The sequence below is a fragment of the Cupressus sempervirens genome, chromosome 5 (genome assembly GCF_028749045.1).
Source record: "Cupressus sempervirens isolate cs-2001-9-10 chromosome 5, ASM2874904v1, whole genome shotgun sequence".
Taxonomy (NCBI): domain Eukaryota; kingdom Viridiplantae; phylum Streptophyta; class Pinopsida; order Cupressales; family Cupressaceae; genus Cupressus; species Cupressus sempervirens.
The window spans coordinates 292,500,300-293,077,015 of NC_143122.1; the positions used below are offsets into that span (position 1 = coordinate 292,500,300).

Consider the following 576,716-nt stretch of genomic DNA (forward strand, 5'->3'; position numbering starts at 1 on the left):
TTGAACATACCATTTTATATTAAAATAGAAAGCAATAACATGGTATTTAGAATTGGTTGATGGCATGTACATATCATTAAATTCTAAATTCCTACTACACATTCTCATCTATATTGCATGATGTCTACCCTACGAAGATATAGCTTATTTGACATTTGATAGGATGATGGTGGAGAATGAAATACAATAAGAAAACATTCAAGATTTCTTTGAAAATGAGAACATTCAATGAAAACCTGTACCTAGTAAATTTAGATCAATCAAAAGTCAGCTTCAAAAAGCATGATAGTTGGCCCAAATAAAACATATATAACAGATGATGAGCAAGCTTACCCTTCCAAAATTTTCTCCATTTCTTGGATTCACTTCTCAAAGGACAAGAGAGACTCCCGTGCACCAACTAAATTATCAATACTAGACCTTAGAACCTCAAAATCATGCCTAAATTTGTAGAGCTCTTACTCATTTTCTGTTGCACGTTGTCTTTGTCTTGATGTTTCTTGTTCCATATCTTCAAGCTTCTGCTACATTGCCTTGAGGACACCACTAGCACCGCTGGCAATCTTATCCATTTCTTCTACTCATGCCCACATGCTCTCAATCTGCAGTGCCTTTTGCTTCACTTGATCCTGACTAGCAGAAGCTTTTTGCTTCTCTAAAAGCGGAGATGTAAAGGGAGATAAAGTGGGAAAGATAGAGAGGAACAGATAAAGAGATATGGAGGAATAAGAAGAAGGGATGATAAAGAGATATATAGATGGTGAATGAGAGAGAAAGATATAAGGAGATATAGAAAGAGGGTGATAGGGATAGAGGGATAAATAGGTTATAAAATAAGTAGAGAGAGCTAAAGCAGAGATGGAGATAGGGAGAGGTAGCAAGAGGAAGACATAAATCATGAGATATGCTCCTAAATTTTCTAATTAGAGTCCTTTCTCATTGGACAAATAAGGAAGATATTCGTAATGGTGCCTAGTAATCATGTATTACATAAATACATGCAAAACATAGAACAATGTATATTTTCTATTTGATTTTCTACCTCTTCAGTGTACCCATTGCACATCAATGTAGTATTGCTAGTTTTTTATTCATGTTATGCATGGAAAAAGAATTCATTAAGGGTCACATCAAAGTTTTCATTGGTAAGGAGAAACCCAACAAATTACCCACCATATTACATGGGCCTAAGGAAAGCTTTATGCTTGACCAAAGGCAAGGCACCTGTAGCTAAAAGTCAGGATGATCGAACTGGAGTGAACAATGACTTTACAGAAAACACTTTGAAAACTTGTTAAGAAAATCTATCAACCTAAAATAATATTGTATTAAAACTAGAATTATACAAATCCATATTATTAAAACTTAAAATACCTATCAGTATTAAGTGTTCAAAAAAGCACACACCGGACACCTCTTGGAATGTTAGGGCCTCCATAACCTTTGCTAAAATAAGAAAGAAATACAAATAATATTAAATCTTTGTTGAAACTCCAATTCACAAGGATGTATAGTTATGTTCTAATAATCAAATACTAATAGTAGAAAACACAAAGATAAAATGGATATGTCGCTAGTTTTTCTCCATTCATTCAAAAAACAAGCTTGATACTAAAATGTAAGTGTTTTCTCTTTAAATTATACCATGCTGATCAAAAATACTAATCACAAATTAGTTATCCAAAAGGCTGCAATAATGACAAAGGAGCCAAATACTAAAAGATGCAATGAAGAGTTGCAATTCTTCAAATGATATTAAAAAGGCATAAATAACTAGTCCAAGGACATTATTCAGATAGAAGATTACTTTATATTCTATACAGACATAAGTGGTAGTAATCCCCTAGTCATCAGAAAGCCAGATCCCATGAGTACAATGATTAAGATCAGGAATAGTGACATATATATCACATAAGTAACAAGAGTTACATCATAAATTGCAACAGTACAGATCACCCATCATTGGGTCATCACCATTACAAAGATATTATATCAGACAGAGATCAAATAAATAACCAATGTCTTTACAAACCAAACAAAATCAATCATATCACATTTCAATAAGGAAGATATCAGATGCAATGAATAACTTCAAACCAGTATGGTACATATCACTTTTATATTATGATAAATTTGTAATAGTGATTACTTGGTCTTGCAAATTGTTGTACAAAAATTCTAATGATACTTATTGCAGATCAGTAATCAACATTAGATCATCAAAATCTATGAGATTAGGTCATTTAGTTGACTATCACTATACTTCCAACTTCAATATATATAATCCTTGTTTAGTCTTTGATATTGATCGGATTGGGAATTTTCACAAAGTCATTTCCATCATTATTGGAAGTGTTTTTGGTTATCAAAGTTTGATTGAAGATATCAAAACTACTTAAAAAGACATTTGCATATTGTTTGTTTATATTCTTTGCCAAAGATTAGTTGCATCTCTCTAGCAGTGAATTAAAGAATATATCAGAAGCATGGGTGATATTACTTGTACATAACATCAAGATACATGCACAATTACGTTGGTATATCTACCCCGAAAAAAATTTGTTATTAATACCTAACATTTATTTGTGGCAAAATAAAGAATTGAGTATAAGTAATAATAGAAAGAAGTTTATTGTGATTTAAAATATAAGGATTTAGTAACAAACCCTTAGGATTCATATAAGGGAACATCAAACATTAGCTCTAACCTCAAATAATGGATTATTAACAAGCTGAAAGTTATCCTTGTTTCTGAAGTCAAATCTCTCTTCTTCCAAACTTTCCTTTTCTGATTTCTCTGGACAACATTTCAGGTCATAGATCTCAGCTAGGTTGTCCACTTTATCATTTCTTCCTTTGTCTTTTGGTTCCTTGAAGTGTTTTGTTCCTACGCCTTGATTTTCTATTTTTTATGTTTTCATGAACATCTATCAACTTATCATTTTTTCGCTTATATAAATCCAAGGTCCTACGATATATAGTTGTTGATCTATTCTTGCTTACTGTCTTGTTACCTCATCCTTAAAGGACTTCAATGCTATATGTTGAGATTTTTGACAAGGTAAATGTGAGTGAAGTTCTTGAAGCAATATTTGAATTACAATACTTAGTCTGAACAATCTCTCCTATTTAATTTTCTTCAACTTATCTCTTTCTTGTGAAGCTATCGTCTTGGCATGCCTAGATATCATAGAGCTCTTTCAACATCTTCAACAAAATCCCTTAATTTCCCTCATTCTTCTCTTGCCATAGTTTCATCAAAACATTTTCTCACCTACTTGTTCCTATCCTTCACTATCACATATCTTTGTCTATCTTCCTCGAGGTGATTAGATTTGACACACAATGTATTTTTTGATTGACTGACATTAGAAATATTACTCTTCTCATGCACAAACACTGACATGCGAGTCAATGTCATGTACTTTTTAAAAGGTGAAGGATAATTTTGATCAACAACCTTATCTCCAAGTAGCTTCACATAATCTAAATGATGACCCCTAGATTCAACCCCTACTATGTCATCCTCAATGTATGACATTGAGATGCAGTAAGAACAATCTCATAATCATCATCAATCCATGTACTCATTTCATTTGTGACAGAAGGAGGACTCAAAAAATTAACTGCTTCTATTCCTTCCAAGTGTCAAAAACTATTTTCTCTCCTTGTATCTTGTTACCACTATTTTTGGTGGTCTATTAAGGTTAGATTCTAAAAATCTTCCTCCCATACACTTCCTAATTTGGTTTTTTCTCGTTCTTCCTTTTTCAAGAGAGGCTTCAGGTTTTCCTCTTTCTCGGTTTAAATGTTGTGGTTGTTGTATGGAGACAAGTAGCTTTAGGATTTAAATCCTCCACCTCCATCTAATGGAAACCCTTTCCTTCTACATATGCACGAATCATTCTTTTGTACATAGCACTATTCATTGGAGTGGCAGTTAGATTTGTACTTTTTACACCACTTACCAATATTTGGCATGAGTAAATTTGTCTTATTTGCCTAAAAGTGTTGACTCCTCAATGATAATCTATAGCATAGCTTTAATTTTAATCGAATGAATGGGAACAAGCAGTTGGAACATTTGACAACTACCAACTACTCTAACTCAAATGCACCCAACTTCACACGCAGGTCAGCTAGTAATGTTCTTATTGCGTTTGCACCATTGAATGTAGTAATCATCATAGACATCTTTAAGATATCATTCATCCTTAACAACTTCCATGAAGTTCTCCAAATTGGCACAAAAATTCCTTTTGTCTAGTCCTCTCACAAATCATGGGCTTGCCACCACTTCTCAACAAGTGAAGAGACATTTAGAGGAGAAATCATTTCATCAAAAAGGTCATTTGCAGATACATATGAATTGAACTAACTTGACTTATTATCTTCTATGTCTACATATATATACTATCAAATAATAGGAATGTCTAAATTCACTTGGAATCTAGGAGAAACTCAATGACCAAAGGTTTTCCATGACAATGAAGCCAATAAAACCACCCATTTATCCTCATCGTTGCCCACATCAAAATTCACCTCAATAAGGTATGCCTTACCCTTACCAAGAGACCTATGTCTAGTTTCTAATTTTCTTTACAATGAAAAAAAATATTTGTTCTTCTTAACTCATTACTTGTTTCTTTTCCTAACTTAGGAGATATGACTTTAGGCTGATTAGGAGCCTTCACATTTGATTTTTTATTCCTGAAGTTCTTATTGTATTGCTCAGAAGGAGGTGTGACTTCAACATCAAGAGCATGGTAGAAAATTGTATTTCCTTCTCTTCTATAGGCTTGAATGCCAAGAAATATTCTTATTTATGAACCCACGATCTGGCTGATATTTCTTTGGTTCTATTGAAAATTGGTATATTATTTGTTCAAGGCATCTTTATACTCAATTAGTTGTAAGCTTTTTCTAGCTTGTCAACACATGAAGCCTTAGATGCATAGGACAACAATCTAAACATAGGAAAAAATAGAGAAATATTTATTATCTTATTGAGCTTCACTTTATTTCGAGAATAGTTTAACATTCTCTACTAAACAGGGCCAACCACGTGAAGGTGGAAGCTCATTTTGCCCCACCCCCCTCCCCCTAACATCACTCTACATTCCCCATTAACATCTAACATTCATTCATTCTTTCAACTATTAATAAAATGTAACATTCAATGAATATCACATGATAACATTCATTAACACATTAGACCCGTTAACATGCAACATTCATCAATATTCTGCATTAACACATAATTCATGAACATTCATTAGCACATAATTAAATTCATTGAGACATATAATTCAATCATTATCAATTAAGGTATGTAGATGACAATCATTTCTTTTTTGTCTTTCTATTTCTTTTTTCTATGTAAGCTCTAAGAGGAGCATCAGTGTCATCATCAATTCCCCCCTCATCAGTTGTTTTGTTCTCTGTTCTTGATGATCTCAAATTCCTATGCTATTGCAAAGGGGGGTCCTCTGCAATAACAAATAAAAGAGTTAAATTAAAAATAATTTATTATAATTGTTACAAGTATTTAATTATTTTAAATAACATAACTGTGGCACTCTTTACCTAATCTGACCACATCATTTTGTCTAGACTCAACGTCAACACGGTCATGAACATCGACCCCTCGATCCTCTACAGCTGCTATAGAAAATGTTACGGTAATCCAAACACCAATTGCAATTACATATAAAAAATTTAATAGCAAATGTATACCTCCACCACTAGGATGCACATCATGTGAACCTTCGGCATCCATAGATTGTGTATAAGGATTGTCAGGCTGCATTCTTACATCCTACGCATTGTTATCATTGCTTACTTAAAACAAATATACTCACTTTATATTGGAACTTAATGTCAAATAGACTAATTGGTAAAGTATTCAATTTGAAATAAATTTCATTTAGCTTATTTACTTGTGGCTCAGATGCATCATTATTAGAACCTTCCACACTGATTTCAGCTCCTACCCATTCAGCCACAACTCTATAGCCTTGTTGGAAGCCAATTCTCTTATCCTCTTCTATGAGGCATCTCTTGAACTCTGAACCCTGCATTTTTGTGTGGTATGGTGAATTTTACTTGCATTGTTTCATCAACCAATGGAGGGTAGTTAAAATATCAAAAGGAAATGGTAAATAGTTAGCAGGGTTTCCAACCCTTGTTACACCTTATTTTGGTCATGTTGGAGTTGTTCTAAACTATCTTTGGTCTTTGGGAATCCTAGAGGATCCAATTTCACTCTAGGTTGGGTGTGTAGAATAAAGGTCAAGTGCTGCGATCTGCCCTGTCATTGGTAACAATAAGTTTGCTGTAGACCTAATTTTTTTTGGGTTGTGTTGATGTTTGTTTTGGTTTCCATTTATGTTAGAGGGTTGGAGTTTTCCAAAACACTTGGTGTCAAGGTTGGGTGTATGAGGCCTTGAATAGTAAAAGGGAGAAGTAACTAGTATGCAGCCTTATGTGATGAGTTGGGTCCATGAATTAAAGGAGCAGACATTGTAACAGTAGATTAGTTCTTAGGCCTAAGAATAGTTAATGGTTATTAAATTAATATGATGATGATGAATGATCTTGGATCCTCAAAATATGTGAGGATAAGAAGCCTATAATATAGGATTAAGGCATCTATCAAAGTTGCCAAGTGTTGTAAGAATGTTGTCATAACAACATTTTGCAATTATTGCAAATATTCCATGCAACATGGATAGCCTTGGATTCCTTTGATTGTGGGAGGTTATTTTTGACCAAATAGGCCCTAAAATGATGGAGAAGACACCTAATGGAGTGATTTCTTGAATCTCCAAGCATTGGTTGCATATTGTAAAAAGTTTGAGTTAATGAAGTGGCTAGAAAACTCTATTTTTGAAGTGATATTTTGGTTTTTGAAGGAACAGTCATAATTGAAGCCTAAAACATATTGATACAGTGGTTGAGACATGTTCTATAGTTATTTTGAAGACTTTTTCATGTTATGTGTTAAGGGTTTGGATGAAATCTTGAATATGATAAACCTAAGAGCCAAGAACCTTCCCAAATCAGTAAAATGGGATGGAATTTGAATGAATTCAATGTGAAGAAGGTCCCCACAATGAAGTTTGAAATTTGTGATGTTTTAGTGGATTTTGCACTTAGATCCATCTAAGTGAAAGTGAGAAAGAGAACCAAAATTAAGGTGTGGATCATCCAAGGTGGAGTTTTCAAGGTGTGACTCTTGTAGTAAAGAGTGAATAGGATTTAGTTAATGATCTAATCCTATTAGGATATCTTCTAGAAGCATATGATACTAGGAGATAAGAGAAATCTCTTGATGGAAGTGGAAAACTAAGCCTAGGAGTTTTATCTTACACCAATGCTTCCAAAGCGTGTTACTCTGCATCATATATTGTTGTGGAGGAACATTGAGATCCAAGTTGAGGATTAGGAGCATAGACAAGCTAGTCTATCCTAGCATTTCCCATCACATTATATAAAAAATTTGACACAATTTTTCATTTACTAATACTTACAAATCTTTCTTGAAGTTTCAAAAAACCACCAGAGCCGAGCTTGTGTGTCCCGTGCTTTTCTAGTCTTATCTTTATTGCCTTTGATGTGTCAGGCAATCTATGAAAAGTTTGAAATATGTTAGATAGTATAAATATAGAGGTTAATTAGTACATAATTAGATTCTCAACAGCATCACATAGCTTGTTGTACTCTCCATTGGTGTAATATTATTTTTCTTGTCAGCTTTATACTTTCCATCCAAAATCAGAGCCTGCCACTCAGCCTCAGGAACATAGGGCAGATGCTCGTAGTTGGGGTTATCCCGTAAATTTTTTATGTTCTAGTCCTTAATATACTTCAAACATAAACCAGCTTTTTCAAGGAGCTTGTTTCTCTCGAATGCATGAGGTCCAAAGAGTTGGGTCATCCTCTCTATAAGATCATCCTTCAATAGTTTGTGTTGGTTATTCCACCTTTTAAGTTAAAAAAAACATGTTAGACTCATAAATGAAGTGAAGCTACCTTTAATATAGTTCAATAAATGGATGAAAAGAAAAACTATTATAGCAATGATATGAAATCAAAATAGTGGTTTGGAGTTTTAGTTAGGATATAATGTTCCACCAGGTACGCAGGGTGGGCCCTAATATTCGCAAACACTCATCACCAAGTTTTCTCCAAAAAACATCATTCCCTACAAAACAATCATGGGATCATTAGTTGATGAAGAGTGATCATAAAATAAATTACTATTATATCACTATAGAATAATAATAACTTTAAAGTACCTCGAACTTTGGCTACTTGTGATGGAATGCCTTCATCGTCGCTGATGATCAATATGACATCCTTCACCGTTCCTGTACTAGGAACATAGGAACATCCAAGAAATTATGCTACAACTCCTATTGCAAAAAGTTTCATAAGTTTCATAAGCCTTTTTCACGAAGTATAAAAGAACAAATGATAATTGATGTTAAAAAGCTGTAAAAAAAAACTGTTTGTTGTTGTCATAAGAGAGAAAAAGAGGGATTTGTGTACTAGCAAATGGTGCAACAGTCGATCCTATAAGCTACATGTTGCTAACTCAGTTGTCGGAAAGAGATTTTTGGTTGTCTTGGATGGAGGCAATATCATCATAGGATTCAATTGATGTGAAGCTGAAGAATAAAATTGTTAGAGCATGCATAAATATAGAACGCGTGGACTAGCATGGACAAGATTGTTAGAGCATTAAAAAAAAGGATTGTTCGAGCATGTATTTTCAATGATTATGATCATTCCTATATATATTTAGTGGAAAATGGAAGTGGGGAATGGAACATGCGATCTACCTAAACCACCTGCAACACCCTCGTCATGGGAATAGGGCTCGAAATCACACAAAAAACTCTGTAAAGACAACGCATCCATAATTTAATTAATTCCATAAGAGAGCATAACATAAAAACCATTATTGAAATCTTGTTATAATTAAAAATTTCATTAATACTTACTTTTAAGGTTTCAGAGGTGTGCATCAATTCAGATCCCCTTTCTCTTATTTCTTGAGTAGTAGGCTTTATGGTTGCCAAACATAAAATTTCTCCGAAAATTTTCTTTAGCAACTTTCTAGTCAAACCGATCAGGTCATCGGTGTCTACTAAATCAATATAAAAAGGGTCCTCCTCAGGGGTGGGCTGCTGGTCAGAGACTGCAGGTTCCTTTCCCTCCCTCCAACCACTGGCCCTCTGTGACAACAATAGTATTAGTATTATCAAAATTACTCCAAAACAATGAAGAAAACAACATTAAAAAAATAACATTTTGCTTCTATCTAGTTTGCAAAATTACAATGAGTTTTACCTGCTCGTGTGTAGATGAGCCGGGAACATTGCCAGCATCCCCTCTGGGCGGTTGCTCCATATTGTGCCCCTGTGTCAAAGATCAAGTATAAAAATGTTAGCCAAAAATTTATTGACTAAATGGTATGTTGGAGTCATTGATTAGAATTTGATTTAATAGTATGTACCACCCCATGATAGTAGCCTCATTTGTATCTATGTGGTTCAAATTGTGATCAATAAGAAGCTCTTCCCCTGCACGTATTGATTTTATCGCACAGATGAATACACGATTTCCCTCACGTGCCTCAAATATGCAATTGGGTTGCTTTATAGTTGACCCAAGTCATGTACTATTTATAAAACCCTCAATATTCCCTGTTGCTTTTGGCCTTCAATCAATGTATATAGCCACACTTTTACTTTGATTATTGTCTTGCTATTGTATATAATTTTTTGAGAGGGCATACCTATGCATACTTTTTTTTTATTGAACAATATGCATCCAACTTTTGTAATCGTAACATGGTTCAACATACTCCATCAATTCAAAAACTTTGTTGTAAGACACCTTTATGCCGTCTATAGAAAATAGGCCCAAACCATGTAGTTATGACGACCTTCATGATCATCAATTACACAATTAGTAAACAAAAATCACAATAGAAATATATAAATTACAAACATAAACCATTAGGTGGAATGGCATTACCTCGGCAATTAATTCTATTATATTCCAACTTCCATAGGCAAGGTGTCATTCTTCATGGCTTTGATGTAGTCTCTTCTTTCCCATTGAAAAGATGTTTTTCTGTACTTCGATACTTATGATTCCTGTGGAGGCAGTGTCTACACTCATCAAACACCTGCTTTCCTAAATTTTTTGAATGACGAGATTTCATCTTTGGACCACAAACTGGACATGCAAATTTCCCCTTTGTTTGAAGACCTACAAGATAATGATATAATTGGATTATTAAATATGTTGATTTTTATAATTAGAATTATTGTGCACAACTTGAATTCACTATAACATACCACAAAAATGTGTTAGCCCTGGGGCATCATCTATTGTCCATGCAAGTATTGCATGGAATTGAAATTGTCTTTGTCCTATTGGTCTAGACACATCATACATAGTGACACCGTTCCATAACTCTACTAACTCGTCGATAAGAGGCTCAATATATACATTCATATCTTTTACTTGATATTTACCTACTTGAATGAACAGTAACATTACATAATTATTGTGACCATTTTACTGCAAGATTTGTAAGTACATGTAAATTAATAACTATCAAATGATAAGATACTTGGAATAATCATTGCCAACATAATGTGCTCCCTCTTTATTGACATCCACAGAGGAATGTTATTGTTGATAACAAAAACAGGCTACACCGAGTAAATAGATCTCATCTCTCCAAATGGATTGAACCGTCCGCTGCCAATGAAAGCCTGAGATTACGAGGTTCTTCTTTGAAGTGTTTCCACTTTTTCTCTATTTGCATAAATGTCGAACCATCCACAAGGATTCGAATAATTTCATCTCGACTTCTATTACATGCATGATAATCCATAAATTGAGCCAAGCTACTACACCTGAATAATTGTCGCATCCGTGGAATAATGGGGATTTAACAAAGAACCTTTTGAGGCATCTTTTTTGTTAGTTGATTTGTTCGATATCTACTCATATGACATACAGGGCATTGTGTTGCAAATTCATGTTCTTTATAATATATAATATGATCATTGGGACAAGCATGTATTGCTTCATACTCCATTCCAATATCTTTCATAACAGTAGTTAATTCTCGATATGAGTGAGGTAGAATATTTGATGATGGTAATAGAAACTCGCCTATCAATCTATAGAAAAAAAATATATGTTATTAATATAAAAAATATTAGTGGTACATTATTCACCCTTTGTTAACTATAAAGACATATATGACATACCTTAACGTACGTGACATTGTTATGTTGGATAAACCATTCATAACCTTCAAGTTCAACAAAAACAATACAACAGAGAGAAGAGTTTTTTGGGAGTCTTTGTATAGGGGCCCGTATGCCTTATGAAGTAGAGGTACATCAAGGCTATCATCATCATCATCATCATATATGCTTGGACTAGATGTGTCATGGATCAATTTATTTATACCATCCTCTTCAATTGTGTTTTCTGGCACATGATCATCATCTTCCATGGGATCATTATCTTCACCTTGGATATTTGCACCTCCATGTTCCTCCACTTCGAAAACCATATTCTTCAAATTTTTGTGTTTCATATCATGTACTTCCCTGGGAAGATCAACCTATATAAAATTGATTAACATAAATAAACCATGATCATCAACTCATCATCAAGTGATTTCATATGTATATAAATTGTTAAAATGATATAATGAACGACTTACTAGTGGATGATAGTCATGCCCCCCTTCAATGTGACCATTCTCCCTACAATGTCTCTTAACTGTTTTGATTAGCAGTCTTCTACGGTTTAAGCCCTTAAAAATATTGCAAAGAAAATAACATTTTCCATCACCTTTTCTTTTCAAGTTAGACCACAATATAGTGATTGTCTCCCTGTTTTGTTCTTCACTTATATTATCTGACATGATCATTCTTTGCAGGAAGGAAAAATTGGGCTATGAAAACTTCAGTCTACAACTTTCATAAACTAAGAAAAATTGTTGAAAGTACACAAATCTTCTTAGACCTAGCTAAATACTTTAATATTTTAAAAATACTTTATTTGACTTTATTCCTAAGATTATTTGTAAAACTTTGACTAATCGCCTGAAGGTCTTATTTCAAGAGACCTTACAACATTTAGCCACTAAAAGCAATTTTAAAACATATAAGCTAAAAGTCTAGTTAAAATATACATTAGAATAAAAAATATACAATTTCCATACCCAAGCGCACGAGTATAACTCATGCAATGGCCTTCTTGCTTAGCTGTAGAAGCTCTCCAATAATCAAATTATACAAACTACAAGGACTAACAACAATTTCAAAACATATAAGCTACAAGTCTAGTTAAAATATACATTAGATTAGATTTAACAATAGCAAGAAATGTTATTCAGAATTAGATTCAACAAACCTTAGCAGTGTAAATAGCCATCTCCTCTAAACTGGACTCCAGACACGAGGGGGCATTCACATACTCTTCCCCTAAAGGTATCCTAAAGAACAAAAGCCACTATTCTTGAGTTTGTGAATTGCACTTCGAGATGAATGAAGCTTAAAAGGAATGAAAATTGTTTTCATACATTTAAATCAGGATGTAATATTTATTCATAAGTATATACCTTACAAGCACTTAAAATTGTTGTTATATGTGTTGCAGGAAAAGAAGAAGTTTCAAGATAAGTTTACATTGCTATTATATGTGTTGCAGGAAAAGAAGAACTTTACATTATTTTAACTTACCATTGATGAGTATCATCTAAGACTTTTACACACTTTTATATGTATGTTCAGTGAGCACAGATCAAGAACAATGGTAAATGTTTAAAATAAGAAAACAGATATGTCATCAAATGGAATCCATAACAGTGACGACGAGACAGTGAGATGGACTGTTATAGAAACTCAGAGATGATAGGACATTACAAGATGTACATTTACCATTGTCTAGAGGAGCATCATCATTAGAGGTTACAAAAGAGCTATCAACAATGATATGAGTAGATTTAATGACATTAAAACAGCATGATCGCAATTAATTTCATTGAAGAAGAAGATCAAAACTATGATAAATATTAGAGAGCATGACTCATATGATGAGGGGCAGAAAGAGAGATAATTTCACCTTTTTGTTAAAGGTATTTAGAGTGTTTGCAAGGCGATTCACTATCCTTGGATACATTCACAGCTTTTATTTGAAGGATATTCACCATATAATGATCATCAATTTACTGTCTTGTCTAAGGTGTCCAAGCACTAATGTCCAAGACCATTTTCTGTTAATAATGGTATGCTTGTTGCGCATTGCCTTTGCTTGTAAAAGGGGATCTATGCGATGTTGTGGATATTGTGATTTGGTATATTAATATATTGGGATATTTCTTGGTAATGTGAGATCTTATTGAGATCCACCCTCTTGGCATTTTGGCCAATGGAGTCATGTTATTATATTGTAGCCTTCCAACAGATTCTTCCTCAAAGTTTATATATACATTCATTATACACGATGACCTTCTATTATCAATATGAAGTGATGCATAGATTCATAAGATATTTCTGAAAAGCAATATTCTAATCATTAGCACCGATCAATAACAACTATGTCCCTGTGCATATTCAGTCAGATGCCTGGGTATTTCTGTTGTAGTAATTCAGGGGTTCTCATAATAATCTTCAAATTTATTCCACTATGTTTGATAGTCACTATTCCTTCTCCAATCATTGCGTAAAGGTATGTACAACTACACACGACATGTATATATTTTAATCTCTAAAAACTAGAGTGTTTAAAGTCTTTTCTGTCATACTCTCGAAGTGCAATTATTTCCAATGATGATGTGGGAACTACTGCCTTTTGCTCACCACTTCACGTCCATCTACATATTTGAGCAATCTTTAGGGATATCTTATACTTGTTTTGGTCTTGTCAATATTTTTCGCAAGTAGAGATTCATATTTCTGTGTATTTGTGGAAAAGTCCACTTGAATTTTTAGAATTGATTGAATTAAGGTCAAATGACAAACTGAACTCCCATATTCACTGACTGTAGTGTAAGAGAAGTTGAGCATGTAATTTCATGCTGCCAATTTTTCCATACCAAAATGGAAGTTCACAATCTTCTTCCTTAAGTTTCTCTCTTTCCAATATCTGACTGTGTGTTAATAGTTCCTTTTGTGAATTTGATCTATATGAAGAATTGCATAATATGTTGCCATACTATGCTGGTACATATGTTTCAATAGACCACCCCTTGAAAAACTTAACATAAATCCTTCATCGTTAATTATGCTTAGTTGTAATATAGAAATTGCATCTCTTCTAGTCCTCATTTTGACATTGATGCTGACACTTGTGATCTGGCTCACACTTTTGACATTAATAGCAATATTTAATCATGAATCTCTAACATTCTATATATTGTTTGAACATAAGTAGTGGGTAAGATCTAAAAATTGATCATTGAGTACATGCATCAAATTGGTTTTTAGGATTTAGAATGGCAAAAAAATGAGGATTTACATAGTCACACATGAAGAATCTCCCCTTGGCATGGTAAAAGGGACTCTAAATGTGCCAAAATTTAGAGCAATTGTAAGATGTGATCACGACAATGAGTAGTCTCTCGGAGGTAAAGCGGTAGACAATTTTGATCGATGTATCTAAAGAAGGTTGGCAGGGATGTACAGTGTCTAAAAAGACAATGAAATCTCCCTTTGATCTCATGGTAGGAGGGGCAATAGAAAAAGAAGTGGGTCTCTATTTCCATCTCAAAAGTATGCCGACTTTCACAAGGCTATGATGACTTGTGAGGGTAGCTGTATGATTGAATCTACGAGCATGTCGTGGGCAGTTTCTCTAGGCTATGGGTGACTTGTGAGGACAGTATGCATAATAATTCAATATTTCAACAATATTAATGTCTCCACCAATATTTCAACACATACATTAATCAGTGCCTCCAAATGGTAATTGGCACCTTCATCTCTACTGGTCTGAGAACAGGCCATTTGTGTCAGGCAAAACAATGGAATGTGGGAACAGTTTAGGGGTCCTTGGTTGTAATGCACAAGCACAAAGTGATAGTGATTTTTTGTTCATTTTTGTTCATGTTGTTAGCATTTTTTTCCTAATTTAAGTGTGTAATGATGCAATTTCTTTAGCAATTGTAATGAATCCGATTTAGGGGTCCATCGTTTATTTCCCTCTTAATCTCTTATTTGTATCCTTGTATTATATTTTCTCCAATCCATGTTGTACGATCTCCTCAATATTGTTCTTTCATCATCACCGAAGCTTGTTCCACATCTTCAACAATGGTGAGATGTGTATTTTGTTTTAGAGAACAAGTTTGGGAAGAAGGTGAGATTTTTAGCAAGCAAATCTGTCAAGTCTTTTGGCAATGAATTGCTTGCCAGATCTTTACTAGTCCAAGAATATTTTCCTTTGATAGGAGGGATTTAACCATGTTTAGATGAATCCATAATATCTGCCACTGATTCACCATTTAGATTCTTCACTTGACAACTTCCTTTTTTCCAAAAAATTTTAGAACTATTTAGGCATGTGACAGTTTTAGCATACTTGAAGAGATTCCAACAATGTTCTTTTCATAGTTGGTGGCATAAATGTTAACAATGGTAAAAGGGATGTTGACTTCTTAGAGTTTGAGACTGTTCAACGTGTTGAGCATGCTCCTTAGAGTAGGCAGTGAAAAGACTTCTCGAAGCTCTTTTCCTTCAATGATATGTATGAAACTGATTTTCCATGGAACTCAGAATACAAGAGACAAGAGACAGTAGAAGGGTCCATTATTAGATTTTTGCTGCATGGGTCAAGGAATTAAGGTGTGATCTGTTATATTGTCCCCATACGTCCAATGTTCGGCATTTATGCAAGTTGATAACTTTAGTAGCCTAAAATTATAGTCAACGTCTAACAACATTGGAGATACAATTATTTGGAGAAACATTTCAGTCACATTTTATCGAAGGTAGACTCTTGGAGGCGTGATATATTTTTTTAAATGCATTGATGTGAATGGCCATTTGTGAAGAATCAAACCTTAAATGCTGAACAGTATAGTGGTTGGCAATAAATTAGGTCCAACAATTATTAGGGCTATTTGGATGGTTTAGAACTTTAGCATCTACATTATTCATCGATTGCATCTGAGTTTCATTTGATTATATTGATTTGCGTTGATGTCTATATTATGTTCATCCACAAAGGTCCGAATGCACTCCAAAATCCCTCAAGTCTTCATTTCAGCATGCAAAAAGTTCCCAAATGCACCAATGTACCCAGAATTGTGACATTTTTCACCACAGGTCCCACCTATCCTCTTAAACAACTTAGAGCTTCATTGATAGTTTGATTTGACCCTACAGCTACTAGATTCAATTTGAAGGCTCCAAGAAAATTGTCCTTGATGTGGTTGGCATGAAGTCGAAGAAAAATCGATGCTCATCCATGCCACATTTATTATTGCATGACCCAAAGATTTACATATCATCTCCAAGCCATTGTTTCAGGTTCTTTTTTCCAATGATTTCATCATCATTGCACAAAATTTAACACACCATCAAGGGTATGGTGAATGTATAGGAGGCTCTTCTAATAGGTAACAAGTGAGATCGCAGATTTTCACATGTACACGTTGGTGTTTACAACTTTTTGTGCACAAGCACAAAGTGGTAGTGATTTATTTTCATTTTTGTTCATGTTGTTAGCATTGTTGTCCTAATTTAAGTGTGTAATGATGCAATTGCTTTAAAAAAATCCCCTGCATGTTTTACGCTTAGTTCCAAGGGTTCCTTGGTGGGGCACTACATAGCAAGTACAACCAAAATACTTTCAAATAGAAACTATTTAGTAACCAGGACAGAAAATTCTTCTAATAGAGAACACTACATAGAACTAGATCTAAGACACTATCATGCATAGAACTGAATGTTATGGTTGCGATCTTCTTTTCAAATCTATGTAGCATAGAACATTATACTTATGTGTATAGACGCACTTCCTATATGTGATCCAAAGCTCGTATATTATCAAGTGTGTCCAATGATGGGGAGAGACCTCCGTGCAAGCAGAAGATCTGTAATGAAACAAAAGAAAAGAAAATTTTCTTATAGTGAGAACAAGTTTTTTGTGTTGCACAGGGTACCAACAAAATAGTGTATAATATCTTTTTCTTTACCTGGCTTTCAATGAGGACTGTCAGTGGCAAGTAATCAAACAGATCTATAAAATACTTCCATACATTTGCATTTCCATATTATCTCAGACATTCATCATAAAATCCATACCTGAAATTGAAAGAAAACAAAATAATTCTTGAACACAGTCGAAAAATTAAGATAAATTACAAATAGATTGACAAATTTTGCTCAGCTTTCTAATCTCCCCATTCAGATACTAATATTTTTCCTCCCATAATTTAGATATAGCCTCCAATGGCAAACAATGTATGTGTCTACTTTAAGCATGATGATACGAAGAAATACTATAGTTAGTGCCCCTCGTCAAAAAAGCCAAGCAACAATTTTTTTTGGTAATTTGAAGTTCCTAAACTGAATTATGTTCCCCTACGTAATTTGAAATTTATGTAACAAATCCTCCTCTGACTTTCAATGAAGTCAAGGATGGTGGAGGAGTTAATTTAATATTTACTAAATTGTAGGACAATTTAAGAGATTATATTTTATTGAGCTCACCATTTGTTACAATTCAGCATGAGAGCCTTTAATAGAAAAGTCAAGTTGATAACATATTTAAAACTAATGCATTTGATGCAATCATGCATTTTGTTGTTGTTGCTTATATTGGAGATAGTAGTCTTGACCCATTAAGCTATATTATGATTATGTGAATTTATATTCTATCCATTTGCAAGTTATGGATTGGAATTATTTGCAAAAAGTTCTTTTAATATCAATTTCTTCTAGAGAGTGAATCAGGAGTGTGCAGTGGTACCAGTGGATTTGGAAGAGAGTGGTGGATGACCCTTTTTTTTTTAGCTCTAGTATAGTCGTTCATCACAAATCTTACATGTCATGTGTGGGAGTAACTCTAGAATGTCACAAATTAGTATATTATTATAGTTCAAATCTTGTTTATTTTAGTTTTAGTTTTATTTTGTAAAAGTCAATCTAGATTTAAATAATTATGCCTTTAGTTTCAAATTTAATGGGGGATTGAATTGAACTAACTATTTCCTCTTATTAGCTAGTATACCAAATTACAACATTCATTTATTTATTAATAAAATAGAGATGCTTAGTAAAATAAATTTTCTCAAAAATAGGTATGGAGGTTTGTGTTTACTGGAGGGTAGCATGACCAAGCTTAAAAATAATAAGAATGGAAATACATGTGATCAGTGGATTTGTACATGTAAACAATATGGCAAGCTCAGTTTGTAGAGGTAAGCCATATGGATGCCTAATTTTCATGGAAGCATCTTCATGCCTACCTTCAACTTGGGACCTCATTGCTCCATCTCACAACATAACAACTCAATGTCCATTTTTGGCTACTCAAAGTCGTGTCTATTTATCTCCAATATTTGGTGCATTGAGATTTTGGTGAAACTGTTGTTATTTATTTCACTTATTTACCAGGTTGAATATGTTGAAACATATGAACTGCAGTTGTTTGCATTAATATGGTTATGGTTTAAATGTAAAATGATTGTCTGATTTTCATTGTAGATATTATCCTAATATTTGATTAGACACCTTGACTCTATCTTAGGCAATACTTTCAATTAAAGATTCATCTTAGACCACACCCAATATAGATACTTAATTCACAATGTTAGAAGACAAAAGATCATTTTCCAAGAAAAAGGAAGTAAATTGGTTGGTAATCCAGTTTCTGAATCTTTGACTACTTAGATATATCTTTCCCACTTTACCAGTTGCAAATAACCTATGGTGAATACGAATTTGCCATGGGGTAAATGTAGGTTAGCCACTTCTGCTGATCATTTAATATTGTTCTTTTGGTGGCCGTCACTGTTGCATATGGATTCATAATGAGGTATCTTTTGTATTGAAATGGCACTATTTTTCGACAGCATATCTCAATATGCAATCAACTTTAACTTTTGATTCAATCTTCATATTCATCTTGCCCTTGATATAATCGTATTTGCTAGGTTTGTTTGAACAAATATGTCTTCTTTATATATATGGATTAAATAAATTAATTTTGTTATGTGATGGTTATAAAGTAGCTTGGGCTCACTGAAGTATCGACTCCTTGAGGTTTCGTTAACCATTATAATATGTAAGTTTTCTAAGCAGCATCAATAGTAACTATAATAGAGAACGATTTCTTATCAAAATATCCTCTATTTGTTTATTCTCTGTTGTTTGGTTCTTTTGTTGCTCGACTGTTTAGAATGTCAGGTACTATTGAAAATCCCTATTTTTTTTGTTCTTTTCATCTTATAATTCAATTATTGTGGCTAGTGCAAATGAGAAACTCATTGAAACCCTCTGTGCAAAAAATTCTTCAATTAATTTTTAATGAATAAAGCCCTAATTCAATAAGTGTCTTTTCTTGATGGGGATCATTTCAGACATGGATGAAATGGATAATGGATTCGAGTATTCTGATGAGGATCCGGATGAAGAAGACGTCACCATTGAAAACCAGTATTACAACTCTAAAGTTGCCAAATAAATGGAATATTTTCTATTTTTGATTTTTTTAAATGGCAATTATTTTTTATTTATTTCTGAATAAAAATTAGGTATTTGTAGAAGTAATCACATGCCTAAAAGTCAAGGCAATGGTTACTATTGTTCTTCAAGCATTATGTTGTTCCTATAATGCCAGATCATTTGTTATCGATGTTGAATTTTTCAAGTTTTGGGAATGTTTCAGTTAATGGCTATTATGTTGATGACAATGAGTGTGTCTTACGTCACTATCTCTAGAAGGCTCCACTTACTTCATTACTGTTGAGAGTGCAATTGGTATGGAGAGACTATAAGGATGCATTGTGATGTGTAGATTCTTATGAGAGGGGGCTTTAAACTTATCGATACTGTATATTAGGGTACAATTTGTTGTAACAACTTGTGACTGACTATTGTAATCCTTTTTGCGATGACTAGAATCCATTGTCTGTAAAAAATACTTTAGATCCCTTCAAAACATATTTATTCTATAATAAAACTATATAATATTTGAGTAAACTCGTTGATCCACGTTTCACCAGAAGTGGTTCAGAAGAACCTCTCATGAAAATGAATGCTATACTTAGCATTCATTACACTAACCTTTCCATGCATTTAAGAAGCAAAAAATATATTAATTAGAAAAAAGCTCTAATTAAAATTTGGGGGGATCAATAGATTTATAAAATTAATATTTTAAACTACTATATTAATATGCTACCAAAATATGTTTACATAATTTTTGTTGTACTCAAATCATTTGCTTACATTTTTCTAAATAGTAAGCTACATGGCAGTGTCTGTAAGCATAGCTTATTAACAAGATCTCTGTGTTTCCATTATGCTTGGTTATTGGACATTTTTTCATATAAAAAAATACTATATTTTAGCAAGCCAAAAAAATTTCTTATCAAGATCTTTTCTTTCATAAAGTATTAGTGACAGCCAAAATATAGTGTCAGCTATCCAAAGAGAAGTTGAAACAAAAATATCTTTGCATGTCGCCAAATACCTAGTGGGACTTCACATGCTTGTGAAAGATTTTGAAAGGGTGTGCCTTGATTAGCTTGTGGAAGATTTTGAGAGGTTGTGCCAGATGAATGAAGGCAACAAAGAGAAGGTTAGAATCGTCGACATTTTTGGAATGGGTGGGGTTGGCAAAACAACTCTGGCCAAAGAGTTGTTTAACCGAAAATGCTCCCAATATGAGCGAGCATGTTTTCTGGTCAATGTGAGGGAAGCCTATGGAAATATAAGTTTTTCTTCTTTACAAATGAAATTCATCAAAGATCTATTCCAGACATATCCATTCCATTTTCAATCTACAGAGGAAGGAAAAACTCATATAGTGAATTGCCTAGACAGGAGCAATAGGCTAAGTTTCCTAATCGTTCTAGATGATATTGATCACTTGCAGTAGTTAGATGCTCTACTTATAATAGAAATTGTAAAGAAGTTGGTTTATAGCCTTGTAATAGTTACAACTCGTGATGTGAGGGTGCTTAAAAATGCAGAAATTAGTGTTGCTTATAATCTAAAAGGGGTGGATATAGACAGTGCCAGAGAGTTGTTCTGTTGGCATTCCTTTGGACAATCTCGTCCAGCTGAGGTTAATGAGAATCTGGTTAACTCCTTCGTGAATGTATGTAGAGGATTACCTCTGCCACTTCAAGTTATTGGCAGTCATGTTTGTTGCAGAGATTAGAATTATTGGAGGTTAGAATTGAATAAAGTTACCAAGACATTGCCTCGAGACATACACCAAAGCCTTAAAATAAGCTTTGATGCATTCGACTATGAGAAACAACAAATTTTCATGGATTTCACATGTTTTTTTGTTGACAAATCCAAGCACATTGCCATGGAAGTATGGGAGGCATCAGCATGGACCTCTCGGCATGCAATGGAAACACTTAGAAACAAGTGTCTTTTTCAAGAAATGAAACGGCATTCATGAGAAACATTTACAGTTATAATGAGTATGCATGACCATCTGCAGGACATGGGAAGATAAATTGCAAATAGCTTCAGCCCACCACATTTTTGGCGGCCAGGAGATAATTTACATCTGGTATGGTTGTGTCTCCTCCCATTTTCTACTTCATATTAGAGAAAAAACGATTCTAAGAGTAATGGGTTTGTTTGTTTTGCACCTTACCATCATCCTCCTCTGAATGTTGCCCTTGGCCCTTTCGTTGCAGAGATCCCCATAGAATACATTAGGTCAAGCAAGCAGTTAGCAGATGCGGGTCTCTGCCCCTCTCAATGCATCAAGTTAGCTGATGCGGGTCTCTACCCCTCTCAATGCCTCGAGTTAGCGCCAGATGTGGGTGTTTGCCCCTCTCAATGCTGTTGAAGTCTCCCACCTTTCCTTTTCGAAGAACCCTGTGTTGTCGATTTCTTTCAAATGAGCAACATTTTTCAGATTTTTTTCTCTTATATCCCCGTGGCGTCACAATTGCGATGTTTTTTGTCGCTATTGCGATGGAATCGGGCTAAAACTGGAAAAAAAAACCAAAAACACATTACATTTTGTTGCCGTCGAAAATTGACCCCTAATGTATTAGTGTAGGGACCTATTTGGTTCGATCGAAAGGGTCGAAAGGGGTCATAGATTGTTTCAACGCATTTCATGACAACATATGTCCCTAAGGCTCTGTGGACCCCTTGGTACCTATTTGGTTCATTTCAAATGCATCGAAAAGTGTCATAGGATAACCTACGACCCCTTTCGATGCATTTCATGACAACATATGTCCCTAGGGTTCACAAGACCCCTAAGGACCTATTTGGTTCAATCTAATGGGTCGAAAGGGGTCATAGGTTATCCTATGACCCCTTTTGATGCATTTAATGTCAACATAGGACCCTTGATGACCTATTTGGTTGGTTCAAATGCATCGAAATGGGTCATACGATAAGCTATGACCTCTTTCAACGCATTTCATGAAAATGTATGTCCCTAGGGGTCCTAAGACCCCTAGGGACCTATTTGGTTAGATCAAATGGGTTGAAAGGGGTCATAGGGTAACTTGTGATTGTTTTTGACACATTTCATGACAACATATGTCCTTATGGGTCCTAGGACCCGTATGGACCTATTTGGTTCGATCAAAAGCATCAAAAGGGGTCATAGGATGGCCTACGACCCCTTTCAACATATTTCATGACAACATATGTCCTTAGGGTTCCTAGCACTCCTACGAACCTATTTGGCTTGATCAAATGCGTTGAAAGGGGACATAGGATAACCTACAACTTCTTTTGATGCATTTCATGACAACATATGTCCCTAGGGGTCCTAAGAACCCTAGGTACCTATTTGGTTTGATTGAATGTGTCAACAGAGGTCATAGGATAACCAATGACCCTTATGAATGCATTTCATGATAACATATTCCCCTAGGACCCCTAGGGACCTATTTTCTTTGATAGAATGCATTGAAAGTTGTCATAGGATATGACCCCTTTCAATGCATTTAATGACAACATATGTCCCCAGGGATCCTAGGACCCCTCAAGACATATTTGGTTGGTTCGAATGCATCAAAAAGGGTCATAGGATAATCTATGACCTATTTTGATGCATTTGGTGACAACATATGTCCCTAGGCATCCTAGGACCCCTAGGGACCTATTTGGTATGATCAAATAGGTCAAAAGGGATCATAGGATAAACTATGAGCCCTTTCAACACATTTCATGTCAACATATCTCCCTAGGGATTCTAGAACCCCTACAAAACTATTCAGTTTGATCAAATGGGTTGAAAGGGGTCATAAGATAACCTACAATCCCTTTTGAAACATTTCATGTCAACAAATGTCCCTAGGGGCCCGAGGGCTCCTAGGGGCTTATTTGGTTTGATCGAATGCATCAAAAGGTGTCATAGGATAACTTATGACCCCTTTTGACACATTTCAGGGACCTATTTGGTTTCATCGAATGCATCGAAAGGGGTCATAGGATAACCTACGACCCCTTATAACGTATTTCATGACAACAAATGACCGTAGGTGTCCTAGGATCCCTAGGGACTTATTTGGTTTGATCAGATGTGTTGAAAGGGCTCATAGGATAACCTAAGACCCCATTCAATGCATTTCAAGATAGCATATGTCCCTAGGGGTCCTAGGAGCCCTATGGACCTATTTGGTTTGATCGAATGCATTGAAAGGGGTCAAAGGATTTTGATGCATTTCTTGTTAACATATGTCCCAAAGGGTCCTAGGACCCTTACGGACCTAGTTGGTTCGATTGAATGCGTCAAAAGGGTTATCCTATGACCCCTTTCAATGCATTTCTTGACAACATATGTCCTTAGGGAACCTAGGACCCCTAGGGTCCTATTTGGTTTGATCAAATGCATTGAAAGGGGTCATAGGATAACTTGTGACTGCTTTTGATGCATTTCATGACAACATATGTCCCCAATGGTCCTAGCACCCCTAGGGACCTATTTGGTTCAATCGAATGCGTCAAAAGGGGTCAAAGGATAACCTATGATCCCTTTTGACGTATTTCACCCATTTCAATGTATTTCATGACAAGATATGTCCCTAGGGCTCCTAGGACCCATAAGGACTTGTTTGGTTCAATCAAATGGCTTGAAAGGGGTCATAGGATAACCTATGACCCCTTTCAATGCATTTCATGTCAACATATGTTCTTAGGGGTCCTAGGACCCCAAGGACCTATTTGGTTCATTCAAATGTGTTGAAAGGGGTCATTGTATAACCTACGACCCCTTTTGATGCATTTCATGACAACATATGTCCCTAGGGGTCCTAGGACCCCTAAGGACCTATTTGGTTTGATTGAATGTTTCGACGCATTTCATGGCAACATATGTTGCTAGGGGTCCTAGGACCTTTAGAGATGTTTTTGGTTCAATCGAATGGGTCGAAAGGAGTCGTAGGATAACCTATGACCCCTTTCGATGCATTTTATGACAACATATGTCCCTAGGGACCTATTTGGTTGGTTAGAATGCATTGAACGTGGTCATAGGATTACCTACAACACCTTTCAATGCATTTCATGACAACATATGTCTCTATTGATCCTCAAATTCATACGAACCTATTTGGTTGGTTCGAATGCATCGAAAGGGGTCATACTATATATTTTAATATTACAATAATATATTACTAGATTATATAACAATAATAATCATCTATATTACTATATATAATAATAATAATCATATAATATTACTATATATAATAAGAATAATATTTAATATTACTATATATAATTTAAGAATAAAAATAATAATCATATTATAATAACAATAATCATAATAATCATAATCATTTATAATAATAATAGTTAATAATAATAATGCCCACACTTCTCAAATTTTGGTTTCCCTACAAAATTTGGGCTATGAATGTTTGAAACAATTTTGGCCACCACTTTTTGGGTACCTGATTTCACATTGGGTACGTGATCTAGGAGCGGGTACCCAATTAGGCTTGGTATTTACCAAACCTATTTGGTCAACTCAAAAAATGTGTTTGAGATAGGCTTCAGTGACATTCAAACCTCGAGTAGCCATCTGACAATATTATTTTAATCAAAATTCAATGAAATGAAAAGGGTTTTTTATAACACTCTAAAGATTCCATCAATATAATTGCTGTCAAATTTTGAGTTTAATAAATATTTATTAGTTAATTTTTAATGAAGATTTCTATAAAGTGTTGATTGACATGTTGATTGAAAAATAGCTATAATTTTCAAATGGTATAACATTTTTGAAATCCAAAAGTTGCATCACATTCTATGCTTCACCTAATATAAGGAAAAAATTTAATCTGGTAAAGTTTTCAATTAGTTAAGGTGGTCAGACAAGACATTTTTTTATTCTGAAAAAAGTTATAGTAGAAAATTCATATTTAATTATTTATCTGAAATAAAAATACCCAAAAATATGTGTCACATCCGGCCACAAGTATTTTTTTTTTAAAAAAAATCTATAATTATACTAAAAAATATTATCATTTGATTTTGATTAAGGTAGTCAGACATACACCTACTTTTTATTTTCCCCCTAATTTTTTTATAGTATTGCATTAAAATCCAAAATTTTGACAAATCAAATTATTTTTTCTCTAGATAAGACCTAGTAGTTTAGAAATTATATTCAATTTTCTACAGATTCTTTTCTTACAATTGTTTGATATAAAGCCCCTAACTACTTTATAATTATGTGTCAAGTTAACATAACCCTGATTTGCTAGTTGTTCACTGCCACTTAAGGCCATAGTTTGGTTCACCATGATCCTGCACATACCCAAAACTCAAACTATGGACATGGAAATATACAATCCCATTACATCTTATCCACATGAGCACCAAGTCTTATACATGTTGTGTTTGTGCCTAACATGACATCAATTGCTCTTCAAGTGCCTAGTGGAGAATAACACACAATTGTTTCATGAAAAGCTTCAAAACAAACCAAAAAGAAGTCTTCCAACTTTGGTTCAACATTCAAGACCATGCTTTTTAAATAATTCTTAGAGGATTACAATCTTAACAGGTGAGGATTGTAATCAAACGGTGTTGCACTTTTGTTCATTTTTGTAACAACAATGTCTGGCCACTATTGCATCCTCTTGTTTGTCTTCTGAACATGGGAATGATTAACTTTTATTATAGCACATTCAATCTCATAAATAGGATTTGTGCTCAATAAGCTTTTAAAATTCATTAGTAATATCTTTGCTATCATTTATTTTGGATTAGTGCCCTGTATATAGATATGACTCAATGTTTGATGCACCTTGTTTATGGTGTAATATAGGTAATTCAATGTCCCATCTAGTTTAGTTTTAAATTACATAATAGACTATCCTCACTCTTGTTCCTCATAAGCTAAGTGTTTACTAATAGAAGGCAAAGGTGATGTTTTAAATATCTGGAAAAAAAACTATAGTTTTGAGGTGAATATATATAGTTCACTTGTGTCTTAAAAGTAACTCCCATGATCTATTGAAGATACTTATTCTAAGAAATATTTTTGATGATTTTTAAGGATTGGAAAATAAAAACATTAGGATGATTTTCCTTAGGCGTTAAGTTAGAGGACGGTGATGTGTTTTCTATTTTTCCAACCTCGGTGATTTTTCCCTGATAAGGATATTGAATTGGATGAGAGAAGGATTCATTCATGTGATATTGTTATTCTTTTCATCTTGCAAGTTCTTTGTACTTTGAATAGGTCAAGCAGGATGACAACCATGTTACTAGCATACTCTAGATGTAGCCCCAAGTTTTCAATTTGTTATCAACACACTCTAGACATAACCCTAAGTTTGCAATCTATTAGGTCAACATGCTCTAGATAATGTCAAGGTCTACAAGAAACATCTATTCTATTCTACAATTAGTAATTTGTTCTATTTTAGAAGCCATCATTTTGAGTTTCCACAAAAACTTCTCTTAATAACTAGACTAAGGGAGTCATTCAACATAGTAAATATGGGAATAACTCAAATGATCTAAACTTATGAAAACCCACTCAAGAGGTGACAATCTGAAATATGAAAAAAGTCTTAGTGTTTCACCTTTTGCATCAGCTAGATGTTGTGAGTGTTTAGTGTTCTATGCATTCTCATGAGAGATGGCTTTTTGTGAATAACTACTCATGAGACATAGGTAAATGAGTTTGACTTAAAAAGACTACATAGCTGAATTGTGAATAGTAATATCACAATTTGATTTGCTATAGAAAATATATCCTACTTACCAATAATCAATTTGTTATCATTCATATGAGAAACTTTTTAAGTGATTATTTGCATGTTCAACTTATGTAATTGATTTTCGAAATTATATGAAGTTTTCATAAGTTATTGTTCATCATTGCTTAAGTTATCTATGTGTTTGGTAACTTCTAAATCCTATTATATTTGTTTTTAAACAATATCCTCTAGGTAAATGCTAAAATTTTCATCTATACCACATGACAAGAATGTTCTTTTAGGGCTCATTTGGCTACCAGAATAGGAATAGGATTTAGAATTTGGAATGAGAATTGGGAATCACAATTTTAGGCTCGTTTGGTTTGTCAAAACTAAAATTAGAATTGCACTTGAAAATGAATTAATGAATTATTCTTCATAATCAAGGTTATCATGGTTATCAAACTCCTTCTGAAGTTGTGTGAACTTGTATTTGATGTTTTCCTTTTCAAATTTCACAATATCTATGTCTTTCTCTACTGTAGTCTAGGCTTCCTGAAACAATTCATGTATTCCCTACTCATTGAATATTTCTCTGATTATTGTGCAAACAACAAAATAACACATTTCAACTTAAGAGACTACATTACTCATTCATATAGATACAGTGAATTCAGTAGCAGCGACAAAGGTGGACAAAATCATGCCACACAGACCACTCAACAAAAATGGAACGATGCATGTTGTCAATCAGGCTCTCAATTCTCACCCCAAGTCAAAGCGGATTTCAAAATTCGATTGAATTTGTGAGAGTCAAAATGGGAATTGGAATTACAACTCTAGTAACAACTATTCTAGTGGATTGACATATGATTCTCATTTTGGAGCCAAAAAGAAAATAAGAATTCCAATTACCAATTCTAGTTTGGTACACCAAATTGGGAATTTAAAAAAAAATGCAATTCCTGATTCTTATTCAAGATGAGTTCTAGCAACAAAAACGAGCCCTTAGTATTCAAGAATAAGTATTGTTTGGATTTACTTGTTTATGCCACAAGGGGGTATCATTTCGTGGTACAAGATACTTGGAAAATATACTAGAAATACAACTCCGATAAGGCTTCTAAAACCTATAAGTAAGCATAGGTAAAATAAAAATCATATTTTTACTAACAACCATGTTTGTAATACAAAATAGTATGGTTATGGCATTTATCTGTAATTTCTTTCTTTTTGGTTAGGTGTGTTTTATATTCTTTCACAATGAAAATTGTGAGAGGGAAAGGGAAAGAAAGCCACCATTGAGAATTGACGTATTTCCTTCCAAGATTCAAATTTGTTGGATAAATTAAATATCACACACTAACTTTGATTCCTAGACTAAAAATTGACTTAATTTTTCCAAGCTTAAATTTGTTCCTTAGTATGTAATGTTTAAGAGTGACCCAAATTGTTAGTGCCAATCTTATAGTTGGGTGATTCTAGCATGTAGTCAATGTTTAGAAGAAATAATAGCTACAATATTTTTCATGTACTCTTCTCTTTACCATTATCTTTATTTTGTGTTCATGCCATGCCAATTGATTCAAAGAGCTTAAATGGAAATAATACATAGACCTACAGGATAGAAAGAGCGTGTGGAGCTTTACATCCTTTGTGCTTTGAAGATCCAAGTATCTATTCCAAGTGTGTTGCTAAAGAATCCTTCTATGCCATTTCCAATTTTCTAAATGGGATAGTTTGAAGAGCAAACCATCTTCAAGTTTTTGAGAATTCAAGTTGTGTTGGAAATGGAAGGGTGAATCAATAGTTAAACTATATCCTTTTGTTTGTTGAGATATTTTTATAATTAATAACATTCTAGTTGGAATTTATTTCTCACTATTTTACTATGAGGAATCAAATTAAGAACTGTCGTCTAATAAATGTATTTTGTATCCTCCTTCTAGGTCACTGTTATGTTATTTTAACTCAACATTAAGCTTAAACTCAGATTAAATTCATAAATTCAACATTAGATTCAGCATCAATGTCCATGTATACTCTGAAGCATGCTTGGAATGAAATCTACCATCACAATGGTTAATCCTATTTTGACTAAGATAATTAAGGGAAAAAATTGTTTATGCAACTTAGTGTTGCACACGTGAAACACTTCAAAGAACTTGTGATTCAAAATTTTAATGACATATATGATAAAGTGAAAGCATCCACTTGTGGACTTCCAAGGGAAAGGGTTCTTTAAGCCAATTTTTATTTGGCTTTATTTTTACCAACATATACTATTTTAAATTTAAAAGATATGAGACTTTCACAGTCCATTATAATGACTAATAAGCTTATCATTTCAATTGTGTTTGTATTTTTGGCATCAACGTTTTAGATCACACTCTATGATCCATCATCAAGTTGAAAGAAAGCAAAAGATGTTAAAAAATGTAAAAACCTTAAAACACCTCTTTAATCCTTGCCCATACTTGCAAATACCTTGTCTAGTCTAGTCAATGAATAGAAAAGATAGCAAGAGATAAATATTCCAAATAACAAAAACTCTAGTTGTGCACAACTCTTGTTATGAAAGAAAGTTGTGAACAAATTAGTATGTGCCAATAAGTTCTATTTTGCCATTTTTTATTTCCCTATGATCATTTTATTTTGATTAAGTAAAAATAGGTTTGAAAGGACTTGAAACCTTTTACAAAGTAGCTAACAAAAAGAGCAAAGAAGCCCAAGAGTATTGTACATTAGCACCCAAAAAAAATAGAACTAACTAAGACCATATGATCATTTTGTTAGTCATTGGAAAATTCATCATAAAAATAACTTACTACTAACCATCTTTGTGCCGAGGGTTTCCATGGATTTCATGCATGTCAACCAAAGCAATAACAAAATCAACATTTGGTTAAAATAGTCCTTTGAATAGCATGCAAAAAACATAATAACTTCTACATAAGTGTCAAAAAAGCTTCATTTTATTTAAGCATTAGCAGTTTGGAGTTGACTTGTATATAGTTATTGTTAGACATATATTATCCTCGAGTTAAAATGTGAAAAAATAATTGTTGAATAATCAATGATGAGATCTATTAAGGAGGAATATTTGCATCCTAAAATGGCCATTCAAAATATTATTTTACTTTTAATGTATTGGGATATTAATTGTCTCTCCACTCTCATGAATGGGTGGGGTTAAATAGCAACAATTGGTCATAATATTTGGTGGTTAAGTTGCCATGTCACATATAATTGTAGCGGATTTCAACAAATTTATTATTTTGCGTAATGTTTTGGTAAAAGGCAGATTTATCCTTAGTATCGAATCATTTCCATTGATTATCATTCGCAAGATCTTGAGTGTGTATCGCCATAAATCTCTAGTTGTTGTTCTTTAGAGATATCTCTTCTACAAATTTTTTTTAGGTTCTCAATATATTATTTTTCTATCTTAGTTGTTTTATTTAATGCCTCTATGTATAAGAGAAGTGCACATCTCATAAGGTATTTGGAAGACTTCATTTGAACAAGAACAGAGAGTTTTTTTTTTTGTGCTTCTCTTCACAACATTCCTTATTCTGACATATTCTATGTGTTGGAATAATTTAGAATAACTAAGAGGGGGGAGGTGGGTGAATCAGTTATCCAAGGTCCAAAACTCCCAATTAAACTTTTTAGTGCTCAACAAAGCTCATACATATATCTCCTTATCATGTATCTCACATGCATCCATCTTATCATTCAAAACTTAAACTCGTAAGTTATTGTCCTAGGTCAAGATCACTTTGTAGAAATGTAAACATGAAACATAATAGTGTTATTCACACATATGACACAAGAATTTTACATGGAAACTCAATTTGGAAAAAAAACACCAGTAACATGCTACTAATTCTCACTCTTCTAAAGTGATGTCCTATGGAAGGCCAACCCTATTAAAGGTTACAATACAAACTGTTAAATGTGACCTAGCTAAAGAATTTCAATCACCCTGTTAAAAGTGAGTCTTGTTAGACGACCTTAGCCCATTCCGTTAGAATGCCACCCGGTTAAAGGATTTACAAATGACAATTAGGTCAACCTTAATGCAAAATATTTACCCTAAACTAATACAATGATTAGAGAGTAACAGTAGGGCTTGATCTAATAATAAATCACAACTCACTTGAAAATTACTGATCTGTATTTAGGTCCTCCATTCTTCTTGGCTTCATTCACTTTAGCTCTGATATTTTTTTCACCCTTTAAGCAGTCATCCCCTTAAGCCTTCTTGCTTTGCATGCTAATTATAGACTCTATAGTTTGGCCTCCATATGAAGCAATACCCTAGACTCCTTGCCTTCCTTGTGTTCTTGCACATGCCAACTAGCCAACAATTGCTTCATACCTTGTATCCCCTTATAAAGAGAATTTAGATATTTTGTCACTTAATTACAATTGTTCATTCTAGGGTTAGGTAGGATTTTTTGAATCTAACCAGCTTTCTATTTTTCTCCCTCTAGAAACTTCCTACTTAATCCTGTTTGAATTCATCTCGAAATAGTTTACCTTGAATTCTATGCCTCTAGCTCATCAAGCTTATCTTCCACATGGTTCACACAATCCAAGAAATCAACCTTGTTAGCTCAAATTCATTGAATTCATGATCTAACTCATAATGTTGTCACTCGACATTAACTAACTTCTGATGCTCAACACATAGTGTGTTTCTCGACATCCACTAGTAGTTCACTCGGCACATACTAAAGTTTATTGATACTCAACATCAACTAAACTTTACTCGGCTCCAAGTGATTTTCTGCTTGGCTTGCACTAACATTGCTCGGCACCAACTATGCATTTGATCAAGCTTAGCAAACACAATTGGTCTTCCTTGTTCTTCTAGACTTAATTAGTGTATCCATCCTTTGCAGCCTTAAGTAGATAAAAAATACATTATATTATCACTTTCTTAACTGATCTGTGTACTTATTTTACATATCATAACTCAACCTTTACTCTAGGTGCTCTTGTTAACACATTTGATCAAATCATCTTCATCAATAAAAATAATAATAGTACTCAAATCAACTAAGCAATTGTCATACTAGCAGGTAGCAGGTTTGACATCGGTGACAAAACAATGATTGAAACATTTTCTAATACTTGTATTAATCTTTTTTCAACAATCTCCCTCTTTGGCATTGATGGCAAACTAACACAACAATAATACCAAAAATAAATTAACACCCTGTATTAAAATATCTCCCTCCATTAGTAGCTTCCATATTTTGTATAGGCTACAAAATTAGGTTTTGATCAACAGACTCAATTTCACTCTTACTTATGACTCCCTCTTGGTTAGCAAACTTAGCCTTCTTAAGTCCCTCTATATTTCATCTTGTACATCTTCTTTCTCTATTTTTCTAACTTTCTCATATCACTTCCTCTTTCTAATATTCAGGTATCTATCTATCTATGTCTGTACTTATTTCTCCTTCAAGAGTACTTCTCCCTCTAAGTTGTTATTTCATATTTCTTCCTTGTAAAGTATTTATCCTTCTTTCTTTTCTTGTCTATCTCCTTGTATCTGGTTGGTGCTATCTATCTTCCTCTTTGCTTGTTATCTCCCTCTTTCCTTGTTGGTAGTATTATATGTCCCTCTTTGACAACAATGCCAAAGACTTACCAACTCAATATGCAAATATAGCAATTTTAGGTTTTTCCACTGTCACCTAAGTTGTGACTGATATTTTGTTCTAGCTCTTTGATTACTTTAGGTAGCTCCTAAACTAAGATCCACTACATCAATGTGTAGCATATGTCATTCATCTCAGTTGATGTAGGGCACAACTCATGCTTCTTAAACAACTTTGGATAGGGGTATCACCCCTAGTTTACCTCTTAGATACTCATGAGCATCCTTAAGTAAAGCTTTTGTGAATATATCAGCTATCTATTCTTTGGTATTCACGTATTCCATCTTTACTTCTTTGTCTTGAACCAGCTCTCTCAAGTAATGATACTTGAAAGCTATATGTTTTGTTTTTGTGTGCATCACAGGGTTCTTAGATATGTTTATAGCACTTATGTTATCACAATAAAGTATAATAAGTTCAATAATTTCCCCCTTCATTCCTTTGAATAGTTGTTTGATCCATGCAATATGGGTACAATTTACTACAGCGGCAACATATTTAGCTTCAACAACAGATTGAGATATGCAATTTTGTTTTTTACTAGTCCATGTAACTAGTTTCTTTCAAAAGAAAAATATCTCCACCACATGTAAGTTTTCTGTCATCAACATTTCTAGCCCAATCAAAATCGGTGTAAGCTCTCAAATTCAAATTTCTCATTTTTCTTGTAGTACAAACCAAACTCCTTTGTTCCTTTCAAATATCTCGTAAATCTCTAAATAGTTGTCATATAATTCTCCTTAGAATTTGTAGATAATCTTGCAGCAATCCCAATAGCTACTGCAATGTCAGGTCTACTATGAACTACATATTGCAATTCACCAATCATAGACCTGTACAAAGTTTGGTTCACATCAGTAGAATCATCATTCTTTTATAGTTTGTCCTATCACCATAGGTGTGCTAATAGGCTTTGAATCTTCCAATCCAAAAGTTCTCAATATTTCATTCACATACTTAGAATGTGTGATGTAAATTCCATATTGCATTTGATACACTTGCAAGCCTACAAAGAATTTAATTTCTCCAAACATAGACATCTCAAATGTTTTCTTCATTTCATTAACAAATGTCTTGCGAACTACATTTAGTCCTCCAAATATGATATCATCAACAAAAATTTCAGCTAGTAAAATACTTTTACCACCTTCATTCTTCAAGTATAAATTGTTGTTCTCATTAGTTCTCTCAAAACCAATCTTCACAAGATAACTATGAAGTCTCTCATAACATGCTCTAGGTGCTTGCTTTAAACCATATAAAGATTTTTGTAGTCTACATACCATGTTCTTGTTGTTAGCATCAACAAATCCTTCAGGTTGTTCAATGTAAACCTCTTCCTTTAATATATCATTTAGAAATGCATATTTCACATCCATTTGTTAAACTTTGAAGCCCTTGTATGGAAAGTAAGCAAGCGGAGTTCTTACTCCTTCCAGTCTTGCAACAGGGGCAAATGTTTCTCCATAGTCTATTCCTTCTTCTTGAGCATACCCCTTGCAAACTATTCTTTCTTTATTTCTTGTGACATCACCATTTTCATCTAACTTGTTTATGTACACCCATTTGGTTCTTATAACATTTTTGTTTTCTGGTCTAGCTACAAGTGACTAGGTTTTGTTCTTCTCAATTTTCTCAATCTCTCCAGTCATTATTCTCCAATGCATCTTTAACTTATTTAGGTTCATGCATGCTCAACATACATTTATCACTTCTCAACTTGTTTCTGTCATAGGTCTGGCCTCTTTATCTCCAATAATTTATGTCATAGGGTGATGTCTCTTAACATACTTTGACAACCTTGGTTTTGGTTTTTTTTCTTCAATAGGTCTTTCAATTTTAGAATCACTATGTGCTTCTCTATCTAACAATTCAACATCTCTGTCAAGTGTACTGATCTCACTATCAGAATGTAGCTTAGATTCATTTTGCAACTCAGCTGCTAAATGCAACTCAGTTCTTTAATGCAACTGGGCATTCATTGTATGTGACTCGACAATCACTAAAACTTGATGTTGTTGATTTGCAACTTGATTCATGACATCATTATCAATAATGTCATCATAGAAATACACAAAAGATTTGTAATCTTCAGGTTCTTTTGCAGGTTCAACTTCATGTACTTTTGTATATTTAACAAACTTCACATTTGCACTTTCCACAACTTTGTCAGTGTTAGCATTTAAAACTTATAAGCTTTGCTCCTTTTGGAATAGCCTAGGAATATACATTCTTCACTTTTAGCATCAATTTTTCCATTCCTATTATCCTTGAGAATATAACAATTGCTTCCAAATACCTTAAAACATTTTACATTGGGCTAGTATCCATACCATAATTCAAAAGGTATAGAATGAGTACCTTTCTTGACTTGTACATAATTTAGCGCATAGATAGTTGTACTTACAGCTTCTCTCCAGTATTTCAAAGCAATATTATTCTCCATCATGAGTTTTCTAGCACAGTCCATCACATATTTATTTCTCCTTTCAGTAATCCCATTTTGTGGAGGGATTCTAGGTGTAGAAGTCTATCTTTTGATTCCTCTATCATTATAGTTAATCTCAAACTTATTTGATGTAAATTCTCTATCTTTGTCAGATCTCAGACATTTCAAGCTTTTGTCAATTTTCTTTTTCCACTCTAGCCAAGTACCACTTAAACATTTGAAATGCATCATATTTTTACTTCAAAAACATAATTGTCATCATCCTAGAATAATCATCAACAAATAGGATAATGTACTTGTCACCTTTATAGCTTTGCACATTGATTGGTCCACATAAATCAATATGAACTAATTCAAGAATTCATTTTGAAGTGTGAGTCTTGCTTTTAAAACTTGATTTAGTCATCTTGCCTAATTGACATTGTTTACATATTACATTATCTAGTTTATTTAGTTTTGGCAAACCTCTCACTCTCTTCATCTTATGAATACTGACCAAATCATCAAAATTAACATGACATGATCTTTTGTACCATAGCCACACATCATCAAATTGTACAACAAGACAGGTAGCATAATTCATATCAAGGTAAAAAGATAACCTCTAGTCTAATCACCATTTCCAATTAAATATCCATTAGCATCATAAATCTTGGCTTTTCTTTTTTCAAATTCAACCTTACAGCCAACACTATTCAATTGTGATACACTTAGCGAATTGTAATTAAATCCTTCTACATAATAAGCATATTTACAAATGATCTTATGTATCAATTTAATTGATCCTTTTCCTTTGATAAGACATGGTGCATCATTCCCAAATCTAACACTATTTCCATCATAATGCACAAGGGAATTGAACTTGTATCTCTAGTCATGTGATTGGAACAACCACTGTCAATAATCCATCTATCACTCTTATTCACATAAGATATAAGTGCAGTTGCCTCATCTTCATTAGATACATCCTTCATTGCAACATAAACAACCTCATCCTCATGATCATCAGATTCTTCATTGGATTCCTCTTCTGCAATGTAGCAGGATTTCTTTCCTTTGTCCTTGTAATCTTTGATGTTCTTATCTCTTTTTCTTTTAAATTTGTCTCCACTTCTATTGTTCTTCTTTTCTGGACATCTAGCAACAATATGACCAACCTCGTTACAATTGAAACATATGATAGGCATGTTACCTTTTTATTTTCCTTTGCCTCTATGAAATCTCATAGCCAACAATGCTTCAAGCTATTCTACATCTTCTTCATCTGTATCATTGTCACTGGAAACATATTTGACCTTTTTCTTTTCCTTTTCATAAGGTTCTTTCAGTGACAGCTTTAAAAGAAGATTCAACATTCTCATATTTAAAGTTATCAGAATTAGAGAGTTCAAAGGTAGTAAGCCTACCTACCATTCCTTCAACTATCAAATTAGTGTCAAGTATACATCTTAGCTTTTGTATGGAAGAAACTCTAATAACATAGATGGGCAGAAGTGTCCTCAATACTTTTCTCAATATAGTATCATCATCAATCTTTTCATTAGCTCCTTTTATAGCATTAACAACATCTTTTATTCTAGAACAATACTAAACAATGTTCTCACCTTCTTCCATTTTCATATCATCAAACTTACCTCTAAGACTTTCAGATTTGGCTCTTCAAACATTGGTGTCTCCTCCATAGATGGTTTGAAGAGTATCCCACATCTTCTTTGTAGTATCACAACTCTTGATGTCATCAAATTTAGAATAACTTCTAGGGCAGATGCAATCTCCAACATTGTCTGATTGTACTCTTTCTTATTTTTCAAATCTTCAGGAGTGAGGGCTCCAACATGGTCAACATGTTTAACAGTAATGGTAGTTTTTGCATGATCACCAAGTCCTCCTAGGTGTAGTTTCATCAAACTTTTCCATGCAAAAAAGTTCTCCTTGTTAAGCTTGGGTACCTCTCTTTTCAACATTTTGATCTTTGACTTATAGTACCTTGAAACTATCTCTCATAAGAAACCTATCTTTGATACCAATTGTTGGAATAGTTTAGAATAACTTAGAGGGGGGGTGAATCATTTATCCAATGTAGAAAACTCCCAATTAAACTTTTTAGTGAATTAAAAAACTCATACATATATCTCCTTATCATGTATCATGCATGCATGCATCTTATCATTTAAAACTTAAACTTGTAGGTTACTATCCTAGGTCAAAAACACTTTGCAGAAATGTAAACATGAAACATAACAATCATTCACACATATGACGCAAGGATTTTACGTAGAAACTCAATTTGGGAAAAACAACTAGTAACATGCTACTAGTTCTCACTCTTCTGAAGTGATGCCCTGTGAAAGGCCAACCCTATTAAAAGTTACAATACACACTGTTCAATGTCACCTGGTTAAAGGATTTCAATCACCCTACTAAGAGTGAGCCTTGTTAAAGGACTTTAGGTCATTCCATTAGAATGCCACCCAATTAAAGGATTTAAAAATGACTATTAGGTCAACCTTAATCCAAAGGATTTACCCTAAATTGATACAATGATTAGAGAGTAACAGTAAGGCTTGATCTAATAATAAATCACAACTCACTTGCAGATTACAAATCTTTGTTTCAGTCCTCCATTCTACTTGGCTTCATTTACTTCAGCTCTAATAGCTTGTTCACCTTTCAAGCATTCATCCCCTTAAGCCTTCTTGCTTTGCATGCCAGTTGAAAACTCTATAGTTTTGCCTCCATATGAAGCAATACCCTAGACTCCTTGTCTTCGTTGGGTTCTCATGCATGCCAACTAGCTAACTATTGCTTCATGTCGTGTATCCCCTTATAAAGAGAATTTAGATCTTTTGTCACTTAATAGCAATCATCCATTCTAGGGTTAGGTAGGATTCATTCTAAGTAGCTTTCTATTTTGCTCCTTCTAGAAACTTCCTTCTCAATCCTCTTTGAATTCGTCTCAAACTAGTTTACCTTGAATTCTATGCCACCAGCTCATCAAGCTTATCTTCCATACCGTTCACACAATCCAAGAAATCAACCTCGTTGGCTTAGATTTGTCGAATTCACAATCTAACTCATAATGTTGTCACTCAGCATTAACTAACTTCTGATGCTTGGCACATATTGTGTTACTCGGCATCCACTAGCAGTTCACTCTACACATACTAAAGTTCACTGATACCTAACATCAACTAAGCTTTGCTCGGCTTACACTATATTCACTCGACAAACAATAAAACTTCACTTTGCTTAGCTCCAACTAATTTTCTACTCGGCTTGCACAAACATTGTTCGGCACCAATTGTGCATTTGGTCAAGCTTAGCAGACACAATTCTTCTTTCTTGTTCTTTTTTACTTAATCAATGTATCCATCCTTTGCAGGCTTAACTAGATAAACAATACATTATATTATCATTGTCTTAACTAATCTTTGTACTTCTTTTACATATCATAAATCAATATATTCCTTTAGGTGCTTTTGCTAACACATTTGATCACATCAATCAAACAAATGATAGTACTCAAATCAAGTAAGCAATTGTCTTACTAGTAGGTAGTAGGTTTGACTTCAGTGACAAAAAAATGATTGAAACACATTCTCATACTTGTATCAATCTTTTCTCAACACCGTGTTTTTCTTTTGTGTGTATCAAATACCAAGAGCATGCAAATGAATGTTTTTGAAAAAAAAATTATAGTAAGGGTTTGAGCAGTGAAAGTTCTCACAAAGATAACTAGTTCAACCCTCAGGTATCAAATGAATGTTTCTATCTTTTGAGAAAGAATGAAAGAATATTTCATTCCTTGAATGACAGTGTAAACAAGGGTTTGACTGTGACTTGTTTTTTCCTTCTTCAAAATCAAGTATATAAAAAATGTAAAGTGGGAAAAAAAGATTCATGATTCTAAAGAGATGATTTTTTTTGTTCTTTTAAGAGAATTGCATGCACTACTTATTTTGTTTCATCTTTAGTGCAAAAAGTTAAAAGATGAAAGTTGCACTACTTGTTTTGTTTCATCTTCAACACACAAAAAATGTAAAAGGTGAAAGTTGTATGCAGTGATAGTTTGATCCTATCAAGCTTTGATGATAGTTGCCAAATGTTTTCGGTTGTTTTTTAAAAAAAACTTTAGCTGCACAGATGCAACTAATATTGAACATTGAATGTAAATATTCATAGTATCTCCATGTAGGAAAAAATATTTAGATTGTTTGCATGTATAGAGGTGTGTGTGTGTGTGTGTGTGTGTGTGTGTGTGTGTGTGTGTGTGTGTGTGTGTGTGTGTGTGTGTGTGTGTGAGAGAGAGAGAGAGAGAGAGAGATCATACAGTTATATATCCATTCAATCAATGATTGAACACTGTAAAAGAAAGTAGAAAAGGGTTGTAGCCCTTAACAATAGTAGCTACTGATGTAAAGAGAAGATTGTGAACCTAATAAAGATGACAGGTTCCAACGAAATGGTTTTTTTCCTATGAGTAACCGAAAGGTTTTGAGGGTTTTCCACTCAACACAAAATCTCATGTCACTTCTTGTGAGTTTGTCTATTCTACTCTCATATCTTGTCTCTCATTTGTTCTTGTTCATTTTAAAATACACACTCTTATCTTTGTGTTAAAATGTGCATGAGTATAAAAGTATTAAAAAAAAAAATTACAACATCTATTATGATTCACCCTCCCCCCACCTCTTAGAATAGTTATTACTTCCAACAAGCGGTATTAGAGCTTAGGGTCCCTTCCTAGGCCTTCCTATAGAGATTATCCAAGTACAATTTGAAAGTATACATGCCATAGGCTAAGGGTGCTTCTCTTACTAGAGCCCCATGGTAATGACTATGTGTTCTATCAAGAACAAAAAGGGCATAATGATTGCTGGTGGTTTAAGAACATGAAGAAATCTTTATCATTTAATTGATTCTATAGTTCAAGAATCACCATTGATTTATACTTGTCTTGTGAGTCAAGTTGAAGAAAACTAGTTATGGCATAAAAGATTGGGACACCTAAATTTTGATAATCTTGTTAAGATCACAAGAACAAAAAGGTTAGAGATCTACCTCTAATCAACAAACTAGCAAATGTTTGTAAAGAATATGTGAAAGGTAAACAAGAACCTCTTTCAAAGCTAAAGAGTATCTATTTAACATACCACTAGAACTTGCGCATATTGATCTATGTGGAACTAAAACCCCATCCCTAAATGGTGAGAAATATTTCATGCTATTTGTAAATGATTACTCAAGAATGGTTTGGGTAACCTTTTTAAAACATAAATCTAAAGCCTTTGAACACTACAAGATATTCAAAAAAATGGTTGAAAGGGAGCCTGATCTAAAGTTGAAATGTTTAAGATAAAACAGAGGTGGAGAATGTACTTCTCAAGAATTCATTGAGTATTGTGAAAAACATAAAGAAGCAGTCTTTAATTGCTTGTGCGCCACAACAAAATGGTGGTGGAAAGGAAAAATAGATTTGTCAAAGAAATGGCTAGAATAATGCTAAATGAAGCCAAACTACTAGTAAAATTTGGGAAAAAACTATACATACAACTGTATATATGTTAAACAGAGCTCAAATTAGAGTGAGGACTACTTACACTCCTTACAAATTGTGGAATGGTAAACCAACAAATTCAAAAGCTTTAAAGTTTTGGTTGTAAATATTTTATCAAACAATACAATGATTCTTTAGAGTTTCAATTCAAGATATGACGAAGGTATCTTCTTAGGATACTCTACACGTAGCAAATCTTTCAAATGCTACAATAAAATGCTAAACAATATCATTGAAGCTATAAACAGAGTATTTGATGAAAGTTCTTTGTTAAATAATAGAAATGAAAAGGAAATTGAAGAAAACTCTTTTCAGAGAATAGAACATAATTCTGAAGGCCAAGAATAGATAATGTTCACCTTGAAACTTCTGATCAAAATGAACAAGAGACTTGTTCAACTCCTCAAGAAACCAAAAAAATCTTTAAAACTGCTAGAATTATTGCAATAGGGGATCCTAAGTCTCAGGTTATATGAGACAAAGGGGCTAGAATTTTAACCAAAAGAAAAACCAAAACTGATGAACAAGCTCATATCGCAGAAGATATTTTCTTAATATCGGTTTTTGAACCTAAAAATGTGGTTGAAGCACTCATAGATCCTTGCTAGCTGAATGTCATGCAAGATTAAATCAATTGAGAAAAATGAAACATGGGAACTTATTCCTAGACCTGATGACAAAAATGTCATAGGTGGAAAATGGTTGTTCCTCAATAAATTGAATGAAGATGGAAAGGTTGTAAGGAACAAAGCCAAGTTCGTATGTAAGGGTCATGCTCAATAGGAAGGTATTGATTTCAGTGAAACCTTCACACTTGTTGCAAAAATAGAATCCATTAGAATTTTTCTTGCATATGTTAGGTATAAGAAATTCATTGTTTATCAAATGGATGTTAAAACAACATTCTTGAATGGTTACCTTGAAGAGGAAGTCTATATGGAACAACAAAAAGATTTTGAATCTTCTGTTAAACCTGATTTTGTATATTGTCTTAAAAAGGCATTATATGGCCTAAAACAAGCTCCTAGGGCTTGGTATTCTAGGTTGGATAAGCATCTTATTGCTAATGGTTGTATTCATGGTAGTGCACACAACACTCTATATACAGAAGTTGTGAAAAATGATATACTAGCAATTGAGATCTATGTGGATGATATCATTTTTGGGTACACTAATGATAACATGTCAAAGTAGTTTTCTAATATCATGTAATCTAAATTTGAAATATCACTTTTGGGTTTACCTTCTTTTTTGGCTTGCAAGTATCACAACTTGAACATGGTTTATCTTGTCTCAAACAAAATATACTAAAGAAATGTTCAAGAAATTTAGCATGGTTGATTGTAAATCGATCGACACACCCATGGAAACTAGTTGCAAACTAGTTAAAGAAGATGATTCTCCTACGGTTAATCAAACAACATATAGATCCATGATTGGTAGTTTTTATGTATCTCAACTTCTAGACCTGGTCTAATGCAAGCAGTATGTATGGTTTCTCAATTTCAAGCTTCTCTAAAATAGTCCAATCTTAATGAGGTCAACTGAATATTGAAGTATATTCAAGGTACTCTAAATTTTGACCTATGGTATCCACACAATAATGATTTCACTTTGCTTGGTTATACAAATGCAAATTGGGGTGGATCCGATAATGAAAAGAGCACTAGTGGTGCTGCATTATTTCTCGGTGACTGGTTGATTGCCTTATATAGCAAAAAAATAGGAATGTGTCACATTATCTACTTGTGAATCTGAATTTGTTGCCACTATAGCATTTTGTATAGAATTAATTTGGATGGATTATCTGTTGTTTTATTTAGGCACTCAAGTTAAAAAAGCCTATCACTATTATGTGTGATAAAACAAGTGTTATACAATTAAGAAAAAATCCAATCCTCCATTCGAGAGCCAAACATGTTGCTGTGAAACTTCATTTTCTTTGTGATAGTCATTGATAATGAGTTTCAGTTGGTATATATTCCTACTCAACAAGTTGCTAAAATTTTCACCAAATCCTTGGCCCGTGACAGTTTTGAGCAGTTCTGCAAAAGGTTGGGAGTTATCCCTTAATCTCTCTTGCAATAATCAACACAAAAGAAAAAGTGGGGGGAATGGGCTTGTTTGTAGCTTTCTGCTCCTATACATAGACATTTTTCTTTCTCAAAAGTAGTGTTTTTGACCTTTATGCAAAATGGGGGAGTTAGATATTTGCTCCTCAATTAAATAGGATTTAATTTTTTGGCACTCTTATGTTTTCATCTATTCTGATTCACTTGAATAGGATTCTATTTCAAGACTGATTCAATGATGATACTTTGTGAATGGACAGTGAACATGATTCAATTTTGGATTAAATAGGTGTCATTACGATATTTTTTCTTATATATGGCATTTTGTTTGTTATATTCATGTCATTGTATTATTTTGGTGTATATGAATTTTATCATACAAAACATTCATATGCATTAACATAAATAGTTATGTATGAAATCGAGCAAAGAATTTTGCCCCAAGGACAATAGGGCGAGTTTGTTGGACATATATTGTCCTTGATGCAAAAGGTGACAAAATAATTGTTGAGTTGTCAATGATGATATCTATTAAGGAGGAAAATTTGCATCCTAAAATGGCAATTAAAAAAATTATTTTTCTTGTATTGAGATATTAATTATCTCTCCACTCCTGTGAGTGGTTTGGGATAAATAGCAATGACTAGTTATGATATTTGGTGGTTAGGTTGCCATGTGGCATACAAGTGTGACAGATTTGTACAAATTCATTATTTTGTTTAATGTTTTGGTAAAAGGAAAATTTATCCTTGGTATTGAATCATTCACATTATTTTGGCAAACATAAACCCTAGCTCTTGATTGTGTGTCACCATAAATCTCTAGTTGTTTCTCTTTAGAGGCATCTCATATACAAATGTATTGGGTTCTCAATATGTTATTGTTCTCTCTCAGTTGTTTCATTTAATGTCTCTATGTATAAGAGAAGTGCACATTTCAGTAGGTATTTGGAAGACTTTACTTGTATAGGAACAAAGGATTTTGTTTTTTTTGCTTCTCTTCACAACACTCCTTACTCTGATATATTATATGTTTTACTTTTGTGTATCAAATACTAAGAGCACGCGAAGGGATGTTTTTGAAAGATTGTTTATAGTAAGGGACTGAGAAGTCAAAGTTCTCACAAAGGTAACTGGTTCAACCCTCAAGTATGACACACATGATTCCATCTTCTGATCAAGAATGAAAGAATATTTCGTTCCTTGAATGACACAATGTGAACAAAGGTTTATGTGATGTCCCCACTTTAACATATAATTTAAATAATAAATAAGTATTATATGTTAATATTAATATTAATATTAAAATAATAATATTTATAAGTAATGTTATTATATTATAATCATATAATTATATATTATATTATATTATAATTATATTTATTATAATATTAAAATAATAATATTTTATAAGTAATCTTATATTATTATTAATATAATTTGATTATTATTATGAAATGATGTAACTCTTACTATTATATTTATATGGAATAATAATGTTGGTAAGATCATCAGATGAAGATATAATGAAATTTTATACTTTAGGGAAAATCAGTAAAATGTCCTAAACAGGACATTACAAGTGGTATCAGAGCATCTTTCCTACCAACCTGTGGAAAGTCGTGAAAAAATGTTTTGCCAACCTAAAAAGATCATCACGAAGCTGGAGAAGAAGAGTTGTGGGAAGCTGAGAAAAATGCTCCCTTAGAGTCGAGACAGTTAGATATTTCTGATTGCCACAAATTTCAAAAATTTCTAAATTCAATAGGGTGCCTCAGTGAATTGAAGAGGATAACAATCAATGGTCACAATAATGTTGGGAGCCTACTAGTAGAATTTTGTCATTTGTGATCATTGAAGCACCTCTACTTGTCGATCGTCAAATATCATCAGTACCTAACAGTTTTGGTCATTTGACAAATATGTGGCATCTCAAATTGAATGGTTGCTCAAATTTTCATGCAAATATGCAAGAAACATATATTAAATGAATTTACAATAGTCTCAACAAAAGTCAAAATTATTAAATTAATGTCCTCATAAGAAACATTGCAATTGGTATGAGAGAATGTTCTTGCCAACCTAAAGAAAATAGAAACAAAAATGAGTGCCTAAACAACAAACTGTGAGATACAATATCGTTTGAAACAGTTTACATTCAAAAGCCTATTAACCACACTTGGATACAACTAATTATTTCAGTCTCCAACGATTTTCAGATGGTATGTCGCTTATCACCAACATGCCACCAATAACAATGACGTAAGAGATATGAATAAATATGTTAAAGACTTCATGGAAGTCACCCATGATATGAGCGCCCTAATTTGAAAGAGCACCTACTATTTGCTATATTGTTCTAAACGATGTTAAATAGGATAAAATCCAGACAAATAATCTATAACAACCAGTAAAGAGTATCATTTAGATTACTTTGACATTCATATTATGTTAGGCTATGGTTGTTATCGCTGCAACTATAGAAGTCTTCACAAAAACATAAATCAATCAATGCATACTATTGTTAACATAGGAATTGTGAGAACATAATAATTGAAATTTTGGAGAGAAAACATTCAACCAATGAAGGACAAATTATATGGCATGGAGGAAGACTTAAATCATATAAAATATACGTTCAACTTAAAAAATTAGTGAATGATGGAGGAGTAAGCGAATAAGTCAAGGAAGAAAAGAAAAAAGGAAAAACACAGAGGAAAAATAGAAATTATATGCACAGTCTGAATTAAAACCAGCGTCATTATCAAGTCAACCATAGCAGAGATAGATAACTATAGATAATAATCAAGAAGGATTCCAAAAACATAGGATGAGAGGAATGGAACATTATTACCTTCAAATGAAATAACCTATATTCAAACAATAGCCATGGAAGGGAATACATGGCCGATTATCAAGGAGACATAATAAATATCGAAGGAAAACATCATTTTATAATCTTAGGTTTCAGCATGAATAATTATTGAACACCGTTACTACTTGATACAAAACAGCAAAGGATGAGTTAATATTTGAAGAGGGAAATTGAAACTTACTGAGTTGGAACAATCAATCTAAATAGGGGCAACTTGAAAATGAGATAATTAAAGAGATAAAGAGGAAACCAGGAAAATTGAAACTAAACAACTATGCAAATGATACTCGAAGAGGGAAATTAAAATTGAATGAGTTGGAACAATTAATCTACAAAAACACAAATTTGAAACTGAATCTAAACAGATGCAAATTGAAAACAAGCTATTTAAAGACGTAAATAGAGGCACTTGAAAAAAGAATGAAATAAAACTTAACGGCAAGAGCACACTGTAACTCTGTTCCAAGAGGTAAAATCAAAATGAGCTATGTTGGATGAATTCAAACTAAATGGAAAGAGTGCACAGCAATAATATATTCGAACAATCATAAGCTTTTTCTTTTTTAAAAGAATGAAATATGGCAAGAGTGCAAGAGTGCACAGCAAATGATGATATAGTTTCATTGATAAATATTCAAATATCAAAAACCTTCATTAGCGATTATATTCAAATACCAAAATCAAATGACAAAGAGCACCAAAATTGAAGCAACTTAAAATCCCGAAATTATAGGGATTCCATAATGTGAGGTATGTGATTTTTAAAGCTAATGTCTTTTATTAAATAAGAAAGTTAACTTTTCAGCCAGGATAATTATTATGTTATTTTTCTTTCATATTATTGGTAACTTTATATTTATATTGAATTTAACTTGGAATGGCTCCTGCTCCTGTTCAAATTGCTGGGTCTCTCGCTCCTGTTCGAAATGTTGGATCTCCCACTCATGGCGTTCATGCCTCCTCTTTCGCTACAAAATTTGGTGCCCCCACTCTAGGCGTTCCTACGTCCTCATCCTTCGTTGCAGTGTCTGCTCCTGCCGGTCGTGCAGGTGGTAGTGATGATTGGCGGTCTACGGAAGGAGCTGCCCTACATTCGGCCTTTGTTGCGAGTGGGGTTAGGGCTTCCTCTGCCCCTCGCTCAGCTCCTGGGTCACCTCCTTGTTCGGGGGGTAGGTCTGTTGCAGACGTGGCTGCCTTCGAAGCCGACTTACATGGCGCTCCCCTTTATGCAGGTTCATCTAAACCCCCTCTTGTGACACCTGTAAGTGCTTTAAAACCCATTAAGGTGTCTCTTGACCCAGATTCTGTTGAAGATATTTTTCATACGGCTGAAGAGCTTTCCTCTTTGGCTGCCATTTTTCGCTTCCGAGGTTACTGGCTCTCTCTTGCTGATCTACATGTCTGGATCTCCAAGAACTGGATGCCACTTATAGATAATAATGTCCACATCTTCCCGTGTGCAAAAAGTTTTTTTATAGCTAAGTTTCAAAGTTCCAGTGACAGGAAGATTATTTTGTGTCACAATAATTTTTCTTGGCTGGGCAGATTTCCACTTATGGCCAAACCGTGGCATATGGATTTTGATCCACTCACGGAATCCTTTAATAAGTTACCTATTTGGGTCCGGCTTCCTAATCTTCCGTTACATCTTTGGCAAGATTCGATTTTTGAAACTATTGGAAATGCTATTGCCGATTTCTTATATGTGGATGCTGACACTTCGGATATTCTCCATTCGACCTGTGCACACTTTCTTGTTGACTTGGATGTTTCTAAGGGCCTTCCTGAGGCGATTTGCTTGGATTCCCCGAGGGGTTCTTGGACACAATTGTTGGATTTCAAGGGTATCCCTTTTTGTTGCAGGAATTGTCTCTTGACGGGTCACATTGCTGCTTGTTGTGCTTTTGGGAGATCCAAATCTAGGCGACCACCTTCTTGGTAGTCAAGGGCCTCCTTTGAGCACTACATGGTTAAACAGCCCCAGGTTGCTCCTTCGGATTCTGTGACTGAGGCTAGCATCTGTTCTAAGCCGATGGTTGAGGCGATTGCTTTGGTGGAACATTCCTTGGATGTTTCTGTGGATTCTGTGGCTAAGGATAGCGTTCAGTCCGAGCTGGTGGTTGAGGTGGATGTTTTGGCCTCTCCCCCTGTTTCGGATGTCCCTCCTAGGAACCAAAAGTTGTCTGATTCTCACAGGGAGTTTGATGTGGCTTCTGCGTCCCCTGGGTTCCATGGGTCTTTGTCTTCTGAGGATTGGGTTGCTGAGGCAGCGAAGTTAGAGGATGGTTGGATTGCAGTTAAAAGGAAGAAGACTAAGTCTTCTGCTCCCCCTTTAGATGATCCTTCGATCGCGAAAGAGAAACTTCAAATCAAAAGGAAAATCCTATGTTCCCTTTTGTTGACTAGTTTTATTGTGATGGTAAACTGGATGCGTTTCTGGTTTGTTGGATACTGGTTTGGGTGGTTTTTCAGGCTGCTTTGCTCCAGTCTGTGGACTATCCAGGTTCCAATGTTTTTATGGTTATTTTTTCTGGTCACATCTGTTGGTCACAGGTCCCTATAAAACCTGGTTTAGTTGTTTAGCTGGTTTCAAGTCCTTTTAAAACTTGGTTGTGCTTAATGGTTTATCGTTCTCTTTGACGTATAAGGTTTCGGAGCCCTTTCAAAACCTGCTTTTACCTTAATCTAAAACTTTATATTTATAAGAGATGATATTATAAAGGTTATAAGATATTAGTATACTGTTATGTAAGGATTCTAACATAGAATTGTAAATAATATTTTATTATTGACTTGAATATATATATATATATATATATATATATATATATATATATATATATATATATATATATATATATATATATATATAACTTATTTTATATATATTTTGAATATATTTGTGACATGATATGAATATGATAATTGACATTTTTTGATTCTATTAACATTGGGAATTTGAGAAAAATTATGAGTAGTCATAAGCATGGAAACTACATTAGTATTATTGAGCTAATATTAGTGAAGTTTCAACTAGTGAGAAGACTAGGTGCATCTATACTTTTATTACATTAGATTATCATCTTCCAAGATGAGATAAGGCCTGCGGTGGAATGGGCTGGGTGACGCCACTCGGAGGTACTAGGTAAAGCCTACGGGTACTAGGTAAGGCCTACGGTGGAGTGAATATCCCAAGGTACACCATACAAGGGCGCCATCTTGGGAATGATGATTGGAGAGAGAACAATAATGAGGGAGAACGGTGAGGCCCATGATTGGGTAATAGGGCACCCTATTATAGTTTCTCCTCTCATATTAAAATGATAAATTAATTGGCAATATATTATACTTCGATTGACAAGTCATTGTAAGATCAAATTTCAGTGTATTTTTTAAATTAAGACCATAAATACCTTGTCAGATTGATATAAGGAAATCCTAAAAAGGAAAATTTATATATAAATGTGTACTAAAGATATTGTTGTAGATTCACAATCAAAGAATTGCATAACGTGTGTCTTCATCTGTCTGCATCGTGTTTGCTTCGTGTCTTCATCTGTCTACATCGTGTCTGCTTCGTGTCTTCATTTGTCTACATCATGTATGCTTTGTGTTTTTATTCATGTATATTTCATAAATCTCTTTGGTCTTTTGCATGCAAATATGTTTTGCGTCTATGACAAACCTTGTGTATGAAAGATTTTGCTTGAGGGCAAGCAAATTCGAGAGGGGAGGACTGTGATGTCCCCACTTTAACATATAATTTAAATAATAAATAAGTACTATATATTAATATTAATATTAAAATAATAATATTTATAAGTAATATTATTATATTATAATCATATAATTATATATTATATTATATTATATTATAATCATATTTATTATAATATTAAAATAATAATATTTTATAAGTAATCTTATATTATTATTAATATAATATGATTATTATTATGAAACGATGCAACTCTTACTATTATATTTATATGGAATAATAACGTTGGTAAGATCATCAGATGAAGGTATAATGAAATGAAATTTTATACTTTGGAGAAAATCTGTAAAATGTCTTAAACGGGACATTAAAGTTTTAACTGTGAGTTATTTCTTTCTTCTTCAAAACTGAGTATGTAAAAGATGTAAAGTGAGAGAGTTTTTTCCTCAGTTTAGAAGAGATGATTTCTTTTGTTGTTTTAAGTGATTCACGTGTACTGCTTATTTTGTTTCATCTTTAGTGTAAAAAGTTAAAAGATGAAAGTTGCACTGCTTATTTTGTTTCATCTTTTAACACACGCAAAAAAGTAAACGATGAAAGTTGTGTGCAGTGACAATTTAATAGATTTGTGAACTTATGCAACATATTTTAAAATTATGAAGGCAGTTATTGTTTATCATTATGATCATTTTTTATGTTAATCAAATGCAGTTGTATATCAAGTTTTGAATTGCACTCCTATGCAAAAATGCACTCAGTGGCAACAAATGAGGATGGGATAATCATTTAAACAGTTTCTAAACAAGAAACTACTTTCTTTAAACAAAAACGTAGTTGTTGTTTTCTATCTCAAGGATTTGTGATTTGTTTAATCATGTCAGGATTTGATGACGGTTGTAAAACGTTTTTGGTTGTATAGATGCAACGAATATTGAACATTGAATGTAAATATTCATAGTATCTCCATGTATAAAAGAGTATGAGAGTGTGTAAAGAAATGTGAGGAAAAGAAGAGGATATACACTCATATTGTTGTGTATTTGGAGATTACTTGATAACACTGAAAGAAAAAAACATTTAGATTGTTTGCATGTATAGGGGTGTGTGTGTTATCATATATCATATAGTTATATATGCATTCAATTAGTGTCTGAACATTGTAAAAGAAAATAGAAAAAAGGTTGTAGCCCTGAGCAGTAGTAGCTACTAATGTAGAGAGAAGATTTGTGAACTTAATAAAGATGATAGGTTCCAACGGAGTGGTTTTTCCCCTATGAGAAAATCAAAAGGTTTTGAGCATTTCCCACTCAGCACGAAATCTTCTGTCACTTTATCTGAGTTTGTGTATTCTGCTCTCATATCTTGTCTCCCATTTGTTCTTGTTCAGTTTAGAATACATACAGTTATCTTTGTGTTAAAATGTGCACGAGCATAAAAGTATAAAAAGGTTTTACAGTATAAAAGTATGAAAAAATTGTGACGCTTATAAGCCACGACACCTAATATAGTGTGACAGATTGAAATGGAGTAAGTTTATTATATAATGTCGTTAAATTGATCCTCAACTACCTACTCTGAAGTAGGGAAACCATAGGTACGTGTTAAAATTATTTAGATAACTACTCCGTAAACTCTAGTGGAAATGGGACATCGAACAACAAAATTACTTATGTATCCACAAATTTCTGCATCTAACAGTCTATTTGGAAAATGAGCTTTATGAGCTAAGACTAATGCAGTCTTATATTCTTGTGGAAATGGGGCATCGAACAACAAAATTGCTTATATATCCAGTATTATCCACAAATTTCTGCATCTAACAACAATAATGTTTTTCACAGTTTATTTGGAAAATGGGCTTTACGAGCTAAGACTAGTGAAGCATCTAGCAAATTGCTTATATATCCACATAACTACTGAGTGTTACATCTAAACAAGAAATAATATAAATAATACTTCAGAACACAATTTGAGCAATTGTTTATTCTTACTAAGACTAATTGCTCTTGAATATATGTAATTCAGACAAAATAGCCTCCACTTAAATTTCATCGCAGGTTCCACAATTAAAGAACCGAGTATATGACATGCAATTCAAAATATGATATGTTAATACAGATCATTAGTTTGTAGTTAAATCATTTGTTGCATCATAGTATTGACACGTTCATCTGTTTGGAAAACATGTGTTCCATATGAATAATTTGAATTCTTACAGGAACCTTTGCCATGTAAAGCTTGAGGGAGCTTCAAACATCTAAAATTTAAAACATCATTTAAACTCTGCCCATTGGAACAAAACACACTTCAAATGTGACTAAAATATTTTTCAGTCTGTACTTGTGTAACAAACAAATTGTATCTTGGAAAAACCCAAAACCATGCATCTCCCAAGAATGAAATAATATTATTTTTTAAATGCATTTAATAACTGTCCAATTGGGATATTCTAATATATTCTCATACAATGTAGCATTGCTGCTAAACTCTCTCAGAAATGTTTAACATTGCGATATCATTAACAACATCCTTTTCAGAGTTAGATGGTGATTGATTTGCGCTTATATCATGATGGATGGCTATAAATTTTTCTTCAAGTCTTTTGACCTGGAGAAATCATTAAAAATAAGGTGCAATAGAAATTAAAATGCATGATATTTAGGAAACAACATAATGATTATAAAGAATGACATTTCACTTCAAACAAACTGGAGGAAAATGAACATAAATATATAGGAATGGAGGAACAAACCCTTTGAAGCTCAATCTCAAGATCCCTCTTACGATTTGTTAAGTTTTGTCTTGCATATGCCACATCAAATACATTATCCAAGCCATCTTCAAACGCAGCTTCTAAATCTTCACACAGAAGTGCTGGAAATTTGTCCACTACTGGCATAAGGAAGAAGCAGTTAAACTGCATGGTGGTACTAAATGTTGTTAGCCAATGAACTTAACTTTATAGTTTTAAATTTATTCTTTGAACTACATAAAATAAGAAATATTTTACTTACGACTTTGTGACAGTGACAAGCTGACACACACAAACTTAAGCGCGTGCAAATTTAAAAAGATCATTTACAGCCGTTACTTGTACATAGCAATCTTCAAGAACTAAATAATAAATATTGCCTAGATAGGCTCTAAGACAAGAATTGTTCTCTCTAATACTATACATTAGGTGATAGAATGGTAACTCCGTATCTTGCCAATGTCACAATAAATGGGTCGGAAACACCTCATATAAAGGCCTTTATATGTCCAAGAAAGATGCCCAAAATTTATACAACACCTCTAAGCATTCCTTTCAAAAAAGGATTCAAATAACATGGATTACCATTTTTTTTTTAATTCTGATCATCATAACTATGTTTTTTTCTTCCTCTCTGTCTTCATTACCATTGTTCAATGTTTATCACTGGCTTACATGATCTACTGTTCACAATTTCACACAAGCTCCAGTTCTATTCTCTTTTATTTTTCTTTTTTCAGTCCTTTTTATTTCAAATCCTTAAACCTCATTTCTGGACAAAAACCACATTTTCATCTACCATAATATGTTTCACCTAGACTGCCGACATCATGCACATCTGCTGTATATTCTCACTTGACATTTTTCCTAAGATAAAGATGTGTGGCATTTTTTGGGGGATGCGGGTGCGGATGCACGGATATGTTTGGAAGCAGCACGGAGGTGGGCAGGAATCATGACCACTGCCTGCAGATGCTTGCAGGATGCTTGGGAAAGCATCCACAGAGCATCAGTCAAGCATTTTGGTGAATCCGGGCAAGCGTCCAGATTTTTGAGTGCCAAGTTACTTAAGTGACTCAATAAAGCATGTGTTAAATTGATTTTTTTAATTTAATTTTATCTCCTTTTTGCCCCATAACCCTACAACGGCCCTAATATACGCCATTTATTGCTCATTCCTCTCATTTTGTTTGCAGCTGGGCTCTCTTCTCATTTGGTCTCCATTTTGGCATTTTGAAAGCAAGGTCATTATTTTTGAATAGGATCATTCATAGGGTGTCTAATGGCTTCTACAAAGGACGTTTAAGCATCTAAGGCAAACATTTGATCCACTTCATGAGTTTTTGTAGTGATTTTTTTTGAGATGTTCATGACTTTTTCAAGTTTTGGAAGAATTTTTCCAAGTTTTTTCCTAATTTTTTTCTAAAAAATGAAGGATCAAGTTTAGCTATCTTTTTTTAATAGTTTTATATAATATATTTGCACTTGTATGTTTCATGTTCATAGTTTATTTAAATATTTCCAATTTAATATTTTTATTTTCTTATTAGATTCATAGTTTGTATTGTGCAAGAATGGCAACTACTAGTAGTCAAAGTTCAGCAGCAGGGCAAAGTTAACGAAGTGATAACTTCAATATTGATATGGCATCTCCATTATGGGGACACATTACAAGATTATCACAGGTTTCAAGAGGTGGGTTACATATTTGGAAATGCAATGTATGTCATCATAGTAAACCATTCAACAACTCATTTTTGGGTCAAAGCTCATTTTATGGGCCCTACTAGTAAAGGAATAGCATTGTGCAAGGGAAGTAAAGATGGGAAAAGGATGAGCGATGCACAGTTAGCCGGATTTATAAAAGAGTAAGAAGCTGCTGATCATTTAGTGAGCAAATAGAAAAAAAAGTTTGTATAAACCTTAGTCGTCTCTGGACGACAATTACAAGATATCTAGGACAGATTAACAAAACAGAATACACTAACTGGTCTCCAAAATATGTTGCATCTACAGCCTCTGTGAACATAATACTGTCTCCTTAATTAAGCTGACCTTGATAGCCACCTGTGCCGCTTTCTCTGCTTTCAACTGCTGGATACCCTGAGTCAAGTGTTGCTACACTGCCTTCAACTGGATGATCAACTCCTCCCGAGCTCTCTGTGCATCCACCAAGACAGCCTCACGTCCAACACCCACTCCAAGTGCCTCTGGTACATAGACACTCCATGCCTTCAGCAGTTCCAGGTCTCATCAACTTGTCACACTTCCCATGACTGATATCTAACTCCAAAACCCACACAAAACTGCATGGAACACACCATTTTTGTGATTTTCTTCTGATTCCACACTTTCTGGCAACCATTGATGCTTCCCCTTCCCTTTGGCATCATCCGTTACTCAGTCCGAACTGCCTTAATCTGTCGTTTTTTTTTTTTTTTTTTTAATAAATATATATATATATAAACCTCCTGTCAACCTTCTTCTGCGTCTACCAGTGTACTGCAATCTTCTCATGGGTCACCTTCCGCAGACCTTCTGAACTGTTTCACCCGTGCGTCACCTGCCGCGGCAAAGGTGTGGGACACTTTGTGGTGAGTATTCCCGCCTATCACACAGGTGACCCAGGTTCGATCCCCGGAAACGGCGCCAAATGTTTACCGCATAGGTTAATTAAGAAATGTACACAGATAATGAACACGAAAAAGTGTACTCCTTTATTTGCACATGCCAACAGATTATACAACTGGTCATGAGATAAGATGCTTTACAATGACCCAAGAGGGTGTATAAATACTTTCGCCGAACCTTCCAGAAGAGGTCCATCAGCTACAAAACAATCCTAATCTACCCGTCGGCTACCAAATCTTTACTGACGACATGAACCCGTTGGCTCGTCGGCTGCAAAATCTTTACCAACAACAACACCCTGTCGTCTATAGTTTCTACCGACAACAACCTTCATCCATAAAGAGCAAAGTGAATGTGCCCACCAATCACGTTGTGTCCTCCAAACATCCATTCTTGGAAGTGGGAGAGGAAGATGAAGAAGTAGAAGTTATTATGCACAAAATAGATCTGTTGGATCAAGCATTTAAAATGGAGGCAAGAGAGCTTGTTGATGAAGCAATTGCACATTGCCTTTATGCCAATGGTCTTCCTTTCAATTTGGTAAGATCGTCATATTGGAAGGAAATGGTTGCAGCCATCCTTGAAGCACTAGCTGAATACGTTAGCTCTAGGTTTGAAAAGGTGCGTAGTACTCTTTTGCAAAAAGAAAAGGTTTCTATAGACAAAGCTCTTCAACCAATTAGGACATCTTGGAAAACTTCCATTATAACTATTGTGTCTAATGGATGGAAAGACACAACTAACCGACCATTGATTAATGTGATTGCAATGTCCCCCAAAGGGACAATGTTTTCGAGGGCAATTGATTGTGAAGGACGAGTTAAAGATTCAAATTTCATTTCTAGAATTCACATTGAGGCAATAGAGATGGTGAGCAATGAGAATGTGGTCCAAGTCGTCACAGATAATGCCAAGAATTGTAGGGATGCAGGTGCTTTGGTTGAGTCTCGATACGGCCATATTTTTTTGGTTTCAGGAGGTGGGTTATACATTTGGAAATGCAATGTATGTCATCATAGTAAACCATTCAACAACTCATTTTTTTGGGTCAAAGCTCATTTTATGGGCCCTACTGGTAAAGGAATAGCATTGTGCAAGGGAAGCAAAGATGGGAAAAGGATGAGCGATGCACAGTTAGCCAGATTTATAAAAGAATAAGAAGCTGCTGATCGTTTAGTGAGCAAATCGAAAACAAGTTTGTATAAACCTTCTTCCACAAAGAGCAAAGTGAATGTGCCCACCAATCATGTTGCGTCCTCCAAACATCCATTCTTGGAAGTGGGAGAGGAAGATGAAGAAGTAGAAGTTATTATGCACAAAATAGATCCGTTGGATCAAACATTTAAAATGGAGGCAAGAGAGCTTGTTGATGAAGCAATTGCACATTGCCTTTATGCCAATGGTCTTCCTTTCAATTTGGTAAGATCGTCATATTGGAAGGAAATGGTTGCAGCCATCCTTAAAGCACTAGCTGAATATGTTAGCTCTGGGTTTGAAAAGGTGCGTAGTACTCTTTTGCAAAAAGAAAAGGTTTCTATAGACAAAGCTCTTCAACCAATTAGGACATCTTGGAAAACTTCCATTATAACTATTGTGTCTAATGGATGGAAAGACACAACTAACAAACCATTGATTAATGTGATTGCAATGTCCAATGTTTTTGAGGGCAATTGATTGTGAAGGACGAGTTAAAGATTCAAATTTTGTTTCTAGAATTCTCATTGAGGCAATAGAGATGGTGAGCAATGAGAATGTGGTCCAAGTCGTCACAGATAATGCCAAGAATTGTAGGGATGCAGGTGCTTTGGTTGAGTCTCGATACGACCATATTTTTTGGACAGCATGCAACAAACACTCTCTCAACTTGGTCATGCAACAAATTGCCACCCAAATAGATTGGATGAAGCAAATATACCAAGAGGAAGAGGAGACACAATGTTTGTCACAAACCACCACATGTTACAATCTATATTGAGATCATTCTCCAAGTTGGAGTTGTTGAAGGTAAATTCAAAATTGTAATTACTTAGTTTCATTTATTTATTTATTTTGAATAGGTTTTTCATGTTTAATTATCAAATTTGTTCTTGTTTATAACTTTTCTTTATATTTGTTGTCATATTTGTCAACTTGTTGAGGTTGTTGAGACTAGATTTGCCTCTCAAACTGTTGTTATGAGATGACTCCTCAAGGCACGGTCAACATTAAGCCAAATGGTTGTTTGTAACCAATGGGATATATGGAAAGCTTCAAATTCAAAGAGACCCTTGAAGGTTAGGGGTATGGTCTTCGTAAGCATTGGTGGGCTCATATGCAATTTGTATTGGTTTTCACCGAACCTATCATGACTATGCTACGCTTTGCCGATACAAAAGCATCTTGCTTGGTGGATGTGAACAATGGCATGGACACAATGGAAGAATAGGTAAAGTTTTTCATACAAGCACATGAGACTAACCCCACAAAATGTGAAGCCTTGTGCAATAACGTGGAGGCAATCATTCATCATTGCTAGGAGAAGATGGCTACCTCATTGCACCTCCTTGCATATGCCTCATCTCCAAGGTACCATAGCTAGGAAATTCTTTCTATGTCGGATAGAGTTGCACCATATGCAGATGAAGAAGTTGCAACTAGGTGCTACACTGCATTTGCAAGACTCTTCCCAAATAATGAAATGCACAAAAAGGTGAGCCTAGAATTCGGCTTCAAGATCAAAACTTACTTCATATGCAATAAAGGACCAAAATGACATGGAAGCTATCATGTATGGTCAACCATTCAAGAATATACAACCTCTTGCAATCAAGATCCTCTCACAAATAAGTTTTCATTTATTTTTTATTTAGCAATTGTATTCTACAATTTAGTGTTTAACATTCTTTAATTTGCTTTTCATTTGTATATTTTATGAACACTATCCAAGTTGCAAGTTCTTCTGCTTCTAAACAGAATTGGAGTACATACTCCTATATCCATTCTGTGAAGTGCAACTAGTTAGGCTCAAAGAAAGCTGAGGGCTTGGTTTACATACATACCAATTTGCGCCTTTTGTCACATAAGGATGATGGATACGAGGAAGGGCCAATCAAGCTTTGGGATGTAGCCCCTGAATGTGCAAACTTGAATGCAACACTTTAGGATCTTACTGTGATGACAGATGATGATGTTGATAACATCATAGCACATGCATCCAGCACGATTGGAACCATGTTTGGTTCCAATGAACTTGCAACTGTTGCAGCAAAAGGAGATGATGAGAATGTGGATATTTTTTAGAATCCTTATGATTTTGATTTGTGAATCTTGAGCCTTGACTCTTGATTGATCAATATTGAACCATGAACTATGTTTTGATTTTGTAATTCAAATTGCATTGGAATCTTGAACTTGAGTGATTTAATAATTAGACATTACTGTTATTTCAATTTGAATATGATAATTGCTATGGAACGGTTTATTTGTGTATATTTCTTGCATTTCTTTGCATACATAAATTATATAAATATATATATATGGACGCACCCAAACGCATCCAAAATAAATAAATAAAAATCCGCGTATTTGCGCATCAGCACCCCGCTCCCACATCAGCATCAAAACCAGCATCGGTAACTTAGCATTTTTCTCATCTTTGGAAGCTGTAATATTACAATACACATTCTATTGTGTCTCCTCAATGCTTGGGAACAATATGAACGGATCCTTACAATATTCTGTCGAAAAACCAAGAGGAAGAACTGTGTAATCAACAAGATTTAGTTGATACAAATGCTTTCAACTAGATGCCTTATTTATGTCTGTGAGACAAATACATTAAGAGAGAAGAGCAGTTGGACAGTTAACTGAATACATGCAAATTCACCAACCATCCCATATGGGTTATGTTAATAAAACTATAGATGTGATGTCTATCTACCAATTCCCGCCACCTTATATGCTCAAAAACAAATAGTAGAATGATGCAAAATATCACAAACTTCACAAGAGGCAAATGATTTGGTGTAAATATGAATTAATTTAGCAGGGCATGCCTGGAGCTGAATATAATGGCATTGAAAATGTTCACAAACAAGATTCAGCACATTAGATAGTCGCAATGAAGAAGCGTACGTTATATCTATATTATTCGCATGTTTGTCAATATTGACAACCATAGTGCTTCACAGACAGCTCCATATATGGTACAACATTTTGCCTTTGTGAAAGAAAGCAATTATGTGGCTCACTTTTTATTTCCCTAGGACATTGGAATTGGACCTCATAAAGGAGGCAAATTCAAAACTACCTTTTCCATCATCGATGGATCCTACATAATTTGCATCCATGTAAAGCACGACAAAATTTTATCATATTGCTTATACAACAGCTTATGCTCCAACTTCCACAGGCATACCTCAAAAAATTACCTTCCAATACCTAATATCTAGTCTCGTATAAACCAAGTAAATGTAATTCCCAATCAATTGATGATACAGAGTAATGTTTAGTGGAGGTTGTGGATCTATATAGAGTATCTGGAGTCCTATTTCCATGAGCATGGGGATGAACTTGCAGTTGATAATTTGAAATCTATCAAGTAATGCCTTCACATAATTCCTACATTAGTATAATTCTTGGATTAACAATCCTCCAATACAAGACATCAGTGTAAGAACCTGAGATCAGTCATGTCAAATGACTTCTTAAGGTCAGGCTTTGGAATTGACATAAGCTTATTTTCAATGAGGAAGATCAATAAAAGCCATGTATTAGTTTTAAGAAAAGCTTGATACTCAACATCCTTAGCATAGTTCTTCCATGGCTTTGACTCAAGTGATTCCTCAACTATTACAGGTTCATTTTGCTTGTACAAGAGGCTATGCTACATCTTCAACGGACACCACAAAAATTTACAGTGTGAATTTATAACAAGTTAAAGATGAGGAGGTTTGGACCTTGTGGGATCTTGAGCAAATTTGACTCAGGAAATGCTTATGAAGTGGATCTGCCTGAGGATATGGATATTTCACCTATATTCAATATTATAGATTTGTATGAGTATCATGAAGTTGATTGGATTTCAGATAATAATTTAAATGTGAAGCAACAATATCCTAAGAAGCATACGGAAGGAATAGAGGGGATCTTGGACAATAGTTTTAGAAATAGTACAAGAGGAAAAGAGTATAGAGAATATTTAATCAGATGGAAGGACAAGCAATTGAAGATTCTCCATGGATTTCTTAAATTGAGTTGGATCATCTTCATTCTTCTCAAGCATCAAAGTGTGACTCACTCTCTTATCAACCCTGAGTGTCTAATGTAGGAGCATTTTGGGTTTACTGAAATCTTACATCAACCCAAAAAAAATATCTTTGTAGTTTGTTCTAGTTTGCCAATTTGTACAATGTGGAAGATCAATCCAGTAGTTCATCGTATCTTCAAGTTAGCATTTGCAATGATCGATTTATATTTAGGACCTCGTTGTTATCGTGTTCCTATGATTGTAGCTCATTTGGATCTATGGTTTGTAAGTTATGTTGGATTCTTTCTCAGGTAGCATGTTCTTGTACCTAACCATGGAATTTGAATTTGCAATAGAAATATACAACTGTGATCTTCGATGGTGCATTTATCTATGTTCTTGGGTCATGTGAGGATCAAAATCTAGTACAACAAGTTCTCAAACGGTTTATGTCATGTGTTCCTTATGATTTAGGATACGACCTATTTGATGTAATGTGTTTCTTGTTCTTGGGGAATGTAATTGATCTTAAGGTCAACTTGTGTGTCGTAAAGCCTATATATGTAATGTAATGATCTCTAGAGGCAATAGTGACATAGTATAGTAGGAAGATTGGATTTAGTTTAAAAATCCAGAGTTTCCTAAGCAATCTGGCTTGTTTAGCTTGGCATGTAAGAGGGCATGTTGCCGATTGAATGTAATTTGATTTCCTATTGAATAAAGATGAATCTGGCATTATTCTCTCTGTTTCTTATTGTTTTCATTGTGTCCACTCTTGTCGCATGCTTGGATAGATCTCTTTTAGGTCCCTCCATTTGTGACTGCACCACCAAGTCACCAAAATAAACTTACTTTGTATGAGGAAGATCTATGTTTTATTTTTTGGTAACACTTGATACTCAAATTCTTTAGCGTATTCCTTCTATGGCTTTGACTCATGTGACTCTTTGTTAAATTCATAACTCTGATCACCATACTAATCTGACTGTGCAGATCGCACAAAGCTTATCATTCTGAAATGCCTTATAAAGGCCTATTACTCCTTGTTTAAACATGATCAGCAAGGTCCTTCAGACAACTATGTGCAAGTATTATCTCAACTAAATCTTAGTTAAGTATTCTCAAACCATTACCTTCTTAAAGATCACCAATTATGAGAAGGCATGTATGGGCCGACCTAGATAGGGTCATGTCCCTTCAAGGGATATGCCCTTTGGATTCAATATTTATGTAGGGTGTGGTTGAAGTTTAAGGACACACAAAAATTAGAAGTCTGCTCCTTGATCAATACTGCCCTAAAGATAATTTGCAGAAAATAAAAACATTTCCAGAATTATATTTATTAATTCACTAAAGTCTGCATATTGAAGATCATCCTCAACAAGTATAAAATTAGAAGGTATAATCTAAGTCTGATTTATAACAGAATTTCTAGAAACTTTACATGGTATCAGAGCTTTGGTAGTCAAACCTAGGCTCTACAAATTAAATGATCAGACCTAATATATCTAGCATCAGTGTTCTATCTTCAACGGCATACACAATAATACCTGAGGACAAGTTTGATAGGAAAGAACACTTCAACACTTGGAAATTCAATCATGATGATTCTTGAAGAAAATGATGTGAAACAATTTTGTTGATAAAGCATTCAAGCTACCTGATGCTGAACTTATAAAACTATCTGGAGTAAAGGAAACAAGAAAGCCATGCAGATCATATTAGATGGAGTAAAAAATGAAATAGTACCCATGCTAACGAAACATCAAACAACATTTAATATGATGAATGCATTATTGAATGCATATGAGGTTAACAATACAACTAGAGTCCTCGCACTAAAAAGGAAACTAAATCATATACATATAAAGAAGGGAGAAATGATGAATTCTTACTTCCTAAGGGTTGCCAATCTAAGAGATGAAGATGCAAGTATAGGAACCATAATTGATGACAAATAACTAACAATGAGGGCTATAGATGGATTACCAGATTCATGGGAAACATTCGCACAAGGAGTAAGTGCTAAAGACAATCTTCTTGACTGCAATAGACTTAAGTGAGATTGTCTTTAGGAAGAATCCAGAAAACTTAAGAAAGGGGGAAGTTGAAAATTGAAGACAAAGAACTTCATGTTCTCAACACAAATTCCTATAAAGGTAAGAAGAAGCACTTCAAGAAAAAGGGTAATCAAAAGAATGACAAACCTAAGAAAAATCTATCCAAAATAAGATGCTTCAAATGCGAAAAGTTTGGACTCTACAGATCTAATTGCCTTGAGAATTCTAAACAAGTAAACTATACAAACATTCCTAAGAAAGAAGATAACTATGATCTTGAGAATCATGTATTGTATTCGGCACTATCAAATGAAGTCTCAAGTAAGGCATGGTGATTGATAGTGGATCTTCTCGACATATTACAGGATACAAAGAAGCACTAGACTCTATATCAGAAGAAGTTAATGACGAAGTCACCATCAGTCATAATTCAACACATTCTGTCAAAGGAATTGGAAATTACACCTTGAAACTAAAGACGAGTAGTGCTCTACAACTCAAAGGAGTACTCTATGCACCAAGAATAAAAAGGAATCTAATCTCGGTTACAACCCTTGAAGATAATGGACATAATATTGCATTCATGAACAGTAAAGTAATGAACTGGTCTAAGAACTCCTCATTTAAGAAAGCAAAGTTGATTGGTAAAAGAAAAGGATACTTATATGAGCTAAATACAAAATCTTGTCAACCTATTCATGCTTTAATTCATGAAGTTGTTGATATAAACGAAATATGGTATATAAGGTAATGACATCTAAATTTCAAAACCTTATCAACTATAGAGAAGATGGTTACTGGTTTACCTAAACTGAATAAAGATCACTCAAGCATATGCAAAGGATGCACTTTGGGTAAGAGCACCAAAAGTCCATTTCATGATAGCACTAGAAAAACTAACAATGTTTTGGAATTAATCCACTCAAATTTATGTGGACCTATGTCTGTTCCTTCTCTTGGAGGATTCTGGTACTATCTACTTTTTACAGATAACTTCTTTAGAAAAACTTGGATTTACTTCTTAAAATGTAGAAAATCAAAAAAAATCCTTAAAAGATTTAAAGAATTTAAAGCCTTAACTGAAAACTTATCAGGACAAAAAATTAAAACTCTTAGGACTAATAATGGAGGGCAATATACCTCAGATTTATTTTACGAGTTTTGTAAAAAAACAGGAATTAAGAGGGAGTATATTGTTCCTTATAAACCACAACAAAATGGGGTAGTAGAAAGGAAGAATAGAACAATTATAGAAGCTGCAAGCGCTATAATATTTGATCAAAATCTAGAATATTATCTTTGGGTAGAAGCCTCTTGTATTGCTGTCTATATTCAAAATAGAAGTCCTCACTCCTACTTTAGAGATAAACCTCCTAAAGAAGTCTTTACTAAGGTTAAATACAATATAAGCCATCTTAGGATTTTTGGGTGCCCAGTATATATACATATTCCAAAAGGAAAGAGAACTAAGTTAAAACCCTTCGGGAGGAAAGGCATATTTGTTGGGTATAGTGAAACATCTAAAGCATATAGGATTTTCATACTTGGTCAGAAAAATATTGAACTTAATAGGGATGTAATATTTGAAAAAGATTTAGCATTCAAAAGAGCCCTAAGTTTTGGGGATCCCTCTCCCTTACCTAGTTCTAAAAAAAATTATTAAATCTGAGTCTCAGAGGAAGAACATTGAACAAATTGAAGATGAAATTCAAAATCTCAATCTTGAGGAAACTTAAAATTCTAAGAAAAGACCACTTTGGACCATTAAGATAGTAGAGGAAGCACAAAACTTTGCTGCACCATCCAGAACATTCAGAGAAAGCAAAAGACAAAAGATTTTCTAGCTATGCAGCAAACATGAATGATTTGTCTAAATTAGAACCAACCAATGTTTCAAATGCTACTAAACTTACAGCTTGGAAGGATGCCATGACGGAAAAATACCAATCCATTATGAAGAATGATGTTTGGAAAATTGTTCCAAGACCTAAAGGAAAATCTATTGTTTTTTCCAAATGGATATTTAAAATCAAGCATGTTGCTGAGGTAGCATTGAAAAATATAAAGCCAAATTTGTAGCCAGGGGATTCTCTTAGAAGGAAGGGATTGATTATGAAGAAACATTTTCTCATGTTGCCAGATACATCTCTTTAAGAGCAGTCCTAGCTATTGCAGCATCGAAGGGATCGAAAGTACATCATATGGATGTAAAAACAATATTTTTGAATGGAAAGATTATAGAAGAGGTATATTTGGAGCAACCTGAAAGATTTGAAACTCATAACCCTAAAATTTTAGTTTGCAGGCTCAAGAAAGCTCTTTATTGGCTTAAACAGGCTCCAAGGGCATGGTATGAACGAATTGATAAGTATCTCACCGACTTAGGATTCTCTAAGAATGAAACTGATCCAAATCTATATTATAAAAGGGATAAAGAGGATATGGTAATTTTGATACTATATGTTGATGATTCACTAATAACAGGTGATGTTCATCTCATAGATCAATGAAAGAAAGATCTAATTAGAGAATTTGAGATGAAAGATTTAGGATTCCTTCATTACTTCCTAGGACTGAACGTATGGCAAAATCCTGATAGTATCATACTCAATCAAGGAAAGTATAAATTAGTTAACTTGAAGAGATTTGGAATGTAGAACTTCAAGCCTATGTTTTCTCCCATGGAGACTAATCTACATAAACTTAAGGAAGCAGCAACAAAATCACCTTCCATAGATTCTACTCTTTACAGACAGATGTTTGGGTCCCTTATGTATTTGGTAAATACAAGACCTGATATTTGCTATGTTGTTAATGCCTTAAGTCAGTTTATGTGTGAGCCAAAGGAGATTCACCTAGTTGTAGTCAAACACATCATGAGATACTTACAAGGCACTCTTAACCTTCGACTCAAGTATGAGAAAGTTGAATTGGATCTACATGGATACACACACTCAAATTGGGCTAGAAGTGTTATTGACAGGAAAAGCACTTCAGGATGTTTCAATTTAGGCTCAGCGATGATATCAAGCATATGCAAAAAGCAGTCTTCAGTAGCACAAAGTTCCACAAAAGCCAAATACATTGCTGCAGCAATAGCCTCTCGGGAAGCAGTTTGGCTTAGACAGTTACTTGTGGGACTATTTGGTCTAGCCATGAATCCTATGATTATTCATTGTGATAATCAGAGTTCCATCAAGCTTTTTGTGAATCGAGTTTTTCATGATAGGTCTAAGCATATTGAAATTGCTTACCATTATGTTAGAGATATGGTAGATAGGAATACTGTAAAATTAGAATAGATTTGTATTGCAGATCAAACAGCAAATATTCTTACAAAACCTCTCTCTCGAGTGAAGATAGATCACATCAGAAAAAGACTTGATATGGTTGAATTATGAAAATTTGATATTCTTTAAATTATTATTAAAATATTTTTTGTCAGGCTATTGACTATTATGGGCTCCACCATTTGTATTCATTATTTAAGAGGTGATGATCTCTGAGATAATGAACACTTGTATAAAAGACATTATGAGAGCTGACGATCTCTTAGATAATGTGTTTAACAGTAGAGAACTGCTATCAAATCTAGATGAGTTCAAAATCATTTGTGACAGACATTTTTATGCCTATGACTCACAACTTAGATAAAGGAAGAATTTATTCTTTTGACTTTATCCTATGTTTTGGTAGATCTTAACTCAAGATCATGTTGTGATATAGAATTGCCAATACCTATGAGTCACAACTTGGATAAATGAAGAATTTAATCATTCATTAGATTTTATTCTGTGTTGCATTCCATGCAATACTGTCATCACTAGTATAAGTGATAAGTCATATCACAAGATGGTAATATGATGTAGTATCATGTGTTCAATGATACCACATGCTCAGAAGATTCAGATAGATATAGAGTATCAATCTATGCTTAATCATCGTAATTGATGATGCTAGATATGTTATCTCTTAGTATGATTATCAAGTTAAGACAGAGTGTTAAATTCGTAACTCTGATCACCATACTGATCTAATTGTGCATATAGCACAAAGCTTATCATTATGAAATGCCTTATAAAGGCCTATTACTCCTTATCTAAACATGATCGGAAGGGTTCTTAAGACAACTATGTGGAAGTATTTAACTAAATCTTAGTTAAGTATTCTCACACCATTACCTTCTTAAAGATTGCCGATTATGATAAGGCATGTATGGGCCGACCTAGATAGGGTCATGTCCCACGCTCTTTGGATTTGGTATTTATGTAGGGTGTGGTTGAAGTTTAAGGACACACAAAAATTAGAAGTCTGCTCCTTGATCAATACTGCCCTAAAGAGAGTTTGGAGAAAATAAAAACATTTCCAAAATCATATTTATTAATTCACTCAAGTTTGCATATTGAAGATCATCCTCAGCAAGTATAAAACTAGAAGGTATAATCTAAGTCTGATTTATAACAGAATTTGTAGAAACTATACTCTTGAACTATTACAATTTACTAGATTTTAGATGATTGTGCACTCAAGGGCCATATTTACTTCTCCGTTTGTTTTGCTAACATTCCTTTCTCCTAAAGATGACATTTTTAGAACCCCATTCAATTTTGTATCTTGATTGTATTTGTATACTGCTTAGGTATCTATTGCATAGCAGTTGTGATTGGAAATAGAGGTAGTGGACGAAGTCTTCATTACCACAATCTTCTCCACATTCAATAACATCAACTTCATGGGCATGATTTTAGTAGAAGAATTTCAAGCAAAAGACTAATAAAGGTGTGTTGGGCTCATCTTTCTCATCAAAGATCACATCTCTATTAAATGTACAACTTATTCATATCAAATCTATGAGTCTATTCCCCTTCAGCTCAAAACTGTATTTGATAAAGATACCTTTCAATGACTTCTGATACAATGTTTTTTTCTCTTTGGGAGCATGCAAATAGGATGTGTTGCCAAACACTCAAAGAAGTGAAATAAGGGGCCTAGTTCATTTAAAATCAAATCAACAATGAGAGTATGAACTCAAATTAGACTTTGCAAATTGTGGAACATATTTGGCGAGGAACATGTGTGGAAGGAAGCCAAATGAAGGAAAGTTTCGCAAGAGATCATTTGTGATAACTTGAGAGTAACGAGAGCACTAGACATACTCCTCAATCATATGCTAAGACTCCTTGCAAGGCATCTGTTGCTACTTGAAGACTTGCATGTCAAATGATGATACAAGGATGGAATCCGACAACTAGAAGAAGTACGAAATAGAGATTACAATCTGATTCCATGAACAAAGGCAAGGTGATCCTTATGGATCTTGAATGAAGCAAAAAACTTTGATACGTAGTTGAATAAACCTAACTGTACAAGCCCAAACTCAAAGCCCATCTTGAGAATAGAATCAAAGTTGAAGAGCGACATGACATTGGGAAGATCCCTAATCGAAAAAATATATACAATCCATACAAGGACACAGTGAGAAGATCTAACAAGGAATCTACAACTACATAATTATGTACGGATAGACCTCTTTTACCAAACACAACAACTATTAGGTGAATAAGAATGGAAGACGGAGTCTACAGACTCATTGATAGAGATGTATGAGAAAAAATATCGACATGTTGAAGAATTGGTGATTGAAAAAATTGGGTCAAAGGGTGTACAAGCAAGAATATAAACCTAACTTATGTGTATAAATTGTTGAAGCAAGACAAACGAAATATAGCAATTGAATCATAACTGCCAAGTATGTTTACTATATTGAGGTTGTTGTGACTCCCTATCAAGCCCCAATATTGAATTCATAGGCAACGAGTTAGAATATCCTATAAGAAATTGAAAAACATGTGAGCTTATCAAGACAATAAATGGTCATGACAATAAATCTTCTTAGCTATGGTCTTACCCTATCCGCTACACAAAGATTCATTCGGCTTCCAAAACTTATTGGTAAAGATTGAGAAGCATTTTGAAGAGTAGTTCAAGCTAGTACATAATGGAAATGAAAATATGGCAAATATTTGCAATACAAAGAAAGGAAAATGCAAGAATGTCAGTGCTTATAATTATAGGCTCAAGGAAATCCTAATACACTTAGAAAAAGAACTAGTTGATGACATAAAGAGGCGAATATTTATCAAATGTCTCATTCTTTCACTATTAAAGAAGATGAAGGTAAGTAGAGACACCTTCATATACAAAACCCCACAATCGAGAAATGAATAAAAAGAGTGAGGATAAAATGCCTTCTCGTGGAAAATGAATAACAAAGGAAGATTAGAGTTTAAATGACACTAGTAAGGAGTTTGAAACCCTACAAGCCCATAATATGCAGGATCGATTATCATTTTCAAAGCATATATTATTGTGCAAGTTACCCATTGAATACATAGGGTGAACAGATTATTGTTGTTTATTGTTGTTTGCTGCACGTGAAAGACTATATTAGACATTCATAGCCACATCCCAGCTATCAATGAACCCACATGCTCATTGTGGCAAGAATTAATCTCTTTGAAAGGCTGTTTGGTGCTTGTTTCAAAGGTATTTGACATATTTTATCACTGTTAACTAATTCTGGACAGAAATCATACATTTTTTGATCTGAATAAACATTCAGTAATCTGGAAAAAGATACAAAAGTCACCATTCGTGCCCAGATTTACAAATAAAGTGTATTCAACATTTTGGGTATAATTCTTTGCAAAGTATTGTTGTACTTGTCATCTAGATCAGTGTTCCATGGACTTGCTAAACTCGGCGAGTCCTACTGGCCGGACTTTGCTGTTAGCCAACTAAAATAATAATTTTTTTAGCTCAGGGGCAAGAGGCTTTATACAAATATACTTTCTTATATTTAAGTTATATTTGTATAAATACTGTTAGGATGTTTGAGATAGGTTTCAACTTCTTAGAGGTTAAATTGTGGATTCTAGATTTTGGGGGTTTTCAAAAGATTCTAGGCTTAGCCAAATTTTAGGATTCAGCATGCCTTCAGTAGTGTTATCTCCCACAACTTGTCTTTGGCTATTTGAGGTCCAATAAAAAGATGGAAGTTGATGATCGTATCTTCAGCCATGAAGACTTGGAGTGGATTGATCAGGTGGATCAAGAAGCATAGGCAGTAGCGATGACAGTGGAGGAAGCTAGAGCACAAGAAGATCTAGTGCAAGACCCTGAGGCCAAGACTCGAGAGTGATGGATCTGACTATGATGATGAAAACTGTGAGGATGAGGAGGATGATCATGATGAGCATGTCACTGAGGTATAACCTCACACAAGGAGAGAGAATGGCTCTATAGTCTTGCATGACCTATCTTAGGAGGACATATTGTAATATCCCCTCACTAACTTTGCTAAAAGTTGTAGTTAAAATATATATACATATATATATATAATATATATATATATTAATTCTTTAATATTTGTTTATTAAAACTTATACTAAATAATTAATAGATAGTTATGAAATAAATTTTTATTTAATTAATAGTTAACCAAGCAACTATTAATTAAATAATTAAGTAGTACAACGAGAATTGGTTGAACACAGGAACTGAATGGCAGAATTTAAATAAGAGAATGCCCAATGAGATGGGTGAAAGAAAGCTGAATTAGTGCCAATCTTTAGAGGTGGTACATATGCCTTTCGACAGTTCTATAGACTGTCCTAGTGGAAGGGCAATCAATAGAGGTTTCATAAGAAGACAAATAGAACTTGTTTGACAATCAAAAGAACTTGTTATTCTGTTTTGAGGAAACTTTGTTGCATTTGGAGTCGTTTGTCATTTACCAAACAAGTTGTAATAGCCAAATACAGAGCAATTGGGATTTCACAAATGGAGTAAGGAAATCCTATCACACTTGGTGGGAGAGTTGAATGATTTTGCATGAGAAGACAAATATTACACCAAAGCCAATGTTCATCCCGTAAGACACAAACCGTTGGAAAGGAGTAGAGAAAATCATTGGGAGATGTGAATGTTCAGCAACCAACCTTGATTGATCTATAACTATACCAGAAAAATTAACAGGCTTTTGGTCTATGTGTTATTTTATTGGGTGGGAATCCTTGGTCGGAAGTATTGCCACTCACTGTTAACCATCGCGCACTGGAAAACAAGTGGCCAAACTGAAGCAGAAAAGCTTTTGGCAGCACTCTATTCAGAAAGTCGTCAGATACAGTCATGTGTTAATTCAGTGAAGATCATCCAACGATTGAGTGTTCGAGCACAACATCATCAGTGATCAGGTGTGCTAATTGTATACATTATTCTGAACCTTGAATAGAATAATTGTGATTGAATGTCAAATCCATTTCTATATTCAGTATATTGTATATGAATTTAGAATACTTTCTAGTGTTACAATTGTGTAAACCTCAGTAAAGGAAATGGTAGTCAGAAATTGCAAATAACATTGGAATTCCTACCATAACCAATTATATATATATGCACACACTTTAGGCATTGTGGGATCTTACAATGATACCAGAGCTTTCAGTCCTGCCAGCCTGTGGTGGCAATCACATAATCCAGACATATGCAAAAGGAAAATTATAATTTCTGCAATACTCGAGTCGGACAAAACAGGGATTTTAACACCTCAATAGACTCATCTAGTTCATCCATCCAAGTTGACATTGAAGATAGTCATACAGAAATGGACAAAGAAATAATCTTTGAACAAAACATTAACATAGGGGAACCAAATGATACTAGGAATCTTATTGCAGCCCTGCTTAGGAGCCAACAAGATATGTAAAACAATGTTAATCGTATGACCACTTTGATGACTCAGTTTATGACTGACAAATGCTTCAGCAAAATTTCAGTCTTGTATGAATCATATTTTTAATAAACAATTGAGAAAATTCTTACTGCTTTTCTTTAATGATATATTGATTTACAACAGGGCTTAGGAGGAACACTAGAGACATATTGATGAGATTTTGGACATAATGGTATCACAGTCCCTTTATGCAAAAGCCTCTAAGTGTGAATTTGGTATGACAGAAATTTTATATTTGGGTCACATGATCAGTGCTAAAGGTGTGCAAGTACATCAGGAGAAGAATAGAGCCATTCTGGATTGGCCACCTCCCCGAAATCTTTTAGATCTAAGGGATTTCTTTGGTTTATACAGTTATTATAGGAGGTTTGTTAGAGGATTGTCACAACTTGAAGCATCATTGACAAATCTTACCAAAAATGAGGCATTCAGCTGGACTAAAGAGGCACAACAGATATTTGATAAACTCAAGGAGGTAATGAGTTCTTGTCTAGTTCTTGCACTTCCAGATTTCAATTAGCCTTTAGTATTAGAATGTGATGCATCTGGTGAGGAAATAGAAGTTTTATTGCAAAATAAACATCCTATAGCCTATGAAACTAGGAAACTAAATAGTGTTGAAAGATTGTATTAAATGTATGATAAAAAAATGTTGGCAATTATGCATGCATTGGCTAAATTGAGACAATATTTAGTTGGTGGTAGATTTGTGGTTAGAATTGATCATAACAGTTTTAAATATTTCTTGAGCCAAAAAGATTTGAACGACAAGCAGCAGAAGTGGATCAGTAAGATCCAAGCTTTCGATTTTGAAATTGAATATGTTAAAGGTAAGAATAATGTGGTTGTTGAAGCACTATCCAGAAAACCTGAAATAAATGTTATATCAGGAGTAATACCTGATTGGAAATCTCTTTTATTAGTGGAATATTCTAAGAATGCATTTGCATGTGAATTACTGGATGGGAATGTTCAAGATGATAGATACAAGATTGTGAATGATGTTATTTAATACAAGGATAGAATCTTTTTAGTACCTAGCTATAAATTAAAATTGAGAATTATGCATGTAGTTCATAATCTACCTTTGCAAGGACATCCAAGTTATTTCAAAACTTATAGGCAAAACCGAGAACGGTTCATATGGAAAGGGCTCAAGAATGATGTGTTGTGCTATGTGAAGGAATGCATTACATGTCACTAGAATAAAGTCGAACATTCATACCCAGCAAGATTACTTCAGCCATTACCCATTCTAGAACAAAAGTGGGAGAGCATATCCATGGATTTCATTACTGGGTTACCTCAAGGCACAGGGTAAAGACTGTGTTTTTGTGATAATTGATAGACTAAAAAAATTTGCAAATTTCTTTGCCATTACTACAGAATTTACAATTCTTCAAATCGTAGAACTATTTTTAAAGGAGGTTTCCCGCTTAAATAGTTTACCCAAGAATATAATCAGTGATCGAGACAGGAGGTTTATGAGCATCTTTTGGGAGCAATTGCACTGATCCAGAAGCATATGGTCAAACTGAAATTGTAAATTAAATGGTTTGAAGGATACCTCCGCAATTATGTTGTTGTGCATCAAAAAGCATGGATTCGATGGTTACATTTGGGAGAATATTGGTACAATACGACATATCATATGTCTAATGGTATGACCCCATTCAAGGCTCTATATGGGTACAATGTTATATCTTTTGTTGCTCTTGTTTTTGACCACAGTAATGTACTCAAATCACAAGATTGGCTTTAGGAATGTCAGGATATTTTTAAAGCACTTACGGAAAACTTACAAATTGCACAAAACCAACAAAAAACTCATGCCGACAGTAAGCGTAGAGCACAATTTTGAGGAAAGTGAATTGGTGTACCTCTAATTACAGCCATATCGACAATCTTCACTCAAACGCAATGGTGCTGAAAAGTTGAAACCTCGTTTCTATGGACCTTATCAGATTATCATGAAAATTGGTGCAATTGCCTATGAACAAAATTTACCAGAAGGTTGTCGTATATATATAATGTATTTCATGTTTCCTATCACAAAAAGGCATTGGACCAACAGGTAACGGTATCAATAGGATTGCCACCCTTAGATCAAGAAGGAAAATTGGAATTGATACCCGAAAAAATTTTAGATACTCAGGAAAAACAATTGCAAAATCGGTTTATCAAAGAGTACTTGGTACAGTACAAATATTTGATGGTTGATGATACTACGTGGGAAAGTGAACAGGTGTTGCAACATTCTAATTTACAGTTGCTTGTGGGCAAGCGACTTGGGGAAGGGGTGATTGTAATATCCCCTCACTAAGTTTGCTAAAAGTAGTACTTAAAAAAATATATATTAATTCTTTAATATTTGTTAATTAAAACTTATATTAATTAATTAATAGGTAATTATGAAATCAATTCTTATTTAATTATTAGTTAAGCAAGCAACTATTAATTAAATAATTAAGTAGTTCAACGAGAAATGGTTGAGAACACGGGAACTAAATGGCAGAATTTAATGGAGATAATGTCCGATGAGATGGGGGAAAGAAATCTGAATTAGTGTGGGTCTTTAGAGGCAGTACGTATTCCTTTCGATAGTTCTATAGACTATCCTAGTGGAAGAGCAATCAATAGAGGCTTCATAGACAGATAAAAATTTGTTTGACAATCAAAATAATAACTTGTTATTCTATTTTGAGGTAACTCTATAGCATTTGGAGTCGTTTGTCATTTGCAGAAGAAGTTGTAATAGCCAAATATAGAACAACTGGGATTTCACAAGCGGAATAAGGAAATCCTATCACAATTGGTGGGGGAGTTAAATGATTTCACATGAGAAGACAAATATTACGGCAAAGCCAGTGTTCATTCTATAAGACAGACCATCACGAAGTAGTAGAGAAAATCATTGGATGATGTGAATGTTCGGCAAGCAACATTGATTGATCTATAACTATACCAAAACAATTAAGAGGCTTTTGGTCTGCGCATTATTTGATTGGGGGAGAATCCTTGATCAGAAGTATTGCCACTCACCATTGACCATCGTACACTGGAGGACGAGTGGCCAAACTAAAGCAGAAAAGGTTTTGGCGGCACTCTATTCAAGAAGTCGTCAGATATAGTCATCTGTTAATGCGGAGAAGATTATCTAGTGCTTGAGTGTTCAGGCATGACAACATCAATGATCAACTATGCTAATTGTATATATTATTTTGAACCTTGAATAGAATAATTGTCATTGAATGTCAAATCTATTTCTATATTCAGTACACTGCATATGAATTTGGAATACTTTCCAGTGTTACAACTGTGTAAACCTCAATAAAGGAATTGGCAGTCAAAAATTGCAAATAAAATTGGAATTCTTACTATAACCAATTATATATATATATATACTTTTAAAATTGTGGGATCTTACACATAAGTTACCATGAGCCTTTATTTTGATATATGTTTTGAACTTTAGATTCCATGGATTGCATATTCCATGAATATTATGGACATTTGACGGTGACACTATATTTCTATTATGCTATTTAGTTTAACTAAAGTATTTTCTTTTAAAAACTTGCTTTTATACTTATTTAAACTATGAAAAGTTGTTTGTGTGTGCAAAGTAACTTCTATTTATCTCAATTATCATGTAATTGATGTTAAATGGCTCAATGATGTATGGAAAAAACTTTAAATCCTTAAAAATCTTTCAACTTCATCAGTTTTTTAATTTGCCGAGTCCTTGCCAAGTTTGGCCGCCGACTCCGAGTCCGAGCCTGATTTGGGCTTGCCAAGTATGAGCCGAGTCTGAGGCTTGTAACACTAGTATATTTCAAACTGCTCGGTAAAAACAAATTACAGTCCATTGAATTCGTAACAGCAGTAACATAATTATCATTAATTATATTTCATTGTACATGCAATTTTCTTCATTTGTATAACTCTCACATTGCAAAGACTTTCAAAAACAAAAGAAATATCTTTTCTTCAGCATAGTTGGAGTTAGAGCCAACAAGGCTCCTTACATATTAAAAGTAAGAAATGCAAGGATAGATGACACAACTACATATAAATCTGAACAAAAATATAATATTAAATATGAAGAACCTACGACTGGGAAAAAAATATTTGGGGAAGGTAGTGCAGAAATCATAATGGTCAATGCCAATTGGAAACCAATGCTCAATGCTGCTATATTTCAAAAATTTCCTAGAACATAAGGACATTTTTTCATGGACATAAAAGGACCTTAAAAATATAGTACCAGAATTGCATCCATTGAATTCCTTAATTACCCACAACACAACCAGTAAAAAAAAGGACCTTAAAGATTTATCCAAACTATGCAGCAAAAGTTTAGGAAGAATTTAAAAATTCAAAAAATATATTTGATCTGAACTAAGAATTCGAACTGCAATACCTGGAGTAGAACCTGCGGTGTTGTGATTTAATTGAAAACAGTAGAAATGCAACAATAAATTTCTGTAAACCAAAAAGTGATCCATTGTACTCGAAAATAGAGTTTATACATATTTTGATGGATCCAAAGGGTCACCACTATCGCTCGGAAATGAATATGATTATCCACTTATTATTTAATTACAAAATAAACTACTAAAACTATGAAAATTTATATTAAAATATGTCTATTTGTAGTATCATAACTTTCTACTCGTAGCTTGAAATCATGAACCCTCGGATTTTCTAGAAAGATCTCCAAGAGTTCTATGATGAGACACAAAAGGTTTAAGTGAAGCACTACACATTCTTGAGGTGACGAAGCCCATTAATGCCCTAAAGGTCTCTGAACATGCAAAATAGTAAAACGTAGAAGATACAGAAAAAATAGATTTTATTACATTCCTATTTCTGTTTGTGCCAACATCCACTACATCTTCCAAAATTGCATTCTGATCAATATTAGAAGCACAAATCATATTCAAGTGGAAACCAAGAAATCCATGTCATTTCATTTAGGGTATGAGAAAATCATAATAATTGTAGATCTTTTAAGCCTTAATTTGGTGACTACTAAGAATATGTTTCCACTCCCATTCAAAGACTCTACTCTTTTAGTAGCATGACATGATACACACTCCTTCAAGGATGAATTCTTTAAATTCGACTACATAAGCATAGCAAAAGAAGGCAAAATCAAGACCACTTTTGTGGTACAGGATTGACTACATGCCTAAAATAATGTCATCAAAGCATTATTATAGGAAATTTAATGATGTAGATAAAATATTTGTAAGAAATTTCAAGTGATTCATGGACAACCAATCAATCTACAACAACAAAGAAATGGAATGATGTAAATCAGTATTCCAACACTTTTTGCCTTAGTTACCGATTTGGAAGCAGATCTGGGAAGCAGGGGCGGGATGCGTGGTTTCTTTTCTTCTTCTTTTTTGTGTGTGTGTTGGGGGGTGGGGGGGTTGGTGTTGGTGGAGGGCATGCATATGCGTATGGATGTGTGTGTGTGTGTCTATATAGATAGATATATGCATAGAACTTTGTATAATATATACTAATTTGAGATTTCCAAAAAAACAAGGGTAGCATCTAAAAAGCATTCAATTAAAAAACATAAATCTATCAACTATTAGTATTTTATTTCATCACAAACGAAATTATGACTATGAAATTGTTTACAATGTACATATAATTATTAAATATTATTAATAACTGATTTATTTATTAAATACGTTTAGATTATTTATTTCATAAATAGTAATAATAATTAGTTTATTATGTATTTTATTATATGAATCTAAAAAATATTAACTTAATAAATAAATTTGCATATAATTTATTTTAGAGATCTAGATGAATGTGTAATATGTAATATTATATAATTAATTTACTAAATTAATTAATAAACATTGTCGTTTTTAGACTATATATATCAGAATGAAAATTTAAAAAAACAATGTTGTAAATCACGATTGTTATATTTTAGTCTATAATATATTTTAACTGAAAACAAAAAAGAGTTTGAACCATATCGTGCTTACATATATATATATATATATATATATATATATATATATATATATATATATATATATATATATATATATATATATATCAGTTCGAATATAAAAAATAAAATGTTCTCATACATGTGCCCTTATGTCATTGAACTTGCAAGCTTCTGATCACAAGCATCTGTTCCTGGTCTAACTTTCATCACTCTGTTAATGTGAATGAGACAAAACCCTAACCACATGTGCAAACAAAAAAATAACAATTTTTTGAATGATTTTTGGTGGAATATATTGCGCAGCGTAACAGTTCTCTTTCAAATTACAACACATCTTGACCTACAATTTTTCGAATGTATTTGGGTAGCATCCGGACACATCCACTCTAGAATCCACGCCTATAAGCATCCACCTCTGCCTCCACCCTCCAACCAAATGCATTGATATTTAAGCTTTTTGCCCAACTTTGGATTTCAGCAACTAACCATAAACATGCATAAACAAATAAATTGAATAACAATAAAGAGCAAGCCACAAAGAAACTCATAACACCATATTTTGTTAACTACGAAAACCCTAACCAAGGGAAAACCCCAGTGGGGATGGTACCCACAAAATGATGCACTAATCAAAAATACCCTATAAGAGGTTTCGACTCTGTAAGTCTATTAGGTACATTTAGTACATTTGTCCTTATTAAAGGACTTGACATTGTTAGAGACCCCAACCCTGTTAGAAGTTGTATTACAAATGGAGCCCATTACTCATACTCCAACAATATACAATCTATACAACCAATACAAGTGATATAGATATTGTACCAAAATTGACTATACAGATATCTTCAATATCTGATTAGTCCTTGTGTGTTCCTCGCATTTGACCATTGCCCATACAATCCTTCAATATGGTCTGACCATCAAAACATACATATCCTAGCATATACATATACCATAGCATAATCATATATATCTTCGCATATCAAAAAAACTCCTTATACACCCTTTTCCTTAACTCTATCTAGTCGGCCTGAATAACATAATGTGTTACATATCTCTGAATCTTTTTAAAACAATCTTCTAAGTCAGGGTAAACATCTGGGATGTCGTCCCTACATTACTAAGTTTTTGAACTGTGAAGACAATTCAATTCCTTAGTCTATATATTCATTCTTTACCATCAATTATGCTTCTACAATAACAAACTACTTCATGTTATTCACCCAAAAATGACTCCAACTGATACATAGTCATGTATATTTTCACATATCAAAAATATCTCCTTATATACCCTTTTCCAATACTCTGTCTAGATGGTCTGAATAACAGAATGTTTTACACATTTCCAAATCTTTTTATCACAATCTTCTAAGTGAGGGTAAGCAAGTAGGATGTCATCCCTACATTACTAACTTCTTGAATTGTCAAGACAATTCAATTCCTTAGTCTAATTATTCGCTTTACCGAAAATTTTGATTGTGTGATAATAAATTGGCTACATGTTATTCACCCAAAACTCACTCCAGCTGATACATTAACATTAGCGAACATAAATATATCATGACCACTCACTGTTCTATAATATATCAAAATTGTGGCCTTGAATCTGTTTCCAATGAATCTCACTGACTTAAATTGTGTGATTGCTAACAATTTTTCCTAGTTAGACAATTTCTTCACCACAACATAACAAAACTTTATCCTTAACATAGGTGACCTTAATTGGTAATCAAGTTGCTATAAAAGCCAACATCTAACTATGGAGTTCCATGATCATTTGGATGAATTTAATATATTTATTGAGCCACACTAGGACAACTCCAACCTCAACAGCTTGATCACCTAATATTCTTTGCAAGTCAACTATTGCCAAGTGCAAAATGCAATAATAGCACCACAAGAGAGAAGCATTAGAAATGGTCGACTTAAAGAAGAGATTTTGACACTATTTATTGGCAACACCGTTTACTTTTCATGTGGACCATCAAGCATTGATATATCTAGTGATCAAACAATCATCCAAAGTTGATAAAATAGATGATTATTGTTGCATTAGGAATTTATTTTTACAATCATTGATCCACTAAGGAAAAGCCATGTCATTACAGATAAACTCTCAAGAACCAAGTGTGAAGGATCCACCTAAGGATGTAAATGATAATTTCCCTACTGCTCACTTTTTTACGATAGTTGCATTACAACCATGGTAGAGAACATCAAAGAATACTTTTACACATTCCCCAAGGATATGCAAAGAGAAGGAAAATGGGATACAACACATTGTAATTAGTCAATAGCATCCTATATAAAATGGGACTAGAACACATCCTAAGAAGATGTGTGATGTGAGAAGAGGTAAGAAGTGTGTGGTATAAAGCACACAAAGAACTGATTAGCAGAGCAAAACACTCCATATAGATGCAAGGAAGTGAGTAGTTGGATGTGATACATACCACAAAGTAGGGAATCCAAGAGCAAGGGATTTTGTGCCATTCTAAAAGCCGAAGTTGCAAGAACTACTCACACAATGGGGATTGAACATCGTATGCCCCTTCTAGATCAATTGGCTAAATAGATGCAAATACATCGTAAGGGCAATGCAATACCTAATAAATTGGGCATAAGCACAAACATTACCAGATAATAAATACAAGACTAAGTACATAAGGTTGATCTATGAGAAAATAGTTACAAGTTCAGAATTTCAATACAATTAACAAGTGACAAGTCATTTTGTCAAACATGTAATTTGACGTGAGTGAATTCAAGATCTTCAGAACCCGCTTTCACCCACATTACTTAAGAGCAAATGGACAAGCAAATTCAACAAATAAGATATTTATCTCAATTGTTCATAAATGGTGTAAGATTGATGATACAAATTAGGATGAGCATCTACTAGAAATATTGGGTAAAAGTACAAAGTTTAGTCACAATTTTGGCTAACAAAATAGCTCTAGGCGAGATGAATTTGTTCTACACAGATACAAGAAGAACAATTTTTGTTATGTCGCCAATAGTATTGAATAAATTAAATTAATACTTTACAATTGATGGTTGTCATATTAAATCTATTATCCTTAAAGGCTTTTTTTTTATTGTTGGTAGGATATCGCTTATGTTGGCACTATTTGTAATCCTTTAGGATGTTACACGCAGCCATATATAAGGTCGGGAGTTGTAGTTGTACGTATGTGATTTGGGTTTTTATTTGTGAATTGTGAATTCCAATTAGAGTTCTTTTGTCTTCCGTTTGGGAGGTGAAAGCTCCTCCCTACTTTGTAGCCATAGTTTTGGTGGGAGTAACTCCTCACCCTATTCTTCTTTGCCCTCAGTTCAAGATTTTGTTATCTGAAGCACCATTGTCATTTGAATTTCTACTTTTGTGCTGCTAGCATTTCAACGACTATCAATTTCATGTAATTTTTTGTGCAGATTTATGGATTAGAATGATTCTCTAATGACACATTCAAATTGCTTGGAACCACCTCAAATAATTTGGCAAACATCACCAATCAAGTGTACAGCCTGCACAACTTGTAAGACTTGCACCTTGATACTATACATCATTATCCCTTGACCATCGAAGGACTGGTATTTGAATGTCGAATCATACGACTAGTACCCACGTCATATGTGTTCAGTCTACTTCCTCATTGTATAGCACATTCTGGCATCGTACGACATCTATCCACATACCACCGTATGGTCACCCAAGTTCTCCCCATCGTATGGCTCATGCACGAACATAGCCTAAAGGAAATATTTGTGTCCCCACCTTATGTCTACCTTGCTAACATACACGTGGTACGACTAATACCTCCGTCATACGGAATAAACCTTGTATTTATATAGACTTGTTCTGCCCAAGTTTGCACACAGAATTTGAAGGTTTTGCTAGATAGGAATATTATAGTGGTACCAAAGCTAGCAATCTCACCAGCTTGTTGGGTAACATTGGACGTGGACAAGATCCCAATCAGTAGTTAGGATGAGCAAATCAAGCACAAAGATAACGAAATTGCTACAGGAGCTAACAAGAGGACAATTCAGAAAAACTTTGGTGAAAGGACAACTACTTGGTGAGACCTTGGCTAAGGGACAACAACAAATTGGCAAAACCCTTTCACTTTTGGCAGAAGTGTTGTCCTCAATTTGACATCATAAAATCGAGGCAACCCTATGCAATTTTCTCATGGATTCATAGGTGCATCCTCTTTGTTTAATGCATTCGTGAGGCATCATGAAACCAATTCATTATCTGTGAATCATTCTTTGTGTAGTCTTATTTATGTGTTCTTTTGAAAGTTCTCTATCGAGATTATCCCTAATTGTTTGTAGGTAAGAGTTTTCCTTCTTGCACTACAAACACTTGATTTTAGTTAACTTTCTTGTCTTTTTTTGGTTAGAAAACCCTTTCACTTTTGGTAGAAGTCTTGTCTTCAATTTTGACATCATAAAATTGAGGCAACCCTACGCAATTTTCTCATGGATTTATAGGTGCATCGTATTTGTTTAGTGCATTCATGAGGCATCATGAAAAAAATTCATTATCTCTGAATTGTTCTTTATGTAGTCTTATTTATGCGTTCTTTTGAAAGTTCTCCATCGAGATTATCCCTCATTGTTTGTAGGTAAGAGTTTTCCTTCTTGCACTACAAACACTTGATTATTAGTTAACTTTCTTATCTTTTATTTGTTTTTATTTGTGTTGTAAACTGATTGTGGTCTTGTTTTTGCCTTAGGTAAATAGCCCTTGGAATTCTACTCGATTCAAACTAACTTAGGTCCAAATTGGAGTTGTGTAGCTCAAGTTATAAGGGAAAAAGTGGTGTTTTTTAGGTCAACTACATATTTTTATTAAAAACCTCATAAAAGTGGGCTTTTTATTGGCAATTGCACAACATAAGATTGTTTTTGGTCTTTAAAGTGGATTTTGTGGTCCATTTTGATATTTCAGCTCATTCTAAGTTGATTTGACCATAGTTTTTTATGTTTTATGAAAAATAGCCTTTGTTAAGACTATCGTTCATGTTACTTGATTAAAAACTATAGTTGAATATTAAATATAATTACATGAGACAACTTAAGTGTGTAGAGTGGGATTTTTATTTCATATTGCATATATCCACATGCAAAATACTTCATAAAAAACCACTCCCAATAAATTATTAGTCCCAACATTAATTTAAATGGACTTTTTATATACAATAACACGTTTTAATGTGTTAAGTAGGTTTTCAATATGTATTTACATATTTTAAACTTATTTAAATAATGTAAGTGGAAAAATATTACTCATTTACATATGTTGTTGCATGTATAAGTTTATTTTAATTATATTAATGCATTTAAATGGAGTTTTTCTAACCCATTACATATACATCTTTTAAAATTGCTACATAATGGACTTTTTAAGTTAAGTAGGTTTTTAATATGTATTTACATATTTTAAACTTATTTAATTAATGTAAGGGGGTAAATATTACTCATTTACATATTTTGTTGCATGTATAAGTTTATTTCAATTATATTAATGCATTTAAATGGAGTTTCTCTAACCCATTACATATACATTGTTTAAAATTTCTACATAATGGACTTTTTAAGTTAAAATACATATTTTAATAACATGTAAATTCACTTGGTGGTGATTTTGGACCCAATTGCATGTGTATGTAATATTTCTAAACCCATTTCACTTAGCCTAAGCCAAAGTGGCATTTTTTGGCCCGATTACATGCATTTTAAAATGTGTTTTCATGTTTTAAAACCCCACCAAGGCAAAGTGGCAATTTTTTGCCCAATTTGCATCTCTTTCAGAAACATGTAAATGGTCTCCAAAAGTGCGTTTTTCACTAAGTCCTTAATCAAAAACACAAAGTGGCAATTTTGGAGCACATTGCATGCATTATAATGTATGCATTTGCACAAGGAAATCCTGTTTTTATCTTGCAACTTGCATTTGGAGGGTTTTTGGGCACATTTTTCACATAAAATAGCAACCAAAAAGTGTGTTTCTACTTCATAACATGAGACTTTTTGAACAAACACGCTAAAGTGGCAATTTTTAGCCCAAAAACACATTTTTTGGCTCTCAAAACTTCACTTTTCTTAGCTTTTTCTTCCAAAAAAAAGGATTTTCCAACTTTCAAATGCTCATATCTTCGGCATTTCTTGCTCATTTTTGATGATCTAAGGGTCATTTTTGCCTAAAATCACCAAAAGAACACATTGGGCTACTCAAAAATGGAGTTTGTTGAGTGTTTTCTTCATTTCTCAACCCATCTAGGGCAGATTTTTGCTCAAAAATGACCTAGATTTGAGCAATTGCACATTGCTTGGTCAAAACAATTGCTAAAATGATGTAATGTTTTGCTCTAACTTCCTACACTTGGCAAGCTACAAATTTTGACTCATCTCTTGCAAGGATTGAGTCAAGATTCGAAGTCTATTTAACACTTCATCTTGCAATCTTTTTAAATCCAAGAAATCTCTTGGATTAAATTTTCAGATTTTTCACAAGTGTTTCAAAAGACTTCTATTCTTAACTCTTGATAAAAGGGCATGATTCCTTGTTATTTTTCATAAGGTTTTAATTAGATATATTTGCTTTCTTGTGTATGCAAGTCTTATCATTTCCGTTTTCAGATTTGCATGATTTTGTATACATGTTGTCACTTCTTTTTCTTTCATCTTCTTCTTCAAATTGCATATGCAAGGTCCCATTTACTTGCATGTGCAGTCGAGAATAAACTCTCATTCTAATAGGGAACCAAGTCCTTCTTTTCCCCTAATGAGAATGCAAGTGCAAGTCCCACCAATACGCATTTGTGAACCTCCATATGGTTGTCCTATAGATGATGAAGAATTTTCCACATGCTTGCCGGATACATAGTATGACTTACACCTATTAAAGTATGCTATGTTTCCATTTCATTACACTAAAGCACATTTTAAAGCTCACTGACCACATATGCAATCCACTCCAAAAAAAAATGTTTTTGGCTATTCTAGTCATTTTTGAGTCATTCTGAACTTGACCCATTTGCTCAATTGCTATCCCTAACCATTCCATGTCCTTTCCCTACACATACCTTGCTCGAATCTGTGTTTTTACATACCTAAGTTTCCTATGACGATGTTCATACACTATGGAACTTTCATGTGACACTTGTGCACACACACTATTCACCAAAGTCAAGAGAAGTTACACCAGAAAAAGGGAAAGAGACTACTACTGGATTGAATGACATTCTCAAGTCACTCAATCATCAACCCGAGCTTTTGGACAGAATCTTGGTGCCTAGAACAACATGATGGTCATTGATTTGGATGTCTTGTGTGAGTATGAAGCCATCATGTCTATTGAAATGTACCATCATTACACAAATGTAATGACCGACAAAGAGAAAGTTCTACAAGGACTTGTAAACAATGCAAAGGCAGCAGTAGCCAGGATAACTGACCAAGAAAGCATGATCAGAGAGGCATCCAAAGGGCTATCATGTGAAATCATCACTAAAGATAACGAACTAAAGAATCAAGAAGATGTTCTGACAGAGCTCGAAGAGGCCATCCACTTACAGCTTGGAGTGAATGACTTCAACATCAATGTAATGGATACATTTGCAAGCTAAAAGTATTCATTGAAGAATCTCCAAAATCAAAAGGAGATTTGTAACAAAGAGATATTTGGAGAAACAAGCATACTCAGGAAGGTTACAATGATCTCGGAACACACCGGTGAACCAGATGTTGTAGTTGTACGCGACTCCCTGCGAAAATTTGGAGAGTCGATTGATACCATGCGAATACTTCAAATCAGATTTTCATATGCTTTAAGTAGAATAGCAGTAGGACAGTTACATGTAAAGAGCATCTATGTTGTAAGTACATGATAACATGCCCCTGTACAACTAGCTCATGTAATTAACTTGTAATCACATTAGGCATGCAACTTTGAATAAAGTCAATGTAGTTAATTAGACATAAGTAAACGTGGTTGAAGTTGTTCCACTTTTCTCTCTCCCATTTTTCTATCTAAAGGAGGGAGGTCATTGTAAATAATCATCTTTTGGCAAGGCAAGAAAATTTTGTCAGTTTATATGTGCACTCTAAGACTTTGTGCTTGGATGTAAATCTAAATCGCTATCAATAAAAGAGGTAACTTGCTTTCAAGCTTTGTGTTGATTCAAGGTGTTATGTGATGACATTTTCTAGATATTGATTGTGAATTTTGGAGCTTTGATCAAGAGGGATTTGAATTTAATTGTGCAGATTTTGAACTTCCTATTGCATTCAAAGCCAATTTGAACTTTTCAAGACTTTGAGCTGTAGAAGGACAAATTGTAACAGATAGTAGTGGCTGTAATCACTTAGAGTTGAAGACTTTGGGCTTCAATTGTAAGTGTTTTTATTGAATTTGAGGGTATCCAATAAGAGAATTTGTGCCTTACGGGTTATTCTACTTGAGTCTTCATTCGAGACACATGCAGGAGACTTTGGGTTCCTGTTTTTGTTTCACAAAATAGAAAAAGTAAATTGCTGCCCCTGGTGTTGTTCTTACGTCAATTCCAGGGTCACCGATATTATCGTAGCAATAAGGCGTTTTTTGTTAAGTTGGAAAGTTATAGTTGTATGCAAATCGTTCCTGAAAAAAGAGGAATTGATCAAAACAACCATCCTTTTTGTAATTTCACATAAGTTCTTATTGAAGCCACCCACGGTAAGAAGCAAGCCTCCCCTATTGCTGAGAGTAGAGAGAAATCTCATGAAATGCTGCCTAAAGTCACAATTTTGTAAGTTGTAGTCAGTGACGTAGAAACTTTCTAGCCAACAAAGACAAATACAGGACACAGTGGGATGATTCTAGCAATGAGAGGCCTTACATAGAGTGCTCCCACACACGACCAACTATGTCAACATTTTCCCAAAGACAAGAACAACGCATAGAACAAGAGCCTACTTTCTTGGATATGCAAGATCAGTTCACGGAAGAGTGGTTTGATGTTGGGTTTCAAGCAGAACTAACCTTCAAGAATTATGTGGATTTGTGAATGAGATTTTCTAGGACACATGGCTAGTATAATGATGACCTCAAATGAAAGATATGCAAGGTAAATTTTTCATCTTTTGATGGATTTGGATCAATCACCGCATGGGCATGCATACAAAAAGAAGACACCTATTTTGAGCTTAAACTAAAGTCGAAGGATTAGGCAATCAAATTTCTTGCACTTCACTTGAAAGGAGTCACTCACGAATGGTGGCCTCATGCAATAGTCAATCTAGGCCATGATCAAGTAACCTCCTATATCAAATTCATAGAAAGGATTATAGATCGCTTCGACTAAAAGGATCCAAAGCTTAATTTTAAGGAGTTGGCAGCCGAAGCAAATTGCATTAGTCGACAATTATATTATAGAAATCCAAAGGTTGTCCATGTTGGTCACAAATGTCGGAGAGGCGTCAGATTTTGTTGTTCATGGAAGGGCTAAGGGAACCTCTGAATTGTTGGGTGAAAGGGTTTAACCCCAACGCACTCATCGAAATAGTTAAGAAAGCATGTGACATGACCACAACTTTTTCCAAAAAATTAGATGCATTCCCCACCACCACCAACTCAAGAGGAAAACACAAGAAGTCAACTCAAAAGAAGCCATCACTGGATGAGGCCACCAATCAAGATCTCCAAAGGAGGAAGCTTTTTTCACTTGCAAGGAACCTTGGCGACCAAGCCACCATTGTTTTGGCAAAGGAAAGATTCACTATATTGAGGTGTTACCTAATGATGAAGGAAGTAAACCCAAAGTATCAGAGGAAGAAACTAATCATGCAAAGAGGATTGTCACACTCATACAAAAGGGAGGCTCCATTGCTACACTTTTTGTAACTTATAGAAGAAGAAAATTTTGGGTTTGTGGCACGCTTCATGTGTTGCGAGTCACAGTCATGCTCGATACTGACGCCACACTCAGTTTCATCAATTCATCACTGGTCTCTAACACATTAGAGCATGGGGATGTGAGATCAACTTAGTGGAAGGAACTTTACTACCTTGCACTCGTATTATTCTTTGCCTAAGCATTACCATGGTAAACTATACAGTGAGAAATGATTTCTTTGTGTAAGATTTGGATGACCCAAAATGTCATACTTGACAACCAATGGATGGAGACTTGACAAGTACACACACAGTTTCAAAAGGATTAAGTTTTCATTTGAGGTGGATGACAAGAAGGTTGTCCTAAGAGGGATGTCAAGTAAGGACCAAGGGAAATTTCAATAAAGATAGAGGCAATTTTCCAACAGGATATGATTCAAGCATATAACTGACACTGAAGATGTGAAGAAGAGGGAAGCTAATGTTGTACCTAAGATGCCTACATTGGGCCCATTATTTCAGACTACAAATGATTGGAAGGTTCATTTGTTGGTTGAGTGCTCCAAAAGCACCTTTGCATGCTAGTTAACAGATGGTCACATATAGGATGCCAAGTCCAAGGTGCTTGATGATGTCATTAACTACAATAATAAAATCTATTTGGTACCCGACTCAAGACCAAAGAAGATGATCACAGGAGAGATTCATGACCAACCCTTAGTAGGATTCCCAGGATCGAGTACATGACTACTTGCGGGAAAGCAATCTTTGGGTGGCGGGAGGACTATAATATCCCCAATATTATTATATAAACTGAATTAATACATTAGGTTTTATGGCGTTGATATTAAAGTTATTATCGTTCATGCCCTTATTTTATTTTATTGTTGCTAGCATATTGGTCATGTCAGCACTTCTAGTAATCCTTAAGGAGGATACACGTAGCCATATATAAGGTCGAGATAGATGTAGTTGTAAATATGTGATTTGGATTTTTATTTGTGAATTGCGAATTCAAATTGGAGTTTTGTTTTCTGTCATTTCAGAGGTGAAAGATCCTCCCTATTTGGTATCTACAATTTGGGTGGGAGTAACTCCTCACCCTATTTTGCTTAGCCCTTAGTTCTATATTTTGTAATCTAAAGTGTCATCGTCACTTGAATTTCTACTTCTATGTCACTATCATTTTAGAGACTATCAATTCGGTGTACTTCCCTATGCAAATTTATGGATTTCTACTTCTATGTCACTATCATTTTAGAGACTATCAATTCGGTGTACTTCCCTATGCAAATTTATGGTTTAGAGTGATTCTCTTACAAAACATAATTACTATCTGGAACCACCTTGCATAATCAAGCAAACATCACCAATCAAGTGTACAAAATACTCACCTTGTCACACGGTCCGCACCTTGATAGCATATGATCATTATCCCTTGACCCTTGAAGGACTGTTGTTGATTGCCGAACCATAAGGCTAACCCCCACACCACGTTCTTAACCTACTTCACCATACTGCACATTCCAACACCGTACCACATCTGTCTACATAACACCCTACAATCACAAAGTTCTGCCCCCCCCATAACTCATCTACAAAGAAAGCCTAAAGGTAATATTTGTGTTGCCACCGTACGTCTAGCTTGCTGACTCACACATTGTACAAACAATACATATGTTGTACAAAGTAGACCTTGTATTTGTAAAGATCATTCTGCCCACATTTGTACACAAAGTTTCAGGATATCATTGGATGGGAAAAGTACAATTTCACCCTAACCACTAAAAGTCTATTATTAACTCTAAAGTTTAAACAAGGCTGAATTTGCATAGAATACTTCAATTGGAACATTTCACATCCATTACAATTAAAATTGATTGTGGCAGAGTGATAGCTTAACCTCTCTTTTGAGGCAAATTCAATACATATTATTGTGAAAAGATTTGTTGCAAAGCTAGTTAGCTTTTAGCCTATCTAGCAAAGTCCCACCCACACTACTCGTATGCTCACTTGAGAAATATCTCACTATTTTTTTCAACCTTGTGGGCACTCATCAAGTATCCCAACAATTTTTAGAGTCCATGTGTTTCACTTTTCGAGGGATACTCAAATTTGTACTGCTACCTTCCCTCCTTATCCTTTCCTTTATATGCAAGGACCTTTTGCACATATTACATCTTGCATATGATGGTTATTTTCATTTGCAAATTCTTGTTTTATGGAAATGGGTTTTTTTTGCTTATGCAAGAGATCTTGGCTCCCCACTATGGTATCAAAACCTCCTTCAAAATCCCTTCCTAAATTGGCTTGTAGTTGTAAGCATCAACTTTCATATAGTATGTCCTACAAAGAAAGGGACATCACCATTGCGCTAAGAGTTTTCATATATCACACATTTTTTGTTACAAGATATTTTGGTGTTTTATTAAGGTTCGCCAATGGATGACATAAAAAATTATGCATAGTTATACAGCCTCTTTACAGCTCCTACATCTATGAACTACTATGTCAAGATCAACTTGGTTCACATGTAAGGGTATTGCTTGCACCATTGTATAAGGTTGAGTTTTTTCATTTATTTTTGTTTTCTATGATAAGGGCAAAATAACCTAAATAACTATGGTGTTGTTTTATGCCAATGATATAGAAATCATAGTGGAAATTTAAGAGCCTACAACGTATCAGTCAATTGTGAGCTTCTCATCAGAGAGGTCTTGGGTTTGAAACTACTCATGATATAACGCAAAATAATAATTATGCTAGGCTTCGGCCATTTACCTATCAAAATAAAATCGTAGTGGAAATTTAAGTAAAAACAATAGAACAAAGTAACAACCATACATTGTAGTACCAACACCTAACCAGCTATATAAGACTCCATAAGTCATGAATAGTCATGGTGTTTCAACAAATACAAATATAAATAAGACAATGTATTTGATCAAGGTTTATATCCATTACTAATGGAAAGAAAACCTTTTTCTCCTCTTGAAAGCGGGTAGTTTCAACCTTATCTTGCTCATAGTTCTAAAGACAGTGCAATGTGATCCCAAACAAGCATATGTGAGTACCTATCCACCTCATCCACGTGGACTTTATGACCCACAAAGAGAGATGTCAATCATGCCAACTTATTGTGCACAAGGTAATTACCTATTAACAATTTATCTAAAGAAACGTTATCACTTCCCACCACAAGGTTTGCCAAGGATTTGATTTTGCGGGGTAAAGGGAGGCTTTACATTGATCTCTTATGTATTCTTTTTCGGAGCTTACTTTTTCGGACAATCCATCAAATCAACAAGTCCTAAAACATGGCATCCATTGCTCTCATGCTACTAACCCTTAGGCTCATGCCACTAACAAAAAAGCATACCTTATTTGTTCTCTTGAAAGCCAGTTGTTTCCTCGACCTTACCTATCCCGTGGTTCAAAAGTGGGTGCCATGTAATCCCAAGAAACAAGATATAAGTTTGTATCCACCCCCTCCATGTGGATTTGCAAGTTGCAAGAGAGATGTTAATCATGTCATCCTTTCTTGCACATGGTAATTAATTACCTATTAACAATTCAACCATAGAGGTTTCTACCACTACTAATCTGAGTTACCACTTCTCACAATAGGGTTCGCCCAAGTGGGGGGTAAAGCGATTACACCAAACTCTTACCTATTATTTTTGTGAACTTCTTCCCTACAGTCCATGAAAAATAAGTGTTAATAATGCATGCAACTACCCCTTAGGTTCACATGATGATGGTGAAAGCCATCCAACCCTCTAGCATAGCATTGTGCATCCATCACTTGCATACTACTGGCAGTAAGTCCTGTAAGCTTCTACAGAAAACCATCTAGGCATCTAGAGGACAAAGGAATTCATCACTTGCATGCCACTAGTGGAAACTATTCAACTATCCATGGGGCATGACTAAACAGTTTTATAGGCAGAAGCAAACTCCTTGACTCTCACTAAGATAGAACATCAATGAGCTCATCTTGTTTAGTTCATAAGATTTATCAACCGATGATCACCTATGACCTCCTAGAGTCCTTATACATTTTATGTTGACATAGAAATTGGCCCTGTACCATGCTTAGCACTATAACTAGAAAAGAGACTCCTGATTCAAAACAAGTCAACTTCAAGACCAAGGCAATGCATCACCTATGGCCATCCTGTTAATTTTTGACACTGGTATGATAGGAGAGACACAACAGTTAATTCATTTCCAAGGTCCTTTTGGCTATTGCTCAACTAGCGGGAGGTATGAAAAGTGGGTACAACTAACACCCATACTAGACTCAAGAAACAGACTTTGTAGCCTAACCCTCTCTCCATGATTAAGTAAAACATGGTTGAGAGGTTTATTATTGTGCACTATGAGAAACAAAATTCTGTGATAGTCCTTTCACCTAGTACTCAACTAGTAAGAGTCATCCAATGCATCCAGCCAAAGCTGGATAAAACTAACAACCGTACCAGACTCAAAAAATGAGAGTTCACAGCCCAACCATCTACACATAAATATTTAAAATGTCATTGAGAGATTTATTATTGTGCACTACAAATAATTGTTTTCTGATAGTATTGGACAGGAAGTCTACTTGATGCAACAATCCTAGAATAGATTAAAGATTTATTTATTCTCTATCTGTGTTTATCAAAGTTCAAAATTAACCTCATATTTTGACATTATCTCATATCGACTATTCAATATGTTATGAAGAATGTTAAATTGATTAACGTATTTCACAAGATCAATTTATCAAACTGGAACACTTTTTTATGGACTTACGTGATATAACTAAATCAAGCTTGGATAAGCTCCTATGCAAAAAAACTCAATATCTTATGCCACCAAATTGATTATGGTAACTAACTAGATTTCAGTTATTAATCACACATAACTTGTATGCATTTTACTGGTGCATGTTTTCTAGCTTTATCACCTAATTTTACTGCAAAAGAAACCATGTGATTCAAAAACGCCTATAATTTTAGCACCAACCCAAAGTCTTAAGCTTTAATTCACATTATTTGTAAATTTGTCTGTTTTCGAAGAAAGAAAAAGACCATTTGGCTGGAGAATCTTGCTTCTAAAGATAATTAGGTTGCTTGGCTGGAAAAAATTGATCTTCTATAATACTCGCACTTGGCCCTCTTTCATTATAGATAATTTGAACAAAATAAAAATGATGTTGCACTACTATAGTAGCATAATGATACTAGCAGAAAAATATGTTATCAGACAGAAAAATACCAATCGTTCACCCAATTCGAATAAGATCCAACAAGATGAGATCTCATTGATAACCATTCTTTCTTACAAAAGTTTATTTAAACAAATAACCAATTACCATGTCATTTCACCCAACTGATTTCTTTATTAAAGGGGAGGAACCAGTAAACTGAAATCTATGTTAACAAACCTGGAGTGTGGCATCCAAAATACATCTGCATCCAAGCTCACAACTCAAAATGCCTTCAATCATGCCCTTCCCTCAATTCTTCCTTATTGAAATGGTATCAAAACAAAGATTTAAGAAGGGTCGCAAGTATCAGCACATTGGCGTGCCTCTTATTGACATGGTCACCCCTTCCACCTTAGTTTGTGTCGTTTTCCTTAACTGTAGTCTCTCTCCCAGCTGTGGGAAAGATCATATGGGTCTTAATGCCATTTTTTCTTCCTTATCTTTGCTAGGGTCACCTTCCTGTTCCTTCCATGTTTTTCTTTTCTGCTGTTTGTGCTGTTTGTTATTTTCTTTCCCCCTAGGCGATTGATGCGGTGGCCTTAAATTGATTTCTATTTATTCACTTTATTTTCCATTATTTTCTTTTTTTATGCAGAAGTTCAATTAAGTATAACTATTTTTTGACAATTTGGTAGTACCTAATACCTATCTTAGACTACTAAATTTGAACTGGCCTATTACAAGTACTTGATTCCTAAGCCATAGTCAAAAACTATTGACCAATAATTTAGGTGAAAGAATTTGGGCAATCTCTGATCAAATTAATTGATTGCTAAGAGAATTAATTAAATATCTCCCTCTATGCTTTAAACAGGTTAGGTGAACCTATGGTTGGGCAATAATTACCAGGAGGAACTTGACTTTAGGGTAGGCATTAATGCTCATCTATCTCTTTTCACAAAAGAACAGAAACTGCCTCATCTTGCAACCCATATACCTGCAAGCAAACGTTATTTCTTGTTCCACTGTTATTGGGTGACTTAATGAATGTTGGTGGAAGTCACACTTATGTTGTAGAAATAATTGTTCAATTATTTATTTTTAGTGTTTTTGGTTTCAATTGTGTCAATTTTTTTAATCAATGTTTCAGATCAGTGATCCATCATCAGGACAAATAAGCACATTTAGAGAACTCAGAAGAAAAGTAAATAGCTTCAGATCAAGCTAGAATAAAAAGAGCAAGACAAGGAGGAGGGATATAGGGAGAAGATGGATTAAAAAAACAAGAGACAAGAAGAATTAAGACCAAAGAAGGCCACAAGGCTAAATTGAAATAAGAACAGAGGAAAAGAAGCCACAAATTAAATAAATCTAACAAAAAAAGAACTAAATAGAAGCCTCCATTCTTTCTTAAGTTTATTTAATTTGCGGCTTCTTTTCCCTTGTTCTTATTTAAATTTAGCCTTGTGGTGTTCTTTGATCTTAATTCTCCTTTCTCTTATCTTCCCTCTTGTTTTTTTTCCCATCTTCTCCATCTTTGTTTTGTGTGCACCCTATCCCTCCCCCTTGTCTTGCTCTTTTTATTCTAGCTTGATCTGCAGCTATTTACTTTTCTTCTGAGCTCTCTAACTGTGCTTCTTTGTCCTGCTGATGGATCACAGAATGTGATCCAGGACGTTGATTCAAAAACTTGAATTATGTTTAACTATTTCCTCTATAAAATCAGCTGGTCTTCAGGAATCTAACTATTTCGTGCTGATGTAGACTCGTTGATTTCTAATTCATGATGATGTAGACTCTATATTTTAGTTAATTAAAGATTGTGTGTTTACCACATAAATCAATGGATTAATGCACACAGACAATGAACAAGAACAGCAGTCCTCCTTTTATTATTCGCATATGCCAACAGATAATATACAGATAATGATTTACAATGATCCCAGATGGGGTATAAATACTTCCCATCGAACCTTCCCAAAGGGGTCCATCGGCTACATAACAATACTAATCTACTCGTCGGCTACAAAATCTCTAACGACAACATGAGCCCATCGGCTACACAATTTCTACCGACGACATCACCCCCCCCAAAAGAAAAGTCGTCTTCTAGCGACTTCAAAACTAACAAAAATAGGAAACCACAAAATACAATATAGAAAAAATATACACTAGAGAGAAGGCTATGATCCTGAAGAATGCTGTTGTTGGCACAATTCATAGACTTGCTCCGTCCGGATGCTCAAATCCTTCTAAATCCGTGTGTTAACCTCTATGGCTTCCTTGAGAAGAAGCACTACATCCATAGCCTGGGTCTTTGCTAACAGCATTTCTTGCTCAACTACTTCCTTATCCCACAAAAGTGTTGCACGTTCAACTACCCACGTTGCTTGTTGGCTGGCCAAATCTGCATCTACCTTTTCTCTAGCCTCCCTTTTTGCTGCCAGAGACCTCTCTACTACGACCTTGTCTGTTGCGCTGTCCGCCTACGAGCATAATAGACTTCTTTGTACAATCCTACTATCTTGTGCACCAGCTTCTCCATGGGAGTGTTGCACGGTCCCAACTCCGGCTCAGTGGCCCAATCCGCCAACATCTCCAGTGTCTCAACTGCTAGCCATCCTCTGTCTTCAAAGAAGGAACGAAACTGTTGAGGACAAACCTCCCGAATGTAAGCCCGGACCAAATGCCACTCTCTCCGTCAGGTCATAGCTTGCAATGCCACATTGTGTCCCTTCTGTAGCACAACCCGCATAGCCCTGAGGTAGTCTCTACATCTATCCTCATCTGATCCATAATCCTCCTTCAGCACATCGTTCATGGTCCACTCCCAATCACTACTCATCTCTACCACTCCTTTGGTAACCATGTCCACATCTAGTGCCACCTCCTCCATCCTGGGCACATCCTCGGACTGTGGAACTGCCACCTCCTGTGGCTCCGATATGGCTGCTGGTCCTAGGGAGACTCCTCCATGCCCCGCGGACTGAATGGATGATCCGACCTCTGCAGGAATGAGTCAGAACTGTTGCCGAAAAAATGCGCTCACTCTATCCATCATGCTCCATTCTCTCAAGCTGCTCTACCGGTGTTGGCTCGATGCTCTCCTTTTGTTGTGCTGACTGTGCCTCCATCAACAAGGAAGATGAAATAGTGACCACAGCATTTGAACCAATCACATCCAAACAAACCTGGGGTTCAGACTCTGGCGCTGGCAACTCTACCAACTCTAGCTCTGCTAGTGCAACAGGGTCTGGCATACAATCGTGGGAAGGTATGCCCTCGGGTGATACATCTGCTGTGGCCGTCGAGAAAGCAATCTTTGTAGTGGCCGTCGGTGTAGCATTTGTCAGTCGTAGAACACTACCTGCCACTGCAAGTGGGACATCTACTACTGTCCGTGGGACCACATCTGCCACTGCTGGTGGGGTCATAACGACCGGTGCATGACGTTGACCAAACAAAGGAATGTGTGAAATGGAGGCGGACAAGCGTGCCGAAGTTGGCAACTACGGCAAGGTGAAAAATGTGGACTGGCTAACTGCTATTTCACTGCCAACTTCCGCAGAAGTACTCTCTTCCTCTTACTCAGCCCCACTACTCTCTAAAGTGTCCTCCTGTCCGCTATCCATATCCCCATAAGCCTCCAATCCTCAGAATACCTTATTCTGCCCTGCTACTGTTCCACCTGTGTCCAAATGTCTCCAATAGAATATTGGAGGATCTCCTTGTGCCAACTTTCCCCGCAGTGGAGCCTCAAAATCATCCATTGGTATTTGATTAATGGTTGCCTCCAGAAACAAGCCAATAGCATGGTGTGGCATAAAGAACGTCTGGTGCTAGAGTGTCATGAACTCTTCCATCCAGTCGGCAAGGACTGTGGCCCAATCATACACTATGTCATTCATGATGCCATTCATGAATACAATTTGTGGCACCGCTATATCCGAAGCCCGAGTTGCCCCTGTCAACTTGCTTTTGATAACATCCATGATGCATCGCCAATAGCCCTCCCGAATAAAATCTCGTTGAAGCCCTCTGCACTTAGACCCCTTAACCACTAACTCCATCTCCTCAAGCGAAAGATCACAGCCTACCAATCTTATCCAATTTTCTTTCTGTTCCTGAGACAACTTGTAGTTCTTGATTTCCACCTACTGACCTCCTGGGCCAGGGATGCCAAAAAACCTAGTGAAATCCCTAGGTTTAAAAGAAACCGTCATCCGATGCTTCTTGTACAAAAATGTGTTGGTTCTACTGTGCCGATTATATTATTCGATCATGGTGCGCAAAATTGATTCAAATAATCAAATGGAAAACACTGGAAGTTGTATGGCCCAATGTATCTGTGCTCGCACCAGAATCTGTTTAATTACCTCTGTGTCCAGAGTTTCTTGCCACCATTTCCGACATTCGCTGCCATTGAGCCCCTCAAACTAAACTGTAGGGTGTGTGGGTTCGGCCCTTACTTTTTGCTTCTTGCTAGCGGACGCTAATGGCCTTGCAACTCAAATTCCAAAAGCCAAGACTCTGGCATTCTTCTCCATATTTGTTTTCAGCTGGTTCTTCCACTGCTTCCATTTTCCTGCTGATTCCATAATAACAGCTTCTTTCTTGCCTTTACAACATAGGGTTCCTGTCGCTTTTGCCTTCCCGCAGATAAGCTGGCTCAATATATATTTTTTTCCCTTGCTTGTCTCTTTCCCCACCGGTTCCCTTTCAGCTAATGGCTGGAAAGTTCCTTACTTGTCTGCAGTCTATTGCCATTTAAGATACCCAATGGAAATGATATTAACTCCTTCGTGCTCTCATCCGTCGAGATAAACACCTCCGTGGGAGAATTAGAGTCACGTCGCAGAAAAGAATAATAACCTGTGGGTTGCCCTAGAGGAGAAGAGAGTAATCACAACTCTTTGTGATGGACAAACCCAATCAGCTAATTGTCCTCACTCTTGTCAGAATGAATGGATTTAATGCAATGCCATGAAGATGCATTCCATATATTACCAAATTTGTTATCTTGAGCCGAAGCAAAGAAATCTCCTTTCTATCAAACCATATTGATCTTATGGAGTTACTACGTACAAGACCAACTGCAATATCGTGGCAACCAGCAAGGTTATCATTCTCCAAAGCTGAAGATGTAAAGATTTGGACCAATTGCAACCACAACAATTTCGATGAACTGCAATGAGGGTGGATGCTATCTCCTTCGCACCACCGGTTCTTATTTTCTTGGCCGCTAATGTTGTTTGCGGTCTACACATTAACATGCGGGAGTACTTTAGAAAGTCCGCAGGAGGATAAGTAGACGCCGGGGGAACAAGGTTGCATGTGAAAATATAACCGGCAATCCATAGGCTTTTACAATCAATCCGTAGATGGAAAAGGACTAAGCTGTGGCACAAAAGGCAATCCGCAGACAAAAAAGGCTTAAGCTGCGGCACAAAAGACAATGCACAGGGAATAAGAAGAATGCGCGGTAGAATGTCCGCAGACCTAAAGAAAGCAAAGCCGCGGAAGAGAAGTTTATCCGTGGGGTGGGTGTTCGTGGGACACCTCTGTTCTATTTTTTATTTTATTTTTTATATATATTTATTTATTTATTTATTTTTATTTTATTTTTTACAACAAACTCAATTTTCCCTCCAGACTTCGCCATTTTGCGACGAGGGAGTCATTCGGACTTCGTCATTCTGTGACCACAAGGGAGTCTTCCTGGCATGGTACATTTTCAACTTCGACCCTTTGACTACCTGAGGCACTTCTTGTCCGTCTAAAGTCCACAATTTTATTGCTCCATTGTCACCTACCTCCTAGATCTGGTATGACCCTACCCATCTGACCTTAAACTTTCCTCGTTTGATCTCATTTCGTCCGCCATACTTCAACACCAACTAGCCCGGCTGAAACCTATTCAACTTCAGATGTCTATCATGCCACGCTTTGCGCCTGTTCTGTGTCACTTCTGTGGCCCATTGTGTCGATAGCCGTTTCTCTTCAAGCTTGTTCAAATTATGCTACCGTTCCCTCAAGCCTTCCATGTCGCCCAACTTATTTTCTAGCGCAATCCTTAGGCTTGGTATCATGAACTCTGCCAGTACCACTGCTTCCTACCCGAACATCAATTGGAACGATGTGTGCCCCGTTGTCACCTTATACGCTGTGCGGTATGCCTGCAGAGTAGAGGGTATTTTTTCCTCCCAATCTTCACCTTCGACCGCACATGACTTGTAGATAATTGATACCAGGGCCTTGTTCGTAGCCTCAACCTATCCGTTAGCTCTCGGGTAGTACGGGCTCGACAATGAATGATACATCTAGAATTCAGTGGTGAGTAGTCGGATAACATGGTTAACAAAGTGTCCACCCCTATCACGTGTTAACTGCAATGGAATCCCGTACCTGGTAATAATTTGCTCGTAAATGAATCTAGTTGTGCTTACAACCGAGTTATTCGATAGTGCTTACAACCGAGTTATTCGATAGTGCTTACAACCGAGTTATTCGGTAGTGCACATGCCTCCACCCACTTGGTCAAGTAGTCCGTTGCGACAACAATGTATCAGCACCTTCTAGTCTTGCTCATCTTCAGAGGTCTGATGAAATCCAATCCCCATCGTTCGAAGAGTTCCTGCGCATGTGAGGGGTTAAGCGACATAAAGTCTCTCTTCAGCAGCTTCCCAGCCTGTTGGCAAGTATCACAACCGATGACCCATTCCCGCGCGTCATTGTACACCGTTGGCCACCACAGTCCTGCCAGTAGTATCTTCCTTGCCATGGTGTCAGGTCCCATATGTCCACCTGCTAGTCCCTCATGTGCTTCCTTCAATACTTTCAGTATTTCCTCCAACACACACCATCTAAGGATGTGATCCGGCCCCATTTTGTGCAGCAATCCATTAATCAACTAAAATGTACATCTCCTTAATACCAATTTCCGTCTTTCATGCTCTAGCATCTCCCTCGGTGGCTTGGGGATACCGTTTTGGTAGTACTGCAATTTGGAATAGCTATGCATCAGGGAAATCATCATTCATGCCTCCATCCGTTGATTCACCTATTTTAATCCGCAATAGATGGTCTGCGCTGACATGCTTCTTCTCGGCCTATACAATGATTTTGAAGGTGAATTCTTGTAGCAAAAGTAGCCACTCACTCATTCTTCCTTGATGACCGGTTTATTTACCAAGTACAATAAAGACTGATGGTCCACATAGAATACAAACGGTGTCGCCAGCAAATAGTGTCAAAACTTCTGTACCACGCAAACCATGCCCAATGCTTCCCGTTCCATTGTGTTGAAGTTTTGTTCTGCTTGTGATAACAGTCGGCTGGCAAAGTATATCGGGTGATCCAACCCATGGCTACCTATCTGTGCCAAGGTTGCTTCGATTGCATAGTTGGATGCGTCAACGTGAACATGGAATTCCTTGTTCCAATCCCAATACGCCAAGATGGGTGTCATAGCCATGTAATGTCCCCATTTTAGCATTCATAGCATGATGTTGTTGTTGGCCTATTTCCCCACGGTCCCATAGGCTAACTAGGACATTAAAGGGACTTAAAGGCCATTTGGCCTAGATAGTTTCAGCTGCAGGTCTTTCTGTGGGGTTTTGAGGCAACTTTGGGCATACTTACTATTTATAGTAAGTCATCTTGGATATGGTCGGACATCCAGTGGCAGCGGTATGTCGATGGTAATTCTTTAAAATTGACAAGAAGACTTGTTTATCATTGATAAGATTTGTTATGCATTGATAAAGCTATTTTATAAAGTTAAATTTAAATATTTAACTTTATTAATGCATAGACTATAGTTTGTGGGAAATATTTAGATTAAAAGAGTCCCCTTTATTTTATAACAAATTGGAGACATAAGTTACATAAAGGGAGTTATGTTTTATCCCACATTGAGAAAACGAAGGATTGAGCTCTTGTGAGAACACTATAAAAGAAAGGGAAGAGCTTCTTTTTAGTATGCTTGGAAATATCAAAGAAATTGAAAAATTTTCTGGAGATTATGTTTCAATAGCTTGAAGGACGAAATCCCTTCAAGCTGGAAATCTTGACGCCATTGAAAAATATGGTCTTGAGATTCAACATGGTAGCAATCTAAAAAAGCAGATATGAAAAAGCAGCCCGAAAAAGCGGAACCGAAAAAGCAGGCGGAAAAAGCAATCCATAAAAACAGTTCAAAAAGCGGATCCGAAAAAGCAATCGAAAAAGCAAATCAGAAAAGCAAAGCAGAAGGGGCAGCATTGAAGGAAATTATTACAGCCATCTACAACCAGGTTCCTTTGTTAATATTGCTTTTTAGGGTGTTATAAGTTTCAGTTGTAAGTGTGCATTACACCAGCATTATCATTTTAAAATCCATGTAAATGCCAAAAGTCTTGGCCATATTTCATGAGCATTGTATTAGAAATTTCATTGCAAATTAATAAGATATTAGTTGCTGGTGTCATTTAAGCAATACAATATCATTATTTATTAGCTAGTTAGTTTGCATACCAACTGTTTGTAAAAATGCCAGTTGGCTGTAGGTGTTCATTTCTCATGCTTAGATCATATATATGCACTGAATATTGTCAAAATTAGTAGCACACTCATGTTAGGCCATTGTGTAGTCCATTTGGAGTCTTCTAGCATAAGAATCTCATTGATGCAAATTGAAAAAAGTCATTTAAAGCCAGCTGAAAAACTATATAAGTCATACGTCCCTTGCATGTGATTTGTTTGATGAAATTCCTTGAGCTTTTATCAGCATTTTTTGAGAGCAGATTTGAGGAGGGCCATTACAAGCCAATCATACCTTCAGCCCTTAAAATGCCTCATCCTATTCTTTCTCCCATCTGAACGATTCTCCTTTGCATGTTAACCTGTCCAGTGTCTATGACACTTTGGCAAAAAAATTGATGAACCTTTTGTAATAGCCTATGTGTCCCAAGAAAGACTTTACCTCCGTTAAATTGGTGGATGGCTGAATTTCCAATATGACTCTGATTTTGTCCGGATCTGTCTTCAATCCCTCCTTACACACTATGTGGTCGAGCAATCTTCCTTGCGGAACCATGAATTTGCATTTCTTCGGATTCAAGGCTAGTCGCGCCCGTCGACATCTCTCAATACATTCACCCAATGCCGCCAGGTGTCTGTTCTCGGTACTAAATACAAACCAATCATCCAGGCATGCCTTGAAGTTTCTGACGGACATTTTGTCAAAGATGTGAAGTATGATCCACTGGAATGTAGCCGGTGCGTTGCATAGGCTGAATGGCATCCTATTGTATGCGTACACCCCATCTTCTATGACAAATGTCATTTTCAGTTTGTCCTCCTCTGCTATGGAAATCTAATTGTATCCGAAAAAGCTATCCATAAAGGAATAAATTTCATGTCCTACGACCTCTTCCAATATATTGTCTATAAATGGAATCGGGAAGGGATCCTTGATTGTAACTATATTAAGGCATCTAAAATCAACGCATATCCAAATCTGGGTGGTGTCCTTCAGTGAGATTACTATGGGTGACACTCATTCACTTGTCTACACCTTGAAAATATTACCGGCTTCCAGCATCCGGTTGATCTCTTCTATAACCCAAGCCGCATAGTTCTTATTTATCTTGTAGGGTCGCTTCTATATGGGTACTGCTCCTTCGACCAACAGGATGCGATGCACACACAATTTCGACGATGCTCCTTTCAGATCCTCGTATGTCCATGCAAATACATCTTTGTATTCCAAAATTATCTTGAATGTCGTTGCTTTCAATATTGGGTCCCAGTTATCTCCCACCAATATGTTTCTTGGTTCGGCCTCATCTCCCAAATTCATGATTTGCAGTGTGGCTTCGTTGTATTTGATCGGCTCCCCCTCACTGAATGCATGGGCGGGTGTTTCATCCAGCTGCGCATCCCCCTCTTTCATTTCTTTGAATTATCTTGGAAATTCATCTCCGTTGTGCCCTTCCTCTATTGTGAGTATGTTGCAGCTTTGGAATAGCTCATAGTCCTCCATCTGCCAGTGGTAAAGACCGTTGACAGAATCCAAATCGTCGTCCCTTGATCCTCCTTCCAACCGCAAGACTCCCTCCTGATCTGGTTTCATACGCTGCCTCCTTTCATCTTCTTCTTCAGAATCTGATGACAAAGCTTCTTCCCCCACCATTTGGGTGTGTAAATCAATGACGAATTTTCGCCCTTTGCTTTCAAGTGATAGTGTTTTTCTTCCAGTCGTGTTTAACTTTGGCTTGAAAAGCCATCCGCGGCCTAGAATGGCGTCATATCCTTTTCTCTTCAGCAGGATCACAACAAAGTCGAGCAGGAATGGTTGTGTGTCAATCGTCACCGGTTGTGCCATCAAGACACCGAGAGGTTTAATGTCGTGTTGGTCTGTTGTCAACAATTGGAATGTAGGTGGCCACAACGTTGGCTGTCCCAACCTCTTCCAGGTATCCTCAGGCAAGACATTCACGCCGAACACTCCGTCAACAATTGTGTCTGTCAGCACATTTTCGAGAATCCCCATCTCGATGACCACTGGAAGCCGTCCGGATGTGAGGGCTAGCAGCATTAGGTCTTGTCCACCAACGGCAATTTCTTTCCCTCTTCCTAGTTCTAGTAACTTAGCAGTTGGCACGATGTTTGTGAGTACGGATCGGAGTTGAGGCATTGTGAGAAGCAAATCATTTATTCTAACCAGTACCTCCATTTGTAATCTCTGTCGTACTATGTTTTGTTCCACACAGTTCCTTTCCGAGGTACCGGCAGTGTCCTTCAATTGAGATGTTTTCACCTGTGCTGCTTTTTCAATTTCCGCCCGTGCTTCCTCCAATTTCCTCTTTTCTTCCGTCAGGTCAAGTTATATTTTTTCTTGCCTCCATGTAATTGCCAAAACCTCCTCTTCGTCCATCCTGATGGTGATCAAATTTACTCCGGATTTTGGGCACTTGGCATCTTCATGATCCCCAGGTCTACACCATCTGCATAATAATTTTGATGTGTTTGTCGTTGTACAATCTCGTGCAAAGTGACCCCACAAATTACATGCTCGGCATTGAACCATCGGTCGGTCGTTCACATCGTACTAAATTCGACTTCGGTTGCCATTATTATTGTTATTGTTCGCATTGTTGTTGTTGTTCTGCCCACGTCTATTATTTTTGTACCCCCCCGACATGGCACCCTCCGTACTTGTGTTTCCGGTCCCTTTGGATGCGAAAGCCTCCTGTGTCAGGAACACTTGTTGAGGTCCTCTAGTTTTCATATTGAAGGGACATTCTTTTGTGGAATGTCCCATGATCTGGCAGATCTCACAAAACTGGTTCTTTGGACAGGATCCCTTTGTGTGACCTTTCGTCTTACATTCCATGCAACATAGCTCGCTTCCCTTTGTTTCCTTCTACATGTTTTTAAATTCCTTCATCATGCGGATCATGTCCTTCTAGAGAGCTCGGACCTTCTTGCTACTGTTTTCATTATCACTGCTATCTTCTCCCGAGGATGCATCATCATTTGAATTGGATGAACTACTCTTCTTTTTCTTTTTTGTCTTCTACTCACTTTCTAAGTTCATTGCTCGATTGTATGCTTCAGCGTATGACAACGATGGCACAATCTTCATTTTCTTCCGCAACTTCAGGCGTAGGCCTTCAATGAACCATCTCTTTTGCAGCCCATTTGTCGGCTTATTTTCCATTTTATTTATTAAGTCTTTTAATTTCCTAGCGTATACTCAGACAATTTCATTCGTCCCTTGCTTTGTGTTGTATATCTCCGCTATGATCTCATTGCCGTCACGCAACAGTTGAAATTTTGTGATAAACTCCTTTTTAATGTTGTTCCAAGTGGTTAATTTTTGGGGATCTATATCTGTAAACCAATCAATTGCGACACCCCGTAGCATTGTTGAACATTGCCAAACCCATTCATTTGTATCTGTTATGCCATTCGTCCTCCAAATCATTTCGCATGTTTTACAGTGTTGGATGGGATCAGCCGTACCATCACCATCAAACTTCGGTAGTTTTTCCTTTGGTCCCACCATCACTACTGGATTTTGTGTACAAACATTGTTCAGTCCTACAACACTGGCGCTATTCACTCCCACACCGGCGATTTGCACTCCCACGCCAGCACTCTGTGCTCCCACACCATCGTTGTTCAGTACAGGTGTCTTGTTTGCAACAGCGGCAAACTTTGGTGAAGAAGGATCTTCTAAAGTTGTCCTTTTAGAAAGTATATCACGGACGAAGTGTTCACTTCACACTTGTGCTCCCTTGGCACTCCAAGCCATGCAAGTTAATTCCCTTCCGTCTGGATTCTCTTCCCTCGACGAATACAAGTTCAAAAATTCCTCTCTTGCTTCTTCCACCAATTCCACCTGCTATCAAGTCTCCTCCAACAATTCCTCAACAGTTCGGCATCCGTCAGCAACCTGCTAAAACCTCCGTCTGCGTTCGGCCTGTTGCGCCAAAATTAAATTTTTTTGAGTTGTGCAGATTTCATCTTTGTCCTTCAGCTTATTCTTATTTTTGTTTAACTGATTCGGCATTAATCTTCATTCCTCAGCCTTTGTTCCACGTCCATCGAGCAATACCGCCAAATGTTTACCTCATAGATCAATGGATTAATGCACACAAACAATGAACAAGAACAGCAGTCCTCCTTTTATTATTCGCATATACCAAGAGATTACATACAGATCATGATTTACAATGATCTCAGATGGGGTATAAATACTTCCCACCAAACGTTCTCGAAGGGGTCTGTCAGCTACATAACAATACTAATCTACCCGTCGGCTCCAAATCTTTACCAACAACATGAGCCCGTCGGCACACAGTTTCTACCGACGACATTGTGCTCATTCATGCTTGAATGGTTTGACCTCATTAAAATGTGAATATCTCACTAGTGCTTATATTAAAGGCAAAACTTAGTCAACCAGATATTTGCATTTATGCAGAACCCCCTCTGAAATCTTGTATAGCTTGCAGACTTGTAATTCTATTGGTTTTAGATTTAATAAAACCTCACAGAGCTTTCCTTCTAATTCCAAGAATGGTTCTACAATAAGCACTAGAGCTCTGTTTATTTGCAAAGCATTATACACACATATTCACGCATTTTTTTTATAATGCTAGAGCAGTAGCTGAATTCTTGTAATTCAAATATTATTTTGAGATATGCGATCACAAGGTGCTGAATTTCAGACCATTGAACACCATTGCAGTGACTCTTTTTCCATTCTTAAAACTGCCTAATTTTGAAAACATCAACTAGAGCTTAATGATGGTTTGTATTTTATTTATTTAGTATTTACAGAAATCTACAGTCAACAGAACAAGTACCCAACTTGGAAAAAAGGTTATGATGTCAGCAAACAAAAACACCTAAATAGGAAAATATAAGCTCAGAATATTGCCAAAGTCATGTAATACGGGGCAAACATCTCTGGATACCTTTAGTTCTGCGGAGGCCACAAAATGATCCCTGATGCCTTGGAAAATCTGTGCTACTAGAGCATTCACAATTTGTTCAGAAGAAGATGCAATTTTACGATTCCAAAGATTGCTTTCCAGTAAGTCAACAAGTCGCATTTCAGATGATTGATTTACTGCTGCTTCTGCTGTATTCAAGGTTTGGCCAGGTTTTATATCTGGACGAGGCTTGTTTTCTTGCTTGCTACCATTTTCAGTGAGTCCAACTATCAAATCCTGAGAGCTTGTCCCAGCTATAGCAGAACTATTAAGAGTCGCCTGCTCGCTATTTGAAAAGAAGTCTAGAAACTGGCGCAACCCAGCTCGATTCTGAAAAGGTTAAAATTCCAACGCAAGTGTGACTAAAAGTTATCACTGGCAAATAAATAAATATTTAGATAACTTACAACTTTTAAGTCATGTGGAAAGTAAAATACTTGGATACACTTTAAGCTCAAATAAATGTCATGCAGATATATATTTTTTAAATAAAAATGGCATGGCCCAGAATAGGTCCCATACCTTATTGTGGAGTGACCAGGTGACATAGCGTGTTGTACTCATGAGATCTTCCATACATCTACAATATAGAAACATGATATCAAGCATAAGAAAAGTGACATAGTTTTTATATCTTGTTTTGATACCAGAGATTTCATAATCCATGAGCTTTGTATACAAATGACAAATATTTATGTATTTAAAAATGTTATTTCCTTTGTTTAAAATATATTTTTGTGCTGCTGTGATCAATATATGCTTGTGATGTGATTAAACTAGCTTCTATTTAATTATTTTATCATGTCTATGAAATTAATTTTTTAAAGAGTGCATATTAAAAGCTTTAAACCCTTTAAAAAAAAGATCATGGTTTGTTCAATTTACTGGATCTGAGTGATGAATCCAAAACTGTGTCAAAAGTCAGCTTGTCAAGTCTAAGCCAAGTTCAAGTCTACTGTCTTATAACTATGGTATTTACAAGCCATCAAAAGGTTAAATAAGAGTGCAAGAATGTTTCAAGGAGAAACCCAGCAATCTTCAGAATTCAAAATGCTTAGACTCCAACTGCTTCAACTCTCTTGATCTCGTGAATTCTTCTATTATATTCAATATGGGACAATTTCCACTGCTAAGAAATATGATCTGAGGATTACAAACTTCATAGCTACTATTTTGCGCCAAATAAAATGGACATTGGTTATTGTTTTTTCCATGAAAACATCATCCTCTTGAGTGTACAGACCCAAAATTAATCAAATGAGCTTTGTTCCACTCTGCTCCATTAATATTCCCTGTGACTCTATTTCAGATTCTTTCCTGCAAGATTGGGGCTTAGGAAAGTGTTTAAGCTTGTGAGTCTTAAACAAATCAGCTAGCTCAACCTCCTCCATTTCAGATTAAGCTATATAGGAATCCATTTGATGAATCAGAGATCAGTGTTACGAAACTAATTAATGGATCAGTAAATAAAATATTCTTCTGAAGGTAAGAAGTTATAACATGTTATAATATTGAGCAAGTAAAGAACTCCTTAATACTTCTATTTTAATTAAGTATATTGTCATTCAACGCCTTCTACATTTACTAATCTTAACTGATAAGTAAATTAACACATGCAATAAAAGATAAGAAAATATCCTACTTTTCTCGACACACCCGTTCTGTTGCCTCAGCAAATGAGTAGAATGCAGTTGTAATACGTTTTACAAACATATCATGCCCACTTAGGTATTCCCCATCTTTCTGCAGAGTCAAAATTTAACATAAATGCCAAAGCCACAATAACCTTCAGTAGAATACCACAAATTGAATATGTCATATACCAAAAAAATCAAATCCACAGAACAAAAGTTGCACAATCGCATTCCTACAAATTGTCCTTTCAAAACCAGTTAAAGCATTGGAAAACTGGTAATTTGAAAACCTGAAGTAAATAGATAGTAATCGGAAGGAGTCTCTTTAAGATATGGGATAGCCTGAACCCTAGCTGAAACAGACAAACAAAAGATGATCAAACCATGAAAACTGTAAGTATAAGATGATTTAAAGAAAAATAAATGAATAACTACAGAAATTACTCTTATTCTGAGAATAAAACAACATGAAGTGCATTTTCATAAACCACAAATACTGGCCTGAATTAACAAGAATCTTCATTCGTAATACTTATATAGGGAAATAAAACAGTCGTCACTATTACCAGGATTGGTTCATAAGTAGTGTGACATAAAGTATCAGAAAAATGCTATTTAAACATATCCTATAAATTCGGGGAAAATAAGATACATACAACGTTTTTAGAAATTACAACCATCGCAATCTAACAATACCAAATTATTGTTATTCCATTATTGTTTCAGCCATGCTAATTAGAAGTAGTGTTTTTTTTTTTTAAGAACCATAAGAAGCATTTGGTAACATAGCATAAAGTCTTTATTCTTTTGAACGAGTCAATTTAACCTTGTCTTTGCAATACTTTTAGCCTTTAGGGTTGGAACTGCCCATCAAAATCCATTGATTGGACATGTATAAGCTTTGAGCCAAATCCTGTCCTTATCCCAGAAGGCCACTAACCAATCAGCAACAACAAATGTCTTGCATAGAATTTCCTGCGTTATGTGTTACTGCACCCATTGTCACTGTAAGTCTGCTTGTTGGGTTCCGATCAATAACTCCACTCATTTGGTAAAGGCCCTGACTGTTGGTGTAATTAAATATTACTAATTACACTTTACTTAAGTTTACTTTGGATAATGCATTTACATATTAATTGTCATTGAGATGCCATGGAGCTTGCATTCTATTTTATCACATGGTGTAGGAGAAATCCACTTGCACTTAGTTGTTGTCTCACACCTTTTTGTTTGTGAGATCCAACTTGTTCTTATCACATTATCACCCTCTCATTGTTGCACATTCTTTTTTGCACAATGGAGGATGATCCACATTTGGTGGATACGTGATTACAACTTGTCCAGTTGATAGGTTATCACTTGCATCACTCCTACTTATCATGCATTGCCTATTTATTCAGGCACGTCTACATTGTACACATCTGAATATTGGGCATCTTGATCCATTATTGTTTCGATTATTGATCATCACTGAATGTAGCCATTTGAGGATCACATCATTTTGTCTCTCTTCTACTATCCCTTGAGCTTCTAGATCTTGGCATTCTCATTTATTGCGTTAGGCAAATTCTTACACTGACAATTTCAATTATTGCTTGTTGGCGAACAATACTTGATTGAATTTCTAATAAGCATATAAACCTTGTAATGCATGATTCCATATCATTTCCTTCTCCTATGTGTTGCAACCATAGTAACACAGAGACCCCGAGCGCCCCCCCCGCCGCCGCCCCACATCTTAGAGATAGGGATGCATCGAGGACTTGGGGACCCCGTCTCTAGCGAGGCCACCTAATTCCGCCACCTGTGCCAAGGATGAGGGACATCCCGATGTTGACTATTTATGTTCAATGTTCAATGTTCCAATTCAATGCAATGTTCAAGTATTTACTTTCTGACATCTTTATATCTTATATTGCAATACATCTTTGCATAACTAGCATTTTTAAGTACCATATGTATGGTATATACTATATACAACCCCCCTCTCCCCCACCGTCCCCAAATTAAGGCCTCTCCATCCCCCATTCTGAAAACTTATCCCCAATTCCACCATCCCCTAGGGTGGTGTAACTATAGTTGCAATAGATTTCAAAATAAGAATGATTTCATTAATAGAAAGTCCCTGAAGCTCCTAGAAATGAGAAACAAATTATGACTTCTGAATGACAAAAAAAAAGATATTTTTAACAGTATAATTACAAAATACATGGTTATACTTGAAGAATCTCTCCAACTTTCAAATCACAACTTAAATCCCAATTTTTCTACAGCATTACCACAAGGCACAAAAGCATTTGCTGATTATCACACAGATGAAGTGCATCCATGGATGTGCTTACACAAGTACATCAGACCTCTCAATTTCAAATTCCCCAATATCATCCAAAAAAATAGTGGACCACATATCCCTTCCTTTGGCCAACTATGTTGATTGGAGAACAAGGAAATGAGCTTTTCTTAATTTGGACACAACTAATTTTCAAGATCATCCAACCACCTCAAGCCCAATTAACAGTTGATAAACCTGCTCTCTTTGCAAACAAGGATATTTCAGCTACTGCAAGATGGAATTATTCTCCTTCAGAAAAGTTGGAGAAGTAAAATCTATAATCTGTCATTTCATCAAGGTCTATCCTAGGCCCAAAACTGTGATATCTTCGATGCACAAGCATTTGATATCTTCACATCTGTTGATATACTTATGAAACTGGGGTCAGTGATGGAGAGGCACAAACCATCTTCCAATTAGTTTTATCATTCATGAAGAAATATGGATTCTACATAAAACATTGGACCCTTGTTCCCAGAAATACTCTCCAAGAACTGTCCTAGTTTTGGTTCATATACTAGGTTTGCCAAGTAAAATATGAGAGGAATCTTCCCTTGAGTAAATTGGAAATGTCATTTAGGACAAACTAATGATTTCATTAAGCATAAAAAGAGTTGTTAATGCCATTGCATTTACATTAATCTAGTCTAGGGTTTATGAACTCTGGTGTTAATTGGAAGATCAGAATTTAAAAAACAAGAATATTTGCATAAATACTTTTCCAAGACATCACATCATCCACTCAATCTCCATAGTTTTGAAAACCAAAGGCTTCTATATTATGTGTGATCTATTAAGGATCTGGATTTTGTACTTCATGATATGTTTTTGAGTGACGACTCTCTTGAATGTTGGAAAGTGTATCAAATGGAATGCTTCATCAACATGTGAGTTTTGGATGAAGATATCACTGAGTGCTTTTCTCAGTTGAGCAAAATCACCACCTACAATAGCCATTCTATGAAAAATTGCAAATTTGTCACATTTCTATGGTAGGTTTTGGTAGAAGAGAAGATAAGAAACTGAGTCTCTCTCATTTGAGCAAAACCACAATCTACAATAGACAGAAAAAGCAAAATCATCTAGTACAACCGTAATTGCCGGTCTATTAAATTTGCAAACCTGTCACATTTCTGTGTATGGCTAGTGACACTCGAGTCCTCAGATTTCCTCTTCTTGTTTCCTTTTCTCAATTTAGTTGGTTTCCGTATGCATTGTAAACTTACTAATAGACCCTATGGGATGTGCATGATTCATTCGATGGTTGCTTATATGCATCTTTTTGAGCTGCAATCAAGATTTATATAATAATTTATCTAAGTTTGGGGCTGTGTTAAAAAGCACATGCAGGGGAACTGAATTGAGAGTGTTGGAGAAAATGCTTGAGTTATTTAGGATAGGATAACTTCCTGCTTGCAGACCTAGTGGCTGCTATTTGTTGCATTACCAAATTGAAATACATAAGTGAGCATTGCTCACATTTTAGCTGGAGATTTTACCAAGGTGGGCTTCTTCAGGGTATGTGGCTTCTTTATAGTGCTTGGCCTCTACTTATGCTTCATTTCCTTGCCCATTAGATGCATGCTATCTAAAAACTAAGATATAAACCTGTGAGTTGGTGACAACACAATTGGACTATTCACCCTAGTCTATGGATCATGAATATCTTTTGTTTTACATCAATGAAATTGATTTTATATATTACTGGATATTTTAATTTGTTAAGTATCAAGAAAACTTTCACTCTTCAGCTTAGCCAATGGTATCATAATCTAGGTGGGGTATAACCCTGCATTTAATCAAGCATATATTTACAAGCTATCACAAAAGAATGCAGGCATACATAATTTATCATGATTTATTCAATCCATATGACATGTTTTTTAAATTTGAACTGACTCAACTAAATTAGGAATGTACACAAAATAATCCAGTATTCTGATCTACAATCATCCCCAATATGCTGGAGCCAGGAATTCCAAAAACTAACTGCTAGTTTTCTTGGACCGCTGCAAAAGTACTAAGCACTGCCATTATATTTGGTATATGTTTTCCACTTTGCAGCAATCTCTTATTTATATTGATAATATATCAAGAGGAGACATGTCTATTCATTTAAAATGGTAACAACATAATTATATATATATATATATATATATATATATATATATATCATAATGTAATTTATTGTTTAACTAACTAGACACACATAAATTAAGAGGAGACATGTCTATTCATTTAAAATGGTAACAACATAATTATATATATAATATATCATAATATAATTTATTATTTAACTAACTACACACACACGTGTGGTGTGTGTGTGTGTGTGTGTGTGTGTGTGTGTGTGTGTGTATCACATAAATGTAACTTCAGTTTCGTCTCAAAGTTTATCCAACTGAAGCTATATATCTGTGTGTGTGTGTGTGCGTGTGTGTATGTGTGTGTGTGTGTGTGTGTAACTTCAGTTTAGTCTCAAAGTTTATCCAACTGAAGCTACCAAACATTAACACTTACAAATACAAAGTCCTTAAATCTAGTTGGAGACAATATCAAGCAAAAGAAATCTCAAACTGCAGTATACAAAATAATTCAGTATCCTGATCCATAATCATCTCCAATGTACTGAGGTAAGAAACTTCCAAAATCTTACAAATAGAAGGTCCTTAGTCTAACCATAAACAATATCAAGCAATGGAAACTCAAGTTTTAGCATATACAACTCACTTGATGAAGAAAGGGTTCAAATGTCTCCCGAGCTTTTGCTACAGCTATTACGCAAGAAGTTCTACATGCAAAAGGAAAGTCAGTTCCCAAAGTAGATGAGCATGTAGTCTTCAATACGCCCAATGTACTTAAAGTCTTAAACAATATATATCTAGTATCTAGAAAATGTAAGGTACCTGAAATAATTTGTTCCATCATGGATATCTTCAACGCCGCAAGCATTCACAATCTCCTCACAACCGATAGGTGGACACTTAGTGCCTCCAGCAACATAACGGAATTCAGCCATAGCTCTGTGATACTGGGCACCTCCATAAAGGCGCATTCCTGCATTCTGATTAGAGGGAATCACAAGATTTGAGTATATGGAGAGAAAATACTTCATCTTGTTAGAAATTTGAAAAATAAAGGCATGAAAACCTAAACACACCTAGTCCTTAACAAAATCCAAGATCATACTATACCCCAATAATAGCAAAAACATTGCAAGCACCAGAAACATATTAAATTCAAAACAAGAATCCTGGAAGCATAGATCCTCTTTTATGAACCAGCTACCAATTTACATGGATCATCATGTGACCAAGCCAAGATCACTGGTACTCTCAAGATGAATAGGTTTGCAGATAAATGCTAAACCTAATGCCATAAAAGCTATAACTAATTCTTTTGGAGAAATGGAGTTAATAGCCTTATTCATAACTTAAACTTCCATATCACTAAAGAAAATAGAGAGATGTGGAGTGATGGGAAATGTAAAACTGTGGCTCATGACTCTCCCATCTCAGGATCAATAAAGGACGAGCAATTGCTCATGGCTATGCTTTGAGGATATCATGCTGACAAATTATCTGATTCAAATGAACTCAGCCATAGTAAACTTAGTTCTTGAACCAAAGGCACGGCCAACACTTAATTAATAAAATAATTTGCACAGTGATGACATGACAATACCCATCAAAACAAGCCAGAGAGTGTTCGCCCAAAGAGATGACTACAAGGTGGAATTCCTGTGTAAAGAGGTGGTAGTGCGAGAGATGGTATAATGGCCAATTTCCCAAAACTTCTACAGCATTATGCTTGACATGGACAAGATAAATCGTTGCACTCATGAAGGACCTGTGATTCAGTCTCATCAGGCATGTTTACCAATGTTTTTGCAAGGTAATACACACTTATCAATGAGACCTCAAGTGCAATTTCCATATATAGTGTCAGTTTGAAAGTATTGCAAATTGTCCAGGAAGTATTTTGCTTACAAATTATTGAGAATGAAAGGCAACTTTTTACTAATATGTTCTTGAAATTGCTTCTTGAAGCTATTCCTCAAATTGAGAATGGTCTTATTTTGCAAGAGAGAGCCAATCTAAGAATCCAGAGTAATTACAGAATTGTTGCAGTCCAATAACCACAAAAACATCAGTGAGTAATCAGTATGATCCAAATTGAAATAGAGGATCACCTAGGAAGAATGATGCAAACAAGTATCACACTTTGATCATCGTTAAAGTATATTTGGAATGGAAATATTTAGTTGTATGGATTAAGTGTTATTATAGCTTACATCAATTTAATTTATTTCAACACCTTGTTAGTTGGGATTAGATTAAGTTGGGTTGTATATTCTATTAAATGTATTAGTGAACTCTTAATTATTATTAGAATGTTAATTTACACAAAGTAAATGAATAAGTAAAAACAAATTAAAAATAGAAAAAAATAGAAAATAAGGGCTTTGAAATAGCATACAGAAAAATTGAACTTTTACTTCATTTTACTAATGCAGTTTTGCTCCAAGGACAAAAACCTGCTTGCTTCCATTCCCTTAAACCAAAATACAAAATGAAATGAAATTTGTGGAAAAATGGATCGCTTGGACAGGATATGGCTTGAGCTTGGTGATTGTATATTGGACAAAAGGGTTGCTTAAGGTATGTGCCATGAAAAGAGTTTCTCCTCCATCGTTTTGTGCTTGAGAGACAAGATAATTTGCTAATCAAAATTTGCATTTAAAGTGAAACTTGTTCCTTTTGCTGAGTATGTTGTCAATGATGTCAAAGGATGATGATCGAGGTCCAACATATGTCAGAGGATTAGTCAAAGTAATAGAAATTTGGCTGAGATGCTTGGTAAAGATGCTTGAGGTACTCGACGTGCTTAAGCTGGTTGAGCTGGTTGGGCTATCAATTTCAGCAGCTTATTTGTCTGCCATATCAATTCTAGTGCCACCTCAAATTTACACATTAGCAGTAGGATTCATAGGGATTGGCTTTTCTGTAAGTGTATTAATCTTTTGTTGTATGAAAAGTTTATGCAAGGGAGGTTCCGAAGTTATCAAACGCCTTGGAATTAAATAAAAGAATCGCTTTTATTTATAGTGTGTATGTTATCCTTGTGTAGCTGGTCAGCGGATGTTATTCAGAAGGTATTAAATATAAAAAAACACATCAGTTATGTGAACATTATGCAGTTTAAATTTAAAATTTTGCACGCTGGGCAGTTTTGGTGAAACAAAGAGTTGTGCCTCTTAAACAACAGCTGGCATTTTTGGCTGGGCAGTTAACTCCTACTTGCTGACATTGGGAGAGATTGTTGGCAATTGGAGAGATTGTTCAGGTAGCAAACATATTGTTTTGATGACAGGTTTTGTCATTGATGTCAACATATGCTCTGAGGTTGCAATTCAGTAAGGAGAGTAATTAGTAGTTCTGGATATGCGAGCATACTTTTATGTTGCATAATGAGTGTAGACATTATGTCTATGGTCGCAATACTTTATGAAATAATTTGGATGAGTTACAAGTGGTTTAGTGAAGACTGGTAGCAGACCAGTGAGCAAAGAATTATGCCAGAGCTAGTTGCAGTACTTCGGTTGTAGCTTGCTGGAGGGCAGGAATTGATGTTAGCAAGCATAGAGAATAATAGAACACTCATTGGTGCGCATATGTTCAGATTTGTGAATCATTTCTCTAATGTTGGAATGATCGCAACATGTAACATGGGATATATTTCAGTGGTAGCCAACTAGATCATTGTAGCGTGTCGATTATTATTGGCAAATTATGTATTGTAGTGTGTAGAACACTTTATGTAATGATTGTATAATTGCTTGAGAAGGCATGCATGCCTTAGCAAGGTCCTATGTATTTAATTATGCTTTGGGGAAGCCCTAATGGGCTGACCTAATTGATTATTTGTAATTGGCATAAAGGAAAGTTATTTTCCTCATTGGTAAGGTATGGAATAGCGATATTAATGCAAGTCTTGATACTGAAATATCAGAGCTGACCTCAGATATTGTCAGATGCTTTGAGAAGAGGTATGAGTGGAATCAATCATCCCTAGTGGACTTGAAAAAAACTATTTTGGCAAGTAAGTAACAGATCAGTTAGTTCACATTTCCTGGATTTGTTATCCTAAAGATAAGGTGGTTTAAACTTTAATCCTTTGAGCAAGTGTGCTTGGGCAGTGAGCATTTTTTCTTATCAACTGCTAACAGGGTTGGAACCTTCTAACAAGGCTACAAGATCTCCTAATAGGGATTAGTCCTTTAATAGGACAATTGTACTTGACTCCTAGAAGAGTCACATCCTTTTACAAGGAACTAATATATTGGTACAATATCTGGTGGGTCTCATCCCCACCGAGATTTTTCCCTGCAATCAACAAGTTTCCTCAAGAAAAAAAACTAGTTTGTTATGGTGTGTGGTTTCTTATTATTGTGCATTATATATTAATTGTTGGTGCTTAGTTTTATAAGTTCCGAATTAATTACATTTATGCACAACTGATTCACCCACGCCCCCCCCAATGGTGAGGTGTGGACTTTATTTCTTCACAATTGGTATCAAAGCTTTAGCTCCTCTTTGAGAATTAAGCTGAGCAGCTTGAGGAGATCCAGGATGGCATACGGGAAGGAAAGTCCTAAGTTTGATCGAAACAACTGTGATAGCTATAAGAACAAGATGAGAACTCACTGGATATCTTTGGGAATTGACTTTTCGTTAATTACAAAGAATCAAACTCGTATAAAATCACATAGCGAACTATCTTGAGGCACAAATGATGAGAAGAAAAAAATTTAGTGTAATGTGATTGAAGGAGACTCACTAATCAGCTCATTTTTAGATGTAGAATTTATAGAGGTAAAAGAGCTATATTCTTTCCAGAGAACTTGAGAGGAGACATTGTAGTGCAAGAGGCCAGGCCGGTTTTCAGGTGGACTTTCAGACCATGGGCCATATCTTGTGATGGGGACACAACCCAAGAACAGAATGGGAACAATAGAAAAGGGAAATTATATTAACTGAGAAAATAAGCTATTACAAACAGTAGAGAAAATAAACTTCAAAACATGCCCTAAGGGCTTACAATAGCATAAATCTGGAGAATATTTCTCCTTTTAGCACCTCCTCTCAAACTCCACTCCGAACTGCCTTTTACAATGCCAGAAATCTCCTTAAATAGACCCCAGAGGGTTAAGGACTAGGAGTACATTCTAGAAAGTGCTAGTAGGCATCCACCGACCAAATAGAAGGTTCCGAAAGCTGCGTTAGAAGTCGGTGCAATTCTAGAAGAATCCAGAAACGGTAACCGAACTTTCGGGAGGCATAACTTTTGAACCGTAGCTCCGATTGACGAACCGTTTACATTTTCGGAAAGCTCTCGAAGCGCTCTATAGCCCTATGGACTAGCTTCGCTCGTCCCCCATTTTTCGGCCCTTTTCGAGGTCATTTAATGCCCCTAACCTGACTTTGAAGCATTCTTAGAGGGTCTCCAAAACCCGAAAAACTGCAATAACTTTCAAACCGTGGGGCCTTTTGACCTGATTCTTTTTTTGGAATGCTCTAAATCACAATTACATTCATCTGGTCAATTCACACCTTCTAGGTCACCAAAATGATGGCCAAATTGCATGCTCCTATTTTTTCGAGATTTTCAAACGCACTGATAGTGGAACTGTGAGAGTTGGAACCTTTATTTGACCCAAATGGGTATCCAAAAATGTAAAGACATGAAACAGAAACTAAGTCTAAGTACATTTTTTTGGGTGACACAGGATTGCCCTTATACCTCTGGATGCTCCTGCATCATCTTGACATTGTGGACTATCATTGAGGAGGCTTGTACCGCTCAACAAAAGTCTACTATTGTCTCATGCATAGTTTACATACTCGGCAAGTACTCCCCGAGTCTCTGAGTACTCGCATTTTTTTTCGCCTTGCGAGCAACTCGCGTGTTAACTCGCGCGTCATTGTCGGCTGTTAACTCGCAGTGAAATCGCAAGCAACACCAAATTTAACTCGCCGAAAACGCGGCTAAAACGCAGTTACCATTTTCGTCGTTTTTAAACAGGGAAACAAGTGAAAAAATTGCAATTTTTTTGATGTTTCCGTGTCTGCGTTCTTTCCATTTTTTGTTGTTTCGTGGCTTTAAAAACCCTACGTGTGCAGTGTAAAACATCAAACTTCTGAAAACGTCTTTGTTACCAACGAACCAGGTTTGCAATAGATTTCTTCTTAGCGGAATTTTTATGCTCTGTCCTATTACGTTCACGTTGTCTACTTCTCGCATTTTCATCGTTTCAGATAAACGCTTCAATATATTTTTAAATGTTGAATCGTATGAGCATTTCAGATTAAATGAATATATTATAAGGGTTTTACAATAATGCTTTTCAATCGTATGATGCGTTTCATATTTAGGTTTTATAATATGTCGTTTCAGATAAAGACATCAATAGTTGCCTGTCAAATTTGATAATGATCAATTCGGTATAGTTTTAATAGGTTTTATAATATTTCGTTTCAGATAAAGACTTCTGTAGTGCGTTTCAGATTTTTTAATTTTCAATTCGGTTTAGTTTTTAATTTAAAACTTATACGTTGATATTGTCGTGCTCTTTAATCAATAGTTTAGAATTTAATATAGTTTATATTTAAATGTTTTTAATATAGTTTACAATTGGAATATGATAATGTTCGTATTATCACAATTCATTATTATTATTTTAATATTATCATTCAGATTTTATTGTTATTAACATATTGATATTATTTTTTTTAACATTATTATTCAAATCCCATTGTAAATAGTTTAAAATTGCTTATATTATTTTAAATATTTTAATATTTAAATTTAAAGTATGAATAGTATCAAATTTCAATTATTTATTTATTTTCTTGAATAGTTTTAAAATACTTATTATTGTTATTATATTTAATGTAATTAAATAATTATTATTATAATTTTTTTTGCTACATTAACAATTTTAAAGTTCAAGAATCTAGATTCTAAATAATATAAATTTCTAATTATTATTTTAATATATAATTTTTTTAATAATTATAATATTTAGAAATTAATGCTGGAGAAATTTAAAATAGTTAATATATACAATTTAAGAGTTTATAAACTTATAATAATGTATATATTATTAATTTATTATTTTAAAATCAATACAATAACATGTCTTTTAATTATTGAGAAAATATTTTATATATTTATTAGTGAAAATTTAAATTTCACTCATTCATTAGATTTTCATTTAATAAAGTTTTACTTTTTGATAAGTATTAATTATGAATTTTTTTATTAATTTGGGTTTTATACTAATAAATAGAATCTAGATATTATAATTTATAAATGTACTAAAAAAGTATTTATAGTTTTAGCTCAATACTAACGTAATATTTTTTTGTCTCTATTAATGTTGTAGGTTGATTTATAATTTCAATGGCATCTGGCTCTGCATTTGCTTCAAACTCAGTTGGTGCAAGTCAACCTGCTTGAAGGAAACCCCGTGGTAGTCATGATGCCACATGGAAACATGGCATAATGGGGCCTGTAGGGGGGACTGTTATTTGTACCTGGTGTATGAAGAAGCATAGTGGAGGCATCAATCGCCTCAAATACCATCTTGCAGGCATTCCTTGTCGTGATGCAAAGCCATGTAAGAAGTGTCCCGAGGAGGTCAAACGAGAGATGATAGCCCTCCTTGCAGCGCTAGATGAAAAGAAATTGGAGAGGGCAAGGCAACAGGCAGCAATACAAGAAGCAATTGCTCCTAATTTGTCACGTTCAACAATAACTGAGGTGGATGTGCAACACATTGTTGGCTCTACTCGTGGTCCACGCACGTGTGGCCAATCATCCTCCTCCATTCCAAGCAAATTCAATTTTGTGCCTAGAAATGAACCAGGATCACAACCTTCATTGGAAGCTACTGGGTGGAACAGGGAGGTGCACAAGGAAGCAGAGAAGGCTTGTGCAAACTTTTGGTATTATAACAACATTCCCTTCAATGTGGCAAGGAGTCCATATTGGGAGAGTTTGGTGACAGCATTGACAATGCGGGCAAAGGGTTCAAAGCCCCTACTCCAAGAGATTTAAGTGGTAGGTTCCTCCAAGATGCTATTGTAGATGCAAAAGAAATTGTTGCTGCTGAAAAGAAGCACTGGCAAAAATATGGATGCTCAATTCTCTCAGATGGTTGGACGGATGGGAGAAACCGCACTCTTATCAATTTTATAGTGGTTTCAAATGGAGCGATGGTTTTTCTAAAGTCAATTGATGCCTCTAACATAATAAAGAATGCAGAAAATTTGAGCTTGATGTTGGAGGAGGTTGTTTTAGAGGTGGGGATAGAAAATGTTGTCCAAGTTGTTACTGACAATGCAGCAGCATATGTGGCAGCTGGAAGGTTGCTTCAAGAGAGACATCCAACACTTTTTTGGACCCCTTGTGCAGCTCATTGCCTTGACCTTCTTTTGGAGGACATAGGCAAAATTGATTGGGTGAAACCAATTGTCGAAGAAGCACGAGATACAACAAAATATATATATAATCACCCATGGGTTCTTCAATTGATGCGAGAACACACCAAGGGAAAAGAACTTGTGCGATCAGGAGCTACAAGGTTTGCAACAAATTTCTTAACATTGCAAAGCATTACTAGTTTATTAAGTCCCTTGAAGCAAATGTTTGTGAGTCAGTCATGGGTGGAGTCAACTTACTCAAAGAAAGCTGATGGAGAAAAGATTGTAAAAATCATTTTTGATGTTGATTTTGCAACTAGAGCATTGGAGATTGTCAAGGTAACTTCAACTTAATTTAATTTACAAATTGAATCCTTTATTTTTTATTTTAAATTTTAGATGTTTCTTATGTCATTGCAAGTTGTAATTTGATTTATTTTTCTACTTTATACTTTGTAGGTCACTGAGCCATTGGTGAGGGTCTTGCGCTTGGTGGATGGTGAGAAAAATGTGATGGGATATCTTTATGAGGCAATGGATAGGGCCAAAGAGGCCATCCAACACTATTACAAGGGAGACGCAAATAGGTTTGCCCCTATATGGGACATCATTGATCGCAGGTGGAATAACCAACTCCACCAACCCATTCATGCAGCAGGGTACTTTCTCAACCCCAAGTTCTACTTCTCTAAGTCTAATAGCTTCACAGATGCTAATGGCGAGGTTATGGAGGGTTTGTTCACATGTATTGAGAGGATGGCACCTACAAGTGCAAGAAGAGACCTCATCCTTTTAGAGTTGCAGAATTATAAGGCAGCTAGAGGGCAATTGTTTTCTTCCAAAATGTGTATACGGGGAAGAGAAATCCAAACACCAAGTGAGAAAAAATGAGGTCCCATATCTTGCAATTTATGAATTACAATTATCAGTAGAATATTGTTTAATTACACACAAAAATTAATATATCTTATGTGCAAGTTCTTGGTGGGAAGATTTTGGTGGAAATACGCCAAATTTGCAAAGATTAGCTCTCCAAATTTTGTCTCAACCTTGTAGCGCTTCTGGCTGTGAGCGTAATTGGAGCCTGTTTGATACCATTCACACAAAGAAGCGTAATAAGTTGACACAAAAACACCTCAATGATCTTGTTTTTGTGCAATATAACCTTCGGCTCCGCACAAGAAAAGTGAGGGATCAGCCAGATGAACTCATTGATTTGGATGACATTGATCCTATAGTGATTGGACAGTCCAAGATGAGGCCTCCTTATTTACAAAGGATGAGATTGCTGATTTTGAGAGGCAAGCTATGGAGGATTTGCCTGCAGCAGAAGTAGGGGAGTTTGGACTTGATGAGATTGATCTGGTGGAGGAGGAGCCACTACCGTCTACCAACATGGTGGAGCTGCATGCACAATCTTCTACACCAAGAAGGGAACCAGATTTGACTGCAAGGACCATCGCCTCTACCTCTCGTTTTTTCTCTAGGGCAGGGAAGAGAAAGATGTAATAATTTTTAATCTCTTAAGTTTCCTAAATAAGAAATTTATGATGGTGATTTTCAAATACAACAATCATCATAAATTCATAATGATAATAGTTATAACTTATAGTTAGTAGCTTGTTGTATTCATTTTCCACTATTTGGCTTAGTATGATAAAGCCGTTTTGTAATCCATATGCTTTGGTGTCTTGGACAATCAAATCTAATAAAAAACACTCCCTTATGGTTTTCAGACTTGTTTGATACATTTTGCAATCAGATTTTGCAAAAAAAAGAAGTGATTTTATAAAAAAATTTAGTACTTTTATAGTTGCTAAGTTTTTGCCGAGTTTTTTTCGAGTTTTTGCCGAGTCACAAATAATGGGCTTGCCGAGTACTCTCCGAGTCCGAGTATGTGATCTATGGTTTCATGGACTTTCACAAGGCATTTAATTCGTCCCCCAAGTGACTTTTTTTCAAAGACTCAAAGATATTGTGATTTTAAAAACTTTACTGATGGAGAACATGAGGCTTTAAGACACTATTGTGGGAAAATTCAGGACTCCCCATGGATTTTGGGACCCGATCCAGAGCACCATTGGGCTGAAACAGGGTTTCCCTCTCTCCCCCCACTTTATTTGGCATCTACATTGATGTGCTTGAGGCTTCCCTTCAGGATTCCTCGCTCCCCAACGACAGCTATTACTTACACTAGGTCATGATCTCTATTCTCCTCTTCACCGACGATGTGATTCTTTTGGCCTCTTCTCCAGAGGGGCTTCAGAGGCTTCTTGATAGGCTGGCCTATTTTCTTGACCAGCATCACCTAGAAGTTGCTAAAAATGTTAAACTTCTAACAGTGATATTCATACTGGTCTAAGTGTGTAGACCACACATTACTCTTCTCTCCTTGAATACCATCCTAAGGCACTTAAATATGTTACACTTGGCTAAAGTAGCGATCCTTGGAAATGATTTAGGTTATGCACTAAACTATAACTAAATTGTTATGTTAGTTAATCATTAATCATCCTCCTTAAGCATTGATTTCTAGAAGGTAATGTGGGCCGACCTAGAGAGGGCCATGTCCCTTTAGGGGACATGCCCTTTGGTCATGGTATAAGAGGTGGGTGTGACTGAGGTTTAAGGACACACAACACATTGAAGTATGCTCCTTAAATCAATACTGCCCTAAGACAAATTGCAGGAAGAAGAAGCATTTCCAGAATTATAATATCTCATTCAAACAAGATTGTTTATTGAAGATCATCTACAGCAGATTAATAAAAGGTACATTATAAGTTTCATTCACTTCAGAATTTACAGAAACTTTACATGGTATCAGAGCTCTGTTAGTCAAACCTAGGCTCTGCAAATTAAATAGTCAGACTTGATATATATCTAGCATCATTCTCCTATCTTCAATGGCATACACAATCAGACCCGAGGACAGGTTTGATGGGAGAGAACACCTTGATGCCTAGAAATTTAGAGGAAAATGATGTAAAACAATTTGTTGATTCAACATCCAAACAACCTACTGTTGAACCTCATAAATCCATATGGAGTAAAGGAAATAGGTAAGCCATTCAAATCATATTAGATGGAGTGAAAAATGATATAGTACCCATGCTACTGCTTCTGAAGGATATCTTCCAAGTGGATATTTAAAATAAAGCATGCTGCTGACAGTAGCATTGAAAAATAAAAGCCAGATTTGTAGCCAGGGGAGTCTCTCAGAAAGAAGGGATTGATTATGAAGAAACCTTTGCTCCTATTGCCAAATACACCTCTGTAAGAGCAATCCTGGCTATTGCAGCAACAAGAGATGGAAAGTACATCAGATGGATGTAAAAACAGCATTCCTAAATGTAAAGATTACAGAAGAGGTATATTTAGAGCAACCTGAAGTATTTGAAACTCATGATCCTAAAGTTTTTGTTTGCAGGCTCAAAAAAGCTCTCTATGGGCTTAAACAGGCTCCAAGGGCTTGGTATGAAAGAATTGATAAGTGTCTCACCAGCTTAGGATTCTCCAAGAACGAAGCTGGTCCAAATCTATATTATAAAAGAGATAAAGAGGATATGGTAATTTTGACACTGTATGTTGATGATTTACTAATAGCAGGCGATGATCATCTCATAGATCAATGCAAGAAAGATCTAATTAGAGAATCTGAGATGAAAGATTTGGGACTCATTCATTACTTCCTAGAACAGGAAGTAAGGCAGAATTCTGACAGCATTATACTTAATCGAGGGAAGTATAGATTAGATATCTTGAAGAGATTTGGAATGTGGAACTGCAACTCTATGTCGTCTCCAATGGAGACTAATTTACATAAACTTAAAGAAGCGGCAGCAGAACCACCTTCCATAGATTCTACTCTCTACAAACAAATGATTGGGTCCATTATGTATTTGGTAAATATAAGACCTAATATATGCTATGCTATTAATGCCTTAAGTAAGTTTATGTGTGAGCCAAAGGAGATTCACCTAGTTGTCAAAAATAACACATTATGAGATACTTACAAGGCACTCTTAACCTTGGGCTCAAATATGAAAAAGTTGACTTGGATTTACATGGATTCACTGACTCAAATTGAGATGGAAGTGTGAAGGATAGAAAAACTACTTCGGGATACTGTTTCAGTTTAGGATCAGCAATGATTTCTTGGGTATGCAGAAAACAATCTTCAGTAGCACAAAGTTCCATAGAAGCCGAATACATTGCAGCAGCGAAGGCCTCTCGAGAAGTAGTTTGGCTTAGAAAGTTACTTGTGGGATTATTTGGTCAATCCATGAATCCTAGGATTATTCATTGTCATAATCAGGGTTCCATCAAGCTTTTGGTGAATCCAGTTTTCCATGACAAGTCCAAGCATATCAAAATTCCTTACCATTATGTAAGAGATATGGTAGATAGGAATACTGTAAAATTAGAATACATTTGCACTGCAGATCAGACAAACAAATATTCTCACCAAACCTCTCTCTAGAGTGAAGATAGATCACTTCAGGAAAAGACTTGGCATGATTAAATTATAAAATTTTGTACTTTTTAAATTATTAATAAAATAATTTTATTGTCATGCTATTCACTGTTATAGGCTCCACCATCTATATTCATTATTTAAGAGGTGACAATCTCTGAGATAATGAGTACTCGTATAAAAGATATTATGAGAGATGACGATCTCTTAGATAATGTGTTGAACAATAAAAAACTATTGTTAGACCTAGATGAGTTCAAGATCATTTGTGACATAGACATTTCTATGCCTATGAATCACAAATTGGATAAAGGAAGAATTTATTCTTCAGACTTTATCTTGTGTTCTGGTAGAACTTAAACTCGGGATCTAGTTGTGATATAGGATTGCTAGTACCTCTAAGTCACAACCTAGATAAATGAAGAATTTAATCATTCTTCAGATTTTATCCTATGTGTTGCATTATATGCAATACTGACATCACTAGTGTAAGTGATGTTTCATATCACAAGATGGTTATATGACGCAGTACCATGTGTTCCATGACACCACTTGCCTAGAAGATTTAGATAGATATAGAGTATCAGTCTATGCTTATTCATCGTAATTGATGATGCTAGATATGTTATCTCTTAGTATGATTATCTAGTTAAGAGGGAGAGTTAAACTTCTAATAGTGATATTCATACTGGTCTGAGTGTGCAGACCGTACATTACTCTTCTCTCCTTGAATACCATCCTAAGGCACTTAAATATATTACACTTGGCTAAGGCGGTGATCCTTGGAAATGATTTTTGTTTTGCACTAAACTATAACTAAATTGTTATGTTAGTTAATCATTAATCATCCTCCTTGAGCGTCGATTTCTAGAAGGTAATGTGAACCGACCTAGAGGGTCATGTCCCTTTAGGGTACATGCCCTTTGGTCATGGCATAAGAGGTGGGTGTGATTGAGGTTTAAGGACACACAACATATTGAAGTCTGCTCCTTAATTCAATACTGCCCTAAGACAAATTGCAGGAAGAAGAAGCGTTTCCAGAATTATAATATCTCATTCAAACAAGACTGTTAATTGAAGATCATCTACAGCAGATTAATAAAAGGTACAATATAAGTTTGATTCACTTCAGAATTTGCAGAAACATTACAAAAAAAGTGCAGACTAAAGCACTAAAAATACATGAATCTAAATACAGAACCTAAGATGACCATAACAATAAATATAATATTAGTTTAATAAACCCCCCCCCGGCCCTTAAATGGTCATTCTACTAACTACCCTGTAGAAGACTTTACATGTCTTGTGATCATGAATTTGTTTGAACACTCTGCTACTGCTAAGACCCTCCCTGAATTTGCAAAATGTCAATGACTAAGGGAAGTCAGAAATAACAGTGAAGGTTGTCCCCTTCTTCAAATGGCCTGCAACAACAGACAACAACCTTTTACCGACTCTGCCACTTAGACACCACCAAGATGCATGAAGCCTCCCACAAGCTGCAAAATCTCCAGCCAAAAATCATCCACAAAACGTCCAACCTAGTGTTGGATAACAGAACTATCATTCCCTGGAGGCAGACATACACACTAAGAACAACTATCACAATTTTGACGAAAAATCAATAAACCCTCCAAACTTTTGCAGATGAGCAAAAAGCCCCACAACCAATTACGAAATACCTTGATTTGAAATATACAAAGCATCAGTTTTCAAAAAAATGGTAAAAACCCTAAATCAGAAATCCCTGACACAAAATCCCATGTGAGTCTCGCGAATTACAAAAACCAAAGATAATATTTTAAGACAAAACTCAACTGAAACCAAACACAAATTTTGAGGTGAAAAATCGTTCAAAACTGAACACAGTTTTTTTAGGTGAAAAATCAATTAAAACCAAAAAAGCATATCAAAGAATACGAAACAAATTTTTTTTTATGGAATAACTTATTTAAACCCAATATAGATAATTTTTTAGGAGGATTTATTAAAACCCAACAAATTATTTTTGATGAAAATTTATAAAAACCTAATAATCAATTTTGACGGAAAAATTATTAGAACCGTATCATAAGGGAGTCATACCTGAACCGGCTCCCACTCTAATAGATTAACATCCACGACCTATCTTAGATATCGGTGCATAACTTGTAGTGATGTTGGGATGGCTAATGCGACCTCCTCAAACTCATAGACTTATAATTATAGCTTTAATATTTGTTTTGATGACATGGATCCATTAGTTTTATATACATTGAGAATCTTAAAAGTTAATATATTAAGTTTGCAATTTTGTCTAGGTAAAAATTGTGTTTATACTTACGCGACTATTGTATACTTATTTGTGTGATCAAATTAGCTTTTGTTTGATGATGCTATTGTGTCTTTAAAGATTGTTTATTAAAGGATGCATAAAGTAAGTTTTAGATCCTTAAAAATATCTGAATTTCTTGGGTTTCGTAAATTGTTTGAGTTTCGCTGCTGAGAATGAGTCCGAGTCAGCTTGCCAAGTCCAAGTCCAGCTCAAAAATGAGTTTGCTGGTCCAAGTCACATAACTGTGTTTATAACATCTTTAGTGCATAGTAGTTTGTGAAATTTACCTACTGCCGCTTTGTTTTGCAAAAAAAGGTTGTCATATGTTCTAGTGTAAAAGCTACAGCATTACAAGAATTTGAGGTTTTGAAAAGCATGAAAGCTATTTCAGATGCACACTACTATCCATAGAAGATAGGTTTTTAAAGATGGTGACTCAGGTCTTCATATTAGACTAATCAAAGAGAGCTTGGCTCCCCATATGATAACTATGTTTTTAAAGATGGCAACCCAGGTCTTGATATTAGAATTCAGTTAGACTAATCAAAGAGAGCTTGGATCCCCATATGGAAACTAACACCTGTAAAGGGGATTGAAGCAAATTTTATTTTTTGATAATGTAAAAGCTAAATAAAAATATCTTGAGAAACGCTAAGGAAAAGGATGGCTTGTGAGAACGAGATTTCCTAGCAATGGACAAAGTTTTCAAAAGGCCTAGCCTCATAAGACTTCCTTGAATGTTCCAATTCAGTATCATATATACATAATAAAAACAAGTGTTCTTGTCAACTTCCTAGAAATGAGTAAGATATACAAAATTTCAAACACCTTCACTAATATAAATCAAGATTAGAGCATTGATTGCTAAGAATACTAACAATCTTTTTCCAACTAACATAGGCCAGTCCAAGTAAAACAAGCCACATCTATAGGGAAGATGGTAAACAAGATATGCCAGTTAAACAACATAAAAGAAGCCACAACTATGGGGAGGAAGGTTGACAAGCTACACAAGTTAAACAACACAATCCAGATTTAGCTAACAGTTAAATCAATGTATTGTGAGAAGTTAAGAACAACCATATAATACCCCCACACTCACAACACGGATTTCCTCACTGCTAGAAAGGTTTATTGGGGAGACAAACGACATGGTCCCTAAATATGCCAACATGATCAAAGATAAGTACACTTAATATGCTCTATATCTTAGCTCTGACATATAAATCATTATGTCAATCATCAAGAATGTCTAGCATTAAGCATATCTTAACTGGGCTAAAGGACGCATAATTGGCTTCTCTACATCTCAAAACTCATCAAAGGGTATAAGACTCACAGGCATAAGTTTGTGAGGGATCTGAACACCATCTGGCCCCAAGAATGCTCCTCCATGAACTCGTTCATCTTGAAGTGTCTCTCCTGTAACAAATTTATAATTTATCGTACAATAAATCAATACAATGTTACCTAAGGGTGGAAATAAAACCATTTATAAATTTTATGTGAACAAATCCATTTAGAATTTTGGACAGCGTGTGCATTACAATGTACCAGAAGACCATTTTAAGGTACATATACAATTCTGAAAAGGATAGAAGCATTTGTTAAAAAAATTATTCCATGAAGAGTACACAGTTCCAAATTCTCCCCTTACCAAATTGATCAGGAGGAGCTACAACAGTTCCCTTCAACAGCAATGAGAGCTGGAGCATAAAATAGCATATTTGATCAGAACATGGAGCCAACTATATTAACTATAGTCTGTAATCATCATGGACCAAACTCTATTAACTATGATATGAGTTTAGCACAAATAACTTCTATACACATAGAACCAAGCAAATAAGATAGACGAGAAATTCATTGGCTTTAAACTTCGACGATAAAATTACTGGACCTTTCAAGTCAGACTCGATCAATGCCTTGCTCAAAAGCACCTTATGGTACTCTTTAAATTCTGACATCTATGCTGTGCATAAATTTTAAAGCCAATGTGTCCAATCAAAGAAACTCAAAATGGGCCATACAAACCTTGGCAAGGAAGGAATCACGGAAAAGACGACCCTTCTTTTTCAGTTTTATTTCATCCAGATCACTGCACTGAAGAATGGCTACAATTAATATAAAATATATTGAAAATCCCCTTGGGAAAGATGTCCATAAATTTTGAAGCAAAAAGAAAATTACTAAACTAGTGTTCATTCAATAATGTACAGAACCGTTACAGCACCAATTAAACATCATATGACTGGCAATCAGGTACTACCATGCAGCCACGGGGTGTACAGGTATGAAGAAAGTAAAATGAAAGGGCTAAGAATAGAGTAAGTACTTACTATTCTAATAAATCCCAATCATAGCATGACAAGGAATCGAAAAATATGTGCATCAAATTTAAACTTCAGAGAAGATAATCATTTAAAAAATGTCAGAAAGTTAGGGTATCACACATATTTAAATAGTGGCCAAAGAAAATTATATCAGGACACTTTCCATTAAAAACATGTTTCATACATTTTCCTGACATAAAACAATTTATTATTACCAAACTGAACCATTAGGTTCATATTCAAGACTTGTGACCAATTTAACAACAAAAACACTCATCTTGCCTGTCTAACCTGCCAAAATATGGAACCCTTTATTTTCATTTTCCCTACAAACTTGGTAAATTATTCCACATAGATAATGCAGAAAGATAGATTAGAATGCAGCACTAGCATTGCGTTTTGAAAAGTCGTTTTTAATGGTCATCTTAGTTGTTTTAGTACATTCTATTTATGTTTTTGTTAATGATTGTTTCATTTACAAACATCTCTCTCTCTCTCTCTCTCTCTCTCTCTCTCTCTCTCTCTCTATATATATATATATACATATATATGTATGTATGTATATATATAATGATATCAGAGTGGATCCATAGGATTTCATGAAGTTTGGCTAATGTACATGGAATGTTTTTTCATTTTATTTTTTAAAATACATCTCTGCAATTTTCATGAGGTTCTTCTTCTGCAGTCAGATAGTTTCGAAGGATTTTGAAAGGCATCATTTTTCCTGCAAATCGTCTTCTTTAGAAGATTTGTTTCCAGCACATTCTACAAATCATTGCTTCATTGGCTGTGCTTTTTTCCAGATTTTCGGGTCCTATCTCAACTCCATTTCTTTTCAAGCTGCATCCGAAGCATCTCTTTCCACCCAAAATTTTTTCTATTTGTGCATTGGTTTTCTTATGTGGCCCGCTCATGTCCCCAACCTATGACAATTCTCTGCCCTTCTTGCAGCTTCTCTGCATTTGCAGAGTGATTGATGCTGTGTCCGGTTCTTCAATTCTCACAACCTAGTTTTGGGTTGTTTTGACATGCATGACATACATTTGTTGTGCATGAACTATGATAATTGATAATATTATTTGTTCGGGAGGTTTTCTCATTTCTCTGCAAGCATTGTTTTTTAACAATTGTGTTTTCTGCATTGGGTCCAAGGATCAGCAACAGGAGGGTTTCAGATTTCAGCCCACGTGGCTTTATAAGCAATTTCTTTGTGTTTTCCAAGTCCACAATTCTGAAGATTTCTAGGTGTAAGAAGTAGGGCTTTGGTTGTGTTCAGGAGACTTTCATTCATGGATGATTTCTTTGTTACCTATGTGTTGTTTTTTGTCTTCTCAGAGAGGACATATGTGATCCAGAATTCGGCTATGGTTTTGCAGAATTCGGCTATGGTTTTGCACTGTTTTTTCCAAAAACCGTACTTATGGGTTTTATAAAATAGATCCACTAAAAACCATTCTTCAGGTTAATAAATTTATTTCCACAAAAAAAATTGTATGGTTTTAATATTTTTCCTGAAAATTTTATTATTCACTTTAATAATTTTATGGTCAATAACTTATCATTTAGATTTTAAAACTTTCATAAAATTTATGTTTGGTTTTATAATTTTTTCCTAAAAAAATCTGTTGGGTTTTATTATTTTTTCTTTAAAAACTATGTTTGGGTTATTTATAGAGCTCCTAAAAATTGTATTTGGGTTTTTACAATTTTCTCAAATCAACTATAGCTTTTCTGATATTTTCCCAAAAAAATATGACTAGTACTGTTAGTCTTAAGGCTTTTTTATTTTTTCAGAAACAAAATCATTGGAGGAGACAATATTTTCCACAAAAAAAACATGGTTTCTTGCAGTCAGTTTTTGGTTTGTGGTACTCAACTATGAAAGTTTTCACTGAATTCTTGAACAAAATCATAGCAGTTTTTTGAAACAACAAAGCGTTTGACGATATTCTCTTCAAAATTGTGATTTTAGTTTCAGAAGCTGATCTCAATGTCTTTGGCTACAAGGAGGGAGATTTTTGTTTTCCCAACATTGGGTTGGAAGGTTTGTGGTTATCTTGGTCATATCCAGAAGTTCTACAGAATCAGGCAGGATTTCGATAGCAGGTTCAATTGGTAGACCATTATGAAGAGAAGGGGGCAGCCTTCTATGCATTTGTAACCATAAGACTTACAGATTGTGTCTTCTATAGGGTAGTTACTACTATCACCATTAAGGGATGGTATTAAACTAATGTAATGTTTCTTTAATGGTCATCTTGGTTGCTTTAGTAAGTTTCTATTTTATGTTTCTGTTAATGATTGTTTCATTTGGAGACATCATCTTGTAATCTCTTATAAATAAAGAATTTTGTCTCTATCATGTATCTCCATTTGTAATAATGGAACCTTGAAACCCTATTTCTCATATATTCTTCAATTTTCATCAGCTTTCCAAAAGGTGAATGGTATTATTTAGCATTTGCACTAATATAATAATGTGATGTTTAATTATTCACATTGGTGTTTACTGTTTAAATAATAGAGTGTCATGTTTTGTCCAGTGTTAAGTGTTATGTGGGACTAAAGTTATTCTTAAAATGTTAAGAGATGCATTTAAGAGGAAATTAAAATATATGAAATTTAAAATGCCTTATTTGGAGAAGGGGGCAGCCTTCTATGCATTTGTAACCATAAGACTTACAGATTGTGTCTTCTATAGGGTAGTTACTACTATCACCATTAAGGGATGGTATTAAACTAATGTAATGTTTCTTTAATGGTCATCTTGGTTGCTTTAGTAAGTTTCTATTTTATGTTTCTGTTAATGATTGTTTCATTTGGAGACATCATCTTGTAATCTCTTATAAATAAAGAATTTTGTCTCTATCATGTATCTCCATTTGTAATAATGGAACCTTGAAACCCTATTTCTCATATATTCTTCAATTTTCATCAGCTTTCCAAAAGGTGAATGGTATTATTTAGCATTTGCACTAATATAATAATGTGATGTTTAATTATTCACATTGGTGTTTACTGTTTAAATAATAGAGTGTCATGTTTTGTCCAGTGTTAAGTGTTATGTGGGACTAAAGTTATTCTTAAAATGTTAAGAGATGCATTTAAGAGGAAATTAAAATATATGAAATTTAAAATGCCTTATTTGGAGAACCCTATAATGTCCCCAATTTTTAATGTAACAATTTAATTAAATTAATTAATTAACTGGTCCCAGAATTTAAATAATATAATAAAAGGACCTTTAATTAGTTACTTTAATTAATTAATATGGGGCCCAAGTTAATATTTGTATTTGTGGTTCTAATTGATTTAATATATCTCAGACCTATTTTTTTATTTTAGTTTCTGTTGATAAGTGTTGTCGTCGGCTATCTTTGTACACCCTCGAAAAGGTTTTCCTTGACAGGTATTTAAGCATGGCTTGTAGGTAGTCGTAGGTATGCATTTTGGATTATTTCTTTTGTACTACGAATTCCTGTTGGGATTCTCTATTGTTTGCCATTTCAGAAGTGAAAGACCTTCCTACTTGGCTTGTTTGGTTTCGATGGGATTCAACCCTCACCCTATTCCGTTGCATGTAATACTTCGCTTGAATCTAGCAAATCAAAACACCATCTTTTGGCAATTATTAATTGAAGGATTATTTGTGTTCAATCTCTTGTTTGGCTTTATTTCATGAATTCAAATCTGTAAGTTTTGTTACATGATTGAATCCACCTTCTATCGATACACCATCCGCTACCCTTGGTCTAGCACAACACGCAATGTATCTGTTTGTGTTGCAGCATTAACATTTCGTACGACCATTTATGTTTATGCTACAACATTACCATACTGTACGACCATCTCTGTTCGTACTGCAACATCTTCATACCGTATGGCTCTCCATGCTATCATACAGCTAATCAACACCATCGTCTGTACTCCATTCAAAGATATCGTACGGCCCACCCCAAACAGTATATACATCACCCTTCACTCCATTCAGGTATACTATATGGCCATCAAGTAACTACCTATCAAGCACATGGGACCAATGGGTATTTGGCCATCAGGCACACAGGACCAACAGGTAACTAGTCATCAAGCACACGGGACCAATAGATACCTGCCCATCAGGCACACGGGACCAATAGTTAATTGGCCATCAAGCACATGGGACCAACGAGTACCCGCCCATCAGGCACACGGGACCAACGGGTAACTTGCCATCCACAGCACCAACGGATACCTACCCATCAGGCACACGGGACCAACAAGTAACTGCTATCATGCACACGGGACGAACGGATCATTACATTCCCTACAAACTCTATAAAAATGAATTTTGGCTCTCATTTCACTCATTCAGAGTTGCACAAAAGGATGTGCCCTTAGAAAGAACAAGAGTTCTTCCAGAGGTTTTTGAGGACCAAAACCATTTTCAATCTTGCTAGTTTTAGTGGTGAAAGATCCTCCCTATCTGGTTTGGTAATTTGTAATTTTCAAAAAGGAAAAACATTGTTTTGGTATAGAGTTTGAGAATTCGAACTTTCAAAAATGAAGATTTCCATGGTATTCTGACTTCAGCTTTTGGAGATTGTGATATTGTGAAGTTGTGAGCAACTTTCATGTGATTTTGCAGGCAATTTTTTTAGATAAGGCTACATAGCTGGTTGAATCATTTTTATGTAGGTTGTCCACCTCTGTTTGATGCCCTAGGTTGGTGAGTTGTTTCCATACTTGTGGATATTGCTTCAAAATAATTCTACTCAGCTGTGTGACTCCTATCTATAAGTTTTTTTGTGGTTTATGTAAACATACTCCCTTATTCTGATAAATTTTTATCCGTTTCTGCTCACAGGAGTTCTGTCAAATAGTATGCTTGCAACCTGTAGACTGAGTTTTCTGATTTGTTTGTTTGTGTTTGGTTGGCAAGTACAGGTAGTTACAGATAGTATTGTCCAATGCCAAGGAAAGGATTCAAAGTAAACAATAGCAACTAACTGAAAACTTCAGCTATATGATTTACATATATTTGAAACTTCTATTCAGTCTGTAAGTACAGGAAGCTTCAGCAAAAATCTAAACTCACAGTTCAAGCATTATAAAGTGAATACATTCCACTATCAATACTATTTAATAGCAATTCCATGCATAATTAAATGATTACAAATAAAACAAGTTCTGAGCATTACATAATGTTTTCCAGATTTGGAGGTTTTTTCAGAACTTAAAACAGTACTAATAAACCCTTGCCTTCACATGTTTGGCACTGAAATCTGACGACTTTAATAGTGAAGACTTCTAACAGCACTCCAATCTGTATGGCTTCCAATGAGAAACATTCCAGAATTAAGCGGCTGTCCAAGCAACTCCCAACTTCTACTAACACTGCAAATATTTCAGCCCGAGTTGGGTACCCTGTAGCTGCTAATCCTGGTCATGTAGTCTCAGATAATTCTCCAGTGAACTATTTCAAACCCAACCCTTAACTCTTCAAATGAACTTCTGAGGAAAAATACAATTTCTTCAAATGCAAATATCAATATTACAAGCAATCAACACAGCTCTTCCTTCAAACCAAATCTTTCTAGCATCTCAATAAACTTCAAATTTTACCTTGAACTCCAGATTTGGATCCCAAGGCTGTATCTTTCAATACCATCAAGATGTTAGCCAAGAGAATTTGCATCCTCCAAGCCCTAAATGAATATTCACCACAACATGACCCAATTTATACAATATCCAAGCATGCTAAAAAGAGAGCACTTATTCCTTTTCATACACTTTCTCATGGGCCCACTCTTTCGTAAACATAACATTGTTTCTTTTATAATGTTCCCGAATGGTTTCGGAGATGCTCCCATGTTGCGCAGCCTCAATTGTTTGTGCTGAGCGACCACTGCCCATGCTGCACGGCCACTTTCCTGAATGGTTTCGGAGATGGTCTCATGCTGCGCGACCTCAGTTGCCCGTGCTGCGCAGCCATTTTTGCCGAACAATTTCAAAGATGCTCCCATGCTGCACGGCCACTTTCCCAAACAAATCCAGAGATGCTACCAACAGTTTTTTCTCTAATACCACTGTAATGTTCCCGAACGGTTTCGGAGATGCTCCTGTACTGCGCGGGCACAGCTCGCGTGCTGCACGGCCTCGATTAGCCATGTTGCGCAGCCACTGCCCGTGCTACGCAACCACTTTCCCAAACGGTTTCAGAGATGTTCCCGTGTTGCACAGCCCCAGTTGCCCATATTGCGCAGCCACTTCCCCAAACGGTTTCGGAGATGCTCCCGACAATTTCTGCTCTGATAACACTATAATGTTCTTGACCTTCAAATGCCAATTGGATGCAACTCGAATGGTACCATACGGTATCCAATGCCTATGACAATAAATGGATTCGTTCTATACAAATGAGGAGTGTTACGAGCACCGTACGGTAGCAAGAAGCAGGTGGAATCAAGGTCGTACGATAGCAACAAAATCATATGGTGTCCTCAATAGCCGTACGGTAGGATGAAGGGACCGTACGGCGGATTTGGGGCAGTGTAGCCATACAAGGAGATGAAGAGGTCATACGGTGGATGTAAATCGCTGTACGATGAGGGTGGAGAAGAAGTATGGCGTGGAAGAATAGGTCAGCATACGGACAAGAGACTATGCAACAGAGGACAGTATGAAACACATGGATGTTGTTCAGTGATATCTTGTTTGTTTGCTTATTCTGCTAAAGTGCAGAATGATAAAAGGTGTACAAATGGAAGTGATACTCAATAATGCAATCTAAACTTATGGATCCAAATTTATCAGATAGAATCAAATAATAATGGAAATTAGAGCAAAAATACCCTTCAATTAATATTTGTCAAAGACGGTGCTTCGATTTGCCAAATCCGAGCAAAGTAATACATGAAACAACGGAATAGGGTGAGGGTTGAATCCTACCGAAACCGCACGAGCCAAATAGGGAAGATCTTTCACTTCCGAAATGGCGAACAATCTAGAACTCCAACAAGAATTCGCAATACATAGAAAATAATCTCAAAGCCTATCTATGACTATCTACAAGCCGTGCTTAAATACCTGTCGGAAAACCTTTTTGAGGGTGTACAAAGATAGCCTAGGCAACACTTACCAACGGAAACTAAAATAAAAATAGGTCCGAGATATATTAAATCAATCGGAACCACAAATCCAATTATTAACTTGGGCCCCATATTATTTAATTGAAGTAACTAATTAAAGGTCCTTATATTATTTAAATTATGGGACCAGTTAATTAATTAATTTAATTTTAAAAATTACATTAAAATTTGGGGATATGACAAATCCTCACTACTCAAAGATTGCTTGCCCTCAAGCAATCCGCCATTTGACAAAACACCAACAGCTCCAGCGTCCCAAATCAAACGTGCAAGCAAGACAAGTGAAATGACATCAATCCTCCGCAGCACCACATTGCTATCAAACTTTCGCTGCGTCACTCTCATATAAACATTATCGTATCCTAAGTCACCAGGATACCAAACCAAACATGCAAGCAAAATGAGTGGATTGTCATCAAACCTCCCTTGCACCCCACTATCATTAAGCATCCACTGTGCCACTCTGATATAAACATTCTCATAGCCTTCACCAAGATCCCAATGACACAAATTGATGCAATCTTTCATGTCATTATATTCAAAAATCTCTTTTGGTATGCTCATGCACACAAACGTTGATACTGGCACAAACTTACCCACCGACACAACCACAACGATCACTATTATATTCCTAACGAATGAAACCTTGACAAAGAGAGCTTCAATGATGAGAATACCACTTAAGGGGGCTCGACTATTAGAACCTCAGTGATATGAGCTTCGGTGAAGGGTGTCACGATGATGGGAGCCTCAACAAAGAGTACCTCAGTAAAGAGAACCTTGGCAGAAAAAACCTCAACGGAGAGTACCTCAGCGACAAACAAAATTTTAGTTGTAGATAAAACCTCAATGGCACAGAACCTCGATTGAAGCCTCAATGATGGATAGAGCCTCGACAGCGAGCAATGTCTCAACAGCAACAAACATAGCTATTTCAATTGATGCAGCCACAATGACAGACACACAATGATGGCGGAGACAACCATGATGTCATCAATGGAAACAACTATAGCGACAAATACACCCTTGACGATAGATACAAATTTGATGTCGATGACGAACACAATGACGTTGATAGATGCAACGACGGTGACGAACATGACGATGAACTTGGCAATAGACATGGCTACAGTGACGACAATGGACATAATGAAGATGACAACGACGACAATGTCGGACATGGCAACGAAGAAGGTGATGAAGACAACAGACACAATGATGATGACGGACATGGCGACAGTGACAACAACAAACACAACAATGGTGATGGACATGAACTCGACAAAAAACATGGACTCGGTGTCAATGACAGACACAACTGTAACGGATACGAACTTGACAAGCGACACGAACTCAGCATTGGTGATGGACACAAACTTGACGTCAGTGACGGACACGACAATGACAGACACAACAACGATGACAAACATGAACTTGATGGACTCGGTGTTGATGATGAACACAAACTCGACAACAGACATAAACTTGATGTTGGTGACGAACATGACGGTGATGGACACGACAATGACAGACACGACGGTGACGGACACAGACTCGACAACGGACACAAACTCGATGTCAGTGATGGACATGACATTGACGGATATGAACTCGACGATGAACACGAACACGGCATCGATGACGGATTCGATGGGGACAGATACAACAATGATGACGGACACAAACTCGATGATAGACACAGACTCGCTGTCGGTGATGCACACAACAATGACGGACACAAACTCAATGACGAACACAGACTTGGTGTTGGTGACGGTGACGGATACGAACTCAATGACGGACACAGACTCAGTGTCGGTGATGAACACGACGGTGATGGACATACAACCTCGGCAACAAACAAGACCATGATGATGGACATAGCTTCAATGACAGACATAGAGCCTTCGCAACAAGCACAGCTTCTATGATGGACACAACTTTGGTAACTGATGGAACTTCCTCAACAGATAGTACCTTGGTGACAGGCACAACCTTGGGCACAACTTGATCCGTCCATGTCTTTACAAGATCCGTACAAGCAACCTCTTCATTTTTTTGTGTTCTCCCCATGTTGGTGTTGTAGAACGATTTAGCAAATCCTCCTGGAGTGGCCCTATAATCATGCCTTCATTCTCCTCATGTAAAGCATCACTCTTATCGTCATCCAATTTCTCTCACTTGTGCAAATGAGATATTAGTTTTTCTTCACAATGTTTGAAAACATTATTGACCAATCTATATGTTGTTATAGAGGGGATACATTCTAGAGTATGAACAACCCATAACATAGATGTGATGGGTTGGGATATCTCATCCATCTCTTCAATGCACAAAATCATAAGACTCTCCATTACAACTGAATCTTAGTATCATGATCTTCCTTGATAGTGACCAAGAAGTGATGAAACATATCATGGACCAAATTTTGCAATTCAAGATCTAAGAGAAGGTTACTTTGACATTTGCACAATTCTCCAATATTGTAGATCTCCTACCAAAAGGGTCACTACTAAAGTCATTGAGACTCTGAAAGCTGTCAACTATCAATTGCAATATCTCTACCATGGTGTTAGCATCATACGGTGCTTTAGGAGCTGAAATTCTCAAGACCTCGCTAAGACATGCTGCAACTGCCAATCTTTTATCCTTGTCAGGGTGTCTCAAAAGCCTGGGTTGATTTAAGGCTTCCTTAATAGCCGAGAGGATTCTCTGTATAAATCTTGAAGGTAATTGGTTCACCTGACACAAACAAACTTCCAATATATTTAATGGAAGATCAATACCCTCACTGAGCTCTTTTTCAATCTTTTGTAGTGCCTTCAACCACCATTCTCCATCGCCGTCCGGCGCCATAGTGTGATCCAAATACTAAAATCTCTCAATCATCCCAACAAGCTGGCAAGATCACCAGCTTTGATACCACTATAATGATCTTGAACGGTTTCAAAGATGCTCCCGTGCTGCACAGCTACTGCCCGTGTTGTGCGGCCAATACCCATGTTGCACGGCCACTTTCCCGAGCGGTTTCGAAGATGCTCCCATGCTGCGCGACCTCAATTGCCCATGCTGCATGGCCACTTTCCCGAACGCTTTCAAAGATGCTCCCATGTTGCACGGCCTCAGTTGCCCGTGTTGCACAGCCACTTTCCCGAATGGTTTCAGAGATGCTCCCGACAATTTCTACTCTGATAACATTGTAATGTTCTCAAACGGTTTCGAAGATGTTCCCGTGCTACGTGGTCACAACCCGTGTTGCGCAGCCTCAGTTGCCCGTGCTGCGCAACCACTTTCCCAAACGATTTTTGAGATGCTCCCATGCTGCGCGGCCTCAGTTGCCTGTGTTACGCAACTACTGCCCATGCTATGTGGCCACTTTCCCGAATGGTTTCAGAGATGCTCCCGTGCTTCGCGGCCTTAGTTGCTCGTGCTACGCAGCTACTTTCCCGAATGGTTTCGGAGATGCTGCCGACGGTTTCTACTTTGATACCACTATAATGTTCTTGACTTTCGGATGCCATTTGAATGCAACTCGAACGGTATTGTACGATATCCAATGCCTATGACAATAAATGGATTGGTTTTGTACGAATGAGTGTTACAGGCACCATATGGTGGCAAGAAGCAGGTGGAATCAAGGTCGTACGATGTCCTTGGTAGCCGTACGGTAGGATGAAGGGACTGTACGGTGAATTTGGGGCAGTGTAGCCGTACGGGGAGATGAAGGAAGAGGTCGTACGGTGGATGCAAATCGCAGTACGATGAGGGTGGAGAAGTACGGCGTGGAAGAATAGGTCAGCCATACGGACAAGAGACTATGCAAAAGAGGAAAGTTGTATGAAACACATGGATGTTGTTCGGTGATATCTTGTTTGTTTGCGTATTCTCTTGAAGTGCAGAATGATAAAAGGTGTACAGATGGAAGTGATACTCAATAATGCAATCTAAACTTATGGATCCAAATTTATCAAATAGAATCAACTAATAATGGAAATTAGAACACAAATACCCTTTGATTAATATTTGCCAAAGATGGTGCTCAGATTCGCCAGATCCAAGCGAAGTAATACATGAAACAACGGAATAGGGTGAAGGTTGAGTCCCACCGAAACCGCTTGAGCCAAATAGGGAAGATCCTTCACTTCGGAAATGGCAAACAATCCAGAACTCCAACAAGAAATCGCAGTACATAGAAAATAATCCAAAATCCTATCTACGACTACCTACAAGCCATGCTTAAATACCCGTCGGGGAAAACCTTTCCGAGGGTGTACAGTGATAGCCAATGGCAACACTTACCAATGGAACTAAAATAAAAATAGGTACGAGATATATTAAATCAATCAGAGCCACAAATCTAATTATTAACTTGGGCCCCATATTATTTAATTAAAGTAACTAATTAAAGGTCCTTATATTATTTAAATTCTAGGACCAGTTAATTAATTAATTTAATTTTAAAAATTATATTAAAATTTGGGGACATGACATTTTTCCTCCTACTTTCTCGTCGTTCCTTATTTTCTCATGGCTCCTTATCGCAGCTCTATTTTTCCGCAAGTATCCAAATATGCACATTTTGAGTTACTCTAAATAAAAGTATGCCAAAAACTATCTCAGAACACATCAGAATGAACTGCAACTGAAACTACCTACGCCAAATGGCCTCTAGGTCCCTTTTAAATCCTGTTTAGCCTACAGGACCAAGGGAAAATAGGTTCACAAAAACAGTATGCTGTGAGCTCTAGAAAGGGGACATTACAGTTTAAGTGAAGTCTGAAATTTTTTAGGTAAAATAGCCCATCTGAGCAGGCCACCAAAGTTTTGAATGTGCTTTCTGAAGTACAAACTGGTTTCCTGTTGTGTTCAGGATCTGAAAATTCCCTCAAAAGCTGGCTTTAGATCTCTTTAAATGCTGTAATCAAATGTTGGCAGTTTGAAAAGCCAAACTATTGCCCTGAACATTCAGCTCCTCTATCTGCTGCAAAAGAAATTCTGAGCAAGGTTTTAGACCTGAGAAGAAATGATTGGGTGTGCGGTAGAGTGATTTCGGCATTCTAATCAGATTAGAAGAGCTAGGTAAGTTTTGGGGAAGCATAGGAACTCCATCACCGCTCTTGGGGACATGCAAAGGGCTATGAAACATTGATTTCTAATGTGGGTGACGACTCTCTTTACAATTTGGAACTCCTGCAGCAAATCTGAGTGGATATGTAATGCTCAACATTGAGGCAGTTCAATGTTTTGAAGATGGTTCCATTGTTTCATATTGTAATGCTTGTTTAAAAATGCCAAACTTCAAGACAATTTTAACATAATAATGAATGAATATTGAAAAGGTTCAAATCAGATTTTGTATTAAATAAAAACCTTTAAATAAGCAGCAGATATTTTCCAAAGAAAGTCCAATTGTGATATTGCTATCAGGACTCATCTATGTAAGTGTCAAACTCATTGATCCATGTGTCACCAGTAGTGTTTCACGAGTAGTGATTCACAACAACCCAGCTCTCATGAGAATGAATGGAACACGTATCACTCATTGCATCCAGGCTATGCTCACAAAGAAGAACCATTAGGACTTCTTGGGAGGTCACCCATCCCAATACTACTCCAGCTCAAGCGTGCTTGACTACAGAGTTCTCTCTATGGTTAAGCCCACTCTACATACGAACCCGTTTGTAAAACCTTCAACAAGTGTTGTGCCTTATGAACCATTCATTGAAAAGACCCTTAAGCTATTTTCAACAACTCAAATTGTGATATTACTCTCAAGATTCAATTGTGTAGTTTTTTAGTGTCAAACTCATTGACCCATGTTTCATGAGTAGTGGTTCACAAGAACCCATCTCTAATGAGAATAAATGGAAGACATAGCACTCATTGCATGTGGGTGATGCTCACAAAGGTGAAGCATTAGGACTTCCTAAGAGATAACCCATGCCAATACTACTCCAGCTCAAATGCGCTTAACTACGGAATTCTCTCCATTGTTAAGCTCGGTCTATTTGTAATCCCATTTGCAAAACATTCAAGTAGTGTTGTGCCTTGTGAACCATTCATTAGAAACCCCCATGACCTAATCAATTGATAAGTGGGAGATATTTTCCACAAGTAATCAAATTGTGATATTGCTATATGGATTCAACTATGCAGATTTTTTTAGTCAAACTTATTGACCCATGTTTTATGAGTAGTGGTTCACAAGAAACCATCACTCATGAGAATGAATAGAACAGTTAAACACTCATTACACCTAGGTGATGCTCACAAAAGTGAAGCACTGAGCTTTTTGGGAGATCACCTATCCCGGTACTACTCCATCTCAAGTGCGCTTAACTACAGAGTTCTCTACATGATTAAGCTAACTCTACCTTTAGCAAGTGTTGTGCCTTATGAACCATTCATTAGAAATCCCCTTAAGCTCATCAACTAATAAGTAGGAGATATTTTCCACAACAAATCAAACTGTGATATTGCTATCAAGATTCACCTATTAGTTTTTTTAAGTCAAACTCATTTACACATGTTTCATGAGTAATAGTTCATAAGAGCCCATTTCTCATGAGAATGAATGGAACATTTATCACTCATTGCATGTAATGCTCATAGAGTTGAAGCATCGACACTTCCTAGGAGGTCACTATCCTAGTACTACTCTAGCTTGAGTGCGCTTAACTATGGAGTTCTCTCCATGCTTAAGCTCACTCTACTTACAACCCCATTTGAGAAACCTTCAACAAGTGTTCACCTTATGAACCATTCATTATAAAGCCCCTTATGCTCATCAAATTGTAAGTAGAAGATATTTCTACAACAAGTAAAATTGTGATATTGCTATCAGGATTCAAATGTGTAGATTCTCTAAATCAAACTCATTGACCCATGTTTCATAAGCACTAGTTCACAAGAACTATTCTCTCATGAAAATGAACAGAACACTTAGCACTCATTGCATCTAGGTGATGTTTACCGAGATGACGTATCGAGCTTCCTAGGAGGTCACCAATCCCAATACTAGTCCAGCTCAAGTGTGCGCTTAACTACAAAGTTCTCAGCATGGTTTAGCCCACTTTGCTCAAAACACCATTTGCAAAACCTTCAACTAGTGTTGTACCTGATGAACCATTCTTAGATAAGTAGGTGATATTTTGCCACAAGTCAAATTGTGATATTTTTGTTAGGATTCAACAGTGCAATTTTTTTTAGTCAAACTCATTAACCTATGTCTCATGGGTAGTGGTTCACAAGAACCCATCTCTAATGAAAATGAATGGAACACTGAGCACTCATTGTAGTTGGGTGATGCTCACAGAGGTGAAGCACTAGGACTCCTAGGAGGTCACCCATCCTGGTACTACTCTACCTCAAGTATGCTTAACTACAAAGTTCTCTTTATGGTTAAGCCCACCTTGCTTGCAACCTATAATATTCCGAATAGATATTTTTTCCCAAATTTTTCTCAAAAACACAACACGGAAATATAAGAACAAATTTGCATGCAAAGATTTCCCATTCATTCAGCAAATGCTAATATCGAGTTGAAAATATATCTATTCTGAAAATAATTTGCTTCACAATCCTAAAATAAACAATGCAATAACCAATCTTAAACGCAAAAATACAATCATTGTGTTAAAGTAACTAAGATTATTTCTGCAAATGTAAAATCATGGCCATTGTTATTGATAATTTTCAAATGCAGATTTGGATCTCATATAAATATGGGAGTACGAGACATGTCTCTTCAAGAGACATGTCCCTATAGTTAATCATCATTTAGTTAATAAATAACTATATGTATAACTCACCTTTAAGCACATATATAATATTAATATATTAACCATATATGTAATATATTATTATATTATTATAATATTATATAATAATATATAATACATAATATATATTATATATATTATATTACATATTATATATATATATATATAAGATATATAATGCATAATATATATTATATATATTATATTACATATATAATATATATTATATTTATAAGATATTTATCTTAAAGATAATTTACCATCTACGAGGTATCTCATGATAAAATCAATCCGACAGAAGCTACATCAAAGTCATGTCCCGTAGAGACATAAAACAATGTTCATATAAATCATGAATACAAATTCTCAATGTAATGAGTATATCACTTTAATTGATGCTATACTTCAACACTCCCTCTTAGCAAGGGAGAAGTGACAAAAACATTTTATGAGATATCAAAATCAAGCATATCTATACACAACATACTATCTGACTTTAACACTCTAAAATAGTGACTTGTCAAATAACTACAATCACAATGTTATGAACACTATCATAACATATATTATGATCTCTAATTATACGAAACAATATCTAAAGTAATCATAATGCATTCATTATCAATGACTTTTGGCGTATCCGGAACAAAATTGTCATAATAACAAGCCTATCATTTGCAAGATCATCACCTTATAAAGATTACCTTCTATCTGTTCGTTATCATGGTGTCAGGAAAATCCGGCCCAAAGAACCATGATAATAGGTCTACCATTTATAAGATCGTCATCTTATAATGGTTACCTTTTGTTTATATATGTCAATGAAAGATCGTCACCTTTCATTACATATCATATCTGAAATAGTAACCACCATGGACCTAGTCATAGGGTGGTGCAAAGGGTTTTCACCTCATATTTCTCTCTCATAGAGGAGAGCGCATCATAAAGAAATTCTCTTAGAACTTCTCCTCATAGAGAAGATATCATCCACTAAGGATTGCATCTCAAAATTTCTCCCTCTGTACATTGATCCGGAGAAGTCAAGTCCTCTAGTTACTTCCTTGGAAACTCTCTTTACCTAAGGATGCCTGTCGAACTCATCACTCCCTCATTATATATGTAGGAGTAGGCCCATCAACATCATGCAATCACCCACATGTATTTCTAGACTCCCTCTGAGTATAAATCTTCTAAGCTCTTGCATTGCCTCTGAAGAAGTGTAATATTCCCTCTTAATGTAGAGGAATCTCATAATCTCAATCATCATACTCCCTCTTAATATAGAAGAATCTCGTAATCTCAATCATCAAAGATGAGAGCTTTATTTTATCCATCTTGATCATCAGGGTCTTTGGAGTTACTATCATTAGGTTGAGTCTACCCAATATCTGATAGCATGTGTAAAGTACCAACTTTATTTTCCTATAAGAACATTCTCACACATAAAGGAAAAGATCAAGGTAAATAACCCTTATGGTAAGTATAGAACTACAAATAAGAGAGAGACTACAAAACATGAAGATTCAGAAATTGTCTTCTTAGATTATTTGAGAATAGAACATCTCCCTTCTAATGAAGGTTCATGTGGGAATGTAACATTGACTATTATTCCCACCACAATATAACATTCCCACTCATTCTTATATTGTTTTGTATCAAATATGATAACTTATTTCTAAGTTCCCACTTCCTCTTTTTATCCATTGAGAATCCAAACATTCAATGAGCTTAAAAATAGAAGCAAACTCATTCACGATTCGCCAATATCTAGATTGAGTATGATTGTGCCACATGAATGAATCTACAACTCATACGTCGAGTTTCATTCATCAAAGAGAGACTTGTAGATGGTTCAAAAGAATTCTTAAAAGCTTCATTAATGTCTCACAACAACTCAAATTTCCTTTGTTCATGCAAAGGTATTTGTTAAATCTTTTGATTAATCACATATTATGGATCACCTAAGATCATCATCATATATCAGGGGGCAAGCCCATTAAAGTCACTTAGTCACGAGATATATTCATAAATCACGGTCCTCTTGATTGAGGCAATTTATCAATGACTAGAGGATCCATCTCAACATTGTTTACTCCCTCTGAATCATTAATCTCCTAAGCTCCTCATCTTGTAATGCTTCTGAGGAGTTTAACCTCCCTCTGAGCTTGATATTAATCCTCCTTTTCCTGCAAGATCATTCTCGGAAGAAAAGATCAACGCACATATATTTTACAATAATCAAATATCCTTGAATAATTTTTCTTAATAATAATATATTCAAATTATTCAAATAAATAAAACATATTCTACTTATGTACCAACCAATAATAGAATTCCATACTAATGTTATTTAAATAAATTTCATTTCAAATGATAACAAATACTTAATAATTAGAATAACTTGGGAACTATCATGTTCCCTATATTACATATACTCTAAACTTGAATATTCAATATTCATTATAATTAGAAAAAATATTTCTAATAGTGCAATCAATACTCCTATTTATAATTATAACAATCTATTTCATTTAATTAAAACAACTTACCTTCTCACCTTTATCAATAAGACATATTATTATTACAATACCTAAAGATTGCCTTTTTTTTTTTTTAAATTATTAATAACAAAATATTACTTAAATATCGCATACCTTAAATAAGGTACTCCCTATAATTTTGGGTCTAATCCTATCTTCCTTTCATAACTTGCATATAGAAAGTTATGACTTCATATTTATATTTTACTTCAATAGCCTCATTTCAGATATTAAACAGCTTGCTTATCTCTCCATTGATTCTTTTAATCACAAAATAATTTATGTAAAAAGACCCTCAGTAGACTGCAGCACACACATATAAGATAATTCTTTCCTTCTTTTTTTATATTAGCCCTTTGAATGATAGATAAGATTAACGGCAAAATATCTTTTCTTGTCCTTGGAATTAATTAATCATTTTGCTTTCATTATATATATCGTTGTTGTTATGACCAGATTCTTAATTTAATTTCATCGAGCTTTTAACACATAGTTTCTCGTTTCAACAAAATTCTGTGCTCTGCATCACGACGTCACTCTGAAATTTCATCATGGCTGTCTTCTCCATTTGTTTGTGATCTTCATCTTGAAGGTTGCCTGGGCAGAATTCTGATTATTGCTAGTTTCCAATATGCCTTTAATGTTTCGTCCAATACCAATCTATTTCTCGATATTATTTCCTATTATTGTATGATTGCCATAAAAGATATGCAGTTGTTTTAGTGTATCCAACTCTTTGATGTTTAATGCATATCTCAATCTTTACATAGTTACGTATTTTAAAAGCTGAAAGATATTATTTTTACTATTGAAAGTCATCAAATTTATTACAGCCATAAATTTTTTGACCTCTGCAAGTGAACCTATGGCTCTCATATATATTTCCAATGTTTATCTTATACCAAATCTTTTGTCGATATTTCAGAATGATGAATGTCTTCAACAAATACAGTAGAGGAAAGATATTCCTTGCAGTTTGCAACCTTAAATATACATCAATAACCTGATTTCCAGTTTGGTAGGTATTACTCCATCCAAAACAAACAGTCAGCCCTGCAATGAAACGGTGCCAAGAAAATCCTCTATGTAGTTTGCAAATTATAAAGCACAAGTATCACTTTCAAAACTCTATGATGACTCACATTCACTGTCAAGACCAATTGAAACATTGGGTGTTTATGCGTAATCTATCCTCAAGTTTTATTTATCTTTGATCCAGGATGATATTTATAATTCTCAGTTTTTGTAAAATGAACTTTCCACCATGTCTTGTATTCTTACATTTACAGTCTACTCTGATACCATGTTAAAATAACTAAGATCGTTTCTGCAAATGTAGAATCATGGCCATTGTTATTGATAATTTTCAAATGCAGATTTGGATCTCACATAAATATGAGAGTAGGAGACATGTCTCTTCAAGAGACATGTCCCTATAGTTAATCATCATTTAGTTAATAAATAACTATATGTATAACTCACCTTTAAGCATATATATAATATTATTATATTAACCATATATGTAATATATTATTATATTATTATATAATTATATATAATGCATAATATATATTATATTACATATAATATATATATAGTATATATATAAGATATATAATGCATAATATAGATTATATTACATATATACTATATATTATATATATAAGATATTTATCTTTAAGATAATTTACCATCTACGAGGTATCTCATGATAAAATCAATCCGACAAAAGCTACAAGAAAGGCATGTCCTGTAGAGACATAAAACAATGTTCATATAAATCATGAATACAAATTCTCAATGTAATGAGTATATCACTTCAACTGATGCTATACTTCAACACATTGCAGCTAGGTGATGCTCACAGAGGTGAAGCACGACGACTCCCAAGAGGTCACCCATCCTAGTACTATCTAGATCAACTATGCTTAACTACGGAGTTCTCCTTATGATTAAGCCCATTTTGCTTGCAACCTGTAATATTCCAAATAAATATTTTTCCCAATTTTTTCTTAAAAACACAACATAGAAATTTAAGAACAAATTCGCATGCAAAGATTTCCCATTCATTCAGCAAATACTAATATTGAGCTGAAAATATATCTATTCTGAAAATAATATTGCTTCACAATCCTACAACAAACAATGCAATAACCAATCTTAAACGCACAAATACAATCAAATTGGTAATAAGAAAAGGAATGTTTAAGCACACGTGAGATGCTCATGCAATATCTCCAACAAGACAATGGGTTTTTGTCCACTGCCTCTAAGCTCAAGGGTTTCTATCCTCAAATTGGCTAAAAGCTGAAATCTTCCCCAAATAACTCTCCAAGAGAGAAAATAAAATCTCAATCACAAAACTAAGTATTCTCAAAATGAGCTCTATCTTCCTTCTTTTTAACACAACTTGGTGGCCCTTCACATTCCCTTTTTTGTTTCTAAATTACTTATTAAATAACACTTTTCCGCACACTTAAAGAAATAAAGTACTCATATATAACAAAATGACATTAACAATATGGACAAGTTATAAAATTACTTTATACCAAATCAATTAAATCTTAGGGCATTAGAATCATTGATCAAATGGACTACGATATCCATGTGTGATAGCTTGTCGAAACGGCTTCAACAAGACGCTCTAAGTCCAACCTTGAAATGCCATGAATTTGATCATGTTTACTTACAAAAAGTAGTAGGTGTCTGGAAACCCCACTTAAATGACCTTGATTGGCTGACAACTAGAATTGCCTAGGCCAAAACTTGATTTGGACCCAAAGAAAACCTGGTTAGCCCACGAGACCATGGCAAAATGAGCTAATGATGCAACAAAACTCACTAGCCAAGAAAAGCTGACCTAACAGCCCTCCCTTCCCAAAGATTGCTTGCCCCCAAGCAATTCACATCTGTAAGCTAGAACCAAATGCATGTATCTGTCATGTTCCCTCTTTCGCACTAGTTCTTTTGGCGCCTAGTTAATCTATCTCCATGTCCAGATAGATTAACAGCATTACAGTAAGGATGCATGCTAGTCACAAGGGAAGATTTGTCTTAAGTTCGTCATTTAATGTCTTAAAGTACTTTAATAAAGTTACTTTATGTTTTCTTAAGACATTCACTTTATAAAGTGACTTAAGTGACTAGAAGACGAAATTGGTGTTTTATCCCACATCTCTTCTTCCAACACTTTTCCCTCACTTTGAGGTTATAAAAAGGAGGCTCAGTCAAGGGAAAAGTACAAGGAGTTTATGCTATTAAATAAATCTAAAAAGTTGCTTGATGTGACTTGGCTATTTCTTGAAGACAAAAACCCTTGAGAAAAAAAAATGTGGAGCTAGACGCAAACTTGGTTTTCACATTTTGTTACAGAAACTAAGGATTGGAAAGATGATTGACCTCAGATAATCTCAACTTTAGGACGCTAACTGGCAGAGTGGGAGTTGGATGACAAGAAGAGATGAGGATTCTACCTACAACAGAATGGTAATACCTTGTGAGTGTCTCCTTTGAGTTTAGTCGGATTGATAGCAGAGATTATTAAAGGAGAACATAGCAGATATAAGTTTTGAATAGTAGTCGGGTTGGCTTCATGCCTGATGCCCACACATGAGAGGTCACATACAAAAAACGCAGAATGTGAATAATCGCAAGTATATCTCATAGAGGACGATGTGTCAACAAAACGGAGTGTTACGTTGGTGGTGATAAGGATTAGCAACTAGCATTGTAAGCGACATCACCTTCAGACCAGTCATAACCCAGTACTCTAGCCACAAGGACAACAGAGAAAATGGGTTAGATGAACAATGCAGTCGGCTTCAACATATGACAAGTTGCAGGCGGCATCTGGAATCAGGACAAGAACGTTGGAGTATTTTTGGATTGAATCATGTTAGAATTCTTTAGAATAACTAAGAGGGGGAGGGTGAATCAGTTATTCAAGGTCCAAATGCCCTAATAATACTTTTTCTACACTTTTAATAAATCCATACACTTTTCATCCATCCAAACTTAAATCAACCATATTAGCAAGTTACAATAAATCAACATGCAGAAATGAAACGTTCAAGATCAACACATGACACAATGGTTTACGTGGAAACCCAATTTGGGAAAAACCACCAGTAACATGCTACTTGATTCTCACTCTTCTAAAGTGATGCCTTGTTAAAGGCTTTCAACACACTGTTAAATGTGACCTTGTTAAAGGATTTCACCAAACTGTTAGGAATGGGCCTGGCTAAAGGACTTTAGAACATTCACTTCGAATATCACCCTGTTAAAGGATTTATCTCATGGCTATCAAACCAACCTAAATCCATAGGATTTAAACTATCTGTTACAATTGCTAGAAAGTAATGATAATGGCCTTTTGATCTGATATAACTTACAACATACTTTGTGGATTTCAGATCACACTTTCAATTCAATCCTTATGCTTGGCTTCAATCACTTCAGCTCTGATTGCTTGTCTTCTTATCAAGCTCCGTCTCCTTGAGTCTTCTTACTTATCATGCCAATGCATCCATATCTGGGGTCTTCTTATTGAAACAGAGTAACTATGCTCTCTCTCCTCCTTATCACCTCCTTCAGCATTTTATGCTTTCATGCTTGACTGGCTCTATCTCTCTTTTCTACATGAACTTATGACTCCTTAAATAGAAATCTGATTTTGCCTTTGCCGCTCAATTTTTCTTCTCTAATTTTAGGGTTTCAAAATGGATTAGGTAGGATACAATGTATCTACCTCATATCTTGTTCTCATCTAGAAACTTCGTCAGTTGTATCCTTAAAAATGTTTTACATGGTGCTCTGTGCCACCAGCTCATCATTCTTAACTTCCATTTAATTTACAAACTTCTAAATAACAACCTTGTCGGCTTAGATCTAGCGAATCTTCGATTTTCAAAATAATGCAGCAACTCGGCATTATTGTTTTTACTGGTGCTCGGCATCTCTGTGTTACTCGGCACTATTGGTTTTACTAGTGCTCGACATCTCTATGTTACTCGGCACTATTGGTTTTACTGGTGCTCAGCATTTGATATCACTCGGCATCTAAAGTTTACTCGGCACTTGATATCACTCAGCATCTAAAGTTTACTCGGCACTTGATATCACTCGGCATCTAAAGTTTACTCGGCACTTGATATCACTCAGCATCTGAAGTTTACTCAGAACTTGATATTGATCTTGCTCGGCTTCAACTAGGAATCTGCTCGGCTCCCTCTCTCTAATGAACTTTAGTTAGGCTTTACAAATGTCTTAGCTAAAACCTTACATCTTTGATATGTTTCTGTGTGCCCATTCTCTATGTCTTATAGCATGTCATCAACACACTTATTTCATCAATGGCTTGACTGATCCTTGTACTTCATTACAACATCATAACTTCAACCTTTCTCTTGGTGTACTTAGTTATATCTTATTGATTGCCTCCTCCTTGTCAATCAACTAATTGATAGTATTTGGATCACTAAAGCAATTGTCATTCATAGCAAGTTTGACATCAATGACAAAATAATGATTGAGAACATTCTTTACAATTTCCATATATCATTTCAACAACTTTCCTCATGATCTTTTCAATCATTTCCAACAAATCAGTCCTCTAGTTGATATGCTTTCCAGCAATAGGACTGTATGTTAATCACCATTCACTATTAGACAATGTATGTTCACAAGATTCTGTCATTAGAACATTGTAGCACAGCTCATTGAATTGTTAACATACCTACCATTCCTTATTGCAGTATTAATGTATTGAACTCCATCTAGAAATTTCATTGAAGAACTCAATTTTCCTTCTCATTTTGGTAATCTTTTGCATATCATTTCTGTTAGTAGTTACTACAGTAGCATATCAGTAACAACTTGTTCAAAGACTTGGTTTTCATGACAACTATTTGACGAAATTACCTTTAGTCCAAATTCAGTATTTTTATTCCAATCTAGCAAAGATTACTACAGTGGTATCAGAGCCACAAGACCTGCCATCTTGTGGGGAAAAACAAAATATTTGCATACTGATTTTTATTCAAAAAATGACAGTCGAGAATGAGTAAAAGACATTATAAATTCAGTCACGTACAGCTAGAACAACCAGATTCTTCAGAACATATTGAGATTGAAGATAGTTATTCAGTGGATGAGGAATTAATTTTTGGAACAGGTGAACAAACGAAAGCGGTTGATCATTTTGGACAAGCAGAGCAGGTTAACAACATTCAAATGGCACATAATGAAACTGAACAAGACAGAGAAGTACGGAAAACATTGTGGGCTATTAGAGATGGGCAGAATAACATAGTTGATGCACTTCAACAACTTGCAATTAGTATGCAGCAATTAGCTCTTGTCAATAGGAGAGCCCCGAGCCATCACAATAGAGGAAATAATGTGGTTGGATCACCCCGAGCTGTTAGAGCTCCCACACATAACACTACCAGGCCTTTAATGCCAGTGTTTAATGCAGAAAAAGAGGCAACACCACCAGCAACAACAAATTTACTAGTAGACAATGTTATGCAATGTATGATGAATGGGATTTGTTTCCTGGTCCTATTAAAAAAAAATTGACCTTTGTTCAATACCTAATTCAGAAAAGGGAGGTAGATAGACAACAGTAGGATTGGAGAGTGAGAGCACCAAACAGAGACCTAAAGCATGCTATGAACAAGTTAACTCTCCCTACCTTTGATGGCAGCAATAAGACATCCGCTAGAGCTTAGATTCACAAGCTTGATACCTACTTGACACTCAAACCCATGGCAGAGACGGAAGCCATTAGATTTGCCATGATGCACCTTGAGGGAGCAACGTATGATTGGTGGCATCATGGTTTAATCATCCAAGATCATGGCCTCATAACTTCATACGAGATTTTCAACTCCAAGCGGATTACTTGTTTTGACAGAAAGGATATTGAAGTTTATTACAGGGATTTGGCTCAGTTACGACAAAGTGGGTCAAGCTGATTACTCATTTTGATAGAAAGGATATTGAAGTTTATTATAGGGGTTTGCCTCAGTTACGACAGAGTGGATCCTTGGATAACTTCATTGATGAGTTTCAACATATATCAGTGATGGTACCAGATATGACAAAACAACGTAAGGTGATGTTGTTCACAGAAGGGTTACAGGACACATTTAGGGGTTTGGTTAAGGTTCTTAAACAAAACACCTTGGATGATGCAATTAAGATCGCCTGTGATTTGGATTCACCTTCTTTGCTACTACAGCCTCTGAAGAAACACTATAAAGGGTCTACATCGTCCCACGGGAACAAAAACCAGCAAAAACCAAATCCTCCCAAATTGGATTTTGAGACACGTAATGAACTTAGGAGGATAAAATTGTGCTTCACTTGCAAGGAACCTTGGACTCCTGATCACAGATGCCTTGGTAAAGGCAAGATTCACTATGTTGAGGTTCTTTCAAAGGATGAAGGAGAGCAGCAGGAAGGTAGTGATGCTGAGGACAGCGAGGAGGAAGAGGTTGAGGAGCAGCCCCTTAAAGATAAAAAGAAGAAAATCGCTACCGAACAGCCTCTTGTTATAGCCACCCTTTCAAGTTATCGAGCATGTCATCCTTTCAGGGTGAAGGGTGTTGTTAGAGGACAACGCATTGTTTGCCTTTTGGATACAGAGGCATCCCATAATTTCATCAGCACACGGATGGTATCTAAGAGAGGATTGCAAAGAGTCAGCATACCCGAGTTCGAAGTGAAGGTAGTAGGTGGAGAAGTTTTGAGTTGCACAGAGAAAGTATCTAGTCTCCAAATACAAATTCACGATTATCTTTTAGAGACTGATTTTATGTTGTTGATTTGGATGAGTTGGATGCCATTCAGGGTAGACAGTGGTTAAGGACTCTCCGCAAGTACACATTTGATCACGAGACAATGCAGTTGGAATTCTTACAGGGTTATCGGTTGATAGTCCTAAAAGCCATTCCAAATAGTGGACCGAGGTTGATAACAGCTCACAGGATGGAAGCCATTTTGAGGCACGATGATATCGAGTGGGCAACACAGTGCTTCATCTCTTCTAAGGAGACACTGGATACAAGACAGCAATAACATTGTGACATCCAGATGGTGCTTGACAAGCACATGAGGGTGTTTGAGGATTTACCCCCAAGTATTCCACCAAATAGAGGGTTTGAGCATATCATTGAGCTATAGAAGGACACCAAACCCATCATTACCACTCCCTATCGTCACCCCAGGAATTACAAAGAAGAGATAGAGAAGACAATTAAGAAACTACTAGATATGGGACATATCAGGCCCAATTCCAGCCCTTTTGCCTCTTCAGTGGTGTTGATTAAGAAGAAAGATGGCACCCTTCGAATGTGTATTGATTACCGTGCCCTTAATAAGAGAACAATTAAAAACAAGTATCTGATTCCCCGCATTGATAAGTTACCAAATGAGCTTCATGGAGCTCTCTATTTCTCGAAGATAGATCTTCTATCAGGATACCATCAGATACAAGTCCGAGAGGAGGATGTACATAAGATAGCTTTCATATGCCACTACGGACACTGAGAGTTTTTGTGATGCCATTTGGGCACACTAACACACCGGCTACTTTTCAGTCATGCATGAACCACATCTTCAAAAGGAAACTATGACAGAGTGTGCTAGTTTTCTTTGATGACATTGATCTTTAGTAAGACTTGGGAGGAACATTTGTAGCACCTAGATGAGATCCTTAGCCTCGTGGAAGAACATTTTTTATTCGCAAAGGAGTCTAAGTGCGAATTTGGACTAACTGAGATTCTCCATCTGGGTCACGTGATTGGTGAAGAGGGAGTTAAGGTACATCAGGAAAAGATATAGGCAATCCTTGATTGACCACCACCGAGAGATGTATCCGACTTGCCAAGCTTCCTTGTCCTTTGTTCTTACTACAAGCAATTCGCCAAAGGTTTTTCCAGGTAGTAGGCCCCCTTACTGATCTAACATGAAAAGGGGCATTTAGATGGACAAAAGATTCAAAGGCAGTCTTTGATAGACTGAAACAAGTGATGAGCATGTGCCCAATTCTGGCACTTCCGAATTTTTCTAGACCCTTTGTTTTGGAGTGTGATGCTTCAGGGAGCGGAATCAGGGCAGTTTTGTTGCAGGACCGTCACCCCATAACATTTGAGAGCAGGAAACATAGGGGCAGCGAGCTATTATATTCTACATATGATAAAGAGACGCTGGCCATAATGCACGCCTTAGCCAAGTTTAGGCAATACTTGGTGGGAAGTAAATTTAAAGCGAAGACTGATCATAACAGTTTACGTTACTAGAACAAACGGAGTTAAACGAAAGATAGCAAAAAAGGGTCAGCAAGGTCCAAGCATATGATTTTGACATTGAATATGTCAAAGGGAAAAATAATATAGTTGATGCACTTTCCAAAAGACCCCCAATGATCGAGTGTTATACCATTTCCGAGATTTCAGCAAATTGAAGACCCCAACTGTTAGTTGAGTATTCTAAAAATACTCACGCATGTCAGATTATGGATGGTATACTTCCAGATGATCGGTACAAGGTAATGAATGATATTATATATTATAAGAATAGAATCTACCTAGTACTAAAATCTAAACTTAAAAGGGATATTATGCACACTATACATGATGCACCTTCAGCAAGTCACCCAAGTTTTTTAAAAACCTACAGGCAAATTATAGAGAGATTCTCATGGAAGAGGCTAAAAGACGATGTATTACAGCATGTTAGAGAGTGTCAAACTTGTCAGTAGAACAAGTCTGAATAGGGCTTTCTAGCAGGTTTGCTTCCGCCTCTCCCTGTTCTAGCTCAGAGATGGGAGAGTATCTCTATGGATTTTATCACAAGGTTGCCAAGGTTCAAAGACAGAGATTGCATTTTTGTGGTGGTAGACAGATTGACTAAGTTCGCGCACTTCTTTGCTATTGCGGCAGACTGATCAGCCTCTCATGTGGCCGAGTTGTTCTTTCAAGAGGTTTTTCATCTTCATGGATTACCTAGGACTATTATGAGTGATAGGGACAGCAGGTTTCTTAGTACCTTTTGGCAGGAGGTTTTTAGATTGACAGGTATAGAATTGACTACCAGTACTAGCTATCACCCGCAAACGGATGGTCAAACCAAAATACTGAATAAATGGGTAGTAGGGTATTTGAGAAACTACATTGCAGGTTAGCAAAGAGCTTGGGTTAAATGGTTGTATTTGGAGGAGTATTGCTCTAACTCCACATATCATATGTCTATTCGAATGACTCCTTTCCGTGCTCTTTATAGCTATGAACCTCTCTCTTTCATTGATTTTGCTTTACAGGATAGCAGGCCTCCCTTAGCCAAAGATTGGGTCCAAGATCAACAAGATATTCTCAGCTCTCTTACAGATAATATTCAGCAGGCGCAGAAACAACATAAGTTATATGTTGATTGACATTGTACAGAGCAGAACTTCGAGATAGGTGACATGGTTTATCTTCGTCTCTAGCATTACAGTAAGGATGCTTGCCAATCACAAGGGAAGATTTGTCTTAAGTTCGTCATTTAATGTCTCAAAGTACTTTAATAAAGTTACTTTATGTTTTATTAAGACATTCACTTTATAAAGTGACTTAAGTGACCAGAAGATGAAATTGTTGTTTTATCCCACATCTCTTATCCCAACACTGTTCCCTCACTTCGAGGTTATAAAAAGGAGGCTCAGTCTTGCGAAAAGTACAAGCCGTTTATGCTATTAAACAAATCCAAAAAGTTGCTTGATGTGACTTGGCTATTTCTTGAGGACGAAAACCCTTTGGAAAAAAATTAATGCGGAGTTAGATGCAAACCTAGCTTTCACATTTTGTTACAAAAACTAAGGATTGGAAAGATGATTGACCTCAGATAATCTCAGCTTCAGGATGCTAACTGGCAAAGTGGGAGTTGGAAAGCAAGAAGAGATGAGTATTCTACCTACAGCAGAATGGTAATTACCTTGTGAGTGCCTCCTTTGAGTGTAGTCGGATTGATAGCAGAGATTATTAAAGGAGAACGTAGCAGATATAAGTTTTGAATAGTAGTTGGGTTGGCTTCATGCCTGATGCCCACACGTGAGAGGTCACATACAGAAAATGCAAGACGTGAATAGTAAAGTATAAGTATATTATTTACAAGGTATAAAATAAGGAATATACATATTTCCTACATACTTATCGAGAAGGTAATTTATTGGCTGATCATCTTGCTAATTTTGGGACCAATGAGGTTTTCATTGATTCCCTAATTACCCCATGAAACCCCCAAGATTTCCCTGATCTTTTTAAAATTATCGCTAGGAAAGTGTTTCATTTGCTTGTATGCCCCACTCAATGACAGTGATTCATTCTCATGCTTTATGCTTATGATTATCCCCATCTATCATTAATCATTTTATTCTATCCTTGCTTAGTAATGCTTATCCTCTTCCCAAATTATTCTCTTTGATAGAGTAGAATTTGTGAAAATACTTGATGCTATGAAAATGGTCTGTGACATTGGCAATTCCATGTCAGTTATTGCAGTTCATATGAAATATTGGAGATTTTTCCGCACTTTTTGTTATCATGCTTCACAAAGCTCTATTTTTTATGACGATATCCAATTATTAGTTATGGGTTGCCTTTAAATTAATAGTGTTTTGATATGCTTTCTGATGATCAATGGAGGATTCTTTTTACCAAGGCCCATTCAGGTGTCTTTTATATTGAGTAGCTTTTTCATTTCCTTCTCAATGGCTGCTTCGAAGTGAATGGGTTTTTAACAGGTTATTGCACGCTTTTTTATTACTGCTGTGAATGCAATGCTTCTCACGATTTGCTCTTCTGCAAATAATTCTAGCTGCACTATACCACGTTTCAGATTCTTGATTCTCAATGAAAGGGACTATGATATCCTATGTTTTCTATGCATGTGAGGTGGGACATGAGATTTCATGGCCAAATTCCTTGGTGAAAACATATGTTCTCAGATTTTTGTAATCTAATCTTGGAGTTTATATCAGGTTGTAATTTTTTCCAAAAACCTTTGTATATGATAGGCTCCTTTTTCATGAGCCTCTTTGTAATTGAGTTGGGGGGCTTCTTTAGCGGCTTCTTTCATAGGATCTAGATGTTAAGCACAATCATGTGCTTTCTTGGGTAGCTTCTAGGTTTTGATGCAGATTATACTCTATACTGCACTTTGTATTGCAATGGGTTATGAAAGGAGTTTTTCTTTCTGGTTCTTTTCTCCAGGAGCCCTCTTTCGAACCAAGTTTTTATTAATATAAATATAAAGTTTCGCCAAAAGAAAAAAGGAATATATATATTAGTTATATGCGTTATATTTTGAAAAAATTTATGTTTATTTTTATTTTTATTTATTTTTTACTATGATGATATTATATTTATTGATTAAGATCTCTTAAGTTATTATATATATTTATATTCATATATAAGAACATTATTATTTTTTCACTTATTTAGTATTTATTACATCATATTGTTTATAAAATTATCAATTATTTATTTTCTATTTTAATTGCATTATAGGTAAATAATAATATTTATTGTATATTGTAATATTATTTACATAAAATATATTAATATATTTTATTCAATAGAATATGTTATAATATTACCATATTAATATCATACTTTATTATATTCTTCTATTGTTATATTAATATTATAAACTATTTAACAATAAATTATATTATAATTTTTTATTATTTATTTGTTATTCAATTTGTTTATATTATTTATTATTAACTCCTATTCTTATAAAGGGGACATTACAAAAATATTTTCCACAAGTCAAATTGTGATATTGTTATCTAGATTCAACTTTGTAGTCTTTTGAGGAAAATTCATGAACTCATTTTTCATGAACAGTGGTTCAAAAAAACCCATCTCTCATGAGAATGAATGGAACAGTTAGCACTCATTGCATCAATTGATAAGCTCAAGGGGCTTTCTAATGAATGATTCATAGGATTCAACACTTGTTAAAGGTTTTGCAATTGGGATTACAATTAAAGTGGGCTTAACCATGAAGAGAACTTTGTAGTTAACACACTCAAGTTGGAGTAGTACCAAGAAGGGTGACCTCTCAGGAAGTCCCAATGATTCACCTCTATGAGCATCACTCAAATGCAATGACTCCTAAGTGTTCCATTCATTTTTATTAGAGATGGGTTCTTGTGAACCACTACCCATGAGACATCAATCAATGAGTTTGACTAAAAAAACTGCGCGGATGAATCCTGACAACAATATCACAATTTGACTTGTGGAAAATATCTCCTACTTATCGATTGATGAGCTTAAGGGGCTTTATAATGAACAAGTTGTAAGGCTCAACACTAGCTAAAGGTTTTGCAAATGGTGTTTCAAGCAAAGTAGGCTTAACCATGGAGAGAGCTCTGAAGTACTGGGATGGATAACCTCCCAAGAAATGTTGGTACTTTAGCTTTGTGAACATCACCTAGATGCAATGAGTGCTACGTGTTCCATTCATTCTCGTGAGAGATGGGTTCTTCACAACCATTACTCATGAAATATGGGTCAATGAGTTTGACTCAAAAAAACTACACAGTTAAATCTTGATAGTAATGTCACAAGAAACTTTTATTTTATATTGTCAAGTTGCAATTTGAATTAGTAAAATTTCAAAAAAAAAAAAATCAGGAGTGCATATTACAAACTATCACCTTTTTACATGTGGTTTGGAATGATGGTAACCAGTGGCATCCGTTTGCTTTTCCCATAAAGGCCCAAATGGCTATCAATGATCTACGACAATATACTAGATCTAGATATCTCTCACCAATAAACTATGGCAGCTTCTACTCCTCAAAAATTTGTTCTAGTGTGTTGGGTGGATTTTTTCAACTGACGGTTTGAATAAAAATCTAGTCACAAAATAGGTAGAACAGCCACAACGTGTGAGACAAAGTCTCTCCAACATTAAAGGGAAAGCTCCCCATTCTCACCATTCCTTGGATCAACTCAAGGTAAGCAAGAAGTTGAGAGATTTGAAAGGGTATTACCAATATTATTTTCTCTTAACTTTCAGAAAAGAATCCACTTAATCGAGGAGCGAGTAATAGGCAAGATGAAACATCCAACTACACTTCTATCTAAAGTTATAAACAGTGATACCGATAAACCAACACCAACTCAAAGGCTAGCTGAAAGCATATTAGTTTGGCTCTAAGTCCAGTCTTGATCTATGCTATAACAATAATCTTTACTATTGGCACACAAAGACTTCCAGAAGTAAAGAACTTTAACTAATTTTGTGAATTAAGAAAGAGATACAAGCTACAGTTAAAGTTCCTTGCCTATGTATCTCCACAACCACTCCCAATCAAAGCTTCGGCTCCTATTGCTTCTTAACTCTTTATACTCAATTATCAAGAATGCAAAAAAGTATGAATCAAAGATAATAAATGTAAATCACGGTCAAAGCTTCCAACTTGCACTAATGACAATTGCACTCAATCAAACTTTAGTTCCACTTATTTCTTTGTATTCAGTTCTCTTTCAAAATAGTACTACACAATCAAAGTTATTCTTGCACAATTTCTCCAAAGTTTGTTTACATACAATAAAAGGTGATTTTAACAATGATGGGGCACTCCTTTATACAGGGAAAGGAGTTGAGAAAAGGGAAGAAAAAGTGCGAGCAACTCAACCAAGTTTGACCTAGTCTAACTAATGAGAGAAATTATTGGATTACATGTCACAAGGACATGTAAATCGTAGTACATATAATTACACAAATTCATGCAATACATCCTCTCCAATCTACAAATATTAAAACTCAAGAAGAAAGCAGACAGAAGAGAGGGTTGAAACAATCCTAAGGATTGTTCTTAACTGCCTTAAAATTGATGATGACATCACACACTATAGGAAGATCAGAGATTTCCATTGTCTTTCATATAGCCCCTATTCTGACTACATCGGCATATGCTGATTTTACAATTTTGCAATCTGCCGCAAGAGAATCTTGAAGGTGTTTTGCTAGTGATTTATAAAAAGCAAACCTATTTATTGTGAGAACCAAATTCTTCACAATCTAAATCAGCATTGACTCTTGACTGTAGATTCTAAAGTCGTCTCCTCTATTGTGACCAAGTTATCATGTTCAGTAAGAATTTGACATCCCATTTGTTCCGAGTCAAAGATGGTCTTAGTTTCTATTAACCAACAATCTTCTAAAGTCACCTGCAGCTTTGTCACGAGTTTCCTCAACATCTCTTCCTTATAGCCCTTGACTCCATGGCATCTATAGAATATTTTGTAGGATGGGACAACATCACATGCAACCATACCTTCAAAATCAGAATTGCCAATTTCCTCCCAATCACATAGAATTTCCTTGAAGGTGTTAGCTTCTTGATTCAGAGATGCAATCAGGTCACACAGCATCCCTTCAATTCCTCTAATCCGCTCAAGACCTTGACTGCATCTGTAATGGCCTGAACTCCTTCAAGACAACTTCTCCAAACCAAGTCACTGCTGCTTCAATTATCTGTTTCTCTCGAGGTGTCTAAGATGTAGTGACTGCATGTTGCAAAGGTTGTTGTTAAATAACCTCATTTAGGCGAGCAACCTCCTATTTGAGTTGATTCTTCTTATCCCATAACTCATGATTGTTCTTTGATACATTAGCAAGTGCATCTTAAGCGTCTTGTAGACAACCCAACCGTAATTGCTTACCAAGTTCAATTTTGATGAACTTGTAATCTGAACGGGTATGTTCTTCAATTGGTTTATCCACCAATGGCTCAACAACTTCTACAAACTTATTCTTATCATAATCAACTATAGTCCTTGAAACAATCTTATCTTTCAAAAATTTCGACTTGGTTTTCTTGATAGGAAAATTATCTGGAGGTAACACAACCTTCTTTTTATGGTGATTTTGCCTAACCATGCAAGCAAACTAAAACATTCATCCATTGGATCAGGGATGGTAGCAACCATTGACATTGATCCTAATTGTATTTTCGTGGTGACTGAGCATGCTTCAGTTTACACGGCTATTCCAAGAGGTGCTTGATGAGAATATTTTGTCATGAATGCTTCGAAACCAATCGTTCAAGTATCAAGTTGGAAAAATTGACCTTCCGTACATGTTGGGAAATCCTAAAACACATTTCCCAAGTTCTCAAACTGCTCAGTCGTGAGGATAGGAGGCATTGCTGAAGAGATAGGAAGGGCCAATGTGATTACTTCTAAGGCAGGGATTGTGGGTGTGAAAACAATATAGAATGAATCCACATCATCATCTATGACACCGAAAAATGATGTTTCATGCATTGATGAACCTTGTTGACTTGTTGGTCGTGAAGGGGAAATGATCATAACCTCTCCTCCTTCCATTTCATCCTCCTCAACAGATTCTTCAACTTGTACAGGTGCTTGTGAGGATCCTCGAGGTGATTTAGGACCCTTTTTGCCTTTCAACTTGAACTGTTGATGACTTGTCGGTCGTGGATGGGAAATTATCATAACCTCTCCCACTTCAACTTCATCCTCCTCGTCAAATTCTTCAACTTGTACAGGTGCTTGTGAGGATCCTAGAGGTGATTTAGACCCCATTTTGCCTTTTAACTTGACCTTGAGAGATTTTATTGAAATGGAGGATGATGCATTATCTTTGCTTGAAATTTCTAGCTGGGATTTCCTTCTAGGTGATCTAAAACTACCATAGTCCACCTTGAGTTTGGGATTCACCCTTTTTAGGTCTTTTCTCTTTAGCCAACTATTGGTATTTGCTAAGATGGAATGAAATCTATCAAGCACAGACACGCCTTCTTTTTGTTGTCACTGCATGGGAAAAGGTGTCATGTCCCCTCTCTAGTCTGACTAGCAGAGTCATGAGAGTTGTCCTATTATTGGAGTCTTGTAGGCTAGCAGTGGTGGATAGAGACTCATACTGGATACTCAGTGACCAGAGTTGGTTCTACAATCAGTTTGAGAGCCAATCGGGGCAATACCCTAATTTTAAGGATTTTCCTAAAATTTAGGAGGTTGTGGTAGTGATCAGATTTGAGGCTCCTAGGGACGAGTATACAGTTTTAGTTTCAAGGTGATAGGATATATCTAATTTCTAGGAGCATCCCTAGTTTTTAGGGATGGGAATGCCAGTTGGCCCACATTGCTCAGCATCAGTCACAGGCAGGTGATAAGACCAGTTCACTAGTTATTTGGTTGGTTTGGTTTTCCAGTTGAATAAACAAAAATATTTTTAATATTTCCTGAGTTTGCATTTAAATAAATTAATATAAAGCTATTTATATAGCTAATTGGAGTAATACGGGAATTTTGGCTTCATCTAGTCAGGCAGCCCTATGTGTTATAGCTCATTGAAAAGGTCTTGAATTATTATAGCTTATTTTCATCATCTAGAGACCTTCAAGCACCTAGAGTTATGTTATTTGAGGAAAGGGGTGTTTTCCTATACATAAAGGACTTTTTTTGAGATGTCATTTTATAATAAAGGGAAATGCATATTCTCCCTTTAGGGTTTAGTTGGCTTTGAGAGGGAGATAAAAGGAGATGTTGGCTCATTCTTTCATCATCTTTTACATCTTCATTCTTGGTATTTGCAATTTTGCTCTGAGGAGCGATTCTAGAGGACTGCGACGCAAACCCTAGAGCCTGGCTATTGGGACGCAAACTCCAATAGATGGTTTCCACAGCATTCTACAGTATTGTTTCAGTAGTTGACAAAGATTGTTAAGTTCAGCGTTTGGGGGTGCGTGTGCATTGCATGTTGGGGGTCTTCTTTGGCATGTTGGAATCTTCTTGTTGCCTTGGCATGACTATAGCAGTCATACAGCTGTCTTTCAACTGGCACATGGTTTGTTGGTTGGCTTACATTAGCCATCTCTACTCTTTTGGTGCGTGGCTGGTCTATACTTGCAGTTGGCGTCATCATTCCTTGTTTGTAAACACCTTTGCTGGCATATTGATTGCATATCTTGTCTAGTATGATTTGTAGCTATTCTAGTTGACTAAATATTATATTATTGCATGTTGTTTCCAGTTTATGTCATATTTATTGTTCTTGTTAATTATTGTTTTACTTATATCTAGAAAATACAAAAGAAAAAGAAACAATCCTTCTGCAACTTCTGTCTAATTCTCTAAGACCACAAGGAAAGCACAGGAAAATCTGTTATTTTAATTAAAATTTACAAAAGTTCAGTGAAAGGATCCTTTTGGGATCTTTCAGTGGTATCAGAGCCTGAATCCTGCCAGCTTGTAAGGTTTCAATGAAATTATCACAACAGGTTACAAAAAAGGGTTTGATAATTCATTTCAGCATTTGTCATCTATTTTTATATATATCTTCTATGCATCCTGGTGGAGAAATACACAGGTTTTACAACCGCAAGAGAAACCAGTGTCAAGCAAAGGTCGCCAGAGACGCAGACACAAGCTATGGGTGAGGCACAAGGTGTTGCTGGTGACCGCATGCCTACAGAGGCAGAGGAGAGAGAGTTCATGAGAACTCTAATTGCTACGCAGCCCAGGATAGTCTAGACATTAGACAAATTATAGGGTACCCTGGAGCAGATGGAATTGGATAGGTGTGGAGGTAGACAGGAAGGACAAGGAAGGTGCAGGTTGGTTTTTGTTGCGGGCAGCCAGCGCAGTAATCGATCCCATGTCTTAGGAGGGAGCTCCCTTCATTCCCATAGGCAAGAATGTCCAAGTGTTCCTGCTCTAGATAGACCATTATTGCCTCAGTTTGGGGAAGTTGAGCAGCCAACACATGTGGAGCCACCTAAGGTTGGATTCCAAGATTCAGTCATGACAGCTATAGCTGAGTGGAGAGCCCTACCCCCAGAGGTTAGGAATGTTTTTCCTTCTCCACAATATTGCGCACAGCATAGGGATAACACAAGGTTCAAAGGAGAAAAGGGCTATAGACCACAGCAAAACAATGACCTCAGTAGAGCCACTAGGAAGATCATACTGGCTACCTATGATGGCACGGGTGATACGAGTGCACGAACTTGGGTGCACAAGCTGGATATTTATTTATTATTGAGACCTATCCCTGAGAGAGAGGCTATACAGCTTGCAATTTTGCATTTAGATAGGGTTGCCTATAATTGGTGGCACCATGGATTGGTTACCCAAGATCACGCCATGGTTCACTCCTATGCTGAATTCACTGAGTGGTTCATTGCTAGGTTTGATCGTAAAGACACAGAGCTTTACTACTGGAAGTTGGCACATATTAAGCAAACAGGGAACGTGGAGTCTTTTGTGAATGAGTTCCAGTGTATTACAGTCATGGTTCTAGACATGTCTCATTGTCGTTGTGTGATGTTGTTCATAGAGGGTTTGCGGGACAAGCTGAAGGGACTGATTCGAGCATTCAAGCAAGCCACCATCAAGGAGGCTATTGATGTTACATTTAGACTGGACACCCCTTCCTACTCCTCATCAGGCAAATAAGAAACCTTTCAAGGAATCTCGGCCTCCCTAAAAGGCCAACACTTCCCAAGGCAGAGGGGGACCACCTTCTAGACCACCCAGGATGGACCAAGTGTCGAGGAATGAGTTGAGGAGGAAGAAACTATGCTTCTCCTATAAGGAGCCAAGGGAATCTGGACATCGTTGCCTTGGTAAAGGCAAGGTTCATTTGATAGAGGTGAAATCTAAGATAGGCAATAAGGAGACACCTGATACTAATACTGAGGCTAGCTTGAAAGAGGTTGAGCAAGGACACCCATAGTTAAAGCTAGACACTCAGGAGCCTTTGGCGTCAGCCAAAGTTACTATGGCTACTCTCTCCAGTTATCACAAATTTCATGCCTTTCGTTTGAAAGGTACATTGAGAGGCCAACAGGTTATGAGCTTAGTAGACACAGGTGCCACACACAACTTTATTGACCAGAAGTTTGTTGATAGGCATGGGTTCCAATCAGAGGAGTTTGTTAGTTTTGGAGTGAAGGTTGTACATGGTGTCATTTTGAGTTGTACTTGGAGGATTCCTCAGCTTAGCATCCAGATGGGGGACTATACTCTGACAAATATTATTATGTGCTACTGCTGCAAGAATACATGGACGTTCTTGCCTATGGGAATAAAGGGAGCTCTTTGTTGAGACATGGGATCGACAACTGCACTAGCTTCCCACAACGGAAACCGACCTGCTCCTTCCTTGTCTTTCTTGTCTACCTCCACGTCTATCCACTTCCATTCACTTCAGAGTCTCCTATAATCTATCCAATGTCTGGACTATCCTGGGCTGTAAAACGATCAGTGTTCTCATGAACACGCTCTCTTCTACCTTTGTAGGCATGCCGTCACCAGTAGCACCCTATGCCTCACCCATAGCTGGTGTCTCTAGCGGCCTCTGCTCGCCACTAGTTTCTCTTGCGATCATAAAATCTATGTATTTCTCCACTAGGATGTATAGAAGATATATAAAAATAGATGTCAAATGCTGAAATGAATTATCAAACCCTTTTTTGTAACCTATTGTGATAATTTTACTGAAACCCTACAGGCTGGTAGGATTGAGGCTCTAATACCACTAAAAATAAGTTATAGTAGTTCAAGACCTTTCCAACGAGTTATAACACATAGCCCTGCCTGACCAGATGAAGCCAAAATCCCCTTATTACTCCAATTAGCTATATAAATAGCTTATTTTAATTTATTTCAACGCAAACTTTGGAAATATTAAAAATGTTTCCTTTTATTCAACGTGAAAGCCAAACCAACCAAATAATCAATGAACGGGTCCTGTCACTTGCCTATGACTGATGTCGAGCAATGTGGGCCAACTGGCAGTCCCATCCCTAAAAACTAGAGATGCTCCTAGAAACTAGGGAATATACCCTGTAATCCTGAAACTGAAACCGTATACTAGTCCCAAGGAGCCTCAAATCTGATCACTGCCACAACCTCCTAAATTTTAGGGAAATCCCTAAAATTAAGGAACTACCCCAACTGGATCTCAAACTGACTGTAGAACCAACTCTGGTCACTAATCTATCCACCACTGCTAACCTAAGAGACTCCAATAATAGGCCAACTCTCATGACTCTGCCAGTCAAACTAGAGAGCGGACATGACAAAAAATGTGGTCAAAAAGCCCCAAATCTGGGCATCTTTCATTAAAAAGTGCCCTCAAATTGTTATAGAATACACCATTTCTTGCAAAGATTTGAACACCAAATGCATGTGAATGCATTCAAAATCCAAAACAACCCTAGTTGGAAGAATTCCAGGCCTTAGAATAGATGGATCTGGAGATTTCGAGACAAAAATGTGTTCTTGAGGAGCAAATGCATGGACGTTTTCTCTTGGAAGCCAAGATTGGATTCTTAACTTGTAAATGCATGTGAAGGAAATGCAAATCGCATTCTAAGGAGGAGATTGCATGTTTTGAAATGCATCAAACTTGACTTCTTATGCAAATTGCAATTTGCATGTTTTAAAAACTTGAATTGTAGCTTCTAAGTGCATATCGCGCTCTTGAAGAAGCATTGCATGTTTTAAAAATTTGTTCAAACATGCCTATAGTGCAAAATCGCACTCTCCAAGGGTCACTACATGTTTTAAAAAGGCTCCAAGATGCAAATCGCATTCTAGCAGACCCATTGCATGTTTTAAAATACATGCATATGCATGTTTTAAGTGTTTTAAAATGCCTTTTTAGTGCAAAATTGTGGTCTCTAGAAGCATTTACATGTAAACATATAAATAGGTTGAAAAACATGTATATGCACTACTTAAATGATCAATCACGCATATGTCTAATTGATTTTTGAGGAAATATTATTTAATTGGGTCAAAAATAACATTTACACTGTATAGTTTAATTACTATGTGCAAATATATATTTCATAAAGTAATTTATGTGAAAAATTTAAAAAGAATCTCAACATGAAAATATAACATAAAGTGCACTATAGTCACTTGAGTAACTTAAAAACGTAACATAAAGTGAATTTATGTTATATTTTTCAAAAAGTGAATGTCAACACTAAAATATAACATGAATGTTTTAAATCATGCAGTTGCACCTGGAGTCTACTTTTTGGGCACTAAAATGGTCATACTTCTAACTGCCAAGTCCGATTAAGCCTTAAGATATAGATTGAATCGAAGGGGAAACTGAAAGCAATAATTTGAGCAAAACCAAAACATCATAAACAAAGAAACACACTCAAAAACACGAAAAAGGACATTGAAGGCTTCAAAAATCAAGCATAGGCTCACCAACAAGAAAAACGAAAAAGACTTGAAGAAAGCCTTCAGTAAAATAGTTCATTATATGAATTGGAGTTGATTGTTTGATCAATGCTAACCAATTAAATACGAACTGATCTTAGAGAAATGTGATACTAAGTTGAAAAAGTTTTGTACTGTTACCTACATTTTGTTATCACAAAATGTAGGACAACATAGTGGTTAAATGATTACTTTTTATTGTTGGGCTTTGAGGATACTACACTTGCTAGGATGCTCATTATGAAACTCTGTCAAAAAAGTTTATTTTATTTTCCAACACTGTTAGACATGTTGGAATCTTCAAAACAGCCTATGGACAGAAAAATCTCTACACTGCCTTGATCACCTTTAAGTCCTGTTCAGATCCAATTCTCTACCATTGATTCTTTTGTGTAATATATTTTCAAAGAAATCCTTCACTGCATCGAACGTTGCTCTCATAAGCTCCTCACTCTTCTTCCACAGTAAGTCATTAGACTCTGTCTCGAAAGAGACTTCACTGAAACAGATGGGGCTCACTAGGAACTACTGATTCCTTCATAACATCCTTCAAGCTAATTTGACTAGCAAGTTTAGTACTTTCTTCTTCAGGAATGGATGGTTGCCTAGTAGCTTCTAATCGCTCTTTCCTTTTGAGAAGCATATTTCTCTCTGATGTCAATTGAGATCTCCAATCATTCTAGCTTTGAGTTCAACTCATGCTTTGGCTTCAACTTCAGAAACACTTTGATGAATTTTTATAGCCAGTCAGCTCTGACAGTTCTCTTCTTTGTTCTTATTATTCCATAAGTCAAGTAAATTGCCTGTTTACCCCGTCCACTTCCTGGCAACATTATCTTCTTCTATCACTTTTATTCAAGCTCAATAACATTAATTTCTCAGAATTCAATTTCAATCTTCAAGTTGCTCCTTTTCTTTCTAGCAGCACCTTTCTCAGTGATATTATAAGATTGTCTCTGTGTATTATTGTCTCTTTTCGTATGGCAATCCTCCAAATAGATAGGGCGTTGTTGGAAGTCAAGTTGGTTTCTCTGTTGACAACCTCTTCTACTACATCCGAATTACCCCATATTGAACCACAGGCTTCTTGTTTTTGGCTGACTCTTCTCTAATGTCATCCTATACCAAGAATTCCCAAAGATACTTCAAATCTTAAATAAGATGATCTTCTCTAATTGGCTTTTGTTTCAATTGACCTATGGACTCTTACAGTTCCATCTTGTGTCATCCTCAATTATTATTGTCAACTGCCTTACATCTACTTCTAACCTAATCCAAATTTCCAAACGTAACACCAAAAGTGTTCACAACCAACCTGCGAGTTACAATTCATACAAAATCGCATTTTTTACTAATGACTAGCATACAAAGAAAATAGATGTTAACACTTTTCTTCCATTATAATGTTTCAAAGTGCTTGCTAGTACAGGAAGAACCTGTCATGAAATTATTTCCTTAGCTTGAGAGTGAAAATGTCATTTGTAGGACAAAAGTTGTCAGTTAAGCCACAACCTTTTGCCTAATTCATTACTACAATGTAAAATAAACTACCCAAGCCACCAATTGATAACAACATAACAATGACAGCACAAAGCATTTACTGATGATAACAATAATAATGAAATATATAAAGGTATTCCTATCTATACAAATTTTTAACTATGGAACATCTGAATGCTCACCCAATTTCCTGTACTATCTGCTGTAGCTTTCTTGTGATATTCCGTGACTCCTTTTCCAAAAGGGGAACAATTAATGGAACACTATCCATGTACCTGGAGTAAGATGCCAGCTCCAAAGATTTCGTCATAGTTGTTTCACTCTTAATAACGTTTGAAAAACATGTTTCAAACATTATTAATAAAATAAAAGATCAAACCTCACCTTCGCTGTAAAAGCTCTTCCAAAAAACACCTGAGTCTGCTAACGCCAACTCTGGCATGCTCTTCCTTGAACAATGGACGTCCTAACTTATCCTCCAAAGCAGCTATGTCCTGAGCTTCTCTTGATGCAACTGCCTACACAATGCATCAACCAGTGAACAGATAGCAAGATACTGATTTTGTTGAAAGCAATGCAAAAGCTAAAATGGCAATTTTACGATCAAAAGGGTGACACTTATACCAAATTAGCTAAAGAAAGTTGCATTACAGGCTAGAACAGTTAACATACATATGTTTTACTTTTATAAACTGAGAATAGAATGATCAGAAACAGTATACATTACAGGTTAACTCATTTACAAGAAAAGAAGTGAAAAGCCACTTTTGAATAAGGAAGAAATGTCCTAATATAATACAAACCCAGCCAATGTCTTCTCACAGAACATATTACAACAAATTGCATTATAGTGGCAAGAAATATAATATAATGAATAAGACATTGAGGCAAAGTGATGCTTGCGGGAACAGAGATGTGGGGTAAAAGGGTGGGCATGCGTCCTGTTCATGATAGAAAAGCAAAGAATTTTTTCTTCTCAAAAAGAACTATTAGTTTTATGAATTTGTAGCAATAATTGACTTGACCATTTTACACACCAACAACCATTGGATTTAACTGTTTATAATCTTCCAAAAACATGCATTGCCTTAGTTGATGAATAAAACAAGAAAACTAAGTTGGCATAACTTTTATTAACATAACACAATAACAAAAGACCGTTTACAGACCATCGAAGGGAGAAGTACGTTTTTGATGAAACCAAGCCCATTTGAGAAATATTTGGCCGAGTTCTGTGCTATTGCAGATTGAGCTGCTGGAAAAGAATGTTTTTCGTATATTTAAGAGTCTAATGCACACCATGAAACCCCTCATCATCAAGTACAAAAGAAGTTGCAAGCAGCAGGGAAGAGATCATCAGTAAAAGCTCTACTTAGAAAGAAATCTAAACCCTGCCAATACTCCTATTGACCCTGAACTAGGCATCATATGACATAGACTTCTCCAAACTGTACGTTGTTCCTATCAACAGCAGAAGGCAGATTGCATATCAGCTCATAGCCCTTAGGTAGGTATTAACATCCCCTTAAGGTCCCCACCCCCTCAATTTAAATCCAAACTTCAGATCTGCTGTCTTGTATGAATAAAATCACATTTGTAGATAGGATTTCTTGCAATCAACTCAACATCAAGCTTTATGATGGTTATCACACCTTACTTTAAAGAGGATGTAAACACCACCTAGAGTCAGTTTCTTCAAGGAGTTGGACAACAGACTGAGGCTCTGCAAGGAAACAGATCTTATCTGCACATCTCAATGGGGGCTTCCCAAGGATCAAAGACTCTAAGAATATGGGTACAGAAAATTGTAATCCTGCTAGTTCAACTAGTATCCTAATGATACCAAAGGGATATTTTTACAGCAATATTCTCCCTAAAAACGGAAAAGGACGAGACTTTCCAAGGAGATCAGTGGATTATAAAAAATCAAGCATTGCTCCCCTGCTTTCAGCCTAACAGAAGTCCTAACTTGTGCAGTTTTTATGTGAATCTTTAAAGCTAACAAATATCAATCTGTATGCTAGTAAGTGTTTTGTGCACAAGATTTGATGATGATAAATGATCCTACACTTATACTGCTGAAATTATTGCTCAAGTGTGCGCTCAACCTGATTGTCTTGCGTTTGTGATTATTGTGTTCAAAACCAAAGTTGCTGGTCCTGTTACAGGAAAGGATTCAGGGTTCAAGTTGCTGAAATTATTGTTCAAGTTTGTTCTCAACCTGATTTTTTTCTGTATGTGATTATTTTGTTCAACACCTATGTTGTTGGTCCAAGTACAGGAACAGATTTAGGGTTCAAGTATGCTAGTACAGTAGTTTTTCCCCCCCAGTTACAGCTATGCATTTGAATATCATTTCTATACACATTATAAATTATAAATTATAGTTATATTGAGTATTACAAATCAAAATATGAATTGAAATATATTTTCCTTTTTGCAAATTATGAGATATTTTGGTTATTGGAAATTATACAAGTGTGTATGTGTTGTTTTTCACAATTATGGGTGTGTGCGTATACATATATACATACAACATATACGTATGCAGGTGAACATACATACATACATACATATATATATAGATGGTACTCAGCAAGTTTTAAAAACTTGCCGAGAATTACTGGCAATGATCAAACCCAGAAAAAATAACCACACACTACTAGCTTAAATTTCCAGAAAAACTGGCCAAGTTTTTCTGGGAAACTTGGTGAGTCCATGCCAAAAACTTGCCTACGTCAAAACTAGAGATCCCAGAATTGCCACGGTTCAGGCGATTCTGGCAATCCAGGAAATGTTGGGCAATTTTTCACGACTCAGTGGCATGACTCGGCCGCGCGGCTGATTAATTCAGTCAGCAAAAAAACACAAAATTTAAAAGTTCTTTTTATTATTAGTTTTACATTCCTTTTAGTTATAAACCTAAAAGGCCTTCTATTTGTTTAGTGTGACAAAAAGAGAGGAAGAGAACAGAGAAACGATAGGTTTGCAACAAGCAAGAAAGAAGAGCATTGAGGAGATCACAAATCAGTTTGGGGAGGCCATAAGTTTGCATTGGGAAAATGAAGTAGTCAATAGCAACACTCCTCAACTCATTTGCAAGAGGGAAGTGTTAAAATTTGAAGATTGTGTTGATTTTTTCTTGTATGTTAATGTATTCTTCATTGCTTGTTAAATTTTTCTAGTTTTAATTTATAATTCTTGAATTCTTTTCAAATAAATTCCAAAGTGCAAAGCTGCAAACCCTACAATGTTTTTGGAACAAATTCGCAAACATGTATTTACAATTTTATTTAAAAAAATGTAGAGTTTAATAAAAAAAAATTAATTAGTTTAAGTTTGTAGTTGAATTTTCTTATTGCAGCAGTCTTAACTTTCATTTTTCACAATGCCTAAAAAGGAAGAGGCTTGGAAATATGCTAAACAAATTTCCTAGAAGAATCAAAAATCAAACAAGATGTATTTTTTATAAAGATATAAATATTGGTGCCATATACAGATTCAAATACCATATTGCTAGCATACCTAGACATGATGTTACCATGTGCACTCAACAAACTATTGAGGCAAAATGGTTTTTTTTATGTGCAATTAGAGACATATGAACAAGGGAAGTTAAATAAGAAAAGGCAACTTGAAGAGATAAGTGTTATTGGCTCCCATGCTACTGCATCCGCAGCTTGTGTTGGAGAGGGTTCTTCTAGGCCTCCCTTTTGTCCTAGTACTTCTGCTACTGTTATTGATAGTAGCCCTATTACATTTCAACCTAGAGTGCTGAAGTCAAGATTAGATAGTTATTTTGTGCCACGCACTACTCCTGCTACACAACCCTCACTTAAGAGCATGGTTGGAACAAGGAGATTCATGATGCTGTCAGAAAATAAATTTGCAAAATTTGGTACTTTTGCAACATTCCATTTATTGCAGCCAGGTTATTAATTCTTTTTTATTTGTTTTTTTAAGTTTAAAGTAAATTAATTCTACTTGTGTAATCATTGATTCATATTACATAATGATTTATCATCTAATTGTAATCTACTTGTGACAGGTCTCCTTAATTGCAAGGCATGATAGATGTCGTAACTATTAAGGGTGGAGGGTTTAAAGCCCCTGATGGTGCTAAGTTGAGTGGCTACCTTTTAGATGAAATGGTAGAGGATATGAAGCTTGAGCCAAAGGACCACTGAAAGTCATGGACCGAAGAGGGTTGCACCATTATGACTAATGGTTGGACAAATAGGAGGAATAAAACACACCTAAATTTTCTTGTTTCTCATGGAGGTGATTGATCTTTCTACCTTCCTACATGAATTGTATCCGTGATTGAATAATTTAATTTTTGATTTGTTGATCGATGATGATCCATGATAATTAATTATTTTGCTCTATTTAAATTTTGTAAGATCCACCATGTTCCTCAAATCTAGTGATGCTTCGTCTAATGTTAAAAATGTTACATACTTATGTGAGGTTATTGAGGAAGTCATAGCAAAGGTGGGGAAAGAGAACATGGTGCAGGTGGTGACAGATAATGCAGCAAGTTACTTTACTGCAGGTAAATTTTTAAGTTTTAAGTTTTCAAGTTTTGAATAATTGACAGAAAACATCTACAAATTTATTTGAACTTTTCTAATTGTAAGCTTCTTAACATATGTAAACTTCTAATTAATTTATAATCGTTGCAGGTACACTTTTGATGGAGAGGCACCCCACAGTATTTTAGTCTCCTTGTCCTGCCCATTGCCTTGACCTCATGTTGGAGGACATTGGTAAGCTTGAGTGGGTCAAATCATGCATAAAAAGGGCCAAAAGTATAGGTAAGTTTATATACAATCATGCATTTATCCTCAGCATAATGAGAAGATACACAAGCAAAAGGGAGTTAGCTCATCCTAGTATTACGAGATTTGCCTCGAATTTCATTACACTACAGTCCTTGTTGACATCAAGGGAAGAATTGAGGCGGATGTTTGTTGTGGAGGAGTGGATTTCCTCTTCCTTGCTACGACCACTACAAGGATAGATGGTGTGAATTGTATCTTTGATGAAGTTGGTTTTTGGACACCTTATAAAGAAATATTGAAGGCAAATTTATTACAATCCCATATTTAGTATTTATAATTTAGTTTTACTTTTAGTTTTATATTTAAGTTGTGACTCAAATGTTTTTTTTTAAATAATAGCAAGTCAATGAGCACCTTGTATCTCTCCTACGAGTTGTTAATGAGGAGAAGCCCTCTATGGGCTACATATATGAGGGTATGGATAGGGCCAAGGATACCATTAGAGCTCAATATGCAAGAGTGCAAGAGAAGTATGCAAGAGTGCAGGAGAAGTATCCCCCCATTTGGGAGATCATTGATGGGAGATGGCAAAATCAGCTCCATAGGCCCATACCATGCAACAACTTATTATCTAAATCTAGCATTTTGTTTCTGTCCTAACTTCAAGGCCAACAAGGAGGTTCTAACTAGCTTATAATCAATGATGCATAACTTGAGTAGTGATGGCAGTGCCTTAGCTACAACCATTGAGATAGAGAAACATAATAACAAAGAAGAGGCAATTTTCTTGTGCATAGATGCTCAGACATCATTACAACCAGGTAAAAATAATATATTCTTAAGTTAGGCATTTATTTTTTAGTTTGTAATTTAGCCTTTAAGTTGTACTTGTAAATGAGACAAATTGTTTTTTTTTCCCTTATTTTAGATAGTGGGAAATGTTTCGGCCCTAATCCCCAAATCTTCATAAAATTGTCACTCGCATTTAGAGTCAGCCAGGCAGTGCTTCTAGATGTGAGCACAACTGGTCCATGTTCAAGCATATCCATTTGATGAGGCGACATAGGATTTTTCTGCAGAGGTTGAATGATCTTGTCATTGTTCATTACAACCTTCATCTTAGGACTAGAGAAAGTTTGGACACAAACAACTATCTAATCGCTCTGGAGACGATCGATCCAAAGTCTGAGTGACTCACTAAGGCTACCAATCCAGTCTTCACTAAGAGGACCTTCACTGGGTTGACCAAGTGGATACAAAGGTTGGGGCTATGGCTATGGCAGAAGAGGCAATATACATAATCCCCTTCATGACCAAACTTGATTTTCTCAAAATTCTTATTGAACTGCATTTTGGAATTAGCAATATATATAATCTCTATAATGTTCCAAAAAATATATATACCTTCAATTGCTTATTAAGATAACTTTTGATCTTACTGCTTGTAATATTGCTACAACCTATTCGATATGATCTGTGTATAGGGTATTGCATAATGTCTGATAGATGATCGTTCTTTGGTTACTTATTTACAAATATTTCCTATGACCCCTCATTAGTATATCTCCGTTTTGAAATCATGTTTAAATACAGATCTATAAGATCCATGTCCTTGCTGCCACACAATACTCTTATTCACCTTCCAACATGACCACCCTAAAGGACATATCCCCTCTCTTCGCTTGTGTATTAAATATTGGAACCTCAGTCTTTATCGTTCAGTCTTATATTAATACTTTCACGCCTTACAACCTATGCTTTGACTTTGTATGGAACTTATTATTATTAATATGCCTCAGTCCAAATTGTTTTCTTTCAGCGACTCCTTTTATTAATTCTTGTATTACAAACTTGGTTGTGATTTCCATACAATCCTCTCTTATACAACTCCTGCATTCTTATTTGCTATATCTTATTGCTCGTTCCAAGTGTTCGTGATATTTCCATATTCCTTATTCTCGATTTTGGCAATGTCTCCAGTTGTTTATCTTTTTACTGTCAACATTATCCACTCTAGAGAGGAAAATGTCTTCCTTTGATTTGGTGTGTGTTCTAGTCGTCCCTTACACTATATATCCAGTTTGAAGGATGTAGATAACCAGTACCATTTAACCGTTAGGCCTTACTCCTTGTCCACAGTGTGTCTTTTGACTATTGCTAGGATGGTGTATAACTCAGCTATCAATTCCTTTGATGTTCGTTTTCTATAAATCACTTACACTCAACTCAAATGGATGCACATAGTGGGTGACCTAGACACTTGCTTCATAATCGATTTTGAGCCTTTGACGATTCTTCTCTCTATTTCCTCTGCTACATAGTTCGTTATTCCCTTTCCTCTGATGTTCGAATGCTATAAGACTCGCCTTATCTCCTTGGTCAACTCAAATGTTGTTGGATTGTTCTTTCGTGCTCTTCTATGTCTTCATGTGGGTATAACTCCTATCGATGAGCTTTTCTTTTGTTCTTCCTACCAAGTTAGATAGTGGATCAATTTGTTAAATCTATCGTATCTTCCCTCCTAATGAGACACATATATTTTGTTGCATTCTCTATTTATGAAGCTCCAAATGGCTCTGACCCTCCGGACTATTTCTTCACTATGTTTATCATGGGTGTTGTCTGAATATTTTTAATCCCCCCCCCTGATTTGAATGACTACTCCGATTTGATATAGTTTGTATCGAATAGATGGAAGAGTCATGACTATTGGCTTTGTCCTTAATCATTTCCTTTGTTATCATTATTCATATAATTCTGATATGACCTCTACTAGTTATATTTTGAGGGTTGTTGTAGACTCATTATTTTTTAATTATATATTTCAATTTCATAATTTTATTATTATTATAATTATATTCTAGTGTGTATTTAATTGTTATTTTCAATATTTTATTATTGTTTATGAGTTATATAATTATATCATATTATTTACATATTATCACTATATCAATTGATATAATATTATATTATATCAATTTGATATCTTATATTAATTTATACTATTATTTATTTATTTTTATTATTGTTTGATAATCTTTATTAATTTCAACTCAAAAATGGGGGACATTACAGAGCACATTCAGGTACAAGCACATGTGCATGCACAACCACAGACACGTGTTGATGATGTGCCCACCTCACATGAAGAGGCTATGGCTACTCAGGCCTCTAGGACCTACCTTAGACGCCCGGTTAGCAGGCAGACAGGATACTTAGAGGTTGAGGTTAAGGCTGCAACCAAGCTTGAGGATGATGATGAGGATGAGAATGAGGCTTGGGCTAGAGCTTGAGCAGATAGACTTGTGTTTTGTTTATAGTGTTACTAGTTCCTCATCATGGATCTGACATACACTTATGATTTGTTGTCATTGGTTTTATAGATCTTATATACATTTATGATTTGACAACATTTATAATTTTATCTATCTATGTGACATGATGTATGATCCTATGTTTTCTATTTACCTCAACCAGAAATTACATTTTACATATGTGATGGATTTATCATTTATGTTTCTTGTTTATGCATATCAGCTTCTATTGGGTCATGTTATAGTGTTTTTAAGCTATATTCAATAAAGGGTGCATGAAATAAGGTTTAAATCATTAAAATCTCTAAATTTCAAAGGTGTTCTCATTTTTCCAAGTCATAGTCGAGTCACGAGTCGAGTCGGCCTCGGTGATTCCAAGCAAAGTCCAAGTTTGGGAACTATGGTTAAATAAATCAACCTTAAAGCAAAAAAAAAAGTAGAAGGGAAGTTATTTTTTTGATCTCTTAGCTTTTGTTTGTGGTGTAAGGAGAAAATAGGCTTCCAAGCCCTTGGTAGCTCATTGCAATCGGTTAGAAGCCGATTAGAGCAGATTTCAAGCAGTTTATAAAGAGAAACCACTCCTAGGTAGGTTTCTTGATTTTGTTTCCTTTTTTTAAAATATTCTAGTAAAAAAATTGTTACATCCTCCTAAGTAGTCAAAAATGATTTTGAATCATTAAAATAAGATTTAACACTATTTTTTACAAGTTTTGTTGAATCTTTCACTATTTTTTTGAAGAATATCTAGTAACTAATTTTTTTTTTTTTAACTCAAACCCTAGTAGTTTTTTGAGTTTTTTTTTACTTTGAATGTATTTAGATAGATTCTTTAACTACAATATTTATTTTGTCCTGACACATTTTATGTGTAGATTAGCAATTAACTATTAATTCAGCTTGGCCACTAGAACTTTGTCCTTTTGGATTAGGCACCCATCCTAAAGGTGCTAGAGATAAGACATGGAGGTATGCCTATAAAGGACCGGAGCCTGGGAAGGTGATTTGCATAAAAAGTGAGAAAGTAATTTCTACGGGTATAAACAACCTCAATGCCACCTTGCAGGCATTAAAAAGCACAATACTATAAAATGTGATAAAACCACAAATGCGATAAATAAGATTTGTTAATGCCATACTCGCAGCAAAAAAAGATAAAAAAATTGCGAAGGTAGAGGGAAAATTTAGCTATGAGGGCAGCCATTGCTGAATGTCAAGGTGCTTCAATTGACATTAAAGAAGAGGAACTTTAGAGCATAATGGGCTCTCATCATGGCTCGTGTATCCGTAAACCGAGCACCCCCTCTTTTACCAATTCCGCTTCCTCTAATAGAGTGTGTGTTGCTACATCAGCATCGAGGGCACAACCTATGAGGAGTTATTTTGCACCCAAGAACACACCTAGACCACAACCATTAGTAGAGGCCACTAGATGGAATAAGGAAGTACATAAGAAGACAAATATTGCTGCTATTGATTTTTGATATTTTAACATCCATTGAATGTGGCAAAAGTCCTTATCAAATAACTTGGTGACTCCAATGAAAGTCACAGTAAAATGGTACAAGGCCCTTCTCGCAAGGATTTGGATGTCAGGTTAGTAAATAGTCCATTTGATTTCATTTTTTAATTTTAATCAATTTAGCATTTATTAAATCAAAATTGTGTATTGATACTAAATTTCACTTTGTTCTTGTAGTTTGCTAACAAATGCAGTCAATAGGGCAAAAGAAATGAAGGAGGAGCAAACAAAAGAGTGGAATAAGTTTGGCTGCACCATTCTTTCTAATGGGTGGATAGGTAGCGAAAACCAGATCATTATTTATTTTTTGGTTGTTTGTAAGGACAATGTGGTGGTCTTGAAATTGGTTGATGCCTCCAATAAAGTGAAAAATGCACAGACATTGGCATTGATTTTGGAAAATATTTTCATGGAGGTGGGAATAGAGAATGTGGTGCAAATAATCACTGGATAATGTGTAAAGTTTCTGCAAATTCTGTGTGATCAAACTGAAACAATACCTTCTCCAATGCTTGCTGAAGATTATCTTTGTTCAGACTTGAATAAGAGATGTCAATAAAGAAATTATTATTATGAAATCTTTTATTTCTGGAAGTGTTCGAATAGCACAGACTTGCCTAAAGGAGGAGACTTGATATTATTTTTGTGTGTCCTTTAACTACAACCACACCCTTCATAAATACCTTACCCAAAGGGCATGTGTTTCATCCCAATTTTTTACTTAGCTTGGAATATAGACGTAGAGGTTCACATGAAGTCAGTTGGCAATTTAATTTGATATAATCTGGCGAAATGGTAAGTTAATTGGTCGTTATGATTTCAAGTGCAGATGACATGTTAGTTGATCGTTAATCGCGAAATTCATGGAATTAGGATGAAAGGTTAACTGTTATGATTATTTATGGTTATATAATTTATAATTTAATTACGGAGAAAATTCTTGCAGGGAGCATGCCGAAGAGGTGGAAGCATTGTCAGAAAAGAATTAAGCAGGGCATCACCATCACTGGGCAGACAGGTAGAGGACCTAGCGACTTGGAACTGAATACATCTGTGGAATCGCACGAGTTATTTTAATAAATATTTAATCAAAATAATTGAGTTATTAATAATTTATTTATTTAAAATAATTAAATTATTTGTAAATCGTATCTTAAAGGATTTTTAAATTATCTTTTGTCGTAGTATTTTTTTATAATTGTTTATAAATGTTCATCTAACTATAACCTTGATTTGGCACCATTAATATAATGGTCGTACTTTATAATAATGTTCAGATTATAATAATTGTATTATTATGATCTTCGAATTTTATTCTTTCCAAATCCTTATTCTTTTCTTTTAGTCAATTTAATATTTGGATTTTATGAATGGTCATCTTGATTTTTGTTGGGATTTTCTTGTAACTGATGGAAGCCATAGAGTCAGGCTCTTATTATTTATGTAATAAGTGATGTTGCTTATTAGTTTTTAATAATTAAAAACAACTCTTTTTAAAACCTTGTATCTTCTTTTCTTTCTTGCCTTAGCCGAATTGATTAAAAATTTGAGTGATCTTTGTAACTATTGGGTAGCCATATGGTCGGCTCAACATTTTATATGCAAACCTTGTCGTATCTCAAGGAATTCACATTTTGTTTTACGGCTTCTTTTACATTTTGGTTGAATTGATATTCCTCAAGTTCGAAATTCTTTTGAACTGTGTTGTATTAGCAGAACTCAGTTTTAATTCCTTCTTGTTGACAGTTCACGCCCAAACCATTTACCTAGGTTCTCAGAGGTGGAAACCAAAGCAAGGAAGATGTTTTCACTCCAAGTATCCGCCCATTTCATATTGCATTAAGTCACGTTTAAACCTATGCAGGTTTGGCATATGATTTTCATTGATATTGAAGGTATGAAGCCATGTGTTTTTCTTTCAGCCTTTTAATTTATTTTGTAATGGATGTAATATATAAAGCTGACTGTAGTCATTCCAGAATTTCGAGTTCCTTTATCATAGGGCTAGGTCATATGAGATATCTTCTGTATTTTATGAAAAACGCTTTCTCTTCCTTTTCACAATGATAATAATATGAAATCATCCCTGTAAGCCGACCATATAGCCAATGTTTTTGTATCATCGAATTGTTCAAAGAGCCCAACATAAATCCAATTTGTTCTTTATTTCTTGTTATGATTTAAGTCCCAGATGAAGCCGTCCACAGTTATTTCTCTCAATTTATTCTATATATAAATCCTGTTGAAGATCAATTGATTCATTTGTCATATTTTCTATTCAAATTAGTAACTACATGATACCCGAATAGACAATTTCTCTTAAATTTCTTTTATCTTAAAAGACCATCTTCTTGGATAGCATATATCTTACAATTTGAGATCATGTTTAAAGCAGAGATAAGTTAACAAGTCAGAGTTTTTCAACAAACATACAAAAAGAATACCAATCGACCATAGTAAGAAAAATGAGGCAAGTCTTTATGAGACCACAGTAAATTATTATGTCAGCATCAGGGAGTCACCAGTTGATGGCCTGGGAAAGGTGAGGAGGTGCAGAAATCAAGATTGTCATCAGAATAAGATAAAATATTAAAATGTGATAAATAATAACATTAGCTCATGTATGTTTCACTCATGAAAAATGTTGTCAAAATTGTTGAGATCCTTAAGTGGAATTCTGTAATAATCAAATCCGTACCAGAAAAGATACTTCATTATTTATCATTTAAAATTAAATAATAGCTCATGCAAATTCCTGTTACTGTGATCTCCTGCTACCAAGTCGTGTGGTGAGTTAAAATTATCAAGAAGCCCAGTGGATGGAAAGATGTTCCCTGTCAATTCCGAGTAGGGAGGGCCTTTTTCGTTAGAGATCGTATGGGGATATGTTGTGGTCCGAGGTTGGGTGGTTAAGCCCCTGACAATGTTTCACCTTTCTCAAGATGTCGGACATGCATCAGACAGAGATAAGCTATGCATTCATTTGTTTATCGGGAACAGGTAATATCACTTTTATTTATGAAGAGGTAAGATTAAATTGAGTTATTTCATTGTTATCATCATGTAAGGGATAGATTCATAAATTATTTTTTCACTTATAAGAATATCGAATATAAGTATATTTCTAATCTTGAGTTACTGTCACAGATAAGTAATTAGAAGGAAGAGAAATCTGAACCCCTAATTGATTGTATGACAGCTGGAACCTTAAATGATATAGTGGTATTGGAAGCCCTAAATGAATACGTGGTTGCAGAAGCCCTAAGTGGTAAGTGATTTCAGAAGCCCTAAATGAATCAGTGGTAATTGATGCCCTAATTGATACAGCGGTTTGTGATGCCCTAAATTTTAATTATAGTTGTATTTAATTGTAATCATCATTTGATTTTGAGATAGTGGTTTTTAGATGATAGTCGTCATTTGGAATTGTTATAAAGTATATGTGAACTAACCCAGGTGGTTGCAAAATCATCCCTAGTTGATTTCGAATTCAGTATTTCCGAGGTATGTATTTTCAATTTCTGTAGTTATTTCATTTAATGGTATTTCAAGTTTTTAGTTAAGAAATTTTGTCTAACTGATTTTAACAGTAAATCTTATTCACATGAACATGAATGTTGTAACTGCCTTCCTATGAAACGAATAAGTAACTGTATTCCTTGAGTAAGTTGAATGATAAATTAGACCCGAGAAATCGAGATGTTACAGCATGTCCCTTGAAGGGACATGACCCTATATCTAGGACGGCCCATAAACTCCTTCTCATAATCGAAGCCTAAAGGATGTAATAACATGTAAACAGTATTAACTAGGATTAGTTAAGGTTTAACACTCAAACAATTAAAACCTAAGGGAGACATTGATCATGCCAACTAAAGGAGCAATATAAATCTAGGCTTCCATAAGGCATCAAGAGAATGCTAAGGTCTATGCGATCTACACAATCAGATCAATATGTTGATCAAAGTTACGGAATTTAACATAATGCAATAGCATATGTGGCAACAAGTAGAATCTTTCAAGAAAGGTACCCCACTCTTTTTTGGACACCTTATGCAACACATGTCCTTGACCTTCTTTTGGAGGACACAAGAAAACTCGATTGGGTGACTTCAATTGTGGAAGATGCAAGGTGGATCACAAAATATATTCACAATTACCCATGGGTGCTACATTTGATGAGAGAGCACACTCATGAGAAAGATTTTGTAAATCTAGTGTCACAAGGTTTATAACGAATTTCTTGATGTTGAAAAGCATTCTCGGTGCATTAACTTGTTTGAAACAAATGTTTTTGAGCGAACAATGGCTAGTCTCACCATATTCAAAGAAGGTTGAAGGAGAAATTGTCATGACCATAGTCTTTGACAACCTTTTTGTACAAAGGTTACAATGATTGCGAGGTAACTTCAAAATTTGAATTTTTAATTATTCTTGATTCAAACCTCTCATTATTAATTTGTAACTTACTAACGTGTAATGGTCCCCAACAGGTTATAACTTCTTCCAACACCAAAAATCTTTATACTTCAGTTGTCTGACATTTCGTCAAACACTTTGCAAGCAAGGGTCCTTTGACTGATATAACTTTTCAGATTGCTGCAGTGATTCTTGTTTGGATTTGCCTCAAAGAGAATGCTTACAAAAGACTCCAAATTTGTCTAAACAATGACCTAACATAAATATGCAACTAAGTTTGGCAATAGTGAATGCATATATGAGTTCTAATCATGAAAATGATCACCTACAGCCAACTGGTATTTTAACAAACAGTTGGTATGCAAGCTAACTGGCTGATAAAAAATGATATATTAACGCTCAAAGACAACTATTAATGACCAGCAATTGTATCTCCCTTATTGAGAATGAGTATCCAATACAATATTCGTACTAAGTTAGCCAAGACTCTTGGCATTTACAAAGATATCAAAATATGATGATTGCTGGTAAAGTAATATGCACCTACAGCTGCCAATGAAAACTAATGCAACACTAAATATCTAACTTCAATACTCCCCTACAGCAGTACGCTAATCACATGCATGATTAAATACAACTAAAGCCATGGATTGCTGATACCATTGTGAAGAATGTAAAAATGAATGATGTATCTATTAATGAATGATAGGTCTGATACGAAATGACAATTACAACAGCACTCTATAGTGAAAAGCAACTATGAAAAAACACATCAGACCTGGCATATGAAGTCGCTTTAGAGAATAGATGTATTGCAATACCACTGAACAGAAAATAACCTCCTCAAGTGCCCAAGTCATGCCTCTCTAGCTACCGCCCCTTGATTGTAGATGGCTGTAATAATTTTCTTTGCTTTTTCGAATTGCTCTTTTTTTTGGATTGCTTTTCCGGACCTGCTTTTTGGGCCTGCTTTTTCGGTTTTGCTTTTTCGGCCTGCTTTTTTTCGGACTGCTTTTTCAGCCTGCTTTTTTCAAACTGCTTTTTCGGCTTGCTTTTTCAAACTGTTTTTTCAGCCTACTTTTTCGAACTGCTTTTTCGGCTTGCTTTTTCGAACTGCTTTTTGTACTCAAATATTTTTTCTCAATGTAGCACAAATAGAAGACTGAAGTATCTTTCTCCCAGCTGCAATAATTCAAGTGATATTTCACACCCTCAAAATCGCGTACCAATTGAGAGTTTTCGTTCTCAATGGCCACAAATATTTTTTCTCAATGTAGCACAAATAGAAGACTGAAGTATCTTCCTCCCAGCTGCAATAATTCAAGTGATATTTCACACCCTCAAAATTGCGTACCAATTGAGAGTTTTCGTTCTCAATGGCCAGTTGTGACTATTGCAGAAACCCTAGGCTCCACAATGCACATCAACAAACATCAACATCAACAACAACAAATCTGGATGATTAGAATGAAGCCCGAGGTGCCTATTTATTCTTTTTCCTCCACTTTCTCCAGAAGCTTCTAGAACATTATTTTATTTTATCTATTAAGTGACTTTATAAAATATTTTATAATTCAAGTCACTTTGTTAAATTAATTAAATATAAAATTACCTTTTAATATCTATTTATTTGATAACTTTATAAATAATTAACTTAATACCACTTATTTATTTAATTAAAATAATTAATTAGTCATCCTCATAAAATATTCATTATTTTGGATAACCTAATTAATTAAATTAATTAAATCAAATTGCCTCCAAAATGGGGACATGACATAACGTCATTAATAAATCTTGTAATGGTTTGTATTTTTAAATTGTATGTGTTCAAGCCCCTGGTGAGAATTCTACACTTGGTAGATGGGGATCAAACCCCAATGGCACATCTTTATGAGGCCATGGATAGGGCCAAGGAGTCTATAAGAAACTACTACGAGGATAGAATCAAATTTTATCCCATATAAAAAATTATTGGTAGGAGGTGGAACAATCAGCTCCACTAACCCATTCATACAGCAAGGTATTTCCTCAACCCATGTTCAAGTTCAATGATTCTCATTTAGATCCTAATGGAGACATCATAGCACTTCTCTATATGCATTCAGATAATGATACCTGATGTTGTGAACAGAAACCTCATTGTGGCCAAACAGTGTAGAAGCAACATGTAAATTATTCTCATCAAAGCTAGAAAAGAGAGCTAGAGGCACTCTGATGCATAGCATCGTAAAAATTAACCAATCAATGGGATATATGTTGATCCCTTCAAAATCCATGAAATGAATTCCATTATTTGAGGCATCTCATGAGGGAAAACATAACACCTTTTTACACAAGTTTACCAATACTTCACCATTTACATTGTCGGATTTCTATTTCGTAGAATATCATACATAACTTTTGTTTCTGACATTTAATTTCCAAACCCTTTGGAAGAATTCTCTAGAATTAGTCTTTATCAAACATATCCAAATCTGAGCCCAATACAATAAACAAATTACAAGTTATGGTCTCTCTACCAAGACCCATTTTCTCTTTCATAAACCACAAACAAAACTTCTAACCCAGCCTAGGGCATCCAATATCTTTCACAATACAAAACCAAATGATCCCAAACCAATTTTAAATTAAGTATTCTTGAGTCTAATTTTCAAATCTATAATACATTTATTCTTCCAATCCATAAATCATTACATGTATGCAAATCTATGCCTGCAACTCCATTGAAGATATTAAAAAATCAAATTCCACTAAAACATCCATAAATTCCATAAATATGATTGAAAATGACTCAAACGAAAAGGAAACGAAAATAGATTCACATATCTTTCCAATGAATCCATTTAGAGGTTGTAACTCTTCCATATGTGACAGTACCAAGTACTGCACCATGACTGCTATCAAGGAATCCAAAATCTGCAAATAGCCACTTTTACTAAAATATGCATAACTTCTTCAAAGACGAATGAAATTAATCCAAACCAGAAAGAGAAGGAAGATTATTCATCCTACTATCCAAATATACAAATTATACATGGTTTCCAGGCTGTACATGGCCATACAAGCCCTAGAAACAACACAAAACTTGAAAAACCAATCAAAATAACAACTTAGATACACTCCAAATTTGTTTCAAATGTAACTATTTCCTTCCATTATACTTTGGTTTGACCATACATCTGTTTTTATAGACTAATTGGTGGTTTACAACTTCCCAACCAACTTTTGAACTAACTCCTTGCATTCTTTTAACCCTTTTTGCACTTTTTGCAATATTACAACTTTATAGTTTTACACTTTCTTGACAACTTTACATTTATTGCCTTTAGGAAATACCATTGATTCCATAACATGGAATATTAGATTAAAACATATGGACTTACATTAAATAATTACAATATTTCTTGGGATCATCTCTAATATATTTATGACTAGGTGCTCCTGCACCATACTCCCAAGCTTGAAAAAATTTCATGTCCTATGGAAATGCTCTGTTGAGAATCTATAAACAAATCTACTGCCTCTTTCTCTTCATCACTTGATTGATGCCTTTGTTGCTTCCTCTTTATCATTTACTCTATGACTCCCATCTATGGACTTTATGTTGGTTGCCTCCAAGATGCATCTCTCATCCGAAGTCCACTCCTCCATGCTGCTACAAACACCAACTTTTGTCCCTCACCTACGAGTCCTCTCTTGCCTCTTTGCCCAGTCTCTTGGCGACACCCAATGGACCATCTCTTATGGCCCTTTTTGTAGACCTCCATGTCCACCTATCTACAACAAGTGACCTACACCTACAACCAAGTAACTTCACAACAAAAATTAAAATACCCAACACTCCCTAGTGTAGATTGTCTTCTATCTACACGCTTAGAGTCTTTTGAGCTCTAATACCAATCTGAAGCATAGCATCATATAATAACCAATCAATGGGATACATGTTGATCCCTTCAAAATCCATGAAATAAATTCCATTCTTAGAGGCATCTCATGAGCCAAAACATAACACCTTTCAACACAAGTTTACCAGTACTTCACCATTTACATTGTCTGGTTTTTATTCCGTAGAATATCATACAAAACTTTTGTTTCTGACATTTAATTTCCGAACCCTTTGGAGGAATTCTCTAGAACTAGTCTTCATTAAACATATCCAAATTTGAGCCCAATACAATAAACAAATTACAAGTTATGATCTCTCTACCAAGACCCATTTTCTCTGTCATAAACCACAAACAAAACCTGTACCCCTACCTACGGCATCCAATATCTTTCACAATACAAAACCAAATGATCCCAAACCAATTTCATATTATGTATTCTTGAGTCTAGTTTCTAACTCTATAATTCATTTATTCTTCCAATCCATAAATTATTACATGCATGGAAATTTATGCCTGCAACTCCATTGAAGATATTAAAAAACCAGTTTCTACTAAAACATCCATTACTTCCATAAATATGATTGAAAACGATTCAAACCAAAAGGAAATGAAATTAGATTCATATTTCTTCCAATGAATCCATTTAGAGGTCGTAACTATTCCATATGTGTCAATACCAAGTGCCACAACATTACTGTTGTCAAGGAATCCAAAATCTGTAAATAGCCACTTTCACTAAAATATGCATAATTTCTTCAAAACCAAACGAAATTAATCCAAACCGGAAAGAAAAGAAAGATTATTCATCTTGCTATCCAAATATATAGATTATACATGGTTTTCATGCCGTACATGGTCGTACAAGCCCTCGAAACAATACAAAATCTAAAACACCAATCAAAATAACAACGTAGAATCACTCCAAAGTTGTTTCAATTGTAACTATTTCCTTCCATTATGCTTTGGTTCGACCATACATCAGTTTTTATAGACTCATTGGTTGTTTATGACTTCCCAACCAACTTTTGAACCAACTCCTTACATTCTTTTAACCCTTTTTGCACTTTTTGCAATATTACAACTTTATAGTTTTGCACTTTCTTCACAACTTTACATTTATTGCCTTTAGGCATTACTGTAATGTCCCCGTTTTGGAGGAGTTAATTATTTAAAAAGTTATCAATAAAAAAATATATTACAAAGTAATTTTATATTTAATTAAGTGATATATCTTATAAAGTCATTAAATAAAATAATGTTCTAGAGGTTGCTGGAAGGAGCAGAGAAATAATTTAAAAAAGAGGCCGACCTATCAAGGAAAAAAGAATAAATAGGCATTGAGGGCTCATTGACTATCATCGAGATTTATTATTGATTTTTGTTAATGTGCGTTGTGGAGCCTAGGGTTTCCGCAAGTAGTCACAATTGGCCATTGAGAACGAAAACTCTCAATTGGTACACAATTTTGAGGGTGTGAAAGATCACCTGAATTATTGCAGCTGTGGGAAGGATATTTCAGTCCTTTCACTTGTGCTTAATTGCTAGTTTGGAGTTTCAAGTGGAGTTGCACTTTCACCATATCATCTTTAGCAGTCAGTCTCCAGTATCTTATCAATCCAGCAGCCTATTGGAAAGGGTCATTACAGTGGTATCAGAGCAGGTTTCTTGCTAGCCTGATAGGCTTTATCCAACCAATTTACACAGGGAACCAGCATAACTAAGAATATGGCTGAGAGACGTTCTCAAAGCCCATCCAGAAGCGTGCGAGATGATGAGACTTTACAACATCAGGAGAGGCTTCTACAGTCAATAGAGGCAAGTACACAGGCAATGATAGTTATGATGCAACATTTGATTGGGGAAAATAGGAGAAATAATCATAATAATGACCCGGATGATAGAAGCATAGCAGGATCACAACATAGGACACGGTCTGAAATAGCTGACAAACCCACACGTCCTACATTCAGAGAAGAAACTCCAGCACGCACACCTGATGCTATGGTTACAGATATTGTAGATGAACTCCGACAAGCGAAGAATGAGTAGGATTCAATACCAGAATATGTATAGGATGGATGGACATTTCACAGGTACCTAAACTACAGAGCTGTCAGGCAGAAGCAAATAGATAAACACAGTGAGTTGCAACAGGTCACCAACAAGTTGGTATTACCCACATTTGATGGCAGTAGAAAAATGACTGCTCGTGCTTGGATTCATAAGGTGGATACTTTCCTATCTCAGAAGACTATGACAGAATTTGAAGCACTCAAGTATGCCACTTTACACTTAGATGGGGCAGCACATGATTGGTGGACACATGGCATGATCACATTGCAACACAATCAGGTAACCACTTATCAAGAGTTTGTGGATAGATTGATAGAAAGGTTTGATAAAAAAAATCCTGAAGTTTATTTCCGGGAGTTAGCCCAGTTGAGACAGTCAGGAGGCTTAGAACAATTTATCAATGACTTCTAGAAGCTTGCAGTGATGGTGCCTGACATTTCATAAAGGAGGCTAGTCATTTTATTCACAGAGGGATTAACTGAACCACTCAAGGGGTGGGTAAAGGCCTTTGATCCTCCTACATTACAGGAAGCCATGAAGAAAGCCCGCAGTATGGAACTTGTAACTCCAGCAAACCGGTTTAGTTCAAAGGGTTCTTCATCATTTAGAGATAACAAAGGAGAATTCAGCAAGGGTAAAGAGAAGGTTAGTGACTCAAAAGGCAAGCGAGCTGCACCTTGGGATAAGGAAACACTAAATGACTTGCGTAGGAAGAAGCTATGCTTCTTTTGCAAAGGTCCCTATGAGTTTGGTCATGATTGTCCTATGAGGCCTAAGGGGAAGGCTAACCGGGTGATGTGGGCTTATTACGAAGGTTCAGATTCAGACATCTTAGAGCACCATGATGAGGATCCTGATGAAGCAGAGGGTGAACAAGAGGTAGATAGTGCTGAGAAAAAAGAGGCTCCAGAGCTACATTTACAGGAGGCACGTCTATCTAGTATTCAAAGAGAGGGATCTTTCAAATTTTGGGGAGTCTCGGCAGGACAAAAGGTTATTACTCTATTGAATACAGGTGCCACGCATAATTTCATTGATGCATGATTTGTGGAGAGGCGTGGACTCATTACTGAGGAGTTCGAGGGACTGAGAGTCAAGGTAGCCGATGGATATACTCTTCGTTGTGACAGGATGGTGCAAGATCTACCTTTGCGCCTGAACAACTATGAGTTTAAGGCAGACTATCATGTGGTCAACATGGGTGACATGGACATAGTACTTGGGATGCAGTGGCTACATTCTTTGAAGAAGGTTACCCTGAGATTGGAGGATATGGAGATACGATTCGTGTTGGAGGGCAGGACTCATGTGCTGAAGGCTATCCGTAATGGTGATGTCAAGACTATCTCATTTAGGTGGTTGGAGAGATTAGCCAGGCATAATAATATAGAGTGGGCGGCAATATGCGCCTTGATGCCTACCCAGGAAGAGCAGCATAAGACTGAATATCATCCAGATATTCAGAAATTGAGAATCAAGTATGAGAAGGTTTTTAGCGAGATTCCACCAAGCAAGCCACCAAACAGAGGCATTGAGCACATTATCGAGCTGGAGGAAAGCGCTAAGCCAGTCATGATCACACCATACCAACACCCAAAACGACTCAAAGATGAGATCGAGAGGACCATCAATGAGTTGCTAGCAATGGGACACTTCAAACCAAGTAAGTCACCTTTTGCATCTTCTGTTGTTTTGGTAAAAAAGAAGGATGGTACTCTACGAATGTGTATTGATTACAGGGTGTTGAATAAAAGGACTATAAAGAATAGGTATCCCATCCCACGCATCGATGAGTTGATAGACAAATTGTATGGGGCTTGTTATTTCACAAAAATTGATTTGAAATCAGGCTATCACCAAATTAGAGTTCGAGAGCAGGATATTGAGAAAACTACTTTCAGGTGTCATTGTGGGCACTTTGAGTTTGTAGTCATGCCTTTTGGTTTGACTAATGCACCTGCCACTTTTCAGTCCACTATGAACAAGGTCCATCAATTGAGGAAATTTGTGTTGGTATTCTTTGATGATATTTTGATCTATAGCAGGACATGGCAGGAACATTTAGAGCACTTGGAGACAGTATTGAGCATTTTACAGAGGGAGTCCTTGTATGCCAAGGAGTCCAAATGTGATTTGGGGATGACAGAATTGTTGTATCTTGGACACATCATTAGTGCGGAAGGAGTGCGAATGGATCCTAAAAAGATCCATGCTATTGTTGATTGGCCACCACCAGAGAACCTTACTCAGTTAAGAGGGTTCCTTGGTCTATGTATATTCTATCGCAGGTTTGTCAGTGGCTACTCACGACATGCAGCGCCCATGACAAATTTGTTGAAGCAAGGGGCATTTCTGTGGACTCGAGAGGCACAGGAGTGTTTTATGCGATTCAAGAAAATAATGACTACATGCCCAGTATTAGCATTGCCTGATTTTCATGAAGCCATTTGAGCTTCAATGTGATGCTTTTGGAGAGGGAGTTGGAGCTGTACTCATGCAGGACAAGCATCCTATAGCTTATGAGAGTAGAAAACTCAGAGGGCTTGAGAGATCATTTAAAATATATGATAAGGAGATGTCGGCCATCATGCATGCCTTGGCCAAATTCAAACAGTATCTTGTGGGCAGCAAATTTTGTATTAAAACTGATCATAATAGCTTGAGGCACTTTTTGGGACAGCGGGACCTGAATGATCGTCAGCAGAAGTGGGTGAGTAAGTTACAGGCATATGATTTTGATATCACATATGTTAAGGGGACACAAAATATTGTTGCAGATGCTTTATCCCGTAGGCCACACCTCACTTCTATGATTCAGATATCAGAGGATTGGCGACACTTGATTGTAGCAAAATATGCCAAAGACACATGAGCCTCTGCTATAGTGGAGGGAACAACAATCAACACCAGATACACTATCATAGATGATTTGATCATTTACAAGAACAAGATTTACTTAGTCCCAAGATCGAAAGTGAAGCAGTTGATTTTGAGAGCATTCCATAATTCACCTATAGCAGGCCATCCTGGGTATTTCAAGACTTACAAGTTAGTACCGGAACGGTTCACTTAAAAGGGACTTAAGGCTGATGTTTTGCAGTATGTGCATGAGTGTCATGTTTGCCAGCAAAACAAACAAGAGCACACTTATCCAGCAAGGCTCCTATAGCCACTTCCTATTCCTGACAGGAAATGGGAGTGCATCTCTATGGATTTTATTACGGGCTTACCCAGGGCCCAGGGGCGTGATTGTATCTATGTGGTGGTGGATAGGCTGACAAAATATGCTCACTTCTTCCCTATCGCTACTACATACTCAGCAACTCAGGTGGCAGAGGTCTTCTTCAAGGAGGTTTTCAGATTACATGGTTTGCCTCAAAGCATTGTGAGTGACAGGGACAGCCGCTTCATCAGTCACTTTTGGCGGGAGGTATTTCGATTGTGTGGTACTGAGCTTACACATAGCACTAGTTATCACCCACAGACTAATGGTCAAACAGAGATTGTAAACAAATGGGTGGAAGGGTATTTGAGGAATTATGTGGCAGATCAACAGCAAGCTTGGGTCCAATGGATATATCTTTGTGAGTATTGTTATAATACTACATACCATATGACTATACAAATGACACCCTTCATGGCACTTTACAGTTATGAGGCACCTAGTTTCTTAGATTTGTTGTTGGGAGACAGTTGGGCACCCCGTGCAGGTGAACTACTACAGGAAAGTAAGGATATAGTTGCTACTCTCAGAGACAACATTGCTAGAGCTCAAAACCAGCAAAAGCAGTATGTAGACAAGAAGAGGATTGAGCGTAGCTTTGAGGTAAATGATATGGTTTACCTCATGTTGCAGCCATATAAGCAGTCCACTCTCAAGAAGAGTGGTGTAGAGAAACTCAAGCCACACTATTATGGACCATTCAAGATCGTCAAGCGAGTTGGTGAGGTGGCTTATGAGTTGGAGCTTCCTGCAGATGGTAGAGTGCACAATGTGTTTCATGTATCACGCCTCAAGAAAGCATTGGGTCAGAATGTGATGCCTTCTGCAGTATCACCTCCCTCGGATGATGAGGGAAAATTGATCTTAGTGCCAAAATCCATTTTGGATAGTAGAGAGAAGCAGCTTCGCAGGAGTGTAATTAGAGAGTATCTAGTTAAGTGGAAAGATTTACCTATTGAAGATGTTACTTGGGAGAAGTGATTTTGCAGCATCCAGCATTAAGATTGCTTGAGGCCAAGCAATTTTAAGGGGGGTGGACCTGTAATGTCCCCGTTTTGGAGGAGTTAATTATTTATAAAGTTATCGATAAAAAAATATATTACAAGGTAACTTTATATTTAATTATGTGATATATCTTATAAAGTCATTAAATAAAATAATGTTCTAGAGGTTGCTAGAAGGAGCAGAGAAATAATTTAAAAAAGAGGCGACCTATCGAGGAAAAGAGAATAAATAGGCATTGAGGGCTCATTGCCTATCATCGAGATTTATTATTGATTTTTGCTAATGTGCGTTGTGGAGCCTAGGGTTTCTACAAGTAGTCACAATTGGCCATTGAGAACGAAAACTCTCAATTGGTACGCAATTTTGAGGGTGTGAAAGATCACCTGAATTATTGCAGCTATGGGAAGGATATTTCAGTCCTTTCACTTGTGCTTAATTGCTGGTTTGGAGTTTCAAGTGGAGTTGCACTTTCACCATATCATCTTCAGCAGTCAGTCTCCAGTATCTGATCAATCCAGTGGCTTATTGGAAAAGGTCATTACAATTACCATTGATTCCATTACATGGAATATCACATAAAAACATATGGACTTACGTTAAATAATTACAATATTTCTTGGGATCATCTCCAATATATTAATGACTAGGTGCTCCTACACCACAATCAAACCCTAGGTAAAACATTTGTCATTTGGATTGTAAGGTCTAAAGTAATTGACAAAATAGGTTTTCGCTTTTCTCTTTTCTTTCTAACTTCTGAATATTTTATTTTGTAGATGCTTGGTAGCAAAAGTCAAGGTGGAAATACCCCCCATCTCAAAAGAATTGGCCTCAGAATCTCATGCCAGCCTTGTGGCTCATCTTATTGTGTGCACAATTGGAGCTTATTCAAGGTCATTGGAAGTTGTTTCAACAAACTGAAATAACACAAAAACTGAAAAACCAACCAAAATAACAACTTAGAATCACTCCAGAGTTGTTTCAAATGTAACTATTTCCTTCCATTATGCTTTGGTTCGACCATACATCAGTTTTTATAGACTCGTTCATGGTTTACGACTTCCCAACAAACTTTTGAACCAACTCTTTACATTCTTTTAACCCTTTTTGCACTTTTTGCAATATTACAACTTTATAGTTTTGCATTTTCTTGACAACTTAACATTTATTGCCTTTAGGCATTACAGTTGATTCCATTACATAGAATATCACATAAAAACATATGGACTTACATTAAATAATTACAATATTTCTTGGGATCATCTCCAATATATTTATGACTAGGTGCTCCTGCACCACACTCAAACCCTAGGTAAAACATTTGCCATTTGGATTGTGAGGTCTAAAGTAATTGATAAAATAGATTTTCGCTTTTCTCTTTGTTTTCTAACTTCTCAATATTTTATTTTGTAGATGCTTGGCAGCAAAAGTCGAGGTGGAAATACCCCCCATCTCAAAAGAATTGCCCTCAGAATCTTATGCCAGCCTTGTGGTTCATCTCATTGTGAGCACAACTAGAGCTTATTCAAGGTCATCCACACAAAGAAGAGAAACAAGTTAACCCAAAATACTGCAATGACCTTGTATTTATGCAATATAATCTTTGGTTGTGCATAATAAAGGCTTAAGATGCAGTAGTTGGTCCATTAATTTATACAAGATAGATCCTTATAGTAGCTGGATGTCACAATGAGATGAGCCACAATGATGATGTCATCATTTATTTGGAGAGACGGGCTATGGAGGAGGATGAGTGCGATGAGGAGTCATTAACAATGCTAAGAGGAGCTACACTAGGATAGACAAAAAGCCACACACATCACTAGAGACAGTGAGTGAGATGGCACAGTTACACCCATCACAGGCTTCTAGGACTAGACCCTCTAGTTATATCTCTCCCTTATTCTTTAGTAGATCTAGGAAGAGGAAGAAGTAATTGCAATGATGTACTTACATTTAGTTTTATAGAAACTATTTTGCTTCCAGCTATCAACATTCCTCACAAGAATGATATTTTGTACCCACTTTACGTTTAAATATATCTAGACTCAGCTTGTTTCTTTTGTGTTCTAATTAACTGATAGCTATTGACTCATTGGATGCATCTTCTCATTAATTTTGCAAAAATATATATTTTTAACTAAATTTAAGCATTTATTTTTAGTTCCCTAGTTTTTGTCGAGTTTTTTTTCTGAAAGATGGATGAGTTTTCCCTGATTTTTTGGAGCCTTGGCATGTTTTCCAATTATGCACATGTACCAATATGTATGCATATACAATGTGCACACACACAGATATATGTGTGTGTGTGTACAATCGATGACCATGCGAGTGTGCCAGTAAACTATGTAATGTCCCTTTCCTGAACCTAGTCCTTTGTGGTTTCCCATTAGCTTGAGCTTATTTGTAGTTTCTTTGCTCCATCAACTATGTACATGTCAGTTGGTGGCGTCACTTTTCATAAGAGTCTGGACTTTTCTAGCTTTGTTCTCCTTGGTCCTTAGGGAATACTGCTATTTGTAGTAAGTAATCATTTCGTCACCAGTCTCATAGGTGAATGTATTATTTAATACTTGCACTAAAGTAATACAATGACATGTATTATTCATTCTATTGTTTAAATATCAAGGTATTGCGTTTTTGGCCCCCAATTGGACACGAGGGAGCTTCTCAAGGAAAAATAAATACTTCAAATTTAAAATGTCTCATTTCCCTCCAAACTCTATAAATTGGAGTTTTGGCTCTCATTTCTCATCCACAGTTGCCCAAATAAGGATATGTTGTCGGATGAACATGATCTTGCTAGATTTGATGGTGAAAGATATATGTAAATGCATACGTTCTATTACGATAATAGATAGTTTCTATTATCTTTGTTTAGTATCTAATGGTTATCTATTGTAATCTATTATAAATATTAGAATGTTTCTAATATTTAGTTAGTTTTAGTTAGTTGTAGCTTTTTTAGCTCTCTTTCAGCTAGTATAGAATGTTTCTATTCTTTACGATCATTTCCTAAGAAAACATCATTTTATTCTTTTGTATATATAGACCTCTTGGTCTCTGTTAATATCAAGCAAATATTGTCCAATTACTTTTGTAATATGGTATCAGAGACAATACTCTGAAAATTTTCGAAAATAATTATAATTTCTTGGTTGAAATTATCTACTTTTTATTATCGATATTATTTACATGCATATTTGCTTCCAACTCTCTCTATAATCCAACTAGAGTTTCCGTTCTGAGAGATTTGAATCCGCTAACTTCTGGTTTAATTCTACAACCCATTTCTGTCCAAATCCGTCTTTTTCCCTTGCACATTTCCGCCATTTTTTGTGATTTGTTTTTGCAGTAGGGTCGTTTTTGTTCATAACCCTAATTTTCGAGTTCGGAATTTTTTTTTGATTCAAGATTCTTTGTGAGTACTTTTGAGAGCTCAACTGGGTTGTTAGATTTTTCTAGGTGTGTCGATTTTTGAGCCAACCGATCCAGAAACCAACATTTTATTCTTGGGTTTTTCGAGCTCTCTTCTGGGTCACTCTTCAAATTTTTTGAGTCTCTACTTTTGAGGGTTGCATGTTGTTTGAATGCACTACTTTACCATGCAATGTCTCGTGTTTTGCCTCCCTTAACAATTCTGGTGCGTTTCCATAATTTTTTTCCTCAAGAAAAAATTTAATGGGTTTCTATAAATTTTCCCTTAAAAATTTATATTTTGTAATTAGCAAAGTTGTATGGAATTCCTTTGAGGGTTTGTAATTTTTTCCTCATAAGTTATCTGTTGGATTTTACCGTTTTTCCTAAAAACAAAGCTTTGTATTGTCAAGTTTTGATTGATTCTTCACCTCAAAAATTATGTTGGGTTTTGACTGATTTTTCACCTCAAAAATCGTGTCAGGTTTTGATTGATTTTTCACCTCAAAAATCATATCAGGTTTTAATTGACTTTTCACCTCAAAAATCATGTCAAGCTTTAATTGTTTTTTCACCTCAAAAATCAAGTTGAGTTTTCATTGATTTTTCACCCCAAAAATCATGTTCGGTTTTCTCGATTTTCTCCTAAAAATCATGGCTTTTGTGGTTTGTTTTGGAGCATTATGTTCATGTGCACAGTTTTGGAGCATTATCTAAAGTACCATCAGTAGTCTTCTCAACAGACATCCTCTGCTCCCAATTCAAAAGGCTCCTAGAAGAAAAACATTCAATGCAACTATTGCCACAAGTTTGGGCACGTGAAGGTTGAATGTCGGAAGTGCTTAGCTGCCCTATCTAAGCAATCTAGTTCACAGCCCACAGCGAACAGTGTGGAGCACTTTGAGTAGACATAATTTGTCTTTTATGCTTTTTGACAGCTTCGTACTCTAGATAGATTAACCATTAAGGAAGGGTATTATGATATTAGATAGTTTCTATTACCTTTGTTTAGTATCTAATAGTTATCTATTGTAAATATTAGAATGTTTCTAATATTTAGTTAGCTTTAGTTAGTTGCAACTTTTTTAACTTTCTTTCAGCTAAAATAGAATGTTCCTATTCTTTACGATCGTTTCCTAAGAAAACAACATTTTATTCTTTTGTATATATAGACCTCTCGATCTCTGTTAATATTAAGAAAATATTTTCCAATTACTTTCGTAATGCATTCAACATGTGTGTGTGTGTGTGTGTGTGTGTGTGTGTGTGTGTGTGTGTGTGTGTGTGTGTGTGCATAAATATATATATGTATGGATGTCTAAGATATCAATTCACTGGGATTTTCCCAAGATGTTGATTCTAATGCTCGTCGATGCGCTAATGCATCTGGGTTCTACACTCATGCTCCTAGGAGTTGCATCCTGGACTGTGGGTTCTCTTTGGATGTGGTGAAGAGCATCTAGAGAGAACCCACAGTCCCAAGATGTGGTTCCTACGAGCATCATGAGAGCATCTGGGCACATCTGGAGAGCACCCGTGGCCAAAAGGCCTTTTAGACACCCAAAGTCACAAGTGACTATTTTTGCATGTGTTTAATTGTTTTTATCCTTTTTGCTCATTTTTGTTCCTAAACCCTAAGACGGACCTAAAAGAGTCCATTCATTTTTCATTCTTCTCATTTTGTTTGCAGTTGGACTCTACTCTCATTTGGTCTCCATTTTGGCATTTTGAAAGCAAAGTCATTATTTTTGAATAGGATATTCGTGGGGTGTCAAATAGCTTCTACGTAGGACTTCTAAGCATCTAAGGTAAGCATTTGATCCCATCATGAAATCTTTTACTAATTTTATTAGATGATGATGAATTTCTCAAGTTTTGGAAGAGTTCTTGCAAGGTTTTTCTCCAAAAAAATTTAAAGAAATAAAGAAACAAGTTTAGCTATTTTTTTAATATTTTTGCACTCATATGCTTCATGTTTATAGTTTATATCTAATTTAATTTTTTTATTTTCTTATTAGATTCATAATTTGTATTGTGCAAGAATGGCCACTAATGGTAGTCAAAGTTCAACAACAAGGCAAGGTGAACAAAGGGATAACTTCAAAATTGATGTAGTGTCTCCATTATACCACAAAATTATCACAAGTTTCAAGAAGTGGGTCATACATTTGGAAATGTAATGTATCTCATAATAAACCATTCAAAAACTCATTCTAGAGTCAAAGCTCATTTAATGGACCCTAGTGCTAAAGGAATAGGATTGTGCAAAGGAAGCAAAGATGGAAAAAGGATGAGCGGTACACAATTAGCAAGATTTATAAAAGAACAAGAAGTTCTTGATCATTTAGCTAACAAATCAAGAATATGTTTTTATCAACCTTCATCCGGAAAGAGCAAAATGAAATTGTCCATTGATCATGTTCTATCCTCCAAACATCCATTCTTGCAAATACCTATACTGGGAGAGGAAGAGGATGAAGTAGAAGTTATTACCTGCAAAAGCATTTTGTTGGATCACGCAGATAAAATGGAGCCAAGGGAACTTGTTGATCAAGCAATTGCATGTTGCCTTTATGCCAATGGTCTTCCTTTCAACTTGGTAAGATCGCCATATTGGAAGGAAATGGTCGCAGTCATCATTAAAGTGTCGGCTGATTACACTAGTCCTAGGTATGAAAAGGTGTGTACTGCTCTTTTGCAAAAAGAAAAGACTTCTAAGAGAAATCTCTTCAACCAATTAAAACTTCTTGAAAAACTTCCAATATAACTATTGTGTCTGATGGATGGAAAGATACGAAACCAGCTATTGATTACTCTGATTGCAATGTCCCCCAAGAGGACAATGTTTTTTAGGATGGTTGATGGTGAAGAAGTTAAGGATTCACAGTTCGTTTCTAGAATCCTCACTGAGGCAACTGAGATGGTGTGTAGTGAGAATGTAGTCTAGGTGGTTACAAATAATGCCAACAATTGTAGGGGTGCGGGTAATTTGGTTGAGAGTTGGTATGACCATATTTTTGGACACCGTGCACCATACACTCTCTAAACTTGGTCAAGAAACAAATGGGCAACCAAATAGATTGGGTGAAGCAAATATACCAAAAGGGAGAGGAGATACGAATGTTTGTGACAAACCATCACATGTCACAATCCACATTCAAATAATATGAATATAAAACTTAGTCAAATTAAATAAATAAATGCAACTAAATACTTATAATTTTTAGTTTTACCTTCAACAACTCCAACTTGGAGAATTATCAAATTGTATATAACTTTGCTTAGTATTTATTATCATATTGTTAACTTGCTTAGGTTCCTGAGACCCAAGTTGCATCTCATATTGCTGTTATGAGACGACTCCTCAAGGTGCAAGGGGCATTGAGCCAAATGGTTATTCCAAGCCAATGGGGTTAATGGAAGGCTTCAAATTCAAAGAGAGCCCAAAAGGTCAAGGCTTTGGTCTTGGATGACTGGTAGTGGGCTCGTGTGCAATTTGTATTGGATCTCACTGAGCCTATCATGACTATGCTACGCTTTGTTGATACAAATTCACCTTGCTTGGGGATGTGTACGATGGCATGGACACCATGGTAGAAAAGGAAAACCTTTCCATACAAGCACATGAGAATGACTCCAAAGAATGTAAAGCCTTATGCAATAAGATGGAAGTAATCATTCATCATCATTGGGAGAAGATGACTACCCCATTGCACCTCATCGCATATGGCTTATCTCCAAGGTACTATGGCCAAGAAATACTTGATATGTCGGATATAGTTGCACCACATGCGGATGAAGAAGTTGCTAATGGGTGCTACAATGCATTTGCAAGACTCTTCCTAGGTGATGAAATGCACAAAAAGGCAAGGCTAGAATTTAGCTTATTTGTGTCAGGATCAAAACTTACTCCATATGCAATAAAGGCCAAAATGTCATGGGAGATATCACATGGTGGTACATGTATGGTTAACCATTCAAGCATCTACAACTTCTTGCAATCAAGATCCTCTCACAAGTATTGTGTTTGTTTTTGTTTTAACAGTTGTATCCTACAATCTAGTGTTTGACATTCTTTAATTTGTTTTCCATTTGTATGTTTAATTTTAGGAACACTATTCAGGGTGCAAGTTCTTCTATTATTGAATGTAATTGGAGCACATACTCCTATATCCATCCAGTGAAGCCCAACTGGTTGGGCTCAAAGAAAGCTAAGGACTTGGTTTATATACATAGAAACTTGTGTCCTTTGTCATGTAAGGAGGATGGATACAGGGGTCAACCGAGCTTTGGGATGTGGCCCCTAGAAGTGCAAACTTGGATGCAGTGTTACAGGATCTTACTACAATCATAGATGATGATGTTAATAGCATCATGGCAGGTGCATCTAGCACAAGTGGAACCATGTTTGGTTCAAATGATATTGAACTAGCAAGTCTTGCAGCACAAGGAGATGATGAGAATGTGAATTATTTTTAGAATCCTTATGATTCTGAACAATTGAATTTGACTAGTGAATCTTGAGTCTTGACTCTTGATTAATCAACATTGAATCATGAACTAAGTTTTGATTTTGTAATTCAAATTGCATTGGAATCTTGAACTTGAGTAATTTACTAATCAGTTATCTCAATTTGTATATTTGTCACTATGTTTGTGAAGTTTGAAGTTGAACTATCAATGGTGAAGTATCATGCTATGGAATGGTTTATTTTTGTATATTTCTTGCATGTCTTTGTGATACACACACCCACATATATATATGCATCCAAATGCATCCAAAATCAAAAAAAAAAAAAATCACACATCGGCATCAGCATCAGAATCAGAATCAGAATCGGCAACATAGCATATACATATGTATATGTATGTATGTAAGTATGCATGTATGTGTACTCATATACATGTGTGTATATATCAATACATGCATACATAGAAATATATAGAGGTTGCGAGATTGTAAGTAATTGTTCAGGGGGCCCTTACCCTTTGCAATAGGCCTGCAGGGGTATGCATGTGCATTTGTGCATTAATCAAGCATCTACATTCTTAATCAGAAGAAGCAGCATTTAAAACAATATACATCTGTGATATGTATCCAGTGCCTTAGTCCACATATCATCAGTTAAAGGTTATGAAAAAGACAACAAAATTCAAAGAAGACATGAAGCAATCATTCTTTTTGAAGTAAATTCAAAATTGCAAAACAAGGAATAAGCACAAAATAAATGTCTTAGGTCTTTATTATTACTACTTACTTCTTTGAATTCATCATTAGATCTATAAACTGCATCCTTACTCATTCCCACTCTTCCTGATGGCACTGATGTGAAAAAAGGAGTTTCTCCTAAGATATTTCCGTCAAGAACAGGAGCTGGTGGCTTCATAAACAGTTCCACATCCAGAGACCGTCCAAACTGGGGAATTTTTGTATCCAGCTTTGTTGAAACTATCACGGTTCGGGACATCTCAGGGTCAACCTGGAAAGAGCACAATCAGCACAGCCAAGATACACAAAATGAACAGCTCCGAAAAGACATAAATTATCCTACACAAAATTAAATGACTAACATCAACATATATGTCTATTCAAGTGATAAAGGGTTAGTCTCTCCTAGCATTAACTGAAACTGAAATTGATTTTGAAACTAACAGATCTATTCATCAAAGCAGTAAGCATTTGAACTTACTTCCATAACAAAAATCATGCCAACATTAAAATTAAAATATTTATCTAGAGATGAACAAAAAAATACCTGCATAACAACTCTGCGTGTGGTGGCATTGCTCCAATCACTGCAATCTTCAAGGCATAATATAATAAATTCTTTATGTTTCATCTTGGTTCGAACAAGTGCCTCTACAGCACGTGCTTGAGCCTGCAAGTAATAATATTTTAAATCATAACCAACATTATATACAAAGTAACTATAAATAGAACCCAATATTTGTTTAACAATGTATAATAAAGCAGAATATAGCTAACATGCAATTATGACAAAAGAACAAAAGAAGTTGATAACAAAGACCACAGAACTCTTGACCAAAGGTGCAAGAGATTGAAATACTTAATTGTAAAAACCCTTAGCCGGCTATATCCTTAACAAACATCAATTTACTTTGCTAATCAAGAGTTTGACATTTTGTCAAACATTTGGCAGACAAACACTTAATAAAAAATGTTGTAAATCTCAGTCACCATATCAAAAGGTGCACAACCACTCACGAATTTTAGTTGATTTTGGCACTTCACATTTTGCCATAATAAATAGCAAACAACAGTATGCAGTTCTGAAATAATGATCAGCTTGCAATTGAAACTATTCTTGCAAATATTATGCCAAGGAATAAGAACCACAAGAGTTCAGCGAAAACCAAATTGTAACAATAACAAGTTTCACAAATATCATCACAATATTTACTGCAAAATAAGGAATTATTATTTAATTCACACTGTGAACCTGATAATGATCTCACGATGGGTGTCCAGATACACCATCAATTGCAGCCTCCAAATGATGTTAATCCAGGCAGCCAGGTGCTCAAATAACAGTTGCAAAATGTTGACCAATTACAGTAAATCTGAACGCCAACATGGAAGGTAGTTGCCACCTCCAATTGCAATGCAAAAATAGGTCCAATAGCTGACTCACGGCCTTTGAATTCTGATTTATTAACACCACAAGATACAGAGACGAGTAACACCTCTAAAGGTTTCAACAACTAGTCATTCAATGCAGATATAGCATACTATAAATGCCAGATCAGAATCATGCCCTGTAGAGAGCGCCAACTGTCAAGTTCAAGCCTGGCAAAGTCTCATGAAGGCCTCCAGCTATGTTTTCCGCCCACTAATAGCCAAACACTGCCTTCTCAGATGACAAACGACAGCCTCAAATGCCAAACAAGCTTTCAAATAGAAAAACACTAAGTGTCCATAAATGCATGGCACCGAATATAGACTCCTCTAAATAAATTCAGATCAAACCCTTGCAACTTGCAGGCGGTTACGTAATTAAATCTCCCACAAAATGTCTTCAGCTACAAGTCATATTGTATGAAGACTCCAACAATCTCCAGCTTCACAATTTTCAGAATTTAATCCACTACAACTCCAAACAAGAAGACTTCTTCCAAAGAAACAGAATCAGAAAAATGGAAGATTAATAAATCATAGAAATCTAATTCACAATACCTCAGTTGTGAATTGCCACTTCTAAAAATTACTAAGTCAATCTCCCAAACATAGATAATGACAAACAGGAGATGTGACCAGTGAAACCACTATACTTCAGCAGTGGTTTCAAACATCAGAAACTCGGAGACCCTTATACTTCAGCAAGGGCTCACAATTCGGACTCAGGAAAAAGCCACAAAGGCACAAAAAACAAATATATATTCAAGCGTGCTTTTCTCAACAAATCGGCTTGTATTTATAACCTCCAAATTCCCTTTTGTTGCCAAAACGTAACTTCACTCAAGAAGCTTCACCACACAACATTAATTTAGAAGCTTACTCTAAATTCCTTCACTTGACTTGGCTTAAATAATTAATAAATGACACTTTCCAAAGATAACTCAACCTTCAACTTTAGTGCACTTATAAAGTTAAATTATAACTTTATAATAAGCCATTTAATTATTTAATAATAATTTGGCCACTAAAAATATAATAACTCCCAAAATACACATCATTTAAATATGTCGTCTAAAATAAGAGTCATACCAATTATTTCTCCATATGACCAAATGCACTTTCTAAAAATAGAAAGGGTCCATCTCGATCAACACCAACTTACCACAAATAGTAAGTATACAACACTAAGCGCAACTGAAGTCCAATCTGAGCCAAATGAAGACCAACCTGTAGCTTACTGAATTGTGGAGAAGATAAGACCCTCCCAAGCCAAGCCACTACTACAGAAGACCCTCTATCCACAATAATTAGCCTACGAGGATCACAACAATAGGCTAATCCCTAAAACTTGGATGCCGACAAAATTGGGGATATTACATTAATGATAAGATGATAAATACTCAATGTAACATACCATTTTTACTAAGTCGAAAGTAAAGAACATATTCAAAAATTATAACCAAATATCATAACGGAATGACATGAAAAAATTTAGAAACAATACATCATACAGAAATGGAATTATTTTTGAATTTATTATACAAGCTATAAAATCAAATTTAATTAACAACTATATCCATTTCACATGAAACACAACTAAATTAACTTCCATAACTGACTTCTACAATTACATTTGAAAGAATCAAATCAATTTAACCATATTTGCAACTATAAATTTCAAAATAATATAAAAGCATGTATATGTAAAAGAATTAGAATTCATACATGAACTGAAGTAAATGCCGATTTGTTGCGCAAGCCTCAGCATCTGGTGAAGAGGAGAAGCATTGACATAGGCTTAACCTCCCAATCGCAGACGTTAACATATCCCCACAAAATCTCTTACGAGAAAGGCCATTCATACCCCGAGTTAGGCTTGGGGCACCATAGTCCTACCATCCTGATCATACCGGTGTTAGAGTGTCGGCTAAGCAACAAATGAGGTTGACGAATTCCTCCATTAACCGTCCCTCTATCAACTAGCAATCTTGACCACTAGTGATCATTTGTGGCAAGCATGCCTATAATCTACACTGTCCAAGGATTTAGCTAGACAAATGAACAGCCCAATCACGACTGCTCGACTCAATAACTGAATATATTATGAACAATCATTAGCTGACTTGGACTAAACAATTCCTTTCTTTAAATGGTCAAGTAATTAAGACACTATTTAATAGTTTGTTCTACTTGCAAGAATACCTCTCCCCTTCACCCATTTACATTTGGCTCTGCTAGCCCTAGGTGCATCCTAGGAGACTACTGGTAATTATCAGATTCTTATCAATCAGATTTTTCATTTTGTGAATACCATTCTTATTATAACCACAACTAGTATATAGCGAATACCAGTGTATTAAGTTAGAAAAATACTTCAAGCCAAAAGATGGAGCAGACCTTGTACAACATAAAATATTAAGTATTAAACAGTGGTTGAGCATTCAGCTTTAAGGGAACTATAATAGTTGAGTTGCTACGGGTATGCACCCGATATGCATAGATAAGAACTAGTCATAAATAAAGAATGAGTAGGGCCGATGCTTCTCAAAAATTATCACTACGTTTTGAGCCTTGGTTACAGCGCAGATACATAGCCAAGCTCGTGATCATCATGGTCCTTCATTTGGCAATGATATATATAAAAAGAGAAGTTTGCATTGAAAAAGTCATAGCATGAAATAAGAATACACTTGCGAAATGTTTGATGACCTCAGAAAAATAAACAATTTAATCACTGACATGACTCTTTGGGGCAACAATTCCACGCGATATGGCTTCCACCAGCACAACTCAACACTGCAAATTAAGTATGGTACTATGTTACAGAATATAGGCGGAAAGAAAGAGAGGATACTTTGGTTCAGAGAGTAATCCCATAAAAAAGAAGGGAGTGAAAAAGAGAATGATCCTTCAGTCGCGGGGAAGGGAGATAAAGCCTCTCGTGCTTCCAGTTACAAGGAGCACAATATCGGTTACAAGAACTTCATAATTTCAATTTTTAAAAGTTGATGCCAATAAGATGATAAACGCTCATCAATTTATAGTCATAATAAAACATAAAGATTATATTTTTTCATGATTTAAAAACAAATATATATATGTTATGTCATCATGCTATTGAATTGTACCTACATATTCATATATCTATATGCGTGTGTAATTTTGAGAGTACGTATAATTCCTTTTTATCATTATATTCTCTCTAGGTACGCACACATATATGTATATAAACATGTAAGTGCAATTCATAGATATTATCAGAGTATCATGGTGGCAATATCTATCTATCTATCTATCTATATATATATAAAGTTTATAATGTTGATCACTTCCACAGTCTCAAAATAAGAGAGAGGTAATAGTTCTTCTCATGATATTAAATGTTTAATATTTCTCTTGTTATAAAAATTGACCATGTAGGTCATGACTATCCAAGGTATACTCTATTGCCTAGCCGTTAAATCCTTCATCAAGGTAGTTAGAGAACATACCTGATGGTCTGATGATGGACTAAATTGGTGCCCCATTCCTTAAATCCATTTAGCAATGTTTCCCCCCATTCGTCTACTCCTACAACCAAAAATGCATATTCCACAATAATAACATGTTCCTCCATTTAAATTGAAATATCAAAAAAAACACAATAACTGATAACTATCAAAACGGCTAACCACCACTAACGTTTATCTTAAAATATAAGCATTCAATTTTAGTCGAAATAACAATAATCAACTAACAAATCATTTACACATGAATCAATTCGATTAATCATAACTTCCATTTCACAAGATCATGATATCAAAGAGTTTCTAACCATTACAAGTACAACAGATATAATATTATTTTATAAGATCATAAATTTGGGATGTAACACTTAGAGTTCTAATCTTTCAAGATGGGAACGGCAGGGAAAAGGGGGACAAATTATGTTTTTGCCAAGTTTGGGGACAGCAAAGAAATGGCTATATAGCCATTCGGAAATTTGAAAATATATAAGGATATTTGCATATAAACATTGCATTCATACGAAACCATAAATAAAGTAGGCTATTCAAACATCATAGAACCTTAACATGCAACACTTCAGTAGTCAAACTCAATACTCTATATGCATTCATAATTTGGAATTCATTGTGATATGCTTGTAATATTAAAATAATAACATAAAAAATTGAAATACACCAAAGAACATAATTCAGAATTCGTTGTCAATAGCAACAAGTACAATAACCACCTTGCAAGTTGAAGCACACTGCTGTCATTTAAGTCTGATATAGAGTATCAATATACATTTTCACATTGGTAGCTGTAAATGAAATAACATTTCTATGAAACACTAACATGGAAAACCTTGGAAACTATGTTGGAACTGATTGTCGCAGGTTTGACATTGACTACAGAAAGGGTTGTTATAGATAACAAATCAAGTATATGTCTCTCAATGCTCTTCTCACTCTATACCACATTCACCAATGATCTAAATTAGGCTAACAACATTACATGCCTAAAACTACACTTCCAGTTCATTGTAAGTAGGCTGATGTTAATAAAAACAAATCTTCTATACAGTTCCGATCATGATACAAGTCTATTAGAGCAAGAAGACACCTTGTGTAATGTTCCTGTTATAAAATAAATCATTTATCAAACTATTGTAACAGGCCGCTTGATTTTTTTGTATCTCAAACCTATTCTTATTTTTGGTTTCGTAGTTTGTGTCGTCGTCAGCTATCTTTGTACAGCCTCGGAAAGTTTCCTCGACGGGTATTTAAACACAGCTTAGAGGTAGTCTTTAGGTATGCAATTTGGATTATTTTCTATGTACTGCAAATTCCTGTTGGAGTTCTCTGTTCACCATTTCGGAAGTGAAGGACCTTCCCTATTTGGTTTGCCTGGTTTTGGTGGGATTCAAGCCTCACCCTATTCCGTCGCCTGCAGCATTTTGCTCAGATCTAGCAAGTCGGAGCACCATCATATGTGAATATCCATTATGTTGGTTTGATCTACTCTTTGTTTTGTGTTGTTGTTTATCTAGATTAAATCTTGCTATTTGTTTACACAATTTGTTAGTCTGCAAAGTTCTTTGTCCATCACCTACGAATTCCAACCGTCTATCTCCAATCCCCACCATACACTGTACGGGCTCCCATTCAGGCAACGCCCTTCCCTCTTCCACACATCTTTCTCCACATTCGATACCTTCTTGTTTCCTCCCTCCACTTTTCGTATGGCCATTCTCGACACCTTCCACTCCCCTCCATAGTACGAACTCAACCCTCGCACCGTACACCTTCCTCACCCTCCGTACGAACACATAGTCCCGCCGTACGGTCAACCAGGCTTACCGTACAGCCCTCCCTTCCTGTCGTACGGCCTCCTCTGTACCGCCATTGTGCCATCCACCATGTACAACCTATCCTCCATACGAACTTCACTTACATCACATCATACGGACTTGTCCGTCCTAGGTGTACAGTCACCTGCCATCTCCATATTATCACTCCATCCAGTCATCTAGACACAGTTCAACCTACATAGGCACCCGTACATCCATACCCTCACACCATACTGCCTTCTAGAATTGCAGAAAGAGATTGTTAGAGTTTTGCTTGGGTCGGAACATTACACCTTGATGCAACCTCCAATATTCACCAATTCTTCCACAAAGGACCCAAGTCAACACAAAACCAACCTAGCACTGGTGTATTGCCACAAAATGACATAAAGATGCTTGTTCCAGATTTGTAATGCACTTTTTATACTTTCCAAAAATCTTGCAAACACTCTGCTATATGATTCTGAGCATGTAGCATGAATTTCATTATAATCTCTAATGAGAAATATAGCTCCATGAGCAAATGCCCCATCATAATGAATCTAGTAATGTATTGGTGATGAGTATACAAAGTAGCTTGAGTAGTAAGTAATCAGGGGACTTAAAATAATCTATTATCAATAAAATAAAATTTAAAATAATTAACTATTAATAAAATTACAATGAAGAAATAAATAAGTAAATTAAATTAACTATAAGAGAGAATATTGTAAAAAGTATGTTACCTTTCTAAATAGGATTCAATGATGAATAATAATAAAGATAAAATAAATGATATAATATTGAATAAAATAAATTAACTAAATCTAGTGAAAAGTCGAGATATGTAATAAAGAGATGTGACTCCTTCAAATTAAGATTTAAAAGGGAGGAGAGTTCATTTGAAGAGGAAGGGAGAAGAAAAGAGGAGAGGAGTTAAAAATGGATTAATGGAAGAGGAGGGGAATGAGAAGAAAATAAGGAAGGGAACTTTTCAATAGGTTGCAAAGACCATAGGATGTGACTTTTCAAAAGGGTTGTAACTATGAATATTTGTGACTCTTCAAAAAGGTTGTCATTATGAAGTGTTGTGACTTTTCAAAAAGATTGTGATTATGAAGGGTTGTAACTTTTCAAAAGGATAAAAGTGGCGAATTAGAGGCAACCAAAGGTATGTCATATTCAATATTTATATTGATCATATGAAAGAAAATAATCAATCATGTATGAGATGAGAAATTTATAGTTCTCGAAGAGACCAAATTTATCTTGGTAGAGGGCATTAATTAAGAATGCCAAATTTCTCTTAAGAGAACTCACTAAGATTATAAGGCATTTTTGTGAATGTTGATATTCCAAAATGGAATCCAAAGAGAGATTTCCAAAGAATCTCTTAAAGACAATATACATTGTAGTGGTAAATCATATGCATGTGTTAGAGACAAGAGGCTTGGTTAGAGGTGGGTTCTTTTCAAAGTATTTATTGCTAATGGGTTTTCTCATTAATAGAGATCCTAGAGGCCTTAGAAGGTGCTCTCAATGTGATAGTTACGTAATTGAGAATTATTCTCATTAGAGGGTTAGGCAAATCTGAGTAGAGTCTCTTCTAAGGATCAGACATGTGTAGCATGGCTTAGCACTTAGATGATTTAATATTTATTTATCTTGTTAATCACTAATATTTGTTTCATGTGTAACTGTGTTTATTTCATATTCATATATGTTTATATTACATCTTTCATCTACTTATAGTTGTTATAAGTTTTAAGCATCAAGAACTAAAACCGAAAGAAGGGACATTACACTGGTATCAAAGCATGATCCTGCAATTTTGCAGGGTTAAAAAAAGATATAGAGAAATAATTCATATGAAAGACTGATATGAGAGTCAAAGGAGATTGGAACAAGTTCAATCATAGGCACGAAAACAACCTAAGAATTTAGACTAAAATACGTACATCTTTCAAATCAATAGAAAAAATTAACTAATTAATCGAGGACCAGCAATTTGAGGAAGGGTGAACTGTCATGTCCCCATTTTAAGATAGAATTTTAATAATAGTTATACTTTATTAAATAAATAATGACCATAAAATCATATCCTAAAAATAACATTAAAATATAAAAACAAGAAATAATAAAATATTTTATTATAATATAAATAAATATATATATAATCTATTATCAATAAAATAATATTTAAAATAATAGAACCATAATGAGTAAATAAATAAATAAAATTAACTACAAGAGAGAATATTGTACAAAGTATGTTACATTGCTAAATAAGATTAAATAATAAATGATAATAAACATAAAATAAATAAGTACATAAATAATACAACATTGAATAATATAAATTAACTAAATCTAATGAGAAGCCAAGAGATGTGTAATAAAGAGATATGACTCTTTCAAATTAAGATATAAAAGAGAGGACAGTTCAAAGTATGTTACATTGCTAAATAAGATTAAATAATAAATGATAATAAACATAAAATAAATAAGTAAATAAGTAATACAACATTGAATAATATAAATTAACTAAATCTAATGAGAAGCCAAGAGATGTGTAATAAAGAGATATGACTCTTTCAAATTAAGATATAAAAAAGAGGACAGTTCATTTAAAGAGCAAGGGAGAAGAAAAGAGGAAAGGAGTTAAAAAAGGACTAATGGAAGAGGAAAGGAATGAGAAGAAAATAAGGAAGGGAACTTTTCAACCAATTGCAATAACTAAAGGATGCGACTCTTTGACGAAAATATTTGTCTCTTTAAAAAGGTTGTAATTAGCATGTGCTGTGACTTTTCGAAAGGATCGTGATTATGAAGGGTTGTGACTTTTCAAAAGGATAAAAGTGATAAATATAGTTGCAAATTAGAGGCAACCAGAGGTATGTCATATTCAATATTTATATTAAGCATATGATAGAGAAAATTACCAATAATGTATCAGATGAGAACTTCATAGTTCTCACTGACACATTTCAGGGCAGGAGAATCCCCAAAGGAGATGTCCTAGCCCCCAACAAATAATCACACAACGGAAACAAAATAATAATGCAAGATCTTATACCAAATTACAATAATTTATTCATAAAACAACTGTTACATGCAATGTGTCGAGCTCTAAGGCCTTCCCGGTTATGGCCAAATACAAAGCAATTACAATAATAGTTCTGCAAAATCCCTCAATATCCAACCCAAACACTAACTAATCCAGATCCACACTCTAGTAGAAACCTCCAAGGAAGATCTCAACTTGTGCTCACAAGCCCACCAAACAATCTCCTTGTTTTCCAAGCCACAACCACTAGCTCTACTCTAACTTTATCCAAGATCCAAGTGTAAACTGCCTCACGTTCGGCACTCTGTCCACACACTCACAACTTCATCACAATCCTACCATAGACTGCCTCACATTCGGTGCTCTGTCCACACACTCAGGAAAACTTGCCCTTTAGCCACTCCCACACTCACTTCTTTGAATGAATGAATGAATCATTCCATGAATGAATGACTAAAAGACTCCACAAGACTCCCTACTTATACCAATCTAAGCCACAAGTCAGCCTGCAACAATAATTAAATGTCCAAAATCGATACCCAAGCAAAATCGCAATATCTCCTAGCTCCGATTGAATTAGAACTCGTGCTTCAAACTGAAGGTAGTACTTTAGGTCCTTTACAACCCCTTAAGCTCGCTAAGGCTGATTCATTAAGGATATCCTCGCATTCATCCTGCCAATTATGGACAAAAACCTGTCCTGCAAACTGCCAGAAATTGATACTATAGGAGAATTGTCGTATCTCCCAACTTATAATGAATTAGGACTAGCGACCGTAACCAGAGATAGTACTCTAGGCCCTCTTTAATCCCTAAACTTTGCGGCCTCTAACTCATCACAAAAAATTAGTTACACGGCTCGCAATAGGCACCCAAAAAACAGAAAACACATCTCCAACAGCAAGGTAAAACGGCTCAAACTTCAACTCAATCCATCCAATCTTTATGCAATCATGAGGAAAAGTTCTCCAATGTGTCTCCAACACATCCCTAACCATGAAAAGCATAACTCCACCAAAATCCAAGCTCGATGCTCCTGCATCACTCACAGAGGCCAAGTTTATCTTAGTAGAGGGCATTAATTAAGAATGTCAAGTTTCTCTTAAGAGAATTCACAGAGATTATAGGGCATTCTTGTGAATGTCAATATTTCAATATGGAATCTAGAGAAAGATTTACATAAAATCTCTTAGAGACACTATATATTGTAGTGGTTAATTAAATGCATATAAGATTTACATAAAATCTCTTAGAGACACTATATATTGTAGTGGTTAATTAAATGCATATATTACAAACAAGAGGCATGGTTAGAGGTGGGATATCTGCCAAGTCTGTATTGTTAATGTGTTTACTCATTAATAGAGATCCTCGAGGCCTTAGAAGGTGCTTTCAATATGATGGTTTCCTTATTGAGAATTATTCTCATCAAAGGGTTAGGAAAATTTGAGTAGAGTCTCTTCAAAGGATTAGGTAGGTGCAGCATAGTATTAGTACTTAGATGATTTAATATTTATTTATATTGTTAATCTTTTTTCACGTATAACTATGGTTATCTAATATTCATGTATTTTTATATTATATCTTTCATCTACTAATAGTTGTTATAGGTTTTAAGCATCAAGAACTCAAGCCGAAAGTAGGGACATCACATAGGCCTTAGAAGGTGCTCTTGTATATTTAATGTGTTTGCTCATTAATAGAGATCCCAGAGGCCTTCAAAGGCACTCTAAATATGATGGTTGCCTTATTCAGAATTATTTTCATCAAAGGGTTAGGCAAAAACGAGTAGAGTCTCTTCTAAGGATTAGCAGGTGTAGCATGGGATTAGCACTTAAATGATTTAATATTTATTTATCTTGTTAATCACTAATATTTGTTTTCATGTGTTACTGTGGTTATTTAATATTCATGTATTTTTGTATTATTTATTTCATCTACTTATAGTTATTATGTGTTTTAAGCATTAAAAACTCAATCCGAAAGCAAGGACATCACATAGACCTTAAAAGATATAATACCCTAGCCATTCTCTCATAATCAGAGTGCAGTAGGGTGCCCTACTAATACTTCTCCCTTAAACTACTATTGCAAAAGGGTGCCCTCGGTGGTTCTCCTTCAACTACTTCTACAATTGGGTGCCCTTAGCAATTCTCCCTCAATCACAACATGGTAAGGTGTCTTTACAGTGGTTCTCTCTTAATAGTCATTGCAATTGGGTGCCCTTCACAATTCTCTCTTATTTGCAACCTTGGTATCTTCTACAATAGGGTTACCTAGCAGTTCTCCCTCAACTACTTCTACAATAGGGTGCCCTTAGTGATTCTCCCTCAATCACAACGTAGTAGGGTGTCTTTACATTGGTTCTCTCTTAGCAGTCGTTGCAATGGGGTGCCCTTAGCAATTTTTTCTTAATTGCAGCCTTAGTTTCTTCTACAATAGAGTTCCTTGGTGGTTCTCCCTTAATCACAGAGCAGTAAGGTGTCCTTGTATCATTTCTCCCTTAACATGCTACTGCAACAGGGTGCCCTAGTAATTCTCCCTTAATTGCATCCTTGGGAAGGTGCTAGCAATAGGGTGTCCTTAGCGGTTCTCCCTGAATTATAGTACAATAGAATGCCCTTATAATGGTTCTTCCTGGCTACTAATGCAATAGGGTGCCCTTCACGATTCTCCCTTGATTGTCACCCTTTTCCCTCATTTAAATTACATCTTAAATGTCTATAAATAATTATTGAGTATATAAATGTAATATTTATTATTGTTATAAATGAATTGAAATAAATCTCTAGTTTAGAGTACGGCTATGGTTGAGCCTACTTAAAGCCCCAATGTTTTCTTATTCCCTCATTTTTTAGTTGGATGTTGTTAAGACCCCCTTGATCACATTTCACTTTCTTATGCAGAGTTCCTTCTTTTGTTTCAAGTGTTGATTCTAATTTATAAAGTTGACTCTTCTTCAAACACTTATGTCTTGATTCCCAAGGGCTTCCACATCTAAAACACACACCTTTCTGTAATATGTCTTCTTTCTATTTGAGGGCTTCCTTGCCTTGGAATTAGTGTCCCCTGCTCCATTACTCTTTGCAAAAGTAACATTCCTTTTCTCTATGATCTTTTCTTGAATCTTCATGTGTGTGTTTTGCCTTAATTGAAGAATTCTCAGATCTTTCTTTTGAAGGATTTGATTCAAACTTCCTTGCTTTTTTGATGGCCTCCTCCAAGTTTTGAGGTTCAAATGGTTTCTACAAAGTTTATGGTGGAGTCTTTTTAAGTCCTATTAACATATGAGTAAGCCTCTTTTTGGAAAGATCAGAGACTATAACAGACAACCCTTGGAATTTGTGGGCAAATTCTTCCATGCCCGTTCGTTTGAGTTGGATTAGTTCTTGGAAATACCATTCAGGGTCTCTTTCATCAAATCTGCTAATAAGCTTTCGGAGAATTCCCAATAGGAGTTTATATTTTGATGGCCTAGGGAAATAAGCCCATGATGCCACCATTCATGTGGTGGCCCCTCCAAATGAAGTTATATAAACTAGGGTGTGTCTTCTTTTGTCATGAGGCTGAAGGTGAAGAAGGTAGTCAATTTATGCAACCATGCATGAACTGTGATTTTTCTAGATCCATCAAAATTTGTATGTGTTACGTTGTTTACTTTGTGTTTGAGTTCTTTTTATATGTGCCTCCTAGGTGTCTCTAATCGTTTGTATTCACCAAATTCTCTAAATGATACAACCTCTCTCATGTGGGGCTCAAGACTTGCATAAGCTCTTGCAATGTCTTTGGTTCTAGTCATTGGTTGTTCTATACTTCCTCTTCTCATGGTATCTCTTCTATGGGCAAGAACAGAGGTTGGGGTATCCTAGAAGTTGATTACACATTAATATTTTTTGAATAATTCTAACTAGTTTCACTTCCATGGGTACTTTTTTTTTCAGATTATTCATTAAATTTCCCATTTTTTGTGTGGCTTGGAGGAGGGCCTGACTTGATTTTTCCATTTGACTTATCAATTTTTGGTCTGTTTATTCTATATAAGACCTCATTTTATTGGCTAATTCATTCGTGGTGGCCTTCTTTGTTCTTCTCTCATAAGTTTCCATAAGCTTTTACTCATAGAATGGCAGGATTATGCTATGATACCACTGTAATGCTCCCTTATGGGATCTCTCATGGATTATATGCTTTTATTCTTAGATTTTACTTATCAAAGAATTCAGTCTAGTTTGTCCAAAAAAATACCATATCTCAACACTAGCAATAATTATAAGGTTTGACAGTCCTTTTGTAAAATGCTAATATTTGAGTTGATCACTAGTCTTTAACTTTTAACATATGTATACAATCGCATTATGTGAAGTTTGCTAGAGCTATGAATCCAATATCGTGAATTCTTCAAATATCATCTAGAGATAACACAACAATGTTTATCTGATCTGCAATATATGAATCTTACCAGTTTAAGAAGTATGTTGTCTCAAATATAACTTATGGTAATGTAGTAATAGTTGTGGCTTCGAGTGGCTCTTTATAAGCATGAAATGATGTTGTTGGTTGCTAAGAAATGAAATATGGAATAGAAATGTCCACAATGATTACAGGCAAAATGTTACTTAATGCCCCTAATCCCTCCAAATAGATTGGCCTCATATATCCTCGAAAGGCCTCCCGTTAAGAGTTATGACTCTTCAGATATTAATGAAGAGTTTTGTCTTTCCCTAAAATAAATTATAACAACTCACACCCCTTAAAATAAGTAGTAATGGTGGTCACTGATTTGTCCAGGGGATTAATAGAGATCTCACCCCAATCTAAGATATTCCAATCTTCCCGTGTCAACGGTCTATTAGTTGTTAATTGGTTGTTTTGTACTCATTTGTTGACAGATGAATCTTTGCCGCTGTTCTTATCAATCAGCATCGACTTCTTCTAAAAACAATACAATAATATATTATATTGTCTTGTCATGATGAATTCCTTCATTGCTAAGAAAGGAGATTGTCGTTCTTCAGACCTAGATGATTAATATTATTGTATTTCTTTATTTAGCTTGAAAGATTAATAATATTCTTAGTAATATCCTTGGTCTCAATGCAATGAATAACTTGATCGTATCGTTTCCTCTTAAAGCTTGAGCTAGTAATAGTAGCCACCATATGTTCTATTGCAGTTCTTAAATATATTAATTACCAATTCATTGCAAATTCATTGACACGAAGCAATAGTCAGATTTTTAGTCTTGATTGTTCTAGGATAGCTGAAATAATTGTTGACTTGCCCTCTCCTTATATGCTTACCATGATCACTGTCAATTTCGTAGTATCCTCTTCTTATATAGTTGTCGTAATATCTGTCAACTTTGTAGTATTGACTCTGCCTTCAGTTATTTTAACCAGAATGCTCTAGTTGGATTGTCACCTTAGCATAATAGATACAAGCACATTAGCAAAGATGAGATAAGATGTTGTTCAAATTGTCGTATTCAGGTTGTTCTATTCTTGCTTGTAAAATTATATTCGTCAACTCACTATTGCGAATGATGAGTCTCCATTCATGATTGATACAATAATTGTCTTCAGTAGTGTCCTTTTGTAATTATAAGGTATTTATTATTTATTTATTTTCATTTATTTCTATTTCAATTCTTTAATTATTTATTAATATTAATATTACTCTATGTTCCCTCGGGACGCGTCCCCCCCACCCCAAAAAAGTCAGCGTTTCGGGGACAGGATGTCCCCTTCATTGGGGACTTGCATCCATCCCCAATTTTTTAACACACAAAAAATAAAAATATATATAAAATGTCACTTTTGCCATCCCCATTTGTCGTCCCCTGCCGTCCCCAAAATCGGCAAAAAAATTTGCCGTCCCGGAAACCCATCCCTCTGTCCCCTGCTATCCCCGTCCAAGAAATTCGAGGGAATGTAGATATTATTTATTAAAGATATCAGATTTCCACAATCCAGGATAATTATTTTCTTGCTTCTGGGTAAGATTGTGTGTGAATTTTTGCATCAACGTTTCGGATCATATTCAATGATCCATCATCAGGATGAAAGTGCTATTGTGTGTGAGTTTTTGCATCAACATTTCGAATAATACTCAATGATCCATCATCAAGATGAGAGTGCTTGTGTGTGAGTTTTTGTATCAACGTTTCGGATCACTCTCATCCTGATGATGGATCATTGAGTATGATCCGAAACGTTGATGCAAAAACTCACACACAATCTTACCCAGAAGCAAGAATATAAATATTATTTATTGTTATGTAGTATTATATTAATAAATATTTAATTAATATATTACTATTAATAACGGTTATAGAAATATTGTTATATTACTATTGATAACAGTTATATAAATATTGTTATATTAATGATAGCTTACATTATATATTTATTATTTCTAATATATATTATTGAATTCTATTGTGGGAGTTGCAAAATTAGAGCATCATCATTCCATCATGTTCTCTTGACAAAGATCAATACCAAATACCATTTTATGAACATTTTCAATTATGGGTTTACTGTTTATTACATTGATCACGTTGGTTCAAAGCAATTCATGGTAAAAGGCATAATCTATATGTTGATAAGATGGGTGATTGTAACATAAGAAATAGGAGTTACTTATTCAAATGGACAAACCAACGAACATAGGCCTAACTCCTACATTGCATTCGAAGGAAGATGATTCACTAGGCTCAAGAAAGCTTAGGCACTTTGTGGGTGAAATAATCCTTTGGTTGTACCAATGTGATTAGAAATGCAAGATATAGGGTTACAAAAGGGGAAAAAGATGGTTTTCTATAAATGCATGATGATTGAGAACTAACAAACCAATTCTGATGTCGGAAATGGTAGTCTAACTAACCTGCAAATTCAATTTGGAGTTGAATTGGAGAGACTTGGTAATCTAGGATGACTATGTCGCTGCACTTTATGTTAAAAAAAATGGATCGGCTTCTGCAAATATAATTATATTGCCATTGTTACAGATATTTTCCAAATGCAGATTTCGATCTCATATAAGTATGAGAGGAGACATGTCTCCAAGGTTTAAACATCATTAGTTACTATATTAATAATATAAATAACAATATGTATAATATATACATTATTATATATATAATATAATATATGTAATATATAATATATAATATATATATATAATAATATATGTGTATAAAAGAATATTTATCTAATGATGATTTACCATCAATAATGAAACTCATGATCATATCAATCTGACTGTAACTACAAACTTAACACTCCTCTTAGTTAGGAAGGATTGATATAGAACATATTATGTTCTTGAGTATATGCAGAGATATCATCTCAGTATGATATTCCTAGAATGGCATATTTAGGGATATCAACATAAATCAACGCACACATATATGTAATAACATATATTACATATGGAATTGGCTTTGATTCACAATGAGGCTAAATTTCTCAACACTTATTCTTTAGCAAAGAGGGAATTGAAGCAAATTCTATAACTTTAATGTAAGTTTAAACACCACCTTAAGTGTGGTCTATAATAAATTTATATTATAGTGTCTGGCAAGAATCGGCCTAAAGAACCATCAATAATGAAACTCGTGATCATATCAATCTGACTGTAACTACAAACTTAACACTCCTCTTAGTTAGGAAGGATTGATATAGAACATATTATGTTCTTGAGTATATGCAGAGATATCATCTCAGTATGATATTCCTAGAATGGCATATTTAGGGATATCAACATAAATCAACGCACACATATATGTAATAACATATATTACATATGGAATTGGCTTTGATTCACAATGAGGCTAAATTTCTCAACACTTCTTCTTTAGCAAAGAGGGAATTGAAGCAAATTCTATAACTTTAATGTAAGTTTAAACACCACCTTAAGTGTGGTCTATAATAAATTTATGTTATAGTGTCTGGCAAGAATCGGCCCAAAGAACCATAACAATGTAATACCATGATGAGCGGTTATCAAGGTGTCCGGCAAAATCCAGCCCAAAGAACCATGATAACACTCGCTCCAACACATTTTGGTGTTAGGAGATAGGTCTACTATTGATAAGATCATCACCTTACAATAGTTACCTTATGTTCGTTATCATAACTTCCGGCACATTGGGACAACAACTTAATGTAGTATGTTATGATAATAGGTCCAGCTATTGATAAGATCGACACCTTTCAATAGCTCCCCTCTAAATATATACATCAATAAAAGATCGTCACCTTTCATGACATAATCACGACAACATCATGTAGTAACTCACATGATATCTGCCATGAACCAAGTCAAAGGGTGGACCCACCATAGCTACTACTAGAGGGTGGAACAAAAGGTTTTCACCTCATACTTCTCCCTCATAGAGGAGAGCACATTACAAAGAATTTCTCTTAAAACTCCTCCTCATAGAGAAGATATCATCCACAAAGGATTGCATCTCAAAATTTCTCCCTCTGAACATCAATTCTGGGAAGTCAAGTCCTCTAGTTACTTCCTCAGAAACTCTCTTCACCCAAAGATGCCTGCCGAACTCATTCTGAATCTGATATCAATTTTCTTGATTTTCTGGTGATAAGTCATCACTTCCTCATGATATGCATAGGAGTAGGCCCATCAACATCATGCAATGACCCACATGTATTTCTAAACTCCCTCTGAGTATCAATCTTCTAAGCTTTTGCTTTGCCTTCGAAGAAGTGTCATACTCTGTCTTACAGTAGAAGAATACTCATAATCTCAGTCATCAAAGATATTTGGTTCAAGATCCTAACTTTATCTAACCTGATCGCAACTTCTTTGAAGTTACTATCATAAGCTGCCTAATGTGCCATTCTTCTTTTCCTACAAGATCAACTTTAGATACAAAGGAAATGATCAGAAAATAACTAATATAGTACATATAAAACTGCAAATGACAAAGAGACTATAATGAGTAGATAAATGTAATACTTAAGAATAATAAATAATTATCTGTCATCACCATCAAATCAGAAAATGCCTCCAATGGGGAATAAAAACATTGGTTACGGTAATTATTCACCCCCCGGCCCCTCAATGTAAAATTCCCACTCCTCTATCGTTGAACAATTTCTTTTTTCCTTTTTAATATATATTACAACCATAATCTATTTTCGCTCTCAACCATGAAGCTCTCACTTTCTCTCATTCAACACGTCACAAACATCTCCTCCAAACACCAAATTTCTAAAGAACTAACAATGGTTTGAATCTTTCTTGTGGACAGCCAAAACTCCATTCAAACTAGTGCCTATATGTCACACTCTCCCCAATGCCTACAAAAGTATATGAATCACTGATTTCATTTATTGGTATGTGAGTATGTGAGATAGCCGAACATTTTTAGTAATGTGAGTAACGTCCCTTCCTTAAATGGCTTCAAATAACAGAATAATAACTTCTAATTCTTGAATTCACTTTCTCTAAGTATTACACTTCACTTACATAGTGTGAATTCAGTTCAAACACTATATTTAATTCAAGTAATATGTCTAAATAATACGTGAGTATGGGGACATTTATGAGGACAATCTTTGATCACTTAGAGGGATATATATTTATAGCTCTTTATATAGATGCTGAATATATATAGATAACAAGCTCAGATTTCTTGCAGTGATTAGTTCCCTTAGTCTGGTGTAGAAATATAAACAATTGGATGGAGCAATGTTACTTACAGTATTATATAGCTGTTGCAGATATATAATTGTAGGTCTGCAAACTTAATTATGTACTCGCTGTAAGTTGCCTATCTCATAAATTACAATTATATTTCTGATCTGGAGTGTACTCTCTAACCAGTAGGCAATTATTTTTCCTTTGGGCGATTTCTCTGGATGGAATAAGAAACTGTTATTTCTCTCTCTGTTTTCTTTGGTACGAGACTGGGTTCTTGTAATGTTGAAGGTATTATATATGACATGCTCTTCACAATATGCAATGGCTAACAACGTTGTGGATTATAATGTATGATCACTCTTTCTGATCATTCTTGCAAGAATGTTATGTCTGGTGTTGCACTCTATTCCCATAAAATGGTGTCATCTTTTATTTGGGCAGTGTAACTTATTCATTTTTCATCGTTCATATTGTCATTCATTGATTGACCAAGTGAATGCTTTTATCCCTCTCTTAATTATATTTTCTTTATTTTACCCAAACTGTATTATCGCTATTACTTTGATCCTCTTGATGGCTCTTTGTGGACACCGCAAGCCATACATGTTCCAGGAAACTACTTACATCATATATGTCATCTGTTCATCTTTGACTGAGGCAAATGTTTATGCTCTGCTGATAATGTGTAACCAACCTGTCACACGGATGAATTCCTTGCATGTGAATCTGCCTTTCTTGTGGACAGCGGTATGTTTGGCTATTAATCTGTGATGTCCCCTTCTAGCTAGAGACATCACTTTAGCTGGTGATTAGCCTATCAGAGACCCTCGTAGGCTAATAAGATTGGATAGAGGGTCACCTTGGTGTGGAGATCCTCCAAGGCCCAGAGCAGAGTACTCTTCTGGGTTGCCAGAGTTTGTTTATGATGAGTTTTGCTTTGAGTTTGGCTTGGTCAGGCTATTTTTAGCAGTTTTGGAGTTATAAAGATAGACCCCTGCTATTTTTAGTAAAGGGGTATCGTCATATGTAGTTCTATCATGTTAGCTCCCAATCCAAATGACATTCAAAAATGTTGAGTAATAATGGAGATATTAATGTTTATTTAGTTAAAATAAACATTATTGGTTTTGAGCCTATATTGTTAAGTTATAATATATAACTTAAGTGAGGGTCATGATATCGTAAAAGGGGCCATTGTTTCAATTAATTGTGGGTCCAAGCTTATGGAAAAATTAAAAAGGATTTTCTAAGTTTTAATGTAATAACATTTTTAATGTTATTATTATATCTTTTATCCCACATTGAGCGTGGAGACTCATTCTGGAGTTGAGGAGTCCTTATAAACAAACCTTGTCTTCCTTCAAGAGCAGGTTATGAGAATTGCTTAAAAACTTTGCCTTGTGAAATTTCTTGAAGTTGTGGCAACAAGGGTTTCTACAAATTTGAGAAGAATTCAGACTGTGGAGAACATAGTATCTTCAGAGTTGATGCAATTTGAGGGTGTGAAATATCACTTGAATTTTGCCTGTGAGTTGACTTCATTCTGGAGTCAATATTGTGTTTTAGTAGGAAAAAAGTGGATGAATCTGTTTACAGGTTGGAAGGGGTTATAACAGCAGCTACAGTGCTGTGAACAGTACAGCGCTACAGTGAATTAAAAATCAGAGATTTAATATTGCGGTTTTTGATAGGCGCTGCCCAAGGAGGAAGCAACCAGCAGCATGGTTGCGTATTGGAGACAAAAATCAGGTTTTTTCCAACTATTAATGATGATGTTTTTAATGTATTCTTCCAGCAATAAGTATTGTACATACATTAGGAGCCATCTGAATAAATGAATTTGATTAGCATTACAACCAGATTTGAGTTATAATTTTAGGTAAGATTAGTTTTCAATATTTGTATTTTCTTTTCATCAACTCAAAAACCCAAAAACAGCTTAAAACATTCAAAAACAAACCAAAAACAATCATTACACCCAGGGAAACAAACAGTGATCAGCGTAGAGCCTATTTGGGGTTCTTACATCAGTTTCCACCACCTTCGGCACTTATAATCTCTTCTTCCCAACTTTGTTGTTTGAAATGACTCCTCCTTCATGGCATCACAATCCTATCCACATCCTCTTCTTCCGCTGCTGGTTTCATACTTGTAATGTGCAGAGGGACTGGCTTTATTGTGAATTGCTTATTCCCCTTTTTTTTTTTTATGATTAATGCCCAATAGGATCCCATTGCTTTCTCTGCTCCCAAGATGATTGTGAACTATTTGATAGTCCTTTCTTATCCATTCTCCATTGGTATATATGACTTGGGTCCCATCAGTTAATAAGGGTGACTTCACTTCAAACAATGACCGTGATTCATTTCTATTTTCTCGTGACTAGCCTTGGTATTGGCAGTGGGTTGTCGAGTTACGTAGATCACTTATACATTCCACTCTTATTATATTATGTTATGGGGTCGAACCAATCAATTTTGCCGCTTTTATGTATTTGTTTAATTTATTTCCTTACAGTCATATTGATCTAAAACAATTCATAGTCTTGATGGACAAGGGTGTCACTGTCATCTTTTCTTTTTTTTCCCAATACGGAGTTTCATTTTCTGATTTGAATGTCTGGAGTGTCTTCTTAACTAGAGCCAAGTTGCCTCTGTGTAAGCAAAACAAGGATCTATTTTCTTCCTCATCAGTATTCTTTCCCGTTAGGTTGAATCAGATATGAGTGTTTTGTGGCACTGTGTTTTGTCCATACCAAGACTTGAATTCACTGCTGATTGTCATATGCACCTTGTGTATGTTTGTTCGTGAATAGCTCCTATCAAATATATAATAGTGATTTCACAGATGCAATCAAACCAAATGCTCTCCTTTGTGCAGTTGATTATAAGAGGAGAATATGAATTAAGATGTCTATGTGTTTCCATGAGAGAACGTGTATGCGAATTGCTCATTACTCAGCAAGATTGAGATTTTTTTCGGGTGATTGACTACAACCTTAGGCAAATTCTTTTGTCACGTGATAATTTGTGTTAAGAGATTCTTAGTTTCTGAGTATTCAAATAATTTAGTACATATCAAATCATCAGTATTAATCAGGGGATATAATGATGTCCTACTCTTTCTTTTGGCGTAGAATCTGCTACTGTAAATATGGATATGTAAAACACAGCTTGCTTCCCTTTCTATTTCATCTTATTCATTTGCATGCAGCCTGCAGCTCTGATACCATGTTAACAAATATGGATCAGCTTCTGCAAATGTAATTATATTGCCATTGTTATAGATATTTTCCAAATGCAGATTTGAATCTCATATAGGTATGAGAAGAAGAGACATGTCTCTAAGGTTTAAACATCATTAATTAGTATATTAATAATATCAATAACCATATGTATAATATATACATTATTATATATATATATAATATCATATATGTAATATATATATTATATAATATATAATAATATATGTATATAAAAGAATATCTATCTAATGATGATTTACCATCAATAATGGAACTCATGATCATATGAATCTGACTGTAACTACAAACTTAACACTTCAGACTGATTCGGGTGCAAACTATAGCCAGTGACCTCAGGAATCTGTACTTTCTAGATCAAATCCTGAAATCGGCACTCCTTGTTCCAATACACATAAAGAGAGAAATTGTAGGGTGGAAAGAGGTTTTCCTCACTCAACCCCAGCTCAAAATCAACCTTGAAATTGAAATTAAAAATATATGAATTCAAAATGTTCTGGTAAAAACAAAAGGCCACATCCGAAATATAAAGAGTCTTATGCCTTGATAGTGCAATGCTTCTTTGACTGTGATCATAAGTGTTAATGCAATAGCTTGACTCCACACAAAAACCTAAAAGGAAACCATGAAAGCCATGCCTTGGACAATGGTTATTGTTGATATGGAAAAGGAGAATGAATTGAAAGCTTGAAGACTTAAATGCTTGAATGGATGGTTGTGCTATGATCTTTGTAATGTCCCTTTTTTGTGATTACTTGGACACTACGTAAATTATCAAATTCCTATTAATGCAATGTGCACCTATTTGAATTATGCATGCTATGATAGTAATTCCAAATGCTAATTATAGTAATTACAAATGCTAATGATAGTAATTACAAATATGACTGCTAATTCCAAATGTTAGAATAATGGAAATGCACTAATGAGTAATAATGCAATGAATTGTGTGTGTGTGTGTGTGTGTGATAATTCCAAATGCCACAATGGAATACAATTGATAGTTTCAATACTATCACATTTTATGAAAATTAAGAGAAAAATATATTAATGACTGCAATATATCCTCGGCAGTTCAAAAGCAATATATACTGGTTGTTTCTGATTTAGCAATGTAATGGTATGCACATTACCTTGTGCGCCATCTTTGATATTTAATCTGATATGTACTGCAAATTACAGGATAAGCACTTGGCAGAAGTATGTCATTTCAGATATTCTATTATGAATTATGCAAATACTCTATACAGGAGCTGTCTCGAATATGTCTATAATATTGTATGCTCTTTGACTCGTGTCGTCTCTGATCTGCAATTATTATACTCAGATGATGATAGGTTGTGATAGCAATCGATTCTGCTCTTACCGAGTGAACTCCACAAAGGGATATAAAGTTTATAAAATTAATTCTTCACATTTCCTTGGTATGATACGATACTCTTATATATACATGGTTGACTAAGTGGAGAGCTGCGATTGAAGAGTCACCTCCTTTTGACTGCAGCAGTTTGATTATTAACTTAAACAATTATATATTAATCATTGCCTTTCATATGTGCCTTATCACTATGTATGAATCCTTTGTTTGTTGACGAGGAGACAACTAATCCTTGACTGACATCTATTTATTACCGTTGTAGACTTGAACATTAACATACATGTCACGTACTTCCTCCATGACTATAGACTGAAGTCTTATCTGATACTTCTATTAGTCACAATTAATGCTCGCATGTTCCATTTTACAGATATCAAGGGTATCGGGTATGGGATTGGTGTGTGCCCATACAATATTGACGACTATTTCCCCGCAGACCACTGCTCACTTATGCGTTGATGATATTTGTTACGTCTGATCACTTCCTCCAATATGTAAGTTGTTCATCGGTAGATGGCTATTGACTTAGATTTATACTGGTTGTAACTGTTATTCATAGTTGTACATAAAGAGGTCAACTTAGGCTGATTACCTATTATCCATTTTATATTGGTTTGAGTTCTTCATACTTGTTGATGACTTGTAGATATTGTTATCCCTCTAAGCTTGTAAGTGCTATGTATTTGGAATATAAAATAAATTTCAAGCTTTAATTAATCTTAAGTTTTAATCGTATTTTGATGTCCCAAATTGGGGACATGACAATCTTCTTCCTTGATTGTGATCTCCTCTACTTGGCCTTTAATTAAGGAGAGAAGCTTGCTACAATAATAAGAGTTGCCTTGGAAATGTCTTGTGTAATATTCCCAAATTTTAATTAATTTGGGCCCAAGTTATTTAATGTTTGTATTTAGGGGTTCCGATTGATTTAGGATATCTCGGACCTATTTTTGTTTAATTGTTCCATAGGTGTTGGCCATCGGCTATTTTTGTAAACCCTCGGGATGTTTATCCGAAGGGTATTTAAGCACGGCTTGTAGATAGTCGTAGGTATGCTTTTGGATTATTTTCTATGTACTGCGAATTCCTGTTGGGATTCTCTGTTGTTCACCATTTCGGAAGTGAAAGATCTTCCCTATTTGGCTTATTCCAATTTCGGTGGGAATCAACCCTCACCCTATTCCGCCTATGTATTACTCGGCTCAGATTTGGCAAATTGGAGTGCAATTATTGTTTGCAAATATTTACATCTATATCAATCGGTAATTCTTATTCTATACGTGTACTGGTTTTATTGATATCTCTGGCAAAGGCGATCACTTGTATTCGGTTGTGTACAGCTTAACTTGGGATGTGGCAAATCGAAGCAACATCTTTCGACACATATTAATTAAAGGATTGCTCATGTTCAAGTTTTCTATTATTGTGTCTGAATCTATTTACGCAGGAATAAGTTTGCATCCTCCGTGTGGCGCAGTTAAGTAATCGTATGGCGTCTGGACATTTCCATACGGCCTCCTCATCACCCGTATGATATTCATTCCGACCATCTCCCACACACCACCGTACTTCCCCTCTCATCCACCGTACAGCCAACTTAGCACTCAAATCATACAATTAGCCTTCCATCACCACCGTACATCATCATTAGCCACTGTACGACCCCCTTAACTCACTTCGTATAGCCTCCATATTTGACATCGTACAGCCTCACCCTTCTACCGTACGACTATCCTGCTCCCCATCGTACGGTCACTACATTCTACCGTACGACCAGCTAACATACTGTACAACATCTCTGCTGCTATTGTACAACCACTCAGTCTCTCAGGCCACACAATCTCTTGGGTCTCTCGGCATAACATACTCTCAGTCTCTCAGCCTCTCAGATCGATTGCCTTCGGTTCGAGATCCACATCGGGCCGAGATTGCCTTCGGGTCGAGATCCACTTCGGACCAAGATCCACTTCGGGTCGAGATTGCCTTCAGGTTGAGATCCACTTCGGGCCGAGATTGCCTTCGAGTCGAGATCCCTTTCGAGCCGAGATTGCCTTTCGGGCGCGATCCCCTTCAGGTCGAGATCCCTTTCGAGGCACGATCCCCTTTGGGTCAAGATCCCCTTCGGGCCGAGATTGCCTTCGAGTCGAGGTCCCCTTCGGGCCGAGATTGCCTTCGGGTCGCGATCCCCTTCAAGTCGAGATCGCTTTCGGGCCAAGATTCCCTTCGGGCCGAGATCCCTTTTGGGTCGAGATTGCCTTCGGGTCGAGGTCCTCTTCGGGCTGAGATCCGCTTCGGGCCGAGATTGCCTTCGGGTTGAGATTCCCTTCGAGCCAAGATTCCCTTCGAGCCGAGATTGCCTTCAGGTCGAGATCCCCTTCAGGCCGAGATCTCCTACGGGCCGAGATTGCCTTCGAGCCAAGATCCCCTTCGGGCCAAGATCCACCTTCGGGCCGAGATTCCCTTCAGGCCGAGTTTGCATTAGGAACATTACATCTTGGATGCTTGAAATTTGTCTTAAAATGCTTGACATTGGGATGTAATGATCAAATGAGAGGTAGGTTGCTTATATCCCACTCACAAACATTTGGAGCTCAAAACTCGAAGAAAGTCAAAGGGGGTTTGAATTTCCTGCTCAACGATTAAGACCTACTTCTGGTTTAAATTTGGAAAGACAAACAAAATAAGAGTTGGAGTACAAGAGATTAGTGCAGAAGCCCATACATGCTAAAATGGGGCCAAGCTAAATGAGGAATTACATAGTGATGATATTCTAGGATGATAGGTGACCAACAATGTGTCATACTTGACATCATATGAGCTCAATATCCAAATCATATTTTGTTGTCATGCTGGATAACGACATTTTATATCTGCAACCCTTGACCATATCACTTGGTCTTAAACAATCCGAATGTTGCATCTTAGTTTATGTGCCTATGTTATGCTAGATAGGAAAATTGTAAGACAATTTTCCTCAATGAGATCTTGAGGCCATTGGCTTTATTGAAAGAATATGCAAAACTACCTACTTGAGCTTCTAAATGGTATGCACAAGCTGTCAATTTCTATTTACTACCTACCTTGAGCTGTTCAAGGTCTTCCACCCCTTGGTCACATATGTACTTGATGGCTTTCTTGTTACTAGGTTAAGGATGGGGGACATCACAAATCATTGAGGTAAGTATTCCAAACCCTCTAGGTTAAAGCATACCTATATTTGAGCTTTCTTGGATCTAATCTATTTGTTGTGCAGCTTTTGATTGCCTTCTTGCAAAACTGCAATCAAAGATCATCTTTTTACCACTAATCTAGGTACATTTCAATTGTTGGAGGGTAAACAAATTTGGTTGACGTGTTTGGGAGTGTATATTGACTTATGCATCCCCTTCCACCACAACATGGACTAGGGGATCAAAAAACAAATACTTGGGGGGATTAGTATTTTAAACTTTTAATCACATGAAACCACATAAATACAAATATAGAATTGAGAGAAACATCAACAAGGAGAACCCTTTAGGGTAAAAAACATGACACATTAATAGATTTCATTCACAAATCAAGAACCAAACCCAAATTACATAAGTGAGAACCAAATTACAAAGAGCACAAACACTCATCGACTAAAGAACCAATCTCAATTTAAGAGCACCAATCATCCTCAAAGAGCCAATTCCAATCAATTGAGGCAACAACCTCAGTTTGAGCACCAACCCAAATGCAAAATTCAAAAATTACTAAAACTAAAATAAAAACTCTCGCCATACACTCAACACTTCAATTCATCATACACAAATTGCACAATACCCATTAATATGAAATACACAAAAGTGGCCATATAACAAATCCATGCCATTATATAGTTCAAAAAACCTATGCACAACTAACATACATAAAGAAAATTCAAATCACTATACTCTTATCTTTTTAATCAACTCAACATCTAACAAAAAACCAATAACTATGCTCGGCTCCCATATATATATAATACATCCTTCACACACTCGACTACTTATTATCTCAACATCCCTCACCCAAATCATTACTATCTGAGCCTATATAACCCCCTAACATCCTTGACATAGTTACACACCCCACTCAATAATCTGTTTGATTTAGTAACACTATTTAAATCAATGGCTCAAGAAGATTATCCATTTTCTTCAAAATATATCTTTAAATAAAAACGTTTCAAGAATTTCAAGTAATTGTGAATGGGTCACCCTACTAATATACCATTACAAATCTATTGTCGATAAAAGCAAGTAATTGCCCCCAACATGGATGGCACAATGAATCTATTCAATAAAAATGTTGATCATCAATATTTTGAAATTGTCACAAAAGTTTCCTAACACTTGTGATCTTCTATTGGAGACTCATAAACTAACTGTCCTATTCACACCTTAGAATAGCCTTCTCAGGAATTGCAGGTTGCAAAGTACTCATGCCATAATTATGAATCGTCCAATTTGTAGATAAGATAGGATAAATTTATTAATGTCCAATAAAAGAACACCACGGGTCTATGAGACTGAAAACGTACAACAATGAAACAGCGGGCTATAGGGACACCAAATAGTATCCATGAAAGAGCAAGCAGGAAATAAAAGAAACAAAGAGGCAAGGACTAAGGGCCCTTCCTTGGCTGAAAGAATTCCAGCACTAAAGGATAAGGTTTGGGCGAGCATGGGCCTTGGCCTATGATTGAGAGCTGCTAGAGTGGTGATGCTCAAAATATGAGACCTTTGTTTATCAATGCACTTATATGGAAATAAATAGGGTGGAAGATTCATCTATTTTGCTTACAAGACCCCAGTCAAATTTTCCATACACTAACTTAATTTCCCAATGATAAGTTGCCCTCAATAAAAATATGATGTCAAACTTTCAACTTATGATATTAAGGTTGTCATTGAAGTAGACAAGAAAACATCGAAAGCAAGCAACCAACTAGGTGAAGCACACAACCAAGTAGCTCAAGCAAATCTCCAAGTAGCTCAACTAGACAACCAAGCAGCTCAAGCATACAACAAAGCACTCATTCTAACTCTTAATTACTTTGAGTAATCCTCCAAAATTTATACAACCCTGATCACCAACCTTTGACATCAACAACATATTGAACATACCTAAGTCTTGTTGTACTTATTCACAAATTGCTAGCTTGCACATATGCTCTATTCTTGCATTCTCATATGAGCTTAGATATCAAAAATGCCTAGCATTTCCTTCCCTTTTAAGAGGCCTTCTAAGGGATTTCATCACCCCACATGTTAGGATTAAACACGGACAAAACTAACAATTACATGCAAATATAACCAATATCAAAAAATAATAAATCACATAGAAGAGAACACAAGACACCAAGATGTAACGCGGTTCACCCAATCCCTGGGCTACATCCACCAAATAGCGAGTCCAATATTATTACGATCCGGTGATTACAACCTAATTACAATCCGTAATCCCTTATAGCTCAATACCACCACAAGAAGTAATTTTCACATCACACCTTATGAAAATCCCTAACCCTAAGCCCTTTTTATACAAGTATTTTTGCCGCTTTAAGATTAAAATTAGTTACAACATGTCAACCCAAAAAGGCCGATAAAATAACCCCCACTCAGGGCCCGGCACCGAAACCCACTGAAGAATTATGGAGTATCTACAATACTTCCCTAATCAATTACCACAAACTAACAATCTCCCACTTGGGGACTTATCGGGCTCCACTCTAGACAACAATCTCCTACTTGGAGACTGATCATGTAGCTATTCCACTACTCCATGAGGCTCCCACTAGATAAAACCACCCTAGACTCTACTATTCTTTTATTTTGTTCAGTCCAGAAGACCAACCAAAACTGAAGAGGAGTTCAGTTTCTCCCTTGTCACTACCTTTGTAAACATATCCGCTAGATTGTCATCTGTATGTTTCTTCTCCAACTTTAACTGTCCATCATCCAAAACTGATTGAATGAAATGGTACCGCAACTGTGTGTTTTGTCTTTGAATGTAGAGCAAAATTCTTGGCAAGATGAATGCCACTCCAACTATTTGTAAACAAATAATTATCCTTCTATGGGTGTCCCAATTCTTCCAAGAAGAACTGGAGCCACATCATCTCCTTAGCTACCTCTGTAGCAACAACATACTCTGCCTTTGTAGTGGATAAAGCGTTCACCTTCTATAACCTAGAAACCCAACTCACAACTGCCCCACCAACAATAAATACATAACATATAGTACTTCATCTGGTATCAATATCCCCTTCCAAATCTGAGTAAACATAGCCCTCTAAGTCAGTAGTAGAACTTTCAAAGTGTAAATACTTACTGGATGTTCCTCTTAAATATCTAAGAATCCATTTGACTGCATTCCAATGCTCAATTCTTAAATGACTCATATATCTACTAACAACTCCCATTACATGGGCAATATTTGGGCTTGTACATACCATAGCATATATCAAGCTTCTTACAACTGAAGCATAAGGTACCTTGGACATCTTATCCTCCTCTTCTTGTATCTTTGGACACATCTCCTTAGTCAACTTCAAATGACCAGGTAAAGGTGTGCTGACAGCTTTAGCATTCTCCATAGAGAAACGTTGCAACACCTTCTCAATATAATCAGCCTGAGATAAAGTCAATTTTTTGTTATTCCTATCTCTGCAAATTTTCATACCAACGATTTTTTTTGCTTCCCCCAAATCCTTCATAGCAAATAAATGTGCTAACTGGCATTTCAGCCCCTTCATGTGATCCGTCTTCGACCCAACTACAAGCATATCATCAACATATAAACATAAAATAATGTACTTGTCATCATCCAACCTCTTAAAATAAACACAATGCTCTAAATGACACCTACTATATCCATGCTTATGCATAAAACTATCAAATTTCAGATACCATTACCGAAGTGTTTGCTTCAAGTCATATAGACTTTTCTTCAATCTACATATTAAGTTCTCCTTACCTTTGGCCTCAAATCTCTATGGTTGTGCCATATATATCTCTTCATCCAAATCACCATGAAGAAAGGTTGTTTTAACATCAAGCTGCTCCAAATGCAAATCTTCAATAGCCATAATACTTAAAACAGTGCGTATAGAAATCATTTTAACAACAAGAGAAAGTATCTTATCAAGATCAATGTCTTTTTTCTGTACAAATCCTTTTACAACTAGCTTGGCTTTAGATCTTTTATTACCTCCATCCTCTTCTTTCAACCTGTAAATCCATTTATTCTATAAAGTCCTTTTACCTACAAGCAACTTGCATAAATCCCAGGTCTTATTTTTCAGCAAGGAGTCCATTTCTTCTTTCATTGCAAACTCCCACTGACTCTTTATATCCACCTGCACAACTTCATCATAACATTCAAGTTCACCAACATCAGTAAGTAAAATAGAGTACAAAGAGGGAGAAAACCTTTATGGTGGTTTACTTAGCCTTGTTGACCGTCTAACATTCACTGGGGTGTGTGGTATTTGTTGTTGCAGTTGTTGCAGATCGTGACGAATTGTTGGAACATCATCTTTTGAAATATCATCTAGCACTACATAATCATCTTCTTTCTTCTCATGTTGCTACAACAGATCTTTGAACAACATTTTCTCATTGAATATGACATCCCTGCTTCTTGCAATTTGTAAAATCCAAAAGCCTATAACCAAATTCATCAATGTCATATCCAACAAATATACATTTCTTTGACTTAGCTTCCAGCTTGGTTCTGTTTTCAGAATCTGTATGTGCAAATGCTTCACAACCGAAGATTTTGAGAAAGAAAAACTCACCTTGTTACCAGTCCATGCTTCTTCTAGAATACCACAGCCCAAAGGAGTAGAAGGACCTCTATAAATCAAATATACAGCAATATTGACAGCCTCTGCCAACATGTTTAAGAGCAGCCCAGCATGCAACCTCATGCTCCTTACACACTCCATTATTGTCCTATTCATGCGTTCAGCCACTCCATTTTCCTATGGAATCTTTGGAACAATTTTCTGTCTACGAATACAATTAGTGGAGCAATAATCTTCAAATTCTTTGTTGCAATACTCACCACCATTATCAAATCTAAGACATTTTAATCTCTTACCAGTCTTATTTTCAACTAAGCATTTTCCATTTCTTAAAAGTTTGAAATACATCAGATTTTTGTCTAAGGAAATAAACTCATACTTTTCTAGTTGCATCGTCAATAAATGTGACCTAATAATGAGAGCCACAAAGGGAAGATACCTTAGTTGGTCCCCATACATCTATATGCACAAGCTCTAATTTCTCATTTTTCTTTTCCTTCCCAATCTTCACAAAACTCACTCTCTTTTGCTTTCCATACACACAACTTTCACAGAAATCCATATTGACACATTTCAGACCTAGTAAAACTTTCTTTGAATGAAGTAATTCATACCTTTCTCACTCATGTGCCAAGGTCTGTAGTGCCACAGCACTGTATCAGAATCTACAACTATTTGTTCTCCCTACTCAACTTCAGCAACTATTTCTGAACATTCATTTTTCTCCGAAACAATTAAAGTAGAACGAACAATATGACCTATACAAAGATATAAGGTGCCTACTTTGACATGTCCCCTCTTTAGCTCTGTCTAGCAATGACATGAGAGTTAGCCTATTATAGAGTCTCATAGGCTGGTAGTGGTGATCAGGGACTCAATCAGGGTTTTCAGCATCCAGATTTGGTATTATAGGCAGTAGTAGATCAGCTGAGAACAGTTCCTTGATTTTAGGAGACTTGGGTGTGTTCCAAAATTGAGGTTCTATGAGATCACCCCCTAGTCTCAATTATAGGAGATTTGGGTGTTTTCCCTATTTTTTAGGAGTATCCCTAGGTTTGAGGGTGAGACTAGCAGTTGGCCTAGGTTATCTGGCATCAATCACAGGCAGGTGACAAACTTAGTTTCATGTTTTAGAGGTGTTTGTATTGTTCCTTGGCTACTTGGGAAATATTTTAATACATTTAAATATTCTCTTAAGTTAGTATATTAATAATTTAAATAAGGCTAAGCGTTTAGCCAATTTGGAGTAATACGGAGTTTTCTAGCTCCATTTGGATCGATTTGCCTATGTGTGATAGCTCATTAGAAAGAACTTAGTCTCTACTATTTGATTATCACTTGCCGCAACTTATTTGATGCTTGGAGCTATTTGTCATTAATAAAGTAATGATTTCCATCTATTTGGACGCTTTTATTGGGGAAATAATGTTATATTATAAAGTTCAAATGAAATCCACTTTAGGTTCGTTTAGGGTTCGATTTCCCTTGGAGAGGGGATATAAGGAGATGTTAACCTAAAGGTGAGTATCTATCATCATTTTGTCAACCTATTTGGACGCCATTGCTCTGGAAGAGCATTCCTCACCTAGGACACAAACCCTAGTGCTGAAGCAAATTTGTTGGGACGTAGCCCTCAACAAGATCAGATTCGAAAGTTCTTATGCATACAGTTTGATCAAGGAAGAGGATCGATTTCTAATATTGGAGTCACACTTTGCAGGCAGTGGATTTTTAGGGAATGCAACCACTTTGGTTCAGCCTGGTGTTTCCTTATAGCAGCTCACATAAGGAATTCTGGGGTGTTTATTTGCAGTAGACTGGATTTGTTTTATTGCAGCAGCTTGGGCTTTATCATTTGAACTTGTTTGGTTGTAGCTGGTGGTAACCTAGTTTAAAGTACATCTATATTGGTACTATTCTAAAATAAGTCAGACTCTACTGGTACGGTTCTAGAATCATTTCTAGATTAGTATGTGTTGCTGCATATGATTTCTATCACTTCTATTTTATCAGTTATTCTTATTTATTCGTTGTTATACCTTTATTCTGAAAAATACAAAAAGAGACAACATTATTTTGCAACTTTTCTCTAGCTCTATAAGATCAAAGAAAAATCTACAAGAAAATATAATTTATATAATCAAACATTATAACAGCAACAGAGCAAATATCCATTTGGGATATTTCATACTTTCACACCTTTTGCTACTACAAGGGAACCTTTTGAAACCTTTCAATTTTTATCATTAAAAGTGACTACGCAAACCCTCATCACCGAGGTGCCCTGCTGAGATTAAATTCCTACTCAGCCTTGGAACATGTATCACCTCACGTAGTAGCCAATGATTCCCATTCTGCAACTTAATCTTAACTTTTCCCTTTCCAACAATCTGACAGGGTCATTATCCCCCAAATAAACAAGCCCAAAATCTCCTTGGACATAATCAATAAAATAATCTCTATGGAGTGTAGCATGAAATGAAGCACTAGAATCTAAAACCCAAGAATCAACTCTTTCTAAAGAAAGAAGCAAAGCATCCTCTTCGGATTTGTTACTTACCACATTTGCCTCCTTGTTCCCTTTTGGTTTATCTCCTCCATTATTCTTTCGAGTCCAGCAATCTTTCTTCTTATGCCCCAGTTTCCCACAATACCAGCAATATCTCAATCGTCTGGATTGAGACCTCTTCCCCTTTGATTTTCCTCTTGATTTCCCACGATTTCCAGAATTACTTCCTCTCTCAATCATTTTGCCTTTGCTTTGGACATTCAAAGCACTTCCTAATGTAGATGCACTTGAGGTTTTCCTATGAATTTACTCACTCAGAATAACACCAATCACAGCATCATATTTTAGGGTATTACATCCAAAAACAGAATTACTCACAGCGATTACCAAGCCATTCCAACTTTCAGAAAAAGAACACAAAATCAAAAGAGCCCTAATTTCTTCGTCAAAATCAATATTCACAGAAGATAACTAACTAGTAACAGTATTAAACTCATTCAAATGATTTACAACAGATCCACCTTCTGTCATCTTCATATTAAATAAAGGCTTCATGAGAAATACCTTATTTGAAGCGAAGGGCTTTTCATACAATGTTGCTAGGGTTTGCATCAACTCTTTCATAGATCTTTGCTTTTGTAATGTTAAATGTCACCGATGGTGCCAAGCATAATCAAGTGCTTCCAAGTGTCTTTCTATCTAGAATCTTTCAGTCCTCCTCTGTCATAGTTCCTTGGTTCTTCACTTTTCCTTCCAATGGCTTCCATAAATCCTTCTAATAAAGATAGTCCTCTATTTGCATTTTCCATAACTAAAAATTATGCCCATTAAACTTGTCAACCTTCAGCTTATCCTTATTTGTCATTGCTCCCACTCAACCGTGAGAATTTCCTACAGAGGATAACTAAAAAAAAATAACCTTGCTCTGATACCACTTGTTAGGATTAAACACAGACAAAAATAACAATTACATGCAAATATAACAAATATCTGAAAAATAATAAATCGCACAGACGATAACACAAGACACCAAGATTTAGCATGGTTCACCTGTAATGTCCCCAATTTTTTATGTAATAATTTAATTTAATTAATTAATTAACTGGTCCCAGAATTTAAATAATATAATAAAAGGACCTTGAATTAATTAATATGGGCTCAAGTTAATATTTGTATTTGTGGTTCCGATTGATTTAATATATCTCAGACCTATTTTAATTTTAGTGTTGTCGTTGGCTATCTTTGTACACCCTTGGAAGGGTTTCCCCGATGGGTATTTAAGCACGACTTGTAAGTAGTAGTAGGTATGCAATCTGAATTATTTCTTTGTACTGCGAATTCCTATTGGAGTTCTCTATAATTTGCCATTTCGGAAGTGAAAGATCTTCCTTATTTGGCTTCTGCGGTTTTGGCGAGATTCAACCCTCACCCTATTCCGTTGTTGTCTGTAATACCTTATTCGGATTTGGCAAATCGGAGCAATATCTTCTGGCAATTATTATTCGCATTCGAGTCTCTATTATTGTGTGGATTTCATCAACATTTTTTGTGTTGGTGTATGAACAAGATTGTGTTCGTATCGATCTCAAATACCTAACTGTGTGTGTTCTCCCGTGCTGCTCACTCTTCACCTGAACGGTCTCCCATTCTAGCAACGTCTCTCACTCTCTTGCGCATTCTCCCCTCCATCCGTACTTGGCCTACACTCTACGTTGTGCCTTTCCTTGACACCACACAGCCCATATTAGGTATGGCCATCACCCATCATTCGCCGTACTACACTTTATCCTGCCGTACAACCAGCTACCTTCCTCGTACGAACTTCCAACTCAGTTGTGCAGCTTCACACCCACCATACCACCTCTCGTTTCCTTGCACCACCTGCACGATTCATTATCCTATCACTAGTATATACCGTACAACATCCATCTTCATTGTAAGTCCTGGAAATCACCACCATACGGCCTAACTAGTCTACACTGTACGGCCTCCCAAATTGCCACCGTATGGCTTCTCAAATTGCCACCGTACGACTTCCCAATTGCCTCCATAAAGCCACTATTTCCCACTGTACAGTCTTCATTCTAAGTGTTTGTACGGCCATACCATTGTTTGATACTGACACCACCGTACGGCTCTTTTTTCCCCTTCCAAGCCTGTGCATTCTGTTCATTTCCATACGGCTATTTTGGGGTTTTTGTAACTCGTTTATTTTTTTGAGCTAGTCGGAACATTACAGTGGTATCAGCGCTGGTGATTCTACCAGCCTATTGGGAGAATGGAGAACTTTGACTTGGATTACACTATAGCTCAGTTTCCATCTGATTGGAGGGCACATCTGTTAGTCGAATACTCCAAGAATACTTTTGCGTGCCAACTGTCGGATGGTGAAGTGCAAGATGATAGATCCAAGGTGGTTGGCGATGTCATTTACCACAAAGACAGAATCTATTTGGTACCCGAATCGAAGATGAAGGAAATGATTATGGAAGAGGGTACTTGCACAAATAACATTAACCCAATGCTCGATGATCAACTTGATGGAACTTTGGGTTTTACCAGTGACCCTCTGAATAAGCAAGCTCTATCGGTAGTTGTTCAACCTCATGGTGATGCAGATTCGATTGAGGATTATTTGCAAAAGTGGAATAAAGTATGTGCAAAACGTCCATTAAATGTGGAAAGCAATATAGTGATAAGCACATAAGCACACTTAAGGTCGAGTCACCGCATAAAGTTGAATGTGAAAACATTATTAAACCACCTAAAGTGGAGATGCTTCTATAAGTTCCTATGTGGTCACTAAGTAAACTTAAGTAATATGTGTCTCTATCCTAGGAGAATGACTTACTAGGTGGAACAATTAAACATAACAACAAAAATCAATAAAAAAGAAATGCAAACACCTCACTAATCACGATCGCACACGACTAGCTACCTTAGTTTGCAAATAAATAAGTCATAATTTAATGTTGAATATAAAATCACATTTTTATTGAAAAAGTACCCAAAAAACAATGCAGAATGTTAGAAAATGCCATGATTTCTCAAAAGAAATATAGAAGTCCAAGAACTTTTCCAAAACAATAAAATGTGAATTTCAGAGAAAAGACATAAATTTGCAGGAAAAAGTTGGCCCAACTTCTTGCAAGAAAACACACATACAATTTTTTTTTAAACCACCAAGAACCCTTGCGCTAATCTATATAGTACCATACTAGTTCATTTAGAAATCTTTTGGAACTTTTGTGTCACATGCATACAAATCATCATTGCCAACAACAATCTATAGATTTTTTTGTTCAATGATCCTTTGGTATGACCTTGACTCTGAGTGGTGCAAGACCACCTTAGGGAAAGGCAAATTCCTAGTACAATTTTGGCTTGTAAATGGTCTAGCCAACCATTTGTGTGAATAAGGACTAAAGTTAAGGTCCCAAGGTAGGATTAGAAGGTGTGGTTAAGTAGGAGTTAGGGTTGAGTCATGTTTTAAGCCATTAGGTCCTGATAAGCCTAGACATGCTCAAAATTGCTCTATAGGGCAAAATGTGGCAAAATGCCTAAAATGGGGCAAGAAGTGTTTAGGAAGGACCCTAAGACGTTTTAGATGTTTTAGGATCATTTTATAGTGGTTGAAACCAAACTGGATAGGTTTTGAGGCCTAGAATGCAAAGTTCCTAAAAGTTGTCAAAATTGCTCATTGACAACTTTGCAATGACAACTTTTGCAAAGTTGGGGAAAAGGCAACATGGGAGTTTGTAACTCAACCCAAGGGTCTGAGTAGTTAGAGAAAGGCTATATAAGCATTGTCCAACTCATTTACATTGGTTGGTTGAATCACATGTACAGATAGTTAATGAAACAAGAAGGATTTATTGACAAAAAACGAGTTTTGGAAGTATTTCTTGGATAGTCTAATTGGTGTGATTATCGTTCTTGATGGAATAGTTGCTAGAGTTCATGTATTGATTCTGTGCAAGTTTGTTTTGGTTAATATCTTTCATTTTAATAGATTTACAAAATTGTTTAAGTTCTTCATTGTTGCTGGCCAGTTTTGACAGTGCTGCATTAAAATGACTATAGCTTGAATTCCAATGGTTGAAAACCTATGGCTTTTGGAAATCAACCACTAGCCTATGTATATTATGTAAATACCAATTTTGGAGGTTGTGGGAGTCAATTGGCCATTTTTGCAAGTGAGCCCTAGGCAAGCAAATGAAGGCTTGGCAAGGTGCAATGATGCTTGCAAGAGAGTTTTAAGATGAACAGAGGATTGACACATGACAATCTTGAATGGGCAATGGTAAAATATAGTGTTAGGTGTCCACAAACCAATAGAGAAGGCCTTATGCAGAATTTAAACCATTTGGGAAGTTGATTTGCTATCATTGCCCTTGAAACCCTCAAAATAGGGGTTTTTTGAAAACGTATTGTACAGACACCATGTAGATCTAAGACCTAGAAAATCCTCGAGCCTAGGTCAAATGGAAACAAAGTCTAGAAGGCATCAATAGGCCTTGTTAAGAGGTTTTTCAAGTTATTGAGGATTACTTGTTTTTAGGAGGGCTAAAAGGGGCTATTTGGGCTACTAGGCCAAACAAAGCAAGAATGGGATTTTAGGTGTGATAAGCATGCCAAGAAAGTGCAAAATGGTTTTGAATGTGCCAAGAACCTCATGAGGGAGGTTTAAACTTGATTTTACTTTGCTCATAGCATCTGGTGGACTTTTGGCTTGATAAGCCAAACAAGTGCATCGGTTGGGTTTTGGAGTTAGAGGAGTAGAAACTAAATTGATTGGTGATTTCTTGGTGGAGGGGGATTAGGAGAGAACACTCTAGGTTAGGGTTAGAGAAGAGACCCTAAGAAGACTAAGAAATAGCCTTGGTAGAGCAAAAAGGCTCTAAGTGAAGAAGCTCCCCATCACTAAGGTCATATTACCAAAAGTTAAACGCATAATGATTATCAATATAATTGATATTAAAATATATCCTTTAAGTAGAATTATAAAGGACTATCCCTAAAGGATAAGATGGATGACTAATAAAGCAAGTGTGATAATCACCAATGTAATAGTCTAATAAATAAGATAAGAATGATAAGTAGATTTTTCCTAGCAATATCATAAGATAAAAATGACTAGAAATTATAAGTCAACATTCCTTCAAATTGTCATTAATATTTAAATTCAAAATTGTTGTTATTTCCTATGATAATTAATTATTAGTCCTATCACTTATTTTTATTTTTTCAAATATTAAAACAATAATAAATCAAATAAATATTATCTTGATTATTTAATACACTAACTAAAGTATGGAGATCATTTATAAACCATAATACATGATCTATTAAATTTGGGAAGGAAGCCGACCCATCAAATATCGCAACCCTCCAAACTGTAGACTCCACGCATATAAATAACAACCCTTACGGGAAGAAGAAGGCATCGAAGGAGGAAGTCAGAGCATACACCACAACGTTCGAAGGAAGAGACAATCCAGCACTGCAGAGAAGGTAGACGTTGTGGGATAAAACAACGAATTTAACCATATCGAACAAGGTCCAAACTCCAGTACATCCGACGAGAATAGTAAAGAAGAAAGCACGCGGAAGTCGTCTCCAAAAGGGAATACAGACATAGAGCCACTGTCAACAAAGATCAAGTATTAAGTTTGGACAATTAGACCAAGGAAAAGCTTCATACCTTCAAAGCACCAGTAAAAGGAATAGGTGTGTTACACAAGAACAAAATCGATTGGAGACTTCAAACGCCTAAATACAGTAAGTAACAAAGAAACTACTCCCCACCATTGACAAGCTTCACCACATTAGTTACTAATATGTGGCAGTCATAGAGGCATCCATAATCGAGGAAGAAGAAATGAAGTTTACTATTGGAGCTGCCATTAACTAATGTTTAACCATTCTTCCGCTACAACACTCATATAACCACAAACAAAGTAACAATCAGCTTGCCACATCTCAGAGGAATTAGAGAACTGCCCATAGAGTTCGAATATTTTCCAAATAAAGAGACCCAGGTCTGAGATATATTGAGCTAGGAGCCATATTGACAGAGACATAGGAATATCAAAATAACTCTGAATCCAAAATAAGAATTAAGGCAAAGGTCATCTATCTCTGAAGGTCAGTATACTCGAAAATACAGGCATATGCATATGAAAGGATGGATATATCTATTACGGTTATCCATAAGGCCTAGACTGAGAAATCTTCTAGGAAGGATGGATATATCGGGGACGATTATCCATAGGTCTTAAAGAGAGGAAGTGTAGTGAGAAGATGATGCTTAGTGGAGAGTTGACCTAAAACAGCTAAAGCTACAAGAAACCCTCCCTCAAGAACTAAGTCTCTGATCACAGCCTCTCCTTAAAAAGGGAAGCAATTGGGAATAGAGATCTTACGTTGTTCCTCTCTAATAATTAAATAATGTTCTATTTTGGTTCATAACTCCACTTGAGTACTAACATCTTTGCAAGTGCAGAAGGCGGAAGCGGGAAGTTTAACCAAATAGTCAAGGGACATTACAATGGTATCAGACCATCGATCTTGTCATCATGGAACAAAAGTTCATGCAAACTTACGAAAGCACTAAGAAAACCACCATGAATGAAATGGCCAACAAACTAAAGGCTTTTATGGAACATACTGATCAAACCCTCATGAGTCAAAATGAAAAATTATATAAATCCAATCAGGCCCTTCTAAAACCTTTACAAAATGTGGGTAATTCCATCAATAACCTCAAAAATAACTTGTCCCATGAGAGAGATATCAACTCAAATGAACCAGATAGTAATGAGTCATCATCTTCTTGAATCTCGAGACCCCCCTTCTTACCAAGGGAAGAAATACCTATGGAAGAGGAAAGAATAGGCCAACCCAACAGTAGTACAATACATAATGCAAGAGCCTATGCAAGCCTTGAACCTAAAATTAGGGAAATTATAACATTTGCAGAATTTTGTGAGGGTCAAAAACATGAGGCCCCTAAAAGAATAAGGCATATAAATAAAGATTTGAAACACAAAGTGATACTGTGCAATTTTGATGGATCAAGAAAAATGACAGCCCATGCATGGCTCCAAAAACTAAACTCTTATTTTACACTTAGCCCAATGACTAAAGAAGATGCCCTTCAATTTTCCATACTTCACTTAGAAGGAACAGCTCATGAATGGTGGCACAATGGGCTTCTCTCCCTAAGCCATCGAAACGTAACTCCCTACCAAGAATTTTCTCATAAGCTTATAAAACAGTTTGATCAAGTCGAACCTGAATGGTACTTCAAAGAGCTGGCCCATTTAAAACAGAGTGGAACAATCGAGGAATTTGCAAATGAGTTTCAAAAACTTTCAGTCATGGTTCCTAACTTATCCCAAAGAAGACTCACTTACCTATTTGTTGAAGGTCTAAAAGATCCCATTACAAACATAGTTAACCCTTTAGAACCTCAAACAGTGGAAGAAGCCATTCAAAAGGCCAGGAAGGTGGAATCAAATGTATCAAAGGAAAGATTTAGGACTTACCCTCCTAAAAGTGAAAACAAGTATGAAGGATCAAAAAAAGAAAATAAGGAAAAAACATGTTACTTTTGTAGAGAGCAATGGAATCCAGGGCATCAATGTCAAGGAAAAGAAGTGACAGGAAATAGGGATGAATTATCAAAGAAAGGGTTGTGCTTCAAATGCCAAGAACCTTGGGCACGAGACCACCAATGTAAGAGGGGACAACTACATAGGATTGAAGAAGCAAGTATGGATGAAGCACTGAATAAAAGAATAAAGATGGATGAGAAAGAATTTGGGATGCTAGCAATAGTTGCCCAAGAGAGTGGAAAGAGACCTTTTCATTTCAAAGGAAATTAAAGGGTCAAAGGGTGATTGCCCTAATAGATTCAGGAGCCTCCCACAACTTCATTAGCAAAGACCTATTGGCAAAAAGAAGACTAAAAACTCAAAACTTTAAAGGCTTTAAGGTGATAATGGGCAACGGTACCCTTGATCAATCCATGGAGATCATTCTACGATTAGAAATTACTCTAAATGACCACACTATAAAAGCAGATTTCTTTGTTGTGAAACTACAAAATGATATCATCCTCGGAATGCCTTGGATTGACTCCTTGGGGCATTTTACTATCAATAATCCCAATCTATAAGCATGTTTTACACATGAAGGGAAAGATATAACGTTAAAGGGATTACCTGATGGATCCCTGAAAGTAGTATCTTGCAATAGAATTGAACATATCCTCAAGAATAACCAAGGAGAATGGATAGCTGAATGTTTGGTTCGTGATAAATCACCTAGTAATGAACTTGTGGTACATCCCGATATACATCCCATCCTAAAGAAATGCCAAGGGATCTTTGAAGATATCCCTCCAGGTTTGCCACCCAAAAGGGGCTTTCAACATTCCATTGAATTAGGAGTTAAACCCTTTATAAAAATCCCTTATAGATATTCCCACAAATACAAAGAGGATATCGAAAAGAAAAAATATTGGAAATGGGACACATCCAACCAAGCTATAGTCCATTTGCTTCTTCCATAGTACTCATCAAGGACGGAACTATGAGGATGTGCATCGATTACAGAGCTTTAAATAAGAAAACTATCAAGAATAGGTATTCAATCCCAAGGATAGATGAGTTGATAGATGAATTACATGGTGCTCAATACTTTTCAAAAATAGATCTAAGATCGGGATATCATCAAATCAAGATGAGGAAAGAAGACATCCCCAAAACAGCATTTAGATGTCATTATAGACATTTCGAATTGCTAGTACTCCCATTCAGTCTTACAAATGCTTCAGCTACTTTTCAATCGTGCATGAATCACAATTTTAGACAATAGTTAAGGAAGTTTCTCCTTAGATTCTTTGATGACATACTCATTTATAGCAAAACTTGGGATGAAGATTTGCAATACATCAAAGAAGTCCTAAATATTTTAGAAACAGAGTCATTTTATGCCAAAATCTCAAAATGTGAGTTTGGATAGGAAGAGATTCTTTACTTGAGGCATAAGATCAATGTTGAAGGAGTAGGTGTAGATGAAGAGAAAATCAAAGTTATAAAAGAATGGCCAAAACACACAAGACCCAAACTCAACTCTGGGGGTTTGTTGGACTATGCAGTTATTATAGATGATTTGTGAAAGGGTTCTCTAAGATTACCGTCTCCCTTACAAACTTAACCAGAAAAGGTGCCTTTGCATGGAACTAAAAAGCACAAGCAGCATTTGATGAACTAAAAGAAACTATGAGTTCTTGTCCAGTATCGGCCATACCTGATTTTACAATACCTTTTGAGCTATAATGTGATGCATCAAGAGAAGGGATTGGAGCGGTCCTCATGCAAAAGAAACATCCCATAGCATTTGAGAGTCCTAAACTCTTAGAATTAGAAAAATATTATTCTATATATGATAAAGAAATGTTGGCTATCGTGCATACCTTCGCCAAGTTTCAACAATACCTAGTCTATGGTAAGTTCATTGTGAAGACAAATCATAATAGCTTATGTTCCTTCCTAAGCCAGAAAGATCTTAATGATCGACAACAAAAATGGGTAAGGCGGATTCAGGCATATGATTTTGACATAGAATATGTAAAAGAGGTGAATAATGGAGTTGCAAATGCTCTATCTAGACATCCCTGCCTCAATATGGTCACTCGTATTTCAAGAGATTGGAAGGAAGATATCATTGTTAAATATGCAAAAGACCCTGAAGCCAATGAAATACTAGAAGGAAAAGTTCCAAATGAAGATTTCAAAATACAAGATGATATTATACTTTACAAAGGAAGAGTATTTCTAACCCCTAGATCAAAGATGAGGAAGACCATCTTAAAGGAGTATCATAATAACCCCTTGTTTGGTCACCAAGGATATTTCAAAACATATAAACAAATAAGAGAAAAATTCTCATCGAAAGGCTTGAAGAAAGATGTCCAGAAGCATGTACAAGAATGTATGACATGTCAATAGAATAAGGCAAAACAAACACATCTAGCAGGGCTCCTACAACCATTACCCAGTCCAAATCAGAAATGGGAAAGCATTTCAATGGATTTCGTAACTAGTTTACCCAAAGTACAAGGGAAGAACAATATTCATGTAGTAGTGGATAGACTCACAAAATATGCTCAATTTTTTCCTGTTGCCACTAAATCATCAGCACATTAGGTAGCTAGATAAGTATTCAAACTCCATGGACTCCCACAAAATATAATCAGCGATAGAGATAGCAAATTCATCAGTCAATTTTGGCAAAAGCTATTCAAGCTAGCAGGAACAAGTTTAACCCCCAACACAAGTTATCACCCGCAAATAGATAAACAAACCAAGATAGTAAACAAGTGGTTAGAAGGATATCTAAGGAACTATGTAACCGGACAATGGCTGCATTTAGGCGAATTTTGCTATAATGCAACCCACCACATGTCCATTGGAATGACCCCTTTCAAAGCTTTGTACGAGTATGAGACACCAACATTTGCAAGCTTATTCCTACAAGATAGTCGAGTACCAAGTGCACAAGAGTTTATTCAAAAAAATACAAATATTTTAAAAACTCTTAAAGAGAACTTACAACAGGCCCAGAATCAGCAAAAGATCTATGCCAACAAAAAACAAACCGAAAGAACAATTGATGATGTAGATCTAGTGTTAATAAGATTACAACTATATAAACAAACTTCAATAAAAAGGAATGGAGTAGAAAAACTAAAACCATGGTTCTATGAATCATATAAAATATTGAGGAAAATTGGAGAAGTGGCATATGAACTACAACTCCCTTAAGGGAGTAAGATCCACAATGTCTTCCATGTCTCCCAACTCAAAAAAATACTGGGAAAACAAATACAGCCATGTGCAAAATTACCCCCCTTAGATGATGAAGGTTGGGTGGTCTTTGAACCTAAAGTCATCTTAGATACAAGAGAAAGAAAATTGAGGAATAGAACCATTACAGAGTATTTAATCCAATGGAGGAATCTACCCAAGGAGGACACCACTTGGGAAAGGGAAGAAACAATCAAATTGCTTGAGGACAAGCAAAATCAAGTGGGGGATACTGTGATAATCCCCAATGGAATAGTTTAATAAATAAGATAAGAATGATAAGTAGATTTTTCCTAGCAATATCATAAGATAAAAATGACTAGAAACTATAAATCAACATTCCTTCAAAGTGTCATTAATATTTAAATTCAAAATTGTTGTTATTTCCTATGATAATTAATTATTAGTCCCTTATCACTTATTTTAATTCTTTCAAACATTAAAACAATAATAAATCAAATAAATATTATCTTGATTATTTAATACACTAACTAAAGTACGGAGATCATTTATAAACCATAATGCATGAACTATTAAATTTGGGAAGGAAGCCGACCCATCAAATATCACGACCCTCCAAACTGTAGACTCCACACATATAAATAACAACCATTACGGGAGGAAGAAGGCATCGAAGGAGGAAGTCAGAGCATACACCACAGCGTTTGAAGGAAGAGACAATCCAGTACCGCAGACAAGGCAGACATTGTAGGATAAAAAAAACGAATTTAACCATATCGAACAAGGTGCAGACTCCAGCACATCCAATGGGAATAGTAAGGAACAAAGCACGCGGAAGTCATCTCCAAAAGGGAATACAGACATAGAGCTAGCGTCAGCAAAGATCAGGTATCAAGTTTGGACAATTAGACCAAGGTAAAGCTTCATACCTTCGGAGCACCAGTAAAAGGAATAGGTGCATTACACGAGAACAGAATTGATTGGAGACTTCAAACGCCTGAATAGAGTAAGGAAGTAAGGAAGAAACTACTCCCCACCCTTGACAAGCTTCACCACATCAGTTACCAATATGTGGCAGTCATAGAGGGATCCATAATCAAGAAGAAACGAAGTCTACTGTTGGAGCCGCCATTAACCAGTGTTTAACCATTCTTCTGCTACAACACTCATATAACCACAAACAAAGTAACAATCAGTTTGCCACATCTCAGAGGAATCAGAGAATAGCCCATAGAGTCAGAATATTTTGCAAATAAAGAGACCCAGGTCTGAGATATATTGAGCTAGGAGCCATATTGACAGAGACATAGGAAGATCAGAATAACTCTGAATCCAAAATAAGAAGTAAGGCAGAGGTCATCTATCTCTGAAGGTCAGTATAATGGAAAACACAGGCATATGCATATGAAAGGATGGATATGTCTATTAAGGTTATCCATAAGGCCTAGACTGAGAAATATTCTAGGAAGGATGGATATATCGGGGACAATTATCCATAGGTCTTAAAGAGAGAAAGTGTACTGAGAAGATGATGCTTAGTGGAGAGATGACCTAAAACAGCTAAAGCTACAGGAAACCCTCACTCAGGAACTATCTGATCACAGCCTCTACTTAAGAAGGGAAGCAATTGGGAATAGGGATCTTACATTGTTCTTCTCTAATAATTAAATAATGTTCTATTTTGGTTCATAACTACAGTACTAACATCTTTGCAGGTGCAGAAGGTGGAAGCGGGAAGTTTAACCATATAGTCAGGGGACATTACAGCAAGGGATAAGAACTTAAATAAAGAATAATGTATCCTCAAATATGCACTAAAGAATTAATTAAGCATTATGAACTTGATATTACAATATTTATTTAATATGGATATGAAGTTGTCAAGAGTGGAAGAGGTAAGTCACAATCCTGCCAAAATTGAGAAATCCTCATCAAAGAATCATATTGTGATTATTGACAAGAATTTGTTTCAGAATTGTCCACATCCATGAAATCAGGAAACTGTGTTCACTTGAATAAGTTATCAACCGAGTACAACTGATGTATTTCTTTGGAAAAAGGCTAGAGTGTCACAACAGCTTGAATTCGACCAGGAAACAAGTCTTACTTCCATCACATTTCACTTTGACTATTTGTTCACTAAAAATGATATATGTGATGCTCATCATACATTTACTAAAGCATAATTTATTGGTGTTTTATGAAAAATGTCATGTTGACCAATCTTTTATCACAGTTTGTAATAATTTCAAGCACAGTTTGCAGACTCAGAATCTGAGAGTAATCAACAAGGCCAAAAAAATTGACTCAACAAAAACTTAGGAAAAAAAACTCATCAAACACTTGGCAAAGACTCAAGAAAAACCAAGATTCAATCCACATTGGCAAATTTCAACCCCACATCAAGATTTTAACCTCAGAATCCCGTGAAACCCTACAAGTTTTTGTCTAAAATCAAGAGATTTTTCCTCTGCAAAGACTCACAACTCAAACCTATTCACAAATCTGCAAGTACTCAGAGAGTTATGCATATATGGGTTTGAAGAAGAGTTAACATTTTTTTTAACCCTTCTTGGCTGTTGTATGGCTAGATTATACATGGACATTATCTACTAGACTAATGCATAAACCTAGAAATTCTTCAGGGAGACTTCAAGCCATGTTGAAAGAACTGAAAGGGTTGTTGACAAAAACTTGCATGAAAACTATGTTTAATTCTGGTGTAAGCACACCATATCAACTGAGTGCACTGAAGTCATTATTTTCTATGAAATAATCTACTCATGTAAAAACATGAACAAAAACACGTCTAAAACATATCAAGTGCACTAAGACAAGTATAATGCATAAACATATAATTTGAATAACTAATATGTTTCACATACCTGCAAAATCCGATTTTTACGGCCTGGTGCAGCAGCAATTAAACCAGGTGTATCAATAATAGTTAAGTTAGGACAGTACTTGTACTCTATCTTTATAATTATTTCTTTTGCTGAGAACTGACAGGCTTCCTGCTCCAGCCGCATATTCTCGGCTTCTATGTAAGCCTGAAACCAATCCACTTCAGATATCAAACATAAAAACACAAAGCCTGAAAGGATTTAAAAGCAGTAACCATTATGTATAATAGGTAAATACCTTAGACATAAGAATTGTTTTTCCCTGCAATGATCTAAAAATAAAATTTACAGATATTGGAGAAAAGTAGGCTTGGTTCTAATTTTATAGATGAACTAGCCATCGGTGGATTCGCAATCCTCTATTGGAGAGTCTGAATACCCCTGAAGCTCAACATAACAAAACAAAGAGTTCCTGAGAGCAATTTCAAAAGTTTTCATGCTTGATGAAATTGCTCCTTGTAATTATTTAGTCCATGCCACCTTTTGTACTAAAACTAATAGATGTCACATATTTTCCTAGCTGATACCACAGGATCCCATTGTACACTCTTTATTTTACAAATTCGTTTTAGCATTTCCAGTTCTCTGTTACAGACAACGTGTACTGAGCTGGTATCCAGCCACAGAACACAGTTTGTACATTTTCAAGTGCTTATCACTCCTAAATTCTTTTTTTCTTTTTATCAATAAATGGCTAAGCCAGCATTTTTATTAATAACACTCCTAAATTCTTTTTACTAAGCAACTAAATCAACTATTTTATTAAAAACTCCTAGTTTTATGTCTGAAATGCATCACTCGCCTTATAAAAAATCTTCATCAAAGTTTGAAATGTTACATATCTCAAGTCATAGTATTGGCCTACAAAATGGCATAAAGTAAGATTAATTGTTTGCAATTTGTGACATTCCACCATTATAAAATCATATCTCGTTGATAAATCATAAAACAAAGAAAAGCTAAAAAATTGAACCTACATTGGGTTCTATCTCAAGCAAATGCTCAGAATTGTTAAATCATATTGCTCTTGCACCATTTCATGAGGTTTGAGAGAGGTGTGTTCCTGTGAAACAAACTTCATTATGTCCAATAATCAAAACTGCAGGTGAACCTCAGGATTCACTTATTAAACAATGTAAAGTGTGTATTGGTAAAACAATTGTAAAGTGATTTTGGAGCATGACCCCATTTTAAGGTTTGAAAACAATGTAAAGTGTGTATTGGTAAAACAATTGTAAAGTGATTTTGGAGCATGATCCCATTTTAAGGTTTGAAATAAGTACCCTTGTGGTCATGCAAACCCACAGCACTTCCACGTTCTCTTTCCTCATTCTTCTCCAAGTCTTTGCCAAATCCCAAAAGTCATCCTCCAATTCCTACGACTACCATAAGAAAGGCAATGAATAGCCATTGAGGAGGAACTTTAAGGCAAGATGAGATCATTTACAATAAAAGACTAGCTTGCAAGTTTCAATAATCAATCTTGAGTGATCCAGTGCTACCTATGGACACATGCCCTGCCCTAAATGCTTCTGTCCACTATAGGGGACATTGCGAAATTGAGAGAATACAGGGATGGGCAGGAAATGTCCTTTCTTTGTACTCTTTTCTCGCAAAAGTAGGATTAATCCATAGGCTGTCCCAGAAAAAGAAAACATACGGGATGGCTAGTCATCCCCAAGACAAACATGGGATGTCCACACTCCAAACCATCCCAAGGTCAGCTAGCTGTCCCTTACAAACGAGGGAATTTTTTTGGTGCTTTACTAAAAAATGCGTAAGTAAAATTTAAAAAATGATGGGTGCACATGAAGATCTGTTGTGCTTTTGATGGTCATTATTTGGGCTGCCCCAAAATCCCCACCAATTTATAACTATAACTAAGTGCTAGACCAATGCTATATCAGAATCAAAAAATCTATAAAATATGTATACTATGTTGCAGATCTCTGCATCTTCAATATTGAAGATTTAAATTCATAGTCAAGCATTATCTTGTTTCATAAATTGAACAATTTGTTCAATACAAGAATTGCCACAGACAAAGTCATTATACACACACACACACACACTTTGTTGCAGATCTCTGCATCTTCAATATTAAAGACTTAATGTCATAGAAGAGCATTATTTTGTTTCATATATTGAACAATTTGTTCAATACAAGGATTGCCACAGACAAAGTCATTATATTGCTGAATACAAGCTAAGTCATAGTTGACAAGAAATATCATTTTCATAACGCAAAAGTTCAAAATGTATCACTCACACCCTTCACAAACAATTGAAAAAATAATCCCATCTATATGTATCCCAAAAGTGGAATATAGTCAGTTATATGTTAGTTTTACGCTTTGGTTAATTGTTCCTGATTGTTAATAAGTTCAACAGCAAGGCATGCAGTCTTAAAGGCTTCAAGAAAACTTCAACTCATTGGCTTCAATATTGCTTGGTGTTACCAATTTGTTGTGCCAACCTCATCGAGTCTGAAGCTCCTTCTAACTCGAATTGCTTGAAACCTCCGTCATTGCCTATGTCGTTGGAGTTTGCAGGAAAACTCACGCTTGCTTGATGATACCACTTTCTAATATGTCCCTTTCCTATTAACATCATTAATATCCATTCATTTATCAATCTTCTAATTTGAGCATGTTTCTTCCTCAACAAATCTTGTGGATCTCTTATTTTAACAGAGTTTGAACACCATATTTTGGCCAAGAGAGTTCACACAAGGTGACACAATGCACAGTCCCTTCCTAGTTCACTTCTTAATGCTAATATGAAGAGTTTCACCTATTACTGAAAATGGTTGAGATGCCTCTCTGCCAACTCTTACTTGAGTGTATCCCTGAGTGTTCCCTACGCTTCCTGTAATCCCAAGTCAATGATATTCTCTTCCAAAAGACCAGCTATCTATCCTGAATATCTCTCCCAACACTAGATATAAATACATTTTCTAACAACACCCTGTATTCCACAATAGTCAGGCCAACAAAATTGTTTTCAGTCTCTGAAATCTCCGTCAAAATTATCTTCCTCCTCGAGATGTTGGAAACTAACAGATGCTGCAAGCACAAATTAGAAACTCTATCTTGTGTAATACACAACAACTTCACCCAAAACAGCCAATAAGCATGCCTTCACTCATTATCACCCTGCTTGAAAAGTAACGCACAATGAGGATCATGCAATTGTCAGTGTCATGATGCTCGCATATGCATCCACCAAAGACTTGTTACTTCCTTCCAAGTGTATTCTTTATTCAGAAATGGCGAATATCAATCATCTGCAAGTTCAGCCAATGTATTTGGTCCCAAAAGTCATTTACAGCAATTTCACCAACCTCACACCTATCAAACAGAATCAAACTCTTTGTTCTTGAAGTTGTAACAATATTCTCTAAGCACTTAGGAAAAAATGGCAGATCTTCGAACAACTCTTGTTAATTTCTATCAACTTTGATTGATAAATCTTTTCAGAATAATGTTACAAAATATTAATATAAGTTTACACGAATTGCTTCTCACAGTAAAAACCTACACTGTCTCCAACTTACTCTCTAGTATTATTATAAGCTCGGAATAGAATGTCATATCAGCAAATATATGAGTCCATCCATGCAAATCACAAGGCACGAATGATTATATTTCTTTGGTATTCTTCAAAGTTTGGAATGATATACCTAAATATTCCGCTTGACTTTTGGATTCTTATGAAAAGGTAACCAGATGAAATATTAATCTTCACTCCTTTCAAATGTTTCTCATATAAAATTTATTACTAATGTTCCCGACATAGTCTATAGCCAAAATATGATGGTGCACTCCAAAACAAAAAATTACTATAAGCTCCTGGACATAAGAGCAAGCATGTCTATTCACAAAGATTCATTCATTTCATAATGCCCCCCAAAAAGTATAGATTAATAATTTTCCTCTATCTGTGCAATTCCAACACTCCTTTGATATGCATACACCCGATACTGACTTCAGAGACAACACGAAGTCAGCAATAACAATAAATTTTTAAGCTTATCACACCAATAAATAGCACACAGAAAATGAAGGTGCCTTTGTTTTAATATTTCCAAGGCTTCTAAATGAATAATAGAACCAAGTTGAAAATTTATTCAAATGCTATAGTCTGATGGATTCGAATTAATTCTTCCTACAACTAATTAAAATATTTTCTTGTCAATTCTTTTGAAAATCTCACCTAAATTTATCTTTGATAAAGCTTCATAAGCAGGCAAGAAAATATGGATATTTTGCAACCAACAGTTTGTTCAAATCCAGTCGCAAAATAGGATGACCAGCCACAGTGTATAAGACAAAGTCTCTCCTACATTAAAGGGAAGACTTTCCCTTCTCACCATTCTTTAGATCAACTCAAGGTAAGCAAGAAGTTTTGAGAATTTGTAAGGGCTATTACCAATATTCTTTCCTCCCATCTTTTAGGAGAGAATCCACTTACTCGCAAAACAAGTAATGGTCAAGATAAAATCTCTAAACTACACTTATATCTAATAGCTGGAAACAGTGACACCGATAGACCAAAACCAACTCAAAGGCTAATTGAAAGCGTATCGGTTTGGCTCTCAGTCATGTTTTAGTCTATTCTATAAGAAAACCTCTACCACCGGGGCGCAAAGACTTCTAGAAGTAGGGCAATTCTAACACAAGCTTCAGTCAAAGCTTCTAGTCTATGTAATACCACAATCGCTCTCAATCAGAGCTTTGGCTCTAATTGCTTCTTATCTCACTATGCTCTATTATTAAACACATAATAACAACATGAATCAAAGACAATAGGCACAAATTACAATCAAAGCTTCTAATCTGCTCTATTGAAATTGCTCCCAATCAAAGTTTCGGCTCTAATTGTTTCTTTGTATTCACTTTTCTTCCAAATTAGTACTACACAATCAAAGTTACGCTTGCACAATTTTGTCAAAGCTCTCTTGTATAAAAATAAAGATGATTTTTACAATTGGGGGGGGGGGGGGGGGGGGGGGGGGAGGGGAGAACACTCTTTATATAGGAAAAGGAGTAAGAGAAATGAGGAAAAAGTGGGAGCAACTCAACCACTTTGACCCAATAAAACTAAGAAAGAAGATTTATTGGATTACAAGTACTGAAGGTCAGTGTAATCGAATTACATGCAATTGCAATTACATGTAATCTATCTTTTGCATCTACAAAGTTGAAATGCTAAAAACTAAAATGAAAAAGAAAGAAAAGTTGAATCAATCCTAAAGATTGTCAAGAAAAGCCTTATACTTGGCAATACGATCATAAAGCATAGCAACATCTAGAATCTTCATTGTCTTTGAAATGGCTTCAACCTTGACTGCATTGGTATGTCCCGTTTTCACAACTTGGTAGTTCTTCACAAGGGAATCCCACGAGTGCTTTGCCGCAAACTTATATGTGGCGAACCTGTTTATCGTATGTGATCCAAAATCCTCTAAATAAAATTTAGCATTCACTCTATCAATGTACTTCGAAGTCATTTCTTCTTCAATGGACAAGTCATCCTCTATAAGGGCCTTGGATCCCATTTGTCTTAAATCATTCATGATCTCCATTTCTACCGCCTGGCAGCTTTCTAGGGCTCCCTATACCTTTGTCAAAAGCTTTTCCACTACCTGTGCCTTATGACTCATGAGTGTGTGATATTCATGGAACATATCCAGAGATGGAATGATGTCGTATGTGATCAAGACATCCAAATCACCCTTTGTCATTTGAACCGAAGTACTCAAATCTTCTTTCAAGGTCTTGGTCTCTTGATTGAAAGAAGCAATCATGTCATGGAGTCTTTCTTCAACACCTATAATACTTTCAAGGACTTTGAGCGCATCTTTAATTGACTAAACTCCTTCTAAGATAACCTCCTCGAACCAAGCTTTTGTTGCCTCTGCTCTTCAGTTCACCTGAGTTGTTTGTGATGTGATGACCATGAGTTGCGAGGATTGTTGGCGAATGACCTCATGAAGATGAGTATTCTCCTAATTTAACTGATTTTTCTTCTCCCAGAGCTCGTGAATTTTTTTGACAAATTTGAGAGCACATCTTGGGCATCCTGTAAATATCCCAACCATGATTATTTACCAAGTTCAATTTTTGTGAACTTGTAATCCCAGTGATTAAGCTCTTCAACTGGTTTACCCACCAAAGGCTCTGTAATCTCAGCATATTTGGTCTTCTCAGAATCAACAAGGATTTTTGAGACAACCTTTGCCTTTGAGAGCTTAGATTTCTTTTTCTTTGCAGGGAGCATCTAGGGTAGTACGATCTTTCTCCTGTGATGTTTCCCAACCATGTAGGCAAACAATAACCTTCATCTACTAAAACTGGAATAGTGGCTACAACAGACATTAATCCTGATTGTATTTTCATTGTCATAATATATGCTTCAGTTGGCATAGCTGGAACCATCAGTGTTCTTTGGGATGACTCTATCATGAACATCTCAAATCCTGTAGCTGAGGTATCAAGTTGGGAAAGGTGTCCTTCTGTGAGAGTTGGAAAATTATCAAATACATTTCACAGGTTCTCACATTGCTCTGTTGTAAAGATAGGAGCTGTAGAAGAGATTGGGAGTGCCAAGATATTCACCTTTGAAATGGAAATTGTAGGCATAAATTAAGTGGAGAATGAATCCACATCATTGTCTACGGCATCAAAAAATGGTTCCTCTTGAGTAGATGGCTGGTGCAGGAGCACCTAGTCATAAATATATTAGAGATGATCCCAAGAAATATTGTAATTTTTAATGTAAGTCCATATGTTTTTATGTGATATCCCATGTAATGGAATCAATGGTAATGCGTAAAAGCAATAAATGTAAAGTTATCAAGAAAGTGTAAAACCATAAAGTTGTAATATTGCAAAAAGTGCAAAAAGGGTTAAAAGAATGTGAGGAGTTGGTTAAAAAGTTGTTTGGGAAGTTGTAAACCACCAATGAGTCTATAAAAATTGATGTATGGTCAAACCAAAGCATCATGGAAGGAAATAGTTACATTTGAAACAAATTTGGAGTGATTCTAAGTTGTTATTTTGATTTTTTTCAGTTTTTGTGTTGTTTCCAAGGCTTGTACGGCCATGTACGGCTTGGAAACCATGTATAATTTGTATATTTAGATAGCAGGATGAATAATCTTTCTTCTCTTTCTGAGAATTCTAGAGAATTCCTCCAAAGGGTTTGGAAATTAAATGTCAAAAATAAAAGTTATGTATGATATTCAAGGGAATAGAAATCAGACAATGTAAATGGTGAAGTATTGGTACACTTGTGTTGAAAGTTGTTATGTTTTGCCTCATGAGATGCCTCTAAGAATGGAATCTATTCGTGCATTTTGAAGGGATCGGCATGTATCCCATTGATTAGTTAATTTTTGCGATGCTTTGCATCAACGGCCCCTGGTTATTTGGTAGTTACGGGGTAGATATGATCAATATCTCTCCCTCTTCCTCTTCTTCATTTGATTCTTGTGCTTGTATGGATAATTGGGAAGAATTTGAGGGTGCAATTACTTCCACCTTTGAGCTTAAACTTGAGAGTTTCAGCTGGCCCTAAGGAGGATGAATCATCTTTCTTCTTGATCTCCACTTGAGACTTCCTTCCAATGGGCTCGAAATGACTGCAATCTACCCCAACCTTCGGATGTACTCTTTTAAGACCTTTGCTTTTCAGCCACTTGTTGGTATTCAACAAAATAGATTGGAACCTAACAAAGATAGAAATTCCTTCCTTTTGTTGCCACTAAATAGGAAAGGGAGAAAGTTTTTCAAGTTGAGTATTGTGATATTCTAGATCCAAGAGGATGCCATCATCTTCAATCTCAAACCCTTCTGGAATCTCAATCAAGTTGAGGTCTATGATTTGCTACAAAGTAACCCGGTAGTACTCCATTTGTAGCCAAAGTCGGATCTGGCCTTGAACTTCTTCAAAGTAATGAGTTAAAGTTTGGATTCCATAGCTTTTGCCTTATACACCGAGTTGAGAGTATATCAACGAATCTGGAGGGGTTTGGTGGTGGCAATGCCGAATCTTGACATGTGTTGATTGTGTTGATATGTTTGCACTTCCATGAGTTGTCTGGCCATTTCCATGAGAAAGATCCTATCAATAGGATATCTCGGAAGAGTGTATGGTTCTAAATGCAAAAACCTAGTGCTACATTTGAACAAATGGACAAAAATGAGCCATAGAATGCAATATTTTAGCAAAACAAGTAAGAAATGTAAACAAAGTTGAATCCATATACTTACTTGGAGATCAATGAGCCAAAAAAAAGAGGAAAGAGAAGTTTGGATGAGCAAGTCTTCTCCAAAATCAGGTCCTCCAAGCGCATTTGCATTTAACAACCAAAACCCTTTGAAAAACTCAAAGTTTTAAGGCAAATTGTGGTCTCCAAGGGCAAACGTATGTGCATGTATGAGAAAGATGTTGTTGCAACTTTCTTTCTCTCCAAGGATGCAAATCTGACTTAGAAGGCCCTAGAACATGGGCGTTTTTGCCTTATGTTAAGGAATATAAGGTCAAAGGTAGAAGTTTACCTTATAATTAATTTCCAGATAATGATAGATTTGACATCTTCAATTTTGATTTCGATCACAGTAGAGATATAGATTGGACGCTTTATATGAATTTTGATATCTTACTTGTCTTTGACTCTTTCAATGAATAATACTGATGCTTTCTTAGTAATTGTAGGTGAGCATATATATATGCAGATGGCAGGTAATAACATGTATTGTGTGATGTGTTTCCAAACGATCATGGCACCCAATATATATAAGCATTGGAATGGTCGAGTCTCGTGTAGAGACAAGACTTACAGGCCCAAAGGACCCGTAGTCTCGTGTCTCTACATAAGACAACCTTAATCAAATATTTATTAATCACAACCGGTGATTATGTGCTCCAAATAAACTTGATCGCGACCGGCTTTTGATGTCTCATAATACCCGATCTCAGACGGTGATATAGAATAATGATAACATGATAAAGTAACTCACGATAATGGGAAATAGTGAGTAACAGAATCATGTCCATGATTCACACAGATAGCATGATCGTTGCAGATTGACAGAGACTAAAACAGATTGAATCATTTTGCATAGTCAATTATGATACTCTTTATCTATACACACACACACACACACACACACACACACACACAAATATATATATATATATATATATATATATATATATATATATATATTGGGTGTCGTGATCATTTGGAAACACATCACACAATACAAGTTATTACTTGCAATTTGCATATAAGTCTTGTCTCTACATGAGACCCGACCATTCCAATGCTTAAATATATTGGGTGTCATGATCGTTTGGAATCACATCGCACAATACATGTTATTACCTGCGATCTCTTGATTAAGGTCGTCTTATGTAGAGGCACGAGACTATAGGCCCAAAGGACACGTAGAGTCTTGTCTCTACATGAGACCTGACCATTCCAATGCTTATATATATTGGGTGCCATGATCATTTGGAAACACATCACACAATACATGTTCTTACTTGCGATCTGCATATAAGTATTGTCTCTACATGAGACCCGACCATTCCAATGCTTATATATATTGGGTGCCATGATCATTTGGAAACACATCACACAATACATGTTATTATCTCCAATCTACATATAAGTCTTGTCTCTACATGAGACCCAACCATTCCAATGCTTATATATATTGGGTGCCATGATCATTTGTAAACACATCACACAATACATGTTATCACTTGTGATATTTTGATTAAGGTCGTCTTAGGTAGAGACATGAGACTACAGGCCCAAAGGGCACGTATAGTCTTGTCTCTACATGCGATCCAACCATTCCAATGCTTATATATATTGGGTGCCATGATCATTTGGAAACACATCAAACAATACATGTCATTACCTGCGATCTGCATATAAGTCTTGTCTCTACATGAGACCCGACCATTCCAATGCTTATATATATTGGGTGCCATGATCGTTTGGAAACACATCACACAATACATGTTATTACCTGTGATCTGCATATAAGTCTTGTCTCTACATGAGACTCGACCATTCCAACATTCCAATGTGTGTGTGTGTGTGTATGCGTGTGTGTGTGTGTACACACACACACACATGTATATGTTTTGTTTTAAAACATTTAAGTAAAATGTTACTTTTTGAAAATATTTACTCATAATATGTAAACTATATAGTGTAAATATTATGTTTGAACCCTTTAAGTGATATTTGCTCAATAATCAATTACACATGTGCTAAATAGACTAAAACAGATCAAATCATTTTGAATAGTCAATTATAATACTCTCTATATATATACATGTGTGTGTGTGTGTGTATACATGTATATGTATGAGTATCTCATGTTCCTTCTGAGCAATAATCAAATATTGGATATCCGACAGATGCTACAAATTCAACACCTTCAAGATGCAAATCGCTCTCAAACATCATTTGAATGTAAACGTTTTTTATGTTATTGCATATATTTGGGCATTTTTGGTGCAAATCACACTCTTGGGCTGCAAATGCATGAATACCTTGACTGGAAAAGAAGACGGAAAACCTTCAAATGCATTTCCACTTCAAATTTTGGAGTACAAGAGGCAAATCGCACTAGAGAAGACTCATTACATGCAGTGTTTTTGAATAATGCATGCACTCAACAGAAAATCGGACTCTAGAGATGCAACAACATGTTTTAAAAATACTTCTAACTCCCACATTTTCTCCTTGAGAACAAAAACGGACTCTCCAAGGTGAAACACATGAAGCAATGCATGTAAAAAGAGGGTTTGTAGTGCAAATCGCACTCTTGGAGGCTCATAACATGTGATGCCTTATTGGAAAAGATTTTTTTGTTGCAAATCAAGGTCTTGACATGCAAATGCATGTTTTAAAATATGTAAAAAAAATTGTCTAAGTCCAAAGTTTTCTCCTTAAGAGAAAAGTTGCACTCTAGAAGTGCAACAACGTGAAGTCTTTGAGCTCTAGTGCAAAATCGCACTCTCAAAATGTATTTGCATGTTTTACAATATGTCTCGACTTATCATGCATTTGGGTTGGACAAGCCAAAATCACTCTCTACAAAAGCATTTGCATAGTTTGGTCATTTGCATTTGCATGCAAGAAGAAAATTGCATTCTCTAAATGCATTTGCATTTAACATGTTAGAAGAAAATACATGTTATTGAGTTGCATAACTTAAGTTTTTTTATTTAGCACATGTCTAATTGATTATTGAGCAAATATCACTTAAAGGGTTCAAATAGAATATTTACACTATATAGTTTACATATTATGAGTAAATATTTTCAAAAGTAACATTTTACTTAAATGTTTTAAAACAAAACATTAAAGTGAATCTCAACATTAGATTAGACTATACAGTACACTATAGTCACTTAATTGAACAATCAAAAAGTGACTCGACATTAAATTATAACATAAAGTGCACCATACTCACTTAAAATCACTTCAGTGATAAATCAAAAGTGATGAAGTAACTTAAAAACATAAGTCATTTAGGTTATACTTTTCAAAAAGTGCAATTCAACATTAGAATATAACATGCAGTTGACCTTGAAGATTCCACTTTTTGGGCACTTAAATGGTTATATCTTTAGACTAACAAGTCTGATTATGCCCTAAGATTTACCAATTTAAAGGGAAAACCAAAAGTAAGATATTGAACAAAACGGAAACACTAAAACAATTCAAACTAACACTCAAAAATTCAAAAAGAGACTTTGAAGGCCTCAAAAATCAAGCATATGCTAATAAAATGAAAAAACGAAAAGGTCTTGACAAAAGCTTTTGGTATAAGGATTCACTATATGAATTGGGAACGATTGGTTGATCAATGTTGGCCAATTAAATAGTGAATTATCTCAGAGAGATGCAAAACTTAGTTGAAAAAGTTTTGTATCATTACCTCCATTTTGGAGGACAACAAATACTACTGTATTATCCTATTAGATATTTTTTCCCGATTTTATCACCAGCAATTTTCAAAATGTAGTAGATATTTTTATGCAAATAAAACCAACAAGTAACCAGCAAAATACTCATATTAAAATACTCTAGAAGTCGTTATTGCATTATAAACCAGCAACACAATAACATGAATAAACATCCAATCAAATCTTAAATACAATGCCAACAGTCAGATTCAGACTAGAAAGAAACTATGAAATGCACCTGTAACTCCAGATGTGCACTCCAATGTGAATTCACCACAATTGATGATTTGGTGCTATGTCTAATCCACCCAAGAAGCCTAAAGGGCTTTGTCCTTAGGTTCAAAAAAGATAAATCTGAAACAATATCCAAATCAAGCATCATTGCAAATAAGCTCCTCTCCCTTCTTTAAGCTCGACCTAAAGACTCTTCACCTTCCCCCCTTTGCCTTTTGTCTCCTTCCCCTTTCATCACCTTTTCATCTTATTTTTAATATTAAAAATGTCTCAAAATAATCTGCCTTAAGCTCCAATGTATTCATTCACTTCAAAATGCATTTGTCTTAAATTCTCTGATGTCCCAAAAAGGGACATTACAGTTTTACACTTTTTTTCAAGATATTTTGATTTTTCTGATCTGAGTTTTGTAAGACATATTTTTTCCTAATATTTTTCTCAAAATCATAGGTTTTTTATCGTTTTTCTACAAAACGATGGTTTTTGACCATTTTTCCACAACATTGTGTGATCTTGGCATCACATGGAGGGTTTAAGGTTTTTTCACAAAATCGTGGTGTTTTTTGCAGCAGCTTCTTTTGATGATTTTTGACAAAATTGTGGTTTCACAGTTCGCTAATTTTTTATTGACAAAAATTTTTAAGTTTTTTTAAGCTGATCTCAACTTTCGCATATCTGGATAGCACGAGGGATGGATTTGTTACCCAATATCACAATGGAAGGCACTCATTTTGATCTTGTACTTGGTCATGTACAAAAGTTCTATAGAAAGTGGCTGGCTAATCATAAATCCAACTAAGGAGGGTCTCGACAATTTAGTCATGTCGCAAAGATTTTCTAGCTAATCATAAATCCAACTAAGAAGGGTCTCAGAAACTTAGTCATGTCGCAAAATTTTCTTGAGCTAATCTCAACTTTCACGTATCTGGATAGCAAGAGGGATGGATTTGTTACCCAATATCACGATGGAAGGCACTCATTTTGTTCTTGTACTTGGTCATGTACAAAAGTTCTATAGAAAGTGGCTGGCTGATCATAAATCCAACTAAGGAGGGTCTCAACAATTTAGTCATGTCGCAAAGATTTTATCCCTGATCATAAATCCAACTAAGGAGGGTCTCAACAACTTAGTCATGTCGCAAAGTGTTCTTAAGAAAATCTATTAGAATATTATAATGTTTCTTTTATAGTCATCTTAGTTAGTCTTTCCTTTATGAAGTAGTTTCTATTTTCCTCTTTAATTCACAATTGTTTCTTTTAGGCACATCATCTTTGTAAATTTATATAAGGAGCTATAATACAACATATATTTATCATAACATGGCATCAAAGCCTTCTTTTAATCTAGAATATTTTTCTACAAGCTGTTTTTTTTTTTCAAATAAAAACAATTGTGGCTCATACACAAAAATATGAACATAGTAACATGTATTAAACAAGCCACACTCTATTAAGACATCACCCACCTATCTAATACACATTTTTATTCTCATTGTGATGCCTATTGACTTTTTTCATGAACTTCGATGTTAAGCGAATAGATTTGTCATGGAATGAGAAATTGTTATCTAGTAACACTTTTAATTGATAGTTTATATCCCAAAGTTCCGGTAAGAAATTTGCCAAGTTATGCTCTTACTCTACCAACTTCACTTAATCTTTTAGATATTCAAGTTATTTGACTTTGGTCGACGTTAAGCTTGTTATTTTTATTCCAAGAACACAAAATATTGAATTCATCTTCATAGCTAATTAGATTAATGGGCATTAGATGTAATTTACTACTAGCATGGGCAGCTTTACTCTTACCCCCATATATAATCGTACTTCACCATCGAATCAAATGGCGAGATCTACACAGTGTTGGAATCATTTGTCATTGTGCCAAAAGCTTGAACTATCAATACCCAATAAAAATGTCAGATTTAACCAGACCCACATGAGTTAGTTAAGCCATGTCACGAATACCAAGGAGGTGTTGGCCACCAAGTCAACAACCGCGCCCTCAGCACCTATTGAGCCTTCAGCACCCACTGAAGGGAAACTCAAACCCCTGACCTAAACCTCTTATACTGATCATTGGAATCATTTATAATTGTATCAAGGGCTCGAACTGTCAATGCCTGATACAAATGTCAAAGTTGACCCAACAGATAAGGTATTGGTTAGAGAGACAATTCAATATGTTGGCACGTATATAGAATTATTATATAGAAATTTTGCACTTTGGAAATCATTGCAACTGTTTATTTCCATGCTTGCGGAACAAAGGTACTCTTCATAGGATTTTTAAGGAATATATTTTTGCTGACTAACTAATATTTCACAAAAAAAATAATAAAAATTATATTCAGTGTTCACCAATTGCTTTGTCGACTTTCTATAGAGAATATTGACAAATTTATTAGGGTTTCTAAAAATGTATACACATTAGAGATGTCCTATGATTTTCCTATGACTTGGTATGTACTACATGTTCTCTTTGTTGGCAAGTTGGTTAAGGCAAGCACTTGGACGATGTCATTAATGGCAACACTATGAAAGGCTATGTTTGCTTATGATAGATAAATAGTTTGGTACACTAGAATAAACAAAATTACCTAAGTATAGCAAGGAAAAACAAAGTACAAGTAGACAGCTTTTGTCAGTAAGGTTCACTAGAAGCAGATACAGGTCAACAACTTTAAGATATGTTAGAATAAGGTATCTACTTGATACATCCATGTTCGCTCAAGTTAGTATGAGAGTTGGCACAAGTTTTGGATGGAAAATCAATTAGTAGTTTCTTATTGCAAAGGCAAAGTTCACGAGATAGTTTTGGTATTTTGGCTAAGGCATTGATTTGACTTGTCAATTTAAGGACTTAGGAATGAACAAACGACATCTTAGATGTTAACCCTTACCTAGCAAATCTTAATATCATGTTTTGGGTAACGTGGTACTTACTATTCAAGCTGACAAGTTAAAAGATTAAGGAAATGGGTATAAAGGCGGATTATTTTTGTAAGCGAAGTTGCCAATGCTTATGCTATGGTATGATTGTTAAGTACGAGCTTTGTTTCTGTTAGATAGACCATGTTCTGATGATCAAAGCAGAACAGAGGTATATAGGCATGAGCAGATGCAAGGGACAACAAAGGACTAATCATATATTTGAGATATCAGCATAGTCGAGTTTTTGGTATTTATTTATAATATTGTAAAGTTGTATATTGTTGTAAGGGAGTGAGCTCACCCTTTTGTAATACAACTCCTAACAGGGCTAAGACCTCTAACAAGGTCATGTCCTCTAAAAAAGATAGATACATCATATGTATGTAATAGACTCCTAACAAGGTCAAAACATTTCACAAGGTACTTTTGATTAGTGGATCATTTGTGGGTACCATCCCCACAGGGGTTTTCCCTTGGCCAAGGAAACCCTAATTAACAAAATATGGTGTTATGAGTTTCTTCATGGTATGCTTATTATTGCTATTCAGATTAATTGTTTATGCAAGTTCCAAGTTTATCTCTAATATCCATATTTGGGCAAATAAGTGTTAGAATACTGATTCACCACCCTTGCCCCACTCTTAGTATTCCCTATTTCTAACAATTTGTATTAGTGCTCGGTAACCTAGAAAAAGTTTAACAGCATGAGAGAGATGACTATGAATTCGTAAGATTTGTAAAAAAACTATGAGGCTGCTCTTGAGGAATTAGATCAGGTTAATGATGAAAGAAGTACGTTGAAGACTAAACCTAGAGATGCACAAGATTTTATGAAGAAATGGAAAGATCATATTGAAAATTCTTCCAAGAAGAAAGAGCTAATTGATCAAGTAAAGGAATCAGATTCAACTGTCAGACTGACAAAGGAGAATGAAATATTGAACATGAACTTGAGATCACATCACTAAAAATGAGTATGATGTCAAATGAGAAAAAAGCAAAATCAGATCTAAACACCGAGGTCACAAATCTGAAGTCACAACTTACCAAGGTAACATCTAAACCTGTGAGCACTGAGTCAAAATTCACTAAATTAGATTATTATAATAGTATTGCAAAAGAAGAACTTGTTCAAACTAAGCAACATCTTGAAAAGCTATATTCAAGCACAAATAACTTTATGAGCAGTTATTGGCAAAAAAACCTAAAGGAGATATGATAGGGATTGGTTACATTAAAGGAGAATCATCAAAGGGAACAGAGATTATAGTTGAATATGGACTCGGACAGGAACCTAATCAACCATCAGATCATATCAGATCAACTAAACTACAGATCAGACTGAGCAACCTAGAGATCAAAAGATACCATTCAAAGGTAGATGTCATGCGTGCAACTATTACAATAATAGATAAGACGTCTATTATTAGTTAATGGTTATCTTGTAAATATCTTTAGCTTTAGTTTGCTTTCGTTTTTTGCTTTCTCTGGAATAGAATGTTTCTATTCTTTACGATCATTTCCTAAGGAAACATCGTCTCATTCTTTTGTATAAATTGACCTTTCGGTCTCTGTTATTTATAAGCAAGTATTTACCAATTACCTTGTAATATGGTATCAGAGCTAAATACTTAAATTTTTTCGGAAAAATTTATAATTTCTTCTTAAAATTATTTGTTTAAATTTTTCCAAAATTATTTCAGCTAATTTCTCCAAAACCCACCTAGGGTTTTTCTGCTTGGAGATATTCCCGAATTACGGGTCTGCAAATCGCGTGAAAATCGTGGCCATTTTTTGAAGACTCGCGTTTTTGGGGTGAAAATCTACATGTTTCTGTATCAAATCTTCATGCTCTTAGCCGTCTCAGTCTGTCATTGTGCTCTGGGAAGCAGATTCGACCATTTTTCATCAAAAAATCTGAAGTTTTTTCAAGCTTTTTTCAGCTAGGGCCGTTTTTTTTCGAAACCCTAATTCTTGGGGTCAAAAAAAAATTTTGTTTGCAGATTCTTGGTGGGTTTTTCGAGAGCTCAACTGGGTTGTCGTCCGTTTTTTCTGGGTGCCTCGATTTTCGTGCCTTGATTTTCGAGCCAGCGGATTCAGAAAAATGACAGCAGATTCCTTCTGGGTCTTTCGTATTTTTGCCTCGAAGAACATGCCTTCACAGATTTTCACAATTTTTCATTGAAAAACGTGCCATGGCATCTCTGACAAATATTCTACTCGAGCATAATTCCAAATTCAATGGTCACAATTATGGAACCTGGAAGCAACGCATCATTGCAATCTTCGAATATCGAAACACTGATCAACTTGTTCTGGGTGTTACGCAGCGTCCGACTTCTCCGGGTCCCGATCAAGATACATGGGATCTAAATAATCGAGAGGCAGTAATGCTTCTCAAACTCTCCGTAGCTGATGACCAGCTTTCTCAGATTCCATCCGGCAAGACAGCGGCCGAAATCTGAACACATCTAAAAGGTCTTCATGGGACTTCCGACAAGAGTAGAGCCTTCTTTCTGAAAAACACTCTGTTTTCTATTGTTATGGATGAGCACACCTCGCTCCAGGCACACCTGAATCGGATTCAGGAAATCCGTGATCAGTTACTTGCCATCGGTCGCAAGATGGAGGAAGAGGATATTGTGGTAATCACTCTTCGGAGTTTACCAAATTCCTATGAGCATTTTATCGAGACTCTCAACATCACATCTACTGGTGTTGATCTAAAGTTCACTGATCTCTGCACCCTGCTACTTCAGCAAGATCGGTGGAAACAACAGTTCGATAGCAGCTCCAGTTCCACCTCCACTGAGCAAGCCTTTGCTGCGAAATCCTTTCAGAAGGATAAGGGCAAGTTTCAGCAACCATCTCAGCAGAAGTCTTCTGCTCTAGCATTCGATGGTACCAAAAAAGAACATTCAATGCAACTATTGCCACAAGTATGGTCACATGAAGGTTGCATGTCGGAAATGCTTAGCTGCCCAGTCTAAGCAATCAGGTTCGCAACTCAAAGCGAATAGTGCAGAGCACACTGAGCAGGCGGAATCTGCCTTTTACGCCTTCATGGCTAAAAGACCCGCAGATCATGTACAGTCATCTGCCTGGTACATTGATTCAGGTGCCTCTCGACATTTCACTCACCGCAGAGACTGGTTTACTGACTACCAACCTTATTCAGATTCTGTTATCTTTGGTGGTGGAGAAGAGTACACGGTTGTTGGTAAAGGCAACATTCAAATTCAGTCTGTTGGGAGGAAGCTCATATTCCTTGATGTGTACTGTGTTCCAGGGATGGAACTAAATCTACTCTCGGTCAGTCAGTTGCTGTGACATTCTCCACACTTGGCAGTCACCTTCAGTTCACATCAGTGCACCATCACTGATCGAGCGACTAAGTCTACTATTGCAGTTGGTCTTGAGGATCATGGTCTTTTCAGACTTACTGATTCTGGTGATTCTCAGGACTTAGCTATGGCTGCTCGGCGATCTTCCATCAGCACACTTTGGCATCAGCGATATGGGCACTTAAATGTGCATTATCTCTCACAACTTGCTCGGGATGAGCTTGTTCTTGGTTTGCCAGAGATTCAAACCCAACACCTTGGAGTTTGTGACGCATGTCAGGTTGGGAAGCAACATCGCACACCTTTCCCCAGTGGCGATTCTTGGCGAGCTTCTCAAGTACTTCAGCTTGTTCATGCTAATATCTGCGGCCCTATGGCCACTCCTTCTGTTCTTGGGTACAAGTATTTTCTGTTGTCTGTAGATGATTTCAGTAGAAAAATGTGGGTGTATTTCCTTAAAAAGAAATCCGATGCATTTATTGTATTTCAGAAGTTTAAACCCTTAGTTGAAAAAGAGTCTGGGAAATCTATTATTACTCTTAGATAAGACAATGGGGGGGAATTTTGTTCTAATGTTTTCTCCAGCTTCTTGGATACACATGGCATCCAACGCCAGTTCACCACACCCCACACGCCACAACAAAACAGTGTAGTTGAACGTCGGAACAGGACAATCACCGAGATGGCTCGTTCCATGCTCGAACACAGACATGTTCCGAAGCGTTTTTGGGCAGAAACAGTTAACACTGCAGTTTATCTATTGAACCGGTCACCCACAGTGGCGATCAAAGGTAAAACTCCAGAAGAGGCCTGGTCAGGTCGCAAGCCCAGAATCAGTCACCTGAAGGTTTTTGGCTCTCTTGCTTTTGTTTGGATCCCTGATGCTTCACGCACCAAGTTGGATGCCAAGAGTCAGAAACCGATGCTTGCTAGATATAGCAGTCTTCACAAAGCCTACCGCCTTATTGATGTTGAGACATCTCGTCTCATATACAACCGTGATGTAGTCTTTGATGAGCAGTGAGGACCATTCATGCCTGTTTCTCCTGTTCCTGATCCAGCAGACCAGCCTATGCAGGTTCATGATTTGGGAGTTCGGCTTCGATTAGGTCCACCTGATGGGAGGGCTCCAGTAGCTCCTACAGCTCCAGTCCTGCCAGTGATACCTGTACAGCCACCTCCGGCTTCTCCTGCAGGATCACCTCGTTTAGAAGATGCTTCACCTGAGTTTGATCCAGATTCTTCTGATCAGGATCCTGCTGATCAAGCATCTCCTAGTACTACTGTTGGTCATTCTCCTCTTCGGCCTAAGTGGTGGGCTAAGACACTTGCTGATCTTCATGATGATGAGCTCATTGATGGGTGAACTACTCGGAAAAAGAGCAAAACTATAGATTTTGTTAACTTTGCTCTTATGGCCAACATTCACAGTGTGTTTGAACCTCAAACATATTTCGAGGCTAAAGGAATTCCAGAGTGGGAACAGGCCATGCAATCTGAACACCAGAGCTTGCTGAAGAACAACACTTGGGTCCTTTCTGATCTTCCCCCAGGGAAGAAACCCATTAGCTGCAAATGGGTCTACAAAATCAAATACAAATCAGATGGTACTTTGGATAAGTACAAAGCTCGTTTAGTGGCAAAGGGCTTTTCTCAGCGTCAGGGCATTGATTATGAGGAGACCTTTGCTCCTACTGCAAAGATGAGCACCATCAGATTAGTCCTAGCCATGGCAGCACAGTTTGGCTGGAAGGTCCATCAGATGGACGTAAAGAGTGCTTTCCTGAATGGTGATCTCCATGAAGAGGTCTACATGATGCAGCCTCCTGGTTTCAAGGTTGCTGGTAAAGACCATCAGGTTCTCAGATTGGTAAAAGCTCTCTATGGTTTGAAGCAGGCCCCTCGGGCATGGTACATCAAGATTGATACGTACCTCAGTGATCAAGGCTTCAAGAGGAGTTCTTCAGACTCAAATCTGTACATCAAGACTACTGACAGTGACATCATCCTTCTGGTTATCTATGTGGATGATCTGATCATCACTGGCAGTTCGGCATCTTTGATTCAGGGAATCAAACAACACTTATGTCAGTCTTTTGATATGACTGACCTTGGGCTCATGCATTATTGCTTAGGTGTTGAAGTTTGGCAACAGTCTTCTGGTATATTCATCTCTCAGTCCAAATATGCCAGAGCCTTGTTAGACAAATTCCGAATGCAGGATTGCAAACCTGCATCTACACCTATGGAGAAAGGTCTCAAGTTATCAGCCAAGTCTGATTCTCCTTCCGTTGATGATACTACGTATAGGCAACTAGTAGGCAGTCTCATCTACCTATCTGCTACTAGGCCTGATATCAGCTTCGCAATCAGCTATATTTCACGCTTTATGACAGCTCCTAAGGCTGATCATTGGATGGCAGCAAAGCGTGTGCTTCGTTATGTGAAGGGCACTTCTGATTATGGACTTCTGTATTCTCAGAGTTCTAATCCTAAACTCAGTGGGTTCACAGATTCAGATTGGGCAGGCTCAGTTGATGATAAAAAGTCAACATCTGGATATGTGTTTAGTTTGGGATCCGGTGCAGTCACATGGACCAGCAAGAAGCAGCAGGCAGTTTCTCTCTCTTCTACAGAGGCTGAATATAGAGGGACTGTTAAGGCAGGATGTGAAGTTGTCTGGCTTCGTCGGATGCTTGGGGATATGCATGTTAGCCGACTGGATGGTTTCGGCGGTATTTTGTATTCTGTAGCCGACGGTCCAGCGGTGTTTCGGTATTCCGTAGCCGACGGTCTGGCGGTAAATAGTTTGTAGCGGATAAAATAATTGTGGCCGACAGATTCCTTCGGGAAGGTTCGGCGGTAGTATTTATATCTCGTCCGGGATCATTGTAAATCATTCACTTACTATTGCGAATATTATTCTGCTATTATTGTCTATATTTGTTGACTTCTTTACCTGTACGGTAAACATTTGGCGCCGTTGCCTTATGAATCTGGAAGGTGGGAGGAATGAAGATTAATGCCAAATCAGCTTAACAAGGATCGGAATAAGGTGAAGGGAAAAGATGGAATCCGTATTGCGCAAGAGAATTTAATTCTAGCATAGCAAGCCGAACGCCGACGAAGATTTCAGAGGATTGCCGACGGAAACCAAAGTGCGGAGGAATTGCTGGAGGAGACTCGCCAGCGGGTGGAATTGGTGGAAGAAGCACGGGAGGAGTTCTTGACTTTGTGTTCGCCAAGGGAAGAAAATTCAGATGGGAGAGCATCAATTCGCACGGCTCGCGGTGCCGACGGAGCACGAGCGTGGAGTGACCTCTTCGTCCTGGATAGACTTCCGCGGGAAACAATTCCGGAGGATCCTCCGTCTTCACCAAGGTTCGCAACTGTCGACACCTCCGGTGTAGGAGTGCAGACCACCGGTGTGGGAGTGCAAACCTCCGGTGTAGGAGACCAGTCCGCCGGTGTGGGAGTCCAGACTGCCGGTGTCGGAGTGCAAACCTCCAGAGTTATGGCGGGATCCAAAGAAAAATTACCAAAATTTGAAGGCGATGGTACAGCCGACCCCCTCCGACATTGTAAGACATGTGAGACGATCTGGCGGGCAAATGGAATCACAGATGCCGACGAATGGACCAGGCAATTCCCAGCAACCCTACGGGGTGTCGCGATTGATTGGTTTTCGGATATGGATCCGCAGAAGCTGGATACATGGGAAAACATTAAAAAGGAATTCTTGGCCGAATTTAAACTCTTGCGGGATGATAATGAAATTGTAGCCGAAATTTTCAATACCAAACAAGGGAAGCACGAAATTGTCTGTGTCTACGCCAGGAGATTAAAAGACTTAGTAAACAAAATGGAAAGCAAGCCAGCAGACGGATTGCAGAAAAGATGGTTCGTCGACGGCCTACGCTCGAAGTTGCGGAGGAAAATGAAAATTGTGCCACCATCATCATATGTGGACGCGTATAACAAAGCACTGAACCTTGAAAGTGAGCAAAAGACAAAGAAGAAGAAAACTAGCTCCTCTGATTCGGATGACGACGAGCCTGACGGAGATGATAGTAGCGACAACGAAGGTAGTAGCAAAAAGGTTCGTGCCTTACAGAAGGATATGGTTCGAATGATGAAGGAGTTTAAAAACATGCAGAAGGAGCCAAAAGGTAGTGAACTGTGGTGCACGGAATGTAAGACCGACGGTCATACTAAGGGATCGTGTCCAAAGAACCAATTCTGTGAGATTTGTCAGATCATGGGCCATTCGACAAAGGAGTGCCCCTTTAACATGAAGACAAGAGGACCTCCGCAGGTGTTTCTCACACAGGAGGCTTTCCCGTCGAGTAGTAGCGAAAACACGAATACTGCCGGTGCTACATCTGGAGGATACAGGAATAATAGCAGAGGGCAAAATAACAACAATGCAACCAATAACAATAATAATGGGAGCCGAAGTCGAACCCAGTATGATGCAAACGGACGGCCGATCGTTCAATGCCGAGCATGTAATTTGTGGGGTCATTTGCACGGGATTGTACAACGGCAAACACATCGAAATTATTATGCAGATGGTGCAGACCCGGCGATCACGAAGATTCCAAGTGTCCAAAGGCTAGAGTAAACTTGATCACTGTTGGCACGGATGTAGAGGAGGTTCTGGCAATTACACGGAGGCAAGCGGAGGAAAAGAGAAAAGTGGGGGAAGTGCAGGCGGACATTGCAAAGGCATCGTCGGCGGAAACATCTCAGTTGAAGGACATCACCGGCACCTTGGCAAAGAACTTCGTAGAACAAAGCATTGTACGACAGATCTTACAAACGGAGATACCGGTCAAGATAAGTGACCTCCTTCTCACAATGCCCCAGTTACGGACGGCTATTCTGAATCATACACCGTTTTCGAAAGCACCGGAGGACACACGAAGGAATAGTAGGGAAGTAATGACAACAGACCCAATGCTGCTGGCACTCACCTCCGGACGGCATCCAGCGGTCGTTGAGATGGGGATTTTGGGAAATGTTTTGACAGAGACAATTGTTGACGGAGGGTTCGGCATGAATGTCTTACCGGAGGATACTTGGAAGAAGTTGGGAAAGCCGACGCTGTGGCCACCTGCATTTCAGTTGCTCACAGCAGACCAACATGGAATCAAACCGTTGGGAATTCTGAAAGCGCAACCGGTAACAATTGGTACGCAACCATTTTTATTGGATTTTGTGGTCATTCCATTAAAAAGAAAAGGCTATGATGCTATTCTGGGACGGGATTGGTTGGTGCAAGCAAAAGTACAACATGATTGGAAACGCAATACCCTATCAATGGAGCGCGGAGGCAAAAGATTCATAATTGACCTGCATACGCAAATGGTCGGCGAGGAGGCAGCATTGTCAGATTCTGACAGTGAAGGCGAAAGTGATGACGAAGGACAGAGGAGAATGGAACCGGATGAAGGAGGAGTATTGAGACTTGACGGAGGATCGAATGACGACGACCTGGACTCGGTTAATGGCCTTTACCACTGGCAAATAGAAGACTACGAACTCTTTCCGAGTTGCAATATGCTAAGGGTCGACGAAGATGAGAAAAAGGAGGAAAATGAATGTCCGGAGGAATGCAGGGAAGTGGAAGAAGGAAAAGTTGCCATGGCTGAAGCTGAGGGGAAGAACATACAGTCTGAACACAGAAAAACGAAAAAATTCCACTGTCCGGTACATGGTGAATGGACCACGCGGAAAGAAAAGGTTACACCGCAGCGTAAGATTAGTGGAAGGGCACCGACAGCAAAGAAATAATCCAGTTGCACGATGACCACAGGCACAGTGGGCGACGGGGTTGGCACAGAACAAATGTAAGGCGTACGACAGTCAACATGAAATCAAAGTGGAAAAGTTTAAGGGCAGTTGGGTTGGACCATATCAAATTCAGAAGGTCGGCAACAATGGAGCGATCAGATTATCAACTTTGGACGGGCAGAAAGTACCTCCGGTAGTCAACAGATCCAAATTTAAAATATATGGGGCCGGGAAGACTCCGTTGCTGTCACAAGATGGCCAGCTGACTCTGTCGTCGTTGCAAAATGGCGACACCGGGAGACAAAACGGAGGTACCTTTGTTATTTGATTTCTTTTAGGGAAGAAAAAAAAAAAAAAAAAAAATTCAAAAAATATATATATATATTTGAAAAAAAATATATATATATTTGAAAAAAAAAAAAAAAAAAAGCGCCGCGGAAAGGCCCCACGGGCAACATCCGCTGGAGGCCCTGCGGGCAGCACCTGCCGAAGGCCCCGCGAGCAAGTTAGACCCCACGGGCAACAATTGTCTGCGGCCAAAAGAAAGGCCCCGTGGGCGTAAAAGTTGGAGGCCCCGCGGGCGTCGAAGTTGGAGGCCCCACGGGCAACATCCGCCGGAGGCCCCGCGGGCAAGTTAGACCCCGCGAGCAACAATTGTCTGCGGCCAAAAGAAAGGTCCCGTGGGCGTCGAAGTTGGAGGCCCCGCGGGCGTCGAAGTTGGAGGCCCCGCGGGCAACAGCTGTCCGCGACCAGTGAAGTTGAAAGTTTCGCGGGTCCACGGGCAAGAGACCCCTGCGGAGTGTGAAGCCTCGGGCATAATGATTGCTTCGACGGAGAACGAAGGGTTCGGTAGGAAAAGTAAACGAAGGTTCCAGCAGGAAAAGTAAGAGCCCCCGCGGAACTATTGTGACCACCGCATCAGATCCTCGCCCAGTTAGCCGCCGGCGAAAGAATGGGCCACGGGTAGAAAAAGAAAGGCTGCCAGGGAGAACAGGAAGGTCGCGGGCGACGCCAGAAGGCCGCAGGTAGGACGCGGGCGCCAGTCAGAGGTTCAGTACCTTCCAAAAAAAAAAAAAAAAAAAAAAACGTCGACAAAATCAAGTTGTTCAGAATGAGTGACAGATGATGCCAAAGGGAAGAGGATGCATCCTTGGTTGCCAGAAAGAGTGAAGAATCGGCAGATAATGACAGAAATGGTGTGATCCGTGCATTTTTGTGTGGGTTGCGAAGTGTTAATTTGGTCTTGGCGGCGAGGGGCGCTGCCCCTCGACCCGGTGAGGGCGCTGCCCCTCGACCCCGTCGGGGGCGTTGCCCCCTGGACCCCCAGTCGTGGCGGATATCAGTCGTGGGAGTCTGACCAGTTGACAAGAGTTGAAGTTGCTGCAGGCATGGACTTTTTGTGTACCAGAGGCAGTGGGAGCAGGTGTTGGCTGTGAGGCTGTCTTGGTGGATGCGTAGAGAGCTCGGGAGGAGCTGATCATCCGGTTGGAGGCAGTGCAGCGACACTTGGCTTAGGGTACCAAGGAATTGAAAACAGAGAAAGTAGCACAAGTGGCTATCAAGGTCAGCTTGAGGAGACAGTATTGTGTTAGCAGAGGCTACAGATGTAACGGGATGAATGTGTAAGTGATATGACAGAAGCAGATTTCTCTTGTTGTAGTCACTCTATTAATGTATTTTGTTTGTTAATTTGTCTCAGATATTGTCAGTCGTCAGGAAACGACTTTTCTTTTTGGGGGGGATGGTGTTAGCCGACTGGATGGTTTCGGCGGTATTTTGTATTTTGTAGCCGACAATCCGGCGGTGTTTCGGTATTCCGTAGCCGACAGTCCGGCGGTAAATAGTTTGTAGCGGATAAAATAATTGTGGCCGATAGATTCCTTCGGGAAGGTTCGGCGGTAGTATTTATATCCCGTCCGGGATCATTGTAAATCATTCACTTACTATTGCGAATATTATTCTGCTATTCTGCTATTATTGTCTATATATGTTGACTTCTTAACCTGTACGGTAAACAATGCAGATGTCACCAGCAGGACCGACTACTCTGTTTTTTGATAACGAAGGCGTTATCAAGTTAGCACGGAATCCAGTCTTCCATGAACGAACCAAGCATGTGGATGTTCATTGTCATTACATACGACAGCTGGTTGAAGACGGGACTATAGATCTGCAATATGTTCCTACTTCAGATCAGACTGCAGACATTCTCACCAAGCCTCTTGGTCCTGATAAGTTTGTCAAATTCAGAGGACAGCTTGGTGTGTTAGATAGATTAACCATTAAGGGAGGGTATTACAATAATAGATAAGACGTCTATTATTAGTTAATGGTTATTTTGTAAATATCTTTAGCTTTAGTTTGCTTTCGTTTTTTGCTTTCTCTGGAATAGAATGTTTCTATTCTTTACGATCGTTTCCTAAGGAAACATCGTCTCATTCTTTTGTATAAATTGACCTTTCGGTCTCTGTTATTTATAAGCAAGTATTTACCAATTACCTTGTAATAGCAACAAGTACGGACACATAAAGAAGGATTGTAGAGGTGACATAAATGCTAAGCCCTTTACTGGATATTGTTTCAATTAATTTCTTTATGGGGACACAAATCACATGGATGTAAGAAAGCCTAATCAAAGATCAAATATGAGGACAAATGAAAGGACTAACATAACGGCAACAAGACCTTTGGGAATGAATAATATCATCACTAATGGAGTTATGTGCTACAAATGCAACAACTTTGGACACATTGCTAGAGATTGCAGATTGTAGATTAACCAGTTTGGACCAAGGTATTTGGACACATTGCTAGAAATTGCCGATTGCAGATTAACCAGTTTGGGCCAAGGTATGGGAACTCGGTTATTGCATGTCATATTTGCAATAACTTGGGACATACAGCTAGATTCTGTAGATTTAATGGATACATGAACACTATGAGAACACCTAATGTGAAGGAAAAAACTTTGGTGGAAGAAGGAATAATAATACAAACACAACATAGATTAAGAGTATTGATAAGACATTTGTAAGAGAAAGATCTATAGCGAACACAAAAGTGTGTAAGGAAAAGGCACAAGATAACACAGAGAATAAGGTAGAAGTAGTGTCTAGCACTAAACCCTCTACTTCAGCCTAAATCATCCATTTATAGTATATAAAGGGAGATCCTTACCAGTAAATTGTCAGATCCCTAAATGGAAGAATTAAGGTACGCGAAGTTGGTTATAGGTATGTCATGCATTAAGGATCCTGAATCTTAGTTCACAAATGTTAATCAGAGAACTCAAAGATCACTAGGGAATTTGGTGCTTACTGTGAGTTCTCATCAGCTTTATGTACTTTCAGAAATTGCAATTAATGCTAAAGTGATTTTGAAAGAATTTAAGGGCAAAATTGGATTCATTCTTCACCACTCAAACTAAGAGATCGAGCAGATGGGCCAGAGAAGTGATTGTAAGGTGAATTGGAGGAGTTTGCAAAGATCTCGTTGATTCCTTGTTGTGATCGTAAAAAGGTATTTAATCTATTGCAAAGTGAATTTGAGCTTTCTGTTACAGTTAATTATGAAGTTAGTAAGTCATGGATAAGCCACATCTATGTAATATTAAGGATAGGCCAAGGTATCAATTTAAGAAACACCCATTCATATCAATGGAAGACAACCCATCATGCTCGTTTAAGGTGTTTTGAGTGTGGAAGACATTTGGGCCTACATGACGGAGATATAGGTTCTAACCTAGACAAGGTATATAATGATGATAAAACCTTTAAAACCTGAATTTGCACATCTAGGCAACCTAAATATCTACAATACTTTGATTATGAGGAATTTTAAGAACAAGAGAGGATTACAATTGTGTTGAGCCGAATTCATTATGACATGTTCTGGTTAGGAGATCAACCCACCATGATAAATAAATAACTGATACACTTAGTAACTGGACTAAACAATCTTGGCACCATTCTAGTAGCTACTAAGTTAGTAAAGAAGTTGAGAAATAGAAGAGCTATGACATTGTCAAATATTACACAAACTATTGTAAGGTTAGTTGCAAAGATTCTTGGTTACAAAATGTATTATAGCACAAGGCATAATTCAGTTTCAGTAGGAGTGATTCATACAGCCTATATGATGGTAATTGATAGATAACATTTTGATGTGTGTGAAATCATACGACAACAACTACTTGATAATGTGACGAGCATCAAACATGACAAGCATCAGCTGTTTAGATTTGGATCACTAATAATGTATATATTCTTCCATATCATGCAAAAATTCCCTAACTATTAGAGTTAAATCTCTCTATTTCTATTTCTCTCTCTTCCGTAGACTTACTTCTATTTCTAATGGTGACTCTTCTATGTTTCCATATTCTCTCTCTATTCAATATGGAAACCTCTTTCTCTCTTCAGAATGTTTCTACTTCTCTCTCTGTTCGTTATAGAAACATTCTTGTATATACTTGTATATATAGATCATTCACGATCTCTGTTTAATAACACATTCACTATTTTACCATGATATGGTATCAGGGCTATTTTTTTCGAAAAATAATAATTTAACTATTGAAATTTCTTGAGTTAATTTTTGAAGTAGGTTTCCGAAAATCTTTAATTAATAATTTCTTCTTGAAATTTTTAGACTAAAGATTTTCAAAAATCTTTGCCTGGGTGTGTTCATTTTGATTTTTACCATTTTTCTTTTTCTAGGCATTCGTTTTTCCTCAAAACCCAAATAGAGTTTCTTAGCAACATTTTTTGGGAAGGGAATTTGCTCTGTATTTGGCATGTTTTTTCTTTTGGGCGTCATTGTTCTGAGTGTTTTTCTATTTTTCCTGCAATTTTGTGGCCTTCTTTTTGGGCATTTTCAACCTATTTTTTCTGCACATTTTCTACAAAGGGTGGCTGAGTGTTTTTCTATTTTTTCTGCAATTTTGTTGCCTTCTTTTTCGGCATTTTCGACATTTTTTTCCTACACATCTTCTACAAAGGGTGGTGCCTCGGGTGTTTTAAACCCTTCGTCTCTAATTTTCATCTAGCAATTTCATTTCCACCATTTTTTATAGTCAAATCTGCCATTTTTTTGGTTTTCTCAATAATGGCCAAGGTTTCTTTCCAAACTCTCTTTTCCCATGTTGATTTTAAAAAACCTTTTACAAATCCTTGATAGGTTTTTGCAAATCTCAATAGGGTTGGTCTCTGTTTTTTCTAGGTGCATTGTTTTTTGTGCATAGATTTTTAAGCCAATGAATACAAAATCTAATTTTAGATTCTTTGTGTTTTTGAGCTCTCTTTAGGGTGTCGTTTCATTTTTCTAGGTCTTCCCTCAATCTGCCTCGAAGTTCCTGCCTTCTCAGATATTCATGTTTTGTTTTTGCATTGAAAATCGTGTCATGGCATTTCTCACGAAACTTCTCTTGGAAGGCCAACGATTCAACGGAAAGAATTACTACACCTGGAAGTAGAGAATGATGACAATCTTCAAGTACCATCGCCTTGAGGCATTTGTTCTAGGTACTGACACTTGTCCTACCACAGTCAATGCTACCACAAACCATTATCACAGAACATACACAGTGGATTCCCTTGCAATTTTTTTGTTTTGAAGTTAGATTGACCATTAAGGGAGGGTATTAGAGATAAATCTCTCTATTTTTGTTTCTCTCTCTTTCGTAGATTCACTTCTCTTCTATGTTTCCATATTCTCTCTCTACATACCATGGAAACTTTGTCTTTCTTTCTTCAAAATGTTTTTGTTTCTCTCTCTGTTTGATATAGAAACATTCTTGTGTATATAGATCATTTATGATCTGTTAATTCCATAACTATGAAATCATCTTGGTCTAATTCTACAGATCGTACAGATCTGAGAATGCATGAAATCCCTTTGTAATTAAAGCCCATAAATAATTGTCTCTTCCTTAGTTGTGATCGGCGTCTTCCTTGGGAAACATTGTTAAGACTAAACTTGATCAACTTAGTTAGTTTAAACACTAACTAAATATCTTTCTCCATTGGACGTCGATTTTAAAGAGAAGCAATTAAGGCCGACTAGAAAGGGACATGTCCTTTCTAAGGACATGCCTCTTGGTTGCTATATTTATGTAAGGTGTGAATGTGGATAAAGAACACACATTGAAACGAAGTCTGCTTCTTTAGCATTCACAGCCTCATATGACTTATAGCAGAAATAAATATATTATTGCAGAACTATACATCACAGTAAGAAGAATTAATATGCCATCTAGTATTGATAAAGACCATCTCCAGCACTAGAAAGGTAGTATATCAGTTTCATTTATGGCAGAATTTGCAGAAACTTTACATGGTATCAAAGCTCTGGTAGTTGAACCTTGGCTCTGCAAATTAGTAATTAGATTTAAAGATACATATCTAGCATCATTCCTACAATGGCTACATTGGCTAGTACAATCGGACCCGAAGATAGATTTGATGGTAAAGACCATTTTATTGCATGGAAATTCAGAATTATGATGGCTCTTGACAATAATGATGTATCACAACTTGTTGATAAAGAATCCAAGCAACTTGATATTGAACCTAATCAAACTATGTGGATCAAAGGAAACAGAAAAGCCATGAGAATCATATTAGATAGAGTTAAAAATAAACTAGTACCTATGCTAACGAAACATCAGACTGTCATGTCCCCATTTTTGGAGGCAATTTGATTTAATTAATTTAATTAATTAGGTTGTCCAAAATAATGAATATTTTATGAGGATGACTAATTAATTATTTTAATTAAACAAATAAGTGATATTAAGTTAATTATTTATAAAGTTATCAAATAAATAAATATTAAAAGGTAACTTTATATTTAATTAATTTAATAAAGTGACTTGAATTATAAAATATTTTTATAAAGTCACTTAATAGATAAAATAAATAATGTTCTAGAAGTTTCTGGAGAAAGTGGAGAAAAAGAATAAATAGGCACCCCGGGCTTCATTCTAATCGTCCAGATTTGTTGTTGTTGTTGTCTGTTGTTGATGGTTGTGGAACCTAGGGTTTCCGCAGTTGTCTTTGGCCATTGGGAATGAAAACTCTCAATTTGTACGCAATTTTGAGGGTGTGGAATATCACTTGAATTATTGCAGCTGGGAGAAAGTTACTTCAGACTTTCTATTAGAGCTTCATCGGTGACACTTAGAGGCCTTTGGCCAAGTTTTTGTATGGTTTGATTCGGCACATTGCTGGAGACAATTTGTAATCAAAATCTTCATTCTTGGAGGTCGATTTGCATACTCAGATTCAGATTTCAGTCCATTTAGTTTCTCATGGCAATGTATTGAGTCCAACGATTTCATACATTGAAGCTCTTATGTGCATCAATTCTCTTCTTTCATTGGGGAACACCATTTGTGGAAGCTTTGTATTGGTCTGTGGTAATCGGAAAGTGCATTTGGAGGCATTTCAGTACCCCTGTTATCAGATTTCAGTCTCAGTCGCTGCAGACAAGGATAACACGTTTTTGTTCATAGAGGTTCCTAGAGCTATCGATTTCATGCTCTTAAAGTGGCGCTTGGTTCACCAAGAAGTAGAGATCATTTTAGGTGCTTGTGTTGGTACTTGGAGGCAGCCAATAATTTATTTAAAATTATCTTCTCCAAACAGGGGCGGCAGCTAGAGAGGCACGACTTGGGCACTTGAGGAGGTTATTTCCTGTTCAGTGGCGATTCAGTCCATACCAGTTAGGCACTGTGTTTGAAGGCTGCGAATTATATAAAAAATTGCACAGAGCCGTACAGGTACGGCAGTATTGACAAGTTGTATAGAAGCAGGTCCAAAACAGATCTAAGTTTCAATCAGTCATCATTCAGTCAATCCCATCAGCATTAATCGCAAGGTTTGCAATCAGGCAGGGGACGGAGGTGCAATTTCGGATTCATGCATGTGACAACAAATTGAGGTGGCGATTTCAGGTTCTTGATGTTGATTTGGTTGCTAAAAACAACTAAGTGCAAATTGTATATGATTAGTCCTTGTTATAGCAGTCAGACGCTGTTGTTCATTAACCTAAATTGGATTGTTAGCTGTTTCCATAAGTGCTTTATATTGCAATTGTTATAATTGTAATAGTCCAGTCCTTGATGGCATATTACAATCAGATTTTCTAAATTTTGTTGGTACTGTTATTATATTGTGTTTCATTTGTTACATCAATCATATTTGGTAAATTTGTTGCTACAACCTTGAAAACACTACATCTCTGTCCACTAAACAGTTGCATGCCAATTATTTGATGAATTGTCACAGTTCAACATTGGAGTTTTTAGTGGCCTTTAGAGTAAGGGTCATTACACAGACGGCATTCAAAATGATGAGTGCATTAATCAATGCATATGAGGTTAATAATAAAACTAGAACCCTGTCACTAAAAAGGCAACTAAATCATATAAAAATAAGGGCGAATCTATGAATTCATACTTCCTAAGGGTGGCCAGTCTAAGAGATGAACTTATAAGCATTCAGTACATAATTGATGATGAAGAATTAACATTAATGGCAATAGATGGATTACCAGATTCAAGGAAAATTTTCTCACAAGGAGTAAGTGCTAGAGACAAACTTTCAGACTTCAATAGACTTAAAGGAAATTGCTTTCAAGAAGAATCTAAGCAACTCAAGAAAGGAGGAAAATTGAAAACTGAAAATGAACAACTTCATGTTCTCAACACAAATTACTATAAAGGTAAGAAGAAGCATTTCAAGAAGAAGAAGGGTAATCAAAGAAATGACAAACCCAAGAAAGATCTATCCAAAATAAGGTGCTTCAAATGTGAAAAATTTGGACACTATAGATCTAATTGCCTTGAAAATTTAAAACAGCAAGTAAACTGTACAAACGTTACTGAGAAAGATGAGAATTATGATCCTGAGAAACGTGTATTTTATTTAGCACTATCAAGTGAATTATCAAGCAAAGCCTAGGTAATTGATAGTGGATCATCTCGACACATTACAAGATACAAAGAAGTACTAGACTCATTATCAGAAGCAATTTATGACGAAGTTACCATAGCTGATAATTCCACTCATCCTGTCAAAGGAATTGGGAACTACACCTTGAAACTAAAGTCAGGCATTTCTCTTCGTCTCAAAGGAGAACTCTATGTACCGAGAATTAAGAGGAATCTAATATCTGATACAACACTTGAAGATGATGGACACAAAGTTGCATTCATGGATGGTAAAGTAATGACTTGGTCTAAGAACTCTTCATTTAAGAAATCAAAGTTAATTGGTCAAAGGAAGGGATACCTGTACGAATTAAATACAGAACCTAGTCAACCTATTCAAGCCTTAATTCATAAAGCTACTAATGCAAACGAAATATGGCACAGAAGGTTAGGACATCTAAATTACAAAACCTTATCAACTATAGAGAAGATGGTTACTAGTTTACCTAAGTTGAATAAAGATCATTCAAGCATATGCAAAGGATGTGCTCTAGGTAAGAACACCAAAAATCCATTTCAAGATAGCACTAGAAAAACTAATAATGTTTTAGGATTAATCCACTCGAATTTATGTAGACCTACGTTTGTTCCATCCCTTGGAGGATTCTGGTACTATATATTTTTTATAGATGATTTCTCTAGGAAAACTTGGATTTACTTCTTAAAATGTAAAGAAACAGAAGAAATCCTTAAGAGATTCAAAGAATTCAAATACTTAACTGAATATATATCAAGACACAAAATTAAAACTTTTAGGTCTAACAATGGAGGGAAATACACTTCAAATTTGTTTAAAGATTTTTGTAAAGAAGCAAAAATTAAGAGGGAGTATATTGTTCCTTATAACCCACAGCAAAACAGGGTAGCAAAAAGGAAGAATAGAACATTTATAAAAACAGTAAGAGCTATGATAATTGATTAAAATTTAGAGTATTATCTTTGGGTAGAAGCCTCATGTACTGTTGTCTATATTCAAAATGGGAAGTCCTCACTCCTACCTTAAAGATAAAATTGTTGAAGAAGTCTTTTCTAAGGTTAAACCAAATATAAGTCATCTTAGGATATTTGGGTGCCCTGTATACATACATGTTCCAAAAGAAAAGAGAACAAAGTTAGAACCCTCCGGGAGGAAAAGTATTTTTGTCGGGTATAGTGAAACGTCTAAAACATATATAGCTTTCATACCTAGTTAGAAAAACATTGAACTTAGTAGGCATGTAATGTTTGAAGAAGATTTAGCATTCAAAAGAGCCCTTAGTTCTGAAGATCCTACTCATATACCTAGTTCTAAAGAAAATCATGAATCTAAGTTTTAGAGGGAGAACATTGAAGAAATTGAAGATGAAATTCAAAATCTTAATCTTGAGGAAACGCAAAATCCTAAGAAAATACCACTTTGGGCTATTAAGACTGTAGAGGAAGCACAAGACTTCGTTACACCATCTGGAACCTTCAAAAAAAGCAAAAGACCCAAAAGATTTTTTAGTTATGCAACAAACATGAGTGATTTATCTAAATTAGAACCAGCCAATGTCTTAGATGCTATTAAACATAAAACTTGGAAGGATGCTATGATAGAAGAATACCAATCCATTATTAAGAATGATGTTTGGGAAATTGTTCCTAGGCCTGAAAGAAAATCTATTGTTTCCTCTAAGTGGATATTTAAAATCAAGCATGCTGCTAACCATAGCATTGAAAAATATAAAGCCTAATTCGTAGCCAGAGGTTTCTCTCAGAAGGAGGGAATTGATTATGAAAAAACCTTTGCTCCAATTGCCAGATAGACCTCTGTAAGAGCAGTCCTAGCTATTGCAGCATCGAAGGGATGGAACATACATCAGATTGATGTGAAAACAGCATTTCTAAATGGAAAGATTACAGAAAAGGTATATTTGGAACAATCTAAAGGATTTGAAACTCATAACCCTAAAGTCTTTGTTTGCAGGCTCAAGAAAGCTATCTATGGGCTTAAACAAGCTCTAAGGGCATTGGTCTGAAAGAATTGATAAGTATCTCACTAGTTTAGGATTCTCCAAGAATGAAGCTGATTCAAATCTCTATTATAAAAAGGATAAAGATGATATGATAATTTTGATATTATATATGTTGATGATTTACTAATAACAGGTGATGATCATCTTATAGATCAATGCAAGAAAGATCTAATCAGAGAATTTGAAATGAAAGATTTAGGACTCCTTCATTACTTCTTAGGACTGGATATATGGCAGAACTTTGACAGCAATATACTTAATCAAGCAAAGTATACATTAGACATCTTGAAGAGATTTGGAATGTGGAACTGTAGACCTATGTCTTCTCCTATGAAGACTAATCTACACAAACTTAAGGAAGCAGCAACAGAATCACCCTCCATAGATTCTACTCTTTACAGACAGATGATTGAGTCCATTATGTACTTGGTAAATACAAGACCTGATATTTGCTATGTTGTTAATGCCATAAGTCAATTTATGTGTGAGCCAAAGGAGATTCACCTAGTTGGAGTCAAACACATTATGAGATACTTATAAGGCACTCTTAACCTTGGGCTTAAATATGAGAAGATTGACTTGGACTTACATGGATTCACAGGCTCAGATTGGAGTGGAAGTGTTAATGATAGGAAAAGCACTTCAGGATGTCGTTTCAGTTTAGGCTCAACAATGATATCATGGATATGCAAAATGCAGTCATAGTAACACAGAGTTCCACAGAAGTTGAATCCATTGCAGTAGCAATGGCCTCTCGAGAAGCAATTTGGCTTAGAAAGATACTTGTGGGATTATTTGGTCAACCTATGAATCCCACTATTATTCACTGTGACTATCAGAGTTCCATCAAGCTTTTTGTGAATCCAATTTTTCATGACAAATCCAAGCATATTGTAATTCCTTACCATTACGTAAGAGATATGGTAGACAAGAATACTCTAAAATTAGAATACATTTGCACAACAGATCAAACAACAGATATTCTTACCAAACCTCTCTCTCGAGTGAAGATAGATCACTTCAAAAAAAGACTTGGTATGGTTGAATTATAATACATTTGTATTCTTTAATTATTAATGAAATAATTGTGAGTTAAAATTATTATTGCCAAGCTATTCACTGTTATGGGCTTCACCATTTGTATTCATTATCTAAAAGGTGATGATCTCTGAGATAATGAACACGTGTATAAAAAACATTATGAGAGATGACAATCTCTTAGATAATGTACTAAATAGTAGAGAACTACTGTCAAATCTAGATGAGTTCAAGATCACATTGTGATGTAGACATTTCTATGCCTATGAGTCACAAACTTGGATAAAGAAAGAATTTAATCATTCTCCAGATTTTATCCTGTGTAATGGTAGATCTTAACTCAGGATCATATTGTGATATGGGTCTGCCACTACCTATGAGTCACAACTTGGATAAAGAAAGAATTTAATCATTCTCCAGATATTAACCTGTATATTGCACTCCAAGCAATACTGTTATCACAAGTATAAGTGATAAGTCATATCACAGGAATAGTAATATGACATAGTATCATGTGTTCAATGATACCACATGTTTAGAAGATTCAAATAGATATAGAGTATCAATCTATGCTTATTCATCTTAATTGATGGTGCTAGATATGTTATCTCTCAGTATTATTATCAAGTTAAGAGGGAGCGTTAATTCTGTAACTATGAAATCATACTGGTCTAATTCTACAGATTGTACAGATCTGAGAATGCATGAAATCCTTTTGTAATTAAAGCCTATAAATAATTGTCTCTTCCTTAGTTGTGATCGGCATCTTCCTTGGGTAATATTGTTAAGACTAAACTTGATCAACTTATTTGGTTTAAACACTAACTAAATATCTTTCTCCATTGGACGCCAATTTGAAAGAGAACCGATTAAGGCCAACTAGAAAGGGAGCAGATATTCTTACCAAACCTCTCTCTCGGGTGAAGATAGATCACTTTAGAAAAAGACTTGGTATGGTTGAATTATAATACATTTGTATTCTTTAATTATTAATGAAATAATTGTGAGTTAAAATTATTATTGCCCGACTATTGACTGTTATGAGCTTCACGATTTGTATTCATTATCTAAGAGGTGACGATCTCTGAGATAATGAACATTTGTATAAAAGACATTATGAGAGATGACAATCTCTTAGATTATGTACTAAATAGTAGAGAACTACTGTCAGATCTGGACATTCCCCTTGGTTGCTATATTTATGTAGGGTGTGAATGTGGATAAAGAACACAGATTGAAAGTAAGTCTACTTCTTTAGCATTCACAACCTCATACGACTTACACCAGAAATAAATATATGATTGCAGAACCATACATCACAGTAAGAAGAATTAATATTCCATCCGATATTGATAAAGACCATCTCCAACACTAGAAAGGTATTATATCAGTTTGATTTATAGCAGAATTTGCAGAAACTTTACATGATCTATGTTTAATAACGCATTCATTATTTTGCCATAAAACATGCCCCATACAACATGGGTAACTGACAAATGCACAATCAAACTTATCACTAATTACTATAGCATGCAGAATAAGACAAGAATCACAGCAGATATCTTTGATATGATTAAAGGTTTTCAGATTGAGATGAAGCAGAGACATAGGACTCCAAGCAAAGTGGTCAAGAAATATGCAGAGATCATTTGCTTCATGGTAGACACTGATTATACTTGCGTAGAAGCAGTTGAGCCAAGGAAAATCTTCATACATCCTATGGGTTATGAACTCTGTTAGAAGGTATGTTAAGGTGATGCTAGATTCACCTAGGGACATTACATGTGAAAGATGGGATACATACCAAGAGAAATACAGTGCAGTGAGGGAACAATTGTACAGTGGCACTAGGAAAAGTAAAGTAGAAAAGATGGTAGAAAGGATGGCCATGGAAGGAGGAATGAGAAAGGAAGAATGGCAAGAGGTTAAGAAGGCAAGCGAGGTTCACACCAAATCCAAGCTTGAAGGCACAAGCTCTACATGTTGAAACTGAAGCCCAAAAATAAGATAATCAGCAATAAGAAAGAGAGAAAACAGAAACAAAGAATATCAAAATTATCCTGGGAAAACCTTTTGAGAATGAAGGGGAAAACCCGACCGCACAACACAAAAATATCTTTATTGATAATGAAATGTTCAAGTGTACAATATCCTTTGCATAATGCAAATATATAACAATAGGAGAGACTCTTCACATGATAAACAAAAGGTCTCTTGAGATTCTCATAACTCCTATAATTAATAATAACTCTTCAAATATTCATGCCTCAATGCATGTGAATGACACATGTCATTACATTCAATATTACAATTTAAACATAAGTGTCCTTTTCAGTTGAACATAACAATAGCAGTAATAACGTTCATATTTCCAGAGATAAAGATCTCTATCGCAACTACCATCTTCAAGACTGATCTTTAGTTGAACAATCACACAAGACTGCAACCAAAATGTTAATGATGAAATCTTATCCCATATATCCTATCAGATTCATGAAAAACTTAACAATCAATCACATTCATAGAATCGCTCAACATGAAACCTTGTAACAATTAATCACATTCATGAAATCTCTCAACATGAAAACCTGTAACAATTAATCACATTCATGGAATCTCTCAACATGAAAACCTGTAACAATTTAATCACATTCATGGAATTTCTCAACATGAAAACCTGTAACAATTAATCACATTCATGGAATCTCTCAACATGAAAGATTTGTAAGACTCACAGCTAAGTCTTTAATCATGATCTCATGAACTGTCATGGAATCTCTCAACATGACCATTCAACTCCCATCACGGAATCTCTCAACATGATAACATCATGGACTCTCTCAACATGATGTTCATGGACTCTCTCAACATGATGACATCATGGACTCTCTCAACATGATGTTCACCATCGCATAGTGAAAGAGTTATCATAGTTGATCTTACAATCTCATTTATTCACACAAGAATAAAATAGGCAATAACAAACTAAAACTTGATTCCATTTAAGTCTCAAACTTTATAAATACCGCAAGAATCACAAGCATCTATGAGAGTTATGGGGATTCCATAAGTACTCCCTCTTAATTATGAAGACTCCCTTTGAAGCTAAATCTCCCTCTCAAGCTCAACATCTTCCTCTAGAGCTATAATCCTTGTCTTGTTACATCCTACAATCAAGAGAGATCAGTAAAATAATCTTGTCATAAACTTTCAAACCTAATCATAATTGAAACTCTTTTCCAACACGAGTCTCAAAAAGTCTACTATACCGAAGTATGTAAAAGAAAACAAGGGTATTAATGAGAACTCCCTCTCAATCAAGAACTCCCTCTGATTAATCAATCACAAATATCATTGCTAAGACAAACACTATGTATACCCAGTTTTCAAGAGATATAATCATAAATACTCAATTATTTTTTATCAACATGCACACGAACTAATATAAAGAAAAACCTCTACAACCAAAATAATGCGTGTGATATCACAATAATACTTATCTCTTTTATATGCAACCTATTCTAAGCACATGCACAGAGAAAGAACTCCCTTTCACAAATTCTCGTCTTTAAAAGAACTCCTTTTCACAGAATATTATAACTCTTCTATACTCAATGTCGATTGAAACTCATGTAAACATGTCACAATGAATACGACAGGTAAATGAGCAGATGAGAGTATATCATAGTTATCTATGATATGAATACAAAAATAACATAAACATACCTAAATTTAATAATGCAAATGACAACTCCTATTACTCTACCAAATCTATTAAAGACAAGGCCATGCCCTATAGGAGTAAAGACTTACCTATGATAAGTAACACACAATATTACGGTTACCTGACGTGATCGAGCTTGTCTATTTCATAATAATAAATACTTGTCTATCTTTCATAATAGGATTTAAAACAACTCATAGAATGAAGCGATACATGCTTCTTGATAACTACCCCCCCGTGAGAGCTCGATCAAAATTGATGTGATCTTAGATTCTCACTCATCAGGCTTGTCAGATCATCAATGTGGCTTCAGGTCCACAACCTTCACTGCCATGTGCAATCGGTTTGATGAAAATCTTTACTTCCACATATCGAAACATATACTTGCTCTGGTCATCTAATGGTCCCAATATCACAAATAAATAAAGCGTCATCCTTAGCGATTTTGGTTTGAGGACGATCAGGACATGCAGATAGCAAGCACCCCAACATATTCAATTTTCCCACCTCCATTCACAGATTACTCCCACACCAAAGATTTTTCTTACCTATAAAGGGCCTCCGAGTGAGATTTTTGTTAGTACAAAATAGAAGAATGATGATAAACTGAGGAACTCTCTGTGTCCTGTACGGCATGTTGTCGATGAGATAAAGATCATACATCAATCATATTGATGCTCTTCCAGCAACCAGATCTATGATGCAAAGGAGGAAGAACCCCAACTCGTGGACTTCTGTTTGGTATACTCACCATTGACATTACATACTTCTCATTGCATAAAAAAATCAAGACTCGCACTAGATTTCTCTTCACCGATTCATATAAAAGACAAAGAAATAAATGAGAGAACCATCATGGATCATAAAGAAGGACAGTGACAACATGGCTAGATTATAGACAAGAGCCAAAACTTATTACGGCACCTCTAGAGAGTGAGCGGTATAAAAAACAAGATGCAAAAAAATGATAAACTCCAAATTTAATATCGCTAGGAATGATTAAAAATGAAAATAAACAATACTTCCCTGATCATGCATGCAGTTGCTGCAATCAAAATTTAACCTTCGTGACGATGTCTCCTCATCAACAGTAATAGTGGACTCTGGAAATGAAAGAATCACTAGCCACAGTGATCTGAACAATAGATGACTCTTTACCTCCCACGGAGACTGTTGTTACCGCAGGAAGAAGCCACTTATGCCAAAAACAAGGAGAAATAATATCACTGATGAATGTCGGGAGTCCATAAATTTTCCCGATCAGAGTGCAATAGAAATATTGTCTGTACTTCAAAAAACAAGATCCATAAAAAAAAACGGATATGGATTGAGAGATGATCAATTCTCATTAGCAAAGAATATGACCATCGTATATTTCCTCAACACAACACTTTGAATCTGAATCTCCACCAGAAATCATAACAAGCTCTAATTAAAGACCCCTAATGCAAAACATAGGACTTCATGATCCGCCAAGGTTATAATTTATTACTGTTATCAACCTGGCTCTAATACCATGTTGAAACTGGAGCCCAGAAATCCATGAAGATAATCAGCAATAAGAAAGAGAAAACAGAAACAAAAAACATCAGAATTATCCTAGGAAAACCCTTCGAGAATGAAGGGAAAAACCCAGCCACACAACACAAAAACATCTTTATTGATAATGAAATGTTCAAGTGTACAATATCCTTTGCATGATGCAAATATATAACAATAGGAGAGACTCTTCACATGATAACTGAAAGGTCTCTTGAGATTCTCATTACTCCTATAATTAATAATAACTCTTCAAATATTCATGCCTCAATGCATGTGAATGACACATGTTATTACATTCAATATTACAATTTAAACATAAGTGTCCTTTTCAGCTGAATGTAACAATAACGGTAATAATGTTCATATTTCCAGAGATAAAGATCTCTATCGCAGCTACCATCTTCAACACTACATAGGTAAAGGAGACTATTTCAGAGGCTGAAAACGCTAAAGACAATGAAGAGATTGAGATTACTAAGTTCAAGTTATTACTGAAGTTCATAGTGCCCCAAGAAGGACAACAAGGACTACACCTACTGTGAAATCAGAAGAATCATCCAAGAGTGAGCCTAAGAAAGCTTCAAGGCAAAAGGCAAAAGCTCATGGCCCCAACACCAAGAAGCCAAAGATTACGGAGAAGAAGACGAGCACAAAAGAGAAGGAAACCAGGAAAGATGAAGAACCAGAAGTTGAAAACAATGTTGCAGAAGAGCCAAAAAAACCAGAGATAGATGTAAAAGCATAAATTAGTTGAACATGATGGAAATTTGGATCAGATTCAAAGGTTTTACTGGATGTATGATGAACATAAACAAGGTATGCTTGAGAGCTCAATTATAAAGCATTTATTAAATTTCAAGAAGAATGTAGTAGAGTTAAAAGGCAATTTTCCAGATCATTTGTTTAACAAGTTAGAAGAAAAGATACTTAGAGCAATTGGGGAAGATAAGAAAATGAAAGAGGACAAAGTAGGAGAAGTTTGTACATTAATAAGTTTTGAAGATATGAATAATGTTCTTGAACAAGTAAAGCCTAAACTTAGAACTTCGATGAGATTAGTAAAGCTTATGGCTGGACAATATGATGAGGTAGAAGCTGAAACTGAAATAGCACTTTTAAAGGTATTCAATGATCCTAACTTGAAGCAGATGCAACCAAAGAAAAGATCAGTTGGCATATCAATCAATGAACCTACTGTTATGACAGAAGAAGATATAGATACACGTCAATTTGTGAGTACAGTTAAGCAACCAGATTCCTACATCAGTGGAGTTCCTATTTCTTTACACCCCATACCTGAAGAGGAAGAACAGAACAAGCAAGAGGATAATGTGGACAATACTGATGTAGGTAACATGATGTCTTAAGCAGTTAGCATGGCAGGTTATATTAGTGACAATGACAAAGAAGAGGACAAACAAGAAAAAGAATAACATGAGGACAAATAGGATGAGTAGAGAGTTGAAGAGATAGGTAATAATCATGAGGAAAATAAGCAGGATGATCAGAATGTGGAGGCTAGCCAAGGACATAAGACATGGATTTAGATCAGACTAATTTGCTATCAGTGGCAAATGAAGATACATCTTCATTTCCCACAGCAGATGATCAATTAAGGGAGATGATCAGACCAATATGGTTGAACAAAGTGCAGGAAAGGTAGTTCAGTTAAATACTCAGCCTTCTATTGTTGAGCACAGATCAGTTGAAAAAGATAAGGAAACTGCCACACCTTCAACACCAATTACATCATTTCAAACATTGTTGGCAAGTAGCAGCATGTCTGAGGATATTACAAAGTTAATCAAGGAAGACATGGATGAAAAAGGATTCATGTAGATATATCATCATTTGCTTATGCTAAAGCCATGGAACAGTTGGAGAAGAAGTCAGAAAAACACAAGATGATACTTAAGAAAGCTTTGGACAGATTGCGAAAGACATTGCCTACACCACCACAGTTACAAAGAACAAGCATTGCAGAGAATCTTAGTCAAGTCATTGATGAATTTGATGATCACATCACTACTTTGACTGAGACAGCTAAAATAAGAGCACAACAAGAGTTTGAGTTAGTACAATTTCAGAAGGTATGTGCAAACATAGCAAATGATGTTTAGTCATTGATGAGTACATAAAAAATATAAGTTGTATTGTTGAAGCAAAGAAGAAGTACATAGCATGCACAAGGCCACATGATTATGTTGAAAATGTTGAAAAATGTATCAAAGAGGATGAGGACAAACTAGAACAGCTAACAAATGAGTTTGAGCAGAATGCCTTAAGTGTGACTGAGCTAGACAAAGGGATAAGTAAGACAATAATGCTATACACACTTTGGAACATAAAAGAAACAGAATCTTAGAGAGATTCAGTCTATTGAGAGACAATTTGACCCCTAAATTAGATATGTTGCAGAAGGAATTGGATACCCTAATTGCAGCAAAGAAATAATATGAAGTTCACATCTATGGACTTAAATGGTGCAGAAATAGCTGCATATGCAATTGGTGCTGTAAGTCATGTGGCAGAATCAACTAAAAAGACTTGGGATGTGGAATGTGAAATGTTAAGAAGAAACTTCTCAGATTGCATGAGGTTTTTGGACTTGATGAACTTTTTGGCACTACAATTTTGAACTGTACATACTTATGATACTCACCTTTTCCAGTGATGTCAAAGGAGGAGTGTGGGCAGTGAAAAATATATAAGTGGTATAAGAAAGGGGTAGCAGCAAATAGAAAATATGTACAAAGGAGTATATGTAAAGGTATGAATAGTACAGTCGCATATAAAGATGATACAAATCCTGTATGACCACAATTTTGTCAAGTTTTACAATTTTAAAGATTTTTGGATACTCGGTCAATTTTTTTACATGTTGCCATCAATGCCAAATGGGGACATTGTTGGCAAGTTGATTGTGGTAAGCACTTGAATGTTGTCAATAATGGCAACCCTATGAAAGGCTAAGTTCACTTATGATAATTATATAGTTTGGTATGTTGGAATAAAGAAAATTGTCTAAATATAACAAGGAAAAACAGAGTACAGGAGTACAGGCAGACTGTTCTTGTCAGCTAGGTTAACAGGAAGTAGATACGGGTCTACAACTTTAAGATATGTTAGAATAAGGTATCTACTTGATACATCTATGTTTGCTCAAATTACTATGACAGTTGGGCACAGGTTTTGGATGGAAAATCAGTTAGCAGTTTCTTATTGCAGAGGAAGAGTACATGGGACAATTTTCGTATTTTAGCTAAGGCATTGAATTGACTTGTCAATTCAAGGACTTAAGAATGAACCCTTACCTAGCAGATCTTAATATCATGTTTTGGGTAACGTGCTACTTAGTATTTAGGCCGACCAGCTTAAGAGTTATAGAAATGGGTATAAAGGCAGATTATTTTGGTAAGCGAAGTTGCCAATGCTTATGCTATGGTATGATTGTTAGATGCAAACTTTGTTTATGTTAGGTAAACTATGTTTTGATGATCAGAGCAGAACAGAGATATATGGGCATGAGCAGATGCGAGGGACGGCAAAGGACTAATCAAATATTTGAGATATCAGCGTAGTCAAGTTTTTGGTATTTCTATAGACTACTTGTAAAGTTGTATATTGTTGTAAGAGTAGTGAACCCACCCTTTTGTGATACAACTCCTAAAAGGGTTGAGACCTCTAACAAGGACAGATACACTATATGAATGCAATAGACTCCTAACAAAGGCAAAATCTTTCACAAGGTACTTTTGATTAGTGGATCATTTTGTGGGTACCATCCCCACCGGGGTTTTCCCTTGACCAGGCTTCCCTAGTTAAGAAAATATGGTGTTACGAATTTCTTTGCGGTATGTTTATTATTGCTATTCAGTTTAATTGTTTTAAGAGTCACAATGTGCTGCATATAGTGTCTTTGTGACATGCATCTCTGAGTACTTGAGACACAGGTCAACAACAAAGATCGATGTTAAGACATCTCCTGATACAAGAAAACCTTATTCTAGTATGTATTTCACGCAGTCCCCTTGGTTGAATTTCAGATTCATATTTAAAAACGAAAAAAATACTAAAATCAGGTGAGAATGCTCCTATTAATCGTGACTTGTCCCAATTGGTTAAATTGCCTTATTTAATCTCACTATATACTATTAAAAAACAAAACTGTATGGTATATGGATTTGTACTTGGGTTAAATTTTATGTTGATCTCACTTGTATAACAAATTTCAATTTCACATTCACAAACTGACTAATTAGCAATGCCGCTTTCCCCGGAAAGCCAAAAAAAATTTAAAAATACAGCATCAGCTTAACATCAAACTTGATTTCTTGAAACTGCTGTGAGCTTTATATGTCATTTACTAGACACGATTATTTCTCACCTGGTTTTAGTACGATAAGCTGCAGTTAGTCATTTACTCAAGTTCTGTATGTCTGCTAATGAAAATAAGAAAAAAGCTAGCGATGTGAATTTGTAAAGACTTTTGGGTAAATCTGTATTGTTGTTTTTACATCTTACAAGTATGATCAAGGGTTCGGATGGGAAAGGCATGAGAACAATGGCAATCAAAAATTACTGAACAGTTTTATCTAAAAATCTTTACAAATGTGCTACCATGGGCCGTGAAAATCTAATGTCCTTACTAGCAATGTGAAATATAATGTCCTTCGTAGCAATTTATAAGTACCTGAATATCCTCCAAAGTTTTGTCCTGGTGCTGAGGAGGATTGTCTTCAGAGAGAAGGTAGCAGATGGGGTGTTGAGCAGCTGCATTGTACTTCATGTGCAGAGTAATGGGCCTTCGTGTCTTTGTTCCTCCTCCTACATGATTGAACTGAAACCCCATGAGAGCTTCTATGAGAGCACTCTTCCCATCTGTCTGGTGTCCAACCACCACAATTGCAGGGGCCTCTAACCCCTTCTCCAGCTCCTGTGCAAGCCCGTGCAGTTCATTGTATGCCTCGTACAGCTGCTCCTTCTTCACTCCAGTCAAAAAACAATGACCATTGCTGGTGGTGTCTTTGTTTGATGAGGAAGGTGGAGAAGTGGGTGCGCCTCCAACCCCACCCTGAGATGATATCCATTTCTCTACAGCTCCTACTCTTGCCCCTTGCAATCGTGAGGGCGAAGACGAATACAGCCCATTCATTGTGGTTGAGGGGTTTGCAGGACAACTGCGTGCAGGAAGATTATCAGTATAGGTTGGTTTTAGCCATCGCCATTTTGTAAGTTTACAAAAATATCACGAATTTTGTCTCTTCTTTCCAAAGCACTGTCTTCACGGAGGGAGATTTGGGTGTGAAAATTGGAACGCCCGTTTGGGATGGGTTTATAGGAATTGTTTTTAATGTTTTTAATGTTTTTGTTTTTGTTTTTCTAAATATAGAGTAGAATGAATAAAAAAGAAAAGGAAAGGGGCTTTTATAGTCTAGCATTAGGTCGATTAAAGAGAGCTCTATAGAAGCTTTGCCAACCACATAAATGACTACCAAGAGAACATTATTTAGTGTTGATCTAATACTAGCACTTGCATCTTTGAAGGGTGCAAGGATTACGCTAATAGTATTTAGTTATGCATCATAATTGAGAAATAGTTACATCTTGTTTCTATTTCTGGTTGAGTGAGGCAAGATTCCTCCTCCTTTCATTAATACGTACAAGGTTATGTTGATAGTGATACATTCATTTAGTGTTGCTTCATGGTTGAGAAATAGTTACATCTTGTTTCCATTGCCAAATGATAGAGGAGAGATTCTTCTTTCTTCTGTTTCATTGTGTATGGGTGATTTTTCATTTAACATACCTTTCAAAGGTAAAAGTAGGTTGAATACAAAGATTAGCTAGGGTTTTACTCTTGAAATAGTTATAAATGCCATCCATTGTCTCTCTATTTTACTTATGTCAATTGTTGCTTTTCTGATCTGTAAACTAGGATTTACAAGTTTTATAACTTTAATCCAAATACAGAATTAATCCCTGATCCAGGCAGTAATTGCATGGCTATGTGTTTTAACCATTGAAATTACAAGAAGAATTGTGCTTAAACACTTTAATTAAATAAGGTGTTCAATGTGCATAAAAGAAAATAATATAAAAGATACTTAAATAGATGAGAGAATAAGGAGACACAAACAATTTGATATGGAGTTCGTTCGGGTAGGACTACGTCTCCAAGTCCGCTTCTCACTCAGGGAACTGCTTTATTAATTCTGCCAAGCAAAACACTTTGTTATAGAATCCAAGCTTCGAGCATCCACAGTTTCTCCTATGCACTTGAAGGCAATATGCAACGCCTTCGTGCTTACAATCTCTCACAAGGAAAAATTATTCCTTCCTTTACAAAAATTCTCTCTCCAAGTCTATTTCTTTCCTCAAGGACTAATTACTTGAATAATTTCTTCAAATCACCCTTAGCCACCAACGCCCAAACTCACTCCCTTTTATAATGTTACATTTGCCTATTATGGTAGAAACCATAATATTTTACAAATATTTCAAAATCTCCCTTACATAGTAAAAAATATTCCATAAAAGACCTTGCCTTTTAAATAATGGCCCACATAATTTTTTAAAGAAATAAAAATCTTTAAATCTTAGACTTATGTAATCGGCCCTCCAAAATTATTATAACAAAACTAATCAATCCCTACTTTCATGCTAAAAGTCATGGGTGGTTCATTGGTATGGAAGAGAAATTGAAACGGAGTGGATGCATGTTTAAAGAGTGGTTTACCATATCATCCTGAACACACTAAATGCAATAATGCCAATAACAAACCCAAGATTTGTGCATGGTTCAATGTAATGAGGGAAAGTAGGAGTAATGAAGTTCTAAGTTTGAACCTCTTACTTACATTTTGTTAAGAGCAAACCATCCAATCTAGATAAGATTGTCATCCATGTGCCATTTTTATGTTTGTTCATATTTTGACAGTGTCAACTTGTTACTGGCCCATTACATTCAAATGTTGATTGTACCTATCAATGTCATGCTAACATCATCATTTGACTCAATTTCCTTACTATTTTCAAATGAGTATATCTTCCACATGTGAACTCTATTTTCGATGAAATGAATGTCATTAGAAAGCTCTCAACGAGATCTTTACTTTGAAACCCATTATTGACCACTTTTGAGATGCTTCAATTTCACCTCTTTTTATGAAGTCAACCGTCAGTTTGCTAGTTTGACTTAAACTTTGACTAAGCATAACTTTTGCAGACAATCTCCTTTTTCACCCATTCAAGTTATATCAGGTTTAATTTTTAGAGCTCTTTGTACTCATGCTAAATTTTAGAGATTTTGAGAGTGTGAATTTTTTTACTTTCCTAGATCCACCTGGATCATTTTCGCAATGTTAGCCCTTGTCATTTATGTATGGTAATAGCTCGTGACATGATGAGTAGGAGTTGTATCTGACTTCCTAATTGGCGTGGTCTTTAAATCATGTTCATCCCATGATGGCCTTCAACAATTATCGAAATGCATGCTAACGTACATGGGAAGTCCTAGTGGTTTACAACCTAACCCATAAACAATGTCAACAACCCCGCCAAGAGCCCCATTAACCAATCTTGTCTCTATCCATATATTGGTTGTAAGCATGATGTGTTGTCCCCTACAAAGGAGCACATGTTATTTAAGTTGTTCATCATCCACAATATTGTTGCTTCTACTTGGAGAATACACTTTTGTACTTTGTGCAACTGGAGAATTCAGTGATTTCAACATCTTATTATGTAGTTTTAGGGAATCATTAGTTGCAAATAGTTGTGTAGCACCATTGGATGTTGTATTTTTAGATGTTTCCAGGTGTATATTTGTACGTGTCACTAATAGCTTCCACTCATTCTTTGTTAGATTTGCATCTCGGATATTATGTAATGTTTGGTTGAATTGTTCTTGTTTTCTATTGTTTCTGGCCTATTGGAAAATTGTTTGCAAAGTGACAACTGTTGTGAATTGGTCCCACAATAACTTAGCATTATAATGTGATGTATATATTGATTTGTCAATCACAGGTGGTAATTGGGCTAAGTCACCAAATGGTATCATCGAAACACTGCCAAAATATGCATGTTGCTAGATGGGGAAGGCTTCGCATAATTTGTTGTCCACTTTGAGAAGCAACTATGGTCCTATGAAACTCATCTCATCTATAAGGATATATTTAATATATTTCATTTCTTCTTAGAATGTGGTTAATGTCTAGTTCTGTAATGGTTTCATCTCTTTGATAGGTATTTTGAGGCTTGAATGTATTGTCAAAGTATGTATATTAAATGTAGCAACCCTTGTTGGTGCTAGTGTGAGCAATTGGATCTTACTTTGTGATGTGGGGTTGCTCAATACCTCTCTAATACATGAAATCAAATATGATTTCCCTGTACCTACAGTCCCCTATACAATCATGTGTAATGGTTTGTGAGAGCAACATTTGTTATGTTCATCAATAATTTGGAGTGATAGTCTTTAGTATGGTGATAACATCGACATGTCATGCCTAGTTCTTGTTGGAGTAGCTTCACTATAACCATTCATTTTCCTGTCATGTATGAAATGTGTAGTGTTTCATGTAAATTTGTTGAGATTGTACTATGGTTCCATTTATAGCTTTTTATCAAACTCATGTTATCGAGCATATCAAGGTCATTTATTGATATAGTACTTGTTGGGCCCATTTGGGAGAAGATTTCTCATTCATTTATGTCCATTATTTTACTTGCATTATTATCTACTTCTTGGTGCTCTGCAATCTCATATTATTCTTGTCAACTACTTTATTTTTTAGTGATGTGATTTATGTGCCATACATTGCATCCCTCTATGTATAATTGTATCCAATTTGTGATTATTGAGTCTCTTGTGAGGCCTATATCTCTTTTGATATTACAAAATTATTTATATAATAATATCTTGCTCTGGAAAAATGTTTCAAATTGTTCTGAAGCACATGTTGGGATTGTGTAAAACTTTGGATATACATTAACAACTGCCTCTGTTGTTTTTTTCTTCCACTTGCATCACTTGTGATTTGCTATGTATGAATATGCCCTTGCAGATTCAAGCAATGTGATATTTTCTAACTCCTATGGATGATCAATATAAGAATGTATGTAGTTAGGTTGTATACTACTACTTTTTGATGTTTTAGCGATATGGTGCAACACCTTCGTCCAAAATTCAAAGAGATAAAAGGCCTACTACAAACAACAAGGAGAAGTTTTTGTAACATGAGACATGTTTCTTGTGTACCTATATCTCTTTCTACAATAACCTCAAAAAAGAATTATAGTATGCCATGAGAGCCACATCATCTGGATTTTGCGTTAGAGATATTCATTTTAGCACCTCAGAACATGTCTAGACTGTCTCTCTACTTTTGTTGCATACTTGGCAATGTATTTGACAACAAGTGCTCGAGAAAGAATAGACTAGCAATCAATATTAGCCCTCCAAATTGAAAGCATCTCTGGGTTGTGGATGTTTAGACGATCATCATTTCTTGCAAGTACATATCGCACTTTTCTGATATTGTCACAAAATAATGTCAAATTTTGTTGTTCTTTCCATGGTGCTTTATATTGATGTGTCATCTTATCACCCCTTTTACATAGACATGTTCATTCTCTACATTTTGTATGTCATTGGACTTGATTGACCAACTCTTCATAATCATGGGTGAGGTCTATAGTAAAAATCTCATGTGTGTCTAGCAAACAAGGGTCATCTAATGGTGATCAATACACTGTATTACCTCTATGAGATGCATCTTGAGGATTTCTTGCACTAACATATTTATCAAAATATTGTCTTGCATGCTCAACTTTTGTACTGTTATTCCAATTAATTCTATCCATGTTTGGTGCATTTGGAAGCCAAATAAATCCGTGTACATGTCTAGTTCCTTGATGTTTCCATTCAGCTCTGTACCACTAATCTGTTGCACCAAGGAGCTTCTCAACTACTTCTTCACAAAATATTGTGAACCATTGGTGAAGATATGATAATGTTGTATGAGTTATTAATCACATTGTTTAAATGATGTTGTTTGTTTGTGTTTCAACAGGAATATCATCAATCAATAATCTTTGTGGATTTGGCCATTTCGTATCTACAACACTCAATGCGAAGAAGAGGGTAGGCGTTCCAACTTGGTTAATCATATCTGTCAATTTTGTGTGACACTTATTCTAGTATGGCCTCATGCCTTGCATCGTGGAGCCAAAGTGCATGAGTTCTTCAACTAGTTGTGTGTCTAGGAGCTGGGTTAAGTGCACACAAAGGTTTTCAATCGTTGTTGGTATGTTCTTGACAGCATCTTTTTGACAAATATTGTTTTAATTCTATGACTACAATGATGCATTATTATATTTTAAATAAAATAACAAAACCTAGGATGTCTCCCAAATCTATGATCATAGTATCTGATCACGTACAGGACATACTCATGTATATGTACCTCTCACATTTGTGCTTACATTGGTAGAGCAGTTCCATTGGGAAATAAAGTTGGAAATGCTATGTCAAACAATCCTTTTGTATTATACTTGTTTATAGGAGATAGATCTATCGGAGGCCAATCAAAAATGTCCTCTTTGGAATCATCAATGTCTAATACCCATTTCGTGATGTCCAATTCACGTTATCTACCTAGAAGCTTAGGCACCATTTTGTGTAGGAATTTTATCATCGTTATCTTCATTACCATAAAATTGGGATTCAACCACAGATGTGTCTCCCTCGGTGTTCACAATGTGTAACATACTTGAAATATTGACCATCGCTTCAGGAAGTTGGGCCAAGTTTTCCATACTAAAAACAGCGTTAAGGTAATATGGATCATACTTAATTTTATATTGTAATGTATCTCTAACATGACTTATTTTCACATAACAATCATAAGAGCTTTCTTTTGTGCCCACTCTTCGTACAATTAATATGTCCAAATCTTCAATTTGATGTGGCAACACATTTGTAATAGTTTATATATCTTGAGGAAAACTTATTGTATGTCCACTATATTTGTACTATCCCACAAATGCATGAGATATTTGTAATATTGGTTCGACCCTAGCAATAAGCATTTCTTCAAACAATGATAATCTTTTGAAAATGCTTGGTTGTTCTCCAGGATCCATATTATTGAGCATTGAAAACCTATGTATAGCCTTTTCATTGCTACATCTTTTACAGATTATAGTATGACTTGTTTGGTGGAGGTACATTCCTGGGTAACATTCCCTACATATAGTACATGTTTTCTTATAAGGAAGTGCATCCGATCATTTTTGAAAATTCTTCATTACTATTATAAATTTTCTATCAGTCTTAAATGTTGTACATGATTCCAAATGGTCACTTTCTTGCTCCTCATATCGGCTTCCATGTGGCTCTTGATACCATGTATGTCTCATTTCCTTTACTCTCTCTCTCTCTCCCTCTCTCTCTCTGTGATGTACATAGGACATGGTTGGATTCAAAATGTTGTGATTGTTGGGCGTCATGGATTTCAAGAATTGTTCTTTTTTTCTTGTTTCTCATGCATCCGGTTTTGTTCTGCTCTTTTTGTCTTTTTGTGAGCTACTATTGCATCCTTATGTTGAGCGTAATAGGCTTGATTCCTCTTCCAAGATTTTTTTTGCACAAATATCTTGAGAGGTTAGTTCTTTATGTTGACTTGGAAAATTTTTGTCTCTCATCTATCAATGCATCAAACAATTGTTGTTAGTATAGTATCCCAACAATAAGGAGCTTCTTTTCACATTGATCCAATGGTGTTTAAATCATTGTATATTGTCAATGTACTTATTAATAATTGTTGGAATTATGTATTTATATTTACAATATGAATAAGTTTATATGTTTGCTAGTTATGTCATTTCATATTTAAAAAATTAACATTTTCAAGCCACCTTTGTTCATAATGGTTTGAGTTGGATTGGGTAACTTACAGTTTGATTATTCTAAATTAGCTTGGGAATATTATAAGTAATAAAAGGCTTATAGTAATAGTTGTTTAGAGGTCCATGAATTGTATAGTGTATAATGTGTACATGGCATATTAACACACTTTTAGATGCTTGATAACATTTCACTTAGGCCAAAATATTCATTCATATTATTTCATCACATTACAATTTTCATTGTGAACATCTAGATGTCTAGTTCATAAACAAACCATGAGTTTGTACAGTTGTCTACATATTGTAAGAAGTATGCGATTTAGTGATGCATAAGTGTACACCGATGGGCACTATTGTGCTTCATTTTTAACATTACACATGCCCTTAATTTTCTCAAGCAAAACATTATTCTTCAAACTAAAATCTATCTATGATACCTTTGTAATAGTTACCTTCACGTGTTCTTCATCGTTATACATTTCACTGTTGCATGTTGATGTGAATAGGTATTTCTTCTACTATAGATCTCTGATTACCTATTATACTAGCATGTCAACACTATCATCAAATTGCAAGTTGTACAATACTTGAGCGGGCATCCCCACAAAGTCTAATGCAAATTCATCAAATGTAATAGCCTAAATTTTCCATGTGTGGTCATGTAATTTTAATCGTAGAATATATTGGCAATTGTATTCGATAACTATTGGGTCACATTTAGAGAAAAATAGGCTTTCATCATCACCTTCCTTTATCATTTTCTTGCATTGCTTCCCATTTATTGTATTTGTAAAAGTTGGGTAGTAGAATGTTTCACGTTTAAAGTATACTTTTTTTGCTTTTATAACACAATCTAAGTCTTGGGATGATTGAGAGACTCGTTCTTTTATATCATTGATTGTCATCCTTGTGGTCGAAAACAAGACACTCATTAGCTGTCTTGGTATACCTTGTACATTGCCACTATTTTTTGTATACAAGTCCTTCAATTGGTTGGTTTCCTCTATAATGGGGTCTATCAAAAAATTTGTTGCATTCGATGTGCTTATCACATTTCCATGGGATTTAGAGACACGCCCACCATTAATGGAAAGTACGATTATTTTATGGAGGTAATACTTCTATTGTAGATATGCACCTTAGCACTCCATGGGTGCTCCCCAAAGAGTGACATCAATAGTAGTGCAAGATGCGTCTACCAACTTGATAGTATACCTTGGGACCTTCGTACCATCTTTTTATTTTAATGTTGCTATTTGTTGTACATAAACAACAAGACCAATGATATCAATTTCCATATTATTTGACTGACTTTTGATACGACTCTAGAATCCTCAATCAAGGTTATTTCCAAACCACTATTAATTTTATTATAAAATTTATTGGCAATTTTCACCACTCCATGAGATATGCTATAAACAACCCCAACTTGTACATCTTTATAATGCATATCTGCAATGTCATTAAAGAAAGTGATATGTGTTTATGTCCCTTTAATATCTGTTACATTAAAACTAAATAGTTTTCCACTCCCACTATACTTTTGAAAATGGTGCATCTTTTTTTTTTATGTAACATGTGCTTTTATATTCCATCTTAGCTGGTACGGGTTCAAGATTTCAATAGGAATCAATATGGTCATTGTTGTTTTTTATTGCTCAACTTTTTGTAGGTTGAACATGATTTTCTTACGTGGTGTAGTGTTCATCTTACAATTGCTTCCAACCTCAACTTGTAAAGATTTACTCTTCTGTATGATTGATGATTTTAAATTTGCACATTCTTGACATAAAGATTTTGGATTTCCAAGTATCAAGTGTTCTGTATGAATGATATCTAAACCCATTATTCAAATCCACCTATATATTTATAGTATGAGTACTTGTCAATAATAAAATTTACCACACAAGCACAAAATAAGAAGCTTATTGAAAAATAAATTCAGAGATGGTCACAAACCTTTCTTTACTTGTTTTAGAGAAGTTGTATTCTACTAAGTGTACAATTGTCCCTATCTTGATATCGTGGTTTTTTATATAATGGTTATACTTCATTGGTAGTGTTGTCATTTGTTTATGAACACCATCAGATATCTTCAACTTATATCATTGACTTTGGTCTATCCCACCACCAAAGCTTCTTATGGAGAATACTCGTACTTGAGGAGCCAAGCATGCATTTCCCTCATATAAAAGTTTCACCGCATGTCCAATTAATGGTTCTATGAGGATATGTTTGTATAGATGTCTGCAAACATGTGAAATCTATTATTACTTTCAAAGGAATACAAATTAAAGCCTAACCTTTTGGAAGTTTAAGAAGTAGGTCAACAAACATAGGTCAAATCTAGTATTATTTCAATGTTGGAACTCTACACAATAGGTGGTACGACATAGCTCACATTTGTAATTACTTCAATGAAAACATTTATTACTTTAATACAATGTTCTTTTATGTGTGTAAATAGTTTTGTCTATAAAAACCTCTAATTATGATTAATATTTAATCATGAAGAACATGTAAAATGCACGACAGCATATCAGATTAATATAGTATTGAGTCAAGAGTTTTGTCTCTACAAATGAGACTTAGGGAAAACCATCTTAGGTGCTACAACATTAGATCTAGATTCTTTACATTGCTTGCAGTCACTAGAGTCGTTCTATATAATTGGCGAAAGAAACCTTAAGGTTTTCAAGTATTTTCAAATCCATAGTGTTTTGCATACAAATATTTTTTAAGTGTTTGTAATACTCTTCTACTATAGCAACCACTACCCCAAGCCCATGTTTAACATATTGAGTTTTTTTGCTTTCTTTATTTCAATGCATTCAAGTTTGTTGTTTTCATCTCGAAGTTGTTGTACAATATCATCAGATATAGCTAGCATCTCATCCATCAGATAATCAAAACTGATACCTATGTTATCAACTGAGGTTATTGATGCTAAAGCTTCTAATGAATTTTCTGAGATAGAATTAGTAAGAGTTGATGATGTCTCCGAAGTTGTACTCTAAGTAGTGCCAAAAATATCAACTAAGTCTCTAGATGATGTCATGTGAACCTATATACTAAACATGTGAATCTTAGAATATTAAAACATTTTTCCAACCTCATATCATCTATAAAAGAGGGTTTCAATAGTGCTAGATTTAAATTAATCATTTTCACTACGATTTATAAAACTAAATTTTTCTTCATTTGAAAAGTAATATCTGATGTACTAAATCAAAAGATCACAAAAATATTGTAACAATTACTAAAAGTGTCATTTTATTGAAACTTGGCTATATCATGATAAGGAGTGACCTAAAATCCCATTTTATGAGGAACAAAATAGTACATAGATCTAAAGTGTACAAGTACGAACAAGCTCTTAAGTTTTACTTTGTAATTATCCGTTCTCCTTTGATCCAAACCTGGCATGGACGTAGTTGGCCATATGAAAATGGCTTTAAAGTACAACTATTAAGAAAATATACTTCATAGAACTCTTCACAACTTAGGGGTGAAACAAATCTATTATATATTATACCTTTCCATCAACCAACACAATTGAATGCTTCAATAGTGAATATAATAGGTATTTCTTGAGAGAGCATGATAACAGGGGGATCGAGCCTTATATTCTCTAAAAACACATCCTCTACACGAGGTTGGTGGTGTACCTTATCTGTAATAAAGTGATCATTGCATACTTGATATTTTATCCTTTATGTATTATTAATTATTCTTATGATGGTTCTAGAAAGCCAAGCACCCTAGAACCCTTCTTCGTCACATCTGACTTCTACCTTCATTCCCACTTGGACATCCATCCTACTCTATCTTAAATACAAGTCTAAACAATAATATAATTATAACTCATTTTTTAGCAAATATAATATAATTGATAGAGTTAGAAGGATTTGTATTAATCTTTAAATTGAATTTCATCAATATAACTTATCTCTCCAAATTATCACAAAAAATTTATTGCTTCAATTAGCTTGTTCGTTCTTCAAGTTTTCATTTACTCATTGTTTCACATCATCCCCGTTTTTATAATATAGGATAAGATGTAATTGATCATAGAAAACTTGAAATTTTGGCATTTCTATATCACTTTTAATATTTCCAATCTAATTTGAGGAAAACTAACATTTTGTTTTAAGGACTAAGAGGCATTTTACTAAATCTAATCTTTAAAATGAGTAGAAATAAAAGAAAAATCTAACAAAATATAAGTAAAAAAGTGAATCTATTCAAGTTAGATGATCTACAATGTAACTGCTAATTATCAAACTAATTTAAACTTAAACTGTTTTACCTAGTCGAAATGAATTTAACTAAGAGCAATTAATGTTTTATTTAATTATCTAAAATCTTATTTTACTAAGAAAAAATAAAATTACTACCAATTTAGAAGCTAACAATATTTAACTAAAAACAAGTATATTGCATTGAAATACAAATCCTTGTACTTAAATATTGAATTCTTCAATATTGATATTTTGACATTTCTATATTATTCTCAACAAATTCAATTGAATTTGAGGAAACTAACATTCTTTTTAAATGAGTAAGATCTATTTACTAAATCCAACCTTTAAAATGAATAGAAATAAAAGAAAGATCTAACAAAATACATGTTCATGATGGAATAAGAAAGGAGGGCATAGAGAGAGGTGAAAGGTAGAGAGAGGGGTAATATAGGAGAGAGATGGGGTAGAAAAAGGAAGAAACACCTATATATGTGAATGAGGAAGATATCATACTAGGGATAGGGAGGTAGACATGAAATGAAAATGATTTTTCATTATAATTTTTCAAATTTATTTATACAAGAATGATATAAGAAAAATAAATTTAAATCTATAAATTTTAATCATTTATTATAGTGGTAAAATGTCTTTTAATATAATTTAAAAACTATAATGTTATGTTTTTTAAAGAAAACTATTATCCTTGCAATGTCTACATTTAATTCTGATAACCCTAAGATATTTTAGTTATTTGTATTAGCATGAAATGAGGTGTCTTCTATCTAGATAAATTTGAGGTCATGATTTTATGGTTCAATCAATTCTCTTGACTTTGGAAGATGTGTTTTCCATCAACAATATAACTCCTCTTCTTCCCTCATAACCCACAAACCATGTCTATTGGTGAAAAATATCCACAAGACAGAGGGGGGAGGCAAGCATCATTTATTGTCTCTACAAATGTCTTCCAATAACATAACACTATACCCTATATATATATATATATATATATATATATATATAAAGAGAGAGAGAGAGAGAGAGAGAGAGAGAGAGAGAGAGAGAGAGAGAGAGAGAGAGAGAGAGAGAGAGAGAGAGAGAGAGAGAGAGAGAGAGAGAGAGTATTCCTAACATTATTAATTTAGCATTTGTCAATCAAGAATTTAATACTATAGATTAACTCATAACATCTAAGGGAAACACACTATTTTTATTCCAAAGTTGATACGAGATTTCCCTCCCAATTATTGATTGCTATTATCTCCTCAAAGTAGCTCTGAATAGTTGCCTTGATCACATTGTCATATAGATGTCAAAAAAAATGTATTAACCTAGATACTGATCAACTTTAATAAATATAGAGGTTAAATAAAATTGAACTAAGATAAAAATGTCACATCTATTGTATATCAAGAAATTGCACACCAATTTTCCTCCATACAAAGCAATATAATGACAACCTAATCCTAAAATATATACAAATCATAAACCCTAATATTATGAATTAGTACAAATAGGAATGCAATTGAACATTTACTATGAACTTTCCAGTACAATCAATATTAAATGTGCTCATAGACGTGAGACACTAATAACTAATGTCTCCTTTCTGTCACAAGATCAAATAAACTATCCCTCAGTTATATTCAACATAAAAATAATGAGTTCCATAGGTCCAAGGACAAACAAAGGTAGAAAATAAACACAATGAATTCCATAGTATATAACTGGTCCAAAGACAAGCCAAACTAGGAAAGAAGAGAAAATTTGCACTTAAAATTTTCATTACCAAAATTATCAAATAAGACATATATTTGAGGTAAACATAAACCTCACAATCAAAATGGCTTGTACGCAAAACATGAACAAAACAATCAACTTTTTCAAATATGATTGAATAAATCACACAAAAACTTGAATTAAGATCAATCATAGTCATGAAGAGTAAGAAGAAACTAGTACTTAGTAGTGTGGGGAATGTAATTGGGGGATAAAGTAGACTTGCTAACAATGTGTTCCTCATAATGGAACCAGGGAAATGTGGTGGGGGGAAAACACACACACACACACACACACACACACACACACACACACACACACACACACACACACACAAGGTTACTTCCATGGTCATGGTGTCAATCGTGTTTTCGTACATGTGTGAACTTTGTGAAACCGTGACACATTTATTTAATTGATGTCATTTAACTCATGTTTATCTGTGTTGCCACTTTTATTGTTCTCACTAGGATGTGTATCTCATTTTATTTGACATGAATATACTATAAGATATTGCACGAAAAAATTATTCTTGACAATGAGGATATCAAAATTACATACATTCTCTCTTCATTTTTTGTTTTCGTGCTAATTAAGGGTACTACCAAGACATTAAGTGTTGATGAGATTGGATATGAACTTGAAAAGGTGGGTTCATTGTGATTGTCTATGTTTACATTTCCAAATATAATTTGTTTTATGACGTGAGTTAGGATGTATGCTTTCTTTCTAAAATATGATTGTCTATGTTTTACATTCATGAACGTAGTTTTTTTAGTCTGCTAAGATGTATATTACATCAATAAATCACAAAACATTTTTTTTTTTTGATTTGGTTCATTGTGATTGTTTGCGTTTACATTACCAAATTAAAAAAAATTATGACCTGAGCTAGGATGTATGTTTTCTTTCTAAAATATGATTGTTTGTGTTGAAGTCATTGTTATAGAACCCTATCCTCCGCAGTGGTAAAGACATGCTCTTTTAACCTAGCAAGAAGAATGAATCTATAATTTAGATATCCTTAGGTAAGGATTTTTTGTTATCAGATATACACGACATAAAGATTTGATCATTGATAAGAAGTTCTACCATATTTGAATGAAAGCTTTTCTATGAGGGGTTTTCACAAGAATGATTGTGTGGCTATTGCCAATGGCTCCATTTATATAATGGTTGCTCAGTTGGGATATCTTAATTGTTAAGCAATTTCTATGGAAGGTTTCCAATGACAGGCATATGTTTCATTATATTATAAAATTTGGTGAAATTCATTTTTTAAATCTGGGGAGGACCCAATTTAGTAAACTGCAATAATTTCTGGAATTTTATGGGATGACATTGTATCTTTGACATGTAGGAGTGTAGATTCTACCTCAAACCCTATATTTTATATTTTAGAGTTTTACTTTATACGAAATATATCAGAAACCTAATAATCCAATGCAATATTATATCACATTAACATAAAAGTGGACCAATCAGATTGATAAGAAATATTTTTACAAATTAGTAAATTTAAATACTAGTTTTGATATTGTAAATTTTTTTAGTGAACTTTGATACTTCCACATTTAAAAATATTGAATCTTGAAATATAATATAATTATTATATATTTTTTTAAAGAACTAAAAATAAACTACTTCCAAATAAATATTATCCTAATTATAATTGCTTAGAATTATAATGTAATTATTTTTTTGATTTAAAATTTTATGAAACAACTAATCTACTTTCTTCTCATTTCTAATCTCCTCTGTGGTAAACCTAAATGATCAAATCTCATTTATTACTTTTCCAAAATTTATAAGGTTTATCTAGATATAGCACGTGCCATTATATTTATTAATCAAAAATCAAAATATTAAGATGCATTAAATATTCTGAGTCAAACAATAGTGTGATCGTATTAGTAAGTCCAGATTTAGGGCTAGTACAACACCAAAAATGACTTGTTTCAATTTCAATTAATTTCTTCAAGGGTGTCTGATTCAAAACATGCAAGGCATAAGTTGTTGGACAATAAAAGCATTCCTTCATAAATTAGTGGATAGATTGCATGGTGATGGAGGCATTCCTTATCTCCTCGAAGCACTCACCTGAACACTCCGCCAAACTCTCGTAGTCTACTTAACCTTTCACACCAATCACCTTCAATTATACACTCCCCATGTAGCTCACCACCGATAGCAATGTCTATCAGCTCAACTTTCATAAGACATTTTTTTTCCATTTATTGCGTTTAGTGGCATATGACTGCGAGAAGATCTGAACATTCTAGCCAATATTTCTCAAGGAGTGAAGCCTATTGGCTTAATTACCATTGATAAATGTTGTTCTAGTTGATGTTGATGAATTAACTTCTGCAAAATATTTAGTTGTTTCCTCTAAAGAATGATATCATATTAACATTTACATTGATGTACAATAATGAAACAATAAAGGAAATTTGATTAATTTTGCATTTTATGCTTTATTAAGTATGCTATGCTTATATGCTTTCAATTGAAAAGGTAGGAATCTAAAGATTCATGAAATCTATTACAACAAGAATATTCTTAGAACAATAGTACGATGAACAACAACTTAGCTAAGGAGACAAGCTTCCTAAGCTAAGGACAATGGATTTTTGAAAGGAACCCAAAACCTTGTAAGATTTTTAGAAGCATCCCAAATCTTCAAAGGTTTTCTTAAGGATACTTAATTTTATAAACCTGCCAAAACCACTCTGACTTCCCAAAAAGAACAACAACAATCCAACAAATAACCTTTAAAATTGATAGCATATGCCTCACAAACCTACGAAAAATGAAAAATAATAATACTCCAAAAGTAATAATATTTTGTTTTGCAATAACAGTTCAAAAATAGACCAAGTCAAATGGGAGAAATAAACCTCTAAATAGAACAACAAAAAGAGAGTAGAAAACATCAAAAAGCTTTAAGGCTTCAAAACAAAGAACCAATAACCCTATTGACACTAGTCTTTTAAAAAATTAAGAGATTTACAAACCCTCAAAAGAAAACCACCAAAAGGAAGCACAACCAACAACCAAACAAGGAAGAGAAGAAATTAAAGTTTACTCATGCAAAAACACCAACACGCCATAAGTTCTTCGTCTCAACCAAACTTCCTTGCCCAAATTTCATCCAACAACAAAACTACTAGAGATCTCCAACCAAAACACCATTGAAGAATCAAAACCCATAACATTGTCATAAAAATAGAACACCTCTCATCCTTGAGGGGGAAAAGCTCCACCATAATAGGAAAGCAATTGGGTAAGGTAGGAAAGAAGCCACTATCAATGTCTTTATGGCACCACCAGAGTAAACTCCTAGAGGGTTTCAAGATCTACAAAAGCAACCCAAACAACTAGTCTCCCTGACACAAAAAGGATAGCAAAGAACTTCTTAGAAAATATTAGTTGTCACACCAACACCAAAGCCAAAGATCCAACACAAACAACCATTCCATTTGAATCCAACTGAACCCTACAACAAAAATGGCTACCATAGTACTTGAGATCCAAGCCCACAAAAGGAAAATGATCTCTCTAGACACCATAAAAGGAAAAATCCCCAAAAATTGAAATCACGTAGCCTTGCAATGTAAGAGCTAGGAATGAGCAATCCACAAAGGGTTTTGTCTGAGTCTTCGAGAATAAAACTCAACCAAGGGAGCAACCCAAGAAACAAAACAAGACTCCTAGAAAACAAGCTTACTTCTAACCATAAACAACCATACCCACTTAGCACCCAACACCACATGGAAAGAGTCATACCAAAAAGTACTACAACCAACACCAAGGGAATGAAACCCTCCTCCCTAAAACCACATTAGCTAGACCCATAACGGTCTACAAAACATTGCAGGAGATAGAGAAACTTTGTTGGCAGCCAAACTGACTTCCAACAAACAAAAAGGCCCCCTGAAAAGAAACCATTATCATTAAAAGAAGAAATAGACTAATTTGCCTCCCTTAGAAAAGAAATCTCCTTGTCGTCGTCATCATTTGCTTCAACGTCTCCAATGACCCTAACCCCTCTACTTGCTTCACTCTAATTCATTCTTCCCTCGTTTATATGTTAATAAGAGGATATAATTGTGTCGTGTATATGTTAGAGATATAATTGATTGTGTGTCAATATTGTTTAATTATCTAAATCTTAATATATTATTAAAATATTGTGTACCTACAAAATACCAAGTTAGGCGATTATCATAAATACTGAAGTTGCAATAATGTCTCCCTAATAAATTATTGTCAAGTCTAAGAATTTGTAGTAATGATGGAAAACATAAGCATGAATAAATAATACAATAATCTGTCAAATGTAGCCATGACAAATGAAACAAAATTGGATAAGTGGTCACTCTACTGAATGACATGATTGGCCTAATAAAAGATTGTAAACATGATGTGGGAGCATCATGGGTGTAAGAGCAATCTTGCATCACCCAAAAATATTGTCTAATTTTTCAATAAGAGTTATCTTTGGAAAGAGTTACTATTTTTGACAAGTTTACTATTTTTGATAAGTTTATTATTTTTAGTAAGTTGTTCATTTGAGCATGGATTATTAAGATTACTTCCTTGGAGGTACATTTTAGATATGTAAGTTTGTTAGTAATGTTTTGTAGTACGTATGGTACATAGGTACTATGTACCTTTACCTATCATTGAAGATATTAAAGTTTTCATTTTAGCGGGGTGGAAAATTTGAACTCAATTTTGAAGGCCTTAGAGGCTACAAAAGGGGGTCAAACTTTGGTTGGGTAATTGTTTGTCATTCCTAAGTTGTTGATTGCTTCAAAAGGTTTTTGAGAAGTGGTTATAATAGTCAATCAGGATCACATTCACAAGATATGGCCTTTGAAAGTTGTGTTATTTTTAGCAAGTTTATTATTTTTAGTAAGCTGTCCATTTGAGCACAGGTTGTTTTATTTACTTTCTTTTAGGTTCACTTTGGATATAAAAGCTTGTTGGTAAATTTTTGTGGCACGATCAAGCTTGGTTTTGAAGATACCAAATTTTTATTTTAGCAAGGTGGCACAAGAACTTTGTACTCAATTTTGAAGGTCTTAGAGGCCTCGAAAGGGGGTCAAACTTTGCTCATTTATCGTTTGACCATCCAAAGGTCATAAAGAGCTTTTAGAGATTTTTCAAAAATAGTTATGATATCCAATCAAGGCATGATTCAAAATACATGACCTCCAAAAGTTGTGCTACTTTGAGAAGAAAAATAAAAGCCCTTCAAACACTTCAATGAGTTCTAAAACTCATTTGGGGGCATATTCTTGGTGTATTCCAATGTAGGAAAAATTAGATAAGGATGCTCAACAGTAAAGTTGTTGGTTACAATTTTAAGAACTTTCTAAAGCTTCCTAATAGAAAGAGACAAATAACGGTTATCAAAAGCAATTTTGATGGCGCATATAGTGGCTTTGCCTTGCATATTATTTTAGTGAAAATGTCTATGCATTTGTAGTATGTTGTTTTCTTAATGTTATTTTTATTGAAGGTAATAAGAAGCAAGTATTTTTACTATTTCTATTTTATGTTTATTTGTCTATTGTGGTGTATGTGTTTGGGTTAGTAAGGAGAGTACCCTTCATCAGAACACAAGTGCTAATTCCTACCAATATATTCGAAAAAGAAGTAGAGGCAACATGGGTTGTAGAAATCCATCATTGTTTGTGCTTGTATTTTAGATATAGTTGTATTTTTTTAAGGTATTTTTCATTAAGCATTATTTGATTATGTAAGGAACTTCCAAAAGTAGAGACATATAAGTAGTAATCTAAATCAATTAAAATACCATATGTACATTTTTATTGATTATTGACTATTCTTGAGTTGAACTGACATTGATAATAGTATTGTTGTGATTAAATGAGAAATATCCCTTTGTTGAAAAGTCACACAACAACAAAATCAATACTGACTTGTCTTCAATATAATCTCGATATATGTAACATTTTGTAGTCTAGGCAATGATACCTAAATAACAAATTTATCAACTAGACAATTTATTGTTTATTTTTTGTTAGCTACTCAAATGATTTTGAGATATAAGGAGTAGAAGTAGCTAACTTCTTCATCATACCTAACATACTGAATATTTTTTTTCCCTTGAGTGTATCATAGTTCTGAAACATGCAGTTGCAATTTGGACAAAATAAATGAAATGGATTGGATAATGCATTGGCCAATTTTAAAGTTCCCTTAATCTGAAACATATATAAATATATTATTATTCTTTGAAGATATTTGTGATGACCCTTTCATCTAGGTAGAATTTTGTAATGGTCATAGAATACAAATGAGCCATTTTTTAGACTTAATCTTGGCAGAAATTAATCATGTTTAATTGTATTATTTGTCCTTAACATATAAAATTTATTACCTATTGCCATTAGTAAATTTAGGCGAGGTCAATATCCCCCCTATGTACCCATGTTTTTTTATTAGATGGTAGATTTATTATTGCTTAAGTTCAAAAATGATCAACAAGAGGCTCCCTCAGATTTCATCCATATTGGGACTCACTTGCCCCCAAATTAGTTGAATTACTCCCTACCCACTATGTACTATAGAAAGAGTTCATATTGACTTACCCAAAATTTAGCAGCAATCATAATCATGATTACATTAGGCCTAAAATTATGCATCATTAAAATTTAACATATGACTTTAGTAGTTGTCAATTATTTGATAAAAAATAAAAATATATTTTGACATCAATGAAATAAAATTAACATGTATTTCATATTAATCATCTTGAGAAAGGTAACTACACACCCCTTTGATTTGGTCCCCTACTTCTACTTTGCATGCTATTCAAGCTTAACTTTTGTGCTTTTATTATTAACTTATTTACACACTCTATCTTCGATGTCGATCTCCTAAATGTAAGAGTTCCTTTAGAGTTTTGTATTTCTTGTCTACAATATCATATATTTGATCTGACTTGGACCCACCTATAAATAGGTTGAGATGACCCTTGTTAAATGTTTTGCCCCTCCATACATGTGGTGTTCCCTTGTGATGCTTGGTAGCTGGGAAATGTTTAATCTTTATTGATTATAACTAAATATATTTGGTGTTAATAATCTTTGATTGTTGAAATCTTTTTAAGCTATAATATTAATAATATCAACCATAGAAAATATTAGTTATTTGATTAGTCAATTATATATCACTTGGTTATGTGTTGATTATTAATAATATTCATTGTTATTATTTAAATATTATATTATATTATTGATCAATTTTTATAATTAATTACAATGACATGTTTTACATGGGTTACTATCAACTAATCAAACTAAATGTTTGCATTATTATAATTTATCATTACATTTGTATGCATATCATTGAGGGTTTGTGATAGTTTGTACCTCTCCTGAATTCACTCGTCCTCAAGAAATTTTGGATGATACATGATCTCTTCTCCCTTCCATGTAACATCTTCTTCCAGTATATTTTTTCATTTTATCAAGTATTCTAGAATAGTTATATTCCATATTCTCTATTCCCTTCTATCGAGGATAGCTTCAAGCTCTAAAATAAGTTTCCCTTCATCATCTAGTAGTGGCAATTCGACACAAGAACTAATTTATATTGGAAATCATAATTGGAACAATTGTTATATTGTCATTGATGTCAAACCTACTAGTGAGACATTTACTAAAAATGTGGATTGCCATATCATTTGATTGATGAAAAGGATTTGAAAAGAAGAGATAACAAGGTGATCTAGTGATTTTGTTGAGAAAGAGGAGTTAAGTATCATGGAAATAGAATGGATAATTGATAAGTTAGCCATTGATAAGATAATGTGTTTTTTAATCATTACATGAAGTTAAGAAGACAAGTGAATTGATGTATATATAAAATGACAAGCAGTTGAGTTAAACTCTAAGCTTGATCAGGTATCAGTGTTGGTCAGTCAATGAAGTAAATGGAAAAAAAGTTTAAGGAACTTAAGTAGAAGCCAAAACAATAGTATAAGTTGAGTGATAGTTATTTCCAAGCAAGTTGGTGAAGGAAATATTAGTATTGACTGAGTGTCAGTAACGATCAAACAAGATAGTGAATGGTGAGTGAGACAAAATAGTGTATGTCAAACTATACAATGATTACCGAGCAGAAGAACATAGTGATTGTCAAGTGATTACAAAAGTTATAATTTGTGAAAGAATTAAATTTAAGGCTGATATAGTTGAAAATTTGGATTAGTAAAAACACATGGACGATAAGGATTGATGAGCTAACATATTTTAAGCATGAAGAGAGTTTGTTGTTTAATCAAAGGAAAGTATCTGATCAGAAGTTTCTAGAAGGATAAGGAAAAAATGATGAAAGGATTCAATGAATGTGACCTAACCCTAATATCTAAAATGAATTTTAAGAAACAAAATATCAAATATACCTAATTAAGGAGGCATGAGAGATATTTTCTAAGGTTGGTTTTTAGTTGATTGATGATCTTAAGGACAAAGTTGTGAAGAGCATAGTAGCAAAAGAGAGGTGAAGAGATTAGTGAAGTGTGATTTCTTGAAGGGATGCTAAGAAAATGAGTGATGGAGATGATAATGGAGTCTAGTCTATGAACCAATAGATGAGTGAATGGAGATTTGAATTTGCAAAGTGAGTTGTATTCTACAAATTAAACCTATCGTTACATTTTGACCATTGTGGCAGTCAAAATCCTTTAATAAAGGTTGACCTAACAATAATTTTGTAAATCTATTAAGCATGGTGATGTTCTAATGGAATGATCTAAAATACTCTAACAAGGTCACTCCTAATTGGGTGATTAAATCCTTTAAAAATATCACATTTAATAGTGCATTTTGTAACCTTTAACAGGGTTGGCTCTTAACCAACCTCACTTTAGAAGAGTGAGATTGGTAGCATCTTAATTGGTGTTTTTTCCCAAATTAGGTTTCCACATTAAATCTTAGTGTCAAAGTGTCATCTACTTGTGTGAATGTTACTTTATGAATGCTATTTTTATAGTTGTTTATTTTACTATTAGTCTACACACATACACAAAATAGAGAGTTAAAGAATGTTAGCTTTCTAATAAGTTTCTATATGGATTGAGTTATTTAATGAGATTGTCTAAGTTGTTTGAAGCTGTTAAAAGTTGAATTGATACATCTAGACCCAAGGATAATTGATTCACCTCTCCCCCCAGTTATTATAAATCATTCTAATATTTTGTTATCTTAAAACCTTCTTAAGTCTAGACTCATGAAATACGTTGTGGATTCTTTTATTCTCAAGTAGATCATTCTCATAGGCTACTTCCCCTATCTTTCTTAAGATCTTATAGGGTCCATAGGATTGTGGCTTTAGTTTTTCTGCTTGATGCAAGCGCTTCTTGGGTGTAAGAGCAATATTGCATCAACCAAAAATATTTCCTTTTTAGTCTTTTCTATTTTAATAAGGGCTAGTAGATAGGGTCGATACTATTTATGAGAACTTTCTATTTTTAGTAAGTTTGTTATATGAGCTTAGAATGTTCTCATTTTCTACATGAAAGTTCATTTTAGAGTTATAAGCCCACCATAAAAATCTCATTGCTCAAGCTTAAGTATTAGAGAAGTTATTGTGAATTTTTGATGGAAAAATTTGTAGAAAAATATTCAAGCTCACCGTTGGAGGCCTTAGAGTGCCCAGATGAGGTTTGAAAACTTGATGAAAGGGTGCTTATGTTGTTCTAAGCCTGTAGATCAGGAGCTGGCATATCTAAAAAGTGGTTTAGTAGCCAATTAGAGCAATGGTTCGAGAGTTATGGTCTTTTGAAGTTGGGCTACCCAAAATATCTAAAATAATTGTCAAAGATGTATTTGGTTGACTCTTTATCTATTGTTAGGGTCTGTCGGCCCTAGGTATTAAGTTTCAATGTCTAGAACCTTCCTAGGAGGCATAAAATTGCTTATTTAATAAAGGCTTAAACATTGTCTAGGACAACTCTGGGTGATAGTTCGTAGCTTGTCTTACAAATTATTGTAATGAAGGCACCCATGTGGATTAGCATATTGTACTTGTGAATTCTATAATTCCACATTTGTGGCACAAATAAGAAGTCCATATTTTATTCTCATATTTGCTATTGTTTCTTTGTTTTTTGTTACGATTTATGGTATTAAGGGGAGCACCCTCATCAAGTGGTATTGTAGCTAGAGTTCTTGAGTGTGTGGATAGATCGTCGACTATGAGGTAGTTCGCACTAGGACCATGGTTTGGGTTGAGTGTGTAGAAAGATTTTCGATTATGAAGCAGTTTGCACTAGGGTTTCAATGGAAGCACAAAAATGCCTCCATGAAGAGAGCATGGTAGAAGAATTGTAGCTGTTACACCTAAGGGTTTCCTAGCCCTCTAATGACAAATGCAAGCATTGGAATAACAAATGCATAGAGGAATAAATCTTCTCGTAAGAGATGAAAGCTAGGATGAGGAAAAAGTAGAAGAAAATGCCAAAGTAGAGGTAGTTCTAAACCCATAGGAAGACAAAATTTCTAGGGTGATCTCTAAGATTGGAAAAAGACCTAAGTTTGAGATTCCCATATTTTTGGGAAATCTTAACCTAGAGGAGCTGATTGATTGGATCAATGAACTAGAGGAATACTTTGAATAAGAAGATATTAAGGATCCTAATAGGGTCAAGTTTATGAAGGAAAAACTAAAGGGACATGTGAAGATTTGGTGGCAGGAGGTTTAGTTGGAGTGAAATAGAAAGGGAAAGGAAAAAATCATTAGGAAGTGAAAATTCATTCCCGTGGATTATGAGCTTGATATGTTGAAGAAAATGCAAGGGTTGAAGCAAGCAAGAAAATTTGTTCAAGAGTATACCCAAGAGTTTTATTGAGTTCTCATTAGAACTGGCCATGCAAAAGCTGATGAGGAGAAAGTGACCTGTTATCTTTATGGTTTAAGGCCAAGCATTTAGGATGAGTTGAGTCCATTTTTAATGAACAGTATTGAGGAGGCATACTAGTTTTCCCTAAGAGTTGAGGAGAAACTAAGCAAGAAGTTTGACAACAAGAATAGCAAAAGAGGTCACAATGGAAGATTTGGTAGACGATCTTATGGTGGCTGTAATGATGATTGGAAGAACAAGGATGAGGCTAGAAGTAGTAGTCAAAACTAAAGGCGAAAAATTCCAATCATTTCCATGATCAAAACAATAAAGATCAGAGAGGAAGAGGTAGAGGACAAGGATCTGGACGAGGAGGCTTCCGTGGGAAATGTTTTCACTACAAAGAAGAAGGGCATAAAGCATTTGAATGTACCCAGTGCCAAGGAAGGACATATCAAAGAACATAAGGCTAGGATAGTGTTGTACATTTTGATGAAGATGAGAGATTCTCACATTCTAAAGATGTTGAAAGAGGAGAAGTCCTAGTTAATAGAAGAGTCCTGCTGAGTGGTGAGAATGAACTTGATCAAAGAAGGGGCTTGTTTTGCACAAGGTGTAGATGTGAAGATAAGTTTTGTGATGTGATCATTGATGGTGGAAGTACTAACAATCTGGTGTCAGAAATGATGGTCACCAAGTTGAAGTTGAAGAGACAGAAACACATGCATCCATACTATATTGCTTACATGCAGGATGACTACAAGGTGATGGTCAATGAACAATGCTTTGTGAAGTTCAAGATTGGAAGCTACCAGGATGAGGTACTATATGATATCATACCAATGGACATATGTCATATGTTGTTGGGTAGGCCATGGCAGTTCGATAGGCATGCTATACATGATGGGTGGGAAAATACCTACACTCTAACCAAGGATGGAGTGAAACATAAGTTGAAACCATTGAAGGATAAAGAAGAAAAGGTATGTAGTGCTGCCAAAATATGTTTTGTTCATGGAAAAGAGTTTCTCAAAGGAAGGAAGTGTGAGCATATGTGTTTTGCTATAATTCCAAAAGATAGTAAAGAAGAAGTAGAGGAGGTGCTTGCTGAAGTTGCATATGTTGGGAGATTTTTTTGATATTTTATTAGATAATGTACCTGATGGATTATCCCCAATGAGGAAGATCAGTCACTAGATGGATTTGGTTCCAGAAGCCATTTTTCCAAACAAGGTAGTGCACAAAATGACACCAACAGAAAGTGAAGAGTTAAACAAACGAGTTCACGAGTTGTTGCAGAAGGGGTTGGAGAGAGTTTGAGTCCATGTGCTATACCAACAGTATTAGCACCAAAGAAGAATGGAGAATGGAGGATGTGCACATATTATCATGCTATCAAAAAGATCACAATCAAGTACAAATTTCCATTGCCAAGGATGGATGATATTATGGACTGTTTAAGTGGAGCTGAGTATCTCACAAAGATAGATGTGAAGAGTGGATACCATTAGATTCACATCAGAGAAGGTGGTGAGTGGAAGACTACTTTTAAGAAAAAAGGAGGACTGTATGAATGTTTAGTCATGCCTTTTGGGCTAACCAATGCACCGAGCACTTTCATGAGGCTCATGAATGAGGTACTGAAGGAGTTTTTGGGTAAGTTTGTCATTGTTTACGTAGGTGATACTTTGATCTTTAGTAAGACATTGGAGGAGCATTTGATCTACATTTGCAAGGTGTTTGATAAGTTGAGGGAAGAAAAGTTGCTGATAAACCTGAAGAAGTGCAATTTTGTAAAGAAGGAGTTGGTGTACCTGGGATTTGTAGTCTCAACAGAAGGTCTGAAAATGGACCTAGAGAAAGTGAAGGCTATCCTTGAATGACCTACTCCAAGAAGTGCAATAGAGGTAAGATCTGTTCATGGACTAGTTAGTTTTTATAGAAAGTTCATAAGAGTTTTTAGCAGTATTTTTGAAACCCTAACTGAAAAAATGAGAGGGGAAAAGAAAAAATTTAAGTGGACTGTAGGGGTAGATAATAGTTTTAATCTATTGAAACAAAAAGTTACTGAGCAACCTATTTTAGCACTTCTTAATTTTAATAAGGTGTTTCAAGTAGACTGTGATGCTAGTGGTACTGCAATAGGAGCTATTATGAGCCAAGAAGGTAGACCTATTTCTTATTTTAGTAAGAAGTTGAATGATGAAAAAAGAAAATACTCTATTTATGATTTTATGCTATAGTTCAAGCATTGAAGAAGTGGAGACACTATATTCTCCCTAAGAAGTTTGTTTTATATACTGATCATCAAGCTTTGCAATATTTAAATAGTCAAGGAAAATTGAAGCAAAGGCATTTGAAGTGGCTTGAGTTTTAGTAGAGTTATACATTTTTTTTGAAACATAGGAGTGAGAAGTCTAACATAGTTGCACATGCTCTTAGTAGAAGACAACTTTTGTTGACAGAAATGCAAATAGAGGTGGTTGGGTTCAAGGAACTTAGTACTTTGTATCCAGATGATCTTGATTTTGGTGAAGCATGGAAGGCTTGTACAGAACTTGTTACACTTGACAGGAGAAAGTGGTTGGATTTCATGATCTAGGATAGTATGTTTTTCAAAGGAAGCTAGTTGTGCATTCCCAAAATTTTAATGAGAGAGAATCTCACCATGGAGAAGCACAGTGGAAGATTTGATGGACATTTTGGCAAAGATAAGACCATTGCTTTGGTTGCTGAGAATTATTATTGGAAATAGTTGCAACAAGATGTGAAGAAGTTTTTACAAGGTTGTAGAGTATGTCAGATGGTGAAAGGAGTGAATCAGAATACGAGGTTGTATTAGCCATTACATGTACCAAAGAAATCGTGGGAGGATGTCAGCATGGATTTTGTTCTTGCATTACTGACGACAGAACAAGGGCATGATTCTTTTTTGTGTGGTGGTTGACAGGTTTTTAAAGAAGGCACATTTTATTTCTTGCAAGAAGACTAGTGACATTGTCCATGTGGCAGAGTTGTTTTTCAGAGAAGTGGTAAGACTACATGGTCTACCAAAGAGTACAATTTCAAATAGGCATACCAAATTTGTTGGGTATTTTTGGTATACATTGTGGAAGAAGTTGAAGACAAATTTGAAGTTCAGTTCATCACATCGTCCACAAACTAATGGACAGACAGAAGTTGTGAATCGTAGTTTGGAAAATTTGCTCAGATGTTGGGTTGGAGACAAGCCAAAAGGATGGGATATGATTTTACCACAAGAAGAATTTGCATATAATAATTCTATCAATAGGAGTACTATTAAATCACCATTCTAGATTGTATATGGGAGTAGTCCTAGAAATACTTCTAAATTGGGGCAGTTGGATAAAGGAGAGATAAGTAGTGCTGAAGTAGAAGAGTTTGCTGAACATTTGAAGAACGTCCATGAGGAGGTGAGGAAACACATCATAAAGATGAATACACAGTATAAAGCTAAGGCAGATGTGAAAAGGAGGTATAGGGAATTTCAAATTGGAGATGAAATCATGGTTCATTTGAGAAAAGAACGTTTTCTAGTGGGGAGATATAATAAGTTGAAGATGAAGAACTTTGGACCATGCGAGATAGTGAAAAGGCATGATTTTGGAAATGCTTATGAAGTGGAGTTGCCTGCTAAATTGAATATTTCACTAGTATTTAACATTTCAGATTTGATAGAGTATTATGAAGGAGGTGATGGAGATGAAGTTGCAAAAGCACAGTGGAGTATTCCAGCAGCTAGTTCAATTACAAAGGAGATTGAGGAGATACTGGACAGTTGTATTAGAAAAAGTACAAGGAACAAAACTTATGAGTACCTAGTCAACTGGAAAGAGAGGCTAGTAGAGGATTCATCATGGCTAGCAAGGGAGGAGGTTCACTATCTTGGTTTTCTTCTAAACACCTGAGACATGACAGAGTCACTTCTCAAATTACCCTGGGTTTCTGATGTAGGAGCATCCTGCGTGTAAGAGCAATCTTGCATCACCCAAAATATTTTATTTTCAGTCTTTTCTATTTTAATAAGGACTAGAAGATTGGGTGGTTACTATTTATGGGAGCTTGCTATTTTTAGTCATTTTTCATATGAGCTCAGAATGTTCTCATTTTCTATAAGAAGGTTCATTTTAGATTTATAAGCCTACCATAAAAATCTTATTGCTCAAGCTTAAGTATCAGAGAAGTTATTACAGATTTTTAGTGGAAAAGTTTGTAGAAAAATCTTCAGGCTCATTGTTGGAGGCCTTAGAGTGCCCAGATGAGGTTTGAAATCTCAATGGAAGGGCACTTGCACTGTTCAAAGTCTGTAGATTAGGAGTTGGCGCTTCCGAAAAGTGGTTTAATAGCCAATTGGAGCAACGATTCAAGACTTATGGCCTTTCGAAGGTGGGCTACCCAAAATATCTAAAATAATTGTCAAAAATGTATTTGGCTAACTCTTTATGTATTGTTAGGGTCTTTTGGCCCTAGGTATTAAGTTTCAATGTCTAGAACCTTTCTAGGTGTTATAAAATTGCTTATTTAAGAAAGGCCCAAACATTGTCTAGGACAACTTTGGGTGATAGTTCGCATCTTGTCTTGCAAATTATTGTAATGAAGACACCCATGTGGGTTAGAATATTGTACTTGTGAATTCTGTAATTCCACATTTACGACACAAATAAGAAGTCCATATTTTGTTCTCACATTTGCTATTATTTCTTTGTTTTCTATTATGGTTTATGGTATTAAGGGGAGCACCCTTCATCACTACGCCGCTTGCCTTAAGAGATGGTTTCTTGTAGGTTTATAATCTTAATAATACTAAATCATGAATCTCAAATAATCTTTCCACACACTTTTGATCAATGTACATTTTTGTTGGTTTGAGCATAGTGCAAATTATCTTTAAGGGTGTTCATGATATCAACACTTTATTGGATGAAATATTTGGCTCGAGGTACCTTTCTCCTTTTAGTGACCAAGTCTCTGAATGTGGCTACCTCATATCCATACAATGATCTAAGTGGACTCATTTTAATAGATATATGATGAGTAATATTATAACAATATACCCCTAGATGTAACTATTAACCTATGCACCTTGTTTTCCTAAAGAATAGTTTCTAAGATAGCCCTCTATCCATTAGTTAACAATTTTTGTTTTCCCATGTGTTTGGGGTGATAAATTGTGTTGGGAGTTAAGTTAGTTCCAACTAATAAAAAAAGGTTCTTACTAAAATAAGTTAAGAAAATTACTGTCATTGTCACTAACAATTCCTTTGGTAATCCGTGCAACTTAAAGAACTCTTTAAAGAATATCTCTACTGTTTGAGGTGCCTTATAGTGAGTGGTTATTGCAATGAAATGTGTGTATTTGGCTAGCCTATCCACAACTAAAAAGACACAATATTTCTCTTGTACTTTTGATAAACCCATGATGAAATCCATTAAAATGCTTTCCTATTTTCGTTTTGTGATGGGTAGTAGTTATAATAATTCGACTGGGTGATTTTGTTCTTCCTTGTTCTTTTGAAAAGTTATATACTATTGGACATATTTTATCATATCCTTATTTGGACCTTTCCAAGAGTACCTCACTTGCATCTTCTTATAAGTCTTGTAAAATTCTGGTTGTCTTGATAAAGGATTCCCATGACACTCCATAAATTTTCTTTTATCCTTTGAGTTTGCTACAACAAGTATCCTTACCTTCCCTTGTACATAATGAGTTCTTTAACTATCTTATACTTATCGCTTGCTAACTTTCTCTCCATGATCACATTACTTTGTGGGTATTTACTATATTTTGTTATAATGCCATGTTTCAAGACCTTGTTGAGGCTTGTTAGTGTGTTAATGTGAAATCGTTAAGATGATGGATTTACTACGACATTTTTATTTCCATTGACATACTCAATATTGAAATTATAACCTTGAATCCTACAAACCCATTTTTGTTGGCAATCATTGAGATCCTTTTGATTCATAAAGAGCATTAAGCTATTGTGATCATTCTTAATGTTGATTTTCCCACATACCAAATATTGTATAAACTTGGGTAAATCATAAATGATTGCTAAAAAATCCTTATCATTAATAGAGTAATTTCATTCACTTTCATTGAATTTACACCTCTTGAGGGTGATGGGGTATTTATTTTGCATGAGAACAATTCCAATTGCTTCTCATGATGCATCACATTGTAACTCAAATGGTTGTGAAAGATTTGGAATGGCTAGGAGTGTGCACATACTCATCACTACTTAATCTTTAAAAAGATTTTTGTGTTGCTTCATTCCATTTGTAAACTTTTTTTGGGTTAAGTTTATTAGTGGTGTCTCTATAGAGAACACTTCAATAAAAATGTCTCTAATAATTGCACAACCCTATAAGAACTCAAAGTTATGTTGCTTTGGGTATTTTCCATTCTTTTGTTACTTTGGTTTTTTCTTCATCTACACTGGCTCCTTCTACATTTATTTTGTGGCCCAAGTAGAGAATCTCCTCCAATCCAAATTTGCATTTTGAAGCTTCCACGAATAGGAATTTAGATTCCAAGATGCTTTGAACTTCTTCAATGTGCCAAATTTTATCTTCTCACATTTTTCTATAGATCAAGATGTCATAAAAATATATAATTAATAACTTCCTTAATTACTTCTAAAATGTATGATTCCTGCATGATTGGAAAGTGGTTAGTGCATTAGTAAGGCTGAATGATAAGACTAGGAATTTAAAATTACCATAGCGACACCTAGAAGTTGTTTTGGGTACATCATCTTCTCTTATCCTTATTTATTGGGACCCTAATCTTAGATCACTTTTGGAGAAGTAATTGGCCCCATAAATTTCATGAATAAGTTCATCCACTCTCGAAATGGGGTAGCAATGTGTAGTCTATACACATTCACATCATTTCATTCTTATTTTTGACAAGTACTACTCATAAAAAAGGGGTTGGAGCAGCTTGTCTATGCCCCATATCTAGGATTTCTTTAATCATTTTTCAATTTCATCTTTATATTTTTGTGGATGTCTATATGGAATAGTAATTATCGATTTTGCTCCTTCTTCTAGTTCTATGATGTGTTCAAATCCCCTTTTTGGATGTAAACCTGATGGTATTTCATAAAAAACCTTCTTATGCTTCTTGATGATAAGTTTAATATCAACATTTATAGGAGGCATCTTTAGGGTATACTTGTCTTATACTAGACATTGTGAAGCCCACTCTCCTCATCCATGCATAAAGATTCTTTCAATAGTTTTACATGAAACTAATTTAGGGGATCTGTCAAGAATTCCTTCTAATGTTGTCTCTTTTACCTTCTTGTTGAAATTGAATTTTGAATTTAGAGAGATCAAATTCAAAAATATCCTAGAGAACAAAAATCCAATGCACTTCCAAGATTATATCATTATTTAGGGTGGCACATTATGCAAGTCTTCCTTAATGCGGTGTTTACCCAACATGAACTCTTGTGAGGGATTATTTTTACGCATCTTACTAGGAATCACATGGCTTATGTTGTTATAAAACCTTTAAAGTTCCTAATTTTTAATCCCATTTTTTCAAAAAAAATTACATTAATAAAAACATGGGAAGCTTTGCGATCAATTAGAATTATAAACATTTTCTCATGGAGAGTTGTCTTAATCCTCAATACTTTGTACTTGGATGCTTTGGTGAAAGTGGATATCACCAAAATTGTTCATCCTCTTCTCCCTTGTCCTATCTTGATTTATTTCTTATGCATTCTTCATCTTCTTCATCATAGGTAGCTACTATATTTTGGTCTCTTCCCCTTTTTGTACATTTATGTATAGGTTCCCATTCTTTTTTACATAAAAAAGCATGTCCATTTCTTGTTACAATCATGTCCCTTTTCCCATGGACCTTTACATTTGTAGAATTGATTACGTCTTCTTAGTCTCTCCTTTTCTTAGCAGGTTCCATAGTCTATGGTAAATTTACTACTAGAAATGATGAACATAAGGCTCCTTTAGATTTTCATCCATATTGGGACTCTCTTGCCCCAAAGTGATTGAATTACTCCTCCCCTTGTACAAAATCCCTACCCATTATTTAATAGAGAAAGAGTTTACATTGACTTATCCCAAATTCACTAGCAATAATAATATGATTATATTAGGCCTAAAATTATGCATCCTTATTAACATTTAACATAAGACTAGTAATTGTAAAACATTTGATAGAAATATATTTTAGCATTAATGAAATAAAATTAGCTTATGTATCATATTAATTAACTTAAGAAAGGTAACTACATACCCCTTTGGTTCAGTCCTCTCCTTGTACTTTGTATACTACTCAAGCTTAACTTTTTGTGCCTTTATTATCAACTTATTTAGGCACTATCTTCAATGTTGGTCTCATGAATGTAAGAGTTCTTTTAATTGTTTCATATTCCCTTTCTTTAATATCATATATTTGATGTGCCTTGGGCCTACCTATAAATAGGTTGACGTGACCCTTGCTAAATTTCTTACCCTTTCATATACATGGTGTTTCCTAGTGATTCCCGCTAGGAGGAAAATGATTAGTCTTTATTGTTTATAATTAATAAAAATTGGTGTTAATGATCTTTAATTATTGGAATATTAAGTTGTAATATTAATATTAATTTTTTTATCGGTAAACAACTGAGGCCTTGTTAATTATATTATATTTATAAATCAAAATACGCTGTCTTTGTTCAAACATGCACTAGTAGGAAAGAATGGAGAAGAAAACCTCCAGTCTTGCTCAAGACAAAAGTCTTATATTATACAAATTTTAAGAGGGCAATACCCCCATTTAAAGTTTGAGATTTTTTAAAATACAAATTTAAAAGGGGCATACCCTAGTTTTAAAGTTACTATCGATATGTTCTTGTCTTTCTTGAATTAACACCTTTTCCTTTTATAACTCTATTTAATGTTTACCACCTCAAATTTTGGGCGTCTCTTTCTTTTATTGCCTTATTCGTTAGTCATGTTGATTTTGTTCTATTATATCTATTATTATGTCTGTTGTTCTTGATATTGATGTCTTTTTCCTGCATCTCAACACTTCAAGCTCAAATAACACATTAGCTTTTCAAAACATTAGTTAAACCCCTAATATAACCATATTTCCTATATAAAATTTTGGCAATATCATATATCCCTAATGTTCGAATTTGGATTAGTGAGCTCATTAAAACCACATAGCTTAGTGCTTAATAATCTAACTATTTGAAGATTCATTCATTAGTTCCATTACTTCATTTTATTAATGTTTTATTTTTCCATTCAAATATTATAGATGTCAATGTAATTTATATGATCTAATACTAGAGAAAAAATATTTTATTTATCAACAAAACATATGTAATATCTTCTATTTAATATGTACCCTAGTAATATACAGATACAAATTGTAATCCTATGATTTTATATAGTTTGTTTTTAATTAATAGAGTAAAAATAATTAGGATTTTCATGTAACAGAACCAAATATAAAACCATCAACTTTCTTTCTTAATTTTGAAAATTTCTACTACATTGAATCAGTTGTCTAGCCTAATTTTGGAGGAGGATGAATCCTTATCCTCAATGTTCTTAGTTTTGTCAGAAGTAGGCTTTCAAGCATGTTAAGATCTAACCTGGATTTACCATCCCATACCTATATTTATTCTTTAGCCAAATAAATCCCCATCTAGTTATTACATGAAGCTGGATGAATATCGAAAAAGATAAATAAGAAAGCTATATTTCTCTTAACAATTGGGAACTAGTTTACCAATCTGGTGGAATCAAGTGAAGATACAAGAGGGTATAAAGGGATCAACTAGAACTAATCGATAAGAGTATCATATTGACATAGACTACATATGCAAATATCATTTCTAATGCTAGTAATAACATTGTCAATGCTACCAATATAGTCATGATTAAACAACCATTTAAATAGGATCAAGATACTTGATTTATCCATCTCTAAAATACAAGCCATAGCTAGGAACATAGTTGGGACGTCACATAGAACTCTATACCAATCCATGTTATTAACAAATTCTTTTCTAATAATTCTATATACAATTCTTTTAATCAAGAAATGTGTGTTTTGCATAACTAAGGATACATGAGATTCAAAAATGGGTTCATCAAAGGTAACTGGTGAAGGAGGCCCCTGAATCTTGATGATCATATTCATATTGGGAGACTTAACTATGAAGCCAATATGGGCTAAGCTTAAATAAACTCAATTCAAAGGAAACAAAACCAAATGAGCAAAAAAACTAAACCTAGTGATCAGGGAATACCAAAGGGCTAAAGGAACTCCAAGCAAAGACAACTAGTTGGGTAAAAATAACTATCAAACTGAAAAGAAAACAATCTTGTAAAAGGAAGAGCCAAACATAAATATAATCACATTTTCCCTAAGTTATCCTTCCTTAGGCCTACATCTAAACTACTCTAGCAAACAAGATGATTAAGGAAAAGTTACCAAAATCCATCTACATCCATTTATGGGAGCTAATTAATCATATTAAACAAGATTTAATCAATAACATTAAAATAGATCTTACAAAGGAGTCATATGTATGTGTACAAAATATCTTCATATATTCATTAGATATCATTGATTCAAATTACATATAAAAAGGCTATTCAATTGCAAAAAGGAGCCCATATTCAAAAAAAGAAGCACCAAAATAGGGGAAAAACAAAAACATTGTTCAGACACATGTCTGATCAAGGGGACCTGGCTACAAAAATTGATCTTATAAACATGCAACTATGCTATTGAAGAAAAACAAAAGAACACAAGTACCGATGGTAGAAAAGATAACATATGCTTAGGGTTGGCCCCACATAATAGGAATCATTCTTCATGCTTCCAACTAACCATAATTAGGTCTTCTACTTCTTTTGTGTCAAATCCTTCATCTTTGGAGATTGAACAAAAGTTATTTTCTCTTGACTATACTTATTGGAATTTGGTAGAGAAAATTCTAATTTGTTGAGATCCATGAAGTCTACTCCTGGTTCGATGAAAGAATCAAAATCTCTAAGGTAATTAAGAAGCCAATCCTTATTCTAGTCCTCCACAATTTTCCTCCATCTAAGAAGAAAGGAAATGCTTGCTTCCATCTTTGACCATTCATTTTTGAAGAGATTAAAATCCCTAATGTAAAGAATAAGGCATCTAAGTACAATCACATGGACATAACTTCCTAAAGGATGAGATATATATTCCTCTACATATGGAATTTTAAAATTCATATCAAAACTAAGGACCGCATATTTCAACCCCTCCAACCACGTAGGGTCAAATAAATTGTAGCATATGCACATGATATCCCACTGATCAACTTAAGCTTTGGCCAAACAAGCAATAAGTGCTCCTAGAATTGAACCAGTAGTATGCCAAGTGAAATCCTAGTTGAAAACCTTCTCACCTAAAGCTCTATTAAAAACTACTCTAGACATATCATCAATAGGGTTAAGGATTCTATTACAATGCTCTAGCTTGACAGAGCCCCTAAAGGCCATTGTTCTAACTTCATAAGCATGATACAGACTAATAGCAGACTCCATTCTAGATCACCACACTAAGAACACTACAAAATAAAAGATAAACCTAAAGCAATCCAGAACAAGTGGTTACAAAAAGGACAACACAACAAAGATATAAAAGCAACAAACAAGAAATCCCTAGAACACTCTAGAAAGGTAGCAATCATAATTTGAGGTCAGAGGAAGAGAAACGAAAAGAGCACATGTAGGTGAAAACACAAAAACCAAAAAAAGAAAGGAATGCAAGTGCATGACAAAAGAAAACTAAGCTAAAGAGAGGAATAAACAAGAAAGATATAGAAGATATAGATATACCACCTTGATCTCAACTAAGAAAGAAGAAGACACATAAGACCCCTATAGAGCTACTAACTAAGAGCCCATCCCATGTAATTAAAATACATAATAAAAGTTTTATAAGAATTACTAAGGAATCGATTGGGATAAAGTTTATTCCTTATGGTATATGCTTGATGATAATATAAAGTTTATTACTACTTAAAAAGACTCAATTTCTAAAAGCTAGTTACTAATGAGATCTAGCTCTAAAGCATAATTTCAAAACCTTATTTTATGTTATTATTATATGAGTTGAGTTGGTGATGATAAAAGAAGAAGGATAGAAGTCTAAAGTCCATCATAATGTTCATACTCTAGATTATAAAGTTCCAAGTTCTCTCCATCTGCTCCTTTGTTAGGTAATAAATCTGCTACTTTGTTGCCTTCTCTGTATATATGTTAAATTTTAACTTCCTCAAACTTATCTACTAAGTTCAAAATTGTTTTGAGTTTGGAATTAATGCACCAGTTTGGGGTACTTCATTTTCTTAATACATTTAGGATAATTTGTGAGTCTCCTCCAATAACCAATTTCTTAATCTTCTATACCAAGCTTAGTTTTAAGCCTTCCTTGAGAGCTTCTAGTTTAACGATATTATTTTTTGTAACACCTATTGGTTTAGCTCATTTTATAATCCAACGTCCACTATTCAGGATTATGATATACCCTATTCTTGTCTTTCTTAGATTGCCTCTTGATGCTCTGTCAAAATTAAGTTTGGTCCAACCTATTGGAGGTGGTTCCCATTTACACTCCATACATGCTTGAAGGTTTTTCTTTGTATATATTAATGGTGGATTAATGAGTTTGGTCCAATTTTTTTCTTATTTCAGTATCCCAGCTTGTGAATGACCCTTCTTCTTTGGTTGATCTTAAATGGTTGTTCATAACTTTTGTTAAGCAGGCTTCTACTTTTTTGAAGAAGGAAGGAAGACCCAAGATTAAATTTTCTAAAATCCTTCTATTCCTTTCCTTCCATTATACCCATAATACAATTGAGGGTGAGATATTCCATAATTTTCTATATACTTGTTATTTTACCCACTAGGCCAACTTTTTAAGTGATTAGTAAGGTTTTTGGGAAAAAGGGATATCTAGTTTGATGTCATGTCCCCTTTTCAAATAATTAAAAATAATAATCTTTGCTAAGGCAGGCAGGCCCAAAAAGGCAAAGTTTCAGCAAAAGGGGATAATCTTTGGAAGCGAATGGACTAATAAATGAGAATTATTATTAAAATATGTTTTATTAACCCCTCTTGGACGTGAGTTAGGGTTATGCCCTCTTTTAAGGGGTTTGGAGGCATTTTGGGCTGATTCTAGAACTTGATTTTTGCGCATTGCTTTGTTGTTCTTCAGAGGCTGCCAAACCTGTGAAGAAGGAGACCCAAGAATGGGAGTTTTTAGGTTTCTAGGAAGGATAAGGATGGGATTTTGAAGCCATTCCATGTGCATGCTCATGCAAAGTTTTTCTTTGTGCTGAACAGTGCAGATTTGTGAATTTTCGGGTGTATTTTTTTGTAAGAGTTTGGTGTTTCCGGTTGAGTATTTCATATCAGTTTGGGTTGCTGCTGTATAACAGACTTTTAAATGTTAAAATAGAGCTAGAAATATGTATTTGGATATGATTATACTTTTGTGATAGATTATTAAGTTTTTGTGGTGATTCCGGGCTATTTTGTGCTATTTTCGGGAGCCGATGAGCATTATTTTTGTCCTCTGTTTGGGAGCTATTGTGTGCATGTTATACAGATCTAGAAATGTTATTTTATAGGCTGTTATGCTGCTCAATTTTTTTTTTTAAATGTCCACTTTCAAATTAATTAATAATAGGTGAAGCTGTGAAGCTTTTGGCACTATTTCTGGCATACCCGATTTGGGGTTTATTGAGAAATTGGTGGATCTTTGAAATATTGGTTGTTTGATTTTAAAGATCTGATTTGAGGCTTGAAATATCATATAAAAATAGAGAAAGGGACATTTCAGTGGTATCAGAGCTATGATCTTGCCAGCCTGAGGGTTTGTAGAAGTTTGCATGTCAGTTTTGACAACTACCCAAATATTGCATGTCATAATTTATGGTTGCATGTTGCTTCTAATCAGTTGCATGTCAAAATTTATGGTTGCATGCTTCTTCTAATAATTTTCATGTTAGTTCTTGGTGAATTTGGTGGTTGCATGTTGCTTCTAATTAGCTGCATGTCAAAATTTATGGTTGCATGCAACTAAGTGAAAGAGAAAAGGGATATTTGTAGCGAGAAAAGAATAATTTTTTTTTGATCAAACCTCCAGTTGAAAGTAAAAGTACAAAATACAAGGAAGGAAAAAGTATGGCTTATCCAGATGAGATGGCAAAGAAATTCTTCCAAGACATCCAAGGTATTTGTCATAATTACTAGTTGTTGTAGCTGCATATTGCAAGTAGTTTAAGTCTCATATTTATATTGAATATTTCCAAATTAGTTGCACATTCATGTTAAGTTATTGTTTAGACAATCTGGAGTCTTTTTGTAAGCATTCTCTTTGATGCAAATCAAAACAAGAGTCCTTGCAGCAATCTGAAAAATTATATCAGTCATACGACCCCTTGCTTGCAAAGTGTTTGACGAAATGTCAAACAACTAAAGTATAAAGATTCTCGGTGTTTGAAGAAGTTATAACATATTGGGGTTACACTCTACTTTATCTAGAATGGATAGGTATAGTATAGAGTCTCAGAGGACACGATCTTGGACAATTGATATCCAGAGTCAGAACAGTAGAAAGGATGGTTATTTAGACATTGAGGATAAACTTAGGAAAATAAGCCATGACATGTCTGAACAGTTGGTTAAGCACCACCGTATGATGAATGACATGCTTTCTGACCCAGCTAAGGTGGATAAATTGACTGGATTTCTATTTGGAAGATTTTCTTACAGGACAAATGACACAATTCCCAAGAACTTGCATGAGGAGTTTGAGAAACTAGCTTATAGCCAGGTAGAGGTCTCAAATTCTACTCTGCCACAGGAGGTAGTGAGAAAGGATATTACGTAGATTGATAGTAATGGTCAACTTGATACTCAAATTGAGACAATCGTATATAGGTCATCAAAGGGTGATGTCACAGGTATTCAGGATGGTATAGTTACAACAGGCAGTGACTACAGCATAGTGGGTTCAGATGATGATTATGAGGATGTTGTTGTGCATGATGGTGACATACCTGGTAGAGATGAGCAAACATTGAGCATTCATGAATTTGTTGAGAAAGAGTACCAGGCACAGTTAGATGCTTCATCACATGAGGTTGAGGCTGGTAGTACTTCACATGATTTGTCTAGGTAGCTGAAAGTGAACAAAGATAGTATTGTGACTTCATTATCTCATCATGACAGGTATGTGGAGTTAGTTGGTATTGGTCATATTACTTAGGTGAGGAATTTGCTTGAGTTACCAGCTGATTCTAGTTTATGGATATGGACTCGAGATTGTTATATTGGCATTTGGGATTCAATTGACTGGAGATCTTTAACACTTTTTTGTAGTAGTGTTTGTTTGGGTGCTATCATGGATTTGATTAGCAGATTGCATGGTGTTGTCTTTTCTTGTGCCAGCAGCTTGTTCGATGTTGGTATTAGTTTTTATACACCGGTGTTGGGCTTTGTTCATATATCTAGTCCACCATACTTGCTGGAATGTGTTGATGATCTTTCATATTTGGCAGTGTGTAAAGATGAGTCCCAAGATCATATTGACATTGATGACATCCAGGAGGATGCAGTGGGCAGTTTTGAAGACTTAGTTTCCTTGGTAGTTTCTTTTGGTACAAAGGAATTGGACAACAGTGCTACAATTTTTGATACTCCATATGTTGATATGAGCTTTGGAGTTGATTCACAGGATATGGATGGTAATACTCTAGAGACTAGTAACTTTGAGGATACTCCTTTAGACAGTGCATCAAAGGAGGTTTCTAGGAGACAATCTAGCCAATGCCATCATGTGTCTAATCAGTTGAGAGTTAGTGAGCGAGATATTGCTATCACTTGCCAGCATTTCGATGCTACTCGTCAGTTGTTAGCAGTTTATGGATGGGGTTCTCCTACTAGTGATGAGCAAGAAGGAAGTTATCTTTCCTTGATAGAGATCAACTCTTTATGGGAGGCTATTCGGATTTTGAGATAGAATTATATGCAATTGGCAACCGATAGAGATTATCTTATGGAGTGGGGGAGTATAGCATATGACACATTATTGGCCAAGGAAGATGAGGTGAGTGAGCTTACTCAACAACTTGAGGTGACTTCTGAGATTCTTGAGAGTACACAGTTGGCTTTTGAGGAGTCACAGTTTCATTTGACTAAGGTGACCATGGAGTTGGAGTGATTGCAATCTTTACCAGATTTTGTATAGTCACAAGCTATGGTGTCTAGTGATCTGAGGATGTCCATGGTCGAGATTTTTAGAGACAGTGGAGATGGGGATGCATCCATCCTTGATACTAACATTGGAATATCAAGTTCGTTCCCACTAAGGTCAGGTTCAGTTGAGTTGGGTGCTGCAACAAACTGCTGTGGTATGCCTGACATGGTGGTGGCCTCTAGTACTAATGGCACAGGGACTAGATATATTGTATCAAAGATCATGTGTGATGTTGATGAGTCAACAGTTGGCATGGTTCCTGCTAGTAATATTACTCCCTTGGCAATGTCTTCGGAGGTAGTAGTCAATTCTAACTTGGTTAGTGATCGATTGCAGTTAGTTTCATTTGGATTGCAGTCTGAGCCACCGACTGAGATTGGCGCATTCTATCAACACTACACTGTGAGGTATGCTCATCAATTTACCTTTGATGACCATGTTGATGAGATGATGATACTAAGATGTACTTTGGTTCCTAGTGCTTGTCATTAGTTATGGGATGGTTTGACGCCTCAGGATGAGAGTTGTGATGGGCATGACATGGCAATAGGTTCTGCAGTTGACAACTTGATAATACATGACTTAGAGCAGGAGTTTGGGAGTGATGCTTCAACAGTTGTTGTTACTGATTCTACTCCTTTGACTATGACATCTTTTGACTTAGCTGGTGGTCAGTCACAGTGGGCTATATCACTTGTTCATGGCAAATTTAGTTTAGGTTCCATTTCTTGCTCTTTATCTTGTAATATCTTTTCACCATCAACAGTGCATGGGAGTTATGGTTATGAGATAGTGGCCAGTGATTTGCAGAATTGTGTTGACTGTAGGAGTTGTACAGTGTGTGGATTCTCCATACTTGGTATAGTTTCATTCGAGAGCATTCACCATTGTTGCAGAGTTGGATTGTAAATTCCGTATAGGCCAGTGGGATACGTTGATGGTATTTACTGTGTTGGCAGTTTGATTTATCTACTTTACTTGGGTTCTGATGTTCTAAGAGTTTGTGTCTCATGGGTTTCTGACTGTGGCAGTGGTGATTTTGGAGTTTGGTTGAGCTGTAATTGTCAGTTTGATTATGGATTCCTCTTGGTCATATTGCAGAGGATATTGTAGGAGCCTATGTTATTTGGCAGTAGTATAGTTCATGACTACATTTGGGATCCAGGTGGATTGATTGGTTTATTTTTCAGCCATTGCTTGAGGACAAGCAATATTTGGGAGGGGAGGACTTGTCATGTCCCCTTTTCAAATAATTAAAAATAATAATCTTTGCTAAGGCAGACAGGCCCAAAAAGGTGAAGTTTCAGAAAAAGAGGATAATCTTTGGAAGAAAATGGACTAATAAATGAAAATTATTATTAAAATATATTTTATTAACCCCTCTTGGACGTGAGTTAGGGTTATGCCCTCTTTTAAGGGGTTTGGAGGCATTTTGGGCTGATTCCAGAACTTGATTTTTGCGCATTGCTTTGTTGTTCTTCAGAGGCTGCCAAACCTGTGAAGAAGGAGACCCAAGAACAGGAGTTTGCAAGTTTCCAGAAAGGCTAAGGATGGGAGTTTGAAGCCATTCCATGTGCATGCTCATGCAGAGTTTGCCTTTGTGCTGAACAGTGCAGATTTGTGGATTTTCGGGTGTAATTTTTTGTAAGAGTTTGGTGTTTCCGGTTGAGTATTTCATATCAGTTTGGGTTGCTGCTATATATCAGACTTTTAAATGTTAAAATAGAGCTCGAAATATGTATTTGGATATGATTATACTTCTGTGATAGATTATTAAGTTTTTGTGGTGATTCTGAGCTATTTTGTGCTATTTTTGGGAGCCGATGAGCATTATTTTTGTCCTCTGTTTGGGAGCTATTGTGTGCATGTTATAAAGATCTGGAAATGTCATTTAATAGGCTATTATGCTGCTCAAATTTTTGTAAAAATGTCCACTTTCAGATTTATTAATAATAGGTGAAGCTGTGAAGCTTTTGGCACTATTTCTAGCATACCTGATTTGGGGTTTATTGAGAAATTGGTGAATCTTTGAAATATTGGTTGTTTGATTTTAAAGATCTGATTTGAGGCTTGAAATATCATATAAAATCAGGGAAATGGACATTTCATTTAATTTTTGGATCAACCATTCCCACCATTTCTACGTGTAAGGGAATTGAAAAAGTAAATGCTCTACTATCTCTTCATTATTTTTACATAAAATACATCTAGATAGGCCCTCAAATCCCATTTTTGTAAATTTGTCTACTATCAATATTCTTTTTCTAATTATTGCCCATAAGAAGATGTTGGCTTTCGATAAGCTTGTTGGGTCCCAACATAAATTAAGGGCAATATTTGATTCTTCCCTATTTTGAGAATGAGTTATAAGATCATAGCCTTTCCTTAAACTACATTTCTCATCATTTGAGGGTCCCCAGATCAAATTATCTTGTCTACTTTTATACCATATTTTTCTTTGACTTAGGAAGTTTGAGAATTCCTCTTTTTCATTGTGAGTTAATCTGGTATTAGCTAGAGAATTCCATACCCATATTTCCTCACCATTATCTTATTTGATATTTTTATAATGTTTAACTTGATTTCCCTAGATTTAAGTCAATGCGTTTTTAATATTTCTAGGTAAGTTATAACTGTCCGAGGCTGGGAGGCCATCCAAAGAAATAATACCTCTTCCCCTCTCCAAATATCCCATGTTATATTATTACTTATGATTGCATGAAATTTTAACACGAAATTCCATATGCTTGACCCTTTTGGAGGATTTCCAGTTCTGAAAAGAGACAATGGTTCTGAAGCATTCAAATATTTATGATAAAGAATTTTTTCCCATTTCTTGTCTTTGTCCTGATACATTCTCCATATTAACTTTGCTCCTAAAGCTTCATTTTGCCAGCTTTAGTTTTTAATTCCTAATCCTCCTAAACTTTTTGGTTTACATATATTTTCCCATTTAATTAAGGTTAATTTCTTCTTGTCTTTTCTACCTTGCCAAAAGAAGGTTTTGAGTTTACTTTCTAGTTTTTTATTAATATCTTTAGGTAAAGGAAGACATGATAATTGGTATAGTGGAATGGCTGAGAGCACAACTTTAATTTTTGTAGTTCTACCTACCTTTGTTAGCCATTTCCCTTTCCAGTTTATGATCTGATTGTCAATTTTTTCTTGAATAAGTTTCCATATTTTGTTTCTTCTTGCCTTTTTTCTAAATGAATACCAAAATATTTGCAGGGAAATATTCCTTTTCTATATCCCATAATCCTACAAATATCATTTTCCACTTGTAGTTTAGTATTTATAAATAAGATTTCATATTTTTTCGCTTTTACCTTTTGCTCCATTACTTTCTTATATTCATGGATTAGTTTATTGAAATTTTGTGCTTCTTCCATAGAGATTTTCCCCAGTAAAATGATATCATCTACAAATTGTTGGTGAGTAATATTCAAGAAATTGTCAGAAGTTGCTATTCCTTTTATTTTTTCTTCTTCCTTCAATTTTTTAATAGCTCCCCCAAATGCTTCTACCATTATAATAAATAAGAAAAGTGAGATAGGGGCAACTTGTCTAATTCTCCTTGAGATATTAAAGAATCCTTCTAGAGCTCCATTAATAAGATTTAAAATTTTTGGTGTAACTATATAGTTAAATATCAGATCCCATTGTCTCGAGAAACCAAATGTTTCAAGGGTACTACAAAGGAATCACCAATCCACCATGTTATATACCTTTTGTTTATCTAGCTTCATTAGTGTACATGCTTCTTTATTAATCTGAGCCGAATGGGAAGTCTCTTAGATTGTAATTATTCCATCTAATATTGATCTTCCTGGGACAAAGCAAGTCTATTCCTTTGATATAAGTATTGGAAGGATATGTTTTAATCTTAGAGCTAGTGTTTTTGATAAATTTTTATAGATGGTATTGCATAATGCAATTGGTCTAAAATGTCCCAGTTCCTCATAATCCAATTTCTTAGGAATTAGAGTTAAGAGAGTATGATTGATTTCTATTAACAATAAACCAAAGTTTCTTGTTGCCTCTATTGCCTTCCATAAATCCTCTCCAAGAATGTCCCAACATTTTTGAAAAAGAAGGTTTTGAAACCTTACGGTCTTGGTGACTTGTTCGGATTCATTTTAAATAAGGTTGTTTTCACTTCTTCTAACAAAAATGCATTGAGACACCACTCAATGACAACTAGTTAACTTAAACAAAACTTGAGAAACTATATTTATCCATCACAACTTGAATAACTTGAATTTCAAACTTGAATACTTAAACATAAAAAAATGCAAACTTGAATAAATATTAATTGGTTTTCAAAACATGTTTTCTTATGATTATGCTTTACAGTAGTATTCCCTTGTTGACTTTGTTGGAATTTTTTTGTTCTTGCTTAGATGTTATAGGAGGATGGTGTCCGAGACTAGATCGACTATGAGAGGTCATAGCTCAGGCTGAAGAAAAGGCCACGGTCAAGGTAGAGATATCAAATTGCATAGGACTAGTCATGAGAGTCTTGTTAGGAAGAGAATACAGAGGAGAACCATAGAGAGCAACATGTTGATTCAGAAGAGGTCAACTTGAGGTAGATGATGAGGATCATTCTTGAGTGCATACCTCCTCCAAAGGGTGTTGATCAAGAGGAATCACATCACAATAGAAATGAGGAAAGATAGAGATCCAGGAGTCCTTAGGTAGATCCTCGTGGTGATAGAAAAAGCTTGATGAAGGCCGTGTAGATGAGGGACCTACAACAAGCCAAGATAAAACCCTTCACTAGACAAGGTATTGGTTACAATGTAGAGTAGTGGTTAATTGCCTTGGATAGATGTTTTGTGATGCAAGACTTTGACTCCAATGTTAAAGCAAAATATGCCATCACACACATGGTTATCTTTGCAACCACATGGTGGAATATTGAGGAGAAGAAACTAGGTGTAGACATGAACGCTATTACTTGGGAGTTGTTCCTTGAAAAATTCAGTGATCACTTCTTACCAGAATAATGGCACCAACATAGGGTAGATAAGTTTCATAATCTAAGGTAGTATACCATGACAGTGGTAGAGTAAGAGTGAAATTTTTACAAGCTCATGCCATATGTAGGAATCAATGATAGCTCACCATTGATGACACAACACTTCATTTGAGATTTGAACAACAATTTCATTAGGGGGTGTAAAGGTATTCCAACCTAAGACCTTTAAGGATGCAGTTCATTAGGCTATTCTTGTGGAGTAGAATGTTAATTTGGGACATGGTGAATTGTGGGGAAATTTTCTAGTGGACATACAACATAAGAGTCCAAGGGCACACAAAGCCAGGACACATGGAGTAATAGGAACCCTCCTTACTCCAAAGGCAATTGGGGTTAGTAGCAACAAAAACAACAAAAGGGATCTTATTCTCCAACATAGAGTGGTGGAGGTGGTTCCAATTCTTGAGACTTGCAGAACTCTCAATGCAATAACTGCAATCAGTATAGTCAGTTTGCATAAAGTAACCACTCCTTTTCTAGAAGAGATAGTCATCAATAGTCTAGTACACCTCTAGTAGAGAGAGGTTCCGGTAGAGGTATAGGGTGTTTCTCATGTGGATAGTTTGGGCATATTATAACCACCTGCTTGTGACATACTTCCAGTATTCAAGACCAAGGCCAACATCATCTGAACCTATAGTTGGTGACATTGGGAGATCACATAGAGTTTTTGCAGTGGTAGATCACCACCATGCAAATCACTAAGGTATCGTAGTTGAGACTAAAGGAGAGATTAGAGGTACACCCCTTTCTATATTATTCAATTTAGGTACTGTAGATTCCTTCATATCACCTTCTATAGTTATAAAGTCCAAGCTTGAGGTAGTTAAGCAAGGCATAGGTTGGCAGGTGGAACTAGCTTTAGAAGCCAAGCTACCCATATACTCTCTAGTGCAGCAGTGTGAGTTGGACCTAGGAGGATTTATTACTTCAGTAGACCTTTGAGTTATTCCCCTTAGTTTGTATGACATAGTGTTGGGCATGGATTGGTTAGGCTCAAATAAAGCTAGCATTGACTACAAGAGGAAGACTATTTAGTGTAAGGATGACCAGGGTAAGGAATTTGAGATTGTAGGCATCCAAATACCCATATCCCTCTGGATGATCTTTGCTATGCATCCATAAGGGTTGTCAAGTGTTCACCATTACTATGAGTGAACTTGAGGAGGAAGACCCTAGATCACTCTATCCTACAGGAGTATGCTAATGTTTTTCCTATTGAGATTCTAAGTATGCTAGCTAAGAGGGACATCAATTTTTGCATTGACCTCACCCCAAGAGAAGAGCCCATATCTAGAGCTCCTTATTGGATGACCACTTAGGAATTGAGTGAACTACACCTACAATTATAGGACCTTTTGTCTAAAGGTTGTACTAGACTAAGTGTTTCTCCATGGGGAGCAACGGTACTCTTTGTGAAGAAGAAGGATGGATCATTACGCTTGTGCATTGACTATAGATAGTAGAACAAGGTAATGATTAAGAATAGGTATCTTTTACTGAGGATCACTAACTTTTTTGACTAGATCAAGGGAGCCAAAGTGTTCTCTAAGATAGATTTGAAGTTAGGGTAGCATTAGCTATGCATTCATGATGCTAATATACATAAGACAACCTTCCACACTCGTTATGGACACTATGAGTTTATAGTGGTTCTGTTTGGTTTGACAAATGCCCCATCAGTATTCATGTGCTTGATGAATGGAGTATTTCATTCTTACTTAGAGAATTTTGTACTTGTGTTCTTGGATGACATATTGATATATTCTAGATCTTAGGAAGAACATGAGGAACACCTATGATTAGTCCTTCAATGCCTTAGAGACAATCAACTTGATGCTAATTCAGAGAAGTGTGACTTCTTTTAGTTTGAGGAACAATACTTAGGACACATCATTTCAAGAGATGGTATCTCAATGGACCCTACGAAGATCCATGCAATGGTATATTGGCATGCACCCACTACTGTGTATGAGATTCATAGCTTTATGGGTTTGGCCAGATATTACTACATATTTGTTTAGAACTTCTCAAGAGTTGCATACCCCATCACTTCCCTCCAGAGAAAGGGAAAGAAGTTCATTTGGACATGGAAATACGAGAAAGCATTCCAAAAGCTCAAGGAGTTTTTGAATAGCACATCAATTCTAGCAGTACCTGATCCAACATGTGATTTTATGGTGTGTACTAATGCTTCCTTAGAAGGGATTGGAGCAGTCCTAATGTAGGATAGACACATGATTTCCTATGAGTCTCACAAGCTTGAGGATAATGAGTTAAACTATCCCACACATGATCTCTAGCTAGTCATAGTTGATGGAGGCAGTTATTGTTCGAGCATCATTTTTGAGCTTCATAGTGATCATCAAAATTGGCATTATATATTCATGGAACCTAATCTAAATGCCAGGTAGAGACATTGGATGGAGTTTTTACGTGAGTATGACTTCAAGGAGAAGTATATTCAGGGGAAGGAGAATGTGGTAGATAATGATTTGAGTCATAGGAGATATGAGACATTAACATTGACTCTTAGTGTGGATTTGAGGAGCCGTATACTTCAAGAACTTCCTACAGATACTTGGTAGAAGTGACCCTTGAGATAGATTTAGATAGATATTTAGAGGGAAGATTTTTAGACTATGTTCTAGAGTCAGATGACCTTTACATATACAGGGAGGATTTATATACCACTATTGATCATATTTGAGGCCAATCGTGCACCTTACTTGGCACATCTAGGTGTCAAAAAGATGCATGAAAATTTACGATGATTATATTTTTGGACATGGATGAAGTGTGATATCACTGATTTTGTGGCTAGTTGTCTTGAGTGCTAGAGGGTTAAGGTAGAGTACCAACATCCTGTAGGACTTTTACAGTCTTATCTTTGTCCTTCATGGAAGTGGAGTATTATTTCTATGGGCTTCATTGTGGGATTACCTATGATTACTTGTTGACATGATGCTATCATGGTCACCATTGACTGATTGAATAAGGTGCTAGCACACTTCTCACGGATGAGGTCATCCAACACAACAACTTTAGTAGCCAATGTCTGTGTGACATTGCGAGATTGCATAAAATTTCCTAAAAGATAATTTTGTATAGGGATCCTATATCCACATCTGTATTTTGGACATCTTTACAATATGATCTTGGAGCAGAATTGAACTTCAGCTTAACATATCACCTAGTGATAGAAACTCAGACTAAGAGTGCGAATCAAGTTCTAGAGGATATGTTGAGGATGTATGTTATGGACTGAAAGACTCATTGGGAGGATTAATCTATATCCAATAGAGTTTTCTTATAATAATGGTTATCACATTTCAATAGGGATGGTACATTTTTAGGCCTTGTATGGTCATCCTTGTCATACACCGTTGAGTTGGGACACTTTAGAGGATCACATCTTGTTGGGTTCTTAGATGCTTTGAGATATGAAGCAATGAGTAGTGCACATCTGTGAGCATGTGTGTACAATAGAGGATAGATAGAAGAAGAATGCAGATGCTCATAGGATGGATAAGCAGTTTGCAGTTGGAGAGAAGGTATTTGTGAGAGTGTGTCCATAGAAGAGTCCAATCCATTGTGGAAAGGGTTTGAATTCAGCACCTCGGGTTGTGGGGCCATTTGAGATTCTTGAGAGGATAGGTCCAGTTGCTCTTGCATTGTCGCCCATCTTAGCTCATGTACATGCTATTTTCTATGATTTTGTTCTTAAACAATATATTCCTAATGTGATACATGTTCTTGATTGGAATGCATTATAGGTGGAGGATGGTGAAATGGCTTTGGAGTCGGTGCACATTCTTCAACAATGTGATTCATGGGCCGCACAATAAAGCAAGTAAGGGTCCAATGGGACCCTATTGATGAGTCATTAGCTACATGGGAGGATACATATAGTTTACGAGATTTATATCCCTACTTGTTTATAGTCTTCCAGAGGTAAGCCTAAGTCTAGGGAGGTGGATGTAGTGCCTACCTGTAGTTTACTTTCCATGTTATATTGTCAAATTATTTTAGGCCAACTTTTATGGTTATGTGTTATGATTTAGTGGTACTTGGTTACCTGATTTGATTGATGATATTTTATACTTAGATTATATATTTGATGAGCTACTTGATACTTGGTTATTTCATGTGTTCATGGTTATTCTTTTGATGATGATGCTTTGTATATTTCATATAGTGATTTCAATTTCTTTTGCAATCATAGTTACACAGATGATTTATACGTGGTTCTATGGTTACATGTATGTTTTACTTTATGTTTGACATTTCTAATGTGTTGAGGGAGAGAGTTGTAGTCACCTACTAGTCGGTATCTACACGATGTATCACTCCCCACCATTGCCTATTTAGTTCAAATATATATGCATATGTACATGTTCAACTTTAATTTAGATTGTAGGTACCAGACATTGACTTCCCCTAAATTGCTAAGATGGGTGTGTCCTATTGCAGTATGCCAATGGTAAAAGAGAGAAGAAAGTTCTCGAGTCCAAATTCTAAACTTGAGCCAATTGTCCCAAAATATAGGACACGTATTTGAGTTAACTACCTTTTTGAATTCGTCAAGTGACGCGAATTTGAGATTTTTGACCTTGGAGTTTGAGTTCGATTTTGTCTTTTAGATGAGGTTTTCTTTTTCAGTTTGTGGGTCTACTGTGATTTTCAATTAAACAAAACAAAGATATATTAAATGATTTAATCAAACAAAAAATTTTATAAAGAAAAATCAAATTGTAATTGTACTTAATTAATTGGGAAATTAATTAAATGGAGGAAATCAATTTAAAGATTTAATTAAAAGACCAAATTTGGCATAAATATATTTATTTAATTTAGTAATTTAATAAATTTAGAATTTTTATTTTAATAATAAACTTTAAACATTATAAATTAGTTAAATTAATAAATATATTTGTAAATACTTCTTATTATTTAATAAAGAAAAAGGTGGGTATAATTTAAATAAACTTTATTCTAATTAAAAGCAAAAAGTGTTCACAAAGAATTAAATAAATTAAAATAATAAAAGAAAAGGCTTTTTGCATGTTCGTGAAACCGATGCTTTATTAGGAGATTACAGCTCATTTCTCCACACACAGGTTTGGAGGAGCAATTTTTGGATGGATTTTTGGGAGACGAGAATTTTTGCATTCTTTGAGCGTTTGTTAGATCTTAGCATCAGATCAAGGTAGGAATTTGGTAGAATTCATCGTAGTAAATCTCTTGTTGTATCTCTATCTTCTTTGTGCTTGTTATATGGATCTTGCTTATGGAAATCATATTTTAAAATGAAACTCTTGTTTGAAAATTGTTGTTCTTTGTTGCTGAAATGCCTATGAAAGAAAACAATTTGAAACCCTCATCATAGGAATTGATTTTTTGGAAATAAAATAAAACTAGGATTTGATTTGAAATTTAATTTGGATTGAATTTACATTTTGATTTTAGAAAACCATTTTATCTTTGTTTAAAAAAAAAGATTTCTAGAAAATTTTGTGTTCCAGGCCTATACTGGAAAGATTTTTTTTAAAAAAATATATATTAAAAATAATAATTACATTTTTATAAAAAGTAATTTATAAAAAAATATTTAAATTTTTTTGATTTGGAGGTAGAGGCCATGACCCTCCACCTTCCTCTTTCCCTTTTGGAAGCGACCGTAGCGCGTGCAACTGCTTAGCAGCCTCCCTTATTAAAAGGAAAAAAACTTAGATAAGTCTTTAATTTAAAAAAAAATAAAAAATTATTAATTTAAAAAATTTATAATTTTTTCCTTTTATTAAGTTTAAAAAATATACAGTATATTTAATTAGTTAATAGTTTAGTTTAGTATTTTATTATATAATTAAATTGTGTTTTAATTATGCAAGTTTAATTAAATTAAATTTGAATTACTACTTAATAATGTTAAATTGTGATTGTTTTTAAGATTGAATTTAACAATTATTAATAGTAATTATAATTTTATTTAATTTATATAATGGATCTAAAAAACAAAGATGTTAATTGAGAATCATATGTATTATAAACTATTTTATTTCCTTGCGAATCAACACGAGATCTTATCAAACAAATTTAGAATATTTAGTTGATTAAGTTATATAAATGAAACCTTTATTTTGATCAATCCAACTTGGAAACTTCTATCAACTGGAAATTTTTTGAAAATGAAAAGTTGAAACCTTGTCTCAAACCAAAACTTTAGAGAATGATTATGGAAAACTAAAATGAATGGATAGCTACATTTGTTCTAATTGCATGGTGAGATGTTATGTTTTAATTCATGATGGGGTTAGGAAGACCTAGGTTTTGACCAGTTAGGTATGTTTACCAGAGGCTTGAGAAGTGGTTGATTTGTGATGTTGTTATGTAATGTCGTGAATTTTGTGATTTAACCTTTGAGGAATTGATTACTATTTATTATGATTTCCAGTTGCTTGTATAGGATTGATGTGGACATTGCAATTTTATGAGATTTTCTATTATGAGCTTAGGGTAGGTTATCTTTATGTATGCTGGAAAGTGGCTTGTAATGGATCCCACAACCCTAAAGAGGCTTCTTAGGTAACCCATTGTAAGTTGTATTAATAAGTGATAACATTTCATTAATGGGGTTAAAATGAATTAACAAGAGTTAGTTTTTTACCTCGCCCATGCCTCAAGTTCTAGTACAGGCTAGGATGGGAGTAGAGAGGATGCTTAGAAGTGACCTTGCCTCATTAATATGCCTTGTCTGTAAGAAAGGATACTAATTCCACATGGAGTCACTAGGGGGTTAGAGTCCAGAGAGGCTGCCAGGGTAACCTTAGAGTTGGCTCATGTGATGACACTTGCCCACATGTATATTAGGTTTCCTACATGTATTTGTTACCTCTGGGATTAGATGTTATTTGTGTACTTGGTACATTTGAGATAGATTGCTATTAGGATTCCTTGACCTAGATTCTTGTTATGACTCTTGGATTGTTATCCATTTGGGACGTGGGATTATCTCCTCAACACCATGGGAGTGTGCCATTTAGGTTCCATGAGGTCGGGTGGTAGTGTTTCTTATACCATTGAGATCTAACAATTGGATGCCATTGCTGGATGTACTTGTGTAGTTGTTCTATTCTTCTAATCTTGTGATTATGTTCTATGGTCACCTTCTGATTTATTGTAATTTGATTTTTGAGATCCTATGAGTTGTTGTATCTTGATGTATATTCTTTTAGCATTTTATATCCTATGATTTGTACAGAGGATGATTATGCATTTTGGTTATGCCATGTGGCATCTTATGTACTTGTGTATTATTTAATATGATTTTGTACTTATGGTTATTCTATGATGTGGACGTTGTTTATTTATCAAATTTAATCTTAACAAAACTTATGTATATGATTCAATGTCATGAAACTCTTGAGAGATGTAACTGTTAATGTATTGCTTATGTATGTATGTGAATTATTGCTTCCGCTATGTTATCTCTTGTTGTTTGAATCTTTAAAAAAAAACATGATTAGAAAACTTAGTGACATAATAGGTTAATTAATTTTGGTTTCCCTAGCGAGGCGTTACAGTTTTTGATAAAAAATTATAGATGGTATTCCATAATGCAATTGGTCTAAAATATACTAGTTCCTCATAATTCGATTTCTTAGGAATGAGAGTTAAGAAAGCATGATTGATTCTTGTTAACAATAATTGGAGGTTCTTGTTGCCTTTATTGCCTTCCATAAATCCTCTCCAAGAATGTCCCAACATTTTTGAAAAAAAGAAGGCTTGGAAACCATTTGGTCTTGGTGACTTGTTTGGATTCATTTTAAATAAGGTTGTTTTCACTTCTAATGAAAAAGGTTTGTTTACCATTTTATTATCCTCTTCTATGACCAATTTTGGTTTTGAATTTAGAATTATCCTTTGTGCTGTCCAATTAGATGATTCATAGTTTTTTAAGATTTTTTTTTTTATAACATTCCACTATAATTTAGCTATTTTGCATGGTTCTTCTTCAACATTTCCATCACAATTCCTAATTTTAATTATTCTTATAATATTTTTGTTATTTAATGTGGTGTTGTGAAAATATTTTGTGTTGCAATCCCCTTGTTCTAGCCATGTCTCCCTTGATTTTTGTTTCCAAAATACTTCTTCTTTGGCTAATATGTTTTCCTATTTTCCTAGCAGCTCTTTCTCTTTTAGATGTTTTTCATTATCCATTCCATATTTTGTTATTTCTTCATTTTGAATTTTCAAATTTGTTGGAAATCTGATTGAAAAGATCATTGTGAGAAGAAGATTGAAGATCAAAGAGGGAGAATGTTGATAAAGAATGTTTTCAATCATTGTTTTGTCATTAATGTCAAACCTGCTATTTGTAGGAATGACATTTGATTATAAGTTCTAAGTACTACCACTTAGTTGATTGATGAAGAGGATTTGGTCAACAAGATATAACAAGAGAACCTAAAGGAAAGGTTGAGTTATGATGTTGTAATGAAGTGCAAGGATTAGTTAAGACAATGGTTAAATGATGTATTGATAACATACTCAAAGATATAGAGGTTGGTCACACTTAGAAACATTAGAGGAAGAAGTTGTAACAAGGTTGACTGCAAAGCTTAAAACTAAGTTCATTAGTGGGTGCCGAGCAAGCTAGTTGAAGCCGAGAAAATTCTTAGTTGGAGCCGAGCAATAGGAAATTCTAGTGTGTGCTGAGTGATCTTCAAGTGCCGAGCAAAGTATCATGTGCCAAGCATCATAAAATCTTAGTTAGTGCCGAGTGAACTTCAGGTGCCAAGCATCAGGAAAAACGTAGTTGATAACAAGTAACACAGTATGTGCTGAGCACCGGTATTTCAATAGTGTTGAGCTACTGCATTATTTTAAATGATGAAGATTCACCAAATCTAAGCTGACAAAGTTGTTATCTTGAATTTTGTGAACTAGTTAGAGGATAATGATGATGAGTTGGTGGCACAGAATTCTATGTAAACAATTTTTTTGGATGAATTCAAAAGGATTATTGAAGAAGTTTCTCGAGGAAACAAAATATGGGTTAGATACAATGAATCCTACCTAATCCATACAAATTGAAATTAAATAATGGAAGAATCAAGCAGGAAGAAGAGTTCCAGACTTCTATTTAAGGAGTCATAGACCAGGAAGCAAACGTTGCTGCTGCTAAAGTGCCAAGTTGTGAAGTGGTCTGAAGGGTGTCAAGGTGAAGACATCTAGGAGAAGGAAGAGCACAAAGGGTCTGCTTCTACTAGTGGTCAAGAAGAGATGATTGCACTAGTACATTGAGCATGGAGACTCAAGGAGGGCAAGCTATCGAAGAGTTGCAAAGATTGAAGGCCAGGCAATGTGAAGAGCTAAGAAGTGACATGAGATTTGCAAGTTAAGTTGTATGCTGTAATATGATCAAAATCCCTAATTGTTACTCTCTAGCAATTGTATTAGTTAGGATAGAAGAAAAATCCTATGGACTTAGGTTGGCCTAACAGCCATTTGTAAATCCTTTAACAGGGTGGCATTCCAAGTGAATGTTCTAAAGTCCTCTTACCAAGCTCACTTCTAACAGGGTGGTTAAATCCTTTAACCAGGTCACATTTAATAGTGTGTTGTAAGCCTTTAACAGGGTAGGCCTTTCACAGGGCATCACTTCAGAAGAGTGAGAATTGAGTAGCATGGTACTGGTGGTTTTTTCCAAGTTGGGTTTCCACGTAAATCACTGTGTTATGTGTTGATCTTTTATGTGTTATGCTTGTATGTTGATTTGCAGTAAATTGCTGATTAGGAAAGTTAATGCTTGGATGAATGAATGGTTGAATGCGCTCTCTACACTTAGTGAAAAAGGTTGAATAGGACATTTGGACCTTGAATAACTGATTCACCCCGCCTCTCAGTTATTCTAAAAGCATTTCTAAAAAGATCTTCTTCATTGTCTAATTCTTCTTTAAATATATTATTAAAGTGTATTTTGTTCTATTTTAAAATATTTTCTTTGACGTATTTAAGTTTAGATGCAAAACATTACATTTTAGATCCTTTATATGAGCATTCCTCTCACAATTGCTTTATATTCTCCATGAATTTGTTGTTTAGAAACCACATTTTTTTTTTTTTTTTTTGTTGCATTTGAACGGATTTCTAGTGGGTTTTATTGGGTCTACAAATTGTATTCTAACTAGAAAATGATCAGAACCAACATAAGGCAATATGGAGGATTGAAAGGTTTTGTCTATCCTGCTGAGATCTCCTTTAAATAAAAATCTATCTAGTCTTTCTGCTATATTACACAATTCAAGTCTTCTATTATTTCATGTAAATGCTCCATTACTAGTAGATATATCCATTAGATTGTTTCCCACCATCCATTCCTTGAAATTTGTTGCCACTTGACATAAAATTTGTGATCCACCATTTCTTTCAATTTTGCTATTGCATTAAAGTCTCCTCCAATCAAGAAGTTCTCTCTGGGATTAGCTTCAATGAATCTATTAATTTCCTTCCAAAAGTCCTTTTTATCAAATGTTTGGGTAGGGTCATAAACATTAATGAGAGTTAGTTGAATATTATGTCTATATCTTTTGATTTTACCACCCATCCAGTTCTTAGCTAAAGCTATTCTTATGAAATATATTTTCCTAGGATTCCACATGATTCCAATTCCTCCTAAGGCTCCATTTAACTCACTTAGTTCCATTTTCCAATTACCCATTTTCTTTTCTAGTTTGATACCTTCTTCTTTATCTAGTTTGCTCTCCTGGATTAGTATTAGTTCTTATTCAAATAAAGGTTCTTATTCAAATAAAGTTAAGTTGCGCTTTAATATGCACTTTTTGCTAGGAGCATTGAGACCCCTAGCATTCTAGGTAGTAATCTTTATGGCTCTGTGGGAAGGAACTTCCCCTTACCTACATTGAAAACCTCATTGATTTGTGTTTGATTATTTTCTCGACCTGATACATTTCTTAATGTTATTAAGGATTTCCTTCCTCTTTTCATCTTTTGTTTCCCGTAGTTAGGCACCTTATTCCCCTCTTTATTGATTGAGATACCTAGGTTTTTAATATACTTTTGAGCATTTTCTTTGATTGGAGTGGTCTATGTATCTTTAAATATTGCTTCTTCTTCTTCCAATTCTTTAACTAAATATTCCCCACTATCCAATTTTGTATTCATCTTTTCTTCTTATTGATCTCCAGATTTAGACCCCTTCTCCTTAGCTATGTCCTATTTTGTGATGTTTATTACCCCAAATTGCTTCCATGTTTGACTGCAGTCCCATTCATTTCCTTGGTTTTGTACTTTTGTTCTACTATTTTCTTTCCATTTTGTATTAATTGATTCTATTTCCTTTATAAAAGATTCTATTTCAATTAGGATTCTTTGATCCTCATTATTAGTCTTAAATTTATTTTGGCAAGATTCATTTCCATTCTCTCCAAAAGGATCTTTCCCATTAGCTGGAGTTTGCTAGAATTTGTGTGTTCTATTCTTAGCTTTCTTTCTAATTATAATGTTTCCCTAGTATTCTGATAAAGCTAGGGAATGCCATCTAGTTGAGTTTTCTCTTCCTTTTGGGTTTCTATTAACTGATCTTTTTGATTACTTATAAATTCTAATGATAATCTATCTATTTCCCTTAATATTGGGCTATGAACTACCTTATTGTTTTCCTTTATTTCTTCTATATGGTCTCCTTCTTTGACTTGTAGTTCCTTCATGTTTTTATTTTCCCTTCCTCTAATTTGGGTTTCTCCTTTCTCATTAACTATTTGTTGCTATGAGTTTGTGCTATGTTCCACTACCTTGTTGTTATTTTTGTTTAGTGAGACTTTCTACATATTTATAAGATCTAATTCTCAATCCCCACTTTCTATTTTCTTTTCTAATTTAATTTCTATATTTTGACTCTTATCTTGAGTGTTATAATCTTTGATTCTTTTGAACTCCCAATTTTCTTTGCCATTTGTAATTTTTCTGGGACTTCCTATGACTTTAAGACTCTAATTTTTGGAGTTAGATGTCATGTTCTTTATGTTTTCTTTCTTCTAGAGCTATTTGATCTTCAATGTCATTATGAGTTAATAGTAAATTATATTTGATTTTATGAAGGCTTTGCAGACTAAAATTCAACTCCTGTAGAAAACTATCTTCTTGCTAATAGAGAATACATTGATTAGAGCTATTGATCTTGTTATACATTTCTTCATTACTTTTGGATATTAAAATCTCTTCTAATCTCTCAAATTTCTCTAGTTCCTTATTTCTATCATTTAGTGAAATCTCTATTGGCAATCTATTTGACCTTGTTAGTTCCATAACTCTTGTTCCTCCTGCTAATTGCTTTGATTTGTTATTGTCTTGACTCTAAATGTTGGCCTTCTTGTTCTTCTTTCCACTCTTTGATTCCTTTCTAATTTTAGTATCCAAATTCTTTTTAAGTTGATATATTTTGTTAAGGATTTCTTTAAGATTTGAGGTTTTGTTAATTTGCTCACTAGTATTATTAGGACAAATTCTTGTGATACCTTCAATTTCTCCTACATATCTAGTTAGAGTGAGCTTATAAATGGTTCTATTTTGGATAATATTTTTAGATATAGTTTCTCTTAGACCTAGTTCTATATTTAAGGGAAAACTAATGTTGTTAGTTTTATTATAGTTGCTATCAATTCCTATATGATTACCTAATCCTTGTCCTATTTTTTTAATCTATATTTGATTTAGTTTTGGAGGTAGACTTTAACATATATACCAAGATGGAGCTATGTAATTTTTTAAGACATTGCTCATTACAATTGGGTATCCAAGCTATGAATTTTACAACATGTCCCTTGAAAAGGAAATATGATTATGAAATAAATTCATTCCTAATTTCTCTATTTTGACAATGTAAATACAATAAACATTTAGAGAAAGTAGAGATACTCACCCGTTCTTTGCAGAATATTTCTAGCCATTTCGCTAGATTTTGAAATTTCTCTTGGAATCCATTCCAATATGTGAATACACTAGTTCTTCAAATTCACTCCATCTATTCACTAAATTGATCACTAATGATTTGAATATTCTTGGGCATGTTTTGATTCAGAGTACTTAAACTAGTTTTATTGGTAGAATTAGAATTTGGGTTGATATGTTTAGGGTCAATCTTTTCAAATTTCCTATGGGGGGCAATTTAGGCCTTAGGGTTTTTAGCTAATTGATTGAGATAAAGGGTTTTATTATAAAGATTAGGAATAGTTGCAGATCAATTCATACCAATAGGAACACTATTTGCTCCAAATATTTTTGAAGGCATAATTACCCTAGGGTTTGCACTAAGATTTTTTGATCTAGATTCATATATGTTCTGGTTAGCGAGGGGTTTAGGGTACTAGGCATATTTAGTGCAAGAGAAATGTTCTAGTTGTTTCTTAGTTTGAGTTTCATTACATAGTCTTGCTATACTTTCCTTATGTGTTTGATCTATTCCTGCTTCTGTCAAGGATTTCTACCTATTCTTATGCCTACTTATTAGATGCCAACTGTTACCTAACTCTTTCGCAAATTTTGTGATGTTTCTCTGAGCCGATGCTTCCCTGATTTTTAGGGTTTCTAAACTTCTAATTTTATGTGATCTGACTAGGGTTGAGAATTTGCTATTGTTCTTCTTCGCTACTTGCTTTGTTATCTCTCGGTAAGCATTCTGAATGAAACCCTTTCCCTGTCAATCATCCTTTAATTACTTTCCTATCCCTATTTGGTGATCTTTTGCACCAATATCATCATTTTTCACTTCAAATTTCTACAAATTAGGGTTATCACTTCTAAAAATGTTCTTTCGATGGATTTTCTAGTTAGATTTTCCTTGCTTGGATATCTAAGATGGAGATAAATTTAGGAGAATTTCAAATTTGTTAGTTGTCGAGAGAAAACTTAGAGCATATTTTGTTTTTGGAAAATGTGATATTTTTGAATTCGCTAATGTGTTCGAGAATCGTGGCAAAGCCACTTTTTCTTTAGTTGTAATATTATTATTATCAACCATATAAAATATTAATTATTTGATTAGTTAATTATATATTAATTGGTTATGTGTTGATTATTAACAATATTTATTATTATTTTGATCTTATATATATATGTAAGTGTATGTATGTATATATATATATATATATATATATATATATATATATATATATATATATATATATATATATATATATATATATATATATATATATTCTGAATTAATAACAACATATTTTAGAAGTGTTACTATTAATTGATCAAACTAGATGTATTTATTATTAGATTTATATGCACATCATTAAGTGTTTGTAAAATATTAGAAGAAATATATAACTCAATTGTGGATTTGAACCCACAACTTCCCCTTTACAATCCTCTTTTATTACCAATATGCTAGTCAATCATAAATCCTCAATGATGTGCATACAAATATAATAATAAATTATGATAATACATACATTTGGTTTGATCAATTAATAATAACCACTGTAAAACATGTTGTTGTTATTAATTATAAAAATTAATCAATATTGTAATGTGAGGTCAAAATAATAACAATTAGTATTATTAACAAGAGATGCAAAGCGTCGTAGTTCCTGTAATATGTGTCATGATTATAGTATTGTAGAGTGTGGCAATAAAGGGTTGAGATGGAGGAATAAACTTTTTAATTTGAAGGAATGCAAAATGTATTAGAACAACATTCTTTATATCCTTTGATCTTTTAGAGGTTAAACCATCTTTAAACTGTATTAAAATTAATTGTAATTGTACATAGAACTTCAGAACTAAAGATAGTGGAGAAACATAGACAATTACATTTTGCATTCAAGTTTGTAGTTGAATGTGCGTAGATATTTTATAGCTCTTATCAAGTGCAAATTTACTGCTTTGTGTCATTAGAATTTTAACATCAATGCCTTTACAAAAAGAGTTACAACAAGCTCTAAATTGGAAAACTCAAAAGTGTAAAAGAATTTTAGAACAAAATGGAATTCTTTAACTTCAAGAGTTTTGAGATTGGAAAGCGACTTCATAAGCCCTCAAGAAATGTTGTTCAATATCACTAAAAAAATCACCCATACATTACAAGATAACAATTTTTTTGCATTATTGGTTTTTCTATGAGAAGTCTTTAGATAATAAATAAAATTTCTACAATATTAGTTTGAATGCAATTATAAAGTTGTCATAAATGTCTTGTAATGTGTTGTGAACAAATGGGTCATTGAGATCTTGTGCAAGGTTAAACAATACCAACCAAAACCCTAACAAAAGCATAAGCATGTTATAACTAAATTCTACATATAGAGAAGATATCCACAATTTAAATATTTTATTCTTTGTGTCTTAGAGTTTGCAGTATAATAAATTTTATTTTATTTTTAGCATGTTTGCAATGTAAGAAATCAAAAACCAATTGTTTATCCTAAAAGAAAGAATTATACGATTAAAAAACTAGAGAAATTGAAAATTACCAAACAAAAATATTTTTTTTACAAATATTTAACATCAAATAATTCTTTATTTAAAAAAAACTACAATCAATTGTCATCTTTATACACTATTAAATATTTAATCAACAACTTGACACCCAAAAATGATATAAGATATTTTAAATTTTAAATACATAAACAATAATCATAATTGATGTACAATAACTAACATTTTAAAATTCTTTGTAATATTATTTAGTTTTTAGTTTTTAAAATTCTTTGTTACATTATTTAGTTTTTATTACCTCTAATTCTTTTAAAAGATAATACTTTAAGGACAAAATGAATCAAAATTTTATGAGTTAGTACATTTTATTATTATTAATTTGACTAGTGGTAAGGTAAAGTGTGGTGTGACATATCTTTTATAATAACTATATTAATTGCACAATTCATACAAAAAGTTAGAATTTTAAATTTTCATTAATTTTTGGTTTTAAAAATTAAATTTCTCCATTATTATTTAGTAAGACCCAATAAGATTTCAGTGAAATATTATTCTTGTTTTTCAAAAAATAAAATAAAAATGTTCAAAACTTTATAACGAATTAAAATTTTCAAATTCTTGAAATGATAAAGTAAATGTAGTGTCACATCATCTTTTATGATATTTTCAATTATGTTAATTGCACAATTAATGCTAAAAGTTTTTCTTGATTTTTTGGTTTGAAAAATTAATTTTCTCCCTTACTATTATTAGTGAGAGCCAATAAGATTTTAGTTAAATAGGTTTTTTCCATTTCAAAAAATAATAAAAATGTTCAAACTTTATAAAAAAACTTAGAACCTAAAAAATACTTGAATCTTATTGGTTAAACTAATATATTTTATAGTTTTTAATTGCATCTAATGGATGCAATAGTATTCCTGCCATAGGCAGAAACTAATAATCAACGCATAACCAACTAATATATGATTGACTAATCATGTAAGTAATATTTTCTATGGTTGATAATATTAATATTATGGCTTAAAATGATTTCAATGAGTGAAGATCATTAACACCAATATGTTTAATTATAATCAACAAATACTAAGCATTTTCCAATTGATGGGTATCACAAGGAAGCGTCACATGTATGAAGGGGCGAGATATTTAGCAAAAGTCATGTCAGCCTATTTATAGGTGGGACAAAGTCACATCAAATATATGATATCGAAGACAAGGAATACAAAATAATAAAGGGACTCTTACCTTTATGAGATCAACATCCAAGATAGTGCTTAAATAAGTTGATAATAAAGGTGCAAAAAGTTAAGCTTATATAGCATACAAAGTAGAAGGAGGGGACCTAACCAAAGGGGTATGCATTTTCTTTACTTAAGTTGATTATTATGAAATAAATGTTAATTTTATTTCATTAATGTTAAAGTATAATTTTATCAAATAATTAAAAACTATAAAAGTCTTATGTTAAATTTTAATAAAGATGCATAATTGTAGGCCTAATGTAATCATAATTATTATTGCTAGTGAAATTTGGATAAGTCAATACAAACTCTTGCTCTAGTATGGAGTGAGTAGGGAGTCTGCATAGGGAGGGAGTAATTCGATCACTTTGGGGTAAGAGAGTCCCAATATGGATGAAAATTTGAGGGAGCGTCGTGTTGATCATTGTCAAACTTGAGTAGTAGTAAATCTACCATCCACTACAAAACTTGGGTACATAGAGAGAATATTGAGCTCTCCCGAATTAACTAATAGTAATAAGTAATATGTTAAGGACAAAGAATACAATTAAACATGATTGATTTTTGCCAAGATCAAATTCTTAAAAAAGGCTCATTTATTTTCTAGGACCATTACAAAAATCCACCTATCAGACAGGGTCATCACAATACTTTTGCTTTAATTGTGAATTTTTAATTTTTTAAAATTTTAGTTATCATTACCTCAAATTTTTATTGTAGTAATTGGTCAATTTTTTCCAATATTCTTTTTTTTTCCAATTCACAAATGAAGATTGTCATACGCAAGATATATTATTTCCATGTGTATATTTTACAATATTTTCTTATAATATTGTTTTGAATTTATTTATGTTCACTTGGTCCTTCATTGTTTTCAAATGGTGTGCCATACTTGGATGTGGTATCAATCGTTTCTCATTTGCAAGAGAAAACTTTCTTTGTTAAGCTATAAGAATGTAAAGAGAATGGAGGTTTTAAATAAATTAAGTGAAGAGAAAGGATTGCAGAGATATTTCTGCATATTCTCTATCTATGTCAAAAGTTCCATCTTTTATATCAATCAAATATTGGAAAGGGTATTTTGTGGTGGTCATCACTGATGCGCTGATCCTTCTACTAGCATAAGCATGTGTTCTTGCAAGTAGTTGACTAATGGTTGTGCTTGGTACACATTTATATTCTTTATAAAGATTAAGGTATGTTTTTAAACATTACTTGTTTATTTTATAATAAGAATACAATTAAAACATGTATGATCATATAATCTATTTTTGAAGCAATTACTAAAGTTGATAAAGAAATAGTTGATCCTTGCACTATTTTGCGTTAAGATATTTGGATGAGTTGATTACTAACTTTTAAGGTAATTGTCATTTCATATCTTATGTCTATTAAATAAAACAAAATCATTTCACATGTTATATCAATTTCATCTAGTGTAATTCTACACACCACTATTATATCACCTTCAAAAATAAATTTGGACTTTTCATCATTCAAATTTTCAATAGATGTGGAATACGTTGAACACTACTAGGGGGAATCAACACAAATGATAAAGTAAAAAAATCTGCTTCAATACTAGTAATTATGTATCTATCTAATTAACCATCGTCAAAAGATATATCAGTGATATGATAAACACACAAACTCTAGATTTAGGTGGAAAATTCAAGATGGTAAAAGCTATGGTAAGATATATGCTCACTATATGCAAGCATCTAATTACAAAGTTTTAGGCCAAGAGCCAATGTACACATTGTATCTACCCTTTTAAGCACACCACCAAATATTTCACAAATCCTCAATGAAACATTTAATTTATATCTTCACAATTATTTTAAAAAAATCAATGTTTCCTATCATACATTGTAAAAAAGTGAATACAAGATCTCATAATTTATTATGTGATATCTTTGTCTAATTTGATGATTTCATTACTTATTCTACCTTATTCACAATACTTTACCTTCACAACTAATTCATACAAGCTCTGTAATTACCTCTAACATTCACATACTCATCTCATACTTTTACGCTAGAGAAAATATAAAATTATCCATTGGAAAGATAAAAAGGGTTTGATATTAAATTATAAGCATTAGTAACACAAAGCCAACCACCTTGAATAAAAATATTCAATATTTTCACTCTGGAAGATCAATAGAACCCAATCATGTCATAAAATTTCTTCTTCAACTAATAAAATCCAACTATACACATTGCAACCTTCTCCAAAACTAGACCATGATGTAATAGGTGAAAAGACATTAAAATTAGATTATGAGTTACCTTGAAAACACTCTCTAGAGTATATAACAAAATTAGAACCATGCCACACTATGGAAATATCATATTATGTCTCTTAGCTCTTCTTTTAACCTATATATAGACCAATATTACTAAAATAAATGAGCATTGCAAATACTTGAGTTGATTGAAAGGTAAAATAGAAAAGAAAATAGTGCATGCGATAACAAATCTTTTTCTAAGGAAAAAAACCATAAAAAGATAGTGAATTGAAACACTAAATGGACCATCTGACCATGTCTACTAAATGACATACTCTAAAATCTTGTTGGTTAATAGTTTGTCTTCCTTAATTACTTGGTTTGTGCCTTGACTCTTAATGTGCCCTATAGTGATGCAAAACAAAATAGTTAACAATAGAAAGGGTCAATCCAGTGATCTATTAGAGACCCCTGAATTGAAAAGTACAACTCTCTTATGATGCAAATATTTGCAATGAATTTGTTTTAGATTTTGGGGTATGCTCTTAACCTGAGAGCATAAGAGGTATAATCAAATTGCCTAACACCTCAAACAATCTAGGCGATTTTAGATTTAACACCTAAAAAGCAATCTATTCTACTTGCAAATGCAAGATTGTAACAATGCAAGACTATCTACCGCTACATGAGAGGAGAAAGAATGATTAACTTGACAATGCCCAAATTGTTCAAGTGACCTAGATTCGAAAAAACTTGGATTATTTCCTACTCAATTGCTTCATTAACCAAATCCCAAACTTCTCATACAAAAATGAAATGCATATGAACTAACACGTACAAAATAGGGAAATAAAGTAATACTGTAGTGAAGAAAGTAAAGCCTACAATCTATTGAAACAAAAGAAACAAAACCAAGTTTATTTACAATCTTTCAGTTTCTCATTTACAAGACATTTCATCCCAAGTACCATACATAAACTAAATGAAAAGAAAAATAAGAATGTAGACTTAGAATCTCACACAGTAGTCCTAGCTACAAGGGCTTTCCCACAAAATAATTTTCCTATCTTATTAATTTCTCAAAAAGTTACATTTATAGGCCTCTTAGGGATGACCAATTACATTCAATGATTACATTGTAGAGAATCTCTAAACAGATGGATACTAAAAATAGGATATGACTGAGTCATTATACATTATAGAGTCTAAGTCTACCAGGAGAATGCCAAAAATGACTATAATAGTAGAATTTGAGAAAGAGAAGAGGTGAAATTTGTCAAAGAGAGTGTCAGAGCATCACATTTTCTTTGGAGTCACAACCTTAATTCTGTATGCTCTCATTGCATCAGTTACATTATTCAGTTCATTGATACCTAGGATGATAATGTTATCAGTTCAAATCATCCAGTAGTCATGTATCTTTGTCAACTCTTCAACTCTGACGATCTTTGATTAGAGATTTTATGATGCACACCTTAGGATGGAGTCTGCTATTGAAAGCTCCTAGATCTTTGACATCTAAAAGTTGGATGGATTAGTGGCTTCTTCTACAAATGTGAGGAAATTTTCTTTCATTTGCTCTATGTTAACCAATTGACCATTACTGGTAACATATAATTCAGTATGAAGTACCTTTAGATGTTCAAATATCTTTTCCATAATTTTTTTCACTAAATCATACAAATTCTTTAGCTCATTTACAGATCTTACTGATCTCTCCACTATGAATTCTAATGATTGCTTCCAATGAGGCAATGGTTCTTGGCCTATCTTGAGAATTTCATGGGTCATGGTGATGTTAGTTTTGATATCAATTACCTCTTGCAACAAGGCAAATTTCTCTATCAAAGTCTTTGATAGTTTGAGCAATGTAGTTTGATGACTGAACATTTCTTCCCTCAACTTGTCAGTGTCTAACAACAAGTTTCCAAGGTTCTCAATGAGAGGGGGACCCTGGGCCTTTATTTGATCAATCCATGCATGACCAACTTTACCAAATTGCCTCTCTTGCTGTAACTTCAATAACAAGATCTTGTTTTCCTTCACACTTGGGTCAAATGTACTTGTAGAGGTGCTTTCAAGTGCAACTCTGATATAATCCATCAGTTCCTTATTCGAGGCCTTGAGTACCTCTTTCTCTGCCCTTAGCTCTTCTAGGCTATCCCTTAGCTCTTCTAGGCTATCTTTGATTTTCTCATTGGTTGATTTCCATATGTTGACAGTGGAATCATGCACAAGGATACCAATGTTGACAATCCTAATATGGAAATCATTAGTAGTTTTCTCATGAAACTTACCCTCCTTCTAAGCTTCTGTTATCTCCATCAACATATGACTAAGTAGAAGAATTAGTGGCAAATGCTTCTATAGTCTTCTGCTTCTTCATCTTCTTTGATTGTGGTTGAGACGAAGTTTCTTGTGTGATGAGGTCTTTATATGGGGAAACTTCCTCACATCTTCACTTCTTTCAATCAATAGTCTCTTCCAACCATGAATCAGTTGAAAGGACATTGATTGTTGATTGAAGGGTTGTAGGATCAAAGAGCTTCCTCGCCATTGGGGAGGTTTACTTGCTTTGAGTAGTAGTATGGAAGGAAGTTACCTTGGTAACTGAGAGGGCCAAAATATCACCTTGTTGAGATGCATCTTCCTCTTGACCATCCTGGGGATTGCTATCACCATTTGGGTTGATGAGTTGCACAGGGGAGGAAGGCTTGGACACTGACTTCTTTTACTCCTTCTCTTTGTTCTTGTCATTGTCCCCAAACTTTCCTGTGTCTAAAAAAGATCCTCCTCCAAAAGTTGGAGTAAACATATCATTCTTTTTAGGAGGTTGATCTCCCCCTCCACCGATAGACTATGCTAGACCCGCTAATGTTGAGTAGGAGATAGTCATAGTAGTAGTTGAAGTTGACTGAGCAGTTTCAGAAGCTACTCCACCAATAGAACTTGTACTCCCCATTCTTTCCTTCCTTTCTCTAGTCCATTCCACCCACTTATCTATCCTTTTGATGATCCCACACATTAAGACCTCCATTGTGTCCATAATGGGACCTTTAGGTAGAGTTGACACAATGAGATTATTCTTAATTTTCCCATAGGATAGGAGATGCATGTAGGAGCCATCATCTACAAGATCAGGAAAATAATAGTGTCATTATACATTTGAATTTCATCAATTGTTATCCTGGACCAATACCTCTCCCTGGTCTGGTATTTATCATAGCTTCCACCCCAATAGTCTTTAATATCTGGAACATGTTTTTGAGCATATCCTAACTTTAGATGATCTCTCACAAAGTTTACTGGGTCATATTGGGGCCTTATCACCTCATAATCAACAAGTTTTATTTTGTTCTCAAAAAATTTAACTAGATTCTAGGAATCATATCTAGAAACACAATAGTAAGGTCCAACCACTATTGGGAAAGAAATCCTAGCTATTTTTTTCACATTGGAACACAAGGTTTTCACTTCTAGTATTTGTCGACATAATTCAACATGAACAACCTTGTCCTCAGGATACGTAGGAAGCCTTTTGGGGAAACCACCAAACATGCCAATCCTCAGGTAGGAAAAGGTTGGGAATTGGATGGAAGAGCATCCAAACTAGCCCATAGCTAAAATAGCTTCAGGTGAGAACCTTTGCTCATGGCAGCCTCGCAATTCCTGACACAATCTCATCGTGAGGTTGTCATTAACTTTCACATACTCTTAAAATCTCCTCTGCAGCTAAAGGTGTGGGTAGAACTCATACACTCTTGTATTCTCATCATAGTCTTCAATACTGGGAAGACCCAACCAAAGGTGATGTGTGGCTAAGGCATATATTAAATATGAAGACATGTAGAATTGCCTGATTTCTTTAGCTTAATTTTGCCACGAGGCAAGTTCATCACATATGATCTAGGCCCATTCGATCTGTAGTCCTTCAACACATATGGCTTGCACCAAGAAGAAATGATGCTCAATGAAATCTAATATTTCCTCCTTTCCTTTCAATCTTAGCAATAATGCTAGGATGTTGACAATCTCTCTTTTCTAATTGGTTCCAAAAAGAGTTCTTTGCATTTTACTCTTTTTGGAATGGGGTGTCTGGAACAAGGTTCTATGCATATCTTCTCTTCTTAGAGATTTCTTTTCATTGAACATCGATGTAGAGGATGAGAATTCAACGTCATAGTATTATTCCTTCACTAGTATACCAAATGTAGACTGCATCAAGGCCTTATTTATAGAGAGGAGAATAGATTGATCTGTAAGAATTTGGTATAGCTTTGATACCATGTAAGAATTTTCCTTAGGACAAAATGACGCCAAGATCAAGAAGCTCAAGAACAATGCACAATATGGACCAAATGATGTATGATCATAATAACAATATGAGAATGAATATCAGATGATTGGATATTTGGATATGAGATAATTGGATATCTGATAATTATACACTATAAGTTCCTTGTATATAAAGACAACTAGAATGACTAGGAGTCAACGAAGAGATAAGGATTACAACTTAGCACATGTCCACCAAAGGTGGATTATCCTCCATTGAGCACCGGAGTTTGTGTGATGATGAGAGGATAAGTTTACATGGGTGTATCTCATAAAGAGATGTTGTAGACACCATGTGCTCAATTGGAGTACAAACAACTGTGTTGTCTACATGACAATTCAGATGAATATGCAAACTCCTATTTTGTCAATAAGATAACTCATATGACTACGCATACTCCTAAGTGTCTATATGAAAACTAATATAATAATGCATTAACCTAAGTAAAGTGTAAATAATAATAAATTATTTACACTAACACCCCCCCTTAAGTGCAACTTAGGGGAATGCACTTAAGCTCACAAAAGCTATGATGAAAATGCATAATGGGTCTCAACTACTAGGCCATGTTAGGTACCCATGTACAAATGCAAAGATCTACATACAATGAAATGCAATGCAATGAAATCTCTTTGAAAACAAAGAAAGAGGGAAAAACTCATGGGAAAAACCATTCCCCAAAAAAAGAGACAAGTACAATAAAGAAAGACGCATGTATGGATGGAGTAATCAAGACCCCCCCATTATGACATACATCATGCATATATAATAGAGAATCCCTCCATGAAATCCCCCCCTTAGTGAAGGATCTCCTAATGATTAGTTCTTGAAGACAAAAGAGAATCCAATGCTTACAAACAACATTTCTCCCTTTAAGTAAGAAGATATGCTGAGTATAGGTGCAAGCATGCTTCCCACTGTGAATAGGAAGATAGAAGAGGGATCCATATGTAGTATGTTGTGGATGTTGCCTTTGAAGTTTGCTCATATGTTGACAAGTATAGATGCTATGAACCAATCTGCTGGATGCCAAAAAGAAGGTGGCAAACAAGGTAGCATGTCTATGTATGAAAGTGAATCAACCTCCAAAGATAATAAAGCATCCTAATAGGAAGATATGAGAAGAGAAGCAATGTAGCCTCCCCTCAATGATGAATGCACACCCATGAAAGAAGATCCTTGATGACTGAAGAAGCTACACCATGAAAGTTGAATGAAGTTCCTCCTTGTATGAAGAAATGGTGCCATAGGTGTTGTAGAGAGTGCTCCCCAACTAGTAGGAAGAATCCTTAGAAGATATGATGTTTGAGGAAACTGGAATACAGTCTCCAAAGACTGATATGTCTCCTCCAAAGTAAAAGAATCCTTCTCCAATTGCTGTAAAGAAGTGTCCACAATCATGTCAGTCTTGAAAGAAAGCTCAAGTGGTTGAGGGTCAGAGTATTCCCTCACAACAAGTGAAGAAGAAGTCTCCTCAACAAAGAGAAGATGGATGCCATCAATGATGTCTCCCACATCTTCAATGTAAGACTCCACAAATAGCACTGCAATGTCTAGAAGGAAGTCATCCCATGAAGCTGAAATAGGAAGACATGGTGTTTCCTACTACACTGAATTAGGAGCATCTGTAGCTAGAACTGGATCAATAGAAGCAACAAGAGCCTTAGGTTGTATGATCTTATATGGAGTTGAAGGTACCATAACTAGAGTGATTGGAGGTAGAATGTCCTCTGGAAACGGAGGAACTGTTGGATCTCCATATGCTTTCCAAAGAGCCATCCAAATATCATAAGGTTCACTAACCTTTCTAAGGAAAACAAAACAATCATAATTGATACTAGAAAAAATGGCTGACTCAATTATGCGAATAGGCATATGATCAGTGTAAGAGGGCAGTTCTTTGGAACATAGATAAGGAAATACTTCCTTATGCTCTCTTAGATGATCAATTATCAAGGCACTCCATTTCTGATAGTTCTTTTTTGTCAACCTTGATCTTATACCAAACTGACATGTGAAACAAAACTCCATGAGATCAATAAATGTATGCACCCACCAAAATGCAAAAATAATCAATTAACCCCCCCTAATGTATGATTGTGGCACTTTATACTTAGTGCGATTACAATAGCCACTTGCCAATTCAGGGCATAAGTGGACTGATGATTTTGATGGTTACAACAACAAATATGAACCTATATTAGACTCAACAAGACAAGACACAAGAACTCTCAAGGATCTAATTAATTACAAGTGCCAATAGGCCAAAATGAGACCAAATTCTAGAAGTACTATGTCTACTTAGAATTACTCCAAACTTATACTAGATCTGGGAAGTAGACAAAAAATATGCACTCTCAAAAAAAATAGCACCGAAATATGTGTCAAGATGAGCCCGTACTAAGCCTTTGTAGTTGCAAAAATTAGGATTTGCGAGTTGCAAAAGAAATTAGGAACAAAGATCTCAAACAACTTGAACCAATGTGTAGATCATGAAGTTCTACCCCAAAACAAAACAAAATTGCTCAAAAAAAGGAGGCCGTCTGAGGGAGACAACGCTGTTTGAAAATCACCTTTGTAATTATTTTTCTTGAATTGCCGCTGTTGCACCTCTAGAAATCAATTGACTCTAGATTTCACCTTAGATGTTTGATTTTGATGAAACAAAAGTCAATTTGGGGGTTTTTTGACCTTTTGAATATTATGCTAATATTTGAAAATCAATTGCACAGATCTAAAGAGATCATACCAATTTTGCAAATTGGGTCTTTGGGTGCCATTTTGCAAAAAAAATTGCCTCAATTTTGACTATGGCCTAAGGTAAGCAAATTTATAGTCAAAATTCATTGAATCGATGCTCCAGACACAATGGAAAGGTTTGCTTTGGCTCTAGACACTCCCAATAGTTGTAGATTTGCCAGATCTGAATTGTGGTCCTCTAAGAGGTGACGTAGAAATGGTCTCCAATGGCTATGAAATGATGCTCCTATGGCTCTGATACCATATAAGAATTTGGTATAACTCTAATACCATGTAATAATTTTCCTTAGGGCAAAATGATGCCAAGATCAAGAAGCTCGAGAACAAAGCACAATATGGACCAAATGATGTATGATCATAATAACAATATGACAATGAATATCAGATGATTAGATATTTGGATATATGATAATTACACACTAGAAGTGCCTTGTATATAAAGGCAACTAGAATGACTAGGAGTCAGAAAAGAGAAAAGGATTACAACTCAGCACATGTCTACGAAGGGTGGATTATCCTACATTGAACACAGGAGTTTGTGCGATGATGAGTGGATAAGTTTACATAGGTGCATCTCGTAAAGAGATGTTGTAGACACCATGTGCTCAATTGGAGTACAAACAATTATGTTGTCTACATGACAACTTAGATGAATATACAAATGCCTATGTTGTCAACAAGACAACTCATTTGACTACGTATACTCCTAGATGTCTATATGACAACTAATATAATAATGTATTAGCCTACGTAAACTTAAGTAAAGTGTAAATAATAATTAATTATTTACACTAACATGATCATGTAGAAATATTTGCTTTATCTTTGGATTATATCTCTCAATACACCTTTTCACCAGTTCTGGTGGTTATACAACCATGGGGAATTCGACAGCTTCAACTAGTCCACTTTCTTTCAATTTTTGGCTTATTGGGTGAATAGGCTGAGAATTGAGCCTTTTGTGGAGATTGCCTAAATTGTAAAATTTGAATGAAGTATTCGTAAGCTTCTCCATTTCACTTTCCAAACCAATTAGTCAATCATACCCTACTGCTCTGATTGCCATTTTCTTACAATTTCATAGAGGGGGAAAACTACTTCATAAATAGCTATTAAAACAATGAGGAAATAATTTTGAGTCAAATTCAATCATATAGATGCAAAAATCCTAACGTTTTTTGAAATTAATCACAACCAATGGTTCTAATGGTAGGATTTGTAATAAATTTGACAGTTAAATGCTATTTAAAACTTTCCATTTCCACCCATTTGAGGATTTATAAATTCGATAATCACCTTACTCACTTAGAAGTCGTATAGTAGTGAGATTAGCCACCTACCAAACTAATTGATTTAGATTTAGTGGGAAATCCCCTATTTACTTTAGAATTTAGAACAAGGGCCTACACAACAATTCTTTATATGTGGAGGAGAAAGCATAGACCTATCTTTCTATAAGCTTGCCTTCTTCTTTGATTTGGGATTGCAGTGCAAGCAATACTCCTTCGATACCTTGAGAACTTTATTTGTTTTTTTTTTTTTCCATGCAAGGCTTCTTTTCTTGAATTCACAACCTAATTTAGGGAAGCCATACAATGGATTCTCCACACCAAGCATTTGAACACTTGATTTCTTTTATATTAGGGACACACCTTTATGACTGACTTCACCAGAAGCCTCTTTCTTCCATCTCTGGAGAATCTTCTTATGTTATACTTGCAGAGTACTTCACTTTTCTTATCTTCTAGAGAAGTAGCCTTGGACATTTATGAAAGATAGAAAATCACCATTGAGACCTTTGTTTTTTGAAGAGAGAAACATTTCAAAGCATTTTCCTTTGATTTGGCCATTTACCTTATATATTTTTGAAATGAATTATTGACTATGGATTCATCATCTTAGTGATGCATATCAAGGGTCCATATTTACTTCTCTACAACACTATGCCCAAGTTCCACTTAATGCATGAAATATTTTAAATGGAGCGAGGGATTTCTTAGCTTTGGGAATATAATAGAATATGTTCATTTCTAGTGGATGAGCAGCTGAGAACATGGATCCCCATCTTTCTGCACAGTTTGCATAGAAATGAATTTTGACCTCAGAATTTTGATTTGAGAGTTTCTTAGCTCTATGTCTTTATTTCTCTTGGTCTTTCCACTGTAAAACAAGTATGTGTATATCTATAGATGCTATTATAATTCTATTCTTTGGATTCCTACTCAATGAAGTTCACCAAAGGTGGATAGCTAGCTAAATATTCTAGAATTCATAGGAAACATGCTTGTTGATGTAGGAATACAATTGCTGAAATAAGTAAGACTTTCTTCTCATTGGAAAGATGTTCAAACAACAACCCATCCATACTAGGATCACCTAAGACCTTAGTGTATTGGAATGAAAAGAATCCCTCATAGAGGTATAAGGGGAAGTGGAAGAAGGGAAATCCAAAAAACACCCAAAGTGAGAGCCTTAGGAATTTTGATGAGAAGAGAGCCACCTAGGGGTTGTCTAGATAAGCAACTGAACATTATTGCAATGAAAACCATCAAACTAGAAGATAAAAAAGAATAGACTGAAAGTCTAGCAACAAATAGCTCTGACTAGGGACATAGGCATTGGAAATGCCTATGAAGGGACCTAGTATCTCTAGTTTCACATAGTTGAATGGAAAACTTGTGTGGGCGGGCAACCACTAAGCTTAGAACACAACAAAAAGGAACACTTAGACTAGGAAAGAAGGAAACAAAACAAGTAACACAACAGAAAGGAAAACCTACCTAGACTAACTCTAACTATAGGTGCTACCTGCTTTCAATTGTAGATTTGATACAACTTTAGGTCCTAGCCATTGTATGAAAATGACAAAACTTCTCCAATAGGATAGGCTAGAATGAAAGAGTTATTCTGATTCACCTGCATAATTTTGAAAGATCCTTTCCAAAGAAAGTCAAACTTATGATACATACCTTTAGGTTCATGTTTCTTATCCCATAATAGGACCAGATATCTTTCATGAATTTTCTTGGCCTTTCTTTCTTGTCAAAGAAGCCCTTCACATTCTTTTGATGTTCTATGACACGGTCAACTGATTTCTCACATTCCTCTTCTAGCTTGGTGAGGTACATAATTTGCTTTTGCAGACCATTCTAAAATACTTTTTTTCTCAATTACTTTCTGCAACTTGCAAATGGATAGCTTTGATGGTAGGGGAAGATTAGCTTCAACTTCATATACTGGCTGAAAAGGGGAAATTTTGATGGCCTTCTTAGGTGCCACCCTATCTACCCAAAGAGCTTCATGTAGCTTCTTGTGCTAATCCTTTTGATTTTCAGTGATTAGCTTTTTCATAATGTTGACTAAGTTTTTATTGCTTGATTTTTCCTAACCAATCCCTTGGGGGAAGTAGTCTGAAGAATTACTCAGATGGATATTGTCATAATAGAACTCCACGATCTCTGTTAAAGAAAAACATGTAGCATTATCCATGAAAAGTTTTAAAGGGACACCAAATCTCATCAGGATGTTTTCTTTGATAAATTCATAGATGACTTCAGAGCTTGTTCTCTTGGTAGGCTTTGCTTCCACCCACTTGATGAAGTAGTCTATAGAAGTTATAATGCATGAATGACTAGTAGAGGAGGAAGAATTGATTGGACCAATAAAGTTGATTCCCCATTGTTGAAAGGGCCTTCTATCACTACTGGTTTCAGGGGTAGGGTAGCCAATTGAGGTTTACTAGAAAACATCTTACACTTGTCACACTAGGCCACCCACTTATTAGCATCTTTGAACATACCAAGCGAATAGTAACACTACCTTAGAATTTTATAATTTGTTACTATAGAAGAAAAATGCCCACCACAGGTTCCATTATGAAATGTCTGAAGCAATCTTTCCTGCGGAGGCTTATCCACACACCTCAGGAAAATCCCATCAATTGCTTTCTTATACAATTGATCATCATAAATGACATACCTAATTGACTTAGTCCTAAGTTCTCTTCTATTCTTGTATGTCAATCCGTAGGTAAGGAAATAAGCAATATTTGAAAACCAAGGATCTTGGAGGCTTACCATTAACACACTTGAAGTTTCCTATTCTTGGCTTGGCTCTTGATTTTCTACAATTATTTTGTACAAACCATTTCCTCAAACTAATTTTGTTGGTTTTAACTCAATATCATATTCTTGGACCTTGGGCTATCCAAGTTCCTCTAGTATTGCAACCTATCTCTTGCTGAGTCAAGATACTCTTGATTGCTGGGTTAGGAACATGCACAAAAAAATGCGAATGTAAAACATAGAATCTAAATTTTTTGAGTTTTCTTACCATAGCATAAGCATGCTTCTCCATATGAGATTACCTTAATTCATTCTCCTTAAGAGGGGTGCTCATAAAAGTAATATGTTCTCGAATACCTTCCATGTTTTCCTCCATGAATATGGCAGATAATGTATGGGTTGATGCATAATAGTATAGAATAAAATATTTGGTATAATTTGGATGAATTAGGATAGGAGCCTTGGCTATGGAAACTTTTATCTCATGAAAATCCTTTTTTCTAGAGTCATTCCACTTGAATATTTGATTGCCTTTCATCATGTCGATTATGCACTTGGTAATTTTGGAGAAGTCAGGAACAAAGCATCTCAAGAATTTTACCTGTCTAAAGAAGGATTTAATCCCAGATTTTCTTGCTTGCAAATTTAATTGCTGGATAGCTTTCACACACTTAGGATCAATCTTAATACCTTCTTGAGACACTATATGAACCATCAACTTACCCTCTGTAACACAAAAGACAATTTCCTTGGGGTTAAGGGAGATTCCATGTTCCCTACATCTCATCAATACTTTCTCTAGGTCCTTCAAATGAATTTCTCTTTTCTTCAAGAATATTATTAAATCATCTAAATATATAACAATGATCTTATCCTTGATATCTTCAAAGGATGAATTCATGGCTCTCTAAAAGGTAGCTCCAACATTGATTAGCCCAAAAGGCATTCTATTATACTCAAAAGTTCCCCAAAGAGTGGTGAATGTTGTCTTAAACTAATCATCTAGATCTACTTCAATTTGATTGAAGCTTGAGAAAACATCAAACATAGACATCATCTTAGATCTTACCATTGTCTGTAGTAGATGATCCATGATAGGGAGAGCATAATTGTCTTTAAGAGAAGCATGGTTTAAGTCTCTAAAGTCAACACAAATTTTGATCTCCCCACTCTTTTTTTGGATAGGGACAATGTTAGCTTTCCAAGTTGAATAGTGTATAGGATATATGCTCCTTGCTTCTAACATCTTATGGATTTCTTAGAAGATGGCATCTAAGATCATTGGATTGTAGTTGCATTGCTTTTGTCTAAAAGGGTTTGCCTCAGGATCAAAGGGATCTTATGTTTAAACTCACCATTCTTCAAAGTTTTCAAATCCTCATATCCCCAAGAAAATACATCTTAACCTTTAGCCCTAGTCCTTTCTTCATTTGAGCAACTACTACCAATGTTAATCATTTTAGGTTTAAACTTAGTACCAATATTCATTCCCTCAAAATCTCCAGGGGTTCCACTTTTCCTACCTATTTCTTTTCTAATATATGCATCATGTCTATTAAATAACTTTTCTAGAGAAATTAGGTGCATGGGAATTTTTTACCTTTAAGATCCTTAGTGCCAAGCTCCAGATATTTATTGTTATTATGGGAAAAATTTTAGCAGGGACTTTCACTTCCTTCAAAGTACTGGTCATTGAAAGGCTTGACTCCTTCCAGGAAACATTGGATTTGTTTATTACTAGTGAAGACTTGTCATGATTCAATGTTGTTAGGTACATCGGGTCTGAAGAGGACTTCAAACTTATATTTATTATCTCTAAATTTTGGATGTGCCAGTACAAGGGAAGAGGAGGTAGCTAACATATCTGCCCTTACATTCTGCTCCCTCAGAATAACTTGTATATAAAAGGCATCTAGGTCTTCAATTTTGTCCCAGACTCTATTCCTGTAGTTTTGAAGTCTTGTGTTTTTCACAATATATTATCCTCAGACTTGCTTCACTATGAGTTATGCATCCCCTTGAGCTTTTAGGATTTTCACACCTCTTTGTTTTGCAGTAGTGATACCTAGTAGTAACGATTCATACTTTGTAGTATTGTTTGTGTTCTTGAACTATAGCTTATAGGAAAGTTATGTCAAATATCCATCATAGGAAATGAGCACCACACCTACTCTAGATTTGATAGTTACAGAACTTATATCAAACTCTAAGGTCCCAATCCTTTGATCATCAAGAACAACTGATTCTTCTTTTGAAGTATGGAAGTCAACAAACATCATGTAGTTCCTGTTAAGTTTCAGGATTTGCACCCTACTAAACTGGCAATGTTCAATAACCCTTACTTAACATGGGAGTCATTTCATTATGTGAGACTGGATAATGAAATGAAACCTCTGGATTCTAGGCTGGCTCCTATTAGATCTTTTAGTGAAACACTCTAAAACTTAATGAAAACTTAAAGGGGAAAAGGTAAGAAAGTGCAGAAAATAAACCTAAAACCTAAAGCTTAAACTAAGAAAAGAGGTGATACACCAGAAGTTACTATGAAGACATAACACACATGTAACAAAGAGGATTATACAGCTCTATGAAATACAAATAAAGCACATCTTCCTGTAAAGGCTTGCACAAGTGATTTATGATAAGGTTTCAATACTAAAACTACAAAAAGAGGATAAATTTCTACCTCAAACACATATCATAACCTACAAGCAGACTTACTTTTCCACAAAAAGGTGCTAGAATGAGACAAAAAAATAGGGAATAATGTAAACATTCACAGGTTAACTTATCAAATCATTCAAAAAAACACACAAAATTTGTAGAAAGGAAAAGAGCTTAACAATTTACTTCATAAAGCATAATCACACTACTGTCACTGGCATTATTTCTTCAAAATGTTGAATTACAGACCCTGTAACAAAGCTTAGGACTCCAAAGATTCCTCAAAACTCTGTCATAAAATCAGAACTCTCTCTTAATGAGTTAAAAAAACTCGTTAAGTACAAAAAATCAACCATTGGGTCGAATGCATAATAAGAGCCATAAAATCAGGGACTTAAAAACTTCCAAAAATAAAGTTTCATAACTTATTTGACTCCACTAACTCATAAGTACCCCCCATGACTCATCAAAACCCCCCTAAAAATGCTCGAACAAGTCATAAAGACCCACAAATTAACTTGACAAAATCAATTTCGACCCATCAGTTCTATATTCCCTCTAAATGTTTCCAACTGATTGTCTGAATTAATACTATGAAAGGGAATAAAGGATGACTCATTTTATTTTGTATGACCAATAGGAAACTATTTAATGATTTATAAATACCATCATTAATATAATTTTCCTTTACATTTTAGATTTAATGCAAAAGAAAATAAACAAAAATATTAAAATGATAAATCATCTTAATATTTTTGTTATATGAAACTAAAAGCAAAACAAAAAAAAAACTTTATAAACTTTACGCTCAAATGAGGAAAATAAATAAAAGAAACCCTTTACTAAAGCCCACGGACTTCATATTTTATTGAAAATAACGTAGGGCATAAGATTTAGCTTGAATACCCTGAATGTTGTCATTTTCACCTATTTGTTTCTGGAGGCTTCTGAAGCTGCGGCTAGGGTTTCTGGGCTCTTGTTGTCGCCATATTTACTTTTCTTTTCATTGGTCTTTTCTACCATCATGAAGGAGATCTTTTGGTGAATGTTGATAGCCATCATTTTTTTTATCTGGGTTGGCTTTTCCTTGACTGTGGAGGTAAGAAAGTGATTGCAACTCTTTTGTTTAGCTAAATCTTATAACACTTTCAATTTCATTTACATTCTGGATGCCGCTATGAGAGATACTATTGGAAGTTTCTTAGTTGCAGGAAAACTTTATCTTTGAAACTTATAGCGCTGGGGTTTCGTGGCTGTATTTGTTTTCCTTCAGATAGGGTTCTTTTGCTTCAGATGACCTCTTACATGACAAAAGGACTTTGCTCGGTCAACAATTACTTTAGCTTGCTCTTTCTTAAACATTGACAAAGAAAATGAATTTCTTATTTTTCTAGAAAGTGAATCATACATCATAGACTGATTGATGTCAGTTTTAGCTATATCAAGGAGAGAGTTGTCAATACTAATGGCTTTCCTCTTATGCTCTATGGGATCTTTGTCCATCAATGCTTCAGTCAGAGTCACCTTTGACTTCTTAGACTTCTTCTATTTGTTTTTTTTTTTCTCTTCCCTATTATCTACAAGTTTTCCCCCATTGGAACCATCACCATCAATGTCCTCAACAAAATGCCACTACCTCTAGCTACCCAAGCTTCATCCTTTGAGTGATATCCAACATTAAGAATTCCAAATCCCCGGCTAGAAACTTGTACTTCATCAAACTCTTCAGTGATCCTAGTGCCTCTACTAAGGTAGAGACCACCACCATGAACAACAAGCCATAGTCCACCATCAGCATGCCAACCCATGTTCTGTATCTTGCAAGCACTAGTTCTGTTGTGTGGGATCCAATATGGCTACTCCGGCTCCCAGGTTAAATAAAAATTCTCGTGACTAGAAATAGCCACATAATTACCATTGGGAGAACGATTAACCGTGTTGAATGTTCCTATGTAGTAACTTGCACCACTAATGCCACTTGAGACTGTATGGTTTAAAGTACTAGAAACTGTTTCTTGTATAGAAGCCTTCCAGTTGTAGCCTTTATTTGAAGTTATCAAAATGGTTCCTTCATTGGTGACCATCTCTGCACTATTTTCACCAGTCACTTGAATATATACTAGGTCCCCAGGAAGCTGAGAAATTAAAGGTACACACTCCCAGCTTTCTCCAGAATCAAAATTATGAAGTAAAATGGTTGGCTTTCCAACAATCCAACCCCCCTTTCCCTTAAAGCTTATGGAGTTAAATCTATAATTGAAATCCTCATCTTTTGCTGAAGGGATTGATCGTGGAAACCAAGAAAAACCCCCATCCTTTGTTTCCAACAGAATTTGTCTTGTACCAAGAAGAAAGCCCAATTTGTTGGTAGGATGTTGTAGATGAGGATAAAGTCTGGCTGTTCAGTTATCCTTGCAACCATTATTACTATGTTTCATGCATTGATCTATGGCTTGTTATTCAAAACTCGTGCCCACTTTGTCGGTGAATAAATGGATCAAGTTACCAATACATTCTTGATGCACTAAGCCCCTCCTGTAGCATATTATTTACTGGTTCGAGCACGGGCTCGTGACACTCGTAAACCATTTTTCTATGATCTGTATTTAATATGCTTGTCTTTATATATTCTGAGCTTGTGCTTTTCAGTCAACCTTTAAAAACATGCCTCTTGCAAAGACTCCTAATTGTCTCCATGGTCATCTCATACTGATGTTTCATTGACTTCTTGTTGCCTGGCATTTCCTCTCTTTCCATATAATCTTTGCTAGCTAATTTCCTTGTAGCATGCTCACTCATCTAGTTCTTTTCTTTTCATTGCAATAATTAGTATTTGATTAAGACCATAGACATTTCTATATCTTCTATACTTTCATTTGCATTTGGATGAATTATTTGATCCGCTGATATCATTTGTTTGCAGTTCATCCTACATCTGCATTTTGTTCCTGTACTAGCATAGATATATTAACCAATAGCACGTCTTACATTTGCAAATGAAATTCTTAGTGTAGCATGAAATATAGCTTGAAGAAGTATTTTCCTTTAGTTATCTCTCATACTTTCTTGCAGTAGTACACATATTTGTAATTTATGATTAGCAATCATTATTTGTTTGCTGTAGCATATTATCATGTGAGGTTTGAGCACGGGCTCGTGACACTCACAATGACTTTTGCTTCTTTCTTCCAACTTATTTTCCATTTGAAATGCATCAACAGATAGAATATGTCATTGTAGAGATAATTAGTCATTGCTTAGATCCTTTGGGATTTAACATCAATTGTTTCCATGTTTTTTGCAGTTGTTGGAGAGTGTGGAGCTTGGAGTGCGCCAGGGAGAGAGTTCATAACCAGTCAGAGCAACAGGCAATGACTGGTTATCTCTACTCTTTATTTATTTTGTTCATACGTATTTGTTCATGTATTTCCTTATGAAAGAAATGTAATATAGTGAGCTATACTACCGGCTTGTGTGAGATCATTTCTTTTCAGCATATCATTTCATTTCATTATTTGAAAACATCAATGTATATTTGAAAGTAAATAAATACAAGGACATTTCTATTTGTTTAAATGAAATGAAAAAGAAATTCTATACTTTCATTGCATGCATGCTTACATTTTTACAAATGTGCAAAAATTAAGTAACAGTTCCCAAACTCCATTTCTTGATACAAGATTTGGGCTATGGGACCATCAGACTACGGGACCATCAGATTTCATCATGATAAATTTAGCTTTCTCCTTGGGTTCTAGCTTGTAGCATGATCTTTTTATTGCCAATAGGGATAATAACATGAGACAAATCTAGCTTAATCTCCCCTCCCATATCCTTGCAAAAAATCCTAGTTAGTACCATTTCATTCTCCACAAGGATGGTCAATTTCATTCTCTTTGCTGGGTGTGCAGCTAAGGCCACTTGGGCATCCTTCACTTGACCTAATAGGGGAACTTGTTTTGTATCTATGTTTTAACAATACCTAAAGGTCTTAGTTAAAGGTAAAACTAAGACATGGTCAATAGTTGAAGGCATAACATTATCTGAGGCTCCTGAGTCAATTATGCAATTACTCAACTTGTGACCATTTACATACAAGGACACATAGAATGGATTGAGTTTTTAGCCAGGAGAGGTAGATAGAACCAAGGACTACTTAGCTTCTTTGAATAGCATGGGTAGGATTGGTTCTTCATTAGCTAGGGGACTGATACTGGTATACAATTGCTCATCGCTAATAGTAGTATTAACATTAAGATGAGTTTTACCACTAGCTTCACCTTTGCAATAATCTACTAGTTTTTGCAATTCAATAGGTGAGTTTTCAAGTAATCTAGGGGAGAAAATTGAATACAAGTATCCTTGTACTATTTAATGATATCAAATGAGGGATGAAACTTACCACTTGGCTTTATTTTTCCTTGTTCTCTCCTCAAAGTAGAGGGGCTAGATGTGCTAGCCATGGATGGTGAAGAAGCAAGAGCAATGTTTTGTGCAAGAACTGAGCTCATCAAATTTTTATTTCTTTGACTTCTCATTGCTATAGTCATTTGTACTCCATCCAAGGTGGTAAAACAATCACCTCCTATCTCCAAATTTGATTTATACTCCAAGAAAAATGTTCCAAAGTCACCAAGGGGAGTAGAATCATCTTCACTTTTAGGATATTCTACTGTTAGCTCATTACTTGCATTGAGCTGCTTGTATCTATTCATTTCTAGACAAGAGTCACTATCATGATCCACTCTTAAGTGAAACTTGCACATGCTTTGCTTCTTAGGAGCTGCCTCAATAGTAAGCTTTTGTTGAGCAGGTGGTAAGTGTAAGGGTTTCCATTCATGTTGCTTTCTGTAGATATCTTGGTAAGGTTGCTAGAATGAAGGAATTATTTTACCCATTTTCTTTTCATGGAAATCATCTCATTTGATAATTTTTGAAGCATTTCTTCTTTGTTGTTGGTTGTACTAGTAGCAAAATTTGCTGAAATTTCCACTCTGAAGCTCACTTTTCTATTTTCTAGCTATTATTAGATCATCTAATAATTCTATTTCCAAAGCCTGAGCAAATTTTAGATTAGCTACATGCACTCTTCTAATTTGAAAAATTATATATAGAGGCATAGAACTAATGAAGAACATCTTCTAATTATCTGCAGTTGGCCTACTTGTAACAGGAATCTAGTTGACCAACTTGCTTGTGATGAAGTCTCTCATAGGGACACTAGGTTCCTTCTTAACTTGAGTGAGCTAAGATAATAGAGTATTTTCATCTTATGTGCTTTTATAATGTGCCTAAAATCAAATTTTCATGTCATCCTAGGTTATAATACATCCCACAAGAAGATGTTGGAAACAGTTGGCTACATTTTCAACTAGAGTCTCTACGAACATTCTTATAGCTAGATCCTCATGTTGAGGACAAACAATGCTAAATGGTGCAAAGAAAGCATCAATTTTATCATCAGAAGAGACCTTCCCATTGCCATTGAATTTGGGGAAGTTCTTTTGGGAAACCCTTGGTAAGTCATTGTTAGCACCAAGTCATAGGGGACCAATAGCATTACCCCATGACACAACCATTGATGTAGGAAGAATTATTGGTATTGGCTGAAAGGTAACGATACTTGAGGCTACGACTCTGTGTAAGGTGAAAGTATTGCACAACAATGGATTTTGAGTGTGAAAGATAAGAGGAGAAGAGGAATGACTACATCTCTGAGAAACAGGATGGGGTAGCAGAAAAAGAGCTCCACAGATACCTTGAAACATTGGGTCCATTGAGAAAGCTCTTCCTCTTCTCAAAGGATCTTCTAATATTAGGAAGTCAACCTTTTTTAATTCTTCAAATACTAGATCAATTTTTCCTTTATCACAAACACTCCTAGTAAACTTGGGATCTAGGGTGAACTAATTTTATTCATAATGGGTGTGCTTGTCTCAACCTTCTCTACTGCAACACACCTTCCCAATACTCAACACTATCTTCTTCTCTTTCTAATGCAAAGATGACTCTTCTGTAATCATCAAGGGATTTTCTATTTCTCTAGATGAGTTTATTCAAATGATTTATTATATCTTTTTGTTCATCTTGGAAGTGAAGGTTAGGCTGAATTACTAAGATTTGACCTTCATGAGGAAACACCATTTTGCCTCATGGGTTAATAGGCACAACTCGATGAATGTAAGTGCCAACAAGGATGGAATTAGAAGTTACTCTAGCAAAGTCATAAATATAATTACTGAAGAAATTTAGATAGTAAGGAGAAGGCACAAGATTTTATCTTTTGATACTAGGAAAGATGTGACTTAGAGATTCTAAAAAGTAAGTCCCCAGTATAGTCGCCTAAAACTATTGGTTAATAGTTTGTCTTCCTTAATTTATTGGTTTGTTCCTTGACTCTTAATGTTCCTAATAGCGATGGAAAACAAAATAGTTAATGACATAAAGGGTCAATATAGTGATCTATCAAAGATCCCCAAATTGAAAGGTACGACTCCTTTATGATGCAAATATTTGCAATGAATTTGTTTTAGATTTTGGGGTATGATCTTAACTAGAGAGAAAAAGAGGTATAACCAGATTCCTTTACATCTCAAACAATCTAGATGATTTAAGATTTAACACCTAAAATTCAATCTATTCTACTTATGAATGCAAGATTGTAACAATCCAAGATTATCTACCACTGCATGAGAGGAGAAAGAATGATTAACTTTACAATGCCCAGATTGTTCAAGTGACTGAGATTTGAAAATACCCAAATTATTTCCTACCTAATTGCTTCATTAATCAAATTCCAAACTTCTCATACAACAATGAAATGCATATGAACTAACACGTACAAAATAGGGAATAAAGTAATACTGTAGCGAAGAACTAAAGCTTACACTCTATTGAAATGAAAGAAACAAAACCAAATTTATTTGAAATATTTCTATTTTCATTTACAACACATTTCATCCAAAGTAACATAAAAAAACTAAATGAAAAGAAAAATAAGAATGTAGACTTAGAGCTACACATAGTAGTCCCAGCTATAGGGGTTTGCCCACAAAATAATTTGCCGATCTTATTAATTTCTCAAAAAGTTACATTTATAAGCCTCTTAGGGATGGCTAGTTACATTTTATGATTACATTGTAGAGAATCTCTAAATAAATGGATACTCAAAATAGGATATGACTGAGTCATTATCTGCTATGGAGTCTTAAGCATATTAGGAGAACACCAAAAATGACTACAATAGTAGAATTTGAGAAAGAGAAGAGGTGACACTTGTCAAAGAGAGTATCAGAGCATCAAATTTGCTTTAGAGTCACAACCTTAGCTTTATATGCTCTCATTGCATCAATTAAATTATTTAGTTCATTGACTCTTGGGATGATAATATTATCAGTTCAAATCATCTAGTAATCATGCATCTTTGTCAACTCTTCAACTTTGGCGATCCTCGATTGGAGCTTTTTTTAAGCACACCTTAGGATGGAGTCTGTCGATGATAGCTCCTGGATATTTGACATTTGGAAGTTGGATGGATCAGTGGCTTCTTCTAAAAATGCTAGGAACTTGGCTTTCATTCACTCGATGTCAACCAAATGACCATTACTAGTAACATATGATTCAGTATGCAATACCTTTAGATGTTCAAATATCTTTTCCATAACTTTCTGCAATAAATCATGCACATCCTTTAGCTCATTTTTAGATCTTACCGTGCTCTCCACTATGAATTCCAATGATCACTTCCAATGAATCAATGGTTCTTGGGCTATTTTGAGAATCCGATGGGTCATGGCAATGTTCATTTTCATATCAAATTACCTCTTGCAACAAGGCCAATTGCTTTGTCAAATTCTTTGATGCTTTGTGCATTGTAGTTTGATAACTAGACACTACTTCCCTCAACTTGTCAATGTCTAATAGTACAACTCCAAGGTTCTCAATGAGAGGGAAACCTTGGGCCTTCATTTGATCAATCCATGCATGAGCAACTTGACTGAATTGCCTCTCCTGTTGTAACTTCAATAGTAGTTTCTTGTTTTCCTTTGCACTTGGGTCAAATGTACTTGTAGAGGTGCTTCCAAGTGTAGCTCTGATATAATCCATCAGTTCCTTATTTGAGGCCTTGATTATCTCTTTCTCTTCCCTTAACTCTTCTAGGCGATCTTTGATCTTCTCATTGGTTAGTTTCCATATGTTGATCATGGAATCATGCACATGAATACCAATTTCAACAATCCTGATTTGGAAATCATTATCAGTTATCTCATGAAACTTACCCTCCTTTTGAGGTTTTGTTATCTCCATTTATATATGACTAGTAGAAGAATTAGTAGTCAATGCTATGACATTCTTCTACTTCTTCATCTTCTTTGATTGTGGTTGAACCAAATTTTCTTATGTGATGAGGTCTTTGGATGGGGAAAATTCCTCACATCTTTGCTTCTTTCTATCAATAGTCTCTTCTGACCATGACTCAGTTGAAAGGACATTGATTGTTGACTAAAGAGTTGTAGGATGGAAGAGCTCTCTTGCCACTGGGGATGTTTCCTTACTTTGAGTAGTAGTAGAGAATGCAGTTACATTGGTAACTGAGAGGGCTAGAGTATCACCTTGCTAAGATGCATCTTGCTCTTGACCATCCAGGGGATTTTTATCATCGTCCAAGTTGATGAGTTACATAGGGGAGGAAGGCTTGGCCACTAATTTATCCTACTCCTTCTCTTTGTTCTTCTCATTGCCCCCAACCTTTCCTGTGTTTGGTAGAGATCCTCCTCCACAAGTTGGAGTAATCTGGACATTCTTTTTAGAAGGTTAATCTCCCCCTCCACAGACAAACTAGACTAGATCTATTGATGTTGAGGTAGCAATTGTCATGGTAGTAGCTATAGTTGACTAAGCTATTTTGGAAGCTACTCCACTAGTGGAGCATGTACTTCCCATTCTTTTCTTCCATTCTTTGGTCCATTCCACCCACTTATCTATCCTTTTGATGATCCCATGCATTAAGACCTCCATTGTGTCCATAGTGGGACCTTCAAGTAGAGTTGACACAATGGGAGTCTTCTTGATTTTCTCATAGAATGAGGGATGCATGTAGGAGCCATCATTTACAAGATCAGAAACATCAACAATGTCATTATACATTTTAATTTCATCAATTGTTAGCATGGACCAATACCTCTCCCTGATCTGGTATTCATCATAGCATCTGACCCAATAGTCTTCTATATCCAAAACATGTTACAAAGTTCATTGGGTCATACTAGGGTCTTATCACCTCATAATCAACCAATTTGATTTTGTTCTCAAAACTTTTAACTAGATTCTGGGCATCAGATCTAGAAGCACATGAGAAAGGTCCAACCACTATTGGAAATGAATTCCTAGCTATCCTTTTCACATTGGAACACAAGGTGTTCACTTCTAGTCTTTTTCAACATAATTCAACAAGAACAAGCTTGAATACCTAGGAAGCCTTTTTAGGAAACCATCAAATGCATCAATCGTCGGGTAGGAGAAGGTCGAGAATTGGATGAAACAACATCTAAACTAGCCTATAGCTGAAATAGCTTTAGGTGAGAACCTTTTTTTGGGACAACCTTGCAATTCTCGACACGATCTCATCATGAAGGCATTGTTAAATTTCACATACTCTTTGAAGCTCCTTTGCAGATGAAGGTGGGGGTAGATCTCATACACTCTTGTATTCTTATCATAGTCTTTGATAATAGGAAGACCTAGCTAAAGGTGATGTGTGGCTAAGGCATATATTAAATATGAAGACATGTAGAATTTCTTGAATTCCTTAGATGAATTTAACCATGAGGCAAGCTCATCGCATATGATCTGGGCCCAATCAACCTGCAGTCCTTTAGCACATATGGCTCACACCAAGAAGTAATGATGCTTAATGAAATCTAAGATTTCCTCCTTTCCTTTTAGTCTTAGCAATAATGCCAAGATGTCAACAATCTCTCTTTTCAAATTGGTTCCAAAATGAGTTCTTGGAATTTTACTCTTTTTGGAATGGGGTGTCTAGAACCGGGTTATTTGCATATCTTCAGTTCTCATAATTTTCTTTTTGTTGAACATTGATGCATAGAATGAGAAGTCGATGTCATACTATTCTTCCTTCACTAGTATACTAAATATAGATTGCATCAAGGCCTTATTTATAGAGAGGAGAATAGACTAATCAGGTAGCAATATTTGCTTTGTCTCTAGTTTATATCTCTCGATACACTCTTTTACTAGTTCTAGTGCTTTTATGACCATCGAGAATTCGACAGCTTCAACCAATCCACCTTTCCTTCAATTTTTGGGTTATTGGGTGAATAGGCTAAGAATTAAGCCTTCTGTGGAGATTTCCTAAATCATAAAATTTGAAGGAAGTATCTGTAAGGTTTTCCATTTCACTTTCCAAGCCAATTAGATGATCTACCATTTGCTTACAATTTCATAGAGGGGAAAAAATGCTTGATAAATAACCGTTAAAACAATGAGGAAATAAGTTTGAGACAAATCCAATCACATAGATGGAGAAATTTGAACATTGGCACCACATGAATGAAATTAATAACAACCAATGGTCATAACGGTAGGATTTATAATAAATTTGATAGTCAAAGGCTATTTAAAACTTTCTACTTCTACCCATATGACGATTTATAAATCTGATAATCACCTTACTTACTTAAAAGTCATATAGTAGTGAGATTAGCCACCTACCAAACCAATTGAATTAGATTTAGTGGGAACTCCCCTATTTACTTTAGAATCTGGAACAAAGGCTTACACAAAAATTCTTTATATGCAGAGGACAAAGTGTAGACCTATCTTTTCGCAAGCTTGTCTTCTTCTTTGATTTGGGATTGTAGTGTGAGAAATACTCCTTTGATACCTTGAGCACTTTATTTCTTGGTTTTCCACACAAGGCTTCTTTTCTTGAATTCACAACCTAATTTAGGAAGCCATAGAATGGATTCTCTACATTGAGCATTTTAGCACTTGATTTCTTTTATATCAAGGATGTACCTTTATGAATGACTTCACCAGAAGCCTCTTTGTGGCATCTTTGCAGAATCTCCTTATGTTATACTTGCATAGTTCTTCACTTTTCTTGTCCTCTGAAGAAGTAGCTTTGGAAATTTTTGAAAGATGTAAAAGCACCATTGAGACCTTCATTTTTTGAAGAGAGAAACATTTTGAAGCATTTTCCTTTGATTTGGCTATTTACCTTATATGTTTTTGAAATGAATTGTTGATTGTGGATTAATCATCTTAGTGATGCATATCAAGGGCCCAGATTTACTTCTCTACAACACTAAACCTGGGTCCCACTTAATGCATGAAATATTTTGAATGGAGTGAGGGCTTTCTTAGCTTTGGGAACATAATAGAAGATGTTTGATTCTAGTGGATGAGCAATTGAAAACATGAAGCCCCATCTTTCTGCACATAAATGAATTCTGACCTCATAATTTTAATTTGAGAGTTTCTTAGCTCTATGCCTTTATTTCTCTTGGTCTTTCCACTGTAAAATGAGCAGGTGTATATCTGGAGATGCTATCATAATTCTATTCTTTGGATTCTTGCTCGATGAAGTTCACCAAAGGTAGATAGCTAGCTGAATGTTCAATCCATGGGAAACATGCTTGCTAATGTAGGAATAGAATCATAGAAATAAGTAAGACTCTCTTCTCACTAGCCAGACTCTCAAACAACATCCCATCCATATCAAGATCACCTAAGACCTTAATGCATTGGGATGACAAGAATCTTGCATGGAGGTATAAGAGGAAGTGGAGCAAGGGAAATCCATAAAGGACCCAAAGTGAGAGCCTTAGGAATTTTGATGAGAAGAGAGCTACCTAGGGGCTGTCTAGACAAGCAACTAAACATTATTACAATGAAAACCATCAAACTAGTAGCTCAAAAGGAATAGACTTAAAGTCTGGCAACAAATTGCATTGCAAATAAATACAAGATATTCTCTAAGCTTGTCCAATCTTTCCTGATAACCAACCTTATTGGTTAGTCAAACACCAAATTATATCTTTGCCAAAGAGTCAATTAGGGACATGAACACATGATAGTGCACTATTCATAATAACTATTTATTAAACCCATGTCCATAAGTAGCCATCATCTCATGTGGACGAATGCAAATGATTATCATATAAAGTCTTCAAATACTCTTATATGCATGTTTTTCTTGTGACACTTCTTATCTTCTCAGTAACCTACAAACTTCCTAATCTATTATTCATAAAATTTTCTCCACCAATTAATTTCATAGCCTTAGAGACCTTAACATCTAGTCTTAAATTTTTTTATTATTATCAATTAACATTGTAATCTCAACAACCTCAGTCATCTAGTCTTCAAATCTTATTCACCAATCAATTAACAACATTCCTCTCAATTTCATAAACCTTCCATCCTTAGCAAGTTGACATCAATGTCACACCAAAGCTTGAAATCAATGATAATGTAGAGATAAATTGCAGTTCCAACGTTAAGAATAATTGATAAGATTTAATAGCCATTTCATCTTGCATCTAATGTTAACCTGAGGTCATAGACTGGTGAAAGTTATAGTGGTTGTCTATTCAAGGATGAAGAGAACAACCCAAGTTGGGATGAATGTAACTAGAACAGATGAAAATAAACTTACAAAAAACCAAAATAAAAATGGTGACATGAATTGTCACTAAGTAATGAAAGGAATTGAAATTGAATCACAACTTTAAAGAAAACTAATAAAAAAACTAGAAAGAAACATAAAGTATGATAATTTAATCTATAATATAATCTCATAAAAATAAATAAAAAATCACACAAATCTAAATTCATAATTAGACCTCAAATACATTAAGAATCGAGAAGAATTATGTATATTATGATGATCAATTAAAATCATAACACATAGAAAAAAGGCACATAGATATTCTAAAATAAATCACCAATCATCTAGATATGTGGATCTTGCCTTCTTAATATGCCCAGCGAGGGAAATAAATGTCTTTCCATGTTGCTTCAATTAGGATATCCATATCTATTCATTCAAAAATATTATAAAGTTTGTGCAAAATCCAGCTACAAAATTTTGTAGTTTTAGTTCAAGTCCACATACATATAACCTTCCCTTTAAGGTAAAAAAAAAACCATGTATAATGATCATGTTTATAGCAAACCAAAACTAATTGAAGGAGAAGAGAATAATTTATTTTCTTGCAACCAAAAAAGATCACAATATAACAAATTACGTGCAATTCCTTTTGCTAGCCACATATTACAAATTTGTTGTAATAACACAGAAATAGTTAGAGATGATAATTGTTATATTCTTATCTAGCTTTATAACCATTTATACCACAAGTTCCCAAACATAGTGAATCTTTTATAAACAAGAGCTCTTTATGAGCTAGAGTCCCTACCTTTTGGGATCATTGTGGGGTTCTAGGTATTAGCAATTGTTTGAAAAATTATTTTGTGTGCATTTATCTTTTTTTTTTTTTTTTTTTTTTTGAAAGAGGGGTAAACGCTTTGACTTGGAGCTATGAACCAGTGAGGCCACAAACGGGAGACCTCATCCCCATGAGATTTGAACCTTGATGGCAAGGATAACAAAAACAACAACTTAACCATCACAACATGCCACTATTGGCATGTGCACTTATCTATAAGTGAACTAGAATTGGAAGATTTTTATAAGACGTCTTTAGTAGTATGAAATTTTGGCTGGCAAAAAGAAAAAGCTTAGTAGAAGAAAAAGTCAAATGATATTTTACCATTTTTTATTTTTATTTTATTTTGCTAAATTCATTTTAGTTGAGTTGCAATTACAATTATAAAGAAAATAATTAGAAACATAGAAGAAAATATTAAATATATAATAATGTACATCTAGATATTTTAGGTATAATTGGTCCATAAAAATAGTTTGTATATTAGTTTTTTATTAGAATTGATAATTGACACCAAAAAATAGTAATATGATTTAATTGACTTTTTACTATATTTGTATATCAATGATGCTTCTATTTTATAATCTATGTTGAATTTGTAGTTTAAAATATTTTATAATTATAATTTCTAACAAAAATAATAGAATTTCAAATTCCCTTACAAATTATTATGTGGGTGAAGAATCAAAAAGAGGGAAGCCATGGCAGAAGCTGTGATAGACAGCAAAGATAAAGCTCCAAAATACCTGAAAACATTGGAAACGGTCTGACACCAAAACGTAATGCAAATATTTGAAAAATGATTTAGATTTGGAGGGAGCAGTAGGTTAGGGTTTCCAACATTTAAGTCTTCAATGCTTGTGCCTTGTCACAGATCTCATCATAAACCTCAGTGATACAATCCTCGTCATCTGGGTGAAATACTATGAAACAGAGGGCATGTGTCTACATTTATAGAATTTGGCAATGGCTGATTGGGGTTTCTATCCATCTGACGAACACCTATCTTCGTGGAAGAAGTTTATCTGCACAGGAAACTTTGTATCATGCTCAAAGGCTACCCCGATCTTCTAAAACATCCAGCTGGTGTCCCTGTCATAGCTGTAGCTCATACATAATGGTTCATTTCATTGGAGCAGATTCCTCTCTGCCTCCTCTCCATAAGGGATGTCTATGTGAACAGTATTCTTCGCCCATTTTTCAGCCAACATGTCGTCGAAGGTATTGGGTGGCACATGATTTTTTCCAACGATGGTGAGAAGCAGGAACAAAGGGCAGATGGCTGCCATTTTAGAACCTTTACGAGACCAAACTTGAGAAAAGGAGAAAGAGAACACGACAACTAGAAGTTTCCAAAATTCTCTGAGTTTTCCATTTTTTTTACTCTTATAATGTTAAGAAAATTTTGTATTTTTTCTAAACAAAAATATTTTTCTCCTTACTTCGTCCAATGAAAAATCAAATATATTATATTTTCAATATTAAAAAAATATATTTATATACAACTTTAATGTTTAGTTGGTAATGTTGGTAATAAAAATTAATATTTATGCTGATTGGTTGGTTGACAAAGTCAAAGTAAAAAATAGAGGCTCAATGATTGCGATAGTTGCCTCTTTTAGGAACTACAAGGATTACCGACAATTGGAGGTGAGAACACTGACACCTATCTACAACTATATCCAATGATAATGGTAGAGTATAGAGGAACTTTTGAGAGACTTTTTCCCCTAATTTTTCATGATAGGAAATCAATTATATCCCCACAAAAATTGACATCAGCCAATAAGAATTTAAAAATTTAAAAATTATTATATAGAAATTGATTTAATATATAAGCTGATTTATACTTTAGAATGTTACATCATATACTACAAAAAAATAATTTATGGGAGGTCTAATGAATATTTTTTCTCATGAATAGAGCCATTACTTGTTGCAAAAAAATGTGGACTCTTGACCACAATAGTAAATTAGAAATTATTATATTTAGAGAACTACTGGAAACTTCTAAATGGTTCATTTTATTTAGATTTGCCTTTGAGAAATTGTAATAGGGCCCATTATTAATAAAACCCATGTCATGGACTTTTAGGATTCGTCATCATTAGCTTACGCATATTTCTATATGGAATTTTAAAAAATAAAAATTCTTGTAAATAGTTGGCACATTTATCACAATCTCTTCCATAATTATCTTATGTATATTTCACTTAGCATGACAATAGTTATGGCTAATAGATCATGAAATAAAGATTGGAGGTATTCTTCTACTAATAGTGAATCAACATTTAAAATATCAACTAAAAATTTATGTGTATTTTGACACCTTTTGACTATGCATTAGTCCATATCATTGGAAAAAATAGTGAATTAAACCAGTGTAGAAAAAATCTACTTGGAAATGACAAGAAAGTTGGACTACACAAAATATTGTTGTGATGTGGAGCCTAATTAGACTTAGAGGTTAATTTCTCTCACTTTATTCAACACAATTTCCCCTAGATTATTACTAGGGCATTTGGGGGCAGCACCCCCAAGACGGGGTCAAGGGGCATGCCCCAGGGGTGCTCATTATCACAGTATAGTGTGAGGTCACCCCTAAAGCCAAAGTGAATTTACTATTGTAAAAGGCAACTACATTCTAACCCTAATTTTTGTAAGCAACCAAAAAATTGTATAAAATGGCTTACGATTAGGGATTTCATAATGTATGCTGAGATTGTAGCTTCTTGCAATGTTATTGAGCTATAAGGGATTGCGGATTGTAATCACTAGATAATAATAATATTGGACTTGTTTTTGGGGGATGTAGCCCAGGGATTGGGTGAACTATGTTAAATTTTTGTGTTTTGAGTTTTCTTCTGTTAGATTTATTGTTTGCATACAATTGTTATTTCTATTTTTGGTTAATCCTAACAAATATTATTGGAAGCATGTTGCAAGATATTATTCTTTACATGAAAGAAATATTAGTAAACAAAACATGATATTATTTATTCACTATTTTATCTAAATTCTTGATTTAATATTATATATGCATGTGCAACATAAAATGGTAAAATCTTATGGAAATGGTATATAGATATGGATATAAAGGAATATTGGTAGGTTTAAAATATGGTGTAAAATATGGCATATTTGACTCTCATTAGACAACACAAATCATAATGCTAACAACCTGCCCTTTAGACATTGATGACAATACAAAAAACCACTAAGATAAAATGACCTTGTGAATTCCATTCTCCCCATTTGACATCAAGGATAGAGGGTACACAATTTTTTATTTTGTACCACTCCCTTTGAGAGAAGCATGATCATCAATTTAAGAGAAAAATGATAGGTAATTGTCTGAGCCCCTAGAAAGATGGATACCTATAATGCATTTAGTTTGGAAAAGGAGGGTGGGTAATCCCCAATTTATATTTAAGGTACTCAAAAGTATCCTTATCCAGAGCTTTATTAAAATCATTTGTAATTTTCTCCTTGGTAGGCCGATATTTTAGCTTTACTTCCTTTTTAACAAATTTCTCCTTTGGGAGCAACATTTCTCTCTCCAATTTTTTTTGTGTTCTTTGCACCCTACAAGGTTTTTAAAAAACTAGCAATTATGCTAGGGGGTACCCTCTCCTATCCATCAGGTGACATCCCTTCAAATTCTTCTACTAGTGGCCTTGTTGAACCTGTTACAATCTTTGCAATAAGTACTTTGGAGTCCCTACCAACTCCCCACCCCAACCCCCTAGAGTTGACTAGAAAGGTATGCTTATAGGGCTACTCCATATTTGTATGGATTCCCTTTTGACTAATTTTGTCCTCACAAAGGAAGGAACTAAAACCCCCCTCCATGACTCTATTGTAGAAAGAACAACGAAAGATTTGAACCTAACTATTGTGGGAAGATTTTATAACTTTTGATCCACTATTGATGCGGTGAGAAAGTGGGTGGGTTCTTAGTGGGAACTCAAAGGTAGCATTGTGGTCTTTACAATGCTAGGAGGCCTTTTCCTCTTTTGGTTCACTACTAAAAAGGATCTCTCCTTTTCAAGATCTTGGTTGTATGGAATCCACTTCCTTACTCTTTCTAAGTGGAAACTTGGCTTTGATCCTTTTTTAGAACTCAAGTGGATGATAATAGTATGGGTTTGGCTTCTAAGCCTCCCTCTCAAGTTTTAGGATGAACAGGTCTTTAGGTGAATTGGAGACTTATTTGGGCATTATATCTCTATAGATATGATAATATTGATGAATTCTGGCCTATTTTTTGCAAGGTTTTGTGGCAATATCACTATCAATAAAATTATTCCTAACTTCTTGATCCTAGATTCAAAAATTAGTCATTGGACTCGAGCTACTATTTATGAGGATGCCACCCTCTTTTGTCAAACTTGTAACTCAAAATACCACACAAGTACAAACTATAGGGCACCTTGACTGATGGAGCCCAAGTTGAAAAATAAGGCCATTATTTAAGTGATTATAACTAAGGCTTACAACCTAAGCACTATGGTGGAGGGAACTCCTGGAACACCCCAAATTTGATAATTAATTTTATGGTCTCTACAAAATTGGAACATGGATAAATATCACTTGGATATGTCATTAAGGGTGATGGAATGATGTGCATGCAACAAATGGAGAAATTAGTTCCAATTGGTATTTTGAAACCACATCATTTGGATGTTTTGATACCTCAACTTGGATCTTTGAGTGAGGATTATGCATCCAATCTGGCTCTAATGCAAGTCCTCCTCCTGGGTAGGATTTCTCTAGTTGTTCTTGTCCATGTTACATCACCTAAGGTGCTTGACTTACCAATAGAAGAGGAGGTTGTTTGGTAGGCTCTCAAGAAGAAAACCAGGAGTAAAAAGATTGATGTTGGTGTTAAGGCAATGGTGGGATGCCCCTAAGAAAGGGTCATAAAATAGAAAAATATTTCAAGGGATATTGTTGAGGTAAGGCATATCACACTAGACCTAAACCAAAAAGTTATGAGATGATCTTTCTCTCTTGGAATGTTAGGTTCCTTAGTAACTTGAAAAAATAATATGTTATTAGAGAATATATTGATGACTAAAAGGTTGAAATTCATTTGCAACAAGATGTTACGATGATCTAATCCAACTTTGAGGCCTTGGTTGAAAGGTTATGGTCAGGGGTCCATTTTTTATACATGAAATTTTCTGGGGATATAGGGGACATTTCCATCCTGTAAAAACCCTCCCATGTTATAGGGGTTGCCTTTAGTTTCTCACAATACTACTTGGCAATTACTTTCAACTACTACTCTAAACATTAGCACAAATTCAATGTTAATGCCCATAATTCCCATCCTGGGAGGAGATTATTATGCGATGGTCTTACCTCTTGCTTTCTCAACCTCAAGGAATACAAAATTATAGTTTCTAGTCCTTTTAATCTTCTCATTAGCCTTATTGCCTATGTCAGTAGATGTGTTGATAATTGTGTCAACCTTGTCTATTTCCTTCTCAATTGTGACCAGTCATGGAACTTCCATTTGCTTGTTCTCCTCACTCATCTTGACATGTTCTAATGTGGATTTCTTAATAATAGGTTTAAATTTTTTTTAGAGAAATATGAATTTCACTTGGTGCATTACTAATTATCTCACTCACTATGAATGTATCATCAATAGTTGATATGCCCACCTTAAAATAGGCTTGAGTCTATTCTTTGTGTAGAACTTTCTTCCATAATTAAGTGATGTCTTATTCTAGCACAAAATCCTCATCTTCTAGAACCATAGTTGTTAATATCTTTGATCTAAAATATTTCTTGTACTTATCCATATATATATATACATATACATACATCATTTTCTAATAATTCTTGCAATAGATTCTTTAGTATCTTTTTTCTTATTTCTTCAACTTTATGAAACACTAAGTTCCATCCAACTAATAATGTCTCATATAAATCATTAGGCATGTTATCTTTAACAACTTTTGAATATTTTTTATATTACGAAAAATATTCACAATGGTGTCTTATATCAACTTTTTATCCTCTTCTAAAAAATTGGCAATAGAGGTGGCATTAATTCTTCTATCTAGTCCTATTTTAGTTATATTCTCAACCATTTTTGTAGGGGTCTTTGGTATCTTGACTTGTTTCCTTCCTATTCTCTTTCCCCAATTCATATTTTCTTGTTTTGAAACAACATCTTCTTCCTCTAATGCAGATTTTTTGGGGTGACAACTGGAGTCATTGTTTGACTCTTGTAGTTCTTTGTTTAGACACTTGAGGTTGCGATTTTCTCTTTTGAGTCACTCTCCTTTTCAGTGTCTCCTCAACCTCTTTTTATACTTTACTGATAGAAATTAGTGTCATCATTTCCACTTCCTCCACTTTATTTTGACCATCTTTAGTCTCTTGGATTACTGGTAGAGCCTACCCGTGTCTCAATATAATTTTCTTCATGCTCTTTTCTCTTCTTCTTTTTTGATGTAGAAGGCAACACTAATGCATTTTATTCTTCTTGATGCTCTACTCCTTCTATCACTTCATGTTGAACACTACTTCCTTCTTCACCACGTCCATACTTGATTGTCAAATTCCCCAACCTTCTTCTTTTTATTCAAAATTTATGGTTTCTTAATATCAAAATTTATGCTTGTATGCTTCTTCATATACACCAAATCTATTAGCACTTGTATCCTTTGGTAAACTAAGAAAATGATTAGCATAAAAAATAATACCCCTCTATAAATTTATAACCAAAACCTAAAACCAAAGACATTCTTGGTTCTACAAGTTGTATTTTTCATGTGCTAGTATCTGTTGTCACTTAGGTTTGCACCCTTGTCCAAGGCCTATGCACAAGGACAACCTAGTGAAACATGGAAACAACCTCCAAGCTGTGGGACTTGAACTATGAGGTTGAGTCTTCGGAGAAGGCCGGCTTCCTCTTACTATCAGGGTGCACCCAACTACTCTTGGAGAGGAAAAGGGAGAAGGAGAGCGCGAAAGCAAATCTACCTAGTTCTAATCTAAGGAGGTGATGCACCGAAATAGAGTGTTCGGACCAATCTCTGCCCATACGTGCACTACTGAACTAGAATGAAACTAAGGATATACACATCCAGACTTGTTTTAATCAAATAACCACATACAGATCAGAAAACCAAGATGAATGACATAAGGAAGAAGTTCACTTATATATCATTCACAGGCCAACAAAGATACAGTCATGCAGGTTACAGATTTCCACAAAACAATGGCATAGGCAAAGAATTCTTGCACTTTAATACCAATGGTTGAAGGAGATAAGTAGAGAATCAGATAGTTTAGAGGCACAGGGGAATTCACACTAGAATTGCAGAGCAATAGCAGAGAAAAAAAATCAGAGAGAAGGTCCTCCTTTTATAAAAAACAAAACTTGCCTTTATAGTTCAGACATAACTGAGATCTTTTCTAGCTGAAGTGACCCTGCAGCTACCTGTCGTTAAGTCATGCGGAGGGAAATCATGGAAATCTGAAGAAAATCTGATCTTTTTTTTGCAACAAGTGTTCTAAGAGGACTGAAAACGGCGCCATCGATGTTCTGATTGGGTAGATGGATCGACTGAGACGGTGGAGTGTTCTTCCTCATTCTGCATTCATTCTGGGTAGGTCAGGATTGATCATGAAGATCAGATCGCACAACAAAATTGATGACCTTCGTTTCTTGGTTCATGAATCAGCAGGGGCAGCGAGGTCAAATGGTTCCACATGCTAACTGGGCCACACAGGCCAATCACATTCCTTCCTTCTGCCGTTCTGGACATCTTTTTCACGTTTGACCACCCTTAATATTGACTGGGCACCATGTCACTATTGAAAAGTCTTCAAAAAATCCTGATAGTGCCATAGCACCTAGTGGTTTCACCCTAACTGCGCCACCTTTCCACCATCCAGCCGCAACATCAAAACTAACTGCCACGTTGACCGTGACGATTGCACCGACTGCCAGCGAGACACGTGTCAGCAAGATGCTATGTCGCTATGGTAAAGATCGCACAATTTCACCATAGCGAGACAACGCCTCCCATTGATCTGCCTTGATCTGACGATCGTGAAGACTCATCATGTTCCGTGCTTGTTTTTCAACTTCTAGGCCCACAAAATGCTGTCAGCACACCTAGCATCACCTCCCCGATCGCACCTTGGCGAGACCTGGCCCCACTGACACGTGGCGAAAGGGCACCATGTCACTATGGTAAAGATCACGCAACTTCACCATGGCGAAATGGCGCCTTTCGTCGATTTTCCTTGATCTGACGACAAGCAAGATAGATACTGCCCCCTGCCCCTTAGTGTATCAATCAATGGGAACTGGCCACGTGCCAACTATCTGTATTTCCTGCGCCTCCAAACCTGGACCCATGAGGACACATGTCCTCCAGGTGCCAACTTGCTATCGTAAATCTCATACGGCTTTTTCGTAGCGCGATGGCGCCTGCCGTTTGATCTCTGTAGATCTGACGGTGGAGAACTTAACCCCTTACTGCACTGGCCGCATTGAAGATCTGGTCCCACGATCTATCTGTATTCTGACTTGACATACGTGGCAGTCCTCATTGGCCTAACGAAGCACCACCCTGGCAGGAAATCATTGGTCTGACAAAGCATCAACCTGGAGGGTCCGTACTGCTTTGACCCTATTGAGGGGACACGTGGCGCCCAGGCGCTATGTCGCTGTTGATATCTCTCGAGCAGTTCCTCATAGCGTGATGGCGCCCATCGTAGATCAATCTCAATCTGACGATCAGAACCACCTCGTACTCTGCACATCCTTCCCTCTGAAAATCGCTGGGCCCGTGAACCACATATGCTCTAACTCATACACTTGGCACCTCCCTATTGGCCTTCGAAGCACCAACCTGGCAGATTCTGGTATTGTTTAATCCTGACCATGCCACATGTCAACCAGGCGTTATGTCGCTAACAGAAAACTCATGAGTTTTCCGTTGGCGCCATGGCGCCTTGCTGCTTTTTGAAACTTTCCAGCTCGTGAACCACATATTCGCCCAGCCTGCCGTAAACATTTTCCGATACCACGAACCTTGCCCGCCGAACACTGGGACTCACCGTCGAAGCACCCTCCAACCGGTTGGGCGCTATGTCGCTATGAAGATTTTTCGGCCAACACATGATAGCGACATAGCACCCATGGTGCAGTGGAACTTTTTTGACCCACCAAAACATGTTTGCCCGACAAGTTGGACCCACTGGACATGTGTCATCAGGGCGCCATGTCGCTAACGTATTAACCATGCAACTTCCAATGGCAAGACAACGCCAACCGTCGATCTCCTCAGATCTGACGAAGGAGAACTTGCGGGCCGCAAAAAATATGTTATAAGGTTCGAAGCTTGGTATTTTCTAATATTTCCACGAGTATTTGACTATGGACATTTCAAAGGCGGGAAGGGCAATATGAATTATGAATTTTGGCAGGAAGATCAGAATACAAAATTTCTGGCGACTCATAGGGGGCATGAGCCTGCTCGATGTATGACCAGTGCCTGTAAACAATCCATTGGGTCATGGAGTCAAGAAGTATGAATCTGAGAACTGCAAAACCCTAACCCTTCTATGAGGAGATCAAAACATTGAAAACCCTAGCTCTGCAACTGGAAACAAAGAACAAAACTTCCTCTGCAACCTGAGACACCTCAAAATCTGCTACCTCACAGGGAGACGGCTATGCCCGCACACTTATTGAAAAGCAGGAAACAAAAAAAAAGAAACTAAACTACTTATGTACATGGATTCCCAAATTTTTAGAAATAGGGCTTCAGATAGGTCCCATTGACTGGAATGGGCAAAATCTCTCCATTGGGCCGACTTAGCTAGAATGCATTAGCCTATTTGCAACTGGCAATTAGATAGGGGCCACTCCATATTGCGTCAAATTTGGAATGTCTTCCTGGTTTTGCCCTATCTGCATCCCACTTTAGAACTAAATCTCCTTCTCTGAAGGTTCTGACCCTAGTTTTCTTATCAAAACTCCTTTTCATCTGCTGCTGATGTATCTCTAGGGTTTGCATAGCTTTATTTCTCTTTTCTTCTACTTCAATTAGCTCTGCCATTCTTACTGACATGGCACTATCTTCAATCAATTCAAGCTGATGAGCCAACTCCAAGGATGGGAATTCCAATGAGATTGGGAGTCTGGCTTCCCTACCATATACCAGCACAAAAGGTGAATTCCCAACAGATCTCTTGGGTGTTATCCTATCAGCCCACAGAGCAGTTCTTAATTTCTCATGCCAGACCCTCTGATTGTCTTCTATTGTCCTCTTCATGATTCTGATCAGATTCTTGTTGGAAGACTTAGCCAAACCATTACCCTGGGGATAGTAATTTGATGATGTGCTCAGGTAGATATTGTGATTCATTGCCCATGCACAAATCTGGGTTCCAACAAAAGACTTAGCATTGTCTAAGATGATAGTAGAAGGAGCACCAAACCAAGATACAATCCCATCAAGGAACTCAACAACTGATGGTTTTGTGGCATCCTTCAAGGCAACTACCTCTGTCCATCTAGTGAAATAATCAGTAGCAGCCAAAATCCATTTATGACCTGCACTAGACGGAGGATTAATGGGGCCTATAAAATCCAACCCCCATTGGGTAAAGGGCTGATCCACCTGAATAGGACAACGGGGGAGAGCTGCAAGCCTCTGTTTGCCTGAGAAGAAAGCACATTTCTCACATTTTCTCACATATCCATAACAATCATGGAACATAGATGGCCAATAATAACCAGCCCTCATGATCTTCATGGCAGTTGTTCTTGCAGAGAAATGGCCACCATCCGGGCCATCATGAAGTTCCTTAATCATCCTCTTAGCCTGATCCTCTTCAATGCATCTCAACAGGGTCCCATTAAAATCCCTCCTGAATAGGATACCATCAATCACAACATAGGGAATGGAATGCAATCTATATTGTCTCCTTTTAGTTCTGTCCAATCCCTGAGGGCATCCATTCCCTGATAAGAAGTTCTTCATGTCATTATCCAGCTCCTTGGTCCATTAACATTTCTTACCTCCTGTTGTTCTATTATTACCATAACAATCTCTTCATCAGAATCCTGGCCTAATAACATTTCTTTACACAATCCTCTCCCTCTTACCAGCTTGGTGATGTGAATATCAACATCATACTCCATTACCTTAGTGATCCATCTAGCTCTCTTTTCACTGATATCCTTGCTTAACAGGAAATCCTTTACACTGGCATGGGGCACCAACAAACGAATTTTATTGTGGGATAAGAGGTGCTTGAATTTCTTCAAGGCTCTGATGACCACAAGGGCCTAATTCTCAACAAAGTTGTACTTATCTTCATATTCCTTGAGCCCTTCACTAAAGAAGGCTATGGGTTGCTCCTCATCCTTGTCATTTGTTTGAGTTAAGAAAGCAGAGATACTTGACTCACCACCTAAAGTGTAGAGGATGAAATCTTTCTCAAAATTTGGGTTCATGAGAGTAGGGGCTGAGGCTATGGCTGTCTTGATCTCTTCAAAACTCTCCTTCCCTTCCTTGGTCCATGAGAAGACCATACCTTTCTTAAGCATAGCTGTAAGGGGTTTCACCATGGTGGCACGATTAGGAATAAACCTTCTTACAAAATTTATTCTACCAAGGAAACTTTGCAGCCCCTTCTTGTATTTAGGAAGAGGAAGGGCAAGTATCGCCTTTGTTCTTTCTGGATCAATGGTCAGCCCATCCTTAGATACAATGTGTCCCAATAATTTTCCTTGGCTTGTAGCAAAGACACACTTGGCTGGGTTAAGGGAGACCCCAAACTCACTACATCTTAGAAATACCTGTCTTAGATGATCAAAATGATCTATATTTTTTGAATATACAGTTATATCATCAAGGTATACTAAGAAAAACTTGTCAATTAATTTTTTGAAGGTCATCTCCATTGCCTTCTGAAATGGGGCACCTGCATTTGTTAGTCCAAATGGTATCTTGCAATAAGCATAGGTGCCCCATTTAGTAGTAAATGCTATTTTATGTCTGTCAGATTCTTTAACCAACACTTGGTTATAACCAGAAAACCCATCAAGAAAAGAGAATCTCCTTGACCCACTGACTCTGGACAGGATTTGCTCCATGGAAGGGAGAGGATGGTGATCTTTAAGAGAAGCCTGATTAAGATCCCTAAAGTCCACACATAGTCTGATTTCTCCATTCTTCTTCCTTACAGGGACAAGGTTAGCTACCCATGATGAGTGTTTGATAGGAAATATTATATTAGCCTCTATCAACTTGGATAATTCTTTTCTCATTAGAGGTTCAATCTTAGGATTCACTGGCCTCTGTTTTTGCCTTACTGGTTTGGCCTTATCAATTAAATCTATGGTATGCTAAAACAAACTAGGGTCAAACCCTTTTAAGTCATCATATGTCCAAGCAAATACATCATTAGATTCTTGACAGAAATGAATGAAGTTTTCTTGCTTAGTTTCAGAACATACCTTCCCCATATTCAGAGATTTTCCATCAATAATTGTAATTGGGGCATGATCATCCTTTTCTGCAGCTAGATTCATTCCTTTGCCTCTTGTTCGATCGTCAGGATTAAAGATACTCTCCAAGGTAATGAGGCCCTTGGGCAACTTGTTAGAACTGAGATGAATGATCTGATCACCATACTGATCTTGCAATCTTGACTGGTTTCTATCTGAGAATTCTGCCTCATTCTACAAGAAACTCACAATTTGCTCATCATAATCAAACACCTGCCAATGAGTGTTGTTGTCAAGGATGGCAGGCCTCACCACCACCTTTATTTGTTGCTTCTTTTCCTCCTCAAGATTCCTTGGTACATCATAAGATGCAACCACTGCTGCAAGTCTATCAGCATGTCTATTTTCTTTCCTAGGAATGCTCTGAATATTAAATGCATTGAAGCCCTCAAGCAGATCCCAGACTCTGTGTTTGTAAGACTTAAGCAGGCCATTTTTGGTGATATTCTGGTTTCTCACTTGGTTAACTACCAACTCACTATCTCCATATACTCTCAAGGCTTGAATTCCTCTCTTTTGGGCAAGTCAGAGACCTTGAATCAAAGATTCATACTCGGCCACATTATTGGTGCAACTGAATTGGAGCCTAAAGGAGAAGTAGTATCTTATTTGTGCAGGAGAGATCAACATAACACCAGCCCCTGATCCATTTCTATTCCTTGAGCCATCAAAGTACATACTCCATGTTCCATTTATATCATCATTAGTCCCGATTAGATCAGGAACTTGAGCATCTTTCTCTATTATGCAATATGTACTAAGGCCTGTCTCAAGAGTTTCTGACATAGGTTCAAACTGATATGTACTAGCCCATTCATCCAAGAAGAAATCAGGAATCTCTGCTATGGAAGTGGCAGGCTCATTTACTATGTCATTTTCATCCATCTCTAGAATAGGGCAATTCATGTTGCTGGGATTGGGGGTGTAGGATTCAGTGTGATGAAGGGCTTGAGGTTCTGCTCTAATTGAGGCATTGGCTCCATATCTGGTCTTAAATGACATATATGACCAATCAGCAGATATGAATCCACCAATTTGAGCAGTGAAGTCTCTTGAAAGATAGATAGCAAAATAGGGCTTGACTTCAGCAACAGATATGTCTTGAATCACAGTGCAACCAGGGCATGCGTGTAGGGCCATCTCCACATTCCTAAGGATACCTACAGTTCTGACAGTACTGCCATCTAATTGTAACACATCCCTAACAATGGGCTCATATATCATTCCTAAAGCATCAACAACACACCTAGGCATTACTGAGCTACTAGCCCCTGAATCTGTCATGCAATTGTGGACTAATTTCCCCCCTATAATCAGAGAAACATAGAATGGAGGAGGTCTAACCTTTTTATTTGTCTCCACATCCCCTGCTGGTTGTCCTAGACTTGTGGCACTCTCCATGGTAGATGGCGGATCTTTTGGTTCAATCTTCTCCAATTCTAGCTGCAACATCCTCTTCTGCATTGGTATGGTAGCAACAACATCCCACATAGAAATGTTCACATTTGTCTTCTTCATTTGATCTACCACACTAAATGGTGTATTAGGAACTTTGGTACAAACTTTGGGAGCTGCACTTATAAAAGGTTGAGATGGGGCAACATAAGGATCACTTGCATCTTTCTTTCTAGAATCTTGCTTTTGCTGCTGTGAAGTACTTGTTTGTTCATTTGCTGCATGTGCATGAGGTGCAACACTTGAAGTTGAGGCCTGCTTAGGAGAAGGAGGGGCAGCATGTTCTATAACTCTCCTCTTACTTCTTGTGTTATGAGCAACAGAATCCTGGTTTACATTGCAATGCTCCCCAATCTGATGATTCATGAAAGAGCAATCATCATGTCCTTGAATATATGAGGCCTCCTTGGGATGATCCTCCTTGTATGATTGCTTTGCCGTAGGTTCTTGGTCAGTTAGGGCCAAATAAGATTCTGCCTTCTAGCACATGCAATAGGTATAAGAATAGTTGCAGGAAGGACATAAATCTTGATCTTGGGCCAAGTTATTTTGAGGGACTATAGCTCTGTTCTGATTTGATCTTGAAGCAGAAGCATGACTATTTTGCCTACCCTAATCAAAAGAGCTATTCCACTGGTTAGGAGGCCTACCACCATTTGGAGCTTGATATTGCAATTGGTGAGGCTTGCCACCTTGAGCTTGCTGCCTTTCCAAGGCCACCACCTTGTTACTCATTTTTTGTATCATGGAGAAACTATCCTCTAATCTCTTTCCTTGGTCTTTCAACTCCCTCCCCTGCTCTTGCAATTTTTTATCCAGGGTCTTCTCTCTTTTATCTATATTCAGCACTAGACCTTGGAGCATCTCTTTGAGTTCATCTATCCCATTTGAGGATGTGGAAGCTTGAGGGACTGGAGGAAGGGCTTGTGATGTAGAAGTTGTAGGAAGAGGGGCTATTGCTGGTTGGTGGTTGGGAACATCAGGAAAGAAAGGCATAGGGGGCCTCGGAGCCAACTTTCCTCCTTGTATTAGGATGTTCTTAGCTTTTATGGCTATCTCATAGGCATTAGGCAAGGTGTCTCCTCCCATAGTTTGGATTGTAGTGGCAATATCATTGTTAAAAGCTCTAAGGTAATGCAAGAAGGCATTACCAGGGGTAGGTTTCACTATAGTAGGTATTCTATCCCATGTCTTTTGAAATCTATAGTTAAAATCAATCATACACTCATGGGGGGCTCTTTTAATAGTAGTCAACTGCTCTAAAAGTGACAGATGGTCACTTCTATCCTCAAAATGTTTGCATAACCCTGCTCCTGGTCCATCCCAATCAGTTATAGAACCATGAGCTAAGCCTTTATACCACTGTAATGCTTTTCCTTTTATAGATGAGGCTAGAAGTTTGACAGCAACATCATCCTCTATGATACCATGAATATTACAGACATTTGCTACTTCTTGGATATGCTCTAAAGGGGAGATGGAAGTTTCACCAGTAAAATTAGGTATACTTTTTAGTGCAGATACTGGTATATTATTTCTTTGGGCTAACAATAGAGGACTTCCACCATTAAAGGTGGCAACAGCATGGACTCTTGGTTGTGCCATGTAAACAAGTGTTCTATTGATGAGTGTTGATGGCAATCTAGGCTGAGTTCGAATAGTAGGAGGAGTAGAGACAAATCTTACAGGTATATTAACTGTTATTACACCCCTAACTGGTGATAATGAAGTTCTAGTCCTCCTTCTTCTAGGATTTGAAAGAGAAAGCTCTTGATACTGAAATTTACCTCTAGAAGACGCCCTTGTTTCAACTCTGGGCATGAATCACTGCAACTTTGGCCTAGAACCAGATTTGTTGATGTTCAGAGTCGCCAAGTACTTTGAAGAATCAGCCTCTTGAAGGCTTGCATACTGAAGCCAGCACTACCTCTTCAGCATTAATCTCTAAAACTCTTTCTTCTTGACACCAGTAGACTTTAAATTTTGTTTGAAAAAGTGTCCCACCGAGCATGCCAAAAACTGTTGTCACTTAGGTTTGCACCCTTGTCCAAGGACTATGCACAAGGATAACCTAGTGAAACATGGAAACAACCTCCAAGCTGTGGGACTTGAACTGCGAGGTTGAGTCTCCGGAGAAGGCCGGCTTCCTCTTACTATCAAGGTGCACCCAACTACTCTTGGAAAGGAAAAGGGAGAAGGAGAGCGCGAAAGCAAATCTACCTAGTTCTAATCTAAGGAGGTGATGCACCGAAATAGAGTGTTCAGACCAATCTCTACCCATACGTGCACTACTAAACCAAAATGAAACTAAGGATATACACATCCAGACTTGTTTTAATCAAATAACCAGATACAGATCAAAAAACCAAGATGAACGACACAAGGAAGAAGTTCACTTATATATCATTCATAGGCCAACAAAGATACAATCATGCAGGTTATAGATTTCCACAAAATAATGGCACAGGCAAAGAATTCTTGCACTTTAATACCAATGGCTGAAGGATATAAGTAGAGAATCAGACAGTTAAGAGGCACATGGGAATTCACACTAGAATTGCAAAGCAATAGCAGAGAAAAAAAATTAGAGAGAAGGTCCTCCTTTTATAAAAAAACAAAACTTGCCTTTATAGTTCAGGCATAACTGAGATCTTTTCTAGCTGAAGTGACCCTACAGCTACCTACCGTTAAGTCCTGCGGAGGGCAATCATGGAAATCTGAAGAAAATCTTATCTTTTTTGCAATAGGTGTTCTGAGAGGACTGAAAATGACGCCATCAATGTTCTGACTGGGTAGATGGATCGACTGAGACGGTGGAGTGTTCTTCCTCATTTTGCATTCATTTCGAGTAGGTCAGGATTGATCATGAAGATCAGACTGCACAACAAAATTGATTACCTTGGTTCATGAATCAGCAGGGGCAGCGAGGTCAAACGGTTCCACATGCTGACTAGGCCACGCGAGCCAATCACATTCCTTCCTTCTACCGTTCTGGATATCTTTTCCACGTTTGACCACCCTTAATATTGATTGGGCACCATGTCGCTATTGAAAAGTCTTCAAAAAATCCTGATAGCGCCATAGCGCCTAGTGGTTTCAACCTAACTATGCCACCTTTCCACCATCTAGCCGCAACATCAAAACTAACTACCACGTTGATCGTGACGATTGCACCGACTACCAGCCGTTAACCGTCAACCCTAGTCTGCCAGCGAGACACGTGTCAGCAAGACGCTATGTCGCTATGGTAAAGATCACACAATTTCACCATAGCGAGACAGCGCCTCCCGTTGATCTGCCCTGATCTAACGATCATGAAGACTCGTCATGTTTCGTGCTTGCTTTTCAACTTCTAGGCCCGCAAAATGCTATCAGCACACCTGGCATCACCTCTGCGACCGCACCTTGGCAAGACCTGGCCCCACTGACACGTGGCAAAAGGGCGCCATGTCGCTATGGTAAAGATCGTGCAACTTCACCATGGCGACATGTCGCCTTCCGTCGATTTTCCTTGATCTGACGGCAAGCAAGATAGATACTGTCCCTTGCCCCTCAGTGTATCAATCAATGGGAATTGGCCATGTGCCAACTATCTGTATTTCCTGTGCCTCCAAACCTGGACCCACGAGGACACGTGTCCTCCAGGTGCCAACTCACTATCGTAAATCTCATGCGGCTTTTCCATAGCGCGATGGCACCTACCGTTTGATCTCTGCAGATCTGACGGTGGAGAACTTAACCCCTTACTGCACTGGCCGTGTTGAAGATCTGGTCCCACGATCTATCTGTATTCTGACTTGACATACGTGGCAGTCCCCATTGGCCTAACGAAGCACCACCCTGGCAGGAAATCATTGGTCTGACAAAGCATCAACCTGGAGGGTCCGTACTGCTTTGACCCTACTGAGGGGACACGTGGCGCCCAGGCGCTATGTCGCTGTTGATATCTCTTGAGCAGTTCCTCATAGCACGATGGCACCCATTGTAGATCAATCTCAATCTGACGATCAGAACCACCTCGTACTCTGCACATCCTTCCCTCTAAAAATTGCTGAGCCTGTCAACCACATATGCTCTGACTCATACACTTGGCACCTCCCTATTGGCCTTTGAAGCACCAACCTGGCAGATTTTGGTATTGTTTAATCCTGACCACACCATGTGTCAACCAGGTGCTATGTCGCTAACGAAAAACTCATGAGTTTTTCGTTGGCGCCATGGCGCCTTGCCGCTTTTTGAAACTTTCCGGCTCATGAACCACATATTCGCTCGGCCCGCCGTAAACATTTTTTGATACTGCGAACCTTGCTCGCCGAACACTGGGACTCACCGTTGAAGCACCCTCCGGCCGGCTGGGCGCTATGTCGCTATGAAGATCTTTCGGCCAACACATGATAGCGACATAGCGCCCACGGTGCTGTGGAACTTTTTTGACTCGCCAAAACATGTTTGCCCGGGAAGCTGGACCCACCGGACACGTGTCATCAGGGTGCCATGTCGCTAACGTATTAACCGTACAACTTCCAATGGCAAGACGACGCCAACCGTTGATCTCGTCGAATCTGACGAAGGAGAACTTGTGGGCCACAAAAAATATGTTATAAGGTTCGAAGCTTGGTATTTTCTAATATTTCCACAGGTATTTGACTATGGGCATTTCAAAGGCGGGAAGGGCAATATGAATTATGAATTTTGGCGAGAAGATCAGAATACAACAGTATCTATAAGAAAAAATATATAATCTCTATACTTATCTATTACCAATGGGGGTATCCAGTAGAATGTTTGCATCTTAATTAAAATTCCTTAAAATAACCTTAAATAATTTGACAACATTCTTCTCCTAATTTCTAAATATAATCATTTAGCTGATGAATTATGGGTCTATCTACACTCCAATTTACATGTCAAATTCTAGGGAAGAAATTCTTAACATAGAAAAAAAAAAAAAAGTAGAGATCCAAATTTAACCTCTTGTTTATGATCCTTCTTCAGTCATCTCATGTTTGCAAATAATTTTTCTTGACTATCTCTTCCAAGCCATAATTCTTTCCTAGTCTGGCTATCTCATAGGATGCATATACAACACTACTTGGTATGTTGTTTGGACGATTCATCTGCTAGACCTTATAGCCAAAAATTATTATAGAAAACTATGTCTTTACATCTGTGATCTTGTACAATCTAATTTCTTTTCTATCCTTCGATGTTTCTATTAAGTTCTTCAACCCATCCATGTTAATCATTGTAGAGTGCATTCTTTTCCAATAATTGGTAAGCTAGTGACCATATGAATTAGGTATTTCATTATCTTGACTAGATTCTCCTAATCTAGCCACGTGAATTCTTTGTGCACACATGTCAACATATATTTCATCCAATATTCATTTTTTTTTTGGCATGAAGACCATTTGGATTAAAACCCTCAAGTCCAAATGCTTGTACATATCCTTTAAGACTCCATTTTCACACAACTCCTTGCAGTAAATCTTCCTAATATTTACATCACTGAACTCAATTATCTTGTTGTGAATAAAGGTATCGACGTCTTCAATTAATACAACTATCTATGATAATGATAATAGGGCTCCAATTTTATCCATTTTTACTTCTTTTAAGGGGCACAACTTAAATTTAGGTGTTGGATCATCGTTGATGCTCACAACCAATATTCTTGCTTCCATCTTATCGAACAAATTTCACTTAACCTCAGATATATCAAACTTTTATTAACACCCACTAAGTTTTTCTGCAACTTTGCTAACTCTTCTAGAATAGGGCACGGAAACACTTTTGATTGTCTTTGCAATAATTTATTGATAATTATATTATTCAATATTTTGCTCTAAGATCTTTAGATTTTTCTCAAACAATTGCTTTAGAAAAGTAAGGCATTAAATGAATAACGTTGACACGTATTTATTTTCCAAAAATGTACAAAATGACTATTTTGGTAATAAATGCCTTCAATAGAAATGTTTTTGTTTATTTTCTCCCGTTTATCCAATAGTGATATCCTTTTCCAATCACCTTTCTTTACTACAATAACTAGACTTATCAACTTATAATTGTATATCACCAAATGATAGAGTAATAAAATCTAGAGCGGATTGATTTTCATAAGATATATTCATTTTAGATTCTATTGCTTAGTTTGATGATGAATACTCCTTACTAAAGGATGAAGGATTACCTATAGGTTTACTATTTTCTTCCTTCTTGAACCAAATCTTCTTCATTTCATTCCTTACTTGTTCTTCATTTACCATTATTTATTTTCCTTTTTTCTCTTCATTGCTAGTTTGTTGGTGCCTACAACTTTATGCCAAGTGTCCATACTTGTGACAAATAAAACATACCAACCCTGTTGATTTCCATGGTCCAAAATTTCCTATTGAATTTCTAAGTCTATAATTCATTATCATGAATCCAAAGTGTCCACCTATATTACACATTTTTGGAATGTTTCCTTCTCTTCTTAATGTACTAATTAGCTTGTTTGATATTCTTGTTGGTGAGACTCTTGATCCAATAAAATCCAACTTCGTGTCCATATTAATTACATGTATAACAACAAACCTACAAAGATTCCTTTTGAGATATGTTATTGGATCTTGTTCTTCATTCTTTAGCTTGATCTCCAAAGTTATTATAATTGTAATAGTGTTCATTAAAGGGGCACCTCTTGGAATGTTAATTGATGTACTTCTACAAATATTTGATGTATGACCAAGTGTTTGATAGTTGTAATAAGTAGGTTTGTTAAGTTTCTTACCTTGTGTACCAATAGGCTCCTTGGATTTTTGTGATAGAATCTATGTTACCAATTTTGATGATTCACCAATTTCAAACTTTTTGTCACTAATATACCCTAATATAGTTCTATCTCTTAGTATTCTTTAATTTTTCAATTGTGTGTCCACCTTTTGTATGCTTAACTCAAACTTTGTAAACCTTCATTGTCCTCTTTCTCAACTTTTGGATTATTCTTCAAACTTTCAACTTCCTTTCTTAGATTTTCACTCTTGGTAAGTATCTATATATTTTTTTCATTTTTACCATTCTAGAATTCATTAAATGTGTTATTCTCTTGTTGCAACTTCTGAAAAATAGCATCCTTATCTTTTATAGCTTGCTTAAGGTTTCTTTATTTTGCTTCAAGAGTTTCTTTGACATCTTTTGTTGTTCTCATTTTCTCAAGTACTTCAATCATCCTAAGGGCTTGAATCTCAAGTTCTTTTTGAGTTTCACTTATGTCTTCCTTTAGGGAACTATTTATTTCCATTAGTTCCTCAACCACTTCATAAAATTCTTCTGAATTTGCACTATTTTTGAGAATTCTTCAATGTTGTCTAGAATTTTTCATAATATTTTTGATAATTCCTTACTTTTAGTGAATGATACTTTCAATTGCTTCTTTAGATCCACAAATTCTTCAAGAGCTTCATTCAATGTTTCTTCCATCTATTTTTCTCTCCTATGCCTCTCCATTATTCTTAGATCAGCTCTCAAATTGTTAAACTTTCCCTTGAAGAACTTAGATCTTATACCTATTATTGAATGAAAAGGTTGGGTGGGGTAGGGGGTGAATTAGTACTGATAAAACTTATTTGTGTTCAATCTTTTAATCATAAATATGAAACTTGATATTAACTATTAATCAATAGTGTTTATTCCTTTAGTTTTACCAATTTATTGTAACTTATAGGCAACAAAGTAAATAATAGTAAAACATAACTAAAATATTTTTAATCTCATAGAAACCCTTGGTTAGAGGGACAAATTGCACTAGAGATGGTACCTACAACTCTTTAGTGTAGCTGAAGGAGGTTTTCCAATTAAGGCTACAATATGTCACCTTTTGAGTGACTTTCCCAATTAAGAGCAACTGATACATTGTGAGATGCTACTATCTTGTTAGGAATACCTTGTTAAGAGATTAATCCAACCTATGTGGTGTTCACCCTATTAAGGGATTTACAAAAATATAAAACATATAAGTTAACAGTCCAATTAGAGACTACCCAGTTAAGGGATTTCACAATACCTTGCAGAAGCTATTAGGACTCTTTATAAGATAGTGAATGACTTATATGCACTTTTTTCCCAAAGCCGTTTTTATTCCTTATGCTATGCTCTTAGTCTCCAATCTCAAATCTCTATTATGTTCACTCATTTTTTGTCTCCTCAGGTTCTTTATCCAATTTCTTTGATCTTCATTTCTCTTGTAAGTTTGGTTGATCTTAGGCTCAGGCTTTTATCCTTGATGTTGATTTTCTATCTCTTATCCTTCAATCACGACCTTTGATCTTAGGGTTCACCAAAACCTTAATTTCTTCAACTTTACAAAAACCATTTTCCATTATACTGTCCTATTGGTTCCTCCATGATGTTTCATTTGATTGATATTTGTTGGCCTTATTCTGATAACCAACTAATTTATCTGATAACTATTATTTCTTGTCAATAATTTCCTCTATATGCTAATAGAACAAAACAATTTAACCTATAAGCTTCTTTAATTTAGTATTTGACATCAATGATAAAACTATATTATGAACATCATCATCATATGCCAACACAAGAATGAGTCCTATTGTACTAAACCCCCTAATGAGAATTGTGTCAAAGCATATCCTTTACCCTATCAGGCCACCGCCTAATTTTTGCTAGTATTTTCTGCATTCCCCAAGGTAAATAAAGAGGGGGAAATAGGCAAGGGTTATCCCTAAAATCCTACTTACCATAGGATGAGGATGTCCTTGCTACTATTCACACTATCTCCTGGTACAAAAATGATATTGTGAAACATTATAAACCTATTAACAGGTGGGGAAAAAATACTAAGTCTTGGCAGAACATCATGAAGGAAGAAGTTAAAAAAAGAGAAAAGGATGTCGTAAGAGAGGTTTCATCCCTATTTGAACCTATGCAACATGATAAAGAAGAATCTCAAAGTGATCTATTTGATCAGTACACCATTGATGATGTGGTTGGCATCAATAACTCCCATATGAGAGTACATAATAGGAAAATGTAAGGGGCTAGGGTTAGGACGAGAGCCATCTAGATTAATTTGGGGGGTTGAGGCTCCAAATTATTATTTTAGACCCTTAAATCAAAGGAAGCTAGAGACAAGATTAATTGTATCTATGAGGAGGGGTCAACTTGATTACCCAAGAGGATATTCTAGAGGCTTTTCACAGTTTCTATAGTAATTTTTTGTCATTAAAGGATATAGGAGATGAAACAAAGGCTACTAGGATCAAAATAAGAGGTATCATTACAAAAAAGGTATCAAAAGAAGATTATCTATGTTGGGAGATTATTGGAAATGGATTGAGCTAGACAAAGTTTTTTCATTGATGTCAAAATTACTAAGTTAAGGTTACTATTAGAGTATAGAAGAAGTTACTATAAGAGTATGGAGGAACTCACTATTGAAATGGATAATAATTTTTCAGAGAAACCTTATCAGAGAAGTATAAGTGATATTACTGGAGAAGATTAAGAAGGAAGTTTGGAGTTGAGCTAACCCTAAGATCTATGGTCAAGATTAAGATTAGGCTTATCGACTAGGCAATGATTTAAGGGAGAAAAGAAGAGACAAAAAAGAGAGATGCGAGACAAGAGACAAGAGATAATGAACAAAAATCCAACGAAGTAGAGATTAACAAAGAAGAGAAGAAACAAGATGATCTGACAAGCTTAAGGAGAAATGCTAGAAAATTCAAGTTATCTTGTATAATACCTAATCAATTTTTACAAGGTTTAAAGGTCTTTTGCAAGATTGTCAAGTTTGTCTATGAACATTTTTTAAACCTCTAACAAGGTGAATGCCTAGATGGGAAGGATAAAATCTCTTAGTAGAGTACTTGGTCTTCATAGGCTAAAATATACAATTAGCACTATATCAGTCACTCTTGATAGAGTGAGTTTCTTAGAAGGAAACACCAATGTATGCCTAGTCAGTAAATATTTTTGATAGTAGTAAAAAAGTTGTGGATTCCATCGCCACTAATAGTTTTTCCCTTTGACTATGGGTTTTATACAATACCAAAACATTTTTATTATGTTTATGAAGATTCTATCATGAATTGTGGTTTAGTTTCATGCATATGAGCTGTTAATGGTTAAGCTATCAGTTAGATCTGAGTTATCAAAATTTTTTTGCTATAGATTATCAACTAAATGAATGAAAATTTAAAATGTTATCTAATTATTGATTCACTATCCTATTAGTTTGTAGTTACTCATTAGGAAAATATTATACATACTCCATAATTTTTTAGTAGGGTTCAAAGCCGGACTGACAATCCATGATAATTTTTTTGGGGCTATTTTATCGATATTTTTGGGCTGACATGTTGTAACTAAAATTAACCCTAAAGCGACAAAAATAATTGTATAAAATAGCTTAGGGTTAGGAATTTCGTAAGGTGTGATATGATAATTGCTTCTTGCAATGATATTAAGATGTAAGGGATTACAGATTATAGTCACTAGATAATAATAATATAGGGCTCACTATTTGGTGGACGTAGCCTAGGGATTAGATGAACCATGTTAAATCTTGGTGCCTTGTGTTCTTTTTTGAGCGATTTATTATTTTTTGATATTGGTTATATCTGCATGTAATTATTATTTCTGTTTGTGGTTAATCCTAACAAGTGGTATCAGAGCGAGGTTATTTTTGAGTTATCCCCTGCAGGAAAGTATCACGGTTGAGTGGAAGTGATGAAAGATGAGGGTAAGCCAAATGTTGAGAAGTTTAATGGGTAGAACTTTTAGTTATGAAAAATGCAAATTTAAGGACTATCTTTATCAAAAGGATTTATGGAAGCCATTGGAAGGAAAAACCAAGAAATAGGGAACTATGACGAATGAGGACTGAGAGATTTTAGACATAAAGGCACTTGGAAGCATTTAGCTATGCTTAACACCATTAGTGACATTTAACATTACAAAAGTGAAGATGATGAAAGAATTGATGCAAACCCTATAAAATTTGTATGAAAAGCCCTCTGCTTCAAATAAGGTATTTCTCATGAAGCATTTATTTAATATGAAGATAGCAGAAGATGGATTTGTTGCAGATCATTTAAATGAGTTTATTAATATTACTAGTCAGTTATCTTCTGTGAATGTCAATATTGATGAAGAAATTAGGGTTCCCTTGATTTTGTGTTCTTTGTTGGAATGGCTTGGTAATGACCGTGAGTAATTCTATTTATGGATCTAATATCCTAAAATTTGATGATGTGATTGGTGTTATCCTAAGTATGGAAACTCATATAAAAACCTTAGGTGAATCTACATTAGGAAGTGCTTTGAATGCACAAAGAAGAGGCGTAATGATTGAGAGAGGAAACAATTTTGGAAATCATGGGAAATCAAGAGAAAACTTAAAGGGGAAGAGGTCTCAATGCAGAGGACCAAGAGATTGTTGGTACTATGGAAAACTAGGGCATAAGAAGAAAGATTGCTAGACTCAAAAGAACAATGAAGGAGACAAACAAGATGGAAATAAGGAGGATAATGTGGTAGGTGAAAAATCCGAATATAATTCTTTGATTCTTTCCTTAGAAAGTGTTGATGATTATTGGGTTTTAGATTTTGGGGCTTCATTTCATGCTACACACCATAGATGTTATTTTATTGATTATGTCCAAGGGGATTTTGGGCTTGTTTATTTGGGAGCTAATGAGCCCCGTCAAATTGTTGGAAAAAGAAAAGTTAAGATTAAGTTGTAGGATGGGAATCATTGGCTACTACACAAAGTAAGGCATGTTCCAAGTCTAAGTAGGAATTTAATTTCAGCAGAGCGATTTGGTGATGAGGGTTTCATAGTTACTTTTAATAATAAAAATTGGAAGGTTTCAAAAGCTTCCCTTGTAGTAGAAAATGGTGTGAGAGTAGGAACCTTATATATTTTTACAAGTCATATTGTTCCTTCTACTTTAATTGTTTTAATAGAGTTTTGGTATACGAGTCATACTATCATACAAGTCGTACAATTGCTATAGTTGAGTAGAGAGAAAGAATAGATGTTGTAGATTACAATATGTTGGTTAATAGTTTGTCTTTCTTAATATTTTGGTTTATACCTTAACTCCTATAATGCCCAATAGGATAGTGGAGGACAAAGAAGTTAACAACAGGATGGGTTAGTGTAGTAACCTATCAAAGATCCCTAAAGTGAAAGGTACAACTCCCTTTTAGATGCAAGATTTGCAATGAATTTTGTTTTTTGGGTTTTGGAGGTGTGTTCTTAACTAGAGAGAAGAAGAGACAAATACTAGATTGTTCAAGACTTTAAACAACCTAGGAAAATTGACAATGGGGACTAACTCTTGAAATGCAATCTACAATAACCTAAATGCAAAGATGGAAACATGCAGGACTAGCTATGACAACAAGAGAATGGGAAGGATGACAAAATAGGCAATTCCTAGATTACTAAGTGAACTGATAGTTGACAATACCTAGATTTTCTATTTTTCAGCTACTCCATTGATCAATTTTTGGCTCTCTCACACAATGGACTAAACCACACATATATGAACTACAACATATAGCATACAAAATAGAAAAATGCTTATGCTGAAGGAAGTAAAGCTTACAATCCATTGAATGAAGGAAATAAAGCCAAGCTCACTTACAATCATTCAATTCTCAACAATAGCACATTCATTCCAAATATTATATTAAAACGAAATGAACAACAATATTAAAAGTAGACTCAAAGTCACACACAATAGTCTCAGCTATAGGGATTTTCCCACAAATAATTTTTTTGATCGTATTAACTTCTCAAAAAGTTACATATAGAGGCATTCTCAAAATGGCTAGTTAAATTAGATGATTTCCTTCCAAAGCATCTCTAAATGGAATAAACTAAAAATAAGACATGATTGAATCATTGTCCATTACAGAGATTAGACTAACTATCATAATGCCATAAATGGATACAAAAAAAGACAGAGAAGGGAATGACTGATGTCTAGAAGAATGTCATACCATCATGCCTTCTTAGGAGTAACTACCTTAGCTCTATAATATTTCATTGCATCAGTTACTTTGTCCAATTCCTCGATGCCTTGAATGATGATATTGTCAACTCAAATTATTCAATAGTCATGCATTTCTGTTAGTCCACTTTGGAAACCTTTGACTGGAACTTCTTCGATACCCTTCTTAATATGATCGAGTCAATTGATTAAAGCTCTTGAATCTATGACATCTAGAAGTTTTCTCAACCAGCAGCCTCATCAACAAATACTAGGAACTTGCCTTTTATGTGCTCAACATCCACCAATTTACTATTGCTAGATACATATGATTTGGTGTGTAGTATCTTCAAATTTCCAAAATGTTTCTCAATGACCTTCCACACTAGGTCATGTACATCCTTAAGATAATTCATAGATTGGACATAGCTTTCTACAATGAAATCCAAAGATTGTTTCCAATGAAACAATGGCTCTAGGCCTATTTTGAGGATCCCATGACAGATAGCAAAATTAGTTTTCATGTCGATCACATTCTGCAGTAGGGCCAATTGCTCTGTTAATCCATCTGCTACCTTTTGTATTGTGGTTTGATGATTGGAAGCAATCTCCCTTAACTTGTGAGCATCTAACACTAGATTACCCAAAATTTCAATTAGTGGGGGACCTTGTGCCTTCATTTGGTCTATCCACGCTCAACCAATTTGCTTGAATTGCCTTTATTGCTATAGCTTTAGAAGAATTCTTGTTCTCCTTTACATTTGGGTCAAATTGGCTTGATGTAGTACTCCCAAGTGTAGATATGATATACTTCATCAATTCTTTATTTGAGGCCTTGAGGACCTCTTTTTTCACTCTTATCTCTTCTATCCTATCATCAATCTTCTCATTAGTAGACTTCCATTTATTGACCATGGAGTCATGAACATGGATCCCAAGATCTATCGCTTTGATATGGAAGTCATTTGTGGTAAGCTCATAGAAATTCCCCTCCTTTTGTGGCTCTACTATCTTCACCAACATGTGGCTAGTAGAAGGATCAGTAGCCAATATTATAATTGATTTATGCTTCTTTGTCTTCTTGGAGGGTGGAAGAGATGTAGTAGCTTGTGTGACAAGATTCTTTGATGGGGCAACTTCTTCATACCTCTACTTCTTTTGATCAATAGTTTCTTCCAACCATGACTTAGTTGAGAAGATGTTGATTGCAAACTATAAGGCAGTAGGATCAAACATCTTCCTCAAGACTAGGGAAGTTTTCTTGCTTTGAGAGGTAGTGGGGAAGGTAGCAAGTTTGGTTAATGAGAGGACCAAAGTGTCCCCTTGCTATGATGTGTCTTTCTCTTGGCCATCCATGGGGTTAATGTCACCATCCAAATTGATGACCTGAACAAGGGAAGTTGGCTTAGCAATTGAATTCTCTTGTTGCTTCTCCTTCTCTCTATCCTTGTCTCCTTCCTTTTCCCCATCTTTTCTAGTATTTGGAAGAGAGCCACCTCCACAAGTAGGAGTGATTGGGGAATTTTTTGGAGGCTAGTCTCCACCTTGACCTATAGACTGGGTTCAGCCTACAAATTTTGAAGTAGTAGTAGTAGCAATGGTCACTGCATTTGATTGAGCAACTCTAGAAGATATTCCACTAGTAGAACCATTGCTTCTCATTCTCTTCTTTCTTTCTGAAGTCCACTCTACCCACTTTTCCATCCTCTTGATGATTTTATGCATGAGGACCTCCATTGTGTTAGTGATAGGGCCTGCAGATGGGGTAGACACAATGAGAGTGCCTTTGATCTACTCATAAGACAAGGGATGCATATAGGAGCCATCATCTGCAAGGCCAAAAACATCAATAGAATTATTATACAATTTAATTTCATTAGTAGTGAATCAAGAAAAAAAATTCTCCTAAGTTTGGTACTCATTGAGACATCCACCTAGTAATCTTCAATGTCCAGAATGCGCCTATAGGCATTTCCTAGCTTTAGATGATCCCTCATGAAGTTCAATGGGTCATTCTAATGCATGAGTACCTCATAATCAATTAGTTTGATATTGCCTTCAAAGCTCTTAACTAGATTTTGAGCATCAGATCTAAAGGCACAGGAATAAGGTCCAACCACTATGGGGAAGGAAATTTTGGTCACCTTCTTTACATTTGAACACAATGTGTTCACTTCAAGAATTTGTCGACACAATTTGATAGGAATGACCTTGTCCTCTGGGTACCTGGGAAGTCTTTTGGGAAAGTCATCAAAAGCACCTATCTGTAGGTAGGAGAAGCTCATAAATTGGATGAATGAGTATCCAAATTGGTTGATAGCCAAAATGGCTTCTGGTGAAAATCTCCTCTCAGGGCAGCCTTGCAATTCTTGACATAAGCTCATATGAAGGCATCATTCACTATTACATACTCCTCATAGCTTCTCTACAACTGGAAGTGTGGATAGAACTCATATACCCTCATATTTTTATCATAATTTCAATGCTTGGAAGACACAGCCATAAATGATGTGTAGCCAAAGAATCAATTAGATATGACAACATGTAGAATTTCTTGAATGCCTTGGCTGAATTCAACCATGAGCAAGTTCATCATAGATAATCTAGGCCCAATAAATTTGCATATCTTCAACATAGATAGCTTGCACCATGAAGAAATGGTGCTCACTAAACTATAGAATTTCCTCCTTTCCTTTAAGCTTGAGTAGCAAGGCGAGGATATCTATGATCTCCCTTTTTAGATTGGTCCCAAAAAGGGTATTGGGCATCTTGCTCTTCTTTGAGCAGGACGTTTGAAACCAAGTCCTCTACATATCCTCCCTTATAAGGCTCTTCTTCTCGTTGAACATGGATGTAGAGGAGCCAAAATCAATGTCACAATATTGCTCCTTTATGGGCACATCAAATACAAACTATATTAAAGCCTTGTTGAGTGAGATTGAGATAGATTGGTTAAGAAACAAAATTTTCTTCATATTTGGGTCATATCTCTCTATACACTCTCTCACTAGCTCTAGAGATTGTATTACCATGAGAAATTGAACCACTTCTATCAATCCAATCTCTTTTAGCTTTTGAGTGATTAGGTGAATAGGATGAGAGTTAAGTCTTCTATGGATATCACCCAAATCATAAAATTTGAATAACCTATCTATTAAATCCTTCAGTTCACTCTCTAGGCCTATTAACTTATCATAACCTACAGCTTTGATTACCATTTTCTATGATCCCACAGGATGCAGTTCTTGATAAATAGCCATCTTAAAATACTTGAGGAAATCAATTTAAGGAAATTCTAATCAAATAGGTATAGGAATTCAAATGTTGGTGCCACACAAATGAAATTAAGTTTAACCTATTGGAAATATAAGAGGAGTAACTGAGAGGAGAGGGGTGAATCAATTACTACTAAAATAAATCCTAGATCCCTTAGATGTTAATTAAAATTTAGACTGGTAAAACTAATTACTAATGATACTCGGTAAGCATACAAAAATTGATGTAACTCAGTAAATGTAGAATGTCAATTACTTTAGCAGATCTTAAGATGTTATCAGTAATTACTTGCAAACATGAAAGAAATAACATGAACATATGAGACATTAGGATTTAACGTGGAAACCCAATTTGGGAAAAACCACCAATGTAACTAGTTACTGTTTTTCACTCTTCTGAAGTGAGTCCTATTAGAAGCCAACCCTGTTAAAGGTTATAAAACACACTGTTAGGTGTGATCCTATTAGAGGATTTAATCACCTTGTTAGGAGTGGCCTTGCAAAAGGTCTTGAAACAATTCAATGGAATTGCCACCTTGCTAGAGGATTTACAAATGGCTATTAAACCAACTCTATTAAGAGATTCTAGATCACTGCTACAATGGTTAGAAAGTAACATTGAAATGACCTAATTGTGATGTAACTAAATTTTTTATTACAGATCTCTATTCTGGTTCATACTTGATCCTTCCTGATCGAATACCACTTTTTTTCTCCACAAGGATACCTACTTATCCTTCAAGTTCACTTCCTCTCTTCTTATCTCATTCAACTTATTCAACTTGCATACATCACATACATTGAAATCACAACTTGAACTTTTACTTATACCTTCCAAATTGTCAAGTTGGGTCAAATACAAACTAGAATAACCAATATTCATCACCTGAGTTAGCTAGAATCAATAGGTAAAATAATTAAGCTTTACATGCAAAAATAAGAAAATCCTTTAGTACCCGACCTGACTTGCTAGAAACTGATTCTAAAGCAATTCCCTGTGTTAACCAATAAATGCTCGATTAACACTACGAATTAAAAAAATTTCTTTGGTAACCAAGTGAACTTAGTTAACATTGACTCTGTTCAACTTTCCCTTTGTTAACTGAGTGAGCTCGGTTAACACTCTTTTCTGCATAACTTCCTTCGATGCCTGAGTGAGCTCCGTAGATACTGCCTTCTGCACAAAGTAAACTCATGAATGCTTGGTAGATTAGTAAAACTGTCTTCATTGACCAAGTAAGCTCGGCATGCACTGACTATCAACTGATATGACACTTGTGTAACATCAAGGACAACACACAATTAATCAATTGTATCCAACAATCTCCCTCTTTGGCATTGATGGCAACACAACATGTCATAACACAATGAAATTTTGAGAATAAGGCTCTTTCTGTCAGAAAGTTTCTCCCTCTTTGATTTTACACAAAAAGCTTCTCCAATAGTATTCTCCCTCTGTGAAGGAACTACTTAACTTCTACAAAATTTTAAAAAGATATGACAATAAACTCCTCCATCTTTGACAAAACATGCCAAAGACAATTCTGATTAGTATCAATGTACCTTGAGTACAGATTCATCTGCAATATGTCCTTGCCAATACTACATCAACTAATTGATCTTCAACTTGGTTCTTATTGATGCCTCACTAAAATTTATTTAGTGAGCTTTAGATAGGGGAATGACCCCTAGCTTACCTCTTAGATACAAAAATGCATCCTTAGGTAATGGCTTTGTGAATATATTTGCAATTTGTTCTTTTGTATCCACATATTCCAGTCTGATTTCTTTATCTTGTACTAATTCTCTTAAAAAGTGATATTTTATAGCAATGTGCTTTGTTTTGGAATACATCACTGGATTCTTGGATATGTTGATTGCATTGGTGTTATCACAATACATCACTATTGGCTCTTTAATTTCAACCTTCATTCCTTCCAACAATTGTTTGAACCAAACAATGTTAGAGCAATTTACTGTTGTTGCTACATATTCTACTTCTGCTGTGGATTGAGATGTGCAATTTTGTTTCTTGCTTGTCCAAGATACCAACCTTTTACCAAAAAAAAATGCTCCACTACTAGTGATTTTTCTATCATCAAGATTTCCCGCCCAATCAGCATTAGTAAATACTTTTAAGTCAAGGTTGCCTCCAAGTTTGTACCATGAGCCATAGTCTTCAATACCTTTTAGATATCTTAGGATTCATTTTATTGCCATCATATGGTTTTCTCTAAGTTTAGCTAAGAATCTTGACACTATCCCAACTGCTAAGGCAATATTAGGCCTTATATGTACCACATACTATAATTTCACAATCATTGACCTATATAAGGTCTGATCTACTTCTTTGGAATCATCATCTCTAGTAAGCTTAAGTCCAATACACATGGGGGTTCCAACTAGTTTTGAATCCTGCATTCCAAATTTCTTGAGTATCTCTTTGATATACTTAGATTGAGTGATATAGATACCATTTTGTTCTGTTGTATTTACAATCCAACAAAGAATTTTATTTCACCAAACATGAACATTTCAAATTCTTTATTCATTTGTTTTGAAAATGCTTTACATAGGTCATCATTTCCTATGAATAGAGTATCATCCATAAATATTTCTACCAACACAATCTTCTTATATGGTCCTTCCTTGATATATAGGCTACTATTATCATTTGTTCTTTGAAAATTAATTTGTACCGAATAGTTATGTGGTCTTTCATACTATGCTCTAGGAGCTTGTTTTAGACCATATAGGGCTTTGTGTAATTTGTAGACCATGTCCCTTTCGTCTAGATCAAAAAAACCTTCTGGCTATTCAATGTAGAATTCCTCATCAAAAATTCCATTTAAGAATGCAGATTTGACATCCATCTGATATACTTTGAATCCTCTATGAGTTGCATAAGCCAGTAAAGTCCTAACACCTTCTAATCTTGCAATAGGGGCAAAGGTTTCACCATAATCAAAACTTTCTTCTTGAGAATAGCCTTTACATACCGACCTTGCTTTGTTTCTTGACACTTTTCCATCTTCATTCCACTTATTTTTTAATACCCATTTTCTTCCAATCATATTTTTATCTTTGGGCCTAGATACAAGAGTCCAAGTTTTATTCTTTTCTATCTATTCTATTTCTTTATTCATAGCCTCAATCCAACTTTCATTTTATAATGCATCTTTAACACTTTTAGGTTCAAATTTAGCAAGTAAACATGTACCTTTTAGTTTTTTTCTTGTCATTATTCCTTCTAACTTGTCTCCAATGATTTGATCAAGTGCATGATGCCTTTTGACATATTTAACCAATATAGATTCTTTGACTTTTGAATGGATTGTACTATCTTAATCTTAAATCTCTACTTTTGGCTTGGGTCCTTCTATCTATGGCTCAAGTTCTTTAGACTCAATATGCACTAACTTAGTAGCCTCTGAATGTGACTCAAGTCCCTATGACTTGGTTTGCACTTCTTGCAACTCGACAACTAATGGAGTTTTGGATAGCTCAAGAGATGAAGTATCTTTTTTGTCAAATATGGTTGGCAATGTATCAGGCTCATAGTAGACAAATCTTCTGTAGTCTTCTAGCTCCTTTTTTCTTTCTTCTTCAATCTTTTCTACAAACTCATCAATTCTCACATGTGCACTTTCTATGATTTTGTGAGTAGACAAATTTAGGCATTTGTATGCTTTATTTCTATAGGAATAGCCTCAAAATATACCTTCATCACCTTTTACATCAAATTTTCCTTTTCTAGATTCTTTCAAGATGCCAAATACTCTCAAGTAACTTACATTGGGTTTGTAACCATACCATAGTTCATAGGGACTTTTGTTTGAGTCCTTCATCCACTGAACTTGGTTAAAAGTATGAACTATAGTGCTAGTAGCCTCTTTCTAGTATTTGATAGCAACATTCTTTTTAGTCATTAGTGTTCTTGTACAATCTATGATGAATCTGTTTGTTCTTTCAGCTATTCCATTCTACTTAGGAGTACCAGGGATTGATACTTGTCTTTTGATTCCACTTTCAATGTAGAAATTGTTGAATTCATTTGGGATGAATTCACCACCTCTATCTAATCTTAGGCATTTCAATCATTTTCCAGTTTCTTTTTCTACTCTACCCAGATACCATTTGAATTTCTCAAAAGCTTCTGATTTTTTTTCCAGATACATAACAATCATCATTCTAGAATAATCATCAACAAAAAGAATGAAAATTTTTTCTCCACTATAGGTTTCTTTCTAATGGGCCCACACAAATCAGTATGCACAATTTTCAAGACATCTTTTGACTAATAGTTTTTTCTTTTAAAACTAGTCTTTCCCATTTTACTAATTTGGCAATTTTTGCATAATCCAACATCAGGTTTCTTCAAATTAGGAAGACCTCTTACTCTTCTGAGTTTGCTAATCTTGACCATATTATCAAAGTTTACATGACATAGCCTTCTATGCTATAACCAACTTTCTTCTACTTGAGCAATGAACCATGAACAATCACCAAGATCAAGATAAAATAGGTTACCTTTTGTTTTCTTGCTTGATCCAATCAGATTTCCTTGGTTATCCAGTAGTCTTGCCTTACCATTCATGAATTCCACCTTGAATCTAATGTTGTTTAGCTATGCCACACTTAGTAAATTATGTTTTAGTCCTTCAACCCAATAGGCATAGTTACATACAAGTTCATTGTTTAATGAGATATGACCTTTTCCTTTTATGCAACAAGATTCATTGTTTTCAAACCTTAGAGTACCTCCATCATAGTGTTCAAAGTATTCAAACTTAGTTTTTTCTCTAGTCATATGGTGAGAACATCCACTATCTATGATCCATGTGTCATTTTTGCTAACATGAGAGACAAGTGCCATATTGTCTCCTTCATCATCAGATTCATATTTTTCAACAATATACACTATTTTATCTTCACTATAATCAAAATCTTTAGCCATAAAACAAGTTTTCTTACCTTTGTAGGATTTGTGACCTTTGAATTCCTTCTTGCCTTTGTACTTGTGGCTTTTATTCTCTTCCTTGCCTTCTTTGTTTGGACACCTAGTAGTAATATGACCAATTTCTTCACAAGAAAAACATATTAGAGGGATTTTACCTTTGTACTTTCCTTTGCTCCTAGAATATTTCTTTACAAGTAAAGCTTCAACAATTCAAGATCAATGTCTAAACTTTCTTCAGTTTCTTCTTCACTTTCTAATTAATTATCTTTTATTTTCTTGCCTTTCTTCGAGTGAGAGTTTAGCTTCAAATGTAGACTCAATGTTCTTGGAAGTAGGAAAATAGTTGTCAAAGTTTTCTAGTTCAAAAGCTATCAATCTTCCTACTAGGGCATCCAAATCTATCTTGTTATTTGGATCACATCTCTTTTCTTGAATGGCAGATACTCTAATTGCATATATGGGAAGCAAAGTTCTAAGTACTTTATTTACAACAATTTCTTCTTTGATTTCTCCTCCTAATGCTTTGATTGCACTAACACTGGCCTTAATTCATTGCACATATTTTGCAACATTTTCATCTTCTCTCATTCTCATTTGATCTAATTGTCCTCTAAGGCTTTCTACTTTGGCTCTTCTTACATTTTCATCACCTCCATAGATTTCTTTTAGTTTGTTTCACATATCAAAAGCAGTTTTATAGTCTTCTACCTCATCAAATTCAGCATAACTAAGAGCAGATGCAATGCCAATCATCATGATGTTATGGTTCTTCTTCTCAGCAATATCTTCAATTGATAATGTTCTAGTGGGAGTTTTATATTCTTCATCAAGATATTTGCATCCTAAATCATTGATAGTAGCTAGATGAAGCCTCACAAGTCCTTGCCATGCTACAAAGTTGTCTCTGTTTAGCTTTGGAATCTCTCTCTTATAAGACATCCTGATCTTTAGCTTGGGTCCTTGAAACATTCTTTGCAAGCACCAAAAGCTCTGATATGAATTGTTGGAAATACAAGAGGAGTAATTGAGAAGGGAGGAGTGAATCAGTTACTACTAAAATAAATCCCAGATCCCTTAGATGTCAATTAAAGTTCAGACTGGTAAAGCTGATTACTACTGATACTTGGCAAGTATACAAAATTGTTGTAACTCAGTAAATGCAGAGTGTAAATTACTTTAGCAGATCTTAAGATGTTATCAATAATTAATTGCAAGCATGAAAGAAATAACATGAACATATGAGACACTAGGATTTAACATGGAAACCCAATTTGGGAAAAACCACCACTGTAACTGGTTATTATTTTTCACTCTTCTAAAGTGAGCCCTGTTAGGAGCCAACCCTGTTAAAGGTTACAAAACACATTGTTAGGTGTGATCCTATTATAGGATTTAATCATTTTATTAGGAGTGGCCTTGCAAAAGGTCTTGAAATAATTCAATAGAATTTCCACTTTGTTAGAGGATTACAAATGGATATTAACATAACTTTGTTAAGAGATTTTAGATCACTGCTATAATGGGTAGAAAGCGACAATGAAATGACCTGATTGTGATGCAACTAAATTGCTGATTACGGATCTTTTTTCTAGTTCATAGTTGATCCTTCCTGATTGAATAACACTTTTTTGCTCCACAAGGATACCTGCTTATCCTTCAAGTTTGCTTCCTCTCTTCTTATCTCATTTAACTTATTAAACTTGCATACATCACATACATTAAAATCACAACTTGACCTTTTACTTATACTTTCCAGATTATCAAGTCAACTCAAATACAAATTAGAATAACCAATATTCATCACCTTAGTCGGCTAAAATCAATACGTAAAATAATTAAGCTTTACATGCCAAAATAAGAAAATCCTTTGGTAGTTGACCCAGCTCTGTAGAAACTGATTCTAAAGCAATTTCCTATGTTAACCAACAGATGCTTAGTTAACACTATGAATTTACAAAATTCCTTTGGTAACCAAGTGAACTCGATTAACACTGACTCTATTTAACTTTCCTTTTGTTAATTGAGTGAGCTCAGTTAACACTCTTTTCTACATAACTTCCTTTGGTGCTCGAGTGTGCTCGATAGATACTGCCTTCTACACAAAGTAAACTCAAGAATGCTTGGTAGATTAGGAAAACTATCTTCATTGACCAAATGAGCTCAACTTGCACTAACTATCAATTGATATGACATTTGTATAACATCAAGGACAACACACAATTAATCAATTGTATCCAACACAACCAATGAGCATAAGGATAGGATTTGCATTAAATTTTATAATCAATGCCTATTTAAACTTTCCATTTTCATGCACATAAAAACTTATAACCCTAAAAACCTCATTAATTTACTTAAAGTCTTATCACTAAAGGTCACTTACTGAGACAAGGATTTTAGTTTCATGAAAAGTACCTTGTTTCCCCTCAAAATCCAGAATGAAGAAATATTCAATAACTTAACATGTGTGGGAGAGAGAGAGTAAGTTAAATTTTCCATAAGCCCCATTTTCATTTGATTTAGAATCACAGTGTGGGGGATGATCCTTCAATAGTTTGTACACTTCCACTTTTCACCCTGAGCATTTAATGCTTGCTATGCTTTATGTTGGGGTCACACCTTCACAACTAACTTTTCTAAAAGTATCTCTTGAGTATCTCCAAAGAATATTCATACATTAAAGTGACTTGACCTTCTAGTTTAAAAGCTTTCAAAGAAGTTGCCTTTTACATTACCTAGGAAAAAAAAATCCATCTCTAAGCAATATTTCCGAAGTGAAGATAACTCTACAACACTTTCCCTTAAATTTCAATCTGATTGCTTGGCAAGGTAAGATTTTAAGCATAGATCATTCATCATGAACTCAAAATAGTTCCTTTATCATCATGAACTCAAAATAGTTCCTTTATCATCATGTTCATCTTGCCTATACTAAAAGACTTAAAATTAGCACAAACCATATTAGCTTCAAAAGCAAAACAAAATAACTTTGCTTCCATTAGTGAACAATTGGAAACTTGCAGTTCCATCTTTCTCATAAGAGTAGGTTTTTACCTTTGCAACTTCACTTGAGATCTTCTTGACTTTGATTTGCATCATCATGGATCATTTAATCATGAGAGGACAAAGCATACAACTTGTTGATACCTCTTTATCTTTTCTTTCCAAATGTGTGCTTGATGAACTTTTCCAATGGAAAAAAAGAACCCAATTGCTCAAAATCTATAGGACATGGAATGCTAAAACAAGACATTAGCTTGAAAAGGTTAGATAACTTAATTCTCATTGCGACAATGCTCAAAACACATCCCATCCCAACCTAATTCACCTAGACATCGAATGCACTTGAATAATAAGGAATCTATGTGAAATAATAGGTAGAGGCAAGGCAAAGAGGACCCAAAAAACTTAGAAAGATACTTAGTAATGATGAGAAGTAAGTAACCTAAAAGCTACTTAGACATCAATCTTGGACAAAGACCAATTTAATACCAATAACTTTAACTGACAAGGGGAGAACTAAAATTTGGCAATACGATGCAATGTTATGGCATTATAGACTTGCGTACATGAGTGAAAAGTATGAAATTACTTCATTCAAAGAAAGTTTTACTAGGCCTAAAATGTGTCAATATGGATTTTTGTGAAACTTGCATGTATGGAAAAGAGAGTTAGTTTTGTAAAGAGTGGGAAGGAAAAGAAAAATGAGAAATTAGAGCTTGTGCATACAAATGTATGGGGACTAGCTCAGGTATATTCTCTTGGTGGCTCTCATTATTATGTTACATCCATTAGTGACGCAACTAGAAAGGTATAGATTTATTTCCTTAGATAGAAATTTGATGAATTTGTAATTTTTAAGAAATAGAAATGCATGGTTGAGAATGAGGATAGTAAAAAGTTAAAATGTCTCAGATCTGATAATGGTGGTGAGTATTGTAGCAAAGAATTTGAATATTATTGTTCCTATAATGTTATTCATAAAAAAACTATTCCAAGGACTCCATAGGAAAATGGAGTGGTTGAACACATGAACATGACAATAATGGAGTGTACAAGGAGTATGAGATTGTATGCTAGGCTTCCCTTAAATATGTGGACTGAGGTTATCAATACTATTCTATATTTGATCAATAGAGGCCCCTCTACTCCTTTGGGCTATGGTATTCTGGAGGAAGCATGGACTAGTAACAAGGTAAGTTATTTGTTTCTCATAACCTTCAGTTTTGAAGCATTTTCACATATTAATTTTGAAAATAGAACCAAGTCAGAAACTAAGTCAAAGAAATGTGTATTTATTGGATATGGCCTTGATGGATTTGGTTATAGGCTTTAGGATTTTGAAAATTGTAAAATTATAAGAAGCAGGGATGTCATATTCAATGAGAAAGTATTCTATAAAGATATGTTGTAGTAGCATGAGAAGAAAAAAATGATTATCTAGTGTTGGATGATACTCCAAAAGACGATGTTCTAGTAGTTCCACATGCTCTACAACAACAACAACAATAAATATCACACACCCTAGTGAATGTTAGATGGTCAACAAGGATAAGTAGACCTCTAGAAAGATTTTCTCCCTCTTTGTACGCTATTTTACTAATAGATGCTAGTGAACCTGAATGTTATGATGAAGATGTGTAGGTGGATACAAAGATTTAGTGGGAGTCTACAATGAAAGAAAAAATGGACTCCTTGCTGAAAAATCAAACATGGAATTTATGAAAATTGCCTGTAGGTAAAAGGTATTTACAGAATAAATGGATTTATAGGTTGAAAGAAGAGGATAGAGGTAAGAAAATATTTAAGTCCAACTTAGTGCTAAAAGGATTTTTATAGAAAAAGGGCATTGATTTTGATGAGATATTTTCTCCTGTTGCTAAAATAACTTCTATTCATACTATTTAAGTATTGTGGCTACTAAAGATTTGCATTTGGAGAAGATTGATATTAAAATAAATTTTCTTCATGGTGATATATATATATATATATATATATATATATATATATATATATATATATATATATATATATATATAAACTTAGTGTGTCAATTGAAAAAAGTTTATATGGCTTAAAACAAGCACCTCAACAATGGTATCTAAAATTTAATAGTTGTATGTAATAGAATATATATATATATACAATCACAACGATTTGAGGTCAAAGGTAAGGAGAACTTAGTGTGTCAATTGAAAAAAGTTTATATGGCTTAAAACAAGCACCTCAACAATGGTATCTAAAATTTAATAGTTGTATGTAAGAGAATGGATATAGTAGGTGTCATTTAGATCATTGCATCTATTTTAAGAGATTGGATGATGAAAACTACATTATTTTATGTTTATATGTTGATGATATGCTTGTAGCTGAGTTTAACATGGATCACATTAAGGGTTTAAAACAATAGTTAGCACATTCATTTGCTATGAAGGATTTTGGGGCAGTAAAAAAAATCCTTGGCATGAGGATTTGCAGTGGTAGGAAGAACAAAAAATTGACATTATCTCAGGCTGATTATATTGAGAAGTTATTGCAAAAATTCTCTATGGAGAATGCTAAAGCTATCAACACACCTTTACATAGTCATTTGAACTTGACTAAGGAGATGTGTCATGATACAAGAAGAGGAGAATAATATGTCCAAGGTAACTTGTGCTTCACCTATAGGAAGCTTGAAGTATGATATAGTATATGAAGCTAGGGATTGCACATGTAGTGGGAGTCGTTAGCAAGTATATGCGTCATCTAGGAATGAACATTGGAATGCAGTCAAATGGATTCTTAGATATTTGAGAGGAACATCCAGTAAGTGGTTACACCTTGGAGGATCTACTACTAACTTATAGGGTTATGCTAACTTAGATTTGGAAAGGGATATTGATACCAGGTGGAGTACTATAGATGATATTTTTTTTGTTGGTGGGGTAAAAGTGAGCTTGGTTTCTAGGTTACAAAAGGTGAATGCTTTATCCACTACAGAGGTAGATTATGTTGCTATTACAGAGGTAGCCAAGGAGATGTTTTTTCTTTAGTTCTTCATTGAAGAATTGGGATACTCATAAAGGGGTGATTATTTGTTTATAGATAGCCAGAGTTCCATTCATCTTGCAAAATATTCTACTCTATGTTCAAAGATAGAACACATACCATTGTGGTACCACTTCATTCGGTCAATTTTGGATGTTGGACATCTAAAGCTAGCCAAGATACATATAGAAGATAATCTAGAAGATATGTTTACAAAGGTAGTGACAAGGAAGAAGTTGAACTCCTCTTTAGATTCGGTTGGTCTTCTCGACTAAATAGGATAAAGGTAAAATTGAGTCGAAGGTGGTTTGATCTAGTGGGAGCCTCATGGAGTAGTGATATTGCTACAGGATCAGTCTCCCAATGGGAGATTGTTGTTTATGTTGGAGATTTGTTCCTTTATCTCCTCAAGATTCATGACAAGGGCTTAATCACCTCCTGTGTACTATAAGTTGAGTGGTTGTATTAGACATTGACAGATCAATCTTTTGGTGCAATGGTAACCCCAATCTAACAAATGGTATCAGAGATTGGTCATAGGTTTGTATCCTTAGAGCCTCAAGTAATGCCAAGGGGGAGATTGTAGGGAATTTGTGCTCCTCTCAAGATTTATGAAAAGTGCTTAGTTGCCTCATGTTTACTATAAGTTGAGTGGTTTTATCAAGCATTGAATGATCAATCTTTTTTACAATGAAAAACCCACTCTAACAGTTTAGTGTGGAGCTTGATCAGTCCCCAAGTGGGAGATTGTTATTTTGTGGTGACTGATCAGGGAAGTATTGTACATACTCCATAATTCCTTAGTATGGTTTGGAGCCAGGTTGGGCCTTGAGTAGGGGTTTAGGGGTGAAGCCCTGATAAAATTTTTTTGGGGGCTATTTTATTGGCATTTTTGGGTCAACATGTTGTAACTAATTTTAACCCTAAAGTGACAAAAATACTTGTATAAAATGGTTTAGGGTTAGGGATTTCACAAGGTGTGATGCAATAATTTATTCTTATAGTGGTATTGATTTGTAAGGATCAAATATTGTAATCACTGGATAATAATAATAATATTGGATTCACTATTTGGGGGACATAGCTTAGGGATTGGGTGAACCATGTTAAATCTTGGTGTCTTGTATTCTTTTATGTGCAGTTTCTTATTTTTTGATATTGGTTATATTTGTATGTAATTGTTATTTTTGTCTATGGTTAATGCTAACATCCCCCACCCCTCCCCCCCTCCTCCCATTACTACTTAACCTTTCCTACCTATAATTACCAATTGGTATCAGAGCTTTGTTCTCGTGAAAGAACTATTATAAATATTACCAAAAACTCTTGAAAATCTTGAAGAACTTTCACAAAATAGTACATGTCTAGAAGAAACTAATGCTGCAGTAGTTGATTGATTAGACACAAACACTATCCTTGAAGAAAACTTACAAAAAGAAAAAATAGGACTTGAAAGCCAAGCCTTAAGGATGATTGAATTGTTAGAAAATATTAAAAATATTGAAGATTAAAAAAGAAAATTGGAAATTGATAAGAAAAGAATGGAGATAGGAATTCAAGAAAAGGAAAATACAATCTTTCAACTACAATGAGAAAATAATTAATTGAATGGATATATAAGCAATACCAATGAGGAAAATTGACAAGGCATAGCTGAAAATAAGAAATTGAGAAAAGAAGCAGAAGATCTATACAAAAATTGAAGATAGAACAAAAAGTCAATGAGAAGCTTACCAAATTTGATCTGAGCATGAAAAATATTGATGAAAAATTGAAATGGAAAATAAAATTAGAAGATACAACTAGACTTGATTATACTGATAATAGTAAATTTTAAATCGGTGAATCATCCAAAACTGGTGAAGAATAGAATTTTCAACCAAGAAATAATCAAAATAAGAAACCTACATGCTATCATTCTGGAAAATTAGGACATACAACTAATTTTTGCAAAAGAAAATTGAAAAATGTCTCATAGAAAATATCTTTTAATGGCCTTTGCTATAGTTGCTACAAGTTTGGCCATAGGGAAAAAGATTGCACAATGAGATCCCTAAGCACATCAATTAAACATAAGCTTTATGGGTCACTGCTATAACTGCAACCTATTTGGTCATAAGGTTGAATATCGAAAGAATGAAACTTTACTGACAAGAAGGTCAGGAAATATACAATGCAACAACTATGGAAAAAGGGGGCATATGGCAAGAGAATGCTGGCATAGGAATATAAACATAAAAACATGAACATCATGTTATGTCTATCATAAGTATGGTTACACAACACAAACCTATAGATACCAAGAAATTGTGGACAAGAGCTATGTGTACATTGAAATACCAAGAAATAACATCAAACAAGTATGGGTCAAGAAGGAAGAGAAGAGTGTAATCGATAACAGAGCATCAAACTCAAGTCAAGAAAGTACAACCTCAAATTAAAGTAGTAGGAACATTTCTTAGGGACAACTAACAATGATAAAACTCTATTATATCCCCATAAAGATAATGAAATGTAATGAATAAGAAGTACAACACTATCAATAAGAAAAGTTAAAACTCTATCAGATTGAAGCTTATTAGAGAAAAGTTATTGTTGCAAATGACTTAATTGTACAATTAACCATTTTCTTAGTTTTTTAATTATAAGTACACACAAATGGTAATTAATTTGACACCTTTCTTTCTAAGAAATTACTAAGTGCAAAAAGTAAAACTACGAAATGACTTCCTATGTGTGTTATTGAGAAAAAGTGAATTGAGTTATTTGTGCCCTTGAAGTTACAATAGGAAACACACTTCACTTTGTATACATTGTGTAAATGAATTTTCTTGAAGAAATTAAAGTCCTAGACAAGAATCTTCTTATTGTGAGCATTAATAAGAGACTAGAGCAGAAGTCAAAGTCTATCCAGTAGATTTAGCATACATGACAATACTAGAGCTCTTTTATCACTACCACCAAGGGTAATACTAATTGAGGAAATTACTACTTTTATTCATAGTAAGATTGTGGTTCTAGGAAATTTTGGAATTGAAGAGATGTATATAAAATAAATATGTTTAGATGAAAAATTAAAATAATAATACAAGCACCTCAAAACACAAGGCCTCACATACATGGTGCATATTCCAAAAGTTTTTCTTGATGAATTGATAAGATTTATGTTAGAGTAATAATGTATCTACTTATTAATTAAATCATATTGATTTAAATATTAAGTCACTTATCATCTCTAGTTTACTTAAGCTAAACTTTGGGCATATAATAATTAATTATTTTATTAATTATTATCATGCAACCTGGGTTTTCCTTTTAGGGTTTTGATCTCCTTTATAAGGATTAATCTCTTTGTAATAATTCATTCACTTTTGATTATAATAATTTATCATTTTTCTCATGAAGAATGTCTCATCTTTGGATCTAGGAATTCTACCCTCCATATCTTTTGCTTCTCTCTTTTTGCGATAGGCGTTTGCATGCAGGTGATTCTTGGGAGCTATGGGGTTGAGATTTCATCAACTTCAACAATTTGTATTGAGAAAATTACATGATGGAACACTATGGTTAGACATAGATGGACTAGTAAAGATTGCAAGAGAAATCATCAACAAAGTTATGGGTCTATCGACACAATCAAAAGAATGCACATTAAGAGTCAACAACATGATTGAGATAAGATATATAATTGAGATATATAATACAAAGTATATCAATCTAGTCGCCACAACAATGTTCCAGGTAGTACAATATGGATGATACATGAAATTGCTACATAGGGTAAATCATATGATCTTTTAGGTATGGTTGTTAACCAACTAAATGTAAATATGGAAAGGTTGAAGAAGGATCAAGAGAAAGACATAAAATTTGGTACTCTACTTGTATGTATATTTTTCTATGTTAATAACTTTCCCCCCAGTATAGGAAATGTACAACAGAATAAAAATAGACCTATTATATATCAGATTAACGAGTATGTTGAGCTGCTAGGTGATGAATTTAATAAAATAATGTGGAACTAATTCAAACAATTTCAACTAAAAATGAGAACATTATCAAATCCTAGGTGGGTGGTCAACAGTATAAGGACACTTTATGTTTTGTTGCTGACATTGATAATTCAAGGATACAACAATGAAGCCAACAACTTTCTAAGTTCCATATCTGGATTATGAGGTATCATAAGAGGAGTTGGTCAATTATGCTAGCCATATGCTAAGCCCATCAAAGAACACTTTAGTGGAACAATTTGGGACTTATGAGGAAGTTTTAAAAAGTAAAGCTTCGAAAGCCCTAATAGAAAAGAAAGAGAAAAAGACAAAGAGAACATATGGAGATGCACACGAGACATCAAACAACCTGTTGGTATAGGAGGTCACACAAACTACATATGCAATTTAGCTAGGCACACTAATAAGGAGAGGAAAAGGTAAAGAATTACAATCTATATGAAAAATTGTCACTATCTTAGAGCAAGATGAAGAAGGTAGCAAAGAACTGGAAGAGAGTACTCAAGAAGAAGCTATTGAAGAAAGATTTATAAAAAATGATAAAGGAAAACTATTTAGAGGGAGGAAGACACAACATGTTACAACAAAGAGAAGATTGACTAGGAGTCAAGTTTATAATCCACCACCAAAGAAGACATATCAAATTGAATAAGAAAAGGAAGTAAGTCATGAGGAAGGAATTTAGGATGAAGAATGCACAATATTCCTACTAATCCAAGGAAGTCATGAATTTTTTTATTGAAACATGACTATTTGGGAATATGGATCTCAACTCATTTGCAAAGATGATTGAAGAAGATAAGAAATTGATTGAGGATTCAATCATAAAAAATTTCAAGAAAGCATTAAAATATCTTGAAGATGTGAAGGAAATGGTGCCACATGAGCCATATACCACTCTATTGGCAAGATGTCACTCAACAAGTATGAGAGAAAAAGAGTTGAGGAGACATGTACTTCAGGAGTTGTGACTTGATCTATTAGTTAATGATGTAGAAGTATGGATGGATAAGTTCCAAAGAAAATATAGAACAAAGATACTAACAACAATGATACTTGTAGATGAAGAATCTATTTTACTACAAAATATGAAAGGAATTTGGATGAAATAATTACAAAGGGAACAAACTGAAGCTTATCAATAAGAAAGAACTTAAAATGCTAACGATGTATTTTCAGTAAGCGAGCTACTTGGAGCTAAAAGTAGAGAAACTGAGAAGAAAGATACAAAAAAGCAAGTTAAAATTGAATATCAAAGATAGGAAAGAGGAATCAGATTTAGAGGAAGCTAATCAAGCAAACAGAATAGAAGCCTAGATAGAGAGAACAATTAGTGTTAATGTTGAGCACAATAAAGTGGATATATTACAGAAGACTACAGTTAACTAATCTACAATTATACCGATAATAGTGTAGGTAAACTTGATCTAGCTACTTAATCCCTAATATCAACTGATGAAGTATTAAATTTTATGAGCATTTAGGAGGAGAAAACAATGATAGAAACATTGACACTAGAAGCATCAATAGTTACAAAGGCTAACATAAGTGAACATAAAGATAGTGGAGAAACAAGAAGTCAATCAAAGGATTCAGACACTCAAAAAAAAAAACCAAGAAAAGAATGATGAAGAGGAAGATGAAATTCATGGTGATCCACTGAGTGATGATCCTCAATTTTACATAAGGAAGTAACCAACACTAAAACAAGAAAGCTTTTGATCTAAAGATGGAGATTGATGAGAGAAGATTCAAAAGAATTAAAAGACAAGTATTGAGGAAGACATTTAAAATGTTTGAGAATATCATGCCATAAGTTCAAGCACATAAGGAAAATCCAATAAAATGATAGTTAAAATTTTATTTGGATAAAATGGAAGGAACAAGAAATATTTTGAAAGGATAACTAGTGAAGGAAGTCGTAAGTAAATTGGAAGAACAACCAAGGAAAAGCTTGACAGCTAAGTTTAAAAATTTGAAAAGGAAAGCTACAGGAGAATATAGATGAATTACAAGTGTTTGTTAACATTGCATTAAGTAAATATATTGCTTTGTGTAGTTTTGACACATTCACTTTAGATGTCAATAACTGACTAATCAAAGTTCAAAATGAAAGAGTAAGTCATATTGACAATCTGGAATCATCGTTTAATGTAGTCCAACATGCATTGAAGCTAAAATATTCAATTACTAGAGAAGGCACAATATTATTAGAAATAGATAAACTAATTTAAAAAGATTTGGAGTTGCACGGAATGATAAGTTTTCATATTAATGTGATGCAACAAAGCTTATTGGGAGCATATAACAATATACAAATGCAGGAAGAAACTACAAGAAGTGGAATGGAGAATATGAGAGTAGAATTTGAGAAGCATGTTTTGACTATTCGGGCATTAAGGAGAACATGTGACACATAGTTGCAACTTACAAATTCTAAGTATAAAAATATTGTAAGTAAATGGTAATATGGTTATGAATTTCTCACTGCATATTTTCTATTTGGTCATGTTTATTGACATTGACTGCCATAAATAGAAAGGCAGAGCAATATACAAAGGACACCTAGGAGAAATATAAAAGAACTAATGGAGTGCTCCCCTTAAAACCATAAACTCATAATAGAAATAAAGAAACAACAGAAAATGTGAGAACAAAAAAATGGACTTCTTATTTGGGCCTCAAATGTGGAATTACATAATTCACAAGTACAAAATACTAACCCACACGGGCACCTTCATTATAGTAATCTGCAAGACTAAGCTATGAACTACCACCTAGAGCTGTTCTAGACAATATTTGGGGCTTTATTAAATAGGTAATTTGATGCCACTCAAGAAAGTTCTAGACATTGAAACTTAATACCTAGGGTTGACGGACCCTAACAATACATATAGAGTAGGCCAAATACATCTTTGACAATTATTTTAGATATTTCAAGTAGCCCAACTTTAAAAGGCCATAACTCATGAACCATTGCTTCGATTGGTTATTATAACCACTTTTCAGAAATGCCAACTCTTGATCTACATGATCGAAACTGTGGTAGTGCCCTTTTGTTAAGTTTGTGGACCTCATCCAGGTACTCTAAGGCCTCTAACAATGAGCTTGAAGATTTTTTTGCAAATTTTTCCACCGAAAATTCACAATAACTTCTTTGATACTTAAGCTAGAGCAATAAGATTTTTATGGTAGCCTTATAACTCTAAAATGAAGCTTCATGTAGAAAATGAGAACATTCTGAGATCATAAGTTAGAGTTACTAAAAATAGCAAATTCTCATAAATAGTAACCACCCTATCTACTAGTCCTTATTAAAATAGAAAAGATTGAAAAGAAAATATTTTTGGGTGATGCAAGATTTCTCTTATACCTAGGATGCTCTTGCATTAGACATTCGACATAATTTGAGAAGTGACTTTGTCATGTCTTAGGTGTTTAGAGGAAAAAAAAGATGGTTAACCTCCTCCTTGCTATCTATGATGAATCCTCTATTGGCCTCCTTTCTATTTGACCAGGTATTCCTCATAAGTTTTGTTCCTAGTACTTTTACTAACACGAGTGTCCAGTACCTCCTCAATATCCTTTGTAGCTGAACTAGATGCTCGAATACTCCACTATGCTTCTGCAAATTCATCTCCATTGCCTCCTTCATTATACTCTGTCAAATCTAAAATGTTAAATACTGGTGAAACATTCAATTCAGTAGGAAACTCCACTTCATAAGCATTTTCAAAATCATGCATTTTCACTATCTTGCACGATCCAAACTTCTTCATCTTCAACTTATTATATGTACCCACTGAAAAATGCTCCTTCCTCAAATGAACCATGACTTCATCTCCAATCTAAAATTCCTTATAGCTCCTTTTCAAATTTTCCTTAGCTTTATACTATGTATTCATCTTTATAATGTGCTTCCTCACCTCCTCATGGATGTTCTTCAAGTGTTCAACAAATTCTTCTGCTTCAGCACTACTTAGCTCTCCTTTATCCAACTACCTCAATTTAAAAGCATTTCTCGGACTACTCCCATGTACAATCTAGAATAGTGATTTACCAGTACTCCTATTCACAAAATTATTATATGAAAATTTTTCCTATGGTAAAATTAGATCCCATCCTTTTGGCTTGTCTCCAACCAAACATCTCAACAAGTTTCCCAAATTGTGATTCAAAACTTCTGTCTATTCATCAGTCTATGGATGATTTGATGAACTAAACCTCAACTATATCTTTAATTTCTTCCATAATGTACACCAAAATACCCAAAAAAATTGGTATCTCAATCTGAAACTGTACTCTTTGGAAGACCATGTACTCTCACCACTTCTCTGAAAAACAACTTTGCTACATGAACAACATCACTAGTCTTCTTGCAAGGAATAAAATATGTCATCTTTGAAAACCTGTCAACCAACACAAAAATAGAACCATTTCCACACTGAGTCCTGCATAATTCAAGAACAAAATTCATGTTGACATCCTCCCATAGCTTCTCTAGTATAGGTAATGGCTAATACAACCCTGTATTATGCTTCACTCCTTTCACCGCCTGACATACTCTGCAACTTTGTACAAACTTCTTCACATCTTGCTATAACTATGGCTAGTAATAATTATCAGCAACCAAAGAAATGGTCTTATCTCTACCAAAATGTCTAGCCAATCCTCCACTATGCTTCTCGTTGATGAGATTCTCTCTCATTGAACTTATTAGAATGCACAACTAGCTTCCTTTGAACAACATACTATCCTGGATCATGAAATCCAACCACTTTTTTTTTCCAAGTGTAACAGGTTCTATACAAGCCTTCCATGCTTCACCAAAATCAAGATCATCTATATACAAAGTACTAAGTTCCTTGAATCCAACCACCTCTATCTGCATTTCTAGTAGAAAAAGTTCTCTTCTACTAAGAGTATCTACAACTTTGTTAGACTTCCCACTCCTGTGTTTCAAAAAAAATTTATAACTTTGCAAAAACTCAACCCACTTCAAATGTCTTTGGTTCAATTTTCCTTGACTATTTAAATATTGCAAAGCTTGAGGATCAGTATACAAAAATAAATCCTTAGCAAGAAGATAGTGTCTCCATTTCTTCAATGCTTGAACTATAGCATAATATTCTTGATCATAAACATAATATTTTCTTTTGGCATCATTCAATTTTGCACTAAAGTAAGCAATCGGTCTACCTTCTTGGCTCATAATAGCTCCTATTGTAGTACCACTAACATCATAGTCTACTTGAAACACATTGTTAAAATTAGGAAGTGTTAAAATAGGCTACTCAGTAACTTTCTATTTCAATAGATTAAAACATTTATTTGATCCTAAAGTCCACTTAAACTCTTTCCTATCCCCTCTCATTGTTTCAGTCAAGGTTCCACAAATACTACTAAATCCTCTTATGAACTTTCTAAAAAAACTAGCCAGTCCATGAATAGATCTTACCTTTGTCACACTCCTTGGAGTAGGCCATTCAAGGATAGCCTTCACTTTCACTGGGTCCATTTTTGGACCTTTTTCTAAGAATACAAATCCTAGGTACTCTAACTCCTTTAAAAAACTACACTTCTTCATTTATCAACAAATTTTCTTTGCTCAACTTATCAAACACCTTGCAAATATGGATCAAATGCTCCTCCAATGCCTTACTAAAGATCAAAATGTTATCTAGGTAAACAATGACAAACTTACCTAGAAACTCCTTCAATACCTCATTCATGAACCTCATGAAAGTGCTCAATGCATTGGTTAGCCCAAAAGGCATGAGTAACCATTTGTACACTCCTTTTATCTTGAAAGTAGTCTTTCACTCATCGCCTTCTCTAATGCAAATTTGATGGTATCCAATCTTCATATCTATCTTTGTGAAATACTCAGCTCCACTCAAATAGTCCATAATATCATCCATCCTTGGCAATGGAAATCTGTACTTGATTGTGATCTTGTTGATAGCATGAGAATCTGTGCACATTGTCCATTCTCTATTCTTCTTTGGTGCTAATACTGTTGGTACAACACATGGACTTAGAATCTCTTGAATCAACCCCTTCTACAACAACTCATGAACTTGTCTATTCAACTCTTTACTTTCTGTTGGTGTCATTCGGTGTGCATCCTTGTTAGGAAAACTTTCTCTTAGAACCAAATCCATTTGGTGACTAATCTTCCTCATTGGGGGAAATCCATCAAGTACATTATCTGATACAATATCAGAAAACTCTCCCAACATATCTGCATCTTTTGCAAGTACCTCCTCTACCTCTTCTTTACTATCTTTTGGAGTTATAAAAAAACACATATGTTTACACTTCATACCTTTGAGAAACTCTTTTCCATCCAAAAAACATATTCTAGTAGCACTAATACCTTTTCTTCTTTCTCTCTCAATGGCTTCAACTTATATTTCACTCCATCCTTGGTTAGAGTGTAGGTATTTGCTTACCCATCATGTACAACATGCCTGTCAAACTACCATGGCCTACCCAACAACATATGACATATGTCCATAGGTATGATATCACATAGTACCTCATCCTGTTAGTTTCTAATCTTGAACTTCATTAAGCATTGCTCATTGACCATGACCTTATGGCCATCTTGTACCCAAGAATATGGTATGGACACAGGTATTTCTATCTCTTTAGCTTCAACTTGGTGACCATCCTTTCTAACATGAAATTTTTAGTACTTCCACCTTAAATGTTCACATCACAACACTTATCTTCACATTTGCACCTTCTGTGAAACAAACTCCTTTGATCCGATTCATTCTCACCATTCAATAAGACTCTTCTATTAACTAGGACTTATCCTCTTTTAATATCTTTAGAATGTGAGGATCTGGCATCTTAATCAACATGTGCAACTCTAGCCTGGCCTTTTGTTCTTCAATTTGTCCTTCCTTAGCACTGGAAACATTCAAATGCTCTATGCCCTTCTTGTCCATAGTAAAAATATTTCCCATAGAAGCCTCCTCTTCCAGATCCTTGTCCTCTACCACTTCCTCTCTGATCTCTATTGTTTCGATCATGGAAATGATTGGAATTGTTTCCTTTTTGGTTATGCTTGCTACTTTTGGCCTCATCCTTATTTTTTTGATCATCATTACAGAGTCCATAAGATCATATGCCAAATCTTCCACCGTGACCTCTTCCATCATTCTTGTTGTTAAACTTCTTGCTCAATTTTTCCTCAACTTTTAGGGAAAATTGGTATGCCTCCTCAATATTGTTCATTCAAACTAGACTCAACTCATTCTGAATGCTTGGACTTAACCCATAAAGATAATGGGCCACTTTCTCCTTATCAACTTCTGCATGGCCCATTCTAATGAGAACTCGATAGAACTCTTTGGTATACTCTTGAATATATTTTTCAGCTTGCTTCAACCCTTGTTTTTACTTCAAAAGATCAAGCTCATAATCCACAGGAATGAATTATCACTTTAGTTTAGCTACCATCCATTCCCATCTAGTGATTTTGTTCTTTCCCTTTCTATTTCACTCAAATTGAACCTCTTGCAACTAGATCTTTGCATGTCCCTTTAGTTTTTCCTTCACAAACTTGACCCTATCAGGATCATCAATATCTTTGTACTCAAAGTACTCCTCTAGTTCATTGATCCAATTGATCAACTCCTCTAGGTTAATATTTTCCAAAAATGTGAAACTTCAAACTTAGGTCTTTTGCCAATCTTGGAGATGGCTCTAAAAAGCCTCTCTTCCTCTAGGTTTAGAACTGCCTCTGCTTTGGTATTTTCTTCTACTTCGTCCTCATTTTCAATTTCATCTCTTATGAGAAGATTTATTCCTCTATGCATTTTTTCTTTCAATTCTTGCATTTGTCTTTGGAGGGTTAGGAAACCCTTAGGTGTAACACCTACAACTCTTCTGCCACACTCTATTTGTGAAGGTAGTTTTGTGCTTGTGTTGAAACCCTAGTGCAAATTGCCTCACAATCAATGATCTATCTACATGCTTAGCCCAAACCATGGTCTTAATGCAAACTACCTCATAGTCGGTGATCCATCCACACACTCAAAAATTCTAACTCTAATACCACTTGATGAAGGGGTGCTCCCTTTAAAACCATAACCTCATAATAGAAACAAAGAAACAACAAAAAATGCAAGAACAAAATATGGACTTCTTATTTTGCCACAAATGTAGAATTACATAATTCACAAGTACAAAATGCTAACCCACATGGGCACCTTCATTACAGTAATTTGCAAGACTAAGTTGCGAACTACCACCTAGAGTTGTTTTAGACAATGTTTGGGCCTTTCTTAAATAAGCAATTTGATGCCACCTAGGAAGGTTCTAAAAATTGAAACTTAATACGTAGGCCCAATGGACCCTAACAATACATACAGAGTCATCCAAATACGTCTTTGACAATTATTTTAGATATTTTGGGTAGCCCAACTTTGAAAGGCCATAACTCACAAATTGTTGCTTTGATTGGCTATTACAACCACTTTTCAGAAATGCTAGCTACTGATCTATAGGCTTAGAATGATGCTAGTGCCCTCCCATCGAGTTTTTAGACCTCATCTAGGCACTCTAAAGCCTCCAATGGTGAGCATGAAGATTTTTCTATAAATTCTTGATGAAGGGGTGCTCCCCTTAAAACCATAAACTCATAACATAGACAAAGAAAAAATAAAATATGAGAGAACAACATATGGACTTCTTATTTGTGCCACAAATCCATAATTATAGAATTCACAAGTACAAAATGCTAACCCACATGGGTGCCTTCATTACAGTAATCTGCACGACTAAGCTACGAACTACCACCTAGAGCTGTTCCAAACAATGTTTGAGCCTTTCTTAAATAAACAATTTGATGCTGCCTAGGAGGGTTGTAGGCATTGAAACTTAATACCTAGGGCCAATGGACCCTATCAATACATATAGAGTTAGCCAAATACATCTTTGACAATTATTTTAGATATTTTGGGTAGCCCAACTTTGAAAGGCCATAACTCACGAACCATTGCTCCAATTGGCTATTATAACCATTTTTTGGAAATGCCAGCTCTTGATCTATAGGCTTGAATGGTGCAAGTGCCTTTTTGTTGAGCTTTTAGACCTCATCTGAGCACTCTAAGGCCCCCAACAGTGAGCTTGAAGATTTTTTGCAAATTCTTGATGAAGGGGTGCTCTCCTTAAAACCATAAACTCATAACAGAAATAAAGAAACAACAACAAATGTGAGAAAAAAATATAAAATACTTATTTGTGCCACAAATGCAAAATTATAGAATTCACAAGTACAAAATGCTAACCCGCATGGGCACCTTCATTATAGTAATCTACAAGACTAAGTTGCGAAATACCACCCAGAGTTGTTCTAGACAATGTTCAAGCCTTTCTTAAATAGGCAATTTGATGCCAGCCAGGAAGGTTCTAGACATTGAAACTTAATACCTATGGTTGATGGACCCTAACAATACCTATGGAGTCGGCCAAATACATCTTTCACAATTATTTTAGATATTTTAGGTATTCCAATTTTGAAAGACCATAACTCATGGACTATTGCTCTGATTGGCTATTATAACCACTTTTAAGAAATGCCAACTATTGATTTATAGGTTCAAAATGATGCATGCACCCTTTTGTTGAGTTTTCAAACCTCATCTGGGCACTCTAAGACCTCCAACGTTGAGCCTAAAGATTTTTTTACAAATTCTTGATGAAGGGGTGCTTCCCTTAAAACCATAAACTTATAATAGAAACAAAGAAACAATAGCAAATGTGAGAACAAAATATGGACTTCTTATTTGTGCCACAAATGTGAAATTACAAAATTCACAAGCAACCCACATGGGTGCTTTCATTACAGTAATCTGCAAGACTAAGCTGCGGACTACCACCCAGAGTTGTTCTAGACAATGTTAAGCCTTTCTTAAATAGGCAATTTGATGTCACTTGGGAAGGTTCTAGACATTGAAACTTAATACCTAGGGCTAATGGACCCTAACAATACATATAGATCAACAAAATACATCTTTGACAATTATTTTATATAGTTTGGTTAGCCTAACTTTGAAAGGCCATAAATCAAAAACTATTGCTTTGATTGCGTATTATAAACACTTTTCAAAAACTCTAGCTCATGATCTATAGGCTCGGAATGGTGCTAGTGGCCTTCCATCAAATTTTTGAACCTCATTTGGGTACTCTAAGGTGTCCAATAGTGAGCCTGAAGATTGATTTGCAAAATTTTCCACTGAAAATCTGCAATAACTTCTCTGATACATAAGTTGGAGCAATGAGATTTTTATGGTAGCCTTATAACTCTAAAATGAACCTTCATGCAGAAAATGAGAACATTCCAAGCTTGTATGAAAAACTTACTAAAAATAGCAATTTCTAATAAAACGTAACCACCTTGTCTACTAGTCCCTATTAAAATAGAAAAGACCAAAAAGAAAATATTTTTGGCTAATGCAAGATTGCTCTTATACCCAAGATGCTCCTGAATCAAGCACATAAGAGAAGAAATATAGATAAGAAGATACAAAGGATATTAGGGCATACAAAATGGGCGAGTACAAAATAAATAGTACAAATACATGTAAAGATTATACAACATGGAGAAGAATTCAAATTTAAGGTTAAAGTTTTTTTAGTCATCAATGCCAAATGGGGAGATTGTTGAAAGATTGTTGGAAATTGATTGAGCTAGACAAAGTTTTGTCACTGATGTCAAAATTACTACTTGGTTACTATTGGAGCATAGAAGAAGTTACTATCAAAGTATAGAAGAAGTTACTATTAGGGTGTGGAGGAAGTCACTATCATAATGAAGAAAAATTTATCAGAGAAAGCTTATTGAATAAGTACAAGTGAGATTATCAGAGACGATTAAGAAGGAAGTTTAGAGTTGATCTAACCCTAAGATATATGGTCAAGATTAAGGTTAGGGTCATAAATTAGGAAATGATTTAAGGGAGAAAATGAGAGATAAGAGATAAGAGATGAGAGATAATGAACAAAAACCCAATGAAGGAGAGTTTAATAGAGAACTAAAGAAACAAGTTCATTTGACAAGCTTAAGGAGAAGCACTAGACAAGTTAAGTTATCTTGTATAATACCTAATCAGTTTTTACAAGGTTTACATGTCTTTTGAATGACTTTCAAGTTCATCTATGAACTTTTGTTAAAATCTCTAACAAGGTGAATGCCTAAACAAGCATGATAAAATCTCTTAGTGGAGTATTCTCAATAGGATAAAAGATACAATTAGCACTGTATCAGTCACTCTTGATAGAGTGAGTTTTTCAAAATGAAACACCAATGTATGCCTAATCTAAAAACCCTTTTGAATGCAGTGTACAAGTTATGGGCTCCATCCCCGCCGTAGTTATTCTCTATGACCAAGGGTTTTCTATGATACAAAATCTTTGTGTTATGTTTATGATTTTTCTTTCATGAATTGTGGTTTAATTTCATGCATATGAACTGTTAAAGGTTAAGTGATTAAGCTATGAGTTAGATCTGAGTTATCAAAATAAATTTGTTACATACTATTGGTTAAATGAATGAAAATTTAAAATGTTGTCTAAGTACTAATTCACCCCCCACTTAGTACTTAACCTTTCCTAACTATAATTAACACTCTACCCATCAATAAAGAAATATTTGTAAATAAAGTGAAGAACTCCATGTTGGAAATATTCAGGACTAGCTAGGTTACTGAGAGGGGAGGGGTGAATCAGTAACCTCAAAAACTTTTAACAAATTCTTAACTTAATTGCATTAATATTGATAAATTTGATCTACTTCATGCATAAAAAATTGAGAAACATAAGACACCATGAACACAATATTTGGTGACCCAGAAACCTTCCAAATAGAAAGTAAAATTGGGATGGGGATGATACCCACAAAACTTCAATACTGCAACACAAAGTTGGCTGGTTAAGGCTTGCATTGATCACTTCTAATGATCTTCCCTGTTAGGAGCAATTAGGACTGCTAGGTCCACCTTGTTAGAGGTTTTACAAACATACAATGAAGTATGCACTCAGTAAAGAGATTTAAGAAAAAACTGCTAAGTCTACCTTGTGAAAGGATTTGAAGCTAATTCACTTGTTAGGATGAAATAGTAGATCTTTGACTTACAATAGAATTGTTGATTGAGATCCTTGAAGTACTGATCACCTCAATGTGATAGATATAACTCTACTACTCCTAATATGGCCTAACAATATAATTTACTCTACTATTGATTCACATTTGTGTGCTTACATTCCATTCACATGATCTCATATATGTCATCTCAGGAAATGATATATTATATATATCAATCCAATTACAAAGTCGGCCATTACACAAGTTAACACCAATATTACAAAGTCGACCCAAATGTAGATACTTAGGTTCTGAAAATTGACTTGGTGAAGTTCTGATACACGGTGTCCACTGTCATTACTTAGCATCATCATGCATTTGGTAGAAGTAGGAGCTTGGTCCATACTAATCACTTCAACGTAGTTTGAAACTCGGTATCCACTGGTGATTCGATATATACTGTGTAACTTAGTATAAACTACATTCCTTGTTTACCATGACTATACTTGGTAGACACTATTTTCCATTCATCTTAGTTAACACTGGCTTCACTTGACTTAAGTTGTTAACTCAGTAGAAACTGTAAAGCTTGGCAAACACTAAACTGCTCAGTTTGAATTGTAGTGCTTGACAAACACTGATCTGCTCAGTTTGAACTGTAATGCTTGGCAAACATTGTATACAAAATCTGAATAAGTGTTGTCACTAATAACAAACTTGACTGAATGTCAACAATCTCCCCCTTTGGCATTAGTGACCAAAATGCTTATTAGCCAAAACTTATGTACAACATAGTGTGATACTTAGCTTGGTATGGAATGCTGATTTTTGAGATTTTTCAAAATTTATCTTTGTAACTCTACTATATATACTTTTTCTTTGCATGATTCTCCCCTATACAGTGTACATATCATGTCAGACATATTGACATACTAAGTGTATCTCCCAGTATGGTAACTTTCTCTCTTGATATTTACAGATATCTCTCCCGCTTAATTATATATAAATGTCTCTCCCCCTTTTTGACAATAATGACAAAGATTTATGCACAATCTATTTATATGGAGACACTAAAATGTGAGAGAAATTTAGAATGTACCTTAAGAATGAGAGTTAAGGTCTTATCCTAGTTGTCTTGCAAAAATTTTCACGTTTGTAGAGCAACTTGCACTTCTACAGAGAGTTTGATCATGTGATCTGAAATTGAGAAGTTATTGTCATGGATCAATGTTTTGGAATAGGCAATGTGCTTCTACATTGTATCCATGATGGGAAGGATCATATTCTGAATGTCTATGAGTATAGACTGGATCCTTTCTTCCTCTCTCAACAATTTTGCCTGCATATCTGATCTTCATATGATGTGCAAAGCTTGAACTGGGGTCAAGTTGCAACTGCTTTGCACTAGTCATCAAATCTTCATCAATTTTATTCAATTTTCTCTTTATTTCCTTAGTATGTTTGGTAGTATCACATATCTTTGCAAAAAGTGATGTTACATTTGTGCAAGAGGTTTCAAGACTTGTCAAAATTGAAGAAAGCTCTACTTGCTGGATAGCTATTTGCTAAGCAATGTGCTCAAGCACTTTGTTATCAAATTTATTTTCTGTTTTCTCAAACAGTTTATCTTGACCACTGGAATCTTCATTGAATTTACTAACTGCTTCTTCTAATTGTAACAAAATGTGTTGAGAAGTATCAACTTCAACACCTATAGCTTCAGTCAAAATGTTCTTTGTATCCTCAATAATCTTATATTTAATGTCTCTCTCTTCTCTGAGTTTCTTCTGCTTTGCCTTCCTTTGGAAAAGATGACCAACTATATGCATTTGATCCGTAGAGATATTATCAAAGTCCCATTTGGGAATTTCAATTTCCTTATCAAGATCTATATCTTCATCTATTTCGTTTCCACTAATCAAAAGTCTTGGTTGAATCTTTGATTCAATTGTCTTTGAAGTTGATGCCTTAGAATTAATAATAGAAACAATAGTGGAAATAGTAGGACCAGTAGTAAAAATTTGTACAATGCCTACTAGTGGAATACTTATAAAATCCAAAGCTGATGTTTTTACCAAACTTTTCAAAACCAAAGTATTTGCAGGTGAAGTACTGACAGAAGTATTTACAACTGAAGCACTTATAGGAGTATGCACAACTGAGGTACTTATAGGAGTATGCACAACTAAGGTTGCCAAAATTGTAGAATCCAAAACTGTACTTACTGCTAAGGAGCTTAAAATTGTAGAACATTTTGTATCCATTGTTGATGTTGACTTGATAACTAAAGGATGTTGTAGCTTGGTGGATGAAGTGGTAGACACTTCTATTAGTGATGTGCTAAGCTGAGAGGTAGTAGGGAGTGATTGGACATTTGATGTATTAATGGTTGTCACAATCAAATTTTTTAAAGTTGTCTCTGAGCTCGATGATGTTGTAAGTTTTGCTAGAGAGTGAGAAAGGGAGGCTATGAAACCACAACTATCTTCATTGGGTCAATATCTTCTTCTTCCTTGGCTTCTTCTATAGCTTCTTCCTTTTTTTCCTCTTCATCATCCTTCATTAGCTCTTGATATTCATCTGCATCAGTTGTGACAAATTGAGTAGTCTTTATAAAAAAAATTTGTGCATATTGTAAAAAGCCAAATCATGATGAGCATCATTGTAAGACTAAGAGAATCAATGAGTTGGAAAACCTACTCAAGAAGAACAAAATTCAAGTGCCAGGTACTTCCAAGGATTCAACTCCACCCACTTCAAAGGGAAAACAGAGAGCACTTATGGAAAATACAAGTTCTTCATCGAAATGGATTCTTGACTCAGGTGCCTCCTATCATATGGGTTCTTCAAAGGGAGACTTTTCTTCATTGAAGTAGTCACAAGTACCGCACATCTTTGTGGGACAGGATACTAAAATGGAAGTTGAAGGGAAAGGACATGTGGAGATGGGAAATGGAGAATTCAATGATGTTCTTTATGTTCCAAATCTTAGCTCATTTTTCCTATCAATTTACCAAATCACTTAGCTTGGAGATGGCAACAAAGTTGAGTTCCTTCTAGATTTAGTGATGGTGTGCAGTCTTAGAGATAATTCATTGGCAATGGGGAAAGTCAATCATGACAAGAGGCTTTATTCCTTCTCTCACTTTGTGCCTAAGTCTCATTCACATGCATTGTTAACTCAATATAATTCACAAATCAAACTATGGAATGAGCGGTATGGTCATCTTGCCTTCGGCTATCTTCAACAACTTTGCTCAAAACACATGGTCAAAGATCTACCTAAAATCAAATTTTCTAAGGGTGAGTGTTCATCATGTTCAGTGGATATGCATCTTGAGGAGAAGTATGATAAAGGGAAGTCTTCAAGAGCTTTAGTTGTCCTTCAATTGGTTCACGTGGTCTTAACAAGTCCTTTTGTAGTGACATCAGTCAACCAAGGCCGCTACATCCTTACTTTTGTTAATGACTTTTCACATTACATATGGTTCTACTTCCTTCATCATAAGAATGAAGTGGTTGATAAGCTCCAAGCCTTCAAGAGTCATGTTGAACACAAATCAAGGAAAGCCATCAAGGTTCTTTGGATGGACAATGAAAGCCGATATGTGGATAGAAGACTTGGAAATTTTTGCAAACTTGAGGGAATTGATCTTCAAAATTCACCAACATTCAGTCTACACAAGACATATGTTGTAGCACTAAGGATTAGAACTCTTAAGTCCATGGAAAGTTGCATGATTAAACCCAAGTCTCTTGATCCTACACTTGAAGTCAAAGCTATAAGTAGTGCCACTCACATACTTAACAAGTCTCCTCATACTGCCTTAGATGAGAAGACTCCTTTTGAGGCATGGTGCAGCAGAAAACCAATTATGAGTCACTTTAGAGTCTTTAGTTATCCAACATGGGAAAACCTATCTTCCAAGTGATGCAAGTTACCACCACTTAGGCCTTGTACTTTCATTGAGTATGAAGATGGTGTTAAGGCTTATAGATTTATGGATCTAGAGACTCATGAGATCTTTGTGGGGAAGGATGTACACTTTGAGGAAAGCTCACCCAGCTTATCCTCTAATCCTCTCTGCACCTCATACACTATGGAAATTGATAATAACACCAGTGATAGTGCTTCAATAGATTTAGATACGTGGGGTTCTATCGACAGTTGCAGCGAGAGGTCACATCATCAGTATAGTCCACATGCATACATTGCCACAGTGATAGGTCTAGCACAACATGGTACATCTTCTCTTCTAGCTCCAGCAATAAAAGATGACTACATGATAGACATTACAGGTTTGTTTGTGGAGTCACACACTGCAGACTTGGGAGACATCCTTGATGATCCTTCTACAGTTGTTGTGAGGGCTCACTCTAACCCTCATGTCCATTCTCTACATGATTGATCTTCACAAGTTGACGTGATTATGGATCCTTATGAACAACAGTTGTCAGAGGTCTCTTTATCACTTGAGGAGACAGATGGTTCCTGAGAATAGGTTCTACCTACATCCTTGCTAGATCTACATTCATTCTTTTCAACACTGTTGGAAGGGGTGACCATCAACATCAACATAGGGACACTTGAGCAAGTTTTAGGACCACTATACATCTTTGGGATTGTACCTTTGCCATTGTTTCTTCCAAAGGGGAGGAACATCATTCAGCACTCATGGACTAACTTATTCCTTGGAGCAACAATCACAAGTTGGCATTCTTCATTTGGGGGGGGCACTACCTTGTCTCTCTTCCTCTTCTTTCTTATGGGGGGGATTTTTTCCTCTTATGAGGTCTTGTTCTTCTCATTCTTCACTATTATATATACTTGATGTATGTCGTAATGGGGGGTCTTGATTACTCCATCCATCCATGCATCTTGTTTTTCATCTGTCTTTGTGGGGGAGAGTTTTTCCCATGAGGCTTTCCCTCTTTCTTCGCTTTATGAGAGATTGCATTTCATTATGTACATGGGTACCTAACATGGCCTAGTGGTCGAGACCCATCATGCATTTCATCCTAGTTTTCATAAGCTTAAGGGCATTCCCCTAAATTGCACTTAAGCGGGGTGTTGGTGTAAATACATATTTACTATTTACACTTTACTTAAGTTTACTTAGGTTAATGTATTATTTTTTATTTTATTTTTTGAGACACTTAGGAGTTTGTGTACTTTCATGAGTTGTCATGTTGACAAAACGGAAGTAAGCAACTCTAATTCAGCACATGATGTCTACAACACTGGCATTTGCATCATTAACTAAGTTGTCATGTTGACAACACAGTTATTCACACTCCCTTTTTAGCACATGTTGTCTACAACATAAATTTGCTTGTTATACACTTGTAGGCTTATCCTCTCATCATCACACTTACTCCTGTGCATAATGGAGGATAACCCATATCTAGTGGACATGTGCTTGGTTGTATGACTTATCATGATGTTGATTCCTAGGCACTCTAGATGCATCTCAGAGGCCTTTATATACAGGCACTCTTAGTGTACTTTCATTCATATTGAATCGAATACATATCGATATTCTGATCATACTCTTTGTGGTCTACAATTGTGCTTGTAGTTGAGTTCTTTATTCTTGGGTGAATTTTGCCCTAAGGCAAATTCTTACAATTAAAAATTAGCAATCATCAATTGATTCATTATATCCAATTGCATGTTGGAAAGCTTTTGCACATCTAATGTCTTCTCCTCCAGTCTGTTAGCCAATACTCTTTTGTCTTCCTCAATTATGACTTTGTCTTCTTTAGCTTTCTTTCTTAATTAAGTTGTCTCACACAATAATATTGTTTGGACTTCTTTTTTCCTTTTAAGATTTTTGACTTCTTCAATTAGGGCACCATTCTTTTCCATCAGATCTGTAATGGCTTCATCAAATTCTCTAGATTTCCTTCTACAAATAGTCCAGTTGTGTCAATCTCTTTGTATTGTGTGTCAACTTGTTGTATAGCCATGTCTTTCCTTCTTTTCAATAAGCGCTTCAACTCATCTCTTGCTTCATTCAATTGATGTAGGATAAGTTGCATTTCAATCTTCTGTTTATCAATAACCTTTCCCAATTTGTAGCCTTCCATCTTCAAGATCTTTCCTCTCAAGTTGTCAAGATTTCCTCCAAGAGAATCAATTCTCTAATACCAATTGTTGGAATTACTTAATGAAAAAGGGAATTCTGAGAGGGGGGGTGAATTAGTACTTCAAAACTTTAACCAGAATATATTTACCACACATCCATCTCATACATTCATCTCTTAATCAAGCATGTAAACTAAAATAAATATCCATGCATGTCATTCAAAACATAAAGAAAATAACACTTGACACAAGATATTGGGTACCTAGAAACCCTCCAAAGAGAAGGTAAAACTGGGGTGGGGATGACACCCACAAATCTTCACTACTAGAGTTGGAAAGTGTACCCAATTATGGTTACAATGTGTTTGATCATAAACTATGATCTACCCTATGAAAAGTCTACCATGTTAAAGGGTTACAAAGACTGTTAGGTCTCACCCTCTTAAAAGATTTTAACACCCTGCTAAAAGTGTACCTTGTTAGAGGACTTAAACTCATAATAAAGTAAGGACTCTGTTAAGATGTTTACAAGAGCCTGTCAAAACTCAAAAAATTGTTGAAGTTACTTTGTTAGGAGATTTACTCTGCATCACCTATTAAAATGATTCAACACCATGATCTTTCAGTTAGCACCTCTTTGCTCGATGTTAGATCTTCTCTTTCTTGATGTATGCTTGATCCTTCTAATCAGATATGTCTCCTTTGTCCTCTCTCTACTATGTTATGTTCGCTTTAACTAATTCTACAATTCATTCCTCTTTCTCAACCTCCTTAGTCACCATGAATGCCCTCTTGCTCCTCAGCATTTGTCTCTCTCAATAAATCTAGGCTCACAAAATTTTTAGGGTTTTTCCTCCTTATAAAATCATGGGTGGACTAGGGTTAGGTCAGAATCAACGATTGTGATTCATCCATATTGCTGCTTAATTCATCCCTTTTTTTGATTGGTTGCATGAACTGCATAGAAATTCCCAATATCCATTCATACATATCTTCTAGAATCATAAAACTATCCTTACGTCGGCCCAAAAATGGTTCACATAGAAATTCATGCCATTATAAGCAACTATGCCAAAAACTATTCACTTGACACCCAAAGGCTTCGATGCTCGGCACTCATTGTATCTTCAATGTTGTAACTCAACTTCTGAATGACTCGACATCCATTGTTTACTTGGCACCTGAAACACTTAGCATGTATAGACTTGCTTATCACTAGAGTGACTCAACACATACTATTTGCTTGGCACATACTAGTGCTCAACACTAACTTATTATATTGTTAGGCATGCATTGTCTAGCAACTGATGCTCGGCATGCTTTGATCACTCAACTTGCACTAATTACTCATCTTGCTCTAATCACTTGGCATACACTATGTTTCTGCTAAAATATGACTTAAGTGATGATTTTGACAAATGAGTGACAATAGTGACTATGTAGGAAAATGTAAGAAAATTGTTATTGCTTGGTATTGCAAAATGGTGTAATATGTCTTCCAATCCTTCAAAAATCATTTTATAGGCCTTATATATTTCTCCTAGCCATTACTCAACTATCTACAAGTGTTCATAATTAGTTTTGATCGAAATGCACAATGTTACAAAAAGTTGCATAAGCAACATTTGTAATGCATCTTTTGTTGAAACTTTAAAATCTCCATTCTATTTAATGCAGAATGATGTAAATTGACTCCACAACTATTCTCATGCTCCTTACAATCCATGTTACATCAAAGTTCATAATTGACCCATTCATTACAACCTTGACAACGTTGACAATCTTAACAACATTTTGCCAATTTTGACCCAACTACAACCAAATGACATCAAATTTGACACAAAAAACCTAATGGGATATCCACTACCCTTATTATATCCAAGGGCCCATTCAAGGGCCTTCAAAAATAAAATTGAGGGTTTAAATATCAAAACCTTAGGTGCTTATGCACCACCAGGTTCCTTCTTCCCTTTGCCTATGGATTGTTGATTGGATTTTGAGTTGTTCTTGTCACTCACATGAAGAAAGTGCATGGGATTTGGAGTTTTTTGAAGTACCCATGTTTATGAGCTTATCATTCTCGTGTATCAGAGATTCAATAAGGCACCGAGTTTGGACATTTTCCAACTTGCTCCTATTGTAAACCTAATTGTGTGAAAACCAGAGACAAACATAACATATCTTGGACCTTATTCTAATAAAAATAACAAGAATGAAATCATTTTCTTGTGAGGATTTGTCAATTTTACATCCTTTCTACTGAAGTAATAGAGCTTTAAACTTTGTAACAAAATATTGAATATTATCAAAAGGAGTTGGATTTAATGGCTTCAACTAATTTTGTAATGTGTGACCTTGAATCTCATCTTGTTTTCCAAAAAGAACATCCAAGGTAAACCAAACCTAGTATGGAATTGTACATGCTTCTAGATGAAACAATAATTATGGAGACATGAATAAACAATGAAGACCAAACGCCTCATCCATGCAGTTGAAATATTTGGATTTCTCAACTCTTGAATTTGGTTCAACCTCCAATACCATTACTATTTGATACAAGCCTCTACTTTTGAGTCAAAGTAGAAACTTTGGCTTCCATTCAAAATAGTCATATGGTGTTGGATTTGCAAAGGCTAGAAACTCCATTCTTTCTAAACTCTAAATTTCCTCAATACCTCGAAAAGAAAATTGATCTTCTTTCTAGCACCCTAAGCTATGATACCATGTGAAATTTTAGCTTAATATACAAATAATCTAGCTACAATGCTAAAAAAATTAAAGAAAGAAATCCAGAACAAAAGATGAAAAACGAAAGTTATCATAATTTACAATGAAAGAATACAATAATATAAGCTTCCTCAAAACATAAAGTAGAGGAAAAATGAGAATAAAACTGAAAAAAATCATAGATATTCCTTAGTTAGCTTACACACTAAGCAAAGAAGCTTTATCCAAAAAAACATGGATAAAAAACCAAAAACATGCTAAGATTTATTTACTAATAGATCAAAGTAGAGTTTGAGCATATCTTTGGTTGCAAATGAATTCAAGAAGGAATTGATTTGAGAACTAGAAACTTTACCACAAACCCTTGAAAAGTTACAAATTTTGAAATTCTTTCTTTCCTTATCAAAATCCAGATATTCACCCACAAAATCCTTTGGAAAATTTTCCCCAAAACTATTCCCCCAAAAAGTTAAAACTCAAAGCCTCTTAAGGAAGAAAACTCCTTGTTTTTAGGTACCGAATAATATATAATATAGTATTCAATTGCATTATACAGGGTTGAAACCTTTTTCCTTGGGGATGGGGGCAGATGATCTCATTACATGACAACAAAGTCATAACTTTGGTGAAAGAAGGCCAGGCCTTTGAATTCTCACCCTTAACTTGGTCCAAAATGTAGGCCACAAAAAAAGACTAGGCACGCTAAACAAAATGGGCCCCTAAAGAGATAAAGAGGCTTCCATAGTTCATATCTCTAATAAAAACAATTAGGCTAAAAATCCATGACAAATGTTATAGAGTCAAATGAGTAATTTTTTGGCACATATGAAATTCTAAAAACATCTTTAGAAATCTTAAATTTATCATTCTTAAAAAGTTATGTACATGGATTGAATGTCTTTAGAGATCTCACTTGCATATTAATAAAATATGTTTGTATGAAAGTATTATAGTTTAAAATCTTTGAAATAACTCATAATCTTTTATTTTTCAAAGATTATAAATTTGAAATCTAAGAAATTAATTGATTTTTCATGAAATTTATTCAATCTCTTCAAATCTTTATTTTAACAAGTGATAAAATATTTTCTTAACTAATTTAGCCACACTCTTAAAAGAAAAAAGAATTATTATCACTACTATATTGTATAAAGTTGAAAATTCATATTAAAAATAAATTTACCAATTTTTTATTTTATTTATAAGGAAAAAAATAAGTTCAATCCTTTAGTAATATGTTGACATGTAGAAGTCTTGAGATCAATTATTCACCTTTTCAAAGCACCAATGACTCTTTAATATATCAAATATATTCTAAATTTTAGCATTGTACTTTTTTAATAATTTCAAATATACTGTAAGGTTAATTCAAAATTCACACCTCAAAACAATTATAAATTATGGATCTTCGACAAATGTTCATTCTATTTATGGCACTTCAATATAAATTGCAAGTCATAATTTTACTTTTAACTATGCATAAACTTAAATTATTGTAATAGAATTATTATAATTTTTTTAAAAATATGTACACTTATTGAGAGTTATTTGTTTAACACGAGATATTTTCAATGAGTGTATTTCTTAAATTTAAAATCATTATTTGGTATTTTTTTAAAATCAAGCACGTTATTTAAAAATTAAATGAATGAATAATTGTTTTATTTTATTTTTATATAAATATTAACATTAAACATTCAAAGAAATTAATGTATTGAAAAAATTATAGTTTAGTGTCTACAAAATATAAGAGATAGTGTGACTAGGAAAAAAGAGTTAAAGCACCATTAGGTATTGGATATTGATCATCCAAATTTCCCTAAATATTAGTACATTATAGGTTGTCAATGACAAACTTCAAGCTAGTAATTACATTTTCTTCATTTTTTCCTTCAATAAGAGTTGCACATCACAAACAAGAGAAATAGCCAAACATTTTTTTTTCTCTAAAACTTAGCCATGTAAAAGGCTCATGGAAAGGTTTACATAAGGCCAAATATAGGCGTGATACTCAAGATCAACCCCAAAAGAAATCTTGTCTTTGGTTCTTCTTGAAGGTGGTTGGGAAGTACGTGAATAAGAATCTTGTCCATCGTGATAGTTTTGGCTATGTCCACAGGGAAAATAGTTATTTAGGAGCATCTATTGATGTCTATAAATCTTACATCTTCAATAAAAAAGATTAGAAAAAACATTTTTTCTTTTTGTGTGATTTTAATTTTTGAGTACTTAATTTCAAAACCATTAGGGCAAAAAATTATTTTTTCCAACTTTTTCATATTTTAAATACATTTGATGACATAAAAGGCCTAAAAACATTCAATTGTTGATTCTTTTATGATTTTGTGCAAAAACGTCTGCAATTGAAAATGTGTATTTTGATATGCCAAATTATCAAAAGTTGTTATTTGAAATTGAACACCCAAGTTAAAAGTCAAAATTTGGATGTTATAATTTTCACAGAGGAGGTTTTCAATGCCCATGTTCATTAAGAAACAAATTTTGAATGCTAGGGATGTTGGGAGTTAGAACAAGGGGAGTTATAGAATCAATAATTATAAGATTTATTGCTTTTGCCAGACTTTTGGGATAGGTATACAAGAGGCAATCCAATACACACATTGGACTTACTTGGTATATCAAATCACAATCCCAAGCATGAGAACTATAACATTGAGTGTTGAAATGGAGAAAATTAAATGGAGTTCCAAATTGGAGTTTTTAAGAAGCTTTGCTCAAGGGAATTAAAGAGTTGCAAGCTTTGAAAGGAATATTTGTAATAGTTAATTTATTTACCTTGAATAGTCTGTATCCATCGAAATCAAGAATGTGTAATGAAATTTTGATTTGAATGAGGATTCCTTTTCATCCACAATGTGTTTTAAAATAATTCAAGGTGTTTACATAATTGTTTGTTGCATATGCTTGCAAGTTATGGTAAGATGTTTTATGTGGTGTTCTACCTACTTGGATAGATAGTCTGAAAATAATCAATTTTTGTATACTACAACAAGGAGCGACCCTTGCTAGATGTGGAATTGATGGAACACAAGAAATTGTACATGAGCAATTATTGAATTATCCAAAAGCACCTTTTAAGTGGTATTTCAAGCATAAATTTATTTATGATTGCACTTAAATTGTGCTTGAATGTCAAAAAAAAAAAAAACCTTGTTATATAAGACTTTATAACTATATGTTTAGGACTTTTTAGATGCTAATAATTTCCTCATTAAGAACATAATGAATTTTGGTGAAATTTTTTGTAATGATAATTATCCTAAAATGATCATGTGCTATAAAAAAGAAAAAAGATAAATAAGCTTAAAAGGCCTAAAGCAATCACAAATCCAATTCCATGAACATTTATGGAAAAAAGGTTGCACCCTCCACCAAGCTATCAGTCAACAACCTTGTGACACATTGGAACACTTTTAGGTTGTGAGAATCTCCAAAGAAGGTTGGTTTATAGTATTGCTTCCTACAACGTACCCTTAATTATTTGAGAAAAATGCGTGAAGAAATGCTTGATTACAAACCTACACCAATGCTAGTGAAGCACCTATTTGATATTTAAGTTTTACATTAATGTTTTGACATACAATCTTTCAACTATTCAAACATTTTTTGTGCATATAGTAAAAGCAATGCAAGCTATAAGGTTCTCCCTCCTCAACTAAATCACAAAGAAAAGTGCTCAAATTTGCATTAATACATAAATACAAATTAATAACTCCAATAAATATAAAAATTTATAATATATCTTACATGTAAATGTAAATGTGTCTAATCTAAGTAAAAGTACATGATATATGTTCTACAAAGAGTACAATTTAGGTTCTCATGTCATTAAGTCACCATCTTAGAAAAAATGTTGTTTAAGTAATATACGAGTAATGGTAAACAAAATATATTTAGTGAAGTCTACGACCACCACCAACACCAAGAGAAACGAAAACATGGCTTGGCCATTTTTTCATCCAACTACAAAACTTACACTTCCCCAACATCCTTCATACTCAAAGACTACTCAATCTTACACGAAATGCATAGCAACCTAGAAATAATAGGCAAGACAAAACCCCAATGTAACCTAAAAATCTCTGTATGCATTACTAACAAGAACATGCAATGCCCCACTATTTGAATATGATTGAATATGTAACGATCTAGGAAAATGCTCATCTATTTCAATGAAAACATGTGGCTTTGGAAAAAAAAGTTTAAAAATCATATACCAATATATAGACCTAGAAAAGAAAAACTATTCTTTCTTAGTTCATATTCAATGCTCCTAATAAACACGTATATAAGTAAACTACTTTCCTTAACAAGGACAAACCAAATCACAACATGTGTATCCCCAATAAAATAAACCCCTTTTCATTTCCTACAAAATATAAACATTATGATACTTTATTATAGTAGTCTTCCATCTTGATTTTCATATGATATTTTTTTCAAATGCAAATGTTACCTAATTTCATTTTTTACTAACTATTTTTTACTAACCAAAATTAAATGATTTGATGCGAATAAGAAAGCTCTGATTTCAAATTATAGTTATGGTAGAGTCTGATATAAAATTTGAGATCATTCTTGTCATCCAATTGTATACTCGTTCTATATTATTGTACACACACGTGTGTATAGGCATGCACACATGCACCAAGTTTCTAGTTAAGATCATAGATGTATCAATTAGGAAAGAGAAATGCATAACTTGTTTGTTTATAGTCAATTGATTGACATTTGAGCAAGCAACATCAAATACAAATAAATGTAGACGTGTGTGTGTGTGCGCGCGCGCGCGCTCGCTATTCAAAAGATAAGCTTCATAGACAACGAAAAGAAGATATAGAAGTTACCATTAAACATCACATTTTCATCTTGTTCACATACTACAATGAAATAATTCACAAGGTGTATGTCAAGAAACCACAAAGAATATCATTTATATCTATTAAAGAAACCTCAAATGGCACCCCCAAATACCTTTGTAATTTATTATAAAAAGAACCCCAAACAATACCATTACAAGAGCCATATCACCTTCTAAATGTCGTACAATTTCTCTCCAATTACTGTGTTGTATGCTTCAATGATTAACAACACTTCTTATGGAAAAATCCTTTACCACAAATTATCTTCTTTAACTCAATTGGCATGCAAGAAGGTTAGGTTCCCCTTCAGAGTTTTCTTTCCCAACTTCACTTAGGCTTTTCTTTGTTTTTACTTTCCAAATTCAAGTTTGAACTATTAATTCCACCAATTATTGATACATAAAAACACCTTCTCATATTGAATGAATGAATGAAGAAATTGTAATGACATCCATGAGACTAACAATCTAAGGGCCTTAGCATCAAAACCTAGGCCATTTTCATGTTCTTTTTATGTCAACTCTCATGTTATGAATCTTTATAAGAAAACTAGCAGTTTTGTGTAGCCTTACTTCATCAAAAAGTTGGTTTAGACAACCCTCCTTCAAGTTGTGCCATACTCCACACATATCTTGGTAAGAAGTACATTAAAAAATGAATTGCAATTCAAATACAACTCCTCCTTTGATGCAAAAAAACACATGTTCTTTATTCCTAAACCTCCTTGGGAGCTCACATCATAAATGATGATATCTTATTCTTAGTTGCACTACTAATAGTCTAGCTTTACTTTAATTATCACTTTGAAGTAGTCTTTATCCTCATGACCCCAAGTGGGATTGAACTCTTTCACATAGCAAGCTTTTTCATGCTCATTTGCTTTGTCCATATGGCAACACCTAAATTTTTCCAACAAGTCTTTTTTTCCCTTTTCATTTTTGTTCAGACATTTTTCCATGTCAATATCTTATTTACTCAACCACTCCTTGTTTTCCTTCATTTGCATTTACTTTTTGTGAGTTAATTTCTCCTCGCTGACCGACTTAAATTATCAATGTTTATCCATATTTTCAACTTTTCTTAGATAGATTAACAAACAAATAATCATTAAAGCTTTTTATCAAGAACACACCTACTTCAGCTAAGAGAATTTCATATGATATTTTTTTATTAGACTTTAAGACGACTGGTAATAAGATATCATTATCTATCTTGTTGATTATTTCTCTTTAAAGAGAAAATGACGATCCTAGTCTTGCTAGTGTTCACATGCATCCTAACCTTCCCACAAAAACTAACCAGAATTTCCAAGTGTTCTCTCAAATCCTAGGTTGTGCGTGCAATTGGAATAATATCATTTGCATAAAGAAGTAACTTCACCACATATCTAGCAAGGTTGATCCCTTCCCCTACATTTTGTTTAGTCATTCTTTAAGTTTGTCAATGTACAAGTCAAATTATAAGGTGGGCGAAAGGGGGTGTACTTGTTTTACCCCAATATTGTTGCCAAGGCATTCCAACACACCTTCTTTGGTCTTGATTTTTGCTCTAACCTAATCATAAAGATGGATTGTGGCTCTCAACTCATTTGAAATCTTGAGTTTCTTCGTTCTTTTTTAAAGAAGGCATCTAGAGCTTGAAGATCCCAAACTTTCTCAATAAGACGCTTTGAGTGATGTAGTGGTCGATGGTAGAGTGTTTCAATCAAAACCCAACATGCCCTTTCATTCTTTTTTCTTCCTTTTCTGCTTAGTTGTTGATTTTGTGCTCTATCATGCCCACAAATAATTTACCAAGAAATGTGTTGACCATAATTGTGTGGTAGCTTGAATAAATGTTATGGTCACCACTCTTGTGAAGAGGTATAACGACACTTGTAGTCCATTTTGTTGGAAAACCACTTTGAGTGATTTTATTTTTAAAAATGGAGTTGAGGGGTATGTAGGTCCATTCCCTACTTTAGGAATTCAACTTGTAGCCCAACGATGTTTTTTTCTTTATTACTTGCTAAGATTTTTATACCTTGTTTGATATCTTCCATTAAGAAGAGTTCAGTAGAAGTCTAACTCTATGGGAACTAATATTGTCATGTATCTACGAGTAGTAAGTTTCACATAATTTAACCATTGAATATTTGTGATGTTTTATGACAACCTTTCTCTCTAGAATCCTTCACAATTATGTTTCCCTAAGAAATTAACTCTTCTCTTCTTGAGATGACATAGCTTTCCTTTTAAGACTTTATCAGCTTCTCATATATTATTTTGCTTTCCATGTTTGATTCAAGCTCTTTGACTATTCTTTTTGTTTCCTTGCAATCTTTGTCATACCATGGGTACAAGGAAAAGTGTTGTTAGTTACTTTCTTAGGTCAAGAAGAGCTTTATGAATTAATGGCACTAGTAGGCTACTATATTTGTGGTCTTTATTTTCCCTTACATCCTTCTACGAAGAGTCATCTTTTGCCATTTGAAGATGATGATCCAAAGTAAAACTATAATATCTCCTGATTTTCTTGACTACTGATGATTTTTCCTTGTGAATTACCTTTCTTAGGCAAAGAGACCACCCTCACTTTTCTAAGAATTATAATTGTGGACACCAAATTTCACAAAAGAGGCCCATGGTTAGCTTTCAACTCAAAAGGGGAAGTCCCAACATTAAAATATAGCATACTAGAGGTAGAATTTTGAGAGTAATAAACATCATCCACAACACTTTGCCGATTGTATGTTTTACAAGTAACACCTATAGAATGTGACCATCTTTGCATTCCATCACAATGAACCAAATCATACAACCTACAAATACCTAGAAGATGAAGCCCAAAATGAGATACATTCTCTTGTCCATCTTGTGAATCACTTTCCACATGGCACAACAGGAAGTCAGTGAGGCCGAATGTTGAACATGCGAACTTGGGAAAGCAGTTTGGGCCTCTACATCGAGGTGGTGGCAAGCTTGTCTTTCAGTGGATGTCAAGAATGGAGTCTTGGGCAGTTGAAGGTGGAAGACATAATCTGGGTTGTCAGCAGATGACAAAAAGGTGGCTGAGCAGAGACAAAACAGTAGTGTGGAGTTCTCAAGGTGTCATCGAGGATTGCCAGCTTAGTTGAAGTGAGACTTGGAGTGGATTCATGCAAGAGGTTCAGTGTCTAGGATGCTAATAGCACCGAGTATGTTATGGTAACAAAAGGTGTGCACTGAGGTTTAATGGTCATGATGATAGTCAGTGTTTGAAATACAAGGACATCTGTAGATCCGCTCGACAAGTTGTGGTAGTGGTTGTTGGTGTCGAGGACATCACCTATTTTAGAGTGGGGGAGGATGTCAGGGGCTGTCAATTCACAAGATGAAACTCAAATGCTATGGGCACGTGCGGAAAAGCTAGGTGCATACAAGTGTGGTGTAGGTGAGGCATGGGCCAAGCCAAGGAGCAAGATGGGACTATGTTGTGTGCTGGGCAAACATAGTTATGGTGTAGGATCTTGCCATGGACATGATCCGAGGTGTATCCTTTGGGATTGTGTTGCAAGATGCTCCCTCCAACATAGTTGCGGTGTAGGCACAGTGTGGAATCAAGCCGAGGTACAATCCTGGGGCTATGCTACGAGATGTTCCCTCTAGCATAGTTGTGACGTAGGCGAGGCGTGGAGCTGAGCTGAGGTGTAATCGCAGAGGGTAAGTGCTAGTGTACATCAAGGTCGGCTTGGATATTCGACCTCCCTCAAGAGGGATGAAGAAGAGTAGTCCTTCCCTCTATTCTCTGAATGAGATAGAGGTGCCAAATAGTTAGTGGAGTGAAGAAGAGTAGCTCCACCTTATCATGACGTGGTGAGGTTTGGCGACAAGACAAGGCTCCCTAACTTAGTGAAGCAGAGTAGCTGAGCCAATGTTGGATAACTCCTTGGAGGTTGTCTGAAGTCTGAAAGCAGGGGAAGTGGAGTACATAATCCTGTGGTAGGAGGTAAGTGGTTTGTTTGAGTAGGAGCGTTGGGGGCCTATGGTTAGCTATGTGGGGGATGTGTTGTGGAGCCAGATATCTATGCAGAGCAGTATCAAAGGGGTGTGGCATTGGGTGCACATCCAGGGTGCTTGGTTGAGTGGGTTTGCATTGGGATGGGATCTCAAAGACCATGGTGGTCCAATATGGTGATTGGAATGTTAGTGTTTCGAGATAGTGCTCATGGTGAGCAAAGTCATGAGGCAGATCCATATCAAGTATCCGAAGAGGTAGTTGTTGGACATGACTCAAGGAGGTGAGTCATGATGGATGGCTAAACGCAATGGCTTGTGGTGCATGATCGAAATGGGTGAAGTGATTCAGAGGTGAAGCTATGGTGGCATAGTCGAGTTGGAAATGGAGCACAACGTCCAAGAGATTGAGTGGATCATGGAGCTAGGGTGTGGAACTCAAGTAGGTCTTGTGTTGCAAAGGGATCCGTGGATTGGGTAAGATTGCATGGATGCATGAAGGGCTTGGTTCGAGTGCATCGAATGCACAAGGACAAGGTGTTCACCAACGAGGGCATGTAGACATAGACATGATGTTGAGGCAGTCGGGGCTCGGTGTTTGGATTCAGAGTTTGGCTAAGGCAGTCAACAGTTCTGTGGGGAACAAGGGTTGGGTTTCAAGGCTCCTAGGGAGCTAGGGAGACTGACAAGAGATGGAAGGTCGTGGAGATAGAGTCGTGTTAAGGCAACATGAAAGATTGGACTAGAGGACTCTAGAATGTTCTAAGGTGTTGTGGTGGTGTCGAGTATACTTTGGAAGTATGCATAGTGAGCTAGGGAGGACTCAGTGGTCTAAGTCGGCCAGTGTGTAAGAGAGTCATAAGTGGTTCTCAATGTAGTGGTGCAGTGTTGGGCTTAGGTAGTCAGCAAAGTTAAACAAGGGGAGTTGTAGTTCTGTGCATTCTAAGAGTGGTGTTATGAAGATCAAGGATGATCAAGGGTGACCAAGAGACTCAAGGAGTTGAGATCGCATATGGCCTGTATTGGAGTAAGGTGGTCTTATGGGGGACGTCGAGGCAAAGATATCACAAGGGCTAAGCAGAGGTTCAGCCTGGGGTTGAACAAGGGTGACCAAGAGACTCAAGGATGATCAAGGGTGACCAAGAGACTCAAGGAGTTGAGATCGCATATGGCCTGTATTGGAGTAAGGTGGTCTTATGGGGGATGTCGAGGCGAAGATATCACAAGGGCTAAGCAGGGGTTCAGCCTGGGGTTGAACAAGAGTAGAGCTTGTAGCTCAAGGTTGCATGCGTTGAGCAGTAAAGGAAGAGAACCAAAGTACAAAGTGGTTTAGCAAGCACTTCTATTCCGCAAGGGTGTTTGTTTAGGTAGTCAAGTGTGTGGGCACGTGATGAAGTTTTGGGAGAGATGTAGTCTGGGTGAACAAAAATGGTTGAACGATATGGGGAGTCAGAAGTAGGGATCACCAATGCCACACGTGGTTGGAGATTCTAAGGGAGAAGGCTTAACCTAGGCATAAGCTAAAATCCAGCCTCGTCTGTGATTTCCTCTAACCATTGTGGATTGTCATCTCCTCCCTTCTTGTTATCAAATTGAATGGCCTAATTGTTTCTTGTCCTTGCATAAAAATCACCCACTACAAGTATTAATTTCATAAAGTTTTTCATTGTCAAGCCTCTTCTTTTTATAAATTTGGGAGTTTTAAGGACCTAAGTATCATGCAACCAAACAAATTGATACAACATTATATGTTATTCTCAACCATATAAATTGATAATTTGGATCCTCTTATCTCAACATGTATAATACTTCCCCATTCTTCCTTGGCTAAAACTGCAATCCTCTTGTGTTCGTTACCTAATTTTTACCCTTCATTTTATATTGAGATTTTATTATAATCTTTGAATTTCAAAACTTTTAGCCACAAACTAGTTGACTATAAATATAGTGTTTGGTATCAATAACTAATAGTCTTCAAGGTGAAAATGCATACCTTGAGAAGGTGCAACATATATAAAGTAAACATGATAAAGGTTTAAATTGTGACAATGACTCTAGTTTTTAAAAAATTACAACTAAAATAAACTATAATGCAACACCCTTATCATTTTTTGATCATAAAGTTCCCATGATGGGCAATGTAAGAGAATATCATGTATAGGAGCTTAGATGGTACTAAAATATTACTGTTTGAAAGTTGCCTAGATAATTATGATGTTTAGATTGCTACCACACCTCCAAACTTCAAATACCTGTAAAGGGTACCCCTTGGTTGAATAGACCAAGGTCAGAACATAAGACTGTGAAAGATGATGACAATTGTCATAATCTTAGGATGTGATAATCAATGAGAGGATGTATCACCCACCCAAGGTGGAAAAGTGAAAGTGGTGTGTCCACAAAAGGTGAATCGCCTTCCAAGATGGAAAGATGTTTGGGTCACATGGCCCCTAAAATTAGACAACCTTTAAATGTGGAAAGGTGTTTGTGTCCAAGACATCCCTAAAGGTAGAAAAGTGATACGACTATGGATAGCATATGGGCAATGGGGTAGCTGATTTAATATTTTTTGAACAAGCTTTTAAAAATAATTCCATTAATATTTAACCAATGATGTATGATGTTACAGAAAGCATGGCTAAATTTTAGGTAGTTAGAATGAAAATGATCGTGTCATAAAATAAACAAGACATACATATCAAGTTCAGCCGCATAAACCCAATGAATTCTTATAGATATCTAGTGGGCATCACTAGCCAATGATAGAATTGGACACATATTCACAAACAAGGGATTTCAATCATTACTCAATTTCATCCCTTAACTTTGAAATCAAGACAAACATGGCAAAAGTTAGAGCCCTGTCATGGGGACTACTGGAATCATGGAATTGTAGTTGGAGCTACATAAAACTAGAAAAGGACTCCAAATTAGTAATTGAGCATATCAAGAAGGAAGCTTGTAAATCCTAGCTTTTTGACATGATTATCTCACATAGTTTGGAACTAATGAGCAACTACAGGGAGATATTACTTTTGATATTAGCAACACCCTAACAAGGGGGCTGACCCTTATAGATTGGCAACCAAAGGGTTGTGAAAGGAACAACACAAACTAGTGTACTGGATTAAGATGGAGGCCACAGGTGGCACATAGACAACATATTACAACAAAAGGAGACAAACTAGAAAACACAAGGCCAAGAGTTACCATGTAGAGCATAGAACTCTATTCAATTGACCAAATCAAATGCAGGTGCCAAGAAGAACAACTGTCAACATAGTGTCATCCACCCACCATGTGCACTACAAAGGATAACAGAAAAAAAAATCATATCTAAAGGAAAGGAAATTTGATGGATAATTTGGTAAATAATGAAGATGTATATATAGCTAATAAGGCAAACACAAAGACATGCCACAAGTTTCTAGATGAGGTGCATGTTTTGCTCATTTGCAATTTGACGAAGGTGAGGCTACAAAAAATATAATAAGGATAATTAGTATTTAATTTTTGACATATATGATTATTTGATGATTGGGTAATGCTTGGTAGGAAGAACCGAGTGTACTGATGCATATGCTACTTGTATTGATTGATAAGAAGTCTGCAATTTATGCATTCATGACCTAATGAAGCAGAAATTGTTGTTGGTGATTGGAATGCAGCCATGAGGCTTTGGATGTGCATTTTCACAAATATTATGTTCCTTACTAGTGCTCTAGTAGGTAAAGTGTTTTCATCTCAAATAAGGCCTAAATATTTTGGTGGGTAAACTACACAGTAAGATCAACACTTTGGGTCCCTCTTAATAGGAGTTATAGTGGAAGTAGAGTATCTACCACAAAATTAAACTCCAGTTGCGGTAAGGGTAAGAGGATGGAATTCAAGAATTAATACATGGTTCTTTGCAAACGGATATGTGAGAGGCGAGAACAAAATTACAATATATTTCAAGTAGGAAGATAATAAAACAATTTGCATTTGTCTATACATAAGAATATTTCAAATGGGGTCCATGGAAGTTCATAAATGAAGGTTCATGAACCTTTGGTCAGCAATTCCTTTTCATGAGAAAGGATTCTTATAAGGAAGCTATTTCTTATGAACCTTTGGTCAGCAATGCCTTATCATGAGAAAGGATTCTTATAAATAAGGAGGCTATTTCTTTTGAACATGGGAAAGCATAGAGTATACAATCCAAATTGGAAACTTTCGCTTCTCCATCAACGTAATAAGCACAGAGCCTACAAGCATGTTAGATTTTTAGGAGAATTATTATTATACCTAAACATTAATGTGAACGAAGACCTGATTGTGGCATGTATCTTTAAAAAATGATATCTCCAGTTAATAATTATTATTATACCTAAACTTTAAAGTGAACCAGTTAATAATGATATCTCCAACTTGTAGCATCTCATTTATCTTATATTTGTTTCTGTTTTATGCTTCACAAGCATTTCACTCATCTATTTTTGGGCCGCACAAAAATACTTTCATTCATTCAACCCTCTTTCTATGCCTAGATCAAATAGTTCATGCCATAATGTGTGGAAGATTGCAGAGGCCTTATTAAATGGAAACAAACCACCTTGTAGTTGTTAAAATGGCTTACACTGTTATGAGCTCCTATTACCAATTCTAAATGTCTGGTGATGTGGTAAAATAATAAATAGAGATGGTATTCCACATGTCTAGAACAGTCTTGAAGGAAGAAAGTGGCAGAAGGTAGATTAGAATGCAATCACACAAAAAACATTTAGTTTATATTTATTTTGTCCAGGAATTTGTTGGCACTTGCATGTCACCATCAATATATACCATTATTGCAATGGACATAAGTAAAATTACATCATCCAAACTGATATAGATGCCCTTATGGTTTCCCTATCAACGTCATATCAATTAACCATACTCCCTACCGTTTGAGTTCCTTTGTCCCTAATATACCCATCTTGCCCCTTTAGGTCTCATGTATGTAATTGTTTAATTACAGCGAACATCATTTGCATATGGATACAATTTGCTGCAAACTTTGTACTTCATATTTCCTTTGATATACATTAAGAGAGGCCTTTCACCTTCTACTCTTTAGAGATTATGTTCAATCTATAGCTTAGTGCATAAAACGGTTGCCTTCTGTGTTCCAACTTTCACAGACTCAAAGGAAACAGCACTTCTCAAATTCGTCTTAGGAGAGGTCGGAACTTCAAAAAAAAACTTATTGAGTTTATTTTGATTAGGATAGTTTTAATTGAACTTGATATATGGAATTACTTTAGTATGCTCTAGGCCTGCAACCAGATCTTTGGTCTTAGCCCAAATATATGGAATTACTTTAACATGTTCTAGGCCTGCAACCAGAACTTTATTTTCTTAGCCCACCAACTTTGTTTGTTTCTAGGATGAGCACAAACTTTTTATTAAGGCTCTTGGAATTTCATATACGTTGGAGTGAGTTTTATGGAGTGGACTCGCCATACTTTTCATGAACATGCACCCAGGGTATTCAATTTTCTACCAGATTCTTTATAAGACATAACCTTGAAACCATACCCTTTATATATGCTTACTTCCACCAAATACTTAAAGCATCAAAGCTTTTACATCCAGTCTTTAACGAAAACAAAAAAATTACATTATTACGCGTAGATCGAAAGACTAAGATCATAACTTTTCAGTTGTCTATGATGCAGTATAATGTAATTGTGACTAATAAATATCAGGATGATTTTGAACAGAATAGCAGTTCTTACAAATGTGTCCACTTGAATAAAGACATATTTATACATTCATTAATGTATATTGCAATCATATTATTAGTAAATTAAAGTCATTCTTATAACACACACGAACAAATAATTTTGACAGGTATGATACATAAACATGCTGCCTGTTGGTCCTTTGTGAGAAATATATTCTGGTACTTTTTATCCAGTCTCCCAATTAAGCAAAATCAATAGATGTCATTATACAGATTTAAAACACTTCTTCAAAATAGAAATACCAGCCAAATTCTAGACCAAATCTAAGCCTCAATATTTTACACCCCCCATAAATGTCTTAGGGTCAGGGCAATTTCCAGAAAACTCGGCCTGAGAGAAGTCGAACCCAGGGTTCTGAAATCAAACAACCAATCAAATAGATATTATATGCTGTCATCGGAAGCATGACAACTGAGGGTGAAATAAATGGTTAGAAATGAAACTTAAAATGACAATCAAGTAACGTAACTGATAAATCAAAAAGAACTTTAATTGGCCATAACATTGATTTACAATGAAACGCCATTAGACTATAATACAAAATCCAAATGAAGCTCTGCATATTATTAAAAGCAAACACAAAAACAGAAGCATGAAAAATAAATAGTAAACATAAATGTAACATTAAGAGAATCTTCTTTTGCAGGAGATCCAAAATGTAAGATAATGAATTCAATGCAGAGAAATAGGATCACACAATGGCCAGTGTTGGATGACAGAAGAGGTATACATACAACTATTTTTGGCAATACACAAACAAACCACATATCCCACTGCCGTATAGTTTCAAAATTGATTATCAACATTTCGCATAACAAATCAAATGAATATTGTTAATCCAAGTTTTGGTCAAAGAATATAACTTTTTCAAGGGAGAATACCAAAACGCCATTCTTATCAAGTGCTACCCTCCAATCTATCAAGACGAAGGCTGACATAGGCCCAGCCTAGCTGCCTTTGCTAACCTCATTCCATGCCTTCTCTCATCCTTCTTGGTCTCTATCCCTCTGACCTCATGTGGTTTGTATAATAGACTTCCTGGTGTACTCTCTGATCTCCTCACCCCCTCAGGGTTTTACTTTGCTTTTATAGTTCTTTTTCTTTGCTTCCTCATTTTTAATGGATGATGTTAACTTTTTTTCCCTCCCTTTATTTGTTTGCTTCCTCATCAATTTACTTTCATTTCCCATGGCAGGATTTCCTATATAGATTTGCTAGATATCTGAATAACAATAATATATACATATATGACCATATTTCTATCCTTTCATATAGTTGCATGCTTTGTTGGTTTAATGTTACATTTTTATATAGATAGATAATAGTTTGGAATGAATTATGAAAAAATAGAATAAATGATAGTTAATAGTTAGTTGGTTAATAAAATCATTGTTAATTTACGTGGTGGGAAGTTTGTAATGGGAAACAATGGCTTTATAAAGCCATGTTGAGCAATGTAAAAATCAAGTTGTGTGAATAAAATCATGAAGTCAATTATCATTGCAGTCATAACCTAGACTTTCATTAAACTGTAAGATTGGCACTTTAACATGGCACCAGAACAGTCTGATCTTGTACTCTGTGTTGTCAATCTCATTCCAGAACTTATAGAGGCATGAGAAAACATGCTACAGACATCCAAATTCCTGTTATAGGAGTTCAAACTCAAGCAACAGGACTCAAAGCATTATATCTTTCTCATTTCTTGTAAAAATGTAGAAATTCAAAATGTTCTTGAAAGGTGATATGGATTTGTTTTCCTGAATGTTTATCCTGCACAGATATTTGTAATTTTTTTGTTTGGTTTTAACCAAAGGGAGCTACCCCTATGGTAGCTCTCATAAAAATTAATAAAGAAATAAAGTCAATTTACCAAGATCAACGGGCATGTGAAGAATCAAGACTATTGAAGGAAATAAAAAAGAAATCTAAGAGAGACCGAACATGGAGAATGGGAGCCATATAAAGAATACATCTGTTATTATTTAATTATTACTCCTTTGGAGCATGGAACTATGCTTTATTTAACCTGAGGATGAAACTCCTTGTAGAAGAAATTAAAGAGTGAAAACCCCAGACAAGCAAATTAGAAATTATTTACCAGAGGCATTGAAATGCTGTAGAATTGAAAAAAATTGACAATACTAAAATCATTAATACCTGATATAAGTCTGGACAGCTTACTGTGTAGCCAAGGCAATTCAATAAATTTAATTTTGATAGTAATTATAAACTTAACAAGTTCATACAGGGTTTCTTATTAATAATCAATTGTGCAAGTTTATATTCTATGTTTTAGGGCTTGGAACTAAAGGAATTAAAAAGGGGACATTATAAAGGGTATCAGATTTGTAATCCTGCCTGCAAGGTAAAGCTAACATGTTCAATGCATTCCAATCAAAGACTTTATAAGGAAGATAGAGATGAAAGGTTCTACAGAAGCCCAATACAACATTTTCAGCCAAGGTTATTACAAAAAAGAAGGGAGGTTTTCTTAAACCATTATTGACAGAAATACAGAACAAAGAAAGGTACAAAATTAGGGACCCCAAAATCTTTGGCCAATATCGAAGGTTGCCAAATGATTTCAAAGCCAGTGTTTCTTTTGATAAGTACTTGAAGGCACTTGATAACCATTATCCTAACAAAACAGACCTATATGAGTACAGAAGGAAAATGGCTATGAAGGAGATCAAGGAAGAAGACCTTAAAAGAATCAAACTCAATAGAATAGATGAAGTCTGAATCAAAATCAAAATCTCAAGCTGGTAAACCCACGGAAGAACAGCTTACACTAGAGCCACAAGAAAATGAACAGACTGAGGAGCAAGAACGTGGAAATAATAATTGTACGCTTATTGTTATTTCAAAAAATAATATAATTTAATTTTTGGATGTAATTTTTAAAAAAATTATTATTTATTAAATTCAGAAATTTAAAATTTAAAATAAATTTATTATTATTTATTTATTTTGAAAATTAATTAAATAAACAAATATTATTATTATTTTTGGTGCGTTCATGGGCTTCAGAGAGTTGATTCCTCTTCAAACCAAAACCAAAATTAAAAAAGGGATAATGTGAGGTGGTCCCGCTTGATCGTGGATGGACCAAGATCAATTTTGACGGGGCATCAAGAGGAAACCCTAGCCAGTTAGGCATAGGAGTAGTAGCTAGATCAAAGGATGGTAGCATTTTGGTCCTCAGTGCTAGAAGGGTGATGGATTGAATAATCAAGCAGAGTGCTTGGCCATAGTTGATGCAGTCATGTTGGGGATCAAACTCAGAATCCAAAAACTGCACCTAGAAGGTGACTTCCAAATCGTGATAAACGACATCGCTAAGGGGAATTCAAAAGCATGGTACTTGGATAAGTATATCAAATAGATTAGGACATTGCTAGAGGAATTCAACAAATTTAGAATCACTCATGTCCTAAGGGAAGCAAACTCTCTAGCAGATAAACTATCCAACATGGGGATGGAAGGCTCCACACATGACAATTTTGAGATGACTGAGGTGTTCATGGATATCTCACCTCACGAACTAGATTTATGACTGATTCAGGATTCAGTAGGATGTACAATTAACCAAGGTGTGTGAAGCTCATGAATAACAATCAAGGCACAACTTAGGGTACAATCATTTTCAAGTAAGGGTAGGTGTCCTCGATCTCCATACCAAGCCTTGGGAATTCCCCAATAATGAAACAAAGGTGCCATGTAAGGATGGCATAGCCAATTATGGGAATAGCAAGTACGGATTTGTGTGCAAGTTATTACAACATGATGATTTCGAATTCAAGGATTCAATCTTTCTAGAGGAACTGCAATTTTATTTATACCTACTCCATTTTCCTGTCACTACAACCTGTGCTCTTGAGAATCTGTGAGTGTTGTGTCTTTGAGTTCCATGGCAGTTAACTTCTCCCTAAAAACCACGGGCCAGAAACAAGCCTTTGATGGGCCAATCATTATTAAGCGATTTCACAATGTCTTCAAGTCGGATGACAAGCTCTTTTTGGGAGGCTATCATGCTTTTGTTTAGAGAAGAATACCTGCTGAATGACTGGAGGCCTCGGACAAACTTGGGCATCTTGTCTTTCTTCATGGCTCTGGCACTGATGGTTGTGAAGTCGAAGTTGGAAGTTAGGCAAGTGGTGGGAGATGTGTTGATTCCCAAGCAATAAGGAGGTTTTGATAAGATTGTACAATGGACCAAGTTAGGGGTCGAACTGCACACGGGCCTTAAACCATGGTGTATGATCAAGGGTGGCTTGGGGGAGTTGCAACCACTATTGGTGTGGTCCTCTGTTGACCCACCAACAATCCACATACCAGTAGCACGATGGGATGGTGGAAACTCATTCTTTTCCTCTAGCCATTAATGATGGCCCATGCCCAAAGTGCGGAGCTGAGTTCCAGAAAGAGAAAGCCAACTATGGTTAAATCCACTACTCCCATTAATGAATCAAGGCGTGTTCTTGTGCAACAACAAATTCCTATGAAATGAGGACATGCGACAGGCAAGGCTCAAGAAGTCTCCATGCCAGAAGATGTCGTTGCAGCGTACGAGGTGTACATCTCCATCTTGGAGGACTGAGTGGGAACCTCAAAGAGCTTTGCTCCACGTGCTAAGAAGAGGGTGCCTATGCAGAATGAGGCTATTCCCAACTTCTCTCCAGAAGAAGCCTCAAAATGGTTCAAGGATTGATAGAGATGGGTTATTTTGGGCATGTCTAAACTTGGGGTTTTGTATATCATTGGTACCCAAAAGTGGACTTTTTGTCATCAATAGAGCCTCCCCACTACGATCTACATAACCAATGAGTTAGAGATCTTTGGTGCATCCATAGAGGATACCAAAGTCTAGTGTACCCTTGACATAAAATAGGATGCATTGCGCTGCAGCCCAATGATCTAAAGTAGGAGTTGGCATGAAGAAGGATATGTAACTCATTACAAAGCTTAAATCGGGTCAAGAGGCGATGAGATAGATCAAATTGCCCACAAGTTGCATGAACGCGAATTCATTCTCAATAGGAGAAAAGATTTAGAGGACAACCTTAGACCAAACTCCATAGGTGTAGATGCACGTTTGCAATCCTACATTCTGAATTCATGCAACATAGCCCATGCATACTTATATTGAGAGATAAAGATACTATGTGATTGTTGCCAGACCTCGAGACCTAGGTATTAGTACAAAAACTTTGTTTAGTTTCTTGAATCAAAGATGTTGAATTGTTAGTGATGATCAGATCATCAACATAAATAACCACAAGGATGATGTCACAAGCATTAGTTTTGACATACAAATTCAAGTTAGGACTCCTCTAGAAACCATGGTCTATAAGGTACTTATCAATTTTTATTTACCATACCCAAGGAGCTTGTTTGAGGCCAAAGAGTTCATCAGTTTGAGTATATTGTGTTCTTTACGAGCAACCTTGAATCTAGAAGGTTGTGCCATGTAGTCCTCTTCCTATATATCACCACCATTTAGGAAGGCACTGTTAAAATCCATTTGACGGACCATCTATTCACAATGAGTTGTCATGGATAGAACTAATCTAATGGTTCTCATCTTTGTTCTCGGTGTAAAGGTTTCTACATAATCAATCTCTTCATGCTCAGAGAAGCCTTTGGCAACAAGATGAGCCTTGCACTTATCGAAGGTACGATGAGTCTTGTATTTGACTTTGTAGACTCATTTCCATCCGATGGGTTTCTTTCTTGAAGGACAATCTATTAGAATCCAATTGTTATTTTTCAACAGACTATGATGCTCAATATTCATAGCATCTTCTCACTCAGTATTTCTTTCACCTTGATGTATGTTTGAGGCTTGTACACATGCAAATGTTGGCCATTGGAGAAAAATTTACAAAATCCAAAGGTCTTCTCTTCTTCCAAGAAGTTTACCCTAGATGAGCTCATCATCATGAAGATCCCTAATCATCTTAGCCCACCATTTATATTTGAAAGTAGACATGCCAAAATCAGAAGCAAGTTGTGCAATGGGATCATCGTCATCAAATAGAAGATTAGATGAATCTCGAGGAAAATCAGGTGTTATAGTTCTATGTTTGGATGAGTTAGTGGGAGAACTAGTGGAGAGGTAGGAATAGGAATAGTTGGAGCCTTTCAGCTAAAGCCCTCTTATGAAGTGGACCTAATGTTAGATGAGCACCCAAGTCTTGAACCTAGAGAGATTGGTCCTCTAAATCCATAACTAGACAAAGTTGAAATGACCCTCAATTGCTCATCAAAGACAACATTACGACCACAGATGAGATGATTAGTCTTTATATCCACCAGTCGATAGCCATTGTGATTATTATTGTAGCTAGTTAGCACGATATTCTGGCTCTTGGCATCTAATTTGGTGCATTTAGCATTAGGTATCCCAAAAAAAGTAGTGGAGCCAAATAGTTTGAAATGATTGATTTTGGGCTTATGGCCTAACCACGCCTCTTCTGGAGTCTTATTTTGACAACCAATGTAGGAGAATGGTTAAAAAGATAGATAACAACATGGATTGCTTTTGTGATGACCCTCACTCTCTATGGCCTCTCCCAATTGCCTTTTTATTTGAAATTGAGAGATAATGTATTTTTAATGTTCTCCTACATTGAAAAATTATATATCTTGTATTTTGAAAGGTTACATCTGTTAGATTTTAAAAGACATCTTATTTTATACTAATTCATTATATGAGAATATTAATATTATTTCATATAAAACTTATATATATTATTTAACATTTAAATATTCATTAATTTATTATATATGTGTAATATGATTTAAATTATTTCTTGTTATATTATATTTAATTTAATATTAGTAAGTCATATTTTATTTTATTGTTATTTAATATATATAGAATAATATTAATTAATGATATTGCCTTGATTAATAATAAGATCAATATTAATGCTTAATATGGTATTTATTAATTAATAATAGTAATAAGGCATTTATAACGTATGTATTTAAAATGTTTTTATATTGTACACACTAAATTAGAGCACACGACAGCCTCGTCCCAAAATTTCTTGGAACACTTTTGGTATTCATGACCAGGCCATTTTGGTAATTGTGCAGTTTCTACACTCAATGACAACATTTTGTTGATAGGTGTAGGATGATGTTAATTGGCACTTTATGCCATGTTCAAAAATATGAGGGAAGGCAGAGGAATAGAGTTTCCCCACAATGTCAATTCTACAAGTAAAAATATGTTGACCAAACTCTTTTTATAGAAAGGCTTTGAGCTTTTCAAACAAAATACCTCTGATTTTTTATGAAGGAAATACACCTACATGTTGTGAGAGAAATCATCAACGAAAAGTAAAATATATCTGGACCCAGTAACAATAGGACTAACCATAGGTCCACAGTTATCAGCATCGACCATTTGTAGTACATTAGAAGCTCTCCAAGAGTTGCCATCAAAAAACAAAGTGCGATGTTGCTTCAAAGCTTGACATGCTTCACAAACTCTTAAGGTTTGAATCTCTGGCAATCCAATGACAAGATCTTCCAAAACAAGTTGAGAAAGATAGTGCACATTTAAGTGCTCACACGAGTAATGCCAAAGTGTACTAGCAAAGGAGCAATGGGCTTTTCCATAGCAAGCTCCTGAGAATCACTAGAGTTAACAAGTATGAATAGATCATGGTCCTCAAGTCCCACAGCAATAGCAGACTAAGTCTCCCGATAAATGATACTACACTAATGTGAACTAAAGGTGACGTCTAGCCAAAAATAATGTCTCGGAATTTGACCAACTAGGAGAAGGTTGAGTTCCACTCTTGGAATGCGATACACAAGTAAAATCACTTTCTTTCCTCTAGACTGAACCTATTATTGCCTTTTTCAGCAACAGTGTACTCTTCCCCTCCAAAAATAAAAGAATCCAAGAATGCCTAAAAATTTGTGAACCAATCCGGGCGAAGAGTGAAGTAGCGGGAGGCACCTAAATCAATATACCGAGTATAGGCTTTTACATGATCTACAGGTCTATTAGCCATGAAGACTTAAGAGGCAGACTCAGACTGCTCAATGTGATCCGCAGCATGTGCTTGAGGCTACGAACTCGATTGCTTGGCTTGAGCACCTAACATTTACAACACTCCAACTTCATATGACCAAACCTATGGTAGCAGTTGTACTAAATATTTTTCTTCTTCGGGCCTTCTGATGATTGAGTAGAGGGATTAGCGGGACACTACAAAGAAAAGTGAGAGAACTAATAGTTGCTTATGAATTTAGCTCAGAAAGCTTGTGTGTTTGAAGATGGGCTTGAACCACTACCGAATTGTTGTTTCTAGCGATCTTGTTATAGAAGCATTATGCAAAGTTCGTAAAGTGAAACATTAGAATGGGTGGAAGCAATGTTTAGAGCTTCAACAAAGTACTCATAGGAAGATGGTAGACTCTTAAGTGTGATCATCACCATGTCTTCTTCCTTTTTACATCCAATGCCTTCCAACTGATCTCGAATGTCCTTGAATTTGTTGAGATGATCTTGCAAAGATACCTGTTCATCCATTATGATCAACAAGAGCATGTTCTTTAGGAAGAGTGCATAACTCTTTTTTGAGGTTCCATACAGACCTTTTAGATGACTCCAAATTGCTAAAGCATTTTTGTTAGAAGGAACGTAAGGCATTCATGAATGATTGAGAGTCTAATGAGTATGATAGCTTCTCGATTTTTCTCATGAAATTTATCTTGCTCTTTGCCTTCATCTGCAGGACAAGTAGTCTTACTTAAAACTCTTTTGTCAAGACATCTGTAATCAAATATTGTCATCATGCGCTACTTCCAAGTATTGTAGTCTTTGCCATTTACCTTCTAACTGCCTTCAAACATAATATTCATCAGAGACGCCACTATAGAAGACTGATGTCAAAGGTCGTTGACCAAATGGCAACACAAATATCGAGGCAAAATATGTGCAACACATGTAAATCATATTTTGAATCAAAGTGATGTAAAGAGAAGGTACTAATTTTAAGACTTAAAATAGATTGTTGGCATGGGTTCCAAGGCCAAAAGAATTGAAAGACCCCAAAAAATCTACAAACAACCTAGATAAGCTCTCGAAACACCCACCAAGAATTTACAAAGGAATTTTAAATCTGAATCTGCAAGTTTTGAAACCCTAGTTGGCTATCTAGAAGTGTTCAAATACTAAGAAAAAATGGTGGAAATTGAAGTTCTTTCCACAAAATAAATATTGAGGGTTTGTAAAAAACCTTAGATAGCAAAAATAGGTGCTCATTTTACCAATGACTACCACAATAGTTGTTACAAACAACAGACAAATGCAATCAGAAGTTGTAGAAAAGCGTGATGAGTAGGACAGGTCAGCAAACAAAGGAAAGGGAGCTCAAAAAATTGTTGTAGAGACCACAAAAAGGGTGTCGAAGCAAACAAAAGTCACAAACAGAGCTGATTTCCCCTGAAACTCCAATCGCATGGGTTACAAAAATAACCACACTGAAAAAATGGTTGAGAAGACATCTTCACCAAGCACGGGTTTTTTTGAAACCAAGGGGATCCTCAGTATAGATGTGATTAGGAAAAAAACCAAAAAAGAAGCGGGCTCACTGTGTTGTAGCAAAAATGATTGGAAAAACTTTTAGTTTGAGCCATAAAGAAAAGTTGGGGCTTGCACAAAATCGATGACCAAAAGAAAAAGAACAAATACAAAGCATGTTTGGACTAGGTTGTCAGTCTTAGAGATCACAACATGTAAATATCGAACAAAACCCTAGATGCAAACAAAAGTGCCCATGGGTTGCAGTCCAAGAACTAAGGCACCAAAATAATTAATTTTTTTTAAAAACAAATAATTTCCAAAAGGAATTATAATTTTTTTGAAAACAATTAACTTATCTTTGATACTAATTAGACAGTCGATTAATAAAATATTGGATGGGTCAATGAATTAGCAAGATGCTCATATATAGTTTAGAAAGACGATGTTTCTATTAGAAAACAATAATTGTTATTAGAAACATTCTAATAATGGAGGAATTAAAGAATACTATAAATATTCTAATATTTACAAGATACACAATATTGACCATTAAAAGAATAATAAATAAGATATTCGAAGATATTATTCTAATTATGGGAAGAATCATGACTATTAAAGGAAAAACGAGCACATAAGAGACACAAAACATAGAGAAAGGTGAACCATATGAAGAATATATTTTTTATTATCTGATTATTACTCCTTTGGAGCATGGAACTATGGTTCATTGAACCTGAGAACAAAAACCCTTCTATTTCCTTGTGGAGTCTGCGGTAGATTAAGAAATTATTTGCAGCAGGCATTGAAATGTATTACAATGGCTATATGGGATGCTAAAGGTAAGCTTAGCCTTCAAAATAACCCACTATTTTTTAGCCTGAAACCATACAGTTTTCTCAATATAGTAAGCAGATAAGAGAATAAAGGAAAAAAGTGCACATAAGAGACACCAAACAAGGAGAAAGGTGAATCATATGAAGAATACATTTTTTATTATCTGAGTATTACTCCTTTGGAGCATGGAACTATGGTTGAAACTGAGAATAAAACTCCTTCTAGTTTCCTTGTTGAGTTTGCAGTAGATTAAGAAATTATTTACAGAAGGCATTGAAATGTATTACCAATGGCTATATGGGATGCTAAAGGTAAGCCTAGCCTTCAAAATAACCCACTATTTTTTAGCCTGAAACCATACAGTTTTCTCAATATAGTAAGCAGATTAGAGAATGTTGGGAGGCCACTGATTTGAAGAGTGTAGAGATGAGACATGAAGGTCATTGATTTGAACAGTGTAAAGAGTCATAGTCAAACATTGATTTGGAAAGGGTTGATAAATGATAGGATAGAGTATATATCAAATGCCAATGAAAATTAGTTGGAGCTCTATCATCCAAATGTTGTAAAAGTGATATCAGTGAGGAAGGTAGAATGACAATTTAATAGCATACCACAAGGGCCAATCTTGCCAAGGGGGAAATTTCACAAGAATTTGTGCAAAGCGTATGTTGTAATATATAGAAGGGCAAGGCATATGTCCATCAGCCAAGGGAAGAAAGATATAGTGAATGTGCACGAACTGAAAGGCCTTAAACCGATTTATTCTACAAACAAGGTTATGAGACATCCTCAATTTTTGAATCTAAAATATTTACTATTTACTAGCTGGGAGAATATGGTGAGTAAATTTTATAATTCAGCCCTTCCTAATCACCCAAATCCTATTAGGGCAAAGTGATAGCATACAATTGAATAAATATTATTTTCAATAACAATTCCAAAAGAAGTAACAATGGATTGCAAAACAATATAGATATATGAGACTTCCAAATAATAACACAAATACGAACAAAAATTTCCTTCATTAATATTTAACTAATTTGCCAGTTTGGATTCCGGTACGGATGCGAGTTCAAGATTCAGATTCAAAATTCGTTAAATTTTTTTGAGTTGAGTTTGGATTCGTTTTGACTTCATCCGTACAAAAACATATGTTTTTGAAAATATCTATTTGTGTTTTTATATACAACAACGAATAAGTCCATATATCACTATGCTAATAGTAAAGCAACATAGCAAAATACACCACCATATCTATATATCAGTTCAATAGGATATTAATTGCATCATTTAGCGATACATACAACATGATACACTTTCTTGGTCACATGCATGTAACATATTTCCATATCAAGGGGATAGTTTGAGAATAAAAGGAATTGTCAAAAGATAAGAACAATTATTTGAATTTTTCTTTTGTATTGGTTAGAGGATTTCTAACTAGGCTAGATCAAAAGTTAAGATTCATATTTTAAGCCCTGGATTCAAATATATCATATCTTTTTAAAAGTTTTAAAGAAATTCCTCTATAACCGTCAATTTGGATGTCACTATCATAAATTTGGATTTGCTCTATAAACAAGTGTTCATTTTCATTCACAAATGCATAAATGACATATAGACCATCTTTTTTGGTCTTTTAAGTGGTCACTTTAGGGATGAGAAGATCGAAATGACTAAATTAGGCACAAACAACACTTCATAAAAGTCCAAAAAAATGTTTTGATACAAAATTCAGCCTAGGTTCAGCTGCTGGGCAGCAAATTTGTAATTCTGCAAGAGAATTTGACAAGGACCAGACTTTGTAAAGAATTGAACCAGCCTTTGAGGGTTGCTGGAGAGAATCTGGTAACTTAGATATTTAGTGTTGCTTGAATAATAACAAAAAATATGCTTCTACAATATGCTAAATCTTCACTAAATATAAAACTTAAGACTCATACCAAAATATATGCTAAAATTCAAACCTAACTTCTAAAAAAAATAGAACCCCCATATGAGATTGCTCTCAAGAGATTAAAGAATTTTCATTCTCCAATTTCTACAAAGCCAAAAGGGTTTTAACTTCTAATCTATGGAATCTAGGGGTTTCTGTTCTCAAATCCTATAGCTGAACACAAGGCTCAAACTATGACGTAAAGGGCTCAATAAATTGGCAGATGTCTCAAAGGCCAAAAAGCTTCCCAATATATAAGACCAACAAACCTCATTTCCCCTCTCAACAATAGTAATTTATATATCAAAGAGATTATTTCATAAATATAGCCCCACTTTCTCTTGTAACTCCTCATTAATTTTGTCATAAAATCTGTCCTGATACTTCCATATACCCTGGGGCTTACTAACAAAAACACACCCCAATATTATTCATTATTATTTTATTTATGACCAATACACCATTGCTCCTTTATTAGTATATTTTTATTTCCTTGTCAATAAAATTAGGTAGGACTAACATAAGCTGACTAATTAAAGGGGTAATCCAATAAATTTATGAGAATAAATTTGAAAGATCATATTCATGATTCATCCATAGCAGGATGGGCAACTAACATGAACATAGTTACATGAATGAGTGGAAATTAAGATATTATAGTGGCTGGGTGTATGCAGGGAGAGAATGAAGTGAGGCCATCCAGAAGGTTTTTATTCTAAAGCAGCAATTTTCTCAATGATTTCCAGTGGATGGGTTCGAGGATCTTTTATATAATATTGGAAGAATTCGTTTTGGTTGATGATAAGATAGCAAGTGTAACAACTACACAATTAAAGGACTTTATGCATATTATTCAACCTCCATAAGGATGGAAATTTATGAGAACAATTTGGAAGATCATATTTATCCATAGTAGGATGGGGAACTAACATGGACATAGTTACATGATTAAGTGAAGATGCAGATATTATAGTGACCAAGTGGATGCAGGGAGAGTATAAATCGAGGCCATTAAAGATGGTTTTTGTAAACAAGAAGAAATTTTCTCAATGCTTTCCAGTGGATGGGTTGGAGGATCTTTTAAATAAAACTGAAAGAATTTATTTTGGCTGACAATAAGATACTGAGTGTAACAAACTACACACTAAAGGGAGCAACAAACTACACACTAAAGGGAGTTGATGCATATTATAGGCATGTCCATAAGGATGGAAATGCAAGTTCAGATAGAGATGAGATAGCACTATAATATGGGTTTGAATTGACCAAGAAGAATTTGCAATTCAAAATTTCAGAGCTTCAAATAGGAGATAGGCTAAAGAGTCATTGATCATTGCCTTCAAAATAGAAGTGGGATATTTGTATTCTGCTGTGGCCACAAGGTTGATGGCCAGGCTTAGAAAGATGATGAGAAAGAACTCAAGAACATGAAGATAAACCTAATGAAGGCAATTGAGTATATGTTCGTGAACAGATTGTCCTTCGAGAAAGTACGTGCAAATCTGACCCCGAATGCCCAAATGAAAGAACAAATCGACACCAACAGTTGGATAGGTTATTATTAGATTAATAACCTTCCTCTGAATTTTATCAAGTATAGCTCCCCATGCAAGATTTACAATGAATTAATTATAGGTACTTTTGACCAGAAAGCACGAAAGGATAACAAGCATCTATCCATAAACACAGAATAGACGCGAAACCTAAGAACTAAAAAGAAAGGAAACAGAATAAAACAGATTACACAAAGTTAATCTGCCGTACAATGCATTACATAATGTAAACGAAAATGTATCTTCCATCCTCTCGAGAGAATTTAAAAAATCAGAGCTTTAAAAGACGTTTTGAAAAGATGATGCAACAAGAAAACAACGATATTGAAACGTAATTCAGAGAAAACTGAAAATGACGCAAAGTTCATGATCAGTGGAAGGAAAATACACCATAATCAAAGTTCTGATGTAATTAACCTCTAGCCTCCCTTCCCTAACTACAAAAGATCGCAAAGTATCTTGTACACATTACAACCAAATCACTATACAATGTTACATCAACCATTAAAATTCTATCTCTAAATCAGACACACAGTTCTGGAAAAGAGAAATAACCCATGCTCTGCCTCTCATAGCCTCTCAAGAAAAATGGAATAATTTGCAGAATCTCCTTCCCTTCTGGAGCACAAAGTCTACAGTCGGAAGCAGGAAGAATGGAACCCCTTCTATATCTTACCTTCTCAATTAAATAGAATTCTACATGAATCCCCCTTTCAGTTTCGGTAATTGCTTCTTGCCAGCTGTTTCTTTACACATTCCCAAGAAGTTTTTGATTTTCCCTCATCAGCTTACTTTCATAAACTTTATTAAAGTTTATTCTCATTAATAATAATCCTTTTCAAAGTTATTTCGGTGACCTTTCAGTTTTACAATATTTCCCTATGTGAGAGTCTCCAAAGATTATTAACCAAAGTTCTAACATCTTCATGTGACTATATCTGCTTTGGACAAGTGTACATAACTAATTGACAGGTGTCAATTAATGATTTTTCATCTTTGGATTACATTTCCTTGGATATAATATTCAATTTTATATCTTTGCAAATTCGTGGCCCCTATGACATACTCATGCTGACAGGTGGCACTTGCTGGTGATGATGCTCTGTCATGGTTTTATAACTGCCATTGACAGTGTCTCACTCAATCAGTCGTAACTCATTAACTAGGAATGAGTTTGAAAAAATCTTTGGTTAGATCATGCGTAACTTGCTTCTTAGAAACATATCTGAAATTGAGCCAAATCCAACAGTTTGATTGGAAGTTATGGCCCCCGCACTGAGACCCAATCTGGTTGTTTGCATTCTGTAATTGTTAATTGCTGATCCGATAGAGGTGTAAACAGAAACCTATAACTTTTGATCCATACTAAATCTCATAAAAATATTTGGAGAAGATTTAGATAACTGGGTTTTCCAACAAATATTTTAAATGCAACATGATCCAACGGTCGGATTGAGAGATATGGCCCTCGAAATATGACTATTTTCTTCCATCTGCAATTCATGACTGTTATTTCTGATCCGATAGTGGTGTAGTCAAGAACCTGTAACTTTTGATCGACATGTAATATGACAAAACGCTTTGGTGAAGATTTAGAGAACTAGGTTTGCCAAGAAATATCTAAAATGCAGCTAGATCCAACGGTCAGATTGGGATTTATGACCTCTTAAATATGACTGTTTGTTTGTCATCAGAGCATCCGAAATTTGCATGAGATGTATATCTGCCTGTTCTCATTACAACCGATCACCATAGTGCTTTGTCGCATGACCTTTATGTAACATTGATACTCAAAGCAACTCAGGCACAATATATCATCAAAATTTCAACTTATAGATGATCACAAATTACTCCTTGTGTTTCAAGATGTTTGGCATCGAACATATACTCTCTGTATTCCTGTAACCCACCTCAGCTCCATGATCTCATACTGAGATCGAGGCCTTTATGGAACTAGTCTTGCCAGTTCATAGATGCTTGGCTTATAGAAGTGTGTGGACCAATGTGATTGTGTTGAGATTAGACTGTCCTTGAAATGTGAACTCGATTTTCTTCTGACTTTTAAAACGTTTTTGCTGCCCATCACAATGATGCTGATTAATATATGTTTATGTGCACCGGGGGAAAGCCGTAGGTTATACCAATCTTGTGCAGTTTCCTACAAAATTCGCGGGCTTCTTTTCATTTATCACATTGTAGGTATCCACGCACATGCCTAATATATGAAATTGCTTTGGAAAAATATTCATCTTCCATACATCTACCAGACTTGATCTTCTGATTTTGAACTTTGCTGAGTCAACCGATTTGCATTTCGAACCCTGAGTTTGAATTATGCTTGTATTGAACTTGCAGGATGGATCATTTGAAACACTAAACCATTCTGAACTACTTTGAAATACTTCGAACTGAAGTTCGAAGTGGTTCAAAGGGGTTTAACATCTGAAACTGAATTCTGAAACTGTGAAACTTCTTGTGAAGTCCTCTGAACTTGGATTAAATGATCCTTATACCTTTGCTCTGAATCATTGAACTTTACAACCTTTAGCCTTATCTGAGTCTGCATGTTGAACCAACAAACCAACTTGGACCTCTGAACCATCGAACTACTTTGAACTACTTTGAACTTCAGTTTGAAGTGGTTCAACAACTCTAAACTTGAAGCTTTGAAATTGTGACCATATCGGGTACTAACAGTATATGAAGCCTATGGCAATTTCAAAGATGTCAACATGAGGGTGGAAGAGGTATGCCACTAAAAGAAAGATAAGATTTGGGATGAGGAAATATAAAGCCACTAAATGCAAGAGAAAACAACATTGGGAAAAAATGATGACAAAATACAAGAAATTTCCAGAATAAACATGAGATTGAACATTGTCCAACAATATGAGATGTTCCAAACAAGGCATGGAATTGAGGCAGAGAGTTGAGACCAACAACTCTAAACTACATTCCTTGACAGTAGTAAATGCAGAGCTGGATATGGAGCATGGTTTAGTACATGCAGAGCTGGATATGGAGCATGGTTGACTCTTCAATCCCCAAAAATAATATTTTACCTTAGTCATAGAAGTTAAAATGCCAAGCATGCAAACAACATCATTCAAAATGAATTATTGGAATCAAACTGAAATAAGGATAAGAGCTGCTTATTAAGGGTCTAAATATACTTATTTATGTTGAACTAATTTTAAATCAGGTTAACGAAAAGTGCTTGGCAAAAAGTAATCAGTTAGGCAATATAGAAAAATATTATGGGGATCAAGCAATAACAATTAGAAGATTTGTTTATTGACATGTCATAATGTAAGGAAATCACCTTGCAGATTCCATGGTTATGTCGAGTTTCAAACATTCATTTTTAACATTGATTTTGAGATTTACAAATCGATAATAATACTGCAAATGATGTATCAGAAAACCCTGGACAATTGTACCAAATGAAATGGTTCAATGGCAATGGGAAAAAATCAGTCTATGGAACCCACAGATTTTGAAATAGTCTACCAGATTTCAGCAAATATTTCAATATGCCAGCCTTGTCTCCCTACAATAGATGAAGGACCAAGGTACACAAATTCTACTTTTCTGAGTTATCCTCAATGTTTTCTAAATCATGATTCAAAATTTCATGGCAAGGAAAATGGTTTCTGCAGTATTCCAAAAAATAAATGACTTACCTCCTCCTGAAAGCGCTGAAGCATGAGGCGACGTTGCTCCTGGTCAACAGAATAAGGATCAAGTTCGCCTTGACCTTGTATGGGAGATGACCATGTTTGACCTTTGTTTCTTTTTTGTAAGGTAACATGCATTATATCATCTTCTGTTCACATCACCACCAGAAAAATGTTATCTTTTCCATTAAGATTCATTGTAGTAGAAATGAATTTAATTAGAAAAAAACTTGTTTTTCTTTCCATCATACTCTAATCAATCAGCCCATCGAACCATAAACATATTGGAATGTGTTTTAGTAAATGACTTGGCCTCCACTAAATAGCTCCCCCAAATTCAAACCATTTAAGCATAAACCTTCGAGCTAGAAATTATTTCTTCTGAAATATTATAAATAACTTCCACTGAACACTTACCCAAAGTCCATATTGATGAGTCCACTTTTACTGGACAAGTAAGATCATGCTGTCAAAAAATAAATCATGGTTAAATGATTCTCAAATATTGAGCTAAGCACCAGTATAATACTATAAAATCATCAAAAGGTTCAATCTCTCCATCTCAAATGTGCACATTCATATCAACAGTAAGTAACAATCATTAAAGTATATAGTATATCTCCATGACAAATTTGCACTTTAAGCAGTCAGAGAAAAAACATAGGATTATGATAAGACAAAACATATGTCAACTATCATTATAGTATATAGTATATCTCCATCACAAGTTTGCCAAGCAGTCGGATAAAAAATAGAGGATTATGATAAGACAAAGCATATGGCTATGACATGAACTCAAGAACAAAAGTTTGGGAAGATACCATAAAATTTATCAATATAAACCAAGATGGGAACACGCTTACATAAATATTCCCTAATCACTACAGAAACATAAAGATAGAGTTATCAAATCCTAGCAGATGAGTATAACTCATTGGCACTAACTCTCCCTCATTACTTGTAACTAGAAAGGTGATATGGATTCACTAACACAACATCCAGTTCTCGTTTGACCAAATATTGAGAACTCAATATTATAAGATCAGCATGTCCATATTAATGCCTTAGCAAATGATGTAAAGTTATCTATCCCTAACAGTTCTATATAAATATTTTAAATTCGCAACATATCTGCATTGTAGATTTCAGAGTAGCACAATTGAAGGAAAAGGTGGTTAATAATGTATGAATTTGACAGAATTGCCTTAGATCAGTACCTTGCTATCAATTAGGCTTGCCACTAATCAATACAAACACATTTTAATTACAAAATGAACAAGTGACGCAAGCATCATAGTTCCTGCCATTTGAATTTTTAGTTTAAAGAAAATAGAAGTAGCAATGTTCCCATTCAAACATTGATAATTACATGAGACGGTCTATGTTGAATCTTGAAAGTAGCTTATTTGCATTAGATAGGAAATCTAGCTTCAAATAAGATGGTGCCCTAGTATATTAGCACCAAATTCACCTTATAATATAAGAAATATAAAAGATAAATAAGTTAAAAGAAAATAATTCAAGAATAGAGAAAAATATTGATAACAAAATATTCGAATTGTTGGTCTTTATATAGTTTAAAATTTGCAAATATAATTTAAAATGTAAAAACTTACTAAATTTTTATGGTAATTTCTTTGGTTTTTTAGAATGTAAAAGCTTAATTCCTAAAGTTTTTATAATGTTCTTAAATAAACTTTCATAAATAAATAATTATGAATAAAATAAAATCTAATATATTTATATTAAATTATTGTGATTAAATATTTATATAAATATTCTAGTTCACAATCAATAATTGAAAAAGTAAAATAAAAAATTGAACATAATAATATAAAATAGCATAAATAAAATAAAACTATATTGAAAAATATTAAGATTCAAGTTTTATTTCTTATATAAAGAAAATAGTCAACATGTCATGTCATTGATATAATTTAAAATAGTTCTAAAAATGATTTTATATGGTGAAAGAAGATTTGTATGAAAGATGACATAAGCTATAATTAATGTATTAAAAGTAGAGTGTACAAAATATCCTAATTTTCTATGAAGAAAATTAATTTTACTCCCTACTATTTTTGCTCTAAGCCAATCAAAGAAGAGATAAATTATTTTGTTTAGATCATTTAAATAGATGGAAAATTTCAAACTATAGTTGATAGATATGTATTAAAAATTCTTGACTCTGATTGGCTATTTAAAAGTGACTATTGCATCCTATGGCATCTAATGGATGCAATAGTATCCTGCCATGGCAGGAACTAATAACTAAAGAAAAGAACATTAAACCTGCAAACTTAAGAAGGTGAAACTATCTAATGTAGCCAAGGAGGAGGTTACAAAATATCAAGATAAAAAATTATTATCATCAATGAAAATTCAGATTAGTTGCTTATGCCAAGTCATCTCATACAAAATGTATAATTGAAACAAAAATGTACCTCTATTAAATTGTAATTGTTGTGCCTCACAACTCACAACCTGCTTAGTCACTTGAGTTAGTGGTGGGTCCCTCCTTTTTTTCTTTTTGCCTTGTGTGTTTTTACCTTGTCTTGTTTTTTGTTTATTCGGACTTTTGACCAAACTTCCAGGCTTCTTAAAGATTTATCTCATGCCCAAAAGCCCGGAACCCAAAACCACCCTTTTGCCTTTTTTTTGCTTTTGTGTTTTTGTTGATTGTTGATCGAAGGATCAGAGATGTGGACATGACACCCCCAAAACCCCGATAACCGATCCTACCTATTTCCTTAGTTTATTTCATGTTTCAAGGATTGGATGTTGAGAAATCAAGGATGTCATGGAAACATACCACCTTCGGTGCCCCAAGAGTCATGGTCTTTGCAAACCCTAAAACAGTGACTTAACCATTAATGAGTGTTGGCATCATCCAATCACCGCACATATAAAAGGGTGTTTTGCCACTCATTTGTGCACTCTATTTTTAGTGAACATAGAGCATTCCTTGCACAATTTAATGTGATTACGAGCGATTAGAGCCTATTCTTACAAACCTACCAAGATCATCGCATGTAGCTTCCTCCTTTGTCGATCAAACCTCCATTTCGTCATTCTCAGGTAGGGTTCAAGCTCATTCCCTTTTGTTTGGTGTGTTTTTGTTGTTCCTTTTCCCTTTCATTGTTATTCTTGGTTGTTTAGCAGTAGCTTATTTTTAGCTTAGCTTTAGGGCTTAGTTTTAATCTAGTAGTAGGGCTTAGGTTTAGTTTTACCCACTTTCGAAGAAGTGCCTGGTCATCACACCAAGGACATAAGGCTTGCATTAACCCTTGAAACCATTGCCTTAGACAAAAGTGGAACAAGAAAACTCTCCAATCAGGCTTGATAACCAATGCAATTACCTTCCACACAAAGGAGATACATCCATTCCTCCTTCTGTCAATTGGGGAATCAAGAGTTCAAAGCACACAAAGGAGATCAAAAATCCAATCCAACATCCTCAACCCTAGATCAGCAAAATTAAAAAGACCTTCCTCCTTTCGCCAATTAGGGAAACTCGGAAAGTACACAAAGAAGATTAAAGATTCCTAATCCCTGATCCTACGATATAACAAAGGCAAAGGTTTTGTTATCAAAATGACAATCTTTATTGACCAATACCAATGGTCCGATTCGGGATGCCCACATCCCTACCCCTGAAAGAGCCCAACATCCCCAATGCCCAAAGCATATTTACACCGAAGGGCTATTCCCTTAAACATTTCCAAAGACCTTTCAGGGATGCACCAACCTCGACCTGTGAAAGATCGAGGATGGTGACATTCTGTATCTCTAAATGTTGTTATAACTCAACTACCATAAGAACTATCGAGGATGATCACATCCTCAACCACCAATGTTTTCTTGTGTGTCTATTTATTGAAACCTTGATACTTGAAACTTTTATCCCTAAAATTGTTCTAGGTGTAGACTGGGGAAAAAATGGATAATAGTTTGTTTCAATACTTGATGAATAATGGTACACTGTATTAATTTGTTTTATGCAAGTTTATATGTGAATTAAACAATTTGATAATGTTAACTCTTTATGTGTGTGCAAAAGAAGGTATGTCAACCATTGCACCAATGAAATACACATTCTAAGGTCACCTCCCACCTTCAAGATGATGAATGTTGGCTAAAGATTATGTAAGTTACTGCAACTACAACTTACAAAATTGTGACTATTTAGGCCAAAATTGAGGCAATTCTATGCAATTTTCCTCATGAATTCGTGGGTGTTCCCACTGAGTTTGATGTTTTGAACGATGCATGATGAAATAAATTTGTTTTTAGTTTTGTTTTCACCCTACGATTGTAGCATTTGTTATTCCGCTCATTTCAAGGTATCTTAGGCCTCAAACGGAGTTGCTATAAAAAGTTATTAAGGAATTAAGCGTTCTACAAGTGGGGGTTTTCAACCTAATTGCATATCCTTGTTCTTTAATTTCTAAGATACTACTTTGCAAGATCGTGGGGTAGATGCAGAGGTAGAGGCGGACGAGCACACGAAGGCAAGGCGATGCCCTGTGGATGTCATCTGAATGCCATCTGTAGGCATCCGGATGCGCCTAGAAGCCTCTATCGTTCGGATGCCATCCCCATGCATCATGATGCAAACAAAAGCCTGTTACAGGCCTTTGGATGCCTGCAGATGGTATCCACAGGGCATCCGAACACATTTGGATGCCTCCACGAGAAAGCCATGAGAAAACACACAAAAAACACTTTTTAAATTAAATTTCATTTAAAACATGTGCTTTTTTGACTTATAATATCATTTTTTTCCCAAACCCTAAAATGGCCCTAATAGAGGCCTTAAAAGTTAAAAGCATTCAACCATCATTTTGTTTGCAGTTGGGTTTGTTCTTCTCATTTGGTTTCCATTTTGGCATTTTGAAGGCAACTTGATTATTTTCAAAGAGGAACGATCTAAGGGCGAGAGTTGGCTTCCACAAGTTCATTAAAACACTAAGAGGTAAGCATTTTATCCCATTCTTGAGTGTTTCAATGAATTCTTCAAAGATTTTGATGAATTTTTTCAAGTTTGCAAAGAAATTTTTCAAGTTTTTTTCAAAAAAAAAAATTCAAAGAGATTGAGAACCAAGTTAAGGTATCTATATGAATGGTTTTGTATCATTGTTTTTTACTTGTATGCTTGATATTCATAATTTTGTATTGATTTAGATTTATTTAATTTCTTATTATAGAAAGAAACTACATTGCATTGTGCGAAACCGGTAGTTAGAGTTCACTAGGAGGACAAGTTCAAAGTTCAGTAGTAGGACAAGGAGGGGATAATTTTAAAATTGATTTAGGGTCTCCTCTATGGAGAAATACAACAAGAATATCACAGGTTGCAGGTGGTGGCTCCTACATTTGGAGTTGTACGTATTGTCAATGTAACAAAGGAAAGCCTTTCAATAGCTCTTACTCTTCGGTAAAACTTCATTTCATGGGCCCTGCTAGAAAAGGTTTTGGAATGTGCACAGGTGCAAACGGGAAGGGGTTGTTTGATGCACAAATAGCTTCGTTTGTAAAAGAACAAAAGGCTGCTGATCATTATGTTAAAAGATCAAAAAGGAGTTATTATCAACCTCCTTCCTCAAAAAAGAACAAAATGCAACCACCCACTGAAATGGAACCAATTGTATCTTCCAAACATCCATTCATGCAAGTACTTGTATCGGAAGAGGAGGATGAAGTAGAAAATTTTGCAGCAGCCTAGAAAAGAGGCTTATTGTACTCAACATTTAAAATGGAGGCAAGAGACCATGATGATGAAGCCATTACATGTTGCCTCTATGCTAATGGCCTTCCTTTCAACCTAGTAAGATATATTGGAAGGAAATGGTAAGAGCCATCAAAGAAGCACTAGAAGATTACACAAGTCCTGGATATGAAAAGCTGTGTAGCACACTGTTGCAAACAATTACACAAGTCCTGGGTATGAAAAGGTGCGTACCACACTCTTGCAAAAGGAGAGAGTTTCTATAGAGAAAGCACTTCAACCCACTAGAAATTCTTGGAAAACTTCGAGTGTGACAATTGTGTCTGATGGTTGGAAAGATACAAGAAACAGGCCATTAATTAATGTGATTGTAGTGTCCCTCAAAGGAGCAATGTTTCTAAAGACAATTGATTGTCAAGGTGAGGTGAAGGATTCACAATTCATCTCTAATATTCTCATTGAGGCCATAGATATGGTGGGTAGTGAGAATGTGGTCCACGTTGTTACAGACAATGCCAAAAATTGCAGAGGAGTTGGCGCTTTGGTTGAGATCGGTATGTCCCTCAACTTGATTATGCAACAAATTGGCACTCAAATAAATTGGGTGAAGCAAATATTCGAAGAGGGAGAGGGCATCCAAATGTTTATGACTAACCACAACATGTCCCAATCCATTTTTTGGGCATACTCACAATTGGAGTTGCTGAAGCTAAACTAATTTTTTGCAATTATTAATTTCATGGATTTATAATTTAGTTAATATTTATATTTTTTTGTCAATTGACATATTGTTAACTTGCTTAGGTTGTTGAGACCCGTTTTGCATCTCATAATAGTGTTATGAGATGACTTCTCAAGGTGAAAGATGCTTTGAGCCAAATGATCATTTGTCCTCAATGGGGTGCGTGGAAGGATTTGAATACAGAAAGAGCCCTAAAGATTAGGGGTATGATCTTGGATGAACGTTGGTGGGTTCGTGAGCAATATGTATTGGATATCATTGAGTCCATCATGACTATACTTCGCTTTGTCGATACAGATACACCTTGCTTGGGAGATGTGTATGATGTCATGGACACATTGGTTGAGAAGGTAAAACATTCTATAGAAGCATATGAGAGTGACCCTACAAAATGTCAAGCCTTATGAAATAAAATGAAAGCAATAATTATTCATCCTTGGGAGAAGATGACTAGCCCATTGCACCTCCTTGCATATGCTTTATCTCTAAGGTATTATAGCAAGGCGGTACTTTCTATGCTAGACAGAATTGCACCATATGCTGATGAAGAGGTGCTAATGGGTGCTCAAAAGCTTTTGCAAGAATCTTCCAAGATGATGAGATGCATGAAAATGTGAGGCTAGAGTTTGGCCTTTTTTGCTTCCAGACAAAGCTTACTCCATTTGCAATTAAGGACCAAAATAAAATGGGAGCGATCACATGGTGGTACATGTATGGTCAGCCATACAAGCATCTACAACCTCTTCCAATTAAAATTGTCTCACAAGTAAGTTTTGATTTTTGTTTGTAGATTACAACTTGCATTTTGTCATATTGTCATTTACTTTTCATTTATATGTTTAATTTTTTTAAATTAATTTTTTGAACACAATGCAGATTGCAAGTTCTTCTGCTACTAAAAGGAATTGGAGTACATACTCCTATATCCATTCAATGAACCACAAGTAGTTGGGTTCAAAGAAAATTGAGGACTTGGTCTACATTCATACCAACTTGTGTCTTTTGTCACGTAAGGATGATGAATACATGGATGGGGCAGCCAAACTTTGGGATGTACTCCCTGAGTGTGCAAACTTGGATGCAACATTTCATGATCTTACTACGATGATGGATGTTGGTGATGATAGGTCCATGACACATGGTGCATCTAGTGCAAGTGGAACCATTCTTGGTTCAAATGATATGGACCTTGCAGCAGTTGGAGATGAGGAGGATCCAGATTATTTTTTAAATCCTTATGATTCTAATTAGTGAACATTGAATCATGAACTATGTTCTTGATTTTTAGTTTGGACATGGAGTCTAGAACATGAATTTGTGCCTATGAAGTTTTCATTTGAAGCTTGAACTATTTAATTGACATATGAAAATATCTTGAATCTTGATCAATGGTGAAGTATCATATGAATAATGATACTATCAAATGATGTATGTTTGTATACTTTTAAGTTTCTTTGCATATATATTAATATTATATATAGACGTTTCCAAACACATCCATACCCCAAAAAAAAAAAAACCGGCATCCTGTATCCACTTCCCGCATCCGCTTTCAATTCCGTACCTGAATCGGTAACTTAGTTTAATCATATCTCTCATTAGTGATTGTTTCTTGGCAATTGCATTATATAGAAAGTGTCATATACATGTAACATGGATTTAAAACTCCATTTTTAGATTTCATATTAAAACATATAAGACTTCAATAAGTTGAGTCTCTAATGTAAATGTGGATTTTAAATCCTCTTACATATATCTCCTATAAAACCATAATTACATGAAAATTCTTTTAAAAAGGCAAGTGTGACCAATGTGCAATAAAGTGCGATTTTTAATTAATATTGCATAATGACATGTTTTATTTTTGGACATGCAAATAACAAGACTCAACTACTCCTAAATAATTGGGCTTAACCAATTAAAGTAACAGAAAACTTTTTCCTCCTCAGCTTCTGCATGGCTTGTTCTAATGAGTACTCGATAAAAATCTTATATTCCTAAACAAATCTTCCCACTTGCTTCAGCCCTTGCATTTTCTTCAATAGATCAAGCTCATAATCAACATGTATGAATTGTCTCTTAAATTTGTCCACCATCTAATCCCATCTTGCGATTTTCTCCTTCTCTTCTATTTATCTCCAACTAAATGCCACCAATTTTTTGCATGTTTCAAAGTTCATTAAAAACCCAACCACCATCAATGCTTTTAACTCACAATCCATGAGAGGCAATTTTAAATGCATTTACATGGTTTTAAAATAAAGTTATAAACACATGCAAAAGAACCCAAAAAAATCCGACATGACTTAAGGTGGCAATTTCTCAAACGATTACATATTTGAAGTCGAGCTTTGATATGTATTCTATCTTCAATATCACATGTTGGGGTTTTTGATAGGCATTACATGTTAAATCATTTATAACACGTATTAAGCTCTAAACAACTCTAAAGAACTCGTCCAAGTTATAAATGACGATTTTTAGACCCTTCGAATGTTTTAAATAGCATTAAAACATATGTAATGAATGTTTCAAATTGCATTATGACTTAGGGATCATTTTTTGAGGTCGTTACATCTTCTAAATGCAAGATAATACATGTAATATTCTTCCTAAAATGCGCTATGTTGTTTTGGACATGTATTTGAGGTTATAAAATGTGTTTTTAATCATCCCTATACCTGCATTTCTCCATAGCAGCGATTTTTCTAGCCAATACATGTAAAGGTATGTTAAAAACATGTTTTTATACTTGCACTTAGGTCAATAAAGGTTGGGTGGTGATTTTATGGTCATTTACATGTTTCAAATACATGTAATAAGATATAAACAACCTATTTTAAAGTCTTGGGCTTTTGTTTTTCCCATAAAATGCTTGGTGGCAATTTATGGAGCACTTACATGCTCTCAAATATATGATTAGCATGAGTACTGTTTTCCAGAACAGCCCATCTAGGGCACATTTTGGTTAAAACAACTTTTCAAAGGGATATTTCAAGTCTTTCTTAACTGCGTTTTTTAGTTGAAAGTCTGCCCAAGGCACAATAACATCACATTGCAACTTGTTGCCTTCATCAAACATCATATTTTTATCTCCTTGGGCATTGCTATTCTTCAGCATTGCATCTCCATCACAAGGGATTCAATTTGCAGGATTGAATCATTCACTCTTGTTGCTAAATTCGTGCATCTTTGTTCTCCATTATGAACATTCGTCAAGCATTCAATCTTGACTTGAATATGCATTCATTTCTCAAGGAAATTGAGTAATTTTGCCTATATAACTCATATTTGAATATCTTTCTCTAAATTCAAAAATTATTTGGATTTGGTTTCAGATTTTCTCAAAGATTTTTGGAAGAACTTATCTCTTGTTTTCAAAAAACGGTAAGTTTTCTTTTACAAATTTTAGGGCCTTTTTCTTGTATATATTTGTGTTTGTCTATATGAATGCAAATCTTTCATTTCTTTCTCAGATTTGCATGTTTTTATTTTCCTTGTTGATCCTTCTACTTCCATCTAAAATCTCCAATTTGCATATACAAGAGCTTCAACTCACTTGCATATGCAGTCGGGATCAAAAAACTTGTTCCAAGTAACGAAATACTCCAAGGAAGCAAGTAGTTTTACACCAAGTCGTAAGCCAAAATCCCACTTCCAAGTGCAAAATTTCATATCATCTCCACGCTGCAAAGGGATTTAAAATTCACATTAGTAGGTTCTAAAAGCTCATCGGTTGACTTGTAGTGGGATATAAGAACCCCATGTATGAGAAAAATGCCATACCACTTGTACATATATCCATTCTTGTTTCATTTTTTACCTAAAGCTTTCTATCTATATATAACCTGTTTTTGGTTTTTCTCTCAAACTAAAGAGCTTATTTGACCCTAAAGCTTTCTAGTTGTATTCCCCACTTGCATGCTTCCAACTCTACATATTTTTGCATCAAAATAACTTTCTATGGATTCATATCATGAAGATGTGCTCACTCTTTGGGACTTTCATGTAACAATTGCTCACAGGCTTGCCATGTTAGGAGAGTCATTCCATCAAAAGATAAAGAGAAGAAAAAGTTGAAGTACTAGTATGACAAGTATCATAACTCCAATCGTCCTTCACAAATTACCTCATACTATGATGAAGTTCAAGATACGGAGCTTGCTCAACTAAATATGTAGGATTTCCTAAGAAGAATTGAAACTGCTACAATTGGTAACATCGTTTATGTTAGACAAAGTTACATACACAAGGTTTAAACTTTCCCTCTTGCTACAATGGAACTAGAATTCGTGTTAGCATGTGCCAAGAACTTTGATTATGGTTTCAGAACAGTTTGAGATGAAAATGGGAACACCATCGTGAGCCTTGATCCTAACACCATAGATAAGGGAGTTCCACTTGTTCTTGTTATAATGAATAACTCAAAAGCAAAGGCCTTGGAAAGATGGGAAGAAGATAGACACTACATCAAGTATATCAATGTTCAAAATTAAAAGAGTAGATCAATGATCTGGAATTGCATGACTCATGAATCTCACACCTTCGAGCACTAGATGTACAAGGACATCTCTTTGATTATCAGGTCTAAATAGAAGAAGATATTTTGGGGAGAGATGATTAGTGACATCCTTTGCAAGCAATTGTCTCAAGTTTCCTCCACTAGTGTGTTCTATATGATCTCGTACTTGCTATACATTACTGCTGCTTTTTGGTCATTTTATGGCCTCTCAAACAAAGGAGATAGGTCACTTGTGCCTATATGGGAGAACTATGATTAGTTGCCTCTAAAGTCTGATCGAGTACGTTATAGGAGGGTGTGGGATGCATTCTTTGGGCATTACATGTGCTTGTTCGAGAAAGAACTTCCCAAGAAGCGTGTTTCAAATAAGGCATGGAACAAGGTAAATCAGTATAGATGTCTTTTGTTGGGAAGTCGGTGCCTCTGTCCCCTCTAGGTGAAGGTACGTTCAACACAAACCGATGGATTTGTGACATGTGCTTAACCACCTCCCGTGGATCCTTGTCTCTGGTTGTTGTGATGTTTATTGACAATTCGATCTTTTGGTGTAACAGCAGTGGTGATTCCAACAAGTGGGATAAAAGTGCTGAGTTGCGAGTTAAAATCCCTTGGGTCATGCCGAGGGGGGGATTGGTGGGAAGTTGGTGCCTCTATCCCCTCTAGAGGCAGGTGCAATCTCCGTGGATAGCATATAATGTATTTTTTGCATGAAAACGCCCTTCTACACCACAAAAATTCCAGCTTGTTGATCCTCTACAAAGGACTTGGCACTCCCCATTTGCAATTCAAGCTCCCTCTGAATCTTCTTGAACCTAAAAAAAATCCTCCGTCTTCAAATCCTCAAGATTTCTCTTTATGTAATTAATAGTACTCTTCAAACTTGGCTTTACCACATTCTCCATCAAATTAACCCTTCAATTGGTAGCCTTGATGGTCTCTAGTTTGACTCCCTTCCTTTGACTCTTCATGGAGCAAATGGTTATGAATAGATTTAAAAAGGCAGTGAATCTCTAACTTGATATGAAGAGTCATGCAAAGTATTTGCACATTCAAACCAGATAATATACTGGACATGCTTTGCCCAATGTAAAGAAGGAACCCACAGATTGCAGTCGCATTCAAATACAAGCCCACTGTCTGAAAATTCTTGCCCAGAACTCAAGCAAGATGAATATTCAATGCCTCTATTGACGAGACTTGATACAACACAATGCAAATGCCCAATGTGGTGACTCTCTTGATGATGTCGGCTCAATTAGTCTAGAATTATACCACTATAGTGTCTCTACACACATATAATTTCCAATTTCCAACATTAGAAAGTATGGGCAATAATATTAAAACATCAAACTAATAATAGAAGGTAGCATTAGAATATTCGGGAAAAAAATCAAATAATATGAATGATAACAAATGCAGATCATCTCAGTACTTCATAGTGAAAATTATTGATCTATGACAGCTATAGTATTTTATACTTCTTTCAATTATCTTGTGGCTAATAATAAGCTCATATTAACACATTAAAGATCTATCTACGAACACATAATACTCAAATAAAATATCACAATTTAAAATATAAACTTTCCAAGCACTCACAATGTTAGATTTAATAAAAGGACTTGTTTGCAAATTTGTCCAACGAGACCCAATATATGCCTCAAACCTTTCCAACTTCAATCAACACTCCCTTCTAGTTCCATTCATCACATCTACAAAACAAGGGAAATCGATGGTCAATGTAAATCTACGTAAAGGAACCCCTTTCCATGTTGAATCCATCTACCCCAAATCCAACAATCACTTCTAGTTGCATCGCATCACATCTACAAAACGAAGGAAATCGATGGTCAATGTAAATCTAAGCAATGGAACCATTTTCCACACCACCCCAACTCTAGTAATGTTGAGAGGGAAGATATTATTGTTCAACTAGGGAGTCATAGCCTAGTTGTGATACTATGTTATTGTTTATGCCAGAAATGAAGTAACCAGTTGAATCATAATAATGAACAACAAGACAACAAATTAGCTTGGGAAAACTTCACCTCTACTTGCATCACATCACATCTACAAAATGAGGGAAGGGACTGACAGACCCCTCTTTGGTTTAGTAAGTGTTAACTAATGTGGGTGGGGGGCTGAAGGCATCAGGTTAGACACCTAGGCCTTTGCCATATCTCCAAATCTTAATGATATGTGGAATTGGATCAAGAATAAGATTGACAAGAATTCAAATAAATAGAATAAACAGTACTTAAAAATGGTCAGGAGGAATACAAGTATGTCAAAAGATTCTATCTTCATACAATATATGTTATGCTTTTTCTTGACTTTTAAATAACAATCAATTTAACTATATTTCGAAGCAAGGGATTTCCTTTGGTCTGATGGAAAATAATAGAAAACAACATGTTCTTAAATGTAAATTGTTTATCACGAGTAAAGACAAAGAAGGTCTTGGGTTAAAATACCTAAGGCTACAAGGAATTGCTCTTACAACCAAATGGATCATTAAAGTGTTGGGTTTTAGCCTAGAAATCAGATAACCAACATTAAGCAAAACATAAAGCGGATACAAAATACACCACAAAAGATGCAAGAGACACACAAAAATATCACAGGAAAACCCTTTGTGAATAAAGCGGAAAACCTAGCCACACACAGCAAAAGATCATTTTATTGATAATGAAATTCAAATATACAATACCTTTCACCAGAAGCAATATATATAACATAAAGAGGGACCATTCACCTTGTAACCAAAGGTCTCTTCAATAACTCTTTATTTTCAAATACAACTATTGAATGACACATGTCCTTATATTTAATATTACAATTTATCATAAATGTCGTTTTCAGCTGAAGGTGACCATAATGGTATTAACGCCCAGAGATAAAGATCTCTATCGCAGCTACAAATTCCAATACTCCATCTTAGTGAAAGAGAGATCTTTAGCTAAACAGTCACACAAGGCTGCAATCAAAATGTCAACAATAAAATCTAATTACATAGATCCTATAAAATTCATGGAATCACTTAACATGAAAACCCTGCAAGAAACAAAACCAGCTTTCATCACAAATTCTCTCAATGTGATGTTGTCATGGAATCTCTCAACATGACACTAAGAGAACAATTTACTCATTGTTAATAATTATGGAATCACTCAACATGATAGTCCTATAACAATTACTCATAATCATGGAATAACTCAACATGAAAAACTTGCAAAAATCTCATTCAACTTTCATCACGGACTCACTCAACATGACGTTGTCATGGAATTTGTTACATCCCAAATTTTCCCCTAATTATTTTTATCATAATTGTTGATTTAACAAATTATTTCTTTTCATGATCCTGTGAAATGAGTTAGTTATTTATATATGTTGTACTAACTGTTGATGATATGGTCAGTAACGAATTATTTCTTTTCATGATCATGTGAAATGAGTTATTTATATACATTGTACTAATTGTTGATTAGCAGTTGTTTGATTTAAATTAGCGATTAATATGTTTTATTTTGAATTACTATGGAATTATTATTATGGCAAAAGTATTTTCATGGGCGATTGCAAGAGAAGATTGAAGAGAGGGGAAGCATTGCTAAACAAGATCATCGGAATGGGATGTTCATTTGGTTCAGTCATCAGGATCAGCAAGTATGACCTTAGACTTCCTTGGAAGGGATACGATGACTTGTCCATAGGTTACATTATGGGACCCGCATGAGCTACTACAATATAGGAAAAACATAAAATGAACTAATTTAAAATATAATACATACCTCAAGAAATTTGTTTAATAATTTTTATCATATCATTATAATAAATACTTACATATACTTTCATACAAACACATAAATATAAAAATGAAATGGCACCAATAAATTAAAGTAACATAATCTAATGATGTCACCTCATCGATATACTTATGTGAACGTATATCAGAAAGTATTATAATAATAATAATAAAATGAAATTATAACTCTTCAACTCCTCCTTTTTCTTTATTTCTTTTCCCTCTTCATTTTCTTCATTGTTCAAATCGAATTAATGTTTGGGAATTCGATTGAACTTCTTGAAAACCAATAGAAGCCGAGGAGCCACGGCTAGCCTTTAAGAGAAGCAGTGAATCAAACAAGACGGCATCTCTCTTCTATAGTCTGCTACGTTTTCATTCCTAGCCGAAAACATTCTTTCCATCTACACAAACCAGTACTGTTTTGTTCTTCCCTTATTTCGCCAATGTCTGCAATCTGCAAATTCAGCCTCAATCAAGCAGGCAAAACAAATAGCCAAACAGGAGTTCCAACCGAGGACGAGAGGAGCCACGTCCAGACAAAACCTCAAGCACAATCTCAGGTCATGAACACATGCATTCGTATCTCATAATTCTTTCTTTTCTAAAGTATAAGTCCGACTGCAGTCGGCTATACAACGTTAGGACTGAGATTAATACACAAATACCTTGCTATTGGTCTCTTGCATTTTCATAGAATTTCATTTAAGATCTTTTTAGTATTATCATTGTGATTGAAAACATCAATTATGAAATTGAATGGTAGCTGTAGGAATTTTAAATGATTGTATGAAGTTTGAACCATCATCAATAACCATGCTATTGTAATCCTCGACATAAAGAACAAAATGCTCTTAATTTCTCTAACACCTAAGATTCACCGACAATGAAGCCCTGAAATGGTGAAGAGGTGTAAATAAAACAGAATGATCATAATCTTTTAGGCACCTAGGATTCACCGGCAAAGAAGCCATTGAAATGGTGAAGAGGTGGAGCTAACCTGCAAGAACCAAGAATGAAATCAAATATGAATAAATAAGTAATGAAACACTTAATAGCTCATGCTGTCCCTGTAATGGAATCTGTTGTCAAGTCAAGTGGCGGCGATCAGGTCGTTGAACTCAAACGGAAATAATTGGCCAAGGTAGTTTATAGGCATATGTGCCATTATATGATCACTTGATGTCTGTAGACATCAGTTTTATAGGTATAACTGATTGGGCACTCAAACCACCCGATAACTTGGATGGCTGGATTGAAGAATATCCCAAGCTCAATCTCGAAGTAGGGAGAGCCATTCTAATATGTTAGGATGTGTGGGGATAAGTATGGTCCGAGTTTGGGAGGTTAAACCTATGTCAATGCTTCTCCTCTCACCAATGCCAAAGCTTGCACAACTAGATAAAAGATCCTCCGTTATTACTGTATGTTTTTCACTCTGTTACTTGTTTATCATTTAGCATGAATATTAGATAGTCTTTTTATTTCAATTAGGGTAGTTAATTGCCATCTAAATTGAATAAGAATATGTATACTTTTAGTTAAGCATGATTTCAGTTAAGGAAGATAGTTGTTGCTTTATTTTTCAGCTGAATATGTTTTCAGTTAGGAATGGTTAAATTGTTTACAATGAATATGTTTCTCATTATATAAGCTGAATATGAAAATACAGTTGGGTTAGTAATAGTCGTTTAACTGAATAATAATACAGTTATTTCCTGTTATTGTTAAAAGAAGTCTTTGTCATGTGAAATGGAATCAGTTACTTGGTAAATGTTAGAAGATATAGATCTTATGATGTCTTTGATTTGGTTATGAAAATTCGTTTGTTACAAAATCTCTCAACATGACAAACCTACAAAAATCACAATCAGCTTTCATCACGGACTCACTCAACTAATGTTGTCATGGAATCTCTCAATATGAAAACCCTGCAAGAAACAAAATCATCTTTCATCACAAATTATCTCAATGTGATGTTGTCATAGAATCTCTCAACATGACATTAAGAGAACAATTTACTCATTGTTAATAATCATTGAATCAGTCAACATGATAGTCCTATAACAATTACTCATAACCATGGAATCACTCAACATGAAAAACTTACAAAAATCACATTTACTTTCCTCATGGACTCACTCAATGTGATGTTGTTATGCAATCTCTCAACATGACTAACCTGCAAAAATCACAACTAGCTTTCACCACAGACTCACTCATTGTTATGCTATTATGGAATCTCTCAACATGACAAGTTAGTAAGGTTTACAACCAACATTTTTATTACAGACTCTCTCAACGTGATACAGTCATAGACTCTCTCAACATGACTTCCAACTCTCATCACAAAATCTCTCAACCTAATGACATCATGCACTCATTCTACATGATGCTCACTATAAATCTCTCATAAGTAAAACAGTTCAAGTTGACCTTACAACTTATTATTAATTTCACATGAATAATTACTCATAAAATCATAGTTATAACTCTTTTCCAATAAGAGTTTCAAATTTTACAACACCAAAATATTATAAATATAAAAATGAGGAGGATTCCATAAACACTCCCTCTTAATCAATAACTCCTTTGATTACCATAAGAAGATAGCAAATGAAACCTCCCTCTCAAGTTCAACATCATCCTCTCAACATCTCCCTCTAAATATGTAATCTTTATCTGGTTGCATCCTATAACTAGGGGAGAGAAAATCTACCTATTATAAGAGATATATAGAGATTAATGATCAAAGAAAACACTACTCATGGTAATATAAAATTATATGATCTGTACTCATAGAATAACACAATAAAACTTATTTGAATGCTTAAATGTTGATCAAAATTTTGTTTCAAATTTGAGGCCAATCTTGTCCCATCAGAGCATATACAAAAATGTGCAAAATGGTGACAAGTATCCCAAACAATCTAGTGTACTCTGATTTATATGTGAGTGATCAATCACTCTCAATCAGTATCACAAAACACGGAGTAATCTGGAACGACAACAATATCTCAAAAATACATAAGGCTAGGATAGGTGCTCACGGCAATCAACTTTTAGCAGATACTGAATACAAACAAAATAGTCCCTTAAATAATTGGACGCGGCTATAACTTGGTGACAAGAAAACACAAATAAAATTTCCACTCAAGTATATGTGTATTACACAATCTTGCTTGAGAGAACTGAACCAAATATCACATGGTTGGATATAATTTTTACCATTTCAGTCTAACCAAGAATAAATCGACAAAAAGCACTATATAACTCTCCTTTTTTTGTTTCACTTCCATCGATAGCTTAAATTTTGTTTAGGTTAGCGACCAACAGGGAGTGTAGCTATGAATATAAACATCCTCGAGGAAAAAATCAGATGCAATCACCGTGAATGTGACAACTGTTCATGGTAAAGATAAGGAACCATAACTCTTGTCGTGAAACGTCTGAATTCAACTCATCATTTAAAGGATAACTTTCACTTCAAAGCTTCTCTTGAAAAGCTACCAATCTAGACAGTCTCAAAAAAACTAAGTCGCAAGATAACGAAGGGAGCTAGACCAAATAAGTGAAGATATGGTGCCAAGGAAGTAAAGATAAAGACACACAATCGAAAATAAATAATAAAGCCACCCAGAAAGGAAGTGACTTGCGTGGAGAGTCAAAAGATGGCAGCTACCATCACTGTTGATTCACAATACCGAATATTGAATTATAAATTTTAATGATAGCATGCTCAAGAACAATGACCGCATCATCCATGTTTGCTGGAATAAATTCTCACCTTACACTATTTGATTCAATTTAGAAAATGGATTGCACAAACCAGAAACAAACAATTCTTAATACACAGATAGAGAGGCGATGCTGCTATCTTCTTGCCAATACAAAGTGTCTGACAAATCCTCCACTATGCTTTTCCTTAATCAAATTAACTCTCATTGATCCTATAGATATACATAACTGAACTCCTTTGAACAAAATGTCATCCTGAATAAAGTAATCCAATAATTTGCTTCTAGCAATTGCTACTGGTTCCTTACAAGTTTTCCATGCATCTCCAAATAAGCATCAATCTCATACAAGGTCTTCAATTCATCAAATCCAAGCAGTTCTACCCTCATTTCTATTAACAAATTCTTCCTTCTACTCATTGCATCGACTTCTATTTCACTATCCACTTCAATGTTTTGACACAAAAGTATAACCATGCAAGAACTCAACCCATCTCATGTGTCTTTGATTTAATTTTCCTTGATTACTTAGATATTGCAATGCTTTATGATTGGTGTACAACACAAATTCCTTCAATAACAAGTAATGTCCCCACTTCTTTAAAGATTGAACTATGACATAGAATTCTTGATCATAGACCGTATATTTCTTCTTAGCATCATTCAATTTCTCACTATAAAAAGCAACAAGTCTACCTTCTTAACTTAATATAGCTCCAATCGCATTCCCACTTGCATCACAATCCACTTGAGATACCTTGTTGAAGTCAAATAAGGCCAAAACTAGTTGTTCAACTAATTTTTGCTTTAACAACTCAAAACTTCAGTCAGCTCCATTTATCCATTTGAAATACTTCTAATCAACTCTCATAGTCGTTGTCATAGGGTTACAAACAAAGCTGAAATTCCTAAAACACTTTTGGTAGGAACTAGCTAATCCATGAAGTGATCTGACTTCTCTAACATTCTCTAGTGTAGGCCATTCCAAAATCACCCTAACTTTTTTAGGATTCATCTTCAACCCTTTAGCTGAAATCACAAATCCTAGATACCCTAATTTTTCCTTCATAAAATAACATTTCTTGATATTGATCAACAACTTTTCTTTCCTTTAATCTCTACAATACGTATCTCAGGTCCAACAAATATTCCTCCTCTCATATTGAAAATTAGAATATCACCTACGTAAACAATAAAAAAATTTACCCAAGAACTTCTTCAATGCCTCATTCATCAATCTCATGAGAGCACTAGGGGATTTATTAAACCAAAAGGCATAACCAACCATTCATACAAACCTTAATTAGTCTTAAATGTATTCTTCCATTCATCTCTATCTCTAATTCTAATCTAATGATAACCACTCTTCAAATCAATCTTGGTAAAATACTTTCCTCCACTCAAACAATCCATTATATCATCCATTCTAGGCAAAGGAAAGCTATACCTCATTGTAATCTTGTTGATAGCTCCAAAATCAGTACACATCTTCCATTCTCCATTCTTCTCAGGTGCTAATATTGCAGATATTGCACAAGGACTCAAACTTTCTCTGAGCAAACCTTTCCTTAACAACACTTGCACTTGCCTATTCAATTCTTCATTCTCCGTTGATGTCATCTGGTGTGGTGCTTCATTTAGCAAACTTGCCCCCTGAACTAAATCCATACAATGGCAATTGGCAATCCATCAGGTACATTCTAAAATGATTTTCTCAAACTCTACAAATAACTTTGTTATTTCCTCAAGATATCCATTTGTTATACCCATATCAAGTTTCCTTGGAATCAATGCATTACCCATATTGTCCTTTATGTCATCCAAGAATTTCCTACCTTCAACCAAACAAATCCTTATTGTAGTACAAATCTCACTATTAAGATCTCCTACCAAAGGTAACAAAACTTGTTTTACCTCATTTGCCACTATAGTATACCTATTCAATCTACAATCATGTATAGCTTATCTATCTTACTGTGAAGGTATTTTGCAATCGTTTGCCCAACAAGATATGACAACAATCCATTGGCATAATATCACAAAGAACTTCATCATGATATGATCCAATCTTGAATTTCACAACACATTGCTCACTTACCAATACCTTATGATCATCCCTTTTCCAAGCAATTTGATATGGCTTTGAGTGCTTCATCCTTGGTAATTGCAACTTGGTAACCAATTCTTCTCATGCCAAATTCTCTGAACTTCCACTACCAATGATGACCTTGCAACATTTTCCTGCAACTTCACATCTAGTTTTGAATAAACTCTTCCTCAATACTAGTCCTTGATTAGGTTCTGCATTACATAATGCTCTTCTCATTATCAAGATTTCTCCATCTTTCGGTTGATTCAAGGACTCGAGTGATTCTTTCTCTACATATGCATTTTTGTTGCTGCTACCAATCTTCTTGCTTGAATTTCCATGTGCACACTCATGTAATGTCCCCTTTTTAGCATTCATAGCATGATGTTGTCGTTAGCCTATTTCCCCACGGTCTCGTAGGCTAACCAAGACATTAAAGGGGCTTAGAGGCCATTTGGCCTAAATAGTTTCAGTTGCAGGTCTTTTTGAGGGGTTTTGAGGCAACTTTGGGCATACTTACTATTTATAGTAAGTCATCTTCGATATGGTCGGACATCCAGTGGCAGCGGTATGTCGATGGTAATTGTTTAAAATCGGCAAGAACACTTGTTTATCATTGATAAGATTTGTTATGCATTGATAAAGCTATTTTAAAAAGTTAAATTTAAATATTTAACTTTATTAATGCATAGACTATAGTTTGTGGGAAATATTTAAATTAAAAGATTTATTTTATAACACATTGGAGACATAAGTTACATAAAGAGAGTGATGTTTTATCCCACATTGAGAAAACGAAGGATTGAGCTCTTGTGAGAACACTATAAAAGAAAGGGAAGAGCTTCTTTTTAGTAGGCTTGGAAATATCAAAGAAATTGAAAAATTTTCTGGAGATTATGTCTCAATAGTTTGAAGGACGAAATCTCTTAAAGCTGGAAATCTTGACACCATTGAAAGATATGGTCTTGAGATTCAACAGGGTAGCAGTCTGAAAAAGCAGATACAAGAAAAGCAGTCCGAAAAAGCGGAACCGAAAAAACAGACCGAAAAAGCAATTCGGAAAAGCGGAACCGAAAAAGCAGGTCGAAAAAGTAGTCCGAAAAAACAGTTCGAAAAAGCAAATCGAAAAAGCAAAGCAAAAGGGGCAGCATTGAAGAAAATTATTACAGCCATCTACAACCAGGTTCCTTTATTAGTATTGTTTTTTTTAGGGTGTTATAAGTTTCAGCTGTAAGTGTGCATTATACCAGCATTATCATTTTGTAATCCATGTAAATGCCAAAAGTTTTGGCCATATTTCATGGGCATTGTATTAGAAAATTTCATTGCAAATTAAGAAGATAATAGTTGCTGGTGTCATTTAAGCAATTCAATATCATTATTTATCAGCTAGTTAGTTTGCACACCAACTGTTTGTAAAAATGCCAGTTGGCTGTAGGTGTCAATTTCTCATGCTTAGATCATATATATGCACTGAATATTGTCAAAATTAGTAGCACACTCATGTTAGGCCATTGTGTAGTCCATTTGGAGTCTTCTAGCACAAGATTCTCTTTGATGCAAATTGAAAAAGAGTCATTTAAAGCCAGCTGAAATACTATATCAGTCATACGTCCCTTGCATGTGAATTGTTTGATGAAATTTCTTGAGCTTTCATCAGCATTTTTGAGGGCAGATTTGAGGAGGGTCATTACAGTGGTAACAGAGCTTGCTTGCAAAGTGTTTGACGAAATGTCAAACAACTGAAGTATAAAGATTTTTGGTGTTTGAAGCAGTTATAACCTATTGGGGTTATTACAACTCAAATGCTCTATGTCCTTCCTCTCCACATTTGAAACAAGTGTCTTTAAACAAACTCCTATCTTCTCTTTTATAACCATTACCTCTAAGGTAACCTCCTCTTCCTTGGTATTAATTCTCTTCTTTCCATTCTAATTTGCCATTATTCAGATCTGAATAAAGTCTTCCTCCTTCGGTAAATGTTGTACCTCTTTGAAATTTGCCACCTGTTCTTGTCTTTTGTTTAGTTTCTCTTCAACTTTCAAGCCAAACTGATAACTCTCCACCTTAACTAAACTAGTTTCATCCTAAATAGATCTCCTCAAGCCATTCAGATGTCTTGCAACTATTTCAACCTCATCATCCATAGGTTTGGATGTGATATCCAACCTATAGAACTCTTGTTACATCCCAATTTTTTGACCTAGCTTGAAATATAGCCGTTGAGGTTCACATGAAGTCAGTTGGCAGTTTAATTTATTATAATCTGGTGAAATGAAAAGATAGTCATTATGTTTTCAAGTGAAGATGACATGTTAGTTGATCGTTAATCACAAATTCATGAAATTAAGATGAAAGGTTAACTGTTATGATTATTTATGATTAAATAATATATAAATTAATTACGAAGAATTTCGTTGCAAGAAGCATGTCGAAGGGGTGAAAGCATTGTCAGAAAAGAATTAGGCAGGGCATCACCATCACTGGGCAGATGGGTAAAGGACCTAGCCAGAATACAACTGCGAGACTCACATGACTTATTTAATAATTTAATTAAAATAATTGGGTTAAAATATATAAAAGGATTTTAAAATATATCTTTCATCATATGATTTTAATTAATATTTATAAACATTTATATATGTATGAATGATTTGACACCATTATAATTTAATTAATAATGTTGCTAGTACATATAAGATTTTAATAATATTCAAATTATAATAACTTTAGAATTATTATAATTCTCGAATTATAACTTTCCAACTCTAGTCTCTCCAATTTAATATTCTTTTCTTTTTAACGATAACATTTGGCAATGAGATCGATTTAATTTTTGACAAATTGAATTGCATAATTATTTTTAACTTTAGTTTGTTACCTTTCTTTCTTTCTTTCTTTTAATAAAATTCGATTTGTTTTGCATTCGAAGGTTTCTTGTAACTGAAGGTAGCCGTAAGGTCAAGCTTAAGCTTATTAATTGAACCTTTAAACATACTTAGCATTCATCCTTGCCTTCGACATTCTTCCTTTCCTGTACACTTCATCGTTTTTCCTACCTTTTGGTTTTCCAAATCCATTATTAATTGTTTTTATTAGAGACTGAATACGGCTTTGATAGTAGTTCCGCCTTGAATCAAATCGGTATTGCTTCCACACTAACTGAATTAGGTTAGATGGGCTGATACCAATGCAAGCTCATCTCAAGAATTGGGTTAGAGAGAGTCACGTAAGAAGATCTAACTTCTGAAATCGTTTTATGTTTTTCCTTGATTTATGACTGCATTCCTAAGCCGGCAGATTATTATGAGGAAGTAAAACCCGATTAGTCTATAAGATCATTGCACTTTAATATCAGGATGTCATTTTTCATTATGATTACGAATTTAAGTATGTAAGCCTCCTGACTTAATCGTTGAAGCTTGTCTTGTTTCTAATCTGCCGACTGCTCTTCTTTTATTATCATTGCTATAGTATGTGTTAAAAATCAGACATCTTCATTTATTGTCCGAATGCGTAATAATCTGATTTTTCTTTTATGAATGATATCTTCTCATGTATAATCAAATACATCTTATTATAAATATAATAACTGAGATTGAGATAATGAACCCAAAACACCAAGGAATTCACCAGGCAAATGCCAGAAAATAGGTGAATAAGGTGTAAAGTATCTAAGTGAAGTTAATCTGAAGGCATCAAGGAATCACCGGCTTGTTGGTCTGAATTTGGTGAGGAGATGTAGAGATATCTACAAAACCAGAATGACATCAAAATTCAATTAAACAATAAAATAATTAATGCATTAGCTCATGCATGTTACACTCACGAAGAATGTTGTCAATTTTGAGATCTTTAAAGGACATAAGCATAGAATTTGAATGATGGTTGCATGAAATCTTCTTGAATTATTGATAGAGTCGTCAGCTCTGAGAATTTTGAATACCTGAGACTCACCCGGCTGTGTAGTCGAGAAGAAGGGTGATGAGGTGTGAGAAAGGAATCACAAATAATATGAATCAATATCAGATATGACATTTCAATATTTATCATTTAAGATGAATTAATTAATAGCTCAAGCATATTCTTGTTATCGCGATCTCCTGCTGCCAAGTCCTATGGTGAATTTATTACCAGGAAGCCTAGTGGATGGCAAGATGACCCCTGTCTATTCCGGGTAGGGAGGGCCTTTCTCGATAGAGATAGTGTGGGGGCAAGTTGTGATCCGAGGTTGGGTGGTTAAGCCCCTAACAATGTTTCACTCCTCCCCAAGATGTCAGATGTATGTCAGACAAAGATAAGCCATGCATTCAATTGTTTATCGGAAAATAGGTATTACCATTTTTATTATGAGGTAAGATTAAATTGAATTATTTCATTGTTGCTGATATTTTACACCTAGATAAAAGAGATAGAATCATGGATTGCTTTTCATTTATATGAATATTGAATATAAGCAAATTTCTAACCTTGAGATACTGTCACAGTTTAGTGATCGAGTAAAAGGAATTTGAAGTCCTAATTGAATTGAGAGATGATTGGAACCCTAGATGATACAGTGGTATCGGAAACCCTAATTGAATCCGTGGTATTGGATGCCCTAATTGAAGTCTATGGTATTCGAAGCCCTAGTTGAATCCGTGGTAGCGGAAGCCCTAAGAGAGATAGCGGTATCAGATGCCCTCAATGAACCGAAGGTAAACAATGCCCTAATTGATACAGTGGTATGTGGTGCCCTAATTTTCAATATAGTGGTATTTAATTGTAATCATCATTTGATTTGAGATAGCGGTTTTTAGTTGATTGTCGTCATGTGAAATGGTTATAGTATATTTGTGGACTAACCCAGGTGGTTGCAGAAGCATCCCTAGTTGTTTTCAATCTCAATTTTACGAGGTATGTAGTTTTCTTTTTCTGTAGTAATTTCATTTAATGGTACTTTAAGTTTTAAGTTAAGAATTTTTTGTCTATCTAATTTTAATGGTAAATCTTATTCACTTGAACATGAATGATATAACTGTCTTCCTATGAAACAAAGTAATAATTGTATTCTTTGAGTATGTTATATGTTAATTTAGAACCGGGAAATCAGGATGTTACAACTCTACAGTATACTCCTTCACATAAGACTCCCTTTGCTTCAAATCCTGCATTTTCCTCAATAAACTAACCTGATAGTCACTAAGCAAGAACTTTCCCTTCAATTCGTTCCCCGTCTTATCCCAAGATCTGATCTTTTCTTTTCCTTTGCTTTCTCTACTGGTTCGCAAATGTTCCCACCATAAATATGCATGTCCTTTCAACTTAGTGCTAGCAATTTTCACCTTCTTATATGCATTTGTACTTTCATATTCGAAATACTTTTCCAACTCAATGATCTAATCAAGCAATTCATCAAAATCTAGCTTACCATCAAAGTCCAGTAAATTGAAATGTGGTCTTGCATCAACTCTAGTCGGGGCTCTTAGAAATCCTTGATCCTTGCAACTCTTTCAACCTCATCATCCATATGTTTGGATCTGATATCCAACCTATAGAATTCTGCAGTATACTCCTTCACATAAGACTCCCTTTGCTTCAAATTCTGCATTTTCCTCAACAAACTAACTTGATAGTCACCAAGCGAGAACTTTCGCAATATACTCCTTCACATAAGACTCCCTTCGCTTCAAATTCTGCATTTTCCTCAACAAACTAACTTGATAGTCACCAAGCGAGAACTTTCGCAGTATACTCCTTCACATAAGACTCCTTCGCTTCAAATTCTGCATTTTCCTCAACAAACTAACTTGATAGTCACCAAGTGAGAACTTTCCCTTCAATTCATTCACCATCTTATCCCAAGATCTGATATTTTCTTTTCCTCTGCTTTGTCTACCAGTTCACAAATGTTCCCACCATAAATATGCATGCCCTTTCAACTTAGTGCTAGCAATTTTCACCTTCTTATCTGCATTTGTACTTTCATATTCGAAATACTTTTCCAACTCAGTGATCCAATCAAGCAATTCATCAAAATCTAGCTTACCATCAGAATCCAATAAATTGAAATGTGGTCTTGCATCAACTCTAGTCAGGACTCTTAGAAATCCTTGATCCCCTTGTTCCAATATAGGTTCATCATTCTCTGCAACAACTTCCTCAGCTTTCTCATCACTCACTCATCAATAGGTCTTCCTCTTCTTTGTGTAGTCTCTACTATTTCAAGTCTGGCCGAAATTTACCTTAACACATCCATTATTGTTGGACCCGCATATCTCCTTCCTCAAACCATCTTTGCAACCCTTTGATATTGTAGGTCAGATCTCAACTCCCCCAACTCCAATTAGGGCTTCACAACTTCAGATTTACAACACAATTTCACAAGCAGCACAACCTTCGCTCTGATACCATTTGACGCAGTCCCTGATCAGAGAGACCTCAAGTAGATCAGTCCAACTATGCAGCAATAGTATAACCAACAGGAAAAACTAGAATTCGGAGATAACCAAGCGAAATCAGCATTCATTAACAGATAAACTGATTTCGACAATTGGCCTTCTTACATGTCAGACTCGTACATGTCTGCTTGCTTACAATCTTCAATTGGATACCTTAGATCCAATTTCAATCTTGATACTATGAACTGATTACTCAAGAGATACATTACATTACAATACATAGACATTACGACATGCAGGTCAGCCTTAAGATCCAAAACATTCCCCAAGGACAGGAAACATATTACAACAAATAGGTTTGGTCCCAAATCATAATGAACAAATGACATAACACGATTGAAAGCTTGTGGTTCCAAATTTAGGTCCTCACACAATCCAAGAATGTCGTCAAATGTGCCCCCAAAGATCCACAATCGTAGATTTCCATTGCAAGATCGAAATCCACCAAAGGTCATTAAACTGACAACAACATGCTACCCGAGAGAAGATGTCACATAAACAACAAAGAACCAAACAAGTTGCGAACAAAAGAATAGGAACTAGACTAGGTCTAGATCATACTTCAAACATTGCAAGTGCCGAATCGGTCAAACAAAGGATCACCGAAATGATCAACAAATTGGAAAAACAAGCAAAACAATAAAAACTGAACACAAAATATTTAACATAACTCAAACAACAAAGAACCAAACTAGTTACAAACGTAAGAATAGGAACCAAACTAGGTCTAGATCATACTCCGAACATCGCAAGTGCTGAATCAATCAAACAAAGGATCACCTTAATGATCAACAAATTGGGAAAACGGGCAAAACAAGAAAAGCTAAACACAGATTATTTTTGGTTCATGCAAGATTGCTCTGAACCCAAGATGCTTCTGCATCATCCAGAGATTGTAAATCATATATATTTTGATTGCTTGTTTGCTAAAGAGGTCTGGAATATCTTTGGCATAATGTTAACCCTGATGTGAGAAGTCGAGAGATAATAGTAGGCTTTGTGTCTTATCTCAAGAATGATTCAAGTTTCTTTTGGTCTATCGTATCTGTTGAAATTCTGTGGTTAATTTGGAAGTTTAGGAATAATGATGTTTTTAGTGGCAGGGATAGATTTCTTACTAATTCTATAAGGAGACTTGTAACCCATGATGTTGCTTGGTAGGTCACGATGACAATGAGAATATCCAAAGATAAAATTGAAAAGATTTTGCAGGATGGCACAGTCAGAGTCTTTACTGGGGAGCTTTCTCATAGTTTTTATTGGAACAAGCAATCAGAGGACAGGACTCCTTTCGAGATTAGGTTCACTAAATTCATTACAGAGCTGGAGGAGAACAGTAAGTCGGAAGCTAGAGCACAGGTTAGAGAAACTCCAATTGTGGCAGCAATCCCTATTGCTGCACTTCCATTGGCAGAGGTGGCTATGATTCCTTATAAATTACAGAAGTAAATAGAAGGTCCGCTAGGTTGGATTGCATGGTTTGATGATGCAGGTAATGGAAATATTAATTGAGATAGTTAGAGCAATTCCCTCAGGAATTGGCATTTTAATAGTTCTTAGTAATTGACTGTTATATGGTGTAAATTTGTATTTTTTTTCTACTAGGCTGAATAGGACAGCAGAATTTAGGGTTATATTGACGAACTGTTCAAGGTATATGTAATGCTTTTGTATTGAGCTGGCAGGGCAGCAGAGTCTGTCGAGGGGTAGTTTGATCAACTGTTTGAAATATATGTAATGTGACTCTTATATTTATTTAAGAAAAAAGGCTCTTGTTTTCATTCTTTTTGACCATCCATTAGGCTTAATAAATTTTAATTATATTATATTTTAGATTATTTTTAATTTACTGTATATCCTATTTCAAAAGGAAGACGTTAGACAAATTTCTTCTAATTACAGCATGCGATGGTAGTAGCTCTTGCAAACTTGCCCCTTGCTGAGATGTTCATATTGCTCCATTAGGACAAGGGAAATATTATGTGTTTACAAGGCTTCGAATTTGAGAGGCACAATTCCCTGTCAAAATGTGCTGTGGCGTCTAAGGGGTTCTCGCTACAGAGGCCTGATTATGCTTCATGATCCCGATTGGGTGCTTCGGCAAGGCCTCAAGGAAAGCGCAAATTTTGCGACCATTGCCAAATTCTAACTTTACAGTCGACAGCCCCTATAAAGTTCCAAAGCCGGTTGAATTTTGCTTTTGGTTCGTTTGCTGACCACCCCTCAATGAATACTTTTTTGCTTACCAACGGGGATGAATTTGACGGCCAACCCCATTAGTTAAGTAAAGATTTCATGACAGATATGTTCAGTATTTCCCTCCTACGTTCTAATTTTTCACGATCCGAGAATGACACGTCAAATTAACTGATATCCAGTTCGGCATTAGACAACAATGCCTGTCGAACTTCAAAGAAGGTTTTGTTTTACTTTTCGCGCCTCCGTTGCCACCAGCAGATAAATTTGATAGCCAGAACCACCAGTCAATCAAAAAATGTACGATGGTTATCTGCTCATCATTGCCCTCGTTATGTTAATATTCCTCGTGGTTAGAGCAAGAAATGTATAATTTATTATAATCCAATTTGGGGTCGAGTGAGTAATAGAATTTTTAGGGTTCACCCATAATTTCACCATTCAATCTGTTAGTAACGGTTTTGAAGCGTAAATAGGGCGATCAAATTTATCCCTTGCTTGCCACTGTGAACTTCTGCAAACCCTACTCTGATTTCAGACTTGTGAGTTTAAGCTGGCAGAATGGAACGACTAAATGCCAGCAGCGTTCGGATAATACCAGAGTAAACTAGAAATTTAGGAATGCATGATATTATCAGTGAAAATTAAGATGCTGAGAAGTAGACATATCATCAACTCACATTAAGGTAAGGAGGACTTCCCTTGATTCCAACCTCCAAATGGTTCGACTGAATTTTGCAGTAAAACAGCTTGGTAGGTACATTGGGAGGAAGAGTGATATAAATATTGACTTCTTCTAGAGTCTGATCCCATTCAAATACCTTCTGACCTACCAATTAATAAGCACACAAACATATAATAAATAGCCACTCCAATTGCGATCCGTAAAATACAAACCGGAGGGACGCAGATCATCGTTCAAACAAGCGGCTTACCGTTGTGAATAAAGCTGTGGCGTTTTTCAGGGGCCAATTTTTCGGACATCGTTTCACGTGTATATGCGAAGCAAACGACTGGAAATTGCAGAGACCAATCCGTGTTGGTTCGCTGTAACAGAGTGCCTTATACTTCTGATTCTAACTTGGATTTATGTGATAAATTATCTGGTTTAAAAGTTATGGGATGATGAAATTTATAGAAGCGTCGACTTCGTCCTCACGAGTCCATTGAATTCTCTCCTTTTGCTTTATTCCGAATCTGCCAATAGATAATAAGGCTCTCTTTAGTTGTGGGCATACGAATTGAAAATAGAATAAAAAATGTGAATAAGAATAGAGAATTTAAATGGAAAATGGCAATTCAAGTTTCATTTGGTTCCTCTGGAATTTAATTAAATTGTCGTGTTTTAATTTAAAAATGTTGTTAGTCCAATACATTCAAACAGACCTCCTTTTTCAAACTCATGTGGACAACTTCTATTACGCAAAACATCTTGCTGAAACATTGTCTGAAATACTACTAAAATTTTATCCTTTGATCAATCGATTATTAAGTGATCCTCTGGAAGGCAAGATAACATCCTATGCTCTGTTTCTGTATAGACCCAATCCATTGTTTGTAGATCCATTCTCGACATTGCAGCCATTACCATTCCAAGAATGTATCATTCCACATATAAATGAAACATGAAGTCAAATTGGATCTAAAAATATTATCAAATAAGCAAAAGTCAAAATGAGAATAGGAATAACTATGCCATGAAAGAGTCTACAAACCCTCAATTCTCTTCTCCTTCATCGATTGGCTGCAGTACGGGCACACAATGTTCATCAGGATTTCTCTGTTGTTGGAAATTTTCTCTGCTCTTTTCCAACACACATATCACAACATTCACCTCTATGCATATGACGACAGTATTGTTAGCCACATGAGACAAGAAGTGCAAGAGAATTCCCCCTTTTATATAAAAATGATGGATTTGTTGATGAGAATGTTCAGTGCACAACTAGTTAGGTCATTGGCAAACATGGTGAAGTAAATTTTTAGTGGAGGATGCAACGTTGATGGTAGGTTTGATGTTGAGGTTCAGGCGGATTTGAAATTTTCATCAAATATGAAAAAGTCAGAATTGGAGTAGGAATAGGCTATTCCAATTCTACCTATTTAATTTGAAGAACAAATGCTCATTTTTTAGCCAAATTTGAATAAGTATTTGTAATGCCCCACCAGGGAACCCAAAAGAAATTAACCTAAAATGTCACTAAGTTTGTCAAACTTTTTTTTTTTAAAGAATATAGAGAACAAGAGATAACATATCGAAAGCAATAACTCACATACATACAAACAATCCATAAACAGATTACATCTCTAAAGAATTCAATGATGTTGAATGACATACATAAGTTTTATTAAGATTAAATCTGATACATAACAAAATCCATATCATAGAATAACCATAAGTATGAATCAAATGAAATAATATACAATTGCATAAGATGCCACATGGCATAACCCATATGCATAATCATCCTCTGTATAAGTCACGGGGTATGAAAAGCTAAAAGAATATACATCGTGAATAAATACAACATCTCATAAGATCTCCACTAAACAAGTACAGTACATCAGAATATGACCACCAAACATAAACACAAGATCTAAGGAATAGAGTCAACTACAAAAGTGCATCCAACAACGACATCCAACTGTCAGATCTCAATGGTATAAGAAACACAACCACCCAACCTCGTGGAACCTAAATGGCCCACTCCCATCGTGTTGAGGAGATAAGCTCAAGTTCCATATGGATAACAATCCAAAAGTCATAAACATCATCTAGGCCAAGGAAATCCCGATAGCAATCTATCTCAAAGGTACCAAGACTCAAGTAATATCTAAACCCAAAAGCACTAAAGACACATAGGAAATCTACTATACAAGTGGGCAACTGTCATCACATGACCCAACTCTAAGGTTACCCTAGCAACCTCTCTGAACTTCGCCCCCCTAGTGACTCTATGGGCCATCAATATCCTTTCATATAGACAAGATATGCTAATGAGGCATGGTCACAACCAAGCATCCTCTCTACTCCCATCCTAGCATGTACTAACACTCGAGGCATGGGTGAGGTAACCACTGATTCTTGTTAATTGATTTTAAACCCATTTAATGAAATATTATCTTATTAATACAACCTATAATGGGTTACCCAGATAACCTCTCTAGGGTTTTGACCTCCATTGCAAACCACTTCCCAACATGCATTAAGATAACCTACCCTAAGCTCATAACAAAAAGTATCATCAAGTCACAATGACCACATCAGTCATATACAAGCAACTGGGAATCACAATATAAATATTGCTCCATATCTCAAAGATCAAATCACATAACCAGGACATCTCATAAACATCATAAAACAATAATTCCTTAGTAAACATCCAAAACTGATCAACATAATAAGACCAACCCAACCCCAACACAAAATAAACCATAAACCACATCAAGCATTTAACAAGTGTAGTTTCATAGTTCATTTGGTTTGAAATCATAAAAGTTGGATTTACAAGTGGGTTTAAGATTTTCATTTTCAAAGTGTCATATTTGATAAAGTTTTCAAGTTCACAAGTATAATAAATAATCCAACAATCCATTAAAATCACCTTAGTATAAAAGTCCATTTCATATAAAATGTACCATTTAAACAAATCCGAATTTTATTAAAAACAATCAATTAATTATTTCTATTCATAACTATTAAATTTAATCCTAAAAAGAAAACATAATTTACTATTATTAAATAGAAATCAAAACTCTATTAAATTTAATTTAATTTAAAACACAATTTAATATTTTAATATACTAACCTTAACTATATTTTTAAAAAATTAATTAACTACTTTTTTTAAGATAATTTAATAAATATTAATAAATTAAAATTTATTGTAATGTAAATAATAACTATTGAACAAAATTAATAATAATAAAATACTTTTTGTGGGGCCCACGATCATAGCCCCTATGGCTCATGCGGTCTCGTCTCCTCAAAGGAGACGGTTGCTCAAGTAGTTGTGTGCTGAGTTGCAAGTTGCTTAGAAGCTACAATTTGCTTACAACAACCGAGCGTTGAAGAAAGGTAAGAGGGTGGGTGTGGGGGTAATGGTCCACCTCCCCATAATACTTATATATATATATATATATAATTATTACCATCGTAATAATTTATTACTATCATAATAATTTATTACTGTGGTGTGTGTGTGTGTATATATATATATATAATCATTTCAATATAGATCTGATAGGGCAAAATAATTGAAACAGTCAAAATTGTTAAATTAAATCTAATTTTTGTTTTCAAACCCTATCTCGATCTTAACTTCTAAAAATCTAATTTTTCAATAAGAGTTTTCGATTGATTTTTTTCTCACAAACATTCCAATAACGAAAACAATAATTTATCAAAGAAGGGTTTCAATTAAATCCATTCCTAAATCAAGATTCACAAACAAGCACGAAGAAGACAGAGGAAAGATTCAAAACAAACTACTATGATAATCTCAAACAACATTCCTATCTCGATCTAATGCTAACCAGACAAATGTTTGGAGATTACAAGAATTTCAAACTCTCGAAACCCTTCCTCAAAATTTGCTCCTCCAAACTTGTGTCTGGAGAAATGAGCTCTAATTTCTTAATAAAGAGCTTTCTCCTTTAGGGTTTCAGTTTTACAAACACGAAAAGCCTTTTCTTTTATTATTTTAATTTCATGTGCAAACTTTTTACATTTTAATTAAAATAAACTGTATTTAATTTATTCTCTCTTGCCTTTATTAAATAACAAGACGTAGTTTAAGAGTATATTTATTAATTTAACTAATAATAATATTTAGAGTTCATTATTTATTTATTTATCTGTAAATGGCTGAAGCTTTATATTATATTAGATAAAGTAATAAATGATCACAAGTTTCTTCATTCTGACTGACACTGGTAGGAAAGAATAGAGTAAGAAAACCTCTAGTCTCACTTGAGATTGAAGTCCTTTATTATACAAGAAATAAAAGGGGTATACCCTAGTAAGAAAACATTGATCAAAGATTCCTAATAACGTTATGCATAAATTTATGCTACAAATAATTTTTAGTATGAATAATCCACGAGTACTCCACAGAATGAAACCTTTGGTTATGAGAAAGAGACTTGTTTAAATAGGAAACAACACAAACTAACCACCAAATCGTGTTAATCATTAATCAAATAAGATGATATTTAAAGTCCAAGTTGGAAAAGTCTTAAAAGGGGATCTGATAGATAATCCTGAATCTGTAAGTTTAGAATGTCAAAAGATGAGGTAATAAGCCTATCTCAAAAGTTTGAATTATAAATCGCAATTAATTGAGGGTTATGTGATTATAATTTTTATTTAGATTTTGATAAGTATTATTTCTAGTAATTGTTTTGCTAATGTTATTTTCATTATAATGCTTCCCGAATTTCCATTTTAGCCTCTGAATTCTTTGTGTATTATTAAACAATCTTATTTGATTGTGCCAAATTTATCCTTGTAATTTTTAGATTTAGGATTTGAAGTGTGAGAATAAGAATTGATATGAAAGATGGGAATTGATTACAGAATAACTGAAAAAATAACGAATTCACAAGCCTAGATTGAGCAGAAAGACGAAACCATCTGGGAGCCAAACCAGATCAATTTAAATTCAAATCAAGAATAACTTAATATCGATATTATATTAATATGGTCACATTATACAAGTTACACCTTACCAAGCCGAGACAGGTGCTAAAATGGCCCTAATTTATATATTTTTTCTAGCTGCCTACGTAAAATGTAGCAAGTCAACATCAACCTTACAACTAATCTTTATATATTCTATACATTGCCAAGGGAAAATGCAGCCAAGCCACACCTAAAAACCTTAAGCTAACTACATTAATATCAACTTGTAGCTATAAAGGGGATAGGAGAGAAAAACCAAAGCAAAGACAAGGGTTTCGCCTGAGATCCTAATTATACTTTCTAGTTCCGCTTCTTGAACAACATAATGATCTCGGTGGCTTCTTGGAGGTTTTTTGCCCTAGAACCCGATGAGAATTCATAGGCGTTTCTCATCCTACTTGATCTATCATAGTTGGGTAGGCAAAATTCAATTACTTCCAAGCCAAAGAAATCCACATTCGAGTGAATGTAGGCATCCAAAGCCTGCAGGTAATTCGTGAGCCATTCTCTTGCTGGATCCTCTTTGATAGCTCTCCAATGTAGTAAGAATTGCATGCTAGCCTCCATTCTCAACCATTCTCTGAAGAAGAGGATGTTGTCTCTGATAACCATGTAGGGGTGTTTAGAGCTTCTTGGTAATTCAAGGCTTCCTAATTGATACTCCATGTAAGCCTCAGGCACAAGGATCTTGAGTTTATGGTCAATGTTGAGAATAACTTCCTGCAAACCTATCAGCCAGCTCAAGTCAAAAATGTTAAGGTTCAGTCTAATAATGTCCCACTTTTCTACTCTGGCCCTAGCTAGGTATCCTATCCATAGCCCCAGAATATCACTATTGGTTCACCATGAGTATTCATAGTTAAAAACCCCTTCCCCCAAGACCCTATTGACTGCAACTCTACTCATATCATCAATGGGTCGAAACAACTAGTTCCATCTTTTTGGCTTAATGGGGCCACAGAAAGCCATAGTTCTATTTTCAAAGGCATGATGTAGGCAGATGTTGGTATCCATAATGGGGAAGCAATACAGGGTCAATTAGACAAAAGAAGGGGGTAAAAGTGAAGAGACTAAAATCCGGTCTAAGTTAATATAAGATCAAAAGGGAAGGATCTACAACAATACAAGGTGATGCCATCCATATGCTTTTGGATGGTGATTTTCATCTCATAATCATAATTAAAGTGTTACTATGTTTTCATGATATCCCTGCGAGGCCGATTTAATATGTGAGCCAATATTTGCGCCGATTTGGGAAATCATGAAACCAAGTGTCGAAGGGAATGAAATTTGTGGAAAAGACTAAGTTTAATATTTAGGAACTAGCTATGATTAAATGTTAAGATGTGTTCTCCATCTATGCCTTTATTTGCTAGATAATCTGCTTCAATATTGCCTTCTCTAAATATATGAGAGAATCTAACTTCAAATCCTTCCAGTAATTTTAATGTTGCTTCCAATTGAGAGTTTAATATCCAGTTTGGGGTTATTCCTTTTCTAAGTGTGTTTAGGACTATTTGTGAGTCTCCTTCAATTATAATTTTCTTAATTCTTAGATTGATACAAATTTTTAGTCCTTCTTCTATTGCTTCTAGTTCTGCCATGTTATTCAAAGTGACTCCCAAAGGTTTTGCTCTTTTTGCTAGCTAGTTCCCCATTTCTTCCCTGACTATACACCCTATTCTTGGCCATCGAATTTCAGTTTCTTCCAGCCTTTCGGTGGTGGTTCCCATTTGCAATATTTTCTAATTGCATTATTGTTCCTCCTATATGTTAAGGGTTGGTTAATTAGATGTTTTCGATGTTTTTTGATTTCAACATCCCACTCTGTAAATGATCCTTCTTCTATCATCTTTTTCCTTATATTGTTATTTATTACCTCCACTATATTAGCCTCGATTTTGTTGTATAGCGATAGTGTGTTTAATTTTGTGTTTTGAAAGATCGGTCTATTTCTCTCTTCCATATCTCCTAGGCTAGAATTGCTGGAGTAATGTTCTAGAATTTTCCATATAGTTTCTTGTTTGTGTTAATTGGCAATCCACTTATGTGATCTTGCCATTTTCTGGTGGGGGGGCAGTCTAATTAAGTTTTGATTTAAGCTACATCCAGCACTCCTTCACAAATTTACATTGATATAAAAGATGCTCTATTGTTTCTGATTCTTCTTTGTAGAGAATACATCTTGATGGACCTTCAAATTCTATTTTTCTAATTCTATTCGTTGCGAGGATTCTTTTTTGGGTGGTTTCCTAAAGAATGATGCCAGCTTTGGGAATCCTTGTTGGATCCTAGCATAGATTCATTAGGATGTTTAGTGATTACCATCTCTATGAATTAGTAACTTGTTTGTATGCTTCTTTTACTTTATAATTTCTGTCTTTAAATGTTGCCCAAATAAGTTTGTCCTCCCTATTTTTAACTTTGATCAGTCGATCTTTTAGAATGTTTTCTAAGATTTCCTGATCTTCCTGGTTAAAGCCACAACCGTCTAGGGATTTCCATTCCTAAAGGGTTTCTTCGTTGTTTTGAATTACTTTGATATAATCTTTAACTTTATTGCCTCAAATAGTTTTTAAGTGAATTTTGGCATTTTGAGTCAAATCTAAGAGTTTGGGGGGGCGGGGGAGTGGGGTAACCATTCCAAGAATCTTTCCAAAATAATGCTTTATCCCATCTCCTAGTATTCCATTATATGAGGGGATGACACTTCATTAAGAAATTCCAATCTGTCAAGCCTTTAGGAGGATTCCCAATTCTAAATAGTGAGGTGTTATCGGATGCATTAAGATATTTATTATATAGAATCCTGGCCCATTTACTATCTTTTTCTTGGTACATTCTCCATGCTTGCTTTGCTCCTAGCACTTCATTCTACCATTCTAGGTTTTTTATTCCTAGACCTCCTGCTTCTTTAGGCCTACATATTTTTTCCCAACTGATTAATGTTGCTTTCTTTTTTTCTTCTTAGGTCATTCCAAAAGAAATCTCTTAACTTCTTTTCAATTTTTTGATTTAGGTTCTTAGGTAGTTGTAAGCACAAGAATTCATAGATAAGTATAGCTGATAACACGGCTTTGATTTTTGTTGCTTTCCCAACCTTAGTCAGTCATTTCCCTTTCCAAGATTCTATCTGGTTGTATATTCTTTCCATAGTTTGTTCCCGACCTTGATTCTTTTTGTTTCCTTTTTCTAGATATTTTCCTAGGTACTTAAAGGGGAATGTGCCCTTTTTGAATCCTAGTTTGTTGAAGATATAATCTTCTATGTCTACTATAGTATTTAAGAAAAATATTTCTAATTTTTCTGCATTGATTTTTTTGACCAGAGGCTTTAGTGTAATTGTTTAGAATAGATTCGAAATGGTCTATTTCTTTCTTAGCGCTAACTCCGGCAAGAATTGTGTCATCAGCAAATTGTTGATGATTGGTGTTTTCCACATTTTTTGTGACATTTTGCTCCTTTAATTTTATTTTGAAGTTGCACAGTTTTGATTACTCTTCCAAAGGATTCTACCATGATGATGAAAAAGAAAGGGGAAATAGGATCACCTTGTTTGAGGCCCCTAGATATACTAAAAAATCCTTCTGGGGTTCCATTGATGAGTAGTGAAATTTTAGGGTTGAAGATGCGTTGAAAGATAATGTTAATCCATTGTTTTGAGAAATTGAAAGCTTCGAGAGTTTTGCATAGGAATCTCCAGTTGACTTTATCATAAGCCTTTTCTATATCTAATTTTACTAACATACATGCTTCATTATTTTTGTTTGTTGAATGAATTGTTTCTTGAATGATTGAGATACCATCTAGGATAGATCTCCTAAGTATGAAACCTATTTATTCTTCTGATATGAACTTAGGGAGGAATTTTTTAAGTCGGTTAGCTATAGTTTTAGAGAATACTTTGTAGATAGTGTTGTAAAGAACTATAGGTTTGAAGTCTCCTGGTTCTTCACACTTTTTTTTCTGGGTATGAGAGTCAAGAAGGTGTGGTTGATTTTTGCTAATAAGGTTCTTCCATTCCTAGATGCTTCCAATGCTTTCCATAATCTTCACCTATTATCTCCCAACATTGTTGGAAGAAGAAAGCTTGAAATCCATCAAGTCTAAGTTATTTATCTAGATTGATATTAAAGAGAGTCATTTTGATTTCTTGTAACATGAATGGTTTAGTGAGTATTTTATTATCGTAAGGTGAGATTACCCTAGGTATAGTTTTCAACATTTCTTCTTGTTCTATTCTATTAGAAGTGTCATACTTATTGAGAATATATTTAAAGTATTCCACAACTTTTTTTGCTATTTTATCTGGATTTTATGTTGGTTCGCCTTGCTTGTTTTTGACTTTTGATATATTATTATGGTCTCTATGGAGTAGGGTGTTGTTATAAAAGAATTTTGTGTTACAATCTCCTTTTGCCAGCCATTTATCTCTAGATTTTTACTTCTAATACACTTCTTCTTTAGCTAATATTTCTTCTTGTTTTAGTAAATATTCTTTTTCTAGTTGGTAAGTTTCATTATTCATTCCTTTTTTAATGACTTCTTTGTTTAGTTTTTCCAATTTCTCCTCTATATCTAACTTTTCTTTTGGATATGTTTTTCAATTGCATTTTATTCCATTTTATTATCTTTTCTTTTATACTTTTTAGTTTAGAAATAAAAGAGAAGATTTTAGATCCTTGAAATTGTTCTTCTTGCCACCAGTTTTTTATATTATTCATAAAGTTTTTGTCCATAAACCACATCTATTCACATTTGAATGGGTTTCTACTAGGCTTAGCGTGTTCCTTGATTTCAATTTTGACCAAAAAATGATCTGATCCTGCCATAGATAGAATTTCTACCTTGATCTCTTTGTTTAGGTTGCTTAATTCTCCTTTAAAGAAAAATTTGTCCAATCTTTCTGCTATGTAGCTAAAGTCTTTTCTTTTGTTATTCCAAGTATACACTCCATTTTTTGTTGGAATGTCAATGAGAGAGTTCCTTTCTATCCATTCTCTAAAATCTTCTGGAGCTCTAGACATTGTTCTTGTCCTACCATATTTTTCATCTCTATTTAACATTGCATTAAGGTCTCCCCCAATAATGATGTTCTCATTCTGAAATGTACTGATATAGGTATTGATCTTGCTCCAAAATATTAATTTGTCTATAGTTTGTGTAGGCCCGTAGACATTTATTACTATCATCTATAAATTAGTTTTAGTGTTGGAAACTCTGCTTCACATCCAATTTGATTAGGAGATAATGTCTTCTATATTGACTTTTCAATTATTCTAACTAATGCCTAGTCCTTCTGAGGCTCCCCGTGATGGATTAAATTATGATTTCCATGTTCTTAATTTTTGTCCTAATCTTAGGCCTTCTTCTTTGCTTGATTTTGTTTCTTGAAATAATAGAATCTCTGTATCAAATAGTGTTAGATTACACTTCAATAAGTGTTTCTTTCTAAGGGTGTTTAGGCCCCTAGCATTCCATGTAGTGATTTTCATTGTTCCTTGGGAAGGTTCTTCCCCTTCCCGCCTTGTAGAATTTCTATAATCTTGGTTTGTTCCTTTGTCTGTCTCGTTGCTTCCCTTAACTCTTTAAATGATTTTCATCCTCATTTCCATTTTAGTTTTCCACAGATGGGTGTCTTTAGACCTTCCTAATTCATAGCTACACCCAAATTTTCCAAATTTATTTGGTTGTTTGCTCTTTCTGTAATTTTGGATTCTTCTATTATCGGTTTGTCCTCTGTTAAGATTTCTTTGATAAGTTGGTTATTTATTTGGTCCTCTTCTATTTCTAGGTCTTTCCCTTCTTCCTCCAGTATTTTTTCTTTTGATCCATCCTCCCTATTGGTGCTTTATACCATAGATCCATAATCCTCCCATATTGCCTCTTCTTGATTTTCTTGTTTTTCTTCTTGCATGCTTATTTGCTTATCAATTTGTTTTATTTCTGTTTTATTAGCAAATTTTTAAGTACCTGTCTCCCTCCTTGATTCCTCTATTTCCTAGCTAAACATATCCTTTCTATTGCTTGGTTTTTGCCAAAATTCATAACTCTTCTTTTTTGCTTTTTCCTTCTAGTTATATTACTCCATTGGGTTGATTCTACTGGCGGGATATTTAGACACTATTTTTCCTTCTCCATTGTTTGATCTTGTTCTTTATTTACTTCTTGCTCTAAATAAATTTCTCTAAAAATCCTTGTTTCTAACTAGTTATTACAATTCTTCCCTTTTTGTTTTGTTGATATCTTGTCTTCTATTGGTTTTAATTGTATGTGGCCTCTATTTGGTGCTTCCTCCTCTGCATCTATCTTCAAAATTTCCTTACCTTTGTGTATTGTATGATTAGCTTCTGCTATGATACATTAGTCTTCCAGATCATTTTATAGTAGCAATATCTCATGAGTGAGCATCTTTAATTTTTTGACATTGATTTCCATCTCATCTATTGAGTCCTTTTATGTTCTGTAGTCTTTACATTTTCTGAATTTTTCTAGTGAATTTTGATAATCTGTGTTTGTCATCCATCCATATTCTGCCTCTTCTTTTCTTACCAAATTCTCTGTTTGAGTCCCTTGGTCTATCTTTGTTTTCTCCATGTCTTTCTTTCTTTCTTTCTCTGATATTCTTATTGCCATGTTTTCCTCTATTTTTTAATCTGTTTTCTTGCCTGCCCTTTGCATTTTCTTAATGTTATTTTTGATGTTAATGATGTTAAAGTTTGTTCCTATAATGTTATTAATTTCTCCTATATATTCAGTAAAGGTTAGTTTGTATATTGATCTATTTGTTATAATTTTCTTGTTTATGGAATTGCTTTGTTCAGTTTTTATTAAGAATCGTATTTTGCTTGTTTTATATTTACTTGCTTCAAATCCAATTAGAGTTCCCAAAGATTGACCTATTCTTTTTATAATGTGGTTTTGATTTAATTTAGATGGCATGTTTTCACATTCCATCCATTTGATTGCCTGTTTATGATTGTTATAATTTTCATTGAAATTTGGCTGCCATGCTATAAAATCTATGCAATGCCCTTTGTAAAAACAATTTGATAATTATAATAGTTCATTCTAGATTCTATACCCTGACACTGCAGAAACCAATAATGCTTTGTATGAGATATTAAGGTACTTACCTTTGCTTCATAGATTTTAGCAAGGTTTCATTCCAGATTGATTATGAATATGGTTGGACCATTCAAATATGCATAAATGCCTTTTTTAGCGCATTCCTGCCATTTTGCTTCACTGTATATGTCACTGATGATTATGGTGTCAACATTGTCTCTTTCACCTAAATTGCTTTGTTTAGGGTGTCTTCTTTCACTAGGATGGCTTGATAGATTTTGCTTCTTTTGATGGGGTGGAATGTATGCCAACAAGGATGATGTTTTGGCTTCCTTCGGAATTGATTTTTTTGGATGGTTTTTTAGTATAGAGACATATGCTTCTTGTCTTTATGTTGGAGCCCTAATTTGTGATGGGGAAGAGCCTAAGAGTATATTATTCAGCTTTGATAACAAGATGGGATGATCTGATCACTTATTGTGTTGAATTTTCCTTAGTGAAGATTTTTTTTTTCACTGCTAAAATACTTGGTTTTTTTAAAGACATCTTGCTTCTCCAGTCACTGGTTTATACCTTTGATCCTTTTGTATGGTTTTTTATTCTATCTTCTGCCTTTTTTTTCTAGACTTCTTTCTATTTACAACTGTCTTCCATTCATATTCATTTATGCTATTCAGATTCTTTTAAATGTCAGTGTTGCATTCTTTGTGAAGTCAGACTAGGGCTTTGAAGCCTTTCAACTTTGTTGGTGTATTGTAGCCTTGTTGATTTTCCTAGATCTTGGCAAGTACTTCAAACTAATTTCTGACTTGGTGAGTGTTGCCCCCCTTCAATTGGTATTGACTTGGAAGAGGCTTGGTTTTAGACACGATCAATTTTCTTACTTTCCTCAAGTAACTTGCCATGTTCATTGTTTTCACAATTTTTGCAGAGCAGAGCGTATTTTATATTTAGATTTCATTATTAAAATGAAACTCCTAAATTAATTATTATTAAATTAAATAAATATAATTAAGCCAAATTTGGAACCTTTTTTTTTTTGATCGATAAGAGGCCGAAGCCAAGATTAATTATTATTTATCAAACACAAGTAGATTCAAACCCAAGACCTCTTTGATAAGAGGCTCACAATTTACCGTTGTGTTGTAGGCTCTTGCCTTACCAAATTTGGAACTTTAGTTAAATCTTTTAAATTTCATTAATTTTTTAATTAATTAAATATAATTAAAAATTGATTTTTTAAATTTTTTTTTGTTACATTAAATCATTGAATAATTTCTTTATTTGATTTAATTATAACTGAAAATCACAACAGACCCAAAAATCTAAATAAGAAAACTCATTTTAAAGACAAAGTACTAAATCAAGTTCAAGGGTCAAAATCTTGAATTCACGTAACTTGACAAATTTGAAAGGTAAAATATTTTAGATACTTGTCCTATTTTTTAGGACAATTAGCTTAGGGTTAGGATTTGGACTCAAGAACTATCTCCCCTCTTTACCATTGAGATATTGTGATAGGGCATGCTCATCTTGGCAATTCAGGGAAGTTGATGCCCAATACCTACAATCTGCATAAAAGCTGAATATGTACATATACATATATATCTAAACTAAATAGGCAATAGTGAGGAGTGGTACATCATGTAGATCCTAACTAGCAAGTGACTATGACTCCCTCCCACAATTGCATCAAAAATGTCAAACATAAAGTAAAACATACATGTACACCATACACATGCAAGTATGGGGTAAGTAACCATAGAAAATTGCATATAAATCATCCATCTAACTATCATCATGAAATAACTGAAATCATTACATGATACGAAGCATCATCATCAAAAGGATAAACATAAACAAATGAGATAACCAAGTATCAAGTAGCTCATCAAATATCCATTAAAATTAGGTAACCAAGTACCACTAAATCATAAAGCATAACCATAAAGTTGGCCTAAAGAATTCAACAATATAACATGAAAAGTAAACTAGGGGTAGGCACTATAGTAGTCCTATTCTCAATTCCAAATTAGCACACCCAAACAGAGGATTTGATATTTTTGGAATTTACAAATACATATTTGAGTCTAATTCTCATTGCCAAACGGGCCCTAAATGATTTGAATACAATTGGTCTTTACATTTAGAACCATGGTTAAAACAACATAGACTAGCATTTGCATCAAAAGGAGGTAGAAATGATAGAAATTAAAAATTCTAATATTGAGATTATGATTATGATGGTGCAAATAAAATCCCTCTTATTTCACTTAAAGACATGGCACAAATTAAAGCATTAGGTGGAGCCGATATACATGATTTGGCAAATAGAAATAAGGCCTTTGGCGCCAAGTCAGTATGAAAAATGTATTCCAAGCCACAAAAAAAATGGTGTTAAATTATGTAGTATAAGTATTTAGATAACACTAGTTCTTCTAGAGTGCTTTCAATTCAAGACCCCCTTGAGGGGCTCGACTTTATGGGATTTTATGATGACTTCAAGAGACACAATTAGTAAGTATATTTCATGGTCAGTAGCAAATGGGGAACAAGTTAAGTTTTAGAGAGATTCTTGGAATGGATCTCCCCCCCCCCTGCCCAATCAATTTGGGGCATATGGAGGTCATCCTTGATAAAACAAAAATAGCTTGGGGTTGCTATTTAATTGACTTTGTTTCAGCAATATGTTTTTTCTCTGGAAAAGTATTTGGAAAGCTTCGAGGGAATTCCCTATCACATAAAATAATCAAGAACGATTATCGAATTTATTAGCAATAAAGCTAGTCTATCTATTAGGAGATCAAATCCTCTAGGCTCCTAGGAAATATGGCACATATACTATCAAAAAAGGCTACAGAATTATTCAACAACAATTATCATGTAACTCTCCTAGTTGTGTTTTTTTCTTTATGCTGGAATCATTTCACCCTTCCTAAGGTTGGATGTTTTACATGGATCACCTTGAAAAAGAGGGCTCTAACTAGTGATAGGCTTTCTAAATTTAATATCTCTCAGCCTTTCAATTGTCTTCTTTGTAACCAAGAGATTGAAACTGGGGATCATCTTTTCCTTTAATTGTCCTTTTGCCCAACAATGTTGGTTATTTGTGCTTGCCAAACTTCATTATCTCACTTCCCTTCCAAATAAATTATGGAATCTTTTTCAGTCTTGGTTTGAGCTTTATACCAATTCACTCTTCTCTAGCCTTTGGACATGCATTCTGACTCTAGTGGTCTGGGCCTTATGATGGGAATTGAACAAGAGAATCTTTCACCAACACCCTTCCACAATTGAAAATGTTCTTAGTTCTATTAAAAAATCCATTTTAGAAGTGGTAAACACTAGCCACTCAAAACTCAAATGCAACCCAATGTTGTCTTCCTAGGATAGTGTTATTATTCGCGAATGGAAAATGTCCTTGTGCCTATTGGTTGGTGTCATCAACCAACTGTAGCTTCGTCCCATGAAAAAGATAAAGTACAATGGGTTCCACCTATTGCTAGACAAATCAAACTGAACTTTGATGGTTCATCTCAAGGCAATCCAGGCCAATCTGGTGTTGGTTTATGCATTCGAGATCACCATGGTGATGTACTAGCTTTCAAATCTTCTCCCCTCCCTCATGATTCAAATAATATGGCAGAGGCACAACCATTTTTTCTTGGGTTGGTCTTGGAAAAACAAGTTGGCTTTCACAACATTTAGGTGGAAGGGAATTTCATGGTAATAATCACTACTTGTATTAAAAGAGTATCCCATAATTGGAAACTGGCTTATATCCTTCAACAAATTTGGCTCTTGTTAGACTCATTGATGAAGTCCTTATCTCACATACCATTGATGAAGGAAATGGTTTGGCTGACTATTTAGCTAATAGGGGTTGTGATGGTTTTCATCAAGAAAGGACCATTCCACTTGGCAATACTATTCTCGATGAAGAATTTCAAAAAGTGATTACATTAGATAAAAAAGCTTGCAAGTAAGTGGGCTGATTTGACATCAAGTTAATTGCTAGTTGCAGATTTTATGTGATGTGAGTTCTCAGTACACTATATGATACCTAAAGTAATTATGTTTATGTACTCTCCCTTATGTTGGCTACCACTTCATCTCTCACGTGTGGGCATCTAGATTGACATGGAGGAATGATGTGCACATGCTGGTCTTTACTTTTTGGTTGTCTCAAGGAATTTTGTTTTCATTATTTAGATGCACAATTGGAGTTGTAAATGTGGTGTCTTATAGTATATTGGTCTAGGAGACTTTTTTTTGAGATTTTGTTGATGGCTTTCTTGTAGCCAATATTGTAATAGGCGAATACTTTCCAACTCTTTTTATGTAACATCAATGATGTTGGGTTTTCTTTCCTGATTCTTTCCTAGTTAAGAATTTGAATCATGTTTTATTAATGAAATATATATAGCAGTCAATCCACTTTTTCTTTAAAAAAAATTAAAAATCATAGATTTATAATTTTTGTGTTTTTTTGATGTCTTCTTCTTTTTCTTCTCTTCCTCTTTTGGTTTGTTTTGCTTCTCCTCCTCTTCCTTCTTCTTCTTGTCTTACTTCTTCTTCATCTTCTTCTTCTTCTTTTTACCATTTTTCTTCTCCTTTCGCTTCTTCCACTTCATCTATCAATTTTCTCCTCTTTGGTACCATCCTCCTCTTCCTTCTCATTTTTTGTCAATCTTCCTCCTCCTCCTCCTCCATCTTCCACCTCCTCTTCCTCCTCCTCTTCTTCTTCTTCTTCATCGTCGTCTTCTTCTTCTTCTTCTTCTTCTTCTTCTTCTTCCTCTTCCTCTTCCTCTTCCTCTTCCTCTTCATCTTCCTCTTCTTCTTCTTCATCTTATTTTTCCTCTTCCTCTTCCCCTTCCTCTTCCTCTTCTTCTTCTTGTTTGTTTTGCTTCTTCTTCTTCTTGTCCTACTTCTTCTTATTCTTTTTGTCCTCTTTATTTTTCCACTTCATCTATCATTTTCCTCCTTCTTCTCCCCCGCCTCCTCCTCCTCCTCCTTCTTCCTCTTCTCCCTCTTCTCTTTCTCCTCCACCTCCTCCTCCTCCTCCTTCTTCTCCTTCTCCTTCTCCTCCTTCTTTTTTTTGCTTCTTATCCTCTTCCTTCTTTGTCTTCTTGCCTATTTTCTTCTCCTTTCACTTCTTCCACTTCATCTATCATTCTCCTCCTCGCCCCCTCCCCCTTCTCCTTCTTCTTCTCCTTATTCTTCTTTGTTTTGCCTGTTCTCTTCTTCTTCTTCATTTTGCTTCTTCTCTTGCTCCTTCTTGTCCTTCTTCTTTTTGTCATTTTCTTCTCCTTTCACTTCTTTCACTTCCTCTTCCTTCTCTTTTGTCGCATTCTATCCTCCTCTTATTTATTCATATTATCCTTCCCCTTTGTCTTCTCTTTCTTGTCCTTCTTCTTCAACCTATGACTGTAAGGTAATCCTAACCCCAACCTTAATATAAAGCATCACATGTTATTAATTCTGTTGAATATTATTTGATAGTTCCATTAGTTTGAAAATTATAATTAGATTTAGATATACAATGTGTATAAAAATATTTTATAATTTTAGTATATTTTACTATGAATAGTTATTACTTTATTTTAATTATTAAAATATTTGAACTTTTTAATAATACTACTAAATATAAGATATAATTAGTAATATATATATATATAAAATCTAAAAATTAGAAAAAAGATGGCGCAAAAAGTAGTACAAGTGAAAAAAGTAGCAACTATAAAAAAATAAATTAACAATATTGTTTATCCATCTAAACCCAAGCACAATTATCAAGCAAACAACTGATGCCCCAATAGGGTAAATCTATTCATTCAGAACCCTCTGAATCACCTATACACCAAATGAAATGGCCAGTAGGAGCACTTATTCCTCCCCATCAGTAACAAATACGTTGCTTTATCAACTAAAAAGGAAGAAGATAAAGATTAAAAGAGGATTGTGTTCAATACAATAGTCAAGCTTCATGAAGCTAGACACAGAGAAATAATCAAAATGTAAAGAAAACAAAATGTAATCAATGTAGAAGAAGATAAGTGGCAACAAATAACAACAAGGAGGAATAGGAGGGGATCTGCACTCCAAAAAAAGAATGAAACAACCTCAAATCATTTAGAGGTAGATGCGATAATCAAACGACAAGAGTTATTTTTCAGCAAAACACTATATGCAAAGAATCAACAAGGATCGAGGAAGATAAAGTACCCACAATAAAGCCCAATGATGATAGGATCTCGAGGATGCAAAAACCTTAAAAATCTTAGAATCAAATAGAATTCCTTTAGGCCCTAGAAAACAAATCTCTGCACCCACATCTAACCTTAGGGTTCCCATAATCAAACCTCACAATATGAAAGTCTATATCCCCCCACATAAAAGATCAAATGGAAGGGAAGGCATAGCTAAAAGTGTAGCACCTCCTTCTACAGGAACCTTAGCTAATCGTAAATCTATACTAATCATAAGTGACAGGCATCTAGAAGAAAAATGGATGGAATGCTTAGAACTAGGTGTATTTGCACACTAGAGCCGACCAATTAAATATCGCCCAAACCTGGTAAAGAGATTAGTAAAGATTTGCAAGTAGCAAGTAAGTATTGGTACTTTTTCAAACTTTTCATTGTATGTTTATTATAAAAACAAGGAAATAAGGAATAAATTAGTTTCAATTTCAAACTGCTTTTATAAAGTGGTGCCACAATAAATGGTGAATCATCAAGGTCCTAAGAAAACCTAGAATAGGTTAGATCAATCAATTAGGCACCTAGACCAAATTGTAAGACCTAGTTCCAAGATTAGCACAGTTATAAGCCCTTGGTCAACTATGGTCAAAGATGGTCAAAGGGCCTAGAGTCTTAGGATTTTTCTTTATTTCATTTTTTTACTTGTTTAGGACCTATTTGGGTTATTTAGACTAAGTTGCATTAGTTTTACTTGTAAGTTTGCAAAAATTGCAAAATATGCAAAATTGCTTAAAAAGTTGTCAAGCAACTTTAGCACAACTTTAGCAACTAACTACAAAATAGTGCAAAAACTTTCCCAATAGATCAAACAAGTTCAAAATGGTGTTATGACCATTGAAGGCCTATAATAAGCCCTTTCAGGTGGGTGATAGGCAATAATGATGTACCTTCACTTTTTAAATCAATAAAATTGTCTTGTTTTAGTGCAATCTTCCTACTACCTTGCGTTGTATGGATTTGTATAAACACATCTAGGGTTGAGACCCACATTTTTGGACAAGTAGATGAATTATCTTTACAATGGATCTAGTTTGAATTCTCCATCAATCTCCTAACTCAAGTTATACTTATGTTTGCAAAAGTTGGTTTAGGAAGTTGCTAACCTAAAGGCATTGGCCTGGAGTACAACAGTTGTTGCTTCTCTTTGTAATAATAAGATCTTGTGATTGATTCTTGAAATGGGAGGTTAAACAAGCTTAATATAAAAAAGTTGCTAACCTAGGGTTTTCGAACATTTTCAAGCATAACCTGGGATTTCACCATGGAAATCTAACAACCTTTGGTAAAATCCTAGTGTTTAACATGTATGATAAGATTCAAGTGGTTTTAGATTTGTACCTATAGGGACCCATGAGTTATTTGATGCGCTGAGCATGCAAGACCTATGTCCATGCTAGGAAAAGAATGCAACACCTCCCACAACTTGCACCAGACTTGGCATCAAGGCTTGAAATCAAGTTTGTGATTTGTCTCAAGTTGCCCTCACATGTTCCCATCATTGGTTTGTGAGATGGATTCTTGGAACATGTACTTCCTTTGTAAATGGAGGCTTAACAACCCTAATTGACTAGGCAAGAAATTGAAATATAGCTTTTTTTTGTATCATGTTTTGTAAGTCCCAAAAGGGTATCCAAAACTATGATTTTTTCCTTGGGTTATGTGGAGATATTCTCTTTCAAGTTAGATTTTCATAAAAAAGGGTTACTAGCCTTTTTGAATGGCTTAACAAAGCAACTATATGCTAGGAGTTGCATAGTTGGTTTCTAATAATTAGATCATTCTATTTATGACCTAAATAGACAATTTCCATGAGTATGAGTCTCCCTTAGAAATTTCAAGAAGTTTAGGGTTGTTTTACCAAATTAGGTCAATTTGTGCATTGTGATAAGTTGTCTTGTTTGTAGGGTTCCCTTGTGATTAGGGTTTTCCTACTTTGGGTGAGTGGTTTTGATAACCTTGTATCATCCCTGAAGCACTTGCCACTGGTACTTGCACTTTTTGATCATCATACCAAGACATTTGGTTAAAGGACTTCAGTGAAGAGGGTTTTTGGACCAACTGATCATCATTTGTTGAATCCCACTAGGCTCCATTGCATCAAGTGGTATTAGAGCCATGTCTCTTACTAAAGAAGATGAAGAAATACCTACAATGGTAAAAAAAATTGAACTAGCAAAGTTAATGAGGGAACAAAGGGAAACTAATGATGCTCTAGCAAAGAGGTTGAGGGAACTCGAAGGCAAGGTGGACAAACAAAAAGGGGCACAATCTAAAGAAGACCAAAATAGACTAAAGGCCTTGAGGAAGATGGTGAAGTGCCTACTAAATAATGACCTCTTTTGAATTCTCTCAAATCCATGGAGAAAATAACCATGGAGGTGAAGTTGGAATTGCCAACTTTCAATGGTAAAATGAATGTTGATGTGGCATTAGATTAGATAGAAGCCTTAATTAGTTTCTTTGAGTATGAAGATATTCTAGAAAAGTAGAGGGTAAAGATGGAAAAGTCTAAGTTGAAGGGAGCAACCCTAACTTGGTAGAACTTCATCCAGACAGAGAGGGTGAGGAAAGGAAGAAGCATGATTTCTTCTTGGGATAGAATGGTGCCACTAGTCAGAGAGACATATGTGCCTAAAGACTATGGGGTAAAAATCCATAGAAGAAAAAAAAAGTTTGAAATAAAAGGATCTATATGTTAGTTCCTATATAGAGGAGTTCTTGAAGTTGTGTATGAAAACCAACACTATAGAGGAAGAGGGAGGAAAAACTAGCAAGGTATATGAATGGCCTTAAGTTACCCATCCAAGAAGAACTCAACCTTTACACTCCCACTTCAGTGAATAAGCACTATCAAATATCCCTAAAAGTGGAAGAAAAATGGAAGAGGAGGCAGGATCAAAATAAAGGAAAAGAGAACAATAAGAATTTCAAGCCCAAGAACAATTCTTGGAACAAGGGGCAAAATAGTGGAAACAAACCTATTGATCAAAACAAAGATCAAGGAGGAAAAAATTTCTAAAGGGAACAATAGAGGAGGAAATTCTTTTAGAGGTAGAGGAAGAGGCAATGGCCCTCTCATATGCTAAAAGTGCAATCAAGCAGGACACCATGTAGGAAAGTGCCCTAAGAAGAGGAATAATAATCAAGGGGAAAGAAGAGCACAACTTGTGGAGGAAGAGAAACTTGATACTAGAGACCTTGAACTTGAGGAAGGAGCATGTCTGATGATGAGACAAGCATTTTTGTAGATCCCTCATAACCAAGAGCCACCCCAAAGGAAGAATCTCTTCAGGACAAAGATCAAGTGCCAAGGCAAGGTATGTAGTTTGTTGATTGATTCAGGCTTGACTAAAAGTATTGTTTCTTCTAAAATGGTAGAAAAACTTAAACTACCTAAGAAACCCCACCCTTTCCATATCATGTCTCTTGGCTAACAAAGGGTTAGCAAACCTTGGTAATAGAACAAGCATGGGTTGAGTTTTCCTTAGCAGATTTCAAGGATAAGATACTATGTGATGTTGTATAATGGATGCATCCCATATACTCCTAGGAAGGCCCTAGCAATATGATGTTGATGTCATCCACCATTGCAAGAAGAATACCTATTCTATAACTAGGAATGGTGTAACTTTCACCACGAAACCCATGCCTAATCCTTAGTAGAGCCCACTGTTGTAACCATAGGGGAGAAAGAAATGATTAAAGACTTGAAAGAACTTGATGCCTAAGGTTTTATATTGATCTCTAAGCTAAGGGAAAAAATAACTTCTAAGGACAAATATCCTGTTCCCCAAGAGATACAAGACCTGTTTCAAAAGTACAGTCATGTTACTGCTACTAATCTACCCACAAGCTTCTATCCCATTAGAGATACCAGCCATCAAATTGACTTGATACCTAGCTCTTCCCTACCTAAAAAGGCACCATATAAAATAACCCCAACTCAACATGTTGAAATTTCTAAGAAAGTTAATGATTTATTGGAAAAATGCCTAATACAGAGAAAAGTCTAGGTCCTTGTGTTTTTCCATCTATCCTTGCTCCCAAAAAGGATGGAAAATGGAGGTTGTGTGTTGATAGGAGAGCTATCAACAAGATTACCATAAGGTATAGATTTCCCATGCCCAGAATTGATAATATATTGGATCAACTAGGAGGAGCTTGCTATTTCACCAAGATAGACTTGAAGTTTGGATACCATCAGATCATAATATAACCAACTGATGAATGGAAGAAAAAATTCAAAGCTACTGAAGGTTTGTTTGAATGGTTAGTGATGCCCTTTGGGTTAAGAAATGCTTCTAGTAGTTTTATGAGGATTATGAATGAGATATTTATTGATTTTATTGGAAAATTTGTTGTTATGTACCTTGATGACATACTAATATTTAGTCATAGCAAGGAGGAGCAACTTAGTCATGTGGAACAGGCATTAAGAAGGCTTCATCAACACAAGTTGGTGATTAACTTGGAAAAGTGCATGTTTATGAAGAAGGAACTTGTGTTCCTAGGTTTTGTGATCTCACAAGGTACTCTCAAGATGGACCTTGAGAAGGTTGAAGAAATCATCAATTGGCCTCCACCAAAGAACCAAGGTGATGTGAGAAGCTTCCATGGTCTTTCCACCTTCTATAGAAAGTTTATCAAAACTTTGGTCATGTGTGTGCACCAATGCTTGACACCACTAAAGGAGGTAAGAACACAAAATTTTCTTGGACAAAGGAAGCCAATGATGCATTAAAGTACTTGAAAAATAGAGTTTCTCAATACCCCATCTTGGTTCTACCTGATATCAACAAGGTCTTCACTGTGGAGACAGATGCAAGTAATTTGGCCATAGGTGCAATCCTAAGTCAGGAAGGTAAGGTAGTTGCTTTCTTTTCTGAGAAATTAAATGATGCTAAAAAGTTCTCAAATTATGACTTGGAATTTTATGCCATGGTTTAAGCCCTCAAGAAATGGAGGCACTATCTAATGCCAAAAGAATTTGTAGTATACATTGACAACCATGCATTGAGTTTCTTCAACTCTCAGGAAAGTTGTTTTTCAAACATCTAAAATGGATGGAGCATTTGCAAGCCTACACTTTCAACATCAAGCACAATAAAGGTGTGGCAAGTAAGGTTGTTGATGCCCTTAGCAGAAGGGTTGGTCTAGTTGAGGAGGTACAACTCCAAAGTGTGGAAATGTATTCCCTCAAGCATTTATATGCTGATGATCCTAATTTTGTAGAGATCTTTCAAGTTTGTAAAGAGATGGTTGGAAGATACCATATTGATTTTTATGAATACCTTATTCAAAATGGGTTCCTATTCAAAGGAGCTCAACTATGCATTCTCAAATGCTCAATGAGGACAAATATAATAAGGGAAAAACACTGTGGTGGTCTAGGAGGACACTTTGGCATTGACAAGACAACATACATGGTGAAAAGAATTTTTTTTTTGGTCACGAATGAACAATGAGGTAAAGAAGTTCATAGAGACTTGCACCATCTATCAGCAAGCTAAAGGTGTTTCAACCGAGGGTTATATCAACCCTTACCAATCCCCACAAGACCTTGGAAATCAATCTCAATGGATTTTTTCATGGGGCTACCTAAAAAAAAGAGAGGTTTTGATAGTGTTTTTGTGGTAGTGGATGGATTTAGCAAAAATGGTCCATTTAATACCATGTAAAAGCACAAATGATGCTTCTCATATTGCACATCCTTTCTTTAAAGAAGTAGTTAGGATCTATGGTTTACCACAAACTATTGTATCTGACATGGATGTGAAGTTTCAAGGCTACTTTTAGAGAACACTCTTCAAGAAGCTTGGTACTAACCTAACCTACAACTCTACCTACCATCTACAAATTGATGGGAAAATTGTGGTGGTGAATAGATCCTTAGGAAATCTCTTAAGATGCCTAACCAAACAATATGCTCAGAGTTGGAATCTACTCTTGCCTCAAGCAGAGTTTGTATTTAATGATTCCATGAATAGGTCAACAAGCAAGACACATTTCCAAACAATGTATGGCCTTCATCCCAAGGGACCATTGGACCTAGTAGAACTACCATCTAATTTCAAAATCAGTGCTTAAGGAGAAGAATTGGTAAAACTCATTTCAAAAGTTTAGAATGAGGTTAAGGAAGCATTACAATGATCAACATTGAAATACAAGGAACATGATGACAAGAAAAGAAGGGAAATCCACTTCAAAGATGGAAATAAGGTTTGGGAAATCTTGAGAAAAGAGAGGCTACCTAAGGGTGGATATTCCAAACTTCAGATGAACAAAGTAGGAAAATGCAATATACTCAACAAGATGGGTGAAAATGAATATGAGATATCTCTTCCTCCTACCTTGCAAATTTCTCCAGTCTTCAATGTTGTAGACCTCACCCCCTAAAAATGCATAGAAGATTCAACAAGTGAATAAGGTGAGCAACAAGCAGATATCAATGATGAAGACTATGTAATTGATCTCTCTCAAAGTAAACTAGTGGAGTTAGAAGAAATTTTGGACACCAAATTACTGAAGCAAACAAGAACCAAGAAGTACATGTAGTAATTATTCAAGTGGAAAGGGCTCCCCAATATTGATGCAACTTGGATGACAAAAGACCAAATAAAAAAATATGGGACTTATGTGGAGCAATTACCCTCAAGTAGGAACTTGAGTTTTAAAGTCAAGGGGAGTATGGTGTAGGAGCACCCACAATAAGTGTTGAATCATCAAGGTCCTAAGAACACCTAGAATAGATTAGATAAATCAATTAGGCACCTAGACCAAATTGTAAGACCTAGTTCCAAGATTGGCATAGTTATAAGCCCTTGGTCAACTATGGGCAAAGATGGTTAAAGGGCCTATAATCTTAGAATTTTTCTTTATTCCATGTTTTTACATGTTTAGGACCTATTTGGGTCATTTAGAATAAGTTGCATTAGTTTTACTTGTAAGTTTGCAAAATTTGCAAAATATGCAAAATTGCTTAAAAAGTTGTTAAGCAGCTTTAGCAACTTTTTGCAAAATAGTGCAAAAACTTCCCCAATGGCTCAAAAAATTTCAAAATTTTGTTATAATAATTTAAGGCCTATGATAAGACCTTTAATGTGGGTGATAGGCAATAATGATGTACTTTCACTTTTCAAATCAATAAAAATACCCTATTTTAGTGTAATTTGTTTGTTGCCTCACATTGTACGGACACATCTGGGATTGAGACCCACATTTTTGGATAGGTAGATGAAATAGATTTATAGTTCATCTAGTTTGAGGTCTCCAAACATCTTCTAACTCAAGTTATCCTTATTTTTGCACAAGTTGGTTTAGGAAATTACTAACCTAAGGTTTCCAAGCATTTTCAAGCATAACCAAGGATTTCACCATGGGAGTCTAACGACCTTTGGTGAAATCCTAGTGTTTAACATGTATGATAATATGCAAGTGGTTTTAGGTTTGTACTTGCAGGGACCCATGAGTTATTTGATGCCTTAGGCATGCAAGACCCATGTGCATGCTAGGAAAAGAATGCAATATCTCCCACAACTTGCACCAAACTTGGCATCAAGGCTTGAAATCAAGTTTGTGATTTTTCTAGGGTTTCCCTCACATTTTACCATAATTTTAATGTAGGATGGAGTATTAGAACATGTACTTCCTTTGTAAATGGAAGCCTAATAACACTAATTGCCTAGATAAGAAATTGAACAAAAGCCTATTTTTTTGTATCATCAAACCTTGGTGCCTTGTTATGTTTTGTAAGTCCCAAAAGGGTATCCAAACTATTTTTTTTCCTTGGGTTGTGCGGAGATATTCTCTTTTAAGTCATATTTTCATTAAAAAGGGCTACTAGCCTTTTTGAATGGCTTAACAAAGCAACTACATGCTAGGAGTAGCATAGTTGGTTTCTAATCATTGGATCATTCCATTTATAACCTAAATAGACCATTTCCATGAGTATGAGTCTCCTCTAGTCATTTCATGAAGTTTAGGGTTGTTTTACCAAATTGGGTCAATTTGTGCATTATGAGCAACTTGTGATAAGTTGCCTTGTTTATAGGGTTCCCTTGTGATTAGGGTTTTCTTGCTTTGGATGAGTGGTTGTGATAATCTCATATCATCTTTGAAGCACTTGTGATTGGTGCTTGCACTTTTTTATCATCATACCAAAACATTTGGTTGAAAGACTTCAATGAAGAGGGTTTTTTAACTAGTTGATCATCTTTTGAACAATCCCACTAGGCTTCATTTCATCATAAAGGATACTTTGTTAAATTTTTAGCATGGGAACCTAATTGGAGTGATGAAAAGAAAAATCAAGCACCCAATTGGTTTGAATGTAAAAAAATTACATCAAAACTTAAACATCTCCAAACCCTAATCAAAATCAATAAATCTCTAGGAAATTTAATAGGAATTTAATAATAATTTAATCAATCTAGAAAATATTAAATTTTTAATAGAAATAGAGCTAGGTCATAAAGAACTTAACAAAAAAAAGTTAATAACAAACAGATCCATATACAAACTAGATTTTACAAAATTTGGAGAAATCAAAGGAATTATCAAACCTAATCTAAACATAGATTACAATATATCAAGCATAAAAGAGACACTTAGTAGTATCATCAATAAGCAAAGGAAGGAAAGAATAATCAATAAATCTCTAGGAAATTTAATAGGAATTTAATAATAATTTAATCAATCTAGAAATATTAATTTTTTAATAGAAATAGAGCTAGGCCATAAAGAACTTAACAAAAAAAAGTTAATAACAAACAGATCCATATACAAACTAGATTTTACAAAATTTGGAGAAATCAAAGGAATTATCAAACCTAATCTAAACATAGATTACAATATATCAAGCATAAAAGAGACACATAGTAGTATCATCAATAAGCAAAGGAAGGAAAGAATAAAGGTATCAATAGATCAGAAGGAAAATATAGCAAAGGAAAGTAAGGATAAACGAGAATAGGAAGGAAAAATGATTTTTCTAGTGGCAAATCTTGGCCAATTGGCTATTTTATCTCTTTAGGAAATCACAATTTGGTGAATAAAACCTACATATGGGGTCAGCCATGTCGTCAAGATATTGAATAATTTTTATCCAAATCCTAGGCTAATTGCTCATTATTTTACACATAATTCATCCCAAATTGCAGTCCAATCACCAATGTATTCTACATTTAGAAGACAATTATTTTAAAATTTTTGCTAGCATTTCCCTTATGTTTTCTTATTGGACGATGCTATTTCACCCTTAAAATAAAATAATATTTTCCCTTAGGTTGAGCATCGCCTACCATTTTACTAGTGTGTGTCTCCAACTACCCCCGTATAGCCAACTATTTGATGTTTTGGTCTTTGGGACACGTGTCCTAATTTTAGGAAGATTTAGACTTTATGGCACGTCGTTTAAAATTAGGCCTAAAATAGAGCTAAAGCCATTGTTCTATATTACATCGACAGTCCAAATTAATTCCTTTCACCATAAAAATAATAACATTAAAAGTAATCATGACCAAGTTGGCAATAAAAAAGTGACACATTGTTAATTGAATATTAATGAATTGGCATACTACAAGTAAACTGTATAGTGTACACTTGGCATTTGGGCCACATACCACTTGTGACTCTATAAATTCACCAAAAAATAAAATAATCTCTCTTTGGAAACTGACATAATAGCCAACTATATTAATAGTTTGTGTTATATGAAATAATTAATTTGCCTCTTACATTATGAAAATGTTTATGACCAAAAACAAAAATCACCTACATTTATTTGTATACCAAAAAAATTTAAAATTTTTGCCATAGTTATTATTAAATTTTGATACGAAAAAGAAAATTTTGGTAGTAGAAAAATAATTTTCTCCCTTGCCTTGAATGAAAAAGTTGCCCTCAATTAGAAAATTTTCCTACATATTTAATGTTGAATTCGCCAACATTTTACATATTTTTCATGGGAAGGCTTTCTTAAAGTTATCCCTAGGAAGGAAAATCACCAAATAGGGGAATCATGTGTCAGAGAAGCCAAACAGTAGGAAGAGCAACATGAGACCAAAGAATAGCACAAAGAGAACTAGGAAGAATGAGGGAAATAGAAAAGAGAGCAGTAGTCAATAATGAGAGCTAGCTAAAATTGAGAATCCTTAGAGAATGTAAGGTGTGTCAAAGGGAGAATAGAACACTAGATGATATTGAGATGAGCTTACAGGAGTTAAACAAAATGACCCATGATATCCTATTACTACAAAATGATATTGAAGATCAAATAATGATAGGAGAACAAAATCGCACTGATCATGGGAATAGGGAATAACAAGATTAGAAGGAAGGAAAAAAGAAAGAATTAGTCAGAACAAAATCAAAGGGGAGGAAATCAAGGAACAACATTAGAGTATAAGTAATAGAAGAAATGAGTATAGAAGAAAACTAGAATTAGAAGATAGTTCATAAAGAGAACCCAATTGAAGAAGGTGATATATTACTAAAACAAAGTATAGCAGGAAACAATTAGGACTAGACTAATGATCAAAATAATAGGATCGAAGTAAGAAATCAAGACATCATAGGAATAAAAGAGATAAGGGATAATCAGGAACAAGAAAGCTCAATCCCTATAGCTTCATCGTCTCAATGGAGCAACATAACAATCCAAAAAAAGCAAAGAAAAAGAGTTACAAATTTTGGCAGACACTAATGAATGAAAAAAAAAATCTTTGGAGAAGAAAAAATCAAAGAAAAAATGGTACAGAGGGATATTTAATTCTTTTAGAATTAGCAAATTACATAGAAGCACAAGTATTGGAGAATATATTGACATATGAGGAGAAAAGGATAGAAGCAAAAAATAATGGGCATAGCCAGAAATGGGAAGAGTTAGGGGTTCTAGATGACATACATAAATTAAAGGAGGTAGAGGAGGTCAATGAAGTAAAGAAACAAGGGAAAAGTAGAGAAGATAATGAATTAGAAGATCAGATATTTAAATAGTTAATAAATGAGGATGTAGATAAGGATGAAGAAATAAATTCAAGCAACAATCAACACTTAATGAACAACCTAGGAATCTCTATAAATTAGGAGGGCTTCCGAAATTTGAAATGTGGTAAATAAAAAATGAAGAGAGATAGGAAATCACTAAAATAATTAAGAGAGGTAGATGGATAGGCAAAGGATCAAAAAAAGATATTTGAAGTCCTAAATGTGGGGAAGGGGAAGAGCCTTCCCAATGATCAATGAGGATTACAACATGGATGCTAGGGGCTTGAATGCTCCTAGCAAGCAACGGTTGCTAAAACACAATCTTAGTTTGTTTGAATAAGATATAACGCTAATACAAGAAACCAAGTTGAATAAAGAAAAAGGAGATAAATTAGGAAAGAGATTAGGTAGATGGAAAATAGAGATCAAAAAATCTAATGGGGCTTCAAGAGGACTGGGAGTCATCTGGAACATGTAGACAATAGACATTAGAACTATAGAATCCAACTACAACTAGATGGGGAGTAGAGTATTCAGCTATAGAAATAACCTCTAGTTAATATTAATTAATGTATATGGACCTATACAAACAACAGATAAGAAAAAATTATGGGATGAAATCAATATATTAATGGAGAAATACCCCAACAAAAATGTTATCATTGGAGGAGATTTTAATGCTATTCTAAACCTAGATGAAAAATATGGAGGAACTCAAGTTATTACTAAAGAAACTATGGAATCCAGGAAATGGGCTTGGGGATAATAAGCTATTAGAGATCCTAGCTAGCAATGAAATATTTAGTTGGACCAATAGAAGGAAAGACTTCAGTTACATTGCCTAAAAAATTGGACAAGTTTTTCTTTAAAGGAGATTTAACAGAGATGGATTTAACAGTTCTAGAAACTATTCAACCAATAGTAGGTTCTAATCACTATCTAGTTAGAATATAATTTATAGAGCCTAAAAAACCAACCAAAAGCCCTTTTAAGTGCACAAAAAATGTGGATCCTAGATCAAAACTTCATAGAATGCATCAAATGATGGTGGCAAGAAGGTAATTTTACAAGATAAAAAATGTATTGTTTTGTTTCAAGACTGAAAATGATCAAAGGAAAAATATTAAAATGGAATTCAATAACATTTTCAAAGAAAAATTGGAAATCGAAAACTTAAAAACTTAAATGAAGAAGTAATTAAAAATGGTATGGGCAATGGAAATTTTTTTAAAGAAAAAGAACTGTTAGCTAAATAGGAAGAAATATTAGCAAAAGAGGAGATATTTTGGAGGCAGAAATCAAGGGGAAAATGACTTGTAGAAGGAGATAGAAACACTAACTTTTTTCATTATAGCACTATCCATAACAGAACAAGTAGCACAATAACTAAAATTAAAGATAGGGATGGAAACATAAAAGATAACCCTTTAAAAATAATAGAAATATTTGTAAATTATTATAAAAACATGCTCAACAATTTTGATTTTTCCAATCAAACTGTGGAAAATGTGCTAAGGGTAACCCCAAAGTGGTCACAAAAGTTGACAACACAGAACTTAATAAACCTTTCTTTAGATACAAAATTAAGTTGAGCCTCTTTAATCTTGACTCAGATAAATCTCTCGATCGGATGGGTTTCAGGTCTTATTCTTCCAAAAATGTTGGGATATTCTAGGGGAAGAACTTTGGATGGCAATTGAGGCATCCAAAAATGGAGGATCAATACTATTTGGAATCAATCACACTTTTCTCACTTTAATTCCCAAATAATTAGTATCAGATTCGCGATGCAATTTTATGCCTATTGCTCTATGTGATACTATGTACAAAATCTACTCTAAAGCTTAAGCAAATCAGGCTAAAACTATTCTCCCAAGAATCATCTCAGAAGAACAAAGTAGTTTTGTGCCAAGAAGATCCATTTTGGATGGGATATCAATTATTCAAGAAACCGTTCACTCAATAGTCAGCAACAAGAAAACATGTATGTTTATGAAACTAGATATCCAAAAATGATATGATGTAGTGGACTAGAGATTCTTATATAAAACTCTAGAAGCATTTGGGTTCTCTCACTAATGGATCAATGTAATATTTAATTGCATCTCAACACCCAAGATCTCTCTTTTAATTAATGGAACCCATAAGGACATTTTAGTATATCAAGAGGTATTTATCAAGGCATTTTGATTTCGCCCTTCTTATTCATAATAATGGATGAAGCCTTTGAGAGATCTATAAAAAAGCTCAAGAAGTAGGTAAAATTAGAGGAATCACAATGACAAATAATATCCCTAACATAACTTACCAACAATTTGTCACTGATACTATACACCTTGGAGTTAGCACTAAGGATGACGCACAAACTTTCAAACAAATCATTCTAGACTCTATAACAAGCTTAGGACAAAAGGTAAATGCAAAAAAATTAGAAATTTTCTTCCTTAATACTACAAGAGAAATGGAAGATTATATATGTAACCAAATGTGATATAAGAAAGGTACTTTCCCTTTCAAATATTTTGGGATTCATTTAGTATAAAGAACAAGGAAGAATAAAGGATGGGACAATAATTTAGATAGATTTGACAAATAAACGGAAACATGGAAAGGAAAGTGGTTAACAAAAGTGGCAAGAGAAATTAAAATTAAATCTATTCTCTCAGCAATCCCTACTTACCAATTGTCTTTCCTTCCTTTGCCTAAGAATGTTAACAAAAAATTGGAAGGAAAAATCAAAAATTTCTTTGGGAGTGGAACAAAAGAAAAAAGAAATCAACATTAATAAAGTGGCAATACTTAAGAACTTTAGCTAGAAAAATGAGGCTTTTGGAGCAAAGTTAGTATGGAGAATGTACCTAGAAAGGGAAAGAAAATGTGCTAAAATCATGTACAATAAATATGTAAATGTAGGCAATCCAACATCACTTGGGACCTCAGAAGAGTTGATGATGCTCTCTTCTAGGAAGATTCTTAAGATGGACAACCCCCTCTGACTAATACTAACATTCATGATAATGTCAAGAATGTGCTCATTAATTTATGGAAAACTTTGGAGAATGTATACATCACACCTATAGATAAAGAGAATTTTGAAAACATCCTCAAGCAAAGGCAAGTGTATCATAAAGATAGGGAAGACAAACTTATATGGGAAGCTTCCAAAGATGGATCCTACAAAGTCAAGTTAGGATATAATCTGATAATTATTTCTCAAAGATGGGAAAACATTAACCTTCCTCTTAATTTATATTGGGACTCATCTTTTTTACCTAAGGCAAGCATATTCTTATGATCTGTGATTTGAAAAAGAATCCTAATAGCAGACATATTCACAAAAATGGGATTTGAAGGCTCATTAAGATGTTACCTTTGTAAGGAAAGCTTTGAGACAATAGAGCATCCCATTTACAATTGATCCTTCATTAAAGAATGTTGGAATTGGCTTCGTAAAAAACTTTGTTGGACTTCTTCTCTTCCTAAGGATCTCACTAGTCACCTATTAGGTTGGCCAACTAAGACAGTTCTAGTATATATGATAGATTATGGAATACGTTCCCAACCATACTAATGTGGGAAATATGGAAAGAAAGGAACAAGAGCATCTTTAGTAACACAAAACTGAGTGTGAACTCTCTTCTTAATAAGATTGAAGCTATTATTACTGAAGTTATGAATAACTATTTAAGGAAATCTATTAAAATTGAAGGGACATTCTCATAATGGGATGGGAATATGAAAAATAACCAGGCCTTTCTAATTAACCTCCCATTAGTATATGAGAAAAAAGACCAAAAAGAAAGGAAAGAATGTAAATGGGAAGCACCACCAAAAGGATGGATGAAACTCAATTTCAATGGAGCATCAAGAGGTAATCTAGGGAAAGTAGGTATATGATGTATTATAAGATCAAAAACTGGAGAGTGGATTATTAAAAGAGCCAAACCTCTGGGTATCTCTTCAAACAACACAACATAATTAGAAGCACTTCGAGAAGGACTGGAATTAAGTTTTAAAAAAAAGATGAAAAGAATAATTATAGAAGGAGACTTCCAAATCATTATTAATGCCATTAGAAAACATCAAACTCTAAACTGGGTGATGAACTCAAAACTCAAAAATGTTCTCAGTTTAATTAACTTGTTTGTAGAAATTGAATTTTAACATATATATCAAGAAGGCAATACCGAAGTAGATATTTTAGAAAATAAAGGAGTTGAAGGTGAGGATTTTATCCTCCAATCAACAACATCAAATCTTAGTTTTTTTTTTCTTTGGGTTTCCTCTTTTTTCGTAGACTTTGGGTTCCTTCTCTTTTTTGGTTTTATCCTACTAACCCATCTAATTATTTAGGTGAACCAACTAGATTAGGAGTTTCCTAACTCTGAGTACTAAAATATTATTTAGCCAATAAAGCGGTAATTATGTGGCACTAAAGTTTTTATTTCATCAGGTCATGATTATTTCTTGGGTGGCATGTTTAGCCTTTCCCCTCTTTTGTTGGTTCTAGATCATTCCACAACCATGGAACTTTATTTATTTGGGTTTCCTCAGCTCTGTCACTGTAGTATCTTTGTCCTAATCTTAGCATCCTTTTGTGTCACCATGGAGTCAGAAATATCTATGTTTCATACATTGGAGGTAAGAACCATGACCTTTTGGGGGTTTATTAAGCTTGAGAGATGGAATAGGATTCTAAACTCAATTGACAATATGTCTAGGTTTGCGGTTAGTTGGTCTATAGGAGAGAAGGCCTTCAACTATGATTTTAAATGGCAAACCAATAGCTCTATTGTGGGCTCCTTCATAGGTTTTCTAGCTAGGGCAAATATAGGTAGTGGAGAGATCATTCAACTTTGTCACAACATTTTTTTACCCCACTTGGTTAGAATGTTTTGAGAATGATGTCCTTAACATTGATCATAAGCTTAAAATTCTACTGCCAAAATTTTATATGGCTCATCCCTCAGGCAACCTTAGGTTAGCCATTGTGGCTAGGAAACCATCACTATACATTTAGGATAACATCCAATTCTTCTCAGTCTGGCCCAAAATGGAGGCTATCATCATTTTTTCCCCTATGCTAGAGGGGAATCATAGAAGATCAGAGTAAGGAGTGGTTAGTCCATTTCCTTCAGATGTTCAAGGCCTGCATTGAACTAGGAGTAGCTTTTGATGATCTCAAGAACCTAGAGTTCATTTTTCCCAATATGCTAAAATCTAGCAAAGAGCAATTGGCATTTGTGTTTCCTCCAGGATCTAAGGCAAACGACTTGGATAAAGCTGCAGATATCATCACGGTATGTTGGAAGAAAGAAGAGGAGAATTAGTCCTCCCTTTTTTGATAAAGGTTTTTATTTTTTAGGGTTGTTTGTGTGCCCATCTCTCTGCCCTAGGGTTTGCGTTTATCAACATTTATGATGTTTTTGATAGCTCACAACTCAATGTTTTGGTCTTTACCTTTGTTTTGTCACTACTTCCCTATTTTGTGGTTTATATCTTATACTCATGGATACTAATGTACATATCTTACCATATATAAAATGTCTTATGTTTTTTAAGCCTAGGTTTGACTCTTTGCCCCCTTCTATGTTTATGGTTTGTTGTTGTTTTCCTCTTATCTTTGATTGATTCTTTCTCTTGTCTTTATTGTGTTGTTGTTTAAAAAATTATGCTAGCTAATAATAGTCTATAAATGGTGGGGGAGGATCATTGTAACATCATGATCAATGTATATTAACAGTTAACCTCACATTTCATCACTTTATTCTCAACACTTAAAGATTAGAAAGATACCATCCAAATCTTAAAGTATTGATCTCATTAAATCTAAATCTCTAAACTAGAATTTAGAACTATCAAGCCTTTCTCTCTAACAGAAGGTATGTAGATCAAAGCAGCTAAGAACTAAGGGTTAATTTTCTTGCTGGATTTCAAAATTTGGTATATTGGTATTCCAGACCCCTTAATTTAGCTTAGGCCTTGTTATTAGCAACTTATGTAAATTCAAAAGTTTAATTATGGTTAATTTGTTTAAAGGGTAGTTATGGAATTCTTCATGCATTGGAAGATTTAGCTTTAAATCCTTGAGTAGTTAAATCATCAAGAACCTGCTACATTTCAACACAATGAAATTAGGGGAGAAAGATATATGTTAATCAATACTAGGGTAATTGTCATTTTGGCAATAAAGGACGATTACCCACGAACTTCAAATCATTAGGACACCCACTTATGACCTATAGTTGGAAACATGTGAGTAAGATCGTCAGCAATAGATAGGTAAGCAGAGTGGGATATTTGGTTATAATAATCAAAACATCAAGAACAATTGAAGTAGAAATGAACACGAATCACAAAAAGACTTTATAAAACTATAATAATCACAAAAATCAGGGGATTTGAATATTAAAAATCTAATCCCAAAAAGGAAACAACAATATACTCTTTTTTTGGCGAGAATCTGGCTAGTTAAAATATATTATAATTTAGCAACAAATTTAGAACTAATTATTAATGTTAATCAATCTTCACCTCTTGTTTCTTATGTATTTTAGAAAATATTAGAATTTATTGTAAATTGAACTTAGTTTATAAATAGTCTTGTAGTAATACAGTTATCAAATTTTACTTACAGTCAGTACTAATATTCAAAACAAGTTTGAAGTGCATTTTGATTGTAGATTTTCAGTAAAATACATCGTGATCAAAGCATAAAGCATAATAGAGAGTTGAGTGCATGATCTCAGATGTGATCAAGAGAATTTAACAAAATATAAAGGAATAATTTGCCTCCAAAAAACAACGTATCAGAGATATAGAGATTGAATATAGATAAAGGAGTAAATTAGTATAGAAATGAATTAAAAAATTGGGGTATGCCCCTTTTATATTTGTACTTTGTAAAGGACTAAGGTCCCGGATATATATAATCAATAATAGAAATTTTAAAAATTATTAAATATGAAAGTAATTTTATTTTTGTTTAAAAAAATAAAAATTGATTAACTTTGATAAATATTGCAATATAATGTTAATCCAGTAATTAAATGTCAATTTATTATCTAATTAAATTTTTAATATTATTAAAATTTTATTTTTATTTTTTAATCAATTTATATATTTTTTAAAATTTTGATGATTTTTAATACATTTATATTTTTAACAAGAGACACAAAGCATCAAAGTTCCTTCCATAAAAGTAGGGATGAAGGAAAAGAATAAATGGATAAATAGAGAGAGGTGGACCATGTAGGGATAGATTGAAATAGAAAGATAAGGAGATTTGCAAATAGAGATAGAGATATAAGAGAGAGGAAAATTTAAATTATAAGAAATTAATAAAATATTTTTAACAATTTCATAAAATTTGAGTGATTATAATATATTAGTCTAATATAAAAATCAAATCACAATATAAAAAATATTATATAAAAAGTTTAAATATGTAAAGTTAAAATAAATATAGCTATGGATTACCTTATAATTTTAGTTTTTTTAAAATAAAACATTAGTAAAAAAATTGAAATGTCTGATTTCAATTATTACTAGACTATAAGACTAATGTACACATTAACTTTGCCCACTCAAATTCTCCAACTAATAAGAATATTTGGCATAGTATCATTTATTTATAATTAATATTTGACGCCATATATATGATGTCAACAATCAACTCTTAACATCACTGATGAATACAAATGATGGCTAATTAAACTATTGACAAGGTGAACAGGAGATGGCTAATTAAACTTATTTTGTTTGACATCTCTTGCTCTCTCATCCTGATGATGGATCACGTAGTGTGATTCGAAACGTTGATGGTAAAAATTGTCACACAATCTAATCCAGAAACTGATGCAAAAAACTATGATGGATTGTGGAAACTTGATCACATTAATAGATACCCTTCATGGGAGGGAAATTTGTTTCAAATCCAAACAGCTGGAGATGTTAAGGATTAAACTGATGAAAAAAGTTGCAGATTTAGCTCACTTATTTTGTTTGACATCTCTTGCTCTCTCATCCTGATGATGGATCACGTAGTGTGATTCGAAACGTTGATGGTAAAAATTGTCACACAATCTAATCCAGAAACTGATGCACAAAACTATGATGGATTGTGGAAACTTGATCACATTAGGAGATGGATAGTGAATGAATAAAATTTTAACTATAAATTTGGTCACAATAGTTTTAATCGTAAACCATCAATTGAAGCAATGAATGCTCCAAATGATCTAAGTGGTTCTAAAAAGTTTTGTAATTAAATTATAGCATGATACCGAGGAACATCCCCAAATAACATGGCTCCTTCAGAAACCAATGAATGAACATGCAATCCACTAGCTTTCTTTGAATAAGTCCATTGCCTTTCAGTGAAGATGAGGCTTATTGGGTAATCCTCTGTTTGGACCTTCATACGTGTCTCTATTTTCCTCAGATGTTATTGCCAGATTTTTCAAGTGAGACATAACATTATACAATCAAAATTTATCGTATTTGAATATTATTGGTCACTACATTTGCGACCATGGTTAAAACAACATAGACTATATAAGGGAAGGGGTGGATAATTGACTTGTAACTAAAATTTGTTGCTAATAGCTGATAGGACATCCCATCATTGAAACTTGGATTCTTGATTTATTTATACAATGACTTCTCCAAATATACTAACCTAAGATTACACAATTGTGAATAATGATTATGATCTCAACTTAGTTGAGAGGATTAGATACGTTTTTATGGAAAGAATTTGAGATAGTTCTCTACGTAGTATGCTTGAGGAAAAAGCTTCATTTTAAATAAAATTTGCAGTTCTCCATTACATTCATCATGAGAGAAGAATTAATTTATGATTATAACAAATGTAATACTTAGCAGTCATTGCATTTAGGTGATGTTTACACGATGAGGCATTACTAATTAGCATTCATTACATTTAGGTGATGTTCACATACGTGAAGTGCTAATAATTAACATTCATAAAGCACAAGTTTCTAGGGGTCGCCAATTCTAGGACTATTATGACTCAATCACACTTAACCACTATTTGTATTAAGATTATTGTTGTGGAAAATATATCCTACTCAATTATGGAAAATGGTATGCAAGAGGCATGAGATTATGAAAACTATTTATTAAAGAGGTCTTGAATTGTGAAAAATCAAAAGTTGAGATCTTTTTAAAATAAATTATAATAATTATAGAGTAATTTGAATAGTTTAGTAAAGTGGAATGATTTTAATAAGTGCAAGATTCTAATACCATAAGAAATAAGGTTAAGATTATACATTAAAAACATTCAGTCCACTTGCTATTACTAGGGCAACTTGGGGCAGAACATAATATGAAATTATTTGATACAATGCTCATAATCACAATATATCCAAGAGGCGTAAATGTAGACACTTGAAAATGAACTGACTTGCGAGTTCAAATTCAACACACTAATAATTCTACTATTAATCAATGGTTCTTTAATCTTTAATTAATCATAGATTATTTCCTCTAAAATCAAATCTTTGCATCATCTCATCATTCTCTAATATTAACTAGATGATTAAATTTATTAATTGTTATTAGTTAATTTAAATTCAATTTCTTATAATTTAAATAATGATTACTAATTATTTAAATTAACTAATTTATTCCTTTTCATTAAATTAAATTTCTTTTAATTTCAATTTCTATTAATTTCTATTTAATTTCAACTAATATCATCCTTCTAATTTTGAATTTTGAATTCAATTGAATCTTCTAAAAAACTTTTAAAAATCAAAATTATTGAGAATTGTGATTTCTCTAAATTTGAAAATTTTCATAAAAGAAAAATTATTTTTTTAAAGCCTAAAATAAGAAAATATTTCAAAATTTCCATTTTCAAAATTTCAAAACTTTATCTCTCCAAAATTGAAAACATCTCATATTTTATCCTCTATCTTTTTTAGTTTAAAATTGGAAACTTTTTAAAAACTTTCTTTCCAGAATTAAAAATATCTCAGATTTTAGCCTCTATCTTTTTTACTTTAAAATTGGACTTTCTAATTTTCTAAAATTACAATTCCTTGAACTTTTTATTTTTTAGATGATTTAATTTAATTAAAAAATTAATTAGATTAGCAAGATGATATTAGTTGAAATAAAATAGAAATTAATTAGAAAATGATAGAAATAAAAATTAAAAGAAATTTAATTTAATTAAGAGGAATAAATTACTTAATTTAAATAATTAATTATTATTATTTAAATTATGAGAAATTGAGTTTAATTAATTGATAATAATTAATTAAATAAAGGTTTATTAATTAAATAAATTTAATTATTTAATTAATATTAAAGAATGATGAGATGATGCAAAGATTCAATTTTTAGAAAAAAAATACAATGATTAATTAATGATAAAAGAACCATTAATTAATAGTAGAATTATTAGTGTGTTAAATTTGAACTCACAAGTTAGTCCATTTTTGGGTGTCTACATTTTCATCTATTGATCTTATTTGAAAAGATATTAAGTTGTACTCATGTACATAAACACATTACAAATAATAAATGATAAAAAATTCAAATAAATGAGAGTAATAGAATCAAATTTTATGAAATAGGAAATTTAAAAGGTTTACATTTGTTAATGAAGACAAAAGGGAAGATTAACATAGTATATCCAATTGCAAACCAAAATTGTAGGCTTCGTTTTAGTCAATCACCCTTAGTAGCCATTTGTCATAAAGAGCCAAACCCTACCAATATCTCATAATCGAACCCACACCACTAGACTTGCATGGTAAACAATATAATAGGTCCAAATTTAGGGGACTTTCATTAGCTTAAGCTATATCGAACATAGAATGAAAATAGATTTCATAATAGTTTGTCCATCAACTAGTACTCTATTTAGCGGTCTCAACTATTCAACATTGAAGAGAGGTGTATAGCCCTCTCCCTTGGAACTAAATCCTTTCATTTTTTACAAAAGAGGCATCAACCCTTTGATGTATCTTCCCCATCTTGCCACCAAGAATTGATGTTGCAAATAGAAAATATATTTGGATTAAGATTGAGCATGCATGGGATTTATGTCTTGAATCATATAATGGATGTTACAAATAGAAAAGATATTTAGATTAAGAGTTGCAGAGAATGGATGTTGCAAATAGAAAAGATATTTGGATTAAGAGTTGCAGAGAATGAATGTTGTAAATAGAAAAGATGTTTGGATTAAGAGTGAGCATGCATGGGATTTATGTCTTGAATCCTATAAGATGTTCATTAGTTCCTATTATGGAACATATTATTCTCACTAGGGATGTCTAGTGCAAGAGCATCCTAATTGGTTCATTAGCAATCTTGCATCACCCAAAAATATTTCCTTTTAGTTTTATTCCTATTTTCTAGTTGTTTTGTTTTTGGAAGTGAACCTTTGATTTGTATCATTTTTGGTTATAGACCTAAGGGTATAATATGGACATCGTTGTTTATCTAGGTATAGGATTGCACTTTGTTTGGATACTTCACATGAGATATATTATGGATTTTTCATTATTTCAACATGTAACTAATTTTTTTCTGATCTATTGGACATGTTTCTTGATTGGATGAAATTCATGGCTCTACCTAGATCTTTCTTTGACGTATCTCTTGGATCATTGTTCCTATATTATCAATTTGGGGAGATTCTAATGATTTAGGACTAGAGCTATACTTTAGTATTACATTTTCATATTCTTAGAAAATGTAATTGGTTAGGGTTGACTTAGACTTTGCAAAGCCTTGATCTATTGGAACATTTGATCTTTATTTAGGGTGATAAAATTAGAAGGAGAAGAATAACCTTAGGAAGGTTAGGTTGATATTTTTAATCATATTTTTTTGTTGTAATCAGGCATGTATGCCAAAAGTATGTAAGTTGCATGTTGTAGGCCAACTTGATGTAATTCCTTGATTCTATGATAATACAAAGATTGATTTAGCATGTTGGTCCTCTTTACTTCTATGTGAGCTTTTTTTGTTGTTGTTGTATCAAATCATTTTTGGTGGCTTATACCATCTCCATTAGGGATGCTCTTTCCATGACTCCATCATCTACTCAACCTATTAGGTATAGATTGCTCCCCCTTAGTAGAAACTTCCTTTAACTATTCTTCTTTATAATGTGGAAGTATATATGTCTCTTGTTTTTCACATTCACTTTTCTCCCCCTTTTACATCATTTCAAAAGGAATAAAACATGCTCTTTACCATATAAATCAAACTCTCTAATAAAGAAAACCAAAACTAAACAACTATCTTACCAAGATAGCTACTCCCTCTGAGTATAAGCCTCCAAAACACCAATCCAAATGAATGATATATCCATGAATTATATTGGATTGATGCACTCCTTTGATATTTTTAGTTCTCATGAGATGGGGCAATTGCCACCAACTTTCCTTTGAGATACACAAATGTATCCTTCGGCAATGGCTTTGTGAAGATGTTGATTACTTGCTCCTTGGTAGGCGTCCTTGAGTGTTGCACTGAATTCCTAGATATGTTGATAGCATTTGAATTGTCATAATATGTGAAAATAGGATCCTCATACACTATTCTCATAGCTGAAAATATCTGCCTTATTCAATCTATTGGACTGCAATTGCTAGTAGCGACAATATAGTTATCCTCTGTTATAGATAAGGATATTTGGTAATGCTTCTTACTTATCCAAGAGACCAATCTACTTCCCAAAATAATGATCTGCGACTTGTACTCTTCTTATCATCAACATCACCAACCCAAACTGCATCTATATATGCATACAAGGTGACATCATCTCCTCTAGGATACGACAACCCATAGTCCATTGCCCCTTTTAGATAGTTGAATATCCTCTTCACTACTACCTCATGATTATTTCTATGATGTACTTTAAATATTTCCATAAGACACATTGCTCATAGTGTCTAGTCTTGCACGAGTTAGGTCTATGCCTTCCATCTAAGAGTATCCCTTGCAAACTAACCTTATTTTTTCCTCACAACTTCTCCATCTTTATTCAATTTTTTTGAATACCCACTTAGTGCCAATAACAATCTTATCCTTAGGCATATTAACAAAAATCCGCATGTTGTTCTTCTCAATCTATGACAAATCTTCTTCCATAGCGTCAACCCAATAATCATCCTCGCATGCTTCATCTACATCTTTAGGCTCAACTTCTAAGATCAAGAAAATCTAGTCTTGAGCTAACCTTCTTCTGATTTGAACTCTTTTTATTCCTATCACCAATAATATGATCCTCAATATGATTTACTCCCACATACCTTGGTTTTTTCTATCTTACTTTAGATATCTATATTTCTTCTTCACTTATTACATATGCCTCATTGTTTGCATTCACCAAGACTCTTTGACCTTGATTCTAATCTTAATATTTTTATCTTTTATTTCAATTGTTCTAATCATTAAAATCATAACCAAATGATCTGGTTAGATTCTCAATTAACTCATCTACTTTGACATTAGTACTCTCCACAATCTTTTTCAACCTTTTGTTGTAGCACCTATATGCCTTACTTTTTGGTATGCCTTTCTCACTTAATGCATCAAAGTCCCATATGTTATCATTTCTCTTTATGTAACATATACTATCAAAAAATTTGAACTATTTGACAATAGGCACATTTTCATGCTAAATTTCACAAGATGTCTTACTTGTTCCTCCTTTGATTTGTATTTGGTTAACAATGTAGACTGCGTGATTGACCACTTCTCTCCAAAATATCCATGGAACATTCCCTTCAAGTGTCATGGTCCTATTACTTCCTAGAATGGATCTATTCTTTCTCTCTACCACTCCATTATGTAGAAGTTGATGAAAGCCAACTTTATAGCTCACTAAGATCACCTGCATGCAAATAACCTACTGAAGGGAAACCAAAGAAGGAAGAGGTGGAGTTTGGAAAAACTAAATAGACTGAGAGAGAAGATATTGCAATAATGAAAAGGAATTGATGTACAATATGACTTGAAAATGAGTTATGAACTAAAAAGAGAGAGCCCAAATATAAAGGCCTCAAGGAAGCTTGTAGAAAAAGCTAGAAAGTGCTAGGAGATAAGTGTGACAACTAAGCATACGTCTACAAAAGGTGGAATATCCTCGATCAAGGTGAGAGGACAAGTATGACTTAGATAGGAACAAACTCCTGTGTTGTCAACAACTCCTAGACTACAACTAATAAATAAATGCATTAACCTAAATAAACTTAAGTAAAAGCGTAAATAATAATTATTAATCTAACACCCCCCCTTAAGTGCAACTCAAGGGAGTGTACTTAAGCTTACAAAAGCTAAGATGCAATGAAAAATGGGTCTCGACAACAAGGCCATGTTAGGTACCCATGTACAATGCAAAGAAATACAACCTCTAAAAATGGGGAAAGAGAGAAAACCACATGGGAGAAACCCTCCCCCAAAAAGAGGTAAGAAAATCTAGTGAAGGACTGAAGAAGCCTCCAACTAGAGGAATGTCTCAAAAAATAGGAAAACGAGAAGATTATGAAGAGCATCACTAAAGCATGAAGAAACCACAAAATTTTTCAGAAAGAAATTGCCGATCTGAAGATCTCCACAGAAATAGAAGGCAAGAACGGAGTGTATCTATATGGTAAATGATCCATCTCACTGAAATGCATAGGTAGCCAATCACTACAATTGCCTAGTATATAGGATCAAATACTAAATAGATAGATCACACTATCGAACCATCAAACCAAGGAAGCATTAGAAACATTAGAATAACCCCCCCTTAATGTAGACAGGGTGAGGTGACAAGGAACATAGAAAGTGGGCCAAAATCCTTTGCAGAAAGAACCACTAATAGCAAGAGAGATGAAGAGGTACAAACACCTATAAAGGCATGTGTCATTGACACATCATGTGGATATTTCATGGAAGGGATACTCACTTGACAAAGGAAGAGGGCACAAAAATGGCAACAACTAACCCCCCATGGTGCTTTATAAAATAGTTCTAGTACAATTGTCTCAAAACAACATTCATGAACTCAAAATGTAAGAGTGGCACTTTATCTCAGTGTGTTTGCGTAAAGATGCTTACAAACGATATCAACAATGATTAGAAAGGTAAAAATGCTTAGACAAAAGATAGTACAACCCAAAACAAAAGATCCCATACCATGAAAATGATCCTCAGACCTCGAACGCCCAAGATTCCACCATAGAGAAAAAATGCCAAAAACATGATAGAAAGAGCATGGGGTAGAATCTAAAGGAAATGATAGCATTTCTAAAAAGATGATAGAATCAACTTTCCAAAAATATAGTGTTTTCAAAAAACAAAGATGGGATGCACAAGAAAAGCTTGCCAAAGTGAAAAACATAACTTTGGACTTTGGCTACAAAAAAGGTAAAAAAATAGCATCAAAACCTAAAAATACCTACAACAATGTCTCCGTCTTAGAACTAACTTTCTAGTACTTCTTTTGGATAGAAAAATGCCTCTGTATGCTCAAGTTATGGCCAAAAAATTGCAAGTAGGTCAAAAAAGGCCTTGAAGACCTTGTAGGAGGGTGTTGATGCAATACTGATGTCATGTTGATGTCAACAAACTACTGGGTCAAAATTGGCAGCCAGTGAGCTGTCACAGCAAAAAAGTTCCATGTGGCATGACACATGGCAGTGCCACGTCGCATCCACATGGTAGGAAGTTGATGTGGCGCAGGTGATGTGGCAAGGGCCACATGGAAAGTGCCAACATGGCACCCGTGCCATGTGGCAGCTGCAGAATCTGCCAATTGTTCGCTACTGGTTAGTGGTGCAGGGGCCATAGGTGGGTGATGGAAGAGGAAGCACCATCAACGGTGGTGGTCACGGGGGTGATAGAAGCCTACGGCGCCGCGGGTTGCGGTGGTTGGTGGGAGGCCCACCAGCGACAGCTAGGCTATGATGTCACCATGATGGCTCTGCTAGCTATGGCGGTGCATGGGTTGCACGGTGGTGGCACAGTGGCAGTGCCATGGTGGAGCAACTCTGCATCCATTTTGTTTTAAAAAAATTGCAATAAATGCATTTTTTGGGGTCTATATGGCCTCTAGACAAAAAATTTCGCCTTCCAGATCAACTATGTCCAAAATGGACAAATTTATATCAATCCTAACTATAATGAGCCTTCTGAACTCAATTGTAGCATCCGTTTAGGCCAAAAGTGCTCTGAAATATGCTCTTCCCCTGGATTGAAGAAAAAAATCATAAATAAAATAGGGTTTGTGTCTTTGAATTGCGGATTCAAACTTCCTTCAGCTTGGAAGTAGCAAGGAGGCTCTGATACCATATACAAGTTTATGAAATCCAACTTCACAGCTCACCAAGACCACTTGCATGCAAATAACCTGCTGCAGGGAAACCAAAGAAGGAAGAGGTGGAGCTTGGAAAAACTAAACGGACTGAGAGAGAAGATATTACAACAATTAAAAAGAATTGCTATACAATATGAATTGAAAATGAGTTATGAAATACAAAGAGAGAGCTTGAATATAAAGGCCTCAAGGAAGCTTGTAGAACAAGCTAGAAAGTGCTAGGAGATACGTGTGATAACTAAGCATACATCCACAAAAGGTGGAATATCCTCGATCAAGGTGAGAGGATAAGTATGACTTAGATAGGAACAAACTCGTGTATTATCAACAACTCCTAGACTACAACTAATAAATAAATGCATTAACCTAAGTGAACTTAAGTAAAAATGTAAATATTAATTATTTACTCTAACACATTATGTTGTAGAGTCCATGGGGTAGAAATTTATCTTTTTATCCCATTATTCTTACAAAAATTGTAGAACTCACCTGGTGTGAATTCGCCTTCTCTATTTAATGTTAAAAATTTCAATCTTAGACCTATTTAACTCTAAACCAAGGGCTTCAAGGCCTTACAATTATCCAAATATTCAAACTTCTTCTTCAACAAAGTCATCCATACCATCTTTGAGCAATCATCAATTAGAAATATGAAATATCTATCATCTTGTTCTTATGTGGAGCCTAAATCTTGAAGGTTGATTTTTTTCCTGCTTTATTTCGCATAGTTTCTCCCCATTTTTCCCTATGGGGGTTTGGGGGAAGCACCCCCACGCTAGGGGTCAAGGGGTAATGCCCCTTACAAGGTTAAGGGGAAGTACCCCTTACAATATCTAGGAATACTACCCAAGATAGGGTCCTAGAGTCATGCCCCAGGCATACTCCCTATTGTGATTTAGGGTAAGGTCAATAGGAAGTGCCCCAAAGCCAAAAAAGAAATTACTATTGTAAAAGGCGTCAAAAGTTAATTTTTTGTTGGACAAAATATTCTAGCCATAATTTTGTAAGCAACATAAATCTTGTACAAAATAACTTAGGGTTAGTTATTTTATGATGTATGACAACTTAGTAGCTTCTCGCATGGGTATTGAGTTGTAAGGCATTGTAGTTGTGATTAGGTTTTGAATAGGAAGAAAATAGGGCCTTTCCTCAACCCTAATTTCCAATAGAAATTATCCAAATTGATTTAAGCACAAGAAAGTGATCAATGCACAAATCGATCAAGTAATGGAAAATAAGGAGAAAGGAGGTCCTATGGTCTTCCTATTTCAGAACTATGTGCTTAAATCTTCAAATAGATAAAAGACAAACACTAGCCTTGAAATAGGATAAATTTGGAAAATGATGATTTTTGGTGTTTGTGTACAGTTTTTGGGATCTTTGCAACCTATTTTGGACTAGAAATGTCGAGATGGAGAAAACCCAAAAAAAATTTGTCCTTTTGAGAGGCGGTTGACCTTGACCTTGATAGCAGGACACAATCTTACCCTAGGGCACAATTGAACCCCAAAAATTTGACCTTGATCTGTACTACTCCCAAAAAAATTATATTCATCGATCTCACAAGTTTGATGAAAAGGGTATCCAAATCTACTCTTCAATTCACTATTCCACACCTGTATCCACAAGAAAAATATTTTTGTTGTTTGGACGAGGGGTTTGCCTAGTCAAACGTTGGTTTGGAATCAACCTCAATAATGGAATTGAAATAAGGAATTCTAGCAAGTAGTAGAAGTAAATCTAACAATGAATCTATGACATTCAATGGGTATGCAATTCTATTTGAAATATAAACAAGTGTATTGATATGAAAGCTTGATCATAACATTAGTAAATGTAAATCAAAACCTCCATGATTTTATGCTTGGAATCCACCTTAATAGAAGAATGAAAAAATATTGAAGATGAACAAAGGATCTTGAAGGAAGATCACACCACCATAATGGATAGATCTAGGGTTGAATGATGAATCTTGAATGCTTGAACCAAATCCCTTCAAATGCTTGAATGCTTCAATCCTTGATCTTCAATGGAAAACTTGAATGCTTGAATGATAGAATACTTGATAATGGATCATAGATGCTCTTCATAAAAAGTAGATATTTGTCATAAATCATGGATGCGCTTATGGATTATATATAGCTTGTAGATGTCCAAATAAGGGAAGAAGGCTTATATAGAGATCTAGGGCACAAACACCTAGAGAAGGTCAACATGGGAGCATTAAATCCCAATTAAGCCTAAACCCTAAAAATGGACCTAGATTAAATTAAATTTGAGGGTCTACCATTCTGAAACCCAAAACAATCGACTTGGAAGTGGTAAAATGAAACTTTCTAAAGGCTGATGTCTTGAAACCTCCAAAAATTGAAAAATGAACCTTGGGTAAGGGACGAGGTCAACCCTGCCCTAGGTCAGGGTCAAGGTCATCCTTGACTTAGGTAAGGGTCAAGGTTGAACTTGACCTAAAAGGTCATCCTTGAACAGAAAGTCAAAGTCCTCAATTTCACAGAGAAATTTGTTAGAAATAGGCTAGAAATAGAGAGAGAGAGAGAGAGAGAGAGAGAGAGAGAGAGAGAGAGAGAGAGAGAGAGAGAGAGAGAGAGAGAGAGAGAGAAGTAGAATAGGGGGAAAACTATCAGATCCATGCAAAAAACCATTAAAGAAACTTGACATGACCCCAAACCACTTACTCAGAGGGCCAAACACTCCTAACATGGAAGTGCTTCCATTTTAAGATGATACAGGTTTGAATCACTAGATAATAATAATATTGGACTTGATGTCTAATGGATGTAGCCGAGGGACTAGGTGAACCATGTTAAATCTTTGTGCCTTGTGTTTTCTTTTGTGTGATTCACTCCTTTTTTAATAGTTATATTTTCATGTAATTGTTATTTTTGCCTCTTTAGTCCTAAAAAGTGGTATTAGAGAAAGGTTTTTAAGTTATCCTCTGCAAGAATGTCTTGTAGTTGAGTGGGAGTAATGACAGATTCAGGTAAGTTAAAGGCTGAGATGTTTAATGGGAAGAAATTTTGGTTATGGAAAATGCAAATGGAGGACTATCTTTATTAGAAGGATTGATGGTAGCCATTGGGAGAAAAATCTAAGAAAGAGGCACATACGACAGATGAGGACTATATTATTTTGGAGACAAAGGCACTTGGAAGTATTTGCTTATGCATGACATAATTAGTGACATGTAATATTACAAATGAAAAGATAACTTGAGATTTGATGGAAACCCTAATAAAGTTTTATGAAAAGCCTTCCACTTCAAACAAAGCATTTCTCATGAAGCATTTATTTAAAATTAAGATTGTAGAAGGGTGATTTGTTGTTTATCATTTAAATGGGTTTAATACAGTTACAAGTTAGTTATGTTCTCTAAATGTCAATTTTGATGATGAAATTAGGGCTCTCTTTTTTTGTGTTCTTTTCCTGAAAGCTAGAATGACTTGGTAATGGTTATGAATAACTTTTTTTTTGGTTCTTATACCCTAAAATTTGATGATATTATTGGTCTTATTTTGAGTGAGGAAACTCATAGGAAATGCCTAGGTGGATCTACATTAAGAAGTGTCCTAAATACACATAGAAGAGGAAGAAAAAATGAGAGAGGAAACAATTATAGAAATAATGGGAAATCAAGAGAAAAATTAAAGGGAAAGAGGTCTCAATCATAAGACCAAGATTTTGTTGGTACTATAGAAAACTAGGTCATAAGAAGAAAGATTGTTCGACTTGGAAGAACAATAAAGGAGACAAATGAGAAGGAAGCAAGGAGATAAATGTGGTAAGTAATAAATGTGAAGAGGATCTTTTCTTCTTTCCTAAGAAAATGTTGATGATTCATGGGTTTTAGATTAAGGGGCTTCATTTCATGGTACACTCTATAGAAGTTATTTTCTTGATTTTGTCCAAGGGGATTTTGGGCTAGTTTATTTGGGAGATGATGAACTCTTTTAAATTGTTGGAAAGGGAAAAATCAAGATTAATTTTCAAAATATGAATCATTGACTACTAAAATAGGTAAGATTTATTCTAAAATTAAGTAGGAATTTAATTTTAGTAGGGCAATTGGTTGATGGGGGTTGCACAGTTACTTTTAATGATAAAAATTGGAAGGTTTCAAAAGGTTCCTTACTAGTAGAAAAAGGCGTGGAAGTAGGAACCTTTTATCTTTGTGCATGTCATATTGTTCCTTCTACTTTAATTGTTTCATAGGAGAATCAATGTTCAGTGACTATTGTTGCAGATGAGCAAGATGAATATCAAATAATCATAGATTCTAAAATAGCACTATGGCACAATAGGCTTGGGCACTTGTGTGAAAAAGTTATGAAATTATTTCATTCAAAGAAATTTTTACTGGGTCTAAAATATTTCAATGAATTTATGTGAAAGTTTTGTGTATCAAAAATGAAAGAGAGTGATTTTTGTGAAGAATGGGAAGGGAAAGAAAAATGTGAAATTAGAGATTGTGCATACTGATGTATGGAGGCCAGCTCATCTATCTTCCCTTTATGGATTTCTATATTATTTTACATTCATTAATGATGCAAGAATAAAAGTATGGGTTTATTTACTTAGACATAAATATGATATATTTTTAACTTTTAAGAAGTAGAAAAGTTTGGTTGAGAATAAGACTGGTAAAAGATTAGAATGTCTTGGATCTAATAATGGTGGTGATTATTGCAAAAATGAGTTTAAAGATTATTGTTCCTCTAATGGTGTTCATACACAGAAAACTATTCCAAGGAATCTATAAGAAAATGGAGTGATTGAACACATGAATAGGACAATAATAGAGCATACAAGGAGTATGAGGTTGCATGTTAGGCTAACCTTACACATGTGGGTAGAGGTTGTTAATATTGTTGTATATTTAATCAATACGGGTCTCTCTACTCCTTTGAGTTATGATATTCCAGAGGAAGTATGAATAAGTAAGAAGGTGAGTTTTTATTTTCTCAGAACACTACAACATTTGAGGTCAACTTACGACAGTAGTGTAATTTGTGGTGTTTTTCATTTTTTTAAACAATTTTCCTAGATGTCATTGTAATAACAACATCTATGTCATAATTGTGATGATCGTGTGATTATAGATTTAAAAAAAAGAGAACACAACATAAATCATTCCCCATTTGTTTTGATTATGGAGAGTTGCACACAAAAGAGGGTGGAGAGCTCTGAACGAAGGTGGAAAACTCTGAACAAAAGTGTTGTGCCCTTGTCATTGGTGCATTTTTTGTTGTGTATCTCTGCATTTCATTGTTGTGTCCTTGCTCTACAATTTCATTTTTGTGTATCTCTACATTTTTTGTCGTGCCCTTTCTGTGCAATTTAGTTGTCATGCCCTTGTGATCTTTGGATTTCATTGTCATGCCCTTTCTCTGTGATTTTGTTGTTGTGCTCTCGCTCTGTGATTTTGTTGCCATGTTGTGCCCTTGTGATCTACATGCCCTTGGTCTATGATTCTTTTGTCGTGTCGTACCCTTGCTCTGCAATTTTATTGTTGTGCTCTGGCTTTGTGATTTTCTTCAAGAGATCTATGTAAATGTTGGTTTATTTTCCTTCTAAACAAGTATCTCTTTGTATTTCCTTATAAACATATATATTTAGAGATCTTTTTTTAACGTTCTTATTACATCTTAGCACAACAACAAAATTCATCTAGGTGCATACATATTCCAAAATCCAAATTAAAATAAATAAAACTCACTCAACCCATGCTAAGTGACTTACCTCAAGATCCTCCACCAAAATAATGCAGACTAGGAAAAATGGGTAGAGTTCGCAAGAAAGTTTACAAAAACATATTATAGCAGATATTTTTAGAAAGAAACTAGCCATAACCCAATTAAATGGGTCTAGTGGTTGATGAGCTGGATTGATTACAAATTCTTATAGAAATATCATCAGATTAGGTCAATACCCTCACTTGCGGACTTCTCATGTCAAGCACTTTATTTATAGTTTCAACACCATGTTCTTGCTTCTGAGCTAACAGTTCTTTAGGTTCATTTTCTTGTAAAACATTAATTTTGTTGAATAATTGTAAACTATTAGAAAGTGCATTGTTGTTTTCATGTATTTATGTATATATAATAATGAATAATAATAATGTTTTCATGTATGTCAAAATAATAACTACCATTGCCATTGGATCATATAGTAATGAAGTAATCAACCCAGCTAATCAACAACTAGACCAATTTAACTAGTGTTTCTAATGTCATAGTACCTACCAAAAAACTTTTCTGGATTCTATCCAGTGGCTCCCATAATATTCTCTATGTTGTCTAGTTGTTGTTTCTATTGTGTAGTCTCTTTCTAAAGCCACTCCTCCTTTGCTCTCTTATCTTAAATTTTGATTATCAAACTTTTGAATATATGCTTCTTGTTAAGTCAAGAGCTTTTTGTACTATTTCTTGCTTCTGAGCTAATAGTTCTTCAGGTGCATTATCTTGTAAAACATTAATTTTGATTAACAATTGTAAACTCTTAGAAAGTACATTTTTGTTTTCATGTATGTATGTATATATGTATGTATGTATATATCTGCATATATATGTATGTATGTATATATGTATGTATATGTATGCATGCATGCATGTATATAGAGAGATCTTGTGGATTGTGGATTATAAACAAAAAAGAAAAGAAAAAATGGCATGAATCATTCCCCATTTGTTTTGATTGATTATGGAGAGTTGTGTGTGAAGGAGGGTGGAGAGCTCTAAACTAGGGTGGAGAGCTTTAAATGTTGCTGGAGACCAGTGGAGATATAGGATTTTGTTTTTATTCACTTGTGATCATTGTAATGCCTACCTCTAGTTGACTTTTCAAATTTTTTTTGTCAGACTCTTTTAGGTATGTTCTATGATTATGTTTTATGATTATTAGTACTTGATTATAGGATTTGATTAAATGTTATTTCATATTCAATTGATTTATGTGATGAGTTAGTTATTTCATGTGTTTAAGATTACTTTGATGATGATATATGTACGTTCATTTAGTGATTTCTATTATCTCATGATGATTAGTTAGGTGAATTATTTATATGTGGTTTCTATGGATACTTACCCCATACTTGCATGTGTATGGTGTACATGTATGTTTTACTTTATGTATAACATTTTTGATGTGGTTGAGGGAGGGAGTTGTAGTCACCTACTAATCAAGATCTACATGATGCACCACTCCCTACCATTGCCTATTTAGTTTAGATTATATGTGTATGTACATCCATGTATTTTATGTAGATTGCAGGTACATGGCATCAACTTCCCTGAATTGCCAAGATGAGTGTACCCAATTGCAGTATCTCAATGGTATAAGTGGGGAGATAATTCTTGAGTCCAAACCCTAACCTAAGCCAATTTTCCTAGAAAGTAGGACAAGTATCTAAATTGTTTACCTGTCTAATTTTATCAACTGACATGAATTCGTGATTTTGACCCTGGAGTTTGATTTTGTACTTTTAATGGGTTTTTGTATTTAGACTTGTGGGTTTGTGATGATTTTCTATTATAATTAAACCTAACTAAAAAAGTATTTAATAATTTAATTTAATGGAAATTTAATAAATAAAATTTGATATTTAATTAATTAAGAAATTAATTAAATAAAAGAAATAAATTTAAAAGATTTTATTAAAGTTCTAATTTTGGCATATTTATATTAATTTAATTTAATAATTATTATTATTTAGGATTTTTTTAAATAATATTATTAGTTGAATTAATAAATATATTAATTAAAATGTCTTGTGATTTAATAAGAAAGAGAAAACATTAATTTAATCAAGTTTATTTTAATTAAATTGCATAAATCTTGTGCACAAAATTAAAATAATAAAATAATAAAGGAAAAAGGGGGTTTTGTGTGATTGCACAATCAAAGCCTTGATTTATGGAAAAGATCTTTATTAGGAAATTAGAGTTCATTTCTCCACACACAGGTTTGGAGGAGCCGATTTCTAAGAAGAGGGTTTTCGAAAGAGAAGGAAAATTTCGTGTGTCTTGTGTGTTCATTATTTAGCATTAGATCCAGGTAGGATCTCATGAGTTTTGCACAGTAGTTCTTGCATTGAAAATATATGTCTTCTCTATGTCTTTTGTGTTCCTATTTTCAAAATTCCTCTAGGTTGAAACCTTTGTTTGAGAAACCTTAGTATATGAATTAAGAATCTAAAACCCTTATTTGTATATTTATTGCTCTCTATTTTCGAAGACATCTATAAATGAATTGAAAACTTTGAAACCCTTGTTTGAGAAAGTTTGATTTCTGTTATTGAATGGTCTATGATTTAATTTGAAACCCTTGTTGTGGATCTATTGTTTTCGTTTCTAAAAAACATCGGTAACCAATTGAAGTTTGAAACCCTTGTATGCAAACTATAGTTCTTTGATTAAGAAAAATTGGTATATGAATTTATTAGTTGGCATTTTAACCCCCCAATTTTAAACTTGAAAATCTCATCCTCCAGATGATCTTTTCCTTGGTTCTCTTGAAATCTCCTCTAGCCTGTGTTGAAAATGTTGTGTAAAATAGGTTTCAAGGGAAGTGTCATGATAATGAATCAAAATGCTCAAATGCACAATTTCTAGGCTTTCCTTTGTACATTAAGAACCAATTGAACAAGAAACAAGGTTCAAATGGTTCGATAGGTTCAAAAACTCAGTCTACATTTCAAAATGGGTTCATTGGATTGATGTGATAGCAAGTGTGTTCAGAGGAATGTTTTTAGATTGTGCAAGACTGTGTGTAATAATTCATATGTGCAGTTTTAGATTCAGATGTATGCCATTGTTAATCTAGAAATGTGAATTCAAGATGCAAATTTTGAGGTTTAAGTGATCAATTCAAGTTCAAGGTGAAAAAGATATGCACATTAGTCTAGAATGCAGATCTAAATCTAAAGCTCAAATGTTCCAAATACAAAAAAACATTGATTCCAGTTTAAGAATTCGGAGTTAAGAGGCATGATTATCAATATAGTTCTATTGTTCTTGTTCCATCAGTTCAACGATACAGTTTCAAAATTACAAGTTTGATGTTTGGATTTGAGAAATCAGTCTCAATAGGAGTAATTTAAAACCACTAGCTCATTATAGAGTGTGAAGGTGCTACAATCAATGGTTATGAAGAAGTGTCATATCTTTATCATATATGTAAACAAGAGACTATTAAACATTATCAAATGGGGATATTTTCCTTCATGCAATAATCTAACATAATTGAAGGCTCCCTACATACTAAGACATATGATCAGTTTAGTGGAATAGAGTTTTAGTTCAAAATGGAAGGTTAGTGGTTTCAAGAATCAAAAATTTCAATTGAAAGTCTAAATGCAAATTATAAGAGACACTCATGTTAATATTGTTTCTTGGGGTGTATTAATTATTCCCCAATTTTTATTCCCATGCTTGATGAGTCATAAGGTTTCCACATATAAAGAAGGAGACATCAGGTGTTCATTGGTATGGTTTTCCACATACTTTCATAGGAATCAGATGTTCATGGAGTGTTGCACAATCCTTGAAGCCAAATGGTATAAAGCTTAAAATTCAAATATGAGCCTTATCAATTATGTAGGGCATCATCATCTCCACAAGTAGTGTACACCCTGTCGATGGTGTTTGATCTCTACATAAGAGATAGTTCATATTCCTAATAAAAATTTGAGAATGTACCCAATTTCCAAGATAATGGATGATTAACTATGTTACATGTCTTGGAATTCTATTTTTCAAGCCGAATGGAACCTCATCAGATGATCACTAATCAAATTCTATTATTTGAGATACAAAGAAAGCATTGATCATATCAACTCCACTGCCATTGGTAAGATTTGATGCCAAATGGAAGACCTAAGAAATGGGAGCCTCATGCCATGGGTAATGAAAATGGTGGTGTGAATAGAAAATGCAATCATCCATCCAATAATTATGATAAAATGTCTCTAGCCGAATATGCAACGAGCTCTTCCACCATGTAGATGAGAATCTGGATGTGGGAGATGTGATTCAATCTATACTTGGTTGATACTCATGAAGTAGAAGTGGATGTGGTATTCATTAAGGGAAGTCAAATGCAGAGTTCCTCCAAATGCTCATGCCCATGCAGTCCTAGGCGTGTCCTACCCGATTCAGAGGAATGTCATATAAACACACTTTGGTGTAGATTTGAAGATTACCTAAAGGGATGCTCGAGCCAAAATAAGGATAGAAAGCTCTAAGCTCATATGCGATAAGATGCCAATGAGCACATTTCCACTGCCTATCTTCAATCACGAGGTCGATGATTTGGGAACTATGCAAAGGGCACTGCTATCATTTGAGCATATTATGAAATGTAGTTCAAGCCAAAGCATGTGAAATGTTAGACTATCATACAAAATGGGCACCAATTTTCAAAACATCCACATTTATGGGATGATCTCAATTTAGATAGGAACTTGATGTGGCAATAGAAAGATTGGTTCTCCACATGATGACTCAGGTGTAAGCTTAATAAGTAATGGAGGAATGATGAATGTCCCAAAATCATGGATTTGCATCTTCAGATGAACTTTGAAACTAAGAAACTTGATTTAGATTGTGCATAACAAGTGGAGTAAGGATGAAATGTAGAATGATCACTAATCAAACATTTGTTGACTAATTGGATTTACCTGTCCAAATTAGATACAACCATTGAAGCATTGGTTAAAAAAAGGAAAAACCTTTGAACATGATGACATTATAAAATTGAGATGTTATGTGGAAATGAATTTAAAAAGTTATCGATAGATATAAAACTTATAATAAAGTTTGTTTCAAAAAGGTAAATCAATGAGGAAAGAATGAGAAACTTCCAAAGAATGTGAAAAGATCTGACATTCAAGAAGTAGTTTCAGAAATTGGTTATCATAACTAGTAACTATCATCAGGAAAGAGAAAAATATGTCGAATGTGAAAAGATTTGACATTCAAGAAGTAGTTTCAGAAATTGGTTATCATAACTGGAAACCATCATCAGGAAAGAGAAAAATATGCCGATAGAGGATGAAAGAGGGGTTCAAGCTTTCAGACCTTTTTCTTTTCTGAGACTTTGTGCTAGAGAAGAAGAAGCTAGTTTTGGTTCTTCTGATTGGTAGGGTTCCACTGTTTGAGTAGACTATGTGCTGCATAAAATAGGAAATACAAATTGTATGAAAGGGGTAGGTTTTGATATAGATTAGAGATGTCATTTTAATTTGAGTTTTCTTTTCTAATTTATGCAAGTATTTTGATTGTTAGTAGTATTCAAAAATAGTATTATTTTTGGATTGAATGATGATTCTATCATTTCAAATATTATGTGCTTCGAATTGATCTCATTCTTGGTTTAAGTGTGAATTGGGATTGAATAATGGAATCAAATTCTACAACTGTATTCATTTATTGTATGGATTTTCCTCATTAGTTTAATCTTTTCTCAATCTTCTTAAGTACATGTGTGGATGGAAGAACTGTGTCTCTCCATTGTTGTATGTGGGAGTCTTTTCTTTATATTTCATTTATAATAATTTGCCCACTATCCAAGAATAGTGTGGGTAGCCTTCGCTTTCAAGTTAAAAACATTCTTTAAACCTTAGTCATTGTATACCCAATCACGGAGCTATACCTTGCAAAATTCAGAGGATGCTCACATAATTCCATTGAATGCAATCCAACTGTTGATCCTATTTTGTCTTCATGTTTGGGTGTCTTTGAGTCATTTTGTGAGTATTTTATGTGAAGATAAATTTTTTTACCAATAGAATTAAAATTAGAAACCTTCATTCTATAAATTTTATAGATTAGTATTTTGTTTCGGGAAGGGTTTGGAAAGAAATCAACGAATTGGAGAAGTGAAATTTGATTAGATATTCATATTATTCCTATCATAACTACTATGAAAATTGATTACAAAAATACATATATTATACCACAGTAAACTTAGTAAAATTTACATATATACTTATATTCATTTTTGTGCTATTGTATATAATTGTGTGTATTTAATTAGGAGGGAGGGGCGTTATTTTTTTATGTTTTATTAAATTATATATATATATATATAAAATAAAATATGGAGAGGGGCAATGACCTCCCCTCGGCTGCCGTAGTAGCAGTTGCAATAATAGCACACACTGCCAAGACAGTAGCTACCTTTGGCACCCAAACTACTAGGCAGCTTCCCAAGAAGGGACTCGTGATATGATTCACAATTCATATTTTTGCAATTTCTTTTTTTTTTTTTTTTTTTAATAAAAAAGATTTAAGATTATAATTTATAATTCAAAAGTATGGGTTATAAAGGGTCATCAAGATGTCCCTTATGTACGGAGACAGAAGAAGATCCTAACCATATCCTCTTACATTGCAATTTTGCCCACACAATTTGGATATGGTTTTATAGAAGAATGAGCTCATCTCATGAATCAATCTTAAAACACCTCTTAGCCTAGCCAAGATTTCACTTCAACAATATCTTTAGAGGACTATGGATTATCTAACCTTCTCTCATCACTTGGGAAATATGGAAAGAAAGAAATAGACATATCTTTAAGAATTAGGAAATGTCTTCTGATCAAGTTATACTAAGAGTAGAAGCATCGATAATTGAAACCTTGAATAGTAAATTAAACCAGACAAATGACATAATGACCTTGTGGGATGATTCTATGAGAAATAGATGGATTGGACTTAGAATACCCCTTTTTAATGGTAAAGGAGAAAGCTTGAGCCAAACCTTAAGGAAAAACTATGTATGGAGCCCTCTAGAAGCCAGATGGGTTGAACTCAATTTTGATGGGGCATCTAGAGGCAATCCAGGTCCAATGGGAATTAGATGCTACATTAAGGATTATTTAGGAACAACATTAGTAGAAAGATCAATGAAAATAGAGCCAACTACAAATAACATTGTAGAATTCAAAGCCTCAGTGGAAAGTCTTTAGCTATGTACCCAATTCAATTTTAAGAAAGTCACCATTAAAGGAGATTCTGCAATTGTC

The 576,716-nt window shown here is 35.1% G+C and overlaps 2 protein-coding genes and 1 pseudogene across 3 annotated transcripts; all 3 read right to left on the minus strand.

Annotated features, from left to right (window-relative positions):
* Positions 1-51,898: 51,898 nt before the first annotated feature.
* ARC5 (P-loop containing nucleoside triphosphate hydrolases superfamily protein) lies at positions 51,899-298,556 on the minus strand. 2 transcript variants are annotated; one of them, XM_089829851.1, is made up of 17 exons: positions 297,944-298,556; positions 251,629-251,793; positions 204,004-204,126; positions 203,506-203,727; positions 170,988-171,121; positions 170,786-170,878; positions 129,071-129,134; positions 128,694-128,742; positions 128,376-128,458; positions 112,665-112,822; positions 112,489-112,549; positions 107,717-107,779; positions 107,435-107,535; positions 106,315-106,372; positions 105,775-106,122; positions 52,525-52,689; positions 51,899-52,379 (listed from the first exon to the last, which is right to left on the minus strand). In XM_089829851.1, exons 1-17 carry the CDS (start codon positions 298,403-298,405, stop codon positions 52,254-52,256), a joined length of 2,475 nt encoding a protein of 824 aa, XP_089685977.1. In that variant the 5' UTR covers positions 298,406-298,556; the 3' UTR covers positions 51,899-52,253. The 2 variants fall into 2 exon arrangements, with proteins under 2 accessions (XP_089685977.1, XP_089685978.1); XM_089829852.1 differs by lacking the exon at positions 105,775-106,122.
* Positions 298,557-377,768: 79,212 nt separating this feature from the next.
* Positions 377,769-398,459, minus strand: LOC149555726 (photosystem II stability/assembly factor HCF136, chloroplastic pseudogene; annotated as a pseudogene).
* Positions 398,460-470,520: 72,061 nt separating this feature from the next.
* Positions 470,521-518,519, minus strand: LOC149555727 (HSP20-like chaperones superfamily protein). The gene is made up of 5 exons (XM_089829857.1): positions 518,256-518,519; positions 518,001-518,149; positions 488,476-488,524; positions 488,065-488,207; positions 470,521-470,856 (listed from the first exon to the last, which is right to left on the minus strand). The coding sequence occupies exons 1-5, from the start codon at positions 518,302-518,304 to the stop codon at positions 470,773-470,775; spliced, it is 474 nt and encodes a 157-aa protein (XP_089685983.1). The 5' UTR covers positions 518,305-518,519; the 3' UTR covers positions 470,521-470,772.
* Positions 518,520-576,716: the final 58,197 nt, after the last annotated feature.

Bases quoted from the DNA above. Each gene is read 5' to 3' on its own strand.
- ARC5 (XM_089829851.1), bottom strand. From the start codon at position 298,405: ATGAATGGGCTGTATTCGTCTTCGCCCTCACGATTGCAAGGGGCAAGA. The intron at 106,373-107,434 runs GTAGGATATTTT...TCTATATTGTAG, and splicing joins GAACGGGTGTGTCGAGAAAA to ATGTATGGAAGATCTCATGA. The intron at 106,123-106,314 runs GTATGGGACCTA...TAACCTTTTCAG, and splicing joins CCTGGTCACTCCACAATAAG to AATCGAGCTGGGTTGCGCCA.
- LOC149555727 (XM_089829857.1), bottom strand. From the start codon at position 518,304: ATGTCCGAAAAATTGGCCCCTGAAAAACGCCACAGCTTTATTCACAAC. The intron at 488,208-488,475 runs GTAAGTGTTCAG...TGATGTGAACAG, and splicing joins CTCATCAATATGGACTTTGG to AAGATGATATAATGCATGTT. The intron at 470,857-488,064 runs GTAAGTCATTTA...GTTTGATTTCAG, and splicing joins TTCAGCGCTTTCAGGAGGAG to AACCCTGGGTTCGACTTCTC.